We start from the raw sequence: 576,716 nt of genomic DNA, 5'->3' as shown, positions 1-576,716 counted from the left end.
GGCCCAGTCCCTACCATTGCAGCCACCTGGGGGTGAATCAGCAGATGGAATCTCTCCCTCTCTCTCTGTAACTCTTTCAAATACATAAATTAATTAAAAAACTCTGCCAAGTCTGCTCTAAGATATAGTTAAGCCTCTTCAAAATACATCTGTAGTTAAAATTATCAACGGAACATGACATGGTTCACCAGCCTGACCCTGTCAGAAACTCCACAGTTGAGTCGATGCTTCCACACTGAAGCACCATGTAACAGGTGAGACATGTACCCTCCAAACAGGACAACCTCACCAAGTGTTCAGATGGGGTCATCTGTCCCAAAGAAGCAAAACTGCCCCCAATTGAGGCCTGCTTCTCAAACACAGGGCCATAGGTAGCATGGTCAACACCCCACACTGTACAGGTCAGGGGTGAGGGGTGAGGGTTGAGGGGAAGAGATGAGAACCTGGAGGTTTAAAAGACTTACAGGAGGGGCTGATGCTGTGGCACAGCGGGTAAAGCCACTGCCTGCAGTGCCGGCATTCCTTATGGTCGCCAGTTCGAGACCCGGCTGCTCCACTTCCAATCGGCTCTCTGCTATGGCCTAGGAAAGCAGTGGAAGATGGCCCAAGTGCTTGGGCCCCTGCACCTGAATGGGAGACCCGGAAGAAGCTCCTGGCTCCTGGCTTTGGATCGGCACAGCTCCAGCCTTTTTGGCCAATTGGGGAGTGAACCAGTGGGTGGAAGACTCTCTCTCTCTCTCTGCCTCTCCTTCTCTTTATGTGTAAGTCTGGCTTTCAAATAAATAAATAAGTCTTTAAAAATAAAAGACTTACAGGAAATTCAAGTCTCTGAAATACGTAGGGAGCAGGTACAGGAGACTGCAGAGTTTTAAAAAAATATCAAGTGAAAAACATTTAGCTTGTTTTGAGAACAAGATCGTGTGGAACACACAGGAAAATATAGAAGAAGCTTCCTGGCTAGACGCCTTCATAATAGAGTGATCCTTCAAGTTGTGGTCTAAATGGAGACACTTAGGGAGGGACAGGGGCACTCTAACCACCAAGCAGCATTTCCAGGGCCCCCATGGCTCTGTGGGGATAGGGCCACCCTCATTCTCTGACCCTTCCGGGGCTGCCACGATGTGACAGCTCTGTCCTCTGGGATGACACCACTATGCAGTCCTGATGCTGACAATGACAAATGCTATGCTACAGGTGACACATGCATTCTCTGATTTAAGGCTCCTAATGGCAATGTTCCATTACAGCCCTCGCTGTTTAGAGGAAGGCCTGGATCAAGATCACACAGTTACCAGAGGCTACAGCAGGGATCTACGTGCGTCAGGCTGACCTGAGAGGCCACCCATCTCACTGTGATTGTCATTTGTGTCAGTTCCAGGAGATGTTCTGCTGATTTGCATGATGCCACGTGCTTCAGAATCTACTGATGGGTAGATTTGCCATCCCTGCCTCTTGGTTTAGGGCAAGAATGGGGAACCTTTTTCATGACAAGGGCCGTTTGGATATTTATAGCATTGTTCATGGACCACACAAAATTATCAGCTTAAGAAGGAGCCTGCTGTAGATTTATTGAATTTCAAGACCTGCCTGCAGCTGCCGTGGCAGGGCTGGACCAAATGATGTCACAAGCTTTCCACAGCCCACGGGCTGGACATCCCCCACCCCTGGCTGAGGTCAGTTCTGCAATGATGTCCTTCTCGTAAGCGAAATACACTTTAACACAAAGCTAAGCCAAGCCAAGCGGATTACGAAGTGGGTTTGGAGTCACTTGTGGGTGAGAGAGAGCCACTGTTTGAAGAGAAATCAGTGCGAGAGAACTTTGGCTCAGCCACAGTGTGCCCCACGACCTGAGTCTTATGATGAACTCATTTCAGTCCCAGAGGCCCTTCCGAAGGGGGCAGACACCTGCTGAGGCAGGGGAAATCCTACTGGAAATGAGTCCATTTGTCCTGGAAAAACAACACGCCTGTAAGTTGTTTTTAAGTCCTCGAAGTTTGCTTTGTAATCCTAGAGTTACTCTGCCTCATGGTATATGAGGACACTAGAGGACTGTGGGAAAATAGAATTAAAAGATAATTTTAGTGCAAAAAAGTTTTGGAATCCATGCATAACTTTTTCATAACATACATTTTTTCCACAAACTCTTTGAAGGCCTTGCAGTGGAAGGAGAATTCTATAGTGATTAACCATTACTTAATTTTCCACCCTTTGCCTCTGGGTGCCTGCTGCTGAAGCCGTCACCTCTGTGTGACCGCTCTGGTGTTTAAACAGCTAATCTCCTGCTAACAACGTGCAAATCTCTGCATGACTTCATAGCAACCTTCATGGCTTTGTTTGGTATTTCCTTTTGTGTCCCTTTATAGGAGCTGACTTGACCCTTGCTAATAATTAAAAGCACTTTCTAAAGCACTCACCAAAGTCACCGTGTGTCTTGTGACATTAGTTTGTCCCCAGTGTAGAAAACCAATCAAGGAAAGTATCTTTAGGCACTGATTCGGGTTGATCCTCGTGTCCGTGGGGGCGTGCTGTACACATTCACATGTTCTCTCTCCTATTTACTGAGCTACAACTATGTGCCTGGCCCTGTTGTAGGCGGCGCAAAGACCTGTACCTTCATGGAACCATCCTGGTGAGGTGGAATGGGTCAGATAGACAATAAGTAAGTAGGTTATTTGATGTGTCCCATGGAGGATACTGCTATGAGGCAAATAAGGCAAGAAGGATGCCCGAGAGTAGGTGCTGTGTTTCAAACTACAGTGCTTAGGGCAAAGAGGCAAATCAGAGACCTCAGTGAGGTTGGGGGAGGGGGGAGTCATGAGGATGCAGGGAGCACCCCAGGCAGAGGAAGCCCAGGGAGGGGCGGGGCCAGCAGGAGGCTGGGGTGTGGGGGGCCAGGGGTGCCTGCAGTCATTCCCCTCATTTCGAGGAGATGACGATCCAAGACCCCCAGTAGATCCCGAAACTGAATAGTATCAAACACTATAGAGGCTGCTCTTCTACACATAGGGGTAAGGTTTAATTGAGAAGTGAGGCACAGTGAGAGATCACAACCACTAATAAGACAATAGAATTATTACAGCCCCAGGCGTGCTGGTCGCCAGCGGTACCACTCTCGTACTTTGAGGGCTTTTTGATCACAAGCCCTGTGACGACTAGAGCAGCTATGAGTGGGCAGGTGGGGCGCACAATGTGGGTGTGCTGGATTCACATTCAGGACAGGTGGAGTAAGATGGCGCGAGATTTCATCACGAGGCAGTGTAAGACTCTGGATTGCTTATTTCTGGAATTCTTCATTTAGTGCCTTCAGACCACAGTTGACTGCAGATAAGTGGGGTTGCTTGATTTCACAGAACCATGTCCTTACGCAATGACTTGGCATTTTCTTGGTATAGGATGGGAAACCTTTAAAAGAGGTTTAGCATAAAGGCAGCATGGTCAGACTTGGGGTTTCCACGGAGGCTCAGGTGGCTGTGGGGTGGGGCCCTGGCTGTAGAAGACCCAGGGAGAAGCAGGAGCCAGGTAGGAAGTGGATGGCACTAATCCAGAGGTCATCGTGGCTTGGACAGTCTGGTGGCAAAGGACAGAAGGAATGGATTGGAGTCTGGGTATGTTGAAAAGTGGCTAGAACAGGATTTACTGGCAGATTGACGTGGAGCGTGGGACTTACGGTGTTCAGTATGTGTCTGTGTACATGTACTGGTGCTAAGATGTCCACTTGAATCTGTATTCATTTTTTTAAAAAAATCTTTAATTACAAAAATTAAATGAATTTGTGAAATTATATAAAGCTTAAAACTTCACATTAAGAATATCATATAAAAGGGAGTGATTCCACATCCTATAGACAGGATGTGATTCTGAGAGCCAACGTCAAGGTAAGTGCCCAAGTCCAAGTTCTATGAAACAATGACTCTGAAACACATAGTGTAAAGCAGCCTTGGGTGGTTTATGGGATCAGGTGACAGGAAAGAACAGACCTTGTTAGTACTGTTTTTCTATAAGGACACCCCCTGGGCCATGTGTCAATCAGCTACCAACAGCCTTGTCTGTGCCCAGTCTGCAAGCACTAGTTGATCTCCTCTTGCCTCAGTTCAAAAGATTGTCCTAGAAATGCTAGCCCTCCTAGAAAACCAAGCCATTTCCATCAACTTTGCTTGAGTTAAACTTTCTGGGATATTATTCCTCACAAGACACATGCCCTTGGCCGGCGCTGCGGCTCACTAGGCTAATCCTCCGCCTTGCGGTGCCGGCACACCGGGTTCTAGTCCTGGTCAGGGCGCCAGATTCTGTCCCAGTTGCCCCTCTTCCAGGCCAGCTCTCTGCTCTGGCCCAAGAGTGCAGTGGAGGATGGCCCAAGTGCTTGGGCCCTGCACCCCATGGGAGACCAGGAGAAGCACCTGGCTCCTGCCATCGGGTCAGTGCGGTGCGCCAGCCACAGCACGCCGGCTGCGGTGGCAACTGGAGGGTGAACCAACGGCAAAGGAAGACCTTTCTCTCTGTCTCTCTCTCTCTCACTGTCCACTCTGCCTGTCAAAAAAAAAAAAAAAAAAAAAAAAAGACATATGCCCTTAATTTGGCCGTTTGGGAGAGCAGAGCATCAGAGATGGCTGGCTTGTTACTGAGAGCAAAGCGATACAAAGCTCAGCTCACATTGTTCCAAGCAATGCAAAAAGGAAAACAGAAACCAAAATGAAAAACCCCAGTGCTTCAACCCTTCACCGGTCTACAATCCCTCATGTACACTCTAAAATCCCAAAAGTAAGCTCTGAGTGCTGCCAGCTGTCTGGAAGCTCTGGTAGAAGCAAGACCAGGCTGACCCGAGCTTACTGGGTGGTGACCCTCAGCTGGAAGGAAGACCTGGAGCCTGGCGTGGTCATCGGTGACACTGCAAACAGTCCTGTGTCTGACAGCATGGGGAGGGTGGGTGACCAAATACACAGTGCAGGGGCTCTACCAGCCTTCTTTTTTCTTTTCTTTTTTTATTGTTTCAACCAATTTTTATTTACAGAATATAAAGCTCTTCAAACAGATACATTCCTTCATTTAATCAATGGTAAAAAGCCTTACTAAACAGAAAGAGAGCCTGGACATCATCATTTATGTTTAAACAAAGATACAGATCGTTCAAAGCGTATGAACACAGAACACAAAATGTAGTTTTTACTTAAGCGGCTACATGAGTGAGGCTGTCTTTACGTTTCTTCACCGACAACCCCATCTTAACCACTGAACAATTTGTACGTAAATTAACAGTAGTGAAAGTGTAAAAATTCAAATTTAAACATTAAATTTTGGAACAGCAACAGCAACCAAGAGAAAAGAAAGTATTTTCCTTACCAAACAGATTAAAAAATTCTCAGAGACTGGGATACCTTCTGAGGCATATCAAAACACCTGCGACAAAGGTTGCACTCATTTGAGAGGTATCAATACATGTTCAGTGCTGAGACTATTTGTAGCACTTATGGTATACACAAAGCAGCGTTAGACAACGAGGGTTCACATTGGAGAAACACAGATTTAAGCATTATGTACAACTTGCAAATATAATATTACAGCTAACACAGTGACAATTACTCATTTCATATTTTTTTCTAAAACTCAATAAGCAAGTTATCATTTAAGCACATGGAATAATGCCATGTCTTCTTAGTTCTTTTTTTTTTTAACTTTTATTTAATGAATATAAGTTTCCAAAGTACGAATAATGGATTACTATGGCTTCCCCCCCATACCGTCCCTCCCACCCACAACCCTCCCCTTTCCCACTCCCTCTCCCCTTCCATTCACATCAAGATTCATTTTCGATTATCTTAATATACAGAAGATCAGCTTAGTATACATTAAGTAAGGATTTCAACAGTTTGCTCCCACACAGAAACATAAAGTGAAAAATAATAGATGATTTTTTTTTAATGATGATGAAATCAGATCAGACCTATTGTCATGTTTAATCCCAGTGAGAGTCAAGTTGGGAGTTGATAGTTTCTTTTCTTTTTTTTTTTTTTTTAGTTCTAATAATAAATTTTAAAATCCAAACACTTTGTATCATGGAGACTTTACCTAGCTGTACAAGAGCTCCCAAATACAGCACAGTCATAAAGTTTCTTCTGTGTAGACTCCATCAATTTATGGTTATTTTAGTACAGACGAATGCAGGATACTACTCCAGATTACTGGGCAACAAAATGTCCGTGTGTTGCCACCTGTACTTAGGTACGCACTCAGCACAACTACAACCATGGCAAGTAAATACCTTCACCTGTCCGCTACTGCTTCCAGGGTTCCTCTCCAGGTCACAGGAGCTAGGTTAATGGATACTATCGAGTCTCAACTTATCTCTGAAAGTTCCTTTATTAAAAATTTTAAAATTTAACTAATAGAATATGTAAAGTCTCAATAAGCCAGTTTTTTTCTTACTGTTCACTAGCTAGTTCAAATACAGTATATAATATGGTGAATTTTTATGGACAACTTATTAAAATGATTAAAAGTATCTAAAAGGCCACTTGTGGGTAAAATAATAACCAAAAAATGACACTAAGAGGCTGGCGCTGCGGCTCACTAGGCTAATCCTCCGCCTTGCGGCGCCGGCACACCAGGTTCTAGTCCCTGTCGGGGCGCCGGATTCTGTCCCGGTCGCCCCTCTTCCAGGCCAGCTCTCTGCTATGGCCCAGGAGTGCAGTGGAGGATGGCCCAAGTGCTTGGGCCCTACACCCCATGGGAGACCAGGAGAAGCACCTGGCTCCTGCCTTTGGACCAGCACCATGCGCTGGCCACAGTGTGCTGGCCGCGGCGGCCATTGGAGGGTGAACCAACGGCAAAGGAAGACCCTTTCTCTCTCTCTCTCTCTCTCTCACTCTCTCACTGTCCACTCTGCCTGTCCAAAAAAAAAAAATGACACTAAGTAACTACTAAAGCTATGGGATTCATAATGAGCACAGATACAATGACACTTTAACCCTGCTGCTTTACAGCATCAATAATAAGAGTCAATGCGTGAGGCACTGAAGAGCAGGATTTCAGGAGAAACGCTAGTAAACACTTGAATTTTGATGCCTCAAACACAAAAGTGTCCACAGTCCTTATAAGCAACCTTTAAGTAGTGCAAATCTTTATTTCATTTATAATTTTATCTGAAATAAAAACCTGATTCATTATAGAACGTGTCATCAATTTCAGTTTTCAAGTATTCAAGTAATGCAAACCCAAGCACTTTCCTTTATGGCAACAACACATGTACACACTGAGCTTCAAAGACAGGGAAAAATTCATCTAAAATAACTGAAGCACTCTTCTGCCCAAAGACATAAGAACTAAGACTAACACTGTAATCATGCAAATGGGATGTAATAAAAGAAAAAAAAAAGTTGGTCCAATATAATAAATGCCTTCTTTTTTAAAAATGCCTTAATATGTGGATAGATTCCCAGTAACAGGATATTCTGAAATCTAAGGAACGATAGACTTTCCCTGCCATTTTTCCATAAATGTTCCTATTATTTACCTTGGATGTCCTTTGTACATTTACTGGAAGAGTTTCTGCCTTCACCTTCTTTCATGGTGATGACCATGTTTCTGTGTCTCTGTGTGTAACACATCCTTAAACATCTTTTGTAAGGCTGGACTAGTGGTGACAACTTCTTTCAATTTCTGTTTGTCATGGAAGGTCTTTATTTCACATTCATTCATAAATGAGAGCTTTGCAGGGTACAGTATTGTGGGCTGACAGTTTTTTCTCTTTAAACTGGAAAATATCTCATCATTCTCTCCTAGCCTGTGGGGTCTCTGATGAGAAGTCAGCTGTGAGTCTAATTGGAGATCCTCTGAGAGTAATCTGGCGTTTATCTCACGCACATTTTAGGATCTTTATGTTTTACTGTGGAGAGTTAGAACCAATATGTCATGATGAAGAGCTTCTCTGGTCATGTCTATTAGGAATTTTATATGCTGCCTGTACTTGGAAGTCCCTTTTTTCTCCAAATTAGGGAAGTGTTCTGTTATTATTTCACTAAAAAGTTTTTCTAATCCATTCTCTCCACACCTTCAGGAACTCCTAAGATCCGTACGTTGGGTCGTTTGATAGTATCCCATAAATCTCCAACACTGGTTTTTAGTTTTCTAATTTCTTCTTCTTTTATTTGGTCCGACTGTAAAATTTCCAGAGATTTGTCTTCTAACTCGGATATTCTTTCTTCTTTTTCACCAAGTCTGCTAAGGCTTTCCACTGCATTTTTTATTTTTTATTCTTCCCACAGTTTTGTCCCTCGTGGCTTGGGCTGCTGCAGCCTGGTCTCACCTCACTCTCCAATGCTGGAGCTGGTCCTGAGTCGTGCGCGTCCACACCCTCCACGTAGATCCACACTGTCCCTCTAACTGGCACAGAGTTTACTCTGCCCTTTTCTCCCTAACTCTTCCCTGAGGTTGGACTCTCTTCTCATTATTTTAAACTATCTTCCCCTGGACTACAGCAGTAAGCTCCCTTCCTATTCTGCCATCTTGGCGTCTGCTCTACCAGCTTTCTAAGCACCCTGAAACACATCTGGGCTCACAAGGCTTGCACAAGCTGCTGGAAGCCAGTTCTGTGGTTGTTGCTTGCGGCTGCGTGTGCTGGCTTCATCTTTGTTTCAGAAATAGGTGAGAGAGCTGTTCCTTCCAGGAGCCCGCAGCTCCTGCTGAGCTGTGTGTGATGTGTCTGACCAGCTCACCCGAGTGGGGGCTGTGCGTTGTGTAGATGCTGGTTTTTTTCATTATTTATTTTTTGACAGGCAGAGTGGACAGTGAGAGAGAGAGACAGAGAGAAAGGTCTTCCTTTTTCCGTTGGTTCACCTCCTAAATGGCCGCCATGACAGGAGCGCTGCGCCGATTTGAAGCCAGGAGCCAGGTGCTTCCTCCTGGTCTCCCATGCGGGTGCAGGGCCCCACTGCCTTCCCGGGCCACAGCAGAGAACTGGACTGGAAGAGGAGCAACCGGGGCAGAATCCGGCGCCCTAATCGGGACTAGAACCCGGGGTGCCGGCACCGCAGGCTGAGGATTAGCCTAGTGAGCCTCGGCGCTGGCCTGTAGATGCTGCTTTGTGTGACAGAGCTTCTGGCCTGTCTTTCCCAGGAAGGGCAAACCTGGGGGACAGGTGGGCTGCTGTCGACCTGCTGTCTTACTTTGCTTCATGCTGCTATCACAGAATACCCCAGACAGGGTGATTTATAAAGAACAGAAATTTATTCCCCCAGTTCTGGAGGTCTGAAAGTACAAGATCAAGGTTCCGAATTCAGAGGCCAGTGCTGTGGAGTAGCGGTTGGGGCTGCCATGTGGGCGCCAGTTGGGGTTCCGGCTGCTCCACTTCCAATCCAGCTCCCTGGTAATGCACCAGGAAAGAAACAGAAGACGGCCCACGTGTTTGGACCCCTGCACCCACGCTGGAGATTGGGAAGAAGTTCCTGGCTCCTTGCTTGGGATTGGCCCAGCTCAGCCATTGCAGCCATTTGGGGAGTGAACCAATGGATGGAAGATCTTTCTCTGCCTCTGCCTCTCTGTAACTCTGCCATTCAAATAAACAAATGGATAAATATTTTATTTTAAAGGTGTTGGATCTAATGGGAGCCTTCTTGCTGCCTCATAACACGGGGAAGGCATCGCGTGGGTGAGACAGAGCAGGTGCACCAGCTTGGATCTTTCTTCCTCTTCTCATAAAGCCATTGATGGAGTCTTTGCCCCTACCACTTCATCTAAGCCTAATTACCCACAGAGGGTCTGTCTCTAAATACCCTCAGTGTACGAATTTGGGGAGCAAGTTTGCAACACTTGAACTTCAGGGCACACCTTCACACCACAGCTCCTGTCGTCCACCAGTGACAGGCAGTGGGATTGCACAGGAGACGCCTGGCAATGGTCAGATGTGCGAATCTGAGCCGTACCCTCTGCTCTCTCCACGGAAGCAGAACCCCGTGCAGACGCCATCGGTGAATGCGCATCAGGGCAGTGTGACGCCTCAAACTGAGACACCCACTGCAACACTCCTGGTCCTTGTGGTCTTGGTTAACCCAGTTCCTCACTGTAACCCACAGGGCCTACACTGGTCCACAGCAAGCTTCTGTACATTTTCACCATCACCTCATTTTTTTTTAAGGAAGGAGGTATCTGGTTTGCAAACCTGGTGATTCCCCATCCAGTGAATTTTTTAAACAAAAATTTACTTATTTTATTTGAAAGTCAGAGTTACACAGAGAGAGAAGCAGAGGCAGAGAGAGAGAGAGAGAGAGGTCTTCCATCCGCTGGTTCACTCCTCAATTAGCTGCAATGGCCAGAGCTATGCCGATCCGATGCCAGGAGCCAGGAGCTTCTTTCGGGTCTCCCACGCGGGTGCAGGGGCCCAAGGACTTGGGCCATCTTCCACTGCTCTCCCAGGCCACAGCAGGGAGCTGGATTGGAAGTGGAGCAGCCAGGTCTAGAACCGGCGCCTATACGGGCTGCTGGCACTGCAGGCAGCGGCTTTACCCACTATGCCACAGCGCTAGCCCCCATCCAGTGAATTTCATAGCTCCCCTTTCAGACCTTGGATGTTCTCCTCCCTGCCCTGAGCTCCCCCAAGCCCTTTACCCACAGCCCTGAGGCCAAGGCCCCGGCCATGGGTTTAGAGAATCTTCAGAGAACGCACAAGATCCATAGACTCCTGGTCTTCTGAGACCAGGAAGCTGAGGGCCAGCACCTTCCCCACCTCAGGGCAGGACGCCCTGTACTTGTCGCGCCTGGAGAGGCAGGCGCCCTGTGCCAAGCAGAGGCCTCTGGGCAGAGCAGCTGGACTGGTTCCTTTGGCGCCTGTATTCGGGACCTCTGGGGACTCTCAGGAGGACCCCGGAGACACCGGAAGGCAGCGGGGGGCCTCCCCTGTTTTTTTTTCCTCTGGGATTTCCGCTCTTGCTCTGGGACACCCAGGCACAACCTGGGCATCTTCTGTTGGGTACTGGGGGAGCGCGGGGTTTCGCTTCTCGGGTAAGGTGGGACTTGGGTGTTTGGGTGCGTTTGGAGGCGATTTACATGGCTGTGGAACTGGAAGTGAAGCCAAGATCTTTCCCCTAAAATCCACAAGCGCCACACAAGCAAGGCGGCCATTGGTCATTGGTCAGGTTCCCGGTGGCCAATAAACATGGGAAGGGGGAAGGGGGAAAAGCAAACCCCGCCCGAGCCCCAGGGGGATGGAGTTGGCACCAAGAACTTCTCACCAACCCCAGGACAGCACAGCCGGCCCGGCACTTCCAGGGGTGCGGGAGCGACGCTCCCTCTCCAGCTGTGCGCTCCACCTCCGCGGGCCCTGCGCGTCTAGATTGGGATCCCCCGCGGGCAGTCGGGGAGAAGCAAGCACGGAGGAAGAATCCAGAGTTAACCTGGGACAGGTGCGCGTAGGGGCGCAGCGGATTCGGCTCCGCGCAGCCGGTGCTAAACCCTAGCGCCTGAGCCCCGAGCGGGGAGCCCTCCCGAAGGGGCCCCCTGGACCTTGGCACCGCGCCCTTCGCTCAGCACCACCCGCACCCTCGGCAGCGGCAAAGAGGGGTCTCCGGTCAAGGGCAGGGATCTGCGGCCATGGCCGAGACCGCGGAGCCAGAGGGAGGCGCTCCGAGTCCCCAGGGGCCGCCCGAGGGCTCAGCGCTCCTGGAGGAGAGACCGGGAGAACCGGACCCCGCGGGCCCGGAGGCGAGCGAGGGAGCTGCAAAGGCGCCCAGTGGCGAGGGGGCGGGCGCAGCCGCCACGGCCGGGGCTACGGAGGAAGCAGGCGGCGGGCGGGACGGAGAGGGCGCCGGCGAGCAGGCGCCGGATGCTGGCACAGAATCTGGGGGCAAGACGCCGGACGCGAAGGGGGCGCAGAGCGAGTCGGAGGGCGCCCCGGAGGGCACCAAGGCCCCCCAGCTAGGGGAAGAGGGGAGCGGCGGGAAGCAGGTGGAGGAGTCGGGCCCTGACTGCGAGCTGCGGGGCGAGGCTGCCGGGGAGGCTGAAGGGCAGGCCGCGGCCCCTGCGGCCCCAGGGGCGCAGGAGGAGGCGGTGCCGGGGGACAGCGTAGACGCGGAGGGCAGCATAGACGCGGGGGGCAGCGTGGACGCGGCGGGCAGCGTGGACGCGGGGGGCAGCATAGACGCGGGGGGCAGCATGGACGCGGGGGGCAGCGTGGACGCGGGGGGCAGCATAGACACGGGGGGCAGCGTGGACGCGGCGGGCAGCGTGGACGCGGGGGGCAGCATAGACACCGGGCGCAACGTGGACGCAGGGGGCAGCATAGACGCGGGGGGCAGCGTGGACGCGGGGGGCAGCATGGACGCGGAGGGACCGGCGGGAGGGGCGCACGGGGCCGGAGGTGAACCCCAGGATCTTGGGGCTGGCAGCCCCCAGCCCAGGTCCGAGGCGGTTGAGGTCGCGGCGGCGGAGAGCGAGGGGCACAGCCCAGGGGAGTCTGTGGAGGACGCAGCCGCGGAGGAGGCGGCGGGGACCCGGGAGCCGGAGGGGTCCGAGGACGCGGCGGGCGAGGACGGGGACCAGGGCCGGCCCCAGGAGGAGACGGAGCAGCAGGCGGAGAGGCAGGAGCCGGGCCCCGAGACGCAGAGCGAGGAAGAGGAGAGGCCCCCGGATCGCAGCCCCGACGGGGAGGCGGCCGCGTCCACGCGGGCTGCGCAGCCGGAGGCGGAGCTCAGCAACCACCTGGCGGCGGAGGAGGGCGGCCAGCGCGGCGAGGGGCCGGCGAACGGCCGCGGGGAGGACGGCGAGGCGTCGGAGGAGGGGGACCCGGGCCAGGAGCACGACATCACCCTCTTCGTCAAGGTAACCGGGCTCGTCTCGGATCGGAGAACCGCCGCGCGCAGCCGGCCTTTGGGGAAGGCGCCTGGGCTTGGCGGCTTGGGGTGGGGGCTGTGGGACCCGCGTTCCACTACCCTTTGTCCCGAACGGGAGGTTGTTATTAAAGAATTAATGTAGGGAATACGTTTGAAAAGCGACACTCCTGTGGGTGCTCAAAGGCCTCCTGGCAAAGGACGCGGTGGTGCCCGAGGTGGGGACAGACACGGGTCGGTGCCCCGTGGGGAGTGTCCCCAGGACGCGAATCCCAGAGGCCCCGGGGGCTGGCCAGCGTGTTCCGTTCCAGAAACACACTTCCTTCTGGTAGGACGGATCCTGCAAGTTTGGGAGGGAAGCGAAAGCTTCGCTATTCCGTGAGCGTTCTAACCTTTGTTCTGGAACATCCGCGATGCCAGAAGCTCCAGCATCATCTGCCTCCAGTTCCTATTCTCAACCCCACTTCAAACCGAAGAGAGCCGGGGTCTGTAGAGACACGACTCAGGAAGTGTCAGTTTAAAGAAGCATTTTTTTTTTTTTGCAAGACATCAAAAATGCACCAAGTCCAACTCATACCAGGAGCTTTGTTTAAAAGAAAAAAAAAAGCCCTTTTGTGAAGACCTTTGGCCAGCTCCAGGAAAGCTGGGGACAATAGGGTCAAGAATGTGCACTGCAGGTCGACCAGTAATCCCTTAGAAATACTCTCAGGCTTACTGGAGCCAGTTCTGGCCCGACCCCCTTGCTGGGAATATAAACAAAATCTAATAAGGGAAAACAAACCCCAGTTGGTGCTAGGGCGGAGCTGGTAAAGCCGCCTCCCGCTGTGCCGGCATCCCACAAGGAGGCCTCTTGGAGTCCTGGCTGTTCCACTTCCGATCCAGCTCCCTGCTCTGGCCTGGGAAAGCAGTAGAGGGTGGCCCAAGTGTTTGGGCCCCTGCACCCTGGTGGGAGACTGGGCAGAAGCTCCTGGCCCCTGACTCTGGGGGGGCATTTTGGGAGTGAACCAGCAGATGGAATATCTCTTCTCTCTCTGTCTCTGCCTCTCTCTGTCTTCCAAATAAATAAATTAATCTTTAATTAAAAAAAAAAGAAATTCTCCCAAAATGTTTAACATCAGAATTTTCAGAACTTTTTGGGTGGCAAGGGACTTGGGGAAGAGCAGGCAGGTGCTGTTCCCTGTTCCCAGCTTTTTTTTTTTTTTTTTTTAAATAAAACCCAAGGACTCTGTAAAATGAGGACGGGAACATATCCTGCAGGGACAAGCCCTAGAACGGCACGGGAAGGCTCTGCACCTGTTGCTGGATGGCCCCAGGTCTGCTCCTCTTTGCCGCCTCTAAGAAATTTCCTGTGGCTCTGGTGGCATGACTACGTGTTTCCAGCAGATGGCTCTTATTACAGTTTTGAAATACAGTCAAGGCTTCCTCAGTAGTTTCCTGCTTCCATTTTCAACTCTCTCCACTCTAGTCACTTTTTTAAAAAGATGTTATTTATTTATTTATTTATTTTTGACAGGCAGAGTTAGACAGTGAGAGAGAAAGAGACAGAGAGAAAGGTCTTCGTTCTGTTGGTTCACCCCTCAAATGGCTGCTACAGCTGGTGCGCTGCGCTGATCCGAAGCCAGGAGCCAGGTGCTTCTTGGTCTCCCATGCGGGTGCAGGGGCCCAAGCACTTGGGCCATCCTCCACTGCACTCCCGGGCCACAGTAGAGAGCTGGACTGGAAGAGGAGCAACCGGGACAGAATCCGGTGCCCCAACTGGGACTAGAACCCGGGGTGTCGGCGCCGCAGGTGGAGGATTAGCCTAGTGAGCTGCAGCGCTGGCCGATGTTATATATTTATTTGACAGGTAGAGTTACAGACAGAAAGGGAGGGTCAGAGACAAAGGTCTCCCAACTGCTGGTTCACTCCCCAAATGGATGCAACAGTCAGAGCTGGGCTGATCTGAAGTCAGGAGCCGGGAGCTTCTTCCTGGTCTCCTACGCAGGTCCAGCGGCCCAAGCACTTGGCCATCCTCCACTGCTTTCCCAGGCCATAGCAGGGGGCTGGATCAGAAGTGTAGCAGCCAAGACAAGAACCTGCATCTCTATGGGATGCCGGCACCACAGGTGGAGATTTGGCCTCCCACACCATAGCACCAGCCCCATCCAGTCCCTTCTTAAGGACCAGTGAGCAGGATAAAGATCTGACCATTTTCTTCGTGTTCCATTCTTCAGTTGTTTACTGCAGAATTTCCACACTCTCTAGCCAGACCACAAGATCCTTTGTGATGTTTTTCTGCCTCCTTTCTCTGCAGCTTTCCCGTGGTGTTGCTGGGAGGCCCCTGGCTTGGTCACTCAGGGTCCTGCTAGCCCAGAGGTTTCCAACTACTTCCTGTTTCTTGTGAGAACCACACTCTTTCCTGCCTTGAAATTTTTCGCCAATGGAGTTTTTCCCCAGCACCCCGATCCCTGCTGCCTGCCTGGTTGTCTGTTAAATGTCCAAGACTCAGCCTGGTTTCCTCGGGGGGGACTTTTCCAACCCCAGTCTGAGCTGCGAGTCCCCATGTTGAAGCTGCACTCCCATGTAGCCCTGGCCGATGCATGCTGTGTCTCTTCCCTCCTCTGTGAGATGTTGCCTTATCTCCGGTCAGACCGCAGGTGTGGGATGGAACAGGGGATTTGAGTGGCCGGTGGGCTGCCTGTACCAGGCGGTTTCTTTGGTATAGTGCAGTGAGTCTGGAATCAAATCCCACCACTGCCACTTTCTTGCTGTGTGACCTTGGGCAAGTGCCTTAACCTTGCCGTGACTTTGTTGTCTGATCCATAAAACAGGGACAGAAGTGGCATCCAGGACAGCGCCTGGCTTCCCCGCAGCGTAGGGGAAACATGAGCTCTGGCTTTGGCATCTTCTTGGTGCCGTGCGGTCTCATTGCTTTTGCACAGAGACAGCCTCTTCCGCATTGCATTCTTGGCCTCTATTTTTTTTTTTTTTTTTTTTGGACAGGCAGAGTGGACAGTGAGAGAGAGAGACAGAGAGAAAGGTCTTCCTTTGCCATTGGTTCACCCTCCAATGGCTGCCATGGTCGGCGTGCTGCGGCCAGTGCACCGCGCTGATCCGATGGCAAGAGCCAGGTGCTTCTCCTGGTCTCCCATGGGGTGCAGGGCCCAAGCACCTGGGCCATCCTCCACTGCACTCCCTGGTCACAGCAGAGAGCTGGCCTGGAAGAGGGGCAACCGGGACAGAATCCGGCGCCCCGACCGGGACTAGAACCCGGTGTGCCGGCACCGCAAGGCGGAGGATTAGCCTAGTGAGCCGCGGTGCCAGCCGGCCTCTATTTTTTTTTAAGGGACAGTCATTCTGGTCACCCTAATTACCTCTGTTATTTGGAGATAAGAATGCGATGAGAGGTGAAATAGCTGATGTCTTCAGATCGTGCCGGGGAGCAGTTTAAGGGCAGGTCCTGGGCAGCTCATCCACCTCTGATGATGGACCTGGTGCTCAGTTGTCCTCTCTCTCTCTCTCTTAAAGAAACAGCTAGCTCTCCAGTGAGACTGGGTCCTAGTGTAGATCACGTAGAATGTGCCTAGTAGGAATGGAAGGCTTCTGGATGCCATCTATCCTGCTGATGGTTCTCTTTGAAAACGGGAGATCAGGAGACCTCAAAGCAAGAAACAAGCAAAAATCCTTTAGACTGTTGTATCTTCTGAGTCTGTACTACTGGCCTTAAAATGCTTGAGTTCATTGAAATAGGATTTCTGTACCGGATTCAGCCTTTCCCACGTTGCTGAGAGAGAGAGAGAGAGAGAGAGAGAGAGATGTCTTCCATCCACTGGTTCACTCCCCAGTTGGCTGCAACTGCCGGAACTGAGTCTATCCAAAGCCAGGAACCAGGAGCTTCCTCCAGGTCTCCCACGTGGATGCAGGGGCCCAAGGCCTTGGGCCATCTTCTACTGCTTTCCCAGGCCATAGCAGAGAGCTGGATAGGAAGTGGAGCAGCCGGGACTTGAACTGGCGCCCAGATGGGATGCCTGCACTGCAGATGGCGGCTTTTACCCGCTACACCACAGCGTCAGCCCCAACACAGAGCTGTTCTTTATGGAGAATACTCCTCCCCCGAGGAGGCCTTCATAAGCATCTTCCATCAATTAGCCCTTGTTCTATTTGTGAACTTGTGGCTTTTACATTTTTTCCTATTTTTAAAAAATACATATGTTGGTTACAGTATACCGGAAAGTAATGATATGTTGCTATATGTAATACCAACTGTCTCAAATCTGCTTCTAGTTTTAAGCACTCGATAGATTACATTCTGCATCATTATGAGAACAGTCTTGTTATTAGCCTGTCATTTCATTTTATTTGATAAGTATGCAAGAATGAATTCTTGTTAGAGGGCCAGGAATATACAAACAGACCAAAGAACACCTCCCTGAATTATTGTGCCATAAAGCAGTCACTCAACACACTAGTCTTCAGTTTTTCTTTCTCCAAGAAGTGCTAATTACTTGTCATAAATTTTAGGAGAACCTTGCAGGATAGTGAGGAAGTTTTTTTGTTTTTTCTTTATTCCTAAAAAGGCAAGGCAATGCCGTGAAAACTCAACATGACAGCGTGACAGCTGCATCACACCAGGGGAACGTAAGGACTTCAGCAGCGTGTGTGTGGGGGATTTAGCTACCAAGGAGTTGGGCTTAGCTTTGGCCCCTTTGAGTGAGGTTCGAGGGGTGGGCCGTCTGAGATACGGATTTCTTGGTAAGTTTCACATGATGTTAAATACTCTCACTGTGACCAATGACTAATCCTGGGCTGGGGTTTCCATTTGCCATCCCATTGGGGTTTCACAAAGAGATAAAACTGAGATCTTATAGAAAAAGTAAGGTTCAGGAAAGTCGTGGCCTTTGGATAAGCACTGTATCTCAGAAATCCAGAAATGATCAATCAATCAAGCAAGCAAGCCAGCCAGCCGGTATTCTTTTTTCTTTTTTTTTTTTCTTTCTTTTTTTTTTTACAGGCAGAGTTAGACAGAGAGAAAGGTCTTCCTTCTGTTGGTTCACCCCCTAAATGGCCACTGTGGTTGGTGTGCTGCACCAATCTGAAGCCAGGAGCCAGGTGCTTCCTCCTGGTCTCCCATGTGGGTGGTGCAGGGCCCAAGCACTTGGGCCATCCTCCACTGCCTTCCTGGGCCACAGCAGAGAGCTGGACAGGAAGAGGAGCAGCTGGGACAGAATCCGGCACCCCAACTGGGACTAGAACCCGGAGTGCCGGCGCCACAGGTGGAGGATTAGCCAAGTGAGCTGCAGTGCCAGCCCAGCAGATATTCCTACGCAACAGGGAGACGAGATCAGCCACTGGTGGCGCTGGGTAGACCATTAGGCCGTGGCTCTCTCCACCTTGTGCTGTGGGGAGAGTACATTGGGATATCTTCTCAGGGAGATGTAGTTTCTTAACCTTGTCTTTGTCCTGTGTTCTGAAGGAAAATGAGCAAAGGTGAACTTCTGTGACTTTACATCTCCCCTAAAGCCAACCTTAACAAAGATTTATTTTCTGTTTTGCCGCAAGAAACCTGCTAGTGCATTTCATATATGAAATCAGCACAGGGTCACTCAGGGTGAACATGGGTAGAACATGGTTTCTTGCTTCTCTCTCTCTCTCTCTCTCTCTCTGTTTTGACAGGTAGAATTACAGACAGTGAGAGACAGGGAGAAAGGTCTTCCTACCTTTGGTTCACTCTCCAAATGGCTGCAATGGCTGGAGCTGCCCCAATCTGAAGCCAGGGGCCAGGTGCTTCCTCCTGATCTCCCATGCGGGTGCAGGGCCCAAGCACTTGGGCCATCCTCCACTGCCCTCCCAGGCCACAGCAGAGAGCTGGACAGGAAGAGGAGCAACCGGGACTAGATGCTGGCACCTCAGGCGGAGGATTAACCTAGTGTGCCATGGCGCCGGTTCCTTGCTCGTCTCTTACACACCCAGGTGTATGCACCTGTACCCTGGGGCTGGTGCTCACCCCTCGCCCCCGGAGTGAGGCCACATCCTACTCCCCCGCTCTCTCAGCAGCTAGCCCTGCAGTGGGCTCACAGTAGACTTCACTTAGTGCTTTTGCACCTTGCTGGGTAGGTGGTCAGGTGGACAGCTGATGGCGCCAGGGTGACAATGCTAGTGAGAGGCAGAATTTAGACCCAAGCCCAGTTCCCCACTGTCCCATTCTGGTGTCCTTGTGTGAGGGGACAGAGCCACCCTCCTTCTGTCATCTTGGCAACAGGGCCACAGATGCTGGGGGCTTTGGGAGTTTGTGGCGCAGCCCCGTTGTGTGCACAGAATGCATGCTGTAGCCCCCGTCCCTGTCTGGGTGGACCACTGTGTGCGCTGGCCTCACGAGGTCCTTAGTGAACTCGGGTCCTGGGTTTCTCACAGGCAGCCTTCCTCCCTGGGGTCTGCTCAGATCCCCTGTCTCCTTGACTATCTGAAGACCTGCAGGGTGCCTTCGGAATACTCTACCCCAGGCAGACCCTGTAAGTCTGAGAATTTGCCCTTTGATGGTGGATAGCAGATAAGACATAGGATCTGGAGGGATCTGGTCCCTGCATCAGGTCCATGCAGGGCACCATGCCCTAGTTAGCGCATTAATTCAGTGTTTGTGGATTTGCCACCCACTGGGGTGCTGGGCATGAGGCTAGAGACAGAGGAAACATTGGCAGGTGTCTTAGTCTACTTCCTGTTGCTATAACTAAGTACCTGAGACTATGTACTTTTATTTTTAAAGATTTATTTTATTTGAAAGGCTGAGTTACAGAGCTAGAGGGAGAAACAGAGAGAAGATCTTTCATCCACTGGTTCACTTCCCAAATAGCTGCAACGGCTAGAGCTGGACCAGGCTGGAGCCAAGAGCTTCTTCTGGATCTCCCACATGGGTGCAGGGGCCCAAGTACTTGGGCCATCTTCCGCTGCCTTCCCAGGCGGCATTAGCAGGGAGCTGGATGGGAAATGGAGCAGCTGGAACTCAAGCCAGTGCCCATATGGTGTGCTGGTACCACGAGTGGCGGCTTTCCCTGCTATGCTACAGTGCTGGTTCCAGGCTATGTACTTTTTAAAGAATAGAATTTTGTTTAGCTCCTGGTTCTGGAGGCTGGGACATCCACAATGTGGTGCTGGCATCTGCTCGACCTCAGGTGAGGGCCTGCTGGCTACATCGTAACACTGCAGAGGCATCCCACGGTGAGACCAGACGGAATAGGCACATCAGCTGGACTCTCCCTCCTTCTTCTCACAAAGCCCCGGATGCCAGCCTAGGGTCCATGCTCATGAACTCATCTAACCCTGATGACCTCACAAAGGCCCTGCCTCCAAGTACCGTTGACATGATTTTGGGCGGCAAGTTCTCAATACATTAACTTTCAGGGCCAAGTGCAAACCACAACAGGCAAGAGCGAGAAGATCCTTGCTGTCCCAGGGCTTGCCATCTGGCATGGAGAACAGGTGTTGAGCAACGTGCCGTGTCGGGCGTGGTGTGTTCTCTGTGGCAGTGCAGAGACCATGAAGCCGTTTGCTCATCAGTGTCGGAGGTCTCAGCCCCTAAGAGACCCTCGATGCTGGAAGGAACAGAAGGAGTTGGAGGTTGAGTAGGAGCAGCAAAAGGAGCTGCCACCACGCAGACAGCTACCAAGAGACACCCTGTGCTTGCCACTGGCCTGTGTTCATAATTTAGTTCATTCAAAGTACTTATTGCATTTAGTGTTTGTTCTCCAGCTACTGTTAGACTATGATATACAAATGTAAGGTTGGGAAGAATCTCATTAGGAGTGTGTTCAGCTGCAAGTAATAGATTATTCAGGGGTTGGTGTTGTGGTGCAGCTGGTTAAACTGCTGCCCACAATACCAGCATCCCATATTGAGGCATTGATTCAAGTCCCGGCAACTCCACTTCCAATCTGGCTCCCAGCTAATGTGCCTGGGAAAGCAGCAGAGGATGGCCCAAGTCCTTGCGCCTCTGCCACCCACATGGGAGATCTGGATGAAGTTCCTGGCTCCCAGCTTCAGCCCAACACAGCCCTAGCCATTGTGGCCATCTGGGGAGTGAACCAGCAGATAGAAGATGTCTCTCTCTCTCTCTTTCCCTCTTGTAGGGCTGTGTTTATGTCTCCCTGACATGGCATTTGGCTTTTCCAGAGCAGGGACCCAAAAGAGACCAAGAGGAAAGCCTTCGTGCCTTTTGTGACTTCGTCTCAGAAGTCACACGCTGCTGCCACTTAAGCCTCATTTTATTCGACAGAATGAGTCTCGTAGAGTTAGGCTCACCTGTTAGAGGGGAAGTCATAGCATTTGTGGACACATTCTACAAACGCGGCCTCCTCCCATGCAGCCTCCCAGGTGGCATGCTGGGAACGCATTGGTCTCTATCTTGCCTTTTCTCTCTAACGGTGCCTCGTAGGGATCTTTCCTTGTTGGTTCCCATGGTTCTTCCTCATTCTTTGTCAATCGTTCACTGTGTTCTAGTGCTGGGTGCGCTCTCTGGAATCAGGCCCCCGAGGTGGATGTGTAGGCAGTGTGTGTCCTCTTTTTGATGTGTTGAGCGACGGTGTGCTGACTATCCCTCCACAAATGTGCACTTACATTTGGAAGCTCGGTTCTTAGACATTTCTAGGGGAACGGGTACTTATATTTAACTTTTTGGTAACCTTTATCAAATTTCCTCTTCCAAGCAAGAAGTGTACCAAGCATTCCCTTCCAAGTAGCAAGCACTGGCCCCTTGGCACTGCACTGCCTACCAGCGCTTGTCTCCCCAGCCTCCCACTCGGCGTATCGTCCGACCATCTCACTCTGAGAGCTGGCACATGATGCCATTGTGTTTAATTCACATTTCTTTTATTATGTGTGGGGTTGAGTTCGCTTTCTGATATTTAAAGATGATCAGTATCTGTTTCTCTGAGAGCTGGTTGGGTAGGATCTTTGCCGGTTGTTCATACGGGTTTTGGAGTCAGAACTTTGTCTCATGTGACTTGGTGGGAGTGTGGTGACTGTTTGTCCTGGAGTACTTCATCCTCTTGGTTTCAGTCATTTCTTGCCGTGGCCACATGGAAAAGCAAAGCATGGTCTATGGGACACTCTTAGAGCCCTTGGCTTCATTCACTGACATCTTTAAGTGTTTTACTTTATATTCTATAACTTCTTAAATCCCGAAGGATTAAGTATTGCCACCCTTGCCTTCCTCCCTTTCTTTTTTTATTGTAAAGATTTATTATTTATTTGAAGGGCAGAGAGGCTGAGAATTACAGAGAGAAGGGGGAGGGGAGAGATAGAGATAGAGATAGAGAATAAATAGATAGATAAATAAAATATCTTCCACCTGCTGATTCACTCAGTTGGTTGCAACAACCAGGGCTGGGTTGGTCAAAGCCAGAAGCCTGCAGCTCCATGTGGCTCTCCCTTGTGGGTACAGAGGCCCAAGCGTGTGGGCCATCTTTTGCTGCTTCCCCAGACACATTAGCAGGGAGCTGGATTGGAACTGGAGCAGCTGATTCTCAAACTGGTGCTCACACCCGATGCTGGCCTTGCAGGCTGTGGCTTTGCCTTTGTACCACGACACCTGCCCCCTCCCTTTCCTTTTAATTAGCCGGTACATGGGATCAAGCACGTGCCCTTTCAGAATCAGAATCTGTGTTCCGTGGTAGGAACTCCTTTTCGGCACAAAGTTTAAACCGTATAGATAACTGGATCATTTCACATCCATGGTGCCCCATATGAAGATGTAAGGCAGGTCACTCTGGTCTGTGTATGGCATCTACTGAAGTGAATTCAGTTCCCCAGATCAAAACCCTTGTGACGCTATCATCCGTGGTGCTGTCAGACCAGGATGTTGTCTCCAAGGTTGTGTCTCCTAGCCTGTGGTTCTCTAAGGTTGTGTCTCCTAGCCTGTGGTTCTCTGAGGTTGTGTCTCCTAGCCTGTGGTTCTCTTCATGCTTCTAGCTATTGAAAGAAGTGACCTAAATTTGATGACAGGTCCTGTTTGCCGAGCTCCAGTGAATGGTGGAGGATCCTGGGGCCCACCTGGCTTATGTTTAATGAGTGGGAGAGACAACTCAGGTACCCACACGTCAGAGGTTATTTTGGGCATCTGAGGAGGTGGCTCTACTGAGAAGCACTGGTTGTTTTGGTCTAGAGCTACTCAGTCTGCAGGGGTGCAGTCTGGTCTCATGCTCGTATGTGTGTGTAAGGAGTATCAGATTAGGGGTGGGCGTTTGGTGCAGTGGCTAAGACATTGCTTGGAATGCCCACATCCCATGTCAGAGTGCCTGGGCTTGAGTCCTGGCTCTTCTTGTATTCCATCTTCTGGCCAGTGTGTACCATGGGAGGCAGCAGGGATGGCTCAAGTAGTTGAATCCTTGCCACCCACGTGGGAGATCTGGATTGAGTTCCCGGCTCCTGGTTGTTTGGGGAGTGAACCGGTGGATGGGAGTTCCCCCCACTCCCATCTCCTCTCTCCCTGCCTCTCAAATAAAATAAAATCAGACTTAAAAAAAAAGATAAACCATCAGGTTAAAGGAGTTCTGTGATTATGCAGAATACTTGGGCTCTGGACTCTGTCCCCGGCTCTCTGTTTCTCTTCCCCTCTGTGTTGGTTGTTCATGTAAGAGTTGAGTCCATCAATGGAGGAGAAGTCAAGCTGCCTCTCAGTTGCCACCTGGTGTGTAGGGCCCACGTGTGTATGTAAGTATTTAAGTGTATGTATTGAGTCCTTGCCAAGTAGCAGAGGTTGTGCTTGGGGCTGGGGTACAATGATGGGGACAAATGCAGTCCCTGCTCTCTGGATTCTTCAGTCTAAGAGTGATCCAGGAAGAAACAGTTCCAGTCCGGCGTGAGCAGGGAGGGCAGAGCTGGCACAGGTGGCAAGAGCAGACTGGGACTTAGGTCAAGGGGACACTTGGACCCCAGATCCTGACGCTGTGGCTGTGCTGCTCCGCTGGTTCCCCTCTGCAAGACAATGGGTTTATCCACCCACCTGCACTGCGGATGCGTATGTGAGTGACCGCCCCGGCTCTCTCCAGGCAGAGAGCTGTGGGTGCTGGGGTCTTCCTGAGATATTTTGCAGAGTGTAGACTTTATATCCCCGTAGCTCCTCACCCAAGCCAGCACAGTCTGACCGGTTGGCTTCCATGTACAGAGACTGCTGCTTTCTGGGCGCAGTAACGGAACAGTTGTTACGGTGCCGTGGCATGGGACCATTGCGTCCCCGCAGGCGCTGGTAAGGAATACAGCTGGGGACCAGCACCGGGGAGGAAGACCGGTTACTGCCATTCTGGTACCTGAGCCACCATCCGGGCGGCTCCAGATGTCCCTACTGCACTGTCTTCTTTGGCATCTCGAAGCAGATGTGTTTGCCTTGCCGAAGAGCAGCATCACGGTGCCCACTCAGAGATACCAGTCCCCCAGGTCCCTCTTCGTGCTGGGGGTCGCCTTCAGAATCCTGCTGGGCTCTGCCTCCCGGCCAGAGGCTGAGAGAGGACGCGCCCTGGAGCCGCTCTGCCCAAGGCTTCAGCTGTGGTTCCCTAACTCTTTGTAGGGGCTGCAGCTCATTGGGCGGGCAGGCCTGGTGCCCCCACCCCACCCCACCCCCCGGCCCTTGTCCAGCCACAGCGGGGCGTGGGGACCAGGACTCAGAGCTGGGAAGTGGGTGTTCTCATGGGTGATCTCTTCCTGGCAGGGTACACGACGATGTGGTAACGGGGTTTCCAGGACGATGGCCACATGGCATGGTCTGTACACCGGGCGCCTCGCAGCTGTGTGTGGTCTGAAGGCGGCGTGGAATGAAGGTGTCATTTGTTTGGGACTCTGGGTAACAGGCCATCTCCCTCCAAGAGGAAAAGTAGCACATTTTTGGTGCTGTTGGTGTCAGGGCCTGGCAGGCGAGTTTGGAGAAGTGTGAAACGATGCTGCCTTTAGTTTGCCTCTGTCCCCATCAGCAATCAGACCAGGGGATGGTTTGGGTTGTGTCCAGTGGCTTCTTTGTGTCATTCAAGTCTCCAAACTGAGAGAGCAATGCTTAGGAAAGCTCTGAGGGACTCGCACGTCAGCTACTAGGGGACAGTGACCCGTGTCTGATGACCCTTGGAGTCCTACAGAGCAGCAAAAGGCAAGATGGCTGCAGACACCGAGGTTTGGAACCGGAAGTCCTGCAGATACGTTGTTCTTCTAGTTGCTGGATGTAAAACAAACAAGCAAACTCCCTTGCTTTTAGACCTTGCTGAAGCTTTGTTGGAGCCAGTTCAGCTAGCTCAGGACTGCACCCATGATTAATGATACGATTCCCCAAGGAGTCCATGGCGTGGTGGAGTGAAGACGGTGGCCCGTTCTTTGGTGCTCGTCCCATTGAGAAGAGGAGTCCGCCTCTCTTCCCTGGGAGTCGTGACTCCTTGGTGGCCTGCATGGTGGTAGGAGTGCTGCCCGGTGACTGTCATCACAGAGGACAGCGTAGCTTCAACCTTGCAGGCCATCCTGAGGTCGCTGTGCTGGAGGGGCTCCCTGCTGGTGGCCACTTGACAGCGCCAGGGGCCCCAGCCTTCCTGCCATCTCTGAACGACACTGACACCTGGGTGAAGATGTGTGGACCTGCTAGACTGACCCAACCGCTAACTGAACACCCGGGGTAACTTCATCAGGGCCATGCAGGACAGAGGATCGCTCGGGAGGGCTTTGCTCGAATTCCTCAATCACAGCTTCGTGGATGTACCAGAACGGAGCCTGTGAAATCTGGGGTAGTTTGTCCTGGGACGGCTGGTCCCGTGGCTTAGGGCTCCTCTGAGTGGGTGAAGACAGGGCAAGGCGGGCGGTAGAGGTTGAGGCAGTTCCAAGAGGGGTCTGGGTGTCGGCGTAGCCAGTGCTTCCATTTGCTGCCGGCATTGTTGCCCTTTTGAGTGTCTGTGGAGCTTGGGGTACCGTGTCATTCGAGAACATAAACCACCAGGGTCTCTGGGAACAGGCTGCGTCAGTAAGCAGGCTTGCCAGAACAAGCTGCTGCTTTGTTGAGATAATTCCTCGTGAGAATTTGACAAGGAAATAAGCTTTTCATCTCCGTGTAAAAGCTTCCGTTGGTATCAGGCCATATTATTAAAAAAGGATTAAAAATAGCCCCGGAGTTTTAAAAGCTTAATTTCTATATGAGAAAAAATGGCAGGTCCATAGTTTTTGCTCATTTACTCCTCTGTGCCTTTGTTCCACCTGCTGGGCTGTGAGCGCTGCCCTCTCTAAACCTTTTGCCAGCGTTTAAAAGCTGCGTGGTTCAGTCATTAAGCTGTGCGGGTCAACCACTTAATCCATTTAATAATAAATTAATTGTTACGGCAGCTGAAAAGAAAAAACACGATACACACTGGGGACTATGTGCCGGGTTAATAGGCTTTTTGAAAGTTTAGATGTATGTTTCAGAATTTTAAGAGAGAAGATCTATTTCCTAGGCTCTCAGGCTAATGCTGAATGAAATCTGAAGTTCCAAGGACATGAATAGTGAGACGCGTGCTTCAAGGTACAGCAGCGGACAGGAGCGGGCTGCTGACACAGGACACCCGCCCGGGTGCATTCAGCGTGCCTGATGCTAAACGCCTCTGGGGCCGGGTGGCCCACGGCATGAGTTGGATGTGTCGTGGTCACGGTAGCCACTCTGCATTCTGTCACTGCTCAAGGAAACAGTACTCACTTCTTCTTTTCTCAAACAGGCATCGCCGCCCCTAGATCGCCCCTTTGTAGACACATGTGTGATGCGTGATGTCGGTTTCACGGGAACAGCTGATACAACAAGAATAAACAATGCCAACAAGGGTAGGGAGGCACACAGCCTCGCCTCCCGTTCCTCCTAAGCGTGGAAAGAAAAGACTTGTCCATTAGTCAGAATCTTCCGCAAGGAGCCCTGTTTCTGCGGCTGGGTCTTGTTGGTTGTGGCTGTCCTTGCAGTGTACTTTGTTGCCCACTAGAGGGCAGGCAAGAGAAGACAAGGGCAGGAGGACACTGGGCGGGAGGTGGTTTCTGGTGTAGTCTCGCCCCTGCTCGGCAGGCAAAGTTAAGAAACCCAGAAGCTTTGCAGATGGTCTCCTGCGTGGCCAGCTCATTCTGCCCTCACCGCTTTTGGCCGCAGGACCACCTGCTCTGGGCCCTGCCCTATACAGCTCAATCCTGCACCCAACCAAGAGGTGCTGTTTGGGGGAGAGGTGGGTAAGGTCTGAAAGCGCCTAGTTTGCTGACTCAAGCTGCAGAGGAAGGAGGGAGAAGGGGACGCAGAGCTGAGAAAAACTTGGCCTGCAGGTGCCGGGGGAAAGGCGATGGGGCCTCGGTGGCTGTCTCATGGCTGCAGGGCGATGGGATCGCTTCCCCCGGTCTCTCAGGGGGACCCACAGACGCTGGGCATCCCAGAACCTGAGCTAGGGCATCCCAGCCTGATAGCCCAGTGTCGAAGTCTCCCCAGGGGGCGATTCCTGCCTGTGTTCCACGACCCCCGCGATGGCGTACTTGGCGCCTATGGAAATCATGAAATTGGATGGTACTTAGTGGGGATGGGCGCTCTCTGTTGAGTCCACACTGGCTTGGCTCGGGTTACCTCTGTGACCCTCGTACGTGGTTTCTAGACCCTTTACAGCACTTGGTGTTCTCTGGGACACTCCTCTCCCAATTTTGTGATGGGTTGGGCCTCTATATAGAGACCCCGCCTTTAGCCCCAACCTCTGTTGTGTTGTGGTGTCCATGGGAAAACCAGTCAATACGTAAATCCAGCTCACATGGTCTTTCCCAGAAATGTAGGCCACAGCGTGAGAACGCCCCCCACCCCCTTAAAAAGGTGCCAGTGGGTGATGTTTCCGTGCCAGAGTTTGTCTTACAATCTACAGTGAAGGTTTCCAGGACTGCAAGTGATGCAGAGCTTATGCTGGCCACTTGGCTTCTCAGGGTTTGCCAAGTGCTAGTGACGAAGCTCTTGCTGCTGGCACCAATGGCACCTGCAGAAAAATGGAAATCACTGGAGAGCCGCTGACATTACTCAGCTTGTTCATAACGGGCGGTTTGTGAAGTGAGTGTGTGGCTCTGTGGTTCTCGCACTCTCTCCGCGGGAGGCGGGATTTCACAGTGTCCTCAACACCACGGGGACCCAAAACCAGAAGAAGGCAAAGTGTGGAAAGTTTTAGAATCTGAACCTTGTCTAGACGCGGCCTCTCCTCGTGTCTCCTCACCATCCCCTTGACCTTGAACATCGGCTTCTGTGTCAAAAGCCAGTGTGTCTGTCCACGGGGCCCTGGAGGGCTGACCACCAACATGTTTTGAGGTTCCTGTTGATTCATGACTTTGTTTGTTGGTTCAGGGAGTCTTATTAAGCATCCCAAATCTTATAAAAGCTTTTATTATTTTTGCCCAGTTTTCATGTTTTGGAACAAGGCTCTGAGTTTTCTAGTTTGGGGCATCCGGTGTTTGGTGCCTGTTTTTTTCTGGGAGAATTTTCGTTTGTGGGATACAGTCACCAATGAGGCACCGATGAAGCCCAACCTAAGCCCCCTCTTCTTTGCGAGGGTCTCCATCACCAGGGTCCTGTACATGGTGCACTTAGTGTGGATTTGCATAGAGACAGGATCCGGGGAACCGGAGCAGGACTGGGGTGTGATGCCCCGGGCTGGGCTCAACAGCCTACGGCATGTAGCACGCTGTGAGTCAGAAATGCCCGGGACCCAGCACGCTGTGAGTCAGAAATGCCTGGGACCCAGCAGCCCTGCCCCTGCCCTTTCTGTGCCCCGAATGCCCCTCTCTTCTCTGTGTGCTTGTGGTTGTTTTAACAGCAAGTTAACAAAAGGCATGAAAACAAGTCATTCGCTTTTATTTCCGTAAGACCATTCTTTTTAACAACGCAAGTCACGTTTCCAACAATGCCTTCAGTGTGGGGTGCAGGTGGGAGGGAGGTGCGTAGCCCTCCAGAGGTTCAGAGGGAGAACAGAGGGCTCCCTTCTTATTCTTCGCTGGCCTGAGGAACAGCCATCCTGCACCCCCATCGTCGGAGCCTGGGCCCTGCTTGGTTCCTGTGCGCCGGCTGTGGTGCAGGTGCAGGGTGAGGGCGGGGCTGAGAGAGGGGTGTGGCTCTGTGGGCTGCCCACCACCTCTTTGATGTCCCACGTTCCTGGTGGTCATGCTGCTGCTGCTCTTGGGAGGTTGTCTGTCCTCGACGCAGCCCAGCCCATGTGTTTGCAGGAGCCCAGGGCAGCTGGTGCAAGGAGAGACGTGGGTGCAGAATGATGTCTTGGCTGTGAGGGTGGGAGAAGGGGGCCTCGGGAAACCAGAGCCCAGTTCCCAGGGCTTTAGGTTTCAAAGCCCATCCCTCTCATCACATTTCCTTGTAGGACTGCCTTCTGCCGATTCTCGTCCCTGTGCTCCTCCATGAAGGTCCTCTAGCAAATGTCTCGTTTGGTGTGTTAATGGATTTGAAGTTCTTCCTTTTGCTGAGGACTGTCTGGGGGCGAGGTTGATCTTGGTGGCCCTCTGTATTGCCTGGCACAGTTCCAGGGTAGTGCCCGCCCCAGGAGAGACCGGGCTATGGACTCAGTCTGTGTGCATGGTGGCAGTCGGGGGCTCTCTCTGGGGACTTCAGGATTCTCTCGAACCCTTTCTTTGGTTTGGCAAAGACTTTCACGTGACTCCATGCCTTTGTTGGTTCTGACATTCTTTAGGATGTTTTATGATTTTCCCGTCACCGTAGACAGACTATGAGGTTGTACATACACCTGGCTTTGTGTCACAGCGTCCAAATGTATTCTTGCATCTCCTTTGGTGAGCTGAGTTTCTACCTCCTTAGACCTGGAGAACACTGGTCTGTCATCTTACTAGTCTATTTCCAATCGAGGTGCTTCCAGTGGGAGCATCCAGACCCTTGCGTGTCCTCAAGTAATGGACAGACCTCCTGGGGCGGAGGGGGGTGGCTGCGGGTCCCTCCCCTGGCCCAGCTCACAGGTGCGCAGGACGGGCATCTGGAGGCTGGTGCCACCGTCCCTAGTCACAGCCAGATTCTCTTCATCTTCCTGTTTTGTCACTTTCTGGCAGCCCTGCGTAAGCCATTTCCAAGCTATTCTGTATAGAAAGGGACACATACCCTCCTCTTTGATTCTCGTTTTCCAAGCCTTACTTTGCTTTGCCCTGAACACAAAACTTTACTAAGGCATTTCCTTAAGTACCTGGACTCGCCCAGATTGGATTTAGAACAAGACGTGAACCTTTGTAGGCGATGCCAACCTCCCCTTCATGGTGCCTGCATCACGTTGTGTGGGGCCGATGACGTGCTGTGTCACCCTCAGCCTGCACTGCTGTGGCTGCTGGGTGATTTGCCACAGGTTAGGGGCATTGGTTTCCCTGTCACTTAGTATAATTGCCACCCCCCATTATAAAAAGATTTATTTATTTGAAATGCAGAGTTATATATAGAGAGGGAACGAGAAAGAGAGAGAGGGAGTGAGGGAGGGAGTGAGAGAGGAGAGAGAGAGAGGGGGAGGGAGAGAGAGAGGGGGGGAGAGAGAGAGAGAGAGAGAGAGAGAGAGAGAGAGAGAGGGAGAGAGGTCTTCCATCTGCCAGTTCACTTCCCAAACACCTGCAATGGTCAGGGCTTAGGCCAGGCTGAAGCCAGGAGCCAGGAGCTTCTTCCAGGTCTCCCACTGGGATGCAGGGACCCAAGCACTTGGGCCATCTTCTGCTGCCTTCCCAGGCACATTAGCAGGGAGCTGGATGGGAAGTGGAGCAGCCGGGACTGGACCAGCACCCACGTGGGGTGCCGGCACTGCAGGCTGCAGGCAGCGGCCTAACCCACTATGCCACAACATTGGCCCCTGACTGTGCCTTGTGAAGACAGCAGCCTTTGAATGCTTTGCTTCTCACCTGGTTTGTGTAGTTACGGGAGCTGATCTCAGCTGGGTGAGGTTAGGGAATCCTGAAACAAAACAGGTCTCCCTCCTTCTCCGTTCCCAGCAGTGAGGGTGGGGAGGGAGGTATAATATTTGCCAAAAAAAGCATGTGGCCCAAGAAAGACTTCCTTCTCGTAAAGCCAGGGTGGCAGCCTTGGCCAACCAGTTTGCTGTTTCTCTTCTGGGAGCGCAGTTGATCCCCCCTTGGCCTTGAGCCAGGGCCCTTCCTACTGTGGGGGTCAAGCACTATCCGTGGGCAGTGGGGGATGGTAGAACTTCCGGACAATTCTGTAATGTCTGAAGTATCTTAAACATTCTATTATCGTTTTATCATTCTTGTAAACTTTACATTTTTTTTCTAGATTGTGATGCTGATTTTCCTGCTTTTGACGTTTAATGCCACCGTTTCCCCATTTTATCCCTAATATGATTCTATGCACTGTTGGTTGATTCTTTTTTTTTAAAGATTTTATTTATTTATTTGAGCGGCAGAGTTACAGACAGTGAGAGGGAGAGATAGAGAGAGAGGTCTTCCTTCCGTTGATTCACTCCCCAAATGGCTGGGGCTGCACCCCGATCTGAAGCCAGGAACCAGGTGCTTCTTCCAGGTCTCCCACGTGAGTGCAGGGGCCCAAGCACTTGGGCCATCTTCTACTGCTTTCCCAGGCCATAGCAGAGAGCTGGATTGGAAGAGGGGCAGCCCGGACTAGAACCAGCACCCATGTGGGATGCTGGTGCCACAGGCAAAGGATTAACCTGCTGTGCCTTGGAGCCAGCCCCATGGTTGATTCTTTTGTCTCTTTTCACCAGTGCAGAAGGACAGGCAGGTCTTTATGAACGGGTTTATGAACGGGTTTATGAGTGGGTTTATGAATGTGACTTTACCTTCCCATCTCGGTGACTAGGAGAGAAAACAGGGAAAGTGAGCAGGTTGCTGTGGCTTGGGTTTCTTGGACAAGAAGACGTAAGCCAAGCTTACTCAATTTGCACTGAAATAAAAAGCATGATCGCCCTTGGCCGTTGACCAAGCACGTGGCCCCCATGGTGGGCTGTGAAGGGGCCTCTGTGCTCTGGAAACAGTGGTGCTGGTGCTAGGAGCTGCTTTTGCTGTTCTCACTGAAGTTACTCCGTTAACAAGACAATGACAGAGAAAGGACGACCTTGGGGGCTCCAAGTGGCTCCTGTGCTGTTTAAAATGAAGCCGGCATGTTTGATGGAGCTTTTCGCCCAGGAGTGGCATCACGAGCTTCACTTTAGGAAACCGTACCTGCTTACTACCCTGGGTAACTATTTTCCCGTGGTCCTGGTGGCTCAGTCTTACACCTTGCGTATCTGCCCTGGCAACAGTGGCCAGCTGTTGTAGTTAACACGGCTTCTCAAAACCGTCTCAAAGCCTTTGGAAAGGCCTGGACCTGCTGTCTTTCCACGGTGCCAGTAATGACACCGGGACAAGAGGGCTCACTTGCGGTGCAACTTGACCGGACACGATGGGAGGTGTAGAACACTCTCAGGGTGGAGCCCTTCATTTTGCCGATGGGAAAATGTGCAGGAAATGCCATTCGAAGGAAGGTGAGGGGCTCCGAGGCCCTCCGATAGGCGGACACCACTTGCCCTCCCTTCCTTCTGGGTGGTCCACGGCCTGGGACTCGGCTCTTTCCTGGAAGGCCGGTGAGGGCATCTTTAGACTGGTGGGTACTTCCAGATCTTGTGAATTGCGCCACACAGCCTGTGGAACTGAAACTGTGGCGTTACCCACACAGCCTCTGATTGGCACCACCTCTTACTGTTTTGAAAGGAAGGCAGAGTAGAATCCACATCGGCCCTCGCCTCCAGCTCGTAATTCCCCTAAGAACCCTGAAGATATTTCTGATTTCCTTCTAGAGCATTCTGAACAAATGGAGAAAGCTGAATGTGAACACTTTGAGAGATGGTTAGAATTTCTTTTTGGGGAGTCTGGTTTGCCCAGCATATGGGATGACCCTTCTCTCCCATCCATAGAGCTGCTTTCCCAGTCTTTCTGGGAAATTCTTCAACGAGAGTTGAAAGGAGCTAACAGCTAACTTGTAACAGTTTCCAAAACCAGAACCCAATTACAGATGGAAATAGTTAAGAGTGGAAAGTGGCTAAGCCTGCAAGTGCAACTCAAGACCACTAGGGGGCACCAAATGGCCTCCTGTTTCCATGTTCTGATGCTTGCCGGCAGGTTCCCACAAAGGTGGTAAGGCAGGCACCAAGATTAAAAAGAGCCAAGTGGTGCAGGTGGGGCCGACATCCTCTCGAGCGGGTGCTCTGGGGCCATGCCCTGCTGGATGTTTGGCCAGATGAACCGTTAGCTCGGTCTTGCCAGAGTCACTAGTGCACGCGGAGGAGTTGTGGCCTCGGCTCCATTGTTACTGCTAGAAGTTGCTAGAAATAGGCTAGGCACTGCCTGCTTCAGGGTTTGTGTCTTTGCACGGCCAGTTTGCAGTTGAGCCACTGAACTGTCTTGAGGAAAATTCTAGGATTCCTATATGGGAAAGCAACCATGCTGGTCGTCTATTGCTGCCGTCAGGTCACCACAGTCTTGGTGGCTTCGAGCCACTCCGGTGTGTCGTCTTGCAGTTCTGTTGGTCGTCAGTTTGACTTGGAGCTCAGTGAACTCATGAAGGCATCAGCAGTGCCATGGGGGCCCTAGGGGGAGAATCCATGTCCTCGCTGTTACCACCTTCTAAGAACCACCTGCTGCGTCCTTTGGCTTGTGGTCCCCTTCCTTCATCTTCAAACCTTTCGGCTCTCTAGCTGGTCCTTCCTACTCTAGCCTTTCCCGACCACGGCTGGGAAGGGTGGCACTTTTCAGGGTGCGTGGGTTAGATTGCCCGCCCCCCCCGCCCCCCACCGTCATCCAGGATAGTCCCCATTCAAGGGTGACAGCCTGGACGTCATTGCTCAGGTCCTTCTTGCCAAGTAAGGGGGTGCGTTCACAGGTGGTCCAGGGAGGGCATGGACGTCTTCGAGGGGCTGCTGTTCTGCCGACTCAGCAGTAGATGGTCTCAGAGCTTGTCTCCCCGCACTCTGTCACCAGCACCCCAGGCCATGGCCAAGGCGAGCTGTGGTCAAGGGCGGATGTATTTGGGAAGTTGGCCAGTGGCTGTTTTCCTGGGGGCCTCTATGACTGCCCTACTGGTCCCAACCAATGCTTTGCCCTTGACCCCGGGAGGTGGCCTTCCTCGGTGCCTAGGTCTCTCTGTGTGCTTTCCTTGAAGGTTATTCATGGCTTAGGCAGGCCTTGGTTTTACCTTCCTTAAAAAAATTCCAGACCCAAAACTCTTTCGGCCATAGGACACAACACACGCCACATGAGGCCAGTACAGCCTAGATGACAGCAGGGCCACAGGGTCTTCCCTGGGGACCCTTGGTGCTGCCTGCCCTGCTGGTAGAAGTGGGACATGGGTCCGGGCTCAGGGCTTTGCAGGGCTCCCCACTTTCTTCAGGGCATGGCGTGAGAGTGCAGGTGGTCTGTGGTTAAGGGGCAGGAGGGCTGTCCCGTGGCACCTGTGGGGGTGGGGGCAGGGGTGCAACGGCAGCCTCACTTCGCCTTGGCCTCTAGGAATGTTTCCTGGAGAGGGAAACGCAAGGATGCGCTCCACAGCCACCTGGCCCCTGAGTCGCCCCCCGCTGACATGGCAGGGCGTGCCCAGCTCTGCTGTTTGTCCCGTGGGCTGTCCCTGCTTCTGAGCCATGTCCCATTAGCACGTGGCTTTCTGCCAGCCACCTGCAGTGTGCAGGCCAGTCTAAGCCATCCAGCTGACACAGGCAAGCAGGGATCTGCTGCGATGGGACGCGGAGGTGGGCTCAAGGCCACGGCCTGGGTTCAGATCCTGCTGTGTGACCCTGACCAAGTTCCTCTGTGTCTCTGTGTACCGATTTCTCTTGTAAATGGGGACCATAGTTATACCTAATCGGATAGCGTTGTTGTAAATTGATGTTAGTTGGAGTGACCGGCTTGTAGGTAGCTGCTGCCGTTATCTTTATCATCATTGACACAGTTTTTTCACAACGTGGCTGTTTTGTTGGCAATCAATCCCATTTGTCAAAGCAGCACTGGAGTATGTGACTGTCCTGAGGCCTCTAGTGCCTTATTTTGAGAGGTTGCGTCTAATTTTAAGCTTCTTTTTGGAAGGCGAGCTGGGAGCTCCATGCCCAGAGCTCCTGCAGTAGATATCGATTTTCCCACCCTCACTTGCTAGGAGGAGGCGTCTGGCCAAGGGTTTTTTTCTTCTTCTTTTTGATACAAGAAGTCATCTGGAGGATCAAAGGGACATGGGGCCCTTATTGAGAGCAGTTTGGGGATTTCAAGCAGAGGGGGGCTTGGTTTCTGGCCCCCATGTGTGGCGTGGCTGTCGCACTCTGAGATGAACAGACGCTTCTGGGACAGTGCAGCCCCCTGAACTCACCACCCACCTTTGCGGCTGCTCTGGCGGAGCCGAGCCTCAAACCCTCCCCCGGGTGGCCTGACCGTGGCCAGGCTGCTGGCGGCCGTCCCTGTGTGTTAGCTGCCTCTGTGTTTGGGCTTGGACTTGGGGAGTTGGCCAGGCCTGTCTTAAATCCCACCTTCTCTCTCCTCCCAGGGGAGCTGGCTTGTCCTTGACCTGGGTCTCACCTCCATAGCAGGTGAGGTCTGGCCAGGTGAGGGCGAGGCCTGGGCCCCTGCTGCTAGGTAATCCAGGGGATTGTAATGAAAATGAGGCTCACTGTGAGATAACCCACAGCCTGAGCTTGCCTGGGGGACTTGGGTGGAGGCAGGCCAGGGCGTGCTGGTCACCTGCTGATTGTCACATGGGTTAGAAGAAGGCATCCCTTACAGGCAGGTGGGCAGCTATCTGGGGACAGAGAAGGCAGAAGGACTGCGGGACTGGGACTCGCTGTCCTCCGCAGGGACAAGCAGTGGTGTCCCTCTCGTGCAGGGAACCCCATCTGAGGACGAATTCCCTGTGCTCCGTGGCTCCACGATGTGGCTTTCACGGAGTGCCTTCCTGGGCCTGGCCTGATTCTGCAGACACCATCCCGGGGATAGGAAGACAATTAAAACGTGGCAGGCACTGCGAGGAGGACCTTGGTTCTTGTCCGGCCCTGATGGAACACCGGCACGGGGAACAGGAGAAATCCTGGTGCCCCACCAGGCAGAGTTCAGCCAGGAGGAAGGGGGGGGGGGTGATCAGACTCAGAGGGACACGGAGCTGGAAGAACGCACCCCTAGTGGCAGCAGGCGGGCAGGAGGGACTTGGGGAAGGTGGCCTCCAATCACAAGGGCAGGACCCTTGAGGAGAGGAAATGGCTTGAATGGCAGATGCGGGGCCGTGGGCAGGGGAGGGGTGGAGAGGGGGAGGGGTGGGGAAGCAGGAGGGTGCACAGAACAGAGCTTGTTCCTCTGTGTCAGGCCCTGTTCCATGTTTTATGTGCAGCAACTCATGTAATTTGCACCCCCCCACACTCAGGGGGAGGCACTATTAGTAGATGGGGTGGGGTAGGGAGGCGCCCGCACGGCCCCTTGGACACACTGGCTTCCAGGAGTGTGGTTCCACCTGCACTCGGGTCACCTTCCAGCCAGCGGCGGAAGCTGGATGCCACCTTCCCAGGGCAGACCTCGTCCAGCTGTGGGGATGACGAGAGGGGGCCAGCAACCCCTGGGGCAGAGAGCCCCGGCAGGACCTGCTCCGGGAATTTGGGGGTGAGGCTCTGAGGCAGAGCGAGAGTGGTTTCCAGGGAAGAAGCACTGTACTGGGTGAGGGACCCAGAGCACCTGCAGAGAAGCAGGGTGGGGGAGCCTCTGACTGCCTCCAATTTGCAAGCACAGGAGGCAGCTATGTTCAGATAGTCCTCTTTGTGTCTTGGGGCGATTCACTTAGTTTCTCTGAGCCTCGATTTCTTTGTCCGTGAAATGGGACCGTGAGAGGCTCGAATCCTAAAATGCCCATAGGTTGCTTAGACCCAGACTTGGAATCAAAGTAGGCAGTCAAGGGTGGAAGCTGTTCCTGGTTTGTGAAAGCAGCTTTAGCAACCACTGCCCCACAGACGGGGTGGGCCGCTGGGTTCTCCCTCGTGCTGTGGCCAGCACCCTCTGCACGTGGACCTACAATCCCATCATGCTCTGGGTGCACAGGGACTGGTTCTCAGACTCTTTTTTTTTTTTTTTTTTTTTTTTTTACAGGCAGAGTAGACAGTGAGAGAGAGAGACAGAGAGAGAAAGTCTTCCTTTTGCTGTTGGTTCACCCTCCAATGGCCGCCACGGCTGGCGCGCTGCCGCCAGCGCGCCGCCCTGATCCGAAGGCAGGAGTCAGGTGCTTCTCCTGGTCTCCCATGGGGTGCAGGGCCCAAGTACTTGGGCCATCCTCCACTGCACTCCTGGGCCATAGCAGAGAGCTGGCCTAGAAGAGGGGCAACCGGGACAGAATCTGGCGCCCCCGACCGGGAATAGAACCCGATGTGCTGGCGCCGCAAGGCGGAGGATTAGCCTAGTGAGCCGCGGCGCCGGCCATGGTTCTCAGACTCTTGTCTCAAGGGTGTTTCCGACTGTTGATGCCCTCTTCTCTTTATTTTCATTTTGCCTTTTGAAGATGTATTTATTTATTTGAAAGGCAGAGTTGCACGGGGTTGGGGGAGGGGAGGGATTGAGTGAGATCTTCCCTCTGCTGGTTCACTTCCCAAATGGCTGCTGATCTGAAGCCAGGAACCAGGAGCTTCTTCCGGGTCTCCCAAGGACCTTGGGCATCCTCTGCTGCTTTCCCAGGCCATAGCAGAGAGCTGGATCAGAAAGGGAGCAGCCGGGACTCCAACCAGTGCCCTTATGGGATGCCGGCACTGCAGGCGGTGGCTTTACCCGCTACGCCACAGCGCCGGCCCCTTCTCTTTATTTCCTGCTGGTCACTCTGTAGTCCACGTCAGGCCCGCTTTTCCTGCTTGGCTTAGAACACAGATCCGGAGCTCTCTGAACCGGAGTCTCCCAGACTGCAATTCCTGAGATCTGGAATGAGGTCCTTGGCCCTCGGAGTCAGAGTCGATGGTTGTTTGAGTCAGCAGTGATGGACAGGTGGCGTTTCTGGGAGGGAAGTGGTTCCCAGGGGCTCATCAGCCCTGCGCTGTGTGCGTGTGCTTGCTCCACGTTCCCCGCAGGCGCGCAGCTCTCGCCACGGTGACTCTGGGCCTTTGCATCAGGTTTGTGTAGCTCCCAGACACAGATGCCAGGCCAAGGCCTTGTTTGCTTCCTGGCTGAAGATCTGTTTGCTTTGCAGTTAGGCAAGGGACTTCAATGCTTCCTTTACAGCTGGAGTGGCTATGCGATATGTTACTTTTTTGAGAGAGAGAGAAAAAATCTGTGGTTCTTTCTTTAAGGGCTGTACCATTCGGCATGAAAAGCACACCAGTTGAGGCTTGTTAAAAAGTGCCCTGGGTTCCCTAATTGCTCTGCTCTGCTCAGCTTTGGGAGCGTAATGATAATGATGTTGATGATGATAATGACAATAATCGCTGCCTTTACTGGGTGCCCAGGATCGCCAAGGATGTGTCACTCAGAGATCCTGCGAGGACTGTCTTTATCCCTACGTCTTCAGGGGCGGACATGGAGACTGAGAGAGGTCGGGAGACTTGTCCACAGCCATACAACTGGCCAACCGTGGGGCCGGTGTCCGCGTGGCTCTCCCTGGCTCCCAGCGCCTGGTGCCCTGGGTGTGTAACCCTCGGGAAACCTGCTATTGATTGAAAATGGGAACTTCAACTTACCAGACACACGGAGAGTACTGTCACTTTTTCAAATGAACAGAATCCTTCAGAACAGGAGGACTCAAAATCAAGATATCTTCGATACATTTAAATGTTGCATTTTAAGTCACAACCCTTAGACCAGGCATCTCGGGACAGAGGTGGCCTAGAAGGGCTGTGCTGCTAGTGACGTGGGCCTCGTGCCAGCTCCTTCTCTCTCAGCTTCTGGTCTCTTCCCTCCCGTTAGACGGGACACTCACGGGGCAGTCTTCCTGTACTGGGACTTTGTGAGCTGCCGAAAGGGGTGAAGCTCACAGTGTCTGCCTAGGAACGGAAGTGCAGGGAGGGGCCGTGTGGCATTTTCTGGTGTGGACCAGGCCTGGGTACGTCGGAACAATTGGATGTTGCTTCCATGCCAAGAACTGTCAGGGCCCATGGGACTTGCTTTAACACCTTCTCTCTGCTTAGGTTTGCCCCTCTACCTGCCACCCCACTCCAGGTGAGGGGTGGGGAACCTCTGGCCCATAGGGTGTCTAAGGCCCATGAGATCATCTGGCCTGGCCCTGCCAAGGCAACCACAGGCAGGTCTCGAAATTCAGTCCATTGACGGCGGGCTAATTTTTGAGTTGATAATTTTGTATGGCCCATGAATAACGGGATCAATAGCCGAATGGCCCTTGGCAGGAAAAAGGTTCCTCACCCCTGCCCTAGATGAACAAAATGGGTTCCTGACTCCAGACATCCCCCACCGCCCCGAATCATGGTATCCCACTTGCTTCCACTCGGAAACAAGAAAAGACCCAATAGGACTGTACCCGACCCGACCTGCACAGCCTTCCTCCAGGGAGGGGAGAGTCTCCCTGGTCTCAGCCTGCTCCACGTGGCAGGCCTTGGTGCAGAGATGCAGTGGGCACAGGCTGGAGGCTTGGCCAGGCGAGCGCTGCCCTGTTGTAAGCACCAGTGGTCCCCCATGTCTTGTGCTGTCGGCTGGGCTGAGTTTCTGGCTGGCACGTTCTACGAGGGTGTTGAGAAAACTCCAGAGTCAGTGGCAGCTACGTGCTGAGGGGAAGGAACCCCAGTCTCCATGAACAGGTCCAGGGAAGACCCATGGAAGTGTGCGTTTGACTGCCAGGTTCCGAAGTGTGGGAGGCCATGGCGCTTCCAGCAGTGGACGTGGGAGGATTTCGGGAAATTTGCAAGTGGACATGGAGGAAGAGGGTCATCTTCTGTCTGACTTGCTTTCGCTCTGCCTGGCCTGGGTTTGGCCTCTCCTTGGGTCAGCTGCTACTGTGGGAATTGCCACTTGGCGGTGCTGGAAGGTGGGACTCCTGCAAGGTGATGTGGTCACGAGAGGAGCGCAAGTGCCTTTACTGGGGATGGGAGTGGCTGTGTTAGAAAATCCAGCTCTCGCTTGCCCTCTCTGGCCGTGGTGTACTTTTCGCCATGGTCTGCCGCAGCAAGAAGGTCTTGCCAGAGCTGACTCCTGGAGTTGGGTTTGCAGCCTCTGGGACCCTTGGGGGGGGGAAAAAAACCTCCTTGCTTTCTGAATTACCCAGTTCGTGGTGCTCTGTGCATGGCAGCACAAAGCGAGTTCAGCTGCCCTCAGAGGAGAGTCCAGGCAGGTTCCTGTGGCCACGGTCTTCCTCGCTGGGGACACCCCACCCTCTGGCTGCCCACAGACACCGCACTGCCTGCAGGCTCTGCTTCCTCTGAAGCCATTGGCCCCAGACCCAAGTGAAGGGAGGGGTGAACGGCGAGCAGCCCCTGCATCCTGATTGGCATCTCCCACATCCATGCGATGGAGCTGCATGAGCTGTTTGCCCTGAACCACCCCCCCCCCCCCCAACCCCGGTCAGGCCCCAGGCTCCTCTGGTTTCCTGCAGAGAGCAAGATACTTCCATGCACACAGGATATGCATCCTGCTTCCTGGGCTGAGAGCCTGTCCCCAGAAAGAGAACGCCTAGCACATCACCAGGGCTGCCTGTGCCTCCCACGGTGTTTTGCGTTGTGTTTGGATGAAGAGGAAAGTACTCACTGTAGAGACTCTGTTGACTATTTAGGTCCACACAGAATTTTCTGGAAAGAAGGTGGCCTCAAGGTGGTGGGTGTGTGGGGTGCCACGGAGCTGCCGAGCATGGCTTCAGGGGTCATTGCCTCTCAGGGCTGCACAGGGAGGCCGGGGTCGCCTGGTCCCTTGGAAGCAGCTGAGGAGCAGGGAGCCCTTCCAGTGGAAAGGGGGTGAGGTGTGTGGGGTGCCCCTTACATGGCGCTCCAGACCATGGGAGGGGCCGTCTGTTTGAACAGAGAGGGCTTGCAGGGAATTAGCAAAAAGTCTTCCCTGCCAGTTCAGGATGGAGCAGCTTAGAAGGAGCGGGAAGCCCTGGCTCTGATCTAAAGAGGGCCTGTGGCAAAAGGAGCTGCCCACCTCCTGGGGCTGCAGGGACCCGCCAGCTCGCACCTCACCTTCCCTGCGAGGGGAGGGGGCGCAGCCGGGGTTGCACACAGCTGCCGGCATTCTCAGGTGCAAAGAGACTTGTTTTCCTTTTGAGAATTGCCATCGCTGTCACCGGTGACAGACGGACAGCATGCTCAGGTGTCCGAGCTCCTAGGTCTTGGCTGGGAACAAAAACCCCTGTGACCTCTGCAGCTGCTTACTTGAATTTCATCGGCAGCATCTGCATCCAGAAATCGCCCCCGACGGCCGAGAAGTGTTAGCCCGGGGCGCAATTAACCAGAGGGAATTATCAGCGTTGGAAAATCAGACCCCTGGTTAGAGAAGGCATCCCAGCGGCTGCAGTGGCGGCCGTTGCTTGCTCCCGGTATCTTGTCTGGTTCAGGAACACGGCCGGGACGACGCTAGCCCATTATTGCTCAATCCTGGGCTGTGGAGACGGCGCACCACGGCCTCTGTTTCTGCTGGCACATCCTAGCAGCAAAGCGCATTAAAGTAATAAAACGAGGCAGCAAGGCGTCCTTGTCCCTCCCACCGTGTTCCCGTAACCCCCTCATTTACAACAGACTGAGGCAGGAAAAAAAAGTTTTTTTCTAGAGTAATTTAAGATGAGGCAACCGAGCATTCGTAAATCCTGTTTTATTGGCAGTCACAGCGGCTAATTCTCCTAAAATGCCTAACAGCTTTCAGCGCCCCAGCCGCCGCCGTGCGGGTTGGAACGGCGTGGTTGCAAGGCCCGCGGCGGGGAAACATCCCACTGTGGCTTTGCCACTGGCCTCTCAGCTGCGGGCACTGGGCCCCGCCGACCATTGTCCCAGCTGCAGATCTAAGAAGGAGTCTGTTCAGAAGTTTCTGTTTTTATAGTTGGGTGCCAAAGACAGTTTTTTTTTTTTTTTTTTTAAGATTTTTATTTATTTGCGAGGCAGAGTTACAGAGAGAGGGAGACAGAAAGGGAGGGAGGGAGAGAGAGAGAGAGAAAGAGAGAGAGAGATCTTCCATCTGCTGGTTTACTCCCTAAATAGCTGCAACAGCCAGAGCTGGGCCAATCTGAAGCCAGGAGCTAGGAGCCTCTTCCTGGTCTCTCATGCAGGTGCAGGGGCCTAAGCACTCGGGCCATCTTCCTCTGCTTTCCCAGGCCAGAGCAGAGAGCTGGATCGGAAAGGGAGGAGCCGGGACTAGAACTGGTGCCCATTTGGGATGCTGGTGCTGCAGGCGGAGGCTTAGCCTGTATGCCACAGCACCAACCCCCTTATTTTTCCGTTTTTTTTTTTTTTTTTTGGGGGGGGGGGGGCTCGCTCTCCCTGGATCAGTAGCTGTCAGGTCTCAGGAAGTGGGGAGAGCAATGACTTGAGGTTGACGGCATGAAGGGGGCTGCAGGAGGCAGAGAGACCACAGCTGCGGGGCGGGGCCCCTTCCAGACAGAGCGGTGTTTGTCAGGCACCGCCATGGATCAGGACACACGGGGCTCAGCAGGGACTTTGCGCGTTCAGGATGGGTTCAGATAGGATTCCCAGGCTTAGGGAGTCGAGGGAGGAAGAGAACAACGGTCCTACTCCATGGAAACTTACTTTAGACTTTACTGTGCTTAGCAGAAGGTACTAGAAAAACAGGCGACTTGCAGACTGCAGAGTGAGTCAGGACTGGCCCAGATACGCGGCTTTGTGTGCCGGCATTTCTCCGCTGCCCTGACTCGGCCCAAGCCTGCGGTAGATAAAACAGCGCCGTGATTGAAGATGGATCCCCAGTAGCAAGGCACTGAGCGCCGCGCTCGCCCTTGCTCCAGAGCGGACAGTGAGGAGGAGGCAGGAGCAGCCTTCATCGTGGCCATAGGGCGGCGGGACCCTGAGCTGGGGAATGGCCCTAGGTGGGCGAGGGGACCCTCACCCTGGGCCCATCTGCAGGGGACTGGTTGCTTGCAGGTCTCCTAACTGCCTGCGGGTTCCCAGGCCCTCCCCGGGAGGCAAGTGGGTGCTTAAGGGAGAGTTGGAGGGGCCAGAGGGTGTGACGGCCAGGCTCAGAGCTTAAAGGACTCTGAATGCCAAGACTTGGGTCCTTTGATGCCCTTTCTGTGTATAAGGGGACTTCAAAGTGTTCATGAAAAAACGGAATGAAAAATGAATTCATTTTGGTGCAAATTTTTGAAATCTATGTGTACTTTTTTTTTTCATAGTACACATTCCCATGACATTTTTGATGACCTCTTGTTAAGTACAGCCATTGTCTCCACATTGGTGCCGCTGTTTTGCTAACCAGAAAGCCGGGTCTTCTTATCAGTGGGTCTCCCACATAGGGGTTCAGCAGGGCTGTTTCTCACGTTGAGGATAACAAGCCTTATCTCTCTCTCTCTCTCTCTCTCTCTCTTTTAAGATTTATTTATTTGAAAGGCAGAGTTACAGAGAGGCAGAGGCAGAGAGAGGAGTCTTCCATCCACTGGTTCACTCCCTAAATGGCTGCAATGGCTGGAGCTGGGCCTATCTGAAGCCAGGAGCCAGGAGCTTCTTCTGGGTCTCCCACATGGGTGCAGGGACTTGGGCCATCTTCTGCTGCTTTCCCAGGCCATAGCAGGGAGCTGGATTGGAAGTGGAGCAGCAGAGACTTGAACCAGCACCCATATGGGATGTGGCACTGCCATTCGTGGCTTTACCAGCTATGCCACAGTGTTGCCCACCCCCAACACAAGCATCCATCAACTTGGGGGAGCACGTTAGATGTTGACCACTATAACTAAGATGCTTGAGAGAAAATACTTATGCAGGAAGAAGGTTTATTTTGGCCCATGGATCTCAAGCTCATAACCCAGGATCAGGCAGCCCTGCGGTCTGGCATCTGACGAGGTGATGGATGGCAGAATGAGTGTGGAGGCCGAGAGACAGGAAGCACACTCACTCTCCATGGTCACGTGTCTCTCTGTAAAGCCACCAGGACTCAATCAAGGGGCTCCACCAACTCAGTGCCGTCTGTCCCTTCCCAAAGTCCCAACCTTTAGACGTCATCGTTACCCTTATCCATTAACCATCAGCAGACGACTTTGAGGACCACGTCCCCAACACATGGGCTTGTGGGGACACCCAAACTAGTATCCACACTACAGCAGGAAGCTTGTCCACATTCGGGTTCTTGGGCTCCATGCAAGACCTAGTAAATCAGACTGTGTCTTTTTTAGGTTAATAGTCTCGCTTGCTTTGCTTTTGTATTGAGGTTGAACTCATATGCCCTAGAGTACTAAAACCTTAAGGCGTTGTCTGTTGAATATATTGGCATAGGCACTACTGGATCTCAGAAATGTTTGGACGCAGGAGGCTCCCTCCTATCCCTCCCAGATCTGCTTGTCCTTCCATGGGCAAGTGTAGTTCTGATTCCATCACTGTAGCGAAGCTCACCTGCCCTGAATTGTACAAGACTCTGCATCTGGCTTCCTTCTCTTAATATCGTGTGTGTGAGAGACAGCTGCATAGTTGCTTAGACAACAGCTCATTCTCTCATATTGTCGTGCCGTGTTCCCTTGTGTCGATATCTACAAGTCACCTCTGTTCCGCTCTCCATGGCCTCTGCATTGTTCCCAGGCTTTTGCTGTTATAGTAAAGGTGCTAGAAACCTTTGCACAGACGTCATTGGGAGTCCATTCACATACATTTCTGTTGTGTGTGAGGGTGACGTGTGGTCTGTTGTGGTCGGGAACTGCCAGTTTTCCCGCGTCATTGGATGGGTTCATCCTCGGGGACAGTGAGTAGGGACATGAGTTGCCCTGCATTCTTGCCCACACTTGGTGTCATCCAGACTTTTCCTTTTAGCCATTTTGGTGGGTGCATTGTGGCGTCTCCTTGTGGTTTTGATTTGCATTGCCCTTCTGGCTAATGATGCCAGGAATCTTTCCTGAGCTTTTTGGTCTGTTTCATGAAGAGGCTGACCAAGTCTTGCCTGTCATTTATCCTCATAATTTGTAGGAACGTCTGCCTGTGATCTGTTAGCCACTAATATTTTTTTAAGATTTATTTTATTTATTTATTTGAAACACAGAGTTACAGAGAAAGATAGAGACAGAGAGAGAGGTCTTCCATCTTCTGGTTCACTCCCCAGATGGCCGCATCCGCCGGAGCTGAGCTGATCCAAAGCCAGGAGCCAGGAGCGTCTTTCGGGTCTCCCACACAGGTGCAGGGACCCAAAGACTTGGGTCATCTTTCACTGCTTTCCAAGGCCATAACAGAGAACTGGATTGCAAGAGGAGCAGCCAGGACTAGAACCGGCGCCCATATGGGATGCTGGCGCTTCAGGCCAGGGCTTTAAACCACTATGCCACAGCACTGGCTCCCTAACCACTAACTTGTACATCTGGATAGATGACCTGAGCAGGTGACGGTGAAGCCGGCGATTCACCCCGGGGTATGCATGTTCACGCTGCCTGCCGGCAGTTTAGGGCAGGATTGATGGCTCCCACAGCCTTGCTGGAGATTTGTGGACTGGGGGAATGATGGGCAGAGGCAGAAGGTTTCAGAACTTCCTTTGGCGGCTTCCTCTCCCTCGCTCTGTTTAGTGGGAGCTCTGAAACCCAACACATGCATGTGCCCCTCCGTTGCCCCGCCTCCTGCTTTTCCTCTCTGCTGGGAGCCTGTGGGAAAGAGGGCAGATGCTCCGCTGGCTTCCATGTCTGTGGGTGTGTGTGGATGTGACCTGCTCTGGGGCATTGGCAAGGACTTGTCTCACCTCCTGCCACTTCGATGCCCGCTGGGTAAAATCAGCTCCTGGGTAAAGTGCTCCGCATCCCATCCCTCTGCCACCTCTGTGAATCAGAAAGGGGGAGATGCAAGTTTGGGAATGTCCAGGTCTTAGCGTTCAAACGTCGTCCCGTAGACGGGCGTGGCAGAGGCTGGCGGAGGCGGGGTCCCGGTGGGAGGGTGGGCTGCTCTGCTTTCCAGCGAGATCCTCCCAAGTGGAGGGGCAGCTGCCCTGCTGGAGGGGATCAAGAGATGGCGGGAGGGGCAGAGCGCGTCTTTTATTTTTGCCTTTGATCATGAGGGGAGATCCCGCCTGCTCTTCTCTGAACCACTCAGAGGGGAGCGGTGAGTTGTGCAGAAGGAGGAGAGAAAATGCCCTGTCTGTGCGTGATGTGTATGAGTGTGTGTGTGTGTGTGTGTGAGTGCATATGTGTGATTGTGTGTATGGGTGTATCTGTGTATGTGAGTGTATATGTGTATGACTGTGTGTGTGTATGTGTGTATCTGTGTGTGTATGGGTGTATCTGTATATGAGAGTGTATATGTGTATGACTGTGTATAGGAGTGTGTGTGTGTATGGGCATATCTGTGTATGGGTGTATCTGTGTATGTGAGTGTATATGTGTATGGGTGTATGTGTGTGTGAGTGCATATGTGTGATTGTGTGTATGGGTGTATCTGTGTATGTGAGTGCATATGTGTGTGAGTGTACGTGTATAGGAGTGTGTGTGTGCATGTGTGATTGTGTGTATGGGTGTATCTGTGTATGTGAGTATATATGTGTGTGACTGTGTGTGTGTGAGTTATATGTGTGATTGTGTGTATGTGTATGAGTGTGTGTGTATCTGTGTATGAGTGTATGTGTATAGGAGTGTATGTGTGTGAGTGAGAGTGCATACATGTATGTATCAGAGTGTGCATGGGCGTGAGAGTACATGTGTGTGAGTGCATGTATGAATGTGTGAGTACATGTGTGGGATTGTGTAGGTATGTGTGATTGTGTATATGTGTCTGTGAGTGTATATGTATGATTGTGTGTATGGATGTATCTGTGTATGTGAGTGTATATGTGTGTGAGTGTGTGTGTGCGTGAGTGTATGTGTACGATTGTGTGTATGGGTGTATTTGTGTGTGAGTGTATCTGTGTGTGAGTGTACGTGTATAGGAGTGTGTGTGTAAGTGCATACACGTATGTGTGAGAGTGTGCATGGGTGTGAGAGTACCTGTGTGTGAGTGCATGTATGAATGAGTACATGTGTGGGATTGTGTAGATATGTGTGATTGTGTATATGTGTGTGTGAGTGTATATGTGTGATTGTGTGTATGTGTATGAGTGTGTGTGTATCTGTGTGTGAGTGTATGTGTATAGGAGTGTGTATGTGTGTATCTGTGTATGTGAGTGTATCTGTGTGAGTGTATGTGTATATGTGTGTGTGCGCATGAGTGTATATGTACGATTGTGTGTATGGGTGTATCTGTGTGTGAGTGTACGTGTATAGGAGTGTGTGTATATGGGCATATCTGTGTATGGGTGTATCTGTGTATGTGAGTGTATATGTGTATGACTCTGTGTGTGTGTGAGTGCATATGTGTGATTGTGTGTATGTGTATGAGTGTGTGTGTGTATCTGTGTGTGAGTGTATCTGTGTGTGAGTGTATGTGTATAGGAGTGTGTGTGTGTGTGGGCATATCTGTGTATGGGTGTATCTGTGTATGTGAGTGTATATGTGTATGAGTGTGTGTGTGTGAGTGTATATGTGTGACTGTGTGTATGGGTGTATCTGTGTGTGTGAGTGTATATGTGTGTGAGTGCACGTGTATAGGAGTGTGTGTGTATGTGTGTATCTGTGTGTATGGGTGTATCTGTGTATGTGAGTGTATCTGTGTGTGAGTGTGTGTGTATATGTGTGTGTGCATGACTGTATATGTACAATTGTGTGTATGGGTGTATCTGTGTGTGAGTGTACGTGTATAGGAGTGTGTGTATATGGGCATATCTGTGTATGGGTGTATCTGTGTATGTGAGTGTATATGTGTATGACTCTGTGTGTGTGTGAGTGCATATGTGTGATTGTGTGTATGTGTATGAGTGTGTGTGTGTATCTGTGTGTGAGTGTATCTGTGTGTGAGTGCACGTGTATAGGAGTGTGTGTGTATGTGTGTATATGTGTGTATGGGTGTATCTGTGTATGTGAGTGTATCTGTGTGAGTGTGTGTATATGTGTGTGTGCATGAGTGTATATGTACGATTGTGTGTATGGGTGTATCTGTGTGTGAGTGTACGTGTATAGGAGTGTGTGTGTGTGCGTCTATGGGCGTATCTGTGAGTGTATCTGTGTGTGAGTGCACGTGTATAGGAGTGTGTATGTGTGTATCTGTGTATGTGAGTGTATCTGTGTGTGAGTATGTGTATATGTGTGTGTGCGCATGAGTGTATATGTACGATTGTGTGTATGGGTGTATCTGTGTGTGAGTGTACGTGTATAGGAGTGTGTGTATATGGGCATATCTGTGTATGGGTGTATCTGTGTATGTGAGTGTATATGTGTATGACTCTGTGTGTGTGTGAGTGCATATGTGTGATTGTGTGTATGTGTATGAGTGTGTGTGTGTATCTGTGTGTGAGTGTATCTGTGTGTGAGTGTATGTGTATAGGAGTGTGTGTGTATGTGTGTGTATGGGTGTATCTGTGTGAGTGTGTGTGTATGTGTGTGTGCATGAGTGTATATGTACGATTGTGTGTATGGGTGTATCTGTGTGTGAGTGTACGTGTACAGGAGTGTATGTGTGTGCGTCTATGGGCGTATCTGTGAGTGTATCTGTGTGTGAGTGCACGTGTATAGGAGTGTGTGTGTGTGTGCGCGTGCATGCATGAGTGTTTCTGCTCCCCCCACACCCTTCTCAAATTTGGCAGAGACTGATTCAATGGTCTCAGAAGAATACTTAGAGTAGTGTAACAATTCATAAAAGTTTATAATGAGGGTGTGTGTGTGTTGTGGGCTCTGGCATTTGGAATTATGAATCTCACTCAGATAAGGATCTCTTTTTCCACTCGTAGGCTGGCTACGATGGCGAGAGTATTGGAAATTGCCCGTTTTCTCAGCGTCTCTTTATGATCCTCTGGCTAAAGGGTGTTATATTTAATGTGACAACAGTGGACCTGAAAAGGTAAGACGAGGCTTCTGCATTATTGAAATAACTGTTTTAATGCTCCCCCCAACACACACACACATATGCACACACATACACACAGGCCAGGACCTGTGGTTAGTATTGTGGGTATGTCTGGCCTCAGTTGGGAGCCTGAATTGAAGCTGTCGTGTGGGCCAAGGGAAGTACTTAGATGAGGATTGCCTGGGCTGCAATCCCGGAGGAGTAGGAGTTGAGAATGCCATAGCAACCCACTCTCCCAGCTTCGGGGCAGGGGTGCACCTGTCAGAAGCCCATCTGGGCACCAGTCCTGACCGGTCACACTGGGGATAGTCCACTTTGCCACCTCTGTACCCAGACAAGGGGCCACAGAGAGGGAAATTAGTCCATCCTGTGTTAATGCGTTCCTTTGCTTTCAGCACCAGTAAGACCTCTTGTAAACCACCATCTACTTGGAAATTCTGAGTGGGGGAGGACACTGCTAAGCCTTGGTCCTGAATGCAAGCACTCACGGCCACGTGCAAACACTGCTGTTTCCCCTCTCCCAGGAAACCCGCAGACCTGCAGAACCTGGCTCCCGGAACAAACCCTCCCTTTATGACTTTTGATGGTGACGTCAAGACAGATGTGAACAAGATCGAGGAGTTCTTAGAGGAGAAATTAGCTCCCCCGAGGTGGGCCTCACGAACCAGGGCTGTCAACTCGCTTGTCATTTTTGTTCCCTTGACCAAATCATTCTAAAGCTCTTGGCTGCGGGTGCTTAGTTTTTTATGGGCTAAGGTGCCTCCTCCCTTAGGCTTACCTGGGGCATGCCACAGGAAACACAGGGCCATGTGGGAAACTTTGAGTCAGGATGGGCTGCCCTTTGCTGCTATGAACCTGCAGTTTGGCAATGAGGGTAGGAGGAGCTGGGACAGTGGTGTGGGGTTAGCCGATTCTGGAAGGCACGGGGTGCTTGTTACAATGAAGCATCATGGAGTGTTATGGAGAAGACATCATGGAGAAGGACGGAACCTTCCAGTCCAATGCTTTCATTTGAGCAGGGAGGAACCTAAGACCAGTGAGGCCAAGAGGACCTCCATGTCCCAGGACTGGTCACTGTTAGGCCAGAAATTCTTGGCCCAAAGCCCTTCACCAAGAAAGTGTTGCTTCCCAAACTTGAAGATGAAAAAAGGGTATTAAAAACATCCAAAGGGAAGCCTCAATTGTCACCTCGTCCCCTCTGTATATCCTAACTCAAAAACACCGCTTATCAATGACACCTCGATTTTTAACATCCCAAGGTACCCTAAGTTGGCGACCCAACACCCTGAATCAAACTCTGCAGGAAATGATGTGTTTGCGAAGTTCTCAGCATTTATAAAAAACACCAAGAAGGACGCCAACGAGAGTGAGTACCTCCCAGCTTCCTGTTTTCTGCCACCGCACGGTCCACCACGTGGCCTCTGGTGTGGCTGCTCCTTAGATCCAGGGGACTCTGACTCATCTCACGGAGGGGGTGCCTCCGCCTTTGATTCCGTGCATGGGTTTCAAAAGTTTGGGTGCTTCTAGAGGTTAATAACCCAGAAAATGATATTTTTAGGGAAAAATATTCACCACGTATGTGTTCCCAGCTGCGCCATGTTCAGCGATGCTTCTGCCAGTGCCTACCTCATCATAGGCTCTCCATAAATATTTTTGAGTCCATTGATGAGTTCTAGAAGTAGCAGTGTTGGGTGGACAGCACGGTAATTTTCCAGGGAGGAGTGAATCCTTTATTCGGGTTTTCTCAGTCCACATCCTTCCTCCCCACACCCTTGCCGGCTGGCCGAGGCTCAGGAGGGAGAGACTCAGGCTCCTGTCCTTGAGCTGGAGAAAGACACGTCTCACCTGCACGGCTGATCTGAGTCACTTCTTGCCTTTCTGTGTTAGTTTATGAAAAGAGCCTGTTGAAGGCCCTGAAGAAGCTGGATACTTACCTAAATAGCCCTCTGCCGGATGAGGTAGACGCCTACAGCACGGAGGACGTTGCCGTTTCTGGAAGGAAGTTCCTGGACGGCGATGACCTCACACTGGCCGACTGCAACCTCTTACCCAAGCTCCACATTATAAAGGTTTGTCTTTCCTCCTCACGCAAGGGCTGAATACATGAAGGAAGCTTTGTTTAATTCTGACCTGTGTGAGGGGCAGATGTGGAAACAATCTAAAATTACGGCTCTTGAACTAAAAATTCAAGCTTGTTTCTTTTCGTGGCAGTTGGCCTGGTCTGTTGCTGTTGCTATAACAACATACATGAGGCTGGGAACTATGAAAATAAGAGAGGTTTCTTTAGCTCATGGTTTTACAGATGAAAAGTCCAAAATCAGGCAGTCCCATCTGTTTTGCCCTTGGTGATGGCATTGTGATGGCTGGAGGATGTGCGGAACGGATCACATGGCAAGACAGGAAGCCAGAGAGATCCATGGGAATGTGTGTGGGAGACCACATGGCAAAAGGAGAGCTAGAGAGACTCCTGGGAGTATGCGAGGAAGAGATCATATGGTGAGACAGGAAGCCAGAGAGCATCATGGGAATGTGTGGAAGAGATCATATGGTGAGACAGGAAGCCAGAGAGATTTGGGCACCAGGCTTGGCTCCAGGTTTATCCAACAGGTTCTTGCAGGAGCTAACTGGGGTCCCATGAGAACTACACCAGCCCCTCCTGCAGGTGGCACACAAATGACTCAAACACCTCACACCCGGCCCCATTTCGTAAAGGTTCCGGCTTCTTGCAACACTGCTGGGGCCAAGCTTCTAGCACTTGAAGCTTCTGGGGCACCGTCAGGCCATCTGCAAGCCAAAGCAGCAGCCAAGTCCCAAGAATGTAGGGCTTGTGATGGGAAGGTGGGCCCTTACTGCTTCCCTTTTCCAGCCTGAGTCCTGGCCTAGAGAAAAGTGATGTGCAAACAACTTGAGGACGTTCCTAGATTCTACCTGGTATCGAACGCTTGAGGCTTGGAGATGGTGCGTGGTATCTGTGAGCTTGGCCAGTCACTGGTGATGGTAGGGATCAGCAGAATCCTTTCTAGAGGGGACAGAGGAGTTCCCTGTCACCCTGTCTTAACACTGACCCTTGATCACCAGGGATCAGCTGACAGCCCCTGGACTGGGGCCTTCCCAGAGCATTGAACATGGTGTGAGTCACAGGCCATGTGCCATTAGGGTTAAAGACTTTCTAGGCCTGTGCTGCTCCGTTGTTAGTAGGCAAGGATTGTTTGGAGAGCTCCCTAGAGATGTGAGTTCCCCAACCCATACCCTGGCCTATTAAATCAAAACTCCTGGGGAGACCCTGGGGATTCCAAGGCAGCTGACTCCACACTTGGCCTCCGCTCAGCAGGGCTCTCAGCCTCTCTGTCACTTATAGATGTTGTTATTGACATTGTCCCTGTTGCTCTGACCTAAGTAGCCCCAGCTACCTCAGGAAGAAGCCCATGGCTCGCTCTGGAGCGTGTTGGTTGTTAAGCTCCCATGAGCTCCAGTGCAAGGTCTTTGGTCCAGATGGGAGAGACCCAGGGAAGCAGGAGTCAAGGTCCATGTGTTCTGATGATGCGTTTGATGGTCATCAAGAATTACACAGTGGGCTCAGACCCCCTGAGGTGCCAGTGCTTCCTCTGCCTACTCCATGGCATTCCCTTATCTTTGCTTCTGGTATTGCTGTTTCTTCCCCCTACTCCAATCCTCACCATATTTGGCTTCTTCCCTTTATCTCTCTCTTTTTTATTATCATTTATTTGAAAGGCAGAGTTACAGACAGGGAGAGAGAGAGAGAGAGAGGGAGAGAGAGGGGGAGAGAGAGGGAGAGAGAGAGAGAGAGAGAGAGAGAGAGAGAGAGAGAGAGATGTCTCCCATTTGCTGGTTCACTCCCCAGTTGGCTGCAACAACCGGAGCTGAGCCAATCTGAAGCCAGGAGCCAGGAGCTTCTTCCGGGTCTCCCACATGGGTGCAGGGTTCCAAGCACTTGGTTCATCCTCCACTGCTTTCCCAGGCCACAGCAGAGAGCTGGATCAGAAGAGGAGCAGCCGGGACTCAAACAGTATTTGGCAATTTGTGTTCTGTGTGGGGGCAAAATGATGAAGTCTTTACTTAATATATACTAAATTGATCTTCTGTATATAAAGATAATTGAAAATGAATCTTGATGTGAATGGAATGGGAGTGGGAGTGGGAGATGGGAGGGTTGTGTCGCTCCCCCTCTTCGTGGAGGAACGACACAGGACCCTGCGCTGTTCTTTCGTCTGTTCGGCCCTCCCCGGGTTTGCTGCTGGTTCTTCCCGGGTTGGCTACTATCCCTTCCACCTCCGTGGAAGGGCAGTTCCCCCTGGCCACATTCCCCACTTCCGCAGGGGAGCGGCACACCGCCGGCCGGCTCGTCTCGGGGGCTGCACAGGTGTTCCTTCAGATGTTCCCCTTAGATGTTCCTGGTGCATGCCGTCTCTCTCCTCCTTTGTAGTCCTCCTCCGCCAATCCCAACTCGGCTGCCCACACGCCGAGTATGCTGCTCTCCAATCAGGAGCAAGTCCTACAGTTTATTGGTTGAACTGGAGGCAGCTGTGCGGAAGCTGTTTACTTCTCTCCCAGCGCCATATTGTGGGAGAGCAGATGCATAGAATAAGTCTTAATTCCAGTAACTCAGTCCAGTCCGAGCTGCTCCCCACAGGTTGCAGGTGGGAGGGAAGTTATTGGGGGGGGGAAGCCATTGTAATCCATAAACTGTACTTTGGAAATTTATATCTACTAAATAAAAGTTAAAAAAAAAAAAAAAGAAGAGGAGCAGCCGGGACTAGAACCGGCGCCCATATTGGATACTGGCACTGTAGGTGGCAGCTTTACCTGCTATGCCACAGCGCCGGCCCCCAGTTCTTCCCTTTCTCTTTCACCTCGGGCTTGAGGGTACAACCTGAAACGCAAGCCTTCCAGAAGTGGCTGATCCCCCCCGCCCCCAGAGAGTCTCGTTGTGCTTTAGCAGTGTGTCCCATTCAAAGCTTGAGGAAAGCACCTTGGTCCTGGAACCCTACCAGGTTTGAGAGCCATTTTCCACGAGGAAATCTAAGCAGTTGTGTTTTGGTTTAGTCCCTCTCAGTGACTGCTCTTCGGTCTTTGCAATGAGTCGTGTACCATCACAGAAGGACACAGGGGCTGAGGAGAAGCAGAAGAAAAATCCCAGCCATACAACGTCGGTTTTCACTTGCTTAGTTCCTATTTAAGAAACGATTTTCTATCTCAGTGGAAGGGGTAAGCTTCAGAGCAGGGTAAAGCAGCCCATGGCCCCAATGGAAGACCTAGCAGCAGAGTTTTCAAAGCCATTTAGCACTCAGAATGCCAGACAGCTTCACGGTCTGCAGGGCTGGAGTGCTTCTGAAAGATGAGACTCACTCTAAGGGAATTATCACAAAAGATGGGCAATGAAGGGCTTATCATGTATTCCCTTTCCTGAAACCCAGCAGAAAACAGTTGAAAAAAAAAGTAAGAGTAGTGGCTTGATCTTTCAAAAACCTATAGAGGGATAAATGAGAAACCGCCAACATGAAGAGTAGGACTCGCCACCCTGTGTGAGTGTCACAGAGGCTCACAGATGCGTGTATCTCGATATCGTTAGGGAAGTTCCGAGGCCTCACAAAGTCAACGATACAACCCTGGAGTGCCCATCCCACTCATCTTCATTTGAGAGCAAGGCGTGCCGTGGGCACGAGTGAAGCAGGGAAGAGGCCACTTGTGAGCCAAGCTCCCCAGGAGCATAGAAGGGAATGAGGAGCCACCCAGGGGTGCTGTCTGCCTAGTCTGTGATCAGCTACTCATCCAAAGGAACCACTGGGAGGAGACGAGGAGTGGGAGGAGAAGGGACTTGGCGTTCTGCTGTGGCTGCTGAACAGAGAAGAGAAACAAGAGACCATCAGTGGCCAAGCTGCACTTTTAGCCATGGTGACCCCTAACCCTAACCCTACCCTAACCCTAACCCTAACCCTAACCCTAACCCTGACCCTGACCCTAACCCCTAACCGTAACCCTACCCTAACCCTAACCCTACCCTAACCCTAACCCTAACCCAGACCCTAACCCCCAAACCCTAACCCTACTGTAACTCTAACCCTGACCCTAACCCCTAACCCTAACCCTAACCCTAACCCCGAACCTGAACCCTAACCCTACCCTAACCCTAACCCCTAACCCTACCCTAACCCTAACACTAACCCCAACCCTAACCCTAACCCCAACCCTAACCCTAACCCAGACCCTAACCCCGAACCCTAACCCTACTGTAACACTACCCTAACCCTAACCCTGACCCTGACCCTAACCCCTAACCCTAACCCTACCCTAACCCTAACCCTAACCCTAACCCTAACCCTAACCCTAACCCTAACCCACCCAGGGGCAGAAAATAGAGCAGTGTCTGTCGCAGGTGCGTGAGCATCCATAGCCAGCCAGTCTGCCTCTGTCCTTACCTAAATCTCGTTGCTCTCTGCAGTACTTGTGAACAAATGGTGGCCCCACCAGAACTGCCTCATTCAAACATGGGAACCAGAAGGAATCCAAGTGGGGCCTCTGTAGATAGAGACGAGTGACAAAGAGCGAGGAAAAAGATAAAAGGGAAAAAAAAAAACAACAAAAGGAAAAAGGCAGATGAGAAAGACGCACGTGAGGAGGATCAGCTGTAGGAAATTAAGGATATTCCAGACTTCTCTGTAGTCTTAAGAAATGGAAGAAAACATGGACGCTTTGAGGAAAACATTCAAAGACACAACCTATGATGTCAAAACTGTCACAAAGGATGGCAGGGAACAAGAAAATAGGTAAACAGAATAAAATAATTGCACAAATCAAAGTTCTGTTAGAAGCAGAAAAATGCATTGCGGACATTGGTCAGAGATTTGGAGACTTGGCCTGAGAGAATCATGCCATACCAGCTGGAGAAGAACCAGAGAGAGAAAGGTGACCCTGAGACCCAAGGTATACATAACCGGGACGAGCAACTGGCTGGGACAGGGAAAAGGAGCCAAAGGAAGACTCAAGGGGAAAAGGATTTTGAATGAAGGGATCACGTGGGACAGTGCTGCCTCCCCCACCTCACTCCCGCCCCCTAGTGGGACAGTGCTGCCTCCCCCACCTCACTCCCGCCCCCTAACGATGGCGCCGTGCTGAGATGTGCTGCTGAGCTTTTGAGTGGAAAGGCCCCTTAGGACATCCTGGCTGCTGTACTGCTCACCACCCATGAACAGTAGCAATAAGAACCAAATGGCTTCTTAGGGGGCCATTCAGAGCAGCCTCACATGTCTTCATAGCCACAGTGAAAATCACAAAGTAGTGGTCTGACAGCTACAGAGAATTTAGGGGAAGAAAGTGGAATGTGAAGATTTGGGATCTGATTTTATACCTTTATCTGATTTGCCTTAACCTATTCTTCTTTCTGGGTTCAATAAAATAAACAATCCAAAGACTTAAAAAATTGCTACATGATATAGTAATAAAATGATCACCAATTTAGGAATCCAGGAACAGAGAAGGTGTGTGGTAAAAAGGACAGGTGTGTTTCAACTCAAGAATTGTCTGGAGACCCGACACCAACAGGGACTATTTAGTGAGGACAGAGCTAGAATATGGTAACCCTGGCTGTGTCACAGCCTTTGGAAGGGGCAAGAGGGAGAAGAAATGGAAAGATGTGGAGATGCACACATGTCCTTGTTGTCACCACCAGGACAGGAGCATGGAAGTTGATAAGTCAAGAGCTGGAGAATTCCTATGATTTGAAATTATAGAAGGCAGAGTTAAGACAGAGCCTCACCCTTCTAAGTTACCAGAAATGGAAACACACACAGACACACACACATACACACACATCCATACAGAAAGACCGAAAACAAAATACCTAGTACATTCAGCATACACAAATGAACTTCTGAGAGTTTGTGGAAAATGGAATTAAAGGATAAGTTTATTTTGGAAAAAGAGTTTGAACCCCAGGCATGCGAGGGAGTCTCCAAGAAGTTCTTGTAAAATACATCCTCTGAAAAGAACTAGGCAGGGGTAGTTTGATCGTGTCTCCCACCCCTACTCCAGATCCACATGTTGTCTTTCAGAATGGGACTCTTTGCAGAGGGAATCGGCGAAGAGCAAGCCGTGTTGGTACAGGGTGCACCTGCTCCAGCAAGACCAGTGTCCCAGCCACAGGAGGGTTCTGGGAGCAGCAACATGCATCCAGCGAGAGGGCCTGAGGCTTGGGCTCAGTCTTCTGCAAGGAGAGAGAGAGAGAGAGAGAGAGAGAGAGAGAGAGTCCAGAGCACGTGTTTCCCAACGGCCTTCTTAGGGAGCCTGTCTCTACCGACATTCTGATTTTGGACTTGCAGCTTCTAGGACTATGAGAGAACACACCTCCGTTGACTTAAGGCACTCAGTGTGTGGCTCTATTACGACCACCCTTGCCCACGGGTCCCCTCCCTTGTGCCAGGCTGGGGGACATCTCACTCCACTGTTTCTCAGCATGTCCCTTCCCACGGCCCTTTCGTGGGGTCCGCTCTCTCTCCAAGGGCGGGGTCCTGTGTCTGTTGCTTGTGAGGCTGTCCCCTGCACAGGGCAAGCTCACAGCCCAGTGACCCTGCAGGGGGATGGAACTCTGCAGGGCAGAGGCACATGGGAACTTGGCATCAGCGCAGGAGGTCAGGCTCAGCAAGTGGAAGGGAGAGGGCCCTTGACAGGTTCATCGTGCGTCTGTGCACCGAATAGCGTGGTAGCAACCACAGGAACAGAAAGTCACAGGAAACACAGCGGAGTACAGAGGAAATTCATGCCGGGGGGGGGGTCCCAGGCACCATCCGTGGTAACTCGGTGGGTAGGATGTGGAGTCCAGAGTCTTTATCACCTTGGCCAGTTCCAAGATGCTCCTGTGCAGTCACTGTGCCACTGGGGGTGGCCCGGATGACTGTAGGATGCCGGCTGGGGTTGACAGAGAGGACAAGGCGCGTGCCTCAAAGAACCGACGGTCTGATTCCATTGCCTGTGTTAGTGGGGTTCCCCTTTACTGATCATTTCCTCTTCTTTTCCAGATCGTGGCCAAGAAATACAGGGATTTTGAATTTCCTCCTGAAATGACTGGCATCTGGAGGTACTTGAACAATGCTTACGCCCGGGATGAGTTCATCAACACGTGTCCAGCTGACCAGGAGATTGAGCACGCATATTCAGATGTTGCCAAAAGGATGAAGTGAAGCTGATTCCGGCTGAGTGAGCTGGACATGGAAAACAATGTGTTCTGTGTATCCCACCCCCCACAAAAGTCTTAGCAAAACAAGGCTCGTGATGTGCTCTGTGGAATGCCGCATGAACCAACGGCCTTGTAATTTGTCGGCTCACCAAGTATCTTAACGTACCAGTATTTGTTGTTCTACACACCAAGTGCCTAGTTTGTGCTAAGTTATATCTTTGACGTTCACTGGTTTTATACTTAGGACATGTTTTTTGCAGTCTAAGTTTCAAAGCAAATTATGTTTGGGCTTGATGCCGTCAATATTTTTTTTAAATGGGTCTATCTGATAGTTTTGATAATCGCATATAGCCTTCTTTTCTAAATTATGAGTGTAATTTTTTTTCAAAAGGAAATACTGTTTATATAATTAAAAAGCACACCATCACATGTTTTAAAACAGCATCAGAAGATAAAAAAGAAGTTAACAGTCACCCAATATTTTACTCCACTTTACGATTGATAACTTCTTGGCGACCATCTTCCAAGTCTTCAGCCCCAAACACACACAGACATGCACAATCACACCGCACGGAACTGCATTCACGTGGTACAACATGCGCCATGAGGAGCCGGCCAGAGAACGCTGGGTCGCGCCTTGATGATCCTCCCCAGGGGACCCAACACAGAAAGGCCCGGCACCGCGAAGCTGGAGAAGATGCTGCCATCAGCTTCCAAGAGGCAGAGAGCTATGGAGTGGATGGGCACACAGACCAGCCGGAACCTGGGCCACACGTGGCCCCCGTGCTGCCCTGTGACAGCTCCAGGACACCAGGACACTGCTGCCACCAACTCTAGGCGTGCGGGAGAGTGCTCGTCTGTGTCTTTGGTCCCAGCATCGTTTCCAGTCCCTTCTGCTTCTGCTACTACCCCCTCTGAAGACTGTGCCTATAGGAGAACTCTTCCATCAGCTGCAACTCAGAGACGCTTCCTGCCCTGTGTGTGGAAAGTGAACCAAGCACACCCTTCCTGCCTTTCGCTGGCCGCCCTCGGGGCCCAGGGAGGGGCTGGTCTGGGCTGTGGCCGCTCTGCCTTGTGTGATCCCAGTTAGTGTTAGGGCAAACCTGGGGAGAGGAAATCCACGGGCAGTTCTGGCAAACAGTCCCCGCAGGGAGGAAGTAAAAGGTCTTGACTCAGAAGAGTGTCGCTTTCTCTATGGCTTCCCCTCCCCACCATCCCCCAGCCCCACCTGGGGACTGTGCTGCTGGGCCCCACCCCCAGCATGGAGGACAGCATGGAGGGCCCTGGGGCCACCGTCAGACCCTCGTGGCCTCTTAGACGTCATCCCTTTGATGTCACCCATGTCCGGCAGAAGACCCCGTGGCACCGGCTACGGTGGTGGCAGATGGAAAAGGTTCATTTTTCTAGTCCTTGCCTGCTGTGTACAGGCGAGTCACGTGAAAGGTGGTGGAGTGCATCCAGAGAAACTGTCCTGGGATTTGGTGAAAAAAGTAAAGAACACGAGACTGTAATGGGAGACTACTTCCTTTCCCTGTTCCTGGCGTCACACTCTTACCCCCGCCGGCTGCTTTGTTGATCAACCATACATTTTTGGAGTTCCGGTCTAGCCTGGTCACATCATTCCGGTCTAGCCTGTTATTTTTAAATCTAGTTTTATGTTGTTACTTTATGTTTGGTCAATTAGTCAACTAGCAGAGAGGTTCCTAGTGCTGATAACGTGGTAATTTTTAGATGTTAAAATGATCTGCATAAAATCTAAGTGGCTTGAAAATTAAACAGATTATAAAACATTTAAGTGGGACCAACTGCCTTTTTCGTTTGTTTATTTTACTTTACGTTCCCCAATTAAGGAAATGAACAGCCGTGGCTTCCTCTCTGATGACACTCCTGTGAATCAGAGATAGTATTTGAAGGTAACTGAGTTGCGCACCACAAGGAAGTTTCCACGGGGCCTTGGAGAGGCCTGGAAAGAGGGAGGCGCCCTGGGGATAAGGTGACCTCTCCTCGTCCCTGCGACCGTGCAGGTGCTGTGATTTGAGCACTGGGGTCCTGGGTCCTCTTTCCCATCCTCTGCCCCACCCATTGCAAGCCTGCCTCTAGCCAGGCCCCGCCCCAGCCTGACCACGCCCCTGACACGCCCCCAGCTCGCTTCGGCCCCGCCCCTGCACTTGGTACCTCCCCCACCCCAGCTCCACCTCTGGCCTTGTCCTATCCCAGCTGGACTTCTGACCCCGCCCCCGCACTTCCTTTGTAGCCCTGGACAAGCCTCTGTATGTGGGAAAGGAACAAAAAGTACTTGTTCTTCAAAACCTGCCGTACAAAATGCAGAGGGGCAAATGGGGAGTGAGTGAGCAAGGCTGCGGAGAAGAGACGGTTCCTCTCTGTCAAAAAGAAGAGACAGTGGAAAGCGAAAGCCAGACCAGGTGTATGCGTAAGAATGAAGCCTGGAGGCGCTGGCTCCCAGGTGAACGCGGGACAGAGAGTGCCCTTGCCCTTACAGACTGGCGCCTTATATAGTACACAGGGGCGGGGAGGGGTTGGGGGTCTGAGCTAAAGCTGGGCTCGTTCCCAAGGTCCTGCGAGATCCCGGTGTGAGCCAGGAGGCTGGGCTGTACTCTGGGGCCAGAGCTCAGGCCATCGGATGGCTGGACTCCTCAGAGGGTGGTGTGCCCAGCAGTCCGCGCAGGGTGGGGCTGTACGTACCTGAGAGGTCAGATGGATCTAAGACTTTTTGTCTTTGCTCCGTCACTCCCTGGGTTCTGGCTGCCTGAGGCCTGGCAGTTAGAAAAAGGAAAACAAGAAATGAAAGAGCCTCACTCTTGCACGCAGGATCTCCAAACGCAAGCTGGCCGAGGACAGGTGAGCGCCGCAACGTCTTCCTTTCTGGATCCTGCCCAGCAGGTGCGGGTGCAAGGATGGGACCTGGTGCAGGAAGGGGCCTTTGCGGACCAGAGCCTCCACAGGTGGCTTCTGGGCTACAGGCTTATCTCCAGGAGTTGGATACTCGCCGAAGTCCCGAGATAGACACCACACACACACACACACACACACACGCACACACATGCACATTCACATCGACATGCATATACATAATACTGCCGCCACGTGCACGTTTATGCAGATGCATTCACGCTTATGCATACACATACATAACACAACACTGCCCTAAATACACAGCAAAGGTGTACATTGGCACAGACACAGTCACACATACGCACACTCACCTAAGCATGCCACACACACAGCACTGCCACACGTGTGCACATTGACACAGATATATTCACACATAAACATGCACATAGACACACAATGTGCCATATACATATGTCACACACATTCACACACATTCACACACACATAAACATACATCATAAACACACACGGGATTCAAATACACCTACAGGTGCAAATTTACGTAGCTACAGTTCACACGTAAACACAACACTGCCACACACATGCACATTTACAAGCTACACATTCACATGCTAGTGTCACAGACACAATCTCATATACACACTTACACAGCTACCATTCACACACAAACATAGCACTGCCACACAGATGTGCACACTTACAAGCTACACATTTGCACACACATCAGCATACATTATATACGTACCCACAACACCGCCACAAATATACCTACAGATGTACATTTACACAGATACACATTCACACACTCACACACATATACACACAACAGGGCCACAAACACACATCACCAATTTACACACATTCACACACATGCCCACCAGGCACCCCCCCCCCCCACACACACACCACTGCAGGTTGGGCTCTGGGCTTCCTTTCCTTACTATCAGTAGTGACCTGTAATTCACTCTTAGCAAAAATTCCACCTACCCTTTGGTCCTTACTTTCAGTGGTTCATAATTAGGCTTTGGAAAATTTCAGAAAACATAGCTTTAAAAAAATTAACAAGTGGAAGTACATCAAGCTAAGAAGCTTCTGCAATGCAAAGGAAACATGAAACAGTGAAGAGGCAACCGACAGAATGGGAGAAAGTATTTGCAAACTATGCATTTGATAAAGGGTTAATATCCAGACAGAAAACTCAACAACAACAAGACAAAAAATCCAGTTAAGAAATGGGCAAAAAACATGAAACAGTGAAGAGGCAACCAACAGAATGGGAGAAAATATTTGCAAACTATACATTTGATAAAGGGTTAATATCCAGACAGAAAACTCAACAACAACAAAACAAAAAATCCAGTTAAGAAATGGGCAAAATACATGAACAGTCATTTTTCAAAGGATGAATTACAGATGGCCAACAGACACATGAAAAAATGCTCAGGATCACTAGCTGTCAGGGAAACACAAATCAAAACCACAATGAGGTTTCACCTCACCCCAGTTAGAATGGCTCACATACAGAAATCAACAAACAATACATGCTGGCAAGGATGTGAGGAAAAAGGTACCCTAATCCACTGTTGGTGGGAATGTAACAACTCTTATGGTAGACAGTATGAAGTTTTATCAGAATTATGAACATAGACCTACCAAATGACCCAGACATCCTACTCCAGGGAATTTACCCAAACAAAACAAAATCAGCATGTGAAACAGTTATCTGTACCCCCACGTTTATTGCAGCTCAATTCACAATAGCTAAGATGTGGATCTAAGCCAGAATGTCCATTAACTGATGACTGGATGAAGAAAATGTGGTATATATATATATATATATATACACACACACATACATACATACATACAATGGACTACTAGTCAGCCATAAAAAGAATGGAATCTCTTTTTTACAAGAAAATGGATGCAAATGGAGACCATTATGCTTAGTGAAATAGGCCAGTCCCCAAAAGGTAAATATGTTTTATCTGTTATGTGGTAGATAACATAAAATATAAAATGTATAAGAATGAAACTGGCCGGTGCCTTGGCTCACTAGGCTAATCCTCCGCCTTGCGGCACCAGCACACCAGGTTCTAGTCCTGGTCGGGGCGCCGGATTCTGTCCCGGTTGCCCCTCTTCCAGGCCAGCTCTCTGCTGTGGCCAGGGAGTGCAGTGGAGGATGGCCCAAGTGCTTGGGCCCTGCACCCCATGGGAGACCAGGAAAAGCACCTGGCTCCTGGCTTCGGATCAGCGTGGTGCACCAGCAGCAGCGCACCGGCCGCGGCGGCCATTGGAGGGTGAACCAACAGTAAAAGGAAGACCTTTCTCTCTGTCTCTCTCTCACTGTCCACTCTGCCTGTCAAAAATTAAAAAAAAAAAAAGAATGAAACTGACATCTTATGATTTGATTATTGTTTTTAGCCCTTGTCTGTGCTCTGTGGAAAGGGATCTTTCTACTCTTTAGTTGTTAAACATTATAGTTAGAGGTGCATTAAGCCTGTGACTATAAAGTAAATTGAAATTACATTATTATAAAAATGAAGGGGAAAAACAAGGAAGGAAGGAGGGGGGATTGAGAGAGGGAGGGATGAAGGGAGAGACGTATGGTTATATTCTTAGAATTGTATCTATGAGGGGCCAGCGCTACGGCATAGTGGGTAAAGGCGCCGCCTGCAGCTCTGGCATCCCATAGGGGTGCCAGTTCTAGCCCCGGCTGCTCCTGTTCCGATCCAGCTCTCTGCTGTGGCCTGGGAAAGCAGTAGAAGATGGCCCAAGTTCTTGGGCCCCTGTACCCACATGGGAGACCCGGAAGAAGCTCCTGGCTCCTAGCTTCGGGTCAGTGCAGCTCTGGCCATTGTGGCCAACTGGGGAGTGAACCAGCGGATGGAGGACCTCTCTTTCTCTGCCTCTGCTTCTCTCTCTGTGTAACTCTGACTTTCAAATAAAATAAATCTTAAAAAACACAATTGTACCTATGAAATACATGAAATCTGTTCTCTTTATATTTATAAAAATTATTCCAAAAAAATACTCCCCAAAACAGGGGCTGGCATTGTGGTGTAGTCGGTAAAACTGCTGCCTGTGACACCAGCATCCCATATGTGTGCCACTTCAAGTGCTGGCTACTCCACTTCAGATCTGGCTAATGTGCCTGGAAAAGTAGCAGAAGATGACCCACATGCTTGGGCCTTTGTACCTACGTGGGTGATCTGGATGAAGTTCCTGGCTCTTGGCTTCAACCTGGCCCAGCTCTGGCTGTTCTGGCCATTTGGGGAGTGAACCAGTGGATGGAAGATTCTCTCTCTCTCTCTCTCTCTCTCCCTCTCCCTCTCCCTCTCCCTCTCCCTCTCCCTCTCCCTCTCCCTCTCCCTCTCCCTCTCCTTTTCTCTCTGTAACTCTGCCTTTCAAATAAATAAATACATCTTTAAAAAATAAAAGAAAACCCTAAGCCTCCTTTTACTTTACAGGTAAGAGAATCAAGGGGTGCATCCTTCTAATGAGAACCACAAAGCTCCAGATACATAAAATGGGTAATGGAGAGAACGTCTGTTCACGCCACCAAGTGTCTTCCACTTCCATCTGGTGGTTTAGTTCTGATCCCTTCTATATGAGCTGTTTCCCTTAGACGGCTGAGTTTTAGTGGAATATATCACCCATCTCAGGATGTGACCACTTTGCAAGGCCAGGTGGATGTGTGCACCCTCTGGTCACAAAAGGACCAATGGCACAGTTCACTGGAGTCCCTCCTGCTGCCCCTGTGTGTTGGGCGACCTGGTAGGGGTGGCACCTGCCTTTGTAGCTATGGGTTTGACCAAGTCATTGTTCCCATTGCAGAGGACTCTAGCTGAGTCTGTGTCAACCCTGCCTTGAAGGAGGCCCCCAAAACCTAATAGGGTGCCTGAAGTCATGATGCAGGGGGAATTGTGGCTGTGGGCATGGGGCAGCACGGGTCTCATCTGGAACACAGGGACTCTCTCTCTCGTGGTCGCAGGGGAGGCGGTATACACAGAAGCTGTCTGAGAAAGCAGCAGTGTCCCCGGCAGCAGGCAAATGAATTTTTCTGATGTTTGCTCTTCGCTGGGGTAACTCAAAATAATAAATCCTGCAAATAAGTTGTTAAAATGGACAGGGCACGGATTTATAAGTTCACAGCACCTTGATCCGTTCTCGCGGAGGTGGGTGGCACTTCTGTTCCGCAGTCCTGGCTCCTTACAACCAAGCACCCCTTTCCCCTCCCTGGCCCTGCAGGGTGGTGGGCTCCAGAGCTCAGCTGCCCTGTCTGGTCAGTCTCACGGGCTGACTAGGGGCTGACGCGGGCATCTGTCAGGCCGATGGTGGACTGACAGCTCCATCAGAGACCCCTCTCCCGTGGCTTGGAGACTCTGTTCTCAGTTGTGCGGTGTTTTCTTGAGGCCCTGAGACTCAGGAGAGCAGACACATGAGCGTGAGTGGCTTCATTAAACCCAGAGCCCAAGGCCCACCCAGGCCAGTCCTTGCTTCTCACCAGCAGGTGGCGCTTGCTCTCATTCCTGACCCAGGTGGGCGCCCTCCACCTCTGGCTGTACTTGGACTGGAGACCCATGCTAGCTGGGTTGGCCCCTCTGATTTCAATCAGTCTCCGGCCGCCTTCCAATTCCAGCGGGGCTCTGGCTGTGAGCCAGGTGGCCCATGAGTCAAAGGGTGGACTTTCAGGGCGGGCAGTGCTGGTCTTGGCCTCAGCTTCCAGGAAGGCCACACCCAAGCGTTCAGGTCGAATTGGGGGGCGGGGGGGACTCGGCCCTATCGTGTGGCGTTCTGCCTTGATACGGAAGTATTTTCTCCCATCCAACTCTAACACAACTGCTCTGGATCGCCCCTTACCCATTTTGTCTGTGCAAACCAAAAGGGTGGGTGGGTCGGGGGGGAAGGGGATAGACAGGCCCTACTCCCTTGTAGACCTCAGGAACTTGAAGATTTTTGCTCTGCAGGTTCAGAGAAACTTCTCTGGTAGTGAACCATAGAAATGACCCCTGAAATGTTAGCCTTGGGCTGCTCCGAGACCCTCTCCGCCCGCAGTCCAATGAGCCTGATGCTCCCCACGGAGCCAAAGGCACCGATGACTTGGGGACGGAAAGGATTTTCTAGAAGGAACAGGTTCTGGATCCTGAGATGCCTGCTTCCTCTTCTCGGCAGTTGTGGCCCCTGGGCCATCCCACCTCCCTGGGTAGGCTTGACCTAGAAGAAAGCCTGCTGGCACGCACGCAGAGAGAAGAGGCACTCTCCCGCCTGCACCCAGGCCTGTGTCTCTCAAAGCTCTTCCTTAGCTCCTTGCCTGCCCTGAAGCGCAGAGGGGCTGCCCACCGTGGGGTCAGAAGGCAGAGGAGTGAGATTTCTGCTGCCTAAGAGAATTTGAGGCCACCGCCGGAGACCTGCCGGTCTGGTCTGAGTCCCTATGACCAACTTACCTGCTCTTGAATCAACGGCCAAACCATCACTAAATCTATGCATTTGCATCCCATTACACAACTCTATCAAAAGTAGCTGGGCAGGGGCCAGCATTGTGGCCCAGCAGGTTAAGCCACTATTTGGGACCCCAGCATCCTGTATCAGAGTGCTGGGTGGAGTCTGGGCTATTCCACTTCCAATCCAGCTTTCTGCTAATGTGCCTGGGAAGGTGGTAGAAAACAGCCTGAGTTCTCGGGTGCCTGACCCCCATGTGGGAGGACCAGGATGGAGTTCTTGGCTACTGACTTTGGCCTGGCTCAGATCTGGCTACTGTAGCAATTTGGTGGAAGTTTCTATGTGTGTGTATGTGTGTGTGTATGTATGTGTGCGCCTCCCTCTTTCTGTGTCACTCTGCTTTTCAAATAAGTAAGTACATAAATCTTCACACACACACACACACACAAGAAAGAAATAGAACAGCAGAGCAGCCGGGCAGTCTGGGCACCTGCTTCCGTGACCAATCGGATCACGGTCCTCGGGCTGCCACACAAGCCGTGGCTCAGCCGCTTTGCTGACCAGGAGGGAAAAGCAATGCGTGCGTCGTGACCTGCCTGTGATTGTGTTATTACCAGGCGTGCTCAGCATCACCCATCACCTCCTTTCTGGATGTTTCCTGGGCCCTGGGGCGCGGGATTCTATAATGAATTCCTTAGTAAAGGCAGGAGCCTGGCCGCCCTCCTGAAACCAGAAAACAACTTCCGCTCAACCGCTCCGAGAGTGGACCAGGGAGGACCTTATCCTTGGTTGAATGTTGTTGTTTATTGAAAAGCAAACAAAACAAAACACCAAAACTGAACAAGAGACCAGGAGACTGAGCTTGGTGTTTCTAGAAATACGACACGAAAGGGGAGGGGGGAAGAGGGGAAGTAGCGACTGTAGGGCAAGGCTGCTGTCTCAATCATGGTGGCCAACAGGCACTGGGGGGAAGCTCTTGTTTGCCCGGGGCTGAGTTTGTGGCTGACAGATCCGCCTTTGCATTCGGGGTGGTACCATTCATCCAGGGCCTTTCTTGCCATTATTTTGGTGCCACAGGATCTAACATGTATGTGGTAGTCCTCTTATCATCTGTGGGTTGAACTAAAATAATGAAGCCGCGAGAGTGACTTGGACGGTTCTTTGCCCCCTTGGTTGTTAGACCTAGAGAGGCCTGTTCAGGTTGCACATCTTCCCTTCCCCGGAATCTTGGGTTCTCCCACCTGTGGAGCCAAGGGGAAGAAGTTAGGGCAGGCTGGTGCTCAGAATCCAAGGGTGCCCCGAGCAGTGGGCTTGGCTTGGCTTGCCTCCATTAGAATCTTTCACTGGTTTGTTTTGTTTTGTTTTGCAGTCCACGGATGACGCACGGATCCCCAAAGAGAGTATTGTTCGAAAGAAAATCTTTGAGTCATTTGGCGGTGGTGCAGGTGCCTGGGCCGGGCCCTCTGGCTCACGTCTGGCATGTTTTGCCAGCGCAGGCGAGGGAGAGAAGAATTTGTTATATCCAGGATGATACTGGAAGGCACGAAGATGACAAAGACGCAAACTAGAGTGCTTCCTGCTTGAAAGTATGCACAGTTAGCATGAGAAAACGGAACCGTGGCCAGAGAGAGCCCCAAGAACAGGCGATGGCGAGTGGGTGGGGCCTACCCTGGAGCATATTTTTGAAGTTGTGTAGGGGATGCTGCCTTAAGGGAAGTGACAAGTGTCACCTGCATTTATATCGCGAGTCACAGTTTACCAAGTTGCACTGGCACTGTTTCCCTGAGGTCATGGTGGGCGTCAATGACTAACAAGGACGTTGTGACGGCTTTGAGGTTGGCCAAGTCTTTCCTCTGTGGTCATGGCCGGGCCTTATCTGTTTCTCTCGTAGGAATTGAGGTTGTGGGCTACCACCCTACCAGGACTTTATTCTGCCACTCTGGGGGGCCTTGCCCCAGGGATGGGGAGTAGGACATTCCAGTGGGTCAGAGAATTGGCCGCCTTTCAAAGGCTTGGAGATGGTTATATGTGGAGAGCAGGGCGATGCCTCAGGTCTTGCGTCTGCAGGCAGAGGGGCTCGGTTCAGTGAGTAGACTCTCAACTGTTGAGCAGATTGGAATTGGCCGGGTTGCTTTAAGAACTGCTACCCAAGCTCAAGTCACACATGAGACCCACTGAGTCATAATTATTTCTGAGTTTGGAGTTGGATGTTGGTGTCTTTTGCACTTACTTTGAAAGGAAAATCCAATTTTAATTTAGTTAGTTGATTTGAGAGGCATAGACACAGACAGATGGAGAACTCCCAATCACTGGTTCATTGACCAAATGCAATGGCTGGGCCAAAACCAGGAGCAAGGAAAGCAATTAAGGTTTCCCACGTGGGTGGCGGGGACCCAGCTGCTCGAGCTGTTATCAGTGGCTTCCCGGGATGCACATTCGCGGGGAGCTGGAATTGGGAGTGGAGCTGGGACCTGAACCCAGGCACTGTGACATGGGACACGAGCACCCCAACTGTGTGTTTTCTTTTTTTCTTTTTTTTTTTTTTTTTTTACAGGCAGAGTGGACAATGAGAGAGAGAGAGACAGAGAGAAAGGTCTTCCTTTGCTGTTGGTTCACCCTCCAATGGCCGCTGCGGCTGGCGCACCACGCTGATCTGATGGCAGGAGCCAGGTACTTATCCTGGTCTCCCATGGGGTGCAGGGCCCAAGGACTTGGGTCATCCTCCACTGCACTCCCTGGCCACAGCAGAGAGCTGGCCTGGAAGAGGGGCAACCGGGACAGAATCCGGCGCCCGGACCAGGACTAGAACCCTCGTATGGCTTCCTCAGCATTAGTGCTTTTGAACTCTCCCACGCAATCGCCAAGCACAAGCAAGGTTAACAGCCATTGGGCAGAAGCTCTGGAAGTCATCTCCAGCTCTAACTCAGGTCCTGGGTTAGGGCAGCATCTGGGCAGGGCAGGGGGTGGGGCTGGGTGAGGACGGTGGAGCTGAGCAGGGCTGCATGCTCCCCGCATCTCCACTTCCGGGAAGCTGGTTGAGACCAGCACTGGTGTCCACATGGAACCTTGTGTGCCGGGTGCACAAGGACCCCTCACAGAGCCTCGGGATGCAGCCTGCTTTGGAAATAGTGTCCTCGCAGACGTCATTAGGTTAAATGAAGACACGGTCATGCTGGAGGAAGGTGGATCCAAAGTCTACTATGATTGGTGTTGTCTTCAGAAGAGGAGAGACGTGGTGGGTCACTGTGGAGTGGTGGGTTAGGCGCCATCCTATATCTGAGGGCTGGTTTGAGTCCCCACTACACTGCTTCTGATTCAGCTTCCTGCTAATGTGCCTGGGAAGGCAGCAGATGACGGCTGCAGTCCTTGGGCCCCTGCCAACCATGTAGGAGACTTGGATGGACTTCTAGGTTTCTGGCTTTGACCTGGCCCAGATCTAGCTATCGTGGCCATTTGGGGAGTGAACTAGCAAATAGAAGATCTCTCTCTCTGTCTCCTCTATGTTACTCTAACTTTTAAATAAATATAATAATCTTAAAAACTAAAAGGAAAGGTGGTGTAGAGACAGCCACACACAGAGAAGAAGTCCACGTGAAGACAGGCAGAGGATGCAGTGTGCGGGTGCAGGCCCAGGCTGGCTGGCAGCCACCATTAACAGGGAGAGCCTAGGCAAACTTCTTCCTTGGGCCTGCAGGGGGAGCATGGTCCTGCCGATGACTTGATATTTGAGCCTTCTGGGTTCCGGGACAGTGAGCATTGAACAAACCTCTGTTGTCTGAAGCCGCCCAGTTGGTGGTGTTTTACTACCGTAGCCCCAGGACACTGAGGCACCCAGGGATGTCTGGGTCGCAGAACAGTTGAGTCACTTCACTGTTACTCAGCAGGAAGACGTGAGAGCTGATAGCGCAGGTGAAGTGAGAGGGAGACCGTGTGTCATGCGTCCAGACTGAGCAAGGGTGCTTCAGATGGGGGCCAGGGTGGGGTCTGATGCGCTTTCTGGGAGAGCTGACTGCTTGCCCACCAGCCAGTGTTTCGTGCTAGAGGAAAGCTGATTAGACGGGCGGAAGCAGACAGACTTGAGTGTTGGTCTTGGCTCTGTCACTGCTGCTGGGTGGCTGCGGGAAACATAGCCAGCCTCTCTGGGCCTTGGTTTCCTCATGGTCAAGTGCAGGGATGGCACAGCACAGCCTGCCACGTAGTTTCCTACGTAGCAGCTATTATGCCGAATACTGGACTGCAGAGATGGGTGAGCGTCCGTGACAACGCTTGGCGCTAACAGTCCTGGCACAGAACTGCGTCACGCCCCCTGCAGCTCTCGCCCCAGATCTGATCCTGGGTTCAGACCTCTTTGGCCACCTGCTTTAGGGCATTTTGGCAGCCAGTTTGCTTTGGATGGAGCCGGTCTCCAATTTTGTAGATCCGTGTAGTCTGTAGCTAGGTTAGTTGGCCCCGTGGAGATCATACGAAGGTCTCATAGGAAGGGAGGCTGGATCACTGCACTGGATCTAATGGGCTTCCTTCACTCAGAACACGTTGCACACGAATGGTGACCCAAAGACTCAGAGCAGCCCTGCGCAGTACCCCCGCCAACCTCCTCCATCCGAGCTGTCTTCCGTTTTGCTTCTGCATGAAACAAGTCCGAATTTTGAGCACTCACAGTGAGAGGGAAAAGCAGGCCTGGTAAACAGGAACCTGGAGTAACAATGGAGAAAAGGTGGACTCTTCAAAAAGCCCGTGGAAAAGGCATTTATGAAAATACTCTGCATGGGGTCGGCACCGTGGCACAGTGGGTAGAGCCGCCTCCTGCTGTGCCGGCATCCCATATGGGTGCCAGTTCAAATCCTGGCTGCTCCACTTCCGATCCAGCTCTCTGTTAATGCACCTGGGAAGGCAGCGGAACATGGCCCAACTGCTTGGTCCCCTGAACCCACTTGGGAGACCCACATGCAGCTCCTGGCTCCTGGCTTCAGTCTGGCCCAACCCTGGCTATTGTGACCTTTTGGGAAGTGAACCAGTGGTTGAAAGACTTCTCTCTCTCTCTCTCTCTCTCTGCCTCTCCCTTTCTGTGGCTCTGCCTTTCAAGTAAATAAATAAATCTTTTTTTAAAAAAAATATGCTGCATGGATTTCTAAATGTTTTTGCTCCAAAATAAGCTTTAGCTTTGCATTTCATTTTTCCATAGTGAAGTGTCCTCATGTTAGTTTTTCTACGCTATATGACAGCTTGACATGACCTATGCTTGCCATCTGCCATGTTCTGTGGGCTGGGAGTCCGGGCGTTGCAGAGCTGGGTTCTTTGCTGAGGGTCTCACAGGCCGAAATCCAGCTGTTGATTGAGGATGTGATTCCAATGTTAGGTGCAGGGATTTCTCCCACGCTCACTGGTTGATGGCAGAATTCACTTCTTTGCAATTCTAAGACCGAGGCCTTCACCCCTGAGAGCCACCCTCCGTTCTCTGTCACATCACAGTCTCCACAACAGGCCAGCTTGCTTCTGCAAGGCCAACGGGGCGATGTCTCAGCTACTTCACGTCTTCCTCCATCTCTGACTTCTGGACCTTGGAATGCACTCATCTGCTTAGACCAGGTCCACCTAAGAGCTCCTTGTTGATCAATGTTCATCCACTCAGTCCTTAACATGCAGTCAACTGATGAAGGACTTTGACTGCGTATGCAAAACTCTTCACGGTTGTCGCACAACGTCATCTAGAAAGACTGATGCCCTGTCTACTCCCAGGTCATACTGCTCCTCAGCTGTACAGGGCCCGGGAACATTAAGGCTGTGTTAGACTTCTCTGGCCATAGATGACACAGAGATCTTTGATGACCATTCCAGGGGAATTCCATCTCATCACCACACAGGCCACAGCTTACGGTCAACCGAGATGGCGTTGCCCAACTCCTCAGTGGCCCCAAGTGACACCATGGCACCAGGTGCCTGGGCTCATCTTCCTGGCAAGCTTCCCCAGGACACTCTTACTCTTAATCCCTGGGCTCAAACAGCCATGGAGTGGGAAGGTCTGGTGTTTCCGTGAAGTCCACTTGACTCGATTCCCAGTTCCTCTGACAAAGCCGGAGTTTGTTGACCTTCAAGTCCTGGCACGAAATGTCCCTATTTGCTCAGGCTTGTGCCAAAGGGTGTGGAGAGAGGGTGGAACTGAAGAAGGATTCCTGTGCGGCTGGTCAATGAAGGGCTTTGTTAGGGTTGCCTCCGTGGGGCACAGGTGGCCAAGTGTCTCAGGTACAAGGTACACAGATTTATCCTCTTTGGCCTTCCCAGCACTTGGCCCTGAAGCCAGCTGTACAAATGCAGAATAATAACCATCACAATGATGATGATAATATTTAAGGCCGTGGTTTCTCCTCTGGTGGAAAAGGTTATCTTTAGAAAGAAACAAATAGTCAGAGAGAATTCACATGGAGTGTAGAAAAACACGGAAGACACCAGTTCTTCCCTGTTGTGTCGGAGTGCGCCCTGTGTTGTTTGTCAGCACTGTTCGACAGCTTTGTGTCTCCGTGCAGCTTTTGTTGTCTGTCTTTGGCTGGGGGTCCATCTGGATTGCTCCTTCCACACCGAGCACGGTCTTTCAGGTGACAGGAGTTGTGGGGTAATGGATTAGATTTCCCTCACTTGTATTACGGCACTCTCAGGAGTCATGGGCCCGTGGATATGAAGCCACGGGAAGCCAAGGTCTCTGTGGAAATAGGAAAGCCGAGTTGGGGAGTGGGAGCAAACATGTAACTGTGGGCTTGTGTGGATGTAAGAACCAGTGGGGGGCACTCTCGTGCAGTGGGAGGTTCCCGGAGCAGGTGTCAGAGGGGCAGAAACCCAGACCCGGAGCCTCAGCCTGCTCAGTGGTGATGGAGCAGGATGGCCTAGGTCATCCCCAGGGTTCTTTGAGCAGAAAGATGCTCTGATTCCACACAGCACACGGTGCTCCACAGCCTGGAGAGCCACGTCACGACTCTGAAGCTTTCTAAAGAGGCCCTTTCCAAATCAGTCATGGAAATCTCTCGCTGGGAAGAGCAGAACGGCAACCAAGCTTGGATTGACGGATGGCTCTGTGAGAGAAGTGAAATCACGTCATTGTCAGTAGTTTAAAAAAATCAGAATTCAAAAAGTATTATCTCCTGTTCTGATTCTCGGATTTCTGTGTTCTGGGAACAAAAGGACAGTTTTGTTTTGTATCCAGACAGATAAGCAGCGTCAAGTCTTGCTGATTTGCATCTCAGGAGTTATCTCCCTTAGCAGTTTCCTTGGTGAGAAATGAGAGTGTAGTTTCAACCACAGTGTCCCTTCCCTGATGCAATGATTTCTCTGTTTACTGCTGAGAACAGTCTCCAAGGGCTCTGTTTGCTCGTGGGATCTTCAGAGAGGAGCACGCACGCTCCCACACTGTCCTGAAGGCTGAGCCGGGGACGTGTGCTCTGTGAAGGCAGCAGGGACCTGACTTGGCTCTGCCAAGCCTTCTACTCAGCAGTGGGAGAGGCTGCAATGGCGGAGATGTGGGCTCTGCTTCCAGGAGATCTTGATAACGGAGGCACCTCATCTCTCAGAGACATCGTTGGGTGGCCCTGTCTGGTGGTGGGAGAACGGGTTAGATTACCCATCAGAGTGTGACGTTCGTGATACTTTTCTGTGAAAGAGGTTCTGCTGGGTGTTTCTCAGAAGTCTGAAAACCCACTTCCATTTTCAAAGAGGAGAAGCTTATGAAACTCAGGGCACTCACGGGTAAAACTGGAAATGCTGCAGGAATGAGAGGGCCACCATTTTCCCAAGGCCAGAGCTGGGTCCTGGGAGACGGGGCTTCTCTCTTGTGGGGAAGCCTTTGTGCTGTTTGCCTGATGGCTTGGGCTGGGTGGCACACAGCATTGACCAACTACCCCAGAAAATTCTGTCCTGAGCCTTTGGAATCACAAGAAGCTTACCCAGGTCTCCTCCTGGAAGCCAGCCAATCCTGGCTCCGCTCTAGGACTAAGAAAGGAAGTTTGGAACTGGCACTCTAGGCTGGGTTAGTGATCAATGCTTGGAGCTACATTTTGTGAATCCATGAGATATCAGGAGGATGGTGGCTCCCAGCTTTCCAGAACTCTTCCTGTCTGCCCGTCCTGAGGCCGCTGGGTACCAGTGGCACAAATACATGTGTGTGTGCCAAAATCAGACAGACATGAATTTAAGATCCACTTTTCCTACGGGGGAACCGAGAGGACGTTGAAGTGGAGAAAATCAGGGAACTGAAAAGGGTTTAGAAAAGGTAGTAGAAACAGGATTACTCAACAACTAGATTGCTAATCAAGAGATCTTAGCAGAGAGCAGTGTATCATTTGCTGGGCAGGATATAGACATACAAAAGAGAAGCCAGTATAGATTTAAGAAACACAGCAATCAACAGGGCACATGCAGAATGGCCGTCTCAACCCAGCAGAGATGAGCCCAGCGCTGTGGTGGATGCCCCGGCACTGTCTTTGAGTTGAGCCAGGAGGCAATGCAGAACATTCTGGATTAATTTGGACAATTAATTATCACAAGTGGTAGGCCTGCCATGCTCACTGTTTTCATTGATCATTCAAGATAATAAAAAGGGTTGTTGTCCAGGGATCAGCATCTCCCTTTTTCCAGACACTATCAAAGGGGGTTCAGTTTCCATGGGCAAGATGTCTAAGTGTCGTCTGTGAGGGTATTGAGGTCAGCCAACAGTGGTAGACATTTCTTTTTAATTATTTGAAATTTTTTTCTATTAATTCGAGAAGCAGAGAGAAAAGAAGGAAGGGAGAGAGAAAGAGAGAGAGAGAGGGAGAGAGAGAGAGAGAGAGAGAGAGAGAAAGGAGCCTGGGCCGGACCAAAGTCAGAGGCTAGAAGGTCAACCCAGGTTAGCAGGGACCCAACTACCCACTGTATCCCAGGGCACACATCAGCAGGAAGCTGGCCTTGGAAGCAGAGCTGTGCCTCATACCCAGACACTTTGACATGCGTTCCCAAGCGGTGTCCTGACCTCACTAGGTCAAATGCCTTCCCCTTAGTTGTTTCTTTAAGGCCAATTTTACACTTAGATTTTTCATTCTCCATAATTTTTTTTTGATCTGTGCCTCCTCTTTTTTATTTGGGGCCGAAATGAGCTGAGTGAAGGGCTATTGGCCAAGGGAGAGTCTTTTAATGTTGATGAAGTTCAATTTGCTCACCTGAGAAAAAACATTTTTTTAAACCCAGCTCTTGCAACTATTAGAAGAATGCCCAAGAAAGTATATGCAAATATAAAAAATGAAGTAAAAGCAAACATTATTAGCCTTTCTTGCTGGCTATTGGGCTGGGTTTTTACACACAGTACATTTTTTCCATGAGAAGCAATTGACACCAAGTGTAGAGCCATCAACTGGAGAAGGATTTGGACAATATCTTGCAATGTAAAGAAAATGGAGTTTGGAACACAGAGCACCTGGTGGGCAGGGAGCCGGTGAGGGGTCAAGTCCCTTTGCTGGTTGGGAGGTTTTGAATAGGCCGCTTTTTCTGCTCAAGGCCAACAAGAATTGTACCCATGTTTGTGAGACTGCAAGAGGAGATGAAAGAGAGATGATTTCATCTGAAAAAAGTGAAAGGAGAGCTATATGACTGAACTATTTTTAGGGTTAATTGCTGAGTTCTGTCCCAGATGCTCCTTGTCCCTTATCCTTAAGAAAACTCCTTGACCTGGAGCTTGGGAGGAGGCCCCGGACACCCCCCTGCCCCCGGTAGCTCCAGATCATTGCTGAGTCATCGCTGACCCCCCCACCCCGCACACGCACATCCTTTCTGATTTACTTCCTCTAGTCTAGAATGCACAGGGCAGGTGTTGTTCGGCATACGCCACATTTCTGTCTTCTGCACTTTGAGTGGCCTTCCAATTGTATCATCTAGATTTTGAGCCACTATCAAAACATGACCACAGGGGCTGGCATTGTGGCTCAGCGGGTCAGGCTGCTGGCATCCCATAAGGCACCAGTTCAAGCCCTGGCTGCAGGGAACACGACTATTGGTCACCATCTCTGTAGGTTCCTATTCCACACCTGTATTTATCCTTTGGGGATATGAAGCGATCTTGGTAATTCTCCCTACTTGAAGATGTCAAGGACTGACACCTGGTCACGTGCTCAGTCATGAGTGGAGATCTCATTACAGAGATTGGTTGGTGATGCTGAAGAACAAAGTAGATAGTGCCAAGTTGGGAGAGAATTTCATGTCATCCTAGAGGCAGAGGGCGGGCCAGGGGCTGTGAGGTCTGGTCATTGCCTCTCTTGGGACATTGGCCATTGAGCCAACACTGTGTTCTGTGGACCCTGCTTTCTAAGACAGCACCCTTCAGAGCTTGGAGCTTGGGAAAGCAACCCGAGTCCCTTCAAACCCTACTTTCTGGTAGAGTTTGGCCCAGCTTTCTACAAGGCCAGCTCTTGCCTCCACCCATTTCCTGGAACCCTGTGCTGCCTGGCCTGTTTCCTCCTCATTTCCCTCCCCCTCTGCTGGGACCCAGCCTCGCTTGGTGCTGAACTCTATGAATCCCAGATCTGGAGACTGGTCCTCGTTCTGACTGGTGCCTTCGCTTCCCACAAGTCATGAGGATTACAGCGTCATGCTGCCAAGGCAAGGATATTTTACACCTTTTGTACTCAGATAGCTTCGGAGCTAAAAGGAAAATTAGCAGTCAAGGACAATGTCAGCTGGAGAAGCCCACAGAGCTTCTAGTGCTGCCCCAGGTCCGGCGGCCTCTTTTGGTAGAGCTGACACTAAAATAAGGCAGGGGGTCTTCCAGTGATCCTGAGAAGGCTGCATCAGCAGGGCCAGGAACTTGTTAGAAATGCAAATGAGCAGGCCCCGCCCTCAACCTGCTGGGCCAGAAGTTCTGTAAAGTGCATCTCAGCCAGCCCTCCCTGAAACCCAGAGGCTAGCTAAGGTTTGTCAGTTGCCAAATCAGATCTTTTCAGAGGTGATTCTGCATTGTTTTGGTTAATTCCTAGAAGCATGGAATGCTGCACAGTGATTTTTTTCACACTGAGAGTTCATTCATTCAGGCATTGATTCTCCATCCCAAGGACCCATTGGCCTCAGATCCCTTCCCTCAAGGGGATATAGAGAGTCATGGCTAACAAAGTCTTTATATTAAGATGCAAGGCATACATTGACTCTTTGAACGACACAGATCCAAAGGCAACGTGAGTTTGAGAAGGCTTTGGACTGCAGAGCTGAGGTTGGGATGTCAAAGGGAAGAGAGAATGAGCAGTCAGGTGGTGGGAATGGACGTGGTGAGTTCCAGACGTGGTAAGGAGACTGGTCAGGTCCGAGGGATGAGTGTGTGCAAAACACATGTCGTGCAACCGTACTTCTCCATTCAGTTGAGGGCCCCAAATGTGCCGGCCACAGCAATGGAAGGAGACGGATCTCTTTGATCTCTGCTTGGGGATAAATCTCAAAGCTCCTGTCTGGCAGGAGGGGACAGAAGAAAGACCTTCAGACCTCACCACAGTACAAGCCTCAAGCCATTTGCATGACCCAGGTGATGGGGACAGCCTGACCTGTCACTCGAGCAGCCTTTTTGGGCCAAACTGTTCTTTGGAGGGAAGAGCTTGGAGCTGATCCTGAACTTGGAAGAGAGTCCAGCAAACAGCAGGTGGCAACACAAGGTGGAGTCATGAGCTCATACCTCCCCGGGGCCCGTCTTCGTTCCGAGCATGGAGCAAACTGTGGGGTTGGACTGACATTTTCGTACGGCCAACAAGCAGTTCTCAGTGACCCGCTTCCGTCATCTGTGTCATCCTACAGAGCTGGGCAAGTGCTTATCTGCATGAAAATTAAACCGATGTTCATAATGAGGTGTACCAGGTCCCCTGGACGACATCGAGTTGAATCTTCAGTTTCAGGGTACTTTATGGTACTTGGTAAACCTAGTTAGTAGATTTTTTTATTCATCAGAAATATCCTTTTTAATCCTGCTGGATAATAGTTTGTTACGGTTATAATCACATTTTTCTGAAACTAATGCTGCCAGCATGGACGTGCCGTCTTAGACACTGCACTGCTGTTTCCAATCCATCAGTTGTGTCTTACTCACAGTTTCCCACTGAAACAGGCAATGTTGCTGTCTCCCTGCGGATGAGGAGAGCGGATCACAGGCAGGATGCATAATGGCTTCAAAGCCCTTTGTGAAACCTGGGTTACACACTCACACACCATAACCCTGGCGTGGGTGGACTCACATCCTGGGTGGAGGCAAGGATGTCTGGCTGGCAGCTGAGTTGGGAAGTCAATTTTAAATACTCAGAATACTGGTCAACTAATTGACAGCATACAGAGAACACTTTCCTTAAGCCCAGCAGGTCAAGCTGCTGCGTGCGACGCTGGTTCTCGTATCAGAGTGCTGGCTGCTCAGCTTCCAATCCAGCTCCCTTTTAATGCACCTAGGAAGGCAGTAGCCGGAGCACTTGTGCTGGAGACCAGGATGGGGGTCTTGGCTCCTGGCTTCAGCCTGGCCCAGCCCCAGCTTTTGCAGCTATTCTAAGAGTGAACCAGTGGATGGAAGATCTCTCTCTCTCTCTCTCTCTCTCTCTCTCTCTCTTTTTCAAGCAGATAGATAGATATAAAAAGAACAAAAAGGGGGTTGTCGCCGTGGCTCCCTTGGTTAATCCTCTGCCTGCAGCACCGTCATCTCATATGGGCACCGGGTTCTAGTCCCAGTTGCTCCTCTTCCAGTCCAGCTCTCTGCTGGGGCCCAGGGAAGGCAGTGGAGGATGGCCCGGGTGCTTGGGCCCCTGCATTCGCATGGGAGACTGGGAGGAGGCACCTGGCTCCTGGCTTCAGATCGGCGCAGCACCGTCCGTGGCAGCCATTTGAGGAGTGAAGCAACGGAAGGAAGACCTTTCTCTCTGTCTCTCTCTCACACTGTCTGTAATTTTACTTGTCAAATAAATAAAGAAAAAAAAATTTAACAAAAAGAACTCCTTGCCACAAGATGGTTGTGAATAATAAATGAGATAATGCATTGAAAAGTTTTGTGCTATAAACTAACCCCCCCCCCCCCCCACTGACCATATCGAGAAGTTTCACTGGCCAGTTATAGATCTAGGTCCAGCCTCAAAAGCCCCAGCTCCAAGTCCCATTTTCTACTTTGAATCTGAGCCTCCGCCGTGCGGCCGCCTAGTTGGTCGTGATCATCCGTGTGGCCAAGTGACCTGGTAACTAGTCAATGAACTACCGGCCCCACCAGCGTGTTTGCAGAGCCAGGCACGCTGACACGCACTTGGAGCCACTCAGCGCCCTGACAGATGCAGCCAGTGCCCCTAAAAATAAAGCCGTCTTGTGTCCCGTCTGTGTGTTTTGTTGCCTAGGCACTGTTCCACTCCGTGGACGTCACATTTTCCCCTGCGCCTCCCACCAGCCCCTGCCACTGCTGGTTCAGGGCTCTGGGTGGCATACAGGGCTTCTCACCCCTACTATCCCAGCCTCTGGACCCCACAGGCCAGAACCCTGGGGCTCCCCATCCCGCCCCCACCCCCAGGCCCTTCCCATCCTGGCTTTCAGCTTATGACAAGCCAGGTGAAGCAAGGGCTGCTGGGAGCTGTGTCTTTCCAGGGCTCATGAATCAGCTTCATGCCTGGAGAGAAACAAATATTTGCACTACCGCTTTCTAGAACATTAAGGACTCTGCACATCCAAGTCCGTGGCCCCCGTCTGCAGCCGAAGCTTCTGCCTGGGTTTGCTTTCAGGACAGGGCGGAGAAGTCTTTGACAATGATCCCCCAGTGGAGAAGGCCTGTGAAATTTGAAATGCAGTGGTCATGTCAGACAGGTCTTTTCCTTTTTTTTTGTGCTACAATGCACGTCACATAGGATTCCCTATTAGCGATGATTAGTTCATTCACAATGTGGTATCACCATCCCCATTATCTTGTTCTGGAACATTCCCCTCACCCCGAAGGGAGACCCTGCACTCCCAAGCAACCAGTCTTTATTTCTCTCCCTTCCCCACCACCACAGCAATCACTAATTTTTTATTTCTGTCTTTTCATATTTGCCTATTCTGGATAGTTTCACATCAGACAGACAAGTTTGTTCACTGAAAATTTCAACGTGCTTTGAAATATAAAAGTCCTAAAGGTTTTCCTTCCTTTTATTCCAATCCCTATCAGCCCCCCCCCCACTATCCCACGGATAGCGTCTTTGTTTGTATGGATTTGTATGGATTCTTCTAGGCTATCTGTATCCCAACACAAGCAAACATGACACATATTCTTAGGAAACACCATATTCTATTCCTTGTTTTCTTAGTCCCCTAACAAAATGTCCTAGAACTTTGTCCATTCAGGACTCAGGGAACTTCCTCATTCCTTTTTATAGCCGCATCGTAGTTGGTTGTCTGGATGTCCTGGGCTTTATTTAACTTACCCGATCTAGACGGACATCTGGGCTTGTTTCCAACTACTGGCCGTGACCAGTGGAGTTGCAGTGCCTCACCTTGCACAGGTGCCTCCATGCAAATGTCTCTGCAGAAGGAGGCAGGGTCAGGGCACGTGTGGATTTGTGATTTTGCTAACTATTGCCCCGTTGCTTTCTGTAGAGTGTGCACCACTGTATGCTGTCACCAGTGATGGGAATCTCACAAGCTCTGTGGCTACACGTCCTATCCAATATGTGTGTGTGTGTTTTCAATTTCAGTATAATTTAACTTGAATGTTTGTGCTTCTGTTTAAGAAGCAGAATTTCAAGAACAACTGTCTGGCTTTGTCTCTGAACAGGAAGGAAGTGCACCTCCATAGTACCTGTTTGTCTTTTCCAGTGACGGCCACCACATGGGCGTTTGGCCCCAGGCTCTATCTCCCTTCCCTACCTGGAGGAGACCCTCTGTAGAAAGTGCGTGCTCCCCTGGGCAGCGGTGTGAAAAGAGCTTCGGTATTTTCAGAACAAAGCCTGTCCCTTCACACCTTCTGCAGCTTCCCAGGCTGCCCAGGATAAGCTGGGAGGTGCAACATGTTGATCCCACCACTGTAGATTCTGCACCCCATCAGCTGCCCTCTGAGTGCCAAGCCCAGGCTCCAGAGGCTCCCTAAAGAGCGTGATGAGAACCCTCGCTGTGGGGATGAAAGCTCCGAGGGACATGGGCCGGGCTTGGACTGCAGGGCCCCTTTCTCGACTCTTCCCCAGCACATCAGAGCTGAGGAGTGGCGGTAACTGGGCACCCCAAGATTCAGTCCTTGGTGGCCCTGTGACCATGAGTGCTAAGTCTCACAGCATGTGTGCCCTTTGATTATTCCTTTAAAAACTCATAGAGCCGGCGCCGCGGCTCACTAGGCTAATCCTCCACCTAGCAGCGCTGGCACACTGGGTTCTAGTCCAGGTCGGGGCACCGGATTCTGTCCCGCTTGCTCCCCTTCCAGGCCAGCTCTCTGCTGTGGCCAGGGAGTGCAGTGGAGGATGGCCCAAGTGCTTGGGCCCTGCACCCCATGGGAGACCAGGAGAAGCACCTGGTTCCTGCCATTGGATCAGCGTGGTGCGCCGGCTGCAGCACGCTGCCTGCGGTGGCCATCGGAGGGTGAACCAACGGCAAGAGAAGACCTTTCTCTCTGTCTCTCTCTCTCACTGTCCACTCTGCCTGTCAAAAAAAAAAAAAAAAAAACTCATAGAGGCAACTAGAAAAGTGCCTTCCAAGTTGCTTCAGTCTCTGAAGAATTCTCTTTCTTGTTCGCTGGGGGTCAACCACACCAGTGGAAACTTGGATGTCATGGCTTCCAGGTGGACCTCTCTCTGCATGGGTGGATGAGGCAGGAGGCTTTCACTTCCTTCTGCAACTCCCACTTCTGACATTTTAATTCATTTATTTAATTTTAATTTATTTTCATTTTATTTGAAAGGCAGAGAGGCAGAGGAATGTCTTCCATCTGCAGGTTTACTCCCCAGATGCCTGCAACAGCCAGGGCTGAGCCAGTCTGAAGCCAGGAGTCTGGAACTCACATCGAGATTCTCACGTGGGTGGCAGGGACCCAAGTGCTTGAGCCCTCACCTGCTGCCCCCCAGGGTGTGCATTAGCAGGAAGCGGAACCGGAAGCAGAGAGCTCAGGACTTGAACCCAGCTACTCTGACATAAGATGTGGGGGTCCCAAATATCAATGTAACCACTGCACCACATATCCACACCAGCTCCCTGAATTTAAAGCATTATTTCTCTGCCCCCCAACCCCCCACCCCAACCACCACCACCAAGCACAAACTGGCAGGAGCTGGGAGAGCACGCTGACCGGGCTCAGCTGACATATTCAAGGTCCCATTGTCGTGGACAGGCAGCTGGGTGGCCTTGCATTTCCATTTGTCACGTCAAGTGCAGGAAAATGAGCTCTTCCTTGAGGTGGGCTGTGGACCAAGAGACAGGGTCATCTTCTGAAAGCTACCCTCCTTCTTCCGTTTGCAAGCTCCACAGGCATTCACAGGGCAGCTCTGCTGGCCACGTCTCTCTCGCGATACCTGGATGGTCCTCACTTAAGTTGGTCCTTTAGTAACCGTGGAGGTTGGTTCCAGGACTCCAACTATCCCCCGCAAGTATACCCAAATCTGTGGATGCTCAAGTCCCTATAGGAAATGATGAATTCACACAGAACCTATGTGAAACCTCCTTTATATATTAAATCACCCCTAGATGGCTTACTACCTAGTAGAATAAGAAAAGCAGTGAGAATAGTTGCAATACTGTAGTGTTAGGGAGTAACAAGAAAAAAGACTGCACCTGTTCACATACACAGGTTTATTTTCAAACATCTGCAGGCCATGGTTGGTTGCCCCTGCGGGTGCAAAACGCAAAGACACAAAGGACTACCTGTGTTGAATTAGGAATGGGCAATATGTTGCACACAGATGTCTGTGAGGTGTGGGTGTCTGGCTTCCTGCACCTGCTGGTGAATGAGTCACCCACGTTTTCTGACCCAGAGAACATTCCTTCTGCCTCTCTCCCTCCTAATCTGATACTCTGGCCAAGCCTGCCACCCTCCCCAAGCTAACCTCAGCCTCAGGGCTCTCAGTACAAGGCTCTGGTGACCAGGGAGAGTACAGAAGGTTCTTAGCCCATTTTCTGTTGCTATCACACAATACCCGAGGCTGGCCACTTTATAAAGAAAAGGGGCTTTCTCAGCTCACAGGTTTTGAGGCTGAAAATTGAAGGCCAGGCAGCCTCACGGGTTTGTTCTCTGGTGAGGGCCTCAGGGCAGCCAGAGACACAGTGGAGGGAGTGCCTGTGGGAACATGCGGTGAGGTAGGAAGCCAGAGAGATTTGGGAGTTGGCATGTTCTTTTTATATTTAAAAAGTGGAATCTAGGAAGGCTGACCTAGGGAAGCCTCAGCAAGTAGAGGTCAGATGTTCTTCTTCTCTGTATTTTCAGGGCCTGACTAGTTGTTTGTGCATGGATGGGGGATGGATGCATGGATGCATGGAGAAACTAAAATGGATAGATGGATGATTGGTTGGATGGATGCTCTAGCAGGAGCTAGAGCTGCTCTAGCAGGAGCTCACAGAGGGTCCCATGAGAGTGACATTCTTCTTATTCTGGGAGCAACACTCCCAGCAACCTATCTACCTCCCACTCAGCCCCACCTCTTGAAGTCTGCACCACTCCAACACCCCCACGCTAGGAAACAAGCTTCCAGAACACAAAGCGTTGAGGGCAAACCACATCTAAACTGTAGCAGGTGTGATGAGCAGGGCCTTGGGATCCAATAAGAGATGGTCAAGTCCCTGGTCAGATATTAACAGCCTGTGAGTAACTTAACTTCTCTGAAATTCAGTTTTTATCATCTGTAAAATGAGCGATAGTACCCATCTCACAGCAATAGGTGAAGACCGGAGATGTTTAGAAAGTGCCTGGCAGTGTTGAAGCACTTGTGCAGCTGTGAAACAAGCCACTCGTGATTGATGTGCAGCCTCTACTGGCCCTTTGGAATCACTGATGGGTATTCATGGAGGTCACACTTGCCTCTTTACTCCCAGTGACTGAGGGTAACAGGGGCACTAAGACAGGAAGCCAGGGCCATTCCAGAGAAATGAGGGATTCCTCCAATAGATTGACTGGGTTTAACTTCTTGTGCCCTATGAATCATCCCTGGGATCCTGGGAAACTCAGAGTTATGAGATCACAAATACATGGAATGATGGAGCCTGGGGGTTTTTAGAGACTGTTAGACATGGAACGATGGAACATTGGGATTTTTAGACTGTTACACATGGAATGATGGGACATTGGGATTTTTAGACTATTACACATGGAATGATGGAGCCTGGGGGTTTTCAGAGACTGTTACATGGACTCACCTTGTTTGATAGGCAGGAACGAGGCATAGATTACATCAGAAGTAAATCCCACTCTTGATTTTCTCCCTTCATTTCTTTATCCATCCAATTATCCACCCATCCACTAATCGACCACCTAGCCATCCATCTACTCATCTACCTACCAATCCATTTATCCATCCTTGTTATTCTTATCCATCCAGTCATCCATCCATCCAACCAACCATCCATCTATCCATTTTAGTTTCTCCATGCATCCATGCATCCATCCCCCATCCATGCACAAACAACTAGTCAGGCCCTGAAAATACAGAGAAGAAGAACATCTGACTTCTACTTGCTGAGGCTTCCCTAGGTCAGCCTTCCTAGATTCCACTTTTTAAAGGGTTCTATCGAACCGTGTCCCTAAAACAGCCCAACTATGTCATTGCCATAAGCCTCTTGCTATGAAAGACTCTCAGATTCCATCAGCAGCACTTTGGCTGGGGGCATGTGGGTCACTAAGAGCAAAGGCAGCAGTGGGTACCTGTCCATTGCTTTCTGGAGGAAGGCTGCTCCTATGTTCAGGGCCTGGAGGTCAGATGATCCCAGATGTGGCAGGGTCTTCCAGAAGAGAGCATTCTCTCAGGTTCTCCTTCTCTCCACTCGCCTCCTCTCTCCCTGCAACCACCTTCTGCATCATGCTGGTAACTCCTCTTCCCCATTCTGCTTCCTTTAAGTACAGAAGTCCTGGGGCCATCCAGAGATGGGTTCTTTTATGGTGCTGTGTTTTCCTGTTGCCTTCACATTGGAGAGAATTTCTGTCTTTGAGAAACTCCTTACCTTCTGTTATCATTGCCTGGACAGAAAGAACTCTGATATGTGGTGTAGGGGTTCAGGAATGGAGAGAAGATGGTATGCTCAGAATCATTACCAAGTTTTATCTTCCAGGGGCCCAGAATGCGCATTTAAATAAAAAAATTTTAAATAGGCCACTGGTGCCTATTTGAAAGTAGGCAAGAGCCAGATTAAAGAATGAAGAATCCAGAATAAACCTTTCTCCATTCAACCATCCACCCATCAGTCTGCCTATCCCTCATTTCATCCATCCATCTACCCATCAGTCCATGTATCCATCATTTCATCCATCCATCCACCCATCCACCCATCTATACATAACTCCATCATCTACCCATCCATCACTCCATCCAACCATCCATCCATCCATCACTCCACCCATCCATCACTCCACCTATCCATCACTCCATCCATCCATCCATCCATCACTCCACCCATCCATCACTCCATCCATCCAACCATCCATCCATCCATCCACCCATCACTCCATCCATCCATCCATCCACCCATCACTCCATCCATCCATCCATCCACCCACCCATCCACCCATCTATACATAACTCCATCATCTACCCATCCATCACTCCATCCAACCACCACTCCACCCATCCATCACTCCATCCATCCAACCATCCATCCATCCATCCACCCATCACTCCATCCATCCATCCACCCATCCATCACTCCACCCATCCATCACTCCATCCACCCATCCACCCATCCATCCATCCAACCATCACTCCATCCATCCATCCATCCATCACTCCACCCATCCATCCATCCATCCATCCACCCATCCACCCATCTATCCATAACTCCATCATCTACCATCCATCACTCCATCCAACCATCCATCCACCCATCCATCCATCCACCCATCCACCCATCCATCCATCCATCCACCCATCCATCCATCCACCCATCCACCCATCCATCCATCCATACATCACTCCATCCATCCATCCATCCATCCATCCAACCATCACTCCATCCATCCATCCATCCATCCATCCATCCATCCATCCATCACTCCACCCATCCATCACTCCATCCATCCAACCATCCATCCATCCATCACTCCATCCATCCAACCATCCATCCATCCATCCATCCACCCACCCATCCATCCATACATACATCACTCCAATCCATTGTGGTGCTCCCCAAGCCAGGCTGGTGGTGACTGGAGCATCCCTGTCAAGGACTCCTCCCTGCACCTCCTCCAGTTGGCAGGTAGTCAGACCTGAGGCCCCTCACCATGTCTGTGGGACTTCTTGACATCTGGAGGCTCAGGTTCTGAGTGACAGATCGCCAGGCTACCAGCAACAACATGTCAATGCATTTACCTCCATATTAGAGACGAATACAATAGCTATGCTGCCTGTGCTGGCGTCCTGTAGATCACAGAAGGACAGGGCAGAAAAAATGCCTACTAATGTGCACTTGATGTGCATTACTGGCCAAGGAAGCATTCGCCCAGCCGTGTGTGTCCTCACACTTCCACAAACTCTGCCACCTGCACACCGTCACACACCCTCCACTGCCCTGACACGGTGACCAGCTGTGGTGGTCTCTGAGGGGAGCATTGCTGTCAGAGCAGTCACTCTTCCTCCTCTGAAAGGCTGTCTTTGGGGTGGGCGTTTATCCCAGTTGTTAAGCCTCCTGTCCCACAGGTGTACTTGGGTTTGATACCCGGCTCTGGCTCCTGACGCCAGCTTCCTGCTAATGCAGGTCTTGGGAGGCAGTGGTGATGGCCATGTAGTGGGACCCCTGCCGCCCTCGTGGGAGACCTCGATTGAGTTCCTGGTTCCTGGCTTTGGCCTGGGCACACACCCTGGTCATTGTGGGCATTTGGGGAATTAACTAATGGATGGTAGCTCTCTGTCTCTCTCCTTCTCTGTCACTTAAAATAGAAATAAGGTTCTCTCTCCCCAAATACACACACATGTGAAGAGATATGGAAGCCTGAAAAGTTTGCGTAGGGCCCAGGTTAAGAAGCTGCAGCCTAGAGGGCTGGCATGGTGGCATGTCAGGTTGAGCCACTGCTCATATGGGTGCCGGTTCAAGTCCTTCCAACCCAGCTCCCTGCTAAAGTGCCTAGGAAAGCAGCAGAAGATAGCTCAAATGCTTGTGCCCCTGCACCCACATTGGAGAACCTGAGGAAGCTCTTGGCTTGGCACAGCCCTGGCCATTGCTACTATTTGGGGAGTGAACTAGTGGATGGAAGATCTCTCTCTCTCTCTCTCTCTCTAACTCTGACTTTCAAAAAAAAATTTTTTTTAAAGCAGCTCTGGTCTAGTGGGCAGGAAAGGAACAGAACATGGAAGCTTTATGGGGTCTTTCTGTTGAGTTTTCCTGCAAAGTAGAGCTGGTTGCCCTGGAGCCTGTCTGCCCTATGATGCTGGAGACCTTGGGCCTTCCAAGATTTGGAGCCACCCCCGATGTCTAGTGTACAGAGGTGCCTGTCTGTGGTTGGAAGGCAGAGAAGAGGCCTGGGCCTCCTGAAGTTGTGCAGTAGTAATTGGAGACAGCAGGGCTGTGTGCCTTGAGCAAGGTCATCTTAGCCTCAGTCTCTTCCTTCCTCGCTCACGCATGCCTGCAGCTTCCTGGGTGCCCAGCTGCAATGCATCTGCCCCAGGAACTGTGAGCCAGGAGGGCTGTATCTGTGTTGTGGGCGATGCGCAGGCAACGAGGATCCCAGGCTGGAACTCTGAACTGGGCGGTGCTGCTCCTGATAGCATCACTCCCTCTCCATGACCGTCAGGATAGGACGCAATGGTCCGGGGCTGGGTGGGAGGTGTGTCTGACCCCAGGTACGCAGCTTTGCCCCTAACTCAATGAAATGCCTTCCCCTGTGTGGGTGCGTCCTGGAGTTAGGGGAGAACTGCTGATAAGCAGGGTCTGACGTGCAACAGGACGTAGCCAGTGCCAGAAAGGGGCTCCCGGCACAATGACCTGCACCGGCAGGTGCAGCATCTCGGCACTCAGGGGGAAGGAGTGGGCAGGGGGGTGACACAGCATGGGCAGCTGCTTGTCCTGGTCCCTGTGCCTTCTTACAGCTCCCGAGGAAGCCTGGAGAGCTGAGTGGCCCTCAGAGCCCAGCAATGGGCCACCTGCTCCTGCTCTGTCCCCCCAGGGAGAGTTACTGAGCTTTAGTTGCCTGGTGCCCCACAGCCTGCCCAGGGCTGGAGGAGGGAGGGAAGAAAGATGGCCCCAACCTGCCCCGAGTGTCCTGGAACCAAAGGGCCCACTTGGCCTGTGTGTTTTCTCAGGCGCGCTCCGGTCTCCGGCTTCCATCGCCCCCAAGGGGCCGTGACTGTGGGTCAGGGAGCAGCACCTGAGCGGCTGGCCAGCCCTTGACCCTGGTGCACCAGCTGGCAGGTGGGCACCTCCCAGGCTCGTTCTGCAGACTTAGTGTCAGCTGCAGGTGCCCCTCCGGGTTCCCCTTCTCTGACAGTAGATAAACGCTAGATTATTGACAGAGGATATTGATGGCGATTGCTAGAGTGGAGGTAGATGAGAGATAGTTGCTTGATTGATAGATGATATAAATAGATGACAGACAGTAGATAGGTAGGTAGATAGACAGACAGACAGGCAGACTTTATATAGAAGAGGCTAGAAATTCTGACAAGAGACCAGCGTTATAAATTATCATTGTATATATTTTTCTAATCGATCTTTTCAAATTTCTACCCAATAAACGAGCCTGGCCTCAAGATGTTCATCTTCCAGAGAAGACAAAGTTCAGAGAAATCAAATTCTTTGTGCAGCAGGGCCCAGAGACAGCCAAGAGCCTGAGTCCTCCACCTGTCCACGCTGTGAGTTGAGTTGTCCCCAAGTGCTCCCTATGTAGGGAGTGGGTATGGGCAGTGAACACAAAGCATGGTGACAAGTGCGGCTCAAGATGTCACCTCAAGTCTTTGAGGCACCAAATATTGGTGACGTGGCCACACCCTGGTTGGAGCAAGTATTGGCTACAACCACACACCGTTAGTGCCCCAGTGGAACATGGGAACCTGGAGCCGTCTATGCGGCCAGATCCCTTCTCACCCCACCTTGGTTCCTGCATCTGGAGAGGGTGCCCCAAGTGGGTGAGGGGCTGCATCAGTGCGATCCCTGGTGGGGGGGGGGGCTGCTTTCCAAGCCCCGCCCCTCCCCAGGATAGTTCCTCCTGTCCCAGTGTCAAATCTTGTTGTCTTCAACAGGGGTGTCTTATTTCTCATGGCATGGCCATGACCCCTGGGCACAGCCCCAGTATTCCTTCTTCAAGCCTAAATCCTCCTGCTCCTCAGTGCCTCCCCTTGGGAGCCTTGCCTGACCCAACCGCACGAATATTCCCAAGTCCCAGCCCCAGGTGTGGTACCCCCTGCAGGGCTGGTCCAAATGAACACCTGCTCCAGAGGTGTCCTGCCTCTGGCGTGGATGATCCAAACCCATGGCATTTGGGACACACAGCTTGGTCCCGGGTGCACTGCCCCCAACCCTACTCCCACCCCCAGCAGCCTGACAGAGATCCTGATTGTTCTCAGCAAGACCAAGCCCTACCGTCCACGGACAGCCAGGGTCGCGTCTGTGCAGCTGTCCCCGCCTGTGCAGCTGTCCCCGCAAGCCGCACTCTCCAAACCACATTCCCCATCACTCTCGCATTCACACTTTGCACCAGGCTCAGAAGCATTGCACGCAGAAGAACCAGATAAACGGGTCCAAACCTGCCCGGCCATTTACAGTGGGCGCTTAGGTGAGTCACCTGGCATTTTTGTGCCTTTGTTACCTCAACGGTTACAAAGCGCTTAGCAGTCTCTGGACCATCGAGGGGTTTTGTCGTGAATAAGCTTCCATAGGACAGCTGGAGCAGCACCCACGTGCGGGTGTGTCAACATCCCCAGGGTGGTGGGGACCCACCCAGGGCCCCTTACGACTGTGTCTTCGCCGTGGTAGCTGCTGCTACAAACTCAGGGCCCTAGGTTTGTCTTGGCTGACTTGGTTCCATTTTCAATTGAAAATGGAGTTTGGACAGTCTTCAGCCCGACTCGCTCTGCACCCTGGACCCCAGCCAGTGAGTTCTGAGTAACTCAGACAGGGTGGGGTCACCAGGATTTGGTTATTGGATTTTTTTCTCCCCCTGCGGTTTTGGCCAGCCTGCGGCATGACGGGCAGCGACACTGTCTAAGGCCGGACTCTCCGGGACGGATTCGGGTCACTCTGGGCATCAGCTGGATAGGGCTGGCACGGCCAGCAGCTGGGGTCGGGAGCTGCCTTCTTTGGCCTGGACACCCCCTCCCCATCATCTGCAGCCCCTGGGCAGTGCCAGGCTCCAGTGGCTGTGGCTCCATTATCTAAAGGGCATACACCACTGTGTCTGTGTGTCAGGGCTGGGCGTCCCTGGCCACAGACCCCTCCTCCAGCCGGCAGCTCACCCGCCTGAGCTCTGGGGGCGTGGAGAGAGGAGCCCACCTAGCCATGTCCTGGCTCCAGCTGTTTCCCACCGTTTGTCCTCTCCCTCCGGCTCAGGTCTGGTTAGCTGGGCTCGTGCACCTGGTTCCTGCCTGTTCCCCAGTGCCCTCAAGGGTGCTCACTCAGACCCGGCTCCCAGTGTGGAGAAGTCTTCCTAACCAAGTCGCTGGGGTGCCCTGCACACCCTATTCCCAGTGCATTCCATGCAACTCCAAGTCTGGCAAAGTAGAAATTTCTGGAAACCTAGCATCCAATTGAAGAGAGAATGAATGGCGTGGAACGTACACTTTGCACATGCCTGTGTGTGTATGTGTTGGGGTCTTTTATTCATTCACTTAGAAGTTTGTGTCCAGGGTAAGAAGGCCCCAGCCAGGCCAGCCCAGAGCCCTAAATTGAGAGAACATGGAGACCAGGCTGCCTTCCACGTGGTCAGAGAGCAGACACCTCCCTGCCGAAGCCGTCTTAGGGATCCTCGTCAGTGTAGGGACACGGCTGTCCCTGGAGGGTCACGACCCTGAGTGTGATCAGTGACATAGGCAGCACACCCCCTTCCCAGGGCTTCCTGAGGCTTTGTGCCATGCCGGGCCGTTAGCATCGGGTGCAAACAGAGTCCTTAACTCTGCACGGAGTTGCCAGACGATTTATCCTATTGGCACCAAGCCTGGAATTATAATCAGATCTTGACTTCTTCAAAGCCTCCTTGCCTTGGTTTTGGCAAATCACAAATAAATATCGAGGGCAATTACCTTCCTTTATTCTCTGATGTATGAAGGGGGGGGGGCTCACCCATTAATTCCGGAGCCTTCTCATTTCATTCGGAAGGCATTCGCCCATGGAACTTGTTAACTCAGTATCGACACGGTCCGTCTAGGTTTTGACTGAAAAGAGAGTTCTTATGCTCTGGGTTAATATTTTCCTCTCTTTAAGAAGCCGTGGGCCGTGCCAGATACTCCTGACAAAAACGTCTGTTTTCTTCCCATTACTGGACACATCATTTGTGTGGGTCAGTATACATGCTATGCTCAGAAGATCCTCCAGGGGGCAGCAAACAACCACCTCTGAGTGGTTGTCTTAGGTTGGGAGGGGGCGTGGCTCGCTCGCTGCCTCCTTGGGGGCGCCTCCAGGAGCAAGGTCAGAGACAGCCCCTCCGTCTTGAAGCTGCAAAAGTGACTAGACCTGTTAATGACTTAATGAGCCGCTGGCTTTGAACATGAAAAGTGCTGCATAAGTGGGGTGTCCTGTTTCCATTTTGGGGAGCTCTTCACCGGGGTTCTTCCGGGTGATCTTCTTCAAGTTCACGCAGGTTGGCTCAGACAGGCCATACCACACCGATGGTCCGAGGAGGAGTCTCTGCGAGGGATCTGCCAGCAAGCGTGTGCTTGGCCCCACGCAGCTCCCAACGCCGGAGCAGGGGCTCAGTCACACGGCTCGGATGCCGGCCCCGGGTGCTGGGGAATGAGCAGAGCATGCTTCGGCAACTGAGGCCGGAGCCCTTGTAGCTTCCGGGGCCTGGCTGGGCCAGAGGGTGCTGGTCACCAATCTGAGGGTCCCTCCAACATGTGGCCAGCCCTCCCTGGGCTGGGCCAGCCCACCCACGGCTTGCCATTGTCCTTGAGAATGGGGACGAGGAGCTGGGGGAGTCGCCTACACAGAGGGAGTGCTCAGGTGCTACGGAGCACAGGTGGGACGTGGAATGGTCTTCCAGCTTCTGTCCTGCGTGATCTCCCTGGAGCTCCGTGGAGAGAGACGGAGGATGAGGGGGGGGGGTCTTCCTTCATGGCCCGGCCCAGGGTCTTAGTCCTCGTGGTCGCACAATTAAAGGCTGACCAGGGGAAGTCACGGCATTTGACAGGCCATTCTTGCAGAGAGTCCTCCTGTGCATCTTGACCGAGAGACCAAGGAATCATGGCAGGATCTAAGAGGAGTCCCGGGGAAGGCCTCCGGGGAACAGGAGCAGCCCCTGGGCCCCGTCCACTGGAGCCGCGTGGTCCTCCACTACTCCGGGGGCGTGTGTGCTCCGTTAGCCGCTGCTCTACTGTGGCTCTGATGAGTCTGCTTCATTACGTTGTCTAAGATGCGGTACAACTCCCTTAGCTGTATCAGTTTGACCTCAAGAGCAAGACCCTGACTTACCACCCTTAAAAGTCCAAGGAACAGCACTGGCGTTGTGGTGCTGCAGGTTGAGCCACCCCCTGCCTGGTGAGCACCAGTCCTAGCCCCGGCTGCTCCACTTCCAATCCAGCTCCCCGCTAACGCCCCTGGCAAAGCACCGGAAGATGGCCCAAGTGTTTAGGTCCCTGCCACCCACACAGGAGACCTGGGTGGAATTCCAGGCTGCTAGCTTCTGCCTCGCCCAGCCCTGGCTATTGTGGTCATTTGCGGAGTAACCAGCAGATGGAAGATCTCTCTCTCCCTCTCTCTCAACTCTGCCTTTCTAATAAAATAAATCTTTTGTTTTAAAGATAAGCTTATATTTGAAAAAATTTAAAAATCCAGGAAACACTGAACAGAGTGCTTGGCCGAGAGTATGTCTCCCATCTTGTTAAATATGTGTTTCCTTCATTTTTAATGGATGCCTAATGCTTTCTGTCTCACATGCGTGGCTGAAGTTGTTCTACTCATGCCCTGTTGTTCAACATATGGGTGCTTCTGAGGATTGTGCTGTTAGAACCAATGATCTAAGGGCCAATGTGTGGCTCACTGGGTTAAGCCACTGCCGCAACACCGACATCTCTTATGAACACTGGTTCAAGTCCTGGCTGCTCCACTTCCAATCAAGCTCCCTGCCTACACTCCTAGGAAAGCAGTGGAAGATGGCCCAGGTGTGTGGGGCTTCTGTGGGAGACGTGGCCAAATGGGGAGTGAACCAGCAGATGGGCAATCTCTCTCCTCTCTCTCTTTCTCTCTCTCTCTCTCCCCCCCAACCTTTTGAATAAATAAAGACAATCTTTTTTTTTAAAGGACCAATGAAATGATAAACAGCCTTGAGAAAGAACTTTTGTACTTCTGCAGAATTATTGCCTTAGCCTAAATTTCTACAAATGAAGATGCTGGTTTTTTTTAAATAAATACTTTATTGACTGATTAACTTGAGAGGAAGAGAGAGAGAGAAAGAGAGAGAGAGAGAGAGATCGCCGTGTCCTGGTTCATTCTCGAATGTCCACAAAGATTTGGGCTGGGCTAGGGCCGAAGCCAGAATCTGGGGGCCAAGAACCCGACCCAGGTCCCCAGCATGGGTGGTGGAGCCATCACTGCTATCTTCCAGGGTGTGCATTAGGAGGGAGCCGGAATCATGCCCGGGAGCAGAACCCTGGCACCGCCTTGTAGGACGTGGGTTTCCTAATGGGCGTTTTAACCCCAAGGCCGGACACCCGCCCCAAAGGTGTTGTGTTCGGCAGGTGCCGCGGCTCACTAGGCTAATCCTCTGCCTTGCAGCGCCGGCACACCGGGTTCTAGTCCCGGTTGGGGTGCCGGATTACGTCCCAGTTGCCCCTCTTCCAGGCCAGCTCTCTGCTGTGGCCAGGGAGTGCAGTGGAGGATGGCCCAGGTCCTTGGGCCCTGCATCCGCATGGGAGACCAGGAGGAAGTTCCTGGCTACTGGCTTCGGATCGGTGCAGCATGCCGGCCATAGCGGCCGTTTAGGGGGTGAACCAATGGAAGGAAGACCTTTCTCTCTGTCTCTCCCACTGTCTAACTCTGCCTGTCAAAAACAAAAACAAGCAAACAAAAAACAAAGGTGTGTGTTCCCTGGGCTCCAGCACTCTGCTGCTGTGTTGTACCAGGCGTCTCCCCTGCCTGTAAGAAATAAGATCACCACGCTCAGTGTTGTTTACTCATAAAACGTTTTCCTGTTTTACAGCAGAAAAATAACATCTCATTGCTATTTTTAAGAAAATTAACGTAAATAAGATGTACTCATCTTAAGGGTACATACGAAGTTTAAGCGTAGAAACGCCCATATAACCATCACCCAGATGAAAATGTCGGCCACGCCCATCCGTCAGTGTCTTCTATCAGCAAATTCTCCCTTCTCGAAAGTCTCCACTATTCTCCACCTTTGCACCTTAGAGAAGTTCTGTGTGTTCTTGACCCTCAGATGAACCGAAACATACAGTATCTGCTCTTTTTTAAAAAGATGTATTTATTTGAGAGGCAGAGTTACAGAGAGAGAGAGAGAGAGGTCTTAGTATCTACTCTCTCATGACTGCCATCTGTCACTCACGTGTTGTCTGGAAGTCCTCCATGTTGGCGTGTGGATAAACCACAAGTTCCAAATCCATCCTTCCTCGGAGGGGTATTTTGGTTAGTTTCATTTGGGGCCCTCATGGATGTTCTTATTCTGTCTTTGTCGGATGTGAGCACTTGTGTCCATGCCTGTGTGCCCAGGAGTGGCGGTGCTGGTCACACAGTATAATTGGATATTTCAAAGTATTTCTCCTAAGTAGTGGTATCAATTTAACACTCCCACCAGCAGTGTGCCGGAGTTCCAGTTGTTCGGTATCCAGCCAACACATAGTATTTATTCATAATTGTTTTAAAAAGATGTACTTCATTTATTTGAAAGGCAGAGTGACAGAGAGAGAGAGAGAGAGGGAGAGAGATATCTTCCATCTGCTGGTTGATTCTCCAAATGGTCACAACCACCAGGGCTGGGCCAGGCTGAAGCCAGGATCCAGGGATTCTATCTGCTCTCCCACAAGGGTGCAGGGGCCCACGTGCTTAGGCCGTTTTCTGCCAGGCGCACTAGCAGGGCGTTGGATTGGAAGCAGAGCAGCCGGGACTCGAACGCGGGCTCTGATATGGGATGCCAGTGTCACCGACTGCTGCTTAACCTGCTACACCACGATGTCGGCGCCCAATATTTTCACTTCTTTAAATTTCAGAGATTTTGATTCTTTCGGTCAGTATTTTAATTCTTACTGGCGAGGCTGAAGCTTTCTCCACGTGTTCACTGTTTCAGTCTCTGCTTTTGTGAGTTGCTTGTTCACAGCCTTCTTCCTTTCTTTTGCCTTGGGGATGTTTTTATTTCTTGACTGATTGTAAGAGTTCATTGAATTTCCTTGTAACACTTGGTTATACATGCCCCTGATACTTGTATGCTTTTGTGTCGATTAAATAATGCTGAATGCTTACGAGTAAGTACTGAACCCTTACCAGGGACGTTTTTTGCCAAGGCTTTTACATATAATCTCATCAGTCCATATACTTTATAGCACAAAGTAGAACTAACTCAGAGAGAGGTTAAAGAACTTCACTGCTAATAAGTGTGGAGGTGAGTTTGCTCCCAGGCAGCTGGACACCAGGGCTCAAAGACAGCCACGAAACACTATCATCTCCTAGATTTACCACTTGGCCATTTATTTTCAAGGTTGCTGGCGTGTATGGCGGAGTCTTCCTTCACAGTCATTTGGAATGACACTCATTATGGGACATGGCTGATTTCCATGTTTAAAGGTGCTTTGTGGGCCAGCGCCTTGGCTCACTAGGCTAATCCTCCGCCTAGCGGCGCCGGCACACTGGGTTCTAGTCCCGGTCGGGGCGCCGGATTCTGTCCCAGTTGCCCCTCTTCCAGGCCAGCTCTCTGCTGTGGCCAGGAAGTGCAGTGGAGGATGGCCCAAGTGCTTGGGCCCTGCACCCCATGGGAGACCAGGAGAAGCACCTGGCTCCTGCCATCGGCTCAGCGTGGTGTGCTGGCCACAGCGCGCTGGCCGTGGTGGCCATTGGAGGGTGAACCAACGGCAAAGAAAGACCTTTGTCTCTGTCTCTCTCTCTCACTGTCCACTCTGCCTGCAAAAAATAAATAAATAAATAAATAAATATGCTTTGTGTGCCCCGCGTGACTTTCACTGGTCATGGATGTGCTGTGGCCAAGATTCCTGATGCCACTGGACAGTGCGCAGAGGACAGAGATCCGCTGGGCCATCATCCGCCGGTCCTCAGCTGGTTCCTGGGCTTGCACCCCAAAGCCTAGGGTTGCGTCTCCAGCCTTACTCCCCTGCACCTCCTTCTCGGCACCTGCAGCTCCAGACGCCAGCTTCCCGCCCAGGCAGGCTAAGGAGTCAGTGGTGACGGCTCAAGTGATTGGCTCTTGTCGCCCACGGGAGACCTGGCTTGCGTCTCTGGTTCCCACTTTCAGCCTTCCCCAGCTGTTTCTGGCATTTGGGAAGTGACTTTGTCTCCCAGCCACAGCTTGGGTCTGGGGGCTTTGCTAGCTCAGCTCTGTAAGAAGTGTGAAGCTAAGGTGGCATCAGAGACGAGGGTGTGATTAATCTTCCCAGCATCCTCTTCTAGTGCCCTGGACGTGTGGATTTCTACTTTTGGGATGTGATCCCTGAAATATTAGTAGGTACCACTTTCCTGTTCATGCTCATACATCACCTTTAACATTCATTTTACCCTCAAGACATCTTTGGGAGAGAGGTGTCATTGCTATGCCCATTTCACAGATGAGGGCACTAAAGCCCGGAGGTATCAAATGTTCTGCCCAAGGCCCCACACCTAGCGATGGAGCCGTAGGCAGGGGGCTGGTGAGTGACTCTGCTCCAAGCAGCTCTCCAGCCTGCCTTTCGGCACTGAGGAAGACAAATCCTGCCCAGGCAGCAAAGGTAACATGACAATGGCTGAGCTGAAAAGCTACTGGGGGCAGGCGTTTGGCCTAGCAGCTAAGATGCTCTCTCGAAGCACCTGGTTCAATCCTTGGCCTTGGCTCCTGACTTCGGCTTCCTGCCCAGACAGACTCGGAGGTGGTGGTGATGGCTCAAGTGATTGGGAGACCTGGACTGAGCTCCCAGCTCCTGGTTTCACCCCTGGCACAGCTCTGTCCATTTTTGGGCATTTGGGGAGTGAGCCAGCAGGTAGGAGTGTCTTCTGTCAATCTGTCTCCCAAAAGAATCAAACAAAAAAGCAGTTAAAAGCTGCCAGAGTTCGCTATGGCTTTCCCTCTTGGCTTCCTTTCTTCCCACCGGTGTCTCACCCGTCCCTTGCAATAGCCAGCGTTCCTGCTGGATGCATCTTCTAGCGCTGCCCCCAACAAATGACCACAAACAGCAGGAGTTTATGGTCTTTTAGTGCGGGAGGCCAGGTGAGGAGTCAGGGCTGGTCCTTTCCCCTTCCCGCCTCTTCCTAGCACTTGGTGGCCGCTGGCGACCTTGGCTTGGGGCTTTGTCCTTGCAACCTCTGCTTCTGTCTTCACACTGCCTTCTCTCTGTGTCTACCTCGACTCTCCCTCGCCATTCTCTCCTCACAACTGTGCCAGTCATTGCACTGAGGGTCCGCCCGAGACCCAGGCTGATAGATCATCATAATCAACTTGGGAAAACCTCATGTCTGTATAAGGTCACGTGCGTGTGTCCTGGGTCTGAGGAGTTGAACATGACTCTTATGGGAGGCCCTGATGCCCCCACTCCAATCATCGTCACTGGCCTGACTTCCTGGGGTAGGACGCCTTAGCACCCATGTCCAGGCTGTCCCATGTGACGCTCCCTCTTTGTGTTTCATAGTCTTACCCCTCCCCCTTCATTTTCCTCTTCCCTGTGACATTTCTCCACCACCTCTGGTGTGGATTTTTGTGTGTGCCTCAGGGTTGGTAGGTGACCTTCTTGGCAAACTGCCACCAGGTCCTCCTGCTAGGTGGATCCTAGGAGGACAAAGCAGCAAATGTGGGGAAATGTATATTCATGATGTATATGTATATTCATGTATATTCATGATGACATCATGTAGCACACACACACACACACGCATACACACAGACACGCAACACAGCAAACACACATGTAAACAAGACTGGCCATGGAATGCCTGCTTATCTCTGACCTGCTCTACTCTGTCTCGTTTGGTTCCACTGTGCTCTGGGTTGCATGGGACTTAGCTCGCTGGACTGATGCAGATGATTGAACGCCAAAGTGTCATATCAGCAGTCAATGGAGTATTGGTAATGGTTGCTGGGTTATGGTGGAGATCCGATCTGAGGATGGGGCCAGCAAGTGGGACTGGTGGGAGCTCTTTAGGTCACTGGGGGCTGCCCACAGAAGGTGGCTTTTGTGAGAACCTTGGTGATTGGAACTGAGTTTGGCCCAGCTCCTCTCTACTTCCTGGCTTACCACATGCTGGTTTCTCTGCACCTGCTCCGCCGTGGCCAGCCCCCACCACACACCAGACTAGTGGGGGCCGCCCCATCCATCACTGGGAACCTTCAACTCTCAGCCAGAATAACACTTCATCTTCCCAAGAGGCTCTTGCCAAGTATTTCAGTTAAAATAACAAAACGGTGTTTAATACACACTTCACCAAAATGAATGCTAGGAGTGGTGTTTGGTGTAGTGGATCCGATGCCCAGTTTCAGTCCCAGCCTTTCTCCAGCTTCCTGCTAATGTGTGACCTGGGAAGCCATGCTGATGGCTCAAGTGTGTGGGTCCCTGCTGCCCATGGGGGAGACCCAGATGGAGTTCCTGGCTTCTGACTTTGGCCTGGCCCAGCCCTGGCTCTTGTAGGTATCTGAGGAGTGAACCAGTAGAAAGTTCTTTCTCTTTCTCTCTCTCTCCTTCTCTTTCTGTCAGTCTGCCTTTCAACATAAAAGAAAGAAAGGAAGAAAATTTTAAAAAGTGAATGCTGTACATCTCACCATTTTAATCTGGTGGTTCCTTAGTGGGCTGTGGCCACGCTTGTACTTAGACAGAAAACCCACATCCTTAGCTTGGATCGCTGCCTCCTGCCACTCACCCTGACCATTGCCCCAGCTTCCTTGGTAACCCAGCTCCCAGTGGTACCTGATGTCCTATATCCTTTCTCTGCAGGGCCCTGTCTGTTCCTGTCCCTACCTCTCCCTCCCCACCTGTCCACAAGCTGTTCAACCCCCGCCTCTTTCCAGAAACATCTCTGCCCATAATCCCCTTCCTTGGTGTCGGCTCCAGCCACCCAGCATCTAGAGTAGGAATGCGGGTTCTGATCCCACAGGGCCCAATTCATCTACAACCCACACCCTGGGGTTTGTTTCCTGGTTTGAGCCACCAGAGACTTTGTGGCACAGGGAAGGGTGTTCTCTTAGGCGCACAGAGCACCCTCAAGCCAGCAGCAGTGGGGACCGGGAGTGTTTCCCTAGCTAGTTGGAACCACAAACCAACTTTCCTGCTGAGATCAACAATGCCATTCAGGCAAGGTGTACCTGAAAAGGTACTTTGAGTGCTGGGCTTAAAATACACAGTGGCATCACTTAGTACGAGCTGGCCAAGCAACCTGCCTTCTACTCAGAATATTGTTATGGGAAAAATGTGTGACCTTATGCACAAATTCTAGCCCCTGCCGCACAGACCGCTTCCGGGTGCTGCCCGCCCCTGGGATGGACACCTGCCTGTAACCCCACCTTTCTGCATGGGCGTGTCTTATCCCCTCGAGCCCACTGGACCCTCCTCTTGCTGTGGGCCTTGCTGAGATGCCTCGTGCAAGGTAATCTTTCCAAACTCAGCCTGGGCTGCACCCCGGGCTCTGGCAGCTCAGCTGTGTCAGCTCCGTCTTTATCCTGGCTCATTCCAGTGTGAGCGGGTCCCTGTGTGTTGTTTGCAGAACCTTACAAGCTACTTACCTGGAAAGAGAGAAAAAAGAAAGCTACGAGAAAAGGAGATGCATACCTAATAGGTGGCAGTGAGTACATAGAATTGACAGCTGCGGGAGCACTGGGCTGATGGCCGGGCATGGCTGTGCAGGAGCTGGGCAGAGGGGCTCCTGGGAGAGCCATGGGAGCTTCTTGCTTCTCTGGATGGCTGCAAAAGCAAAGAAATCTCACTCAAAGAATCATAATTCCCGCCTTCCCAATCTGAGAACAGCTGCAATTCAAAGCCTTTGGTTCAGGGGAGGGTTAGAATCAACGCTTCTGACCGTGGCTGCATGTTGGCACTGCCCCAAAGCGTCTAGAAACTCCGCCGACAACCAAGCTGCAGCCTTGGAATTGTTGGGCTGTTACCAGCTGCTGGCATTTTGCGAAGCTTTCCAGGGTATTCATGTGTATGGCCAAGGTCAAGAGGAGATGCTGTAGCCACAGATGGGGAGCAGACCCTAGGACCCTTCTGGGACACCAGGCGGGCTTGCCTCTTTGGCTGTGTAGACAGAGTCACAGATAGGGCAAATCTACGGTACAGGGTGACCCACGGCCTGCATGGCAAAGGAATACAGGTTTGTCTTCTGCGGTGCAGTGAGCATTAATTAAGACGGTTACAATGTTGGTGATAAAATCAAGACGCCTTGGGAAGTGTTTCCAACAAATGCCTCACCCACATCAGCACCTGTAGACCTGTGCCTGCCAATCTTCACCCCTCCACATGAGGGCACCATGTGCGTGGGGCCTTGGAGGGGGAGGTTCTTATGACCTTAAGCAGCACCCACGGAGGGTGGGGAGATCTGAGAGAAGTTCAAGGCTGGAGTCCTGACTGCCTTGTGACCCCCATCTCCTCTGCCACTTCTGTGTGCCCGTTCCCAGGGCTTCAGGCAGGCATGATGGTGATTTGCTGGAGAAGGCTGTCCAGGGAAATGTGAGTGTGGCTGGGGGTCACTGTGGTCCGCCCCCGCCCCGCTCCCTGCCCAGGGGGTGACAAAGGCAAGTGACGGAGTTTCGGGGCTGCTCCTCTTGTGTCTAGCGTCCTTGTCCAAACAAGTCCAGTTGAAGCAGTTTACTTTGCTTGTATATAAATAAGCAGGAAAGTTCACAGCCCTGAGCCAAGTGGTAAGTCTTTGCAGACGAAAATATGGGAGGAGAGGGAATTTCTAAAGAACTATAATTTCTCCAGAATTGCTGAGGGTACTTTTCAGAAATCTCACCACAAAAGAGTGAGGGGTAAGCGAGTGACGGATGTGCTGATCCGCTCGATTTCGTCCTTCTGCGTTTGTATTTGTACACCAGAACATCGCCCGGCACCCCATCAGCACACTTAGAACCTGCCAATTGGAATCTCAATAAAAGACCTGCAATTTCTCTCGGACAGTCAGGGATCCTGCTATCACATCATGGATCCGAATTTTATTGATTTGAAACATGCAGAAATTTTAACTTGGCCAACCAATTCTTCCTGAAAAGAAATGCTCAAAATTATTCTTTGCTATGCACAAGACACTGAGTACAGAATTTGGAAGCATAGGGCCACAGGGCCAAACGCCAGATGGGCAAATGATTAGCTCGGAGAGGCTGGAGAAGCCAGAGGCTCGCAGGCCTCCGCGGTGAGCGGGAGTGAGACTCTGGCTCGCTGTGCGGCTTCATCACGTGCGTAGTCTTCCTGCTGAGTTCAGTCCCCTCCTGCCCCACCCTTTCTTAAACCCCACCTTTCTGTAGCTTTCCCTTCCTGGCTTAGCAATTTTTTATGGACAGTTTATTGAGAGAGCGCGTGAAGTTTACAACTGGTAGGAACCACACTTAAAGCTAGCAGGGCCGAGGGATGGTGCTTATTAGCGTGTAGCTCACCATCAGCATCAGGACATGTGCACATGCATGAGATGTGTGTGTGTGGGTGGTGCATGTGTATGGAGAGAACATGGAAGTATACTATATACGTGAATATAGAGTCATGTGCCACATTGTGACATTTTAGTCACTGGGAGGGCTAATACCAATGACCCTGTCAGATTCCACGTCCTGGTAACATTGTAGTCACTTTAGGGTCTGTAAGTAATCACAGGTTTCTCAGAGTATATCCTTGTGACTGTGTCTTGTATGTTGAAGAAATACATGATGTATACACAGAAATATGTGATATGTATGACACATGCATGCATATGTTACATGACATATATAATGGAAATACATGATGTACCCATATGTAATACATGACATAATGACATGATATATGTAACACTGCCATGTATAATATATGACCTATACACTAAAATGCATGATATGTACACACATATAACACATGATATATGGACATAATACATGTGACTTGTGCATATGCAATGCATGATTTATACATACATAATACATGCTATATGGTATGTACATATATAATACGTGATACATACTTGAAAATACATTATATATGCAGGAAAGCTTGATACACACATAATTGTATATCTATATACATACATGTGAACACACCCACATACAATATGTACACATTTATATGCATATGAGGGTACTGCAAAAGTTCATGGAAAATGGAATTAAAAGATAAGCTTATTTTGGTACAACCATTTTTAATTCTTTGCATGGGTTTTTCATAATTCACAATTTCCATGAACTTTTGGAACCTTTGTGTGTGTGTCTCTGTGTATGTGTGTGTATGTGTGTGTGTCTCTGTGTGTGTGTCTGTGTGTTTGTGTGTGTCTCTGTGTGTGTGTATGTGTGTTTGTGTGTGTCTCTCTGTGTGTATGTGTGTGTATATGTGTGTATGTGTGTGTGTTTGTGTCTGTGTATGTGTGTGTGTCTGTGTGTTTGTGTCTCTCTGTGTGTGTATGTGTGTTTGTGTGTGTGTGTTTGTGTCTGTGTATGTGTGTGTGTCTGTGTGTTTGTGTGTGTCTCTGTGTGTGTATGTGTGTTTGTGTGTGTGTGTCTCTGTGTATGTGTGTATATGTGTGTTTGTGTGTGTGTGTCTCTGTGTTTGTGTGTGTCTCTGTGTATGTGTGTCTATATGTGTGTTTGAGTGTGTGTGTCTCTGTGTATGTGTGTGTATATGTGTGTTTGTGTGTGTGTCTCTGTGTATGTGTGTATATGTGTTTGTGTGTGTGTGTCCCACCTTCTGTACCTCCTGACTCAGCAGGATCTGGTGGGGTTCAGGATCTGTACCCGGAGAGCTTCCTGTGTGATTCTGACTGTCCCCAGTTTGGGAGATGAGCCCTCCCCTCACTGTTCACCCACGAAGAGACAGAATCCCAGAAAACCTGTCACTTGGCTAAGGTCACTCAGCCGCTTAGAGGAGAAGCTGAAAACGGAGCCCGGCTTGCCGGCGCTGGCTCAGTGTGGATTATAAAAAATCACGCTATCCATGCATTTACTACCTACTCATAATTGAGCTCTAAAATTACTGTTTTGTGGATATTTAGCTCCAGTCAGACTAGTTGGCTCTGCTGTTTTCCCAAGCCACTCCTCGAGCTATCAGAGCAAACACTGCATGTGGAGGGTCCAGCACCTCTCCAAGGCGGCTACTACAGCCCCTGCACCTGCCGGGGCCCGCCCCCTGCTCCCTCAAGGCAGGTGCACCCTCACAGGGCGCGTCTTTCTCCTGGGTGAACGCCTTCCTGAGGATGCTCTGTGTTTCAACCATGCTCCAACAGTCAAGGTCAAATGGCAACGGGAGGTTTTAAGCAGAGAAGTAGCAATCAAACACTGACTTTACCAAGGTCTGTCTGGTGCCAAGTGGAGACAGACCGTCAGGAAACAAGACGGACTGACAGGTGGGAGGTCAGAGGGGCAGCTATTTCGACACCCTGGCTGTTTCCTGTTTCAATAGCTTCTGTCAAGGGCAAGGGTCTGCCAACTGTAGCCTGAGGGCCTAGCCTGGCTTCCATGGCGGGGTGGGGGTGGGGTGTCATCATATGATTTGATCACGGAAGTCACTAACCTGAACCCCAGTAAGTGAAATGTTGACTCAGTCTACAAAAGAATTCCACTCCTCTGTTCTCCTTAGCTGATCTGTATTAAAAGTAAGTTTTCAGGAGTTGTGGCTTAACAGGTTACGCCTCTACCTGTGACACCGACATCCCATATGATACCTGTTGGTGTCCCAGCTGCTCCACTTCTGATCCAGCTGCCTGTTAATGTGCCTGGGAAAGCAGGGGAGCATGGCCCAAATGCTTGGTCCCCTGCACCCATGTGGGAGACCTAGAAGAAGCTTCTGGTTCCTGGCTTCAGTCTGGCCCAGCCCTGGTCATTGTGGTCATTTCAGGGAGTGAACTAGTAGGTGGAAGATCTCTCTGTCTCTGTACCTATCTCTCTCTGTTACTCTGTCATTCAAATAAATAAATCTTTTTTTAAAAAAAGTATTCAATTTTAATATGTTATTTTTTTAAAAATATTTATTTGAAAAGCAGAGAGACACACGTACACACACATACAGGAAAGAGAGAGTGAGAGGGAGAGAAAGAGAGAGAGAGGGAGAGAAAGAGAGAAAGGGATATTTCCATCCATTGGTTCACTCCTGCCAGGCCAAAACCAGGAGCCTGGAATTCCATCCAGGTCTCCCACATGGATGTCAGGGGCCGTCTTCTGCTGCTTGCCCCATCCCATCAGCAGGGAGCTGGATTGGAACTGGAGGTAGCCGGGATTCTAAACAGAACTCCCACATGGGATGCCACTGTCACAAGTGGTAACTTAACCTACTGTGCATCCATGAAATCTGTGGAAATACGTTTTACTCTTGTTACAGAAATAACTGCTTAATATCCTTGATTTGGCCTCCAATGCCTAAAATCCTCACTCTCAGGTCCATTACAGAAAGCGTCTCCTGACTGCTGGCCTTGGCGTTGGCATTGGCGTGCAGAATGGTGGCTTCAGATACGTGTTGGAAGTTAGAACCAGCGGCAAGTGCATGTGGGACACTGACCGAGGGGCAGGGTGTTGCCGGGACACAGGCTACCTGATGCCTAAGATCCTGGCTAAGACTGCGAGGGTCCAGCGGCCCAGCACTCCCACAGCCACAGAGCAACCCTCCCCTTAGGCCTCTGTGGGATGGGTCTGCTGGGTTCCTGCCATGCCTTGGCGGGGTCCGTGATCTCGTGTGCCAGCAGCCTGCTGACCAGATGACGCAGTGCCTGTGCAGATCCTGGACGCTCCGTGGTATAGCCCGTAAACAACGCTGTATTTATCCATCAGTTATTATCCTTGTCAGGTTTCCAGCCACCTCTCCACCTTCCATACAACCAACAGGCTGGCTCACGGCTGGCACAGAGTGTGAACGGCTCGAAAATTTAATCAGGTTTGGGTAACAGGTAAGGACTGGTTCCCAGGCTAGGGGAAAAACACAGCAAATATTTTGGAATAAGCCATGTGTGCTGTATCTTGCTGGAGCTTGCAGGCTCTTTGGAGGCTCCCAGACGGCTCTTAATTAATTGCTGGAGCCAAGTGGGGCAATCTTGTGAACGCTGTTGCTTTTGCTAATCTGATCCAGCCGTGCACAGGGGAGGGGGAGGAGCTGGCCCTGGATTTGGGGAATGAATGGCACAGGCTGGGGTGTGGGAAGGGCAGTGGCCCGGCCCAGGTGGCTGGGACAAAGCTTAGAAGGGCCAATCCGTTGGCCAAGCAAATGGATGGACCCACTTTCTCAGCAGTGAAAGGTGTTTCCTTAACTCCCTGGTCTGGGAAGGAGGAAGCTGGAATCAAATCCTCGCTCTGCCGTAAGCAGCCCAGAGACCAGGGCTGGATAGTCCCTTGGTCCATCACCATCTCACCTGAAGGTGGGCTTGTTGTGGGACTCAGGTGAAACGAGGTATGCTCGTTGCATGTGAGGGTCCGTGACCAGGGAATGAGGCGTGCAGGCAGCTAGAGGCAGTGCCCAAAGGTCTAGATGGGCACACGTTTCCCTAGGAGCAGAGCAAGCCCCAGGCATGGGGGGAGGGGTGCAGGGGATGCATGTGCTAGGGACCTTCTTCTTAACTCTTCCACCTGAGTGCATGCAGCTGCCGGGGATTGGCTGAGCTGGGACGTGGAAGGAAAAGTCCTCGCCTACGAAGCCATAGGCGCCTAGTGGCTGCAACGAGACCTTCCACTTGACCCCGAGCCCTCTGTAGAGCTCTGTTTTGCCATTGTTGCCCAACTTGGCCCGCGCTCTGGTTGCACCAGCCCTGGAGGTTGCCCGTCAGAACGCGCCTTCTTGGACCATCAGCGCTGCTGGACCTTGGCGAGGGCGCGTGGCCAGCTCCTTTGCTACTGCTTCCAGGTTCTGTAGGCTCCAGCAGCCTTGCGGCCAAGGAAATCCCTTATCGCTCGGCTCCCACCTTTGCTCCTCTGTCCTCTTTGCTGAGACACATTCTCCCCCAACGATTCTCCTTCCCAAAGGCTTGCACGAGCCCCTAGGACGGGCCCAGCCCTCTCCAGGCCCCAGGAGACCTCTGACATGTCCCCTGCCACACGTGCTGTTTGCTGTTGTCCTACTCTTTGCTACCATGTCCACCCATCCTCAAGGCCTTGAGAACAGGTACAGGGTCTTAAAGTGGCATTGTGTCTATTTGGGAAGCACAGCCAGATCCCAATACTCATTGAATGAGCTGATTTCTTTATTTCTTATAGATTTTATTTATTTACTCGAGAGGTGGAATTACAGACAGTAACAGGGTGAGATAGAAAGGTCTTCCATCTCCAGGTTTACTCCCCAAATGGCCGCAAGGGGCAGAATTGAGCCCATCTGGAGCCTGGAGCTAGGAGCTTCTTCCTGGTCTCCCATGCGGGTGCAGGGGTCCAAGGACCTGGGTCATCTTCTACTGCTTTCCCAGGCCACAGCAGAGAGCTGAATTGGAAGTGGAGCAGCCGGGACTCGAACTGGTGCCCATATGGGATTGCCAGCACCCCAGGTGAAGGTTTAACCTACTTTGCTACAGCACCGGCCCCAAGCTGATGTCTTCATTTTGCAACTTAAGAACTGACGCCACAAGGGGCACAGAGATCTGCCTCGAGTTGAATTCATTAAGTGGATCTTGGCTGCCTTTCCAACCCCAGTGGGCTACTGAGTCCAGCGTTGCTTCCTTTAAACCACAAGGCTTCTGCACTGGGTCAGGACAGTCCAGACCGCAGTGCGTTCTTGTTAAGGGTCAAGAATGTCGTGTCAGGGGCCAGCGCTGTGGCACAGCAGGTTAAACTGCCACCTGCGACCCCAGTTCAAGTCCTGGCTGCTCTACTTCCAATTTAGCTCCCTGCTAATGTGCCTGGAAAAGCAGTGGAGGGTGGCCCACGTGCTTGGGTCCCTGCCACCTACATGGGAGACATGGAAGAAGCTCCTGACTCCTGGCTTCAGGCCCTACCCTGGCTGTTGCAGCCATTTGGAGAGTGAACCAGTGGATGAGAGACCTCTCTCTGTTCTCCCTCTCTCTGTAACTCTGCCTTTCAAATAAATAAATAAATCTTTTTTTTTTTTTAAAAAGAATGTCACATTAATGATTCAGGGTGATCAGAACTGGTCAGTCAGCAAACACCCCTCACCTACCTGGATGCAGAAGTGCAGATGGAGAGGTAGACATTTTGGGCAGTTCTCACAATCAGGTGAGCAGAAATGCAAATGCCTTTCCCCTCTTATTTGTCAATAGATCCCACAATCTTAAAAGATCCCACATAACTTAAAAGTCAGAGTATGAACAGCTTACTATGTAAGGCATCTTGCTCCCACCGTGTTAGCTTCTTGTGAGTCTTTTAAAATATGACCAATTGTGAATATATATTCTTATTATTTTTCATAAAAGGTATCATATCAAACACATTATTTGCACCTTATTTTTTTAAAGATTTATTTATTTATTGAAAGTCAGAATTACACAGAGAGAGGAGAGGCAGAGAGAGAGAGAGAGAGGTCTTCCATCTGCTGGTTTACTCCTCCGTTGGCTGGAGCTGGGCCGATCCAAAGCCAGGAGCCAGGAGCTTCTTCCGGGTCTCCCATGTGGGTGCAGGGGCCTAAGGATCTGGGCCATCTTCCACTGCTTTCCCAGGCCACAGCAGAGAGCTGGATCAGAAGTAGAGCAGCCGGGACTCGAACCAACGCCCATATGGGATGCCAGCACTGCAGGCGGCACCTTTACCCACTATGCCACAGTGCCGGCCCCTGCACCTTATTTTCTTCCCACATTATTGTGTCGAGAGAGCTTTCTGTTACTTTCATAGTTGAACAATGGTCCAGTACTGCTGGTGCCTCCTGGTGATGGGCACTTGGCTATTTCTAGTATTTATTATAAGCAAAACGCGGGCGAATGGCCATGTGCGTGTGTAACTGCATAGGACAGCAGGAAGACTGTGCAGAAATGGAATCACTGGGCTAGAAGTAAAAGCGTGTGTAAGTATTACAGTCTCCTGATTGCCGTGCAAGGGCTTGTGACTTCTGAGACTCGCACCAGCCCTGGTGAGAGAGCCTGTTGGCCACAGCCTCACCCACAGCGGTTCAATGCAGTCCTGTTAGAGACCTGGCCACCTCATGGAAGAGAAACAGTTGATTAAAGGTAAACTCACTCATTTGCCCTGGGTTTTCTTGGGTGCTTTAGGATGGAGCTCATGAGTTCAGGAGCCCCTGCCTTTCCTTTTCTCCCGGGGTGGCACCTGCCTAAAACCAGGGCATCTTGGGTAGGACATACTCAGGCCATCAACGTGTGGCTCTTCTCCTCTTCCTCCTTCTCATTGATCGCTTGCATCTCAGGAGCCCAGGGCTGGATTCATCTTCGGCTCATGCACGTCTCACCATAGCCCCCGTTTTATTCCGTTAGTTTTATCCAATAATGGTTAAAGCAGCTACTTTATGAAATGCCTGTCGTCAGAGCTGAATGAAGCCAGCCACGAGCCACCGTGGTGAGGAGAGATTTGTCAGCACCGACTAGCGCAACAGGGAGGAGTCCAGTGGGAGCTGACCCCAAGGGCAGAAGGGGCTGTGCCTTGCACGGGGAGGGTGAGGGAGCAGGGAGGGCCGGGTGAGAGCACAGGAGAGTCAGAGCTGTGACAAGTGACACAGGTGGATCAGTGTCACACAATCCAGCCAGCTGGCTCTGCTCACTGGGACTAACGGAAGCTGGCTTCAGCATGACACTTTCTGGGTTTTCTCGGCCTTGCCCCTCGAGGGCGTCATCCTAGGATGTGGCCTTGAACTGGTAGAATCTGTGAGTGTTTGGTCAAGTCTCGGCAGGTCAAAGTTGAGGCCTAGTGTGGGAGAAAGCTCCTAGGAGCCTGGCTGGAGTTCGGTCTTTGCCGGGTGGTCCCACCAGGGTCCCCAGTTCTCAGCCCCTGCCTCTGTTGCCTCACTATCCTACCTGTGTGGTCCCGGGGACACCCCTCCCAGGGGGCGAGGACAAGTTCCCATGTCTCCAGGACTCTCAGTTCTTCAAAAAGGTCATAGAAAATGCATTAAAAGCAGGTTTATTTGGGTGCCCAAAAAATGGAAATCCATGCCCAGTGTGTTCATGCTACATGCTTTCCCCAGACCTTTGGAGGGCGCCTTGTCTCCCAGGGGGTCCCTTCTCAGCGCCACGCCACTGCTGACTTCTCTGTGCAGCCACCTTTGGGGGCGGGCAGTGGAGGAGCAGCTTCGTGAGGCTCCAGGCACAGCTTGGAGGGGGCGGGCCCTGGAGTGCCGGCCCCGGTGCTGAGGGGAAAGGGAGCAGACAGACCCAGACCCTAGCGTTTTGGGATCTTGAGGCCGCCCAGCGGGGCTGGGGGTCTGTGGGCCCCTCGGACGTAGGCAGAACGTCCTTTACAAGCAGGCTGCGGGCTGTGGCTGGAAAGCTGTCTCCAGACCCACGGCCTCGCCCCCACGAGTAGTTTCTTGTGCTGCCTGTGTGACCCCGAGGCTTTAAATCGCACTAAAGGGTGGGTGCAACCTTTCACCCAGAGCTGGCAGAGGAGGGGACTGTCTCCAGGAGACCCCCGCTGTCTCCATAAGCCGCAAGCCAATCAACGTACTGTATGTGAACCCTCCCGTCCAATGGGCACACCCAGTAGGATGACCCAATGAAACAAAGCAGCAATGCCTTAGAAACCTGGGACATTGGGGTCGGCACCGTGGCTCACTTGGTTAATCCTCCGCCTGCAGTGCCAGCATCCCATATGGGCGCCGGTTTGAGTCCCGGATGCTCCTCTTCCAGTCCAGCTCTCTGCTGTGGCCTGAGAAAGCAGTGGAGGATGGCCCAAGTGCTTGGGCCCCTGCACCTGCGTGGGAGACCCTGAAGAAACTCCTGGCTCCTGGCTCCAGATGGGCTCAATTCCCCGCGTTGTGGCCATTTAGGGAGTGAACCAGCTGAAGGAAGACCTTTCTCTCTATCTTTCCCTCTCACTGTCTGTAACTCTACCTCTCAAATAAATAAATAAAATCTTAAAAAAAAAAAAAAAAAAAAACAAAACAAAAAAAAAAAAAACAGGGCCCTTCCTCAGCGCCAGTGTCCAGCTCGGGCACTCCGCCTGCTCTCTTCTCTGTCGCTTGCCACCCAAAAGTTTCTTTTCTGTCAAATAAAAGTTTCGGCCTCTTTGTAAGTTGTTTCTTGGCTTTTTATTTCTACACTAAGCTAAGGAAAAGAACCCACAGACTCGCTCCTGCCGCCTCTCTCCCCTCTGTGACTGGTAACAGATCTCGGGGATGTGACCACTGCCATCGTAACTACTTTCAAGCTACTCACCTTGGTGTTCCCAGAATTCCCGCAAAGCCAACATCTGGCTGTGGGAGTGAGCCAGCTCGCAGCCCACCTCTGGGCTAGCACCCAGGGCCGCCCGTGGTCGCACACAGCTCCGTCCCCCTCGAGTTCTGGTCCCTGCTTTTTGAGCAGATCTTCTCCCAGGAGAGGCTCGTCCGGCTCTCGTGCGTGCTGTTTCCCACCCAACGTGCCTGCTCTGGGTGTGGAATTCCCTGGATTCCCTTCAAAAGTCCAGAAACTCCCCCTCTTGCACACTAAAAACCTTTGTCCCCGTCTCAGTCCATTTTGCATTGCTATAATGAAATATTTTCTAAAGAAGAGAAGTATGTGGGTCGGTGTCGTGGAGCAGGGGGTTAAGCCTCCACCTGAGATGGCTGCATCCCTTTACAGAGCACAGGTTCGAGTCCCGGCTGCTCTGCTTCTGATCGAGCTCCCTGCTGATGCGCCTTGAAGAGCAGTGGAAGATGTCCCGAGTGCTTGGGTCCTGACATTCACACGAGGCACCTGGATGGAGTTCCTGGCTCCTGGCCTCAGCAAGCCTCCACCCTGGCAGTTATGGCCTTATCGGGGAATGAGCCAGCGGATGGAAAGTCTCTCTGTTTCTCTCTCTCTCTCCCTCCCTCCCTCCCTCCCTCCCTCCTCCCTCTGTTTCTCCTCTGTCACCCAGTCCAAATAGAGGCACCAACAGCTACCAGGGGTCTTCCTTGCCACATCACAACTGGAGGAAGAAGTGGCCAAGTACTTTAAGATGGCCTCAATGTATATCAACCCACCCTCATAAGAACTAATCCAGCCCTGCCAAAAAAATACCTTAATTCCTTCTAAGGGTGGCGCCCCACCCCCATGACCTAGCCATCTTCCACTAAGCCCCGCCTCTTAAATGTTCCAGCCCTTTTGAACACCATTACATGGGGGCCCAAGCCTGCAGCCGGTGAACCTCTGGGGAAATGGGAGCCCCACTTCTCTCTCCCTGGTAGATGCGTGCATGGGGAGCCTCGGCTGGAACGCTTCTCAGCGCAGTACCCGAGCACCAGTTCTGCTCACGCGCCTTGCTGGGCGTTTCCCTGTTCACATGAGTGGTAACAACCTGTGACAGGGGCACGACTAGCCCCGTTTCAAGGTCAGGAAGGAGCTGTTCAGCACCATAAAGCATCCTATCCAAGGTTAATTCATGGCGAGGTAAGAGTTAATTCCTCCCAGACTTCACCCTGCTACAAAGTCTCAGGTCCTTGCCCCAGTCCCCACTGGATAATCTGCTTTCAAAGAAGCGAAGGGGGAAGATGGAGGATAGTCGTGTCCATGAATTTTGCTGAAATGGTTTGCACGAGTTTGGTTAAACTGGCGTCTGACATGAAGACATGGCCGATGGCTCGGTAATCCTAGGCTGTGTTGTTATTTGTGATGACTCGGCATTATAATAGTAGCTCTAGCGTCATGGCTGGATCATTGAGTTCTCATCATTTCAGTAAGAGCAATGGAACAATAATGCTATCAACCAACACACCCTCTACTCCCTCTGGTGACTGAACAGAGAGCCAGGTAACGTACATGTGTATTTATATGTATAAATACCTTACATATTAAGCATTTAGATTATCTCTGTATGTATCACCATATAAATTCATAATAGACATCTAATTTGTGTTTACATTTGTATCTACTCTGTAGCTTCATATAATTTTCCTCATAGACCCATAGTTAATTATAAATGTATTGCCTAGTTTCTAAAAATCTGGAAGTTTTCTAACTACATTTTGGTTCTTGACTTCTAACTTAATCCCACTGGGGTTAGAGAACCTACCCAATAAGTCTTCGATCCTTTTAGCACTTGCTTTGTAAAGATTGGAAATGTGTAGTAAACTCTCCATGCCGCTTGAAGGGATTGCATGCGCTATAGTTGTTGGGTACAGTGCTCCATGGGAGACGATCAGGCCAGCTGTATTATTGTGACCCTCAAATATTCCACATCCTTAACTGCGATCATGGATCCGTTGTCTGTTTTTCCTTATTCTGTTAAATTTGTTTCCTTGTATAAAGGGAACAAATTTCATGTATCCAGTTTTAAGAACATAATGATACTTCCTATCCTACTCTCCCTCACAAGCTTAACTCTCCTCTAAATAGAGAATTCAACAAGTAGTAAATAGAAAAACCACTGTCCCTCAAGTGTATAGACAGGACTATAAGCAATAATCAAATCTCAAGATGTCAATTTTGTTCATATACATTATAATATTTTTGTATTCTGTACATTAGTTACCACAAATCAGGGAAAATTTATGATTTTTTTTTGGCAGGGACTAGTTCATTTCCCTAAGCATAATGGTCTTCAGTTGCATCCATTTTGTTGCAAAATATGGGATTTTGTTCTTTTTTATGGCTGTGTAGTATTCCACAGTGTGTGTGTGTGTGTGTGTGTGTTTGCATATCTACAATTTCTTTATCTAGTCATTGAAAAATAATAAATTCTGGTGATTATGGGCAGGAAGGTACCCTAATACACTGTGAGAATGTAAACTAGTACAACCATTATGGAAGACAGTACGGAGTTTCCTCAGAAATCCGGAAATAGATCTACCACATGACTCAGCCATTCCACTCCTGAGAATCTACCCATGGGAAGTGAAATTGGCGTATGAGAGAGTTATCTGTTCCCCAGTTTATAGCAGCTGAACTCACAATAGCTGAGATATGGGATCAACCCACGTGCCCATCCACTGATAACTGGATAAGGAAATTCGTTTTCTGGATTTTGAGCCTGTGTTATTCATGGCACATAAATTTAGGATGATTATATTTTCTCAGTGGATTAACCCGTTAACAACAAAATGTGCGTATCATTATGAACTGTTTATCTACTGACACCCCGTCTTCAAGTCTACTTTAATATTAATATTAGCACTTTCTTTTTGTTAGTGCTAGCATGCAGTAGAACATCTGTTTGAGATCTTTTTGTAGGCTCATATTTAAGATCTACTTTTTGTTAACAGTACATTTGTAACAATCCACTCTCTTAATCTCTGTCATTTAATGAGAGAGATGAGTCCTTCCAAGGACTTCCTACTAGGCCAGCCTGCTAATCTCCATAGGCTTTTTCCACCCTCTTGAAGAAATTAACATAAGACTTGGGATTTGAACTCGAACCGTCTGCATGGGCTGGACACTGCGCCCTATTCCAGCCTGTGTGTATCACTTTGCTGGCTGTTCATGGCTCCCTGCATGGTGCATCCTGTGTGGCCATGTTTTCCTTCTAACAGATCTTTTCTCATTGTTCTGTTTTGCAGTACTTTTGGTGACAGTATCTGTGTTTGTATTGGTCAGAAATAGATGCAACACACTTTATTTTAAAGTTGAAAGGTGCAGGAGTTATGTTTCTTTCTTTTTGAAGATTTATTTATTTATTTGAAAGACAGAGACAGAACAGAAACCCTCCATCTGCCAGCCCACTCCACAAATGGCTGCCAAGACCAGGGCTGGGCCAAGCTGAAACCAGGAGCCAGGAGCCTCCTCCAGGTCTCCCACGTAGGTGCAGAGGCCCAAAGACCTGGGCCGTCCTCTGCTGCCCTCCCAGGCGTACCAGCAGGCAGCTGGATCAGAAGCCAAGCAGCCAGGACTCAAACCAGCACCCACATGGGCTGCGGTGGCTCAACTCACCATGCCACAGCCCTAGCTCCAGCGCAATTTATTTTGAGATATTTTCTCACTGAGTTAAAAGCTCTAAGTTTGCAGGTATTTTCTTTCAGGACTCTGAGGAGGCCAGGCTGTCATCTTCTAGGTTCCACTTTTGCTATATAGACGTCATTCGCCAACTTTGTGATCGCTCTGTTGCGATTGCTCTATTTTCCTCTTTCTCGAGAAGATTTTTAAAATTTTTTTTAATTTATTTGACAGGTAGAGTTATAGACAGTGAGAGAGAGAGAGAGGCAGAGAGAAAGGTCTTCCTTCCATTGGTTCACTCCCCAGATGGCCGCTATGGCCGGCGCTGCGCCGATCCGAAGCCAGGAGCCAGGTGCTTCCTCCTGGTCTCCCATGCGGGTGCAGGAGGTGCAGGGCCCAAGCACTTGGGCCATCCTCCACTGCCCTCCCGGGCCGGAGCATAGAGCTGGACTGGAAGAGGAGCAACTGGGACTAGAACCTGGCGCCCATATGGGATGCCTGCGCCGCAGGTGGAGGATTAACCAAGTGAGCCACGGCGCTGGGCCCAAGATTTTTACTTGTTGTTGGTTCCTGACACACTTTAGCTAGGATGTGCTTAGGTGTAGCTTTCTGGGTACCTACCCTCCTTGATACCTGTAGCACTTCTGCCACCTGTACTTGCTCCCTTCAGTAGCTGTGGAAATTTCTTGGCTGTTGTCTCTGAGTACTGTTCCTAGCGTATGGGTATAGTAAACCTCCCACTGCAGTTCTGTTCATTTCCATATTTGCCATTTTGAAAGCTGTGTTTTAGTCCATTTTTTCCTACTCTTTTTACAGTTTTCCTCTTTTCAGTTGTCTCTCATTTGCTATTAGATTCATTTGTTGATTTTAGTTCAAGTATTTTTCAGTTGAGGAATGTCCATTGTTTTTATAGGTTCAAGGTCTCTGTTGTGAGACTCCATATATTTTCTTGAGTCTATAAATCACAAATATTTTGAAGAACCTGTCTAAAAAACCCCTGTGAGTCTATTTCTTTAAGATTTCTCTCTCTCTCTCTCTCTCTCTTTTTTTTTTTTTTGTTATTTGGTCATGTCTTTCGCTGTGCCAAGTATAATGTGTGTGTGTGTGTATAAAACAGGATTACATAATGGTCAGCATTTTTTAACATTTATTTATTATTTTATTTGAAAGTCAGAGTTACACACACACACACAGACACACACACACACATAGAACGAGCTTCCATCTGCTGGTTCACTTCCCAGATGGCCACAACAGCTGGAGCTGCGCCGATCCGAAACCAGGAGCCAGGAGCTTCTTCCAGGTCTCCCACGTGGGTTCAGGGGCCCAAGCACTTGGGCCATCTTCCACTGCTTTCCCAGGCCAAAACAGAAGTTGGATCGGAAGTGGAGCAGCCGGGACTAGAACTGGCGCCCATATGGGATGCCGACCATGCAGATGGCAGCTTTACCTGCTACACCACAGCGCTGGCCCCAGTGGTCAGCATTTTAAAGACGCATTCTCCTGCTGTGTGTAAGCTTTCCCAGGTCTAATTCAATGACTTCAAAATGAGACTATTTCATTCCATTTACTCATTCCTTTTCCCCCTCAGGTAATTTTCAACTGAGCACCAAGTATGGTGCACAAAACAGTGCTGAGACAGTCAGAGACTCTGGACATTTGGAAGGTGGCTGGGTTTAGAATAACTTACCTGAATCTGTGCAGACTGAGGCGGGCAGTGCCTGGCCTCATGCTTCCGGAAGCTGTGTGCCCGCGTGTAGCTGTGTGAGCTGGGCTCTTTAGCAGCTCCTCTTCCCGAAAGAGTCCTGAGCTGCCAGTTTTATTCCTGCACCCTGTTACACCAACAAAATTTTCTTAGCTTCTCAGCACGTTTGAGAAACAGAAAATGCCTTGAGGAGAAAACGTAGGGTCATCTGTCAGTCTTACCTTAGCTCCCGCCCCTTTTCTACTTTGTCAACCAAACATTGGCTGCCTCAAGTTCTTGCTACTTTGTTTGATGCCTTCAAACACACACACACACACACACACACACACACACACACACGGACTTTGAAGCCTTTTAAAATGGTTTTCCCTGGAAGCCTTGGTCTGGAACACAGCCTTCTGCCATTACTGGAGGCAGAAATTTTTCCGAGCCCTCTTTCCCTGCATGCAAATGCACCGCTCTGCCTGGCTTCGGTGCTGGCAGCCTGAGAGAGCTGAGCAGACCCGTGGACGCCTGAATCACGGTTATGCCTTCAGGAGGTGCACCAGTTTCAGACGAAAGCTTTTGCTGTTTGAGTTCTTTATCCTCTGCTCCTGTCCCTCCTGATATTTATCCCATAGACAGCTCCATCTGCACAAGGAAATCTGAAGCCGTCTAGAAGTTAGGATTTGAGGGCCAACGTTGTGGTGTAGTGAGTGAAGCTGTGGCCTTCCACTCCGGCATCCCATATGGGTGCCAGTTCCTGTCCTGGCAGCTCCACTTCTGATCCAGCTCTCTGCTATGGCCTGGGAAAGCAGCAGAAGATGGCCCAAGTGCTTGGGCCCCTGCACCCACATGGGAGACCTGGAAGAAGCTCCTGGATCCTGGCTTTGGCCTGACCCATTGTTCTCATCTGGGGAGTGAGCCGGCATGTGGAAGCTCTCTCTCTGTCTCCCTTTCTCTCTCTCTCTCTCTCTCTGTCTCCCTCCCTCCCTCTCTCTCTTTCTCTCTCTCTGCCTCTCTCTGTAACTCTTTCAAATAAATAAAGCTTCTTCTTTAAAAACATAATTAAGTTAGGATTTGAACTTGATTTTGAAATTAAAAGTGTTACCACCCAAACACACGGTATATGTGTAGGCACCATGACTATTAAGCTATTAAGCTGTTAACCTGTTCCCAGGCTGGACCTAATGCTGGAGCCATTCATTACACTTCAAGTTGTAGGGGCACCCAGAGCAAGAGTGTGCTGTGAGCTCCTGTCGCTTTCCTGACTTTGGGATGTCCCCTTTAGTCAAGCGATCAATCAATTGTAATTCAGAGTTCAGGCACCGCCACAGTGGCCCACGTGACAGCCCAGGCCTGCACCCTGTCACGCTGAGCTCCACCACACGGAGGTTGCACGCATCTTCATTGTTGGAAATGGAGGTGGGTTCTGAATTCAAGGCACTTCTTTACACCAACAGCAGGACTCTGGGTTGACACAGATGGGGAGACCCAAATGGGTGTTCTGGAAGAACTGCCGTTCAATGGCAAAGTACAGTATGTTTCAAAGTGACAAGCTCAAGAGCTGAAAATAACTTTGATCTTTAAGAGGCCCATAAACAGGGTAGTGCCCTTGCAAACCTGTACTTATGTATTCAAATATTGGGAGGTAATCCAAACACAGGCTTAGGACCGCGGGAGCTTGCAGTTGAGACAAGAAGAGGCCAGGGGGGCGGGCAATTACATCAAACTTTTTACAGCATGAAGCGGCTTTCTTCCTTGCTTGTTAGCCAATGAACTAGAATCTTGGAAAGGGCTTGTTTTTTAAGTGGAGTTTGAACCAATCATTATGCAGATGTGAAGTATATGTGAAGAAAGAAAGAGGTGATTGAAGCCAAAAGAAAGAGTGTTTTGTTACTGATTTAAATTTGTGGTGGGTGCCATTCTCTTTTACTTTGATGAAGGGTCTCCAACTATCTCCTACCATTTCTGCCACCCACACACCCTTATTGACCGTCTTTGGTATTGAAATCGTTAACCACATCTGGAGAGTTCATCTGTGGACAAGATACCTTATCCTGTGATTCACGCAGCACCCAGAAGGTGCTCATAAAGAACTGTGGGGCCTTGTGAGAGCTTAGAGGGTGCTGGTTGTTAAGAGACATTCAAGGGGAGTCAAATATCTGCAGCAAATACCCATGGAGTTTTACCTTCCTTTGACCCAAGGGACCCAATCCTAGAGAAGAGCTGTGTTCTGCTCTGCACATAAGAACCATGGGCTCTGGAGTGAGGGATCTGAGCTGGCTGCCAACAATGGCCATTTACTCTTTGGCCTGGCTCCCTTGGCGACCCCAGGTGTGTACTGGCCACATGATGAGTTGGTTCATGGAACTCCAAAGGGGACTGTGAACCAGAGCAAACTCAGCTGACCCCAGATTGATTTTTGAACCAATTAGCAATCCACTTAAGCCAAGTTCTAGGAATAACAATAAAATAAATATGCACATATTCGGAGACCCTGCACTATGGCATAGTGTATAATGCCACCACCTGTGGTGCTGGCATCCCATATGGGTGCTGGTTTGAGTCCTGGCTGCTTCACTTCCAATCCAGCTCTCTGCTGTGGCCTGGGAAGCAGTAGAAGATGGCCAAGTTCTTGGTCCTTGCACCCGCATGGGAGACCTGGAAGAAGCTCCTGGCTCCTGGCTCCTGTCTTTGAATCAGCACAGCTTTGGCCATTGCAGCCAACTGGGGAGTGAACCAGTAGTTGGAAGACCTCTCTCTGCTTTTCCTTCTCTCTCTGTGTAACTCTGCATTTCAAATAAATATATAAATCTTTAAAAAATAACACAATAAAATAAATATGCATGTGTTCACTATCCCAGAGATTAAACAGAACAACTATCCTACAATCCCTGTTTTGTCCCTTCCTTTGCCACCAAGTATACTAAATCTGTTCATCATTTCTCCAATATTTTTAAACATCTGTGTATGCATTCTTAATAAATACATTACAATATTCAGTTTTGCTTGTGTTTTTGTGGCTATGGTCTGGACGTGTTCCCAAGTTTCAAGTTGGAAACAGCTGTGTTGAGAGGTAGCACCTTCGGGAGGTGGTTGGGTTGTGAGGGCTCTGCCCTCACGAGTGGGTGCATCCATTCATGGATAATGGGTTCATGAGTTACCACGACAGTGGCTTTGCTACACTCATGGAAGCAGGCTGTCTCTGCCGCACTGGCTCTGTCTTGAGTGGGCTGCCCACAGCCATGCAAGGATGCAGCAAGGAGACCCTCCCTAGACAACAAGCAGATGCTGGCATCTGCTTTATACTCTTTATCACCTGGTCTTGAGGGTTTTGTTAAAACTATAGAAAATAGGCTCTGACACTGTTGGTGTCACACTCCCATGTTCTGGCTTCTTCTGCAGAATTCATCTTGCTACATACATGCAATGGTAGTCCGTTCCCATTCAGCTCTGTATAAGATTCCGTCCTAAGAACTGAATGACTCTCACATACTCATTCTTCTTTGTGGACATTGGATTGTTCCTAGTGTTTGCTATTATCACAAGCAACTGGCATGTGTTAATCTGTATCTCCCAGGTGTGGGAGTTAGCTTTGGAGATTTCAATGGGGCAGGTGGATGGAGGGCAGATTCTGGAAATGCATGAAGTGTAGGGAGGAGATCATATCATGCAAAACCAGCTTGTCTCGTGGTGGCCACTTCTCTTAAAATTCCCCTTAGTGAAGGTTTTGCGTCTTTTTTTTTTTTTTAAGATTTATTTATTTGAAAGAGTTACACACAGAAAGAAGGAGAGGCAGAGAGAGAGAAAGAGAGTCTTCCATCCACTGGTTCACCCTCCATCTGGCCACAATGGCTGGAGCTTTGCCGATCCGAAGCCAGGAGCCAGGAGCTTCTTCCTGGTCTCCCACGCAGGTGCAGGAGCCCAAGGACTTGGCCATCTTCCACCACTTTTCCAGGCCATAGCAGAGAGCTGGATTGGAAGTGGAGCAGCCAGGACTTGAACCCATGCCCATATGGGATCCTGGAACTGGAGGTAGTGGCTTTATTTGCTATGCCACAGTGCCGGCCCTTGGAGGCTCTTAATGTGAATCCAAATACAAAGCCATGTAATTGAATAAAACTAAATGGAAAAAAAAAAAGGTATTGATTAAAATTCGAGAAAAGGATCCATACGGGAAAAAGTCCTTCACTTATTCACAAGGGAAAGAAAAGAGTGCCAGCTATGGTCTGAAGGTTTGTGTACCCTTCAAATTCATACCCTGAAATCTTAACCCCCAAGGTGAGTACCAGGAGGTGAGGCCTTTGGGAGATACAGGATCATGAGGGTGGAGCCCTCAGGGGTAGGATTAGCACCCATACAGCAGGGGCCTGCGGAAGCTCTTTCAACCCTTGCACCATGGAGGACACAGACAGAAGCTGGCAGTCTGCAACCAGAAGAGGGCGCTCCCCAGAACTCGACCTTACCGGCACTTTGATCTTGGACTTCAAGCCTCCGGAATGAAGAGAAATAAATTTCCGCTGTTTATAAGCCACCAGTCTATGGTTAAGCAGCCCACTGGACTAAGATGACACACACATGATTGAAAAAGTCATTATCTATGAAGGTCTGCCATTTTGGTGACTGATTATCAAAGTAGTGAAACAACTGCCCGGTGGGAGCCCTGCACGTGTGCCTGGGCTTGGGTCCTGGATCGGCTGTCCTTTCCAGCTTCCTGATGCACAGACCCTGCGAGGTCCCAGTGATGGCTCAAGTGCTTGGGTCCCTGCTACCCACCTGGCTGACCCAGATTGAGTGCCGGGCTCTTGACTTCAGCCTGGCCATGCCCTGGCTCTTGCAGACATTAGAAAGTGAACCATCAGATGGGAGTTATCTCTGTCTCTCTCTCTATTTCTGTTTCTTTCAAATAAATAAAATAATTAACCATTAGGAAATCAGAAATCAAAGGCCTGTGTTGTGGCGGCTCTAGTAAAGCCACTGCCCCTGATGCTGGTGTCCCGTGTGGGCACTGGTTCATGTCCTGGCTTCTTCACTTATGATCCAGCTCCCTGTTAATGTGCCCAGGATATCAGTAGGAAGCTGGCCCAAGTTTTTTGGCCCCTGTGCCCATGGGGGAGACCCAGATGAAGCTCCTGGCTCCTGGCTTTGGACCTGGCCCAATCCCAGCGGTTGCGGCCATCTAGGGAGTAAATCAGTGGATAGAAGGTCTCTCTCTGTCTCTCCCTCTGTCCCCGTAACTCTGCCTTTCAAATAAATAAAATAAATATTTAAAACATTTCAGAAGTTAGCCTAGATATATTTAATTGTGTAAAAGGCAAGATGTGGAGTGGGTGTTCGGCACAGTGGTTTAGATACCACTTGAAATGCCTACATCTGATGTTGGCATACTCAAGTTCAAGTCCCTACTCTGCCTATGGTCCAACTTCCCACTAATGCACACTCCGGGAGGCAGCAGGTGATAGTCCAAGTCCTTGGGCCCCTGCCACCCACATGGCAGACCCACAGGGAGTTCTTGGCTCCTGGCTTCAGTCTGATGCAGCCCCAGCTATTGTGGGCATTTGGAGAGAGAACCGGTGGATGCAAGGACTCTCTACCTCTCTGCCTCTCACTGGATCTCTTTCTTTCTTGGTCACTCTGTTTTTCAAATAAAAATAAGTAAAATTTTAATAAGTATTGCCAAGATGATACATGACGATGAAACGTGGGAAAGAAACCCTTTAAGCCTGGATGGAATTTGAAGGGAAGCTGACCATTAGGGAAATGGGTCCCAGGCAGCATGGTGTCCGATGGGCTGACCTGGGTGCTTTGGGTGGTTACAAACCTTAGGGAAGGGCCGGCGCCGTGGCTCACTAGGCTGATCTTCCGCCTTGCAGCGCCGGCACACTGGGTTCTAGTCCCGGTCAGGGCGCCGGATTCTGTCCCGGTTGCCCCTCTTCCAGGCCAGCTCTCTGCTGTGGCCAGGGAGTGCAGTGGAGGATGGCCCAAGTGCTTGGGCCCTGCACCCCACGGGAGACCAGGAAAAGCACCTGGCTGCTGGCTTCGGATCAACGCGGTGTGCCAGCCGCAGCGCGCCAGCCGTGGCGGCCATTGGAGGGTGAACCAACGGCAAAGGAAGACCTTTCTCTCTCTCTCACTGTCCACTCTGCCTGTCAAAAAAACAAACAAACAAACAAACAAAACACCTTAGGGAAGAAGAGGGGACGAGCGAGCAGTGGAGGCAGATGTTGGAGCTTCCCTCCCACTTCCTCTCACTTAAGAACTGGAAGGCATCAGAATCTGGGAACAGAGAAAGCGTGACTGCTTCAGGTCAGTGCATCAGCCAGAGAAGATCACGGGGCTGCTCACGAGTGTGCGGCAGGGGTAGGTTGTGGACGGTGATGAGTGGTCTATGTGAAAGACTGATGCGTGTTTATTCTTTCATGGAGCCGTATCCAGACACAGGCAGCCTGAGCTGGGCTGGGGAGCTGCTTGGAGACCCTGGAGCAGGCTCCTCCAGGGCCACCTGTCCTGCTCAGGGATAGTGCTCCTGCTCCAACCTCGTCTTCTCGTTCTGGACAGCAGGGCCCGCGGCAGAGAGGAAGAAGAGGCGCGTGTTCACGCCAACTCCCTTTAAAGGAGGCTTCCTGGAAGCTGCTGCACCCCACCTCCCTTTAGATCATATGGGCCTGAACTGTGTCCCATGGACACCAAGCTGCAAGGCAATTGAGAGGTGGTGGTGGTGGGGTCTTTCTTCCAGGGAGACCCCAGGGAAAGCTCTTCCTAAGGGAAACAAATGGACCTTGGGGTCAGCAAGTAGCATCTTTTCCTCTCTGGAAGTTCACTAATGGAAGGAAGGCACAGGTATCCAAATTGATTGTTGATGTTCAGGCTTTCACAAGCGGGGCCTCCGGTTTGGCAACCAAAATCAAGGCACACACAGAGCCTTAGTGAAAAGTCGCTCCATTCTGGGTGCTAAATGGTGTAGAGAGGTGGCCCCAGGCCATGGATGTGGGTCTGCCTGTCCAGGCCAGTGAGGTCAAAGCAAGAGGAAATCCCCCACCATCAATTCAGAAAATAAAGGCAGCATGGAGGGGAGTTCCCCAGCTTTGCCAAGGGGCAGCTGGGGATCACTGAGTGTCTTTGAAGGAACGCTGCTTGCCACTGAATCCCCATTGCTCTGAGCCTCTTACGGGGCCTTTCTAACAAGTGCGGGCCGATTCGTTTTGGTTCCCCAGGTTTACACTGGTTGGGTCTTCATATCTGGGTCTGGAAGAACTCTTGCAGAGCATCTGTGTTCCCTTTCCCTTGCTCCACCATCAGGATAGGGTACTGCTAGGGTTGGAGATTAATCTCAAGGCTGAGGGGGCGGGGCTCTGTCTGTGTTGGTCCCTTCCGTGGCCCCCATGGTTGGCACAGTGCCTGCAACACAGGCGCCTCCTGGCAAAGAGAAAGTAGACGGTCACCCAGTTGGACCTGGTGCATGGGACTCTCATAGCCGTTTTCTGCTTCGTTCTCTGCCCCTCCTACCTCCTGCAGGTGACTGGCCCACGGGGGCAGAGGAGCTGTGCTCGGTTGGCACAGGCCTCTCTGTCTGCACTCTGAACCTGGTGTCTTCCACGCTGATGAGACAGGCTACAGCCTCTCAGACGTTTGCAAGGCCTTCCCAGCAGAACTAAGACTTAGGAGGCGTGTGAGTTACTGCAAGAACATGGCCTGGGTCTTGGAGTCCCCAGGAATGGACAGACAGAAAGTACTCTGTGGGGAGCAACTGGGAGCAACTCGGACTAGACTGTTACTGGAATTAAGACTTATTCTATGCATCTGCTCTCCCACAATATGGCACTGGGAGAGGAGGAAACAGCTTCTACACAGCTGCCTCCAGTTCAACCAATAAACTGTAGGACCTGCTCCTGATTGGAGGAGAGCAGTGTACTCGGCGTGTGGGTAGCAGAGTTGGGATTGGCGGAAGAGGACTATAAAGGAGGAGAGAGACAACATGCACCAGGAACATCTAAGGGGAACATCTGAGCAGCCCCCGAGAGAGCCGGCCGGCGGTGTGCCGCTTCCCCGCAGAAGTGGGGAAAGTGGCTAGGGGGAACCGCCCTTCCACGGAGGTGGAAGGGATGGTAGCCAACCCGGGAAGAACCAGCAGCAAACCTGGGAAGGGCCGAGCAGACGAAAGAACAGCGCAGGGTCCTGTGTCGTTCCTCCATGAAGACGGGGAGCGACATAATGGTGCCGTGACTCGGATATGAAGCCTAGGCAGGGTTTAGTGTCGTACCTCCATGAAGAGGGGGAGCGACATAATGGTGCCGTGACTAGGATATGAAGCCTAGGCAGGGTTTAGTGTCGTTCCTCCACGAAGAGGGGGAGCAACATAATGGTGCCGTGACTCGGATAGCAAACCTAGGAGGGAAGAAACGGGAAGAAGTAGGAAAATACCGGAGAGAGAGACTAGCAAAGAGCCTAGGGAAAAGCCAGACAGAAAAGGTGCCGGAAGAAGCTATCGAAAGCCTAGGCATAGACTCGGATACGGACTACGGGGGGAAGCTGGGAGAAATCTCTAAGATTGAAAGCGAAAGTGAAAGCTAGAACAAACAGACTTGGACACGGACTGTGAGGAGAAGCCAGGAGAAATGAGAGGGGAATATTGTTGGAAGAAAACTTAGGGAAACATACCGTGTAGAGAAAAATGTTAGGGAAAATGAAGCTGCGGGGGCAGGCTGAGGCGGAGACGTAAGCCAGCTTGGGATTCTTCAAGTCAGCCCGGGGAGCAAAAGGCGAAAAGCTAAAACTAGAGGCGGACGCGTAAGCCAGGTTGGAATCAGTCAGATTAGCCCGGGGAGCAAAAGAGGGGAAGCCAAACCGAAAGGCGCAGACGTGAGCTAGGTTGAATTTGCCAGGTTAGCCCGGGGAACTTAGACTGAATACCGGTGGCAGAAATGTGAGCTAGGCTGTGTGACTCGCGGAAGCCGCCGCGCGCAGAGAGAGCGCACGGGGCGTGATTAGGAAACGCGGGGCTAGCATGGGGCCGTGGTGCGGGCGCGAAGGGGCGCGGAGACCGTGGAGTGCGCGCTAAGCCGGTAAGCCGCGCAGAGCCGGGAAGCCGCCGCAGGGCGGGTGCCAGGAAGCGGCGCAGAGCCGGGAAGCCACCGCGGGGTGAGGCGCCGAGAAGCAGCCTTGGGGCGGGCGCCGGGAAGCCGCGGGGATAAGAGAAACTGAAGTTTAGAAGTAAAATGAGAGAAATAGGAATGCTGGCAGATAGAAGTAAAATAGGAGAAATAGGAATGCCCGGAGATAGAGAAATAGAGAAAAATAAGGCCTCCCCACAACATGGCAATGAGAGAGCTTGGATTCGGTCTGCCTGATTAGTAAGACGATAAGCATCTGTGGGCGGCTGCAGGTCACCGAAGACAGGCACATTATCAACATCAATTAGTCTCCCCACAATACGGCAATGAGAAGGCTTGGATTCGGTTTGCCTGATTGATAGGGCTTGTAAGCACCTGCAGGCAGTTCTAGCAGAGCATGCGCTGCAGGGCACCGAACACAGGCACGTATCAGCGCCTAAAAACCTCCTCACAACATGGCGAAGAGAGGACCCGGATTCGGTTTGCCTGGTTAGTAGGCTTGTAAGCACCTGTGGGCAACTCCAGCAAGCAGAGCAGAGTGTGTGCCGCGGGGCACCGAAGACAGGCGCGTATCAACGCCAAAAATAAAAAGAAAGGGGGATCTGTGGGGAGCAACTGGGAGCAACTCGGACTAGACTGTTACTGGAATTAAGACTTATTCTATGCATCTGCTCTCCCACAATATGGCGCTGGGAGAGGAGGAAACAGCTTCTACACAGCTGCCTCCAGTTCAACCAATAAACTGTAGGACCTGCTCCTGATTGGAGGAGAGCAGTGTACTCGGCGTGTGGGTAGCAGAGTTGGGATTGGCGGAAGACGACTATAAAGGAGGAGAGAGACAACATGTACCAGGAACATCTAAGGGGAACATCTATCTGAAGGAACACCTGAGCAGCCCCCGAGAGAGCCGGCCGGCGGTGTGCCGCTCCCCCGCGGAAGTGGGGAAAGTGGCAGGGGGAGCCGCCCTTCCACGGAGGTGGAAGGGATGGTAGCCAACCCGGGAAGAACCAGCAGCAAACCCGGGGAGGGCCGAGCAGATGAAAGAACAACGCAGGGTCCTGTGTCGTTCCTCCACGAAGACGGGGAGCGACAGTACTCGACAGATACTTGTGGAATTAATTAATGACGAATAACATCTGATATTTTTAGAGTGCTCAAAATGTAACAGGCAGGGCTCAAAAAGCCTCAGGTGCTCCAGGGCTGGTCAACCTCCCAAGGAACCATTATCCCAATTTTACAGATTGGGAAAGTGAGGCTCTGGCAGAGCTCATTCTTTGATGCCTTAGGACTGCCGCTGGTAATAAGAGTGTTCCTAGGCCGGCGCCGCGGCTCACTAGGCTAATCCTCCACCTTGCGGCGCTGGCACACCGGGTTCTATTCCCGGTCAGGGCACTGGATTCTGTCCCGGTTGCCCCTCTTCCAGGCCAGCTCTCTGCTGTGGCCCGGGAGTGCAGTGGAGGATGGCCCAAGTCCTTGGGCCCTGCACCCCATGGGAGACCAGGAGAAGCACCTGGCTCCTGCCATCGGATCAGCGCGGTGCGCCGGCCTCAGCGGCCATTGGAGGGTGAACCAACGGCAAAGGAAGACCTTTCTCTCTGTCTCTCTCACTGTCCACTCTGCCGTCAAAAAAAGTGTTCCTGCCTGATGATGGCAACTCTCAGGGAGCTGGGTGCACAGTGGCTGCTGACCGTGTGCCGAGTGGTTCTGGAACTGTGCCTTATTCTCTTTCCGGTGAATTTTGGCTTTTTTTTTTTCCCCTTTTAGCAAATCTACTCTCATAATCGCATGTTTTATTTTGCTTCCATGGTATTGCGTTTGCATTCCTTAAAGGTACACGGACCAACGGGGAGAGGTACGCTCGGTGACAAAACCAAGGCAAAAAGGATTTTTTAAAAAGAAAGTCAGAGTTAATGAGGAGAGAGAGAGGGAGAAGGGAGAGGGAGAGGGAGGTGGAGGGGGGCAGGATTGAGAGAGAGAGCTCTTTCGTCCCCTGGGTAACTCCCCAGATGGCCGCAACAGCCAGGGCTGGGTCAGGTTGAAGCCAGGAGCTTCTTCTGAGTCTCCCACGTGGGTTTGGACGGCCATCTTTCGCTGCTTTTCCCAGGCCACTATCAGGGAGCTGGATCGGAAGTGGAGCAGCCAGGGCATGAACTTGTGCCCATATGGGATGCCAGCGTGGCAGGCCGCGGCTTAACCCACTAAGCCACAATACTGGCTGCAAGGCAAACAGGATTAAACCATGATGAATCACCAGCGAATGCTCTACCTTGAACACTTGAAAGGGGAGTGCTGAGAACACACCACTTCCTACGGGACATAGGTGATAAACAAGAAGCTTGGCCACTCCCGTGAGCTCTGTGGGGCGTGCTGTGCCCACTGCACACAGGTGACAATGCAGAGATTGTGTCAGAGGCAGGAAAGGACGTGGGACTCACACCTGTCCATTAGGTCTCAGGCAAAATCTGACCCTCACCGTGTGATCGCCGTGGCTTCCCTAGCAAAGACTGGTGGCTTGGGCAACAGGAATTTATCGTCTTTGCCCTGGAGGTTGAAGTCCAAGCTCAAGGTGATGGCAGGGCTGGCTCCTCCTAAGGCTGTGGGAGGGAAGCTGCCCATGAGGTTCTGGGCATTCCTTAGCTTGTGGATGTGTCACCTGTGTCTCTGCCTCCTCACATGGCCTGCACACTTTTCCCTCCACCTCTCTCCTTTATGAGGATGCCAGTCAGACAGGATTAGGGGTCCACCTTTCTCCATTATGTCCCTATCTAATCATATCTGCAATGACCCCATTTCCAAATTAGGTCATATTCTGAGGGACTGGGGGTGAGGGCTTCGACGGTTGGAGTCAGAGGCAGGGGTGCAGTTCAACCTGTAACAGGAACTGTGTCTGTCTGCCCTTGGACAGCATGATGATCGTATTCAGGAATCATTCTAAGTCTGGGGAGAAAACTTCTAATGCAATTCTGGATTATGGTTGAGGAAGGTCAGCCTATGGCTGGGATACAACGTGGGACAATGACTCAGAGCAAAGTGACTGGGGTCTCAGAGGTACTTGAACCCAGAATTTTATCCCCATTCCGTTCTAGCTCAATGCCTTCAATGGCTCAGATGACCTTGGCCACATCAGCCTGGCATCTGACCGAGCAACGTGTGCATTTGTGTGCTTGTATGTGTGGGATGTGTACATACGTGTAATCACACAATGTTGGGGACAGAGATAGCTTTGAGAAGTATCTCTTCATTACCCTCCTCATTAAATTATCTGCCACTCAATTGGGTCCATGATTTTGAATTTTCATCTCACATTTTTTCATGCATGTCTTCCCAAGCGCATATGCAAAGAGCTTCAATCTCAGTGTCACCCTTGTCCTGATACCATCATGCCCAGGAAACAATGTGTCTCGTTGGTTTATGCCTCCCTTCTATTCAAATTGCACAGCTCCCTTCTCAGCCTAGGAGCTCCTAACTTCCTTTTGTAAGCCGATGGTGCCTCTTCATGAGAATCTTCTCCAGATTTTCAGGTTGAGTTTCATTAGTGCCTTTCTGTGTTTTTCACACCTATGTTACAACCACGCCCACTAGACGCTGGTGGTTAGTTTGTTTACTCGTCAACCAGACTGACTACATTACTTGTGGGCTTTATGCAAAATGAAAATGCAGGGTCCATGACTTAAAAATATGATTAAGAATTTCAATTTTGCAACAGTAGAACAATAAACAATGAGGACTAAGAGCTTGACCTTGATCTTGGCCCTGGGTGTCTGCCTGGTTCACGGTCCATGAGTATCCTCAGTTCCCCAGTGCCCATCCTTCAGTATGGTTGGATGAATAAATGAATGTAAGAATCAACTTTCAAAGAGAGAGAGAGAGAGAGAGAGAGAGAGAGAGAGAGAGAGAGAGAGAATCTTCCATCCACTGCCTGATTCCCCAGATGGCTGCAATGGCCAGGGCTGGTCTAGGCTGAAATCAGGAGCCTGGAACTTCATCTAGTTCTCCTACATGGGTGGCAGAGGCCCAAAGACTTGGGCCATCCTCTGCTGCCTTCCTAGGTGCATTAACAGGGAATAGGATTGGAAGCTGAGTGGCTGGGACTTGAACCCATGCCCATGAGATACCAGTGTCACAGGCAGAGGCTTCACCCACTGTGCCACAGTGCTGGCCTCAACATTTCAGTTTTGAATTGCCTACAGAATCCCAGTGGTGAGAGGAGAAAAAAAAAAAGTAGCTGCATGCAGTTATTTGTAAAAACAAGTAATCATGCTTTGTATGCATGTAAGATTTTTTATCTTCAAAACACTTTCAAAACATTAATTAATCCTTACAACAGCACCAATGAGATTGAAACTGGAGGGAGAATTTGAGGCATGCAAAATTTAATTACCAATATTAAAATCTGGCACATGACTGGCCCTCCTCCTACTGGGGCAGCAAACACACTCCATGCCGTCTCCTTTTCCTCTGAAAATAATGAACACGGGAACTTAGTTCTCTCAGGCCAAGGGTGGGGGAGAGGGTTGCCTTTGCTCACCTCGGAGTTCCCGCAAGATTCCAGCATCTAGAACCCTGAGACTCAAAGGGCCCAGGAATATAAGTTGGGCTCCTTTGGAACAAAGATGTACAGAATTCTTTGAGATCCTAACAAAGCTCAGTGAACTATCCCAAACCAACCAACAGACAAAAAAGGGAGCAATTTGTTGAGTCACGGTTGGATCCTTGGCTCAGAAGTTTATCTTTGTCTCCTGGGGTTGGGGCGGGGGGCAGAAAAGCTTGGCTTTGTACAAGGAGAGTTGGCCATGGTTGGATGTTAGTTTATTGGTACGGGAGAGTCCTAAAGTCTATGTGTTAAGGGATTGTCCCTAAAATCTTAAATTATTGGGAACTAAAAGGGTGGAAACTCAATCCAATTATGGTATTTGGAGGTGGAGCCCTTGTGAGCTGAGTAAATTGGATCAGGTCGTTAGGGTGGAGCACCCATGAAACAGAGACCTGTGCTCTCCCTCTTGCCATCTGAGGCTCTCAGGTCTTCCATGGGGTCTCTGCATCATGAGATGCTGGGCCAGCAGGGCCATCTGATCTTGACCTGAGAACCTCCAAAACTGCGAGCCGAAGTAAACCTCCTTCCATTGAAAGGAACTTGCCTTAGGAGCTCTGTTACAGTCATGAAAAGGGGCGGGGCTACACGGAGCTGCTTCTGGAAGCCTGAGCATTCTGAGTTTTGGCTGGAGCAGTGGGGACCAGGTGCTAGTGCACTGTCGTAGGGGCAGGAGCTGCCTGTCCCCTCTGAAACAGAGGGAACGAATCCTTTACCTCAGAGGCCAGCTGGGGTCGGTATCCTCCAAGGGAGGAGGCCTGATGGTGAGGGCTTAGTGTTCAAAGCCGTGGGCTCCTGCTTCCCGGAAGCAGGTAGAGGGTAACTCCTCATTTCACAAATGTGGGCTGGGCGTCACCACTTCCTTCCAAAGAGGACTGTTTGGAAAGCAGGGGGAATACGAGGGTAACTTTACAGGGGGAGAGACCTGACAAACAGGACGTCAGCAGGTGAGCAAGGTCAACATCAAAGTGCAAATGTTTACCGTGATTTTCATCTCCAGGCCTAGATTCCCATATTGGAATATTTTGAGCTATTCAGAAGACACAAAATCTCTCTGACATTAAAAACCCCTGGATGGTGGTGACCCAGACTCTGTTTTCTTCTTCCTAATACAGGGCCAAGGTCAGGTATAACCTGATCCTACCTCACATTTCCCAATCCTGCTCCTCAGCCACTACCTCCCAGCACAGGTCCTGCCTTGTTTTTTTAATTTTTAAAATTAATTAATTTATTTCAAAGAGTTAAAGAGAGAGAAGGAGAGACAGAGAGAGGTCTTCCATCCCCTGGTTCACTCCCCAGATGGCTGCAACAGCCAGGGCTGTGTCAGGCCGAAGCCAGGAGCCAGGAGCTTCTTCTGGGTACAGGGGCTCAAGGACTTGAAAGATTATCTGCTGCTTTCCCAGGCACATTAGCAGAGAGCTGGATCATAAGTGGAGAAGCGAGGATTCGTACGGGTACCCATATGGGATGCAGGTGATGGCTTCTAAGCCACAGTGCCAGCCCGGTCGTTTCTTGTTGACCCCACTTGCTTTGGTTCCTGATATTTTTTGTGGTCACCCTGCAGACCAATTGAGGTCGGCCCTGAGGCCCCATGAGATGGCAGTTAGAGAACCGGATGAAGCTTTGTGCAGTGGTTCTGGGTGGGAGTTTTGAAACTGAAATGATAATCATACTTTGCAGAGGGAGGTTGGTGATGGAAGAAGTAATAAAAAAGAAAATCTTCAACCACCACCTAAGTGTGACTCCTGTAACTTACAAAAGTGAAGGCAGAGGAGGGTGACTGGCCTCAGGTTGAACACACACCCTTCCCACTTTGTGACTGCAAATCCCTTACAATTCTCTTATTTTTTTAAGCAAGCATTATAAGAAGTTCCCATGCTCCATGAAGAAGGCACCCTGGACTCCCGGCCTTGGCAAGGCCATTGTGCCTTAGCAGCCAGGGCATGCTGGAGGCACTGAGTGGGGGAGGCACTGGCCTCCCACACACCTTCAGTCTGCAGGGATTAGGGGAAGGGGTTTTCATAACAGGGTGCAGCAGGCGTCCATGGGTCTCCCTCCACCTCAGAGAAAGAGAAAACCAATGGGAGAGAACGTCCATACTTGTCAAACTGTTTATTTGCCGTTCACACTTGTTATAATATTGGATTTACAGAAGGTACTGTGGTACAAAGAATTCGAGGCTCGCATTCTCCTGGGCACAGCATGGCCGCCTGCAAGGCTGGGCATGATGGCCGCTCCCAGTCCAGTGGGTTGGTTCAGTGGAGCACCTGTTCTCCTGTGCTGTCTAAAACACCCTGCAGAGGACTCTGGGGTCTTCTCAGACCTGGCTTAGAGCCCAGGCCTGACAGTCTCCCTTCCGGAAGTGTTCAACATGTCGGTACCAGGGAGAAAGCAGCCCACACATGAATTTCCAGGATGTTTTGTGATCAGAGCCCATAATGGCTGCAAAAACAGATGCTAGGTGGGGCCTCGTTTAACTCTGAGAGACTGCATTGCCCTTTATGGTTTTTTTTTTTTTTTGGCTTTTTATTTGCAATAGATGTGTTATACCACCATATCAATTCGGAAGTTTATTTTTTCCATTGATTGTTATACATCCAGAATAACACAAATAACCAACAGTTCTTTTTGTTTCTTGCACATTCGTTTCCCCTAGAACAAAAAGTGAACTTTTAAAAAAAATTGGAACCATGCTGTTAGCTGTTTACAAAAGTAAGAAGTAGCTCATTTTAAAGTCTAAAATAAACAAAGTAGAAAGAAGCGTTTCTCCTACAGTATTTAGCAAACAAGAAAAAGTCCTTAGAAACACAAAAAATTGAAAAAAGTTATTATAGGCATTAATAATATTTTATAATGAAGCTTAAAATCTATTTACATACATAAATACAATTAAAATTGTTGATGCAACTCTTCTGGAAGAAAAAAAGAAATGCCAAATGATCAGCCTCATCAATACTGACCTGGCTAAAGGCAGGGAAAAAGATTCCCAACAAATAAACAAACAAAAAAACCCCGAATGTATACTCTAGGGTAAACACAGATATTTTGTTCAGACATAAAAAAAAGTTTTCTGTGATTATTGTCAAACCAATGTTTCATGTATAAAAGACCCCAAACACATCTCTCCCCAAAAAAATAAAACCACCAAAACCAAAAATCACCAGGGCGGAATGTCCCAAGACAACAGGTATTTCGCGACAGAACTCTGCAGTCCTAAATTGTAGGGCATTCGAGCAAAACCATTCATTTCCTTTCTAATCAGGGCATTTCTGTGTGTCTGTGCAGATACGGAGGCAGCAGCAAGGTAGCTCCCTGGCTCGCTGGGCCCTGCAGAGGCTCTGCGGCCGCATCTGGATAGCAAGCAGAGCCCTAAGGCTGGCAGCGCTCTGCTCTGCTGGGAGAGACCCACAGGCCGGAGGAAGGCTGACTTACCGCGTTCCTTCTGGAGGGGAGAAGCATTGACCGCCCTGCGTTCTGGACACTGGGCATTGGGGTAGAGGTGTGTGCCATCGCCTCCCAGAAAGTGGGAAGACGGGAGGGGCAGGAGGAGGGAGGTGGCGAGAGGAAAAGGGAGATGCTGAGTGGTAGAGAGAGAGAGAGAAATATATTTTTGGATAGCGAGGAAAAGAGAAAAGAACTGAAATTGTATGTCAACGTGTTGAAATCGTAAACAAGGGCGTGAAGAAGCAGAAATGGCTTCGGCCCTGTTTCATTTAGATAGATCCAGTTATTCTATGGTTTGCTTAAGGGTCTTGCTGATACCTTAATTTACCTGGAGGCAATGAATGCAAAATATATATATATATATATACACATTGTGTAAGACCTGTCTCCCAAACAACTAAGGCGTGATTTATTTATTTGTTTTCTGAAGCAATTAAATACCATGGATGCTGTAAGGGTCTGTGATGCTCTGATGACACCAGTGAGTCTACAACAGTGACAGGCCCTCTCCACACTGCGCTTCCAGAGTGAAGATCCAGTGTGAGGGAATCTCTGACTTCCCTGGGTGGGGGGGAGCATGAGGCTGGTTTTGGGTTAGAATATCTTCAGGTACCAGAATGGAACTGAAAAAGAGAGAAGGTTTCCTTCATTTTCCCTCAGCACTTTGTCGGGTCACACGTGGAAACACCAGCTGAAAAGAACATCGTGGGCTTGATGTGGGAGAAGTGGGCGGATGGGGCCTTCCTAGAAAGGCAATTTGAAAATTCTCTGACATCTGATGGTAATTGAGCTGCAAGAATGTAGTATGGAACAATGTATGAGACCAACGTGGCGGGAGTCACGGGGAAAACAAATAGATTCTGAATTTCTCCAGATAAGAACGACCTGACAACACAAGCTGCTTTACTCTTTAACTCTTACCAAAGTGCTACTGCATCTGTGTAAAACAAATAATCAATATATATATATAAGAAAACTCAAAAACAAGTTGTTTTAAATAAGTCCAGCTGTTTTGCTGCCTGCAGCCAAAGATCTAATTTGAATGCTTAAATTTATAAAATAAAAATCAAACACTGTTCTGAAGTCCTGCTTTCAAATACTCTTCAGAGTTGACCTGAAATCATCTCACTAATTTAAGAGGTACATTAAATAACCACCAGATCATCTCAAGCACACCTTCGTCAGCGTCAGCAGTTAGAATTTACGAGTTGTACAACAACTGCATTCTGACCAAACCCTCTAGTAAACAGTGCCATACAATTTACAGTGACATCGATAACATTTGGATTGCAGCCACGGGCGTGCTACGGCTAACAGCGCACAGCCCATGCGGCAAAGCCTCAGCCTGGGGGAAGCGACAGAGAGAGGCTGGCGCGTGAGCAGCACAGGGTGAGGGCCTGTGCCGTCTGCCTCATGACTCAGCGCTGATGTGGGCGCAGGAGGACTGGCTCCTGCAGGCCTCTGGGTCCACCCTCGGAGGCTTCAGCCTTCAAAGGCAGCTGGTCTGGACCCTTCCTCTGCCACCACAGGTGGCCGGCCACAAATTTTGTTCTATGTCAATCAACAGGTACTGGTCCAAAGAGGACTGTTTTCTTGCTACCCCAGAACTGAGCAGTTAAGAAATCCCTATATACACTACTTTGGCTCCTATGTAAATAGCGCTCCTCCTGGGATGTGTTCTGTTACAAAGCATGTCAGAAATCACAGGAGGCCACGGAGTGAGCAAACCCCTGGACAGAAATCAAATCCTCCCCAGGAGTATAATCACTGGCACCTGCCTGAACCCTCTGGGGCCAGATTTGACCTTCCCCGTTTGAAGGGAAGGAGCCAAACATCAGACCCTTTGTAGAGCTTACCAGAAAATTCCATACTTCTGATCCTTGGAGTGACCCTCAGTGTCTAAAAATCCTATTAAAAACATTGCTGCATTAGCTACCAACTTGTTTGATTAACATAAAAGGGAGTTTAATGTAAACAATATTTCTAGATAACCAAGTGATCACATTAGCCATCCTTTTTTTTTTTTCCCCCAGCCTTCTTCAATATGACATGTTTAACTCTGGTTTCTATCACAAACAAAACAAAAAAAAATGTAGTACTTGATATTTTTCTTAATATAAGTACATTTAAATAATTAAAAAAGTATCAACACGTAAGTAAATGTCTGAACATCAAGATACATAAATATCTCGGGATTCCTTGTGGGAATACAGTAGTTAAAAAAAATGACCCAAAGCTGTAGCTGTCTCTCAAAAACGATACAGCTACCCAAAAGTCCGAAAGTTAAATAAAACTTACAGAAAAGGGAATCATATGGTTCTTTCAATTGTCAAAGCAAGAAAGAAGCAAGCTCAAATTTGTATCTCGTGTACATGAACATAAAAACCACCCCAATGCAAATACGCATCTTGCCATTTATAAGGTGCGGAAAAGAAACACAATAAGGATTCGATGCCAACCAGGACGAGTTGCACCCCTCTTCCCCCGCCCCCGGCCCCCAGATTCCACACTCTTTGGAAGAAACGACTTGGCTAAAAAGTGAAGTCAAGGGTATAAAATCTCTCTTTTATTCACAGCATTGCTAAATCAGAAGCATTCACAGTTTCCCTCCGGGATCCTCCTGCGGCTGGGCCCGGGCTCCGGCGCCAGGCCGCTCAGTAGGGCCGCCACACGGCCTCCTCCAGGCGCGCGGCGGGCGCCATGTTGGTGGGCGAGTTGCTGTGGCTGCCCTCGGCCTCCACCACGTCGCTCTGGTTCGGGAGGCTGGGGTTGAGCAGCGCCGAGCCCGTGGAGGCGTTGGTGCAGGGCGGCAGGATGCGCGGCGGCGAGCGCTCGCCGCCCACCATGGAGAACTGGTAGGAGCCGGCCGAGGCGCCGTAGTACAGGTGGTAGGAGGGCGAGCTGGCCTGGAACGGGCCGCCCTGCGCCTGCGACGAGCCGGGGTAGGGCGGCGGCAGGTACGTGTGGTAGCGCGTGGCCGAGCTCATGGCCGACATCCCGATGCCGATGCCCGACGTGACGGGCGTCGGGGAGTAGGTGAAGGCGCCGGGGTAGTGCATGCGAGGGTCTGAGATGGAGGGCAGCGCGGGGAACTGGCGCGGGTCGCTGAACGTCAGGTCGGGGGCCGCTGCAGGGCGGGCGAGAAAACAGCGCGTGAGTCGGGCTGGGGAAGCCATGGCGGGTAACCACCCAGCGTGCCAGGGCCCGGGAAGGTGGGGACTACCCAGCATGCCGTGGCCCAGGAAGAGAGGGCTACCCAGAATGCCGTGGTCCAGGAAGAGGGGCTACCCAGAATGCCACGGTCCAGGAAGGTGGGGACTACCCAGCATGCCAGGGCCAAGGAAAGTGGGAACTACCCAGCGTGCCAGGGCCCAGGAAGAGGGGGACTACCCAGACGGTCCAGGAAGAGGGGCTACCCAGTGTGCCAGGGCCCAGGAAGAGGGGGCTACCCAGAATGCCACGGTCCAGGAAGAGGGGGCTACCCAGTGTGCCAGGGCCAAGGAAAGTGGGAACTACCCAGCATGCCACAGCCTGGGAAGGTGGGGACTACCCAGTGTGCCAGGGCCCAGGAAGGTGGAGACTACCCAGAATGCCACGGTCCAGGAAGAGGGGCTACCCAGCATGCCAAGGCCCTGGAAGGTGAGGACTACCCTGTGTGCCAAGGCCCTTAAGGTAGGCACTACCCAACGTGCCACGGTCTGGGAAGGTGGGGACTACCCAGAATGCCATGGTCCAGGAAGAGGGGCCTACCCAGCATGCCAGGGCCCGGGAAGGTGGGGGACTACCCAGAATGTCACGGCCCAAGAAGTTGGGGACTACCCAGCATGCCACGGGCCAGGAAGGTGGGGACAACCCAGATTGCGACAGTCCAGGAAGGTGGGCACTACCCAGCATGCCACGGCCCAGGAAGGTGGGCACTACCCAGCATGCCATGGTCCAGGAGGATGGGGACTACTCAGGGGTCTACCCAGGGGACTACGGGCCAGGTAGACGGGGAGGGTGGTGGGGTGAAGTACAGTCATGGGTGACAGTCTATTAAGAGAACATCAGGTAATTTAATAAGGCATGTGACATATGACACGATACAGCAGAGCATTACATAAACGCTAGGAATGTAGTATATAACAGAATGGATACGTGTGCAGTGTACATGTACTATAATATGATATGTCTGGAATACTGATCTAATCCATGTCAGCAAACCAGATCCCACCAGCCAAAAATGGCTGCTGCCAATTGCTCTATGTCCCAGGGGCTAAGAATGCGTTTTACTTGTTTGAAAGGTTGAAAGAAAATCCAAAAACGACTCCTAGGCGATCCTAATTTCAGTGCCCACGTGCAAAGGGGGATGCAGCCTCACTCATTCGTCTGTATTACCAATGGCTGCGTTTGTGTTACCGCTGCAGAGCTGAGGTCACGTCAGAGCCCACAGGGCTCACAGACTAAAATGCTTATTTTCTATTCTTTTACAGAAAAAACTTGCCAGCCCTCTGTTTTATTAATGTGTTAAAATATTTATAATTAAATTAATGCATTAATACAGCCAACACTAATATAAATTTCATCTGTGGTATTAATATGGAACTATATAATGGATGCATAACATTAAGATAATATATGCAATATAACAGCATTAATATATAACAATATAATACAGTATATGTAATATTTAGATTGAATTGTGCAAAATTACCAATTTTGGGGGCCTTGAACAATTGAAAAACCGTTAACTTCCTATTATGCAACCTAACACTTCCATAGTAATGACTGTAAGTAAATGGCAGTGAATGTCACGGCCGTTCCTCTGTCCCCACATCTACCTGCAGACAATCCGGCCTCAGTCTCACCTCGTAGTCTCTGATATGTGTTTCACTGTCTTGTTAACACAATCGGATGTCAGACCTTGACTTAGGTACTTTTTTGTACATATTAAATGTTTACCAGGAATGGCAAAGCTTTGTCTCTAGAATTCACTTTGCTCGGATTGTGCGTTTACAGTCTTACACACTGGCTTTGGCTGTCCTGTGGCTCACCCTCTGCATTTTTCTCCTCTCCAGGTTGCCCTTTGGAACTACTGGGGAGTCTGGGTGTCAGGGAGGGTTCCCTGTGTCCTGTAGATGAGCCTTTCTGAACAGTGGCATCGCTGACACGTTGGGGGATGGCAGGGGGTTGTCACGTGCATTTTAGGATGCTTGGAAGCATCTCTTTCACCCAGTGGGTGCCAGCAGTGTCCCCTTCCTGTACTGTGACCACCAAACATGTGTCCAGATGTTGCCAAATGATGTGGGGCGGGGGAGGTGGGTGCTGGTTCCACCACACTCCCAGCCCTGGCTTGAGAACCAACACAGTGGATGCAGGATGGTATCCTTGGCTGGTTTCTGTTCCTCAGGATTATTCATTAAATGGCCAGGCCAGCACAACAGTGTTTACATCAACAGACTCGAAGATAGCAAGAAAACGGAGCAGAAGAATCAAAAGTTCTGAAATTTTAAGTTCTCAAATCAACCTACAAAACAGCCCTAAGCGCAGATGGCGTGTGGCCTGCGTCCTCCTGAGTTCAGGCCGATAAACTTGCCGCAGCCAGAGGCTGCCCTGAAAAGAGAGCTACCAGGGTGGATTATTCTGTTTTTGGAAGGCATCGGCTGGTGATCAACTTCCTCATGTTTCAAGCCTCTTACTCCAGCAGGGAGAGCTAGTGTTTCTCCCTCTCTCGTTCTCCTCCACACCCTCTCGCCACCCCAGCCCCCATGCCTTCCCACCCTGTCATGGGGCTTTTACTGCTGTAACACATTTTTAAAAAAATGAACTCCTCTGTCCATTTGGGGTGAATGTGATGAGGGGACAGACTCCTCATCAGAGAGGTAATTAAAGTTTATAGAAACAGCCGAAATCTGCAGCAAATCCCTCCTCTAATGAGGAAACCAGGAGTCGGACTCTCAAACAAACACTCCTGTTAATCTTTTCAAAGCGAGTCAGACATGTGGGCAGGGAAAAAAACTGTAAACTGACAGCGGTTCCGGGGCTGCCCTTCCTTGGCCACTCTCTAGCTCATTCTCAAACCAGGCCACACCTCATTCCACAGGGCTCATCCCTGCAGCTCGCCGGGGCCCTCTGTGAGCAAGCCCTGTGTCACTTGCTTGTGCCTACACAGACAGCCGTGACATGTTTGAGAGTTAACAGGAAGTTTTACTCCATTTTTCCAGTTAGATTTATACAGTCTAGAGGAAAGGCGAGGTAGGAGGAAAAGCATTAGGCAAATGCAATCAATTTGTTGCCATCTGATGCAATGCTCTGGACACAAATAAATGACCCTGCCCATGACTCCTCTTGCTTCATGTGCCCTGAGACCAAAAGGTGAATCCGCTGGCAGAATGAATGAGAGTGTCACCCGGCTTCACGGCTGTGTCTGGACACGCTCTGCCAGTCCGTTCCAATGCTACATGGTAATGTGGTGATGGCACAGTTACTGGAATCCTGAGTGAGTGCATGATTCGTCATGGGCAGCAGTCCTGGAATGATGTTACCTCCTCAGCTGTTGGGGGGGTGGCGTAGTTCTTTCACTGTGGGCAGACTATCTGAACCATTGCATTGCTGCATATGAGTCTTCTGTCTGTGCAGTAGCAGTGTCCTATGAGAGACCATCATTTGGTCCAGTTACCGCTCCCCCACACGTGTGGATCCTGAAGCTAGGTAGGCCCTCTAACACGCTCGGATTCAAACGGTCTACTCCAATAGTTGTTTCCATTTTTATAACTGGCCTGACATCCCTTCTTAAGACCGTCAGTCACACAGAGTCATCTATGTGGCCACAGCCCATCGGTCCTTGTGGCGGGCCCAGGGCTGCCTCGTTTTGTGGCAGTGTGCATGGAGGTGGGGACCCTGCTACTCACAGAGAGCTTTTTCCGAGTAGGAAATCTGGGATTTAGGCAGTCTAGGCACTTGGGTTGGAAATGTTGCCCCACCGATGGGGCTAAATATTTGCCGTGACAGCTCAAGTCTTTGCTCTGCAGCTTGATGTGGATGAAAGCAGCCCCGCTCGGGGGCCCCTCCCACTGCCCCCAAAGGATTAAACAACCTGAGCAGATAATGGCTGCCTTAAAAGGATCTCTGCATGACTCAGATTAATGCATGCTGTCTGTCGCCCCGGCTGGCAGCTACACATTAATTTTTTTTAAAAAAGAAAAAAGAAAAGTAAACCTCCAGATGACAAGTCTTTTCAGACAAGGTGTGGAGTCTGTCTGCAAAGGCTAGAGAGAGAGACAGACGGAGGCCAAGTCCTCGGTGGAGAAGGAGCCCAGGTGGGGCCGGGGCTGGGGCTGGGGCTGTGGAGAGGGGCAGGGCACAGAGCCGTCGGGTGGGATTAAAAGGTGAAGCGGCACAGAGCAGTGTCAGGTTCTCAAAGCCATCCGCCGGCAGCCACTTCTCTCTCATGTGCCCCAGCCCCTTCCGCCCCCAGGTTTCTGACAGCGCTTTTCAGGCCTGTGCGCCAGGCTCGATTTCTCCGAGGGAGCTCTGCCAAGTTGAAGAGCAGTCTCCCATGCAGTGCGGAGGCGCAGCTGGAATTCTCTGGTCCTCCCTCCGAGACGGCAGGGGGTCCCTGGCAGGTGCTGGAGGGGGCTGCGGTGTCTCCCTGCCTCACAGTCACGCGCCCTGATACTCCCTTCCTCTCCCCTTGGCCCCTGAGCTGCAGGTTGTTCAGAGGTAACAGAAGGCATTCTGGGGCACGCGTCACTCCTTTGAAAACAGCCACCCTAACTTCTGAACACTAGTACCCAGACGGGCTGTCAAGTGCCAACCTGGACCAAGTCGAAAGACGCGTGAAATACATTTCAAGGGACGGACCCACCCCGGGGCCGACTGCGAGGAAAACAGGAATTGTCCCAGAGGACCAGAGCCCGTGTGCAGAGCTGTGGCACTGAGCAGTGGTCAAAGCGGACAGACGCTTTTGGAATCCAAACCTATGTATCAGGTTCTGGAGACAACAGGCTGAACGGAAGCCCTCATTCCTGTGCTGCTCGCTCAGCTCCACCTAGACGGTGGCACGCATGGCCGGACAGACGTGGAAACTGAGCGCCGAAGCTGGCTGTCCCGTTTCATGAGAGCGCCGAGGCGGCGGTGGTTCTCAGCAACAGGGGCAGTTTTGGCCCCCACTCCCTCCCGGAGCACGTTTGGCGATGTCTGGAGGCATTATTGTTGGCTTGTCACAACATACGGGTTCTCCGGACACGTGGAGGGCAGGTTTGCTGCAGAGTATTCTACAAGGCACAGGACACTCCCTCCCCAGCCCCAACACAACAGGGGATTATTTGGCCGTAAAGGCCTGGAGTGCTCTGAGAAGTTAACTGTGCAGCTCTGGGCAGCAGCTGAGGCCTCTGGTGCAATCGCAGTAAACACGATGGGCTGGAAAACAACCTTGCACAACATCTAAGATGGCGGGCGTGACGCCCTTGCCCCCTCGCCTGCCCCAGTCTGCTCTAACCTGATCTCCAGGGCTGAACACCCAAAGCCGCCACCCCCCGCCCCCCACCTCAGCAGTGTGTTTGCGGGCGTCACCATGCGCCGGGTCTCTGCGGGCTTTCACAGTTTAGTCCAGCTCCAATTTCAAAGCCCCAAACAGCAAGTTTTTTCTTTTGCCCTCAACAAAGGAATTTTCCTGTGTAACTCTGATTTCCCTGCCCACAAGCGAAGGTGAGTGCCAAGCCCAAAGGGCTTGCAGGTTAAATGACTAATATTTAATGAGCTCGTATTTACAACAATTATGCTAACCATGACACCTGAGCTGCTCACGCTGCTCCTCCAACCTGGCCACGGGCAGCTCCCTGTTGGAAATGTGTGATTTGGGGTACGCTGCTTCCATCCCGGGCGTACCCGGCGGACTGCGGACGGGCCCTGTGGAAATTCACCTCCACGTGGACCAGTCCCATCCGGCCAGAACTCAGTAGGAACAAGGACTTCTAGACGCTGACTACTCTGGCCTTTTATGTCGTTAATCCTCCAGCTGCCACCCTGCCCTGCCAGATGTAGGCAGCCCCTCCCCCGCATCAGTAACCCCTGCCCCTGAGGGTCAGGAAGAAACCGAGCATAGTACTGTGTGCACGGGACTCAGTACACAGGGAGGCAGCCCTGTCTAACCCCACGAAGAACATTCTGCCGAGCCCGCTCACGCATTTCCTCGTCTCCTGACCCCCCCCCCCCCCCCCGGCTCTACCGTGACGGCGCGTTCACAAGTGGCTTACTTGAGAGGCGACTGGAAAGTTCTGCGGAGAGGGTCGTCATGCCGCTGGCGCGTCCAGGGGAGATGGGTGTTGCTGGGTGCACGGAAGGAGAGGCGATGGATCCCAGGTACTGGTAGGACTGATCGTAGGACCACGGTGGGGACGGCTGGATCTGCCTTGTGTCTGCAGAGAATCAGGGAGGTCAGCTACACACGGGTGAAGTGGGATTTGAAAAATTAAAAAGCCTGGGGCCGGCGTTCTGGCGGAATGGGTGAAGCTGTTGCCTGCTAATCAGGTAACCCATATGGGTGACAGTTTGAGTCCTGGCTGCTTCACTCTTTTTTTTTTAAGATTTATTTACTTATTTGAAAGAGTTTCACAGAGAGAGAAGGAGAGGCAGAGAGAGAGGTTGTCCATCTGCTGGTTTACTCCTCAATTGGCTGCAACAGCCAGAGCTGAGCTGATCCGAAGCCGGGAGCTTCCTGTGGGTCTTCCCAAGTGGGTGCAGGGACCCAAGAACTTGGGCCATCTTCTACTGCTTTCCCAGGCCATAGCAGAGAGCTGGATTGGAAATGAAGCAGCCAGAACTCGAATTGGAGACCATATAGGATGTCGGCACTGCAGGCAGCAGCTCTAACCACTACACCACAGCGCCGGCCCCCGGTTGCTTTACTTTGATCAAGCTCCCTGTTAATGTGCCTGGGAAAGCACTCAGAATATGGCCCAAGTGCTTGGCCCCTGTACCCATGTGGGAGACCCAGATGAAGCACCTGGTTCCTGGCTTCAGCCTGGCCCAGCCTGGGCCATCGCAGCCATTAGAAGAGTGAACCAGTGGATGGATGATTTCTCTATTTCTCCCTCCCTCTCTCTGTAACTCTTGCAAATTAATAAAAATAAAATCTAAAAAAAAAAGCCTTTTAACAAGAAAATAGTAACCTGTGTTTAAATGTGTTTGCCTGTTTGTGGCCTATTTACCAGTGTTCTGTGAGTCCAAGGCCAGGAAGGTGTCTGATGGGTGATTTCTCCCCCAAAAAAACACTCGGAGTTCACGTTTGGTTCTGGGAGGTTTCGTCTGGTAACTGTTCCTCCCAAAGACTGCGTTGGACCATGCTAACAGTGATGCGAGGAGAGGGTCGTGCTTTCCAGGAGGAGGAGCTAATGTTCAAACCACTGGGCTGTAACACCCCACAGCGTCACCCGTCAGCTGCTCGGACTGTTTCAGCTGGACTGGTGATTTTCATCATCAGGAACACTTTATAAACTCCCGTGATCACCTGTCTATCTGTATTCTGTAAACAAACAGAATATAGAGTTTTGGAATACTTTCTGTGGCTTTGGCAAAAAACATGGGCTTTTCCATGTTTTCTGTTGATGTGAATTCTCTCCCAAGGATGACTGCAAAGAAGGTCTGGCCGTGAACCTGGCCAGGAGGTGTGATGACAGACGGCCCACACCGCCAGCTGCACAGAGCTGACCCTGTCCGCCCATGTGTCCTGCTCCTTTCCAGACTTCAGGTTTGCAGCTTTTAAAGAGCCGAGTTTTGAGCAAGTATCTTACAGATTGCCATTTTAGGAGGCCTGGGACAAAGGAGAGACAGAAGTCTGACTTCAAAGGATTCAGACAAAACGGATTTTGTCAATTTGACTCTGGCATTCAGAGGAGTCTTCGTTTTCAAAAGCATCACACTGCAGATGAAAAGGAACGGATGGAAAAGCCCCTCTATTTTTAGGCAAAATTGTAAGGAAATTTAAATTGGATGCAGTCCCAGGACAAGACAGTTTTACGTTTCTTTAGCGTTAAACATTAATTTTCTCTTTGTGTCCCACCCTGTGGGCAAACATAACAGCAAATTACTGTACACACAGGGTCTCCATAGCCAGAGTGTCATGGTCCCGAGGAGCAATCTACGGAGAACCGCCGTCTTTAGGTAAACACCAGGTTTAAGGGTTGCATAAGCTGTGACATAAAGAAATGAGTTATTTCTGCTCATTATAGAATATTCAGATCTGCTACCTCCAGGGGCTTTGCATTCTTGGCAGTTAGAGTTTACCTTTCCTGTTTACCTCTCTGAAGTAGCCTCGGCGGACGACAGACATTTGGAGACTCACGTCTTCCTCCCTGTTCCTGTCCTCTCGGACTCCATCCCTCCCCTCTGATTCCTTTCTGCTTTTGAAAATAACTTAATTTTTAATTTAAAAAAATCTTGCAGTTCCTAGGCAAATATTTTCACATGGGATCTTTGAAATCTAATATTAAAGAAAGTTATTCATTTCATTCCAAACTTTAGAGGATTTGAAGAGATGGCAAGGTCTAAGAGAGCTGGTTCAATTTAAACTCAGCAGAAGGGGCCGGCACTGTGGGCTCCAGTTTGAGTCCTGGCTGCTCCACTTCCGATCCAGCTCTCTGCTATGGCCTGGGAAAGCAGTGAAGGATGGCCCAAGTCCTTGTGGGAGACCTGGAGGAAGCTCCCGGCTCCTGGCTTTGGATTGGCACAGCTCCAGCTGTTGCAGTCATCTAGGGAGTGAACCAGCAGATGGAAGACACCTCTCTCCCTCTCTGCCTCTCTGTAACTCTTGACTTTCAAATAAATAAATAAATCTTTTTTTAAAAAAACTGAGCAGGGCCGGCGCCGCGGCTCACTAGGCTAATCCTCCACCTTGCAGTGCCAGCACACTGGGTTCTAGTCCCGGTCGGGGCACCGGATTCTGTCCCGGTTGCCCCTCTTCCAGGCCAGCTCTCTGCTGTGGCCAGGGAGTGCAGTGGAGGATGGCCCAAGTGCTTGGGCCCTGCACCCCATGGGAGACCAGGAGAAGTACCTGGTTCCCGCCATCGGATCAGCGTGGTGCGCTGGCCACAGCGCGCCTGCTGCGGCGGCCATTGGAGGGTGAACCAATGGCAAAAGGAAGACCTTTCTCTCTGTCTCTCTCTCTCACTGTCCACTCTGCCTGTCAAAAAAAAAAAAAAAAAAAAAAAAACTGAGCAGAAAATAAATGTGCAGCTACAGTAGAAGACCCTGAATAATCATATAACTAACAGTGTCTGCAATAACTGAAGGTAAACCCAAAGAGCGGATTGTTTGATATCCCCATGTTACTTCAAGTACTTGCTTTAAGTGGAAAAAAAAATCAAATACTCAGATATTTTCTATAAGATGTGCACATGTTGCAGATACACACATTTACTAAGTGAATATAGAGTACTCAAATATTGTAATCACTTAAAAAGCAAACAAAAGAGGGTTTATAATTGTCATAAAGCCCTCCAGGGTGTGAATTGTGGTACAGTAATCCCCGCCTTGTTGTGTAGACAGCCTAGCACCCCTAACCCCATGTCTAAAACCACACTAAGCATAAAGTATTATGCTGTGATTCATGCTCTGTCATGTTTTACTGTAGGGAAAAAGTTGTGCTAGGCTTTTCTAAACTCATAATTAAACCATGCAAACGTTGCATAATATTTCACAGCCTTTTAAAAATATGCTTTGGTAAAATGATCTTTATGATTAAAGTCCAAGTTCTATGCTTTCTTTTTTTAAACACAGGGTTGTAGAGTCAAATTCATCCTACTTCACAGTGGAACTTGGCTTTCCAGGTGTTGGGGTAGGGGGTAGCACTGGCAAACCTGATGCCCACTGTCTCTGCAATCAGTTTGCATGCCTGTGTCCACAGTGAATTGTGCTGGGGTTCACTGCCATTGGTGGGCCAGAAGGTGGTAGTGGCGAGCCTCTCATGTAGAAGAAAACATGAATTATTAAAAACATGTTTTAAATAAAAAAAGAAACAGAAAAGTCCTGGTAACGTGGTCCATCCTGGGTTTAATAATCAGTTACTGTGTTTCTTCTGACGTGGCCAACATGAATACGTGAGGGCAAGGACAGAAATGGCAGTGTTGAGGGCCACCCTGAGCACTGGGCTGACAGGCAGAAGTGGGTGCTAGGCCTGTGTGGTGAGTGAATGGGTGACCCTGCCTGTACTCCTCACCTACACTTTCTTATGCTCATCTCTGAAAGGAGATGACCTCTCAGTCCCTTCCAGTGATGTCGGAGCAATATTCTAATTCACACCGTTCCTACCCAATGCAGCTTTGCTGACTTGGATGTGACCTGCATCGTGCTTGCTTAAGTGGAGTCGGGAAATCAGATGTGAGGTAGGGAGGCATAAGCTGGGAGTTACCCAGTAGAGGACACAGGCTGAGGAAAAGAACCACTGTCCATCTTTCCCCAGGGCATAGGAATACTTGTTCTGGAAGGAGTTGACTCTGGGAAGTCGATCCATTTTCAAAAAGAACAGCACTTAATTGAACATTTACTCTGAGCCAAGTGTGTGCTAATTGAGCTGGTAACAGAATGATGACTAAGGGCGTTTTGCTCCTTGCACCATTGGAACTTAGAGTAGTGAAGATCCCAGACTGCAGGATGCTGGGAAAGGCTTCTTCCTGCTGCATTAATCATCACACGGAGAGGTTCTTCATCCACTCATCTGTTTGTTCTTAGGCTCATGAAGTTCCTTACTTCCTCATTCATTCGTATTTCCAACTAACATTTTGGCTCTAGTAGGGCCACTGTGTTAGAGAGTCACTAGTCAATAGATTGTGGTCCCTAACTTCTGGCAGATGCAGACACTGGGGGACCTAAGGGATGTACCCAGCAAACTCTTAGACTAACTGCCTCACGGGGACTTGCAGACAGCATTCTCGAGACAGTATTATTTATGACACACTCATGGCCTGCCACGGAGTGAAGCAGATTAGGGGAAGTAGTGAACTTCAGTCACAGACTTCACCGTAACCCAACAATAGGATCATAGACATGTTTTCTCTGATCCATGGTTTTCAGACTTCGAAGGGCAAATAGTGGGGAACAGTGAGATCAACTCAAACAAGTGTAATATCTGGCCATAGTAAATGTGCAATAAGTCTGGGTAATTTTTATGATTATATTATTAAAAAGGAAAATAAATCTATGTCAAGAAATTTATCTGGGGTTTCTTGGTAGGACCCATACAGCTCCAGGATAATGCATAGATGTTCAGTGATAAAGGGCTTGACAGTCATACCCTGGAGAGGCTCAGGTTAAATGGTAAAGGAGTAGGAAACTGGAAATTGGGATGGATCAGGCAAGCAGTCAGTATCACAACCAACTCCTGTTTCCATTTTAAAAAAAACTAATGATTGTAGTGGGTATTCGGTACAGTGATCAAGATACTGCTTGGGATGCCTGCATCCCGTATCAGAGTGCTTGGGTTTGAGTTTTGGCTTCACTCCTAATTTCAGCTTCTTGCCAATGCAGAGCCTGGGAAGCAGCAGGTGATGGCTCAAGTATTTGGGTCCCTGCCACCTACATGGGAGATCCCGATTGAGTTTCCGGCTCTTGGCTCCAGCCTGGCCCAGCCTCAACTGTCAGGACATTTGGGGAGTGAACCAGTGCAACCATTTTATTGAGGCCATTTTGTGATGGATTATTATTTTCAACTTTTGATCATCAAATAATGGGTAAAACAGAGCCCACCTTCTACATTCCCAAGCCTCACTCCCTTCCATTAGAAAAGGGAGGACTCAGGGATGAGGCAGGCTTGAAGCTGGCAGTTAGCTCAGAGGCGTCCGTGGCCTTCATCACTCTGTAAGGAAGTGGAGCACTTTTGTATCAGAATGCCCTCGAGTCACCAGTGACTCTGTTACCTAACTCATGGCAAAATGTCCTGCTGCTTCTAGTCTCAGCTCCAAAATGTAAACAGCCTGGGAGTCAACACTCATCTCTACAACAAGAAAAATGCTGAACAGAAAATCTATGAGTTTTCTTGGATCCACCAGAGGATTGAAGACAGGGCAAACTGCCACCCCAGCAGCCTAAGAGGTAGCAAATACAGAGAGCCACAGGGAGGTCTGCCTGCCAGGGGCAGGGGCTGCTGGGAACACTGATGATGACGCTGTCCTCTGGAGGCCAAGCAGAGGCTCATGTGGGAATGAGACGCTGCCGGGGCGGTCGTCTTGTGTGGGAAGGTGCCTTTGTGCAGTTTTCATCCAGGACGTACACCAGGTTCTCACGGAATCCAGTACAGTTACCAGTGGGTTACAGCTGAAGGCCCTTCAAGGCTTAGATTGTTCAAGGACGAGTTCATGGGGCAACCCAGATGACAGGGGAGACAAAAACAGGGACACTGGAAGAATCTGAAACCTCTGGCAACTGCAGATACAACAAACATTAAACATAGCCAGCTCTGAACATAGGAACTCACACGCAAGGCCCATTTGCTTCAGTTCCTGTTACCTGATATGTATGTCCAACCACCAACAAAAAAATGACAAGAAAAGCAAAGACCAAAACACAGTCCGAAGAGACACAGCAAGTATCAGCTGGCTCAGAGAGGGCACAAATTTTAGAATTTTGCTAGACAGCAGTTTCACTACAATTAATATTGTAAGGGCTCTAGTGGCAAAAGAAGACCGTCTGCAAGAACAGGTGGGTAACGTCAGCAGGGAGATGAAAACCCTAACAACCACTCAAGGGGGAATTCTAGAAGTGAAGCGCACTAACGGGAGGGAGGAGCACCAATCATGGGTGCTCGGCAGAAGTCACAGCTGAGGAAACGAACAATGTAAAGGCACAGATTGTCAGAGTGGATTCAAACCAAGACTCGATGATATGACCTCCACAAAGGACTCACTTTAAAGACTCGGGCCAAAAGTAAAGAGATGGAGAAAGATACACAGCACCAACACCAACAGGAAGACAAAGGTTACTTCAGGGGCAACAAAAGGGAATTACATGATGATAATGAGATGGGTTCTCCAAGAAGACGATGTGTGCCCTGAACAACAGAGTGTCAAAAAATACTGCGCAAAAGCCAGTAATACCAAAAGGAAGAACAAATACATGATTTCAGTTGGAGAACTCCACACCCCCTTTCAGTAATTGATAGATCAAACAGGCAGAGAATTAGGACATAGCCGTGCCGGGTAGCACTACCAATCAATTTGACCTAACATTTATGGAATACTCCATCCAACAACTATGTGCAGAACATTCACCAAGATAGACTGCAGTCTGAGCCGTGAGATCTTATATATATATATATATATATTTTTTTTTGGACAGGCAGAGCCAGACAGAGAGAGACAGAGAGAAAGGTCTTCCTTTTTCCATTGGTTCACCCCCAAAGTGGCCACTACGGCCAGTGCATTGTGGCCAGTGCGCTGCACGGATCCAAAGCCATGAGCCAGGCGCTTCTTCCTGGTCTCCCACGGGCCATCCTCCACTGCACTCCTGGGCCACAGCAGAGAGCTGGACTGGAAGAGGAGCAACCGGGACAGAATCCGGCGCACCAACTGGGACTAGAACCCAGGGTGCAGGCGCTGCAGGTGTAGGATTAGCCTAGTGAGCCGCGGCGCCAGCCAAGCCACGTTGATTTAAACTACAAAACCAATAGTAGAAAGATGGCTGGGAAACCCCAAATTTGTGCAGATTTAGCAACACCCTTCCGTGTAACACATGGGTCAAATAAGGAGTCCCAAGAAGAATGAAAAGGTATTTTGAGTGAAAATGAAAATAAACTGATCCCAATTTGTAGGAATGCAGGAAAAGCAGTGCTTAGAGGGAAATTTATAGCATTGAATGCATATGTAAGAAGATTGAGAATTGAAAATTAAAGTTTCCACCTCAGGAAACTAGAGAAAAAAGTGATATACACAGAAAAAATAATAAAAACTAGAGTAGAAATCAATAAAATTGAAAACAGGAAAGCAATGAAACCAAAAGCCTGTTTTTTTCTCAAAGTTCAGAATATCCTGCTCTGTCCCCATGCTCCCTTCAGGCCACAGAGGCACCTCCTGGTCTCTGCCCACACGTGACCACTCAGCTCTACAGTGTTTTCAGCACCCAGCCTCAAGGCTGGGGTTCCAGCAGCACCAGGAGCTGGGTTGTCCCCACCCCCACTTCTGGACCACACGCAGGCTGATGGGGCTCCCATGCTCAGCCTCCGTGCTCAGCCGCTGGTGTGAAAAACCCTTTTTCCTGGGGTATGCGGCTGATAGTTAAAAGACCAGGTCCTTCAGTTACAAAGAATTTGCTAGTAGACAGTTGCAAATGCGGAGGGCCTGATGGTCTGTGTTTTTAAAAACCCAGTCCTGCCTGGTGAACGTATAAATCCTGGGGGCGCGGTGACTTTTCCCCCGGAGGATTTTCCCCTCCTTTCGGCTTGGAAGAAGGAGGGCCGTGTTCCCGGGGTGCCCTCCAAGTTCACCCCAGTCATGGGTGGCTGGTGAAATGCCCTCTTAGATGCCTCAGAACACACAACAGGATGTGACTCAGGGCTCAGAGATGTGAGTCAGTGTCCAGGCTGATGTGTCAGGGCGAGCCCCAGGGGTGGTTTGCGTCTCCCTGTCTGGGACCCCTGGAGAGAAAGAGCTGGGCCCCCCTGCAAGCAGACAGATGCGCCCGCCCCTCCAGGCTCCCCCCCAACCCCGGTGCTTCGCGGCTCCTGAGAGTTGTGTGACATCACAACTCCCGTGGCCCCCTGGGGGCTGAGTCAGCCCCTGCTGGGAGTGGGGCATTTCCGCGAAAGGTCCACGGTCTTTGAGACCCCAGTGTTTCCTGTGGCCTCTGCAGCCGAGGGTTAGAACTGCCACACAGCAGGGACTGGCACAGCAGCCGGCCCCAGGCGGCGGCCACTGCCTCTGCCCACTGCAGCTCTGTCAGTGAAACCCCATGATGCTGTGAGTCAGTTCCCACCAGCTCTGAATCCTGCAAGGAAGGGAGATTGTGAAAGAGTTCCGGGATTTGCCAAGGGCTCGTCTCCGGCTGGCTGCAGGCATCTTGGTTACTCATGTGCGGCTCAGACGCACTCCTCGGACCACGTGGGCACCGAGACCCACCTCTGTGTGTGTTAGAGGCCTTGGGGGAGGGGTTAGGAGGACGGGGGGGGGGGGCTGGGAGTCGGCGGCGGGGTGCCCACCGGGAGTGGGGCTGTGCAGCCTCGGCTCTAGCCTCCCTGCTCCCTGGAGCAGACTCTGCCCAGCTGCGGGGAGAGGCGGGGACGCCATGTGGCTTTGTGGTCAGGGCCGGCCAATCTGGAACACTGGCTCCTAACATCAGGACCCCTCACCCCTCGTGGCTCACCCCAAGGTCCTGTTCCTCCCCTCCACACCCGGGGGTGAGCAGACTCACCTGCCTCACAGGTGTGAGCGCTAATTACTGTTTGTGGGGCAGCTTTGAGATGCGCAGATGAAAGGCTCTCCATAAATGCAGAGTGCTGCTCCTCATTAGAGCAGCCAGACAGTTCCCAGGGGAACCGCGCGGCCCTGGCCGCGGCAGTCTGAGGCGCGTCTGGAGACGGCTCTGTATTTAGGCAGAGCCCTCTGCGAGCACAGGTTCAGGGATCAGTCACTGGCTTCCAGAAAAGGCGGCCGGTTTTTATACCACGTCTCCTGCTCTGGGGGCCCTGGCTCCAGGAGGTGGAGGGAAAGTGGCTTCCAGTGCCCACTGGGCGGGGGCAGCGGCGTTCCCGGGGCTCAGGGGCCCCCCTCTGGTCTCTGGCACCCTCCCTGCAGGCTCCTTCCTTCCCTGCATACGCCGCATGTCTGCCCCCTGGGGTCCACTTCCCAGGCCAGAAGGAGCTCGATAGAGGGGCTTGATGAATGCCTGTGACACAGACCGTGGTGTGGCTCTGCGCGTTCTTCCTAAATTCCTTCCCTTCCTCCACGTCCTCCTCCTCCAACACAAATGGTGAAGGCGTAGAGGGTAAAGATGGCCTTCCGGTCCCGTCCACTCCTGCTCCTGCACCCCTGCCCATGTGCTTCACGCCTCAGAGAACAGATGAGCCAGAAACACTGTGTGTGTGGGGGGGGGTCGGGAGTCCCAGGCAGCCTGCAGCTTCGGCCTGAGACCCTTGCTGTCTAACAAGGCCCTCACTCACGTCTAGCCAAGGACCGACCCCTCCAGTGGGAGCCACCAGTAGGAGAAGCACGGCTTCCCCAGGACTTCCTGTGGCTAAAGAAACAGGACTTCCGGAGGAGCAGTGCCCGGAGGGCAGCTCGTGCTATCTGCTGCACGGTGCAGGCTCGAGGGTCTTTGCACGCATGGCCCGGGGGCGGGGGGAGATGCTAGAGCCCAGCTGACCCTGAAAGAGCACGTGTGCCGGCCAGTCTGCCGTGTGCTGGTGAGGGGCCTCTGGGGGAGGCACCAGACACCGTCACAGCTCTCCCTTGGGCAGATCGTATTAAGGATCGCAGCTGAGTTTTTCCCGGGGTCCTTGTAATGCCTCGCGGTGGCAACAGGCGAGAATAAGTGGAGCGATGTTATCTTTGGGACCGCAGAGCTGGAAGATAATGAGCCCCTTCCCCCCGAGCTGCCAGGAGTGCAGAGCGTGGCGCTCTGGGGCCCTGCTCAGAGGCACAGCTGGTCCGCCACGGGGCTCTGTTAGGCCATCATGCAGCCTGGGATTCCTTTGGGGGCCACCCTGTCCATCCCTGCAGCACCAAGCCCTCCCTGCACTTGATCGAACACCTGGCCTCGGACCTCTGATGGGAGAGACAGAGGGACAGGGAGCAGAGTGACCCTGAGGCCACCATCCCCGCCAACCTGCCCACAGCCTCCTCTGTGTGTCACCCGGCTGCAACCCTCACTTTACTTGAGTGTTTTGTGGTTCTGCAAAATGTTAGAACTGTGTGGAAAATCCTGCCATGGCTTGAAGCCCACAGAGCAGCCTCGACTGTCTTCCGCTTCACATGAACCAGGCCCCAACGCAGCCATGCTGGTTCTGAGGCCAGAGGTTCGTTCTGGGTTTAAGTAGCAAGCTCTGAAGAACAGAATTCTGGGAAACTTGGAAGAGAAACTGGGGAATGGAGAGAGAGAGAAGAGAGTGCAAGACAACACACTCCAGAGAGTGCACAAAGAAAAAGCACGCTGGCTGCTTAGCTGTCTGTCGCTTTGTGTGGGCCCCCAATATTTCCAGGGTTTGAGACTTGCCCACCTGAGCTGTCCCTAAAGAAGCCACAGCAAGGAGGCAGCCAGGACTTGGTTCTGGAGCTTGAGAGCAGGATGGAGACCTTGGCACGTCCCTCACTCACTGTACCCCTCGGAGACTCAGTTCCCCACATGGGAAGAAGCATGATTGCATCTACCCGTTAGGTTACCGGCAGGAGGAAACGTGACCTTGAGCCAGCAGTCTTCCCTGCCCTGCCCTTTCCGGAGAGGACAACAGTATCAGGAGTGCAGCGCTCGCCTGCCCCCCTGCAGAGGTTCCCTGTCCCCCGGCACAGTGCTTCACACGGCCCTTGGGGCCTCCGGGCATCAGGTCTCAGCCAGCCAGCCAGCCAGCCCTCCGAGGTACAGAGCCTGCCTCCGAGGTCCATGCGTGCCAGGGAGATCTAGTGCCTGCTGCCCAGGCTCTCCTGGGCGTTTCTCCTGCAGTCTGAGCCTGGATCTCATCACAATGGCTCTTTCCCCATCCCCACCTTCTTCGCCTTGCCTGCCCAGGCCCTAAATTAATTCCCTGCACCCAGAGCTGCGAAGCCAGAGCCTTGGAGTGGGAATGCACACACTCCAGTCCGGCCCCTGCACACCAGTCTCTCCCCCTTGCCCCTCAGAGGACTCTGATAACGCCAGGGCCTGCCTGGAGGGAGATGTTCGAGCGCCGGGTGACACCTGTCCATCCCTGGCCCTTCCCTGCCTCTACCTCCAACCATCCACAAAAACCAGAGGAAAGTATGTGAGCACGCAAAACAACACATTTCTCTTTTCTAAAGGGCGACGCCGTTCCAGCCCCTCTGCTGTGCTGGAGTTAATGACCGACCCAGGAAGTATGTTCTCATCACACAAGGAAGGGCCCGGTGCCCAGGTGGAGACACACACCCTTCACGTGTTTTCTGTCTGTTCTGTCGGTGGCCAGAGAAAGCCCAGCGTCAACCTCGCTGCTTTAAACAGGAGGCCCGGCAGACACACCAACGCTGACTGGCTTCCCACAGCTGTGTCTTTGGAGGAGTAGTGTTTATTTTACTGGTTAAACTCCAGGAGTCCACACACACACACACACACACACACAAGAAATAGCTCCCTTAATGTATCTTTTTATTTTTCCAAAGTTACTGTATTACTCAGATATTTGCCACCAAAGTAAACTGCTTCCTCATTTGGGTGCGTGTTTCTATGCAGGTTTTGACTTCTTTGGAAGAAGTTGGATTTCTGGGGTTTGCAAGCCAGGAGACTCGCTATCGATGTCTTTGATGGTGTTGGACAACTCCCTGTTTCTCCCAAGCTCTCCAGCTGTGGTCTCCTCCCCCAGTGCAGGTGAGACCTGGTTAACAGAATCTGTTCCCTGGTGCTTGCTGTCATTTTTCGCTCACTCCCCCCTCCCCCTTCCCCCAACAAGAGCTGACCTTGATGTGAACTAATTGGGATTGCACTAGATTAATAACACAGGTTGCTGAGGTGGAGTCTGAAGCATAAAGGAGACCTTTGAAGATAAGAGCCCTGTGTGCTTTCACAAGCTCATCCCTGGTGCTCTGAACAAAGCGCCTAAACTAATAAAGTCAGATTCATCTAGGGGCAATCTACCCTCGCACAGGAATATCACCCCGAACTCTGATTCAGAAAGGCACATGAAAATCTGCCAGAATTCTTTTAAACACCAACACAGATCTCGATTAAAAAAAAAAAATGACACACACACATACAAAAAAGTCTCGGTAACGAGCAGACCTCTGATGATCTAAAGATCCACAGCTTCATTTATTGACTTAGAGAAAGTAAATGGCATTTCAAATACAACCTTCATACTTTAATAGATGAGGTCACCCTGAGAAAGATGATACTGAGCCCGGGGTGGGAAACCTCCCTCCAGAGAACGGCTTTGATCTACAAGGTCAAGGAAGGTGTTCTCATAGAAGCACTAGGTTTGTAGTGACTTGGACTGAAATGGAAGGGTTTCTATAAATGTAAATGTTAGAGGACGAGACAGCAGACAATTATGGGGATGGCCCATGAAGAACAGAGACACAGGGACCTAAAGAAGTCAGAGGTCAAAATTGGGTGCTGAAGACAGACACCCATGAACTCGCCCATCTGCCGGCCCCTGGGATCCTATGTGTACTGACTACATCCTTGTGGAGCTCCCAGATTGATCTAAACCAGTGGCTTTCAAATGGGGAGGGGTGAGATTCCTCCTCCAGGGGGCCTATGGCAGTGCCTGGAAGCCTGTCTGGTTGTCCCAGCTGGGAAGAGGGGAGTGCTACTGGCACCCGATGGGTGGGGGTCAGGGCTGCTGTCTGTACACAGCATGCTCCCCACGCAGGGGATGATCCGGGCCTGCACGTCCAGGGAAACGCAGCCCAGGCAAGGCAACAACACTACAGCGCGTTCAGTCACCACGTCCAAGCAGGAGGACAAGCAAGAGGACGTTGCTTGCAGAGCTGCTCGTCAGACTTGGAGAAGTCACTCAGCATTGTGCCTTGGGCTGGGTTCACGTGGCCCTGGGGTGGGGGGTGTGAGGTGCACCCTTCAGGTGCCCTGTGGGAATCCTGGGCAGCTGTGGTCACCATGCACCCCGGGAGAACTCGGGCCTCACGTCACGCCTGGGGGTGACTGCTCTCTCCCAGGTGCACAGTCTGGCACCCAGGCCCGGAAGGTGACCTGTAGAGCCCTGGGTGAGCCGCAGGTAACTGACCAACAAGATCACGCCAGACCTGACCATCAGCTTTGCCACCTGGGCAGGGTCAGGCCAGCGTTTGCCTCTGCTTAGCGCTCCAGGCATGAGTCACCTGTAACCAGATAACAATGCAAATCACCGACAACATTTCTAAGGTTTCACTCCAGCGTCTCACGGAACCACAGAGCAGAGGGCACCCTCTACGGCTCTCCTCGCCAGCCTCCTCTCAGAGGCGGGGGACATCTGGAGGGGCCGAGGACTCCCTCTATGCCTGGGGTGGGGGGCAGGTTAGTGACAGGACAGGACAGTCCTTCCAGCTCTCTGTCCACCACAGTTGTACCAGGTGACGGTAAGAAATTAGCCCAATAGAGCGAGCACACACACTGACAACACAAAACGACCGATCTAAACCTGAAAGAAAGGGAGCCATCGGTGACTCACACCTAGCCTGGAAGGGGGGTGCTGCTGCGTGGGGCCACCTGTGAAGCCCTTCTCCCACTTAGGGCTGCTGCCCACCCTGAAACGCAGTCCAGACCATCCCAAATCCAACGAATGCTGACTTCCACTGCTGTGGACACACGAAGACCCCCATGTCCGAGTTGGGAGGCGAGGTCACGCCCTTTTCCCCCTCTGCGTTCTGGGGGTGGGTGAGAGGAGGCTGGCCACGAGGGTCACACCGCCAACACTGCTCCCACCTTTCTCCTAATGGCCTTCAACTGCTGAGCGGCCACAGCGTGCAGACGCTAAACCCTCTTATGGGAAGTGCCACACTCTTTTCTGATCACATCACTTAAAATAATGAGTTAGCTGCGCTTGTATTAGTCTGTCTTTCAAGTGGATTAAATTCATGGGCTCGTCCCCCCCCCCCCCCCCCCCCAGTCTCGCAAGCTCTGGCCTGGCTGTCTGAACCTCTAGATCAGACTGATGAGCACATGCCAGACAGCAATGAAACGCAATTACCCAGGCAAACTTTTGAAGGATTTGAGCCCTGGGGCACAGGCTGTTTACGAAAGACTAAAAGCACCGTTTGTACTGAGCAGGACCAGTTGCCTCGGCTTTCTGAGTTCTGGATGCCGCCTGCCACTGGACTGCAGGCGGGATTTCTGGGGGCCGATAACATCAGCTTCTGTCCGCACCTCAGCACCTCAGGGTCTTTGCTCTGTTTTTCAACAAGAAAATGCAAGTACCAACAAAAGCCCATTATAACATCTCCCTTTGTATTCACTGACTATCTCGCTCATTGGTGAACTTTTTTCTTTCTTTTTTTTTTTTTTTGTATTGTGTACTGCCCCTGAAAAAATGTACGAGAAACCATTCTGTAGCTGATTGGCCCTGCCATTTCTTTGGAAACAAATAGTGTTTCCAAAAAGCAGGAACTTCCTGTCTTCATTGGAAAAAAACCAAAAAACAAAAACCAAAAAACAACACTACCACTACCGAGCCACGCTTTCCCGTGACTTGAACAATAGAAGCTTATGAGCATCCAAGCGGAGAGAAGGAGAAAAGGGAAAGCAAAAACAAAAACAAAAACAAAAACAAAAAACCAGAAGAGGGACAAGGACACTGAGAGGCGGCCTTCCCTTCCCTCGGCGGGTCCACATTTGGTTTTGGTTTTCAGACAAAGAACGGCGGGGCAGCACCAGCGGGTTGGGGAGGGTCTTCATGCACTTGGGGGAAACCACAGCGTGTGAGGGGCTCACTGGCTCCCACGCTTGTCGTGAAGCGCAGTGGAGCCATCCGGATGCTGGCTGCGGCAGCTCCAGTGATGGGGAGGGGTCCTGGAGCCCCAAGGCCAGGCAGTGGGGTCAGTGCAGGGAAAGAGGCTGTGGTCAAAGAGAACGAGTGAGTTCTTGCAACACTGTGCACCACCACCAAGAGGCACAGGCCAGCTGAGCGTCCATCCGCCAATGAACGCATACAGAAACCGTGGTGCATATACACAATGGGATACGGCTCGGTCATAAAAAAGGATGACAGCTTGTTGTTTGACTGGAGGTCACCATGCTAAGCTAAATGAGCCATGTAGTGCAGGAAGGCAAGCACTGCCTGATCTCACTCATGTGTGGGATCCAGAAAAGTTGATTTCAGGTGGGCATGTGGTGCCGCAGGTTTACCACCGCCCAGGATGCCTGCATCCCATAGGAGGTCCCACCTCTACTTCTGATCAGGTTTCCTGCCATCACGCCTAATGGGCAGCAGATAATGGCCCACGTTCCTGGGTTCCTGCCACCCCCCCACAGAAGACTCAGATGGAGTTCCTGGACCCTGGTTTTGACCTGGCCCAGCGCTGGCTGTCGCAGGCATTTGGGGAGTGAACCAGTGGGTAGAAGGTCTCGCCTCCCATCCTCTGTCTCCCCTCACCGCATTACTCTATGTTTCAAATCAATAAAAACGCAAAAAAAAATGTTTATCTCATAGCAGTTGAGAGCAGAATGGTGGTTAGCAGAGCTAGGGAGAGGACTGATGGATGAGTACTAAGTTAAATTTAGGAAGAAGAATTGATGGTATTCGATTACACGGCAGAGTGACTACAGGCAATGATCATGCACTATGTACTTTTCTTAGAAAAAAAGAGTGGGGCTGGTGCTGTGCTGAAGCAGGTAAAGTCCCTGCCTACAGTGTCGGCATCCCATATGGGCACTGGTTTGAGTCCCGGCTGCTCCACTTCCAATCCAGCTCTCTGCTGTGGCCTGGGAAAGCAGTAGAAGATGGCCCAAGTCCTTGGGCCCCTGAACCCATGTGGGAGACATAGAAGAAGCTCTGGCTTCCAGCTCCTGGCTTCAGTTCGGCTCAGCTCTGGCAGTTGCAGCCATCTGGGAAGTGAACCGGTGGATTGAAGACCTCTTTGTCTCTCTTTCTGTCTCTGCCTCTGCCTCCTTGTAACTCTTTCAAATAAATAAACAATTTTTTTTTTAAAAAAGAAGAAAGGATTCTGAATCTTTTCACCATAAAGAGATGATAAATGTTTGAGGACACAGCCATGTTTCCCTTGACTGGGCATTGTATACATGTATGGAAACATCATAAGGTAGTCCAGACATGTGTGCAATTTTTAAAGTGGGTTAAAAATAATAATTAAAAAGGTGTAAAGTTGGAAGGATGGGTTTGGAAAATGCTGGCACCAAGAATCTAGGAATACTTTCTGGGAAGGAGACATCCCAGGGCCACAGTGCACGTCAGGGAATCGGGTAACTGGAGGAGCCCAGGAGTGGCAGAGAGGCAGGGGCTGGGATTCTGAGGCAGCGCTGGATCACTCTTTGCACTTTGGGGCCAGGACTCTTATGAACTGTATAAGGCCTGTCCAGGTACAGGAGGAGAGCTGCAGGGCAGACTGAGCAGTCTGCGGAGGCAGAAGGTAGGAGGGAAGTGGTAGGACCAGAGGGTTGGCCTACGGCAGGGAACAGCCGAGGACTGGGAGGCCCAGGAGTTCGGCAGCACTGGGACTTCCCCTCTCCTTCCCGACACAGTAGACAGGGGACAGCACACAGGAAGGCATGGGCGGTGTGCAGCCCAGCTCTGTCCTGCGGCTCCCAGCTGGATGCTGGGAAAGGATGTAGGAGGTGGGTACGAAGCCAAGGGCCCAACCTGACCACTGGTGCTTGGGGGGAGGGGCGATCTGCGGCAGGTAATTTTGAACTTGGACTTAACATCTGTGCAACGAGAGAGTCCTGACCTGCTCTCCTGAGAGCAGAGAAAATCCCTACTCAGTGACACACACGCCCCTTTCCCTAGAGATCTGGGCTCGGCTTGGGAGGTTTTGGAGGAGGAGGGGGAGAGTTCCCACCTGCCCCGAGTCTCCTTCCAACCTGGGGATGGCAGAGCCCTGCTGTGCTCCGGGGAGGGCAGGACGCAGGGCCAGGGCCCCCCCGCCGCGCCGCCTGCCTGCCGGGTCAGCATCTCGTGAGTGAGCTCAGTGCTGACTGTCTTGAGCACGCAGGGAAGCATAGCTGTGAGAGCTGGGGGCGCAGCGCTCGAACACACCACGTTTCGGGTAGAAACACTGGGACAAGCGTGGGCAGGTACTAGAGGGACGGGGCCAGCAGATGGGCCCAGAAGTTGGTGGGGGGAGGCAGCCTGGTCCTTGGGCAGGTGAGTGCCCTGAAGACTGGCAGGATTTGGGGTGTGGGGTGGGGATGACAGGAAGGGACTTTCTGGGGTTGGCAACAGGTGTAGACCAAAGCTTGTGGGCAGGACTGGCTGCTGGTGCTCAGGGAGGCCAGAGAGGAGAGGAGGCAGGACATGGGCAGCTCACAGCCACCTTGGTGCCCCAGGCACCTTCCTGTCTGTTGGCCTGGCTGTCGGTCATTTCAGAGCCTGGACAGGCTGAGGAGCAATGGAGAGCTCTCGGCCCAGGAGAAGGCTGGGAGGTGTCTCCAGAGTGGGCAAAGGGCCGATGGAGCCCAGAGCATGCAGCCCCTGCATGGCCTGGGGCTCAGTGTATCAGCATGGAGGCCACAGGGCCTTCGCATGTGCTGTCACACAGAGGGGACTCACGGGCAGCGTGGATTCTCTAGATTTCCCATCACCCATGCTTGTTGGCCCCGTGTCACTCTGCCACGGCTGACACGCCACACCCACACACTGGACACACCACAGCAATGGGGTGAAACATGACTTCCGTGACAAAAAGCGGTCTGGCCCAACTCTGTCTCTGATAAGTCCCTGGTTTCAAATGCAGTAAACAGCTGTGAATTTCCCTGTTGTGTCTTCCAGGCTGAAGTTATGAGTCAGCAGTGGGGCTTAGAGCTTAAATAAGTTGTTTGTAGGTGTTTCCTGTTCAAGGACAGGAGACCGAGTGCTGGCACCTAAGTGTCTCCCGGCTCAGGTGAGGGCCTCCCATATTCAAAGGGAGCTGGGAGATGTGTTGAACAGCGACACAGGGGAGACACCAACTGCTCACCTGGGGTCCCCCACGGTGGGGTGGTTGTATCATGCTGGGAAACACTTTTCTTGACCCTTCACCTCTGGATCTCTGACCACTGTGGTTCTAGGAGGAGCCACGCCACAGTGGCTTTCGCTCAATGAGGATCCTGCACAGCCCTTATCCTTAAGGGGTCTACCTGGACCCAGGAGACTTCCCGCCTGGTCACTGCCCTGGGTCAGGGTCTCTGCAGAGCTGGATTCTCAGAGCACCTGCAGACTGGCTTGCCAGGGGCCAGTTCTGTCCCCTCTCGTGACCACAAGGCCAGAAGGCTGAGCTGGCAGCCAGTAGCTTACCCTTCGACCATGAGTGATATAGAACCAGGAGGAAAGCTGTCATGCAAATGTCAGCGATGGAGAGGAAAAGGAAGAGAGAGAACTTTTCGCTGAGTGACACCATCAGTGCCGAGACAGCTTGCGGGTCTGCACTGGGCTGGGGCAGGGTTGTACCCCTACCTGTCCACCCAACTTGTTCTTCCCTGCTGGGCTGCCCAAGGCCAGGGATGACTGGGATTTAGTCCACAACGGGCTGAGATGTGGTGCAGTAGGAAATTCTGCTTCATGACAGGGCTACTGTTGATGTTGTTTGTTTTTTAATTTCCAAAAATAAGGAAAAGTGAATATGAGGGTGGAGGAGGTGGGAGAGAAGGAGGAGGAGAGGGCACGGGAGGCGGCAGACCCTGGCATTTCCCAAGTCGTGCCTTGGCTCCTCCCAGACCCCCCCCCCCCCCCGGCTCTGAATGTGAAAAATAAGCAGCCGGAGCCTCCTGGGCTGGAGGTGTGTCTAACAAGGCCCTCATTGTCTCAGACAGGTGTGAGATTGGACTTGGGCCGGGGCCAACATCTCCAGCACCGGAGCCAGCTCTGTGAGCAGAAAACACGCACCAACCCTCCAGTAATACCACTGCAGCCAGCCAGAGACTCAACAATTTAAGGCTTAACACACACAACGTAAATCAGAGGAGGATGGACCGGCCGACCGGCAGCTTTCTGGGCAGATGCCTGCAGACTGTCTGTGGTTCAGATCCTGCCTGTTTGGGTTATTTGAGACTTTTTTTTTTTTTTTTTGGGTAATATACAGATGAGAAACTGGGTGGGGCAGTGCGCGGAGGCACACTGGTGTTTGCCCTATCTTGTTCCAACAGCCCCCCTTTTGCCCAAGTGCTGTTTTGAAGGGACTGCTCAGGACGGTTCACGTTGCTACATCCAGAACCCAGGAACGCGGTCAAACCCGGGAGCAGGGGAACGGGCGAAGCCGAGCACCTGGACGAGCGCAGCGTCTGTGTGATCCTACGCCAGTCACCCGACCTCTCTGGGCCTCCAGGCACTCATCTGAGGCCGGTGTGGCTACGAGTCACTCGCCTGCAATGGCCAGAAGTTCAAAGTCACGGTGAGGAGCGCCCAGAGCAGGGGACACCATCAGCCTTGAGAGACAACACAGCCAGACGCCGTGTTTCTGAGCTGGCCCCTGCTCTTGTCCATTCTGTAGAGGCGTGTGGCTCTTATTAGACTGCCGAGGGAAGCCCAGGACTGGAGCCCCCTGGGAGCGTGGGCACGACTCGTGAAGAGCCACGCACACCAGGGGAGGTAAACACAGTGGTGACAAGTCCGCAAGGCCCTCAGCCCTCAGTCCTCCCGATGAACTCTCACCTAAGTCACATTCAGGGGACAGCATGGTGGCGGCACCAAGTCTTAGCGAAGGGAGGGAGCCCACGCCGCCCCACCAGGGCAAGGGGCCCCATCCCTGGCGCCTTGGAGAGGAGGGCATCTGGTGTCTGTACATTCCTGGGACATTCCAGGGCAGCTTTCATCAGCCCTGCCATTCGCGACCTTGGCCCTGAATTTGCAGACAAGGACGTGGCCACTACAGGGATGCCTTTATCTGGTCCCAGCTCACCCATTCGCATTGCTGTGCGCTCTTCAGGGAGTAAATGGCATGAAGCTGGCAGCACTGTCCTGAACTGGGCTCAGGGGACTGTCACTCATCACCAGCCTTGGCCTGCCAGGGCCGCCTGGCGTTCCCACAGCTGTGGCTCCCAGCTCTGCCCTGTCACACTCACACACCTGTTTGCTGTCCTCCTCCTGGCCCGACAGCCCAAGCCACAGCCACAGGCAGGCTTAAAGGGCCAGGCTCGTGGGCGGAATCTGCACAGGGAGGTGAGACTTGGTCCAAAGAAGTCATTTTTGTGGATGGTTCATTAAAAATGCTGAAGAAGCTGACCACTGCCATTCTCTGAATGTGACTGATGGACACAAGTAATGGGACGGGGCAGGGTTCACCCCGATGGCTACCCTTGTGCGCCTTGTGGTCAGGAAGTGACCTGTCAACCTCACTGTGTTTACCACAGCTGTCTGCCCCCACCCCCTCCCCACCCCCCCACCCCCAGCGAGCAGGGCTGGGAAGGACAGAGGGCAACTTGGAGAGGAATTTTCTATTCTTGCTTGTTATACAAATCCCCACTTGCTGAGCATACAAGTCAGCACTAAGAAGAATGGAGATGCCCGGGGGGAGCCGTGGCTGCTCACAGAGGACGAGGAGAGGAGGCAGGCCGCATGGGTAACTGTTGCCACGAACCATCTGCACCGACAGCAAGGGCTTTGTGCTACCTCCACCTCCAAGGCAGAACAGGCCAACGGCAAGAGCACTGGGCCAGCAGCGCCGAGTCTGGCATTTCTCGGCTGCCTCCAGCTGGGCAAGTCCCTGAGACTCCCTGGGCTCTGGGTCTCAGGGGTAGAAGCTTCGAGCACAGACATTTACAGTCCCTTTCAACTTCTAAGACCTACCGTTCCCCACTGGGTCTTGTGGGACAGCGGTTACGGGTTTTCTTGTTTGAGTTTTCTCCAAAGGAAAATACCTCCACTCAAACCACCACCTCCTTAGCCACCCCAGGCTAGACTCACTCCCGAGGTCATTACCACAGAGTGGCCGTGCGGCCCTTGGTGGTCCACCAGCACCACCAGTGACAGCAGCAATAGCAAGAGGCTAGCACTGGCCATGTACTGAGTAGTTAACGTGTACTGGGCTTTGAACTAAATGTTTCACAAAAGATGTATCTCAATCCTTGCGATGACTTTATGAAGCTATGACAGCAAACACAGGCGTCAGGAGCTTCGAGTGTGTTAACTCAATTCTCAGAACTACCCAGTGAGTTAGCTACTGCCGTAGCAATTACAGATGGGCAACGGTGGTGCAGAGGACTTAAGGAAGTGCATCCTAGCAAGTGTTCAGCCTGGGATTTCAATCGCAAGCCCAGACCCGCCACCCTCCACGCAGATCTCAGCACTGACATAGTGGATGCACATTCAGCTCCCTCGTTGAATGCATCCTGGGAGCTCCCATATTTATTCTGAGTCCTTTCTGATAAGACAGGAGGAACATCCTGCCATGACATCCCCAGGCTGTGTCCCCCTCCAACCAAGGAGTAGGTCGGAAAATGGGAGAAATTCCGTGCAGACCCACACCTGCTGGTCCCTCCCCCCGAGGCGTGAAAGAATCAAATGAGGAACTCGGGAAGAGATTCTGGAATCGGAATAACAAGATTTCCCTTCCCTTCCACCTGAATTGGCCATCCGTAATTTCGCACAAATTCAATTTTAAAGTCATGCTTTGTAATTTGTGGAAAATCATATTAAATTAAACAGATCTCCGTCTGGGCAATGACTTCTCTCGTTTAGCAACATATGGTGGCTCAGGGCCTCTCCAAGCTCAGTCACACAGCACAGCTCCTCACCCTCCTCCCAGGACAGCCTTGGCAGCAGACGCAGCAGGGTTGGGGGCTCCAGGGCACCCCCCGCCCCCGGGTTTCCCTGAGCATGCCAGGGTGACAGTGTCATGTTAGCGTTCAAGACCACGAGGTGAATCACATCCATTCAGATGAGAGACTTGGCGGTAAATTAAAGGTGCGAGGCTACATGAAAACAGCCGGCACCCCGGGTGTGCACCCTGGTGTGCACCAGTGGGTGGCTGGCAGTGGGGCTCCCACAGCCAGTGTATGAGATCATAGGCTGCCAGTGCTTTATTATTGCCTTTGGTGGCCGAGCACACTAGGCAGTGTCCCCGTCACACTCTTGAAGGCACAGCTGCTCTCACAACCCAGATGCAGGCACAATCACACAATCCCAGGCGTCCGCTGTACTTCTACACCTGAGAGGGTGGGGGCACGAGGGGTCCCGTGCACCTAGTGCTTGTGCAGAGACCAGCCTTGCTGGGGAGCCACAGAAGTACATCTTACAACCCAGGCAGTTCCACAACGGGCAACTGACAAGAAAAGTCCAGATGAGGATGAACAGACCTTGAGACGAGAGGTCTAAACAAACCACTTAACGGGGAAAAAGGCCAAGCCGAGCCTTTGAGCTTGTGCTGACTTTCACAGATATTTTAATAACTTTATCATTATACAATTTGCCATCTGATATGTGCAGAGAGATGCACTAATGGAGAGAGAGAGGCCACAGCAGTGCAATGATCCCGCGGGACTTAATAAAACAGCCAGGCTCGCTTCCCTGTGCGACCTGTGACTCCAAGGAGTGCAATCACCAGTTACGTTATTTCTTCCTTCCTTTTTATCCCCCAGAACGGTTTTAAAGGATAATTTATTTTTGTTTTATTTGAAAGGCAGAATGACAGAGAGAAAGAGAGAGAGAGAGAGAGAGAGAGAGAGAGAGAGAGAGATCACCCATTGGCTGGTTCACTCCCCAAGTAGCTGCAACAACCGGGAGTGGGCCAGGTCAAAGCCAGGAGCCAGGAGCTCCATCAAGGTCCCCCATATGGGGGACAGGGACCCAAGCATTTGGGCCTTCATCTGCTGCCTCCCAGGAGCGTTAGCCAGAAGCTGGAGTAGAAGCACTGAGTAGCAGGAGTAGAGCCAGGCACTCTGATACAGGATGTCGGCGCCCCAAGCAGTGGCTTAACCTGCTATGCCACAACGCCCACCCTGGGAAATTCTTCTAAAACTCCCAAAGCAAGGAGTTATGTGTGCAGCCCTTCTAATGATGCAAGGAGGAGCTGGCACAGCATAAGCTCTCTGGGTCTTGGATCTGGCTTTAGGATGACTCAGGTTGAACACACAAAGCTGCAGAGTAAAGAGGATTTCCTCTGTAGTGGGAACCAGCAATCTGCGGAGCTGGGAGACTTAACTGTCCCGGTGGGGGAGCCACAGGCACCCAAGGCAGCGCTGACTCACGGCCCCTCCCTGGGGATACTCTGCTTTTATGACACCAGCACAGTCACTCCCAAACCCCAGAGCTGCCCACCTCTAATGCATCCTCCTCCACACTCCCAGAAAGGCTGGGCCAGACACTCGAGTGGCCTCAGTCTTGTCACACAGGACCGATGGCACTGACTCGTAGAACCACAGAGTGTGACCCAGTTCTGGTGTGAAGACATCAGTAACCACTTTGGTTCCTGGCGTGCTCTAAAGCTCGGGTTTCATGTCAGCCCACAGCTGTTAGGGGACATGAGATACACGGGTCAGAGTCAGAGCCCCCTCCTCTTCACCCACACCTAGGAGGGAAAGCAGGCAGATCCATATTTAAGCAGGGGCATCCCCCTTCCGAACGGGGCAGTTAACTGCTATGATATGATCAATGCGGTTCAAAATTGGAAGGTATTTTTTCCCAGTTTTGCACCTCTTTTTGGAAAGTTATAACCCTCATAAATGGCCTTAGGGTGGTGGTATGAAAGAAGGATGGGGAGGGGTGGGTGTTGTGGCACAGTGAGTTAAGTTGCCACTGGCATCCCTGGCGTCCCATATCGGAGCACACGTTCGAGTCCCAGCTGCTCTGCTCTGCTCTGCTTCTGGTCCAGCTCCCTGCTAATGCACCTGGGAAATCAGCAGAAGGTGCCTGGGCCCCTGCCACCCAGGTGGGAGAGCTGGATGGAGTTCCAGGCTCCTGGCTTTGGCCTGGTCCAACCCCAGCTGTTGTGGCCATTTGGGGAGAAGATGGAAGACCTGTGTGTGTGTGTGTGTGTGTGTGTGTCACTCTGCCATTCAAACAAATAAAATGAATCCTTAAACAAAAAAGAATGAACCAGTGAACGGTGGTGCCCAGCACTGGGACACTTCAGCCTGCCTCTGGAGGAATGCCTCTCTTCTGGCTGACTTCCCCTGCCTAATGCTCACTGAGGGCTTCGGTGCCATGGTTGCTTTCTCTTGAGAAGGTTTATATGTCATAAAACAGCAAATGCTCTGTCCTGTGCCGTTTAGGAGAGCCCAAACTGGATAAAATCCAAGCTGAAGAGTTTCCCTAGCTCACTAATCAGACACCAGTTGGATAGGAAGTGGTATGTTCCTTTTTTGCAGTCAATCCTGGGGAATGCAAGGGCAAACCAAACATAAACATGATTGACCCATGTTTGCTTTTTAAGGTGAGTTCTGTACTATTTTAAAAAAATTATTGTTATTTTGTTTTATTGACTGTGGTTGGGAACTGAATCTCTAATGTAAGAACATAATAGATTCTGCCAGAGACAGATTATGGAAGAAAAGTCTATTGGGGAAAAAAAAAAAACAAAACAAAAAACAAAAAACAAACAAACAAAAAAAACACAAAAAAACAAACCCAGGGTTTAGCAGGGAGGATTTTCTTTACAGGCATTTTGGAATCCATATCTTTGGTCTCTACAACAATTGGGCTGTGCTTTGAAGGCAGTTCTGTGGGAATAAAGTCCACCAAGGCTTGGAAAGAGAAATGCAAAAATGTGGACCCAACAGCCACAGAGGTGGCTACTGACAACTGAGGCAGGCGAAACCCTCTGTCTATGTCTGTTTTCCCCAATAGGCTGGGGTGTTCAGAGTGTCAGAGGGAAATAGGCCAGAAGAAATAGTTAGTCTTCCTCAGCATAAATTCAATCGCAGGTGTTGGGCTTCAAAGAGCCATCTGATCTGGGCCGGCATTGTGGCACAGCGGGTTAAGCCATCGCTGGCATCCCATGTGGGTGACGGGTTGAGTCCTGCCTTCTCCATTTTCAATCCAGCTCACTGCTAATGTGCCTGGGAAAGCAGCAGAAGATGGCCCAAGTACACCCACATGGGAGATCTGGATGAAGCTCCTGGCTCCTGGCTTTGGCCTGGCCCAGCCCTAGCCGTTATGAACATTTGGGGAGTGAACCAGCAGATGGAAGATTCTCATTCTCTCTCTCTGAAACTTTGCCTTTGAAATAAAATAAATCTTAAAAAGTTTAAAAAATAATAAAGAGTCCTCAAATAACCAAATTAGAGTGGGTCTAAATTTCTGTTCCTTCATTTGAGGAAAAATCATGCAAACGAGAACAAACCCAGTGAAGTGTGGCAAGAAAACACAGGAGTAGCCTTTCTCCATCAGCACGTGGTGCAAATGTCTGGTAAACTTGGATATGACTTTGAGACTACAGGCAAGGTTTCCTTTTTAAACATCCACAAGTGAGAGGCTATCTCCCAGCGATCTATCAGTTTGGGAGAAGGAGATACGCAAAGGGCATCACCATCCTTTGGATGTGCGCGTCTGCCCAAGAGTGCCTTGCAACAAAGCCTCCCTTGACAAAGGCTGCTTGCTTCAAACAACAGCGATGTGCCCAGCTCTGTGCGTGGGGCCACGTCCTGGAGTCCATCCCAACTGGCTGCTGGCGCTTCCTGTCATCTGCTGGCTGCCCTGCTCAATACCACCTCTGCTATCATGAGGTTTTGGGGGTTAGGGACAGAGGCACCCAGGTTTCTGTCCCCTTTTTCTGGACACAGGGAAGAGTCTCCTTTCCCAGCCACAGAGGTCAAGGACTTTGGTTCCATCTAAAGAGGCACCCTAGAAAATATTAAGAAATACCTGATCTTATCCAGAAAAATCTAAGTACCATGACGCTGAGTGCCAGCACCCAGTGGCTGAGCTGACAGTAGCCAGACACATGACTGGGGCATTCAGGCTCAAGGCACTGACTTCACATTTACCTGACCACCATATCTGCTCTGGGGAAGTTATCTCTGACCTCACCTGATGCCCCTGGCCCCCGATCTGATGGCCCCTACCCTTTGTAACTTGATTTAGTTGGCTCCAGAAGAGAGAAGTCTGCGTCCTAACCCCTGGAACGGTGAATGTGGCCTTATTTAGAAAAAGGGTCTTGGCAGATAGTAATTAAGAGAAGGATCTTGACATCAGCATGGATGATCTGGTTGGGGCCCAAAGCCAATGACCTTGTGGGTTTATAAGAGACAGAGTAGAGGGGATAATACAGACAAGTAGAGTTTATAAAGGGGGAAGAAGAGACTGCAGAGCTAGAGCCAAAAGCCAAGGAATGCTGGAGCCACCAAAGGTCGGAAGAGGCCAGGAAGCATCCCCCTCTAGAGCTTTCTAAGGCAGTAGAGAGGTGCTTCAAATGTTCACGGGGAACGAAATTAAGAGATATGTTTGTCTTGGTGCAAAAAGTTCTTGAAATCCATGCACAGGAGGGGTCTTGGAAAAGTTCAAGGAAAATGTCTGTGGCGGAAAAACTGCTTGGATTTCAAAATTTTTTTGCACCAAAGTGAACTCGGCTTTTCATTCCATTTGTTTTTCCATTAACCTCCTTAAGGTCCCACACTGCTCTGCCAACCCCTCGATTTCTGCCTTCCTTGCCTCTCTACCTTTAGCAGCTCCGGGCATTCCTTGGCTTGCAGCCGCACCACTGCGATCTCTTGGCCTCCAGAAGCATGAGCGCATACGTGTCTGTTGTTTTTAAGCCACTCAACTTGTAGTAGGTTGTTACAGCGAGCATGGGAAACCGACACACTTAGCATTGTTGATGTGGATCCTAACAGCCAGAAGTGATTGGGCTGGCTCTAATAGCCACTGCTCTATGTTCCACAATATCCTAGCATCTGCAAGTAAAATTACTACTCTTCTTTTGCGGACTGGAAGACCAGGGCTTTAACAGGTTCAATAGCCCATCAGAGGTGGAGGCTCAGACCCGTGTTCTGCCTGCCGAGCCCTTGTTCTTGGGCACTGTGCTCTGCTCTCCTTCCTACTCCTTCAATTCCCAGCTTACCTCTTCTGCTCCTTGGCCATCAATATCAAAAAGGACTTCTGCTACAGCTTCTCTTCTGAACAAAAACCTTCTTATGCATGTACATCTTGGTCTATCAATTCACAAGCAAGAGGGGAATTTTTTGGAACGTATACAGTCTATGAAAGGGAGACTTTATCACTGAAATCAAGCCCTGGGGTGAACCCTTTTTCTCTCTTGGTTAGAAAGGATGCACCTGGAAACCATGGTCTGCTCGCTTTGATTGGCATCCGTGAAAACATTTGGTCTGAAAAAGAAGCCTCGCCACAGTGTGCGTTATGGTTACAAGGGTGCCGACAGCCCACCACCTTGGCGGCTCCTATAAAGGGCCGTTGATTAAGTACTTAGCTGTCAGGTGCTTGTAAATACATCACGGGCATTTAAATGGTGTTGTTTAAGAGAGTACAGGTTAACGCCCTTATTTGAAATGTCTGGGACCAGAAATGTTTTGGATGTTGGACTCTTCCCGATTTTGGAAAATTTGCATGTAATGGCATGTCATGGGGATGCAGCCCAAGTCTAGACACAAAATTCTTCTGTGTTTCTAATACACCGTGTACACATGGCCTTAATACAGTATTTTAAAAATAATCTTGTGCATGAAACGAAGTTGGGTGGTGTGGAACTTTCCACTTTGTGTCACATCAGTGCTTAAGAGTTTTGCTTTCTGGAGCATTTCCGATTTCTCATGGTCAACCTGGACTGCTTTGGTGATTAGCCCATCCATAACATGAAATCCTGTTCCCACCCTAAGCACGGTAAAGACTACTCGGAGAGTGACTAAAAAACAAGGACAGCAGCCTGGCAGCCACATCTGACTCAAGAGACAAAACACACAGGTAGCCTAGGGTAGAAAGGCCTTAGGGCTTGTTGACTTAAAGGAAACACACACACACACACACACACACACAGCTTTTGCTTGCTTCTCTACCTTTCTCCTGTTCTGAATGTCTACTGTGCAATTCTTTACTCTGAGATCGCTAACCTTTCCTCAAATGCACAGTTGCGGTTGATGCTGCACCAGCCAAGAACACACAGTAGCTGACTTCGTTCCTGCTTTGTGAGTGCTCCTGATTCCGTTGATTTGCACGCTGTCTGTCTACGAGAAGGAGAGGGACCCCAGCACCAAGCACGCGGCTCTTCGCCCACCCATAATCAGCCCTTGGTTTCATTTTCTCTCCTTCTCCTTCCTTCCGCCTTTCATTTTTAGTGTATTCATGGGACTGAGGCTTGTTTCCCATCAGCGATTCCAATGCTGAGAGCCTCTTAAACCCTACCACACCCAGATAAGAATGATTGTGAAATACAATCACTCTCCGAGACTGCATCAAGTCTTGTAAGTTGACTTCCAGCCCTCTGGATATTTTACTTTGTGCAACCATTAATTGGCTGTTTATAGATTGACATATTGAGCATGTCTGATGTTTGGAGTCTTTACATCCAAGGTAAAAAAAAAAAAAAAAGAGTTCCAAATTGTCGCTCCCCCTCTTCGTGGAGGAACGACACTGAACCCTGCCTAGGCTTCATATCCGAGTCACGGCACCATTATGTCGCTCCCCGTCTTCGTGGAGGAGCAACACAGGACCCTGCGCTGTTCTTTCGTCTGCTCGGCCCTCCCCGGGTTTGCTGCTGGTTCTTCCCGGGTTGGCTACTATCCCTTCCACCTCCGTGGAAGGGCAGTTCCCCCTGGCCACATTCCCCACTTCCGCAGGGGAGCGGCACACCGCCGGCCGGCTCTCTCGGGGGCTGCACGGGTGTTCCTTCAGCTAGATGTTCCCCTTAGATGTTCCCCATAGATGTTCCTGGTGCATGCCGTCTCTCTCCTCCTTTATAGTCCTCCTCCGCCAATCCCAACTCAGCTGCCCACACGCCGAGTACGCTGCTCTCCAATCAGGAGCAAGTCCTACAGTTTATTGGTTGAACTGGAGGCAGCTGGGTAGAAGCTGTTTTCTCCTCTCCCAGCGCCATATTGTAGGAGAGCAGATGCATAGAATAAGTCTTAATTCCAGTAACTTAGTCTAGTCCGAGCTGCTCCCCACAGAGGAGAGCAGATGCATAGAATAAGTCTTAATTCCAGTAACTTAGTCTAGTCCGAGCTGCTCCCCACAGATCCCCCTTTCTTTTTATTTTTTTGGCGTTGATACGCGCCTGTCTTCGGTGTCCCGCAGCACACACTCTGCTCTACTTGCTAGAGTTGCCACAGGTTCTTACAAGTCCTATCAATGAGGCAAACCGAATCCGGGTCCTCTCTTCGCCATGTTGTGAGGAGGTTTTTAGGCGCTGTTGCGTGCCTGTGTTCGGTGCCCTGCAGCACATGCTCTGCTCTGCCTGCAGGGGCTTACAAGCCCTAACAATCAGGCAAACCGAATCCAAGCCTTCTCATTGCCGAATTGTGGGGGAGACTTATTAGTGTTGGTTCGTGCCTATCTTCGGTGACCTGCAGCTCATACTCTGGTCGAGCTGCTTGCTGGTGCTTACCGCCTTAATCAGGCAGACCGAATCCAAGCTCTCACAGTGCAGTGTTGTAGGGAGGCCTTTCTATTTCTCTATTTCTCTATCTCCGGGCATTCCTATTTCTCCCATTTTACTTCTATCTTCCAGCATTCCTATTTCTCTTTTACTTCTAAACTTCTGTTTCTCTTATCCCTGCAGCTTCCCGGTGCCCGCCCCGAGGCTACTTCTCGGCGGCTTCCCGGCTGAGCTGCTTCAGCCCGCGCCTCTTTCATCTGCGCAGCTTCCTGGCTTTGCGCGGCTTGGCTTCGCGCGCTCCGCGGTCTCCACGCCCTTCGCGTCTGCACCACGGCCTCGCGCCAGCCCCGTTCCCTATCTATTCACGCCCCGTGCTCTCTCTGCACGCGGCGGCTTCCGCGAGTAACACAGCGTAGCTTACGTGTCCGCCACTAGCATTCAATCTAAGTTCCCCGGGCTAGCCTGGCGAATTCAACCCAGCATACGTCTCCGCCCAATGATTTGGCTTCCCGTCCTTTGCTCCCCGGGCTAATCAGACGGATCCCAATCTGGCTTACGTTTCAGCTTCTGGTTTCAACTTTTCGCCCCCTATTCCCGGGCTAACTTGAGAACCCCAAAGTGGCTTTCGTGTCCGCCTTGGCCTGCCCCCCACGGCTTCAATTTCCCTAACATTTTTCTCTACCCGGTATGTTTCCCCAAGCTTTCCTCCAACAATATTCCTCCTTCATTTCTCCTGGCCTCTCCCCACAGTCCGCATCTGAGTCTGTTTGTTCTAGCTTTCACTTTCGCTTTCGACCTTAGAGATTTCTCCCAGCTTCCCCCCCGTAGTCCGTAGTCCGTATCTGAGTCTATGCCTAGGCTTTCAATAGCTTCTTCCGGCACCCTTTTCGTCCGGCTTTTCCCTAGGCTGTTTGCTAGTCTCTCTCTCCGGTATTTTCCCTAGGCTGTTTGCTAGTCTCTCTCTCCGATATTTTCCCAATTCTTCCCGTTTCTTCCCTCTTAAGTTTGCTATCCGACCTAGGTTTCCTAATCCAAGTCATTTCTTCCCTCCTAAGTTTCCTATCCGTCCTGGGTTTCCTATCCGAGCTAGGTTTCCTATCCGTCCTAGGTTTCCTATCCGAGTCACAGCACCACTATGTCGCTCCCCCTCTTCGTGGAGGAACGACACTGAACCCTGCCTAGGCTTCATATCCGAGTCACGGCACCATTATGTCGCTCCCCGTCTTCGTGGAGGAGCAACACAGGACCCTGCGCTGTTCTTTCGTCTGCTCGGCCCTCCCCGGGTTTGCTGCTGGTTCTTCCCGGGTTGGCTACTATCCCTTCCACCTCCGTGGAAGGGCAGTTCCCCCTGGCCACATTCCCCACTTCCGCAGGGGAGCGGCACACCGCCGGCCGGCTCTTCTCGGGGGCTGCACGGGTGTTCCTTCAGCTAGATGTTCCCCTTAGATGTTCCCCATAGATGTTCCTGGTGCATGCCGTCTCTCTCCTCCTTTATAGTCCTCCTCCGCCAATCCCAACTCGGCTGCCCACACGCCGAGTACGCTGCTCTCCAATCAGGAGCAAGTCCTACAGTTTATTGGTTGAACTGGAGGCAGCTGGGTAGAAGCTGTTTTCTCCTCTCCCAGCGCCATATTGTAGGAGAGCAGATGCATAGAATAAGTCTTAATTCCAGTAACTTAGTCTAGTCCGAGCTGCTCCCCACAGAGGAGAGCAGATGCATAGAATAAGTCTTAATTCCAGTAACTTAGTCTAGTCCGAGCTGCTCCCCACACAAATAAACCCCACTTTGGTTTTAAAATTCTAGAACAGGAAATGGTGTTGTGGTGCAGTAGTTTAAGCCACTGCCTACAACTTCTGCATCCCGCGTAAGTGCTGGTTTCATTCTTGGCTTTTCTACTTTTGACCCAGTTCTTTGCTGATGCACCTGGGAAAGCATCAGAAGGTTGCCCAAGTGCTTGGGCCCCTGCCACTCATGTGGGAGATCCTAATGGAGTAGTTATAGGCTCCTGGCTTTAGCCTGGCCCAGCCTAGGTCATTGTGGCCGTTTGTGGGGGTGAACCAGTAGATGGAAGATTTCCCTCTCTCTCTCTCTCTGTTTCTTTTTGTCTCCCCCTACACCCCGTAATTCTGCTTTTCAAATAAATAAAATAAATCTTTAAAAATAAATAAATAAAATGCTGGAACTGCTAGAACAGGGGCCGGGGGGAGAGCAAAGAAAAGCAACACCATGAATTGGATATTTTAGCCCCGAGGCTGGAAAGGGGATTTTTCTCCTGCAAGGGAGAGGAAGGTTTTCTTCCTTTGCTCACTCAGAGAAAGAGAGAAGGTCACGGACACAAGCAACACCACACAGCTGAGAAGCCAAGGTTACTCAGTTTCACGGGAAGCAACACCAGAACACGGTCCTTCCAAAGTGACGTCACCATTCGGGGAAAATAACTGTCAGAACAAAAGCTATTCGGAATCCTAAAAGTCAGTAGGTGACTTGAGAGATCAGGGCCTCCTCTTAGCCATCCACACAAGGTTCCCATAGCCCTAAAAGCTGACCAGATGTTGCCTGGGTTTCGATACTACCAGGGCTATGGTTCCAGTGGATGCCACAGGAGAGACTTAGGGGTAGGAAGACTCCAATAAAGTACAGGAAGAGTGGCCGGGAAGTCCTCACCTTCCACGCATCCCTCTTAGAGGTAGATTCATTACTCCGTGTTAAATTTTCCTTCCCCTCCACATTTAGAAACAAACGTCCATGGGCCAAAGGGAGGCATTTTATTAAGGTGCCCATCACGGAGCCCAGCCCCAGAGTTAAAACGTTTAGTAACACCTAATCAGGGCAGAACACATGCAACAGGGGCTCCTAAATGGGCAATGACTAGCCCAGGACTTCTCCCCAGCTCTCCCTTGGTGACTGGGACTCTTCTCCACACAGCCTCATAGCTCAGCCATCCTCAGCCCAAAAGTACAAGTCCAGGAGAACCTGCTACCTCCTGTCTCCTGTACACAGGCTTTGCAGCAACAAAGATCTGGGTTTGAGTCCAAGTTCATCACTTACGAACTTGCCTAACTTTTAACTTCTGGGGCTTGATTTCTCTGTCTATAAACCATGTCACTGTATGTGACAAGATATATAACCACCAGTCCAATGAACGAGTTCAACCTTGTGCCTTGATGTTTGTGGCAACCCACGCAAGAACAAAACTGGCTGCTTAATTTATCTGGGTTTGATTATACTCTGCACCAACACAGATCCCTCCATCTCCCCAGAAATCACCTTACATGGGGCTCATCATACTTGGTAAAGCCGGAGTCAAATTCTTAAAACTAATCACCTGTGTGGCCTGATGGCTAAGTGGGAGGTATGATCCAACGGCCATCAGTATCACATATACTGAGACTCTGTACCACCCCATCTTTTAAGAGGGATACAAAAGAATGCAAAGAATAGACTGTTGGAAGTCGGTGATGCCATTTTGACTTGCATACATGTGTAACCATGACAAAATGGCTTTCTACTCAGTTTTAAGACCTGGTCGAATAGTAGGCTGAAATTAACCTGAGCTCCTTTATAATGAAAACCTCAACAAATAAACAGTGGTTTGGTGGCATGGCAACCAGCTCTCCTTTCTCTCTGCACCTTGTTCCAGACGTCGAACTTGAATGATTCTAAAGCACATCTGATTCTAGACACACAGCGGAGCGGGTCTCTGGCCATGATTTCCTGCCGCCGGAGTAGGAGGAGCAGGTACCACTCCCCTGAAGCCTGAGCTAGTCTCGTCCCCAGCCTCTCCACAAACCTAGGCCATCTCTGCCAGGCTCCAGTTACTCATGCTTTTGTAAAGCTGAAAAAAAAAAAAAAATTCCCAGGTCTGCAGGGCCCGATGCAGAACCGCTCTGACCACTTTTGAGATATTTTTCTTAATACTGCAACTGCGATTTCAAAGAGAGTCATAAACACACGCTGTGGTCCTTAATGTATCCTCTTACATATAATACAGAAGCTCTGGGGCTCAGCCTGGAAAATAACCATCTTCCTACATGTCAAGAACAAAATGAAGGGCTTGGCTGAAAGAGACTTTCCTATTATCCCTGTTAACTTTCTAATTTCAAGCAAAAGAGCCCCAGGGCCGACTCAGAACATGACCAGTGTAAAGCAGCATTTTCTTACATGAGGAAGAAAGGAAAGAAAACAAAAGGAAAGAAAGAAAGAGGAAAAGTCGTTCTACAGGAAACTATCTCGGGCGCTTGTTTTTTTAAAAGTTGTTCCTGCCATGTTGCAAGCGAGGCGTGGGATCGCAAATTCCTATTTTGGCAAGAAAGCATATCAGCAGTGTAGTTAACACTCGCTTAGGGGTGGAGAGCCAGCCCCGTGGGCCCTCGAAAAGTAGCTTATGACGGCTTAGAAGGCTGCACAGCTAAAAAATTTGTCAAAGGAACGAAATGGGTGATGGCTGGTGTTAAATCTGATACTCCTCAAAGCACACAGCACAAAGTCCTTCCAATGCCATGCCTGCCCAGAGCTGCTGACGGTGAGGGCAAGAAGGCATCAGGCCACCTCCCTTGATATCTGGGGGTGGTGGGGTGGGAGAGGCATACTGACAAAGAGGGCAATCGGATTAGATTCACTCCAACGAGGGTCGATTCAAGGGGGGACCCTTCCACCCTGCCCCTCCTGTGGTGGAGTTTTCTACCGTCTTTAAAAATGCTTAATGTTTCTGTTCTACTCACAGTACAAAAGGTTAGAGCCCATTACCAACCACGGAGTACAAGTGATCAGCCAAGCAGTCAGAGAATGAGAAAGCAGACGTCTCCCCTTTGGTTTTATACCTGGAGTCCCATGGATGACATAAGAGAATGTAAATGACCCTAAGCACGAGATGAAGGAATCCTTTTGAGATTTTTATCACAGAAAAATGCAGAAAGAGGCTTGCATCCCAAGTCCATCATATTTGGTAAATCAGGAGTCAGATTCTTAAAATGACCCATGTGGGTGGCCTCGAGCCATCTCTAGGCGGGAGGCAGGGCTAGCAGCCATCAGTATCCCTGTGTCCTTAGCACCTGCCCCACTTCTTGCCATCTCACCACAAGTCATCTCTTCCATTGAACCTACCATTTGACCTAACTTACCACGCACACATGCATTTTGGAATTCTTAGAAACCAAGGTGCCTGTTGTAATGATTATTCACGATCATGAAACACCAAGAAACCAAGGACTGCATGGGACCTCTCCCTGTGCAGCCCTGGGACCGCAGAAGAGAGGCATCCCTGGAGCATCTGTTTGTACAAGGGGCTGCCCCGTGGGGCCCCCCGACAGCTGTGCGCACAGCACAAGTATCCTATGGGAAGACTGCTCTGGGGATTTTCCACTCAAATCAGAGCACCTCCCCCCATGGGCTAGGTCTCAGGCTGGCAAGAGCCCCACACAAGAGCCATCAGCCCTGACACCCTGCGGTGTCCCCCCACAGTCCCACTCACTTCCAGAGAAGGCCTGGGGAGGCTCCTTTCCACGGTCCCCGAGGGGCAAGGAGACACCGCCTCCGTGGCTGGCCCCCTGCCCTTTTCTCCAGATGTGTTGTTTATTTCTTGTTGCTGAACCAGCCTGCTCCTCTGAGAAAGGGCTCTTCCCGTGACCATACCCTGTACAGCTGTGTGCTGCAGGGCACCCAGAAAACGACTGCATTTTGGATATCTGAAATGGTAGCACAGAGCAAACAGTCGCTGACGTCAGGAGCTCTACAATGTAAATGCACTTTGTGTATTATCTCATTTGGCACAGCGGGTTTAATGCAATTTTTGCATTTTACAGAGTTTTCACAATTGCCAGCTAGCCCAGTGGGGGTGAGGGGCCTGCATTCTTTATTGATTTTCAGATAATATCCTGGGTGTTATGGCATCCTCACGTTCCTACTATTAATATTCTTAAACAAATACATATTAGATACAAACCTCACAGATAATCTGAAGACAAAACCTTGAAACATCTTCTTGATGTGTGTGTGTGTGTGTGTGTGTGTGTGTCTGTGCTTAAGCTTCATGGATAGAAGAAAAGAGCAAAGTCCAGGTGAACTTTTAACAAAATTCAAGATGCATACATACAGCGGGTCCTCTACACCCATGGATTCTATATCCCTAGATTCAACCAACCACAGACAGGCAATATTTGGGGGAAAATAACTGCAGCTAAATTGAATATCTATAAACTTGTTTTCTTGCCATTACTGCCTAAACCATAGAGTATAACAACTGTTTACATGCATTTACACTGTGGTACATATGATAAGTCAACTAGAGAAGACTTACAACACACAGGAGGATGCGCATGGTTTATAAAAAAAAAAGAGAGAGAGAAGAAGCATCATGCCACTTTACACAGGGACTTAAGCATCCTCAGCGCAGATTTGGGTGTGTACAGGGGAATTCCCAGAGCTCAACCCCCACAGATATCTGGGGCCATGACATTACCCATCCAGCCCTGGACTGCACAGCCATGGCACCCCTGTGTCCAGACAGCTTCTCCACCCAGCGATCTTGGTATCATGCAGAGCCGGCTCAGCAGGCACATGGAACCCGCAACTCTGCATTTCTAACAAGCTCTCTGGGGGATGCTGCTGCTTCGGGGACATTGCCTTTGAGTATCCGGGAAAAACCATGGCTGGTGTGATGGGCTTTGGGCATGGGGCCAGGCCGTGGCGGTGGTCCCCGGACAGGACGAGGCGGGGAGTGGGCTCCATCCCCAGGTACTTACCCTGCATCTGACCCTGAGGCTGAGGATTAAAGGCAGTGGAGTGGTTCAAGGAGGCCCGAGGGTTGGGCGTGGGGGCTGGGTGGTGTGGGCTGACCCTCATGGCCGTGCGCCGCAGCTGCTCCAGTTCGCTGAGGCGCTCGGAAAAGGACAAGCTGCCGGGCTTGGTCTGATCATCTAGTTTCTGACGATGTCCTATTGTGGGGGCGGGTGGGGAGGGGTGGGGGGGGGAGAGGAGGCAGGGGAGGAGGGAGGGAAGAGATCAGACAATGTATTGCAGATTTTCTAAAATAGGGGGTTTGCTTCTCTTTCCCCTCCCTCTCCCCTCACCCCCAGTGTAGACTTGCAAGAGATCTGCCCACCGGGCTGGCTGCTGATGGGAATTTAGGACCTATTGTCCCCACAGCGGACTGGGGCCCCATTCCTCAGAGCAACCAGTGGGTGGGAACATGGCACCCACACCGACCCCCTGAAGATGCCTCCAGAGGGTCTGGGGCTTGGTGGCAGTGGTGATGGTGGGAGGGAAAGAAGGTACATTAGTTGTTGGCACTTGGCCACGTGCTATGGGCTGTGCTAGGGCAACCAGGAGAGTGGCATCTAGTGGCATCAGGATGGCTGCTCCTTACTGCAAACCTAACCACCCACAGTTCTGAGAGGCAGTGAGGTGGGCCCTGGAGCTTAGCACCACACCCCTTCCTACAGGAAGCTGAGCAGGACTGCAACCCCCAGCCTCCCAGGAGGCCAGGTTTCCTGTTCCATGCATGGCCTCGCTCCCACCCCATGCAGGCTGCTCAGGGGTGCACCCTCTTCCCTGAAACCCAGTCCCCAGGTACACCCCGGAGACGGAGGAGGCAGGAAGGTGTAGCCTGGATCTGGTCCAACATTCCCAGGAGGCCAGGCACCATGGAAGCCTGAGGGGATGCCAGCAATTCAGTGAGCTTCCCTGTTGGGTTCTGGAACCCAAGGTGGGAATTGGGTCTCTCAGTGTCCCTGTGTAGGGCAGTTGTCCTCTCCCTGGTCCTCATCAGCATCCCTGTCACCAGGCAGCAGCAGAGGCCACTCTTATGAGACAGATTCAGTTTTCTCCCTTAATCTCCCATTAAAATATCTTTAAACCTCCCACGGGGGGCTGTGGGCACAGCGGGACTGTGTGTGTCACTGCTCTTTGCAAGATGGCCTCCCGCTCCTTCCTCACCCTCAAGGGCTGTCCAAGAGTCCTTGACCGATTTCATGAACCCTAAATGGTCAAATGGCCTCAACACAAGCCAGGAGAAGTGGCTGTCCTGTGGCCTCTACCAACTGCCCTTTCACATGCCCCGGTACAATCCCAGATTAGAAAGAGGACCCTTGATGCTCTCCCTCGGCTCAGGGCTCAGGGTCCCCTCGGCGTGGGGCCCGGAGCAGGACAGCGTCACCCGGCTCCCCATGCCACCATTATAAAATTAAATGGTTTGACTTGTATTACAGTTCCAAATCTCCACGGCCTGTCCTTTCTTCCTGCTACAGGGCCCCTTGGCACAGCTCACACCGTCTCAAATTCCAGACCAGAAAAAGGGCCCACTATATTGCAGTGATTTTATCATTAACAAGACCTGTTTGGCTCCAAAATGAGGAAAAACATTTAAGCATAATATTTGTGCAGTTCAAACGCAACGCTCCCACTTTTCACGCATCACCAAGGCAAATCTGGTCTCTGATTCAGCGCTCCAGCTCACAACACTTGACTCGAATGCAAACACTCTGAGTCACACAAGCTCAGCCCACGGAGGACAGGCCTCTTACCGGCAGCTTTGTGGATAAAAGGGTCCAGTCCCTAAGCAGCTCCCATCTTCCCATCCCCTCAGAAGTGGAAAAAATATTTTTTCTAGAACATTCTATTTTGGTCAATCACAGTGTAACTCAGTGTCCCTGGATGGAGCCTTCCTGGACTCTTCCCTCCTCTTATCTTTGTGACAAACTTCTCAGCTTCCTGATAATCAAACTGAAAAATCTGCACTTTTCTGATATAAAAACAATTCCGACTCCAAAACAGTGCAAAACACAACGGTTCAGTCTTTGAAGTGCCTACCACAGCCTAGGTGCTTGTCACTAGGACTGAAGAAAGAAAATGGCAGAAAACACAGTTCCGGAGAGTTCGGCCACCTCGGAAAGAATGCCTGTAGGCGCGAGGCTTCCAGCAGTGCTGTCTTCACTCCAAAAGCTCAGATCCCGCAGACAGCACAGCATTTTTGAAGAGCGCTGGGTTAAGCGCAGCTTCTGAACCAGGGAAAGAGTGATCAAGATCATTCTTAGCATGTGGTGCTGGCCATAGTGGAACCTTGGGCCAGCTTTTGACTACAGACTGCCAGTTGTGTCTGCCTTGGCCACCAGATTTGGGGACACATACCCCGGCGATACCAAACTGGCATAAGTCATGTCAGGTATGCCACTCCTGTGGCCAGACACACTCTGAATTTTTTTGTTTTGTTTTGTTAGTTCCCCTATCCCCATTACACTGTGCTTAAAAAATAATTTTAACATGTGAGCAGATTCTGTACCAGCTAACACCTGCCAAAGCGCAGTCATTTACAGAGATTAACTGATGACTGCCTGCTTTAGCAGGAATGTTCAGGCATAACTCTCAGAGAAAACAAGTCTTCACTCTAAGCTATTTCCTAAGCCCTGAGACTCTCAGGGCTGAGTGTAATGCCGGAGGATTGGGGAAGAGTTCATTCCACACCCCTACCACGTGCGGGCCTGGGAGTACATAGCAGTGTTATTATATTGTCCTTGGTGGGAACTTGACCCCATCCTCACCAGAGTGATGGGAGGCGGATCGTAACACCAGGGCACAGGGGGAAATGAAACTCATCATTATCTTCAAGGTGTGGTTCAGATGCATTTGTAAGCTAGATCCAAGAAACACCTAATTCTTTTCTAAAACCTTCAGACTTCATGCCAAAGAGCAATATTTTGCATGAAATATAGGAGCTTCCGATATAAACTTCCAAGCTGCAGAAAATGAACGCTTTATGTCTGCAGTTTCCTGTATCTGTGTGCAATTAAAATGTCGATTTGCCCCCTGAATTTTAAATAGAGGAATATGGAAATTGCTCACTATCAAATTCACTTTGCTTCTTTCTTACTGAGTACTAGATTTCAGAGGGCCACAGGAAATCCAACCCCCGACTCCACTTTCTGGTAGAATGACCATGTAGCCCTGAACATAGGCCTGTTGGAAGTCTGGCATTTTGAGTCTGTTAGAAATCAGTTGTGAATGTTTTTGGTTTTAGTGGTGCTAAAAATAGACACCACCTTAAGATTTCAGACTGGGACATTTGACTGAATCCTGAGCAGATCTGAAAAGTAACCTAAATTCTTCCATTACCATTTTTCACATTTTCGAGAAAAAGTACTTGACTGGAATTTTATTACATATGCAATGGCATAAAAAATAAGGAAAAAAGTTACAATATTTTGTGATGGATAATGAGGACAGCTTTCAGATTTCTCATATAAAAATTATACCAAGCAGAGGCTGGCATTGGGGCAGTGGGTTGAGCCACTGCTTCTTATGCTGGCATCCCACATCAGAGTGCTGGTTCAAGTCCTGGCTTTGCTGCTTTGGATCCAGCTTCCTGCTAAGGTACCTGGGAATGCAGTAGAAGATAGCCCAAGTAATTGAGCCCCTGCCACATATGTGGGAGACCTGGATGGAGTTTCTGGCTCCTTGGCTTTGGCTTGGCTCAGATCTGGCTATTGCAACTATTTTTGGAGTGAATCAGCAGATGGAAGATCTTTCTCTCTCTCTTCTTCTCTCTCTGTTGTCCTACCTTTCAAATAATTAGAAAGAAACATTTTAAAAAAAACTATACTGAGCAGGCATGCATAGCGCATTGATAAATGAGCTTCCTTTTTCAATGTACCGCTGTGATCTGTAGCTGTAAGTAACTTAAATGTATGATTTTCTGTAAAGGAAAATAGATAAGGCTATGTTGCCGCCTTTTCTTAGGAGACTTTGGCTACAGAGAATAAGGAATTCTCAGGCAGTCACCAACGTGTCTGTCCACATTGCTGATATGGGTTGACAAGTTGTCCTGATGTATTATCAGCAAAAACATTAGGAAGACACGAACTCAAAGCCCTGGCGTGATGAGTTGAGAAAAACGTGCACAAAATGATAACACCAAAAAGATACACATCTCTGTCTGTATGTGCTTAAAACTGTGGTTCTTCTAAAAGAATGCCTGGGTCTCACGTGCTCACTTTGAAAAGGATAACTGTATTTCCAAAGGTATTGCCGCCCAATCTCACTACAGGGATCTTGCCATGAGAATACATAAATATATAAAAGATTTTCTATGATTTTCTAAGATTATGGCCATGGAGAAGAAGTCGATGTGTGTAGAGGACACCTCTCGCTCCTGATACAGCAGACTAACTTGCTGATTCTGGGGTCAGTGTGGCTTTGAAGTGATCATACTGAACATGAACTTGATCATAACTTGAAGTTACTTGCAGGGGGAAGACATACACCTTGCTAACTGCAAATCTAACCATCTGTCAGCTGATTTAACGCTGAGAAATAATGCCCAATATTATGTGTCACTTAGATATCCTGCATACAATATACTATAAAAATATATGTGTGCAATATATTATAAAACATAGTATATATACATGTTTAGATGTTATCCAATATTCTACAAATATCACTGAGATGTCATTTATACTGCATAATACAAAACACATATATATGCAGTATATTATATATTATAACACATATTACATGTGTATGTTTGCATATTACCCAATATTATATAAATATTGGTAGCCTCACTTCCCAATTTCATCTCATATATAAAGCTAAGAGAACAGCATGAGGCTAGAGTACTTCAGAACTGAAGAAAGATCAGAGAAATCAGCTGAAGAAAAATCAGCCTCGGTTTTTTTTTTTTTTTTTTTTTTGACAGGAAGAGTGGACAGTGAGAGAGAGAGACAGAGAGAAAGGTCTTCCTTTGCCGTTGGTTCACCCTCCAATGGCCGTCACGGCCGGCGTGCTGCGGCTGGTGCACTGCGCTGATCCGAAGGCAGGAGCCAGGTGCTTCTCCTGGTCTCCCATGGGGTGCAGGGCCCAAGCGCTTGGGCCATCCTCCACTGCACTCCCTGGCCACAGCAGAGAGCTGGCCTGGAAGAGGGGCAACCGGGACAGAATCCGGCGCCCCGACCGGGACTAGAACCCGGTGTGCTGGCGCCGCAAGGTCGAGGATTAGCGTAGTGAGCCGCAGCGCCGGCCACAGCCTCAGTTTTAAACTCAGGGTGTAGGAAGTAGGTTCAGAAGGGTTGTGTCATTTATCCAATGTCACACAGCCATTTGAAAACACATCTGCCCCTTCAACACCTCCCAGTGCACACACACCACTCTCAGGTCACCTGGAAATACAAGCTGCTGGGAACCCAGCGTGAACAGAGGAAAGGCACACGTTCTACACGTGTTTCTACCACAGGGGCACTGGAGCACTTTGACTTCTGAATGCTCTGCCTTCACAGTCCCACTCGTGTTCTGGGGTCCTCCTTGGGGTCTCCCAGAGCAAGAGCCACACCGTAAGCCACAGCTGGGAGCTTGAGCATGCCCTGGAGTTAGCCAGCCCAGCAGGGTAGAGGCCCAGGCACTTGGGTTTCTGGGCAGGTGCCAGGTGCCTCTGCTCCTGCTGGTGCAGGGGCACGCTGGGAGTGTGTGCAGGAGGGAGAGGCCCCTCCAAGGGGCGCACGAGCTTCCGCTGTGCCCCACTACTTCCCTTCTCCTAGTTGCTTCTGATTTGCTGTGTGCAGGGAAAGAGGTTGGCCCTCAGGAACTGCAAGGGGTGGGTTCTAAGACGCCCACGTATACCAAAGTCCGCAGATACTCAAGTTCCTACTATAAAATGATGTCATTTTCACATACAGGGCTTCTTCAAAAAGTTCATGGAAAATGAAATTAGAAGATTAGTTTAACAGGGGCCAAAATATTGAAATCCATGAAGTGTTTTTTTTCACAGTACACATTTTCCATGAACTTTTTTGAAGATCCCTCATATGCTTGGATTTCAAAACGTTTTCCTCCAAAATAAACTTATTTTAAGTCCACTTGCCTGCCAGCTTTTTGAAGTACCCTCATAATACCCACACACATCCTGCTTATACTTTAAATCATCTCTAGATTTCTTAGAACATCTAATACCCTGTCAGGGCTATGGAAACAGTTGCATTGTTTAGAGAATAAGAACAAGAACAAGAAGTCTGCATATTCACCACCACTACAATTTCCTCCCCTCCAAATATTCTGGATATACAGTTGGTTGAACCCATCAATTTGGAAGCCACAAAGGGCCAACTATATACCAAACTGTGTTTAGACTAAATGTCCATGCCAACTGTATACCTAAATCCTGTTTAGATGGGGTGTCTACAGCACTGAGTGGTGGCCTGTTTGGCAGTAACTATTTGGTGGTCTTTTTCTTTATTTTTTAAACTTGTTTATCCTACAGAGCAGGTGGAAGTGCCAAACTCTGTCCTTATGGTAGTGATGGTCAGAACCAATGAGCTGGTTCTATTGGAGTGACTGTCACCATTATCAGACTGATCAATAAGGCGAACCTGATTCTCCAGTAGGAGGTAACTCCCGCTCTTCATGTGAGGGAAGAGGACCTTGGGGAATGGCAGGAAAGCCACGTGAGACCTGTCACTCCCCACTAGAGACAGAGCCAGTAAGACCTCAGTGCCCATAGGATGAGGGCATTTATGCAGTCGCCCTAAGTCGCTGTAGCGAAACAACATGGCACCAGAGGAACGTGACTGCCCGTCTGGGAATTAAGAATCTTCTGTTGTAAATCTGCTTTTCTATCAAACTTTGCTGTGGACAAGAGCAAGTCTCTTTATCACTCAGCCTCCTTATCTGGAAGCCGGGAATTAAAGGACTAAGATGGATTACTCCAAGGGGCTCTGAAAGCATCCATCGCAATTATATCTGCTGCGATTATCTGCTCAGCCAGTTCTGGTTGGACGACTCTAAGCAAGGCTTTATTTAAACAACTGCATGTGACATTACGACTTTCCAAGATTTCCTTCTGTCTTTTTTTCAGGCAGATACCTGGCCCTTGAGAGCCAGTCCTGAATCCAAACATCCAGCAGGTCTGTCTTCTAATCTGATTGCACCTGGCCGGCCCCACCTTTCTGTGTGCTGGTGGTTGGCACCTTGGCACAAAGCATCCTAAGAATTCATGCTCTGCCTCCTGCTGTTTTCACCAGCACACTTTTGAACAGTTGGGTATTAACACCCCTAGACGGCAGACCCCACCTCTCTTCTTGCAAGACTGCACCAAGTCTTTCTTGCTTTTCTCTCTTTCCATTTCCAAGGCTGAGCCCAGAGCAGGTGGGATGCTAAGGTCACCCTGGAGGTGGATAAGCCACATCAAGCCCACAGAGACAACCCTGTAAGGGTGCCAGCCCTTCTTGGGTCACGCAAGCGTTTTCTACTTACTCAGAGCATCCTAGAGATGCCAACAGGGACGGCCATGCCTTTGTCTGAGAAGAGCTGTATTCTCATGCAGGTGGCAACAGGCAAGTGCATGTCCACTGAGTCCCCCCATGCACAGTGGACTGTACTAGCCCCGTCCATATAAGGGGGACCTGATTCTCAAGTACAACTCGCACGTCTGGGAGGTTAGGCGGGCATTCTGCTTAGCCTGCTTTCCAAGGTGAACAGCTTTGAAACCACAAGGCAGACGTGGGAACTTTCTCTGCTGCTCCAGCTACACGGCCACCTCACCTCTCCCTGGCTCCTGTAGCACTGCCTCAGGGCTGTGCATTTATTGTTTCCTCTGCCCAGAACATTCTTCCCCGAGTCCTGTGGACCTGTCTCTCCCATCCTGAAGCATTTGATCAGATGTCTTCTCCCTGAAGAATTCCTGAACACCTGAAGCCGCAAACTCTCCTGCGTCCGGCTAAGCCCTAGCCCTTTGGCTGTGGTTTTCTCTGGATCACTCCCTCATACCCTGGCCCACTATACTGGAAGGCTCCACAACACAGCCGCTGTCTCTGACCCTCGTGCCCTGTAAGAACCCCAGCACGTATGAGACTCACTAAATGCCGACGAACAACCAACTGACTGCTCAGATCCCTCACAACGCTGCCACCCAGCCTACCTCCGTGAGATGTCAGCGACGTAGCACTCATTCGGGAATGCTGGGATTAATGTTTTCAACTAGAAAAACTGTCTGGTGGTGAAAGATGTCATAAATGAGCACACGGAGCATCACAGAGAGTTGTCTCATTAGATGTTCGATCAGTCAGCAAAACTCAGCTCCTCTTTCCTTTCCCCACACTAAAAACTACGAAAGAATCTATAAAGATCCTTGTGCTGAGCTAAGCACAGCACCCCAATGCAAGCCGAGAGCAGCAGTGGCTTCTCTTTCCTTGTAAGGAGAACCTTCACACACACACACACACACACACACACACAAACTATACATATACACATCACATACACCACATAGGTACCACATACACACACGTGCTGTATACATATATTCACAGCACACATATGCCACATGCCACATACACACATGGCACACATGCACCACACACGCCATATACATATACACTTAGCACACATGGACCATACACACACACACCAAATACATATATTCATAGCGCATATTCACCACACACACATCATATACATATACATAGAGCACACACACCATACACACACCAAATACATATGCACATAGCACACACACTGTATACATACACACATTACACATGCCTACACATTATACTATATATATGTATATGTACACATCATAGACATACTATACACATTATATAGCTAAACACACCACAAACACCATACATCATACATACTCTATACACACATATACTCTATACTTAGACACATCACACACACACCATACATATCATATACATTCAAACACCACACAGCACATATACACACATTGCTCACATACCAGGTACACACATCATATACATATGCACACTGCACACGCAGTATACATATGTAGTCACATCATATACATACACACAGCCACATATCACACATATGCATGCCACACATGTATACCAAATGCATATACAATATACCACACAGTACACAAAACACGCATGCACATATACACAAAGAGGAAAACATAGTACATACATTCACTGTACACACACAAATCACACACATGCACACAGAGACACACATACATATACTCCCACACACAGAAACACACACACACACACAGGAAGCATCACAGGGTCCCCCTCAGGACACAGGCAGTGACTGGATTTGTTCACTGGCAGAGCTCCTGCCCCAGAGTGGAGGCAGGTGGCAGGTGGGGGTGGGGCAGAGAGGTGAACATCAACTCCTGAACTGCACCTGCGGCCTCTGAACAGCTTTGACATACATGTCTGGAGCAAGCCAAGCCCCATGGTGGACAGGCCAGGCTAGAGGGTGGGGGGGGGGCAGAAACCTCCCCAGAGGCCGGGTACCTCCACCTGTGCCAGCAGGCAGCGGGTGTACACAGCAGAGACACTGAGCGAGTTTGGACAGGACCCGGGTAAACTGAGGGCCCTTGCGAGGCTGGGCAACGCCCAGGCCAGTGCTGACTGAATGCGGGTGTGAGTGAACGAAGGCCCCCTCTCCCCGGCTATACTCATCCTGCAGCGCTGGCCCAGCAGGGTGCCCCGCACCCGCACTCCCCTGCACTTCTGAAAGGGCCGAGGAGACTCCCTCCCATTTCTAAACTCGGTGCCTGCTGGGTCCCAGGGCCTCCCAGCCTCCGAGGGCAGCCTCCGAGGCTCAGCCCCGCCTGCTGTCATCAGGGCCAACTGAAGACAGGGTTGTCACAAAACCCTGGGACTGACGCTGGAGCCGAGCAGGCAGCTCAGCCGCGAGCTCAGCATTTTCTGGTAAGAAAGCCTGCAGGAACCAGGCACGGGTTTTTCACTGACTCGGAGCCCCACCTTTCCCTGCGGAGAACAAGCCATCAGGGTGTTCTGGGGATGACAACCTCACCCAGGCACCAGGCTGACTTCTACCCCCTGTCATGAGCAGGAGCCGGGAGCAGCCTCTAGCCAGCAAGTGGCTACTTGCCTGGACTCCCAGAGTCCCTGCATGGTGACGGAAAGGCTGCTGCCACCTTCTGCCGGGTGACACCGGGAGGGAACGTCCTCTGTGTTCCAAGTCACCAGTGCCCCCCATCCAGCCTGATGACCACATCTGAGGCTCAGGTCTTGGGCAGAACTAGCCCCGGGGTGGACAGGCCAGGCCACTTCAGCTACAGAAGGAAGGAAGAGAAGGCGTTGCTGCCTCCCTAGCCAAAGCCACCACCTTCTCCCATCCACGTCCTCCCCAGCCCTCCCCTTGGGCCGCGTGGGCTCAGCCTCCCTGCTCCTCCCTCGCTCTGTTACACGGGCCACAGCACAGCTGCCTTTTCAACAAACAGCGCGCTCTCTTTCAACTCGGCCCTGTTCTGTGGGAGTACCGCGGGGTGTCAGAGCAAAGTGGAGCAGGCCCAGAGAACTCCGCCTTCTCCCGGCCCCACTCCCTTCTCCCACCCCAACCTCTTTAAAAAAAAAAAAAGAAAAGAAATTTTTTAAGCCACTTCTGCTTCCTTCATTTTCTTTGCAGCTGCAGCCGAGAGATATAGTAACGCTACTGTACGGGACTTTGAAAGCAGGGCTTTGGAGAGGTTTCCAAATGCCATACAAGCCGGTTATTCTCTGCCTTGTTTTCTTTGGCTGCAAGTTGGTAGCCCCGAGTGAGTCAAACAGTATTAACTTTCAATAGGGAAGCGGTGTGGTCAACCGAAGCTGTTTGCGGCTAGATTGTGAAGATAGGTAGGGCAGGTACTGAAGAACAGCCCATAATACTTGGAGGAGGCAGCCCCCGCTCAGGAAAACGCTGACAATTAACACGACTCACACAGGCTTTTTTTCGTTGGCTGAGGAATTAACACCAAGGTCTCTGACCGGACAGCTTTGGGAAGTGGGCCACACTGGGGTTTGGACAATCGAGCACTTTGTGGGTGTAAGGATGGCTTTTTTTTTTTTTTAAATGTTGCCTAAGTCATGGGAAATCTGGTTAGGGCTATTTCCCCTACGGAGGCACGCCACTTGGGTGGGGGGAGGGGCCTTTATCCACACTTCCATGCCTCTCCCCCATGTTCCCAGGCACCACGCGGCCTCCCCACTTTGACAGCTGACCGCAGGGCCCTGGCCGCCCGTCTGAAGTGAGAAGATGTGGCTCTGAGAGCGCGCTGTCCCACAGGCACTCCTTTCGGGAGCTGAGAAGGACCTCACAAATCCCTGCCCCTTCTGCAGATGAGGAAACACAGGTGGTCTGAAGCCGCTGTGCCTCCCGCAGCCAGGCGGAGCCAGAGGCCGCGCGTGGGCGCCCAGGCCGGCCTCTGCCTTGCCCAGGGCTCAGAATTCCTTTCGGAGTTCAACAGAGCAGTTTGGGAGCACAGCCCAGCCCTCAAGACTCAAATTCTAGCGCTCTCCAGTTCTTTCTCCCTGCACTTGGTTACCTCTGTATAACGAGACTGGCAGAATCTCTCAAGGATTAGGAGGGTTTCCCCCTGAACTCCCTCCCGACGCGAGCTGCCCCGGGGCCTTGGCGGAGCCCAGCCCCAAGCAGTTGTGGATTTGGACTGGTCCTGAGAAACCAGCACGAAAGCTCCAGGGTGTAGCATTTCGCCGCCCTGAAATCTAATCCAGAAATCTCAGGCTAGCAGCGTATATAAAAAGCCACTGGCGTGGGGGTGGGATGGATAAGGACACGGCTGCTTGCACCCTGATCTGTGTGGGTCGGGTCTGACAGTCTCCTGAACCTTCTGGCTATGTAAGCGTTTCATTACAAATAACTGAAAAGAGCCAGAAAGTTGTAGAAGAAAAAACAGCTTCGTTCTGGAAAATTCTGCTCAAATCAAACTCGACCCTCAGCCGCTTGACGAAGTGTGTTCCCTACACTCTTAAATGGTCTACAGGTGTAGGCAAGACAATGATCAGATACTCTGGTAGCAAAGCTACAATTTCTGTAAGCGTGGAATAATCGTAATGGTGGCTGATTTACATTGTCTCTCTTTTTTTCTCTACAATTTTCTTTTCGCCATCCTGAAAGACACGAGGAGATGAAAGCTACCTTCAAGAAACCGTAATTCCTTTAAGATCCCTATGATTCCCATATAATAACCATGAAACAATAATAGATATTCCTATTATTATCAACTGCCTAAATAGCTATTATACGTCCATTATCTAGTGGATAGACCGCTGGAGAGAAACACTTTGAAATACATCATTTCAATTCATCGCAAGCAGCCCCATGCAGTATTCCCATCTGCTAGAGGACTCGGCGGAAGCTTCTAGACGCTAGGTGCTCAATGCCTGGCTGAGACACAGCAGCTACCTTTTGGGAAAATCTATAGCTGTTTGGGGAACAAAAAGGCAGGGAGGGCAACATGGCTTCCTTGCTTGTGCTTCAGTGGGGGTATCAGGCCGCGGAGGCTGGTTCAGGGTTAACTGGCCACGGAGGCCGGTTCAGCGATTGGGTGTTTGGAGTTACCGACAGGTAGAGTGGAAGGAAAATGAGAAAAAAGCCCTCATTGTACTGCATCTCAAGGGCCCCATTTGCCAGGACTTTTTCCTTTTTAAAATAACTTGGCAATGACAAATACGGGGCCCCCGGTTGGGCGGATTCCACGTAAAGGCTCTGGGATGAGGAAAAGTGACCTGTGTTCGTGACATGTGTTTTGATGAAAGCAGCAAACGCTGACGCAGCCCCGCTGTGCCCTGCCCTGCGCCGCCCTTACGGGCAGTGCAGTCGGCCCTGACGATGCACACATGCTGCATCTGTAGAAAAAAAAACTGTGGCTGCACTGAACCTATAGGGATGTTCTGTCACCCCCTTTACAAACACTGTGTTACTCTACCATTTATTTATTGGTGAGGGAGAGAAAGAGAGAGAGGAGAGAAACAGAGAACTCCCAAATGCTGGTTCACCTCCCAAATGTTCTCAACAGCTGGGGTGGAACCAGGCCAAAACCAGGAGCTAGGGACTCCATCCAGGTCTCCTACGTCAGGACCAAGGACTCAGGACCAGAGCCATCACCTGCCGCCTGCCAGGGTGTGCTGCAGCAAGAAGCCGCAGTCAGGAGTGGAGCTGGGACTTGAACCCAGGCCCTCGGACACGCAATGTGGATATCCCAAGTAGCACTTTAGGCACCAAGCCAAATGCCCACCGCATGGTATTTTTCGTAAGGGAGTTAACATCCTGAGAGTCTGCTGTCCTGTGTGGGAGGTGTCTGGGATCCAATGCCCTGTGGGTGGCGAGGGACTCCTGTACTTCATCCCGTCTGTTCATGAATTCCCGACAGAACAGAGCTCACACTTTCCTGGCCTTACACCCCAGGACACTGAGCTTGACGAGATTTGTGTGGTTGGGAAAGGAGAGGCAACGGCCGTTGGCCACCACTGCAGCCTTTGGGCCTATCTCATCTAACCCTCGCCTCTCTGGCAAGGTGGGTATCATGAAACCCATTCTACAGATGGGGAAACATGCAGCAAGTCAGTCGCAGCGACGAGGCCAGGTGTTCAGGCTCCCCACCCCTCTCCCACCCCTCTTCAATCCTCAGTCACTGCTGTACACCAGGGCTCTGGTCCGAGAGCGATGTCAGACAGGAGCGAAGGAAGGAACCCAGTGTGTTTCCCCTTAGCTCTTTGAAATGAATGAACTGGAAATATCATAAAACCACTCAGAGGTAAGTATAAAAACAGCGATACCAGGAACAAATAGAGAAAGGGCCATAAATTTATATAGTACTTAAGAACGCACTTCTTCCAAGTGTTTACTTTTCATCTCCAATGACCAGAAGATGACTTCCAGGCCGTGGTGAACAAAAACAAAAACAAAAATCTAACAAACAAATAAAATATCAGATGTTGAACGTTTCAGGACAGGAAAGTAGACTGAAAGATTTTGAGAACAGTCTGGCTTTTAGTCAATATTTGCTTTAATGGAACCTGAGTATACGTAAATCGTGCACGTACCAAAGTAATGTGTTGCCATTAACTTTCTTATGGGGGTCCAGGGACTTGGCAGATTAATTCCATTGTGTTACTTTTAAAAAGGCAAACAGAAAAGAAGTTTGCTTTGGGTACTTAAAGCAGGTTTTTTTCTCCTTGTCTTGGCTTTCCCCTATGGATATAGACCCAGAATATTTGGCAACTGACTGCATGAGTTTTGTTAGCGATCCTGTACAAGTTCCAAGTGGAAGTCGATGGAAGTCATGCTATGACAAAGCCATTTCCCATGCAGCTCAGTGCCAGGGTCTTTGGATACGTCTGATCAGGCAGTTGTGGCACAGTCATGGATTCCACCTAGTTTATTTCTTCCATATTTCAACATGTAATGCTCTTTCAGCAAAAAAGAAACCTTTAAAAATATTTTTAAAGGAAATCACATGGAAAGAGCAGGAGAACACAGAAAGTGCAAACTAACTCTAGTTAACGTAGACACGGGTCCAGTGTGAGGGCGTCGTTTTTACTGATTCATGCAAAAATTCTGGAATTTTTTTTTTGATTGTAGTGGCAGAGTTCTATGAGACTCAGTGTATCAAATTCTAACTAATGCCTTTCTGAGCTACAAGGCTTCCTGGGAAAACCCTGAGCTTCTGAGAACATTTTTTTAAAATGGAAAGTGGCTAAGGTATGAAAAACTAACTCTAAATCCACTCAGAAGTGGAGAAGCAGACAGAGTGTAATGGGCTGTGATGCTCTGACCTGCCAGCTGTCACCCATCAGCCAGCTGTGGCTACGCCTGGTCATATAGGAGACAAGTACGCAGCCACGGCCCAGCCAGCCCAGGCAAGGCAGCTCTGTTGGGCCTCATAACACACAGGCAATGAACGTGGAAGGTCTCCAGCTGCCACGTGGGTTTTGGAAACTCAAAGGGTGGCTGGCCACGTTTCCACGCCTGCAGAGCTTGGCTGTGGCTCAGCAACCTCAGGAGTTCATGTGTTCTTGTAATGCAGCCTATTCCGTGGCTCCCGCATCCATGAGTCAACCGGCATGGGTTGAAAATAATTGTTTTTTTAAAAATGCATCTGGATAAAATATGTACAGACTTTTTCTTGTAGCTATTCTCTAGCCTATGCAGTATAACAACAGTTTATAACGCATGGCATTGCATCAAAGCATGGAGAGACACTTGCAGTCCATACGAGGATATGCACAGGTTCTATGAAAATGCTACAGCATTGCATAGAGGGACTTGAGCATCCATGATATCTGTATCCATGGAATCAATCCCTCGCTCCCAGACACTGGGGGACAACTACTCTGAAATCCATTATTTCCCCCTGAATATGCTGCTTCATTCGGTTATCACATTAGATGCCTACTCCGTGTGTACAGATGGAATCCACAGATGGTCAGGGAAGGACAGATGAGACTGCTGACCCTACATGACTGCCACATTCCTGGGCCCTTGTCTAGGACAGTGGCAGAGGTTCTTCTGGGACGCTCACACACGCTGAACAGGAACCGCAGGCAGGCGCTCAGGCACTGACTCTCCACGTTTCTCAGAGGAGATCCCCCCACACGCTGCCCCTGCCTGGTTTATCACAAAGTGTGACATTTGGGGGCAAGGCCATTGTACCCATTAGGGACTTGGGCACTGTGCCCAGAACGCTTCAAGAGCCTAGAAATGTTGCCAGGAAAGAAATTTTACTGGTTCTAAATACAAAACAAAAGCTGGGAAAAAAATCAAAATTTATAAATGTTTAATTAAATGTCAAAAATAAGCAACCTTATAGCAACTTCATGAATTTTTAAATTTAGGATTCTCAGATCTCCTTTGCATAGTTTTTTTTTCTTTTCCACTTCTAAAAGAAGTATTCCAAGACATAATGCGGACAATAGATGACCTCTTCCCAGCACTTACTCTGAGCCAGGTACAGTTCGAACGCTTCACAAAGACCGTCGCATTTGGCCTCACGGTCCCGTGATGCCAGCAGGCAACAGTCTGTGTTTTACAGAGGCTCCCCACCCCGTATCGGCACCCACAAAGGTGGCAAGTGCTGAAACAGGGACCTCAAGCCCTGGCTGTACTCACATGCTGATGGCAGAGAAATCGGGGCTGCAATAAATTAAACAAGCTAGGCACAGCCAGAGAATTTAAACATGCTAACTATAGAGCTCTTTCAAAAAACTCACAGTAAAAAAGTAATCCCTAATATACAAGCTGGGTGCATGTGGATTTGTCTAATGTAACGCAGGGTGGCCCAGGGAAGGCATTCGGGGCCTTGGGGGAACCCACGGCTGAATTCTGCTGACAATATTTTGTTACCCCTTTTGAGTGGGAATTAATTTAGAGATTATCTCGTTCCATTGCCTGGTTCTGCAGAAGAGGAAAATGAGGACTAAGGTACTTAAGATAATAGCCTGAGTTCACACCCACAGGTCTGGTGGCGCCAGTGTGAGAACCCAGGTCCCTGAGTTCAGGATCCAGAAATCTCTGTACACGTTTGAAGCTTAAGAGGCGGAAGCCTAAACGCAGACAGGATTTTTTCCCTTTAGCACATCATATAATAAATTCTAACGAGGACTGTAACATGTAATTGAGATCTCAACTGCACTGTTGCGGCATTCAAAACAGTGATAGGATTTTGCTATGGTCCAGATGGAAGGGGAAATCGAAAGCGATGGTTGAAGTTCCACTCCGCGTCTCTCCTCTCCTTTCTGCCCCAGCACGAGACCGAGAAGTTGCCTAGATAATTTCTTTTGTGTTCTCACTGGCACCTGGCAGCAACTCCTTTCTATTCTACAACAATACAAATGTCACTTAAAAAAAAAAAAGTGTCCAAGACTTCACAGGCCCCAACTCACTCTGAGATACATCAGACGACCTCTTGCTTCGGAAGCATAATCCCTTCAGGGTCACTGCCCCTTTAGCCAGCGATCTGTCCTGACCTCAGCCTGAAGTCCAGTGTCAGGGGAATCCTCACGCACCTCGGTCCCCTTCTTGGTCTACTCTGACACTGCTACACATGATAAACAGGACGAGATTCTAATATCCACTGGGAGCGTTTAGGCTTAACTGGTTTTTTTTTTTTTTTTTTTTTGACAGGCAGAGTGGACAGTGAGAGAGAGAGACAGAGAGAAAGGTCTTCCTTTGCCGTTGGTTCACCCTCCAATGGCCGCCGCAGCCGGCACGCTGCGGCCGGCGCACCACGCTGATCCGATGGCAGGAGCCAGGTGCTTCTCCTGGTCTCCCATGGGGTGCAGGGCCCAAGCACTTGGGCCATCCTCCACTGTACTCCCTGGCCACAGCAGAGAGCTGGCCTGGAAGAGGGGCAACCAGGACAGAATCCGGCGTCCCGACCGGGACTAGAACCCGGTGTGCCGGCGCCGTAAGGTGGAGGATTAGCCTAGTGAGCTGCGGCGCCGGCCTAGGCTTAAATGTTAGTAACGCTTTAAAATGGGCTTTGACCAAGTCTTCAGATAGCTGGGGAGCTCATCACAGCAAGAGTTAAAGTACCTGGGAATATTTCCCTAGAGTTTCTATCATAGCCTAACATGGACCGTCTTTCTCCTACTTTGCGTTTGGGAGGGAGGGAAAGAAGGAGGGAGGGAGGGCGGAAGGGAGGGAGGGATGATTTCCTTGTTCCTGGTGAACTGAGATTTCACCTAGAAGGAACTAAAGTTCAAAATCCGAGATTTGAGGGATCCCAGGGTGATGGGATTGAGTAGATCCCCACTCAGGATCTGGAAAGTATGCCCGAAGCAGCTCCCAGTGAACAACGTGACTGGACTGTTGATTACAGTCCTGGGGCCTCCGATCCGGCAACCCTTCCAGAGTTACAGTAGTCAGCGGAGAGCCAAGAGTGACAGAATTCTCCCAGTACACCACGCAAGTGGGCCCCTAGGACACCCTTTGCTGCAGGGCCATCTGGACTCAGATGGCTGCCCTGGTGGTCACTTTTGTCACCTTACTCATCTTTCCTACAGGCCAACCCCAGAGGGAGGGAGAGGTTCATGCTGTGCACCGCCCATGGTTGAGGTCCCCACCGAAGCCAGGCTCCCAAGCAGACCCTGGTGACAGGTGCAGAACCAACTGCACGTGTGATCCGCATGGCCATGGCTGTGTGCTAGGATTCTCCAGGCGGGTATTTCTTTGCAGCCCGGCCCAGGGGAACATGCTGATTTGCTTCCGTCAGTGACAAACATGATGGCCACCAAAACTACACCGCACTGCTCTTTGAAGAAAATTGTACGTGAAGCAGCCCTTTATTGATAAACTCTCCTAATAAAAAATAGAAGAATTAAAATACAATGAAGCTCAAATAGCAGTCAGCGCAGTTCTTAAGCACAGACACTGGTGCCTGTGGATTCCAGTGTCTGGACTGCTTCGTTTAAATTCTGGCTTCCTAGTTGTATGGCCTAGGGCCAGTTGCTCAATTTCTTTTTGCTTCAATTTCCTTACCTGTTCTTTCAAAGATTATATAAATTAATATGCATGAAGCACTTTTGACAGCATGGGCAACTGATTAATAGCACCCAATGCTAGCTATTATTATTATCAGGCGCTTGGACCATTAGGAGAAAATGATACTTTTGAAAACAACTAATATTAATCAAAAGATCAATCTATAGACATGATGTTCATCCCACACCTTTTTGATGATCTTAATTTCAAGTATTTTTAAGCTCATTATCACCCTAAGTTTACAGGTGCCTCACAGGCATTTCTTGGCATAGATAAAGATACTGCTTCGTATGCAGTCACCCCTCCATATCTTTGGGTTCTGCACCCACAAATTCAAACAACCATGGATGGAAAACACCCAGGAAAAACCACACCTGTTCTGAACATGCACAGGCTTTTTTCTTCGTCATTATTCCTTAAACAACACAGTCCAACAGCTATTTATATAGCAGTGACCTTGTACTAGGTATTACAAGGGATCTAGAGATGATTTAATGTCTACATCTGGGTATGCATAGGCCATAAGCAAAAAGTACCCAGTTTGTAGGAGAGATGTGAGCAATCATGGATTTTGGTATCCAAGGGAAAAAAATCTTAAAACCAATGCCTCACACACACCAAGGGATAACTGTGTATGTAGTAGACTTGCTATTTATATTCAAAGTCATGGAAGAAAATTACATTCATGTGACATAATCTCAAGAAAGTACTTAAAAAGCAACTAATAAAGAGGCCCTTCAGTGGGCCTATTTTAACTTTACCTCGTATTAGTCAGCAAGAAGGCGAGTGGCCCAGAAAGCACCCAGGTATTCAAGGAATGACTCCGTCTGTCTGTCTGTTATCATGAACCTCAGGAGCTCAAGGAGGTCACAGTTGCCTGGAGGATCCTTTTAACTCAAGGGCAGAAATCACCCCGGAAGTGGTCAATTTTCAACTTGGTTTCTCAGTGTCCCCCACATAACAGGGCCCTGACTGGACAGGAGATGGCTGTCCAGTGCACATGGGTGGGTGACAAGACCAGACTGTCTACTGTCCTCAATCTCCTGTCAGCAAAGTACTGTCCCCTGGGGCACTGAACCAATTCTATACATTCAAACTATTTATTGCATTCTCTGCGGAGGGTGTGCTTGGGTCTCTTAGTGTTACCAGGTAGTCTCCCAAATTACTGATAGCTGGGGTTTTTCATTAGAGCTTCAGGAATACCAAACATAGAACAACTCTGAAATGTCATTTTCCTAAAGAATCCTTTCGCTGTTATCTTTTATGTTTTAACTACCTTTTACTATGTTAACAAGCTAGTAGGCATCCTACCTACCAACTGAAAAGAGATCCCTCATTGCTGCCTGCCTGAACTGATTCCAGGCAGAGAACAGTGCTCTTTCTCCACAATAAATTTAATTTTACAGCAATTAATAATTTCTATACTGGCTTGAGATATCAAAAAAAAATCCCGTGGTATGTGAAAAAGGCAATTTTTGACAGGACAGAGACTGTAAAAGAGCAAATATCCATCTGAAATAAAAACTACTTTTAATTCTCTTGGCAATACACTTTTTGCTCCAGCTGCACCACTGGGAAGAGGGGAGGTGGGCAGAGAAGTGTCAAGTTATCCCATCAGAATGATCAACAGACTGGCTGGGGCAGTTTTGTCTTCATAGTCACTTACTTAGCTATCTGAAGGACAAGTCAAATGAGTGAAGTTTTATCTCTGGCCTTTTGCATACATATTTCAAGTTGAAGGCTACCATTTATCCTTTTTAGACAATCCTCTAGGAGCCATGTAAGCCAACACCCCACTTCAAATGTGAGTATACTGAGGTCCTAATCAGAGAGTATAATTGAGGATCTACAGGACAATATGATATGGATGTAGACATTAACAGACAAATGCATGGATGGACAGATGGATACATAAGAGTCCAGTATGAGATATAGGAACTCATTATCTCATTTCTGGCTTCACCAACAGCTATTTCTTTAAAACCCAGGCAAATTTTTCCATTTCTCTCAGACTGTTCTCCCTTATCTTAGAGGCAGCTGTCCTAAAGCTTTCTCAGGTCCCTACTAGCTTTCATAGTCTTTGATGTCATGAAACTATTTGACTTGGTGATGCCAAGGCCATTTTGCCAGAATCACCCAGAATCCAAAGAACCCTAATCATGGAAGAGACTCGGAAGCTTATAGGTTTTTGACCCTGTCTGGGTGTCTTGGTTTTCTTGCAGGGTACTATAGCACGACATGGGCCAGCAGCTATGAGCAAAGACAAGCCAGAAGCAAGACTCAAGACGTTCAAAGGAGAAGAAGAGAGAAGCACAGGACGGATGTTTAGCTTAGTGGCTAAGGTTGAGATGCTACATTCCCACATCAGAGTGCCTGGGTTCTAGTCCCAGTAATGCTCCCACTCCAGCTTCCTGCTAATGTGGATCCTGGGAGGCAGCAGGTGTTGGTTCAAGTAATTGGATCCTATGCCACCCACATGGGAGACTTGGATGGAGTTCATGGCTCCCAGCTTCAGCCTGACACAGTCCAGGCCAATGCATGCAGGCATCTGGGAGTTCTCTCTGTCAGTCTGTCCATCTCTTTCTCTGTCTCCCAGATAATCAAACAAAATAAAATAAAAACACAAAGTGAGCAGTGCTGGCCCACCCTTGCCTGGAAGGAGGAACAGAAAAGTCAGCATTGCCCGTCACCCAGGAGTCTGCATGCATTTGACTTGTTTCTAGAAGTCTCTTGTGAAACACAAGACTCACAGCTGGGGCTTTAACGCCTCTTTATATCACACTTACACTTATTTCCACCCAGTTAATTCTTCCCTAGACTCCAGATGCCTCTTGGCAGGGAGGACTTTGTGAAAATAGGTGCCTCTTTGGAGCAACTCTCTTCTGTCTGTTCAAGGGGCCCTTCCCCGAAACGGCTGTTTTCTTAAGTCATAAAACAGCAGGGGCAGAGTAAACTGTATATAACAGGCAGGCCATTGCCATCACATCCACGGTCCATGCATTTCCCCTGCTGACTGCCAGTTCTTAAACGTCAGAATAGCCACCACTTGTTTTCTGAGGCCCGGCCAGCCCCGTTAGCTCTCTGACTGTCACAGGAGATGCTGGCCGGGAGGCAAAAACCAGCCGTTTCCATGCCTGAGAGAGAGCGGACAGAGCACGGCCATCGAGGGGCCAGAGGCTTTATGCTTTTGCATTTTGCACCACCCGAGAGACGGCTGTGCTCTTTTCAAAGGCAGGGATTCTACCGCCTCGTGGTGAGCCTTTCTCGCAGTTTAACAACCCTCAGCGTCAACTTTCTTGCACCTCGCCACTGCCTCCCTGCAACCCTGAGCCATGCTGTCCTTGAAGCCTGCTTCCTCCGTGGTCCTCGGAGGACAGCAAAGGCCCCCTGGTGCTCGGGTTATGCTTTATGCCGGGCCACTGTCACTCTTTAGTCTTCGACCCTTCCTGCTGTGGCGCCCCAGACACTTCCTGGGTTCTGTGGTCCCTGCGTGGTCCTGTGCTCACGGCCTGCTGCTCACACAGCAAGAACCAGCAGATGTTCCCAGGCGCAGAGTGTCCCAACTTTGAGCATAGAAAGAAACACTCAGTGGGCTTAGAAAGAAAAAGCTGGGGGCCGGCACTGTGGCACAGCAGGTAGTCTGCTGCCTGCGCTGCCGGCATCCCCTATCGGCACCGGTTCAAGTTCTGGCTGCTCCTTTTTCTATCTAGCTGCCCTCCAATGTACCTCGGAAAGTAGTGGATGATGGCCCAAATATCTGGCTCTGGCCCCGCATGTGGGAGACCCAGATGAAGCTCCAGGCTCCTGGCTTTGGCCTAGCCCAGCCCTGGATGTTGAGGTCATTTGGGGAGTGAATCAGCAGATGGAAGATCGACCTGTCTCTCTCTCTCTCTCTCTGTGTGTGTGTGTGTGTGTAACTGTGCCTTTCAAATAAATAGATGCATCTTTAAAAAAAGAAAGGAAGGAAGGAAGGAAGCAAGCTAGCTAGCTAAGTGGGTCTCCTGGGGAAGCACGAAGCCAAAGTGGAGGGAGTTGCTAAGTACAGCAAATGTTGACAAGGGGACCCTAGGAGGGGAAGTCAGAAAGTTCTGAAAAATTCCGAAATTTCAGTGCCCCAAATTTTGAAACCCATGCCTAGTTTTTATTTTTGTAGAATGTGTTTTCCATGAACTTTCTGAAGCTCCTCCCGCCATGGAAAACAGCGTCCAGTGGGGCTCTGCCTCTGCTGGCCTTTTATCCACCCAGGGGCATCAGGAAAGCAGAAACAGCAAGGAGAATGGTTCAGGAGGCGACCGAGATGGTACAAGGTTGTGGCCAGGGCGGCAGGAAGGGATGACAAGGTGGCCATGGAGGGCCGTACCCCCGGGGCCACCTTACACTTCCCCGTATGAGAAAGTCGTCTGGGGACGCTGGAGCAGCAGCCAGAGACAGGGTTGGGTGGTATGGTCTACTGGGATCCTTACCATCCCCTGAGCTCCTCTGCACCAGGGTCCGGCACTGTGGCACTGCCTCTCCCCAAAAGCTCTCCTTTATACCCTCATCTTGCAGCGGGCGGATGCTGAGGTTCAGAGCGGCGCCGCGGCTTGCGGAAGAAGTCTTAGGAACTCTACTCGTTAGCCCCCAGAGCCCAGATCCTCAACTGCTCCATCGGAAGCCCTTGCCTCGCCCATCTCAGCTTCCGGGGAGCAGCAGGAGAAACACTGCATGCGTCCAGCAGCGAGAACAGCAGTTTTCCACGGAGGCCTGCAGGTGCCAGGCCAGCACTCGCGTCAGCCCCACAGACCTGGGGCTGCAGCCCAGCCTCAGGTCCTGGGGCAGCGTGTGTGTCTGGAAAAGCATGTGGCTCTTGTGTTTATGCAAAGATAGCCATTAAGTCACCGGGAAGACATCTCTCCTGCAGACTAAACAACCCCTCTCCTTTTTTAAAAGCTTTCCTCACAGCAACTTTTTTTTTTTTTTTGGTACCATCTTTCTATATTTACTGCCCCCCCCCCCCCCCCCGCCCCGGCACTCTTGTACCCTCCCGTTCTCTATTTTAAACAATCCCATAATAAGATTTTCATCTGTGCCACAGGAAGAAAAAGGGTTATTTCCATAGCTTTGTACCTCTAGCCTAACCAAATTAATACAAGGCTAGCATGGATGGTCCACACTGACCCTCAGGCCTTTTTTTAAAAATTTTTTTGGCTGCCCCTGTGCCCGGCCACTCCTCCATTCACTGTCTGTGTCTGCTCCTGTTGCTTTGAGGAAGTGAGGGTAGACCCGGGGACTGTGAACACGCCAGCCCAGAGGGGGCACCCACTTACTTCGAGGTTCCCGGGGTCCGTCCACTGTGATTTTGATGGCCCTGTGGTAGGTGGCGACTTGCGGCGGGTTTGTGAAGACGGTGATGGTCAGCGTGAAGCTCTTCCCTGTGGGGACACAAAAGCAAACAAGGAATGGGGTGGCAGCCTGAATAATTCTGCCAGGGAACCGGCGCTTCGCGGTGGCTTGCTGGCCCTCAAACTGGAAAGGTGTCAGCGACGCCCTGGGGCCTGGGTCTGCTTCCTGCCTGGAATGCACACCTATGCTGTTTGTCCAGACAGGACACTTCGCAAGTTATATGGCTTTAGTTTAATCATCAATCAACAGCACGGGATCAGGAGAGATGCTAACGTATTTTCTTTCAAGTCAAGACTCCAGGGATGCATAGAGTCAGGTGGGCTGCTACCCCCCACCTCCTCCCTCAGCCCCACCGCCCACCCTCCTCCCTCAAGCTGGGGTTGGAGTGCAAGAAAGCACAGCCATCCGCTTGGCATCTACCTCGGGAGATTAGCAAAGGCAAGTTTCTCAGTCTGAAGACAGGCTAAATTGGAATTATTCTCTCGGCATTGTAAAATAATACCAATAATTGCTGACTGATTTTAAGTTTCAACAGCCAGAAATTACTAGAGACGCTCACAGGACTGGTCAGAACACGATGTATCGTCGATACAGGAATTTAAGGATATAGAACTGACAGACGGAGGTTCAATAATATACTGCACGTTAATAATTTAATATAAGAGTACTTACTGAGTCTCAGTTCCACATCCTTAAATCTAGATTTCATGCAAACCTTTCTTATATATACTCACGAAAGGGGAGTGTGGCTTTATTGTACATTTTTAATAATTCAAAAAAATTATTCTTGGCCAAGTGGTTAAGAAAATGGACTCTTGGGTTTAGGTTTCAGCAAGCAAGCCTTGGTGTCCTTGCCTGGAAGATGGGTACACGTGACGGTTCCTACCTCATATTTTAGGGAACACTAAATGAGCTAATATGAGTGGAAACAGAACGGTATCTGGGCATGGTACTCAAAAGTGCGTATGTTCATTATTTCTCTCCTCTGGTGCTCAGGATCCCAACATCTGACTAAGAATGATGTTCAATCCTGCATCAATGTAGTAGTTCTTCAATTCACACAGTGTCACTTTTTTTTTTTTTAATTTGACAGATAGAGTTAGACAGTAAGAGAAAGAGACAGAGAGAAAGGTCTTCCTTCCATTGGTTCACTCCCCAAATGCCGATCTAAAGCCAGGAGCCAGGTGCTTCTTCCTGGTCTCCCACGTGGGTGCAGAGGCCCAAGCACTTTGGGCCATCTTTCACTGCACTCCTGGGCCACAGCAGAGAGCTGGACTACAAGAGGAGTAACCGGGACTAGAAGTGGCGCCCATATGGGATGCCAGCACTGCAGGCGGAGGATTAACCAAGTGAGCCACGACGGCGGCCCCTACACAGTGTCACTTCTTACTCACACAGCATGAGATGAAAATAAAAGCTAGGAAAACACATGCACATCCACGCCTTCCAAAACCCATACGTCGCTCTAAAACTCCGATTACCATTCTTCCTCAACTTAGAACAGAGTACTTCCCACTGTCACTCCTGCTTTAAAGGAGAGAAGGCTAAGGCAGAATGCTCAAGGCAAACATCTTCGGCCACAGCAGCCAGCGACTGCCCTGCAGGGAAGCCCCAGGAGTTCACACTTTGTCCCTAAGTCTGAGACAGAAAGATCAGACAGCGGTCAGAGGAGGGAGCCTGCTTCTCACAGGCTGCTCTGATGCATCTAATGCACCCAGCAAGGATGCATTGTAGGGGGAGGGGGTTGCATGCTGGGGGCGGGGTCCTGGGGGCCCCCAGCAGGCCCTGTGCCACCATGCATCTTCCCCACGGTCTGCCTGTCTCCCCTGAAACCTTTAGGATTTGCCCTCTGCAGAGGTTCCCAGCTGGCTTCCCACCTGGGACTCTGGCTGAAGTAGCAGTGGAAGAGGCCCAGCAGGTGCAGAAAGAGACGAGTAAGGCACTTAGTAGAGAGGCACTGAGCTACTCACTGTCAGGCTAAGAGCAGCCCAAGGAGCAGAGGCAGCCGCGGCCTGGGGGCAGCCGCATCCACGTGGTCCTCTGCTGGCGGACCAACCACCCCACAAGCTCGCAGGCAGCCTGCTGTCTCCACCTGGAGTCCGGGGGGTTGTCCCCATAACGCCAAGGCTGAGAAAGCCCTCGCCCTGGACGGCACCTCTGCCCCAGCCTGAGTCTTCCTGCCTTCAAGGTGCAGCCAGTGCCGTGCTGACCATGGCGATTTGCTTTCTGGCTGCTCTGGGGTGGAAGATGTGAGTTCCTATAGGAGTGGCTACACCTCTCCTTCCAGGTCTGTATCCTGGTCCTGAAAGACGAGGGGCTTTTAGGATGCCTAAAGGGTCACTTTCAGCTCTGACTGTGCACCTCCCTCTGAGAAGGCATCGGTGGGGGGTGGCTCCGCACCCCCTGCGGGTCTGTGGGCATCCCCTGAGCCTCTCCTCTGGTACCCACGGCTTCAGCACTTGATAGCTCACGAAAAACATTTCTGAAGCTGCTGCTATAAATCACCATGTACTAGGCGGCCCGCACAACAGACATGCGTTCTCTCCCAGTCCTGGAGGCCCGAAGATCAGCATCAGCGGGGCCTGGCTCCCTCTGCACGCTCTTGGGGAGGGGCCTTCCTGGCCTCCTGCAGCTTCCAGTGGTCACCAGCAACCCATGATGCTCCTCTCCAGTCCCTGCATCCGTCTGCCAGCTCCCCCTCTCCATCCAGGACACCAGTCCTTGGGCTTCGGGCCGTTCGAATCCGGTCTGACCTTGCCTTCACTTGACCCTATCTGCAGAGAGCCTATTTCTCAGTGGGGTCATATTCTGTGATGCTAGGCTTAGATGAATTTGGGGGCAACACTAGACAACCCAGTCCAGATCCCACATGCCGTCTCAGCTCCGGTCACAGCACTGTGAGTGGCAGTTGCCCCTCGGGCATCTGTGCCGCTGGGGCTCTCGGGCTGCTCCTGCGGTTCCCCTCCACAACCAGCCCAGGCACAGCTCTCTGAACGACAACAAAGCACGGCCGTGCTCACAGGACTGGCATTTATAGGTCTGTGTAGAGCGTCCCACGGTTCAAACCCTTTCCCCTATCCGATGGCACTGGGTCCTCACCACAATCTTACAAGATGGATTTTATTGTCTTTGATTAATAGGTGACAAAGCAAAAGCTCAGAGAAGTAGTTCTCCCAAAGTCACACAGCTCGCATATACAGCGGAACTCACATCTCCGTGCCCACTGTTGCTGACACTTTTGTCACCAAGGTCATAACCACCTGCAAACGAGTGGCATCAACACCGGGCGTCCGACAGGGGCACTACGCGTACCACTGCCCCCCAGAGGGGAACTGTCCCTGTGACTTCACGTCCACAAACCATACTCAGGAGCTCACTGCAACACTGAGGGCTACAAGGCAGTTCCTTGCTGAGCTGACTTTGAACTTGGGATGTCCTCTTGTTAACCACAGACTGGCCTCCGTAACCAGAAGTCAGATTCAGCCAACCTGAGTATCTGGGAACTCATGGCTCAAAATTATCTGCCTGCTCCTTTCTGCCTATCATTTTCTGTGCGACCACAACAAGTGCCCAGCCAGCAGGAGCTCCTGTTTGGGTCATTTTCACCCCAGGAACACGGCTCACCAAGGAGGAGCTGTTCTGCTGTCTCCCTCACAATGGGCTCTTGTTTACGGCTTGGTGCACAAGGACATCTGCTTCCTATCTTATCGACGGAGTGGTGGCTTTTTCTCACAGGTGTGTGGACAGTTTTTCACTATGTGAGAGCTTTGCTTTTCTCCTCCTGTCTTCTTCCTGCCAGACCCGGCAGTGGCCTTGGCAAAGGGCTGTAGTTAGCCACTGGGCACGTCTGCCTGATTCCCTCCCGCAGGAGCCGTGGGCTCTGCCCTCTGCCCCGCCCTGCCCATGGCTGCCAAGACACAGCCCTTGCTGGCCAGCACCTGCAGAAAGAAGTGGGCGCTGCAGCCCGGAGCACCCGAGTTATTAGCCAAATTACAATGACCGATGGGCCCTGGTATCTGAAGCACGTGGGTGTGGAGAGTGAAAGACTCTCAAGTGTTTGTCTCTGCAAGCTGTAGCCAGAAGGGTAGGGAGTCAGGGCAGAGCAGGGGAGGACAGAGCTGCTGGATAACAAAGGGGCCGGGCGGCCACAGAGAGAAATAACGTGGGGCCTGCAGCCAGGATGGAGTCTCTGCGCTGCCGGAGGCATGCACTGGCCGGGGTTCCTGGAGGCCAACAGAGGGCTTGGTCAGTGCACAGGTGACCCAGGAGCTGACCCCATACTCCCAGCTCCAGAGGGGGCTGGCAAAAGCATCCCAGCGGACCTGCTGGGAGAGTCGCAGCGGAAGTGACCAAGGCTTAAAGGGGGACATGCTGACCACAAAGCAGCGTTGCTGCTGACCAGGGAGTGGCTTCCAGGAGGGCTGCTGTTTGGAAACACAGGCACTAGGACTGCATGAGAACGTGGGAAGAAGCAGGGCACAGAGGGTGGTCTTGACTTAGGCATGGGGGCAACAAGAGATTAGAATTTGATCATAAAATCCCGTGTGGATGGAAATGCCTGGGGTGACAGCTAACAGGGTGGAGCGCAAGTTGATGTACACACGTTCTACCGCTTGCTGGCTGTGTGACCTTGGCTAAGTTACTTAACCATTCTGGGCCCTTGGCTTTGTTATTTGTAAAATGATAGCAGTAACTGTCCTTCCATCTCATAGTGCTGTGAGGCAGGCCAAATGAAACAGGGCTCTGAGCAAGCTCTTAAATATTGGCTCAAGTAGCTGGGTTCCTGCCACCCACGTAAGAGACCTGGATGGAGTTTAGTTTCTAGATTTGGCCTCGCTCAGCCCTGGATGTTGGGGGCATTTGGGTAATGACACTGGTTTTGGGAGATTTGTCTGTCTGTCTGTCTCTCTATCTCTCTCCCTTTCAACTATATACAATTAATTATTTGTAGAAATTAAAAAAAAAGATCATTAAAGACATGATAAACATGATTCCACAAAGATCAGCATTCTAGGAGATCCTGTGAAGAGGAACTGAGGCTAAAGTAGCCACTGAGGTCTGCGGGTGGGAGATGTGTATGCCCTCGGCAGGTGATGGAGCTGCCACAAGGCCCAAGTTCAGCTTGAGCTTCAAGTTCAAGTTGCCTCCTGGCCCGCCAGCTGGCGACCTTTGTGGGGCACAACTGTGCCTGACTGATCCGCTGTATAAACAAGCCAGGCCACTGCAACATGTGTCGTCGCCCTCGACGCCAGTTTGTCCATCCAAAAGCCAGTGCGAAAGACTAGCTGCTTTATTTAGTTGGGAAGAAGGTCACAGGGTGAGTCCCCCTGGGCACTTGCTCTGGTGACACAGTCCCTAAGGCGAGGTGGCTATGAGGCCCGGGCCCACGGCTCTAGTGTGGCCAGCTCCTGATGTCCACAGCCCCAGGCTGGTGAACTCTTGACAGCACGCACCCCACTTCCTCGCCACATCTGGGAAGCTGTGAGCATGCACACTGCTCCCCTAAGGCCTGAGGGTGAGGAGTAAAGCGCAAAGAAACAAGAGGAGCATCAAGACCGCTTCTCCCCCAGGTGTGGGATCCCATATTGAAAGTTCAGGCTCGGGGCGCAGCAGGTGTTTGGCGCAGCTGTCAAGATGCCGCTCGGGACCCCTGCATCCTACATCAGAGCGCATGGTTCAAGTCTTAGCCCTGCTCCCCTCTCCAGCTTTCTGCTGATGCCTATCTCCCAGGTCCCGGCTCCCAGCACTGGCCTGGCCCAGCCCCAGCCTTGGTGGGCTTGTGGGGGAGTAAACCAGCCGATGGGATCTCTTGGCCTTTCTCTTTTAAATAAAACAAATAAATAAAAGAAATATACTGAAAAAAAAATAACAAGTTTGGGTTCAGTGACATCACAGCAGCACCCTCCTTTGTTGATCCGCATCTGGGGGTGACTGTCTCGCTCTTATTGTCACTGAGCCTGGCTAGCATGGGCCTGCGGCAGCAGCCCGCCTGCGCCTGCATTGGCTCCTCAGGGGCCTCTGTGTCTGTCCCTCTCCTTGAAGTCAGTGTGGGGAGTGAGTCATCTTCTCCTTTCTGGGCCAGTTTCAGGGGATGTGAAACTTGCCCTCTGTCACGCACAGGCAGGCTGCACGCAAAGGGCCCGTCTGCCCCTGGGGGTAGGCTCCTTAGGAAAGGCACCCACAGTGCCATCCATCGGCGCGTGGACCTGGGCCGGAAAGCCGCTGTGCAAAAAACTTCAAACACACAGGAGAGGGTGAAAAGAAAAAAAAAGAAAAAAAGAAAAAATGCAGCCTTTGTCGACTAGGAGAACCGGGAACGGCTCAAATTCTGCTCTTTGCAAATTCAGGAAATCCCCCAAGATTTCTGAAAGGTTGCAGGGAGATTTCTCCTTGACTACAGTGTACGGCGGGTCTAATTTTGATCACCGAGAATGAAGTCTTAAAATGAACACACCTTCGGATCCCAGGGGTGATCTGCATGGTGTGTATTTCTCACAAGATCTTTTTGATTTTTCACTTTTCCACTGGAACAACCTCACAGTCAAAATCCACGCTGTTGCTCCTCTTCTATTTCCTTACCCAAACACTCACCGCTATTTTTGACCGAGGCGCTGTATAAGTAATTTATTTTGGGATTGCTCAACAAAGTAAAGATGTTTCAGATGGTACAGAATCGCCTACATTTCATCAAATGAAGCTGTTGGTGCCCAAACACTTGTGGGCAAAGTTCTTCGTACTAGCTTTGTACTAGCTAGCGCCAGTTGCACCGCATCTACACTGGCAAAACGCAGGCTGAACGCCCAAGCTGCAGGCACAAGGACAGCCCTCCGGAGGCAGACTGCGAGTCAGGCGCTAACAGTGCAGACCGTAAATTCACCATAGAATAGCGTCTGCTTGGAATGCTGTGTGATCTGAAACATAGCTGTTTTACTTGGGAAAATCAAAGGCATGCAAAGCAGTGTGTCTTGAGGTGTTCTATGAAAATGAGTTGTTTGAGGACAGGAGACAGCATTTTATTTATCTTTGTATCTTCTGATCCAAGGTAAATTTTTTTAAAAAAACTTTGATAAATGCATCAATGAATTCTCTAGCAAGCATTCCAGTGCCCAGCCGGCTCTCCGTGATGTCTTGGAAAGGGAGCCCTGCTTTTTCCGAGGGGTGTGTGTGTGTGTGTGTGTGTGTAGCTTGGGCTGCCCAGCTGCAGGCAGTGGGAGGACAGGTCGGAGAAGGAATGGAGGGAGACCCCTTTTCTGCACAAGGACACAGCTGGCTTCTGCATCCACAGGTTTTACATCCATGGAGTCAACCAAGTGCAGACCAGAAATATTCAGAAGAAAATTGCATCTGTACTGACCAAATGCAAACTTCTCTCTAGCCAGTATCACCTAAATGGTGCAGTATAACAAGTCTTTCCATAGCATTCGCACCGTATTAGGTACGTACTCTAGGGATGATCTGAAGAATAACGCACTGTATTGGTTATATGTGAATACTAAGCCATTTTATCTCAGAGACTTGGGAAATCCTTGGACTCTGGTCTATGTGGCAGGGGTGGATGCCCGCAGACACCCAGGGACGACCACTCCATCTAATGCCCAGAGCTCCATGGTGCTCTCACGTGATTCTGCCTGTCTTGTCCCTAGATTTCCTATTTCCCATCTGCGCTTTTATTTCATCTGCTATCAGCTCTCCAGTATCTCAATGGAGGAGCCAAGTTTTAGCCCAAACATGCCCAAGATGGAACTCAGTCCTCTTTAGCCAAGGCCACACCTGCTGCTCTTTCTTCCATCCAGGAGAACTCTCTGGCTGGCAAACCCCAAAACCCCAGTCCGCACCCATTCAGCTGGCTGCAGACTCAGGCTTGGGCCACCCAGGGCAAGAGGCCACAGTGACCTCCCAGGGCTGGCCCACTCCTGGCCCTGGCTAGGCCTGCAGCCCAGTGCCACACACACACAGCTCAGCACCGCTGGAGGCACATGCTCAGGGGTCCCAGAGGTGGGCATTCTGAAGGGAAGGCAGCCTTGGGGTCCTGGGCTCCTGCGCCCCAGGTCCTGCAGGCAGGAGGAGGGGTGGTGGGTGTGGAGGCTGAGGGTGAGGCATGACGGAGGTGGGCAGTGACACTTACTGCATGGGAGTCTGCTAACCGGATGTGTACCTGCCGGTGGCTGTCTGGAAGGAGCGGCAAGAGCTTTCTGTCTCTGGAAGTCCCCTGGGGACCCTCCAAATATTCTCCTCATCCTCCAAACTGCATTCCAAGTGTGCTTCCATGTGACAGGAAGTGCCTGCTTATGTCTGTTGACGGTTGCCCCACTTGTGAGCAAGGTCCCAGCGTGGATTCCAAGGTCCTGACCCACAGCCCCCACCCCCCATCCCTCCCAAGGAAGCCCAGGGGCCCACCGGAGTGCCTCTTGCTGCTCCACAGCCCGGCTGCTCCTCGCCGCTCTGCCTTCTGTGCTTGGGCACACTTCTTGATGCCTCCACCTGGGTAGCCTCCCTCATCACCTGCAGGTCTCAACAGGGGTGACAACTTGTCCAGGGGACCCTCTGAGCCTTTACCAGGATGTGCCTGGCTGCTGTTTCCTTGGTCCTCTGGCCATTCAGCATAGCTATGGCCTGCCTGATTGCCCGCCCCCTTCACTACCTCCCATAGGCTGACTTCTCTGCAGCGGAGCCCTGTATCGTGAATGCTAGCCCAGTGCCTGGCACACAGCAGGTGCACAAGGCATAACTGATGAATGAATGAATGAATGAGTGATCTTGGCGGGGTGGGATACAGAAACAGAATGACCATTACATGCTCAGTGCCTAATAACTGCTAACATTATTATATTATTCTGCATGCTTACATCTATGAGTATTTGTGAAATTCCTGCTGTGTTTCTGGTAGTCTCATTTCACTAGGTCCTTGGCAGGAGAAAGGGATATAAATCCCACGCCACTGAGGAGTGGCCGGTGAGAAAGGCATCATTCCTAACTCTGACTCAGTGAAACGCACACTCTGTCAACCTACTCTCTTCTCCCTTGGGGAGTCTCACTGTAGGAAGACGAACAATGGCAAAGTGAGTTATAGCTCTTGTCCTGAAGACTTGTGTATACTTCATGTCACTTTTATCATCTTAATACCTTAGTGGTGCGCACATGGAAGGTGTTATTGTGCCCAAGTACGGATGGAGAGACTGAGGCCAGCACATCTGAGTCATGTAAGAGCGTCAGTTCTTCAAACTACACCAGGCTACCAGGCGAGGATCTGCAGAATCATCTCCAACGTGTGTGTGTGTGTGTGTGTGTGCGCTTCTCTGGACCCCAGGGATTCGGACAGAATGCAGGACGATAGAATTGCAAGATACTTTTCCAAGTCACAGCCAGGTTCATCAATTCTTGGTTTGGACATGGCCAAAAGAGGAGGGGAAAAACGTGCGTGGATATTTGCTTGCCATTGATGAAAATGCCACGCTGCGACCTTAAGAATGGTTTCCCATGGACAGCCTTACGGATGGTCCCAGGCAAGCTGTGGCGGCGTTCCCATCACCCGCCCCTAAACTTGGGTGGAGGCGCCAATGACCGCTTAGGAAGAATACGACGCTGCCGGGCGCGTCTGGGTAGCCCAGAGCCAGGACAAAGGGATTATTCTGCTTCACTGTCAAAGCACAGTGTTTATTGTGAAAATACGATTGGGAATCACAAGGGGCATGTATGAATCATAAATATTTGCATGCCATTAATGTTTGGACAAAAGAGCTGGAAAGGCTAAGTCGGGAGAACTTCTTTTCCCATGAAAAGCAGTGCTTCAAATCACAGTGCATATTTAATTTCGTTTCTTCCATTGCTAATCTGAAATCAGAGCCTGCTTCGCCTAACCCTTTCGAGGCCTCAGAACTTCGCAGTGCTGAGGGAGAAGGACGAGGGTGGATGCTGCCCCCTGGAAAACGCATCCCTGCGGACACAGAAAAAGCCGGCGGCTAGCGCTGTGGTTGCTGCTGTCTGCTGCATACTCACAGGGGAAGCTCCCTGCACCCATCTGACCCCCATCTTTGCCTTATCTCGGGTAATCAATCCACTGCACACCTTCCCCACACAGGCCCAGACAGGTCAAGCAACTTGCTCAGGGACACACAGCTCCAAGTCTAGGTTCCCAACCAAGCCGGAGTCCCGCCCCCTTCCAGCAGACATCAGCCCCTATCTCCAGATGTGGCCGGTTGTCACAACCAGGGCTGTCATCGCGTAGAGGCCAGCACGATGCTGAACACCACACAGGAGCATCCCCAGGTCACACTGTGCGCAGGCCCTCAGGTTCAGCACAACCCTGCTCAGACATCCTCCTCCCAGCAGAGGCCGCGGCCAAGTCCGTGAAGTAACCCCCAGGCTTGTCCTCTGCCTGGGGTGGACACCATCCTGGCACGGTCACTCATGCACAGATATTTAACCAGGTACTGATCACAGTCACTGAGAATACCCCACAGTGATTTTCTAGGTAAGGGCTGGGTCTTTTCTGTGCTTGGGTCTGCGTTACCGAGCGGTGGGCCCTCGCACGCCACAGCTGTTCTCAAGCTCTGCCCCAGTGACCTTCACTCCCAAGCACATCCTGGCAGCGCAGGGCCCCCGGCTCCACCCTGCCTGTGGACTCCCGCTTGGGCAGTTAACTCCTACTACTCCCAAGTCAGGGACACACGGCGGACGGGCAGCCTGGCTGGTCTCCTTTGGGAGCTTCAAAGGACGCAGGTATATCCAGGGGGCCAGAAAATGAGGGGTCATTAAAGTCAACAAAGAGAAAAGCAAGAAAAGCAGCCATGGTCTCAAGCCGGCAGCGTAGAAGCTCGTTCCGACTTTCATTTTCCAAGTGTTTTTCTCTGAATTTCAGAGGAAAACAGGTAGCAGCAAAACTAGCACATTGGGGCAAGTGAAAGAAAGTTCTAGAAGAAGTCATTTATCTGTTTCCGGCATCAGGAAACCCAGTCTGCAGGCAGCAAACCCAGGACTGTTCTTGGAGAAGGCCCAGCACGTTGTCTGGAAGGTCCTGTGAGTGATACAGACCAGGACCTTGCTTTTAATGCTTTTTAAGTCAAGTGGGTACCGTCCACTATGTAAATGCACGCTCCTGGGCTGGCAGGTCGGTGTTCCCTCCGCTGAAGGGTCTGGGGCAGAGCAGGGAGAGGCCAGGAGAGCACTGGCTCATCTCTGCAGTCCCTGTGACCTGCCCGCAGGAGCAGCTGCAGCGGGAGAACCTTCCACCTCGCCACTGGCAGCCTCCGCTCCCGCAGCCACATGGCGGGAGCCCGGGATGCTGGGTGGGGTCCACAGAGGTGCGGCCCAGGCATGGCTCTGGCATCAGGAACACTGGCATGCTAGCATGTTTCAAAGCCTACAATGTGTAGGAATACTTTCCTAATTTTAGCTTTATTCTGTGCCTAGTTTCAAAAATATTGTGGGGAGGCAGATAGCGTTAGGGAAGAGGGATAAGAGAAATACTTATGGGCTGGGAACGTGGTGGAAGGTGAGCATTTCTTTGTCTCATGTGATTGGCATTTTGGATTGGGTCTTGCTGGTATCCTGGTGTTTAACAGATCGCTGGCCTGTATGCACTGGATACAAGGAGCACTGCCTTAGACCCCGGGCTGACAACAAAAATGTCTGCAGATACTGCCACATGTTCCCTGAGGTCAAAATCTCCACCTGCTGAGAGTCACTGAACAAGACTATCAGCAAAATTGGCAAGCGGATAATAAAAGGCCTGCCCAGGGCTTCAGAAAGACCAGAGCAAGAGGACATTCTTAAAGAGGTGGCCCTACAGTGACAGGAGTGTGGTTTTAGATGGATGGATGGCTAGATACGACTGACGCTGACTATACGTCATCCAATAAACTCAAATACAATGAGAGAAAAATTTCTGTTAAGGACCACAAACAATGCCTTGAGCAACTAGAGAACTTCCATCTCCAAAGCAGGTGCACCCCGCCTTGTCCCGCCCGCTGAGATCCGAAAGCATACAGACAGCAACAGTCTCAGCTGCCCGTAGGCCTGCAGTGGCCTCTGCTTGGTAAGATGACCTAATCAGAGCCACACGCCACCCCTGAGGGTGCTGGCCAGCCCGCCCACTAACCGGACCGGAGCTACCTTGGGTCAGGTGAGTGAAAGGGGAGACGGTATAGTTCTGCAGTTCATGCTGCCCATTTATTCATTTATTATTCATTATTATTATTAGTCAATAATAACTTGAGAAGCAGAGAAATAGAGGGAGACAAGACAGAGCACTCCCATCCACTAGTTCATTCCCCAAATTGTCCCACTGGCCAGGACTGGCTGAAGATGGGAATCCCAGCAAGGACTCCCAGGTGGGTGCTAGGAATTCTTTTACTGGAGCCGACACTGCTGTCTCCCATGTCTGCACGAGCAGGGAACTACCGTCAGGTGCAGAGCCAGAATCTGAACCCAGGCACTCCGATGCGGGAGGCAGGCATCCTCACCAGTGCCCTAACCGCTCGGCCAGCCCCCATGTATTGTTGCCGATGGTCTTCAAGCACCCAGTAAAAGCGGGGATTCATCTATGTTGAGCACAAACAGGACATTTATTTACATCTGCCTGGAGAGGGGAGCCATTTAAGCGGCCCCTGAATGAAAGCTTCCGCCCGAGATCAGAGCAGACACATTCTGAACCAAGCGGCAGAAAAGTGGCTGGGGCCGACGCTGCGGCTCACTAGGCTAATCCTCTGCCTTGCGGTGCCAGCACATCGGGTTCTAGTCCCGGTCGGGGCGCCGGATTCTGTCCTGGTTGCCCCTCTTCCAGGCCAGCTCTCTGCTGTGGCCCGGGAGTGCAGTGGAGGATGGCCCAAGTGCTTGGGCCCTGCACCCCATGGGAGACCAGGATAAGTACCTGGCTTCTGCCATTGGATCAGCGTGGTGCACCGGCCGCAGTGCGCCAGCCACAGTGGCCATTGGAGGGTGAACCAACAGCAAAGGAAGACCTTTCTCTCTGTCTCTCTCTCACTGTCTACTCTGCCTGTCAAAAAAAAAAAAAAAAAAAAAGAAAGAAAGAAAAGAAAAGAAAAGAAAAGAAAAGAAAAGAAAAGAAAAGTGGCTGGGATTCCACTACCATTTATGGGCCCTTGAATACTCGACACCCCCACAGAGAAATTTCAGTGACATCAAGTGCAGCTCCTGGATGGGCCGTGCTGCCCGATGCAGGCTAAGAAGGGCCAGGCAACGAGCTGGAATCCTGAATCGGTGCGGGGCAAGACGAACATCACCGTTAACTCTGTTCTCAATGCACAGCAGGTTCCTGTGTGCGGGAGGCACTGATGGCAGAAGCCGGCAGGGCCAGCATCCGTGGATGCCTGTTTATAAACACAAACCCCGAGGAGCAGCGGCTAGTCCGCCACGCCCTGCCAGGGAGCTGATAAAACTGGCACATCTGAAAGCATTCCTAGGCAGCTCATTAAATCCATACCGCTCACTTATTAATTTCTGTTAATTGCCTTATGCGGGCTTCAGCTGAACGATGCTATTAGTCCTCAAAGACGCTTTGGTGCAAGAAGTCCCCAAATGGAAACAGGGATGCGCGCACACACACACACACACACCCCACCAATGAAGAGGTCAACAAACTTTCAGAGTCTCTCCATCTAAACAGCAGTCAGCCCTCCCCAGCCAGGGGTGCTGCATCCACAGATTCAACCGACCACGGACTGAAAATATTTAGAGAAAACGGAGGCCGCACTAAACAGGAACAGACTTCTTTCTTGGCTTTCTCACCTGAACCGCACAGAGCAGCAACCGTGTACCTAGCACTGACACCGTGTTAGGTAATAATATCAGCAACCTGGAGATGATTTAAAGTATTCAGGCAGAAGCCCACAGCTTCTAGGCAAATACTAGACCATTTTCTATAAGGGACTTGAGCAACCCGGAGCTTGGCACCTGCCGAGGGTCCTGGCATCAACCCTCCCATACCCAGGGTGACCATGCGTGATTATTCATAAACATCTCCTCGCTGATCTGGACTGGTTTTATAATCATCGGCGAAAGAAGACAGTCGCCAGCCAGCAGGCTGTTTCCCCATTTCATCGAGTAATTTTTCTTTAGAAATTTAAAAAACAAAAACAGAAACACAGAATATGTTCTCCTATAACCAGTCTCCTCCATAGCCTCCCTTGCCTCTCGCCAACCAGCACAAAAAGAAAATACGAGGCTGATTTATTGGAACCACAGTAGCACTGCAGCCGTTGGCTGGGTCACTGTTTATGTCTATGATGCCTGCTGCCGAAACAGGAAGCTCTGAAAATCACTCAACCATTATTTCTCTCGGAGGCACTCGCTGATTGATAGTCTTCCGTCCCGACCAGAGAGAGCGGACGCCACCAAAAGCAGTCCGCTGGCGAGCCTGGGGCTGAGGGTGGGCGGAGAGAGGAAGGCTTCTTTCTGCCCATCGGTTGTAAAATAACCGTTCACACCAATGACATGAGTGACAAAGCGCTGTCTGACACCATCCGCCGTGCCCGGCACTCCATAAAGTCAGCAAGAAAACCACCAAGGGACAAGCGACGCAACTATGTGTTGCAGGCACACGTCAGCTCCTCTGTTTGATTCTCGCCACGGCCGGCCGGGTCACCCCAGGCTCTCGGCTGAGCAGGGAGCAACTCGCTTGAAGAAACTGTGGCTGCTCCCGGAAGATAGACCGAGAAATCTGACCTCTGCAGGTGATTTCCACATCAGACCACAGACTCAAGCTCTCCACTTGCCAGCGAGAGGACGGCTCTGCCAGGCCCAGCTGAGGCTGACTGTACTCGAGCCTGGGCCTTTTCCCATCCGTATACTGTCTCTTAAACAGCTGAGAAAAAGAGGGGGAAATGGGAGAGTCTGTTTGAAGATAACTCATGTCTTTCCCTTGCATCCTCTGGAGATAGGATTGCCAGTGTCCACCATGAACGTCCTCTAGGAGACAGCTCTGGGGTCGGCAGTGTTTGTCTCCTCCCAGACTCTGGGAATCCGTGATGGAACACAGAATGACTTGCATCCGATGGTAATATTCTGAGTCATTCAGACCAGTTCTCGGGAAACCCCGCTACAGAAAGACACATCGCTTGTCGTTTAGAATCTCGGCCTGGTCTCCCTTTTGCTAAATGCACCTTCTCTCCAGCTTAACCCCAGTCCCGCCACACAGCTGGAAAGCAGCCTCTTCCTACTGTTTCCCAAATAATGTGAAACAACTCAAAAATGAAAATGCCTTAAGTAAGCAACATTACACAAATATGCAATAACCCAGATTGGGACAGGGTAAATATTATGTCTGGGAAGACATCCACGGCAAGAACGTAATGAAGGAACCGCGTTTTATAAAAGTGTGGGGGAAAGAGTACTATTTTGAAAGTGGGCAAGACTGAAGTTGCCAGGGAGGTCAACATAAACACAAACTCCACCAAGAAATTCAACCCGGCCCCGGGAGGCCACAGAGCACCTGGTCTCCTGGGCTGGCCTCTGCAGTCAGGGGCTGACATGGGGACGGAAGAAGCGTCTGTTCTCTCCGAGACAGAATGGAGCCCCTCCCTGATGGCCATCCACAGGCCTGGACTAGCGGTGTGAATGGGATCTACTCTTCTAATCACGTAAACCCGCTCCTGGCTGTAACCAAAACCGGTGTTACCCAAACTACACAGGGTTGGTGGAAAATGTCTACGTTATTTGTTCACTTACTCATTCGTTGTCTGGTTATCCATTCTGGCTAGCATAGTGATCAATGCAAAATTCTAAATTCACAGATCTATGGATCCCCAGAAAGTCCAGGGCAGCTTTGGAAAATGAAATTGCCCATGAAAGGTGGCGTATAAGTACACATGTGAATTTTGTTTTCCCCTTGGGAAAAGGCTTTCAAAGGATTTTCAAAATTATCTCTGATGTTCCCAGCAGATTAAAAATCACATTCTTTAAAAAATCAGATGCAAATCTGCAGTGGATTCTCTTCCCTCCTTTTCAGGGTGGCTGATGATCTATCTGGTAGGTCCTTTCTTTGGCTCTAACCTGGAATAACTAAAGGCATCTTCACTGATGGACTGATTAGATGCTGCAGTGGAGACGGAGCATTCAAAAGTTCCCTGCTAACGTTCCTTAACTGTCTCTCAGTGGCAGTCAGGGCATAACTCTCTTATAGCCCAGAAAACAGCCGTCTCTACAGATGGCATCTCCATCAACTGCAGCTGTAAACCGCTGAGCTCATTAACCTCACCCGGAGAATTCACTGTGACCCAGGACTCGGATTTTCTGGAGGTGACTGATTGTCCCAGGCCGCATGGTAAGAATGTGATTGTTCAGTTGTTGGCCGGCGCCGCGGCTCACTAGGCTAATCCTCCGTCTGCGGCACCAGCACCCTGGGTTCTAGTCCCGGTTGGGGCGCCGGATTCTGTCCCGGTTGCTCCTCTTCCAGTCCAGCTCTCTGCTGTGACCCAGGAGTGCAGTGGAGGATGGCCCAAGTGCTTGGGCCCTGCACCCCATGGGAGACCAGGAGAAGCACCTGGCTCCTGGCTTCGGATTGGCTCAGTGACGGCCGTAGCGGCCATTTGGGGTGGTGAACCAACGGAAGGAAGACCTTTCTCTCTGTCTCTCTCTCACTGTCTAACTCTGCTTGTCCAAAAAAAAAAAAAAAAAAAATTGTGATTGTTCAGAACCACCCCCTGCATGCTCCTGAGCTCTCTGGAGTCCAGTGGGTCTCCCTAACTCACCTCCTGGGAGTTGCTATCTCTTCCTCCCCTGTGAGGAGCAGTCAGTTTCCACAGAGATCCCAAATCAGAGGGAGAGGCATTCCAAGGGTGAGAAATACCTGGAGTGAAGTTTAAACTGCCAGGGAGTAATAGGAAGGCGTGGAAGAGGAGGAAGAGGGTGCAGGCTGCTGAGGCCTGCGGTGTTTTTAGGGGCCAGTGGCGCAGTCGGCAAGGCCGTGACAGCTGGACAGGCAGGTTTTCCCAGTTGCAGGCTGAACCCGAGGTTGGGAGCCGTGATTCTGGACGTCGGCCAGCACCCAGACAGATCAGTTTTGCCAAACCGAGAAAAACTCACCTATTTTCAACCTCCGGCAATTTCTATGAGTTTATGATCCCCATGGACTGGTAGCAAGTTTAAAAAAATAATAATAGGGCAGCTTCTTTTACATCTTTCACTCTGCAGCAAGTACCAGGGCCCTTGGAGAGTCCATCAGACCAGTGGCTTTTGACAGAATTCAAACTTGGCATTGAAATGTGTGGATGAGCCAGCAGCCAGGACCTTCTGGGCCACTATGCAGTGTGTCAATGCCAAGGGCATATTCTCAGGCACATTTTCAAAAACAGAAAATGAAACAGTAGATAGCCTTGAGATCACTTAATAAAACGTGATGAAACTTTTAAAGGATAAAATTCAGTGAAGAAGATTAAGGCTAATTGTCAAAATTAGTGAGAATCATTTGCTGTCTTCCTAATGGGAAGCAAATTGCAAAAACAAAAACAAAAAAAAAAAAAGGAGAGAGAAAAAGAAAATAAATCTGGCAGGCTCTGATGTTGACACTTAAAAGAGCAAAATCAAATTGTATTTTATGATGATGGAGAGAAACAAGAGGCAATCGAGGTCTCTTGCCACTTCTTCTTGTAGCATTGACCAGAAAAACCCAAACTCCAACCAACAAGAAGGTATATATCTATTATTCAATATTATGTCCCCAGGAACCATAATTGGGTCACAAGTTCAAATAGGGTCCCTGTGTTTTGGTGTGCTTATTCTCACCCATGGGGGTGGGGGACAGCCTGTTCACAACCAACACTGTCCATTTCTGACATTTCAGTTAATTTTCCCATGCCAGGGTTTGAGAAGACACCCCCGCCTTGCTTACAACTATTTTACTTTTTGGGGTTTATGCAAACTCAAGGGCATACTGGCATGAATCAGACAGCCAAACGCAAACAATCCACACCTTGGGGAAACAGTCCACTGTTACCCAAGCAAACACAAGCACCTATTAGTCACCCACTCAAAACAGAAATGGCCAATGAGGGACGAGAGTGCAGCCCTCAGCGCCAGAGCAGGAAGCACGCTGCTTTCAGACTCATTCTTTTTATCCCTGACTTATTGCACATTGCCAGAAAGCCACCATTCAACTTCTTTTGGGGAAAATCTCACTGGCATGGGCCATGATATAGCGTTTAAAACATGTGTAACCCAACCTGACACACAGACCCGCAGAGGCCCACATTATCATGATCATAACACTTCCTGTGGAACAGCAACCAAATGGCACTCAGCTACCCACTCCTGACAGAAGAAATCCACAGGCCCAAGGGACGACAGTGAGCAAGGTGGGTGCGCAGGTGCCAGGCGCGGGGTCTTTGTCCTCACCTGCTCTGGCAGCCGCTCGTCTGGAGCCTTCACAGTGGTTTCTGAACACACATCTCCGAAACATAATGCAAAATCCACTCACGAAAGATGGGGATTTTTAATATAAAAAATGAGTCCATTGAGTGACTTATACTTTTATATCTTACAGCATCACTCATGCCTTCAGTAAGTGGATATAGTTTTCTTGGCATTACCCTATTATTAACACAGTACCAGGAAGATATATCTTCAATCATGTTATAAGTCTTTTATTTTCTCCCGCTAAGATTCTATTATAAAATGCTCCAGACAGCTAAGGTAGCAAAAATAACAGCCCAAAGCATCAATATACACATACTCTCTTCCTCTCTTCTACTAATCCCTGAGAACACAGATATTCTTATATTTTAAATGCCTTTTAAACAAAGTAATGATTATGCTTAGGTTTAAATGTTCTTTGGTTGGTCCTTTTTTTTCAAATGTAAGAGCTATTACTATTATTTGGGTATTTATCAAAAATCTCTCCATTAAACTTGAAATATCTTTAATTCAGAAGCTTATTCAATAGTATATTATAGAAATAAGATTTTCAAAACAAATGATCCTACCTTCTTTAATTACACTTTCAGATTTGTTGCTCTGTATTCTTACAATACACGGAAAACACAATACTTGAAAAAAATTGGAAACTGGGCATTATTACAACAAGGCAAGATTCCTCTTTCTTCTCTGAATTGTAATAATGGATTAAAGGCAAGAAAAATAATACTACACATAGAGCTGAACTAATACAACAGTTCCTATGGATAATGCAGTCCAATAGCATTCATACCTAAAATGTCACCCAGGCCCAACCCCTTCACTGAAATAATTATAAAGCTTTCAAAAGAAATGCAACAGGAAGATCATATTGCCACCAATGGCACTAATACTGTTTCTTCATATTTTGCGGTAAAAAGATAAGTTTGCTTGAAACCATGTATCAACATCAGACAGCACAGAGCTCTCAAAATAATCAGAAGTGATCATTGGAAACTCTGGCACTTGTCACAGCACATGGACCATAAGTGAAAGGCTTCCACTAAATAGATTTTTGATTATTATTAAATAGAGGACCACAGTAGGATAATCCTAGCTTCTATTTGGGTAAGTTTTGTATCTTTTAATATTAGTTAAAAAAAGTCTAAAGGATTTTCCTGAAAGTCATGCTCTGTGTGCTGCAAATCAGCTGTATAGAAATTCAGTTATCGAAAGCAATCATGCAAAGTTAGATTCTGCTAAAAATACTAAATTTTAAGGAAATATGCTTCAAAAAACTTGCTGCTGCAATAGTAACAACCAGAAAGACTTCTTTTCTAGGAATCTCATCACAGAAACGGCTGGAAAGTTTTGCAGTTGAGGCTTGTAGCCATATAAACACTTTGTGTGTTAAGTTCAGGTTGATAAACACGTACCTCTCCCACTGCGACCGACAAACCTGAGGTCATTGAATCTTGCGACTTGGTTCTTCATGGCGGCAGTAGCGTTTCTCAGCTCAGCCGAGTAGTTCTCATCATTGCCAGCCATCACGGTGACCAGAGTGCCGTCTGGGACGTCCCCCAGAGCCACCACCTAAACCCCAGGCAAGGGACAAATGCAGACATCAGGAATGCGATGCACTTGCTTCTGTCATTTGTGCAGGAACTGTTCTAAAATGAAATGTCCATTAAATGACACTTTTTAGTTTGCAGAAGAGGAATTAAGCCACATGAAGCCATAAATTTAGCCAAACAACAGGACAGTTGTTCATGGAGAGATTTACTTTTAACTCCGTATGCACAGCTGAATATAACTTTTCAAATAATGAAACTTTTACCAAATCTTCCTAATAAAGCCACCTAAGGTCATTACAGCACAGTTGGAACAAAACAGAGGATAGCCAGGACCTGGAAAAGCTACGCCGTTTCCTGAAAACTATCATCTCTTCTTAATTCTTCACATTCAAACCACAGAATGTTTTGTGTTTGTTAAGTTTATAACCTAACCCATCTTTCCCTCACTCAGACCTCTATGGACAGGCTGGCCAGAGCCAAGACTTTAAAGTGTTGCAACTTATTTCTGCTAAAATTAACTTTGATCTTCGGTGGTGATTCTTGAATGACTTAAAGTGTCCCCTCACAGTTCATCCGTGACTTCTCCTATTCACTTAACTTCTGCTTGCAGTGAATTCTCGCATGCAAGGGGAGAAAAGAATCAGAGATGCACCTTTTGTGTATTGCTAATTACAGAACCTACAGATCTCTGTGTGTTCCCCTCACTTCCGGGGTGGGACAAGGCTGCATGTTTATATCACTGAGTCCCAAAGATGTGTTAACCGAGTCCTGATTCATGACTCAGAATTTATCTAAATCCAGCTGATCATGACAAGGAATCCCTTTAATGTAATGGAATAGATATGCCTTTTTTTTCTGATTGAAAACTGGTAGGTGAATATTTTTGATACTCAAGTAAAAAAAAAAAAAAACACAGTAACTGCATGGTGAAATGCCATGAAGATGGTGTGTGCAATAGTATCCACGTCTTGGCCATCATTTGGTTCCTCCAGAAACTATTTTCTTGTTCTAGACATTTATTATTGGCAATATTTCCACTGCTTGTTTATCAAAGTGGCTATAGAGTTTCAACTCAAAATGCCCCAAGTTGAATTTGCTCTTTATTGTTTCTGATGTTCCTTACAGTATTTCCTCAGTTAGCAGTGACAACTGTGTTATTCATTCCAACGATATAATCATATTTTGGCTGTTGATGTATTTTTGAATTAGTAAGGCATTTCTTAATCTACTCTTATTATTCTTATCCTTATTTTTGTCTCCTAATTTTTACCTACTAATAGCCACATAATATTTTTCTGGTACAGATATAGCCAGTCTTCCTTTCCTATATGTAAATAAAGCTGCCATTAGATTCACGTGTTTGGCATCAAAGGCATGTTTCTCGGAATTCCCATCTTCTGTCTGCTCAGCCAGGACTCCTTCCCCGTCTCCCGATGAGCATTGTTTTCGTTGATGATAACTGCTTCAGCCCTTGAGTTCCAAGGTGCATGGCAATGAAAATGAACTAACTTGTCTGGGAGGCAATCCTACTGTGCTACCCCAGGATCGTCTACACTCATGGTAGTAGGCGGGCATTTTCTTCATCTATTTTATCTAAATTGCATTGTCAAACAAGGTCTGGGCCTTTTATCTCTTTGTAATCCTTTCATTCCAATTGTTGGACATGTTTTCTATAAAGATTTTAAAACACTGCTATTTATTCCCCAAGCACCCCTAATTAGGTATTTAGATCCCATTATAAAGGTGTTTGTTGCCATTTAATTGAGTGCAACAAGATGACAATTCCCCTTTGTTTCAAATAAAGCTCCCCGATCAGTTATTCCATTAATGGTACCTCTTCTTTCCAGTCCTACAAAGTGTGCTTGCTGTATTCTGCTTTTCTTAGTCTTTGAAAAATTTTCCCACTTTTTCCCACTATTTTCACTTCCCTCTGACAATGAGCTCACAATGTTGAAATGTCCTCCCGCAACACAGCGTTCTACTTCCTCATCCCCATCTTCCTTCACTGACCTCGGCTTCTCTATTTTAAGGCATCACACAGGGACTGGATCAGCTACATGGTTTGCAAGCTGAATAACTCATTGTTGGGACTGAATCAGCAGAGGTTAAAATCAGTAAATCTTGTTTTATAACTACCAGCTTCAGTGCTAAACCACCCTCTTGCCTCTCCTGTCTCTCCCACGGTCCCCAGGTCTGTGCCTCTTCCTTCTCCATGGCCATCCTCATTAGTCACTTGGCAAATTCCCGAGACCTCCACCAAGCACAAACACAGTGTAAACCACCACGGTAGCTAAATAAGAAAAGGTGGCTGATACTGGAATTTAACTACAGTAGAAATAATAATAAGAAGAAGAATTTAGAGTTTAACTCCCACTGCTCCCTTAAAAAAAAAACTACAACAGGGGTCAAAGATAGGTGGGTGCTCAAATTTCATTTACTTGGTCTTTTATTTCTTTCTGAGAAGTAAGAGGGTCATAGTAAATCCAAGGACCTTAAGTTAATAATGTATAACATCCAATTATTAACAAGCATCCTTAGGCTAGATTAAAAAAAATTTTTAGTACTTGAAACCTATTACGTCTACTAATTTGGTACAGATTTTGTCACTGATAGGAAATATGAAGAGAATGAAAACATATCTGGCTTCAAACAGAAAAAAGCAGCAACTGGAATGAAAAGCTATAAACAATAGGTAAGGGAACACAAACATTTACATTTTAACACAGACCAAACAGACAAGAAGGGACTTGCTGGCCAAAGATATCTCATATTTTGCTTTACTTCTCTGTTTTTCAAGTATCAGGAAGCTAAGCAGAATCGCAGCTCGCCTATATACTACACAGCTCTCCCAACACTGCCCGTGCCCGGCCTGTTCACAGTTTACACTGGCATTTTAAACCAATTCTAATTAGGTTGAAATTACAGTTACAATTCATTTACTTCAAATCCCTTAATCTTAGTGTTTCAGAGAAGGCTGTGGAGTGGAACACAGCATTCCGCTGAGATGACATTTAATGCATAGCTAAGGACCTTGATCCTGCATGCAGAAATGTGACTTATTTCATCTTCTATGAATTGAATATGACCGCGAGCATCCGAGGCCTCTGAACTCCACTGTGGAAGGCATGTTTATGTGGACTCTGGTGCACCATGGCCTAAACAAGCTAATATTAGTGTTGCAAAATCTATCTTAAGTCATCCAAACAGCTTTTTAGGCTACTTCTGTAAGCACTGGGTAACATGGAGCAAACTTAAGACTTTCTCAGTACCAAAAATATGTATCTCTCTAACACTAAAAGAATGGTAGCCCACGGGGAGGAGGGGAGCAGGTTGGGGTCCAGGAAAAGCAATTAGGATGATTTTAATCTATTTTAAAGAAAATTCAGAATTTTAAAATCTCCCTTCAGTTCTGAAAATCCAGACAAAGGATTTACATGTAGAATTTCAAGAGACTTTTACAGAGGCATTAAATACCCTCAGACTTTATCACTATTTCACATTTTCTCCTCTTTATGATAGGGAATGTAATAATTCTCTACCGATTAACTTTCTAAAGAGATTGTCTGGGGCTTATTTAAAATCCAAGTTTTTAAAGCAGTAATTTTTGCAGAGATCGCCTGGGAGGTGGGAGGGGTGGCGATGCGGAGTGGAGCCAGGGACCCAGGGAGACTCTGTCGGGGATGCAGGCAGGTTTTGAAGTCTCCCTTGCTTTGATCCCAGCCTTCTCCTTTGCGTTCTCCCTAAACATTCTGTCTAGGCTTTCGGTTAGGCAGTGAACAGGTCTCCCTGAGCAGGAGGCCTGTCTGCAGGGCCCGGGGTGGTGACAGATATTAATCAAGTGGTCTGATCTCTCAGCTGTCTCCCCCCCACCCCCGAATGTTCTCAAGAGACCCACTTACACTTTTTCGAGAGACCCTCTTCTAGCAGCCTCCAGACTATCCGTAGGTGAAACAAATCCAAAATCTTTTTAAAAAGTGAACCACCAACAGTCACTTTTCAAAGGAAATGTCTGTGGATATTATGATTTCTGATGGCTCATAAAAGCAGTTTGTATGTCACTGTTTTGGAAGAAAGTAAATACTTTCATGCACTGACTCAACCGGACACCTGATGGTTCTTTACTAACCATTTGGCATTTTGGTAACTTTGGGTATGGGCTCCCTGGCAGAGAGTCAGAGAGACCCTGTTTTCTCCCAAAAAAAGCAGTCGGGAGTCCCCAGCAGGCTGGTGTGCAAGGGGCATCGGCTTGGGAGGCTCTTGGGTCGACTGCCGGCTTGTCTTCTCCCTGCCCTCCTCTGAAAGGGACCCAGGCCCGACCCCAGCAGGTCCTGCTTCTCCAGCTGAGTCTGTTTATGCAAAGGGATTAGAATGATTCGAAATCGCAATGGGCTCCCAAACTCAGATCTAAATAAACCAGAGGAAGGGAAGAGGGAAGCGTCAAGTGGCCGCTCCCTTTGACTTCCAGTCCACCCCCACCAAAGCAAAGCCCCAAACCCCAAACCCAAACCACTGCAAAGCGCTCTCAGAGAACCCTCGGGGGAAGGGGCCAACGCAGCAGCCGCGGCCGCTTGCAAACTGTGTTCCGTTTGTTTTAGAAATCGCACACAGCTTGGAAAGGGTGGAAAACTGAAAAAGAACTCCAGTAAACATTATTCATTGTAATTAGACCAAGATCCAGCCGAATCCTTGGAATTAGAAAAAGCTTATATTAAATTAATATCCCCTTAAAGGGGACAATTATTCAAGTACATTTTAAAAAGAGAGAAAAAAAGGCTACCCTGTGTGTGCAGCTTCAATCACCTGCTTCATTAGCCTTTTAAATGAACAGGAAATGACCGCACGGATCGTACTGAGAAAACCGCACCTCTACAGAGCGGCTTACACCCCACCGAAGGCGCCAGGACCAAGGCCCCACCGCAGAAATGAAAATCCGACAGCTTGCGGCCAGGGTTGCGGCGTGGTTGTTTAAAAACGCCCGGGGTTGTTTACATATTCCCGTCGAAGGCCAAGCTTTTTAAAAGCGGCCCAGAGCTAGGGCAAGACCGAGGCCGGAGGGGCGCCTACGCCAGCTGCCCAGCCGGAGGGACCGGGCCCCGGCCGCCCCCTCCTCCGTCAGGGAGGCTGGTCCGGGGGGCGTCCCGGCTCTCGGCCCCCGGGCTCCGCCGAGGCGAGCCTACGACCCAGAGCAGCAGGAGGGCTGCAGGGCAGAAGTTGGGGTCGCTGCGTGCGGCTTCTGGCTACCGCGGGCTGGAAACGCGCACAACTTGTGCAAACTTCATTACGCTCGCCGTGGACTTTGGACGCGCTCGTCCCTACCGGCGGTGGTGGGAGGTGGGGGGCTTATTTGCACAGACCGAAGGCACTGAAATCTCTCTCTCTCCCTCTCTCTTTATCTCTCTCTCTCTCTCCCTCTCCTGCAGCCTTCAGCTCAGAGAGGCAAAATGGTTCGTTGGTGCCTCAACCCCCGAGCTAGAGGCGCAGCACCCGCTGGGTTTCAACTTTTTCCGACTTTGACTCTCAGGGAAGGCTCCTGCCTAGGGCGTTCCTCCTCGGACGTCTCCGGGGCCATCCGCATCCTCTTGGCCCGCCTGGACGCCGCCCGAGGGTCGCCACGGCAACGCAGCATCCCCGCATCCCCGGCGCAGGGAGCTGGACCAGGGGCCGCGCGGGGTTAGCGGCGGCCCCGCCCGCCCAAGCCGCTGGCCTCCCCCCCGCCCCAGGCCGGCCTCCGCCCGTGCCCCCGCCGCCCCCTCGGGGGCTCAGTACCTTGAAAGCGATGGGCAGGGTCTTGTTGCAGCGCCAGTGCGTGGGCAGCACGGAGCAGAGGAAGTTGGGGCTGTCGGTGCGCACCAGCTCGCCGGGGTGGTCAGCCAGCACTTCCACCATGCTGCGGTCGCCGCTCCTCAGCTTGCCGGCCAGGGCGGCGCCGGCGTCCGGAGCGCCCAGCGGCAGCGCCTCGCTCATCTTGCCCGGGCTCAGCGCGGTGGACGGCGGCGTGAAGCGGCGGCTCGTGCTGGCATCTACGGGGATACGCATCACAACAAGCCGACTGAGTTAGGGCCCTGCAAACGGCTCCCACCGGACGGCGCAGGGGGCGCGGGTCTCCAGCTAGCAGCTCCCCGGACACCAGCATACAAGTCCAGGGGCCCCGGTGGCTGCGGGGGGCCCTGGGGGAGGTCGGGGAGCCCGGGTTACCAACAGTCTGGGGCGAGCGGACTGTCTGGCTTCTCCGGGCGGCCTTGGACCCCGCAGGGCACCCAGCGACAGACCGCTTAGGGCACTGAAAAGTAGGCGACCAGAATCCAGAAAGCAAACGCCAAAGAGAGACTATCTTCAGAGTTTAAGTTCAGTCTTTGGCAGCCAGCAAAAAAAGTTCCCAGAGGCAAAATTACCATACACACTTCCTAAAAAAAAAAAAAAAGTATGCAGAGAGCAAAATGACCAGCAAACACGGTTTGGAAGTTCCAGTAGTTAAGCGCCTGTCAGTTTGTTTCTGTTTGTTTTTGTTTTGCAGGTGAGTTTTGTTTACCGTCCCAACAGACTGCGAAATAGACGCGTATATTCCATACACAACGCCACTTTTGACCATGAAAAGCTGGCTTCTGTCTTCAAAAGCGAGGGCTGCGACTTCCAAAAATCGTGCCGCTAACGTATGTGCACACGCACATATAAATATATACATATGCTCTACTTCATAAAATATTTACAATAGAATCTGTAGAGAGTTTAAACACAACAGAAATCCATTAATGTTCGCTGAAGATTTTTTTTTTTCCTAAGTAGCCTTGGAAATCCGCTTCAGTAGTTGGAGCAGGGCTGGGCAGAAGTGCTTGTCATATTCTCTTGCAAAACCCTCAGTGCAGAAAATTCAGCTTTTCAAAGAGGTCTAGCTAACCTGAAAAGACTAAAAAAGAGAAGTCCAGGTCGATGGCACTCTGAGCACAGCGCTCTCAGCGAACTGGGGTCGGGGGTGTTGGTTAAGTTCGCGGCGGATCCTGCGGTTTCGTGGGAGTCGGTCGCGCAGTCGAGACACACACACACGCAGACATGCACTCTTCGGGAGCCAGCCGCTGTCTACACCGCCTCGATGAGTCAGCCCGGGCTCGGGCGGCTCCGAGAGAGAGAGAGGATCTTCCTCCGGCCTTGAGCACCGCCTAACCGCAGCAGGTGGAGCGGGCCCTGGGAGGAGGCTCCGCGGGCGGCTCGGGTTACACACGCACGCACCCTCTCCCACGCACACGCATCTTCGCGGGCCCGCCTCGGACCACCGCGCACTTTCTCCCGCAGAAGTCAAAGGAAACAGCCGGGGTGTGGGGTGTGGGGGGGTGTAAAAAGTTCACCGCCAGCCAAGACGCCAGTTCATTCAAAAGTCAGAAAGGAGGAAAAAAAAAAAAAAAAAAAAAAAGGAAGCTCCAACGCAGGGCCCAGGGAAGCAGAGCGGCTGCTGCTGGCTTTTCTTCGGGAGCCCCGGGCCGAGGTGCCTGGCGGCGCAGGGCCGGGCAGCGTGGTGCCCTGGCTGGGTCCGGCTGCGGGGCGCCCGTCCCGCCCGCGCCCGCTGGCTCTATGAATGAGAGTGCCTGGAAATGGACGTGCTTTTACTGTAAGCCCGGCCCGAGGAATTCCATTCCCTCAGCTCGTTTGCATAGGGGCGGCCGGCGGCCAATCACGGGCCTTTCCGGTATCAGCCAGGGCGCGGCTCGCGGCCGCCCGCTCCTGGAATTGGCCCGCGCGCCCCCGCCGCCGCCGCGCGCTACTGTACGCCTCCCGGGCGGGGAGGAGGCGGTGGCCGCAGCGGCGCGGCCGGAGCGCCCGCACCCACGCAAGGCCCACGCGTCCACACGCACACATACCCGCTCCTGAGAGCCTGCAGGGCGTGCAGCGGCGCCTCAGGCAGGGCTCCGGGCAGGGCCGAGCCCGCGCGCCCCGGGGAAGACGCAGCGGCCACCCGGCGACCTGGGCCAGCGCGGCGGGCCACCGGCACGCCTCTGCTTCCCGGGGAGGAGGACCGACCCGGCGGGCAGCGGCGGCCAAGTGGCGCGGACTTGGTTTAGCTAAGACCAGCCGGAGCTCCGCAACATTTTTTTTTTCTAATTTTTCCGCTCTCAGGGCTTGTTTTCGTGAAGTGCGCCACGGCTAGGTTACGTGCGCGCCTCGCCCTGGCGGAGTGCGCGGAGCGGCCATCGAAGGCGTTTCCTCCTCTGCAGAGACCCCCGGCCCCCGACCCTCACACCCCCACAAGCAACCAGCGACTTCAAAGTTGCAAGCGCCCGCTTGGCTCGCTCCCTGCCCCCGCAGGCGGGGGAGAAAGCCGAGCCTCGTAGCCACCCTCCGCCTTCCCCGCACACGGCCCCCGCGCGAGCGCCCTCGGGTGCCGAGCCCACGCCGCCTTCGCGGCGGGCGGGAGCTGCCCCCGCGCCCGTCCCCGCGGCGCCCGGGTCTCTCCCCGCCGGGGCCCCGCACTCCGTCTCCTCCGTGGGCTGCCTCAGCTTCCCCACGGAGCCCTACAACTTCCACTCTCCCGCCCGCCTCGTCTCTCCGGGCGGACGGGGTGTTGCGGCACGCCGCCGCCGCCGGGGCCTGGGGGAGACGGCGGCCGTGGCGTGGCGTGGCGTGGCGGGCCGGCCGCGGAGGCCTCTGCCGGGCGCCGCGACGCTGCCCTCGCAGGGTCGGTGCTGCGGGCCGCGGGCTCGGGGCGGACGCCAGGGGGCAGCAGCCGCCCTCGCTCGACGCCCCGGGCGCCCGGCGACCGCGCAGTGCACCCGGAACGCCCCGACGGCGCGGGGCTCCGCGGGGCCCGCCTGGCGGCCTTCGGGTCACTGCTGTGGCAGCTTGAGTTTGGGGGAGCGAAGACAGGAAATGGCAGCCGGAGCCAAGTGCAGCGGCCGCGGCCCGGAGCTGGCGGCTGGACCTCGGGGAGCCCTCGGGCTGGGGTCTCGCCCTGAAGTCCTTTTTCTGGACGCCGCGGCCTGGGACCGTCGGTGCCCCGGGTCCTCGGGGGCAGAGAGAGGCGCCCTCTCCGGGCCCACTCGTCCGCGGCTCCTCCCAGCCCTCCACGCTTCCCCCCCGAGTGGGCCCGGCCCGTTCCTTTTGCGCCCCGGGGCGCCGCAAGCACCCAGCGGCTGCATTTTCTTTGTTTTACGCAGTCGGGAAGAAAACTACCCTTTGTTTCTCCTTAAAAATGATTTTGGAAGAGACCCCTTTTCAGATGTTGACTCCCAAAGCTCGCTTTCTGCCTCCCCCGTGGCTCGGACCGCGTCCCGGGGCCATGGCGTCGGGTCCGGACACGGGGCGCCGCCGGCTCCTGCAGCAAGTTCGAGGCCAGGGACGCCTTGTCGCTTCGGCTCCTATGCATTTCCCTCAGAGCCCACCGAGGGCTCCTGGGGTCACCCTAAAGGCACCCCGGGGACCGCCGGCCACGAGGATGGCGCGGGAGTGGGGTGGTAGAGGCTCCGGAGAAAGCGGCCGACGGGTGACCCGACCCTCGCAAAGCTCCAGGCTGGCTCCCAAGGGGTTCGGGCCATTTGCCTAAAACCCTGACCGTGTAAGGGACTGCGGGTAGGACCCTCTGCTGTCCCCTCGCAGGCGGCGGTCACTTTTCCTGTCCACGTAAGGGAAGTTAGGCGCAGGAGGAGTCCATGTGCCAAGTTCACCTTCGAAAGGCAGCACGTGGGCGCTGCCCGGCTAAGAGTTTCAACCCAGAAATCCCGAGTTCGAAGCCCTCCACCGGGGATCACAGCGACCACAGCTGTTCAGGTCGCGGCGAGGGCCGCTTGGGATGCGCCGCAACTGTGCGGGTGAGCTGCGTGCGCCGCGCGGTGCGAGCGTGAACCCCGAAAACTGACGCACCGCCGCTCCCTCGGTGCTGAGAAGCTCACCGCAAGCGCAGGCGGGGAGCCCTCCTGCACCCCGTTTTTGTTTTTTAAATTGTTTTCCCATGCGCATAAAATCGTCCGGGAGCTGCAGGTGGGAGAGGAGGAGTCCCGCTCCCCCCAAGGAGCGCTCTTTTCTGTGACAACGTTGAATTCCCCTTAAAAAGGAGGAAGGCGCCTTACCACGGTCACGCCCCGGGTTTCCCAGGAACCGCGCTGAAATTTACCTAATGCAAAATACGAGACAACGAAGCCATAGGTCAGGCGCGCGCCCTGGGACAGATCTTTCCAGATTTGTTGCAGGGGGACAGTTTGCAAACAGGCTGTTAACAAGAATGAAATGCAAGTTCCCACCGTGAATTTTAAAAGCAGTATTCGGTTAGTTGGAAGAAAAGTAACAATTTCACTGGAAAGCAGTAACAGTTCATGGAGGTTTTACATCTACAGCTTCAGGTAAATGAGTATAGAGGAGTCTCAGAAAATACCTAAAAAATCTTAACGTTTTTGTTCTTTCAAAACGCTCTCAAACTGACGCCTACCTAGAGATGGGACCAGAATCACAACAGCTCTCTTAAATCAAAATTACCCTTTGTCAGTAGTGTGCGATTTCCAAAATTACATCACTGAGAGCGTAGTATTTCTCAAAGAATCATTTCTATTTTAAATGACCATCTAAGTTGAAAAAGAAAAAAGAAAGAAAGAAAGAAGGAATGTAGTTTGCAATTGATTCTGGGCCAAGTTGCTGCAGTTTGTAAGATGCCAGGGAGGAAAACCAGTGAGAATGCACGGATATCAGACTCTGCACACGATCTGGCTGAGAATCTTGGAATTTAACTAAAGGGTTTATGTATGCTCTGTGGTGGCTCTGAGATGATTTCACTTTGCTAATTACTCTGGACACGAAATTCCTTAGTTCTTCCAGGATATGCCCCCCCACCCCCCACCCCCCCGTGAATGTTTCCATGGGACTGCTGGGGTTATTGTGTGGTTTCCCTGTAACGTCATCAGATGTGCACCTCACAAGTAGCAAACTGAGAAAATTCCAAAATTAACAGGTTGTTAATTTAGGGATGCTTAGTAAACATTTTGCCCTCATAAAAATTTTGCATTACAACTGCTGTAACAAAGGCAATAAACTGGGTTATAACAAGAAGCCAAGCTCTGATTTTTATTTATTTATTTTTTAGAGTAGTACAGTCATTTAATGAGACCAGAATGCACCTGCGGCAAACGCTGTGGAACTGAAGGTGTCATTTCAGGTTTCACTGGAATATTTTATATGATGTGACATGTACAATTGGGAGCAATGCTTTTAAGAACATTTGAATCAGCAAAAAAAAAATAGCCTTAACTATTTGGTAAATTATATGATACATATATATAAAATCATATTTGTGTACATATGAACGAGCACATTTTGCAAAAAAAAATTAATTTGGAATCCAACATATTGTGAAAGGATTCATACCATGTACACATTTGGAAATAATGGAAAGTAGGGAAATACAATAATTATGAATACACTATACTGACAGCAAACACCAAAATTGCTGATAGTTAATTCTCATTTGCATTGTAATATATTGAAGTTTAACAACAAAATTCCTCCTGATTTTTTTGTTGGCTCATTGTTTCATGTACATTTTGGTACTGTACATTTTTAGATCATATTGTACAAATATCTAGCATATTTGGCACAAAATAAAACAGTAAATGAGGAAATAAAAAGTTGACTGGTATGTGCCTGATTTTGTGTGACTTCAACCCATGTTTTCCACTGCTTGCTGTCACTGAATCTTTATCTCTTGTAAGCTGTATGGAGGATGTAACTGTGATGTATCTAATGAAGATTAAAAATACACTGGAATGTTTAGTAATGAATCAGAATTCAAGGTAAACTTAAAACCAAGCCTAACACTGCAAAAGCATATGAAAATCCCTAATACAGCCGGGGCAACATGCAAATAAGTGTGCAACAGTCCTTTAAGGAGATGACGCTGAGCCGTTTGGAATACAGCTTCTAAAACAAACTGGCGGTTCAGCGTGATCCTGATTTTAGGGATGTTCTCTTTTGCTTGCTTTCCTTCCTGTTCTTTTGCTAGGGGGCAAGTTATTTACGCTGAAACTGCTCATTCTTCAAATAACAGATGATATCACTCGGTGTTTTAAGTAACTGTCACATGCTTCTTCCCCAGTTTGCAGCACTTACTGCTACAGGTACAAGCACAGGTAAGCCTGCTAAGCAAAGTCCTGTAAAGCTCTTCTCTCTCCCTTGACTGTCTGCACAGAGTGTTGTGAATTGAAATCACTGCCAGTCTCATGTCCTAAAAACCAAGTAACAAAGTAACAAGGAGGAAACACTACTTGTAAGAACCCGGGATCTGAGCATTTCAAATCCCGCACACCTCCAACTTTCAATTCTGTTTCACACTATGCATATGATACGGCTTTGACAAACTTCAGAAATTAGCAAGGAGGCGATCCAGATTTTCAGACACTGTGTAAGGAGGCAGGAGGACAAGATTCGCAGCTCCTCAGTCTTATATTTTTGTCAAAGCAAAAGGAACAAAATTATTAGGGGCTTCTGAAGATCTGGTCTATAATAAATATTAAAAGAGTTAAATATGTATTGTCTTGAAGGCGCATCCCGATAAAATGCACACACACACACACATACATACACACAATTTTGTGGTTTACAAGTACATAAAACTTTGTTTTTTAAAAGAGCAGAGCAGGAACGGAATCATTTGTACTAATGATGAATGATAAGGTAAGAAATCACAAATGTACCCTAACATTAGGTAAACTCAGTTTTAATAGACTGAGTGGGCTGGGAGTGGGAAGAAGCCACATCCGTAGAATTGACCAGAGAACCAGGTTTATGCTAAAGAGACCCAGGGCAACCAAGCACCCTGGGGATTTTTTATGAGACCCTGAGAAGCCTTTCCCTGTCTGAGGTTGCTGAGAAACCGGTGTGGGAGTGGGAAAGTGAGGTTAACCTCCACACCTGCCTGTATTTTAGCCCCTCTGAGGGCCAAAGCGTTAACCTAAAAACAGAGGCCAAGGTGAGTGCATCTGGAAAGACAGCCATGTTGTCTGTTGAAAGCTTTCCTAGCTTCTCGTGTCTCCCATAGTCTTAAGCACACAGCAACCATGGGCAGCCTGGAGGCTGGGGTGGAGTGGGGGTAGGGAGGTGGGGTCCTGCCTGGGAAAACTGACAGGGATTTGCCCAGGGTGCTGTTAAAAGTGCTGGAACCTGAACCGTGTGAGAGCAGAGCTTGTGTGTTGTGTGACAGTGAAAGTTCAGCCTGGCTAGCTTGTCCTCCCGTGTTCTACCACCCACCTCCCTCTGAATGCTGTTACGGCAGGCAGTGGCTGGAGTGTGTTGCTAGACCTGGTCTGTAAGTTTAATCCTGGCAACACCACCAATACCACACCCTCTTTACTGATGAGGTATCTCAGTCCTGGAGAGTTTTGGAAACCTGCCTAAGGTCACCTCACTCTTGGCTTCTACCCACACTCACACACACACACACACACACATACACACGTGTCCACATACATGCTGAGCTATGTTTCTTTTTTTACCATAATGATATAATTTTATGGCTGCCCTCTGGAGAGTTCTGAACAACTGATTCTGGTCTCTTCTTTCACTTTCCTCCTCGGTGTCGTGGTCTCTATCAGAAAAATATCTGAGATTCTTCACTATGCAACTCTCATGTATTTAGCAGTCACATCCTGAGGTCATTTCTGGCCAATCTTGGAGTTTGAGGGACAGGCATAGGTCCAATCGGATGAGAAGCTTTTAAGTTCATAGCAAACACAAATGGCATTCTAGCCCTTTCCTTCCTCTGCTCATTCAACATGGTATGTTGAAGGCTCTCCCAGGTGTGAAGTCTCTGACACTTCTGCCTTCAGTGTCCTCCCAGTGCCCCTTTGTGCCAGGCAGGATTGTTGGTGATAAAGATCAAGTAGATGAGAGCAAAATCATATCATGGCTGCTGTAGACACAGGAGCAGGGTCCAGGGAGCTGGTGGGCAGGGCCTTGGGACGACGAGGGGCCAGCTCTACCTGGTGGGCTCAGGAAAGACTCGGGTCCTGGTGGAGGCGATGCTTGATTCGACTTTTGGGGGTTTGGAAGACAGTGGTTTGGAGGAAGCGTTTGGGGAGGGGAGAGTGAGGTGGGTAGTGGGTGCTCCAGACAGGAGGAGTATCATGAGTTTGGGAAACACGTGAGCATGCCAGTTCAGGAGAGCTGGAGCACAGACGAGGCGGTGGGGGTGGGAGGCAGAGGTGGCAGCTCACATGCAGCGTGGACATGGGTAGGTGGGAGGTGGCCTATGAAACCGAGACAAATTTGAGCTTCAACGTAAGGGTAAGCCTTGGAAACGTAAACCAGGCCTTGCAAACTGGGAAATACTATAATTCATGCTTGGTTTAGGAGAGTCAATCTGTCAGAAGTGGATCCGTGAGCTGGAAAGGGTAGATGATGAGAGGCAGAGTTGCCGCTGCTCGGAGTTAAGGTGGAAGCGAAAGTGGGGAAGGGGGGGGAGGAGCTTGTTGGAAGAGGGAGGACACTGGGGGGCGGCTGGGGGGAGGGGCGGGGCGGGGAGAGCCTGTTAACAGAAGTGTGGGTGAGATGGATAGACAGGAGAACATTTGTCTTGTGTTTTACTGCAGGTCAAGCCACCAGCTCCTGCCTCAGATCCGCTGTTCCTCACGTTTTTCCCCGTTGCACCATCATTCTCCCGGTTTTCAAAGTTGGACCCCGTGGATTTATCTCTTTCTTCCTTTGATTTTTATTTCTTTATTTAAGGAGCAGAGATGGCAACAGACAGGTCTTTCTTCTACAGATCCATTGCACAAATGCCTGCAACAGCTTGGGCTAGGCCCGGCCCAAACTAGGAACCAAAACTCACTGCATGTCTCCTACATGGGTGGCAGAGGCCCAAGCATTTGATTCATCACCTGTGGCTACCCAAGGTCAGAAGCAGGGCCAGGACTTGAAACTCAGCAGTCATCCCTATCAAGGGGATGCTGGGATCCCACCAGGTGTCTTAAGTGCTGTGCCAAATGCTCACCTCTGGATTTAACCTTGATATCATCCAATCTGTTGCCAAGTCCTCTTTCTGGTTTCTTTACGTCTTATAATGTACCTTCCTTTTGCTATTTTTCTGGCTCAGGTTCTCATGAGCTCTCATGGTATTTACTGGCAAGAACTCCTAGAACTGTGCTCCCACTAATTTCACACAGCACTTCTAGATTCCTCTTCCATACCACAGTTCTGCTGATGGTGTTGTCTTCTACATCTGGAATTCAGTGCACACTCATTAGCACAGTCCCACTGGATGAGGGGCCATTCTTCCTGTCCTCAAACTGGAGGGGAGTCAGATCTCTCTGCCTAAGGTAAACTTCCCTCTCAAGGACCAGCCACATGCTTCCTCGTGGCCTCCACGCTCCCTGCATAACGCCTGAACTATCCTTACTTTCTTTTGTGAATAGATGCGGTGGGGGTGTCACAAGGAGGCAGGTGGTAGAACCACCTATTTTCTGGCTTCGAGTTTCTGTGTGGAATGACTATCCTTACTAGAAAATTCTTGGTCTCTTCCTATGCCCTCACTCATCTTCTACCATAGAAGAATGAATTTCCTAGCTAGTAACTTTGAACAGCAGAATCCTTAAATGGACCCCCAAGATTTTCCACCCTGCTGATCCCTGATACTGTAAACTTTCTGAGATATCCTGTCCTGATTATGTTCCATGGGAGAAGGGGATTTTTTTGTATGTAATAAATTTGCTAATCAGTTGGCATCAGCTCAACCAAAGGAAGACTTTCATGAGGGGCCTAAGCTAATCCTAAGAGACCATGACAAGTGGAACACTTTCTCAGGCTGGGACAGAATGAAGGCAGAGAATTGGTAGGCTTGCCATTGTTGACTGGAAGATAGAGCAGGCCGCTTGCAGGGACAGCCGTCAGTGCCTAGATATGCAGAGTGAACCCTGGCTGACAGCCAGCAAGGAGACAGGAGCACCCATCCTTTAGCCGTGGGAAATACATTCTACCAGCCACCTGCAAGAGCTTGGAAGTGAGTTTTCCCCTAAAGTCAGGGGTACATAATGTAAGAGCTCAACTTGACTGACCTCATTGCTTTTCTGGCTCTGTGGGATCCTGAGCAGAGCCCAGCTGAGGCCAGTTGGATTTCTGACTCACAGAACAGTGAGCTAATAATAAATGGATGGTGTTCAAGTGCTAAATTTGGTAACTTGCTGGTTTGACAACAATGGAAAATGAGTACATGGAGCATGTTGCTCCCCTCCTCCTCCTCACTGTTTTGGGGAGACACTGCCTGTGTGTTGGCCAGTGAGGGTCCCTACTTCCGGAGCTCAGTGCCAAGAAGCCATATACCAAGGCAAGTTCTCCAAAACACCCTCAATAAAGAAGCTGACATTTTGACCTGCACCTGCTTATCTACATCATGATTGGTTGCAGACCGGGCGGGGGTAGGGGGTGGGGAGCAGGGATGTCTTCTATTGGGCCCCTCGAAGCTTGTTATAGAATTGTCTGATTCACTCTCATTCCCACACAAACATAAACTCCTGGATTTTGAACACCTTGCCAGTGAGGCTGCATCTTACGCATTTTTGTGTGCCCTGGGCCACACTGCATAAACTGAATGTGTGTCTGAGGCCTGGGGGAACTCATTAGCACTCCGGTAGATTCCGGTTCAGCAGGTCTGGGGAGGGGCCTGGGACACTGCATTTCCAACAAACTTCCAGTGATACCAGTGCTGCTGCTGGTCCAAGGCCCACACTCGGGGCTGGCAAGGTTCCACGGTTCTGCTCTGTTTCCAGCAATAATCCTGCCTGGCTTACCTACTCTGTAGTATCTGAAAGTGTTGCATAAACAGCATTGCAAAATGCAGATTGGTAGCACAACCTATCTCTGTACTTTTTAAGCTGTTGTTATGTACTTAATATTTGTGACCCCTAAAATTCATATGTTGAAGCTCTAACATCCAAGGTGATGGTATTAGGGGCAGAGCCTTTGGGAAGCAGTTAAGTAAAGATGAGATCATGGGGGTGGGCTTCTCATCATGGGATCAGTGCCCTGTGAGAAGAGAACAGAGATGCCCCTGCCCCACCCAGTGTCCCACCCTTGGACACAGGTCATCTGCAAGCCAGTTCAACTATTCTGGCAAGTTGATCTCAGACTTCCCGCCTCTGGAACTGTGGGAAATAATTATGTTTGCTGTCTATGGTATTTTGGTATAGCCCGAGCTGACGGAAACAATTAGGATAATAGAAGTTATCTTTTATCAGTGTCTCTTCTATCAGGCTCTACACTAAATGCATTGCACACATGATCTCATTTCATTTAACACCTTAAAATGAGTGGTCCATAATTATGCCCTTCACCTTACAAACATGGATGCTAAGATTCCGTAATTAGCTCATTTTGAACCCACGCAGCTTGCCTCTGGAATGTCCAGTTGTAATCAGCAAACTAAACTACCTTGGAAGATGGTTGATTTCACTGTAATGGTGTCAATCAAATTTCTTTACCAGATCCTAACAAGTTGCCTTTAAACCATGTAGTCATTCTTTCTTATTCTAGAGCAGCACCATCAACAGACATATAACATGATTAAAATTTTATATGTGACATGTAACTAAAATGGGTAATGAAAATATTTCTAGCAGCCACCTTCAAAAAGTAAGTAGAAATTAATTTATATTTATCATTATGTAATATACATAAGCATCCATTGTATAATAGATATAATTTATTATTAATTAGGTACATGAAGTTAATTTTAATAATATGTTGTATCTAAATAATCTACTAAAATCATTTGTGAGTACATTAGTAAAATCAGAGATACAGTTAACATTCCTTTTTTTTGGTCCTAATTTTTTGACATCCTGTGTGTTTTTATACATTTACAACATATTCAGTTTGGTTTAGCCATGTTGCAAGTGCTCAGTAGACACTGTGGCTAGTGGCTCCCGTACTGCGAAGTGCAGTTCTTTAGTGATCGCTCAAAACACAATTCCTGCTGAGTAGCAGCGTTGTGCTCCTCTGCTAGGACTTGAGTGGGGCCTGTTTTTAACCTGCTATTAGTGGAGACCATTAAGTGGTGCATCTTTCTTGACTGGTACTTTCCTTTGATGCTGTCCTAAAGCAAAGTTCAGGATTTTTATGACAGTGTCACCAGAATGACTCAAAAGTGGAAGAACAAGAACACAGCAACAGCCACTGCATTGCAGAGACGGCTGACCACTGTCAGCACCAGCCAGGCACTCAGAGCCACAGCCACGGGTGAGCCACAGGGTCATCTCATGCCTTGCTCATTCCACTTCATGTTCACCAGCTGTGGATGGCTCAGCCCGTAAAGTAGTCCAGCCGCGGATGGCTCAGCCTATAAAACAGTACTTTCGTTTCCTTGAGCTCTGAAACAGTGTTACAAAAAGTGTCTGTTGTCTTTTTTCCGGCAAAGCCAGTTTTCTGTAGAATCTATCTAATGTATTCTCAGATACAAGCAATACGACCAGAATTGCTGTTTTTAATAGGTCTTTGTGTCAAAATGGAATTGCCAAGAGATGAATGACATTCTCTGTCAAATAGGAATTCCTATATACAAGCTTATTTTGAAATTAAGTTTCCCCAAAGCACTCAATATGTCATCTTATGTGCAATGTACCAATTAAAATACAGTATTCGTTCAGTTCAGCAAAATTGCCTGTGGTCTAAGCTATGGAGTAGATCCCCTTCTCTCTTCTTCCAGTTCTCAGAAGAAAGAACAAGAGAGGAACAGTGGGAAACAGATCTGAAAGAGAGCCCACCGGCCCCACCTCCTGCAGTGGATCTCCAGGGATGCTGGGAACGCTGGCAGGGCCATGCCTTTCCTTGGGGAAAACCTCCTTCGCTCGCATGTTCTAGTGCTATGGGCTGAATGCAGAGGACAAGGGACTGATATGTGCACCCTGGGAGGGGTGTGGCCCCTTCTCCATGAGCGACGGGAGAAGCACCTTGTGCGTGAATCCAGCCTCCTCTTTGAGGGGTACCCTTCAGCTCTGCACTCTGGGAAGGTACCCACGTGTCAGGGAGTGTCTCAAATCTACTGCGTTTGAGGAGAAGGAGGTGAGTGTAGAGTCTTCGCCATGGCTTTACGTTCCCTAATTAAGGAATATTATACCAGCAAGGTTTTATGGTGGGTGACAGATAAAGAGTCTATAAAACAGCTAACACTTTTAGAGTCTGCCTTATTTGGGGCCTTTTAATTAGTATCCTGAAAACTATTTCCACCAGCATGAATTAGAAAAACAATTTCTTTCTAAGTTGAGTCAAAAATAAACGAATGAATCAACAGGGTCCTATTCCTCATTCCCCACATGTCCTCCATGGAGAACTGTCTTCCCCAAAGTGAGCAGTTTATTTTGATTCCTTGTATTCATAATTCATCTTTACCCTTTCATTGGGGGAATTGTAAAATAAGAAGGTATGATTTTTTTCCCCTGCAACACTTATGTTTAAAAATAACTCAATCATTTTAACTGGCGTGTGAGCTGCTAGACATAAAAAGGAGGACTTAGGATTCATGCAGAATTAACTGGAGACAAAACAGTTTAATGACACCATTTTACATAATGGCGGATTGTGCAATGGCAACTTGTCTAATTTCTCCCAAGTATTACTGGCTCTTTTAAGTAGATCCAAGGAAATACTATTCAAAACACAAATGAAGAACTTTGAGATTCTGTATCTTCTACGAAAGAACAGGGCTGTGTTACTGTTCTGTGATGAACATTGGGGACAGAGAGAAATACACTCAGTTAATGTTATCTATAATCATTTACTATCACAGTTGCTTAAAATAGTAAAATTCAAGCTTTGCATCGATCCTTTTCTTCCCATGCCAGCCTAATTAGTGACACTTCACTATGCATTATATTACAAATTAATGGCTCAATAATAATAGAGACGCACAACATGATCCAACACCTTTACAATAAACAGCTATAAACTTATTCACCACGGCCACTGTTAGGGCCTCAAACTCATGTGCTTTAAAATTGAGATTAAAAACTTTTCTACTCATCAGAAATGACGAAGCACACAAATGATACTTGAAGAACTTTATGACACAGTTTTGATGAGGAGGTAGGTTTTTAAAGACAGCAAAGGCAGAGGCTGGTGTTGTGGTGTAACAGGTTAAGCCGCTGCCTGCAACACTGGCATCCCATATGGGTGCCGGTACCACTTCCTATCCAGTTCCCTGCGATTGCAGCTGGGAAAGCAGAAGATGGCCCAAGTCCTTGGGCCCCTGCACCCACGTGGGAGACCCGGAAGAAGCTCCTGGCTCCTGGCTTCAGCCTGGCCTAGTGCTAGGCTGTTGAGGCCATTTGGAGAGTGAAACAGCAGATTGATTTCTACGTATTTCTCTCTTTTTCTCCCCGTAATTCTGCCTTTCAAATAAATAAAACAAATCTTTAAAAAAAAAATAGGTAACACAAACAAAACCCAGATGGTTGTCCAAATGTGACCGAGACCTCAAGTGCATTCAAGTTCTCTTCCAGTTGGTCCACTGCCCAGCGAAGGCACTGACGCTTTGTGGCCATTTTTTTTTTTTTTTTTTTTTGCTTCACTACCTTATTTCAAACGCCTTTGAAGATACCCATCGTGAGGAAACTTTCCAATGCATTATTAAATTAACACAGCACTCTTAAATATTTGCATAGATGTGTGGATTTTACGTTTTCTTTAAAGCAATCAATTGTAAAAAGTTCTGTGATTGTCAAGTTCTTGAGTCAGGGGCATCTCACTTTGTAGGGGAAAACTTCTAGATCAAACCTTTTTCTCTAATGCAGATTTTGTATGATTTCTAAAATGGGAACTATTGCTTTTGTTCAAGAACTCTGTTTCACAGTTGACAGCGAGTGATGAACTGAAGTTCTAGGGAACTACGGCGTGGGGGCTCCCGGTTGGGCTGGGCAGACACTGCACCGGCACCCAGGAGCTGAGTTGAATCAGGCATCAGCAGTGGGCAGAAATGGAGCGTGGGGAACTCTGGGAGCCCTCACAGACACCTTCTCTCGATGCACACGCTGCTCTGTGGACCTTTACTTAACTCTGGCAAATTGAAGAATGACAGGAAGTGAAGTGCGAGATGTAGTTCTTCTCCCTCACTAGCCAAGCCCACGAGAGAATTCCTCCCTCTTCTTTTTGCCTCGGGCATAGATAGGCTGGCAATTTTCATTTAGCGACTGAAATGATTTTTCCCTCACTACCCTTCCCAATTACACTGGAAGTGAATTAAGACTTCAGGTTAACCCCTTTGTTACTAGGAATGAGAAGGAAATAGAATTACATGTAAGCTTTATTTTTTTTTAAAGATTTATTTTATTTATTTGAAAGACAGCATTACAGAGAGAGGCAGAGACAGAGAAAGAGGTCTTCTATCTGCTGGTTCACTCCCCAGATGGTCACAATGGCCAGAGCTGTGCCAATCCGAAGCCAGGAGCCAGGAGCTTCCTCCGGGTCTCCCACGTGGGTGCAGGGGCCCAAGGACTTGGACCATCTTCCACTGCTATCCCAGGCCATAGCAGAGAGCTGGATCGGAAGAGGAGAGCTAGGACTAGAATTGGTGCCCATATGGGATGCCGGTGCTTCAGGCCAGGGCATTAACCTGCTGTGCCATGGTGCCGGCCCCTCATGTAAGCTTTATTTTTCACTTTTGTGTATGATTTATTTTTCTGACCAGGCTACACATAGTTTGATTAAACATATTCTCTCCCCGGGTTGGTGTTGTGGAGTAATGGGTAAAACCACCACCTGTGATGCCAGCATCCCATGTGCACACTGGTTTGAATCCTGGCTATTCTACTTCTGATCCAGCTCCCTGCTATTGGCCTGGGAAAGCAGCGGAAGATGGTCCAAGTCCTTGGGCTCCTGCACCCACATGGGAGACCTGGAAGAAGCTCCTGGCTCCTGGCTTTGGCCTGGTCCAGCTGCAGCTGATGTGGCCATATGGGGGAATGAACCTCTCTCTTTCTCCCTCTATCTCTATAACTCTTTCAAATAAATAAATAAATCTTTTTAAAAAATCATACTCTCTTCCAGAGACATTCCTTTAGTGAAGACATGATAGCAGCTAAGGCAAGGAAAACCTCATCACTCGGAATGTTTTCTGCTACTTGTCTTCTCTATATTTAAAAGTGTTCTAGGCTTTTTGTGAGTAAAATTAGGAAACCCAGATAATTAGGAAACTACACTGAAATAAAAAAAACTATATCTATTTTAGATAATAAATACAGCAAAAGTGGAATATTTTCTTGGCTTTTAGTAAGCTTAAAATATCCAAATCTTAAAAAAAAAAAAAGGTGTGCATAGATTTCTAGAAACTGCTGAATCACCTGAAAGTTGTTAAGTAGCTTTTCCCCCTAGAACCTAAAAATAAAAACTTCTATAGCAAAAACATCCTCTCTTTATTGATCTTTATGCTTTCGGAATGCTGCAGTCCAAGTATACATACACCTAAAATAACACGTCAACAGTGAGCTAGAGAAGCAGGACCTTCTCTCTGTTGGAGGTTATATTTATTTTGTTATAATCCACAGGGAAGATGATATTTTGGATCCTCAAAAATAATTATGGTTCTTGTCTATTTTGTAACTAGAAAACTAATATGTAAGTGTATGTGCTATTGGCTTAGTAGGTTGAGGAGATAATGTATCAGCCCGATAGCACTGCGTTTGGGTTATGCTGGGTGTGGCAGGTTTGGGGTTCATGAAGAGGCCGAGTAGGTGGTCTGACCTCTGTAGGACCATCCAGGTTCCTGTGGACTAGAGTGCTCAGATGTAAAAACCTTACTGATGCTAATAGGGGTGTGATGGCTGAGCAGACTTTAGTGGACAAATAGAGGTGGTCTCTTAACATTACTGAACTACTCTGAGCTCCACGCACTGTGGCAAGGCTTCTCTTGAATTCTCTTCTTTGTTACTGTCTTGCAAATGCTATTATCCCCTTAGGGTAAAAAGGTTAAACAACACAGCCTGCCCAAGGCCCAGTAGGGATAGAACAGTGAAAGTAAGAATTGGACCCAGTACAGGGATTAGAAAATTGGTGAATTTTGTCCATTTTTAGAGAAATGCTGGTTTTTCATATTTCTCATTCACAAAGATTCACAATGATTTTGCAAGGGACTCTGGGAAGAGTAGCTCCTCCCAGGTCAAGGGGATTTGCAGAGCGGACCACTCTGCAAGTGTGGACAGGAAGGGCGCTGCTTTATAAACAGGACCCAGAGAGCTGGATAATGATTTCAATGACTTTTCCAAAATGGTCCTTAAGGAGCGGAGCCCATCTCAACTTGGGTTTGAGCCCATGGCCTTATGGTTTAAATATAAAATGCATTAAAGCTCTTTATTTAGAGAGCTTCTGCCACTTTCAGAGAGCAGCCCCAACGCTCCCTTGAACTCTAGTGGGAGTATAATGCAAATAGGTGTCTTGATAGTGTCGCCAGGATTCATTATTTATTAGAACTCAATGGTGTATCCAAAGCCAGCCAGGAGGGGCACGTGACTCTCAGTGCAAAGATGGACTGGAAGGAAAGCACTGCCCTCCATGCAGCCCCCGGGGGGCTCCTGACCTACTCACCTCAAAGGCTCCACCGGCCATGGGCACAGAGAAGGAGACTTCAACTTCCAATATAGAGAAAGGCAAGAGGATGCTGGCATTCAAAGGGTTTCTATGGTGACTTCTAAACTACAGGTGGTGACCCATTCAAAGGCTGTCAGTTAATGGTAATAATAATAACGGTACTAACCAGAATAAAGACAAGAAGAAGAAAAGGATAACCAGACAATACAACGTTTCACAAGATGCAGGAATGAAGTCCCTTTGGGATGGATGTGCGTGTGCATCACCTGAGTCCCACACACCGTGTGCTTCTTACTGTAGCTTGCTGTTCGGAGTTTGGAAGCCCCAGGTCTAACCTGTTCCTTTTTCTTAGTACTTGTCTTGTTCCATGAGTTCCGTGAGTTGGTGAGTGACCGCCTGGGCCTCCTAACTGCTCTGCACCTCAGTGTGCTCCTTTGCCATGTCTAATTCCGTGCCACTTTCACAAGTCACCAAGAAGACAGAGTCCAACATAATCATCAGAGCACTTTGGAAAGTTCAACTTGGTCGCCAAAGGGAGAGGAGGAGGAGGAAAGTCACCAGCGTGAAGCTTGCGGATGGGTCGTGCTTCTGTGGAATAGCATCCCACCATCGTTAGGGGATGGGCGTCCTAACAGTTTGCACAATCCATTCACTTTGCAGAAGGGAAAGGGGGCTTTGAAGATAACCAGGGGCTGGGCCAGAGCTCTGGCACAGGAGTTAAGCGGACAGCTTACATTGGAGTGCTGGTTCAGGTGCCCCTATTGAAGTGCTGGTTTTAGTCCTAGCTGTTTCACTTCCAATGCAGCTCCCTGCTAATGTGCCTGGGAAGGCAGCAGAGGGTAGCCCGGGAGCTTGAGCCCCTGCCACCCATGTGGAAGACCAGAATGGAGTTTCTGGCTCCTGGCTTGGGCCTGCCCCAGACCTGGCTCTTGTAGCCATTTGAGGAACGAACCCGCTCTTGCTCTGTCTCTCTCTGTAACTGCCTTTCAAATAGATAAATAAATCCTTAAAAAAAAAAAAAAAGAAAAAGACCAATGAGTGACTTTTCCACACCCCTAAAACAGTGTCCAGGAGCCCTGATTCCTACATGGTGCCCCACCCCTTGGTGCCCTCAATATCAGTTTTACTACTTCTTAGGAAAAGGGAGGGGTCTTGTGAAATTTTATTTAGAGAAAATTTACAACTCCTGGGAAGTCCAGTTGATTTGTTCCCTTTCAAAACAGTTTCCTGGATTGCGATCACATAAATTAAACTCCAGCCTCAGAAAAGTCCTAGGCCCTCATAATACGTGTTCAAGAAGGGACAGAGAACTTCCTGCAGTTCTCAAAAAATAATGCAGTAAGATGCAAAAAGTAAAGATTATTCATCTCCCGCCCAGAATGACAAGGAAGATGGTATTTTCCAACTGTCCTGGAAAGGGAGAAGGGAAAATACTTTTTCTTCCCCATGGGCTCTTGGACAACTGACTCTTCCTCTCCTGCTCCATGGGACCCGACTGAGCATGTGTGGGCCTGAGTCACCCCACACGACTGCCGGACATCTGGCAAGTGAGCAAACAGCCATCATGACTTTCCTTCCCCCACCTTCCCTTGCTGGCTGGGGTGCCCAACACCCCCGCCTCCCCACCCTGCCCTAGGCCCTGTTTTTTCTCCTTTGGGTAATTCCCTTTTTTTTTTTCTTTCTTTCTTTTCCCCTCTCTGAAATGATCTAAACTGAAAGTAAAGAGAACTGAAAAATGTCACCCAAAATGTCCTGTTTGTCTCTCCAGGGGAAGAAGTGGTGTGAAGGCCAGCCTTGGATGGCACTGCGAGGTGGTTGCTCAATGCTGTGTTGTAACCCTATTGTAACTGTCGTCCAGGGCCGGGATGGCAACTATTGCAGCAGTTCCTCTGCAAGGTGTTTCCTGGGCTTTGCAGACAGCGGCTGGGGGAGGTGCTGTCCCTATCCTTGTAAAGGCCAGATAAAGCCCTCTGCTCCCCGGCCACTATCTTGTAGAGCTGACCCTGTAGATAACACACTTTCACACCCCCTGCCCGGGGAGTCCTGCTTTCCCAATTTGTAGGTCTTTATTGCTAAAGTCTTTTGTGTTTGTTTTATCAGGCACATTTTATCATCCTTCTCCAAAGGCTGTTTGTCAATGTCAGCCTTTGAACTTCTTTTGCATACGATCTCAATGAGACCAATGATTCAGGATATGCAAAAGGGCTTATCTCACAATTCTAAAGAAAGAGGAACAGAGCCATCCATCTTCCTGCTATAATATATCTTCTTGGGGCTAGTGTATATGTCTCTCTGTGTTGTGTGCACACATGTTTGTGAGTGTGAGTGGGTGTGAGGGGGTAAGATTAGGATCTTTTTATTTATCACTAGAGCACCACGTCTTATACAAATATGTTTAAGTCTTTGGCTTTTGCATAAATTCGGCCTGAATCATGGGGCAGTGCAAACATCCCAGAGTTAACTTGTCTTGGATTGTCTTGACAACCTCATGGCGGTGGGGCTGACCTTGGGTCCCATCCTCACCTGGCTGACTGCACTCTTCTTTGCACTCCTCGTGGTCGGCCAGGTGCCTAGGGAAGACCCTTGGGTGGCTCTCATTTGATGCAGTGATCTCTGGACTGATATCTATCCCCATCAGAAGAATCCACGTTTCTCAACATGGAACATGGAGGGGCTCCATTTGGAGAACATCAGTAGGTTTATAACATTGCCCCTTCTTTTTCATTCATCCATCCTTCCTTCTTTCCTCATCTCTCTCTTTCTCTCTCCTTCTCTCCTCTCTCTCTCTCTCTCCCTCACACACACACACACACACATGACTGATGGCAGACCCTCCCCTGCAACTGTGAGAAATCCCATGAGAAGGGAAGAGAGCTGGGGGTGGATGAAGAAGCTGGAGCTCCTCCCTGCTCCGGGCACAGACAGGCAATGTCTTCATGCAGGTGCCAGGCTCACAATGCCCATCACGCTGCTATGGACACCAGGTCACCTTCCCTAAAAACCATAAACACTGTCTGTTCTGCCTGTGTAGCTGCACTTCTCTGCAAGGGGGAGAGTAGAGGTTGGTGACTCCCTCGGCTGAGTCAGGGCACTCAGAGGGCAGATTCCCTGCGTCTCCTGGGCAGCAGGAGAGAGGAGCTTATTTCATTGTTGCATAGTGTACAGGAGCAGCTGGATGCATCCTAGCAAGAGCAACTGGAATTTCGGGATTCTGGTCCTTTTCAAGCAAATTACTTCCATCACGCCATCCCCTCCTCCTCCTCCTCCTCCTTCTTCCCTGTTGCTTTTTTCTTCTCTTCTCTCTCTCTCTCTCTTTTTTTTTATTATTACCAGCCAGTGTGGCCACTAAGACAAGCCAATGGATTCTGTCTGCAACAAATCAAGGTTTGCATAAACTGGCTCTGAAATCAGCTTCCCTGAGGCAACTCGAACGCTGCCTGGAGGGGATGCTCTCCCCCAAGGGCTCTCAGACGGCTCACCCTTCCCCTCCTGTGCCAGGGAACCCAAGTGGGCATGTGTGAGCCTGAGTTACCGCCCCGCTGCGCTACATCTGGCAAGTGAGCAAACAGCCATCATGTCTCCTTTCCCCACCTTCCCTCACCGGCTGAGGTGCCCAACACTCCCCCTCCCCTGGGCCCTGTTTTTCTCCTTTAGGTAATTCCATGATCTTCAGCAATGGAGATATTTTTCAGAACTATTTTTTTTCTTTATGGTAGTGAATTCATTTAGGTTTCCAGGAGCTATGAACAAATGAACCGTCTTTCTGACGTTGAGAACTGCATCACACAGGGCCAGTGCTGTGGCATAGCAGGTTAGGCCTCTACCTGCATTGCTAGCATCCCATGTGGGTGCCAGTTTGAATTCAGCTGCTCCGCTTATGATCCAGTTTCCTGCTGGTGTGCCTGGGAAAGCAGTGGAGGACAGTCCAAATGCTTGGGCCCCTGCATCCATGTGGGAGACCTGGAGGAAGCTCCTGGCTCCTGGCTTTGGTTCAGCTCAGCTCTAACAATCATGGCCATCTCTCTCTGTCTCTCCCTCTCTCTGTCTTTAACTTTGCTTCTTCAATAACTAAAATAAATCTTCAAAAACAAATCATAAGAGCTCTCTCATAAGAGAAAGCTCAATGCAGAGGCAAAAGCTGCTCTTGCTCTCTCTCTCTCTCTCTCTCCTTCTAAAGAAATCTTTTATTTAATGAGTACAAATTTCATAAGTACAACTTTAGGAATATTGTGATTCTTCCCACCATACCCGCCCTTCCAGCCCCACTCCTAATCCACTTTTTCCTCCCTCTCCCATTCCCAGTCCCATTCTCCATTAAGATTCATTTTCAATTAACTTTATACATAGAAGACCAACTCTATACTAAGTAAATATTCCAACGTTTGCATGAACACACACACACACACAGACACACACACACACAAGATATAAAAAACTGTTTGAGAACAAATTTTATAGTTAATTCTCATAGTACAACTCATTGAGGACATAGGTCCTGCATGGGAAATAATTGCACAGTGACTCTTATTGTTAATTTAAGAATTAACACTCTTATGTATGACATCCCAGGGCTCTTGACATGAGGTGCCTGGGCTTTGGAAGCCTTTGGAGTCCACAGTCTCCGTCAGTATTTAGACAAGACCACAAGCAAAGTGGAAGTTCTGTCTTCCCTTCAGAATAAAGCACATCCTTCTTTGATGGCCCCTTCTTTCTAATGGGGTCTCACTCATAGAAGTCCTTCATATAGGACATTTTTTGCCACAGTGTCTTGGCTTTCCATGCCTAAAATGCTCTCATGGGCTTTTTAGCCAGACCAGAATGCCTTAAGGCTGATTCTGAGGTCAGGGTGCTATTTAGAGTGATTGCCATTCTATGAGTCTGCTGTGTGAACTGCTTCCCATTCAGGAACATTCTCTCCTTTTTAATTCTATCTACCAGTCTCGTCTCTTCTTGCCACCATCAGCTCCAGACACAGAGGAGCAAGGAAGGCTCAGCTTCCCCCAGTGAAACCTGCAGTTGCCATTCATGTGTTGGACACAGCTCACTGTGCATGCTGGGTCCAGTCCGGATGCTGCCTGCTGAGTGGTGATTTCCCAGTTCTCACTGGGCCAGCATGTGCAGTGTGGCTAGTTCCAAAACCACATGTGGACCAGATTCCTCATGTAACTGCTGGTATTCTGTTTAAACACCATATCCTATTATGGCACAGTGGGTTAAGCCATTGTCTGCAATGCTGGTTTCTCATATGAGCACCAATTTGAGTCCTGGCTGCTCAACTTCCAATCCAGCTCCCTGTTAGTGCACCCGAGAAAGCAGCAGAAGATGATCCAATTGCTTGGGCCCTGTACCCACATGGGAGACCCAGATGGTGTTCTAGGCTCCCGGCTTTGGTCTGTTTGAGCCCTGACTTTTGCAGCCATTTGGGGAGTGCATCTATGGATGGAAAATCTCTCTATTTCTGTTATCTCCTTCACTCTGCGTAACACTGCCTTTCAACATAAAAATACATCTCTTATATAGGGAATAAAGGTGATATTAATGTCTGCAGCAACCAGCGCCAAGCACACATAAGGCCTAGTAGCCAATACCCTGTGCTTGCAGCCCTGGGAGGCTGCTGTTCTGTACACTTGGGCTGGGACAGCTGCCAACTTTCCATGCCTGTTGGTCGTGTGGGAGTCCCTCCTTGGACAGAGGAGTAACCTGTGGGCTGCTCAGCGCTGGAGTGGGTGGTGGGGAGGTAGGACATTTCAGCCCTTTAGCTGGCCTCACCCCTGGCACCGCTGCTGCCTTCCTGGCCCTTCTCCCAGCTTCTGCCCTTGCCCTACCACTACCAAGTAGCCAGAAACCAATGAAGATTGGATCACAACTCTTCTCCATCCAAACTCTCTGATGATTCCACTAAGGAATGCCAGACCCTTGGTGAACTTTGGTCCACCCAGCACCTTGACCTGGGAGCACCCAGCTCCCTCAGCTAGATCTGCCATGGCCACCATTACATCCCTTAGCTGTACCAAGTGCTGGCTGCCCCAGTACCTTGCCACATGCTTTCCTTCTTCCTGGATCCCTGCACCTCTTCCTCACTTTTTCCCACAGCTGATCAAACGTCACTGACTAGAGCAGTGGCTAAGTAACCACACTCCTCTGCCTGTACCACTACTAACATCCTACCACACACGCTGATGCATTTTCACTATTGTGTTTCTATTTATTCTCTGTGTTTGCTTACTTGTTGCCTGCCTGCATCTTTAAAGCGACAGGTGGAGTAGATAGAGGGAGGGAGAAGTGTGGGGAGCAATCCGGACTAGACTAAGTTACTCGAATTAAGACTTGTTCTATGCATCTGCTCTCCCACAGTGTGGCGTTGGGAGAGAAGTAAACAGCTTCCGCACAGCTGCCTCCAGTTCAACTGATAGACTGTAGGACTTGCTCCTGATTGGAGGAGAGCAGCGTGCTCGGCGTGTGGGCAGCCGAGTTGGGATTGGCGGAGAAGGACTATGAAGGAGGAGAGAGACGGCATGCACCAGGAACATCTATGGGGAACATCTAGCTGAAGGAACACCCGTGCAGCCCCCCAGAGAGCCGGCCGGCGGTGTGCCGCTCCCCTGCGGAAGTGGGGAATGCGGCCAGGGGGAACTGCCCTTCCACGGAGGTGGAAGGGATAGTAGCCAGCCCGGGAAGAACCAGCAGCAAACCCGGGGAGGGCCGAGCAGACGAAAGAACAGCGCAGGGTCTTGTGTCATTCCTCCACGAAGAGGGGGAGCGACATAATGGTGCCGTGACTCGGATATGAAGCCTAGGCAGGGTTTAGTGTCGTTCCCCCATGAAGACGGGGAGCGACATAATGGTGCCGTGACTCGGATAGGAAACCTAGCTCGGATAGGAAACCTGACTCGGATAGGAAACCTAGCTCGGATTAGGAAACCTAGGACGGATAGCAAACTTAGGAGGGAAGAAACGGGAAGAAATGGGAAAATACCGGAGAGAGAAACTAGCAAACAGCCTAGGGAAAAGCCGGACGAAAAAGGAGCCGGAAGAAGCTATTGAAAGCCTAGGCATAGACTCGAAACAGCCTAGGGAAAAACCGGACGAAAAAGGAGCCGGAAGAAGATATTGAAAGCCTAGGCATAGACTCGGATACGGACTACGGGGGGAAGCTGGGAGAAATCTCTAAGGTCGAAAGCGAAAGTGAAAGCTAGAACAAACAGACTCGGACGCGGACTGTGGGGAGAGGCCAGGAGAAATGAGGGAGGAATATCGTTGGAGGAAAGCTTGGGGAAACATACCGGGTAGAGAAAAATGTTAGGGAAATTGAAGCCGCGGGGGGCAGGCTAAGGCGGAGACGAAAGCCACTTTGGGGTTCTCAAGTTAGCCCGGGAATAGGGGGCGAAAAGTTGAAACCAGAAGCTGAGACGTAAGCCAGATTGGGATCCGTCTGATTAGCCCGGGGAGCAAAGGACGGGAAGCCAAATCGTGGGGCGGAGACGTACGCTGGGTTGAATTCGCCAGGCTAGCCCGGGGAACTTAGATTGAATCCTAGTGGCGGAGACGCAAGCTACGCTGTGTTACTCGCGGAAGCCGCCGCGTGCAGAGAGAGCACGGGGCGTGAATAGATAGGGAACGCTGGCGTAGGCCGTGGTTCAGACGCGAAAGGGTTAAGCGTGGAGACCGCGGAGCGCGCGAACCCGAGCCGCGCAAAGCCGGGAAGCTGCGCAGATGAGAGAGGCGCGCGGGCTGAAGCGGCGCAGAGCCGGGAACCCGCCGGCGGGGCGAGGTGCCGGAAAGCCGCAGGGATAAGAGAAACAGAAGTTTGGAAGTGAAGTAAAAGAGAAATGGGAATGCTGGAAGATAGAAGTGAAATGGGAGAGGTAGGAATGCCCGGAGATAGAGAAATAGAGAAAAATAAGGCCTCCCCTCAACATGCCAATTAGAAGGCTTGGATTCGGTCTGCCCGATTAGTGAGGCGATGAGCACCTGGGCGGCTAGCCGCAGGTCATCGAAGACAAGCACGAATTAACATCAGTAAAGCTTCCCCACAATGCAACAATTAGGAGGCTTGGATTCGGTCTGCCTGATTTAAGGCGGTAAGCGCCAGCAAAGCTCGACCAGAGTATGAGCTGCAGGTCACCGAAGATAGGCACGAACCAACACTAATAAGTCTCCCCCACAATACGGCAATGAGAAGGCTTGGATTCGGTTTGCCTGATAGGTTTTGTAAACACCTGCAGGCAGTTCTAGCAGAGTAGAGCATGCGCTGCAGGGCACCGAACACAGGCACGCATCAGCGCCTAAAAACCTCCTCACAATGGCGAAGAGAGGACCCGGATTCGGTTTTCCTGATTGATAGGACTTGTAAGAGCCTGTGGCAACGCTAGCAAGTAGAGCAGAGTGTGTGCCGTGGGACACCGAAGACAGGCGCGTATCAACGCCAAAAAATAAAAAGAAAGGGGGATCTGTGGGGAGCAATCCGGACTAGACTAAGTTACTCGAATTAAGACTTGTTCTATGCATCTGCTCTCCCACAGTGTGGCGTTGGGAGAGAAGTAAACAGCTTCCGCACAGCTGCCTCCAGTTCAACTGATAGACTGTAGGACTTGCTCCTGATTGGAGGAGAGCAGCGTGCTCGGCGTGTGGGCAGCCGAGTTGGGATTGGCGGAGAAGGACTATGAAGGAGGAGAGAGACGGCATGCACCAGGAACATCTATGGGGAACATCTAGCTGAAGGAACACCCGTGCAGCCCCCCAGAGAGCCGGCCGGCGGTGTGCCGCTCCCCTGCGGAAGTGGGGAATGCGGCCAGGGGGAACTGCCCTTCCACGGAGGTGGAAGGGATAGTAGCCAGCCCGGGAAGAACCAGCAGCAAACCCGGGGAGGGCCGAGCAGACGAAAGAACAGCGCAGGGTCTTGTGTCATTCCTCCACGAAGAGGGGGAGCGACATAATGGTGCCGTGACTCGGATATGAAGCCTAGGCAGGGTTTAGTGTCGTTCCCCCATGAAGACGGGGAGCGACAGAGAAGCTCACTGCAGAAAGCGCCCAGCTTCGGGAAAAGTGCTCAGGGAGCTGGTGTTTTGTTGCCATGAATGAAGCCACTGCTCGTATCCCTGGCATTCCATAGGGGAGCTCTGGTTCGAGACTTAGCTGCTCTGCTTCTGATCCAGGTCCCTGCTAATGCACCTGGGAAAACAGTAGAAGATGACTCAAGTGCTTGGGCCCCTGCAGTCCATGTGGGAGACCTAGATAGAGTTCTGGGTTCCTGGCTTCAATTCTAGTTGATGTGGTTAATTGGGGAGTGATCAGTGGATGGACGACCTCTCTCTCTTCTCTCTCTCTCTTTCCCTCCCTTTTCTCCCCTCCCTCTGTTTTTGTCACTCGGCCTTTCAACTAAAGTAACTCTTCAAATAAAAAAGATGAGAAAAGTGCTCAGAACTGAGTAGATATCTAATACATTCCTTCTATGAATGAATGAAGCAGCAGGTGAGGAAGCCAATGATGACGAACTGTAGTAGCTCCCACTTCCCCAGCCTGCTGGTGCCTTGGACCACCCACATCTCAGCGGGAGGGGATAATTGCTCCCAGGGGTTGAGTGGTGAAAAATAAATTTCCATCACCACTTGCTCCTATGTCAGCGGGCGGCATGCAGTAAGCCTGGAAGCCCGGACAACCCCTTCTTTTCTCCCTGAGTTGTGACACTCTTGGTGCCCCATGGCCTTTGGAGGCTGGTGCAGTCATTAACCTAAGGAACCATCTCAGCCACATTGGAGTTTTGGACACAGCTATGAGCACAACTGGCTAGCAGTACACATCCATGCTGGGGCCTTGGTCATGCAAATATGTGTTTTTTTTTCTCTTTCTGAGGGTAAACATTTCTGACCACATCAAAACCAAAGGAACATAGCAAGAAAGAGTTAGCCCCCACGATCCCCCAGGCTGCTCCCTTCCTTTAACAACTGCAGACTGCCATCCCCATCGGCCCCCTTGTCTTTGAGGTGGTGGTGGAATGGGATAAGATGGGATTTCCCTGCACTGGGGGCACTCATGGCCAATGCATCTCTGCCACATGAGACCCGAGTTAGTGGTGTTTCCGGATATGTGGGATGCACATGGATGAGTGCTGATTGGAACTTAGCTCAGCATTTCGAGTTGCTGCAAACCAGGGTGCAGGGAGCAGCCCCTGGTCTTCCCACCCAGGGGGTTGGGGATGGGGAGGGCCTCACCTGGTCTGGTCTAGTTCAGGACCAGAATGAGGAATGGCGGGAGAGGGAGGGTGCAGTGATCCTGCTGAGACTTTTCTCTGGGATGAGATGGATCAGGGCTCAGGGCGGCTCAGCCACACACAGATGGAGGCAAGAGGTGGGTGCCAATCTTTTGCAGAAGCAGCCATGCACATCGGAAAGAACAGGATGGGGGCATCATTGTGGTTGGGGACAACGTTCACAGTGTCAATGGACTCACGCTTCTGCCGGGCACCACGCTACACCCTGGCCAGCTTCCCCTCGCTCCTTCAACACTACATTGCTTTCAACTAGGTCTCAGAGCGGAATGTACACTCTACAGAGCCCTAAGACACAAGGTTTGGGTCAGGGGCAGGCACGGGACCCTTTACATTGCATTCTTTAATAATTCACCCTGCGGCATTGTAGGGCTACTCTTAACTGCTTCTTAAAAGTAATTAATTGATTTTCTGACATATCAGTTAACAATGTATTACACTGACACAAAGTTGTGTTTTGGCTCTTGATTGGAGGGCTGTATGGATTAAATTCAGCCCAGAGTTAAGCTTCAGAGACTCTAAAAATACGCCTCTATAAAAGGAAAGGCTTTTTACATGGAGTGTTGTCTCAAATCTAAACCATATGTTCTTTCCTGGGCTGTCAGTGGGGTAAAATATAGGTTTGAGTGTGTGTGTAGCTGCTCAGACTTCGAACATTCAAGAAGCATGAAAAAACCTACTGTTACTCAATCCGCCGCACACTCTGGATAAAAGTCGCCTGCATTGTGCCCGGGGATCTCTCTCCTAGTCGGTGGCAAACAGAAGGCGCTTCATCAACACGTGGCTTTGCAAGGGACTCTTGGAAGAAGCCAGGGCAGAGCACGCTCGCCTCCTGGCAGGCAGGCTGTGTGGGTAGCTCGCTTGCACGATGTGTTCACTGATGCTCCGTGTTGAAGACTTACACAGGGAGGATTCCCCCCGTCAACCATGCTGACGGCATTAAGGGGGCATTAAGACACAGCTTGGTTAAGTGGTTTGCCCTGCATCACACGGCAAGGTTGTGAGGCGTGGGAAGTGAGGACTTTCTGATATCTCTGCCTCTGGAGGGATGCACGGGACTAGCTCCTGGGTTGAAGATGCTGTTGCACCTGCCTGGAAACCAGCAACTACGGTAGCTGCACATTAAACTCCTGCAGGGACAGTTCAGGGAGTGGCCTTTCTTCCCTATTTTGGATGCGTCTGGCCATGTGCTAACCTCCCCAGGGAAATGACATCCTGGCCTCTCCCTGACTCCCTCGGTCAGTGGGTGGGGGTGGGAGAAGGAAGTGACAGCTCAGGGAACTCAGCCCCACTTGCAGGAGACACACGCTCTGGTCTGTGACTCCATGGGGTGTGTTTGGTAGGCACAGCTGTGCCTGAGCCAGGAGTGTGAGCTCAGGCTTCTGCACATGGGATTCCTGCTCTGCAATCTGGCTTTCAGCAGCCCCAGAGCTATTGCACAGAACCACATATGTCCTGCTTCTTCTTGTCGTCTCCTAACTGGTTCATAACTCAGATGTCAGTCCATCTTCAGTGGCCATCAAGAGATCTGAGCATAAAACCCAGATGGGTGCTATTGGCAGGAGAACCTTACTTGAACTGGAAACACAATGGGCCGAAGCCTTGCTTCTCAGATACGTTCCTTACCCCCTAGCCAGTCATTTCAGCTGTTTCAATCCATCAGGAATGCTGATTCCACTTTTAGGGCAAGTGTATGGTGACTAAATGAGATACTACTGTATGAGCCAGGTTCAGATTATGTTGGTCCTGGGAGTTGGCCAATGAATGGGACTTGAACTGTTTTCTGTGACAAAGGACCACAGGAATGATATAGTAAGTAGTTCTTAAAATCTTAAGGACATCCAAAATTGTGCGATTTTTACTCTTTAGTATTTTGAGACCATCCTACATTTCCGATAGATACTTAGAGGGGGAGGGAAAATTGATAACTACCTGGAGAGAAGGGAGTATACCATGAAAGAGAAAAGCAGGTGTAAGAAACATCTCACAGGTCAATTCAGGCTCATCACTGCTCTGGGCTTGCTAAGACTGGCACTTGACATTCCTATGTTATTTTCATTTCCACCCCCCACTCCCACCCCCCCAACCCCCCCACTCCCACCCCCCACTGGCCTCGCTCAAACCCAAGGGGACATAATGACTCATGCTCCTAGAGTCTCTTTGATTGCAGAGAATGGTTGTTGCGGTGAGCCTCAAAGGGGAAAAGCATTTTAGAATCCTGTGAAGAGGCTTTATATGCAAATGTAATGTGTTCTTATTGATACTCTCTGACTGTTTCGATGATGTCTGTTACCCTGTTTGTTGTTTCTTGGCCCAGTGGAAGGTGTTGTCAGACTGGAGAAGTGAGTGCAATCAATAAGGTTTGGGGTGACGCATTTCAGAATTATCTTCAAATTTTAATACTGGCAAATTCCTTTTTTCTAGGTTGATGTTATTTTGGTGAGACAGAGAATAACAATTAACATAAAAATAGGAAATAAAGTGTCCTCGGGCATCTAAGTGTTGAATACCAACAACCTCTTCCTATTCCTAATTTTTGGACGGGAAAAGCTTTTACCCAGAGATGTAAGTTGACTTTTTTCCTCTTTAAAAGTATGGGAATGAGAGATCCAAGGCAGATTTAATAATGCATATACTGCACGTTATTTAGGTTAAGAATAGAAGAGTTTCTGTGTGGGGAGGGGAGTGAGAAAGAGACATGAATTATTTACCATAGCTGCAGAGATGGGCGTCACTGATTGATCTTCTGACACAACAAGTGAGACGACACTCAAGTGGCCTGTGGGTGCTACATGTCAGGCACACGATCTCACGGTAAGGGTGGGACTGCGTTTCAGTCCCTAGAAGTTCGTCTTTCAGGGGTCGGGGACAGGGAGATAATTTCTGTTGCCATTAAACGCTCTGCAAAGTTCTTGAATTCCATATTCAACGAATGCCATGCAAGTATCTCCTAGGAGCAAACGCCTATCCCGCACATTTTAGGGGACAACATTTGAGGAAGGCATGGCACCCACCCCTTACTAATGGAGGAGGCAGATGGGTCACCCAGGCCTGATGTTCAGACGTAGCATGCGACGCACGTGATCATGGAGGAATAAACCGAGTGTCGTGGGAGCACAGGTGGAGGAGTAAGACGCTGCATCTGGAGGGAGGGGAAGCTTCAAGCAGGACGGGAGTAGACTGAGCCTGGAAGGAGTGTAGGGTTTGGACAAACGATATGGGAAAGGAATCTGAGACAGCTCATGTGCCATGAGCAAAGGCAGGGAAGAGGGCAGTGCAGGGGACAGCACTTGAGGGATGTGGCTGCACCATATGCTGGAGTGGCTGAGCAAGGCCCAGTGGTTGCCCAGACTGGATAGGAAGCCAGCCCCAGCTTCTACTGAGCTGCCAGGGCCCAAGTCAATTCTTTCTGTGTGCTGACTCAGTGTTCACAAAAGCCCTTTGGGAAAGGCACCATGAGTCTTCTGATTTTATAACTAAAGTGGCACAGTTATAGAGGGTCAGCAATACCCAAGGCCAACCAGCCAGTAAGTGGCAGAGCGAAGATCTACTCAGGACCGTCAGTCACAAGCTCATGCTGTGAACTTGTGTTGTCCCATGTACCAGAGTCCTATTTCTTTTTTTTTCATATTTATTTATTTTTTATCTGAGAGGCAGAATTACAGAGAGAGAGAGGAGAGAGAGAGAGAGAGAGAGAGAGAGAGAGAGAGATCTTCCATTCACTAGTTCATTCCCCAAGTGGCCACAAGGGCTGGAGGTGGGCCAATTGGAAGCCAGGAACCAGGAGTTCCCTTCAGTTCTCCCATGTGGGTGTGGGGGCCCAAGCACTCTACATCTTCTACTGCTTTCCCTGGCCATTAGCAGGGAGCTGGATTGGAAGTGGAGCAGCCAGGACTTGAATCGGCACCCAAATGGGATGCCAGTGTCACAAGATGAGGCTTAACCCACTCTGCCAAGGTGCTGGCCCCCAGAGTCCTATTTCAAAATCAGTTTATAACAAATGGATTTGGAGACTTCTTTCTCAAGGGTGGGCATTGAAGAAGAATTTCAAGTGGCATAAAATCCCGAGGAGTCCTGCCTTGAGGAAGACCCCGAGCAGTAAGTGGGAAGCAGCAGTGGGTAGAGGTTGGCAGCTCTTTGACAAACGAGGAGATGTAGCACGCCACATGGTGGGGGACTGTGGTATGATGGAAAGAGAAGGGGATGGAGAAGGCAAGGTAGAAAATAGCACTGGTCATTTGGAGCTGGGTTTTGAGGGAGGGCTGGGGTGTAGAAGAGGATATCCAAGTGTTTATTGTGGTGACTGGGAACAAAACATTACAAAGCTTCCAGTTGAACTAAAAGAACTAGAAGTCTAGGGGTACGTGTGTGTTACAGTGGGTTAAGCCATCACTTGGGATACCTGCATCCCATATTGGAGTGATGGTTCGAGTTCTGGCTCCTCTGCTTTTGATACAGTTTCCTGTTGATGCACCTGGGAGACAGCAGATAGTGGCTTGAGTGCTTGGGCCCCCACACCTATAAGGCAGATCAAGGTAGAGTTCTGGGCTCCTGGCTTTAGCCTGGCTCAGCTCTGGCTGTTGTGGGTATTTGAGGAGTGAACCAGTAGGTGGAAGATCTCTCTCTTCCTTTGTCACTCCACCTTTCAAATACATACTTAGATACATATACACACATAAATCTTGAAAAAGAATTCAAAATCTATGTTATCATTATACATCTTAAGTATTTTTCTAAAAAAGATTTATTTTTTGAAAGAATTAGAGAGAAATCTTAAAAAATATTTACACATTTATTTGAAAGGTAGAGTTACAGTTACTTGAAAGGCAGAGGCTCAGAGAGAGAGGTCTTCCATCTGCTTGTTCACTCTCTAGATGGCTGCAACAGCTGGAGCTTAGCCAATTCAAAGTCAGGAGCCAGAAGCTTCCTCCATGTCTCCCGCATGGGTGCAGGGGCCCAAGGACTTGGGACATTCTCTACTGCTTTCCTAGGCCATAGCAGAGAGCTGGATTGGAAGTAGAGCAGCCGGGACTTGAACTGGCGCCCGTATGTGATGCCAGCACCACAGGCTGCAGCTTTACCCACTACACCACAGGGCCGGCCCTGAGAATCTTTCATCCTAAGGTTCGATCCGTAAACTGCTGCAACAGGCAGGGCTGGGCCAGGCTGAAGCTAGGAGCCTGGAACCCCACCTGAGTCTCCCATGTGGGTGGCAGGGGTCCAAGTACTTGGGTCACCTTCTGCTGCTTTCCCAGGCAGATTAGCAAGGAACTGGATTAGAAGTGGAAAAGTTGGAACTTGAACCCATGCCCACATGGGATGCTAGCATCTTGGGCAGCAGCTTAACAGGCTGCACCACAATGCAGACCTCTACATCTTAATTCTTAATGCATGAATATTTAATTATTATTAAGTAGCCACTGAAAGGTTGGACAGAGTGGCAACACTAGATCAAGTCAGGGATACTTCTGCTGGGTGAGCAATTTAATGAAATGATGGTATTGACTGATACTTCTCTCATTCTTGATACAAGTATCTCAGAAGATACATGGATGGAAAGGTGGGCAGACACATGGAGAAAATGAGAGATTGAGAGCGAGCCTGAAATATTTAACTTTCACACAAGTGCTGAAAAGAGTGCAGAGTTTTGAGAGTACAAAGGGCAAGCCACTTAGCATCACTGGAACTGGGAATCAGTTTGTAAGATGGCTCAACTGGATCTGACACATAAACAGTAAGAGATGATTATTAAATCCTTGGCTTTTATCCAAGTTTCTCCGCTATGCTAGGGTCAAGTTGATCTGAGTGATCATCGTATAGTTATCCAAGTTCTTCTCCTGAGAGCGCTCATGAGATGCGACACGAGTGACAGCACTTCTCACCCTGAAAACCTTTGGGGGAGACTTCTCAACACAAGGTCATGGCCATTGTCAACAAGGCTTATGAGCTGAAAACAACCCAGCTGATCCCCGGGATTGCCAGTTTACCGTGAGCACTTAGTGGAGAGGCCACCACAGGAGAAGCGGGCACACAGAAGGACCCACGCTTATCAGATAATTTTGAACATGTGCTTATCTTACAGATTATTTTCCCATGGGTGCCCTTGCCTTCATTCTTTGTAGGGAAGCAACATCATGGCTTTTCCATCAGGAGGGTGACACTGCAAATCCTTCATACACGTAATGAATTACATGAAATAAAGCACAGGAAATAGATGTGTGAAATTATAATACCAGGGATCTTTTGAATATTCATGGAAACGATGCATTTCTTTGAATTCCACTTTCCATGAACTTTTCAAAGCCTGGTGTAATTTGCCAGACACTACCGTTCCATACCAGTTCACTGTTAAATTAATGTAACAGTTCCTTTCACTTTCACATCAGTGCTGTGTGGTAGATGTTATTATTGTTATGCTTGGTTTTTAGATGAGGAACTGAGGCACGCAGCTGTCATTGGCTAACTTGCTTAAGGTCTCAGAAGTAGCAGAGCTGGGGTTTGATCCTAGACAGTGGGACTCCCACATACATGCTCATTCCTGGTCTCCTAAACTACTTCCCGAAGAGTCAAAACTCAATATTCAGCATGGATTTGCAAGCATAGCCTTTGAAAAAGCAATGACACTGGGGAGAAGAGCTGCCTGAGAGAAGAGACCTCTGATTTAGGAACCGTTCAGAGTCAAGACGACTAAACCCTCTTAGGACTGCCCTTGACTTCAGAGCCCTTGAGCCCTGTTCTCTAGGAATAGGTTAGGGAACTACCCAGTTTTTTTGACTTCCTGGCCCATGGACCTACACTCTATTTTACGGATGGGGCAGGAGCCTCCACTGTACGTGGATCTCATCCGGCACTGTTGGCCCATCCTTTGCAGCAGCGAATCTGGTGGGTCACAGCCTCGAGGCTTGTTCTCTACCACACATCTGGCTCGTACCCAGCAGCGCCTGACTCTTCCGGGGAAAAATGATTGACCAAATTAGCACGGAGATAAAAATACTTCCTTCTTCGATCGAGCTGAAACAAAATTAGATCCAGGAAGTGGCAGGTATTTTGGTAACTGATGCTTGATAAATCGAGCGTTATTAGATTCAGGTCTTTGCCTGCATGAAGCAAGATTTTAGAACTTGACAAGACTATTTCAGAAGCAGCTTTTTAGATGCGAATCACACGGCGAAGGGCATGTGCACATTCTGTCTGTGTTACAATTTTGCAGCACACCGGAGCAGTGGAGTTAGGTATCACTCATTCAACACGCCGCTACCGAGGCACTGGGACTAGACCATTGAACAAGACAGCAGACCTCGTCCTCCAGGTTCAGGGGGAGAAACTGGAATGGATTCAGGTTCCACATCTTCTGTGTGGCCATAGTAAAGTCAGCCCCATCAGAGAAAATCATGCTCACCCCCTTTAGAAGTTTGGCTTCCGACTATTTTCCCTATTTGAGGGGCTGCGTGGCGGTTCTCTTCCAAGGATATATTTCAGCATCACGGACCAAGCTTCCCGCAGTTTCTGGACAAGACGAAGCTCACGCAGCCACACACGAGCTCCTTGAGCTACCTGCAGGGATCGGGGTGGCGGGCAGCTTGCAACCAGAAACACACCCAGAAATCTATGAGTTTCAGACCAAACTGACTGGTTAGTAGACACCCTAGATGAGCACTCCTGCATTGTTGCTCTTATTTAAGCCGTACTCCTTACACTCCTGGGCACATCTGAGCAGGTCTCAATGCTTCAGCATGCTGGGGCAGGACCCAGATTCTCACAAGCCCTAGAGTTCAAAATCCGGGTTCCGACCCAGCCCAGTTGTCCTCGTGATACTGGGGGGCTGGAGCAGTCACACACACGCCGCCCGAGCGACTCCACTCACTCGAAAAGGACTTTTGGTTAAATACCAGAGGCTGTATTGACATTCTTCCCACCTCCACTTTTGCACTTCCGTGGTGGTAAAAGAGACACAACCTAAAATTGACCATTTTAAGCCCTTTTACTGTGGGATCCATCCTGGGGTTGCTCAGCCACCTCCTGAGCTTTTTCTCTTCCACACCTGATACCTGTGACCACACACCCTTCTCCCTCCCTCGCCCTTGGTTATCACCACCCTACTTCCTGTCTAAGAATTCCATGACTCCTGGAGAACCCATCCAGGTGGCATCACATAGTATTTGTCTTTCTGTGTCTGGCTGATGTCACTCAGCACAGCGTCCTCAAGGTTCATCAGTGTTGGGTTGTCACGCTCTCCCTCCTTGTTAGGGCTGAATGGTGTTTGCATCGTAGGTATGGAGCACGTTTTGTTTATTTCTTCGTCTGTCAACCACCTTGTGGTTCTTGTGACTAAGGCTGCCATGAATGTGGTTGTCCAAACATAAACATTATTATCTGCTCTAATGACATTAATAGATTTTTGAAAATGTACCAGACTATGATCAACCCCTCTTAAAAATCTGTGGCAGAATAAGATGGTCTCAATTAATTTTTCTTGAACACTCTTGGCCCTTTTGATTAATTCATTCATTTGTTCAGTAGCCATTAAATGAACACCAACTGCATACTGAGCATCATATTAGACCCCGAGGAGCCCAGTGTTTGCTGGAGTGGTTCTGGCTTTCACGGACAGCTCTTCCAGGACAGACAGACTGTAAGTGGAGGGTTCTGCATGCTGTTAGCTCTTGCTAACTTTCTGCAAGGTGCGAGTTGTGTAGAAAGAAGAGAACAGGTGTGCTTTGCCCTGCCTGGGTTGTCAGGGAAGGTTTTGTAGCAGCGGTGCCATGAGAAACGGACTGAAGCACAAGCAACAGTCCATACTGAGGCTAGGTACTTCTTTTGTGTAGTTCTCTTGGTAGTTCTGTGAAGGAGGAACTCTGTTGTCCCTGTGTTCTATATATAGGATTAAGGCTTGGAGGTATTAGTTAATTTGGCCAAGGAAAGAGCTTTAGAGCTCTTAGCCACTCTGCTACATGGATGTCCCGATGACAGGGCAAGGCAGAGGAGGGGGAACGGCATTCCAGAAAGAGGAGCAGTGTGCACAATCCCAAGGACGGCTGAGGCTGCGGAGGGAGTCAGGAGAACCACAAGGCGTTCTTTCTAGGTAGTTCCTGCAGCCACCCGCTTGGGCGCCCAGCGGTGGGGCCTGGAGAGAGTCCTTGGTTTCCTCATCTCTCCCTCGTTGTCCTTTCAGGTAGGATGGCATCAGAATCACCCGGAGAGACCAGACACTGGAAAACCACAGGATAGTTTCGGTCCAGTTTGGTTCCCTGCTGTTGGATGCTGGCAGAAGCGGGTGGAATACATCAAAATCATTTCTCCTGATTAAGGATGTAACTAGCGATGTTTGAGTGCCTGGTCTAAGTCACTCTTCCAAATCTTCCCAACAACCCTTAGATGCAGCTGCTATGATTATCCTACAATGAGCCCTAGGGAAGATAAGCAGTTTGTTGATAGTAACAAGTCTGGTACTCAATGGGCCATGGGTATGTGCAGGCCCAAAGAACTACAGATGGCCATTTCCAAGGTCTTCATTACCAAGGTCTTATTAACGTGTCAGGCCATGAAGTTCAGCTTTGCCCTCCTCAGTGTGATGTAGCGAGGCTCTCGATGATTCCTCAGTGGAGACAGCTTACCCTTGACCGTTGGGACAGGTGGCTACATAGCTCAGTGTGCCCAGCAGGAAAAGTCAAGCCTCCAGCACTCAGGAGCTACTGTTTTGTTTCATCTTGTGTAACAGATGAAATCTCTATATTTAAATTGTGCTCTTGAAACAGTGGGCTGTCACTGTCTGTTAGCTTTGTGGTTTCCATTTCTTTCCAGTTCACAACTGGTCTTGTGAAGAATCTAGGTACAGAAGAACCAGGCCCTGCGCACCCTTGCTGACAGTTACAGATATTTTTATGCTGTGATGTCATGAAAACCTGTGGCGCATTTCTCAAGAGTCAGAACGGGACTCAAAAAAACTCTAAATATAGCCATTACTATCACACACACACAAAGCCAATTGTTAACTTTGTAAAACATAGATGTCCCATGGAAAATCAAAGCACACAGGTGTACAAGTGGACTTGTGACTGCTCCTCCGAGATTCCTCATTTCAGTGAATAGCAATTTGGTCACCCATCACTCGAGCAAGACATCACGAGTTTTTCCAACCCAACATTGCAGCCCTGTCGATTTCACCTCCTCCTCATCCCTGGGCTCAAGTCCTTTCCCCTTTCCCCACCACCAGTGTTTCTGGGGTTTACTTAGTATACTCTCCATATCTCCTTCCATTGTCCTCCCTGCTGCTGTGCTGTGTCTCTCATGTGCAAACCTGAACTTACTGACCTGTTGGAAAGACTTCTGTAATCCCCACTAGCTAGAGGCCCTGCATTTGGGGCCTGCTATCCATGCCTCCTGACTTCGATTTTTGTGAATCTAATGTTCTCCTTGTGTTGACTATTTTGTGTTTTCTCAACGTGAAAACCACTGCACAAGTCAGAGCTTTTACTAACTCAATAACCCTGCATGGCATGTCCTGGATAGCTTCACTTCTCTTTGCCATAGAGCAACAATCAGCCCACCTTCAGATGGTCTACCTTTGCTGGGTACCTGCTAGGCTCTGCCCCTCTTCTTCCTTTCCCAGCTGTTCAGCTCAGCTAAATTCCAGTGAACCTTTGGTGACTCCTTGGTAAATGACAGCTCTGTTATGAGTTGAGAACATGAAGATGAACGGGACACAGTCCTTGTCCTAAGGCTTCCCAAGTCCATTGTCAGTATCTACAAAGTGCAGAGGTGGCACAGCGTGGATGGTGACTAATTCTCCTGGCAGGCAGTCCAGGTTCTTGGAGTTAGTGATGTCAGGGTTGGGCTTGCTGAAGAATGAATAGAAAATTGATGGCTGATTGTGGTGGTGGGAAGAAAACTGAATGAGCTGTGTGAGCAAAAAGTGTGGTGATGCAAAGAAGGTGGTATTTGGGGGACTCCTATGTGGTTTAGCTTTGCCCACTGAGTCTCCTAAGACATGAGTCCGAAGAGGAAGGTGGTGACAAGATGTTTGTTGCGAATATGTTTATGGTTCATTATGCTGAAGACTTCACATTTTATCCATTTCCCTGGAATTTCTACCTCTTCCCTGTCTTAGTTTGCTTGGGCTGCTGTAACAAACTACAACAGACTGGGTGGCTAGAAGAGTCAACCTTTTTGTCTCATAGTTCTCCAAGTGGGGGAGTCCAGGAACAAGGTGCTAGGAGATTCAGTTTTGGGGAGGTCTGCCTCCTGGCTTGCACATCACCCCCTCCTCGCTGTGACCTCCCACGGGGCAGTGGAGTACGGGAGGGACAAGCCTTTGTGTCTCTCTTTACAGAAGCACTGATCTCCTCCTTGAGGGCTCTGTCCAAGACCTAATCACCTCTCAAGGGCCCCACCTCCTTGAGTCCTTATGTTGGAAGCTAAGGCTTTAATACATGAATTTTGGGGCAGCACAAACATTCAGTTCATAACACTAACATCCATCCAAGTGCAATGAAATCTATAAACTCTCCAAACTATGTCATCCTTCTAGAATAATTCCTCTGTGGTTTTCATAGTACTGATAGTGTGTGTCATGCATCTCAAGACATAATTATACAGATCTTTTATTAGTCTTTAATTGGATCACCTGAACTTATTTTTGCTCCCCCCCCGCAATGTTATGGGTTAAATCAAGTATCCCCAGGAAAGATTTGTTGAAGTCCTAATGTTCTGTGACTATGACTTTATTTGAAAGTAAAGTTTTCCAGTTACAATCCAGTTAAAATGAGGCCATTAGTGTGGACCCTGATCCAAGATGATTGGTGTGCTTATAAGAAGATGAAAACGTCCCTGGAAGACAAAGAAACACAGGGACCATATCACGTGATGTCAGTCAGAGGCAGAATGCAGTGACACAGTTACAGCCACGGAGTGCTGAGGATTGCTGGCATCAGCTGGGACTTAGGAAGAGGACGAGTTCCACCTGCAGGTTTCTGAGTGAGTACAGACCTGCTGACACCTTCCACTGGGGCTTCTAGCCTCTAGGACTATGACAATAAATTTCCATTGGTTTGAGCCACACAGTTTGTGATGCTTTGTTCCAACAGCCCCAGGAAACAGATACATCTAACTGTTGAAAACGGTGCGCCCTAAGGGGCCAGAGTTGAAGCATCTTAGCCTTACTGCAGCACAGCTCAGAAATATTTACCAAGTGATTGTTGCATTGGTTCCTGACGTGGGGGGCAGAGTGGGTGACAGCCAGTAGGCGGAAGTAGTCATCTTTGTTCCACAAATACCGGTGCCATGTGCACTTCCATGAATATCTTATTTGGCCATAGAAAAGCTGTGCTTCTTTATCATTTAACTCATCCTGTCCATTGTCATTAAAAACAAAAAATAATGGCAGAACACACAGACGCACACAGTTCACAGAAGTTATCTCAAGGGAGTGCCTGGGTAATTCTGATCAACTTTTTGCTTGGGTTGTATTTTCTAATTTTAAACAAATGAGCATGTATTCCTTTAATAATAAGAGGCATACTCCTGAAAAAGAGACAAATGTCTCCAGCGCCTAATGTGGAAAGACAGCACGCATTTATTACTGATTGATTAAATCTGTCAGCATTTTGATCCGTAGCAAACACAAATCGGGTTTTTCTGAAGCTGCTTGGGGCCTCTCTGAGAGCAGGCTTTTCAACGGATGTTTTGAGAGTATCAGGTTGAGGTATGCGAAATAGTCTCTCCAAGAGGGATTTAACATAATGCAGTAAGAACACAAGATTCAATAGAGGATTTTGCTCCTAAGCTTAGCAAGAATCAGGTCATTGTTGATGACCATTCTTTGCGTGGAGCATTTAGCTTTCACTCTTGGCTAGATGGATAAAACGGATGTTCCCTGAAGACTTCAGCACCTTGTGCAGAAAACTGCCAACCACTCAACAGAAAAATAAGGTGATAGAACGAGACGCGGATACCTCCTGGAAAGGGTGGCGGGCAACACCGGGGCGAGCTCTCCCATTGCACGTCTTTCCCCCAGAGGTCCCGAGTCACTCCGCTATGGCTAAGGTGCTGTTGAGAGGGCTGGAAGGAGTCTTAGGTGCTGGAGAATCAGCTGACCGTGAGTTTCTCACCAAGAGTGGGAAAAAAAGTTGTGAATTCAAGCATTTCAATAAACTTGACTCCTATTTCGTAAGAGCTGGGGAAAAATTCATAAAGCGAGGGAGCCAATTAAAGAACTAGAGTTCATAGCTTGGTCAGGCAGGACAAGCCATCAGTCTTGAGAAGCACCACTAATGAATTTAATGATGACGGGCTGGGCTTTGGCCTCTTTTTCCCTGGGCATGCTCCCTGCCATATACGGAATACAGGACACCAAGCCACACACGTGGGATAGGGCAACTTGACCTCCGTTTGTTAATCACAGACTCTTATCTTTTTTTTTTTTTTTTTTGACAGGCAGAGTGGACAGTGAGAGAGAGAGACAGAGAGAGAAAGGTCTTCCTTTGCCGTTGGTTCACCCTCCAATGGCCGCCGCTGCAGCCGGCGCACCGCGCTGATCCGATGGCAGGAGCCAGGATCCAGGTGCTTTTCCTGGTCTCCCATGGGGTGCAGGGCCCAAGCACCTGGGCCATCCTCCACTGCACTCCCTGGCCATAGCAGAGAGCTGGCCTGGAAGAGGGGCAACCGGGACAGAATCCGGCGCCCCGACCAGGACTAGAACCCGGTGTGCCGGCGCCGCAAGGTGGAGGATTAGCCTATTGAGCCACGGCGCCGGCTTGTTAATCACAGACTCTTATCTTTGACACAACTAGTTTGGCAGACTTTATGCTCTGTCTTGGATGGAGGGTGCTGGGTGGTGTGCAAAGGCCCTGTGCTACAGGTACAGTGGGGGATTGTAGAGGTGGGAGACAGCTCCTTTCACCTGAGGCTTTTCCTTTGACTGTGAATGACCTGCTTGTCTATACAGACTCTGAATTCAGTATTCTCTTGCCTTAAGTTTGCCATTTCCCTTTAACGTTGATGGGCGCTTGCAAGAAGTGTAGCCTTATCAGTGGATATCGTAGAATGCATTAAGAGTGCTGTTAGAAAAGATTAAACGTAGTGTGTGTCTCATAATAGGCATCTGAAACACGGTGTCTGAAATGAGCTTGCTTTGGGAACACAAAGCAAACTGTATATTGCATTGATGATGGTCAGGAGTTCAACGCCAGTCAAGGTGAACATATGGAATCTGTCTTCTAGAGGACCAGTCCCCAACAGTTACTGCACATGGTGATTACCTGCAGAGTTTAAAAAATCCTAATGTCCAGGCTACTCCTCATACCAAATTAAATCAGCCATTGATATCACTAGGCGCCGTTTGCCCAATGCAAATGATTTTAGTAAGCAGTCAACTTTGAGAACACTCACTACCCCAGAGCAACACTGTCCAGAAACAGCCAATAGTCCCATATGTTATTTTTTTTTCCCCACAGGCAGAGTGGACAGTGAGAGAGAGAGACAGAGAGAAAGGTCTTCCTTTTTCCATTGGTTCACCCTCCAATGGCCGCCGCAGCTGGCGCGCTGTGGCCGGCGCACCGCGCTGATCCGAAGGCAGGAGCCAGGTGCTTCTCCTGGTCTCCCATGGGGTGCAGGGCCCAAGCACTTGGGCCATCCTCCACTGCACTCCCGGGCCATAGCAAAGAGCTGGCCTGGAAGAAGGGCAACCGGGACAGAATCCAGCGCCCCGACCGGGACTAGAACCCGGTGTGCCGGCGCCGCTAGGTGGAGGATTAGCCTATTGAGCCACGGCGCCGGCCCCATATGTTAATTTAAATTTAATATAATTAAAATTAGCTTCTCAGTTGTGATACCCAAACTTCGTGCTCAGTAGCCACATGTGATTTATGGCTACCATATTGGACAGCATAGAGCTATGGAGCATTCCCAACACTGTAGAAATTTCTATTACATCACTTAGAGTTCTAGATTTATATCTAGTTCTTTAATCTAAATGAATACCAAATGGCAATGGAGACTTTTAAGTAAAACATTCTCGCCATAGATTTGCTACCTTGACGCCTGTCTCTGAAAGGGTCAAATTACTACTGGAAGCTGATGAAAGTCAGGTGAGATTTGCTGGGGAAAGCTCTAGCCTTCTGGGAAGGAAGGATCTGAGCACAGACTGAAACAGTCCCATGCTTCCCTGAGCCTGAGCTGTGCTTGGTGCCAAAGCTGGTTCCGTGATGACTGCTCTGCAACACTGCTCAGGCTAGTAAGGGCAACAGACCCCACAGGGTGTGTGGGGATGTACTGGGGCCCAGAAAAGCACCTGGAGACACACACATTTGTTTCTCTAGATCTCTTTGAGGTTTCACACTGTGAACAAATGTTTCTAGAACTCCTCTCTACTCTGTGAAGAAGCGTCTAGGTATGTCCCCTGTCTCAACTCTGTTGATCAACTTAAAGTAGCTTGTCAGCAAAAGAACAGGTGAGAAAAGCAGAATTTCCTCTCAGACCTGGTCATGCAAATAGTTAAATGCAGCCCTTCTCTGGAAAAATCAGACGTACAAGTGAGGTCTCTCAACAGGCTGATTTCATCGCAGTGTGTTTGGGGGTTGATTATACAACACGCCCCTGGAAACACCGTAGAACTGAAACATCTCAGGGCAAGGGACAAAGCTGGACCTACTGATTTCCTTGGAAATAGTACAGCATTGGTAATGTGACCCCACTGGACTTCATAGAAACAGGTTTGTTTCCAGAAACGTGTTTGGGGGGTGTTGGGTGAGGCACAACAGAAAAGGGCAGGATGCTGTTCTTTATCTAAAGGAGATTCTCAACGTGGTGAGCTCTCAGGGGACCTTAACATGGAATTCCACAGTTCCCCATGTGCCCAGAGCAATGAGTGAGCAGCATGAGCACCGACGGAGAGACTGGTGCTGGTACTGATAAGATATCATAGAGGAAACAACTTCTGAAATATTGCACACAGCGCTCATCTGAGAAAACACAAGTGACCTAAACACACAAGTTTTGGTTCTTCAAGAGATAACAATGAGAACCACTTTACAGCTCCTGCTGTAGTATTCTTCACTCAAATCACTTCTTCCGTTATCCTTTTCTCTGTTGTTCACCACACACACACACACATACGCACACACACACACATTCTTTTCAATGAGTTCTTCAAAGCTCTGAAAAACGCCATCTTGGCATCCTGGAAAATTCTGGAACTTTTCTAATATTTACATATTTATACACCCCCATCTAAATATTAGTCACTAGAGTAGATACAAAAGAAGCATATGACATATTTTTCTTCTTCAAGGGTACATAACCTGTCCTTCAAGGACACATGACATATCCTTCAAGGACAAATGCTAAATTATATGTGTATAATCCCACTCCGCCCAATTCCTTTCAGAGATGAAATTTTGAGACTTGAGAAAAAAACAAGGAAAAACCTACAGGTGACGTGATTAGAGGCAGTTGCTCAATTCTAAGGTTGTGCTTATTCTTTCCTGGACTGGCAGTTCCTTGGTTGATTTCCTTGATTGACTGAAGAAGACATTTCCTCCCAGCCTTCCCCCTTGCCCCAAACTTTCAAGGCTGAGTCTTCTGGAAAATCCATATTCAATATCCTGAGAACTCACTGAGCATTCTCTGGTAGTGAACAAAGCTGGGGAGACTTGGCAAGAGAGATCCCGTTGCTGTCATCCACTTGCGTTTGGGCTGGAATCAGATGGGTTTCGTTGTCTACTGTAGGGATTATCTAATTCACCTCTGAATTATTGTCTGTTATTCTTGGAGCCCAGCACCCTGATGAATGTAGAGAAGGAATTTTGAAGTGGCTTTTGGTAGTTGTCCTAGCACATCTATGCCTAAAGGTGACTCACTCTTATAAAATTCCTTCAGCAATATTATTATTTTTCTACGTGTCTGAAAGGCAATGTCTGTGCTTGCTAGGAATTATTTATACTTGAAAGGTTAATCAATGTGTCCTTTCAGCAATTGAACTCATTAGGTCCTGGTTCATTCTTTCTGACAAGATGACAAGAGGAGGAGTGACTCAATAAGGTTCCTGTGGGGTCCCCATTCAGATTGGGACTGGCTGAAGGAAGGCTTCTGAGACCACAATTGAACATGACAGGAGGGAGTGCTGTGATTGATTACTGATGTCTGCAATAGGAAAGGGGTAGGGTGTGCTTGTGGCACAGCAGGTTAAACCACTCTCTGTGATGCCTGCATCCCATATCGGAGCACAGGTTCAAGTCCTGGCCACTCCACTTCTGAGCCAGCTCCCTGTTAATGTGCCTGGGAAAGCAGTGGAAGATGACCCAAGTGTTTGAGCCCCTGCACCTACATGGGAGACCCAGATGGAATTCTTGACTTCCAGCTATGGCCTGGCTGGCCAGGTCTGTTGTGGCCATTTAGGGTGTGAACTATTAGATAGAAGGTCTCGTTCTCTCTCTCTCTCTCTCTCTCTCTCTCTCTGCCTCTTCTCTCATAAATATATATTTTTTAAAATAGGAAAGAATAGGCAAGAGGGAAGTGGCTGCATGCTTGAACGATTGTCCTAACCTCATCTTGTGGAGGGACAGTGAGAGATAGGTCAGCAATGGTTCACATCGAAAGAAATATTGAGAAGCTTATACTTAATTCCTCAGGTAGAGGAAACTCATGGAAGAGTTCAGCAGGATGGCAGTATGGTTAGACTGGAACTTTTAGGATTGACTTGGCCATATGTGTAGGATGAACTGTGAGAGTAACCAATGAATGGGGGCCCAAACAAGCAAAAGGAAGAACAGAGCAGGTGTAGACATGTTAGAACTGCCTACCAACCCATGATAACTGCAAGATTCTCATTGTGGACAATCAAGAGGGTGTTTTAATTCATAAAGATGATGATATCATTTTAGAGAGTTTTCTTCCTCTTCTTATCTGCTCCTGAGTAGAGTGTATGTTACACCACAGGTAGCATGACATTTTATTATTATATGATATTTTATATATATATATATATGAATGAATGAGTGACAGGATGAGCTGGTTTGAGGATGAAAGGACAAGTTTTATGTCAGACATTCTGAGTTTGGGTGTTGGAAGAGCCTCTAAACTAGACTAGAAGTAGTTCTCTGGTCCTCTCCAAATGGACTGTTGAGCCACGAATGGACTGTCGGGTCTCTCCACTATAAGGGATAGGGCACCGTTTTTCTGGCGAGGGCCATTTGGACTTGGTAACATTATTTGCGGGTCATACAAAATGCCCAACTTAAGAATTAGCCTGCTATCGATTTATTGAATTTTGAGTCCTGCCTGTGTTTGCCTTGACCAAATGATTTCACAGGCCTGTGGGGCAACTGTTCCCCACCCCTGCCACTGCTTCCTCACATACATAGTTGTTTTCAGATGCTCCTTTAGAAAACCCTGCCAGTGGTTTTTACGTATCTAAAATGATCCTTGAAGACTGTTACATGACAGTACTTGGGATAGAATGTGTTGTTCAACCTTCAGGGATCCCTAGCAATGGAGAAAGTATTATTCCCAGTCCACTGAGGCAGACACTGAGTTAGGGAGCGATTCAATGCTACCTGAGGTCACACAGATGACTACTAATGAGATATCCAACCCTATCTCCCTCCTTCCAAATTTTACCCCTATTTCATTTACCCCTCACTGCCTCTCACTTTTAAGTGATCTTTTCTTATCTAGAAAATGCTCATCTAATGCTGTTGGTTTTGTGCTAACTGAACATGTCTTGCGTACCCTTCATTGAAACATTTTTTTTAAATTTAAGATTATTATTTATTTATTGGGGGAGAGTGAGAGAGACAGAGAAAGAACAAACTCCCATCAGCTGCTTCACCAGCCAACGGTTGGGTCTGAAATACTGGAGAACTGGGGTCAAGAGCCAGAAATGGGTGTTGAACCCAGGCACTATGGGATGTAGGCCAAATGCCCATCCCATTCCCTGCATTTTCTATACTTAACCTGCTGCTCTGACCAACTAGCCATCCTCCTCTGCCCTCATCGCATCTGTCTTCATTTATGTTCTTATGTCTACTCCTGTTTCTCTCGTGAGTACAGACAGAAATAGGATCACATGTATTTGGGGGGTAGTGCTGAGAGAGTGTGCAAGAAAACCTGGGACGTATATCGGTGCAGAGTGGTGTGTGCTTAACCACTGGAAGCTGTTGGCTTCGAGCAGGGATTGTAGAGGCCTATTTGTAGGGTGTAACTATTCATTCATTTTGGAAAATTAGTGGTTGGGAAGAGATTAATCGTGGGATTGTTTAGAACTAAACACTTTCCCCCCAATCTCCACTGCCTCCATAGCCATCATTTCACGGGTACTGTGGGATGTAAGCTTGTTAAATGCTACATAAAGCCCTGTAGATAGGAAAGTCTTTCCAAATATCGACATAACTGGGTCATATTACATCCTGAGCTGGGCTATGATACTTCGATGCTGTTTACATTTATTTTTCATTAAATCCAAGTTTCTAATGCTTTGGGTCACTAACAGTGAATTGAATAGCCCGTTTATGAGTGGTGGGATGTTATTAATCCTTCACCACATTTTGATGTGTGTGTGTGTGATTTTTATGACTTCTGGCAAGTTGAAGTCATTTAGATTTATGACTAGAAAAGGGAATAAATGCTGTTGCTTTACCATGTTCAATGTATACTGAGGTGAAATTCAAAAAAATTAAAAAAAAATACATGTTCCTTTTGAATAAAACATCCCTAGACCTTGCGTAAGTCCTTAGTCTGGCCAAGCATGCAACCCACTGCCCTGACTACTGCTGTGCCGCATTAGGTCATGCACCAGCCCAGGCCTTCTCGGCTCTGTGCCATAGAACTTGTCTTGCTGCCAGGTCTGGATGGCCCTGGTGATAGGGCAAAGGCTACTGTCCTTAAGCCCCAGCTGCTGCGACTGCTGTCACAGACCAAAGAATCCCCATGTGTGATGCTGACAAGAGGAGTCAGACACCGCCAGGCACTACCTGGACAGAAAGTAGAGACGCTCAACTTCTCCAGTGATTGCCTCAAGTAGCGGGGTGACCACTTGCAAGTGCAGAGGGATTAATACCCTAAGAGTTGGATTTTTGATCAATGAGAGACAATAGATGGGAAGGTAGGTGGTTTACCTTTGTTATAAGATGCAACAGATTCATATAGCCTTCTTGGGTAGGTCCCGAGAACCAAGGACTTCGCTTTCCTGTAAGATGTGACCACCTTCTTCATGTACCCTCTTAAATTTACTCTCTCCATTTGTTCTCTTTCTTTCATGTTTACTTCCTTGGGAATGTACATGCTGTCACACCATTAGAGTTAAGTTATAGCTTATAAGATTTAGGTTTAAGTTCTATTTTCTGTGGATCTTAGGCTAAGATACTTTTTGTCCTTTCTATCAGACTTTGAGTTCCTGGAGGGTGGAGGTCACATTGCCTCCATATTTCTACTGATAACCCCTAGCCCATATTTCTCAGATGAAAATGTCTGGCCAACCAAGTAAAAGGAACTAAACTAAGAAAACCAGAGTATCTTTGCTCAGGTTAGCTTTGACCTTTATCACATGCCCCATTGTACTACCCAAACATTGGTCCAGTCTGCTGTACCTGAGCAGGTATTTTCAAGCTTGGCCTTGGAAACACTAAAAAGCTAAGAGGACTTGAAGATGCAAGCTCCCAGGCAGTTCATAGGCTGGTGCATTAGGGGGAAGGAAAGTCACATCAGAGAGGCAGAAATGGAGACCGGGAGGCCATCTTTGTGTTCACTGGTTCTGCTGTTTTGGCAGTGACTGAGGAGGGCGTGATGTACTCATGGGCTCAACTCTGGGATGGGCTTGACTATTCTGGAAGGAGGCTGTGTGGGTGTGAATCCTGCAAGGAGGATGAGTCTGGGATGAAGAATGGGCAGATGACCTGGGGGTCCATAGAGGCCTTGGGTTGAACACTTAGAGTTTTTACCAGGAAAGAGGACACACATCCCCTCATTTTTCTCCCATTTCCAGTTTGTAAAGACTTTCCTGTATTCATTTTCTTTTCTTCTTTCTTACTGCCTTTCTTTCTCCTATTTTTAATTCTGTATCCATTCTCCATTTGGTGGTTCAAAGTATGATCTCTTTACACCTAATACATTCTTAACCCAATGACACTTTTTAAAAGAGTGAAATTAATAAGTGGGATTAGAAAGGAAACCAAAATATACTCCTATAATGAGAATAAAGTGTCACATGTGCTAACTGACTGTAGCTGACATGCTTCAGAGCGTCCAAGGAGCATGAAGAGAAGAAAGGGATCCCCCAGCTCTGGGCTCTACCTGGGATGGATCAGACTGAAGCGTGAGTTTAAATCCAGCCTGAGAGTCAAACCTCACGTGAGTCATTAGTTGAGTTTCTTGATTTCTCAATTCATCATTTGCTATATAAACTCATTATGAAAGTGTATTTAGTTATTTTCTCGGGAGGGAGGAAGGGAAGGAGAGACAGAGAGAGTGCTCCCATCTGCTAGTTCATTCTCCAAATATCCACAACAGCTGGGGCTGGGCTATGCCAAAGCCAGAAGCTGGGCATTCAATCTGAGTCTTCCACATGAATGTGGAGATCCAATGACATGAGCCATCACCTGCAGCCTCCCAGGGTGTGCATTAACAGGAAGTTGGAGTTGGGGGCAGAGCCGGGGCTCAAACCCAGGCACTTTAATAGGGATGCAGGCATCTAAGGGCCTACCCCAGAAGTTGAAAGAAGATAATAAGACTAAAATGCTTTTAAGTATCTTCAACATCACTCTGGGAGTGAGGATATTGATGGTAATAATACGATTGACATGAATGATAATAATAATTGAAAAGTCCCTTAGTGAACAAGACTGAGACTTTTTATGTAAACTGTGAAAGCAGAGTTTCTCAGTCTCAGAACTGTTGACATTTTGGGCCAGGAGAGTTTTACTGTGTGCTGTGAGTGTTGAGCAGCCTCCCTAACCTGCCTAACCTCCATCAACCAGATGTCAGTAGTTTGGGTGGGGTGGGGCTGGTGGGGGGAGGTTAGGGAGGAGGATTAGACAATGGGCACTCCAACATAGTTCTAGAGAAGGAGTAAATTCCAGGGTTCTACAGTTTGATGGGGTGATCATGGTTCATAATAGTCTATTTTACTCATATATTTTATAAATTACTAAAAGGAGATCAAAGTCTCCACACATAAAGTAATGATAAGGAGATGGAGACATTGATGTGGTCAGCACACATTGTATACCTGTATTGAACTATCATACAGTACTCCATGAATATATTCAATCAGGTGTTACACAAAAAATTGTTTAAACTTTTAAGAAGAAAGAACTGCTAACCGCCCTGATTTGATCATTAGATACTGTACAGTTGCACTGAATTGAATACTCAATAAATATATACAATTAGAATAATGATAGCAATCCTTCCAGGCATTGCCCGGTGTCATCTCCTGGGCAACACAGCTCTTAGGTGAGAAGCACAAGGAAAGAGCAGTGCAGGAGAGACACAGCTTCCCTTCCTCATGGTCATGTCTTCAATAAGACTTCAAATGCAGACAGAAGAGATGCCCCACAGACAGCAAGCGGGTGAGGCCCTTGCCGATGCATACACATCGCACATACAGAATCCTGCTTCCTTTCTGTCCACCCTAAGAGACTCATATGGGATGGGGAGGGGGGAAGCCCAGGAGCACCCCCCCCCTCAAATCTCCCTTCTGGATCTCAGTACATTCGTGAGTGACAACTGTGAATTGATTTACGACCCGAACGCTATTTGTCCACATACATCAAATAAAATTTGAGACTTAAAGACACAAGCTGCGTGTTCACTCCCACCCCCCACATTCATTTGTGACAACCGTTTAGAACTCAGCTTTCTGAAAAAAAAATTTTTTAACAATAGCACTCTGTCATTTCCAGAAAATGTTTTAAATTAGTATAAAACTTGGCTAAATTTAGCTTTTATAGAAGAAAGAATAAAACATAATTAACTGTTTAAAGAAGAAAACAGAAACCACATGAAGGAATGAGACTTGCTGGCGAGAAATCTAACAGTAGTGCTTGGTAGCTAACCCGTCTCCTGTGTAACAGATGTTCTTGAATTTAAACGAAACAGCATGGGCGTCCACAGAGAAGTCTTTTATGATAAAGAAGTCGCTAACTGCGTGAGAGTGAGTCTGGGGCAGGTGTGGCGTTGAGTCTGTAATTGCTCCGAGATGGGACTGCAGGACACTGGAGTGGGCAGAGGGGAGAAAAAAATCTCCACGTGGCAAGAAATATTGACAGGCTGAGTGCCGAGCCGAGCCCGGCCCGCAGGCCCCGGGAGTGCAGTCTGCCTGCTAATAATTGCCAGCCGGGGTGGAAGCAGGGAAAAGCAGCCCTCTGTTTTAAGTCTCTCGGAGCTTTTGCCTCCGGCTTTCGCCGAACATACCAGGGTAGTTCAAAAAGTTCATGGAAAACAGAGTTCAAAAATAAGTTTATTTTGTTGCAAAAAAGCCCGTTGAAATCCATGCATAGTTTTCTCATAATATGCACTTCCACAGATTTTTTGAAGACCCCTCAAATACGTAGATTTCAAAGATTCGTTGCAACAGAATAAACTTGTCTTTTGTTTCCACTTCCAGGAATGTTTTGAAGTCCCTCCCCCTCCCCCTGTAATATCTTCTATATTTTTTGTGCAAATAACGGCCAGTTGAGAAGAACTCCTTTTTCTTCCTACTATTTGTGGCGAGTTAGTGGGGAAAAGGGTTAATTTGATTTAAAAACTGAGAATGATTCTCTGTTTTGCCTACAAAAAAGTATTAAAAAAAGAGTCCAACACAGAACAGAAAGAGACAAAGATTCTATTGTGCCCCTGACCTAGGCGTGCGTCGCAGACGCAGGGCCTAGCCTGAAGCACGCAAGATTATGTGCGCATGGGTCCAATCTTTGTCACCTAATAAAGACTCATTGAATCAAAGGCCAGGGAATCATTTATTCTGCCGGACTGACTAACACAACATTCTCTCTTTAATACTGTCTTCTCTTAGTACTCAAACAATTAGAGTTATTATTATTGTTGTTGTTCCTGTAATATTTTAAAAACACAGATGGACTTGGTTACCTGGTGCCATTGTAACACGGTGGCCATGAGCCAGAGAAAGGACAATGGTCTATTGTTGAGCCAGAGCTCTGTGGGTGACTCAGGAGCTCTGCGGATAAACTCTGAAATCAACTCAGGAGCTGGGCAGATAAGGCTCTGAGATCTCCCAGCCACTTCGTCAGCCAGCTTCCTTTCACTGCTTAGTGCCCACATTTCGTCTCCTTTGCAAGATTCAGATTCATAATAAATTAAGCAAACAGCAAGCACCTTGAGATATAGCTCATTCACAGCCACTTTTCCTATGAGGTCACTCTAAATATTCCAGGGATGGTTTGCTTAGAGATGGAAAAATCTAGAAAAACTGGATCAGAAACCTTTAGGGGGCTCAGTGTGGGGTTCTGGATCCATCATTCCTGTCATACTCTATCCCGGGAGGTGATGTGATTTCCTAATGAGAAAACAGAAAGGAAAAATATGCCTGGTGCCTGGGTGCAGGGAGGGAAAATGCTCCACGGAGCCAGCAAGCCTACTTTTGACCTGTCTTTTCGAGTTTTTGAAAAGAAAATATCGTGTGAGTGTGAGTTTCCGTTTTCTCACATCACTTTCTCTTTGATTTGTGGATTTAATAGAAATGCAAACGGTCCGCATGTTGCAAAGAAATGAGAAGTCAGTTTCGCAGCTCTATCTCGTACGTGTTTCTTACAAACGTGCTCTGCCTAAATACACGGGCTGCTGTGGGCATTTATTGTGGAGGCAGAGATGGTCCTGTGTTTCAGATGCGCGTGATGCTACACCATTCAGTGTCGTCAACGGGTTCTAAAGGTTAGGATTTGATTAATAGTTGCAATTAATAAATCATGAATTACATAGCATTCACGGTAAAAAGCCTCAACTTACCATAAGGAGACAGAGATATGAAATGCCTATGTGTATACATAGTTCTCATAAATGATTTTTCTCATTCAGTCTCATGACAATTATGTTGTTTTCAAGATCTCTAGAGTTGCTATATGTTTCTTCTTTCCCTCCATCTAAATGAAAAGTAAATGGATCCTCTCCTAAGACTTCATATTTAACTCAGCTATGCTGGCTACTAATTTCGGGCTAAATTGGTGCTCGTTAGAATGCAGGCCTGGAAGGCTGTTATTCTCTCTTCCATTTAGATAATTCTTAGTCTGACGGCTTTCTTGGGTCCAACAAGAAACTTTCCATCCCTAGATGCTCTCAGTTTTCTCTCTGCTCTGCACTTGACTCCACTCGTCTGCTGTGACGCTCTTCTGTATATGGGAATCTTTCTCGACATGCCAAATGCCACATCTGTGGAAATGCTGAACACACATTGTTGGAAAACAAGCATGGAAACTTGGCATTTCATTAAAATCTCTATGGTCAATGCCATTCTCTTTCTTCTCAACACTCTTTTTGTGTTCGATACCGTCGTCTGCCTGCACGTAGAGTAGCAGGAAGGAATAATGCCCTGATGATATCTGTTGGTCACAGACTCCTGAGAACGCCTGATGGTTAAAGGGCAGGATTTTGGTTTTGTTGCTCATTGGCAAAGTGTTGGGACTAAAGGGACTCATGTCCTCCCTTGACCAAAATCATTCTGAGAAAAACTCCTTTTTACCACTATTTTCTACGTTAGGTTCACGTAAAGGCGAGTTTCATATTTTAAATGCTATCCTCACAAGTGTATTATAGATAAAATCTATAAACAATTCTGATGACTAATCCATGAGCTGCACACTGTGCCAGTATTTGATACTTCATAAAAATAACCAAGTAGTTTTTATAACTAATAGGTACTTCCATATTAAGGAATCTGAATGGGTCAAGTGGTGGGTTTTCCATTAAAAACTTATCCCTGAGTGCAAAAAAAAATCAGGATATACAACTTAATACTTTGCTGTGCTTGACAGATTTTCTTATTCTAAGAGCTACTCCTGTCGACAACAATTGAAGATGAAAAAAGTTTTTTTTTCCCGGCAGCAATGGTTTCCTACACTGGCCTGCCAATTGTTGATGCAATGTGCATCAGCCTTGCTCATCAGTGGCTGTCTCTCCTGCTATCATACACTTCAAACTCTTTCACTGGAGAAGAATATAGTGATCTCACATGCATGTTCCTAGCAGAAAGCACAAAAGAGCAAATCTGACCCAGAAACGAGAGTACCTCTGCCATGGCAGCAGAGTAGAAACAGGGGCCCCTTAGTTTTGAGCTCTTGAACCCCAGGGTTCAGACTCCCGGGAAGGACTGAAACATAAGTGCCAAGAACCCTCCCACTGTAACAAGGGGCTGATAGAGCACCTACAGCTTTCTACACAGGGAGTGGGAACATGGCCACAAAAGCTGCAGCCTAACAGCTGCGTGTGAGTGGGGATGTCGACTAGCTTCTGTATGCGTGGTTTGGAAAACTCTGGAACGTCTCAAATTCTGTAGTCTTTGCCTTCTTTTGTTTTCAGGCTTTAAGAAAAGTTATCTTGGGCCGGTGCCGCGGCTCACTAGGCTAATCCTCCGCCTAGCGGCGCCGGCACACCGGGTTCTAGTCCCGGTCGGGGCGCCGGATTCTGTCCCGGTTGCCCCTCTTCCAGGCCAGCCCTCTGCTGTGGCCAGGGAGTGCAGTGGAGGATGGCCCAGGTGCTTGGGCCCTGCACCCCATGGGAGACCAGGAAAAGCACCTGGCTCCTGGCTCCTGCCATTGGATCAGTGCGGTGCGCCGGCCGCGGCGGCCATTGGAGGGTGAACCAACGGCAAAGGAAGACCTTTCTCTCTCTGTCTCTCTCTCTCACTATCCACTCTGCCTGTGTAAAAAAAAAAAAAAAAAAAAAAAAAAAAGAAAAGTTATCTTTTAATAACTTTTCTCCCTTCCAGACAAGATCTTTCAGGTTAGCCTAACAGTTGTGTAACACACAGCCAAGGGAGCCTCTCCCTTTCATATTTTCTTTCATTTTTAATTTGAAGGGAAATCAATAGTCACCACCACTTTAATGGTGTGCAGTGGGGGAGACGGCAACATTTCAACCTCGTAACTTTTCTGGATTGTTTCCAGGGTCAAAAAAAAAAAAAAGAAAAGAAAAGAAAGAAAGAAAGAAAAATAGTGCTAGTTTTTTTCTGGAACACAGTCAACTCAATTCCTACTGTCTTTGTTGTGCATGTCCAAGGGGTGGCATCAGTTGAGAAATCATGCCGGAAAGTGGCTGCTACTGAGAATCTTGGGGAATGAAGGCTGCCAATGGGATAGAGAAACACTGACTTACAAGGCAAATCACTAGTGGCAGCCCTCATGGAAGTCCTGACACAGAATTCTTGGACCAGAAGTAGAGAGTCGTATGTGGTCCACCAAGTGGTAAGTATTCATTAGTTCTTTTGTGTTTTGGTTAAATGCATTTTGTGTTAGTCATCAAGATCCAGAATTTCTCAAGCAAAGGTCTAAGGGCTCAGAAAGTACTAAATGGCACACAGCAGGAAAAAATATCCTCAAGTTGGATAACATCAGTTTTTTGGTAGTGCAATGCCCATGTTTCTGTATGTATGAGTATAGTGGAATAGATGCGTATAGCATACATACTCCAGCTCAGAGTTTGCATCCAATGTGTTTCTCAGTCCTAGAGCAGAGTTGAGGGAAGAAATGAGGTTGGCTAAATGTAGTTTTGTCCTAAGAACAAGAGGGTCAGGAGCACCTCAGAAGCCTCCTTGTCAATCAGACCTTGTTAGTTCCACTCTGAATGACTCCACTCCCCCCAGAGAAGGTGGACGGTGCTTTCTCTGGAACTTTCATGAAGAATGTTGGGATTTCCTGGTACTTTAAAGAGAGATAATAAGTAGATGTCTCTTTCACTGGGCTCAGAAACCCTTGATTTGTGTTTCTGACTTTTCCCAAGGTATATTTACCCTCTTCAGTTTGAATTCAATTCAGACCTCAGTTGCCTTCTTGCTGGGAGCAGTGACTCAGTGCTGTTAGAACATGAGCACACAGGACTGGCACTATCTGGTCCCATCCCCACCACCGCTGCACTGACGAGCCAGGGGTGGGCCTTCTTCCTGTGCTGCATTCTAAAGGTCTAGGCGGATGTCACGCTGCCCCTTTCTCTAGCCTCAGTCGTCTGATTAATTTGTGAACAACCTGAGTATTCTTCTGATAAGTTTTAATCCAGAGTGGCTGTTTTCAAGAGTTGGTCCTCCTCCGGTCAGCCACGGTCAGCCTTTGGGGAAGCCCAGACAAGAATGGCAAAGGCTGTGGGATGTTCTGCTTCTGGGGGAAGCTTGAGCTACGCATCAGACACATGGGGAGAAAGAAAGTTCACTGAGTCTGGAGTTAAGATCTACCTTTTCCTGCTGATTCTGCTCCTATGCAGGAGTAAGACCTGGGGCAGGTCCTTCTTTAGCACTTAGTTTCCACAATAAATAAAAAAAATACAATGGTAAAAAAACATAAAAAAAAAAAAAGATGACTCTCTGGATGACCTCAACTGGAACTGTGGACTGTGGATCACTAATCCTTTGTCTTTCAGTGCAATGCATTTTTCCTGCTCTCACATTTCTTGGGAAAATGGGAATGATTTAAATGGAACACAGTTGGCACTCTGAGGGAGAAAGCAGGGGTGATTGGGGAGGGGCCGGGTAAGGGGAAGAGGGAGCCAGTGGCTTCCTGTTGATGATATTCTTACCCTAAAACACAAGCATGAAGTCTCCCTTGTCTCTTTTCCCTGGGTTTCAGCCTCTCCATTCCTGCAGTAGCTCCTGCAGCTTTTCCCAAATAAAATCCACCCATGGTTGTATAAGAACCATGAGGAGCTATCTGCTCTCCCAAATGGGTGAGGGTTGCTCCAGGTGAACAGATCCCGAGCAAGTAATCTGACTTCACTACACAGAGAGTGAGAATATGAGACACAAAGACTTTCTGAAACACGAGGCCAAGGCAACATCTTTGCTTTGTGATTCTTAACATAATCTACCAATCAGTCTTTCCAAATTCTTGTCTTCTCCTGTATGACATGTTAAGACTCTCGCTAAAGAAACCTCTTAAATGTTGGCCCATATACTCTGCAGAAAATGTTTTTTGCTCTCTTCACTCACATTCTTTTTGAAGGTCATTTTACTAAAGCCAGATAACTCAAAGATTAATGTAGAGAATCTAATTTCTTAATGGTATGGAAGGATAATAATAGTTTTATTGTTTGATGTTTAGCTATAGATGATGCTTTCTTTTTCTTTCTTTCCTTTTTGAAGTTCAGAGGATTATTTAATGAGAGACACATGCAGCAAGTTAACGTTTGCAAGCTTACTTCATCTCAGTAATGCAGAAAACTTCTGCAACTGTTGACTTTTTTGGAGGGCACTCTGAACCATGCAAAATACGATCTGATTCTTCAAGGACATCTTGAAAACAATGACAAAAAAAGTACCTTCAAGCTTTAGGGGCTCCCGACCCCCAAGCTCCCCAGTCCAACCCAGGGTTGCATCAGAGATTCCAATGCCAGAGACGCTATGGTAAGGGGGATGTTTAAAAAACCAGCCCCTGAGGCTCCCACCTCGGTTGGGGTGGGTGTCTGTGCTAAGAGGGACGGGACGTGGGAATAGGTACCAGTGTTGCCTCGATTGTTAGGCTAGGTGATCTTCTGCAATTATTTACATTACAGTTTTCCCAGATTTATAAGACTATATCCTTAGAATTCCTGTAAATCATGCAAGCAAAAACTACACATTCATTTCATTGTACAATGATGATGGTGTCTGACAGACTACACACATGGGGCCGGTGCTGTGGCACAGTAGGTTAAAGCCCCAGCCTGCAGCCCTGGCATCCTGTATGGGCGCCAATTTGAGTCCTGGCTGCTCTGCTTCCAACCTGGCTCCCTGCTAATGCACCTGGGAAAAGCAGCAGGGGATAGCCCAAGGACTGTGGCCCCTACACCCACATGGGAGACCCAGAAGGAGCTCCCAACTCATGGTTTAGACCTGGCCGTGGTAGCAGACATTTGGGGAGTGAACCAGCAGATGAAATACCTCTCTGTCTATCCCTTTCTCTCTCTCTGCAACTCTGCCTTTCAAATAAAAAAAATAAATCTTAAAAGAAAAGACTACACATGTGATTGTGCAAATATTTTTACACTATTGGCCAACAGTGCTGGTTTTATCATCATGATCACTTGCCAGATGCCTCACAGAGCACACAGCTTCCTTCCCTCTGATCTGAGTTCAGGTACAAGTGTCCATTATTGCCCTAAGAGCTTATGTTGATGGTGCCTAATTGATACTTCCATTAGTTTGATGAATACAAATGGTGTTAAATGGCAGCATTGGACACAAATTGAAGAGGAGAGATCTTTTGCATCCACAGGGGAGGGTGAGCAGAGATTTTTCAAGGCAGAGTGGGGAGGACAATTAGCAGGGCTAACGGACTCTTCCCAGTGGTGACAGCAAGTACCCGGTGTTGCATGTGCTCAGAGCACAAGTAAGGCTAGGTTTATCTGGAGAACAAATCACACTGGCTTCAGAGCCAGGAAGCTCTGTTCAGCAACTGCCCAAATCTGTGTTACTGAAGTAAGACAGGGAGAGAGCAAGTGCACTGGACTCCTAGGGGTGGGTTGAGGGTAAACATTTTCCCTCCTCCTCCCTTGATGTGACGCCCCATCAAGGATGAAGCCTGGAGCTCCACGGACTGTCAGGACTGCCTACCTGTCAGGGGTTCAGAATAGCAAGGGAGCCTGGTCACAGCTTTTCCCACTCACCCCTCTGCCTGTGTTGGCAAGTGGTTCATCAACACATAATTGGGATATATGGAAAGCATAAGTGGGAGAGAGCCCTGGGGGACAATCAATCATGTCATCAAGATCCCTTTCTGAAGCAAACAACCACAAGTGTTTGAGTGAAAACAAACTAATTTCACTCTGACTGTTCTACTGTTCTCGGTTTTATGAGTGTGTTTTTCACACTGTGTGGAAAAATACAAAGAACTGCCCAGGAACTAAAAACAGAAAAGAATCTGTTTTGAGGAACATTTCTCCTCTTGACTTCTCTGCTGCATTTACCAGATGTACCCAATCCAGGCTCCAACCAGAACCACCCCAGGGACCTACGGCCATTCCAGCCCTCAGTTACTGAAGCAAGGACTCTTCAGGTATCAAATGCATCTGTACTATCTTCCTGGCAAAGTAGTTCATGTGCACTTCCAGTTTTCCAGTTGTTAACACCAAAGAAAGGGATTGACTAGTCAAAACCCATTGTACCTGATGCAAAAGACAGCGGTTAGGATAGAGTGTCATCGTGGTCAGGGTGAGGGAACACGGAGCCAGGCCCTGGTGCTGGCTCAATTATTAGACCAGATGGTCTTCCAGAGGCGACTCATGTGGACATTTTCCCATCCTGCAAAGAGGCCCAGAGGTTTAGAAGATTGCGTCTTTGGGCAGTTTCCCTCTACATTGACAACTGGGTCCCATGCTGCTGAGCAGAGAAAACTTGTAACCCTCCCAAATCCATCAGATACAAATGAGATGAAGTCACACAGGGGGTCTTCCAACAGGTCATGGAAAAGGTATATTTTGAGAAAAATATATGTGGATTTCAACAAGCTTTTGGAAAAACATAAATATATCTTCTAATTCCATTTCTCCATGAACTTTTTGAAGCTCCCTTGTATGTTCACTTGACAGGGATGGTAGCAGTAGCTGTAATGGGGAGATTTGCCTAAGAGAGCATTTGATCAGATAATATCTTTTGTCTTTTCCCCAAAATCTTTCCTGTTTTAATAGCATAGGAAGAAAGGAGATTTCATGTGTATCCTACAATTTTCCTATTCTTTTGAGTTTCTCATCCTTATGGAACAAAAAAAGAAAGAATAGAAGTGAGAATATAGTTGAATAGATTCAGGTTATATAACATGTTGTGTTTCACACAACAAATTTATCACTTCAGTCCATTTTCAACCATTTTTCATGACTTTTAAAAGTTTTATTTATTTATTTTAAAGACATAGTGACAGAGAGAGAGAGAGAGATATTTTCCATTCAAAGGTTCATTCCCCAAAATTGCCCACAAAAGCTGGGGCTGGGGCAGGCCAAAGCCAGGAGGCAGAAACTCCATCTGGGTCTTGGCAGGAACCTGAGTTCTTGGGCCATTATCTGCTGCCTCCCAGGTACTTCAGCAGGAGGCTGGATTGGAAGTGCAGCCGGGATTTGATTCTAGGCATCTGACACGGGGTGTGGGCACCCCGAGCAGTGGCTCAACTCACAGAACCAAAATGCCCAGCCCTTTCATGGCCTTTTTGAAATACCTTCCTATTGTGTTGCTTTGAGTGTGTGGCCTCCAATGAATGCTTCATCTAATGAATGTCATTTGGTAAACTCAGCTCTCACAGTTCAAATGAAATCTATGGCGAGAGAAGAGAGCCACAGTCTGCTCTTGGGTCAGAAGGCATAAGCGTTGTGACTGATACAACTGAGAACTGGGTCTGTATTTATGCGGCTAAAGGATATAGAAACCAGCAGAATCATGTTGTGGCTGCAAATGCAGGAAATTATTTTATTTTCAGTAATTGTCATGGTGAACAAACATTTTGAGAATAAATTTGTAACTCTAATATAGTCTAGCTAATGTTCACTGATCAATTAGTAACTGACTCTGTAAGTGACCCGATAGATCGTTGCAGTGTTAATACTGCCACTCTCCTGTGAACTGTTTAACAGACGGCTTCTGATTTACTTGATGTTGTCACAACATCAAAGCATGGCTTATGGAGCCTGGCAAATTAGGTACAGATGCTCCGCACTTCCGATGGATTATGTACTGATAAGCCCATCATAAACTGGAAATATCCGAGCTTAGTAACACAGCACACACTGCCCAGTGTTGGTTGTTCGCCCTCGTGACGGGGGCACTGCCTGGGAGCTGAAGCTGCTGCCACAGCTCCACATTTCAAGAGTGATTGGCCTGCATGTTGCTAGTCCAGGAAAAGCATCAAATCCCAAAGTCCTCTGAATACACATCACTTTACTGTTGTAAAGTAAATGAAAATCAGAAGACAAATCATGGAAAGCTAGGAACCGTCTGCATTGTACCTGAGTGAGTTTAATCTTTTGTTTCCAAAGTACTTTCTTTATTGTCCTTAAGATACCTAAGATTAATATGAGCAAAGTTAAATAAATCACTTCACTGAAGGCAGGCATGTCAACATAGATATTATCAAGACATGGGATTAGTAAATAATATTGTTGAGTATCTGCAATGTGCCAGGCAGAGAGTGGTGAGGATTTATTGATCATTTGTCGACTCTAACTATAATATGCACATATCTAGAGTTTCAGATGGACTACAATGTCATAATTACATCAAATACAGCAGAAGGTACCCTAGAATTTTTATTTTTCAAAACTAAGATCAACATCAATGGGCACCTTGGTTGATTTTTGTATCTTAGCTGTAGTGAACATTGCTGCAATACACATGGAGTGCAGGGGCCGGCGCTGTGGCTTAGCGGGTTAAGCCGCCACCTGTAGTGCCGGCATCCCATGTAGGCGGTGGTTTGAGACCTGGCTGCCTCACTTCTGATCCAGCTCTCTGCTGTGGCCTGGGAAAGCAGTGGATGATGGCCCAAGTCCTTGGGCCCCTGCACCCACATCGGAGACCAGGAAGAACCTCCTGGCTCCTGACTCCGTATTGGCTCAGCTCCGGCCATTGCGGCCAATTGGGAAGTGAACCAGTGGATGGAAGACCTCTCTCTCTCTCTGGCTCTCCTTCTCTCTCTGTGGGACAGACTTTGAAATAAATAAATCGTTAAAAAATATAAAACAAACATGGAGTGCAGCTATCTATCTCTTTGATATTGGATGTACACCCAGGCGTGAGATAGCTGGATTGAAGAGTAGGTCTAGTTCTAGCTTTTTGAGGAACCTCTATGCTGTTCTCCGTAATGACTTTACTAACCTGCATTCCTACCCATGATGTATAAGTTTTCCCTTCTCTCCACATCCTTGCCAACACATGTTGTCCTTTCTCTTTCTGAGAATAGCCATTCTACCTAAAGTGAGATACGTCATAAAGAAAATGTGGTATTTACAACCAGTGGAATATGATGCAACCATAAAAAGAAGGAAATCTTGACAAGATGGATGGAACTACAGGTCAATGAGTCGAGTGAATCAGCCAGACGCAGACAAATACCAAGTCCTCTTCTCATGCAAGGAAATAAAGAAGTCGACCTCAACTTGGAATAATGATGACCAGAGGCTGGGAAGGGTATGGGAAGAGAGGATGGAGAGAGATTTGCTATCAGGTACCAAAATGCAGTTAGAAGTTAGAGGGTCTTGTGTCCTGCAGACACAGTGCAGTGACTACAGTACAGTACAGTACATTGTGTCCTATATGAAGAACTGGAGAGGAGGAGTGTGGTAGCCTTCACAAGGAGATGGAAATGCTAATTATCAGATTGGTCAGTTTACACTGTAAGAGTGTGTGAAATGGAGTGTGGTAGCCCATCAATATGTGCAAGTACTATATGCCAATCAAAGAGAAATAAGTAATTACTCAATGGAACAACCTGGCCACCTCGCAGACAGATGTATGCAGACCCATTTCCCCATGCTCAGCAACATGTTGACTTGTCCAATGGCCATGGAACCCACCATCTCCTGACCGCGTCCCCTGCCTCTTATAAGGGCACATCTTTCCTGGCTCCACTTCCCCACCCCGCACCCTACACAAGAACCCCCATTTTCCACCTCCAATGCTCAGTGTCTTCTCACTCCCTGGCCATCAGACGTGCTTCTCACTCCCACTGCTCTTCTGATATTGCTTTCTCAAATGTCATCAGTGGCAACCACTGCTGATTCAATTCTTCCTTCCAGATTTCTCTGCAACACTCTTGGCCACACCCTCCTTGAAACGGTCTCTATCCTGGGTATCTCTCTGACACTGCAGCGGTCTGCGACTTTCCTGCACCTCTCTGCCCTTACATTTTCTTATCCCAACAAGAAAGCATTCTTGGAGTTGTCCTTTTCTCTCTCTGTGAATCCTTCCTTGTAGAACTTGAATATTTCCTGGGCTTCAACTACTGTGTTTGTGAATGTGGCCACCACACTCTTCCTTTGGACCTGGCTTTTTCCTAGGTCTCCATTTATTGGCTGCGCACCTCACCCCTTGATGACTTTTGGAACCTAACATATCCCAAAGTAAACACACTGACACCTTCTCTCCAATAATAATCTCTCTGGATGCTGGGTTTTGGACGTGACTTCTAGCAATGCACAGAATCACACATGCAGGTTCCTGCTGTCAGCTGGTTGTCCGGTTCTGTCAGTTCACTCTTCCCCATGTCCAGTGACCACCCCGTCACTGCCCTCCTTTTAGTCCACCATTAATCTCTATGAGCTGGTCTCTCAAACTCCAGTCTTGCCAGTTTCCAGGTCACGTTTTATAAGTTCCAATTTGTATCATTCTCCGGCCGATGATACCTCTGTGACATTTCTGCCTCCAAAAACACCTTATTATATTCTGATCCCCCTAGTTCATATTTGTAGCTATTTTTCCAACTCTCCTAGAATATGCAATATGATTCTTCAAGCCCCATGGACTAGGTGGCTGGTGGATGCAAATCCCACGTCACTTCTCTCCACCCCTTCATTGTGTCTTTCTAGTGCTGGGAATATGCTCCTTTATACAGTTCACCCCTTGTCACCCTTGAAGGCCCAGCTCTGTTTTCTTCCTCTGTGGGAGACTTCTCCCTTCCTTGATGCTTGGGAAGTTGCAAGAAGGCTTTGCCCTTTTCCCTAGCTTGGCCTGACGAATACTCTAAGGATAGAAAACATTGGGGGTGAGGTAGTCTCACATGGATACAGCAACGTGCAGCTGACCACTCAGTTGAGGGAGTGGTTCTGAGAGCAGAGCCTGCCATGAGAGGCTATAGCTCTGTGGGTCCTGGGTATAGGCGCTGCTGGGTCAGGGTTATCTGGTGACGTGCAGACATGGTGTGACAGTCATAGCAAGTTTGGGCTGTGACATCCCTGCCGCCTCCAGACGTTTTCAATCCTCACAAAGGGTCTGGTGAGCCGTAGGAGGCTCCACAAGTGGGTATCACACGTCATCTGACTGCAGAGGAGAGGCCGGCTCTCCCACATTCTAGTTCACCCATATGCATCCCACCTGGTCTCTCTTGGTCTGCGATCAGGTACATCTGCCTTTGACCAGCTCTGCTGCAATCCAGTGCTTTGTCAATCTTTGTATTGCATCTTTGTCAGACAAATTGGTGGGAATTACCTACTTCTACAATTCTAATGATTTTGTGACAATTTAAAATTTGCTTTATATGAGTAAAGTTGAATATCTTTTCCCTCAATTATTTTGATAGCCCTTGCCCATTTTTTGGTTGGACTATGGTCTTTTTATTTGTTGAACTCTTTATATTTAGTAGAGCCATTAAGTCTTTGCCTATAAAGTAAAAGATGTTATCTCAAGAAATGAATAAAATATTGAGTGAAAAAACACACAAAGAAAGATCAGCTCAAAGGCTAACCCTCCATGGTCTTTCTGTAGTCCATGGCCATCACTGCTGTCTTCCTCTTCTGACCACATGTGGTATTGTATGTGTGCCTCAGGTGGCTCCATGCCTGTTCTTGGTTTTACTCTTGTCATTTCCCCAAAGGGATTACCCAATTTCGGGGACTGGATACTTGCATTTGCTTTATTATGATTGCACCCACTGTAGCCCTCTGCTCACAGCCAGGATTTAATAAACATTAGCCAAATAAACAATGAAGGGTGAAGTTGAAGGTTTTTTTGACCACATTGTGCCCGGATCTGTTGGCATAATGATGTGCGTGCGCCATATAAACAGATGTCTTTTTATCAATCTGTTGATCACATTTATGGTTTTCTATAGAACTTCTAGATAGGGCAGTTTTTAGAATGACACATGCTGTCCCCCCAACACACACACACGCACTCACATGAATGAACAATCTATCTGTATATACAAGTGGACACGCCAGCATTTATTTCCTGAAAGTGGAAATCCTCCTCACTCTCTGTCAGTCTGTGTCGGTTTCTTTGTTGTCCATGTTTTCCCTGGCATGTTCACGGTGTCCCACGTGAACCCAATGGTTCTTTTCCCTGGATGATGACTTCCACGGAGGCCCTGTCTATTGGGGTGACGCACAGAGCCCTCTTTCTCCACACACATCCCTGTCTCCCTACGCTTCTCAGAGAGGTCACCCCCTACCAGCTGAGGACTCCCCAACTGTGCCCCTCCCCAAGCAGAAGCCCAATTTCCGGCCTTGCCCGGAAGTGTTTCCTCTGAAGTATTGCAGAGAACACCAGCTTTCGCTAGGGGCTGCTGAGTCCTGGTCACACTTTATGGAAGCCGTGGCCAATCTCAGAGGCCTGCTCTCCATGGCCCTTTCTTCTCTTTGCCTCACTTGAAAGCCCAGGACCTCACACCCGTCAGCTCTGCCTGCGGGAGTTTTCCAGGCTGTTGGGGTCTTCTCTGCCTCTCTTCATCAGCCCCATCATCTCCTCTCCCACCCAGATGCTAATTAATACACATCCTATCTGTGTTTCACGTTTGCAATGAAAGTTGGCATTTCAGCTCTGGATCTAAAAAAATCATTTCTTCACATACACGAAAAGGCAGACTCTTAGCAAAACAGTCACCACAGCACCACCACCACCACCACCACCACACCTTTCCAACAACAGCTTCCGATGCTGCTGCTGCTGCTGCGACTTGACCTGGGGGGCTAGGCCAGAGGCCCCTAGGGGGACGATTGCCTGTCTGTTCCCCACCTTGAGTGAGAGGGCCTCTCCTGTCACCCCCTGCACTCACCCTTTTGGGGTTCCACTGCAGAGGGAGTTTGCTCAGGCTCTCCTCTGGGGAGGCAGAGGCTCTGGAAGGAGGAGATCTCTGCAGGGCCCAGTGGTGCAAGACCCGGGCTTGAAGTGCAGGGCCCGGAGCTGTGAGAAAATGGGAGTGGGTTGTGGTGGTGCTGTGGTGGCGGTGGCCAGCACTTCTCTCACTTGGGGATGACTGATTCCAAGAATGGGCTGGCTGGGAAGCCACCACGATGCAGAGCAGGCACCTCGGAGCAGGTGCACAACTTCTTGCCTGGAGCAGCTTGTTGGCTCCACTATCCAGGCTTGTGTGGTGACGTGGGAGAAAGGAAGGAACAGAGATGGCTTCGTTAAGTTTGACTGAAAAGTGGAGGATGAACTAAATGACACTCCAGTGTGCTTTTTGTTAAACAACCAAAGCCAGTCTACTGATTAGTTTAGCAGTGTCAGCCCATTGCTGGGATTCCCTTGGGCAGTGTCACGAGTGGTAGGATTTAAGGCCAGAAACCTCTATTTTATTTAATAGACGCTCTCCAGTTGCTGAACAGTAAAGAACATTTCTGTAAAGAAAACTGTGCTTTGTTTTTTATTTTTAACAGACAGGAAAATGGTACATTTTTATGGGATACCACGTGATGCTTGGTACATGAATACGATGTTACCTAAATCAGGGTAAACATATCTAGTTCCACTAATGTATATCCTTTCTTTATGGTGAAGATATTAAAAATTTTTTCTTCTAGTTTAAAAAAAATCAGTACATTATTTTTATCCATAGTAAGTTACAGCTAGACAGGAGTAAGAAGTTCTAGTGCGATTGTTTTTAAACTTAGCTCAAATCCTGGGGCCAGTGGTGGTCGATGTGCCTTTTTCTGAGAATGTCACCCTTAATGGAATGAGAAGGGAACTCAGCTTGAGTCACGTTTGTCAATGAAGAGTGAATTTATGAGACAGCTAAAATAGATATCATAACCATACCCACAAGGAAAAGCCAGGAACGTCGGTCCTGAGATTTTATCCTGGCAGAATGGGAAGGGTGCGTCCTGGTTGTCTCTCATCTCTGTTAGCAAGGCAATGACAAGTGTTTATCACTCACATCCCTTGGGCAAGCAGAGAATTAGGCCCTGAGAGTACAGAGATAAATGATTGATGAGGCCTGTCTTCTGGGAGTGCATAGGTCATCCAGGTAAACCAAGTCAGGTGTCGGTTTGAACTGAGTGACACAAAGCGGATGACAGTGGTGTTGGCATTGTGGGCTTAATTTTGTCCATCACTGTTAACTGACATCCTGGGATCACACAATGCTGTAACACTAAGGGGCATCACCATTCTTTAGCAGATTGAGATAAAATTAAATGATGGCTATAGTTTTTCATATACTGTCAACATCTAAACAGATATTAGTATGATTTGGTCCAAGCCTGCCTGGGTGTAGGAGGGAGACCAACCCAAAGTAAAATGATCGCTCATGGTCTTACAGCTACATGGCTACGAAGTCGGCGCAACTTTATCTTTTGCTGATTAGCACACATAGATAGTATTTTAATTTTCCAATTGTAAGTGACAGAAGTTATGAGAGAGAAATGCATTGAGGAAACACTGAAAAGCAATTCTGTTCTCTGTAGCTAAGGTGTAATTAAAATAGCCTACAAGCCAAACAAAAATAAAGCTATCATAAGGAAACACTTAAGTAATAATTAATTACATGTCTAATTACCTGAAGCCTAAGTGGCATTTGATAGGGTATCTGTGGAAGGCAGAGTACGTGTGAACGCCCCCTAGGACTGCCCCGCCCCAATTCCCACAAGCGGCTGTCTTGCTGCTAATTTCCAGCATGATTTAGGGGAAGCTCCAGCATCCTGTGGAATCCCAGAGAATATAATTAAAGTTCTGTTTATAAATCCTTTATTGACGTCCCGTGAATGATTACAGTGCTGTGTGCCCGTGTGCTGCTTCCCCCTCTAATAGCTCGTTAGGAAGTTCCTTAGAAAAGACATTAGTGGCAATTTGTCAACAGCCTCTGGAAACCTAGAGACAAGGTATTTACTTTCGACAGTGCAACGGTGCAGGCAGCTGCGAGGTCTCTCCCGCAGGTGAGGCTGCTTCCCAGCTCAGCCACCAAGAGGTGGGTCGCAGGGCCAGCGAGAACAACTGCAACCCCCCGGAGCAGCCCGGTGACTTCAGCTTGAGAAGCTACATGGGGTTTCCTTGGTGTCCTTCTAAGAACAGCAATTCTTTCAAATAGGTGAATCTCTTCGTCCAAAGCAGGGTGTGGAATGAGCCTGTCATCACACTGGGTGCCCAGGGGGGCTATTTGGGGTCACTTGTCCTTCTTGGCCATGCAGAAGGTGAGAGGAGAGGGAGTCAGTGTGTAGCATCTGAAGGTGTGAAGTCATTGTACGTTTCCCCCGGCTTTATGGCTTCCGCAGCTCTCTCGCTGAATGAGCTCATGGCATCCCCTCCTCATCGCCATTCTGCAAGGTGAAACTACACTGCTCTCCTGGCCCCGAAGCAGAAGTGGGGGACTGGGAGGTTCAATATGCCCAGCGTGCTCCTTTCCGCTGCCTGGTGCTGTGTATCGGACACAGCGGGCGCTGGTGCTAGGCAGGGCTTTCCCCTCCTGCTATATGTCCTGCTATATGCAACAGCGTGACTTGTTTCTTGTTGAGGGCTTCCTCTCACCGCACGGTCGGTCAGTTGATCATCTGCTGTTTCCCTGATGCACGAGCAGGGAGCCGGGTCAGAAGTGGAGCAGCCAGGACTCGAACCTGCACTTCCGTATGGGACGAGGGCATCCCAAGGGAAGGCTTGACTCGCTGTGCCATGGCGCCCCTCCCATCTCCGGCTTTCTGAAAAGAGGCTCAAGGAGGCTGAGTGACGGAGCCAAGTTACGTGGGTTGTGACCCAGGGAGCTGGGGTTGTGTCTCAGGTCTCGAGAACGAGGGACCTTCCTGTGCTTCCTCAGCTGCCCTTCCAGCTGAAGAGCAAGGCCGTTGCTATCTACGTTTTGGGAGTCTTGGTTCTGCCAAAGGCCATTTGGACATTTGTAACATCACTTGCCGGCCATACAAAATCATCAGCTTAAAAACGAGCCTGCCATGGACTGGTTGAATCGCCAGTCCAGCATGGTTGCCTTGGCAGGGCCAGGCCGAATGGCTTCGTGGGTCTTCTCCAGGCCCCAGACTGGACGTTCCCCATGCCTATAGAGGTTGTGAGGATCACGTGCGACGCTAGGGACAAAGTACTTAACACCATATCTGGCTCAGGGTAAGTGCTCAAGAATTATTTTCGTCATTTGGGTCTCGTGTAGACTCTGATTTACTCAACAGCGCTGGGAAAGCACACGGAGGGTAAAAAGCGAGGTGGCCCGGACCCGTCACTCTGCCCTCACGGGGAGCCAGGAGGGCCGACACTCTGAATGTAACCCGATGTGACTGGCATGGAAATTGCTGTGCCGTGTTGCGTATTCAGCAACAAAATCACAACTCGAAAACCGATGAGGGAGCAGGTCGCTCTCCCAGCAGCAAAGTCCCCAAAGACCCCCAGGCTCTGCGGAGGTGAATTGCACCGCGCTGATGGAAAAGCGTTAATGAGCATATACAAATGTGGCTGCGTGGTGACCAGCATGCCTGAAGCTCTGTTGAAAAATTATTGACAGCTATATTGCTTAGTCCTGTAGTGGTTAGGAAATGAAATGCCTTTCTCTAATCAAGTAATTGCATTAAGGAGCTACTGGGAACATGCGGGTGCTTTTCCGGAATAGGCAAGAAGTCAACTCTGCTCCAACCAGGTTAACTGTCAAGAGGAGTTTGCCTCAAATTTCTTTTAGTTCAACTAGCATAGTTTTCCCCCTTATCTGTATGCGAGCAAAAGTCTCAACAAAAAGTCCGCTAGCAGTCGGAACAAAGCAGCACGTTTCTAAGAAATCCTGCCTTCTGAAAAACACGTGTTTTTGTTTCTCCTTTTTTGGGGGGCCAGCTGGAGATGTGGGTTTGGATGCCGTGTTGAGCCCCGGGAGGAGCAAGAGCAGAGGCGGTGTGGGCAGGGGCCCTGAACCCCGACCCGGCAGATGGCGGGGGCCCAGCCTCCACGGCGGGGAGACTCCTTGGGTGTCCCGCTATTCTCCAAGCAGAGAGACATTTTCTAGTTAGCATGAGTTGCAAGGGCCAAGAGTTTTCCTGAAAACAGCAAGTGAAGAGAGTTGAGCTGGAGGGGAAACGGTGCACACACAGAGCAAGAATGTAAGGATAGAAATGTGTTGGTTTCTGTTGCCATGGCTATGGCAGAAACTCAACGCTGTGGATCTTCCACGTCTGCACACTCGTGAAGACAGAGCCGCTAAATAAAACACCACTGGTGGTTCGTTTTGTCTGCACTGTTCTGTCTACACTGCAAGTTCTTCACCCTTTTTTTTTTTTAAATCATCATCTAGTTGTCCAATGTGTGAGTATTTTGGTTGTTTGTTTTAAATGGATTTTGTTTTTCTGAAACAGAGAGAGCAAGAGATGGATAAAGGGGGCGGGGGGGGGAGGAGACAGAGAGAGAGAGAGATGCTCCCATTCACTGGTTCACGCCCCATTCACTGGTTCACTCCCCAGATGCCCACAATGGCTAAGCCTGGAAGCCGGGAACTTGATGCCGTGTCCTGTGTGGGTGGCAGGGACTCCACCACTGGAGCCTTCACCCGCTGCTAGCTGGAGTCGGGAGGGAAGCGGTCTCACACACAAGCACTGTCGTAGGGAACGTGGCATCCTGTACTGCACATAGCTCACCCGCTAGGCCAAACACACCCGCCCGCGTGTTCTTTTTACGCCGTGCCTGGGCACCAGGCTGCGAGTGTTTGTGCTCTAACCGGGAGGGGTGTGCACCTCACCTCCGGGCTGTGGTCCAAGGCCCCCAGCTGCTGAGCGACGTGGATTTGAGGTGCTAGAACTCTTGGCCCTGTTTCTTCTCATTCCCCCTCTATCTCTTCCCACGCCCACATCCTCGGCATACTCAGGGCTCAATGTTCCAGCAGCTAGCTCAATCCTTCAAGCTCACACCGTTGCCATTTGTGGGGTCAACAACTTCTTCTCCTTGGCCTTGGATGGGCCCATCAGGCTTGCTGTGGCAAGACCACGGCTCCCGGACACAGCGTGTCCCCTGCTGCAGCCCCTGGGAATGACCTTGAATTGAAGGAGAAGGAGCCTGTGCCCTGCCAGGGAAAGGTGAGTGGGAAAGGGGTCCCTGAGCTTGGTGACATTGCACCTGCTCTCCCTGCTGCCCAGGCTGTCTCCCGGGTGCTACGCGACACCCAGCTGCCACACAGGCACAGCAACAGTGAGCTGCCCGACGCTGCGTGACGAGTGCTTGCTAGTAGCTGCCAACTGCTTTGAAAACAGAGAGCATTATGGGGTACTGAGTACGATAATTATCAATGATAAAGCTTCACACAACTCCCTGGATGACCGGGCAGGAAATAGGAATGCTTGTGACCGGAACGGGAAGCAGGCTGGCTCGGGAGCTGTGGACAGCCAGCACCCGGTACCCTCACATGGGCCAGGCCCGGGACTCCCTCACCTGTGGAAAGTGGGGGCTTCCTTGAGCTGAGGCATTCTGGGGTGGAGAGGGTGAGCATGGGGTTCTGGGCCGAGGGCAGAATAGGGCCTGAGGACGTGGTGCCCTCAGCACCCTAAGGGAGAACCAGTTTCAGACGTGAGGCACAGACACGTTTCTTGTGCAAGGAAACCCTCCGTGAGAAGTGGGCTTTTTGAGGCTGGATCTTGGTTTATGAAGGTTAAGGCAAAGGGCGGAGGCTGTGTGGCCCCAGTGCAGATCTACGCACTGTGGAACTTTCTACTCCCCAGGCAGAGACGTGCACGGCCGCACGTGGTGAGAGTGGTGAAGTGTTGGTGAACATGGGAGCAAGTGAGTCAGTCGCCCCACAGTCCCCACTGTCCCTCCTCACGGTCATCACCGTTCTGACAACCTCGGAGGGCGTGGCTGCGCGGATACATTTGAATATGGGTTCTTGTACTTTGCCAGTCAAAATATGTGCCTGCCCTGCTGGCCGCCCAGTGAGCCCCGGCAAACAGAGGGCAGGCACCTGCAGTGATGCCGACACACCTTGGTGTCTCCAAAAGCACCCAAGGGGTTCTCACGAGCAGTCAAGCCTGAGAACCCTGGCTATGGAGCCCTTCAGTCTGCGGGTCAGACTGTGGTCCCCTTGAGGGCAGGGCCGTGAATCAACAGAGTTCGTGATCCAGGTCACTTGGGCCACCAGGGTCAGGTGAAAGGAACAGCCGATCACTGCTAGGGTATGGAGCAGCCCACTCCTTGGCTTCCAAAGTCCACTCCTGGCTTTCCTGGGCCCCAGGGCACTGCTCTGCCTTTATGCTCAGCTGGGCCACATGGAAAATGACACCGTCCCCCACAGCCCTCTGTTACAGAGAGGGTTTCCGGGACAGCGATGGCAGTGCCCTAGGATCAGGGGAATTGCTGCTTGAGGATGGAAAACCCTGGCTCGGAGCGCAGTGTCTTGCTGCAGCTTGTACAGCTCAGCCAGCCGCTGGCTTGGCATCGGAGCGTCCCTGGGCTGTGGCACTCACAGGGTCTCTGAGGCCCTTAGTGCTGTTCCGAATCTCTCCTTCCATTCCCTACGATACCAGGATCCTCCCTCAACCGTGGGAGGAGCACAGGCCTGAAGCGAGGGAAGCTGGCAGCCCACATAGCTTCTTCACCTGGATGATGCGCTTTGAGAGCCCTGGACCACCCTCGGGAAGCCCCAGCGCAGGGCAGATCTGAAGGCCAGACAAGATTGGGCTTTGACAGCCAATCAGAGGGGCGTGATTTAGCACAGCTGTTCCTGTCTTATGCTCGAACACATGAGTGATGTAGACTAGATTCCTTGGGAAGGGAGGCTGGGCAGCACCTGGGCTTCCCTGGACTGGCAGCCGTGAGGGACACTGGGCTTGTACCCCAGAGTAGCTCTTGGTGGCCTGGATATCCTAGGTGCAGGGTTTCCTCCATTTCAAACACATAGAGCTTATTTACATAGAAGGAAGTCCGGCTGCCACCGGCCAGCCATTTATCTATCCATCCGTCCGTCCATCTGTCCATGCAGGATCTTCTCCTGTCCTTTCACATCTGACCACAGGGTAATAACCACCACCGTGATAAGGGCCCATGGAGGGGACAGAGAAGAATCAACCAACGCAACTGTGTGACCTGGAGCTGTGATTCCAGGGACTGCAGCAGACACACCGCCCAAGCTGCTTCCTCGGGAAGCTACACGTGGCGCACAAGGTCGTGTGCTTCCAGGCGCTTACAGGGACTTGAGTACTAAGTGAGGGTGGCAGCTACCCGCATGCGTGTTCCTCAGAGCCAGGGTTGAAGAAACAAAAGGTGATGTAGGAGGTGGCGGGAAATCAGCCCCTGGGGTCTCAGAGGGGAGCCAGGAGTAGGGAAGAGTAGCCAAATGGAAGGGAAGTGGGAAGAGAAGTTCTGGTTTCTGGGCCTCTCTCTGCCACACACCGACGCTGGGATTAGGTGACTTATTTCCCTCTTGGAGCCTCAGCGTTGAATGCAGAGTGTCTAAGCTCTCTCACGGCTTGTGCTGGGGGCAGGATGGCAGGATGGAGCAGCACCCGTGTACCCACAGGCAGCTGCCCACACACGGGCACTCTCACACATATGCACACAGGTGCAGGCTGGCACACATCCACACTCACATATGCATACAGAACACTCCCATATGTACACAGCACCCAAACACATATGCTCATGCGAGGACACATGCACCGTCCTTCACATGCATTCTCACAGATACACACACAATGCTACATACGTGCAGTCACACGCTAACACATGTGTGCATGTCTAGTCCCCCACATATGCACCCTGTCATACATGCTCAGTCGCACACACCCCCACGGGGCCCTTCTCTCCTACACAGGAATACACACAGGCACACGGATCTCGGTGCCCAATATTCCACACTTCATTTCCAAATTTTCAGAAAGCAGTAACAGACCAGTCAGGAAATGAAAATAAAAGTCATCTGGAGAGCTTTTATCCGATCCTGATGATCTTGCAGCCCTGGTTTCGCTCCTTTTTCCACTGAGTAAGTCCAGAGCCTTCCGTCTTCCTAGAGGCACCTCTTCGAGGGAACAAAGCCTCAGGAGGCGGGAGCCCCAGGGGAGAAACTTATAACAAAAGAAACTGCAAGAAAAAGGGGGAAAAGTCCTTTTACCCTCTTCCACGGGGAAAAGAATAAAAGATGCTTGCAATGTTCCTTCCCCACATTTGTATAAAGAACTGCGTGTTCTTGTTTACTTTCTGTGGAGGTCCCGCTTCCTCCTAGCATTCCTGGTGGTCACACTCACCCGTGACGGGTGCTTGAGATGCAAATCTGAGCTACAGCGTGAGAGCCGCGTGTGCAGGCAGCAGGGCGGGGAATTCCAGGATGGAGGCCGGGGCTCTCTGCACGGAGGGCACTTCCGGGCATCTCCCTCCTTGTTCCTGGAGCTCCCTGACCTGCCCCCCCCACCCCTGAGTTGCAGACGGCTCAGCTGGGGGTGTGGTTGGCAGCACCTGTGTGACCCCTGGTTCAGGGCGGGTAAAGACACACAGAAAGGGAGTGCTGGGGTCCGGGACTCCCACCCCCCAAGCCCGAGCACCAGGACAGGGATGGAGTGCCACGGGCCCGCCATGTCCCAGGGTGGCCTGATGGACTGCCCCTCCCCCCCCCCAGGGCAGCTTTGCTGTCTTCAGAGAGAGGCCATAAGCTTCAGCTGGAAGGTGCTTTCAGTTTCCTGTCTTCTGCAGAGCCCCGTTTCACAGATTGGCAAACTGAGGCTCAGAGGGCTTCCTCTGTCCAAGGTCTCATGGCAAGCAAGTAGAAGGGCTTCAACGTGAATTTACAACATTTAAGCTCAAATCCAGTGCTTGTAGCCTTGTATCATGAATAATAAAGCCTCATAATAATCATAGAAACAAAAAAGCTAACATTTTAAGGCTCTGACCAAGAGGCTGGCACCATTTTATTTAATCCTTTTAATCACAAGAGGTGCATACTTTTATAAGGAGATTCTTTAAAAAGTAGGCATGCAGGGCCAACGCTGTGGTGCAGCAGGTTAACGCCCTCGCCTGAAGCACTGGCATCCCAGATGGGTGCCAGTTCAAGACCCGGCTGCTCCACTTCTGATCCAGCTCTCTGCCATGGCCTGGGAAAGCAGTGGAAGATGGCCCAAGTCCTTGGGCCCCTGCACCCACGTGGGAGACCTGGAGGAAGCTCCTGGCTCCTGGCTTTGGATAGACTCAGTTCTGGCAGTTGCAGCCAACTGGGGAGTGAACCAGCGGATGGAAGACCTCTCTCTCTCTCTCTCTCTCTCTCTCTATCTGCCTCTCCTCTCTCTGTGTAACTCCGACTTTCAAATAAATAAATCTTTTTTAAAGAAAAAAAAAACAGCTTTCATCTGCTTTTAAAAAAATAAATAAAGAAGTAGGCATGCATTTCAATTTTTTTGTGCCCCAATAAACTGAAATTCCATTTCCACCGACTTTTTGAAGTTCCCAATCAGCCAGTAAGGAAATCAAGCCCTAAAGTGTTAGCAGATTTGCAGGAAGCCACGTGCCCCATGGAGGCAGAGGGTGCATGGACTGGTGTAACTCTCCAAGGCCTGGCTCTCTGCCCCTCCTGACGGAGCGCCATGTGCAGCACCACACAGATCTTTCCCAGTCGTGGAGACCCATGGGGGCTCCGGTGCCCCAGTCAATGCCAACTCCCTTTCTCCCCAGGGATCAGATGAGCGCTCCCTTTGGGGCTTGCTGCAGATGGAAATGAACGTCAACAGCTCTTCTACTCATCTTTGCTTTTCTCACTGAAATTGCCACTAGGATTGCATGCTCCACAAGAATTGGGATAATGCAGTTTCTGAATTCACTTGCACCCAAGGGAGGCTGCAAATCAGACAGCTGCAGTTCCTGTGAGGTGTCTTAAGCATGCTAAATGTGGTGGAGTGAGGAGGGGATACGAGCCCCAGAGAAAGGCACATAAAAAAACAATCATTCGGGGACCAGTGTTGTGTGCCGCGAGCTAAGCTGCCACTTGGGAAGCCTGTGTTCCGTGTCGGAGCACTGGTTTGAGTCCTGTCTACTCTGCCTTCAATCCAGGGTCCTACTGGCAGCTCTAGGAAGGCAGTGGAAGATGGTCCAAATTCTTGAATTCCTATCCCCTTCCCCTCCATGGGAGACCTGGGTGGAGTTCTAGGCTCCTGGCTTCAGACTGGCCCACCTCTCTCTGTTGAGGCCATTTGAGGAGTGGACCAGTGGATTGAAGATCTGTCTCTCTCCATCACTCTTTAAAATCAATCAATATTTTAAAAGTATTCAATTTCTTCAGTTATTAGAAAGAAATCTTAAGGATGCCATCAGATCAACTTTGCACACAACCGTGTCTTGTTTTCTCCATGGAGCTTTTGATTGGACTGATGGACCCCTCCCACCATGCCACTAAGCCTGTGAAAGTCACCATCAGCCCCAGGGAACACACCAGCATTGGCTGGGAAGCCTGGATTCCACTCAGAAGCCCTACAACACCGAGGCCTGGGGTGTCGCAAACCAGCCCTTTGTAGGCGTCACGAGGTACTCACGTCACTTCTGGTGTTGGCTTGAAAAGGCCTGATTCAGCATTTTAATGACCAAAGGGGTTTCTACCAGCCTAATAATGAGAAGTGACAGGGTCCCCAGAAATGAAACGACGAGGCAAGAGAGACAGCAACAGTCAGGGTGACTGGCACTAGTCCTGGGGTCCTCTGAGTCCCCTCCCCCCATGCACAGTCCAAAAGTTTTGATTGAAGGACCACAAGGAGAAGAGTGACGAAGCCAAGCTGTGCTCCCAGGTCAACAGCCTCTGGTTTCCAAGGCAGCTTCTCTCTAAGAGGGCTGCAACTCATGGTGTCATATAGTCACCAATTTCGGAGAAACGTCTTCCTCTCTATGTAGATCAAGGGCAGTTTTGAAGCCTTCTGAACACAGGTGGGAAGGCTGAGCCACCTGGAAGGGCAGTGGGCACCTCCCCACCCCCTACTGACCCTTGCCCCGGCACTTTGAAGTCTGGCAACAATGATGACTGACATTTCTGGACTGCTGGGTTCCCCCACTCCCCGCCCCAAGCCCTACACCGGGAATGCGGCTCTCCATAGCTTCTCCAGGGCAGAATGTCCCCAGGGGGCTGGTTGTACAACTGCTTAGATCTCAGCCTGTGTATCTGAATAAGTGGGCTGGTCCCAGGGCCTTTGGGGGGTTCTGCAGCAGGCTTGTTGTTTTGGCTCAGTGATGTCTCCGAGCAAGGCATGCATCTACAGGGTCGCTTAGACCTGCAAGGCATTGTGGGATAATCAGAGAGAATGCTGGGAGACTTGAGACAGCCTTTGAAGCTTGTAAATGTGGGACAGGACCCTCTTAAAGTAGTGACTCGGGGAGGTCGCCAGGGAAGGAGGGGGCTTTGCTACCCCTCTGTGAGCCTTAGCCTTCTGGTCTCACAGAGCTCAGCTCTTCCTTAAACCCCCCAGCTTCTTGTCTTCCTCGGCAAGGCTGAGACTGTCTAAGCCCTACTGCAGTGTGGTGTGTTGACTGCAGATGAGGGGAGTGACAACAAGAAACTCCCAGGAGTTTCTGGAACATTCTAATACTTCCAGAACATTCCAACACTGCATCGGGGTGTGCACGAAGCATCTACCGCAGTAGGCTGGTAGCCTGACCTGTGGAACACTTTAGTGATTCACCTGAGGGTGAGTCAGTGCCCTCTGTGATTTGCAAAAGTGCTGCTCACCGAACGTCTTGTCATTGCTGAACTCCATACTCTTCCTAGCCAGCACTTGGGGGCTTTGGGAAGCCATGTTTGGGTTTACGTCCAGCTAAAACAATCCAGTAACCACACAGGCAATTCTGCAAGAGGCCTGGGTGGTGAAATCAAGAACAGAAAGTTCTCTCTCTCTCTTTAGCAATGCTGAGCAGAGAGCCCTAAGACAGGCTTTTCCTATTCCAGGCTCCTCTGTGTGAGGAGGAAGCTCCGTTTTCATTTATCTCTTACGTCCTTTGAAGTACAAGCCGCTGTCTGCCTAATGGCCCAACCCAGAGAGACTAGAGTGAATTCCTTTTACATTAAACAAATCCCAGTCTAAGAAGGCAGCAATATTTCTACACAAGTCAACCCGTGATGTCGGTGTTTGCCAGCTCATGATGGCTGTCAGCTCTGTCGCTAATGGAGCACACGCCCAGTGAGTGGCAGGACGAGACCCCTGATGGGTTTCCCAGTCGCAAGCCCCTCTCTCCTGCTAATCCCTTCTGCTCCCAGGGAGGTGTGTCCCCTGAAGGGGCCAAGAAAAAAAAAGTAGAGAAAGAAACCTGAGGAAGAGGGGCCAAGACAGGAAGAAAGGATGAAATACAGAGAAATGGCAAAAAGGAAATGAAAAGAACTTCACTGTTCAGTTTCTTCTCTTGCCTGACCCAATTATCAGATTTTGCATTTAAGTTTAAGACAGCAGATCAAACAGCAAGAGGCACTTTGTACTTCTGCCAGGAGACCATATGATGTCTCTCAGCCACTCTCCTGCAGGCCAGGCAGAGGGAGCCATGCCTCAGAGCTGGGCGTGCACATGGCGCAATGTGGAAAGATGCCGCGGAATCCATAAGTGACTGTGCTCCTGGATGGTGGCCAGGGTTTATGGCACTTTATCAGTTCACAGAGAAAAGACAAGGCATAAGCTCATTATAACGTTCCACAAATAAGTCAAAAGTGGAAGCTGAGCTGAAAGAAAGACGAAAGCCCGTGTCATGCTTACTTTGCAAATGGATCGTCCTGGGGGCTGTTTTAAGGGCATGCACGACTTTTTACAAGGTACAGATCTGATCTGAGCTGGGTATTTGACATGGCTTGCGTTGGCCATGTGCTTTCTCCATCAATGTGAAGGGCTGGATGGCAGACGTTAATTCTTCCTTCTCGAGATCCTGGCTTGCCTCCCGAGTGAGGTACTGTAAGAATGTACTTACGATGCATTGAGATCGTTGCTGGGAGCTATGGTATTGCAGGGGTCTTCATGCCTTCAGACAAGGCTTTGAGTACTAAGGTGAAATAGATGCTTTGGAGAGGTCACTTTTCACTTCCTGGGTTATGAAAGCATCGGGAACCCCTGACTTCCACTACGAAGCTGGGGGTTTGCATGGAGATGGGGTGGGAAGATTTCTACTGTCTACAGTCACAAGTTCTCTTTTGTTAAGACTTATTTCTTTAAAAGGAGGAGAGAGAGAGAGAGAGAGCTAGCTTCCACCTGCTGGTTCGTTCCCCAAATGGATACAACAGCCGGCTTTGCGCCAGGCTGAAGCCATGAGCTAGGAACTCCCTCCTGGTCTCCCAAATGGGGGGCAGGGGCCCAAGTGCTTGCGCCATCCTCTGCTTCTTTCCCAGGCACGTGGGCAGGGAGCTGGGTCAGAAGCAGAACAGCTAGGTCCGGAACCAGCACTCCGATAAGGAATGCCAGCACTGCTGCTGAGCCACAATGCTGACCCCCACTCAAGGTTCTGGAAGCACCATGGATGGCCCTTAGCCCATCGAGGGCAGTAGAATTAGCATGGCGCAGCAGCACTGACTTTTCACAATTAAATCAGATCATAGTCTTTCCAGATGTTCTACAAAGTCTTGCTCTTTTCCTGGGAGAAGATAGATGTGGTGGAGCATGGACGTCGCTGCTGTACTCTGCCAGTGCGTGGCTGGGTGTTTTAAAATTGACCTCGAAGGCCAGTCCTCCTCAGTGCCTGCTCTCCCACTTCCCTTTGCCCTGGAGGAGAACCTCACTTCCTCCTTTGTACCTTTCGTGAGCTCCTAAGTGGGTCAGAGTTCCTGTTAGGGTTTGCTGCAGCTCCTAATGTGTGCACCTTATTCTTTGTATCTGTGAACGCCTTTAATCCTTACACTAGCTCCTGAGGTAAGCACCATTATTGCACCCATTGTACAGACATAATGGGCCCATAGCACACTGATGCAAAACCTGGGCATGTGTGGCAAGATGTTAAGAGTTGGTCAATCCGGGCGAAAGGTATAGAGCAGTTCCATGTATTCCTCTTGCAATTTTCCTGTGCATTAGACAACTCTGGATTTCAGTACCAGCTCAGTCACTCACTAACTGCTTATAGACTAAAGCTTTTGCATATATTACCACATTCAAGCTTCATCATTGTATAAGGTTCTGTAGCTATTACATATTTATCTCAATGGTGCACCTGAGAAAATGGAAGTTCTAAGAGAGATTAAAAATACACTTAAAAGAAATCCGTGCTTATATATACTACATTGAGTTCACCTGCAGTTTGAACTGATCCAAAATTGTATTTCTTTACACCAAAAACAATTTTAGGAGAAACATAGTAGCTGCTAATCAAGACTCTGACCTTAAAAGGTGTAACATGTAACTTAAAATTCCTTAGCTTCCCTTAATTAATTTCTAAATAATTGATGGAGAAGGAGAATTCATGGAAAGACTAAACATTTGGAACTTGGTTAATTTTAACGCTTCCTCGTAATTATTACAATGTAAAGAATGGTCTTTTTTTTTTTTTTTACCTTAAGGAAATACCTTAATATATGATCACTTTTTTTTTTATCTTCCAGCCACACCTAAAATTTTTGTTATCATTGCTTCCATTCATCTGCCATCCATCCATCCATCCATCCTCCATCCTCAATCCCCTCTTCCTCCTTCCCTCCCTCCCTCCCCTCATTCCTTCCTTCCGTTCATCAGTCCACTTGTCCATCCATTCTCCCATCATCTGTTGGGTATGCATATGCCCCATGAATAAAGGCTGTCACAGGAGAGGCACATAGTTTGTCTTAACTGAATTGCAGGGGAGATGTATGCATAAACAGACCAGAAAGTAGGGTGCAGGTCAGTGAATGGGTGAGGGATGAGGAGGTAAACTCCAGCAGCCCAGTGGAGAGAGAAGTGCTTCTTCCACAGCGCCCTTGAATTGCGACAATCAAACCTCAAGCACCACATATGTTACAGAAGAGGCAGGACAGCATATTGTGTGGTTCACCAGCTCCTTGAAGGACCTCTGTGGCCAGATGCGCGAGGCAGCACAGTGCACTGATGTCTCCACTGGAAGAACATTCCCTGGGATGATTTTAATGACTCTTCGCAGAGTTGTAACCGATCACTTAGAGACCATAATTTTCTAAAAAGAGTTCAGAAGGCTTCTTCTAAGCACATTAACAAGCCAATATTTAAGTTTATGTGACATATTTATGTCCACTACCTAGATCTTTCTGAGGTTGATTCCATTTACATGACACCTGGATAAACTCATTTTCACAAGAAAAACTGGAAATTTCACTACCTGCTGCTCTGACTTCCAGATGAAACATAAACTATTGAACTTGCGAGCCCAACACTGACCCCTGGGGGCCTGGAATTAACACTTTCCACTTAGGGAAATAACCATCCTGTGTCTGCTCCCCTATCAATATTCTACAGCACAATATATTTTAATTCCCTGATAGTTAAATAAATAGAATTTTTTACTAGACTCTATGCCAAAGGACCAATGACAGTGAAAATCGATTGTTTCTGTTGGTCTTTTCTGTCTACGTTTTTTATTCCTTATCTAAAGAAATTTATATTATGCATTGCCAGAAAAGCAAATGAAAATAACCAAAAGCAAACCCACGTTCCTAAGAGGATGGACAAATGCAATTTTTGTTTTATGCTTGATGCAATGGGTCATCTATTACCATCACTAAAGGCATTTGCTAGTTGATTGAATTCTATTGTGAATCCTACCATGAAATGAGACACTGGCTTTGATGGATCTCTTGTGTAAACCAGATATTTATGAGTTAGGTTTACTCATTGTAAACTACATACTATGATGGATAGTTGATGTCTGACTTCCTGCTTAAGGGAAGTGTGGTTTAGGATTTTCCTTTGATCAACACTGCAGAATGAGAGGAATCTCCCTTCCAGGTGGGGAGGACCAGCCTCTGTTACAGGCATGGTTCGCCACTTCTCTTCTCACGTGAGAATCTGCGGTTATCCAGCCTCATGGACAGGGCCTGTAGGTCAAAGACGCTGACACTCCCTTTCCCCACTTTTCCCATAATACCTGTCCCTGGGCGATATCATTCATCTATTGCTTTTACATTAGAGACTCCCAAACTCGTGTTTCCAGCACAGGAAACTCTTTCTCTGGAATTCTAGACCTGAATTTCTGGAGAGATGAGAACCACACTGGGTACTTTGTAGGCTTCTCAGAACCAATATATCGCAGACCTAACCCACCACATGGAAGAATTCCTTAGTCCATTGGATGACATTGCATTGTAAGGGATTTTCCCCTTAGATCTGCCTGCTGGAGACTGCATGTACGTACAGACGGAGGAGGCAGATGTGGGCATCTTTCTTTCACACTAGAAGATCCCCCTGCCTTGTCATCTGGGCTTTCAATGATAAAGTGCTTGGTGTATGGCTTGTCTTCCTTGCTATTGGATTTCCATGCTGAGGGCAGTTTTGTCTGTGCAGGGGGATGAATACAGGAAGATCAAATCCCTCCAGTTTACTGTCTTCTGGACCCGGATTGGACAAGTTGATAATCTCTCCAGGACCTGGATCCAGTGTGGTCACATGTGGGAAGGTTCTGTGTGTGAATTTTACACCATCATACAGATATGAATTATTTTAGAAAGGTATTTACTTTGATATAGCTTATTTTCAACTTTGCATCTATTGCTGTAACCAGTGTTTTAGCTCAGCCATTCCTCCATGTGTTTGCTATTGTATGTAATGCTCCTATAGGCCCTCTTACAAATCCCAAGTAGTTTTTTAGGAGAGCCTCATTTGCCTCCCTGCGTGTCACGGAGAACTCAGCTCCAAGGGTCTTCATGTTACTGTATTCCCAAACGTCATCCTAACCAGGAAAGACGGCTTATTTGAGCATTTTATTCTTTCTATGATGGCCAGCATAGCACACGAGTTACACCAAATCCACTTCAGATCTTCAGGGAGAAATCCACCCCTGGTCCCATGATCTTGTCTAAGTAGCACTCCTCCTTCACGCACACCCTTTCTCTCCACATAATTCCTGATGAACTGGAGGCTTGGTCTGGATTATCTTAAGAATCCCTGCAAACCTCCTCTAGCCTCCGCGCATAGACGGAACAGCACCCAGGCACCTCCCACCTTTGTTGTTGACTCACTGCTGTGTCTGTAGAAGCCAAGTGCAAAGAGATGAACTAATTGTGCAAGCGATCGTCACAAGGGTCATGGAAATCATGGACAAATTACACATGCACTTCAATGTTGTTTTGCCTCAAAATAAACTTATCTTTTAAATTCCACATCCATGAACTCTTGGAAGCCCCATATCTCTTGCTGACATCCCTCTTGGTTTTCAGGCACCTTAACCACCACATGAACAGGACTCCCCTGTCCCTGGGCCTGCTGAGAGCAGAGCCAGGAGCAGTGCCGACACTGGCTGTGCTGGGGCGCCGGGGAGGGCAGAGCCCACGTTAGCTACACTTGCCCAGGCTCTGCCAAGGGACTCTTCTGAAAGTAGGGCAAGCTTTGCATGAAACCTCATTTTCAAACCGAAACCATGAATAAAAAAAGGTGGTTCAGTGTGGTTTTTACTCAAAACCAGGTGAAGCGTTGTGGTTCAGCCGAGTTTTGACTTGAAGCCAGAGAGAGTTCACTGTGCTGGGCTGGATCTTGTTTTACTTTTCATGTTCCATTTGGTTCTGTTTCCCCAAGCTGAAATCCGGGTTTCAGAGGGGGTGCAAAATGAATAAAGTGAGGTTGGCATGAAATCTGCTGCAGAGAAACACAGCCTCTGCTTTGTGAAGGCCACGCCACTCTCCCGGGCTAGCCTGCTTCTGCTTTCTCACAAAACTTCTGGAAAGGACCTTCCTGCACTCAATAAATGGTTCCTGGAACTCTTTTTTAAAGGAACAGAATTATTAACACCACGCAAAAATAGCAAAGGCTGTTTGCCTCTTGTATATTTTAACAGATCCATTAATGAATATGCTGGTGGGAGTCAGCCACTGAAACTTTGGGGGGGGGGATACTTGAAGCAACAGATGATAAGGTTGCATTCTCCGAATTTCTGTGCTTTAAGCATGCTTTGAGCTAGATACTTTAATTTGTGAATTCTCACAATACTTTTCAGTACTCTACGGTTGGGGAAAGGAGGTTCAGACCAACTGCATGAGTTGCTCGTATACTAACAAGAAGGAAAGCTAACGTAATATAGGTTGAGCGTCCTTCATCCAAAATGTTTGGGGCCAGAAGTGTTTCAGATTTGGGATTGTTCTTTTTTTAGATTTTAAAGTACTTGTGCATTTATAATGAGATATCTTAGAGCCGGGACCCCAAGCTTAAACTTATGTTTCATGCATGTATAACTTATTCACATAGATGGAAGGTAATTTTACATAATTATTTTAGTGCATCTGTGATTTGATCTTTCACATGAAATCACATGTGGAATTTTCCACTTGTGTCATCAAGTAGGTACTCTTCAAATTTTAGATGTTGGAACATTTTAGATGTCAGATTTTTGGATTAGGGATGTTCAAACTGTATTAGTTAGTTCCAGCCTATAAGTGGTAGGGGAATATATTTCTCCCAGGTCTAATTTTTGGCTCTTTTCATTTGACCATGATTCCTAGAAGTCAGCCCAAAGTTCTACCCACCAAGAGCATTCAACTTGGCAAAGAAGTCAAAATATATAGCTAGCACCATAGCTCATAGCATTTCATGGAAGGTACTAAATGTCCAAATGGCAGGCTGCGTGAGTTTGTGGAAGAGGAGATACTCCTCTGGTTTGGGAAGGAAGGGTTGGAGACTGTAGGCTTTCCAAAAAAATTTTTTTGTGAAAACATTGACATTTAGGGCACCAAAGAGTAGCTGAGTGTGGAATTGGGCAGAGGGAAGGGACAATTCGTCTGGGAGGGCGAACAGTCCAGGTGAAAGCAGAGAGGGGGAGGATTATTTGTCAGCGCGCAGATTTTGCAAAGGAGAGCTGAGGAAAGTGATTTGGAAAGTCAGGTTGGGATTAAGTTGTACATGTCTTGGTTTTTATGGCCAATGAGTTTATATTTTATCTGCTGAGGGAAGTCATTGAATATTTTTGAGTCTGAATTGAGAAAGTCAGGAAAAAAATACAGTCAAAAGCCAGGGATTTAATTCTGAAACTTCCTCCTCAAGTCCTATTGGAAACTCAGAGGATTAACACACACACACACACACACACATACACACAAACACACACAATTGGACTTTTAAAAAAATCATTGAGGAAACACTAATTTTCACACCATTCAAGTACAACAGCAAGATATACTTGAAATTACAGATTAATACCAAGCTTTGGCTTGAAGTTTGAAGTTGGTATTTATTAGCAAATATCTCACATGAATATCTTGCCAATGGCTTACTTATACAAACTGAAAAAAAATTTTGAAATATATGAGCTCTTTCTTTCATAATCACAACCCTCCCAGGGGAAACACAAGTTAAGTTCTTTTTAATGAGAAATAAGTCAAGCAGTGAGAGTAAGATTGTCAGATTGAGCTATGCAGTGCCACAGGCAGTACGAAGTCTATGGATTTCTCTTACCTTTTAGAACTAAGTTCCTCCCCTTGGATGCAAAATCGTCCCCACTGGGAATCCTTGACATGGCTTGCTTTGAATGCCATGTTGAGGAATTCATGCAAGGTCTAATGTCTGATGAAGTGTGTGTTGCAGAAGAGATTAGATGCACGCTCCAAGCGAAGAGGCTGACAATTAACAGAGATCACATCTTAAGGGACAGATGGAAAGACCAAACAGAAGCTAGAGAACTACTGAGGAGAGACATCTTGTTTAGGCATCATGGTTAGTTACACGCTGACTGATTATACTTCCTGCTGGCTATCAGTTCTTCTGTAGACAACTTCTCTTTCACCATGCTTTCATCAAGGTGACGGCAATAGAAATGTCAAGAAAATGCCATACATAGACCCCACACGATATAAAATCAACATGGATCCTCAATACAAACTACTTCTAAAGCCTTAGGTTTACACTGGCTTTTATTTCCTTTTATATGCAGGGAATGAGCCCTCCTTTAAGTGATAGCTATAAAAATATTCATTTTAAGCAACCTGATGAATATTGGAGAAATCTCAATTACTAAAATAAAACAATCAAACATTGATAATAAATTAGAGTGGTTGAGTATACGAAAATAGTGGGTTCTTTTATCTTTTATTCTTTACTGGCTGGGGCTATTGTGTAGAACTCTTCTATTTTTTGACTAAAAATTAGCCATTTCATCTTTAAAAAGAAAACAAAGCATTGTAAAAGTAGGAGAGGTCTATTTGGTGTTGAATTCTCTGTTGTTCCCAAAGATCAATTGTTCATCACTTATAAGAATGGACATTTTGTGTCAAGGTAGTGATAATTGGTGAGAATATTATTATTTTTCAATGATTCCCCCATTTACAGAACATTAATTTCTTTCAAAAGCTGTTGAAAACATCCCTGGAATAATATCTTGGTTCATTGAACTTGGGCTATGGATTTAAGTACTAAGTAGATCAACAACCTTAAAAAATTTGAGTTCGGTCCAATCGTTCTTAGATACCATCATATTAGTCAAAATTTCAATTTGATTGTTCATCGTGTTTAAACTATGAGCATCTACTTTGGCAGAGAGAAAGGTTGAAATTCAACCCCAAAACATACCTTATGTTGTCATGACAACTCCTATACATGGAGATAGGGCAGTCAGGTATTTGATCTGGTTGGATTATGCCTCACTTTACACATAGTTGCTTCTACAAAGACTTTTGGAGGCTGAAACACACTGGAGTGATTTGACCATAACCTGTATGTAGGAAAGGTCTGAAATCTACCTTTGACTCGAGGTTGCCCTTATGCGACCTGTAGTATATAACAGATGTGACCGTTTGCCCATTTACTTCAGTTTTCCTTTTGGATCCATGAGGGAAGGTGGAATGTGCTCAGTGCCTTCACTGAATCAAGTGATTTCTATGCAATGAGCAATCTTCCAGAAAATTCTACTACAAAGGCTTACTTTCCTTTGGTGAGTATCACAATGTTCCTTCCAGGTTCGCTTCTTCTAGAACTCAAAAATAGGTAGTTCTGGTAGGATAAATGAATGGGAATGCCGTTTTATAAATGAAAAGGAAATATGCTTTCTTCCCTTTTTATTGTCTTTAAGTACATGACAACATGTACTGACTGTGATTATTTTTATTTTCCTAGGAGGAAAAATAGTGTCAAACTTATAGATTCTATTTTTACTAGAATAATAAGATGTCACTGGGCAAACATTACTTTATTGGAAGAGTTTTGGGTGTTTTTTTTTTTCCTTCTTTTTTACTTGTCAACAGATTCACATAGTTCATAGCTGTATTTCCTGGTTACAAAGCATGAACCTTTCCAACATTTCCTATTCATTTCTTAAGCCAGATCGGGGCAAGGAACAGCTGTAGAAGGTAATTAAGGGACACTCTGATGTTTTTGCCAGTTCTGCTGATCCGCTGTGGACTGTTTTATTATTTAAACCTCTGCTGCTTGAAGGATCATTTTTCTGCTTCCAATGCTTGTTTTCCTAAGCCACCTGCATGCAGGAAGGAGTCTTTATGTGCTCTTGGGGTCTCTCTTGCCAGAGTTCTCAGACCAAAATAACACCTTTGTCTATTGAGGGGCAGGCTGGCTCCTTATGTCTTTTAGGAGACAGATCACCATCCCTTGACTTGGGGAGAATACAGACCCACTGAGGTTTCCATTTCTCCTCCAGACTCTGAGCTCGGAAGGCTCCAGCCCCTCGTGTGGAGATGGCAGGGCTCACGGATGCTGCCTGCATCCCCGTGCCCTCCTTTTAGAAAAACACCTGTGACCCACAGCCAGGGAATGAGAGAAAGATTCTTTCTGGGTTTGTGTCTGCTCTTCTGCTCCAGATTATATATGTGTGAAACCTCTTAAATCTTCCCTATAAGTTACAATCTTTATGGATAATACCTTTTCTGTTTGCTTAGGTTGGTAACTCAGAGGTCAATGCCAAGCATTCTCTATAACCATAACCATTCAATATGTAGTAAGAAAGATCTTTTCAAGAGTGTTTTACCATGTGGTCTACAGAAGAATCATGTAGATGCATACATGGTTTGGAAGGACTTATGGTCTCATTCACTCAGACCTTGGCAAACATGTACTAACCCGAAAACAACCAGACTATTTGGTCAGTGTGAGGAGGTAGTGGTCAGTTTATGGTTGCCTTTGGTTTTGAACAGTCGTTAATCTGTGTTATACCTGTTGCTCAATATTTTTATTATTTTCCCTGAAGACATACATATCATCTGGTAAGTCTATTTCACATCTGTTTTTAAGTATGTTTGGTGATACTTGAATGGTGTTTACAGTAATATAAAAATATCGACTTTGAAAAGTTGGGCTGAATTTGCACTAACAAGCCTTTTCTTTTCTTGGTCCAAAAGCAACAAAATACAGAGCAAAGGGGAGGACCGAGAATCAGAAGTGCTGATTCTTCAAAGCAGAGTGCAGTGGGTTGAACTCACCAACTCTAGAATTAGCTGTCTGGCTCTAAGCACAGATCTGCCCATGCTAGTGCCTGGCCTGGGGTAGGAGAAGGGTGTGAGGTAGGAGTGTAGCACCTACCCTGGGTGCTGCTGGAGGATTCAAACACTTAGGTGCATGCCTGGCTAGAGGGTAAGGATTGGCTACATTCCTTTGACCTTGGCTTTGTCACTAAGGAGCAGATACTTGAACCCCTTTAGGTCTCAGTCTTTTCATGTAAACAGTGGACTGAAGCCTTTTAGCCTTGTTGTTTCCCTTCTAAAAAAGGTATCTTGCAAACGCCTAAGGAAAGTCACACAAAGGAATGCACCATATATTTATCCACCAATGGAAGTCAGTGGACATAGGCCAGGCCAGTATGGTTGGCTGCCCTTACATAGTAGAAAATGGAGGATTCTGTCTGTGGAAATATGAGGAACTAGTTCTGTCGATTCAAGTTGAATGTTTTCTTAATTCAATTTTTTATTTATTTGAGAGCAAGAGAGAAGGGAGAGAGAAGGGAAAGAGAGAGAGAGCGAGAGAGACAGGGAGAGAGCCCATCCTCTCATTTACAATAGCTAGGACTGGGCTAGAGCTAAAGCTGAGAGTTGGGCACTTGATCCAGGTCTCCTACATGGTGGCAGGAACCCAAGTACTTGACCTATTACCACTGCCTCCCAAGGTGTGCATTAGCAGGGAGCTGGAGTCGGGAGCTAGAGTTGGCTATCAAACCCAAGCACTCCAATGTGGGATGCAGTAGGCTACATGCCTACTCCCAAGGTGGTCTTTCAACAGCACCCAAATGAAATAACAGTTTCCAAATGGACGGCACCATTTGGTCCCACATTCTTTCCAATGTCCCTATTCATTTGTTTTTGTCTCATGGGCAGAATCAGGATCAACATCACTGAAAAAAGAGTCTTGGATTAAAAATCAGTTGTGTGGATTTTTATTTCTGCTGAGTTTTCTCTTACACAGCTACCTCTACTCTCCCAAGGGAAACCGTTTTCCCCATTACTGATGGAAAGTTAAGTCTCCTCATAAGAAGGATTTCCCTTCCAGAAACCCAAAACGAGATGTATTAGACAATGTGATTTTGTGCCAGTGAGCAGCCTTTTCCAAAGATTTGAGCGGAATAATTTGTTTTTCATGGTTTATAGGTAGTAGATAAAACTTACATGGAAAAATGGACAAGAAGAAATGGAAAATAAGACGCAGAACCTGAAATCGTAAGCTTAAAAAGCAATTTGTTTTATTTCAGCTGTGCCCAGAAATAACTTGAGGTTAACAAGTGAGTGTTTCTACTGGAAGATTCAGCTACAATTAGGTCACCAGCTTAGAGAAGACGTAGGTGGAAATTTAAACACCAAGACTATCATTATAAAGGTACTTTATCAGCAAAACTGTCAGTTATGGCTTGTTGACTTAAAATGTTTAAGAAGCTAAAATATCAAAGGAGAGGACGAGAATTTGTAGAGATCTCCCAAAATCAACAGTAGCCAAGGGTCTAAATATTAGAAAGTTGCTTTCATAATGCCCTTGGGGAGTTGGCTTTGAGCACTTTGAATTCCACACCAACGTGATGTGGGAAGCTTAGCTGCTTCCTCCTGAAGTCCCTGCTCTGTCCAGGGGAACCTGGGCCACAGACTTAATTCTGGTAGTGACAAAATGCCAAATTTGTTATTGTTTAGGGTGATTGAGGCATGGCCATGCTGTTCTGATTTCCCACTGGAAGTTGGATGTGAAAATCTCTGATGGGGCAACCATGTAAGACTCTGGTTAAGATGTCTGTGTCCCATGCTGGGGGGTGCCCATTTGCTATCAGGCTCCGGTTCTTAACTCCAGCTCCCTGCCACTGGAGACCCCAGAAAACAGTGGTGACAGCCCCAGTAATCGAGTCCCTGCCACCCACATGGGATACCAGGATTGAGTTCCCATCCCTTGGCTTCTGCCTGGCCCAACGCTGGCCACTGTGGGCATTTGGGGGATGAACAGAGGAGATGGGAGCTCACTCTATCTCTGTCTCTTTACTCCTCAAATGAAAAAATAAGCTGTAACAATATTATTCAAGGTTTCCTTTAAATAATCAGCAATAGACAAGCACAAACATGGGATTCTTGGACCTATTCTAGAAGCCTGGAATCAACACACAGATTCTGCATCAGGTGCTGTTATTTATCCGGCAACGAATAAAAATTTTTTTCCAGGAAGTTTGCTTGAGAGTCTAAAAAACACTAAGTTATTAACTTGGTACTTGCCATCCTATTATCTATGAGTTTAGTAATGACTAGATTTTAGAACTATTTGGACCCATATGAGACATTGACTTCAGAAAAAATATTATTTCCTGCTATCTTAGTAACCAATTTTTCACACTAGATTTTACTTCATAAATAACTGGATCCATTTGTTTTGAACATTTAGATGTTCCGCCTTATGGCTTGATAATTTTTATTTTTTGGCTTCGAGTTTCAGAATGGTCATGTCTACTTCCTCAGTAACAAAATGATTCTGGGACCTGTGGTTTCGGTGTCTGTAGCCAAGTTGCCATCTGTGGAGTCGGGAGCTTCACCCACTCTAATATCAAATCTTTCTTCTTTATAAGGGGCTGATACTTGCACAACAGCCTGCAAGAGTGGAGAGTAGCTTGCTCCAGTCCAGTTAGCTGGGCACATCCGTTAGGACAGATCAGTGCTGAAGGTGGCCATGCGCACGGAAGAGCTTCCTCTTATCTGTCAATCATCACATGCCCTGGTCCACTCCCTTTTATTCCTTTATCACATGTATATTTGCGCTTGTCTCCTCAAGCTATTGTTAGTAGAAATCGCAATCTTTTATGTTATTAAGAGTTGAAGTAGTCTTCTCTGCCAAATACTAGGCGTGCAGAACTCTTCTAGGGGCAGACTTTTAAGTGCAATTACCCATGGAACTACCATTTACATCACATATAAAGCAAAAATGGCAATTGTTTACTATTGATGGAGGAGTAGCTCTTATTGGGATTCTAGGGTCAGGCCAAGACTTAGTTATAAAGTTCAGAAGGTGTGTGTGTGTGTGTGTGTGTGTGTGTGAAAGAGAGAGAGAGAGAGGGAGAGAGATTGGTCACCATCCTTTAGAAACTCAGATTATCTAGTTGTCCAGTCTCTCTTTATAGCTAAAAAATTTCAGCCTAATCAAAAATTATATTACTATCTCCATTTTTAAAATAGCAATGAGCTCAGGAAAATTAATCCATCTCCCAAGATCCCACAACCAGTAGGTGATAGAACCCGACTTGGAAGCCACATTGGCCTGTTGTCAAAATCTGCCAGGATCTGTTTCCAAAGTGGATCTTGGGAACATCCCAGGCACCTAGTTCTTTGTTCCCTGTAATCCTTTCCCCTCACTCACAGGTATCTGGTATGTTTCTAAGGGAGAAAGCATTAAATGTCAATGTTGACCAACAAGTGCATGGAGTAAAATTTTTGGAGGATTAGGCCTTCTTGGACCCATCACACCCTAGGCCATCTGTCTTATTTTCCAACTGGCTTCTAGGAAGGTAAACATTAGAAGCTCTAGTGACTATGTGAATCATAGGAAGAAGTGCTATGCTTAACTAAACTATTGAGTGATTTATTCTTTCCAGAAACAATGGCTCTCCAAAACTCTTAATGGACTTTTAGAAATAGTACTTTTTAGAAAACTACTACTCCTATTAAATAGGAAATCTATGCCTCCTATTATCACTAATACATATTATTCATTTTTGATAATTTCTTACCAACATATTAGATTGTTGAATTATCAAAACACCTAATATGCTTATTATGTGAAGTGGTAATAATACACAATCTTTGTACTATCTTGTGTCATTCACGTAATCTCTATTGTGTCCTGGGCTTCAACAGACTTAATTCTTACATAGTTGGGACTGAGGCTTAGAGACATTACTGGGGTGGAGAAGATAGAATGTAACCAGTGATTGGGTGTGGGGTGAGGGTAGGAGTATCAAAGTCAATCCTGAAGTTTTATTGCTCCTACTGGAAAGTCTGAAATGAAGAGGAATTCATTTGCCTTACAGTTCCTCAGGGAACATCCCAATAGATGTGTTCAGGAGTCCATTGGAAGCAAAGACAGAAGTCAGAGACAGAACAAGCCTGGAGGGTCCAAGGTGCCAGCCATGTTCTCGTGAGGGTCAAAGTAAGAGTGGTGAAGTTCCCACCCGGGATAAAGTAGGCCAGAAAGAGGGTCTGGGATGCACTTGGAGGATGAGCAAAGAGCAGCCAGAGAAGAAACCGTGGCCGGAGCAGTAGCAATAAGATCCACACACATCAGTGTGAAGCCGGGCCCAGGGAGGGGTGGGAGAATTCTTTTTCAAAGGATAAGATGACCTGGACTATCGGCCCTAAAGCTTGAAATCCATTAGCAAATTGGTCTGTCATTATGCCCCAGATTTTGCTATTTGAGGGAAAGGGAAAAGGAGAGAGTTACTAAGGGTCACAGCAACACACAGACACAGCCACTGAAGTGGAGACCATCACGAGGACTGCAACTCTATGTGCTCCAGAGGAAGAACGGTTTGAGACTCACTGTGTTGGAGGAAGTGGTAGCAAGAGGAAGAGGGGTTGGCAGATGGTAGCTTGCACGCATAGCAGTCAGAAAGGAGTAATGTCAGACAAGAGCAATGTCTCCCAGGTGGAGAGAGAACACGCAAAGACAGAAACTCAGTGCAGGAAAAGAGGGCAATGAAGAGTTGATGCGGCTGCTCTGGGGGAGGCAGGAGGGTTTGGGTGCACCTGCTGTGCCTCTGGAAAGCAGCAGGGCTAATGCATTATCCCTGGACAGAAGACACGTGAAGCTGCAGATAGAAGCTGGCATGGGAAAAAGGAAGCCCAGTGCTTTCTACAGCGCTCACTGCTCTCAGGGACACAGGCGACAGCCTGCTTGCTGTGGGCTAATGCTGGCAGCCTGGGGCCAGGTTTGGAACAGCCCCTGATGACAGAGCATTGTAGGGTGCTGTGTGTAGGTAAACTAGGTATTCAGTGCATGGGTTAGAATGCAAAAATTAAAAAAAAAAAGAAAAAACAAAAAACCTTGTGCCCAAGTGGTTTTGTGATTCCAACACTTGGAAAATCTGGAGTGAGAGTAGAGAAGGTGAGTGGTGGGGTTTATGCAAGGGCAGGGGGACATATAGCAGTCAGACTATGGGAATAAACAAATAAGGTGAAGAACCTCAACTGTGCTGAAAGGTGGAAGGGATTTAATGTGACTATTAGATGGGGTGGCCCTGCATGGGGCATGGTCCAACCACAGTTTCTTGCAGTAGGACTGATGGGTCAGGGCTTAGCAAGCTGCTGGTAAGACCTCCGTGGAAAGACCGAGCCCAGGGTTCAGTCCCATCATGGCAGAACAGTGACCCTCAAAGAGTGCTGCCTGGCTTGAGAGGCAGAGGTGGCCAGAGGCGTCTGGGCTCACGATCTAGGTGTACAGCCCAGGCAGCTGGGGTGAGAATGGCAGACAAGGAAAGAAGAGAAACTATGCATGGAGGAATATTATGGGATGTGAGATCTTAGAGATGACATCATTTTTGCTCTGAAAGCTCTTAGCCCACAGCAATTATTAAAATGTCCAGGGCCAACCACGCTCCAACCAATGCCCTGCCCCCTACTCTGAAAGTGTGGGTTCTCCTTGGGCTCCTCAACTGTTTTCACACATGGGCAGGGACTGTTGCATACCTGATCTATTTACTCATATTCTATAATCTATTATCATGTGCTATATTATGACAGTCACTTTAAGGCAATCAACAGTTCCTTCTCCAATGAAGGGATAGCAGGTACAACCAATGGTTTTAGAGCAAAGTGTTCAGTGCCCTGGCCCGATACTTTCTGCTGACCACTTAGCCCCGAAAATGCAGCCCTTTGTCCCACTCTCCAGCCTATCTCACCTTCACTTTCAAGGTCATTCCCATCCAACCACACCCAGCCCTGCGTCAAAGGCTGCCACTCTTGTTTTCTCTGCATGAAAAATGGAAGTCAACATCTTTCATCACACATGGAGATTTCCGTCTGGGGAGGAGGGGCCAGAATCAAGGATGGCAATGGCCAATCCCACGAGATGGCGGCACCGCAAAGGAGTCACGGTCCCCATGGTGTGGCCCGAACACTCAGGTCAGTCTGGGACCGCAGAGGCAGCTTTTCTTGGGAACTAGGTCTTGGCAGACGCAATTGTTAAGCTGAGGCCATATTGGATTAAGGTGGGGACTAAACTCAATAATCAGCATCCTTATAAGAAGACCAGACTCGCAGAGGTACACAGGGACATGCCATGGGAAGACAGAGGCAGAGACAGGGGCGACAGAGCTACGATCCAAGGACTGTCAGGGATTTCTGGGAACCAGCAGAAGCTGAAAGAGGCCGGGAAGAATCCCTCCTGGGAAACAGCAGAGGGAGTCCAGCCTTCCTGACACCTTGATTTCCGGCATCTGGCCTTGACCACTATCAGAGGATGCACTGCTGTTCTTCTAAAGACGCAGTGGGTGGTGGTTTGTTGGGGCAGCTCCAGGGAGCTAGTGCAGGTCCCAGTCCTGGCCACTTCAGCTTGTCACTGTGCAGCCGGGAAGCTCCTCCCCAGAGACCCCGCTGCGGCTGCAGCCAGTGCCTGGGTAACTGACATGATTCTCACAGGCTCAGGGAGGCTTCATGCCCAGGTAAATGTGTTTCTATGGACGGCGCTGTCATTCCACCGCTCTGACTTACATCTCGCTTCTTTTGAACTTCAATCAATGGCTGAAGCTGACCGTTGTTTTGACTACGCTGCTGTTTCTAACTCCCCCAGCCCCCACTGTGTGGGTTCCAGGTCAGACAGTCGGGCTTTGTTCTGTGAATCATTGCCCAAAGATTCAATTAAACCTGGCCTCGGCCGCCTTGTGGCTGGGGTTGCAGTGACGGAGCGAGAACAGGAGCTTGGAGCCCGTGGCTGAAGAAAGCCAGACGTGCGAGGGAGAACTGAGTGCTGATGCGAGGGACCCGGCCGGGGGTACAGAAACTGGGGGGCTCCAGAACGCGGGGACCGATGAAGTCACCAGGAGCTGTGCTTTCGTGGCTGGCAGACAGCTGTTGATTCCTGACACGCTAATTTAGGACTCGAAAGAGAAAGTGAGGGAGCTTTGTTAAATCCCAGAGAAGCAGCTCAGTGTCAAGGGGACACGAGACACGTGTTGGCCCCCGTGGTCCTTTTCACGCCAGGAGGAGACAGGATCACAAATGCCGGTCTGGTTGAGGTCTTTAGAGTGGGCGGGCTTCCTTTGAAGTCTGACATGACTAAGAAAATTCTCGCAAAGCCAAAAAGGGTTGGGGGCAGGGAGGAGCACCTCGGTCCCCTCTGGGGGAATATTTCTCCCTCAGGAAACAAGAATAGGGCAAAATCCCAAGGCACGCAGAAAAGGAACTCACCCCCGCCCCCATCCCTCTACTCCCCAACCACCCCCCACCATGTTGTCTTAAGGGCCTAGAAAAGGCCACACATGTGGTCAGGCCCGGGCCACAGGAAGAACCCTGTGTGATGGCACCAGGTCTAGGCTGAGAAACAGCGAGTGCCGGGGGCCCTGAGGTCACAGAGAGCCCAGGACCTCGGTTTGGTGTCTACAGAATGAGACGGTTTCTGTGGGTCCTTTCTTTCCTTGCAGGACTTTGAGGCACACAGAGGCCAAGGCGTGGGATTCACCCTGTAGGTTTCTACACTTTCTATAAATACAGACGAGTGAGGCTGTTTCCCATGGAAGCTGGGCTTAGGGTGCCCTGGACATCCTTGTCTACCTGTGTGGCAGATGAGGGGCACACAGTGGGTAAGGAGCGGCCGAGAAGCCCAGACAGCCCCTGGGTGGGCACTGTTCCTTCTTCCCTTACATCCTCCATGGATTTTGTTGTGACATACTCACAGGGGAGATGGATGCTGAGAGACAGAGAGCGAGAGAGAGAGCGAGAGAGCGAGAGAGCGTTCGCGCCAGGCATTGCTTCACTTCCTGGGACATCAGGGAGGATGTCCCAATTGGCACCAGTGTTTCCAGGGCTGATCCTTTTAGACACGAGCCCAGATAGAGCAGGGCAGTGCTGTCCCGGGGGAGGGACTCTGGTGCTCAGCCTGCAGCCCAGCCAGTTCTCTGCTCGGTGCCACAGCATCAGCGTGTGGTGGTTCCTCCCCTTCCGTCCACTGCAAGGATCATCCCTTCCGTCCCCATCTCCAGGTGCTGCTGCAATGCGGCCTCTCCCTGGGAATGGGAGTGAGTTACTTCGGCTGCTTGCTTTGATGGGCCCTTCCCTGCTCACCCCTAATCCTAAAGCTGAATAGGGTGCGGGTCCAGTTGTGGAGGCCATTGTTCAGATGGCTTCCGCATACCTGCCACATCCTGTCTCAGATGCACCAGGGGACACTGACCTCATAGCTGATGGGGGCAGGGCAGCGTCAGGCCCCAGCAGCAGAGTAGGGTCTGTCTTTCCAGGCCTGGATGCTCCCAGATCCTCAAGGCAGACCAAGATGATACCAATCGGTGTGGCTTCAGGTAAAGGGGGGAGATTAGAACATCTGCATTTGGTGCGCTCAAATCTCCTTATAATGACCTTTGCCACTCTCCACCATATTGGGACAGCCTTTTAGCTTATACTAAAGTGTGAATGACTGACAATTTTACTCCTCCTTGAGAATTTCCTTGTCGGAGGTCACCTAAGGCTGTGTTGAAGGCAAGACTGTGTTCTAGAAGGTCAGTGGGGGAGGAGGGTGCTTTCTGCAAATAGAGATTTTCCTAGGTTTCTGAAAAGGGTGCCCATGGCAGCTGCCTGGCCTGGTGTGCCCTCATGGGGGCAGTTCCTCTGCCCCCAGCCCACGAGGACAGCCGTGAGGATGGGACTTCCATTCTGACCTCCTCGCCCAGCTCAGCTTGCAGTATTGCAAATACACCCAGAGCAGCTTCTAGAAAAACTCTGAAAGGCTTGAGGACACAGGCGTGTCCCTGCGGGTCTAATCGAAACATCTCAGTGCCGTCAAATTGGAAAAGTCTACCAGGGGATCTCCTGCTTGCTGGGAGGGGTGGGGCCGAGGTGCACCCGGGGTCAGACTCTCATGGGCTGCATCCTCCTCTGCACCCCTCACCTGCCCATGGATGGATCCCTGGCTGTGCATCAAAGATCACTCTAGGTAACCTCTCTGTGCTGTGGCGTCAGTGGGGGGTGCTCCTCGGAGGGTGAAGTGCACGGAATGCCCAGACGGGGTGAGACCACAGTGCACGTGAGCTTCTTCTCCGTTGCTAGGATCCCTCCTTGCTCTGCTCTGCGATTCGTTTCCCAGGCCTCTGAGCTGCTATCCCCTGCATCTTTACCGAGCTGCTCCCCTCCTGAAGGGCTGCCCTGGTTAAGCCCTTGCCCTCAGTTCCTTCCCGAAGGCTCTGAACATCAAGAAGGGTCAAAGACGTTGATGACGCTGGAGCAAGGGTCAGGAGGTCTGGGGAAAGAGGAAGAAGATGGGGCCGGTGCTGTGGTGCAGCGGATTAATGCCCTGGCCTGAAGCACCAGCATCCTATATGGGTGCCAGTTCTAGTCCCAGCTGCTCCTCTTCCCATCCAGCTCTCTGCTATGGCCTGGGAAAGCAGTGGAAGATGGCCCAAGTCCTTGGGCCCCTTCACCTGCATGGGAGACTGGGGGGAAGCTCGTGGCTCCTGGCTTCAGATCAGCGCAGTTCTAGCTGTTGCTGGGGAGTGAACCAGTGGTTGGAAGACCTCTCTCTGTCTCTACCTCTCTCTGTAACTCTGTCTTTCAAATAAATAAATAAATCTTAAAAAAAAAAAAAAAAGAGGAAGATTTGGAAGCCAGAAACTATGATGGGTTTGCTGGGAGGCAGGCGCAGGTCTACAAACCATGCACACAAGTTGGTTTCTTCTAGAATTTTCAGCAAATGAACGCAGGAATCCCAGAGCTGCATTGGTAACGGTCTGTGTATCAGAAAGAATCCATGGTAGACCTTCTGTTCCAGTGGGGAGAAATGAGCAAACATGACGTGCCGTGTCATAAAAGGTCGATCAGAGGAAGCGTTTTGAGTTGAAAGCCCTCAAGATGTTGAGCCGCCGCTTCCTGCTGCCTTTGTATCATGAGCCGCAGAGACATAAACACGCACAGCTCTGGGTCCCTTCCAGGACGCCGGGAATGACTCGTTGGCTGCACGATCCCATAAAAGCAGAGGTTGCTCAGCAAGAAACAGCAACGCTGTGATGGGTTTGCAGAGAGGACCCCTTGGGTCGCCCCTGTGTGTGCGCCGAGGACTGGGCCATTCGTGAGAAAGCAGGGCCTTTCTGGCCAACGGGGAGCTTAGGGAACCGCCGATCGCAGCAACCCGAAGTGCGCTCGGAGGCCTCCCTGGATGGCCTGGGCCGGCAAAGCCCAGGGCCCGGTCTCTGTGAATGCACCTGGCGAGCCGTTCCTGCTTCTCCCGGCTGCTCTGCACTGGACTTCAGCCATCCTGACCGACCAGGAGTTTCCTGAACACGCCTGGCCCTCTCCTGCCTCTAAGCCCTTGACCCTGACTTTGTCTCGGTCTGGAACTCCCTTCGCCCCCTGGCGCCCTGGCTACATCCTGCCTGTCTCCTCATCTGGCTACGTGCCCTGCCCTGGGCATCCTGGCTGGCCTCAGTCTGTTCCCTTGTCTGTCGGTAGGGTCCTTGATGACCTTGCAATGCACATTACCACAGGGAAACTTCTAGAAGCACTTGGATTCACCAGATTCTACAGAGCTCTCTCTCACGATGCACCATGCACTCCTCCAGTCAGGGGTCGCTGTGATCACCATTATTCTCATTTTGCAGGTAAGAAAGAGAGACACAAACAGGTGCCACGACTTGAGGGGCATCCCTGTGGTCTGACGTGAGTTGAGTGGTCTCCCCTCCGCCCCACTCCTGTCCGCCCAGAGCCTCAGAATGGGATCTTATTTGGTGGATGGAGCGTCTTTGCAGGTGGAATTAGTGGAGATGAGGTTAAGCTGGATAAGGATGGGTTCTAAATCCCAGGGCTGTTGTCCTTACCCCAAGAGGAAACAGATACGGAGAGGGAAGACTGCTGAGTGGGGCAGAAAGCTGAGACCAGAGTGCTGGAAGCCAAAATGACAGCACCAAGGCCCACCGGCCACCCGCACGCAGGAGGAGGAGTGCGAGGGTCCTCCCTTGGAGCTGCAGAGTTTGGACTTCTGGCCTCTGGAATGTGAGAATGAGTTCCTGTCACTTTAAGACCCCAGGCTGGTGGTTACTTGTGGTGGCAGCCTCAGGAGGTGACCTGTTACCTCTTTAGAGAGAGAAAAGTGCTGGTGGGGTAGGGCTGGGGGTGGGGGCCTCCAGGGGCCTGTGACATAGCTGCTCTTTCCCTGGGCACAGGAGAGGGCCCAGGCCTGCCTTCCTGGAAGTCCTCCCAGTACTGAGTGTGTTGGGGATCCCAGCAGCTTGCGCACATGCTGTGTAGGTCTGGGGCGTGCATTCTTTTCACAAGATGACATTTTGGGGGGACACAGTCCCATTCCTGGCTACCGCAGGAAGCCATCTGATACCTCGATTTCACTCTTTTTTTTTTTTTTAAGATTTATTTATTTACTTGAAAGGCAGAGATATAGAGAGAGAAGGGCACTGGGGAAGAGATCTCTTCCATCCACTGGTTTTCTTCCCAAATGTCTGCAACAGCCCAGGCTGGGCCAGGCCAAAGCCAGGAGCCAGGAGCTTCTTCCAGGTCTCCCACGTGGGTGCAGGAGCCCAAGCACTTGGGCCATCTTCCACTGCTTTCCCAGGCACATTAGCAAGGGACTGAATTGGAAATGGAGCAGCCAGGAGCCTAGATTTCCCTTTCAACAAGCGAGGCTCATCCGTGAGCAGGATCAGGCACCGGCGATGGACCAGGCAGTGAGCTCAGCGGAGCCCACCTGATTAGCATTCTAGGGGAGATGGCCACAGGTGCATCAGCCAATGAACAAGTAGGGTTTCAGAGAGAGAGAGAGATCAGGGATACACAGAAAACTCCCCTTCCCAGCAGATTCCGAGGGTCACAGAATCAAACATAGTAAGTTCTAACACCTCACACCTGAAGGTAATTCCCACTGGCCGTGTTCATGGCCTCAGCCTCACCTTTGGGGCAGTCCGGGCAGTGCCCTGCAAGCTCAGCTCAGGCTGGCCTGGCTGAGGTTTGTGCAGCAGCCCAGCCTGTGGCCAGAGTGGCCTTTCCAAGTCTGGTCCCTGCATCTTGGGGCCAGACATAAAAAGAGATGACTGTGCAGGCAGCCTGCCCAGATCTCAGCAGGAAGGGGAGCAGAGACTCCCCGGGGCCGCTTCCCGGGGCTGAGCTGGCAGGGAGGCCGGCAGTTCCCCGAAAGGACCGCGCACCTTCCCGGCCTGGAACAGTGCTGGGTGCTCAGCCTGCCAGCGGCCTGGCGGAGGTCATCACTCCTGGCTGTGCCTCCCCCGAGCTGCTTTGGGAACGACTCCAGCAGCCAAGTCCCGGAGCTTTAGAAACTCCCAGGAAGAACAGAAGGCAAGCGTTGCAGATCTGATGCCTGCACCTCGGTGATACCACTCATGAACACGGAGGTGCCTTAGTGATAAGACAAGATAATGCAAAACACGGGATCACAGAGAGGCCTCCAGAAAGTTCAGGGGAAATGTGTATTATGAGAAAATGGGCATGGATTTCAAAAACTTTTTGCACTACAAGGAACTTACTGGGGCAGCCATTTGGTGCAGCAGTTAAGTTGCTTCCTGGGATCACCACATCCCATATCTCAGGGCTTGGTCCAAGTATCAGTTTCTCTGCTCCACATCCAGCTTTGTTATACTGTGTACCCCCTTCTGGGAGGCAGCAAATGATGGCTCAAGGACCTGGGTCTCTGCCTCCCATGTAGGAGACCTATATCGAATTCTAGGCTCCTGGTCTGCCCCAGTTCTAGCTGTTGCAGGAATTTGGGGTAGGAACCAACAGATGGAAGATCTCTCTCTCTCTCTCTCTCTCTCTCTCTGTTTCTGATTTTCAAATTAAAAAAATGAAAATACAAGTTAGAAACCGTCTTTACCCTCTGTTTTGCACAAACTTTTTGACGTTCCTTGTATTAGGCAGAGAGAAATGGGAACAGCTATTTTAAATGAAGAACCACGTGGGAGAGATGAGCAATTTTAAAGGCAAACAAAGCTGCAAGAGCAAAGCTCCTCCATTCTTCCGTGACTTCCACTGGCTTTGCCTTCCCAGGCTAAATACCACCAATGGGAGCCAGAGTAGGATCAGAGACGATGATCAGTCTGCTTGCATGTTCCTGGACACACACACACACACACACACACACACGTGATTGAGGAAGGTGGGGGGAAAGACCTGGAATAAATGCAATGGTCTAATTTCTTCTACCCTACGCACTGAGATTCCCCACTCACTAATTTTCCAGAAAGCTCATTGTTTTCTCATATCCTTTGAAGTCAAGAAAGTGGCCGTGTTGGGAACCATGGTCCCACTGAGATGTCTGGCACTGTGTTGAACTATCTCACAGGCTCCATGGACGACAGCAGAAAGGCTACCACCCGAGGCTGGTGTTGTGGTGCTGCCGGTTGAGCCACCACCTGCAACATGGGCATCCCATATGAGCACTGGTTCGAATCCTGGCTGCTCTGCTTCTGATCCAGTGTCCTGCGAATGCCCTTGGGAAAACAGAAGGATGTGGTCCAAGTGCTTGGACCCCAGATGGAATTCCTGGCCCAGGCTGTTGTAGCCATTTGGGGTGGGAGCCAGCAGGTGGAAGACCTCTCTCTCTCTCTCTCTTTCTCTATTTCTCCCTCTCTCTGTAACTCTGACCTTAAAATAAAGATATTTTAAGAAAAGAAAGGGCATACCCTTTAGTGATGGAGGACAGAATGTGTGTGTCTCTGAATGCAGGACTCATTTGGACAATTGTTTTATCACTGAATGGAACCAGAGCATCCAGGAACAACAACGTCTTCTTGACCATTGCCTTTCAAATTTTTCTTAAAATGTGAAAGATAATCTTTGAAGACATTGTCCGTGGTTGGAAGAAGGATAAGGTATTTACTCAAGATTTCAAACTATCCAAATGGAATGATCCAGCATCTTTTTCCATCAGGGAGGACACAATGAAGGACGTTTTGTTTAAAGGCCATGCACAGATATACAGAATTTTAGGCTGACAGTCAGATTGGTCACCAGATGGAAGTTGACCTAAGAAAATAAGAATTGACTGGATAATGGCTGGGCAAGTGTTCTCCTACACCCCAGAGACGTCAGCTGAATTCTGGGGTGGTTAATTGGGTTTTCTGACTGGAATTGAGGCTGGGAGCTGCAGACAAGCCCAGAGACAAGGTGACAGCAAGTCCAGGGCAGCATGAGTCAGCTCCACGCAGGCTCCACAGCATCAGGGCTTGCAAGGAACTGGACCAGTAGCCGAAGTGAGCCATGGGCACAAAGGATGTGCTGTGTGGTGCTGGGGGAGGAGAGGGCAGGGCGGGTCCCCCCTTGCCAGGCCAGCCTGTTCAGGGACCTCGAGTGCACACACACACCGCGCTCCACCCTTCCCAGCAGGGCTTCCACCCCTTCCAACTCTGACCACAGTGGGTGGAACTTAATGACTTGGGAACTAATTTCTCATTGGTTCTGGTAAATTAAAGATGATACAATGAGTAATACATAAAAATCATCTTTTTCCTAATTAAAAAAAAGGGCAAGCATTACTGCTGTGTTGGAAACCTGACTTCGCTGGAATGAGGGCTGTCACTTTGGGGAGCTAATTTGCGGTGCCATCTACAGATGCTGTAGTTTTCTCACTGTGCTCTGTTGACATGGGGTTCCCAGCAAAGGCTGTGTGGGATCAAATGGTCTCTCGGTTCCTGTCTCAGTTCCTTCTCTGCCTCTTGGATTGTACATACGGAGCTCTACAAGGGGACTTCAAAAAATTCATGGAGAATTAGAATTAAAAGAACTTCACTTGGGTATGGAAAATTTTGAAATCAATGCAAATGAGTAGTCTTTAAAGAGCTAACAGAAGGCCGGCTCCGCGGCTCACTAGGCTAATCCTCCACCTAGCGGCGCCGGCACACCGGGTTCTAGTCCCGGTCGGGGTGCCGGATTCTGTCCTGGTTGCCCCTCTTCCAGGCCAGCTCTCTGCTGTGGCCCGGGAGTGCAGTGGAGGATGGCCCAAGTGCTTGGGCCCTGCACCCGTATGGGAGACCTGGAAAAGCACTTGGCTCCCGGCTTCGGATCGGCACAGTGCGCTGGCCGCGGCGGCCATTGGAGGGTGAACCAACGGTAAAGGAAGACCTTTCTCTCTGTCTCTCTCTCTCTCACTGTCCACTCTGCCTGTCAAAAATAAAATAAATTAATTAAAAAAAAATCTTCTGTTAAAAAAAAAAGAGCTAACAGAAAATGTGTATGGGGATAAAAAATTCCATGGATGGATTTTGAAGTCTCTTCCTGTGTGTTTGTCTATGCGCACATGAAGGTGTGTCTTTGTGGACTTTGCCTTCTTGTATACGTCACTCCTTTCAGAATATCCCCACCCCACATTCAGCACAGGCTTGCTTTTCAGAATTTTGAATTTTGAGAATTACTCGAAACTCCATGTTTCTTTCTAGACCATGAATATCCAACCTGACCAGCCTACAGCCTGCCCATAAGTGTGCAGACCGTGGGCTTGGGAGCACGGCGGTGGGTTGCGTGGACCCTTCCAGGTGTCAGGGCTGACCTCGGCAGGCAGGCGTTCTGGTTTGATCCTTGAGGCCAGCTGTACGGCTCGGGTGTGACAGGGAACAGGGACAAAAGCCCAAGACCTGGTGCAGGCAGGCCAAGGAGGGGCTGGGGCTGGGGGAGACCTCCAGAAAAGGGAGGGAGGCTCTGCTGTGTCCTGGGTCTGACCTGCAGTGCCTATTAAGTCAGCCTACGAGGGGCTTGGGGTTGCAGGGAAGGGGAAGGAGAGGATGGCAGGATCTTTGGCCTGAAAACAGAGTTCGTAGAGCAATGTTGCCACTTCTTATATAATAGCTGGCTTGGAAAAAACCACCCTTCCCTCCTCTTTCCATTGTCCTCTACTTTGCTTCAGAGCTGATCCCTTCTTATTAAAAGTGCCAGGAGGAGAAAATTAGTTTCCCAAAGACTCCGGTTGCTGTAAATTATCCAGAAACAGGCATTTCTGCACTGCAACTCTCCCCCCGAGCTTATCATTTTTCTTTTGCCCTTTGAGGCCAAGAGGTTAAAAATAAAAACGCACACAACACCCCCCCCCACAAAAACACATGAGTTTAGATCTTGAGCAATAGGACATAGATACTATCACAGCATTTTGCAAAAGTCAGAACCATTGCCACATTTTCCATAGTGTTAACTTTCGAGATGAAAAACTAATTTGGAACTTATGATTTCTTAAAAGAAAAATGCCCTTAGCCGAACTGAAGAGATTTACTTGGGAGAAGAAACTTCACTTGTCGTTCCCACAATGAGAAACACATTGTCATGGCTTTCAGCCACTTTCTGTCATGACGTGATGGACTTAAACTGCACTTATTTCGAATTAGTTAAAAATATGAATGAGCTCTTCAACAGTTGCAATGGACTCATGATGGAAGCATTCAATAACTACCCCCCCCCCAAAAAAAAGAGAGAATATTGGGTGGTGGTTGATGTAATGACCATCTCTGAGTCTTAATCCCGAACCTGACAGCCCGTATATTTCAAATCGAGTGTCTCACTTCAACATTAAAAAGAAAGAAAGAAAAAAAAGAACTCTTTTTGCTGCATGAGATAGGGCAGCGTGACGGCTTTGAGTGCGTCCCTTCCTGCAGCGTATCGGCCTCAAGTCCACAGAGGTAGCCGACATCAAAGGAAGCAGCAGAGATGGTGTGTGGGACCCCAGATAGCAGGAGGAAGCGGGGACCCTTCCTCTGCCAGGGGGAGTTGCTAAAATAAGACGGTGAGGCAGTCCCGGCCCTGGAAGGCATCTTGCTGATCATCTGCTCCAGCGGATGATGGACCCTCGCTCACTCGGGAACATCAAAGGGAAGGGATCCCACTGCAGACAGGAATGTCTTCCAGGCTGAACAGTTCTTTCTGTTCGGAGAGCCTCGCCTGCGTCTGTCTTAACCTCCTCGTGCTGATATTCCAATGAGGCTCTTCATGCTACAGAGATGAGAGCAGGTGGGGGCTTTTCCTGCAGACTTCCTAAGGCAGTTTTCATGCTCCCAGACCATCGATTCAGCCTCCCTTTTCATCAGGGATGCTGTGTTTGGGGCTGCTCTGGGCATTTGAGGTGCATGAGGGAAGAGGGGTCTGCAAGATAGGGTAGATGGGTCAAGGTCAGCCTCAGGCTTGGGCTGGGCCAGTGTCTCCTGGGATACCCAGGAGTTTCTCTAGCTCCCCTGTCCCCCTCCCCACACTGTGCACTGGTGACACTATCTAAACGTCCACTACTCAGGATTTACACTCTCTGGGTATGCATTGCATCTCCTTCTGTGTTTCTTTTTAGAGCTTTTGAGTCTATCAGGAAGGGAGTGAGCACTTTCATAGTAATATCTTGGTTGCCCTGATTTCCTCTTCTGAAAATATTTAGGGAAGCATGAGGGGTTGGGAGAGGGGATGGAGAAGAGAGAAAGAGGCTTAGGAAAAGGGGACCTGAGTGGGGGCCCCAGAAATAAACCCCACTTTCCTGAGGACGTCCCTGTGGCTTCCTCAGATGGACCACACCATGTCCAGACCCCACTGTGTGACTCTCAGAGATAACAGCGCAGTTCCTGGCGCTGGCTGCCCCCTCCCTCCCTCCTTCTTCTCATCTTTCCCCATCCTCGGAGTATCTTTGGCTTTGGGCAACGTGTGCCTCAGCTCTGCAGAGCGAGGAAAAGCCAGATAGTTCTGTCCTCCCAACTCACTCCCTTTTCTCTGGAGACAAACGAAACCACAAAACGCCTTGACCCCCCAAATATCCATCTGTAGGTTCAATCACAAAGTTGGGTCCCAAAGCAAAACCATCCTCTTAGAAGGAGCCAGGCTTGACTGTCGCATCCCACAAATGGGAGGCTTCAGAGTAGACCTGAGTTGGGCACGTGGGCGCAAGCAGATCTGTTCCTAAGTTGGACGGATGGAGTGTGGTGGTTGTCAGCCCTGGGAGCCCTGAGTTTTGGACTGTGGGTGAGTGGGGCACAAGCAGCCGGGCAGCGTTGCCCTTCATGTCCTGCCAGCTGGACCCAGAGACAGGGCTTGGAGGCCAGAGTAATCACTCTGCTCTTGGCAGGGGTTCTCAGAAGCGCTGGTGGCTCAGGCTCCAGGCCTGCCCCAGAATAGCACATTGTTAGCATCTGTTAACAGGCTGCCTTTCCTGCAAAGATCACACGATGCATTCCATTTAGTGTCTGTTTTGAAAGTGTGACTATCTGTGTTTTATGGGCAACAAAACCAAGATACAGTGAGGTCGTAGAGCCCCACGACTGAGTGGGCTGACCTGGGTCACCTGTGCTTCCTGAGGCGCACGTTGTTGATCAACAGCTTCCCCCCCTGATCTTTCCAAACTCCTTCCAGAATGGTCTTTCTGGCATGCAGACCCAGGGGTGTGGTAGGAGTTAAAAGGAACACGTGTGTTCCGAACTCCGTGGAAGAGAGAGCAGTATTAAAAACACACGCACCATGTAGTGTTCAACATGTGAGGACGTAGATGAAAGGGGACAGCTGTTTCGGTAATGGGTTTTGTGACCACACGTGGTCAGGTTTTCATCCCTTAGGAAGCATATGCAATTGAAAATGAATCGAAGAGCTGGCTCCCACACTTCTCCCCCGCTAGGCACAGGGCCATGCAGCTCCCTGCTCTTCCTCCCCTAAAAATGTGCCCATCGCAGAGATTAACCTTGTAAGTAGTTCGGTGCTGATATCAGTGAAGAGAAAGAGGAACCCGCTGGACTAAGTGAAGCGACATTTTCCAATGACTGCAGCTGATCTACCCAGCATGCTCTTTGCCTTGGTTAGGCCAAAAATGGGCTGAGGGGTTTCCATCCACCATGTTAGAGACACACTTAGGAGCCCTTGACTTTCACACAATGAATCTGTAGTGTAACCCAGACAAAGGCAAGTGACTCACAATATGGGGTCAGTTCGAGTCAGAACTCTCAATTAGGGCACTGAAACTTTTCAAAGCACAGGGCTGCAGGATCTCTACGAGATCCTTGCCTCAAGGTAGAGCCATGACCTTTCCCCAGAAGGGAACTTGAGCCTATTGACGCTTTCCAAATGTCAGTGATGATTACACAGTTGTTATGAGGAATTAGCATTTACCAAGCAACCAACACTCACTGCACACCTACTGTATGTGAGGTTTGGTAAGTGCACAGAGCTAGCTATGGTATGCATGTGGCTATAGTTGAGTGGCTCGTGCTGTTTGCACTTGAATAAATAGCAATAACTACTTTCAATCTTTGGAAATTCTTTGCTGTCTGTCAGCTATCTTATTGTGGCATTTTGGGTGTGGGTTCCTAACTTGAGTTCTGTTCTGGGAGAGATGGTGGCAGGGATCACTCTTGGTGACAGCCTTATACACACAGCACCCCTGAGCTCCTTCGACCAGTGCTCACGTTCATGGATAGGAAGACTTAGCATTGTTAAGGTGACAACTGCTATGCAAAGCAGTTGGATCAATCGATTCAACGAATCCCTATCAAGATCCCGAAGGCATTTTTAGCAGCGATCAGACTTGTCTTAAGATGCGCATGGATGGTTGCACTTGCTGCCCCTCCTTCCTGCCTGCTATGTTCTTGTGACAGGGATCTTATGACTTCCAGGGTCACCTCCCTCACGTGAGTAGGTCACCTTCTCAGTGTGTCTTTCCCCCACCTCCCTACACCTCCAGCCATTCCTTATTTGTCTTATTTTTCTTCATTGTTCTGAATATCACTCGTCCACAGCGTACCCTTTACTTCTTTAGCTTTTGACTTCCCCTCTTAAAGACAAACTTCACAAGATCAGAGATATTCACCTTTGTTCTCTGCTGTATTCCCAGAACCTAGAACGTGTCGGGTTCTGTAGGCACACATTCAAGATCAATATTTATTGAATGCAAGCATGAGTGTAAAACATGCTTGAGAAAGAAATACATCCACAGTTGGATTTGTAATACAACAAGCCCAGTGACTACTAATGAGATTTTTGCCTCATGTTTCCCTTAACAGAATCTAACATGGAAAAACACGTTGATGAAAGAAGAATGCGGTATCATTACACTCCTGAGGAAGTGATGAGTTCATATATTTCCCCCTATTTGAAATGCAAGTTCACTTTGGACTCCTTTCAAGTCATCAACTTTCCTTGCAGTGTACCGCTCTTGGAATCAGTGCATTGGAAATCACTTCCCAGTCTGAAAAAGTCATCAGAGTATCTTAATCCATCTTAATCTTCAATAGCCAGAACCCCGTGTGAGTGGAGATGCAGTTACGATTGTGTGGGGGATGCCAGAACTGGGCTTTGGCTGGGCGAGAGCAAATCCCGATAGCAAGGAGGGAACAGACAGCCGGTAGGAAAATACAGGGTACTCTGCAAGTGAGTAACCCGCCGGGCAGTAACGGGAGACTCCCACCAGTGGACACTAAGCACACCGAGACATCACTCCAGACCAAGCAAATGTAGGACTGGCCAGGCTTAGCTTATAATTTTCGCTTTGATGATGATGAGTGAACAAGAGGGAGAAATGCTGTCTGTGGAAAGAGGTGAGTCACCACGTCTTCTTCTAAATAGATCGCGGGGGCCATTCTGCTGAATTACAGCCCGAGCTCCTGAGCTGTTCCCCCAGGATGGCCATGGAGCGCGGCTTCTTTGTGAGGGTGCACACACCAGGACAACACCCCCGCCCCAGGGCTCCCTTCCTGCACCTGCGTGCTCATGGGGGCGTGGCTGCCCTTAGGAAGAACAGTCTGTGACCTGCTGGGATCCTATACAAGGGCTTCCATCCCGAGGCTGAAAAGTCTGAGGCCTAAGGTGGGCCCTGTGATCCAGTGGAACCGCGTCTTTAATAAAAATACCCGCGAAGTAAACGCAATGAAAATGAAACACACGGGTTTACGAGTGTTGCTTTCAAATAGGTTCTTTGAGTACAGCACAGGTGCATACCCTCCACCTTGGCATGTCTCTCTTGATCCAACACACTCTCAAAATAACCCACCCTTAGCATCCTATAATCCCATCCATATGTGAAGCTACTCCCCAAAGCTTAGACTTTCAAAATCAAATTTAAAGTTAAATTAAAATATACATTCCTTTTGGTGCAAAAAAATTGAAATGTTGCACATAGTTGTTGTTTTTTTTTGAGTACACATTTTCCATCATCTCTTTGATATGCCCTGATTAAGTTTCTTTGAAGTAGAAAATGTTTCTTTACTACTGTTTTCTGGAGAAAGCCATCATGACTGTGTTGAGGATGCGGTGCAAAGAAGGGGAACTTGGAAACACATTGCTGGGGTCCCTCATGCTGGCCCTGCCGGCCAAGGCCAACCTGGACAAAGTTGGGCTGAGGGATTTAGTTGATTCCAGCCACACCTGTGGTCACAAGGACGGCAGAGCTTGCCCTTACCAAAATCATTCTAGAAAACAAGAGGCCCAAGAGTTAGACATGGGACAGCCCTTTTATATAGATTAGCAGCCCCCAACTGCTCTGCAGTAGTACCTCCTGTGTTAGGGCATGTCTCAAAGGACCCTTGGTGACAACAATTCTCCTTTTGTGCTCCCTAACACAGCATGGCAAGTTCAGGGCATAGCTAAGGGCATGCCCTGAGAAAGCCACAGCTGAACTTCCAGCAGAGCCCAGTTTGATTGTGGCTCCCTTGCCCTGCCCACTGTTGCAGCGCCGTGTATTTTTTCCAAATGCACCAGGGATCGTTAGAAGTGGGGCCTTGCCTGATTCCTCACCACTTCCAATTCATCCTCTCTTTTCTGCACGTGCAGATCTCATGGCATTTGGGATCACATCTCTGGGGAGACAAGAACATTCAACTTAGGCCCAGGCTCAGGCCCTTGCTTGTTGGTGACTGTTTTGAGCTTGCACTCAGCCTGGGCCATGCGCAGGACTCCAAGAGCACAACTTAACCACGATGCCTGGTTTCAAATTCACACCGCTTCCCCATAATGCAGGGTTCTTTTGATTGGGCTCTTCCTATGCTGGGACTGGAAAATTCTTGTTTTCAGTTTCAATTTCTGTGCCTTAGTGTTTGAAGATGATCTCACCCCTGCCTAAACCTCCAAACTGGTTGTCACCACCAAGCTGCTGAAAGCGACATCCTAGGGAGGTTTTGCTGGTTTTTACAGATGTTTCTAGAAAGCATGACCTTTATTAGAGTTGGGATTCTTCGTTATACCAACGTGTTGAGTCCACTTAATAGAGTGATAGGGAAACAGGAGAGACATAGGGATAGATACAGATAAGTAGATGGAAAGATGGATAGATGAGTAGAAGGATGGATGGATAGAGAGATGATATTGCATTTCACTCTGAAGAGCCCTCTCCTGCCTTATCCACAGCTTGTCTATAATTCTATAAACACCATATGAATTCTGAGTGACTCATTTTATGTACCAGGAAATCGGCACATCTAGTCTCTAAAGAGCCATGTTTTAGATTTCAGATTCAAGTCAAATTGGAGTCAGATCAAGCCCAGGCCTCTTTCACCCCATCAGTAATTAATTAATCTGAGACTCCACATTCTGTATTGCCTATTTTTAAGCCCAGGGCTCTCTGCTTTCCAAACTTGCTGTACTACTTGGAAGGCCACCTCCATGGTCCCATTCTCATCTCTGGAACCTGGTCACCCCAACTAGCTGCCCTTGGCTCCCTTTCCAAATCTCAGGCTCCTTGAGGACGGACTCTCTGGGATATACCCCCACACTTGCTGGCCAGGCATTTTTCCTCCTGCCATAGAGGCTGCACATGGAGAAAAAACAGCGAGCGTTTGGCTGCAGCTGGGAGCCCTGACCCATCTCATACCTTTTTAAGCACCCTTTGAATTTCGTGCCAACCCCAGGCCGTGTGAGGTAGCAGGATTCCATGATTTTATGGCCATACTTACAGGTTTGCCACATGGCCTTAACACGTTTAAAGTCACTCTCTTGCAACTGGAATGTGTGGCGGCCAGCACACCCGCCCCCAGCTGGGATGCCTGGGGTCACACTTAGCTGATGACCTCATCCCAGCGGGGAGGTCTCTGGAGGGTCCCTGACAATGAGCGAGTTCTTCTCACTGCTGTTGGCAGGCTCATCCCAGTTTTAGGAGGTAGACAGAAAGTCTCACCTTGCACTGCTATTGTGCCTCCCAAGTGCACGGCTGCTGTGTGCTTTGTGTGGCTGTTGTGTGTTTCACGTGGCTGTTGTGTGTTTCACGTGGCTGTTGTGTGTTTCATGTGGCTGCTGTGTGCTTTGTGTGGCTGTCATGTGCTTTGCGTGACTGCTGTTTGCTTTGCGTGGCTGTTGTGTGTTTTGTGTGGTTGTGTGTTTTGTGTGGCTGTTGTGTGCTTTGTGTAGCTGTCGTGTGCTTTGTGTGGCTGCTGTGTGCTTTGCGTGGCTGTCGTGTGCTTTGCATGACTGTTGTGTGTTTGTGTGGCTGTTGTGTGCTTTGCGTGGCTGCTGTGTGTTTTGCGTGGCTGCTGTGTGCTTTGCATGACTGTTGTGTGTTTGTGTGGCTGTTGTGTGTTTTGCATGACTGCTGTGTGCTTTGCGTGGCTGTTGTGTGTTTTGTGTGGTTGTTGTGTGTTTTGCATGACTGCTGTGTGCTTTGTGTAGCTGTTGTGTGTTTTGCGTAGCTGTCGTGTGCTTTGTGTGGCTGCTGTGTGCTTTGCGTGGCTGTCGTGTGCTTTGCATGACTGTTGTGTGTTTGTGTGGCTGCTGTGTGTTTTGCATGACTGTTGTGTGTTTGTGTGGCTGTTGTGTGTTTGTGTGGCTGCTGTGTGCTTTGCGTGGCTGTTGTGTGTTTTGCATGACTGTTGTGTGTTTGTGTGGCTGTTGTGTGTTTTGCATGACTGTTGTGTGTTTGTGTGGCTGCTGTGTGTTTTGCATAACTGCTGTGTGTTTGCGTGGCTGCTGTGTGTTTGCGTGGCTGTTGTGTGTTTTGCATGACTGCTGCGTGCTTTGCGTGGCTGTTGTGTGCTTTGCGTGGCTGCTGTGTGTTTGCGTGGCTGCTGTGTTCTTTGTGTGGCTGTTGTGTGTTTTGTATGGCTGTTGTGTGTTTTGCGTGGCTGCTGTGTGTTTTGTGTGGCTGTCGTGTGTTTTGCGTGGCTATTGGGTCAGTGTCTCTTACAGAGAGGACCAGAGGGAGGAGATGAAGACGCCCATACACTGAGGATTGGAGATTTAAAAATCAAAGGTCCTCAATGCTTTTCCAGAAATGTCGGACTGCTTTGCTTCCAGAAAAGACACCAGCAGGCAAGCTGAGCTAGATGTCCTTTTCAGGAAGCTAAAAGTCCCTTCCAGAGCGGACTCCACCTGTGACACACAAAACCACTGACTCTATCAGCCTTTTCCGGTACCCTTCCTCCCGCTGACATGGAGGAAAGTCAGCCCCTTGGCTCAGCAGGTAAAGGCGGGATCCAGGCTCAGCTGGTGGTGGGTTTGAGATCTTGTTTTGCTGGGCAATCTTAGGAAACTTAGTAAGGTCCCGAACTCACAAAGGCAACACTAAGACCAGTGTTACATGTAAAGCATTAGGCCCAGCACCATTCACGTTAAGTCACATTGATATTTCATGTTTCACAGCGGTGCACAAAGAGCATGGAGAACTGGTGTCAGGAAACCCTTTGACCTCAGGGCTTGGTCTGGTGTACTGGGTGCAGGGTGGAGGTGGGGGTTGAGGGCTAGGTCTGGTGTACTGGGTGCAGGGTAGGGGTGGGGGTTGAGGGCTAGGTCTGGTGTACTGGGTGCAGGGTGGGGGTGGGGTTGAGGGCTAGGTCTGGTGTACTGGGTGCAGGGTGGGGGTGGGGGTTGAGGGCTAGGTCTGGTGTACTGGGTGCAGGGGTGGGGGTTGAGGGCTTGGCTTGGTGTACTGGGTGCAGGGGTGGGGGTTGAGGGCTTGATCTGGTGTACTGGGTGCAGGGGTGGGGGTTGAGGGCTTGGCTTGGTGTACTGGGTGCAGGGGTGGGGGTTGTGGGCTTGGTCTGGTGTACTGGGTGCAGGGGTGGGGGTGGGGGTTGAGGGCTTGATCTGGTGCACTGGGTGCAGGGGTGGGGGTGGGGGTTGAGGGCTAGGTCTGGTATACTGGGTGCAGGGGTGGGGGTGGGGGTTGAGGACTTGGTCTGGTGTACTGGGTGCAGGGGTGGGGGTGGGGGTTGAGGGCTAGGTCTGGTGTACTGGGTGCAGGGGTGGGGGTTGAGGGCTAGGTCTGGTGTACTGGGTGCAGGGGTGGGGGTTGTGGGCTTGGTCTGGTGTACTGGGTGCAGGGGTGGGGGTAGGGGTTGAGGACTTGGTCTGGTGTACTGGGTGCAGGGGTGGGGGTGGGGGTTGAGGGCTAGGTCTGGTGTACTGGGTGCAGGGGTGGGGGTGGGGGTTGAGGGCTAGGTCTGGTGTACTGGGTGCAGGGGTGAGGGGTGAGGGGTTGAGGGCAGGGTCTGAATCAAGGCTTGTAGGTAGCCTTTCCTTACTAGACAGAAGGGGCTGGAAAGACAGATACAAGGAGCAATAGGTCTTCAGAGAGCAACCTCTGTGTAGGACACCTGTCTTCCCGACTCGCCCGGGATGGTCAGGTCTACTGTTTATTGTTTCCACTCTTGGGACTACCCCGGTGCGGGAGGACAGCTGATGTGAAGCACTTCAGAAAGTTCGTAGAAAATAGAATTAAATACAATGTGCATTTTCCATGAGCTTTTTATACGGTCGCCATACCTAGGAGTTACCATAGGCAGCTTCTCAAGCCACCCTGTCCAGTACTATCGTTGCCAGCAACACGTGGCTAATTAGCAGGTGCATCCATACGCAACTGATCTGAACCAACACATCGTGCACGCTTCCTTCACGCGAAATACACACCAGCTCACCTAGCGAGCGCTGGAAAGAGCACAAACTACCACACTGACAACTTTTATGTGGCATACGCATTCAAGTGATAATGCTTGGCTCAGTTGGGCGAAATAAAAGTATCAGTAAAATTAATCTCACATTTTTAAAACTTACTGGATAGTGGCTCCCAGAATACTGACTATGTGGGCTTGTGTATGCCCTGGTGGTTGGGCCCCACGGGCTGCAGACACATCCCTGCATGTGGGACTGATGCTGTGGCTCCCCGCCCACTTCCTCCCAGATGGGGCAGGGGGCACATCTCCCCCTCACCCTGTGTCTTAACTCCCCAGGGCTGACTGCCTGAGCCTGGCCCCTCTCCAGCCTCTTACCTTCCTTTGCCTGCCAGCAATGTGTCATCACAGGCATGATGGGAAGGGACCCAGTGCAACACTCTGACACCCCCGCCTCCTGCCCCTCCCCAGCCTGGCTCTTCCTTCCTGTTTCTCACACCAGACCCCTCACACCCCCTCTCCCTGGCCTCCACTCCTCCCCTGCAGGAGCAAATCAGCTGCCCGCCCCTGGCCTGCTTCCTCTCTCATCTCTCCATTTCTGATGCTGCTACCCTGGGGCAGACCCTTGTGGTCTTTAACACTTAATATCTGAACATTCTAGATGGATCCCCTTAGCTCTCTTCACACCACACCAAACATTAGTGAGGTCCCGCTGCCCTACAGAACTGTTGTAGATCCCAGCTTTAAAAGTCATTCTTGACATCCATGGGCCAGGCTCTTCCTCCTGGCCTTCAAAGTCCTTTAGAACACAGCCCTGCTTAAGGATCCAGCTTTGTTTTCTGTTGATGCCACTGCCTCTCCACTTGCCCCATCCCCTCCCTCTAGGTCTTGCTATTTTCCATGAACATTGTTGTGCTCCTTTGCCTACCAGTCTGTGATCTGTAGTGCTTCTTAGCACCAGTGTCTCTTCCCTTCTGCATCAGCTTTGGGGAGTTCGAAGAACACAGTTCAGATGCACATTCCCCCGAAGTTTCCCATCAGAATCAACTCACCTTTGTGCCTTTGGTAGAATTTTCATCACGGCGCCAAGGCTACACATCCAAGATAACTCTATGTCAGCATCATACATGTGAGCGTTTCCCTTCCCACCAAGAGGAAGAATTTTTGGTATTTGGTAATTTTTTTCTTCATCTTTGACCCTTCTGCCTTCATAGCAATGGACACCAATTTCTAACAATCATTCGTATGGTGCTGAATATGTGAGGGTAAGCTGAGTCAAAGACAAGTGCCAACCTATCACTTCTTGGCAGGACCAGTGCCCAGACTTGTTGTCTCAGCTCTGGGGGAATTCCTTGAGACCTGAAGAGGACTGAGTAGTGTTTAAATGAAAAAGTTATGTTGTGCACACCTGTATAGACAGATTTTCTAATTACAGTACACCAAAATACCTGTTGGATGAGCACAGTGAGCATTATTAATGTCAAGACCAAATTTCAGTAGGGTGAGCCTAAGACACGCCCCAGGCACTGTTGATTCTGCCTATTTCACCCTCTTTTCTTCATCACGGATGTGGTACCTAGAAGCGAACTGGGCTGTCCTGACCACACGGATTATGGAACGATCATCAGAGGCGGGGAGTAAGGAAGGCCTCTGGAGAAAGATAGAGTTACATGCATGTCAGAGCATCAGATGTGACCTTGCATGAAAAGAGCTACTGATCCAAAGGGGAAAAAAAAAAAAGGAAAAAAAAAAAAAGAAAAACACACACACAACAAAAAGCAGAGGCCGCTTCGTGTAATGGAGAGGCTGAGGCGTGGCCTGCAGGATTGCTGGTCGTGTGTGTGTTGCATTACAGGCAATTATCGGGGGTCTCCCTGTTGGCCTGGAAGACTTTAGAACTCTGTCAAAGGGAAACCTGATCTACTAGGAGGGAAATCCTGCTGCATCTTGTAATTCTGTGCCAACCCCACGGGGCTCTCGCTCCCCCATGATGCGTTTTATTCATAAAATCTCACAAAGGGTTGTTGGTAAAAGTCCGTGTGCGGATAAACGTTTCCATGAGGTCACATGGTTTATAGGGACCCAGACTGGGCTTGTGAAAATGTGACATGGTCTAGAAGACTGAAATAAGCCCCACTCAGTACTTTCTAGGCTGTCTTGCCATCTGCCCACAAGGCAGGAACCAATGTTTTGGCACGAATCAATTGTGTGTCGTTCACCAACATGCTCTCAAGATCCCCTAAGACCGTGAACTTCGGTGTGGTTCTATGAAGAAAAGTTGCACTGGTTAATTCCATTTTAGTGTTAGTTACACTTGATTGCCTGCCTGGGATGTGACCTATCTACATATGGGCACTTTAGACAGCAGAGTGTGCATCCTGGAGAAACAGAGACTAAGTCTGTTCAAACACTCCCTGTTAGACAAACCGGATAAAGGGATGATGTTGACAATGAGGGCTTTCGTTGGAACTCTTCAGGGAGAGAACTGAAATGTGTCCCAGCGAACATTGTTTGTTGATATTAAGATGGATTATATTTCATCTCCTGCTTCAAGGCACAGGAAACCCATAATGCATGTTCTGATTTCGAAGTAGGTTTCTTTCTCCCCTACATTTACATCAATAGCAAAGCATTATTATTCCATAAACTTGAGAATTATTTTCTAAAATGATACCCAATACCACGGATTTGGGGTAATGACAACCACTGTGGGATAGTTCATGTTTATTAAGCTCCTTTTCATCCGTTCTTCTACCCTAGTGTTTAAATAAACAGAGGTCCTAAGTATCAACAAGTTATGTGTACATTCTGCCTTCTTACTGAACATATCACATCAAGACTTGTCTTCTGGGGCCGGCGCTGTGGCACAGTGGGTTAAAGCCCTGGCCTGCAGCGCCAGCATCCCATATGGGCACTGGTTCTAGTCCTGGCTTCTTCACTTCTGATCCAGCTCTCTGCTATGGTCTGGGAAAGCAGTAGAAGATGGCCCAAGTGCTTGGTCCCCTACACCCAATGTGGGAGACCCAGAAGAGGCACCTGGCTCCTGGTTTCGGATCGGCACAGCTCTGGCCTTTGTAGCCTTCTGGGGAGTGAACCAGTGGATGGAAGACCTCTCTCTGTCTCTACCTCTCTCTATAACTCTTTCAAATAAATAAAGATAAAAAAAATTAAAAAAAGACTTGTCTTCTGTTGATGAGACTGTCTCTGCTTAATTATGCTTTAGATGTTTTTCTATTCCTGGCTTCTGGAACAGTACTTAGTAGAGTTATGGTCAATATGAATTTGTTAAAATCTTTGAGTAGACAAGGAAGGGCAGAAACACTAAAATTTCTCCCAACTTTCTCCAGCCTTCAACCTCTGGCACACACGACATAAACCCTTCTCAAGCCCCAGCCTCAAGGCACTGACAGAGCCAGTCCTGCCTCATAAGCATTGTCACCTGGGCCAAAGTCAAATGTTCACGTTGGACTAGACGTTGCTCCTTGCTGTCCATGAATATGCTAACATATCCAGATAGGGCGAATCCTCAGTGGATTGGAAGAGAAAAGAACTTAAACCACTTGGAATTGGTCACAGGAAGCAGAGGAAAGTAAGCTGATAAAAGTACATTAACCAAAAATGCCCGGCGAGCTTTCAGGGCTCCTGACAGCCACTGCTTGGGGAACAGCAGCCTGATGGTCAGAAAATGGATTATTTCGCGTGCAAATGTCATCATGTGCACAGTGGATGAAGGCAGAAGAGCATTTACTGCCACGAAGCAGGGAAGAATTCTTGCTAATTACCATTTTGTTCTAAAGTATAGTAGCATGTTGGGCACCCTCTCTACCCCAACTAGCTCCTTTCCTTGGCTTTTATGTGGCCAGTGTTGTTGTAATTTCTCTGTTCAAATAAGGTCTGCAGAAAGCCACAAAAAGAGATCTGGACCTTAAAGCTTAACGGATTGTGGAAAGCAGCTGGCTTGTAACATGAGTCATCCCAGCCAAGGCTTTCTCCTTTGTATTTTTTCTCTGACTTAAAGAATGGGTTATTGGATGTCTTCTGGCAGGTGCTATGGGATTAAAGAGGTAGCTGGTCAGAAACAAACTTTGAATTAGGGTACTTTTTGAATAGTTTACTAAAGTAAATATGATCGTTAGCTTAATCTCCCATATCTAACGTGAGGTTCAAATTTAATAGTGAGATTTAAGAAAATTTGGTTGGCATGTGCACCTATTATTAGTCTTACATGTGTGTGTGTGTGTGTGTGCCTTGCTTTGAGCATCATATTTTAGTTTTAATGATGAAATTTCCAGCACATGCCTATTTATCAGGCCCAGCCATTAGGTAGCTCAATAATCATAATATTTTTCCTTTTCTACAATTATGAGAAAAAAATCAAGTGGAATATTAATAAATGTATGGTGGGAAGTTTTTTCATTTTAAATCACCTTTCAGAGGATCTTGGAAGGTCTGTGTTGATCAGAACAGTCTTCCCCACCTGTAATTCCAGGCCATGACAAGCTAATAGATTTTTCTATGATGACTCTCTGGTATTCCTGAAGATGCTCAGGTTTCTGAATCACTAAAGAACAAGTGACCTGAACAGCACCAGTTTTAGTGGGGCCAATGATCTCTTGGTACCCAAATAAGATTGATGGGGCCAGCATTGTGGAGCTGTGGATAAAACTACCTCTTATGCAAACATCCCATTTTGGAGCACTAGTTTGAGTCCTGGCTGCTCCACTTCCGGTCCAGCTCCCTGCTAATGCTCCTGGGAGAGCAGCGGAAGACGCCCTTGCACTTGAGCCCTTGCACCCATGTGGGAGACCAGATAGAGTTCCTGGTTCCTGGCAACCTGGCCCAGCCCCAGCCATTGCAGCCATTTGGGGAGTGAACCAGCAGATGGAAGACCTCTCTTCTTCTCTCCTTCTCTCTTTCTAATGCTCTTTCAAGTAACTCTGCCTTTCAAATAAATAAATAAATCTTTAAGAAATAAAGTAAGAATTGGTGTTCCATGTTTCATGTCTATATGTACATAGATATAGGATAAGATTGACTTGTATATTTCATTCTCTCATAAATTACCAAAGGAAAGAGCTGTGAAGAGGATTTTGGAAGAAAATGGCACACACTACTTAGTGTTGAGAGAGTTGCAAGAAGGGGCAAAACAGAGTGATCTTGTGATTCTGGAGGTGATGACATTCAGGATTTCACATCTGAAGATAAACTTTCACTCCTCTTCACAGAAGGTAACTTTGCCCTTGATAACAGTTTAACCTTGAAGAGATTCACTTACACATCTACCCATGGAGATGAGTAATAATGTCACTAAATGGGCATGACTGTGTTCCAACAAGACATTATTTGTAAAACTAGATGGTGGGTTGGTAGTGTGCTGACCACTGACTTAAACAATACTTCTCCCCATAACTGAACCACGCAAGTGTCCACAGCATAGCATGTAGGCACAAACACTAGCCCAGTTGTTAACAGATGACTTTATACAATTTGCCTGACTTAGAATGTGCTGACTTTCACCTAACCACTGGTGCTTGCAAGTCAACGAAATTATATTGGAGGCCAACAGATAGCGTTGAATGTTCATGTCTATCACCATAAAAGACTCTGAGAAGCTGAAATGTCATGGAGGCTATCTCAAAAAAGAGCTTGTTAAAGACCCACACCCCCAAACTGGAGCTGGGTTATGGTTTAAAAAGGATGTGAAGCTGGTGTCCAGTGATGGTGAGAGTGGCAGAAAGTGGCCACCTTCCTTCACTGTGGGTGGGGCTATAAATTGGTACGACCTTTCATGGGTGGGGTGGACAGTACACCAGACAAAACTGTGCAGAGTGCTGCTGGCCTTTGGAACAGCATTTTTGTTTCTAGGAATTTACCACAAGGCAACGATCAGAATACACTCACGGATTAGCTTCAGAGATGTTCCTTGCAAAATCAATAATCAGGGTGAAAATCAGAAACAACCTAAGTTCAGTAATTTGAGGCTGGTGAAGTAAATTACTGCTATAAAAATTCATGCAAAAATCAAGATAAATTTGCATGGGCAAAATTCCCTCACAGACGGATAAAGCAAGAACCCAGGAGTTTCAGGAGACTTTGCCAGAGCCCCAGAGCTAGCACTTGCAGAACCAAGATGAGACACATAAACCACTGGGACACGTGCTTTCTTTGGCATAAAGATTTCATCAAACGAAGAAAGGCACACGTTTTTAAAGGACTGCTTTGAACTAGAAAGTACCCTCGTATTGTCACAGCTCCTCCCAACCTACCCTTTCATTTGGTTCATAAGCAATCTCTTGGTTGGACATGGGGAAAGTGATAGAACATTCTGGAATGTGCCTTCCTTGGTTAGGCTGGGGAGTCTGCCCTGGGGCAGGTATTAAGATACTCAGAAGGCTCTGAGAGGGAGTGTGCAGCCAGTGAGAGCATGGAGGAGGAGGGGGAAGAGGAGGAGGGGGAAGAGGGGGAGGGGGAGGAGGAGGAGGAGGGGGAGGAGGAGGAGGAGGAGGAGAGATCAGTGCCTTCTTCACAATTCACCCTTGTTAAGAAGGGGGAGTGGCTGCTCCTTCCCCGTCTAACAGGGGTTCCCTTATCTCAGGGACCAGATCATCAATTACTTCTGCTATTGGTATGGGTTGGGGACAAAACAAACTACGGTGGGCCATTCCCTAAGCCTGGTTCCCATGGACAACCTTATTTTAATAGGAAACTTTACTCACACTCTAAGCAAGTGACTCACTGGTGATCTCTGGAAGAGCAGTATTGACAGGAGGTTGTGCACGACCTGCGGTCCGGTCGCTTTGTAGTCATTCCCCATGCATGAGGGGAGGAACAAAACTAAAGCATGCTGACCACCCCCATGGCCTGTGCTGGACAAGATCACAAACCAGAAGCCGTTTCCAGTGTGCCCAGCATCCCATTTGTCTCTCCTATTGACAGGTTTCTCGAAGCTTCCTGAAGCTGTGATTAGGTGACCAGGTGACTTCGAGCAGGTCCAAAGCCTGAACAACCACACAGGGTTTTGCTGTTGTAGTCAAATAAAGCTCACAACAAAGTCAGCCTAATACACACTTAATAGTTTCTGTAATTGCTTTTGGGCTGCCCGGTGTGGTGTAAAACAGCTTGGGCATTGGAGTCACAATAAAGAGCGAGGCTTAACTCTCTGCTCTATTATTAACTAGACCCTGGCCTTGAGTGACCTCTTCACCTCTCGGAATCTGAGTTTGTTGTGTGTAAAACAGGAACAACACTTGCCCCTTAGGGTTCTTGTGAAGTTAATGGGAGACGATGCACATAATAATGTACTCTTCTTGTCCAGAGCTTGGAACACACAGAAGGTGCTCAGTAGACGCACATGCCCCCTTGCTTCCTTTGTTCTGTAGGATCAGAAGGCACATCTGGCAGGCACTTGGCGTTGGCCTGGTCAAACCTTACCAGGAGTTTTCCAACATTTGTTAGGAGCACCACCGCCTGATGCTCACCCTTGGCTACCACTGCCTTCACCACCATCACACATGTGTCTCACTGTTGGTTGGGAAGGCAAGCTCTCCTACCGAGGGGACACGAACAGTATAGACAGGTCAGTCCTAATCCTGCCAGACTCATACTCCAGTGTGTTCATCTCAGAATCCTGGTTCTGGGGCCCAAAATCTCAGAACAAAGGAACCAAGTCAGGAACCCCTAGGAACTACCTAGCTCTTTTATTTTTAAAGATTTATTTATTTATTTGAAAGTCAGAGTTATATAGAAGAGAGGCAGAGAGAGAGAGTAAGAGATGTCTTCCATCCGCTGGTTCACTCCCCAGTTGGCCACAATGGCTGGAGCTGTGCCGATCCAAAGCCAGGAGCTAGGAACTTCTTCCAGGTCTCCCACGTGGGTGCAGGGGCCCAAGGACTTGGGCCATCTTCTACTGCTTTCCCAGGCCATAGCAGAGAGCTGGATTGGAAGAGGAGCAGCCAGGTTTCGAACTGGTGACCATATGGAATGCCAGTACTTCTGGCCATGGGCGTTAATCCGCTGCGCCACTGCACCGGCCCCTGGACCACCTAGCTCTTTTCCTGGGCTCCTACCCAGGGCTTTCTCCTGCCCTCCCCACTGGAGGATATAAGTTAGGGGCCCAAGGAGCTGAGGCATTAGGACATGTGGATGTTATAATCGGTGCACCTGCTATGCATGTGTGAGGCAGGGCCACCACAGCCTGGGGTTGGGGAGGCTGGTGGTGGAGCTAAGAAAGGGTGGAGTGAGGGCTAGGAGAGCAGGTGCTGCGAGTGGGTGAGGGAGTCGCATGGAAAAGAAGGAATGCGAAGGAATGCTTGGAGCTGATGAGCTCAGCATGGAGCGGGGCTCAGCTGAGCCCTGGTGTCCATGGCCTGGTGGGAGCCGTCCCAGTGACTGCCTTCCCCCACACCCACACCTCCTCTACTCACTTAGGGTGAGAAACGCCTTTGAGAGGGAGTAAATCTTTCTCCCCAGAATTTAAGATCGAGACCTTGCTCTGCAAGATCCCGAGGTGTTCGGACACAGCAACACAGATGGGCTGCAGATTTAAACAACTTTCAGGACCTGTCTGGTTTGTCAGGAGTGAAGAAAGTACAGCTCATGGAATTGAAAAGTGAGAATGCCCGAGGTCTTGTTTTCATGCTCCTCTGGTGACTCTGGGCTTGTTACTTCGCTTCTCTGCGCCAAGGGCTGCTGATCTTGGGGACGGCATTGTGGCATCATGGGTAATGCTGCTGCCTGCAATGCTAGCATCCCATGTGGGTGCTGGTTCATGTCCCAGCTGCTCCACGACTGACCCAGCTCCCTGCTAATGGCCTGGGAAAAGCGGCAGAAGATGGCCCAAGTGTTTGGGTCCCTGAACCTGCATGGGAGACCTGGATGAAGCTCCTGGCTCCTGGCTGTGATCTGGACCAGCTCTGGCTGTTGCAGCCAACTGAGGAGTGAACCAACAGATGGAAGATCTCTCTCTCTCTGTAGCTTAGACTTGTAACTCTGTAACTCCAATGACTGGCAAAATAAATAAATATCTTTTTTATAAAAGACTGCTGATCTCCCCATGGAGCAGGGACTCTGAAACACCTTCCCAACTAGTTTCACCTCCTCACAAAGGCTGCCCTGTCCCTAAGACCTTCAGCAGATGAAGGTGCACCCCCTGCCTCGACCTTTTCCAGTCATTTACGGGGCTGTTCCCGCCCCTTAGAGGCCCACGGAGAGGTGGAGGGATCGGGTGGCCCAGGAAGCTCAGATGTGACACAGTTGGGGTCAATCTGTGAGTACTGTGGGTGACCCTGTAGATTACTATCGGCTTGCGTGCGCCTTGTCCCCCAAGGCCATTGTTAGCCTGACCTCTAGCCCCTCAGATGTGCTCATATTTGGATGCAGGATCGTTACAGAAGCCAGCCAGGTAAAATCAAGTCATACATACTTGTAGTCCCTAAGCCGGTACAACTGGTGTCCCCGCAAGGAGCCCAGGACAGAGGGAAGATGATGTGATGATACAGAGAGAAGGTGGCCCCCATAAGCCAATGAGAGAAGCCTGGCACAAGTCCTGGCTCACAGCTCACAAGGACCTGCTCGGCCAACACCTTGAACTCACACTTCCAGCCTCCAGCGCTGTGAGACAGTCGGGGTCTGTTGTCTGAGTGCCTGTGGCACTTTGCTATAGCACTCTAGCAGGTGGATGTGAACCCTACATGCAGTACCTAGCTTTGGCAGACCTGCCAAGGAAGTTGACTATTAGGATGGTCTGATATTGTCTGAATTACCACTACAGAGGGAGTGCAGGGGTGGGAATTAGCTAAGGGTCTCTGGACATCTCTACAGCTCCACGGTTCACACAGCCTGGTGAGTGGCAGAGGCCTCTGTTAGAAAGAGGCCTCCCTTCCTGTGGGCAGTCACACCTCACACTGAGAGCCTTCATCTCCCACGTGGCAGGCTGTACCTTAGCCTTCTTGTCTGCACCTGAGTGCTTTGTGCAGTTCCCAATCTGCCAACTGTCTGTAGTGAACCTGCATTAGGCCAGGAAACCCTCGAGGATGGGTTTATCTTAATCTGTTAGAGGCCCTAGGACTGAGTCCAGAGCTGCACCTCCAAGGACCCTCAGCCAATGTCTGTGTTCTGGATAAAAGTATCTCAGTATTCTTAGGCATTTAAAGGGGAGAAGGGAGTAATGTTACCACAACACATCCAGGTATAAGTCTCTACTGCCTGCAAGATGAAGTTCAACCATCTGGCTTAGGATAGCCTGGCTGACTCAGACTGGCCCACCATCATTGCCTTCCAGCTCTACGCTCAACTTGTCATTGACCCACTCACCCGACCCAACCATATACTCAGCTCTTCCCACTGTGCACATGCTGTTCCCCTTCCCTGGGTCACTCTTCCTTGATCTCTTCTCAATGTGTGAATCCTAACTTGAGTTGAGGCTCCGGACACCTTCTGGCCTGCCATCCTCTCAATGGCCATGGCATTACTGAGCACGCTGCTTGGTCCTGTGTAGCTGTAGAATGCTACTCCAACTATTCCATATCTATGTGTCTTCTATTTCCAAAGACACCATAGCTACCGGAGGACAAAGTGACAGAGCTCTCTTTGTGTCCCCAAGAGGTGCAGCATTCATGCAGTCAACACAGAGAACAAGCTAGCGACAAATCCAATAGAAAATGCTAACGTTTTGGAAATGACAGCGACTCAGTGTGTGTTTTCCTTTCCAAGTCCCTTGGAAAAATATTGAGGGTCGCTGAATTCAGAAAGAACATTCCAGAATTGCAGGATTAAATGTGGCAAAGCTCCTTGAGACGTTGAGCCTTTACAGCTCAGACAAGCTCACAGAGGATCACAGGTGCGCCTCTACATCCCAGGAAGAGGAGTAAGACCCTAGCCAAACAGTGTGTGAGGGAGAGGGGACTGACAACCGCCAGGGCAGCTTCCACCTGGTTAATCATAAACCTGACCATCATCAGAACAAAGCGCCCATTAGTCCTGCCCTTTGCCCAGGGCTTCTTGCTGGAAATGCCAGTGCAGATTTGCAACATCAACTTTCTCCTGCAGGCGGAACATTCATAGGAATGGTCAGCTCTCATCAGGAAGCTGCCATGTCACAACAAGTCTGGGAGCGCGCAGATTGTGGGTGGTCTGTGCATCTGCAGGCGCACCGGGCTTGGGCTGGGGGCCTGCGTTTCTCCAGCTTCGGAGTATTCAAATATGGAGATAACACAGAAAGCCACGGTCCCCTACCCCCCCAAAATGATCAATACTGGAAGAGGACTAGACTCAAAGTCCTTAAAAGTGACAGAGTTTTTTTCTAAATAGAAATAGCACAGATTCGCCTCTTCTCTCTGGAGAGTTCTCATCATTTCCTCCCAGTCTTTGCTCTCCAGAGACCCTGGAAATATCTACAAAAGCATGGTTTCTGGAGCATTTTCCAGCACTGAATCACACGTTTCATGCAGAGCTGAGACCTGGCTGCAAGGCTCCACGGGGAGAAAGCACAGGGTTTCCTGTTTGGACCTCCTGGAGAAAGTGACATCTACAGAGACTTGATGAGGCCTGATTCCTGAGGTCCACCCAAATATGCTTTGCTTGAAGGCAAAGGAAGCCCACAGGCCAGGGGGTCATTGACAGAGGGAGGACGGAAGAGGAGGTGCAGGTGATAAAACCGGAAGCAGTTTGGGTTATGCAAATGAGCTTTCCCGCCATCAGAGCAGAGGCAGGCCCTGGCACCAGTGTGTTCTCAGTGCCTCAGGGCTCCGGAGGGTGGAGAAGAGGGAGCTGCAGATGCCGCCTGCCCCACGCCCATGGTGGATCTCAGTCTGAGACGGAAGCCAGAGCTGACGCGCTGTGGTCCAGGCCGAGATGCAAGTGAAAATGTTGATAGCAAAAGAAAACAAGTGACTTAGTAAGTGTAGCTTGCACATCTCTTAGCCAATGCCCTTAAAATAGCGCTGAGTGTAGCCAAAATACATTGACTCACAACTTCGCTTCTCTGGAAATGAATGGAAACTTCTGACCAAGGTCCTGGTGAGTGGCCTTGGAGACGAGGCGCAAGGAATGGGGGGCTGCCTGTTAGCCTCAGCTCACCTCCACCCTGGGGGACCAGTGAGGAGCATGCATGGACTTGGTCTTCCTCAAGAGAAAAATCCATGCCGGCAATAGCCACGAGGCAGGACTCCCGTTCTTCAGGCTTTGGGCCACGCATTCCCTCTGCCTGGCAAAGTGAAATAGAACCCTGGAGTCAGACAGTTTGGGTCAGACCCTTGGAACCTGAACATCAATCTTGGCCTTAGTTTTCTCATCTATAAAATGGGGTCAACAGTAGTAGCTACCCTGTGAGGACTGCTCCAAGGGTTCTATGAGTCATCTACAAAGTACACAGAATAGCAGCACACAGCTAGCCACAGTGGAAGTGAATGTGCAGTAAGTAACTGAATAAATGAGGCAGTCTTACTTTTCCATGTGCTGACTTTTTTTTATCATCTATCAGGGAAATTTTATTTGTTGGCTATTTGTGAAATAAACAAGAATCATAGAAACACCAAACACAGCCATTGAATTAGATGGGTGTGCATGCGTGTGCACACACACTACAGAATTGCTCTGAGCCTCACGATGCCACCCTTTCCACGTCCAGTGCTGGGGCCGGCGAGAAACGAAGCTCTTCCATCCGGGGGAGCGGTGTCGGCACTTGGCTTGCGAGATGAGGAGGTGGAAACAGCTTAGTTCTGAAGCCAGGAGGAGCCCAATGGGGGTTTCGTCTAGTTTCTGCCTGAGTGTGGACCATGCAAAGTATCTGCAGGGATCCACCTAGCCTCCCCAGGGAGGCCTGCACCAGCATCCCTCTGCTGAGCCCTGACAGCAGGTGTGTTGGGATGGGGACAGGACCCTGGACGACAGGTCTTGCCTGGAGGCTCCTCCCACAGGGGACAGGGACAAAGGAGAATGCACCCACCCCTGCCAGGCTAGTCCAGGCGCTCTCTCACTCTCATCCAATAGCTGAGCCTCTCCTTCCCCAGGGTGGAGGAAGACAGAGGCAGAAAGAAATTCAGAGCCATTGCTTGATGCTTGCCAGCTGGCGTGAGCTCCCATGTGTGAGGTTGCCGAGGCCGCCAGGAGCAGGTGAAATGGCCCAGGCACACCTATCAGTGAGAAACAGGTGCTTTCACGCCAGGGAACAGTCATGCTGAGCATCAGAAGCAGTTTCTGGAGCGTCATTGTCCACTGCAGACTGAGCACAGGTTAGCAGGTGGCTGAGGGGTGGCGAGCACAGTGACTGTTCCTGGAGGAGCTGCTGGTGCCTCTGTGGTTACCAGCAACAGCCAGGAGAGGGGTGCGGCTTAGCTTTGAGCACACTAAAGAGAGCTGAAGCATTTGTACCAGGTTGTGCAGTCAGGGGACAGGGTAGGGGGTGAGGAGGAGCTGTGGATGCCTCCCCACCGCCCCAGGAGAGCTGGAAGTGCACCGGCTGTCATGGGATGGGAAGGAGACGCAGCCTGCCCTGTTCCCCTAACCAGAAACCTGTGGGTTCAGGGGAAAGTTGAATCCCCAGCTTTCCGGGGATGGAAAAGCTTGGAGTCAGAACAATTGGCGATTTCAGCAGTCATTGCCTATCATTGCACTTCCGGTCCCAGCAGCGTTTCCGCTGTTTAGAGATAAGAGACCGAAATATTTCCAAGATCACAGATAAGGCACACGGCCATAAAATAATTAGGCAGAGATGAGTTTTGAGTATTTATTACCCGTGCCTAACTCTAAGCTTATACAATTTCATTTTGAATGACGTCTACATTTTGATCACTAGCTTGCCATATCCTGAAAGTGAACAAACAGATGTGAGTGTGAGCTCACAGAGCCCTTGTGCTGTGCCTGTGGGAAGAGGAGCACCCAGAGAGGGCTGCCCTTCTCCTACGGTAATGCCCTGTTCTGAACCATTGGGCGAAGGCTGCTTCAGCATTGGGAATGGAAGGGGTAGGGAGCCAATGGCCATCTCCCTCCCTTACACAGACCAAGGGCATTCAGGTGCTTCAAGTTCACGTGGGGCCAGCAGGGCGGAGCAGGGCTCCCTGTACTTTGTGCCCCAGCTGGGCAGCCCTGCCCTGTGGAAGCCAGTGGTGTGCTGTCTCTCAGGGCAGCTCCCCTGCTACAGATGTGTAAGGATACAACTGAGACTGGAGCTGGAGTGTGGGGACAGAGAGGGGGTTCAGGAACCTAGGTCAGATTGCTTGGTTCACAGAGTGCATTTCCTTGAGAGGCTGGGTGCCAGTGAGACCCGGGTAGCTTCCAGGAGTTTGAGGGTCTTACAGATTCTTCCCTTATCAAATACATAGAGAAATAGATGTATGGATTACGTTAAACACATGTCATCATAAATACTTATATGAAATGATTTTGTTTGCATATTTTATATTTATATACTTTATATATTATATGCACTTATTAATATGTATATAGTGTATGCATATATATTGATACATATACAGCACATTAATATATATTAAAATACAACTCAATAAGCAACTAATTACAAAGATACTTCAAAAATTTGTGGAGGGGCGGGTGTTTGGCTTAGCTCTCAGACACGACTTGGAATGCCCATGTCCCATATCAGGGTGCCTTGCTTGGAGTCCCAGCTACACCCCAATTCCAGCTTCTTGTTATTTGCACCCTGAGTATCAGCAGATGGCAGCTGAAGTACTTGGGTCCTTGCCACCTGCATGGGAGACTCAGATGGAGTTTCAATTTCGTGACTTCAGCCTGGCCCAGCCCCAGCTGTTGTTGGCATTTGGGGAGAGAGTGAACCAGTGGATGGGAAACCTCTTTCGGCCAGTCTGTTTGTCTCTCTGCCTTTGAAATTTAAAAAAAAAAAGGTTTGTGAAAGTAGAATTAAAAATACTTTTGAACTTCATGGAGGGATCTTCCAAAAAACCCAGGAATATGCCTACCTGGACAAACCTGTGCAAAGTTTTCAAAATTGTTACACCAAAATAAACAACTTTTATTCAATTTTTTAAAAAATTCATTAGTTTTTAATTCATTTTTTAAAAGATTTTTATTTATTTATTTGAGAGGTAGAGTTACAGACAGTGAGAGGGAGAGACAGAGACGTCTTCTTTCCGTTGGTTCACTCCCCAGATGGCTGCAATGGCCGATCTGAAGCCAGGAGCTAGGAGTTTCTTCCCTGTCTCCCATGTGGGTGCAGGGGCCCAAGTGCTTGGGCCATCTTCTCCCGCTTTCCCAGGCCATAGCAGAGAGCGGGACTAGAAGAGGGGCAGCCGGGACTAGAACAGGCGGAGGACTAACCCCCTCGTTTTTAACAGATAAGATGTGCTTTGTAGATAGAGTTTGAAGAACATAATGATATTCTCTTCCTCCCTCCCTCACACCCTCCTTTCTTCCCCCACCTTTTTTAGTTTTTGAGATAACATATTTTGAATTTACATTATAGTAAAAAAGGTTTAATACTTCACCAAATAAGAAGTTTAATAAGTAAAAAGCAAAAAGACTCTAGTGAGAATATAGACAATGACGATAAAAAGTAATTGAATGGGGAAATGACCATTTCACCCACGGACAGTAAATTTTAAAGTAATCACAGATCATTACAACTATAGCAGATGAACTTTTTGAAGTCTCCTTGCATTTAGCCTGGCACGTGGCAGAACAACAGACAGACCACGAATCCCAGCCTCCCTTGCAGCTAGGTCGCCAGCGTTTAGGTTCTGGTCACTGGATTGAGAGAAAGGGTGTTGGGGCAAATTTCAGATCCTGCTCTTGACGGGAAGAAGGAGATCTAGGCTCCCTCTCTGCTGGCTGAAATGCGGATGTGATGTTGAGGGCTACAGCAGCCGTTCTGACACAGGAGACAAGAGCTAGACGTAGCAGAGGGTGGACCATCAGGGTGAAGAGGCCTCGTCTCCATTATTGCAAAGGTGCTGTGTCAAGGCACCAAGATTTCTACCAAGGAGATACATACACTTCTATCCTGCTTAAGCCTTGTTAGTTTCGATCTCTGGGCTATGATAGCCTAATGACACCCCCACATAACAAACTGTGCCGTCTGTCTATTTAAAACCAGACCTCGTCTGTCCTGGAAGATGAGCTCTGAGCATTCTCCAAAAGACTTCACAGAGTTTCAGTCCAGTCTCTGCATCTTCAGCTTAGCTTCTCCAACAGTGAGTATCGGTTTTATAGTCCATTTCCTGCCCTAAAGGACTGCATTACTGTAGCACCAGTCTGGGTTTTCCTTTTGAACCAGCTTGACTGTGAGTTGAAGTTGACTTTGAAAACACGTCTCTGAGATGGCGTAGGCTGATAAAAGTGCCTCTTCCAGCACAGCCACCTTGCTGCTTTACGTCTTCTCTGAAATTCTCAGGGACCAGACAGAGCACACTGGGCATATTCTCTGCAACATCTGAGACATAGCAAGGGATCTGATTTTGAGAAGGAGCCAGAAGCCGTTCGAGACCAAGACTAGCAATGAATAAGGTGGCTAATGAAGCCTGGTAATTGTCGTTTCAGTCCGAAACGAGGTGTGAGCTGAACCTAAGGAGGATGCTTTACTGTTTAACCAACAGACTGACCTGAAAGTCATTTCAGAGAGCAGATTCAAAGTTGTTTCAAATAACAACAGCGCTTTATTTTTCCCAAGGGAATGCTTTGAAGCACACTACAATTATACAAGTGTCAATTCTGAAATACATAGTAAAAAATCAAGTTTATGACTTTCTATTCATAATTTAGATGCCCTAAAAATATTCAAGAGGTTGACGAAGAGAGGGTGTGTGTGTGTGTGTGTGAGTGTGTGAGTGTGAGTGTGTGCTTGTGCGAGAGAGAGAGAGAGAGAAGGGGGAGAGAGGGGGAAAGAGGGGGAGAGAGGGAGAAGGAGAGAGAGAGAGAGAGAGAGAGAGAGAGAGAGAGAGAGAGTTTCTATCTGCTGATTCACTTTCCAGATGGTGGCAAACAGCAGGACTGGGCCAGGCTGAAACCAGGAGCCAGGAGCTCAGCTGAGGTCTCCCATGTGAGCGGCAGTGACCCAAGTGCTTGGGCCATATCCTGCTGCCTCCTACGGTGTGCAATAGCAGGAAGCTGGAACCAGGAACCGGCACTGGGACCCCAAGCCAGGTACTTGAAATGAGATGTGGCATCTTCTCCAGTAGGCCAAATGCCTGCCCATGCCTAGACATCATTTTATTTGTTCATTTATGACAGTTTCTAAATGAGAAATGAGCGCATTCAGGACATGCTGGTGAGGACCTTGGAGTTACTAAGGGAATCACCATGCACAGTGTGAGCAGTGGTCAGTGAAGAGCATTCTTTCTTGAGTGTGCTCCAAGACCTCATGGGCTGGCTCCAGAGAACCTGGACCCCTCACATCCTCCCCAAGCAGCCCCATGCCCTACAGCAGTCTCCAGCTATAGCCAGCCATGCCCAGTAACCCCACTTCCTTCTTCATACCAGGCCTGTGCTCTGCTGGCCTCTCCTCTCCTCCCTCCCTAAGAACTAACCACCCTTTGGCCTCAGTTTCCCTTCCTTCATGCCATTGCAAAGTTGGGTTATTCTCCATTAGGCTCCATGCCTACCTACCCACCATACACGGGGTCTTTATATGAGGGCACTTTAAAATGTTCCTAGAAAAATGGAATTGAAAGCTTACTTTGGTGCAAAAAAAAAAAAAAAAAAGAAATTCATGCCTAGTTTTTTCATAGTATGCATTTCTACGAACTTTTTGAAGACGCATGTATGCATATATTTTCAAAATGTTCACCCCCAAATGAATGCTTCTTTCAGTTTCGTGTGCCACAGACTTTCTGAATTTCTCTTGTATTTTGGGTCCAAGAAAGGAGGCTGGAGCGGGAAGAACGTGGATCATCAGGAAGAAGAACAAAGGCAAACCTGAACCCCCCCCCCCCCACCACCACCAAATGGAATCTCCACCGGGCAGCTCAGTGCAGAGGGCACAGCCACGATGTGGGGGGGGGGGGGTCCCTCGTGCACAGCTGCCCACAACAAGCTTCCTGCAGGAGCCCCACGCCTCCCCAGCAGAAGCCCCCTCCTGTGAGACCTCCATGGCTCCCTGGGCGGCCCACAGGACTGCTCTGTGCGCTCTGCGATTCGCCGCGTGGGCAGAAGGGTTTTCAGCCTGGTTCTCAATGACACCCTCTGCCTTGGACGGTCAAGTTGTTTGGTTTCCAGCGAATCCTGCGGTTGTACCTGTGGTTACCCTCTGCCTTCTCATCTGCCTTAGCTTATCTGATAACACAGCAGGGGAGGAGGGAGCCTTCAACATCCCCCCAAAGGGGAAGTTTCCGGCCAGGGACACTTCAAGATGGAAATCAATATGGATATTGGGTTTTGCAGGGTCCTGTTTACCCCAGATTTTGGTAACCCAGGCCTCGCGTGGGTTTCTGGGCCCTCTGTTTTTGTTTGCTTGGCTTTTAAAAATCAGATCGAAGCGTTCCACACTGCAGAAGCAGCAGGTGCTTGGGGTGGTGTCATTTTCATGACCGCTCCTCCATGACGGTCCCTTAACGGGGAGCGCTGAAGGGGTCTTCTTCCGGGGTGGGGGACAAAAAAGCGGGTACTGAGCATCTCAGAGAGCAGAAACGGCGGGGACTCGGGGCAGCGACAGGAAAGAGGCGGCTGCGCGGCGGGGCACCCAGCGCTGCAGTGGCGACGGAACCGCTGCAGAAGCCGCCAGCCCGGCCTTATCAGCCGCGCGCAGGCCTGTGGTTTGCTCGCTGTCGCAACCCTGCTTTAACTGCCGGTTTATTTTTCGACAAACAGGATGCTTCCATCTGAGGCTGTCAGCATCCCAGCTCTTTGAGAGAAAAGAGGTAGTGCAAGGGGGCCCCACCCCGGGGGGCCAGGCCTGGGGGCTCTGTTTCGAGAGGCTTCCCAGAGAAGCGCAAAAGCAGCAGGTGCAGCCGCTGGGCGAGTGCCAGGAAGGGCGTGCAGGGCAGGAGGGCATGGGCGGGGGTGAGATGCACCCCACACTCCGGGCTGACACGGGCCCCACTGGCCCCCTCCTGCTTTGCAAGCGTCCTGGGTGGGGAGAGGCCCCAAGAATCGAGGAAAACCTGCAGATTGAGGACAGGGCCGCTCCCTCTACTATCAGGCGCATCAGCCGAGGGCCCTCGTGGAAACAGACTCTGATTCAGTAGGTCTGGGCTGGGGCCTGAGAGCCTGCATCTCTGCTGTGACCGCGCCTGAACAAGACCTGGCGGAAGAGCCGGAGCAAGTGAGTCCTAATGGATGTGCACGTTTGTAAGCAAAGCCCCAGGATCCCTTAGTCCCAAAGCTCTGGTTTGGTAACAGCCACCTTGCTAAGGGATAAGGGCATTCCTTCATGTTCCTGAGGGAAGGAAAGTTAGACACAGTGTCCCAACTCAGGCATTCCGGTGAGGCTGCGCTAGGTTTGCAGCCAAGCTGTGGTGGGGGAAGGGTGGGAAGTCACACACACACACACACACACACAATCCAATCCAACCAGGCTCTTTCCTCTCCATGGCTGCATTTACGTGGCCCAGTGGGAACTCACACGTGCCCACAGTTTTCCAGAAGCTGGAGAGTTTGCTAGAACAGCATGAAAATTGGAACCCGGATCTAAGTGTTTTAAACCCAACTCGATTTCAGACCAGCTCTAGGGTCTTGGGGGTGCGCACTTAACAGGTGCCTCGTTTGAGTCATGTTTAATTAGTAGTATTGTGTGGGGGACTAGAGAGGAAACCCATCTGTGTGAATAGTATCACAAGAGAAGATCCAGCTGCCTCCAACGGTCCCGCCAGGGGCAGTGCTAGCTGCCAAGTGCCTGATGGGTTCTGCAGAGTTTTACTTGGGCGGGGGTGAGCATTTGTCCCAGTGGTTAAGACCCTGCTTGGGAAGCCCCCATCCCATGTTGGAGAGCGAGTCCTGGGTCAGCTCCCAGTTCCAGCTTCCTGCTGATACAGATCTCGGAGGCAGCCGTGAGGGCTTCAGTGTAGGTCCCTGCCACTCACATGGGAGACCTGGATTGGATTCCTGGCTCCAGACTTAAGCCTGGCTCAGCCATAGCCTATTGGGACATTTGGAGGCCGAACCAGTGGATAGAAGCTCTCTCTTTCTCCGTTTCTCTCTGCTTCTCAAAATATATAAAAATAAATTTAAAAAATTAAATTTTAGTGAAGTAGCTGATTTGGAAAAAAAAAAAAAAAAGGAAGTTTCAGCTGCTTAAAAAAAGAAATTGTCCTCAGGCCTGAGGCCTAATAAAAATTCTATTTTGATTTCATCAAAAACTAATCAAAGACTTCCTGTTATAGTTTCTCAAAGGACACTAATTCTACAGGGCCATTAAAATGCAGTTTCCCGGGCCACTGCCCGACTCATGGTTTCCCAGAGTGGGTGCCAAGAGCTGCATTTTAACAAACACTCCCGAGAACTGGTACACATCGCCAGGGTAGGACTCCCCGGGCTCTGGGTTCAAGTCCAGGCCTCTTAGTACAACATGCCAAGATCTGGCTGGAGTCCTTAACTGCCTTGGGTATCCCTCTCTCAGGCCACCCACTGAGGGGCTGCCTCATTCACCGCATCTCCTGTGTCTTCCCCAGCCCTGCTATGAAATAACTTGCCTCTTCCTCTCCACACCCTCCTGGGACTATACTTCTCATTCAGCGCTCGGTCACTCTCCTGGCTTGTGGCCAGTCACGGAGCGGGAGTGCGACTCAATTCTCATGCTTGGCCTTTACCTCCTTGAAGGCCATTTTATGACAGAGATAATATTTATAGTCCAGGCTTTTGAGAGGCACACGTGGGCCAGATAGTAAATTCACCATTAGCTTTTTTTAAATTTTTATTTATTTTCTTTATTTTTTATTTTTATTTTTTTGCAGGCAGAGTGGACAGTGAGAGAGGTAGAGACAGAGAGAAAGGTCTTCCTTTACCGTTGGTTCAGCCTCCAATGGCCGCTGCAGCCGGCACACTGCAGCCGGCGTGGTGCTGATCTGAAGCCAGGAGTCAGGTGCCTCTCCTGGTCTCCCATGTGGGTGCAGGTCCCAAGGACCTGGGCCATCCTCCACTGCACTCCCGGGCCATAGCAGAGAGCTGGACAGGAAGAGGAGCGACCAGGACAGAATCCGGCGACCCTACCGGGACTAGAACCCAGGGTGCCGGCGCCGCAGGCTGGGGATTAGCCTATTGAGCCGCAGCGCTGGCCCACCATTAGCTTTTGACTTCCGTACTGGACTGAGTGTGAGGAAGCAGGCACAGTCTCTGTGGTGCTCAGATCCCTGCAAGTGTCCTGGATCTAGGAGCTAGGAAGCGAAATGGGCAATGATGAGAGGGCAGTATGAATCTGGTTATATGGGAGACTCCAGTGAAGTGGGGAAAAGGGAGGCTGGCACCCCTCCCACCCACTAGTCTGGTGTAGAAGTGGGGGGGGGGGGCTCTGTATTAACATAGTTTGTATTCTACTGGAAATCTAGATTGCCAAAGAGGGGAAGCAAATGCTGTTTGTTCTTCATTCTCACTCTGCAGTGATAGACTGGTGACCTCTCTCCCCGACTCCCCCTCCTCTTCTGCTCCTCCTGACCGCCCACCTTCCTTTTTGCCCAACTGGGGCTCAGTTCAAATGTCCAAACCCGTTCTCAAGTTAGAGGGCATTGCAGTGCTTGGTCTGTAGCTAGGCGGACGAACAGAAGGCAGCATACGAGGGAGCTGGCTTGAAGCGGCTGAGCGGAAACCAAGGATGCTGCCTCAGTTTGGGTTCTGACACGGGTAGTGGCATTGGCCATCCCATCTTGGTTTTCTTTCTTGGCTTTTCTAGGTTTCCATGTTCTTGTTTTGGTTATTAGAACTCAGAGCCTCCATGTTTTCATTGATAGCCAGCATAAGGATATTGGTTTATTGGGTGGATTATAGGGTGTTGAGCAGGTAAGTGGTATTATGCCTAATAACCCCTTGCCTCCTGGCTCCTAGATCAGCTGTGCTTCCTGAAGAAATGCCTCCTGGGATTCCTGAATGCTCCTTCCTTCACCCAGACCCAGCCACACGTCCATTGCTCTTCCTGCTCCACTTGGCTGCTCTCCACTCCTTGCTTTCTCTACAAAGGGACTCCTTCAGCTTGTGTGGGAAATTCACCTTCTTGGGCTTCAGACATATCCCCATTACTGGTCATCTGGTCACTGTCCTCACTAGCTTGCTGGTTCCCCCTTACTCCACCTCCAGCATGCCTGCTTTCCCCTTATCTCCTCTCTCCAGCCCTTGATCTGGGGTCTAGCTTGGGCTCTTTCATGCTGTCTTCTATCAGTCCTTTTCCTTTTCCTCTGATATTCAAAGTCCTCATGGCAGTCCTCAGATCTTGTGTTGAAGGTAATAGCTCCCTTCCACAAAATACAGTAATTGATCCCCCTTTACAATGCAAGCTGCATACAATAGATTCTGGACCATAGAGGTCCTTGGCACTCTCTAGGTGAATATAGCTACCATAACTTCCAAGACCTTTCAGAGTCTCTGCCTACCCTTTGTCAGGTACTGTGCTCCATATCCTGAAAACATGTACAATCACTGTCTCTCATTGGGGCACGGGGAGAGCAAAGAACTTTCTGGAAAGTAAAATATCAAGAGTGGAGGAAAGGGCAGGAGTACATCTTTATAGTCATAGTCTTGGGGAAAGTACAATGCTGGTTAGCTCAGTCTTGTCAGTATTCACATTTTAGGTCTGCTGACTCTTGGTTGGAAGGCTGTCCTATGCATTATGCTTAGTAGCATCTTTGCCCTCCACCTATGAGACGCTAGGACAACTTCCCTCCATCTCTAGTTCTGAGTTGTGACAACTGAAAATGTCTCTTGACATTGCCAAATCAATCACATTGCCTCCTTCCCCTGGGTAAAACACACAGGTATAAGATATTCTAATGTGACAAACATGAAGTGGAAGAGAAAACTACTTGAGCAAGATTAAGTATAACAGAAATAAATGAAAAAGGATGTTGAATAAGTAAGGCCATGGAGAAGGGAAGCAGGAGACCAAATAGGAAAGGTATGAAAATCGCAAGGATAATAAGGCATCAGTCAACTCAAAATGGATTAAAGAGATAGAAGTAAAACATGAAACTGTAGAAGTACTAGAAGAAAACAGAAAGGGCTGGTGTTCTGGAGCAGCAGTTGAAGCCATTGCTTGTGGAGCCAGCATCCAATAACAGAATGCTAGCTGTTGTGGACGTCTGGGGAGGGAACCAATAGATGAAGACCTTTCTCTCTCTCTCTCTCTCTTCCCCTTCCTTCTTCTCTCTCTCTCTCTCTCTCCCTCCCTCTCTCTCTATTTCTCTCTGTCTCTTCCTGTCTATTTCTCCAATTTTCAAGTAAATGAATAAATTTTTTTAAGGAAATATAGGGGGAAAACCCCTTGATATTGGTGTGGGCAACATTTCCTTGATTATGATCTTAAAAGCACATAAAACAAAAGCCAATGTAGGCAAATGGGGTTGTAGCAAACTAAAAAGCTTACCAAAAGAGTCAATGACGTGAAGAGATGATTTATGGGAGGAGAGAAGATATTTGTACATCATAGATAGGATAAGACGCTAATACCCCAAATACTCATATGTAACTAACTCAACTCAATAGCAAGTAAACAAATAACCTGATTAAAATATGGGCATAGGAGCTGACAAAAATTTCCCAAAAGAAGACATACAAATGTCCAATAAAGATTTGGAAAAATGTTCAACATCACTCATCACCAAAGAAATGCAAATGAGATACCACCTTACTCCTGTCAGGATGGATGTTATAAAAAAGTCAAGAGATTATAAGTATTAGTGAGGATGTAGAGAATGCACATATACTATTGGCAGGAGTATAAATTAGTATGGCCATTATGAAAAACAATATGGAAGTTTATCAAAAAATTAAAAATAGAGCTACAATAGGGTGCACTACTCCCATTTTTGGTTATGCAGCCAAAGAAATCAAATCAGTACGTCAAGGACATATCTGCACTCCCATATTCATCACAGCATCATTTACATTAACCCAGATATGGAATCAGCCTGAGCGATCATCAGTGGGTGAAAGAATAAAGCAAATGTGGTCTATATACACAATGAAATATTATTCAGGCTTAAAAAAGGAGATTCTATCGTTTTCAAAAACATGGATTAACCTGGAGGACATTTATGCTAAATAAAATAAGCCAGCTATAGAAAAACACCGTATAATCTCACTTAAGTATAGAATCCAAAAAATTGCACCTTTCTAACCAAGTTGTATTCAGTATATATATATGTGTGTGTGTGTGTGTGTGTGCGTGTACAATTTTTACATGTCAATAACAAATTTGAAAGAAGCCATTTACTTGGGCAGAGGGACCACAGAAGAACATACCTTAAATGAACCAAGAATGTAACCCAACACTGACTCTTTCTAGATGTGAACGTGGCTGTGGGAAAAGGAAGGTGCTTTAGAGGACCAAGCTGAGGTCTGGCTGAAGGAGATTTATGTCCCAATAGGAAACGATCAATGGTGACTAGGGGCACTAGATCCTAAAGTTGTTTAGCAGATTCTAGTGGCCTAGAATGGAGAGGGAATACACAAATGTAACATCACCTGCCCAATATCTCACTGAAGGAAAATTTCCCCTAAATGGAGAGATAAGGGAAAAGCAGGTTGGGCCCAATGCCTAGACATCTGTGGGATGGTCCATGCACACAACTAGCTGTCTGCGATGCCACTGAGTTAGGTGAGACCAAGAACCAAATGATGAATCTGTTGTTTACCAAACCTCTTCTGTTTTTCCGCTAGTTCTCCCTTTATAAGAGCAAAACTAAATGATTATTTTTCCCATAAAAAGTCTCTTTGAGCATATAATAGAGGAACAGAAGGCATCCTTTTGGTTTTTTTTGATTGATGTCTTGTAAACACCCCAATAGAAAATGGATCAGACCATAGTTCTGGGATCATGGATTCTCTTGGTCATACACATTCTCCATATAAGTATTCAATTTAAAGCACAAACAAATCAACTCAGGAACGGAAAGAAGTCCCTTGGTCACGGTGTTTCCCATATTCTTCTCCTTGTGTATCTGCCCTATGACCCCCAGTGGACAGCCACAGGACCTTCAGCCTGATATCTCCTGGACAGAAGCAGAACCAGCTCCATGCTGCCTGCTCCTCGCTGCTCTAATATCTTCACAGACTGATCACAGGGGTTAAAGGGGGAACCAAGCCTGGATTGAGGTCCCAGACACTTCCTACTGTGGTTGTGTGTGTGCATCACTGTGATCTCTCCTGCTTACACCCACTGGAGTTTCTGAACCTCAGTAGTAAGTACTGAGTTGGTGGAGTTCCACCACCCATCCATCCACCCATCCATCCACCTACTCAACCATCTGTCCATGTCCATCTATCCATCTTTTCATCCATCTATCCATCCGTCCATTCATCTATCATCTGTTCACTCAACCATCTGTCCATGTCCATCCATCCATTCATCTATCCATCCAGCCAGCCAACATTTGTTGAGTGCCCACATCCTGCCAGATGCTGTGAATAATGAAATAAATGAAACGTGAGCCTACATTTCAAATTGCTCAGCATCCCTGGGAACATAAATTTATAAGTAGAAAATCCTGAATCATGCTTTAGTAAGTTCTTCAGTAGAGATAAACTGAATAAACCTTATAAACCATGGCCAGAAGTAGAATGTGGTCCTTTGCATGAATCCCCAGTGGGTGTCCCAGAAGACTCAGGAGTGACAGAGTTGTCTTTCGGAAAGATCCAGTGCTTCAGAGAGCAAACACAGACCGGGGTGTCCATCCCACATCTGTGTGGGGGACACAGGAGACCTAGTTTGTACTCCAGCTTCTATAGCATACACAATAATTTCTCTTCACTAAAAATTAACCCTGACAGGTAGCTGTAATACATCTGCTACCAGAAATTATAGGAGGAATTCAAGTTGTTCAAAGGAGTGTGGATTAAAAATAATATGTAGAAAACCAAAATCGAATATGCTTTAAGGCCCTGATACTTTTGACTAAATCTTCTTGTATTAGTCACCTTTTCATTACAACTGAAAGAATCAAGATGAGCTTCTTAGGCAGGCAGAAGGATTACTACAGCTTATCCTGTGGGGGTTCACAGTCCAAGACCCCCAACCCCACCAGCTGTGCCTGTAGCCACCCCTATCCAACATGTCCCTGGAGAGACCAGATAGGGCTGGGTAAGCCAAGGAGAATCTGGACTCTGACCGGCTCTGCCTCTTGCAAGCTGTGTGGCCTGGGCTGCCCTCGTAACCATCTCTACTTTATTTGCTGGGGTTTTTTTTTTTATTACTTTTCTCCAGTGAGGATGAAAGCCATACCTATCCCCTGAGGTTCTGATGAAAAGGGATGATGGAAGCCGCATGCCTAACCCATGGTGTGTGGATCTGAGTTGTCTGCAACATTTGTAAACCACAGCACAGCTGAAGTATCTTGTAACACCAGCACAGCACCCAGCATCGCTCAGGGCCACAGTGTCAGACACGGGATGCTAATGAGGGGGTCTCTCTCCCTCTCTCTCCTTCCTGTGAGATGTGGACTCGTGGCGGGGCAGACATCAGGGCCCAGGCGGTGGGGGGCAGCCTGGCTCACTACTCCTAGAGGCTGCTTAAACATCATTGAAGAGCAACGAGGTTGCTTGAAACAACTCCGACTGCCTGTGTGCAGATATTTGGGATAGATTATAAACGCATGTGGTAAGGGGCCGGTGCCATGGCGCAGTAGGTTAATCCTCTGCTTGCAGTACTGGCATCCCATATGGGCGCCAGTTCTAGTCCCGGCTGCTCCTCTTGCAGTCCAGCTCTGCTGTGGCCTGGGAAAGCAGTGGAAGACGGCCCAAGTCCTTGGGGCCCTGCACCCACATGGGAGACCAGGAAGAGGCGCCTGGCTCCTGGCTTCGGATCGGCGCAGCTCCAGCCATTGCAGCCATTTGGGGAGTGAACCAGTGGAAGGAAGACCTTTCTCTCTACCTCTCAAATAAATTAAATCTTTAAAAAAATGCATGTGGTGGAGGCGAGTCCTAGCACAGCAGGCAGTGAGCAACCTGGGCCCCAGGCAAGGCCACTGTGGGCTGTTAGCAAGGTCTGGGGACTGAGGCTTCTGCACAAGGACCAAAGGTCTGACTGAAGGTGGCAGTGGAGGCCACTGACCCCAAGACAGCAGGGGGAAGGTGAGAGGCTGGCCCTGGTGTGCGCCCAGAAAGCACTCAATAAGCATAAAGCAGCATGCATAGGGCATTTCCCACGTCACAGGACGCACCAAACACAATCTGCAGGTTCCAACAGAGACTTTTACTCCCCTGTCAATTGTATACTCGGTGTCAGAGAAGCAGCTCCTCGGACGTCTCTGAAGGAGCTGTATGACTTTATTTTTATTATTTTTATGGCAGAGAATAATTAGCTTGAGCGCCTTTTAATTTGTTCCCATTAAAATGTTTGCATAGCTACAATTAGATGCTGGCCAGTCTCCCTGCCATTGCACTGAGCGGGAGATTTCTCCCGAGCAGGCTGGGAGCGGGCTGTGGGAGGAGAAGACCACGAAGCCTGCGGAGAGAAGGAGGCACCTGCAGGGACTCTGCCGTAACTGGTTGTACGATAATCAGACGGGAAACGCCTTCTATACAAACACAGGCAGGAGACAAGCAGAAAAGAAAACCTCAGACCCAGTAACTTGGGAAGAGAATTTGTGATGATGTCAGAGAACAGGTGGCATGGACTTTTGAAAGGCTAGAAGTTTCTACGGAAGGTAGAGATCTCAACGCCCCCAGGATGTGTGTGTGTCTAAGGTCACCAAGCATCTGATACCAAGGTCCTGTTCACTGAGGGGCTGGGGCCACTTCTCTGGGTCATGGCCGAGTCAACTGCCTCTGAGTAGAACCTTATTTTAATTACTTAGTTTTATTTGAAAAGGAGAGAGTGAGAGAGAAAATAAGTGAATGAGTGAATCTCGCTCATGGGTGGCAGGGATGTAAGGCTTGAGCCATGGTTGGCTGCCTCCCAGGGTGTGCGTTAGGAGGAAGCTGGACTGGAAGCAAAGGAGCCAGGATATAGAGCAGGCACTCTGATAAGGGAGGTTGGTATCCCAGGTGGCATCTTACCGCTGCAACACACGTCTGCCCCGCACACTCATCGTGGAGCCCCTCTGGGATAGGGAAGCGTCTCTTATAGGCTGTCCAGGACATGCCTGAGTCTCTCTCTTGTAGGCAGCTCTGCTGGGGAGGAGCCTGGAGGGCACAGCAGGCCTGGGCACCTAAAACCACCGAATACATCCAGAACCACAAAAACAGGCCAGGATGGTGGGCAGTGGCCCAGCTTGGAGCCACCCACAGTGTCCCTCGCTGTCCAGGGCCTTGGAAGCCTTCAGCTTGGCACAGCTCCACTCTCTCATGTGTCAGACACTTATTTTTGAAAACTTTTATTTAATAAATACAAATTTCAAAAGTACAACTTTTGGATTATAGCAGTTTTTCCCCTTATAACCACCCTCCCACCCGTAAACCTTCCCATCTCCTACTCCCTCTCCCACCCCATTCTTCATTAAAATTCATTTTTAATTATCTTTATATACAGAAGATCAACTTAGTATACACTAAGTAAAGATTTCAACAGTTGCACCCACACAGACACACAAAGTACTGTTTGAAGACTAGTTTTACAGTTAATTCACATAGTACAACACATTAAGGACAGAGATCCTACATAGGGAGTAAGTGCACAGTGACTCCTGTTGTTGATTTAACAATTGACACTCTTATTTATGATGCCAGTAATCACCCGAGGCTCTTGTCATGAGCTGCCAAGGCTATGGAAGCCTCTTGAGTTCACAAACTCTGACCTTATTTAGACAAGGCCATAGTCAAAGTGGAAGATCTCTCCTCCCTTCAGAGAAAGATACCTCCTTTTTAGATGGCCCGTTCTTTCCGCTGGGATCTCACTCACAGAGATCTTTCATTTAGGTCATTTTTTTTTTATTTTATTTTTTGCCACAGAGTCTTGGTTTCCCATGCCTGAGAAACTCTCATGGGCTTTTTAGCCAGATCTGAATGACTTAAGGGCTGATTCCGAGGCCAGAGTTCTGTTAAGGGCATTTGCCATTCTATGAATCTGCTGTGTATCCTGCCTCCCATGTTGGGTCGTTCTCTCCTTTTTAATTCTATCAATTATTATTAGCAGACACTGGTCTTATTTATGTGATCCCTTTGACACTTCATCCTATCTTTATGATCAATTATGAACTTAAACTGACCACTTTGACTAGCAGGATAGCATTGGTACCTGCTAACTTAATGGGATTTGGATTGCCATGGCACATTTGTAGCTCTACCATTAGCGGTAAGTCCGAGTGAGCGTGTGCCGAACTGTGCAACAGATACTCTTAACATCCCCTGTCGCTCTCTGGGTAGAGTGTGGGCTCTGCTGAGTGGACGCCTCCACTGTGACCCGGCCTGCTCGTATCCTAGCAGCCAGAAGGTCACCTGACTTCTGCATGCCGCCATGCTGCCCTCAGCAAAGCAGGAGTCGCCGTCAGAGCACCCACTGTCTGGGCTGTGCCATAGAGTTAAGGCAGGAAGGCAAGGAAGTGCTCGGCACGGTGCAAGTGCTTCTCACACAGTACACGCTCAACAAACAACAGCTGGTAGAAACTGGCTTCAGTATGGTTCAGCGCAAGGAGCACCGCGATCATTCCTGCTCCACCACGTGCGTCTGCACACACGCCTGCTTCCGGGCCAGCTCTTCCTGCCCCCGCCTGCCTTCCTTCAACTGTGACTTGCTCTACATCCCCCCCACTTTATGTGTGCTATCTCGAGTTCTTGGACCAGCGGCGCAGTAGGGAGAGAAAACCACACCTCTGGGAGGTCGAGAAAATGGCTCAAGTTCGCACTAGCAGGGCAGACACCAACCACCTGACTCCCAAGTGTGTGGGCTTCCTGTTCCCCACCCTGGGGCTCAGGCCTGCCCCCGCCCCTGCTTCCACTCCCCCCACCCCCTCACCCCCGGCAGTGCCCAGCACACAGCAGAGGATCTTGTGGGTGGGCAGGAGAGCATGGAGCACACAGTAAAACCCGGATCAAAGCCGCGGTGGAGACACAGAGCTCTGCTGAGAGAGGCTGAGCCCCCACGAGCAGGCACAGGACGCTGGGCGGCACCTGGAGGATTTTCTCATTCATATCGGGGAGCCCTCGGAAGGGCGGGAAGAGTATCACAACTTGAAGTTTTTATCTCCTTTATGGTCTCTGATGCACATTCTCTAATTCTAGTCTCAAGGTCAAGTAGAGCAGGCATGGGCTTATGAAAACACCAGGGTGCCTGGAAGACGGGGCGCGCCATTCACTGCTGTGTGGCACGGCAGAGAGCATGGAGGTGGTGCAGGCTCAGCGTCTCCGCCGCCGCTGCTGCTCCCAGAGAAGGCGTCCTCGAATTCTGTCCCGATGCAGTTCCTAAGGCACATGGAGTGTGAATGCTGGCTGTGTGTGTGTGTGCGTGTGCGTGTGCCCTGCGTGCCGAAGAGTGGGGGTGTCCCTCCCAACAGAGGCTACTTCCAAGTGTGTGAGCTGAGAAACAGGAGTGCCGTGAAGACATCCAGCCCTGATGGGAGCTGGACCCTGGGTCCAAGCTTTTTTTTTTTTTTTATTACCAAGTCCTCCCACTTTGCGGGGGCTCCTCCCGAGCCAGAGTGGGGCGTCCTGGGTCCAGGCCACGGCTTCTGCATGAACGTGCGCATTGGCCTTGCTGGTCACTCCAACTTCATTAGACTCATTGAAGCTGAGCTGGTTAACCATGCCGTTGCCTAAGGAGAGGCAGGGCTGGCACATGGAGAGAGCACGGTGGGTGTGGGGTTCATGGGCAGCAGACAATGGTCCAAGGACACTGGGTGGGCTTCTAACAGTAGCTTGGCTCCTAACAGCCCAAGAAAGGTCGTTGGGGCCCAAGGCTCCCACACGCTCCTCTGCTTAAGGCTTCCGTGTGGGGAAAGAGACTCAGCCTGCAAAGGCCCATGTGGGTTGACCAAGGCAAAAGGTGATTGAGAAAGATGGCGTGAGAGACAGCTTGATTGTGTAGATTCGTGAGTGCAATCGGCCACATCAGCCCAGTGCCCGCTCGGCTCTGGGGGCAGGAGCCCAGCCTCCCTGATACTGTGCTGACCCAGATCTTTCCACGGGCCCTTGGACATGTGACCCTTCCTCGCATTCTAAGGCAGAAAGATGTCTAAGATCACTCTAGTCCAATATTCTAGTCTCTTAAGAAGTTTAAAAGTATATATAGTGGTATATATACAAGGGTACTTCAAATAGGCCATGGAAAAGTGGAATTAAAATCAAGTGTACTGGGGCCGGAGTTTTGATGTAGCACCACTGCCTGTGATGCCAGCATCCCACGTGGGTGCCGGTTTGAGTCCCGGCTGCTCTACTTCTGATCCAGCTCTCTGCTAATGCACCTGGGAAAGCAGTGGAAAATGACCCAAGTGCTTGAGCCCCTGTACCCACATGGGAGACCCAGAGGAAGCTCCTGGCTCCTGACTTTGGATGGCTCCATCCATTGTGGCCATTTAGGGGAATGAACCAGCGATGGAAGATCTCTCTGTCTTTCTCTAAGTCCACCTTTCAAATAGATAAATCATCTATTTGGATGGCTCGAGCTGGCCCATCTGAAGTCAAGAGCCAGGAGCTTCTTCCAGGTCTCCCACGAGAGTGTAGGGACCCACGGACTTGGGCCATCTTCCACTGCTTTCCCAGTCCATAGCAGAGAGCTGGATCGGAAGTGGAGCAGCCGGGTCTTGAACTGGCGCCTTCTAAGGGATGCCGGCACTGCAGATGGTGGTTTTACCTGCTATACCACAATGCCAGGCCCCCCCTAAATGAATGAATCTTATAAAAAGGTATATTTTGGTGCAAAAAAATCTTCATATTCATGCACAATGTTCTCATAATATACATTTCATTGAACTTTTTGAAGAACCCCCATGTACTGATTTAAACATTTTTTGCACTACAGTGTTTCTCTTCTAATTGCATTTTCCGAGAACTTTCTGAACTATGCTTGTACATGTAGTTATATAGTCTGAGATGCCAACTGCACCACATACAACAATATACATACGTATGTCCACACAACATACACACACATGTGACACCTACAATGTATCCTATTGGACGATGCCTTGCGGTTTATTTGGTTTTTAAACAGATTCACCCACCTCTGTGACTCTGCTTGGAATCACAGTATGAAGTGCCGTAGGAGGCATAGCACGTGTGTGTGTGTGTGTGTGTGAAGTAATGATGTGGGGTGACCGGCAGTTGAACCGAATCTCCATTGTTGGCATTCATACGTCTTTATTTGAGGCCACACCTTCTCAGTCCTAGGATTTGTTTTAGGCTGCTAGCTGTGCCCCTTTAGGACTTTGAGGCGGAACAGCCAGGTTTATCTGGGTCTACCCCGCATTCAACACCAACCAAACAGCAGGCGGAGCTCCTGTCCACGCCAGTTCACGCTGGTTCACGCCGGTTCACGCCGGCATCATTCTATTTTCGTGCATCCCCATCATCTATGAAAAAGCTGAGACGAGAGAACAACCCCTGGAGGGTACCCTTCCCCTTCCTGGAGGTTCCTACGGCCCCTTGTGTGTGTGTCTTTACACGTTATGTGGTTTCAGACTGTATAAATTATACACTTTCCAAGTGTGGTAATGTCAAGTTCAGCGGTGTGTGTCTGTGAGGTGGATGGAGTGGCCCAGATGTGGTTGTAGATGGTGTGGAACAAGGGCCTTGTGCCCAGGGTTCCAAGTGCACACAGAAGCTGTGTGAGAAGGTGTAGCCGGCTGTGGCAGGGGTGAACACAGCTCTGGGATAAATGGCGCCCCAGCCAATGGATTTTATTAGCCTATGTTTGTTTTGCACACCTTGAGTCTAGAATACAGAGCAAATGTTGAAAACTTAATTATAAAATGTTGCATAGGAAAGGAAATTGCTTCTCTGACAGCATTTGTAGTCTCCCTGCGAAAGCTGAGCCCACTGGAATGACACCGTGGAACAGCATGAATGAGACCGTGGAACAGCATGCCGTGGGCTCAGCGTTGACTTCTGCTTGGTCTTTTGAACATGCCCCTGTCTGGCCAGCTGACCACTGCAATGTTTTCTAGATCTTTCATATCTGCAAGTGATCAAATAATCTGAAATCCCACACTATTTTAGAAGGACATAAATGCCGATCACGATGGAGGCATGAAGGTACTTCAGCAATTTCATGGGGAAAAAATGGCATGAAAAGGTAAGTGTCTGCTGGTGCAAACATTTTTGAAATGCGCGCATAGTGCATGTTTGGAATACGCATTTCCATGAACTTTTTAGAGACCTCTCATTCGCCCCCCGAAGGGAAGACAGGGTGTTCTCCCAGCTCCATTTCACTTCTCATCTCATTCTCTCCCAGCAAAGGTCGCTGGGAGGCATCACTGTCTCCTCAGGGGGTGTCCGCAGGGCCAGCAGCCCGAGCCGGGCGGCCGGCAGAGACAGTAGATTGCAGAACGCGAGGGCTGCCTGCTTCTCCCGGCACACAGCCCTCTGTGCCTTCACACATTGGGTGCCTGCTTTCGAATCAATTTAACATGGGCCTTGCAGTTACACAAAGAAGCATCAGTCTTGCCTTCACCAGCACCGGTAAGCAGGCCCAAGTGGCAAACTGAGGTTTCTATTTTGGGTGACCTTTTCCATGTGGGGCCCCTAACATGTCTCGGGGAACTGTTTAAAAAGAAATCCATCCAAAAATAGACACACGGGCCCATGGAATGAGAGGGCAGGGTGGTACACAGGATCAACAATTCTCGAAATGAATACCAGTCTTGCAGCAACACAAAATGAAAGGTTTACATTATTTCTTATTTCAGGGGAGGAAAAAAAAACTGAATAAAGACTTTCTTTTCTTTCTTTTCGGACTTTCTCAAGGAGGGAGATTTGCATCCACACTCAGGAAGCAGACAAGTCCAGTAATCACAAAGTGAAACTGCTCGGTAGCTTGCAGAAATACAAGGTAGGAGTAAGTTTTTACCGCCTGATTATCTATCGGCCTTTTGTGTTTCTATAAAAGATAAAAATATCTTAAAGTCAATTTCGCGAGTCGTTTAGAAGACAGTTCCATTTAAGGAATTCGATAAGAAAGAATTCTCTTTCAATTTTTCTAAATTAAAAAGCAGTTTAGGATGTTGGATGATGACATTTGGAGAATTCAAGAGGTGAGGAAAAGAAACCAAACAGAAGCCACCCGTCCCTACCTCCCCGCGGGACCACCAAGGCCACGGCCAGGTAGGTAGGGGGTCCCGGTGAGTTGGGTTCGTAGGGATGGCGCTGCTGGCTCTCTGTCTTTTGCTGTAACGTGGAGAGAGAGTCAGGTGTGATGCGTGGGCTGGGAACCTGAAAACAGCTGTGGCCTTGTGTCCTACCAAGCTGGCTCCTCTGCCACCACCCACCCCGTGTCCTGTTGTGTGGCTTCCAGGGAATGGAGGCTACATCCCCCCCCCGCCCCCCAGCCTCCACTTGCAACTTCCAATAAAGACTCAGTGGGAGCTCAGTCGCTCCCCCTGTGTTTCCCCCCCACGACATGCACTGGAAGTGATGATGCGAGGAATCCCAGGAGGGCACAGCCTGCCTAGCTATGGCCTTTGTCGCCAGGCTTGGGGTCCACTCCCAGACTTCATCTGGGCTTCTCTGCATTGTGCAAGCTCCTTCCGGTCAGCATTGTGCCACGGCTCTGGCCTACCAGACACGCATGTTTGCCCAGCAGGGCTTCCTTTTCTGAACTGAAAAGCGAGGCCCTTTAAGAGAAGAGGTGGAGGCCTCCCAAGTCCCCGTCTCCCTCCTGCCTGGACAGATCCAAGGTGGGGGCCATTAGGTGGGATCAAAATGCAGAGGCATTGGGTGTGTCTGTCCCACTGCACCGCCCCGGGCAGCTCACCCCTGGCCACCTGCCCCCACAGACCAGTGCCCATCTGTAGAAGCCACTGGAGCCAGCTGTTCCTTGACCTGTAGCCAAGCCCCATCCTCGCAGATTCGGCCCAGCAAGGGTGCTGCTTTCTGTCCTGTAATGCAAGGCAGCCTTCCTTGTGGATGTCCTGTTCATTTCTCTGTTTTTGCTCCTTCTCTGGGACCATTCAGTGCTATCCAGAGAAAGGAGGGGAGAGGGAAGACACACACACACACACACGTATTCAGGGACGCAAGGCAGTGTGTCCCTCCAACCAAGCGTGCAGCCGGTGCAAATCCTAGGAGAGTCCCAGCTTCCTTTCCTAGCATGTCGGAGAGAGGTGACAGGAGGCTTTGAACTCCGATTTGTGCTAAGGAGCCACTTTGTGGCTAATGATGTCCATGGTTTGTAAAGATCTTACCGGGCCATTCAGGTGATGCCACTGTAAGGATCTTTGCTTTTTTAGAAGCAGGGAGGGTCAAGGCAAAGGTGTGCTCTGCCACGCCTCGTGGTGGCACTGATGGAGGAACCACTTGGATGGTCAAGGAAGAAGCATTTGCCGCCCATGTGATTTGGTGAATTGAATGCCTGTTTAGGCACCAGAGTGATTTTTGCAGATTTCTCTGCTGAATGAGAATAATGAAAATGAAGATTGAGAAGAAGTGCGGACAGTCTGCATGTATAAACTAGCACGATACCTACTAGGGGTGTTCAAAACAGTCATGGAATAATGTGCATTACGAAAAAAACAACTGGGCATGGGTAAAACCTTTTAAAAAAACCTTTTAAAGAGAACTAAACACAGTTCTCTTTTGAGTCTTATTTCTATGGCCTTTTGAAGCACCCTCGTATTTCCTACCAGCTAGGACAGTCCTTCCAGAAGTCGCTCACTGCATGGGCCTAAGCCGACCCGCGCCGTGGTTTCCAGTGCCTCTCTCTGCTGCGTTCAAAGATTGCGAACAGGAACTAGTGATTCGAGGCAGGCTCGCCTTGGACGGCACTAGCACTGTTTGCAGAACTGCAGTGGGAACACAGACATTTACTGACTCATCTGGGTCACGAAGAAGTTACCTGAGAAACTGAACATTTGCTGGAGTTTCCGGTGTGGGCCTCCCCTCCCGCCAGAGCTGTCTCAAAGTCCCTGGTGACAAATGTCGCCAAGCAGCAAGGAGATTGACTGACAGCAGCCTGCCTGCTGCCCCACAAGCCCAGGGGCTCCTTCTACAAGAAACTCCCAGAACTCTCGGGGAGGGGAAACATCTCTGCTGTCCCTGTGTTCCGGTCAAAGACTCAGTGCCCCCAAGAGTCCCCCTATCCAAGAGCTGTGCTTGGGACGCTCAGTGACACAGAGTTCTCGGTCTTGTTCTGCCTTCTTCATGGGCTCTTGGAGGAGAGGCAGGATGGCCTGTGGCTGAGACGCCACCAGGTGGGCCGACGCACTTGCTGCCTCCCAGCCCCCATGGAGGGTCTTACGGCCCTGCCTCTGCCAGGCCCATCCTTCCCTCTGCCCTTTGTCCCTCCATCCCCACCCATGCCCTTCTGCAGTTCCTGTGTCCTTTTTCAGAGAGCCTCCCCTGATATCTCCCAAGCCCTGGCGACCTCTCCTGTCTTGGAGCAGAAGTTGACTAGCGAGCACCTTAGCAACATAAGTGAAAGTCCATGGCCACGGTTAATATCAACTGTTGGCTTTTGGGGGCGGGTTGGGCACTTGGCACAGGTTACTGAACTGAATCAACCCAGCTCCCTTCACCGTAGCTTCTGCCACTCTCTACGATTTGCAGATGAGACACCTGAGACTCAAATATGTGACCACAGCCAGAAAAAAGCGAAGACCAGCCCTGTGTTATCTGAGCATGTCACCTCCTTCCCACCCCCATCCAGCTCTCCTGTCTCGGACTCTGTTAAGAGTGGCTGCTCTGATCCAATGCCAGGCCCTCTGCTCCAGGCTGACCCTGGCTGAGCCCTGGTTTCTGTGCAAGTCTCTGTGTGTATGTGTGTGTGTGTGTGTGTGTGTGTGCAAGTCACGAGCTCCACACCAGCTTGGCGTCCTGAGGAGAGGATCACGTGTGTTTCTGAAAGTCTCTTTCTGATCTATTTCAAGAAGACACAGGAATCTCCCAGCTACTCATTTGCTCAAAAGCTGCGAGGGGCAACGTGCCCTTTCAACCTAGGGCCACCTGCTGCCCCTCTGATGGTGCAGGAGGGAGCAGAGCAGGGGTAGGAGCTGCTTCTGGGTGCTGCTTTCCACTCTCTTCAGACTTCAAGGTTTCAAAATTGTCATTTTGTCATCCTCAAGCATTTCTGAATATGCAAAGAGATTGCATGGCAAAGGGCATGATTATGAATTAGATAGCTCTTCACACCTTTTTTAAAATATAGTTTCAAGATGTGTGGAGAGCTTCAGCTGTGAAATTCCACTGCACGTAGGGCCTGTGAGGGTCCCAGTCTGCACCACCCAGAAAAGCAGGCCTCGTGCAGCCATTTCCTGCTGGTCCCTGGGGGTGTCAGATTCACTGAGACACTGTTAGGGCCACACTGGGGCCCCCCAGTTCATGTGTGAAAGTCTTAGTCCCCAGACCCTCAACTTGTGACTTCAAGGGGCCCCTCCACAAAACTCATGGGAGAATGGGATTAAAAGATATGTTTGTTTTGATGCAAAAAAATATTGATGTTCAGGCATAGCTTTTTTTCATATCATGCATTTCCCTTGAAATTCATGAACACCCCAGAGTGTTTAGAGAGATTGTGAAGATAAAATGAGGTTACTAGGATGGTCTCCAATCCAACCTATGTCCTGATAGAAGAGAGGAAGAAGGTGCAGACACTCCACCAAGAGACAAAGTTCATGTCCAAGCCAAGGTCAGAGGCCCCAGACGACACCTTGACCCCAAGCTTCTGGCCTCCACTACGGTGAACAAATTCCTCCTGCTCAAGACACCGAGTCGGTGATATTTTGCTATGGCTGCCTTAGAAAAAAGAATGTGGGTTTTGCACCGAGGTCGGTGCCACAGATGGTTTAATCCACGGCCTTCTGTGAGCTGAAATCTGCAGTGGAACCTGAAGCAGTGTCTCGACAGCCTTCAGAAACCAGGGGAAACCGGGGTTTCCACAAAAGCACACCGGGCCAGTTGCCATTCCTTTAGAAAGCCTTCCCCGGGCGGAGCAAGTGCACCGTGAAGACACCCAGAGCAGGGGGTGGCGTGGCTGAGATTTCTACCTGTGGTTCTAGGAACTCCGAGCATATCAGCATTCAGGCTTTGCATAGACCACTAAAGCCACTTCTAAGAACCAGGCTACCTGAGACATTTTGCAAAAATCCGTATACGCCGAGGCTTCTAACCCCTGTACCCACCACAGCTCTCTCTGTTGGTACCTTGCACCTTCTGAAGGGACCAAGCTCGGGTTCTGAAAGGATTGGATGCTGCAAACCGTGTGTGCAAGTCCCGGGGCAACTTGATCGCATCGCATCTTCTCTCCTAAGCAAACTGAGTGACAAGCTGGTGCGGCGTGACAGAAAACGCAGCCATGCTCTGCGGTAAGCCACGCTCACCTTCAGCCTGTGTCACTCTCAGAACCCGGCGATGGTGGTCCTCCCAGCCCCCCACTTCTCTTTTCACCCCCAATTTCCCCAGAGTTCTCTGGCTAGAGAAACTCAGAGGGCTCCTATCGTGAGAACGGCACAGACTGACAAATGTCACCCCAGGAAGAAAACACGATGCTGCCTCCAGGCCCTGCTTAGAGCTGCAGTGGGGGAAGGGACCCATGCTAAAAGTCACAGGTGGTGAGGTCTGGTCTAGCAGGCAGCATGCAGGGTGGGGGCAACGGGGAAACCGAGAAAATTAAGAGGAGAAAAAATGTATCAATGGTCCTGCTCCCATCAGGTGCTAAACAAAAACAAAAACAAAAACCCCAAATGGCACCCAAAGAAACATGCTGTCACTTCTCCGGCATGGCTGAGCGATGGGGACAGCTCATCCTGACAATTTAAAGCCTCTTGTTGATGGATTACTTGTCTGAAATTAATCAGGAAATTGCCAAGCCTCCACTTGGCCTTCTGAGGTTAATTCTCCAAGTTACATGATCGAGTTAGAGTCTGGCAGGTGCTGTGTTCCTCCTACTGAGAGGAAGGAGCAAAAGGACCTGTTCAGATGGCCCCTCTGAGTGCTGGGGTGAGGGCCGCGCCCCGCTCCAGGGCGCCCCCCGGGGAGCTGGCTGAGTCCTGTTCGGGGTTGGCTGAGGGCGCAGGGCGCAGGCGCTGGGCTCCCGGCTCCCGTGGGCGCCTGTTTCCTGGTGTGCGCACAGGTCGCCCTGCGCCCTCGTTCTCTAAGGACGGCTTCCAGGGCCAGCCCTACACGCTGACATCCCAGCAAAATGTCCTGCCTCTGCCTTCCTGGGGTTGATCACAGAGGAAACAGTCAGCGCTTGGAGAGGGCGCTGGAAGTGCAGGAAGGCAGGAAGCTCGTTTTTCTCTTATTCTGCGAATATTGCTTCCCCAGGGGAAACGCTGCGAGGGAGCCCCGCGCAGCCTCTCAGCCAGGGCCCTGGCCCCACGGCGCCCACGACGCTGCCAGATGCGATGCGTGACTCACACACATCCCCGTGAGTCGACTGCACTCCCCGCTGCCAGTGGAGAGCGCTCAGAAACCCTTCCGGCTGAAGCTGGGGATCAGCTCACGGCTGGCTGTCTTGTGTGTCCGCCTAGACCTACCCCTTTCCCTCAGACACACACAGACACACATACACATACAGATACATACAAACAAGACACACAGACACACACACACAGACACGACACACAGATACAGATACACAGACACACACATGCACAGATACACACACAGAGGCACCAACACACATAAACAAGACACGCACAGATACACACACAGACACACATAAACAAGACACACACAGACACAGGCACACATGCAGATACACACAGACACAAACAAGACACATAGATACAGATACACACACAGATACACAGACACACAGACACACACACAGGAACACACATACATAGATACACACACAGAGGCACCAACACGCATAAACAAGACACACACAGACACAGACACAGGCACACATGTAGATACACAAACACAGACACACAGATACACACACACAGACACACACATACACAGATACACACAGATACACACAAGCAAGACACACAGACACATATACAGATACACACAGACACACAGATATACACACACTCAAACACACACAGACACAAACACACACACAAATGAGACACACAGATACACAGACACAGACGCACAAACACAGACACACAAAAAACAGACACACAAGCACACAAATAAGACACAGACATACACACAGACACACAAGCACACACACGCAGATGCACAGACACACAAACACAGACATACACGCACAAGCGCACACACACACACACATCTTTGTCAAGTTTTTAAATTTCAGGGATCCAGAAACAAATGGAATGTGGCACTCCCAGCGGCGTCTGCTGTGACCGAGCGGCTGGCAAGCCCGCCACGTTCCCCTGCTCACTTGACTGCATGAATAGAGAACGAGGCGCAGACACTATTTGGGGGCATGCAAGAGCCTGAAAATTAATTAGTCTTCCATCCAAGCCCACTCCGCTCCAGCTCTGCCAAACCATCAAGCCACATTCTGCAGGTACCGGCCAAAGCCCAGCCCCGGTGCTCCGACGCCTTCATGGTCTTTCATGTTACTGTTTTTCCTCGGCTAAGCACTGCCCTCTCTTACCACGAAAGATACACAAAATGCCTCCGGGCGGCACACTGTCTCACACTCACTGCTCAGCCCTAGCTTTGCAGGTTTCAAGAGTCTGGTTGCAAAAGTGCGTAGGGGTTTTGCACACCAGTGCTCCCGTTGGTGAGCGTGCAGTCCACGGACCCAAGCTGCCAGAACGTTCGTTGGACTTGGGAAACTCCTTCCTTGCTCTCTTCGAGAGAAAGAGAAAGACCCTGGGATGTCACAACCTGCTTTCTCGCTTCAAAGATGCAGGCTGCCTCTTTGCCTGGGGGCGCCCAGGAAAACAGCACAGCCTGGACCTGACAACTCTAACCTAAGCGAGTGTGCCAGGCTCCAATACTCTCTGCGTGTTGGAGATAGCCGAGTCGCCACTTTGAGCCTGAGACCTCCAGGCTGGCTGACGCACAGGGCAGATCCGAGAGCCTCTTGCCCCACGCTGGCTCCAGCCCTTCCCGGCTGGCTTGCTCAGCGTGTGTGCCTGCTAAGCCCCCAGGGCAGGCTGCCGTCCGGGCCACACAGCGTGCAAAGTTCAGGCTAACTCAGACACGGTTATTCCATTGCCGGCAAGGGACGGCACGCATAAAACCCGGGGGAGCTTTGTGCAAGCATTCTGATCTCCAGGACTTTAAACCAGAGCAGCCCGAGCTACCGCGCTGCCTTCGTCCTCTGACCCAGCACTTCACCAGCTTAACCAAGTATGCGTAAAAACAGTTCGGCGGCGCTGCCCTCGGAGGAGTTGGTAATCCAATAGCATTGCAATCACCGGCCTCGGGGACAAGTCCTCCCCCACTCCGACACAGACGGGCACCCAGGCGCCCCTCTGCCCCCTTGCTGTGGGCGCAGAGCTGAACACAAGCAGATACCAGAAGACCAGCACGGTACTCACCTCTCATGAAGCACTCTGGGTACGAAGGAAATGACTCAAATATGCTGTCTGAAGCCATAGCTTCCTCCCGAAATCGCACCCTCTGCCGAAGGCGGGAGTTCAATGGTGTCTTTTACCTTAGGAGTGAAAACCAAGAAAGGTCACCGCCTTCACCTCCTCACGCCCATCATGGCTCCCTCCATCTCTTCCCCTCCCCACCTCCGCCTGGGTACTCCTGGGACTCCCCGAGTTCTACGAAAAAAAAAAAAAAACACAAAGGTACCTTGGTGCAAACAAATATTCAAATTGTTAAAGAGCAAACCCAGCAGCGCGCCCGCCGGGGCTGTGGGCTGACGCTGTGCGCCACTCTGATAGCCTGTGGTTTGCACTCAGGGTGAGTCGCCCGGCCGGCTGACCACTACACTGGGCTGAGCCTCCTGCCACTGCCAGCCTACCCAACTTGTGGTTCTGTGGTTGTCTGTGAGACCCAAAGAAGTTTTCACACAGCCCAAATTACAAATTTAACTGTTCCCCTTTCCACGGCCTGGCTTCATTGGTTCTTGCCAGTCATGTGACGCCAAGTGAGGTCAATTTTTTTTTTTTTTTTTGTACTTTCTGAGCTGTTCTCTTCCTTCTCCCACCTGCCCTGCCCCCCAGGCAGTGCAAACACAAAGCCCAGTAGAGACTTCAAGAGAGAGGGGATGCAGAAGAACAGTGGCTCGGTCTCTCCTCTTATCGCAAGGGTCTCTGCTGGCTTAGGGATGGCTCAGCTCCTGCTCTTGGTATTTGTGGGTTTGGGAAGCTACTGAGTATTTTGATAAGGATTTCATTGCTGCCTATTCAATAGTAACTCAACGCTGGCGTCGGTCGTCGGGATGCTACATACACAGGATGTGGACCCTGTCATTTCGAATGCTCAAAATCAGCTGGCGGCAGGGGGTGTGGGGGGGTGGGGGTGGGGGAAGAAGTCAGTCCTTATTCAAGAGTGTAACAGTGTGAGTGAAATGACAAGGGGGAAAAAAAGATTAGGCGAGAGACCCCTAAAAGGGGCTAGCGATTTATCAGTGTTTTAAAGCCTGTCCAAAGGAGAGCACTTTCCTTTTTGAGATAAAAGTGTCCGTGTAATGAAATCAAACGTATGTGGCTTTCTTCCTCCTCCATGGACATTTTTGCACACCTCTGTTTCAGTACGGGGGTGGAGGCCCTGTGTCTCTGAGAACAGGGATTGGCACTTGTACACACACTCTGGTTAGGAGGCTAAGGAAAAAGCGAGTTTCACCTGCGAAGACCTGCTTCCTGGGCCTGCCTTGGCTTAGCTCAGCTCAACCGGCCCAAAACACCTGTCAGTGCAGGTAGCTGGTGAGACTTCCAGAATTCACCATGGCCAGAGGAAGCCGAGGAGGGGCTTCTCGGGAGCGGCCCCTTGTCGGGGGGGCTGGCTGATGGGCCCCATGAGCTCACGCTCTGCCTGTGCAATGCCCACATGGGTCAGTCCTAAAGAAGCAGGCTACTTTTGTGTGCGGGGGCGTGCAGACCACCCCAGCCTTGGGGAGCTTTATCCTGCTTGTCGGTTTCCCCTGCTGATCAACAAAAGCATCCTTTTTGTCATCGCTCAAGAGAAACTGTACTGCAGGGTCCGAGACCCCAGCCCTGGGTTTCCAGCTGGTGCACCACTGCCCTGGGAGGCCACGGCAGAGCCTGAACCCCAGGACAGTCCCTTGGAACGGGTGCCTCCGCGGAATTCTGCACCCCAACCGTGCCCTCAGACTCCCAGGCCTTTCAAAAGCCACGGACACGATTTTTTTTTTTTTTAACTTACTCCTCTTTTGACGGAAGCAGGAACCGAAACCCCAGAGACTGCTTTCTCCCAGACTTGTGAGAGGCAGCTTTGCCAAATGTCGGCAGCTCTGCAAGAGTGCTAGCGACATCTGCGTTCTTCGATGCGGGATCTGTGTTCTCTATGTATCAGAGCGCCACACTGGGCTCACGTGGCCCCTCGGTGCACACTGCCCGTGATCCAGCGTCACAGGACGTCCTGGTGAAGTCAAGGCCCAGCTGAGCCCACCTCAGGCCCCGTTCTCTCCCCTGCACTCAGCCTTCCTGGGAAGGGGTCTGAGAGCTGACGGCTGGAACCTGCAGCTGCCCTTCCAGCGTCGACTCACACTTAACGATGAGCTGGCAAGGCAAGCAGAGCAGCCGATGAGTCCTTCGGAGATTTCACTTGAGAAACTCCCTAGATGCTTTTAGTCACAGGTGTCCAGCTGCTTCGGCGAGGCGCTCGGATGTGTCAGCTAATTGCTGGGATTCTTGGCTTTTCTCTGCGGGCCTAGCTGGAGCCCAGGGTGCACTGCTCCCAGCGGGGTCTTCGTGGGACACGTGAGATCCGAGAGACGGCTGGCAGCCTGGGGCTCTGCTGTTCTGGTCAGGGCTAGGGTTTCCCTGGAGCACCAGGGGGCAGCCTGTGGAGGCCTGCACACGGGCACTGCGCTGCCTTTCCCAGGGTTAACGGGCAGGACAGCCACAGCCTAACTCCCCAGCAGTTGGTGGTGGGGGGTGGGGAAGAGAGGCTCTGGGCCTCTTCCAGGTGATGACAATAACTCAAACCTCAGCCAGCTGCCGGCAAACTTGGCGTCTACCTCTCTCTTAGGAGCCCAAGACAAACAAACAAACAAACACCCCAAAACCCACGTCTGTCATCAGTGAACTGCCTAGAGAAATGCTTAATCCCATTTTAACCAGAACTGGTTAGGATTCTTTAAGTCAGGGCCTTGATCCACACCCTCTCTCCTCATTCCTGCAAGTGACTCAGCCCCCGGGCCGCTGGCTTGGGAATAGCACCCAAGCAGTTGCAGGCACTGTGGTGTTGCCAAGGAATTGTGTGGCAGCTTCCACCCTCGCTCAGATTGGCTCCAGCTTCCAAGTGCCGCGGTGGGGGTGGGGGTGGGCGTGGGGTATGCTCAGGTGTCTTTTTTTAATGGCCCTATAAAAATCCCAGCAAAGGCGGAGAGACCCATAGCTGCGTAACCCTTTAATTACGAGGAGACCTGTGTGCCGTCCAATTCAGTGAAAATTCTCCCTTCCAGACCTTTTCATTCCCTGAGTACCATACGCGGTCCCGCACACAGCTATGATAAAGATCCTTCAGCCAGGAAAACAGGGGAAAGATGGGCACCCCCCCCGCCAAGATCTGGTGTAGCCAGAACTCCCGGGAGGACAAGGCTGCTGACTTATCTCTGCGTGGCATGAGTTTCCAGTATTTTCCAAAACCGTGTGCTCCCACCGCGATGCTCTCCAAACACTTGCAAGCTATGCCAACAATTAGCTCGGCGATGATTTTTAAATTGGACAGCAAAGCTTCAGGGGACGCACATCTCCTGCTCTTGGCAAATCTGATAGTTTTAGGTAACTGGCGAGGCCCGAGGGGGACCCGCGGGGAGCAGCTCCTCTTTCCTGAGCACATCTCTCTTCACCCGTCTCTTGGTTCTCTAGCTAAAGGGGCACATTTAAGTCCTCACGATGCTGGATTTTATAGACAAGGCAGAGTTTTAGTATTTATGTCTTAACTTTCTTTTTTTTTTTTTTTTTTTTTTGACAGGCAGAGTGGACAGTGAGAGAGAGAGACAGAGAGAGAAAGGTCTTCCTTTGCCGTTGGTTCACCCTCCAATGGCCGCCGCTGCAGCCGGCGCACCGCGCTGATCCTGGCAGGAGCCAGGAGCCAGGTGCTTTTTCCTGGTCTCCCATGGGGTGCAGGGCCCAAGCACCTGGGCCATCCTCCACTGCACTCCCTGGCCATAGCAGAGAGCTGGCCTGGAAGAGGGGCAACCGGGACAGAATCCGGCGCCCCAACCGGGACTAGAACCCGGTGTGCCGGCGCCGCAAGGTGGAGGATTAGCCTATTGAGCCACGGCGCCGGCTATGTCTTAACTTTCTGTAGCTGGAGCTGTATTGCTCTGTAGGGAAGTAGGATTTTTGGAGGGAGGGAAGGTATTGAAAGCTACCCATCAAATGAGCGCTGTTCCACGATAGAAAAGATTCTTGAACTACAGTGGTTTCAAAGGAAAGACTTAAAACTGCCCCACGGCCGTGCGCGTGGACAGGGGACCAACAGCACGGACATCGCCAGAGAACTTGTCAGGAAGCACAGTCTTGGGCTCCGGCCCAGGTCTGCTGAATCAGAACCTGCGTTGGTGCCTACAGGTCCCTAAGTGACTCCGGTACACGAGACAGTCAGAAGATTGCCCTGGGGGTAGCCTTGCACGTGCAGGAGGGGAGTGAAGAAAGAGCAACCCCGGGGTTGTTTACATTCTTTGAGATCTCCCCTTCCTTCAAGTCTTCTGAAACCTCCTGCTCTTCATGCCATAGTTTTGTCAGTCTAGGATGTTTCTAGAGAGCAGAAACCCGCAAGAGGCATGGCTCAAGTCCTGCCAGGTAGCGCTTTCTTGGACTGTCGCTCAGACCTCTCATCGCCAGCGCCGTGTTTGGGTCAAGGTTACAGTTTGAGGTTTGACACACCACACAGTGCTCCAGCTGCCTAGCCCGTGGCCACGTGGGTATAAACAAGGAGACATTTCCCCTCCAGGGTGTCAGACTCTCCGTTTGCAGTTTGGAAACCCACTCATCCTGCGAGTTCTTCCAGATGCTCACCACGTGTGCACGGGGCGGGCCGTGCTGCAGGTGGCCTGGTCAGCCTTGCCCTGAGCTGTCCTCCCCCGCAAGGAACACCTGCCACTGCTCCCCAGCCCCTGCCTTGCAGATGCCGTGTTCTGAGTTTTGTTCCAAGAGCAGGGCCTTCCCTCCCGTGGGGCCCGCTTGTAGCAGCCAAGCCTGCCAGGGTCCAGGGCTGTGGCCACTTCTCTCCAGTGTGTCTGGATCCTCTCAGGCCTGCCTTGGCCCAGCAGGCTTGTTTGGAATAGTTTCTCCTTCCAGAGCTCTGGGCCCTTCTGTTCCTGGTGCCATTCGAAACCAGGAGGGTGAAGCTGGGAAACTTAAACAAACCAGAAATGTTCAGCATTCGAGGTTTGGTCGAATGATGGAAAACATTCTAAGTTGGTATTGAACTTTCCAGTCAGTTCCTCCAACCTTGAGGCTAATTTTAGCATGAGATCCAGGCAGGGAAAGCGAAGAGAAAGGAAGAAACTAAAACTGTTCTGAGTTGAAGAAACCAGCATTCATGAGGGTGAGATTATCTATGACTCTGTGCTTTGTTTTGTGTGACAAATGCCAGTTCACGTTCCGGCTCTGATCAAAGCACCTGGCTTCCAGAACGTTGGATTCTTCATCGTAGTCACAACCTCTTGTCCTGGCGGTGAGCAAATTTGCAAGCTTCCACATGGAATTTTTGTTAAAGATTTATTTATTTATTTATTTGAAAGGCAGAGTTACAAAGAGGAAGAGGCAGAGAGGGAGAGAGAGTCCTTCCATCCGCTGGTTCACTCCCCAAATGGCCGCAATGGGTAGAGCTGGGCTGATCCAAAGCCAGGAGCTTCTTCTGGGTCTCCCACATGGGTGCAGGGGCCCAAGCACTTGGGCAATCTTCTACTGCTTTCCCAGGCCATAGCAGAGAGCTGGATCAGAAGTGGAGCAGCTGGGACTCCAACCAGTGCCCATATGGGATGCCGTCGCTGCAGGGCGTGGCTTTACCGGCTACACCACAGTGCTGTCCCCAGCAGGGACTGTTGACCCTACCTCTTTGACTGGGGTCCTTTGAGATCTGTCACTAATGGGACCATGCACAGTGGTTTTGAATGGAATGGGAAAGAGACTTGTGGTTGACATTTCAATATGGAAAGAGCCAATGTGTGAATTTTAGCCTTTGTACTTGCCAGGTTTCATAAAGACGCGGCATCTGGACTCTGAATTAGAGGTTCACACAAGAACCAGTTGGAAAAAAATCCCCTGCAGCCGATGCTGGGGGAATTCTTGGTGTTCATCACTTAATTTTTGAATTAAATGTTCTTTTGGAATGATATCATTCATTCCTACAAAGGCAGGCTGAAAATTCTTTCAGGACCTCAAAATGTCAAAATAAAATAAAATAAAATGGCAAATGCTACCAAGAAACAAAATCCCCCACTTAAAAACTGTGTGGTGTGTGTCTTAATTTCCTCCTCTATAAATTCCCTTCCCTTGCTGTTGCCAGGTCAGAAAGAGGCTGGATTTCTGGGAGGAGGTAGGAATGGAGACTTGTCCATGTTCTGCTTCTGACTTCATCTCTCTCTCACGTGTTTAGTTTATTCAAAGTGGAGAGAAGAAACTGAGCTCTGAGCTTCAGACGTCTGGGGCTGGCTGTGAACATCCCGTCACAGAACGCCATCACTGAGACTTGGGATCAATCGATCGATTGATCTATCATTGATCTATATATCTATTATGTAGCTAGCCATCTCTCATCCACCTAATTATATGAATTTCATGAAAATGCCTATTATGAAAAAACTGCATGAATTTTAAAACTTTGGAATAATGTACGCATACATGAATATTCACACACATGTATACACACACACATACAGGTATGTATGTATAATTTTGTTATGCTAAGAACTTTTAACATGAGAGCTACCCTCTTAACAAATTTTAAGTGTACAGCACAGTACTGTATTGGCACACTGTCTTACAGCAGATTTCTAGAAGTCATTCAGCTTCAGGACCGAGACTTTATGCCTACTGATCAGTAATTTCTCTGGTGTCCCTCTGTTCCACCTCCTGGTGAGTGTCATTTTGCTCCCCGATTCTGGGACCTTGGCTGTCTAGCTGGCTCCGTGGCTGATATCCTGCAGGAGGCTGTGACTGGCTTGTTTGCCTCCACATAAAGTCCTCAAGTTTCATTCACTTAGTTACGTGTTGCAGGACGCTCTGCGTTGTGAGGCTGAGTGATATTCCGCTGTGTGCATAGACTGCGTTGTCTGTGCTCCGCCATCCATCCATGGACAGATAGGTCATTTCCCTGCCTTGGCCATTGTGAATTGTGTGTTGTAATCAACATAGGGAATTGCAAATCTCTCTCTGAGATCCTGATTCCAATCATTTAGGAGATCCATATCTATATATCTATATCCCAAAGAGGGGTTGTTGCGTCACCTGATAATTTTATTTTCAATTTTTTTGAGGAAACTTTATATTGTTTTCCATAATGGCTGTATCAACAAGGATTTGAATAGACATAGTATATAGTTCTCTCTCCTATAGGTATTTATACTCTTTGTAAATTATTATACTCTATATATACTTGATACATATTTATCGATCATCTATCTATCATAGACCCTGTCTCCTACAGAGGACTTCCATGGAGATCATCTTTCCCAGCAGAGTAAGGGAATCCAGAGGACTGGCAAGCATTTGCAGGATTAAAAAAAGGGAGCTCATCTGGTTTCCATCAGTGCTCTCTGCCTTCAGGGCACATCAGAGTTCTAATGGCCTTCAGTGATGATGAGGATATTGCGCTGTCTGTGTTTCCCTGTGCGTTTTCAGATTTTCCCATTACTCCTGTAATAATTCTCAAACTTGATGTTCCAAATGGAGACTTAAGGACATCATTTTTTTTGCCCAAGGTGTGACCTGGGCCTTTGGATCTTCCTCAAACTCAGAGCTGTTGTTCAGTAGATACCAAGGGGTTTTGCAAATCAAACTAATGAATCTTGAAATCTGGGACTCTTAAAAAACCCCTCAGCTATGAAGATTTTATTTATTTTATTTTATTTATTGTTTACAGAATGTCATTACCAATGAAAACAAGTTTAGGGAACACACGTGTTCAAATTCAGCACCTGATCTCTCACCTGATCCTGTGGTGCCTTAGTCTTTGTTAGATACTGAGCCCCATTGTTCTTTTTCATTGTTCTTGCTTTCTTGGCCCAGCTCTTTGTAAATCACCCCATTCCTATGACCGGTGGGAGAGCTTCTGCTTTGACCCCTCTGGCTGTGGTAGGTGCATTTATGGAGGAGGGAATTCAGCAAGTTGCTGGCAGGGAGGGCATTTCACATAGCAGTGGACTTTCACATCCCTTGCTGGACAGCAGTGCCCGATTTGATTCCACTTCAGACTCTACTTTCTGCCTACGTGCATTCTGGAACGGCAGTAGCTCAAGGGTGGGGCAGCTTTTTTCTGCCCATGGCCATTTGGCTATTTATAACATCATCTGTGGGCCATACAAAAACTGTCAACTTAAAAGTTAGCTAGGGGCCGGAGCGATGGCACAGTGGGTAAAGCTGTGGCCTGTGATGCCAACATCCCGTATGGGTGTCTGTTCATGTCTTGGCTGTTCCACTTCTAATCCAGCTCCCTGCTAATGGCCTGGGAAAGCAGCAGATGATGACCAAAGTACTTGGACCCATTCACCCACATTGAAGACCCCGAAAAAGCTCCTAGCTTTGGCCTGGCCCAGCACTGGCCATTGCGACCATCTGGGTGGTAAACCAGCAGATGAAAGATCTGTCTCTCTCTCTCTCCCCTCTCCCCTATAACTCTGACTTTCAAAATAAATAAATCAATCTATAAAAAGAAATTAGCCTACTATAGATTCATTGAATTTGCCTACAGTTGCTTTGGCAGGGCCAGGCCAAATGATTTTGTGGGCCTTATATAGCTTTGCATGCTGGATGTTCTCCACCCCTGTAGTAGATGATGGCTCAAGTGTGTGGGTCTCTGCCACCCATATGGGAGGCCCAGATTGAATTCTCAGTTCCTGATTTCAGCCTACCCTAACCCTGGCTGTTGCAGGCTTTTGGGGGAGTGAACCAGTGGGTAGGAGATCTCTTTCCATCTCTGTTGCTGTATCTCTTTCAGATGGAATGAAAATAAATAACATTTTTAAAATATTTATTTTTTTGAAAAGTAGAGTTACAGAGAGGCATAGGCAATGAGAGAGAGGTCTTCTATCCACAGGTTCACTCCCCAGATGACCATAATGGCTGGAGCTGCGCTGATCTGAAGCCAGGAGCCAGGAGCTTCTTCTGGGTCTCCCATGTGGGTGCAGAGGCCCAAGGACATGGGCCATCTTCTACTGCTTTCCCAGGCCATAGCAGAGACCTGGATTGGAAGTGGAGTGGCTGGGACTTGAACTCATGCCCATATGGGATGCGGGCACTGCAGGTGGCAGTTTTACCCACTATGCCACAGTGCCGGCCCCAATAAATTAAAATAAAAAAAAGGAAAATGTAATTAAAAGATAAATTTGTTTTTGGCACAAAGATTTGAAATGCACACATATGATGAGTCTTCAAAAAGCTGATGGAGGGGTGGGTATGATGGTGCAATAGGTTAACCCCCACTTGGAATGCCTGCAGCTCATATCCAGTGGCTGGTTTTAGACCTGGCTGCCCCACTTCCAGTTCAGCTCCCTGTTAATGCATTCTGGGAGGTGATAGCTCAAGGGTTTGGGCCCCTGCCACCCACATGGGAGATCAGATGGAGTTCTAGGTTCCTGGCTTCAGTCTAGCCTAGTCCCAGCTGTTGCAAGCATTTAGTGAATGAACCAGCAGATGAAAGATCTCTCTCTCTCTCTCTGTCATTCTGATATTCAAGTAGATGAAAATTAATGAATTAGCATTTTGAAAATCATGGAAAGAGCAAATTATGAAAAAACTGTATGATAGAAAAACTTTTACACTAAAACAGACTTATCTTTTCAGTGTGTTTTCCATGGACCCGTTGAAGCATCTTCATATGTATGCGCATACTTAATTTTATCTTCATCCCAAAACTCGTCTCCAAGCGGTCTCTGTCCTTTTCCCATCTATGTGAATTTAGGTTTGGGTTTCTCACACTCTGCTCAGACTTGGGATGACTATCCTTCCCTACACCCAGGTACAGCCAACAAGGATACTCCACAGCACAGCAACCCGGCTTCCCTCTCATTCTTTTATTATCAGGACCTCAATGGACGCGTATTAGTCTCGGGTAGAATTAGTCATTACCCCTTCATTCCAACATTATTTGTCTTTTTGGATCTTTTTCTCAGGGCTTAATCACTTAATCACTTAATCTCCCCTGCACCCTCCTGGGAGACCAGAAGAAGCTCCTGGCTCCTGGCTTCGGATTGGCTCAGCTTTGGCCATTGCAGCCATTTGGGGAGACCTTTCTTTCTGCCTCTTCCTGTCTCTGTCTATAACTCTACCTCTCAAATAAATAAATAAAATCTTTAAAAAATAAAAAAGAAATATGCCTAGGCTAGTTATACTGGAAGGTAAGAGGCAAGGAAGAGGGCCAGTCATCCCAGCTGAGGCCACGTCAGATCAGCTGACAGCCAACCGACCATCAGACACTCAAGTGAGCTCCAGTCCAATCCAGAAGAACTGGTCAGCCAAACTTAGCCATGACCAGCAGAACCAACTCCCTTCCCATAGCGGCACGGGCAATACTTAATGGTTATTGTTTGAAGCCTTGGAGTTTGGGGGTGTCTATGTCACGCATTATCTGGGCTATAAGTTCTGCAGGGAAAGAGGCAGACATGAATAAGGCACCAGCGTGGAGCTGCAGCTGAGGCCTTGGGGCAGAGCTAGTTACGCTGCAGAGTAAGAGAGCGTGGGAAGCTGAGCAAGGGGGAGGGGCATAGAGAGGGAGTGTGGGAGGAGCAAGGACCAGAGAGAGGCTGGCAAGAGATGTGCAATCAAGACAAGGGGAGCCTAGGACAAGACCAGGGAGGGTGGGGAGGGAGCAAAGTTAGATGCTGAGCAGAGAGAGACACAGAGGATAAACAAAGCCTACAGAGAGTTCGAGAGACTGGAAAAGAAGGAGCCAATGAGGATCTCTTCCTTGGTGACACCTCCTCAGACTAAACAGAAGACTCACATCCAAGCTGGCTGGAATGCAGGCAGGCAGTTCCTCCCTCACTTGAATAGGAAGCTAATAAATATGAAGTTAATTATTACACATGCATGTCCAGATACAGCCACATTGGTTATATGATTTTCTGTTTCAATTCAATTCCAAAATATTTATAAGCACCTACTTCACAGAATAGAGGGAAATTATATGCAAAGAAAGCTTTAGAGTTCTCTCTATTGCTGCTTTCCACGAAACAGCTAGATTTTGAGTTTACGCGTGAGACGGGCTGATGAGGTGGCCCTCTGGAGATATGGGTGTCGCCTTCCACAGAGGCCATTGGTGTTGGGTCTTGGCAGGATGTGAAAGTGTTGCCTGTGCCACCAAGGTATGATAGGTATTGGATAGCCGAGTGGGGTGTGGGACACAAGGTGTTGGAGAGCCACTTGGACACTTGCTCCTCAGTGAGCATGTGAAAAAGGCAAGAGCAGACTTTGAACAGGAGCCCACTTCAGAGGCAGCCGCTGAGCATGGCTGCTCCAGTCCTCTCCTCCCACGGAAGCAGCTGAGGCTTGTGGGGCAGCAAATCACGTAAGAGCGACTTGAGTGAGGCCGTGCAGAGAGTGTGTCCTATCACCAGGAAAGTAGACGTGGCCTCTCACAGTGTGCAATGCAAGGACCTGTGTTCGGAATTCCCTGCAAACCCTGTTAAGAATCTCTAGCTATGAAAAGCCCAAGTAGGATATTGGCTTGGTATTTTTTAAAAAAGGATTCTGCCCAAGAAGGTGGACTGCTGAGGCCAGGAGGTTTCAACCCAAAGAGGCCACAGTGTGGGGTCAGAGGAGTTGGGGGTGGTCAGGTTGGAGAGGGGCCCAGCCCCTGGGTCAGGGGTTGAAGGAGACGGAGCCTAATGGGGGAGCCAGTGGGGAATCCATGAGAGAGTGCAGAGGAATGTGTGCAAAGCCCAGGGAGAGCCAAGCTGTCTCACAGCAGCAGCAGACATTAGCCTTTGCCCTTCCCTTCTTCCTCTCCAGCAGAGTGGGGTGAGGACAGGGCTAAATGGACAGCACGAGGCTGTAGAGACAGGAGCTTCACCACACCCCACTCACACAGCCAACAGGGCAGCCCAATAGGCTCCAACTGCAGTGATGGGAGTCAGATCTAGTGTGCAGATTTGAGTGTTCGACTTAGAGTGGCCGTAGGTCTACTCCTATCTAAGCGTGGGACAAGGGAAGGGTGAGAGAACACAAAAACCCAATGGCTTTTCCAAAGGTGGATCCATCGACATTGATGGATGGGTGGATAAACACAACGTACTGTACGCATAGGACGAGACATCCTCATGCTGTTAGAAGGAACAGAACTCAGAGATGGGCTACACCAGGGAAGGTCTTGCGAACATAGTGCTTACTAAAATAAATCAAACACAGAAGGAGAGCTACTGCGTGATTCCACTCACATGAGTTACCCAGAGTAGGCAAATTCTCCGAGACAGAGAGTAGAATGGAGGATTACCAAAACTGAGAGGAGGGAGTAATGACAAGCCCCTGGGTGACGGGGAGTGTTTCAGAGAGAAGATGAAAAATCCTGGAAATTAATATTGCTGTTGGTTGCACAATAATGCGACTGACATTAAAGCTATTGAATTGTATATTATGAATGGTTAAATGACAAATATTCCATTAGGTATACTTATAATTTAAAATCAAATGACTTTTATTGTTAGGCCCCTCAAATTCTTCGGGTCCAATAGAACTGTTTAAAACATTGGTAGGATTTCGCATATAATGTTCCACACTGCTCCTGGATGAATAGCAGTGGGATTTACCTGTTTGTCATTGTTTTTCCCTTTTCCCTTAGCCACTGCATTGGACAGTTTGAAATGGACGCAGCCAAGATCCAGCTTTTTCATTTGGGCGATTGAGTTAGTGTAGTCTTCCCAGTGTCCTGAGAGTCTCATTAAGGACTGCTTGATGCAGTGTGCAACACAGCTAGTGTGGCACATGCCACCTGGCAGGCATTTCCTGTATTTTTCAAAAATATTTATTTATTTGAAAGGCAGAGTGAGAATGAGAGCAAGATAGATAGATAGATAAATAGAGATTGAGAAAGAGATGGTCCATTCACTAGTCCATGCCCCCAATGACTATAACAGCCAGGGATGTGCCAGGCTACAACCAAGAACTATGGACTCCATCCCAGCCTCCCACATGGATAGCAGGAACCCAGGTATTTCAGTCATCTTCTAGTAGGAGTATGGATCAAAAGCAGGCAGCCAGAACTCAAATTGGCACTCTGGAATGCTTAACCTTCTGTACCACAGTGCTGGCCCCCTAATTTTTTTTTTTTTTTTTTTTTTTTGCAATTGGAAGTAACCAGAACACTTCCCAGAAGAATGATTTGGGCTGCACCATACACTGTGATCCAAATATTTTGCTCATATTTAGAAGAATATAATTTCTAGAATTGCAATATTTGGTTGAGAAAAAAATCAATAATAAGCTGTTTTCTTCTAGAACACAGATGACCTTGTACTAGGTTTGGCTTTAAAAGCTACACAGACTCACACACTCAGATAATACATCCCTCATCCCCTTGCAAGGCCAGGATATTGATTTCATTCTATTTGCTGCCTTCACTTGGCATGGATGTGTGAGCAAGCCCCAACACAACACATTATCTCGCGGCATTCCCCATTCCTGTAGTTAGCTGACCACACGAAGGGCAGATCTAGAGGAGATAACTGATGTCATGATAAATGAAATGATTAATCTTTTTTTCTGCAGCATCTTAATATGCGGAGATTATCTTGCCTGATGGCTGAGCTATACATCTGCTGCCACTTGTGTTTGATCCCACACAAAACCTATCTTTTCCTTGAATCTACTCAAGTGTTCAACAACAGCCTTCTAGGCTTCCATCACCCGCGTCAATCAGACAAAACCATGGACTCATGCTGATCCAGTAGTTTTTCCCTGGCTTGTCTGCCAGGGAATCCCTTTTCAGAGCTGCCAAGGGAAATTCAAAATGAGAGTTGGTGGAGTTATGAGTCTGTGTTGACAACTCTCCCTAGGCTGTGCTGTACTGTGGGCTATCTAGGATCTGCTTGCAAAGGTAGGTGGAAGGCAGCCCAACAAGCAGCTCTTTTAGGTTCCGAACCCTTCACCTACAAAAATACACACTTTTCAACACCAAGATTTCCATCTTTCTTCAAGGCACTTATCCAATCTAAGGAGTTTTAGCTTATTACACTTTTTTGGGTTGACTGAAAACAGGTGAAACAACCGCTCGACTTCGACTGCTCAACTAATGGAGTATCATCTTTTTGGCCTAGCAGTTATCCTGAAATTCAAGTTTATCTCTATTCAAGGACAAACTTCTGGGAAGTAACGAGGGCAGGATGGCCATATTTAGTCAAACCAAACCAAACCAAACCATGCAACTGCCCCAAATGCATTGTTAACTTTTCATCTTAGAAAAGCATTGAATACGTTTTTCTTAGCATGTCACCCATATTGCAGGGGATATCTGTATAGCAGATATTATTCATGGTTTATCTGCAATGCAAATTTAGCTAGACACAATTTAAATTGGTTCATTTTACCTGGCAACCCCCACTGATGACCAAGACAGGAGATATGCATAAGTACGCATATCACCCATGAAGTAGAAGCTCATGGCAAGCCGGGTGGATTTTCTTTCCGTTTTTCCTCACAGGCCTTTCACGGCCCTGGACAAGTGTTAACCACCAGGCACACCTTGCTAGTGGTTTATCCAACAGTGAGAAACAAAGGCAAAAGGGATCATTTGCCTGGTTTTGTCCATGCTGGACTCACCTGCTTTGCGGTGCCGGAGCACTTGCTGTGGTATTGTTCTTCCTTGTCCCCTTTCCAAAGGAGAGCCCAGGCGTGCTAATTGCTGGGTGGCAGCTACACTCAGCACCAGGGGATGACAGCTGGGCACTAGGCACGTCCTGCAAAAGAGGTTTGAGTTTCCATTGTGGTCAGCGTCTTAATCCCGCACCCTTCCATCTGCGCTGACTGTCGTTTTAGGTCTCAAGCAATTGGCTCGAGCTGAAAACATAAACACCTCCGTGCACTTGCCCTTATCATTTTCTTTTTATGTTGGCTTAGGAAACACACCTGAGAGCCCACGTGCACACAATGAACCCGGCAATTACCCACTGCCATGGGCAGGCGGCAGCCGCTCCAACAACAATCCCCCCGCCCACCCCCCCGCCGGCCAGGCGGCTGCCAACTCCAACTTTTCTCATGGCACTGGGGCCCTGGCTCTGTGTCTGTGACTCCCTCCCACTGCTGTCCTGGGACAGTTGATTTCAGCGCTGCCCAAGATGGGGCTTGGACTTCAGGAGGTTCTCTCCTGAAGGCTTTGGGTAGGCAGCTGGTGCAGGTTAGGTGTGGTGCTGGGGAAACTGAGGAAGGGAGAGCCCCAGGACTTTACTCTGTCTGAAACTTATGAAGCACTTAATTGCTAAGTTGTTAATAACAGAATTGCATCTCTTTCTTTTTTCCCTGAGTCTGATTTACTGGCAGAAAAGTCCCAAAGGCAGTTTAGAAGGTAGAGGGTGAGGATGAGGAAAACCCTGGAAAACAGCATCACCATTTTATCTGTTGGGGGTGAATTTTTCGCTTATTCAAAAATGTTTCTTGATATGTGCATTTACTGAGCACCATTTTAGTGACCAAAACAGAAAAAACGAAACTGTCTCATTTAAGTTCGGGGCAAGACAGTCTGGAATAGAAATTATGAACACAGACTTTGCAGCCAGCTTACCTGAGTCTGAAATCCCAGCTGCTACCTATTAGTGACATACCCGTATGAGAGTCACCTACCGTATCTGTGCCTCAATTTTATCACCTATCAAATGGGAATCATACTAGTATGTTCTTCACTGGGTTGTTTGGAAATGGGAATGATATTTCTGACCTCGTTGGGTCATTGTGAGGATTAAGTTGATTGATGCTTGTAAAACACTTAGAAAAATTCTTGGTACCTACCATGTACCAAGTACATATTAGCTCTGATTTGGTGGTGACGTATGTTGCTGTTTAGCACTAGTGACTGTGCCATCCTCATGGCCCTTCCCATAAACAGTGGGGAAAAAATGTTATCCGTCAAGCTTCCTAGGGGAAGACTGAGCAGACACTACTTAACAGTGAGTAAATGGCTTTGTTTTTATTTGTCCATAATATTTAGGTCTCCAAACATCAAGGATGTTCTTCCTTTAAATAACCCTTTAGAAAGTATCAGAACGCCAGTGATATGAGTTTCTCTAAGCACCTGCAGAAAGTGTGTCATCTAATTAAAAATCAGAATTGTCTTATTGGGTGGTTGGACTAAACACGTGCCTGTATTTAAGCTTATCTCTCAGGGAAGGTTTTCTCTGTTTCCTTAATGATGTAGTTGGCTAGTCAGACCTCAGTAGTTTCTCTCAGAGAAACTAAGTTCTGTCTCTTAGAGAAACTGGTTAGATGTGGCTCCAGATTTCAACACCCCATCACTTTGTTGGGGACAAAGATACTTTTTTTCCTGCAGTTTTTTTTGTAAAAATATCTAGGTTATAAATGTTGCAAATATATGTCTGACTTATATTAATATCCAGCCCACGCTTTCTGCTTCAATCTTTTACTTTTTCCCCTTGTTATCCACTTGACCTTGGCATTTTTTTCATTTTTACTTATTTGAAAGGCAGAGAGGGGGAGGAGGAAAGAGAGATTCAGAGAAGAGATCTTTTCCTCTGGTTTACTCCCCTAAGTGCCTGTGATGGCCAGGCCTGGGCCAGGCTGAAGCTGGGAGCTGGGACCTCAAGACAGGTCTCCCATGTGGGTGGTGGCAGAGACCTAAGCACCTGGCCATCATCAGCTCTCTCCAAGGAAGCACATTGGTAGGAAGCTGGACTCAGGAGTGGAGCTGGGACTTGAACCCATGCATTTTGATACGCGATATAGGCGTCCCCAGTGGCACCTTAGTCATTCTGGCCTTCCCTCTGGGGATTTTATATGTACTAGGATCTTGGGGTGTATGTGTAGAACTTCCTCAAACTTGAGCACATTGTCACTGTTTCTAGAATGCAAGGTACAGCATGTATCTTACTCATTGCCAATGAGTCCTCTTTTAATACGCTCTGAAATCTCTGAATAGATCTAAACTCTAGAATAAATGGACTCCACATTTCTTAGAACTTTGCATCTTAACCAGATTAAGGAACTGGACTAACAAAAAATATGAAATCATGACAACACCAAGAAATATTTCTTCTTCCCCTAGTGGCCATAGTTTCATTTGGAGAGATGTTTCTTTAGATAAACAGAAAAGGAAAAGAATGATCTGATACACTTTAGTTGTCAAATTAAGGATTGTTGATAACTTAAAAGTATTTCCTATTAAAAATGAACTCATGATAGGAAAGTACTTAATGTTGACTTCATCAATAACAGAAGCATTGGGAGTCTAGTATGTGGTGATCATTGGCTGTCCCTCCTACTGGGTGCTTGCTGTAATTTGAACATGGTTAGAGGGTCCAATTCAAGACCCTTGGGATTGAAGGTGGTCTTGGGATGAGGTCAAATGTGGATAACAAGGGGCTGTGTGGTCTGGATTTGCAGTTTTTCCGAAGCTGTGAGCCAAACCAGCCTCTTTCTCTTCATCCGGAGCCCGGCTCCCGCACTTTGCTACACTGGTATCAAGCCGATGAGGGCAGCGCTCTACATGGATTTCCTCACTTACCTTTCCCAACTCCATTCATCCTCATTTTTCAGATGAGAAAACTGAGGCATTCATAGGCTAAACAATTTTTCAAGGCCACACGGACAGAAAGTCGAGGAGCCACGATTCCAAGCCCAAGCAGGCTGACTCCAGGTTCTGTACTGCATGATGTGGCCTAGACTATTCCATCACTTTGCCTTTATTCTTTGTTTTTATTCTTAATCCAAAAATTGACTAAGATAGGAAAGAGGAGAACTGTCCCAACAGGAATTCAAATTTCACATGCTTTGTAGATCAATGCTAGGATCATTTGCTTGAGATTAATACAAATATTTTCTTTAAAGTTCAGAGAGTTCATAGGAGGTGGCTTCCAAATTTTATTGTCTTTTGTCTCCACAGCATACATTATTTATAAGGTGTTCAACTATACTACAAAGGGGTCATGTGTTCCCTTTGGAGATTTACAAAGCCTTTTTTGAGGGATAATTTAAATGGGCCCTGCCTAGGCCTGTGTTGGTTGGTACCTGTCTACAAAGGGAAGGATGCATTTAGGTCATTTTAGGTCTCATTCAATGAGGGGCTGTGGTCCAGCAGTTCACCAGACTATCAGGAATGCCATTCCAAATGTCCATTCACTCTTCCCTCTTTCAAATACCATAGGCACTCTTTAACCATTCAAGCAATTAATAGTTTACCACCCGAGGAGAGAGCTGAAGTCTTACCTTCCCCGACTGGGTGATAGATCATAGCATTCGGAGTGCATAGTGGGTATCTCATTCATCGCCATGGTGCCCATCACATTTTTGTTGAGTGATGTGTGAGTTATCTATTGCCATAATCATGCTGCAAATCCCCCAAATCCTGAATGTATTTCACAATGACCATCTAGCCTTCTGGTTTCAGCTGGCTTGCCCACGTGCCTGTGCTCAACTGCAGGTTGGTGAGCAGCTTTGCTGCTCTTTGCTATCTGGGCGCTCACGTGTTGGGCCCAGCTGGTCTGGACCAGTCCCCTCTGGGACACATGGACTCTCCTCCAGTTGGTTCATCACTCCTTCAGATGCTAACCCAGCTAGCAATTTCACACGGAGGTGACAGAGCAGGCAGAAATTCGCGTGGCCTCTCCAGTTCTAAGCCTGAAAGTGGCGCGTGACCTCTCCAGTTCTAAGCCTGAAAGTGGCACATGGCCATGGCACTGCATTCTATCAGCCAGAGCCAGTCACAAGGCCAGCTCCGACTCGAGGGGTGGGAATTAGACGCTATCTCTTGATCAGAGGCCATCCGAAGCCACGCTGCAAAGGGTATATACACAAACAGAGCTGAATAACGGGAACTATTTTTGGAATTCATCTGCCACAACTAGAATACATAAATAAAGATGACCAAAAACCACCAGATGGCCTTGGCTGGTCCCTAGTTTCCTAACTGTGGGCACCCAGTTATGACAGTGGTGTTACAAAGTAGAAAGAGGGATGGGGCGGAGCAGCTGCTTCAGGGTCCCTACCCTTTCCACAGCTGCTTGACCACAGACTTGTCATACCGTGTCCTGGCATCAGCTTCTCCTCTCCCCAGCGTTGCCATGGAAATCCAACGGGACAACATACACTGGCTTGCTTTGCCAATTACGCATTTCAGCGCACGTGTAAACCGTCCGTGTTGTTATTTCATTTGAGGTTGGGGAGGCTGCTTGCATTCCCACTAATGTGACAGGTTCTGAGCAGTATCCACAGAGGATGTGTTAATCTCTATAAACAACACACTCCTCCTTCTACTGCAGCAGAGAGCCTGGCGCTGTCCTGAGAGCTGGAGAATGCCATCCATCATGGCGCAGGAGATCTTAATCAGCCTGGGAGAGCAGACCCTTGCTTTCTGCTCTGGGAGGCTCCCATTCCCAAGTACGTAGCACACCATAAATCTGACTTGTGCAGCAGTTCCTTCATGAAGGAGGCACAAACACTTAAAATCAATGAAATCGCAAGTTCTCCTCTTCCAGTTTGTGATGTCAGCAAGCAATGGGGTTCCCCCTCTTCCTGCTGCCTGTGTTGAGCTGGCAGCCCTTGTGGAAGTGAAAACCAGTGTCTGATGCTATTGCTAAACATGTACTTGGGAGTCTTCGAGTGGATGGGTCTCCCCACTGTTGTGGTGGAGCCTGCAATGAGAGTGGAGACATGTTTGGCATAACCGACTTGGGAATTGTCTCTGGCGTACCCCAGTGGTCTGGCCCTGCTTAGGAGACAGTTGTAAAAGCTCATAGTCCACAGATTGTGAGAAATGACATTTAGGAGAAAAGAGACTCAAACTGACTGAAAATGTGTGAGTGCCAACCCACGCGTTGACCATATATCTGGAACTCTTCGTCACCAACTGACGCATCTGAAACAGGTCTGTGGGCCTTCCTTGTGCCTCAAAACCTATGGGATCCAGAGTTAGGACCTAGGCAGGATAAGAGAGATTAAGAGAGATGGTAGAGAGGTCTTTTTTTTTTTTTTTTTTTTTTGGCTTTAGATTTCATTCTCCAAACAATTTATCACTGCATGTGTAAGTCCCAAACTCAGAGTTCTCTCCAGCGGCACTACACATGGGATGCATGGGATGTACACGAGTGGGATGTGCAAGCCAACAACGCAGATTCCCCTCTCTTGGCACTGATATCACACGCGTGCAGGACGGAGCACCACCTGCCATTCATTTAAGAGCCAACCCCAGGCGAGAGCGCTGCTGATTCTGCACATGTGAGCCTGGAAGCCTTTGAAAAGGCGCTGCTGTGCTAGCCTGAAGCCAGATGGGAAGAAAGGTTGGCTTTCGTGTTCTTGATTTGCGAGCCACTCCTTTCCTGGTTCCGCAGCCCGCCTCTGCTGGGGGATGGCGGCTACAGATTAGGAGGTGGCCTTGGAGGGGCAGGTCTATCCTCTTGAGTTCCTTGAGGACCATGAACTGTTGGAGCAAAGCGGCGGAGGGTGGGTCACCCTCTGGGTGACCACGAGGAGCACTAACCGGCCAACAGCAGCAGCGCTGCGGCGGTAGGAGAGACAGCACTGTCCTTTTTTCATTAAGTGTATTTATAAACACACTGAACATGAAACATTTTTCCTTTCTTCACAGTGATGGATGATTATATGTCTATGAAATGTTTTCATTTATTTGGCGCCAGGGTAATCAAAATCAGTTGAAACTGTCCCACTGAAGGGAAAGAAAACAAGTAGGCGTGGGACAGGCTGGGCTCCTTCCCCGCGCTCTCCATGGGAAGGAGCTGGCAGAAGGACCCTGTTTGCAGACGCACGAGGAACGTGCTCTTGCACTGGTAATTGCTCCCAGCCCTGCTCATGGCTGCCATCCACGGAGGCTGCAGCCCTGCAGGACTTTCAAAGCGATCGCCTCGACTCTCGGAGCAGTGTGGGAGTGGCCGGGCCAGCCTGTGCGTGACTCTGTTTAGGCTGAGAAGCAGCGGGTCCCAGGAAACCTTTGTGAATGAGTCGCTCAGGCTTTCATGTCTGCCCTGGCCCGTGTTCTGGGTCAGGCGTTGTGATCTCCAACATCCTGTTTAAACTGGTGTTTTCCACTACATACAGACAAAACTATTTCTATTATAAGCTCCTAATGACTGTGTAAAGACAAGCAACGGGGGCTAGCAAGGTAGGGAAGAAGCCCTGGTCTGCTTGTGGGAGAGATACAGCAAGCAGACGCCCAACTCCTTTTTTGGATGCGGTTCTTTGGATGGTTCCAGGGCTCAGATCTTTGTTTGACAAATGCAACAATCATCCAGAGAGGCCACTGGCAGGATGGGTCTCGGCAGTGAAGCCACAGGACAGTTTTGCTGACTGCTGGTCACGTCTGCCTCATGGTTTTCAACACAGACCCTCTTACAGGCACCAGGGTTAAGACCCTCAGTGGGTAAAACACAATTTCCCTGATTACCCATCATCACCTTTCAAGGAATTAGTTTGGATTCTGGAGCACAGAAGGGAATTTCACTCCTTAAAGATGCAAGAGCTTTTAGAAGTGAATCGAGAGAATTTCTTTTTAGTTGCTTTCCTAGGAAAATAGATGGACGCTTCCAGTGAGATTCAGAAATGAGTGAGCTTCATTCTATGGCTTCTCATGCACACTGTGTAGGGGGCTTGGGGAGGATCTTGGGGACTCTGGTCACTGAGGTTCTTGGCGAAGACTGACAGGCCATGTGGCTCCTCTGAAGGATCCACCTAATCCTTCATGTTCCCAAGTTCCGTAAAGCAGTAGATAGGTGGTAGCTATAGCGATAGCGATAGCGATAGCAATAGCGAGAGAGAGAGAGAGAGAGAGAGAGAGCTAGTAGCTTATGGTCAAGCTCTGAGTTGGACAGGCTGAGGTCAAACTCATACAAAGCATCAGGAGGATGCATGGAAGCCACCGGCAGTCTCTCTCTGCGACCCTGTATGATAAGGGAGGGTGTGCTCACGGACATGGTTAGGAGTTTTGAAATAGGGGTTCTAACTGGCACTATCTGGATGGGATCAATATCATCATGAGCATCCTTTGAAGTGGAATGGAGAGGCAGAAGCATCCGCAACATGACATGAGAATGACTCAACCATCCATTGTTGGCTTTGAAGACGGAGGAAGGGGCCACAAGCCAGGGGATGTGGGAAGCCTCTGGAATGTGAAGTAGAGCAATAGAGCCTCACCTGGCGTCTGCAGATGGAGAGAGCCCTGCTGACACCTTGGTGTTAGCCTCGTGAGACCCGGCTCTTTCTAATCCACACACTGCTGGGGAATCAATTTGTTCTGTTTTCAGCCACAAGGATTAGGGTCATCGTCACTGCAGCTACAGGAACCTACCACACTGGAAGCTCTAGCAGAAAAAGTCCCTGATTTGTTTTTTGAAATCTGTGAAAACTGGCTGAATTGAACTTTACATAGACATTCTTCTTAGGGAGTATAAAGAATTACGGAACCGGGTCACTTGGGCTTTTTAAACGATCCATAAACATGAGCTTATGTTTCAGTCGTTTTGAACAAAATGATTTGGCGACATAGCAAAGAAAATAAAAAATAGATTCTACCAAGAAATCAAACACCATTTCAGTTTGTGAGAGTGACCTTTCATAACATACCCATACCTGGTTTTAAGAAACTTGTGGTTGCATTTGTGGTATGCACATCACTCATCTACACAAACACACTGTATGTCTTCTACAGTCTTTTCCTATAGGAAATTAGCGACCTGTCCTAGGGTTCTCGAGGTTCTTACATGGGAGTTGCTGCACTCTTCATGTCAAGAAGAATTGCCAGATCTATTACTCCACCTGCAAGGGGGTAGCTGTGCAGGGCATAGAACAGCTTGTCAAGTATGAAATCTGAGTGGAAATCGTAACACTAAGAACTCCTTTGTTGGATACAGACACTGTTATCCTTTATGGAAGGAGAAAGGAGACAAGTCCACCACTGAATAACCAATAGATCATTTGTTACTGGTTGTGAGTTTTCATTTAAAAAAAGAAACTATTTACTTTGTTTTTTTGAGAGGCAGAGAGAGAGAGAGAGAGAGAGAGAGACTGTCAGAGCTCTCCCATCTGCTGGTTCACCCCCCACAAATGCCTGCAACAGCTGGGGCTGGGCCAGCCAAAGCCAGGAGTTGAGAACACAAATTAGGCCTCTCTCATGGCCTGCAGAAACCCCACGGCTTGAGTCATCACTGTTTCCCTGCCATGGTCTGGAGTAGGGGTTGGGCCACGGCTCGAATCCCAGCACTCTGGTGTGAGCTGTGAGAATCCTAAGCAGTGTCTAGGCCTAAGCTGTGCCAAATGCCCACCCCATGATTTCCCATTTTCACTGAATTTGTAAGAGCCCAGTTTCTAAAAGTAACCAAAGATGTGAACATGAAATCACAGAGCATGTTGTTTAAGACATTGAGAACTGCTCTGGGAATTTGGAGGCAGTGTGAAAGAGACAAACACAGGTAAGGCAGAAAATTGTCCATGTTCCATTTTGTCTTTCCATAATGAAAAAATAAATTTAATTAAAAATTTAAAAAATTTAAAATATTTAAAAATTAAATATTTAAAATGTATTTTAAAAATATGCTGGTAGTGCTTATAAAAGAACACGTGAGAAGGGGACTCTCTGACCTAAAAAGCAGTTGTTTGTGCAATTCTTGGAATGGCAATCCTCATTTGAAAGGTTCAGCTTTTCAGCTAGTGTGAAATGTGGGGCTTCACGAAGAGAGGAACTGATTAATTCTGAAACAGGCAGTAACCAACTTCCTCCCAAGGAGAGAAGATGACATCACCTCCAAGTCTGAGGCAGTATGCTAAACACCGTTTCAAAGCAGCCAATCACACAGCCGAGATGAAGTGACCACAGCCAATCAGGATCCCCCACCCTGCATCATGCTGACCCATTACCTCAGCCTCAGAGAGACTCGCGGTGAGCAAAACTGGAGGCAGTTAGCCAAGTCTTACACAAATCCCTACGATGCCTTTATCTCTGGAAAAACAGAACATGTTAAGGACTTCTGAGACAGGAATGGGTCTTTATGGACAGTTTCACTTCGGTGTCTTTCTTGCTAATATTTTTCCTTCACTAAGAGAGCCGACTGATTCATTTAGAAGGAGATTTTTCTAGTTTTGTAGGGATCGCTTCCACTTTAATTAGATGCTTATCTAAAGTGGGAACAAATTCTTACGTATTTCATAGGAACTGCAAGAAGCAAGCTCCTCGGTCAGATTTCCATTTAATCTGTAGCATTAACTGATTGTGTTTGCCAATAGATTCTATATTTCAAAAGGGCAACCAACCGTTACTCCCCCGTGGTTAGTTCCCGGTAAGTCGTAAGTCGTGACTCCCTCATTTCTGCTTGCAGCTTCCTCTCGGCTCAGCCAGACTTCCTCATGCTTCCTTCCCTCCCCTATCAGCTGTCATTCTCACTGCAGAATATTCAGTTTCTTTAAATAGGTACAACACCTCTCGCACTGTACACACACAGTCAGCAGTGCTCAGGGCAGGCTGCATGATCTGTTAGGGTCTTGGTCTATTTTGTGCTATCCTCTGATAGCACGCGCTGGGTGATTAATAAACAGTGGAAGCTTAGGTGACTCTTGGTTAGGGAGGCTGGGAAGTCGGAGACCCTGGCACTGTCCTCTATGCTGTGTCATTCCATGCTGGAAGGCAGAAGGGCAAGGGAGGGAGACAGTAAGAGAGCAAGAGACAGGTGAACTCGCGTTCATAACCAACCCATTCCTGCAATAACAACTCCAGCTCACAACAACATCAATCCTTGTGCCTTATGATCCACCACCTCTTATTGGGCTACACCTCCCAGTAGTGGCTCATTGGGAATTAAGATCCCAACATATGGACTCAGAGAGGCACAGTCAAACCATAGCAGAAGGCCTATGTAGAATGAAAACATGGCTTCTGTGTTCAAACTTTGTCATGAATTTGAAGATGGAGATCAAAGGGCACACACCAAGCAAAAAGTCCCTCTGAGCCAAGAGGCCTGGGTTTACTGGGTTGCAGGCCCACGAAGCCAGCCCGGATGACGTCATCAGTCACGTTCACATACATGCACACGCTCACAGTTACACAGCAAACAATGCTCTTAGAGCAATGGATTTAATCGGTGTTAAAGCTTTTAGCCCAATACTAGTCATTTATACCTCAGTCGTAATATATGGAAAATGAAAACACTGTTCTGTCCATTAGTATTTCCATGGGTTACAAGACCCTTGCATACACTTTTTCCTTTGATCTTAACAAGCTCACGTTGTCCCCAATCTGGCAATAAGAAAACAGGATAAGTGACTTCTCCAAGGCTCACCAAATACCTTTACTTCTGACTGTAAGTGTACTATGTAGACAATTCCAAAAATAACAAGAAGTCAGGTTCTGGGGTGCAGTGGATTAAGATGGCTTCTGGAATGCCTACATCTCTCATCAGAGCACCAATTCATGTCCCACCTACTCTGCTTCTGATCCAGCTCCCTGCCAACAAGACTGGGAAGCAACAGACATGGCCCAAGTGCTTGCGCCCTGGATACCCATGTGAGAGGCTAGGATGGAGTTCCTAGGTCATGGCTTTAGCCTGGCCCAGCCCCAGCTGTTGTGGGCATTTGGAGGATGAACCAGTGGTGAAAGATCTCTCTCCTTCTTTCTCTCTCTCTGCTTTTCAAATAAGCAAATAATTAAAAAAAAAAAAACAGAGAAAAAGAGACTATTTACTACCAATAAATTATCATCAATTAGAGATTACCACTATAAAAGCTTTGGTACACACCCTTCTAATTTTGTTTCTTTACAGATTTTTATGCAAGAATCTGTGTAAGTTCTTGGATATTTTTGGATTTAAATTGAGATTGTATCATGTATACTGCTTAATGATCTTTTTTTCACATAATAGCATGACACAGGGCTTGACCATATCATCATACATTCTTACAGAGCCTATATTCAACAGCGACCCATCAGACCCATCAGAGTTGCTCAAGAACCATTCTAGGAATGAGTGACACATGTCCAATAGAGAAAAGATGACACAATCAGTGCTGATTCCTTTTCCTATCATAACTCTCTTTGCTCCACGTTAAGAGAAAGAAACTGAGACTGTAAGAGTTTAAACCATTTGCTACAAGTCACACAATTACTAGCACAAAGCTGGTATTGGAATCCAGATCTGCGTGAAGACAAAGCTAGTACTTGAATCACTGTGCCGTGACCACGATATATATTTTATTACTTTACTCAGAAGAAAGGGTTGCACCTCCTTTAGAACCTTGGCTATTTTCAAAGGTCTGGAAGTTTCTCTGTTACTGGGATAAGCAATCCAGGCGAGTTCATGGGAATATAAGAGGGGTCAGAGGTTCAGACAATTTGATGATAAGTAATGATCAAGAGTGAACTCTGGGCCATGAAATGCCACTCCAGAGATGACTTCCTGATGAGTGGTAATTCTTCTGGTCACAGATAATCAAACTCACACATTAGGAGGATCTAGCATGAATGAATGTAGTCATGGCAGATAGACTGGTTTCCATCTTTAAGAAAACAGCGTTTGGGTGATTTCTGTTGGACTGCATTTTCACCTGCTGTGTGAGAATTCGGGGCAATTTTAGAAAAAAAAATCACATTTCCTAAAGTTTTCAGGACAGATGCTTTGTAAGTGATGTCCCTGGTTACCTTCCCTTCCATGGCCTCCCGATTTCCATCAGTTACCTTCTTACTGACAGCCTGTGTTCTAGGGGCCTGCTCCCAAAGGGAAACAGAAAATGGTCACAGTATTTGCATTCGAACAGAGGAATGCCATGACCACAGAATAGCATCCCCCCCCCCCCCATCGAAGGAACTCCCAAATGGGAAGGGAATCCGTAGGTGTTTTAATTTCTTATAGGTGCTGCAAGAAATTACCAGAAGCTAAGTGGCTGAAGACAGCAGAAATTTATTCTCCTCATTGCTGCTGATTTCAGAAATCTGAATCCAAGGTGTTGGCAAGGCCACGTCCTCTCCGAAGGCTGTAGGGAGTGAATCCTTCCTTGCCTCTTCTGGGTTCTGCAGGTTTCAGGTATCCCTTGCCTGTGGCTATGTCACTCAGTTTTCAAGTGACTTTCTCCCTGTCCAGGACCTTTTCCTTCAGGGGTGGGGAACATCTAGCCCGTGGGCTGTATAAGACCCTTGAAATCACCTGGTCTTGCCCTGCCTAGACAACCATAGATGGGACTCAAACCTCAATAAAGCTATAGCAGGCTGATTTTTATGTTGATAATTGTTTACGGCCTGTGAATGCTGTCATAAACACCCAAATGACCCTCAGCAGGGAAAAAAGTTACTTAACCTTGAAAGAACACTTGTCTTCCCCTTGAAGGCCTGCCTGTCTAGCCTGAGATGGTCTTAGCTTGAGATCCCTGACTTAGAATCCACAAAGATCCCTTTACCAAATAAGGTTATGCTTACAGGTTCCAGGACCTAAGACACAGATGTACCTTTGTGGGGTCCCCCATCAGCCCATATGAGGGGTGAAGCTGAGCTGTTGTCCCTGACAAAGGGCTGCGGAGCCTTCTTGGGCTTAGACTTTGAATGGCAATTCTTCCCTGGATAAAGTCCTTGGCAGGAAAGAAGAGCTTAGAGCCAAAGGGCTGTCCAGGTTACAAAGGCAGACAGGTGTATGGCTGTCCTTGTGTTTTCTGTTTGGAACATGATGTCTGTGAGCTCCTGAGAGTTACTGAGACAGATGAGGGAGAGGGAGTCATGCTTGATGGGGTGTGGCAGATGCCACCACCCAGTCATGTGTCAAAGAAGATACAGGGCCAGGGACCAGGCTTGTGATGCAGTGGGTTAAGCCTCTGATTTCTTTTTCTTTTCTTTTTTTGACAGGCAGAGTTAGAGAGAGAGAGAGAGAGAGAGAGAGAGAGAGAGAGAAAGAGAGAAAGGTCTTCCTTCCATTTGTTCACCCCCTAAATGGCTGCCACGTCCAGTGCGCTGCGCCGATCGGAAGCCAGGAGCCAGGTGCTTCCTCCTGGTCTCCCATGCAGGTGCAGGGGCCCAAGCACTTGGGCCATCCTCCACTGCCTTCCCAGGCCACAGCAGAGAGCTGGACTGGAAGAGGAACAACCGGGACAGAACTGGAGCCCCAACGGGGATTAGAACTCTGGGGTGCTGGTGCCACAGGCGGAGGATTAGCCTAGTGAGCTACAGTGCTGGCCAAGCCTCTGCTTTCAACATTGGCATCCCACATGGGAAAGCCAGTTCAAGACCCAGATGCTCTGCTTATGATCCAGTCTCCTATTATTGCACCTGGGACAGCAGTGGGAGATGGGCCAGGTGCTATGGCTATTAGGTATGTGGGTAACCCTGATATGGTTTTTACCTCCTGGCTTTGGCCTGTTCTAGCCTGGGCCTCGTAGCCATTTTGGAATTGAATCAATGGATGGAAGATCTCCCTCTCTCTCCCCCTCCCTCTCTTTCTCACTCTCCCTCTCTTTCTCTCTCTCTCTCTCTCTCTCTCTCTCACACACACACACACATACACACACAAACACACACACACACACACATACGAGACAGAGAATCCGTGGTGGGCCTGGCAGCTCTGAGATCTGAGATTCAGGTGAGAGTGGACACGGCCATCTAGAATCCATAGGACAGCAGGCAGGAGGTGCAGGTTGGGTTTCTAGGGTGCAGCCTTGAGAACTCCTTCCTCTTCGGGGGACATCAATGTTGTCTTGTCAGGCCTCTAGCTGATTGGCAGTGCCCACCACATCAGAGGATGACTTACTTTCTTCCAAGTCTGCTGACTGCACATCTACACAATACCTTCCCAGCAGCGTCTGCATTGGTGCTAAGCACAACGGTCCATCTACTGGACACGGGAAGTTCGTGGTCACATTGGCGCGCCTAGAAATTCAGACTTGATTCTGAGCACCGAGGCCATGCCAGGCGCTGTGCTGTGCGCTGGACGTGTGGGAGCAGATGGGAGAGCAGTGACCTCTGTGGTCAGCAGCTGACCCTCAGTCTAGAGCAGACCTCAGCAGAGAGGACAGAATCCCAGAGCACAAGAGGCTGTCCCGGGAACAGCCAGAGAGGCCCCAGTTGCCCCAGACCTGGATGAAGGTAGATTTGAACCAAGGGAAGCAGGGGAGGCAGAGGAAAGGAGAGTGTCCCAGGCAAAGGGAAGCTTAGAGGAAAGGAAAGCCAAGGAGTCTCTGCCACTGAAATAACTCCCTTAGGGCTGGAAAACAGCATGAGGCCCACAGGCATGGATGGATGTGGCCAGAGGAGTGAGCCTGGGGACTGACCGTCCTGCACCTCCTCTGAGACCCTGTACATGTCAGACCTGGAGAGCCACTGAAGGCTGTGGAGCCTTTTCAGAGGAGAGCTCAGGTGAACTGGAGGTGAGAGTCAGGGCCCAGGCGGTAGAAGCATCTTTGGGCTATAGGAGAAAGACCACAGTTAGGGTAATGCCCGGGGGTTGCTGGGAGGTGAACAAGATTCAATTCCTAAACTCACATGGACAGTGAGCCCCAAAGTCACAAGTTAATGGCTCTAAGAGGGTGAAAGCAATCTGATGACCTTGATCAGAGGTAGGGCCTAGAGGCAGGCCTCTAGGTCCCTGAGGGTGTGCCATCAGAGGCAGCTCCTGCAAGAAGGTTGATCTTAAAAACTGAGGCAGGCCCAGTCACTTTTTCTGCTTCCTGGTTCTCCACGTGTTCACTCCTCCAAGTGTCCTCTGCCCCCGCCACCCTCCAGCCTCGCTGACATTGGACTGTGAACCTCCAAAACTGCGGGCCACAGCAAACCTCTCTCATTCCTAAGTAGCTTCTCCCAGGCACGTGTTACAGTGATGACAAGCTGACTGCCACAAAGGTGGACAACACAGAGGAGTAAAAACAGCCTAGATCAACCAAGACGCTTTCACATCACTGTTGGGGTTTGGTTGGATGGAGAGACACAAGCACACGTTCAAACGTGTCAGCCCATGTGGGAATGGATTTGGTGTCTTCACATGTGGTATAGCCTCTCTCACAGTCTGTCTACCAGCCTCTCCTGTCCTCTGTTCATCTTTAAATCTGATTAGATTTAGTGCTCATCCTTTCCTGAGTGCCTGGAGTCTAATTCAGAGCAGAGTGGTGCTGTTTTATTATAAAGCAAAAAAACCAAAACATTTCTTGCGAATTAACTAACCATCAAAAGGGAAGAAAGGCAGACAAGCATGTCAACACAAAATGCATCCTTTGCATCTGGGGGGGCTGTTCACAGCCTCAGAAGAACCCCTGCCCCACCCCACCCCCACGGGACCCCCAGAGGAGGAAATACTTCCATGGTACTTCTCTGTAGCAGTCCCTGGCTTTTCATTGAGAACATGAAAATTGGAGTGAATTGTAATTGAGTGTTTTTCAACTTTTCCATATGAAAGTGAACATGAGATCAAATTGTCAATTTTCCCAAACTCTATGTCATTTTGTATTAGGTTACCTTGCTCATGCCAGGACATGGAGCTCATATGAACCCAAAGTGGAAGGAATCTCCGAACGTTGCCAAGTCTATAATGTGAAGAGAAAGAACTCCAAGTGAGGTGTATTTGAATGTGAATGAAAAATCCAGCTCTGCCTTGGCAGAGGCATGAAATGAACTCAACTCGCTCTTGGCATCTGGGTTGCTCATGTCCTGAGCTACACTCCCCCAGCGATCCAGGTTCTATCAAACCAGAAACATGTTTTACCAGATGCTCCCCACTCCCTCCTGACGCATGTGCTGTGTGCAGAATGGGAGCCATATGTTTCTTATCCATTTACACTGAAATCACCGAGATGTTACTCAATGATGCCTCTATGATTTACAGTTCTTTCAGCATTTTTTTTTTTGAGTCTGAAGGAGGAAAATCATATTTTGTCAAGCATAGACTTGAAACCACAAATTTGTACAATGAAGAAAAATATGTGTCTGCTGTTTTCTTTCTTTTTGCTTCCAAGCTTCAAAGAGGGTATTGGCAACTTGCAAACACATGATTTACCAGAAGTATCCGCATCAACTGTGTGAGCCCACGTCTCCATCTCTCTCTCTACTGCCATAGTCTCCCATCACGGGAGAATTGTGTGTGTGTGTGTGTATTTGTGCGCATGTGCACAGGAAACAGAGGACAGAGGAGAAGGAAAAGGGGAGACAATGATTTGAATTAATGGGAAGAAAAGGGAAGGAAGAGAGATGGGTGTTTGGCACAGCAGTGAAGATGCCTCTTGGGATGCCCACGTCCCATCTTCGAGTGCCCCGGGTGAAGTCCCAGCTCCGCTCCTGATTCCAGCTTTCTGTTCACGTGTGCCCTGGGAGGCAGCAGGTGAAGGAAGGGTCCCTGTCACCCATTTGGGAGGCTTGGATTGAATTCCTGACTCCGAATTTTGATGTGGCCCAGCCTCAGCTGTTGAGGGCATTTTTGGAGTGAGTTAGTGGATGACAGCTTGCTTGCTCGCTCTCTCTCTCTCCCTTTCTTTCTTTCTTTCTTTCTTTCTTTCTTTCTTTCTTTCTTTCTTTCTTTCTTCTTTCTTTTTTTTTTTTTTTTTTGACAGGCAGAGTGGACAGTGAGAGAGAGAGAGAGACAGAGAGAAAGGTCTTCCTTTGCCATTGGTTCACCCTCCAATGGCCGCCGTGGCCGGCGCGCTATGGCCGGCGCACCACGCTGATCTGAAGCCAGGAGCCAGGTACTTATCCTGGTCTCCCATGCGGGTGCAGGGCCCAAGTACTTGGGCCATCCTCCACTGCACTCCCTGACCACAGCAGAGAGCTGGCCTGGAAGAGGGGCACCGGGACAGAACCGGTGACCCGACCTGGACTAGAACCCGGTATGCCTGCGCTGCAAGGCGGAGGATTAGCCGAGTGAGCCGTGGCGCCGGCCCTTTTCTTTTTTCTTATTTGTACCAAAGGGAACCTAGTCAAGAGAACTTTGCCAATGTTGTTGATTATGATACTTACACTTCATATCTAGCTGTCTGACTTTCTATTTGTACATCCATCCCTCTCAAGTTTCAACTTTCAAATATATCCCATTTATATTTAATATACCCACCTATATATTAACACTTTTTATATTTAAAATTTTTTTTATTTATTTGAAAGAGACAGAGAGAGAGAGAGCAAACTATCTTCCATCTGCTGATTCACTCGCCAGATGGCTGCAGCAGCTAGAGCTAGGCCAGACTGAAGCCAGAAGCCAGAATCTTTCTCCAGGTCTCCCACGCGGTGGGTGTACAATCACTTGTGTCGTCTTCCTTTGCTTTTCTCCAGGTGCCTTGGCATGTTGCTGGATTGGAAGTGGAGCAGCCGGCACATGAGCCAGTGAAAATAGGGATGCCCATGTGGGCTTTACCCACTGTGCCACAACGCTGGCCCCAACACTACTTTGTAGGTTCATGGTTCCTTGAAAGTATTAATGGATTCAATTATTCTAGCTTTTTTCTGCAAACTAGTTTTGCTTTGTTCTCCAGATTCATTTTCTTTAACTTTGATATAAATCTTCAGAGAATGCATGAGTGACTTCGGAATAGTGACATCTCCCACCTACATGGCTTTCTCTATGCTCCTATCTCTCACTAGTTTTGGGGGGATTATAACGATAATAGCTTCCATTTCTTAGTATTAATATGTACTATTAAAGCCCAGATCTTTTTTAATTCTCGAAACAACATCAGGAGGGAAGTGTTATTTTTCTCATTTTACTGTTCAGGCATCAGAAACTTAGAGAAAATCAGATATCTGCTTGGGGTCACTAGATGCTGCGAATCAGGCTTGAATCTGGATTTGTCTTGTGAGATTCTAACAGCCTGCCTTCCAGTCTTCTTGGAGACGCAGACTCATACAAAGGAATCCGTGTATTCATTCACCCACCCATCTCAGACATTCCTCAGATGTCTTCGGCATTGAAGAGTTTAGCTAAACTATATTAAGAAAAGGACCAAGAAAACTACGTAGGACATTCTTCATATTTATAAAGAGCTATTCTGGGCAAGAATCTGAGTCTGATTTAATTTTATCAGCAAAAAGGGACCACAGATAGTTCTTAACTCCCTTACTACGTCATTCAGGAAAGGCTGGGTGACGACGCAGCAACAAGCAATCCTATGATTGTGATGGTTTGATGCGAGGTTAGTTTCTTGCTTCTGCTCTTCTGCGGTCTCTTCCCTGAGGCTCTGGGAAGGGTTCTGTTGCATGTTGTCATCATTTTTGCGCTGGGATGCTGCACTTCCTAGGCCGTTAATAGTCACCATGGTAGGAAGAAAAGAGGGCTGTGGGGGTCTCAGTGGGTCAAAGAGATGCTGCGTGCAGAAGGGTGACACCATCACTCACGTGCACACAATGGCTCGGCCAGAGCTGGTCACCTCCCACCCCAGGGAGCCAGGACTGGCCATCCTCTAGAGCGTGGAAGTGCCAGAGTCGGGGGAAGAACATTAAGAAACTGGAACTAACAAATCCCACATATCTAGCAATTTACCAAGTCATAGTCCAGTATGTGGAAGGAATTTAAAAACAGAAAACACTTCATGGCTGAAAAATTATCAGTCATGCAGTTCTACCGGAATTTTGGTGATTGTAAGACTTTTCTTCAAGTCCCTTCTTCCAGGTTGTCCTGAGGGGGGAAGGAACAATATTGAATGGGAAGGTTCTTCAGGGTCCTTTTTGCTTTGGTTTTTCGACCTGTAGGACAGGGCTGTAGCTAATAGCTCTGAAGGACTGACTTGAGGCAGGCCAGTTTTGCTGTCTTTAAGAGAAAATCTGAATGGAGTATGTTGTGTGCATAATCTGCGTGAGGAGCCCCAAGGTGGGTGGACTTGAGGGGCGAGTGTCTTGAATAGAAAGGCTATTTAAGGATGGGTGTTTGGCCTAGAGGTGAAGATGCTACCCGGGACACGGGCGTCCTCTGTCACAGTGCCTGGGTTCATGTCCCAGCTCCACTCCTGACTCAGCCTCCTGCTAATGTGCACCCTGGAAAGCAACAGGTAATGGCTCCATTACTCTGAGTCCCTGTCACCCTTGTGGGAGACCCAGAGGGACTTTCTGACTCCCAGATTTGGTATTTCCCAGCCCGATTTGGGGGCATTTGGGGAGTGAGCTCTCTCTCTCTCTGTATGTGTGTGTGTGTCTGCCTTTCTAATAAAAAATAAATAAAAATGTTCAAAACAAGTCCACTCATTGAAAAGGGACTGCATTCTATGCTAATTGTCCCCTGAGGCTCTTTCCTATTCAGATCCTGAGCAGAGAGTGGAGGCAGCCAGGCCAGCATAACTCCATGGCAAAGAGGAAGAGAACAGGAGCAGAGCCTCTGCTGACCTGGGTTCAGCCCCACGAAGGCAGTCAGGCTTGGGGGCTCAAATGCTGGAGGAAAGAGAAGCTTAGAGAAATGCAATTCTCCTAAAGGATTTTGCTGATTCTTTTTTAAGATGCATGGATTCATTTGTTTGAAAGGTAGAGTGTCAGAGAAGGAAGGAGATGCACACACACACACACACACAAAAGGAGAGAGGGAGAGGGGGAGAGGGAGGGGGAGAGGGAGAAGGAGAAGGAGAGGGAGAGGGAGAACCATCCATTGGTTTACTTCCCAAATGCCTATAATAGCCAGGGCTGGACCAGGCCAAACCCAGAAACTGGGAACTCCATCCAGGTCTCCCACAGGAAGGGCAGAGGCCCAAGGACTTGGCCCATCTTCCACTGCCTTCCCAGGTGCTTTAGCGGGAAGCTGGATCAGAAGCAGAGTAGCCTGAGTAGTTGGGACTCAGACCAGCACTCCAATACAGGATGCCATCATCACACACACAGCTTATCCCACTCCCATACAGGACACTAACATCACACACACAGCTTATCCAGCCCCAATACAGGACGCCAACATCATACACACAGCTCAACCCACTCCAATACAGGACACCAGCGTCACACATACAGCTTAACCCACGAGCCACAGTACTGGTCCCTTTTTGTTCATTCTTGGATGCTCAGTCTCAGAGGTAGAGAAAGTTAGTAGAAATCAGTTGCTTAGAATTGTTACAGAATTCCTGGATGTCTCAGGATATTAGAGTGAAAAAATTGCAGAGCCTGCCAAGAGAGAGGAGCCTAAGTGACAACCCAGGGGGAACCCTGAAATGCTATAGGAGGGCAGGACAAAGAATGTGTGGAAAATGGATTAAAATGTAAATTTATTTTGATGGAAAACATTTTGAAGTACATGCACACGGTTTCCCAAAATTTTGTGAATAATGACTATTAATGAAAAACATGAATTTCAAAATATTTTTGCATTAAAATGAAATGATCTAAATTGTTTTTCTGTAAACTGTTTCAGCACCCTTGTATTTCTGTAGTAAGTGCAAGCCAAATTAAACAGAGCCTGGTAAAGACTAAAATCCAATCTCAAGCCATCTGAATCCTTGATTGATTAAGGGGGCTACTTCTATGTTGAACATCTCCAAGGAGTCAAAGAAAATCCTTTTAGAAGCCACACAAGATCACCTAGAACTTTGTATTTTTATTAACAAGGTTTAGCATCCAATAAAAATTACCTGGAACTTTAGTAATTAGAAACAAGAGAGAGAGAAATAAAAATGAAAACTGTAAGCAAAAATGCAAACAGATATTGGAACTTTCAGATACATCCTGAAAAAAGATTAATACATCAAACGAAATAGAGGAGAAGATGACAAACTTCTGCCGGAGAACTGCAAGGTGTCAATTCAACAGCAGTAGAATTAAGTAGAAATTTCAGAAACTAAAGGACACCCTATCTGAAATTAATTGTGTGACCTATGTGATCACTAGCAGATCGCACGGCTGAAGAGCAGGTTCGTGATCTGGAACATGAAGAACACATCAGTAGAACATGTTTGCATGTGAGGGAGGCCTTTGGCAGGGGCCAAGACTTCACCTAGGATACCTGTATCCCACACGGGAGGGCCTGGGTCAGCATCAGCTCCGCTTCCTAGTAGAGAGAGCAGGAACCAGACGCAATAACAAGCACAACTCTCTGATTCATTTATATAAAGTTTAACAAAAAACAACCTTATCTGCCGTGAGGATGGGAAGAACAGTTGCCATCTTTGGGGTGTCGAGGGTTTTGAGGTGCTGACAGTGTGTCATTTCCCTATTTGCATGGTGGTTACGGGAGTCTGCTCATTTTGTGAAAATGAATTAGGCTTAAAGCTAGAATCTGAGTGTGTGCTATTCTTCAACAAAGATGTTGGTTTAGGGGTGGGTGCTTGGCTCAGCCATTAAGACTCTGCCTGGGATGTCTGCATCCCATGTTGCAGAACCTGGGTTCAAGTCTTTGCTCTGCTCCTGATTCCAGCTCCCTGCTAATGCACACTTGGGAGGTGGCAGGTGATGACTCGACTACTTGGGTCCCTGCCATCCATGTGGGAGACTAGATTGAGTTCCCAGGATTCTGGCTTCTCCCTGGCCCAGCTCTGGCTGTTGTGGGTATTTGGGGAGTGAATCAGTAGATAAAAGATGTCTCTTTGCCTCTCTCTCTGGGTATCTATGCCTTTCAAATAAAAAAAATGTTTATTAAGAACATTAACAATTCCACAAGGGGCTGGTGCTGTGGTACAACCGGTTAAGCCATTGCCTGGAGTACTGGCATCCCATATGGGTGCCGGTTCAAGTCCTGGCTGCTCCACATCCCATCCAGCTACTTGCTGATAATGTCCCTGGGAAAGCAGCAGAGGATGCCCCAGGTACTAGGGCCCCCGCACCCATGTGGAAGACCTGTTGCTGCCATTTCAGGAGTGAACCAGCAGATGCAAGATCTTTCTGTCTGTCCCTCCTTCTCTCTCTTTCTCTCTAATTCTGCCTTTCAAATAAAAATAATAAAAACTTAAAAAATTCCATGTGACAAATATATCTAGCAATTGAAAGTATCATTCTTGTCAAATAATTCTTAGAATGATGGCTACTGAGTGCGGATTCAATTTTGATCTTATTTTAATGGAGTCCTTTTATAAGGTAAAAAAATTTAGATGCTTATTTAAATGTCATCTTTGAGTCAATTAATAACATTCAAATAAATCCATAAAACTCTTATTTCACATTTTTATTTTGATTTAGCTCTCTTTTGCATTTGGGTATAGAAACTAGAAGATAAATTTGTGTGCTTTAAAGGAAAACCTTTGCACAATGAAATGATTTTATGAAACCTGTTTTCATTGTGTGTTTCTTTAGTTTGCTACATAATAAAGTAGCAATAACAGGATTGTTTACAGTCACAGTAGTGCTCAAAGCACATTGTCTTATTTTCATTTCACTCTCTTTATTTACAAAAATTGAGGCTATTCAAAGCGTATTCACCCCTCGCAATAACTGTACACTAGGATTGGGAAGAGTGACTCTCCTACCTTCTAAAGATGAGAAGTCTGGGATCCAGGGAGTGCAAACTGTTTGTCCATGATCATGAGTGAGACATAGAGACCAAGGGCCAGGACTCAAACGTTCGGACACTGATTGATGCTGGCATTTTCCCCCTAAGTTAATATTTACCTCCTGTCTGTCTCAATTTGGGTTAAAAAAAAAAAAAGCTTAGAAGCATCCATTTCTGACCAGCCATGGCAGACCTGGAACAGTAGAGAAAAGGCCAAAGTTGGGTTGAAATGCCTGGAACTCTGCATTGAGGCAACTGGCTCTCCCATTTCCATAATGGAAGCATAAGGCAAGAAGTAGAAGAAGGATGGTCACCTTATTATAGCTGTTACTTGTTTTTTTTTCAATAATTTTTTCACTTCAGAATTGTTTTAATTCTACAAAACAAAAATTGTGAAGTATGAAATGAATATGGAAAAATGGTAAGAATTGTTAAATCCTCAAAATAAATTTTTAAAAGATGCTTCTTAGAGCACAAAGAAAAAAGGTATGTCATATTGTACCACACAACCATATGTAATTATTGTTAATAAAATATTTCAATGAAAAACACTGTGAAGTAGTACAAAGAGTTCCCATGCGCCCCACGCCCAGTGTCCCCTATGGCTAACAGCTTATATTAGTATGATGTCTGTCACAGTCCATAAACCGCACCTAGCTTCTCCTATTATTAACATCTCCTATTAGTATAGTTGTCAAAATGAACCACACCCAGCTTCCTTTATTTTTACAATCAAAACTTCTTCTATCCGTTCCACTCCTCCTAGCCTCCAGTCATCCACATTTGGTGTTCAGATTATTTTTCAGCTTCCACCATGTGAGAGAGAACATGTGATATTTGACTTGTGCGTCTGACTTACTTCACTGAACATGCTGTTTCCAGTTCCAACCATCTTCCTGCTGCAAATGAGAGTTTCGTGTCCTTGATGGCTGAATGGTATTCCACTGTGTGCATTCACCAGCTTCATACGATGACGGACACCTTGGCTGATTCCGCATCTTGGCTAATGTGGACACGGTGATTTCATGTCTTCTGGATACATGCCCAATGGTGGGATTGCTGGATCATAGAGAGGCTCTCTAGTTTTTAAAGAAATCTCTAGGGGCCATTGCTGTGGCATAGTGGGTTATTCCCTGGCCTGAAGCGCCGGCATCCCATATAGGCGCCGGTTGGAGTCCCAGCTGCTCCACTTCTGATCCAGCTCTCTGATATGGCCTGGGAAAGCAGTGGAGGATGGCCCAAGTCCTTGGGCTCCTGCACCCATGTGGGAGACCTGGAAGAAGCTCCTGGCTCCTGGCTTCAGATCGGCACAGCTCTAGCCATTGTGGCCATCTGGGGAGTGAACCATTGAATGGAAGACCTCTCTCTCTCTCTCTCTCTCTCTCTCTCTCTCTGCCTCTCCTCTCTCTGTGTAACTCTGACTTTCAAATAAATAAATCTTACAAATAAAAAAGAAAAGAAATCTCCATGCTGTTTTGCATAGTGGCTGTACTAATTTACATCCCCACCAACAGTGTATAAGAGTTCTCCTTTCTCCACAGCCTCACCAGCGTCTGTTACTGTCTCTGCTTGATTTTTCAAAAGCAGAAAATGAGAACTATGTAGAACAAGAGACTGAAAACGTAGTCTCGAGACCAGACAGTCATCTGCTAAGAGGCTCCATTGGTTCCATTGTTTCATGGAGTCTACACTGGACACTCTCCTGACATCTCTGTGTCTCCTTCGCAGTCCCGTTTTTCGGGAGGTTCCTGGCACAGTTGCCTTGTGGAAATGCTGTGTGTCCTGAGCAGCAGAGGGGAAGGACTGTGCAGAGAGAATCTCAACTCTGCTTCAAAACCCAAGTGAGCCTGCAAAGAATTTTTCAGACTCTCAACTGCCTGACTTCATGGATGTCGGCAAAATATCTGAATTCACTGGCTGCACATATCTGAACTCCTCATTCTGCCTCTCTCTCGGAGCTCCCAGCACCCCTTAAATGGGACAGGAAAACATGGGATTTTAAACTACATAGCTTTCTTGCATACAGTGACTTGATGACCATAAGATGAACTCGTTGGGACCCTTTTTTATTTTAAAAGATTTATTTGTTTGTTTATTTGAAAGGCAGAAGGACAGAGAGAAAGAAGCAGAGACAGAGATGGAAAGAATCATCCATGCACTGGGTCACCCCTCAAGTAGCTGCAAAGGCCGGGGCTGGGCCAGGCGGACGCCAGGAGCCTAGAGCTTCTTTTGGGTTTCCTCATGGGGGTACAGAGGCCCAGGGACCTGGGCCATCCTCTACCACTTTCCCAGGCACATTAGCAGGGAGCTGGATCAGAAGCAGAGCAGCTGGGACTCCAACTGGTGTCCCTAGGGGGTGCCAGTGCTGCAGGCCCCGCTTACTCAGCTTCACAGCAGTGCCAGTGGTTGGGGGACTTTGGCCCACACTGGGGTCCTTTTTGCCAGAGGGCTGCGCCCTTCATCCACTACCGACTGCGAGGAATACACCCTGGCAGCGCATCAAGCACTGTGGCAGTTTTATTACCTTCCCCAAAGTTTGGGGTGAATGGTTTCCCCTTTGAAGCAGCAGACAGTTTGTGTTATCAAGGACCCATGTTCTGTCTGTTCTTCCTTCTCTGAGATCTTTGACCAGTGGACTTTTTGACTTCATACTTGTTCGCTCATGATCACATGATGGCTGATGTAGTCCCAGATGACACATCCTCATTCCGGCTACACGAACAGGAAGGAAGAAACGAATACAACAGATATTCTTCTCAGGAATGTCTTCTTCTCAGGCTGTCTTGGGGCCTGGTGTTGTGGTGCAGTGGGTTAAGCCACCTCCTGCAGTGTTGCGATCCCAGCTCAGAGCACTGGTTTTGTCCTAGCTGTTCCAGTTCCAATCCAGCCCCTGTTGATGCAGCTGGGAAATCAGCAGAAGATGGAAAAAGTTCTTGGGCCTCCGCCACCCATGTGAGAGACCTAGACAGAATTCCAGGATCCTGGTTTTGGCCTGGCCCAGCCCTGGCTATTGTGGCCATATTGGGAGTGAAACAGTAGATGGAACTCTCTCTCTCTCTCTTTATTACTCTGCCTTTCAAATGAGTGATAAATAAAAAACCAAAAGCTTTCTTTTAAAAAACAATTGAGAGAGAGAGAGAGAGAGAGAGAGAAAAGAAAATAAGAGAAGAGAAGAGAAGAGAAGGGAGGGGAGGGGAGGGGAGGGGAGGGGAGAGAGAAAACACACACACCAATAGAGCTCCTATCCAGTGGTTCGCTCCTCAAAAGCTGGGGTCCCAATCTATGTCTCCCATGTGGGTGGCAGGGACCCAACCATCTGGACTGTCACAGCTGCCTCTCAGGCAGTGTGTTAGCAGAAAGCTGGAACTGGGAGTGGAGCCACAATTCAGACCCACACACTCTGACATGGGATACTGGCATCCCAAGGAGTATGTTAACTGCCAAGCCCTTTTGAACAGAAGGTTGGAAGGAAGCAGCCATAGGGTGAACTGGAGCCATGCAACAGTCTGAATGTGGGCTTTACTCTGCTCCTAGAGGGTGGGATCAGCTCTAAATGTTCCCTATTGCCCTCAACTATCAGCCATCACAAGTACAAAACCAACTGGAAGCATCCTTGCATCATGCAGGAACGAATGGCACAGGGTGGGTCCCCGAGTGAAGGTGGGAGCGCTTGTGGGCCTTTTTCTCATGGCAAACTCACCAGAACCTTGATCCTCACATTGGCCTCCCTGAAGGGGGGAATTTGAGTTCCGTTGTCACACTGCTCGTATATTATATCATCCCACCTTCTCTATTTATAATTCCAAACTTCTGGGCCTCCAGGAAGCTTGTCTATATCGTGTTCCTTTTTCTTAAGCAGGCTTCTCCTCATTAGTTCCTTCTCTCCCTCCTCAACAGCTGCTGGCCACGTTTATTGCTTACTTTTTAAGGACACGTTTATTGGAGTGTAATTTACATATGATAGAACCGACCACTTTTAGGCACATGGTCAGATGAATATTGAGAAACAGCTGTGAAGTCACCATGACAAACCAGAACATTTTCATCAGCCTCAAATTTCCCTCCCGGTCCCTCTTGCTTCATTGCAGTCAATCCTCTCCTGCTACCTCTAACCCTTGAGGATCACTAACCTGATTTCTGCTTCCACAGCTTTGCCTTTCCCTAAGGTCATACAGATTCACTAATTTAGTAGTAGTCTTTTGATTCCGTATCCTCTCACCTATCATAGTGCTAGCGAAATGTACCCATGCACCTGTGTTCTGTCACCGGCTGCTTTTCTTTATCATTGAGTAGTATTCCATCGTACGGATGCACCACAGATTTGTCTATCCATTCATCAGCTGATGGACATATGTATTGTTCCCCATTTTTGCTATTGCAGATAACGGTGCTATAAACATTCAATAATGGGTCATAGTCTTTTTTTTTTTCAGTTTTTATTTTTTATTTTTTGACAGGCAGAGTGGACAGTGAGAGAGAGAGAGAAAGGTCTTCCTTTTGCCGTTGGTTCACCCTCCAATGGCCGCCATGGCCGGCGTGCTGCGCTGATCCGATGGCAGGAGCCAGGAGCCAGGTACTTCTCCTGGTCTCCCATGGGGTGCAGGGCCCAAGCACTTGGGCCATTCTCCACTGCACTCCCTGGCCACAGCAGAGAGCTGGCCTGGAAGAAGGGCAACCGGGACAGAATCCAGTGCCCCGACTGGGACTAGAACCCGGTGTGCCGGCACCGCAAGGCGGAGGATTAGCCTAGTGAGCTGTGGCGCCGACCGGCTCATAGTCTTTTTTAGTCTTAGGGTCTTGTTTGTGGGAGAGCAGGAAGACAACTAGGAATGGAATTGCAGTGTTTGATGGTACATTTTTTCGATGGTCCAATGTTTGTCTTTTTAAGAAGATTCCAAAGGAACTTTGGTACTCCATTTTTAATTCCCAAGAAAATATTGAGCGAATGAGCCATCCTCCTGATGGCTTCTGTCCACTGGACTTCCCAATTCTAACACCTTTCACCGACGCCCTCATCCTCTTCATTTTCCTACAGTTAGGACATTTTCCCATTACAGTCCCCCCACCACACACACACATCTTTCTTTGAATCTGACTTCCTGCACTTCTTGATTCCACTCTTGTTTTTTCCATATCTTTGTCATCTATTATAACCATCCTAGTGGCTATGGAGTAGCACTACATGGCAGTTGTATTTTGTACTTCCCTGATGAATTTAAGCATCCACTTCTGTTCTTGGATCCCTTCCTTGGTGAGATGTCTATTTGCATCTTTCTCATTTTTAAATTGGGTTTGTAGTCTTCTGATTTGAGCTGTAAGGACTCCTTACATATTTTCAAAACAAATTTTCGATCAAAGAAGTTATTTGCAAATGTCATCACCCCATCTGAGCATGTCCTGTTTTTCTAAGGGTATCTTTCAAAGCACCAGTGTTTTCCCTTTTGCTCAGAGGAGAAAGTTCTGGCTGACTATTTCCCCTTATCTCTTCACTTTAGTGGTAATTCCAGTAGAGGCTCCATCTCCCCTGTGGTTCTAGCTCCTGGGCTCTGGCAACTTGATTGCCACCCTTTTTCCCTCCAGCCCTGGGGTGGGAGTAACTTTTACGGCTCATGTCTGGGTGACCTGGTAATCTACTTGGGTGCTCACTTCTTCCAACAATTCTGCAGCTGTGACTGGTACAACTTTGCTGTCAGATGTGACACTTACAACAGCGTCCCCCTGCTGCTCCCTCCATGGTGTCTAATTCTTTGATCAGTCTCTAAATGCTCTGAACAAGCCGACTGCAGACAAACCAATGAGTCACTCGTTTGCACACCTTCTTCATGCATACCCCACTGTATCTCGCTGTTTACCCACTCCGCTCTTTCAACTCTGAGTTAGCTCGCTGAGGGCACGGGCCATCTGTCACTCATGGCTTTGACTCCAGACAGTAGCTTCATCCATGTGTGAGCTGAGCAACTCAACAGAATGGAATGTCTAAGAATGACCATGTAAGAGATGTTAAGGTATATCCCAATGGAGAAAAGGCCACTGTGGACTCAGCCTTAGCCTGCGAAGGCTCCTCCAGCAGGAGGAGTTTAGAAAGATCCTTTCATCAACAGAGCTCAGGAGAGCTGCTGTTGGCAGTTCATGTGCTCAGAGCACCGTGAACAAGACATCAGACTTCACCCACCATCTTTTCCCATCCTCCTCCCACTAATACCTACACTCATCTCACCCCACCCCCGACACACACACACCTTTTCTCTCCTCTGCTTAGAAATTGTTATTGACTTGGAAAGGTCTAAATATTTGTGTCCCCTCAAAATGCATAGGTCGAAATTTTTACCTCCAGGGTGGTGGCATTGGAGGGTGATTGGACAGAGCTCTTGTGACCGGTGCTGTGATCAAAGACACCTCATTCTTGCCCTTTTGGTCATTATGTGAGGATCCAGTGAGCAGTGACTATGAAGCAGGAACAAGGCCTCCACCGGACACTGGCTCATCTGGGGCTTCTAGCATCCAGAATTGTGGAAAACAAATAGTTGTGGCTTCTAAGTAACCCATTTTATGGTATTCTGTTGGAATAGCCTGGACTAAGACTTTACTCCTGAAAATTTAGTTTACGGGACTCAGTTAGCTCATAGGGCCTAACAAGCCACATGTGTATTGCCTTCCCCACTAAGTAGATGGTTGGTTTCAGTAGGAATGGAAGCACATCATGCAGCTTTTCATCTCCCGGGCCATCAGAAAGGACTCTTAGCACTTGTTTGTTGAGTAAATGCCGTTTCTTTCAGTTTGATTTATTTTGTGATGGGGGGGGGGGTTGGTGTTTCAGACCTGAACTTGGTTCTGTGCTGATAATTATCTAACTTCTGCATTAGTGTGAGGTGAGCCGGGTCTCAGTAGGCCCTTTCAACACACATTTGTATAAGGGAGATAACTTCCCAGTCGTTTGCAGTTTGCTGTATTTTCCATGAGCCTTCCTCACCCTTTGACACATGCACGCCAAAATCATTGCTCTCCGAGTCTGATTTTCATGAAATGATTTTGGTTCCAGAGCATTACAGACATATAAAGTGCTTACATTTTAATTCTAGATTCTAGAACACCCTCCCCAAAGTTATAAATAAAAACTTGGATGCTGTTATCAGACCAATTTTTCCACAGTGTTCCTTAGACGTATCCTTTGAGTCTGTAGTACCCACTTCAATATTTCCCAAGGCCTCTTCTTCATGTTCAGTGAAAACTTCAGACTCACAGGTTATCACAGGACACATTTGACATCCATCTACCCAGGAGCTTCCTTCATCCAGGCGAGCTGCGTCCAGCATTCTTCTCAGTGGGAAGTCAACCTACAGTCACCTGCACAGTGGGGAAGTGCATCCACAGTGGGCTCCTGCGGGGTCCCCCCGGCTTAGAAGTCTGGCACTTGCACCACTACCTCCAGACACAGGGCTTCTGCAGCCCTCAGGGCCATATCTAATTACAAGAGTCATCGCCCGGTGCCGCGGCTCACTAGGCTAATCCTCCACCTAGCGGCGCCGGCACACCGGGTTCTAGTCCCGGTCGGGGCGCCGGATTCTGTCCCTGTTGCCCCTCTTCCAGGCCAGCTCTCTGCTGTGGCCCGGGAGTGCAGTGGAGGATGGCCCAAGTGTTTGGGCCCTGCACCCCATGGGAGACCAGGAAAAGCACCTGGCTCCTGCCATCGGATCAGCGCAGTGCGCCGGCCGCAGCGAGTCGGCCGCGGCGGCCATTGGAGGGTGAACCAACGGCAAAGGAAGACCTTTCTCTCTGTCTGTCTCTCTCTCACTGTCCACTCTGCCTGTCAAAAAAAAAAAAAAAAAAGAGTCACCATATGCTTACAATGTTTTAGGGAAGCCTCCAGATGGGACACTGTTACCAGCTGTGAGTTTCCCATCAGGATCGTGTTTATCATGAGGAATGCTGCCTTGGAGCACTGTTGACATTCAGCCTCATCAGGTGCCAGGACACCCTGTGGGGAGCAATTCGGACTAGACTAAGTTACTCGAATTAAGACTTATTCTATGCATCTGCTCTCCTCTGTGGGGAGCAGCTCGGACTAGACTAAGTTACTGGAATTAAGACTTATTCTATGCATCTGCTCTCCTACAATATGGCGCTGGGAGAGGAGAAAACAGCTTCTACCCAGCTGCCTCCAGTTCAACCAATAAACTGTAGGACTTGCTCCTGATTGGAGAGCAGCGTACTCGGCGTGTGGGCAGCCGAGTTAGGATTGGCGGAGGAGGACTATAAAGGAGGAGAGAGACGGCATGCACGGGGAACATCTATGGGGAACATCTAAGGGAACCCGTGCAGCCCCCAGAGAGCCGGCCGGCGGAGTGCCGCTCCCCTGCGGAAGTGGGGAATGCGGCCAGGGGGAACCGCCCTTCCACGGAGGTGGAAGGGACAATAGCCAACCCGGGAAGAACCAGCAGCAAACCCGGGGAGGGCCGAGCAGACGAAAGAACAGCGCAGGGTCCTGTGTCGTTCCTCCACGAAGAGGGGGAGCGACATAATGGTGCCGTGACTCGGATATGAAGCCTAGACAGGGTTTAGTGTTGCTCCTCCACGAAGAGGGGGAGCGACATAATGGTGCCGTGACTCGGATATGAAGCCTAGGCAGGGTTCAGTGTCGTTCCTCCACGAAGAGGGGGAGCGACATAATGGTGCCGTGACTCGGATAGGAAACCTGACTCGGATAGGAAACTTAGGACGGATAGCAAACTTAGGAGGGAAGAAACGGGAAGAAGCAGGAAAATATCGGAGAGAGAGACTAGCAAACAGCCTAGGGAAAAGCCGGACGAAAGAGGTGCCGGAGGAAGCTATTGAAAGCCTAGGCATAGACTCGGATACGGACTACGGGGGGAAGCTGGGAGAAATCTCTAAGGTCAAAAGCGAAAGTGAAAGCTAGGACAAACAGACTCGGACGCGGACTGTGGGGAGAGGCCAGGAGAAATGAGGGAGGAATATTGTTGGAGGAAAGCTTGGGGAAACATACCGGGTAGAGAAAAATGTTAGGGAAATTGAAGCCGCGGGGGGCAGGCCAAGGCGGAAACGAAAGCCACTTTGGGATTCTCAAGTTAGCCCGGGAATAGGGGGCGAAAAGTTGAAACCAGAAGCTGAGACGCAAGCCAGATTGGGATCCGTCTGATTAGCCCGGGGAGCAAAGGACGGGAAGCCAAATCGTGGGGCGGAGACGTACGCTGGGTTGAATTCGCCAGGCTAGCCCGGGGAACTTAGATTGAATCCTAGTGGCGGAGACGCAAGCTACGCTGTGTTACTCGCGGAAGCCGCCGCGTGCAGAGAGAGCACGGGGCGTGAATAGATAGGGAACGCTGGCGTAGGCCGTGGTTCAGACGCGAAAGGGTTAAGCGTGGAGACCGCGGACCGCGCAAAGCCGGGAAGCCGCGCAGAGAGGCGCGCAGGCTGAAGCGGCGCAGAGCCGGGAACCCGCCGGCGGGGCGAGGTGCCGGAAAGCCGCAGGGATAAGAGAAACAGAAGTTTGGAAGTGAAGTAAAAGAGAAATGGGAATGCTGGAAGATAGAAGTGAAATGGGAGAGGTAGGAATGCCCGGAGATAGAGAAATAGAGAAAAATAAGGCCTCCCCTCAACATGCCAATTAGAAGGCTTGGATTCGGTCTGCCTAATCAAGTGAGGCGATGAGCACCTGCGGGCAGCTAGCAGCTTATGCGCCGCAGGTCACCGAAGACAGGCACGAATTAACATCAGTAAGGCCTCCCCACAATACTGCAATTAGAAAGCTTGGATTCGGTCTGCCTAATTAAGGCGGTAAGCACCAGCAAGCAGCTCGACCAGAGTATGAGCTGCAGGTCACCGAAGATAGGCACGAACCAACACTAATAAGTCTCCCCCACAATACGGCAATGAGAAAGCTTGGATTCGGTCTGCCTGATTGAGGCGGTAAGCGCCAGCAGGTGGCTCGACCAGAGTATGAGCCACAGGTCACCGAACACAGGCACGTATCAGCGCCTAAAAACCTCCTCACAACATGGCGAAGAGAGGACCCGGATTCGGTTTGCCTGATAGGACTTGTAAGAGCCTGTGGCAACTCTAGCAAGTAGAGCAGAGTGTGTGCCGCGGGACACCGAAGACAGGCGCGTATCAACGCCAAAAAATAAAAAGAAAGGGGGATCTGTGGGGAGCAATTCGGACTAGACTAAGTTACTCGAATTAAGACTTATTCTATGCATCTGCTCTCCTCTGTGGGGAGCAGCTCGGACTAGACTAAGTTACTGGAATTAAGACTTATTCTATGCATCTGCTCTCCTACAATATGGCGCTGGGAGAGGAGAAAACAGCTTCTACCCAGCTGCCTCCAGTTCAACCAATAAACTGTAGGACTTGCTCCTGATTGGAGAGCAGCGTACTCGGCGTGTGGGCAGCCGAGTTAGGATTGGCGGAGGAGGACTATAAAGGAGGAGAGAGACGGCATGCACGGGGAACATCTATGGGGAACATCTAAGGGAACCCGTGCAGCCCCCAGAGAGCCGGCCGGCGGAGTGCCGCTCCCCTGCGGAAGTGGGGAATGCGGCCAGGGGGAACCGCCCTTCCACGGAGGTGGAAGGGACAATAGCCAACCCGGGAAGAACCAGCAGCAAACCCGGGGAGGGCCGAGCAGACGAAAGAACAGCGCAGGGTCCTGTGTCGTTCCTCCACGAAGAGGGGGAGCGACATAATGGTGCCGTGACTCGGATATGAAGCCTAGACAGGGTTTAGTGTTGCTCCTCCACGAAGAGGGGGAGCGACATAATGGTGCCGTGACTCGGATATGAAGCCTAGGCAGGGTTCAGTGTCGTTCCTCCACGAAGAGGGGGAGCGACAACACCCTAAGCCAATAAAAGGCCCAATTCGGACAGGAAGTGAGATTTGGTTGACGAAACCTTTGCCCCACCCGTACAATGTAGAAGCCAAACTTTCTCACATGGCATCCTCAGCCACAGCACAAGGGGCTCATCCAGGCTAATTAGCGCTGTCCCCGTTGTCAGCCTCAGCTCCATCTGAGGCCTGGAAACCCACTGCACAGGTGGCTCATCCTGGAGGCCTCTGCACTGGGCCACATGGAGAGGTGCCCATCCATTCTGATGGATGCCCTACCCCATTCAACCTCGCTACCTTGCGTACCACTGCTCTCTGGCTCATGTCTGAAATGATCTTCCGATGGGAAGACAAGAACCTCTATTCCAGCCATCGCTGCTAATGGTACTCACTACCCTTGGAAAGAATGAGATAGTTGTCACGGCTCCCAGTTAGTGCTCACGAGAGGGCTGTCATGCCACAGCGAGGCCTGGTTCCTGGAGCACTGTTTGGCTTCCTGTCTCACCATGTCCTCTCTCTCTCTCTTCTGCCCACATTCCTGTCACAATACCATCCTCTGTCAGACCCCCGGTGGAAGCTGAACTGTGGGCTTCCCACTCCAGGAATAAACCTCTTTTTTTTTGAAAACAAATTGCCAGATTCAAGTATTTCATTATAGTAATGGAAAAATAGTAACGGAAAGAGACTACTACATTCAGAAATGGATTGGGACTTTCCCTTGATCACATAGCTGTCAGGAGGTGGGGCTGGCACTGTGGAAAACAGTGTGGAGATTTTTTAAAAACTAGAAACAGACTTCCTATATGATCCAGCAATCCCACTACTGAGGATATACCCAAAGCTGTGACCTCACTGCATCAGAGATACCTGCTCCACCATGTTTACAGCTGCACTGATCACAATAGCCAAGATATGGAACCAAGCAAGGTTCTATCATCAGATGACTGGATAAAGAAAATGTGGAGTATAAATACCATGGAATAGTATTCAGCTATAAAGATGGAATTCTATAATTTGCAGCAAAATAGCTAGAACTAGAGAACATGGCCGGCGCCACGGCTCACTAGGCTAATCCTCCGCCATGCGGCGCCGGCACACCGGGTTCTAGTCCCGGTCGGGGCGCCAGATTCTGTCCCAGTTGCCCCTCTTCCACTCCAGCTCTCTGCTGTGGCCAGGGAGTGCAGTGGAGGATGGCCCAGGTGCTTGGGCCCTGCACCCCATGGGAGACCAGGAGAAGTACCTGGCTCCTGCCATCGGATCAGCGCAGTGCGCCGGCCATGGCGGCCATTGGAGGGTGAACCAATGGCAAAAGGAAGACCTTTCTCTCTGGCTCTCTCTCTCACTGTCCACTCTGCCTGTCAAAAAAACAAAACAAAACAAAACAAAACAAAACAAAAACAAACAAACAAAAAAAAAACTAGAGAACATGAAGTTGAGTGAAATGAGCCAGACACAGAAAGACAAATACTGCATGTTCCCTTATATGCAGGGGTTATGTTAAATAAAACAAAGAGAAAGAAATGCCTGTGTGTATCAGTTTTGCTGCACTACAGTGTTTTCTAAAATTTTAAGTCTTTGTAAACAAATTGATAGGAATGACATTACTACAGTTTTAATAATCTTGTACAATTTCACAATTTCTGTGGTTGAAACGGGACATCTTTGCATTCGATTGTTGCTGACAGCCCTCACCTTTCTCCTGATGGACTACGATCATTTCACTTTATATCTGTTGAACTCTTTACTTAGTGGATCCATTTAAGCCTTTGATTATAATGTAAATTGAAAATATGCTATATAACAATAAAAAACATATTTTTAAAGATTGATTTATTTATTTGAGAGGCAGTTACAGAGAGAGGGAAAGACAGAGAGAAAGATCTATCCGCTGGTTCACTCCCCAAATCACCGTAATGGCCAGAGCTGAGCCGATCCAAAGCCAGAAGCCAGGAGCTTCTTCTGGGTCTCCCGCTTGAGTGCAGGGGCCCAAGGGCTTGGGCTGTCTTCTACTGCTTTCCCAGGCCATTGACAGAGAGCTGGATTAGCAGAAGTGCAGCTGGGACATGAACCAGCACCCATATGGGATGCTGGCACCTCAAGCAGAGGCTTAGCCTACTATGCCACAGCACTGGCCCCTAATAAAATATTTTTTTTTAAAAAAAGAGGAGGAGCCGGGACTCCAGCCCAGGCAGCTGGCCACAGAGTCTCATAGCCCTGCCAACAGAGGAGCAGGGCAAGGTGGGGGCCGTTGAGGTTTTCATTCTTTTTCTCTGAAAGTTCAGTAAGCTTAGACGGCTGTCTTTCCTCCCTCTTTCCCCAGTGTCTGTGGAGAACAATTTCAAGGTCATCTTTAAATTTCACCATCTATGGTCTCACTGGAACCATGAATAAGTTGGGTAAAATAATCTATTTCCTGTCTCATTGTATCTGGGATTGGGTAGTGACCATTTTTGTGACATTTGTAAAATACCCTCAAAGATCACTTTGGCGATTTGTTTTATGATGACAAGAGTTTGATATTTTTAAGCTGCAGATTGATAAGTGTTTCGCACACAAAGAAGGCAAGAAAGGATTGAAGCTTACAGTGCCAGGGACATTTGCTTCCTAGTGTTAATATTTGTGTCATTGGGTGGAGGACTTTAGTTAAATATCCACCCACAATATAAAAATCTGTGTTCTATTTTCATGAAATAAAATGATAGCATCCATTGTTGAGCAACAATCTCCAATCACAGACAGAAATGAATGCTATGTTATCTTTAACTCTGACATTTTGCAGTCAGACAAGTTATATTCAACTCCCATTTATGTTCATCAGGTGCATTAAAAACATTTTAAAGGGTCTCTTGGAGGACTTTCATCCAGTTCAGTGAGCAGTATGAGTTCTGACCCTAAAGCCTTAATAATGAGACTCAAGATGGTAGAATCTGTCTTGTGCCAGAAATAACAGAAAAAATAGTCACTGTCCAATTCCCAGATACGATGAACCTCTTCCAGAAGATTCTATGTCTTGTCCGTAGCAGATGTGGTTGAATCTTGTTTGAATGGCAGTTTCGGGTTAGTGTGCTTTGGAATCAGGAAGTCAAACAGTTTGTATTCATCCATCTGTTCATGCATTCAAGTGTTTGTAGAGCCCCTTCCATTGCACCTTATTCTGTGAGATAATGGTGACAGTGAGGTTCACTACTTCAGTCTTGGGTGCACTGCTTTTTTCTTAATGGTCTACAACCCAACTGTAAGGCCAAGGAAATCTATTTTCTAGCTCCTTGGGAGAGAGATAGCCTGGGTGTGGAGGAAGTAGAAAGATGACGAGTAAAGAGAAGGTAGCACTGAACATTGTCCTGTCTTGCTGTCTACACACCTGACAACACCTGACTCCAGTCTCACAATATCAACTCCAGGGTCATAAACACTTCATGTCTCAGAGGCCTGCCTATCATGGAGAGTTTTCAGGCCCAGGGCTTAATTCAGCAAGGTTAGCTATTCCAGGAGGGAGGCAGTAAATGGAAAGTCACAAAATTTTCAGTTGGCTCTGTACTTTGGGGTAAGAATTGGACCCCGGAGAGTTTTAAAACTAAATTAAGGGGGCCGACACTGTGGTGCAGTAGGTTAAAGCCCCATCCTACAGTGCCAGCATCCCATATCAGTGCTGGTTCAACCCCCATCTGCTCTACTTCTGATCCAGCTCCCTGCTAATGCACCTGGGAAAGCAGCAGAGGATGGTCCGAGTGCTTGGACCCCTGCACCCACATGGGAGACCCATAGGAGCTCCTGGCTCCTGACTTCATATTGGCTCAGCTCCAGTTGTTGCGGCTATTTGGGGAGTGAGCCAGTGGATGGAAGACCTCTCTCTCTCTCTCTCTCTCTCTCTGCCTTTGCCTCTCTGTAACTCCATCAAATAAATCTTAAAAAAAAAATAAATTAATTTGTCCGTCCATATCCCCTCCCTTCCTTCTTTCTTCTATCTATCTATCTATCTATCTATCTATCTATCTATCTATCTATAATTCATCTATTACTTATCTCTATCTCCATCTGTCACCTATAGCTATCTATCTAATCACCTATATCTATCTATATTTATCACATCTATGCCATCTATCTATCAATCATCTATTTATCCATTCATCATCTGTCACCTCTTACCTGTTACTTAACTCATTTTGGGTAAATGATCCCCAACATGGATAGAGCTGAGGCAGAGTGAACCTTGTGTTCTAACTCAGAATCCTCAGGGTGACTTTCTGTCTTTGGGGGCTGCTGTTGACACCGGTGCTGCTGCTGATGACGTCCCTAGGAGGCAGGGAGTGACACAAGGGTTTGTGTGCATTTTGTCTTCACGACAACCCATCTTGTTATCCATAGCTAGTAACAACAATACACATAGCAGTCTCATCAGCTCAAATTGGTCTTTGAAAACAATTCGCCTTTTTGGTTTAGTTGCAATTTAAACTACAAAATATGGAGGTTTTCAGAGAAATTAGGTTACCACTGGAGTATTTTTCCATCACTGCTCTGGAAATAAACCTCTCCTATTTATCAGAATAGAAAAATTTGACCCAATAACATAAATGTTGCCAACGTGTTTGAGTAAAATAAAGTGAAAGGGGTACTTCTTACTGGTTTTCTTGTGTTATAAAGGAAGTGTGGTATCACAAATAATAGCTCACTTTATAGCTTCTGTTCCAGAGCTATCAAAGAGCTTAATTCCAGGCCTTAAAGCAGTCATCCCTACAGGAGTCCCCTGAGGGAAATCTTTATTTAGGTTTTTTCTTTATGAGGCTTTTTTTTTTTTTTTTTTTTTGCTCAAAAGCAATGATGACATGGACTGGTTCCCCCCCTCCAAAAAAAAAAAGCAGAATGTCCTAAAAGCCCATCATGCACATCATGACATCATGGAGAGCATCGTAAGGATGAAGACACGTTTCCCGAGTGCTGACGTTCACAGGAAGTGCGGTTATCGACTGGTGTGCATGGCAATGGGCCTTGGGCAGAGTTGTCCCTGGGACCTCAGATTTGGGGTGGAGCTAAGTGGCCTCTCAGCCCTTGGGACTCCTCAAACAAGAGAAAGATGCTGGTGGTATCAGCGGAGTGTAGCGAGGCCACCTGTTATCCCCGCCACTCATCAAACGCTTCCAGTGAAGTCCAGCGCTCAGCCTGTCCTCACAGGTTCCGTTAAGCCACAGACCCCTCCTTGCCTTCCACTCCCACAGTTTTCTTATCACCACACCCGCTTCTGATTTCCCAGGCTCCCCCTGGACTCTGGCTTCCTCCTGGCCCCCATCCCTCTGCTTAGCCCTTGTGTCTTGGTATATGGGGTGTGTCGGTGTGCACTGGTACCCCTCGACCTCCCGTCTTCATGTCCTCCAGAACTGGAAAACGCTGCCATCCACCTACACTGGCCGTCTTCATCCTTAAGCCCAGTGGCAAGATCCTTCCAGCAGCCAGCCTATTCCAAACTCATGACTGGTTCTTTCCTCCATGCTTGTCCCTCACTGCTGCCCTATCTCACCCATGGCTGCCTGGCCTCTGAGGACGGCCAGAATCCCCTCAATGTCCTGCCTCAAGTGCCCAGGTGAACATATCTGCATCCAGATCCACCTTTGATCCCCGCAGCTCACGTCTGCCCTCTGGGACCAGTCCCACCCAGCGCACCCTCCCTGCATCCTCTCTCACTTCCTCCAGACCTTGCTCACTGAGCCATGACCACTCTGCTGTATCCTCACTTCCCTCTCGCGGCCAGGTCCTTCCCTTAGTATAAAGCATGCGAACGAACACAGCAACAGTTCTTTCAACATATTACCATTCAACACACTTTTCCTGAAATCCTTAACTCCACTGATTCCCGCCTCCTCCTACTATGGACACACACTCTGGGGCCATACCATGGGCCTTGTGTAACCTGGACTCCTGCCTTCGCTGCAAGCTCACAGCCGGGCACCCCTTGCTTTGCCTTCTGTATCATATTGTTCTTGTTCTCATACTTCTATATCGCTTCCGCACATGTTCTTGTAATTCTTGGATGTTCTAGTTGTTTTCAATCCCTTGTTATTGTCACTTCTCTCACGAAGTCCAGATCTCACGACTCACTGCTTTAACCCTTCTCTTGTCTACACCTTCTATTCCTGTGTATTCCCACCCTCCCACCACCCTCGCTGGCAAATCTCACCCCAACACTCACACAACCTTGCTACACTTGCTACATGCTCTGTAGGTTGGTGCCCTACACAACCATATGCTTTAGCTTGAGTTGGGAGCTCAACTCTATCCAAGTCTCCTTCCGCAGATCCCATGATATTCAATATTCCATTCCCCTACAGGGTTGTTTATCTACAGTCTTCAAACGCCACTTGAGACTATCTCTCCTCTGCCTTTTAGAAGATGATCTCTCTTCATAATTTCTAAGAGTGCCACATAACACTGTCTGCACCAAACACTGACTATAGGTGCATGTATTTTTAGAACCTGAATGTTTCCCAGAGAAGTGGATAGCCATGTCACTCAGGTAGTGCTCCACTTGGCCTCCAGTTCCTAGCCCCTACCTGCTTCCTCCAGGGTCTCACCTTATTAATGACCTCCTCTTTATCTTTAATCCCAAGTAACTTTTGTTCTACTATCTCTTTTCTCTAAGTATTTAACTGTGTGCAAAACTCCTCATGTGTAAATCAAAGTTAAAAACAGGAACAAGGCACAAAACTCATCCTTGATCTTGTATCTTCCTCTAATGCCCACCTGCACTTTTGCTTGCATCACAGGGAAACGTTTGGAAACAGCAGTATCCTCAATCCATCTCATGGGCCTTGATTGTGCTCCACCACCACCATCCTCAAGTCCTTAGGATGTCTCTGTTAGCACGCACACCTGTTTCATATCATTCACTCTCTTGGTGGAAATCCTCTCCTCCCTGATTTCTATGATGGTTCACTCCACATTCCTCCCTCCTTCTACGACTATTTTATTTTCCCTCTCTCCTCAGCAGGCTCTTCTTCTTCCGCATTTCCTACACTTGATCTTAGCCAAAAGGCTGAGAAGCATTGCCTTAAAGCATGGTTCTCAACCCAAGGCCCCTTTGGGTGCCCTTCAAAACCTTGCTCTATGTTCCTTTCCTGAGTGAAGTCATGAAACTCTTGCATGTTGAACTATTTCTTTCAGAGATACAGAATACATTGGAAACTTACAACCTGATGCAGAATGTGTGCCCTTTGCATGTCTAATCTGTGTCCTTCCCATGTCCTGAGGGGAGTGGCAACCGCATGTGTGGTCGTGCCTTGCACAGAACACAGTCAGCACATACCGAAGCTGGCTGATGGAGCAGACGTGAGGCGTGATCCTTTGTGTCTGGTGTCTGTGTCTGTTATCTGTTCGTCGCCCTCTTCCATGGCCTAGCCTCTCCTTGTTCTTTCTCCTGCCTCTCGTTTCGGGCCTTAGCATATTTTGCAAACCCCTTCAAAGACCAAGCTTCCTGATGCTATTTCTTACTCTCATTTATACTCATCTTCCTTCCTTCATTTTATTTTGCACAGTTGTTTCACATCTGTCACTACCAGAGAACTTCCTGTTTGGCCACCTCTTGAGAGACTTCCCCATTTTCTTCCCGGCCAGGAGTATGCTATTAATAAGGACTGGCTAGTCCTCTCGTGGGGACCTGCTGCTTCAGCCTCAAGGCTAAACTTTCCACCAATCCTTTTTCTCAGCTCTTCGAACCCTGACTTACCAAAGCTGACTGCCTGCCTGACAACAGCCGGCTTGCCCATCCATGGTTGGCTGTCGTAGACTCTGGAGTAACGGCAGGGTGCCTGCCACTTCCTTGTTGGTGGGGCTGGATCCAGAGAAGAAGTTCTGCATCACTTCCTCTTTTGGCTGAAGTCAATTTCTTGCAGCTGTCCCTCCAGGCTGCCCCTGTCCACCTCCCTCCCAGCCTCTTTCACAGTCTCTGTGCTGTTTGATCCATGCCTGGAAGACATCATGGCTTCTTCCTTCTGGCTGGGGGTGATCTCTGACATATTCCCCTCACCCTTTTCCTTCAACGTTCGACAAACTCTCTCTTGCACAATTCCAGCATCAAGGTTACAGATTTCACTTCAGGTGGACATGGCTTTGGCTGGCTTAGCTATTAATCTTGTTCTCTCAAAGGACACATTTCCTAGACCTTGGTGTCCCTGTCCAGTCAAGAACCTGCTTCCTTAGAACCTGGTGAGGGCAAGTTGTGGGTGGTGTTTGCCTTTCTTGTGTTAAGATTCAGCATGCATTTTATTTGTTGGCTATATTTTAGGTCTACAAGTTTGGTACATAGACACAAACACTACTTCTAGGCCTCCTTGAAATTATTCTTGACCATGAATTATTTGGAACCAGTAGTATTATTTTTCTCTGCTTTCTATATCAGATTTCTTAGTACTTATTCAATTTTACTTTTTTAATAGAAAAAAGGCTTGATTGTTTTTATTCTATATTTTTCAATTTTAACTTTCAAAGCTTTTTATTTTCTATTGCTTATTCTATGTTTTACAGAGCAAAGTCTATTATTATTATTGTTACAACATTATTATTCTTATTATGTGAAAAGTTTGGGAGGATATCTCCATTGAGCTACAAGGTTTCCAAGAACCCGTATTTCAGTACAATAATCTATGATTATTGTAGAAAATCAAGTTGTATTCTGAGAACAACAGCAGTAGTAGTATCTCTAGGCAGTAGCAGTGGTATATCAGGTATCATTCATTCATTTACAAGGCACCTGCTATGGGGCAAGCACCCTGCTATATACCAGGGAGAAAGCAGAGGGTCATATTCAACTGTCACTGGCTCTGTGGAGCCCGCTGACTAGCAAGGGATACAAATATCCATACAGACAAAAATTAAAAACAAACCTATCATACAAGCATTGCAGAACATGCCGGCTGCCACCACCAATCCTCTCTAGGCCCCTGGTGCAGGATCTGTTGAGTCAGTTCCAGTTAAGGCTACACAGCCAGAGACACAGAGACCACACTCCCCACTTGAGAAAAATGGAGGTTTCTATGTAACAAGCGCTTCTATAACATGCCCTGAGCACTAACTCTGTTCTGGCTCCTTCTGTCCTCTACAGAATCCTTGGAGGTAGCGTGATAGAGAGCCTTTCACCACTGCAACCACTACCTGGGAAAAACTACATGGGAAGGGAGAAGTTTCGCTGTGGCTCAATTTTGGAGATCCCGGTCCAAAACCAGGCAGCTCCCTTGCTCAGCCATGCGGTGAGGGTGGACGACTGGCAACAATGAGCATGTAGAGGGGAAGGTGCCCCTGGTGAGAGAGCAGCTGACCCCACCTTGGCTTCGATAACCAATCCCTCTCCTGAGAATTTCCTTCTGAGGACATGTCCCCAGTCACCTAAGGACCTCCCAGAATTAGTCTCCTTAGTCCTAATGCTGTTAACTTACAACTTTGGAAATTGAAGCCTGCATGAGTCAAGGAACCAGATTATGTTCAAACTACAGCAGATAGGTACTGGTAGGACGCCTCTATTAGAGATGAGACAATCAAGGAGCAGAGAAGCCAGGGTGTCAACCCAGTTGGTCCGGCTTAGTCATGATCTTAACCAAGGCCCTGGGCTCCCCATGAGTCTAGGTTCCCATGTTGTACCTGTGAGTACACATAGGGTCTATTCGTGTAGACACAAGCCTAAAAGTGTATTGTGAGCGTGAACAGAGGCCAGTTACCTCCCTGCGATCAGCACCAGCCCTTCAACTGGGCACTGCAATTCCATTCTGGCCTCATTCTATCACAGTGCTGGCTCAGCGGACAGCTTCGCTTCTTGGCCAAGGGCACCATTTGGTCAAAAATATGGATGATTCTTGGAAACCTACTCTCTGCCACAGAGAGGGCAATCATGCAGAGCACACATGGTCCCAGGACTCAGAGGACATTTGGTAACTTCTCCTATGTCTCCAGTTGCTGCTGCAAACAGAGCCCTGAGACAGGAACTTCGCACAGCAGTTAAGAAGTTCCTTGGGATGCCTGCATCCCATCCTGGGGTGCTCCTGATTCCAGCTTCCTGCAGATGTGTGCCTTGGGAAGCACTGGATGATAGCTCCAGTGGTTGGGTCCTTGTCACCCACGTGGGAGACCTGGATGGATTTTCTGGCTCTGGGCTTCAGCCTGGCCCAGCCCCAGATTTCTGGGCATTTAGGGAATGAACCAGGGCATGACAGATCTCTCTCTTTCTCTACTCTGTCTCTCTCTAAGTCTCAATGCCCTTCAAATAAATAAAATAAGTAAATAAAAATTAGAAGAAAAAAAAAACAGGAAATAAGGCCTTGATGCTGTTTTAGGCACCTGACAAAATTTAAAATTTAAGGTTCAAAAAGTTCATGGAAAATGCATATTTAAAAAAAAAAACTATGTGTTAATTTCAAAAAAAAAAAATTTTTTTGTAGTAAAATACCTCTCAAAATGCACACTAAAGGGGTGGGCTCTTGGCACAGCAGGTAAGATGCCCTGTGGGACTCCTGCATTCCCTGTTGGAGCGCCAGGGTTCCAGCTCCAGGTCTGCTTCCAATTCCAGCTTCCAGCTTCCAGCTAACGCAAAACCCTGAGAGGCGGCACTGAGGGCTGAAGGATCAGAGTTCTGCCACCTGGGTGGGAGATCCAGGCTGAATTTCAGTTTCCTGGCTTTGTCCTGGCCCAGCCCCAGCTGGTGCAGGTATTTGAGGAGTAAACCAGTGGATGGAAAAAAAAAATCTCTTTTTGTCTGTCTTGTCTCTGTCTCTCTGCCTTTCAAGTGTACAAAAATAAGTGTATCAAAACAAGTAAATACAAATTTTACAAAATGGATTTTCCCTTAAACATTAAAAGGTACACTATGAAAAAGTTATGCATGAATTTCAAAATTGTTTACGTCATGCTAAACTTACATTTTAATTTTGCTTTTCCAGAACCTTTTTGAAGTCTCCTGTAGTGTAGCTGTGAGAGTTTGAGAAAGCGACTTTCCTCTGGGCTGTGGACTCACACACACAGTTTCACCTGAACAAGTGCAGGCGAGAAAATGCCTTTGCTTCCATCTGATCTTCACGTGGTGGTCAGCGCTGCGAGCCGGACCTCGCTGCCGACGTGAGTGGTGTCTAACTGCTGGCAGATAAGTGGGAGCACATGGCATCTAGGAGATAAGAGCCTGGCAGCCCGAGTCCCTGCGCACCGCGGGGGTCTCCTGCCCGCTCTTCTGAGAAAAGCGCTGTTATCATCAGCATTGTTCACACTTATTAACAACGTTCCTTGAATGGGGCTTTCAACATGTTTGTTCCTTTAACTCCGAATTATCTGCCAGGGAAGGAACTCTTTCTGAAGTCCGCCAACAGTTGTTAGTGTGGGTTGTGCCTCTCTGAGCGGCTTCCGGCTGCTGTCAGCACAGCAGGAAAGGACAAGAATAAAGGGTGATTTAGAGGCCAGTGCAGAGATAGCCACTGCCCAAAGCCAGCCCAGCCCTGCCCAGGAGGCCAGGCAAGCCCCATCAGCCCAAACTTGGGAGGAATCTGTGGCAAGTCTTTCAGAAGTGTGAGGAGCTAATGGGATGCCACCAGGGAGCACATGGGCCTTGCTACTTCATTTTCTGCCCGCCTGTTCAAAGGGCCAACCTTCACATGGCCTCTCAGCCACACGGAGAGAGCACCCAAGGTCTGCGGAATGCACTAATCCTTTCTATTGGGTTCTTAATTTGAGTCATAATGAAAATTCCTGCACTTAGCTGCAGCTCTGCAGAGGCAGGTCCCGTTGACTCCCTGGGAAGTCAACACGCCCAGCGCCCTCAGGGTGCGGGGAAAGAGTGTTCCAGTGAATGGAGTAGGCTAAAAGCCACCACTCCTGGTCTTCCACTGATGAACATTTGAGTTCAACCTTTCCATGATTCCTACAGGTGTCCTGGAAACTGTAAATCTGCAAAAGTTTTGGCAAGGCTGTGCCCCTCTGACAGCTCGAGGAGAGGGTGCCCCCTTTCCTGTCTCCTGGCTTCTGGTGGTTGCTGGCAACCTTGGCATTCCTTGGCTTTTAGCTACTTTACTGCCATCCCTGCCATGTGTTTTATCTGTGTCTCTGTGTGTCCAGAGCCATGCATCTTATTTCTCTTACAAAGAGGCCAGTCATGGGATTAGGGTTGGCTCTACTCCAGCAAGATTGCACTTTACTTCATTACATCTGCAACTACCATGTTCCCAAATAAGAGTACTTTTCCAGGTATGAGGGGATCCCTGACAAGGGCACCCAGCACCTGTCATGGAAGCTGGAAAACACCCAGTACCCGTCATGGAAACCGGAAGGCTTCCGGATGACACAGTTGCATTTGTTTGGAGCATGAACACTGAGAATACTTGAGAAATGATGGTGGATGCTCCATTCTCCTCTTGTCTGTATTTGGCCATAGAGTGCCTTCACCATTACCAAGGTTCCACCTTCAGCTACTTGAGTCACTGGGGTGCAGACACACATCCTGCATTCTTCTATTAGTCATCGACTGAGTTGGAAGGAATTAATAGTGGCACTGGAAGCTGAACCCATCCTTTGACTCTGGCCACCTCATTGGATGCTGCACCCTTGCAATCCAGCACACCCATCTGTAGACAGTGAAGGCTGGCAAAGGAGAGCCTCATCTATTTCATTCACATCATGATGGCATCGATGAATTTCAAGGAAATGCCCCCAAGTCTCTTTTTTAAAAAAACGTAGTTTTTACAGTAGCATGGAGCAAAACATTGATCTCTTTTCTTCCTGTTTTTTGATTCTGAGTCTCACCTCACAATGTTCAATCACATTAAATTTTATAAAAGATCTTTTTGAGTTTCATTTAAAAATTAATTTATTCTCAAGGCAGAGTAAACAAGAAAGAGGGAGAGAGAGAGGGAGAAGAAGAGAGAGAAAACCCATTGGTTGTTTGTTGGCTTTCCAAATACAATGACTGTGGTTTAATTGGGCCTAAGCTAGGAGCCAGGAACACAATCCAGATGTGACACAAGGTGGTAGGGGTCCGATACTTGAGCCGTCATTGTGTGCCACCTCACCCGGTTTGCATTATCTGGAGGCAGGAACCAGAGCTGGGAATTGAACTCAGGTACTGATGTGGGATGCAGGTGCCTTACCCACTAAGCCAAAGATCTTCCTCCCTCCTACTAAACTTTCAACCAAGTTTTCCTTGAGGCAGGGCCTATAGGAAACACGACCAAGAACTCTCTGGTAATTTTAGTGGCTGTTACTATCAGGATTATCTAGTAAACTCAGAATCCCTAGCAGTTATCATTCCTCACTTAGGAAATAAATGAAAACAGAGTCAATTATCTCTGGCTTTCAGATGAATTAGCTGAGGGACAAAGGAGTCTGAAGATTTGATTGGACTAATAGCCAAGGATCAAATCTGGGGGTAGAAATTCATTGACTGGCTCTCTTTCTTTTAAAAAAAATAATTAATTTATTTGAAAGGCCAAGTTACAGAGAGGCAGAGGCAGAGAAAGAGAGAGATCTTCCATCTGCCAATTCATTCTTCAAATGGCCTCCATGGCTGGAGCTGGGCCAATCTGAAGCCAGGAGCCAGGAGCTTCTCCCAGGTCTCCCACGTGGGTGCAGGGGCCCAAGGACTGGGGCCATCTTCTACTGCTTTCCCAGGCCATAGCAGAGAGCTGGATTGGAAGTGGAGCAGCTGGGACTCTAACCAGGCCTACATGGGATGCCGGCACTTTAGGCTGTGGCTGTACCCACTCTGCTACAGTGTCGGCCCCGACTGCTCCACTTTCTATTTGGAAGAGGCAGCCTTGAGTTTTTCTGTGGTCAGGAAAATATATTAAGGAGATAAAGTTACATGATCTTGACGCTCATATATTAAAATAAGTTATGTGTAAGGCCTGAGTGCTAAATCTGACATGTGGAACATGACCTGTGACATGTACCTTCCCTCCTGCCCCTCTTGACCTGGGAGTGCACCTTTGTATTCATATTTAAATGAACACTTTAATACCCTTGAATTAAAACAAAGTAATATCACAGGTTTTTTTTTTTAAAGGTTTATTTTATTTATTTGGAAGACAGAGTACAGAGAGGGAGAGACCGATATCTTCCATCCACTAGTTACTCCCCAAATGGTTGCAACAGCTAAGGTTGGGCCTGGTGACAGCCAGGAGCCAGGAGCTTCATATGGGTCTCACAGGTAGATGCAGGGGCCCAAGCACTTGGGCTATCTTCTACTGCCTTCCCAAATGTATTAGCAGGGACCTGGGTTGGAATTGAAACAGCTGGGTCTTGAACCAGTACCCTGTGTAATGCTGGCCTCGCAGGAGGCAGCTTTGCCCGCTATGCCACAATGTGGACCCCAGAGAGGGATGTGTTCGATTTGAGTCGGACATGATTCTCTTCTGGATGAACCGCTGAGGAATTTCCCTTCATCTTCTCTGAGGGTGGATGATCTTAGCGAAGTGAAGCTGTGAACTGGGCCCCCTCTGGGCTCACGCAGTGAGAAATCCCAGAATCCAAGTGTGAAGACATAAAGTGAATTGAAATGTGTGTCACCTGGGAGGACCGATTCTGGGATCTGGTGTTGCTCTCCCGGAGGGTCTCTGGGGTCCTGCCATCCCCTGTAACCTGTATCTCCGGTGATAGGAGGTCAGGAAGTCCTAGGAGCCCGTCAGCTACAGAGTTTCCCGTGGGCCGAACTGTGCCCCTCCTAACTTCGGATGTTGAAGTCCTGACCCCAGAGGAGAGGGGGTCTTTACAGGGATAATCAAGTTAGACCGAGGTCACTGGGGTAGGTGGTAATCCAACATGAGTTGTTTCCATGAAAAAGGAGAAACAGGTGAGGATGTTTAGCCTAGGGTTAACATGCTCACATCCCACACTAGGGTGACCGGGTTCCCGCGATGTCTAGCTTCAACTCCTGACCAGCTTTTCACTAAAGTGGACCCAGAGAGGCAGCAGTGACTTCCCAAGCACTTGGGTTCCTGTCATCCACATGGGAGACCTGGGTTATGTTCCCGGCTCCTGGCTCTGGCCCACCCAGTGCAGGCCTGGGCATTGTGGGTAGTAGGGGGTGAACCATGGAAGGGAGTTCTTTCTACTTTGTGTGTGTGTGTGTGTCTGTGTGTGTGTTTACATGTCTGCCTCTCAGATACATAACTGAATAGCTAAATATTCTTTAAAAAGGAAAAATAGGACACAGAGATCCACATAGAGGGAAGACAGTGTGAAGCTAGGAAGAAGGTAGCCAACTGGGAGTCCAGGAGAGAGCCCTCGGGAGAAACCAGTCTACTGACATCTTGATCTCAGACTTCTAGGCTCAACAATGGTGTCCAAGCCACTCTTTTGTTGTATTTTGTTACATTGGTCTTGGCAAACATTGATATAGACTGAGTTCTATGATTCTATTTGTTTCATCGCATCTGATTCATCACAAGTTTTGGAACACACCACGTAGTACTTTTGTAGTTTATGTACCCATGAACCCATGATCTTCCTGAATGCTGACAGTATGGGAGGCAGAAAACACTTCCCTCATTTCAAGAAGTCAGAACTCCCTCCCCTGTGCACATATACGTGTATATGTGTGGTCCTCATTTGGGGAGTGAACCAGCAGATGGAAGCTCTCTCTCTGTCTCTGCCATTCAAATAAAAAGTAATCATGAATAAAATTTAAAAGAATTTAAAAGCCATAAGCTGGGGACTCTGTATACATATAATGTGTGTGTGTGCACACACAGACTTGGACACACGTGGGATTTTGAATGACATAAACTAAATAGTAATTATGATTGTGCTTGGGTCATGAAATCATGAAATATGCTCATATCATTTTTGCTTTGTTTATATGAAATTTCTAAAATGATTATGACAGAAGTTACTAATAAAATCATTTTCATAAAGATTTAATAAATTGAGGTCTATACTATCACCATGGTCATTATTTTTATTTTATTGTAATTTGCAATCCACTTCTCCCAAATTATTTGATTAATAGAGCTATCGCCAATATTTGCTAAGAACACTAAGCGCTTTCTTATTTAAGCCTGTCTGTCACACTTTCTTTCTTTGATGCTGTTTGCCTTAAGGCAAGCTCGGATGACATGGAAAGCCATTGGCACTAGGTTCCTGGAAGCTTGCACCTCTCTCTCCCCCACATTCCACCACGTGCAGGCAGAGCTAACGGTCAGTTGCCTCACTGGACTGCAATGTCGCTGATGGGGCATTCACTGGCAGAGCTGGTGCCACTGCAGTTGGCGTCTGCATTAGTCAAGGTTCTGCAGAGAAATTGAGCCAATCGGACGTGTGTGTGTGTGTGTGTGTGAGAGAGAGAGAGAGAGTGAGCAAGAAGGAACTGACTCATGGGAGTGTGAAAATGGGGATTCGAAGTGGGCAAGCTTGAGGCTGTGTAGCTTCAGCCTGAACCCGAGAATGACAGAAGCCAATGGTGTGTGTGCCAGGCTGAAGGCCAGAAGGAATGCAAGCCCGGAAGGGCCAAGTTTTCATTTTGAGATCAGAGACAGGAAAAGAAAACCTACGTCTCAGCTCAGTCAGACAAGAGAATTGGCCTTTGACTCAGTCTTTCTGTTCTATTCAAGCCTTCCATTGCCTGGACAAGGCCTCTCCATACAAGGGAGAGCAAACTGCTTTTCTCCGTCTACTGATTCCAGTGTTGAACACCCAGAAACCTCTCAGAAACACACCTGGAATAATGCTAGACCAAATATCTGGACATTCTGTGTTCAGTCAAATCGACACATGAAATTAAACACCATATTTTTCAAAGTACAAATGGGCCTCAATGGGTACAATCTGTTGACCTTAACCCATTCTGCTGAGACTGGAAAACCCCATGGGCCAACTTTCTTGTCTGTGGTCACCTCATAATGTCAGGCCACAGGAAACTTGAGAGCATGGAAGACCAGGACTTGCTTACTGTGTGTTTTTGCTCTGAATTAAGTTATATACAGCAGATGGACTCTATTAGAAAAAAATTAGTCAAATTAAAAATTTATGGTTTAAATTCTCTGGCTCACATGAAGTACTTTCTCACTCTTTGGTCACCTGCCAGTTTCATGGAGTGTGCACAAAGCAAGCGGCTACCACCATCAGACTGGCCACCTATTATTGCTACCACCGTCATTGATACAAATGATCTGCTCACATTCCCAGAAGCTGAGGGGTGGGGTTATTTACCCACTGTTCACCTGGGTGCTCCATCTTGGACATTTGGGAACCAAGAAACAAATGCCAAGGTTCCGAGGTGATTGATTCCATTTTAGCTCAAGACCTAGGTTTGCAGGCTACTGGCTCTGTCAAGGCAGTCTTGGCACCAGAGATGATAACTGCACACAGGGGCTGGGAAAATGAACTCGGCTACAGAATAAATAGAGTGATACCAGCGGACAAGTCCACCACGCCCACAGCTGCAGCTTCGGGAATGAGCAGTCCTGCTCATGGACAGTGAGATCCAAGGTGAAAGGTGGGGATGGAAGAGAAGCCGGATGGCCTGCTGATTGGCAGGGAGCCTAGCTTCTGTCCCAGTGGTCCTCGACTGTGGATTATTTGGAAACATTTTCAGATGTCTCAACAGGAGCAATTGACACCTAGTTGAGTTGAGGCCAAGGATACTGCTACTGCCATCCTACAATGTCCAAAATGATACCCTAAAGTAAAGAGCTCTCTGGCCCCAAATATCAACAATTTGGCATTGAGAAGCTTTAATATTATGGTTAGAAGCCTAGGACAGCAAAAACTGGAGGAGGAAGATGTGGAACAGGAGGTGTGAGAGGACAGGGCATCTGGGACCTGAGACATCTCAGCTACCTGGGAGCCACCACTGAGGGCTGCAGCTGTGGTCCAGTTTGCAGGGAGGAGCACAGATTGGCAGGGTCCCAGTGCTGACAATGGGTGGTAATTAACGATGGGCGTGGTCTGCAGCTTCCTGACCAGGGCCCACCGGCATGGAGGAGAACCCGATGATTGTGGGTCAGGGGTGGCATCATTGAGTGATTTATTAAAGGGCCATAAAAAGGGGCATGGGCAATGGTGCCTGGAAGGACCAAGGAGTGCTGAGAGTCCAGAGGGGCACATGTGAAGACGCCCCCAAGACACGGGGGAGGGGCTTCTTTGCTGCAGTCTTCCGCCCCATGCAAAGGTTGTCTTGGAGAATGTGCACACCAGCTGCCCCCTTGCCTGGGTCAGCATGCTGTCTCTGTCCTTGGCAGGCTGTGCAACTTCAGGCAAGCTATTGAACTTGCCTCTACCTGTCTCGTCATCTGTGAAATGGGACAGTTAAACATTATTTATTATCTCATAGAGATAATAAAGATTGACTTCATATCTGTACAGATGAGAGCTGACAACTGTGTTTCTTAGCTTCCCAACATAGATTCTGGTTTATTTGCTATCACTGGAGATTGTCGCAAGAAAGAGAGAGAAAAACGTGTGTCCTTTTCTTACCGCTGCAGGTCCCCAGGACTTTGAGAGCTGGGGTCCATCACACCTTCTCTATAGGTGGTATTATGAGAAAAGGGACTGTGGACAGACCTGTCTCCTGGACAAAGCTGCTTGGGACAACATGGAGGACACACACACACACACAGCACTGCCCAGCTCAGATACTTTAGGTCAGCTTTCCTAGGTTCTATCTGCTTCCCCACAGCACCCACAGGGGACTGGTCACCCAAGAACATTTTGTTCCCCAAACATTCTATGAAGTGCACCTAGAGCACAGCAGAGGGCGTGTGAACTGTGACCCTGGTGTTTGTGTCACAGAGTGCAAGAGCCCCACATCCAGTGTCTTAGCAAACTATGGGCATGTACACACAACTCACAGGGGCCATCTCCGTACTGAAAGCTGGGGAGGCCAGGAGCGGGCAGTGAGGATGCCCATATCCCATATCAGGTACATAGACTCCATTCTTGGCTCCGGCTCTTGCTTACGCACATCCTGGGAGCCTGGGAGGTAGCAATGATCACACACACACACACACACACACACACACGTGGGAGCCTGGATTGAGTTTCTGGCTGCTGGCTTTGGCCCAGCCCAGTGGACCAGTGACCCCACGATGGGAGCCCTTTCTCCCTCTTTCTCTCTCTCTCTCTCTCTCTGCCCCTCACGTAAGTGAATCAATAAAAGTGTGGGAAGGCCGCTAAATCTCATTTCAAGGGCATGAAGAGTACGGAGCAAGTACAACTCGCTGAGATTTATCACAAGGGGCTGTCACAGGCTTAGTACACACGGCAAAGGTCTCTGTTAAGTATTCGTGTTTGTATGGAGGAGTTTACGCAGTCCACCGTCTCCCATTTGCAAGCTAAAACAACCTTTTTCTTCCTTACTGAGGTTTTTTGGTTTTTTTCCCCCTGCACAAGCTTTTTGCTGTGGTTCTGCTTTTATAAAGAAGCAAGGCGAGTGTGGTTGAGCATGATGGGCTCTGGATGGCCGACTGTGTGATAACATCACCACTGGTTCTAGCATGACGGACGTGGTAACCTAGAAAGAGGCTACGGCGTCGGAGAGCAGACGTAGAACCACGCACGTAATTTAGGAGAGCTGCAAGGAAGTGCCCATTGCCAGGGAAGGCTCAGATGGCTCAGGACACACATGGATAGTGGGTGCTTTGCTGATAAGTGACAGCTCCAGCCGTGAAAAAAAAAAAAAAACAAAAACGATGTCCTGCAGCTCAACCCGTCCACCCCTCCCCCAGGCGGCTTTTACTCCTGTGGCCTTGGGAGAGAAATCATTACTTGGAAGGCTTTTATGCGGTGTATAATATGGATGGGTAGTCACGGCACCGTGTTTCCTTTGCGATTTGTACAGCAGCACTCTGCCTGTAGGAGCTGGTGACGGCCTTCGACGCCCACATGGCCTTGCTTTACAGGGCCCTTGTGAGACCCTGGGTTTATGTCCTTGTTTGAGCTTCCAAAACCAATTAGTGTCAGAGACAAGCCTTGATCATGCGACTCCTGGTTCTCACTTCTGAGTTCCTTCCTCCGCACGGGTGGGTCCCTTCCTGCACAAACATCTGCGCCTAAAGAGTGACATGACGTTTTTCAGTACCTATTACAGTCTGAGAACTGGAATCCATCGCGACACTAGGAGCCTGTGCTTTGTGCCGGCTAGCCATCATTTCCTACGTTGCTTTAACTCAAACCTCGTGTAAGGTTTCCAAATGCCTGTCTCCGTCTTCCTTGACCTTCAACACCAGCAGTCCCCACGGAGGATTTCATTTTCCAATTTGCTCTCAGGGAAAGGACAAAAAAATTGCTTCTGAGCTTTCTCTTCTCCCAGTCATTGCTTACAGCTGGGGATGCAGGTGGAGCCCACACCACTCACCCACTGTGCGAGCATCTCTCCGAACTCCAGCTTTGCAGCCAAGTTGGCTGTAGGATTCATTGCAAGAAACACACTCCATCATGGTTTTTGCAAACCCCCAAAGTGTGAGAGAGGAGTCCATTAGTTCTACCTTTTGATCTTCACTGCATGTGCGGCTACAGCAAAAATATTGTGCTCTGTGAGCTAATAGATAAGAAAGATGAGAGGGCCGGCGCCTCGGCTCACTAGGCTAATCCTCTGCCTGCGGCACTGGCACACCGGGTTCTAGTCCCGGTCGGGGCGCTGGGTTCTGTCCTGGTTGCCCCTCTTCCAGGCCAGCTCTCTGCTGTGGCCCGGGAGTGCAGTGGAGGATGGCCCAAGTGCTTGGGCCCTGCACCCGCGTGGGAGACCAGGAGAAGCACCTGGCTCCTGGCTTTGGATCAGCGCAGTGCACAGGCCGCAGCGCACCGGCTGTGGCGGCCATTAGAGGGTGAACCAACGGCAAAGGAAGACCTTTCTCTCTGTCTCTCACGCTCACTGTCCACTCTGTCTGCCTGTCAAAAAAATAAAAAATGGGAAAGTAGTGGAAAATCTGGAAAGACATAAATATGCGCAAACAGTGCCGTGAATACAACAGGACTGTGATGGTGGTGTGTTCACTTACTTCTGGATAGCGTGATATTGGCAGCAGGTGCTAGTTCATGGGAAAGGCAGAATTTCAGGACCAGGGGAAGAGTTCTTCCCTTACTTTTGTTGGCTGTGGCTTAAATGAACCTGTTTCCATGCCCATCCTGTGTCATCTACAGACTTCCCATTGGCTGGCTGTTGCCATCCAGTACTTGTCAGCCGTGAGCAGCATCCCTGTGAGCTGTCCTCAGACACATCTGGGCTGGCAAGCCACAGTGCTTCAGGTCACATAGGAAAGAGTGACTTTCAAGATTCCTACTTCGCGAAGATGCTCCTCTGGGCTGAACTACTCAAGTGCAGACGGCAGTAGCAGAAGCATCAGTGAGCCAGAGCTGTGGTGGGTCTCGGCTTGCAAGCCCTCTGCAGCTACATACAACTTATGCACGTGATCTTCTCTTTTCTTTGCTTCTTTTCACACGTGACCACAGGCAGCCAAACAGCTATTATTTTATCCCAATTCCTTCCTACTCACCTGGATGTGGGCAGATCCCCGAGAGCACCTGTGTTATGTATATTTTCTCCCTTAATTTCTTTTCTTAACTCATTTCAATCTTAGCTCTTTGCTCTAAGGAAACAATTTCACATACAAATGTGTGTATCAGGAAACAAATGGAATTTTAGCTGCAGCTGCATAGTCAACTTGAGAAGTCGAAACATATTTGAGTCAAAGCTAATTGAGCTAGTTGAGTTTGAGCTAATTCAGGGGTGGAGCACCTTTTTTCTGCCAGTGACCATTGGATATTTATAACATCACTCGAGAGACACATGAAATGATCAACTTAAAAATTAACCCGCTATAGATGTATTGAATTTGAGCCCCACCTGCGGTTGCCTTGGCAGGGCCAGACCAAATGATCTCAGGGGCCTCATACGTCCCACAAGCTGGATGTTCCCCACCTAAACCAACCCTGGGGGGTCTTATATTACTTCTCTCTTCCCTTCAGTCATATGGGCACTCTTCTGTGGCTCTACCTCCTAAAACTGAGGAAGGAATGTGAGACTCAATGCCAAGGCATTCAATGGCTTCATTGCCACTTGTTATTTGTGAGTGGAAATGATGTGAATTTACCCTGCCATCTAGAACTTTAAACAAAAACAAATAACTGTCATAAAAAGCTTAGTTTTTTTGTTGGGTTTTCCTCTTGGGAGTGAAACATGGCTTTTTCTGAGTGGGATGAATTTTGCACTTCATTAAACGGCCTGATCTTTTCATCATGTTAGCCTTTAATGCAATAACATAATCTTCGACCATGTAGATTAATGATTACAATAAACTCATGGGCATAAATCTTGAGAGTGCTATGAAAATGAGCAGCTGCAGATGTTTCAATTTGATTTCTGAAACTTTGGAAAGTTTTATCTTCAGTGTACACTCAACATCATTTTTTGTCTAATGAAGCCAAATGGAATCTTCATAGAGAGTTAAACTTCCAGTCAAGGAGTAGAACAGGAATATGGGAGGTAATTTGCTCCCTGGTGAATGTTAACCCAAATCCTTCTGGAATTTTTTAGAGATTTATCTACCTATTTATTTGAAAGGCAGAGTGCTTATATTATCCATTCACAAATAACAAAGGTGTTTAGCTGTTGGTGGTGCTGGCCAAGATCAGAAACCAGAGTCCAAGAAGAAGTTAGGGAGATTAGTGGGTCAGGGTACCAAAGGATGTCAGCCTTCCTCTCGTAAGAGGTAGAAAAGCCATCTATAGTTCACCTGCATCTGATTTAGAGAGAAGACTTCACAACTACTCTTACAAATACAGTGACTTAAATGAAGCCAATGCGACCAACACTCATCACAGAGAAAGTACGTAAGCAGTGACATGTTATCCAGAAACTGAAGTTGATAGAGTGCAAAAATAAATGACAAAATAAACCCACAATCACCTAGTTAGCTTCTCAACAGAAAAACAATCCTTTTAGAAGGTTTTGGCTCCTGCAGTTTCCATCTGCTTGGCTTGGGGCTGGCGAGGGGAATGGTCCTGATTATTTCTACCATGTCTATGTTCACCCAAGGGGGTGCTGGTACTCATTACATGTTTCGAAATGTCTGAGGCAGGTTTGCAATATTTAAGATAGCTTTACTAAAAGCTGCAAGAAAGGATAAGGAAAGGGAACAGAGAGCATCACACATGAAACAAATAGAATGAGAAGACTGGGCTGCTGACAGCCCCTTCCTTTTGCGAGAGACCCAGCAAAACTTGAGTTCTCCAGGTATTCTTTCCCAATCTGTCTTGTATTTCACCTACTGTGTCTTTATCTTTGCACTGCCACATGGGGGAGGGATTCATTCTATAAGGTTTTCCTAGAATCCAAGACACAGAGATGACACCATCTTTCTCACAGCCTTGGGAACTACCTCTGTCTGCCTCCATACTCTCTCCTAGCCATTAAAGCCAGCAGTGGCCTACTGCCAAACCTGGGAAAACAGGCTTATCTTTCACTGACTTCATTCAGGGACTCAAAATCTATATAATCAATTCATACTAGATGTGATGGCTACCCTGTTTCCTTAGCTTCACAAAATATCTTAATCCTCTTTTTAAATTTCCTTTGTATTTTCCCACCATGTTGTCTTCAACTGGAGCTCCTATTTGTTACATTTTCCACATGTCTTATTTTTTTCTTTGTCATGATTTTTATTTCTTTGTGATTTATTCTAATTGTAAGTTATTTCTTCCCTTTTGGTTTTCTAGGGTACTAATTTCTTTTTCTTTTTCTTTTTCAGTTTGTCTATGTTCTTAATACCAAAATTTTATTTCTTAGTCCTCCACTAATTGCACATCCCCAAAGAATCAAAGTACATTTCAGTTGGGCTCTTATTCTGCTTCAATTAGAATCAGCAGGAGCAGGTGCAGGTCTTGCGCTTCCTCTCTTGTATGACTTAGTCCCTGTCAATGTGTCTGGTTGTCTTAACCCACTGTAGTTGTGTATTTATGCCTTACCACTCAGCATAGGGGTTGGAGGTCTCTGAAACAGGGTAAGCCAGAGGTTGGATAAGGGCAGGCCAGACTCTGGTTTGGGGTATGGGTAAGAGGGAGCTGGCCATTGAGGGCACCTTATAGAACACACACTGGCAGGCTTTTCAACCACGGGGACACTGGAGAACTTCTGGCCCAACAGAACTTCACTCTTTGTCCTCCACAGCCTCCACTGGACAGCCACCCCTGTGTTCCCTCCAACAGGGAGAAAGGTATAAGCTTTCTCCAAGGAGAACTGTGGGGTGACACGGACTGGGCTTCTACAGGAAGTCAGGAAATCAGTAGGGGTTGCCTCAGGCCTAGGAAATGCCATGCATCCCTTGGCTCTTATTAAGAATATTAGTATCAGCTCTAGGTATGTGCCAAAGAGTGATCTTCAAGGGTGAAGAAGATCCTGGGGCACAGTGCCACAAACACAGCTTCCTGATTCTACAGCACCCTGACTGCTGGGTTTACTCACTGCAAGTCTAAGGGACAAAGCTATTGGAGGCCCACATTCAGGTATCATGGAAGTTGTTTCCTCTCAAGGTGGTGCGTCTCCTAAGAACAAGGGCCAAGCAGCCTTCCCTGAGAGGAGACGAGTCCATGTTTCAGCAAAGTGTGAGCTGAGGGAAACCAATCTGACCAGGCTGTGGCCAACGGATTTTGGTCCAGGATCAGAACAATATGGCAGCCACTCAAGGGGTGGTTTCCAACACTGTCCATCTCGCCAACCTTCCATTCTCTCCTTCATCTTTCCATTCTTCATCCATCCATCCATCCCATCATACCCATGAACTACTCCAGAGTTAATTCCTGAAGCCAGGAGATTGAGTGTGTGATTGTGTATAGATGTGTTAGGGAACTTAACTCTGGGATTAGATGTTATGCAGTGTACATGGTTGTACTTTTGGGAAAAGACACAAATTCCACAATCCCTTATACTGCTGTGATCTTCCCCTTTAAAACCTGAACAAAAAGGTTGAGCAACATAATTATAGTTTATTGTTAAGCCAAAACATTGACATATAATAGAAAATAATATTATTCAGGTAACAATAGGGCTTTACATAAATTTGGTTCTTTAGGATTTTTCAAAGTTCATTCATATTCAGACAGCACAAGACTAATATCATTATTATTTTCATAAACTTATTTAGAGAATATTTTCCAGATTTTAGAAATCATTCCAGTTCCAAGGAAGGTGAGTATTAGAATTCTGGGGTTAATATAGGATATGGGTATAGTACAGAAACACAGATGTATTTTTTTAAAGACTTTTATTTATTTATTTGAGAAGTAGAGTTACTGACAATGAGAGGGAGAGATAGAGAGAAAGGTCTTCCATCCACTGGTTCACTCCCCAAATAGTCACAACGGCCGGAGCTATGCTGATTTGAAGCCAGAAACCAAGCTTCTTCCTGGTCTCCCACGTGGGCGCAGGGGCCCAAGAACTTGGGCCATCTTCTACTGCTTTCCCAGGCCACAGGAGAGAGCTGGATCACAAGTGGAGCACCCGGGACTTGAACCAGCTGCCATATGGGATGCCGGTGCTGCAGGCGGAGGATTAACCTACTGCACCACAGTGCCAACCCCCAGATACATTATTTTTACATAAGCTGCTCATCATCTATTAGTGTTCATCCTCTCTGAGTCTTTTCCATGCCCCTCCATCCCATTCTGTTTTCTTTTAATGCTGTCTTATGATGTGCTGTGAAGCAGAATACAAATCCACAACAATGCATTCTCCCTGTTTAATAGGGCAACCCTTCTGCTATTGTTACCACATCGATAGGGTTGTCCAACAACAATGTGGCCTGGTGGTTACCATGATTGTCCAACAACAATGTGGCCTGGTGGTTACACAACTAGTGGAGAAATAATAGGCAATGGAACTTAAAACAATTAGGGAGAAGGGTTTTGAGGATTTCCACGCAAACAGTGGAAGCCCATGTATCTCCTTCATGGTGAAATGAGACCTAAATTCAAATCCCAAACCAGCCTGTTGCTAATTGTATCATCCTGAACAAAACCCTGTGCTTCTCTGACCTTTGTTATCCTTTTGCAAAATGAGGCATAAGGAAGACAGATGCAGTTGGGTTCACTTGCAGAGGGAAGATCTTGAGCTCTTACGATGGGAGTCAGGTGAGCAACCATCTGGGTTTGCCCAGACCTAGTGGGCTTCCCAGGATGCAGGGCAAGATGGTCACTCTAGAGAGGATGTAGAACACGGGAGAGGAGTCAGACCTCGCCCTCACACACAGACAGAATCCCTCCAACCCACTTCGGTCTCACTCCTGTCTCTCCAGAAAACACCCTGAAGTCATCTCTGATCTATTTGTTCCTTGCATCAGTTTTGACCTCTTCTCATTGCTGTTTTAACCTTGACCTCGGAACTTGTCTATTCTGCATCACTGATGCTTGACATTTGTTTTAAATGGCACACGAGGCTGGGAGCTGCCCAGGCTCAGAGGTCACCTTCAAGGTCCTCCCAGGACTTAGTCTAACTCCCTCCTGGGGCTCAACTTCCACTGTCAGTCCTGACTTGGGTGGCAAAGCTGAACACCTGAAGAAGATGCAGCTCTCATTGTGAGCCCACTGGGGAGGCTGAGCCCATACTGATGTGGTCTGAGAGGCAGAAGGGGAGGACCACACCCCCTGGAACCACAGAGCCGAACACTGTGGGGGTCTCCTCAAATGTGACTCTCCTTCCAGTCTTTTCTCATCTCCCTGTCTCCTTCATCACCATCTCAAGGGCTTCTACTTGTTTTCAAGACATTCCCTTTTCTCCTTTTTTTTTCCAATTGTCCTTTATATCATGACCTCTGAATACATCCCAAAGGCTCAGGAGTCTAGTAGGTTAAACTGTGCTTGTGTGTGTGTGTGTGTGTGTGTGTGCATGCTCATATGTGTGTGATGCAAGAAGCAGTGTGAGGAAAGGACTCTGAACATGTCCCCCCCTGCATAATAATACATGTCTTATAAATAATATGTGCTTAATAAATACATATGTGGGGATGGCCTTAGAGCATAGCAGATTAAGCTGGCATCCCTTGTTGGAGTACCTATGTGAGTCCCAGCTGCTCAGATTCAAATCCAGCTCCCTTCTAATATACATGGAAAGGGAAACAATGATGGCTCAAGTGCTTGGGCCCTTTCCACCCTCATGTATCCCCATGAGAGATTCGAGTGGAGCTCCTGGCTCCTGACTTCAGCTTGGCCCAGCTCCAGCTTTTGTGGCTATTTGGGGAGTGAACCAGTGGATGAAAGATATTTCTCTATCTCTCTCCCTCTCCCTCCTTCCCTCCTTCCCTCCTTAATGGCCTTTCAAATAAACAAATCTTTAAAAATAATAGACATGTGGCCGGCGCCGCGGCTCACTAGGCTTATCCTCCACCTGTGGCACCGGTACCCCAGGTTTTAGACACGGTTGGGGGCGCCGGTTCTGTCCCGGTTGCTCCTCTTCCAGTCCAGCTCTCTGCTGTGGCCCAGGAAGGCAGTGGAGGATGGCCCAAGTACTTGGGCCCTGCACCCGCCTGGGAGACCAGGAGGAAGCACCTGGCTCCTGGCTTCAGATCAACGCAACGTGCCGGCTGTGGCGGCCATTTGTGGGGTGAACCAACAGAAGGAAGACTTTTCTCTCTCTCTTTCTCATTGTCTAACTCTGCCTGTCAAAATAAATAAATAAATAGACATGTACTACATAATTTCTCTGCTATGTTGAAATGTGATACTGGGAATGAATTAGCTGTGGGTCAAATGCACTTTATAGTAATAGACTCCACATAAGGAAATTGACCCTCTTCCCCGACAGGGACTTAAAGGACTAGAGAGAACTTCTTATGTAGTAGAAAGAAGAGACTCTCAACAGAGGTATTGAAGGAGGGGTTTGTATGTTGAAATGTGCGTGAGTAAATATTCATACATGAGCATGGTGAGTGGGCAAAATCTTTGTCAGTGTGGGCCATTGTGGTCCATATAAAGGAAACGGATGGGGCACTGGGTGTCCATATTGCCGCAGTAGTCCTGGGGGCTTGGACAAGTTCTTTAAGCAGCCTCAATGTCATGGTTTTCTCATCAATCCCTTGTAGAATTCTTGGGGAGACAAAATACCTTAACACACATAAAACTCATAGCACAGAACTTGGCACATAGTAAACACTCAATAAACATCAGCTATTATTATTACTAGGGTTGACCCTGACTACAGCAGAGAGAAGTCCAAGGCCCCAGTAAGTAGTCATGAGAGGGGACTGTAAGGAGTTGAAGGGGAGCTGGCTTGAGTTTTTGGAGCTGTCTTGATATATGTGAAATTTACACTGAAATCCAATGTGCAGAGGCCCCTTGATAAAACAAGAAGAAAAAGAGTGGAAGCATATGGTGCTCTGAGTCTTGAAGAAGAATGACTTTGATTACAGCAACAGGCTGTTGGAGAAATATGCCTTTCAGCCCTGTCTGTCATGAACCTTTTCCAAATGTTGACATTATGCATGCTATTAATATACTATAAAGGATCCATGTAAAATTGGAACAGCACAGACACATTGTGCAAAGCCGGGGTCCTGCTAATGCCCTTTATGGATTAGAAGCAAAGATTCACAATGAGTTCTGCACATGAGAGTTTGCATGGCAGGAGCCCACAACAATTAGTCATCGTGTAAGGATACGGTTGCATCTGGGTCTTTCTACAGTGAAAGATGCATTTTCACATTGAAAGTCTTATTAAGGCATTAATTTACTCCGTTATCCAGAACTTTTTTTTTTTTTAACCTTTGGTTTCCCTGATAGGTTTGTGAGTGAGGGTGTGAATTCCCAGTTAAAGGCCCCATTCCTCACCTCCAAGCTTGGCTGAATTACTTGGACAGAGCACAGACTTGGAGGTGAGGGGAAATGGGGCTATCAAGCAGAAAGAAGAAATGAAATCAGAAAGGGGCCCCTAATGCATTATGGAAGACAACACGGAATCTGGCCGGAGGTGATGTTAATGCCCTGCTCTCATCAATGAGAACCAGGCGCTGGGATGACTTGCTCTGTTCCTTGGGATCAGGGGAGCCACATGGCTGCCGTGGAAGGCTGGTGGGCTGGGGGGAGGGGCGTGGTGTGCAGGGCCAGGGGCTGGTTCCTTTCTTTTTTTTGGCATAGCTTATGGAAAAGTCAGAGAAAATGAATTTCAAATGATGGGTCAACACTCAAGATCGGAAACACATTTATCCCATCCTGTAGGTCTCATGCATCCATGGAAATGATTTTGATAAGTTGAACGCCACTGCCAGCTGCAGGTATGTTGTCCATAGAGTTCTGCTTCAAGATTTTATTTTTATTTCAGCCACTTACCATGCAATGAGTGCTATCAATCCTATAAAGTCGTGGGGGAAAAAAAAGCTCAAGTTAGCCATAACTCATTGCTCCAATGTCTTGTTTTTGGGTTTTTTTTTTTTTTCCATTTCTTTTCTGGCTTGCCTTTTAAATTCGCCTACGGCTTATTGTGCATGAGAATGTGGGGTGAACCCAGGACCCACTTCCCTGCAGCCACTGGGGACTTTTCCCCTCACTCTAGTTTTTGTCTACACTGTAAAAATATTTTAAATGCACAACACATGCTTGCCAGCTACATGGAAATGAGGAAATAGAGTCTACTATTTGGGGGAAAAACTTCAGAAATTAGATGCACGGACGCTGTCACAGGTAGAAGAGAAACAGTCACTTTACCCTTCCAGCTTGTATTTAGTTTAGTATTTCTTTAACTGACACATGAAGATTGCATAGATTTATGGGGTGCCGTGTGATATGTTGATACATGCATGCATTGTGTAATGTTCAAATCAGGGTATTGACTGAACATTGAACATATTTTACCTCTTCCAACACTCATCCTTTCTATGGGATGAAGACATTCAAAATATTTTCTTCTAACTTCCTTGAAATGCAGAGTGCGTTATCTTTAGAGTCACCATGTTGTACATAGAGCATCAGAACTCCATCCTCCTGTCCATCCGTCACTCAGCATCCATCCACCAGCCTTGCTCCATCCCCATCTGCCCTCCATTGTTCCCAGCCTCTTGTGATCATTCTATTCTCAACTTCTAAGACATCCACTTTTTTTTTTTTTTTTGACAGGCAAGTTAGACAGTGAGAGAGAGAGAGAGACAGAGAAAAAGGTCTTCCTTTTTCGTTGGTTCACCCACCAAATGGCCACTACGGCTGGCGCGCTGCGCCGATCCGAAGCTGGGAGCCAGGTGTTTCCTCCTGGTCTCCCACGCAGGTGCAGGGCCCAAGCACTTGGGCCATCCTCCACTGCCTTCCTGGGCCACAGCAGAGAGCTGGAGTGGAAGAGGAGCAACCGGGACAGAATCCGGCGCCCCCAATAGGGACTAGGATCCGGAGTGCCAGCGCCACAGGTGGAGGATTAGCCAAGTGAGCCACGGTGCCGGCCAAGATATCTGTGTGTTTTTTTTTTTTTTTCATGCTGACCCCACCAGAATACTTTAAATGGGACTAGTGTGAATGAGAACCCATCTTTTCAGTTTTATTTAATTGCATTTAAGTAGCCATGTATGATGGCTGGCTGCAGTAGTAAGGTGGTGATGGCACATGGATATCCCCAAGGCTTTCCTCCCCAAATCCCAGTTCTGACATTTTTTTTTTAAGTCCACATACGTGTGAGTTCAGGCAGCATTGCCTTCTTGTGCTTGGCTTATCTCAGGTAACACCAAGTCCTGTAGCTCCATCCGTGTCGCTGCAAATGACAGGAGTCCATCCTCTCTATGGCTGAATAGTATTCCACCGTGCACCTGCGTAGGCAAACAGCCGCTTTCTCCAGACTCACTGAACTTCCCGCTGGGGAGCAAGCAGCTCTGCTACAGCCAGGAGGTGCAGTGAGCACTTCACGACACCCCTTTAGCTAGTCACTCTGGCGGTGGAAGGAAGCCCTCCAGAGGGTTACATCATGCAAACAGGATCAGCAGCAGAAGAATCCTTCCCACTGCACGCGGACCCTCAGAAGACAGGGAGTATGGCCGGTCCCAGTCTCTGAGCCTCATCCCTGAGCCCCCATCCTGCTGCACCAAGTCCATGTCTGCTGATCAAAGCGAGATCTGGTCCTTCTCACTCTGCTGGTCCAGGCCTACCTTGTTCCTGGACAGAGCAGACCACAAGGTGGACACCGGAAGGGTCCGCTGTATGAGGACTTCCCTCTGAGAGGGCTCAGAGTAGTGTTGCTCCAGGAGTGTGTGTGTGTGGGTGCAGTCGTTTCTTCTCGTTCCAAGGGTCTCCTTGGAGGACGGTGGCTCCCAGGGTCGGCGTTAGGGAACCGGAGCAGAAGTCTGCGTCTCACCCAGAGTGGAAGACAGAACTTGAACTTGCCTAAGGAATGCATTGGCCTTTGCCCTTTCTAGGAAGTGATCTCCGTGCCTTTGGAATGTCCTGCCTGATGGGAGTGGCTTTGTTTGCCTGGGGGCCTGGGGCCAGCCACATAGGAACAATTTGATTTGGGGTGAGGCTGTAAGCCACATCAACAGGCCTTACTGTACAGGCTCTATCACCTGAGTGCTGGAGGCTGAGGTCAGCTCCATGGGCATCCAGCCATGCCTATGTGGTGACAAAAATCCAAGGGCGACCCTGGGCACTGCGACGCTGGGGGCTCCCTGCCTGGTGGTGTGTCTGCACGTGGACACTGGCAGGGTAGCACTGTCCTGCCTGTGCAGAGAGAGGACAAAGGAAGCTCTGTGGTCGGGGCCCTCTTGGGTTCTCCTCTCATGCTGCCCACTGGGCTGTGAGTCTGTTTCATCTCCTGTGAGAAACCCCAGGCAAGGGTAGGACAGCTTCTGGTGATCTCTAGCGAGTTAGTGACACCGTGGGTGGTGTTGAGAACTTCCCGAACTTGTCATTGGTGTCAGAATGAGACACCGTCTACTTTGCAGATGAGTGGAGGGGCGAGGGTTCACCTGGCGTCTTTCCCTCAAGCAGAGTCTATGCTGTCCCAAGAGGGATATTGTAGACTTCGCACAACCACCTTTGTCTTTCTTGTTTCTCTGCTTTTTAACAGAGGCATTTTTTTTCTTCCTCTCAGACACACATTATCCACTTCCATTATGTTTATTTGAATTGCTTATATTCAAATTAGCACTTACAGGGCCGACGTGGTGGTGCAGCAGTTTAAGCTGATGCCTGCGATGCCAGCATCCCATTTGGGCACTGGTTCAAGTCCTGGCTGCTCCACTTCTGATCCAGCTCCCTGCTAATGTCCCTGGGTAAGCCGAATATGGGCCCCTGCCACCGACATGGGAGACCCCGAGGAAGCTCCTGGTTTCTGGCTTCAGCCTGCCCCAGCCCTGGCTCTTGTAGTAATTTGGGGGATGTACCAGTGGGTGTAAGATCTCTCTCTCTCTCTCCCTATCTCTGTAACTCTGCCAAATAAATAAATGCATCTTGAAAAAAAATTAGCCCTTACTTCTCATGGATAGCTAATGAAGTTTTCAAAAAGATCCTATTAAGATTAAATACCAGGACCTCAATAAATGCTAACTTCCATCTCTGTGAGCTGGTTGGAGCTGCCATAACGAAGTTCTGCTGACTGGGAGGCTTAGCGTTCCTGCCACAGGTCTGGAGGTTAGAAGGTGAAGTTCAAAATCCAGCTGTTGGCGGGACCCTGCTGCCCCTGAAATCTGCCTTGGTCTTGCTCCCAGCGTCCAGTGGTTGCCAACAGCCTTGGTCATGCCTTGGGTTGATCATGCATTGCCCCAATTCTCCGTCTACATGGCATTCTTACTGTAAGGGCAACTATCACATTGGGTTAGGGACCCACCCTACTCTGGTGTGACCTTATCCTAATCAGTTATATTGACAAGGACCTTATTTCCAAAGAAGAATGCAGCACTCTGCAATACTAGATGTTAAATATTTGGGCCTCAACACACACACACACACACACACACACACATATATTATATGGGGTGGGAGTAGAGGGAGAGTACAATTGTACTCATAAAAAAAATGCCATTATCCCTTCCTGAAAGATAGAGCTAAGTACTTGAGCCTCAGTTTCTTCATCTGAAAACTGGGAAGCTTGATATCACTATTTGGAAAGGGATGGGAAGAGAGAGAATTGCATGGACATGCAGAGGAAAAGCCATAACCTATGTCTCTGGGAAGACCCGTCCCAAGGAGAATGTTTCTAATGCATTGACACGCCTGAAAACTTGAGATGTGTGAAGACTCCCTCGTCTGTTTTCTCGTCCCGCCACCAGGTGCTTGGGGAGCCAGGAGGGGCACAAACCAAGGGGGGCATTGTTTCCTAGAGGAGCCTCATTCATCAACCCGGTTAGCACAGCGAGCCCTGAGACAGTCATCTCCTCCACCTTGCCTCTCCTGGTGTCTTGACTTGGGGCTTATCTGAGAGCCTTTTGTTCAGGCTCATAATTATCCAGTGACTCAGGAGCCCACAAGCATTCCCCGTGGAGCCAGACAAGACCAGCAAGCTCCGTGGACCACCTGTTCCAAGTCATTTCCTGTGTGGGCGGCAACTTCACAGGGCTGAAAATATGAGTTACGGTAAAAATGTCTTCAACCCTGGCACTCTGAATTGTTGAGAGTAGATGGAATCTCACTTGATTGTGTTCTGGCCAGACGCATTTCATTAGGCCTAGTTCTTTGCATATATATTAAAAACTCTTATCCTTTGATAAACAAATATTCTCAAGGGGGAAACAACACACCCTCGCCAGGTGACATGGCCCTGCTAGGGCAAACACCCTGATGTTTCACCCATTAGGTCAGCTCTGTGAACTCGGGCAGGAATGAGGCTCCTGCGGCTGTTGGGAGCAGGTGGGGGTGCGAGAGAACACATAGCACACACTACGTCATACATGACGCTCATGTGGAACTTGGGAACCATCTCAGTGAAGCAACTATTCTGTTTGCTGTGTGTCTAAGTTGGCCAATGGAATGGAAAAGAAAACCACAGGGAACAAACCAGGCCAAACGGTAATTTCTGTCTTGTGGAGGGAGCATGGAGGCAAGCAGCCAGTGTCCCCGCTGTCCAGTGAACAATCCCACCCTGGGTGGCACTTCCCGCCCTCACAGCAAGCTTTGTCTTCAGCCTTCTGGTCCCCCTCACCTGTTATTTGATGCTGTTGGAGACTGTTAAACTTGTGGGTTATGACTAAAGTTTAAAAGGAACGTCTTCCCTTTTGCTTTCTGATTGTAAAAGCCACAGATGTTCACAATAGAAATCTCCAAAATGTAGAAAAGTATGAAGAAAATTAAAGTTACCCATGGGCGCACAACCCCAGAACAATGTTTTGTTGGGCATTTGGATGATTTTAATATGTATTTAACAGTAAGCTGTCAATGTTGTGCTATATTAATATTTGATAAAAATAATACTGTCATGATCAGGGCAGGATTAGTTTCATTTAAGCATATGTTTGTTTGATCTTAGCAATTTTCCAAGTCTGTATTATTTTGTCCTTCCTCTAAGAGGGTAGTGTTCAGCTATGGATGCAACTTTATTCAGTCTTTAAAAATAAAATGCATCATTTTAATACACTGTTATGGTTTTGAGAAGTTTGGGTATCCCCCAAAAACCCACGTATTGGAGACTTTGTCCCCACAGTCTCATGCTAATGGTAATGGAGTAATCCATTCAAGATTAAGATTAATCCATTCAGGGTAGAGACTTGATATTTTCATGGCATCTGGGAGGTGGGCAGGGTGGGGGGTCTTGAGGTAGTTCCAGGAGGGTTGTGGTATAAGCAGAACATGCATGCTCTTGTCTCTCTGCTCCCAGGCTCACCATGTGACCCGCCCTCCACATGAGCTCTGTCTTCCATCCCCCTCATCAGACAGCAGAACCGTGGGGCCACCTGATCTTGGCCTGGGAACCTCCTGAATAAGCCAACAGAAGCCTTTCCTCTCAGCCATTTTGATTAGCAGTGAAAATCTGACTCATAAAAGCACTAATTCTAAGTCAACATTGTCCAGTTAAATGGGTACATTTTCATAGGAAATCAGCTGCTAAGACAGCAAGGCGAGGTGAACTGCACCTGGTTGGCTGTTCTTGCACTCTGAGGTCAGACTGGAAGGCCCTGACTTCTAGCTTGACACATAGTTTCCTTCAGTATTTGTAAGCCTCAAGCATTGCTTAGACTTGTGTTGGTTATCTGAAATTCAAAGTGAACTTGAGGTCTTGCCTTTTATCTGGGAACCCTATGGAAGGAACCTGCGGTTTTATAACAGCAATTGTCCTTACTGGTTGGCTGTATCAGGTGAGCTGTTAAGACCCCTCAGCAAATGCCAGACTACTTTGTCTTGAGGAGCCTGCTTATTTGTGAGCAAGAGAAATGGTCTTGAAGGAAATAGGCCTAAATTAAAAGTACAGGAGGGCAGTGTGATGGTACGAAAGAACGGGGATTTAAGAACCTAACGACTTGCTTAAAATCTTAGCTGTGTGTGTGCTACTCACTCAATCGCTTAGAGTCTTGATTTATGCAAATAGAGCTGATAACACCTGCTTCCTAGCGCTTTAGGATGATGAATCAGGATGAATGAGATAATGCCTCTCATCCAATAGCAGGCCCTCAACTGAAATGACTGCAGGGATAGGGAGGGAGAATCCCTTATTTACCCTTGTGATTAGCCAAGTCCAAGACCAGCACACACTCTGAGTACTCCACCCCTCACCTCTACTTCCCAGACGCCCCGGTGGGACCACATTTGGAGTAGAGATGGAGCTGGTGAAGGGATAAGGCACCACGGGAACTCGGGCACAAAGGACTCCATTTGCTTTCAGAAAGGACTCTGGGAGTCTCCTGCATGGACGTGTATGTTCATTTATTCAAAAAGTAGCTGGAGCAGACACCGTACTAGACTTGAGGATACGCGACATAGGTCACACCTGCCCTCAGAGTAGGACAGACATACAGCAAATGCTCTCGCAGCTAAGAATTTTTCTGCCAGTGTTGTGCAGGGGAGAATAAAACAATGGGATCTGATTTAGGGCCCTCCCAGCTGGGTGAATGCATTGTTTACGCAACACCAACAAAAATGCAGGGGAAAGGGAGTCTGGGGTAATAAAACTGATACAAAGGGGATACCTTCTTTTCACTGTTGTTTCTGTAAAAAGGTCTTTTCAGCATCGGCAGGGCTTTACAGTATAACTGAACAATACCATCCTTTGTTTACTACGGTGCCTTTCATCTAAGTTACTCATAAGCCCTGCAGGCCTCACCTCCTCCATTTCAGAGCATGCCTAAAAGGAAGGTAAGGGGAGACTCTTGCCCCCAATTCATGGACATAGACACTGAGTGTGAGAAGGCAGCAGCCCTAGGGGTGGTGTCCGATCAGGGGCCAAGGGGTTTCCCTCTTATCTCTGGCTTTGCCGTCAACAGTGAGACTTTAGGCATCTCCCTTTGTTTTGGATTTGATGATCTCCAGTGTCCCATACACTTCAGAGATCCGCGATGTGTTGAGGAATCTGGGCTAATTCTTGGGACATAATTCAAACCTTCATCGATAACTTCAGCCTCAAGATGACATTTCTGCAAGAGAACCACCCAGAATGTCCAGAATAACTGGGAGACATTTACAACATAAATGATAAGGGTTACATGAAGAACTTTTAGAAATCAGTAAAGGGTGGGTGCTCTGCCTAGCGGTTAAGCCGCTGCTTAGCCTACCCACACCTCCTATCTGGTGCCTAGGTTCAAGTCTGGGCTCCACTCCTGATTCCAGTTTCCAGCTAATGCGTCCCATGGCAGGCAGCAAGTGATAGCTCAAGTGCTTGGGCCATGACACCCACATGGGACCTGGATTGAGTTCTTGGCTGCTGGCTTCAGCTTGGCACAGCCCAAGTAATTATGGGCAGTGGGGGGTTAAACAGTAGATAGAAGCTCTCTCTTTCAAATAAATGAATATTTATATATAAAAGAAATCACTAATCCAGTCAAAGAATGACCAAAATTAATGAATACAAAACTGACACAAAAGGAGATTCAAATGACCAAGAAAACTGAGTTCATTCATAATTAAATAAATGTAAATTAAAATATAAGTGGATTATTGATATCTATTCATCAAATGATGAGTCATTTTTAAAGGCTCATTTATTTTTTTAAAAGGTAAATTACCAATCAAAAGATTGATAATAACTGTTTTGGGTGAGGAGAGGACTGCTAGTGAGAAAGTAAATTGGCCTAATCATTCTGGAGATCAACTTGCCAAAATTTATCAAAACCCTTAACTTGTGTGTATAATCCTAACATGGTAATTCTACTTGGAGCAAATTGTCCAAAGAGACCAGTGACTGGTCTTTTCTTTTAACTTTATATAGAGAGGATTAACTCCATTGCAGGTAAAGAGTTTAGCACTTTGTATGAGAGAGAAAAAGAAAAAAAAAAAAACAAAACAAAAAACAAAAAACTAGAAACAAACCTGTTTCTCAACAGTCCAGACAAGGTCAATAATTTTTATAGCATATATTCCTAATTTTACTACATAGAAAATAATAAAATCATTTCTATGAAAAATAATCTCATGGCTCAACTTGGGTCTATTCTCTATACCAGAGAAATTTCCATTGTGTATAAAAATGGTTTCTGTAGAATGTCCACCCAACATATTTACCGTGGAGGATGAGTGGAGACAGAGATTCTTGTAAGAACACAAAGTATAATGGACAATATCTCCTGCTACTGCCACAACGCCTTATACCAAAAACAATAATTGAATTAAAGAGATTTTACTTCCTGTGTCATGGAACTAGTAAGAATCCCCACCTATTGGCTCAGTGGCCATTAAATTTTTTTTTTTTTTTTTTTTGACAGGCAGAGTGGACAGTGAGAGAGAGAGACAGAGAGAAAGGTCTTCCTTTTGCCGTTGGTTCACCCTCCAATGGCCGCCGCTGCAGCCGGTGCACCGCGCTGATCCGATGGCAGGAGCCAGGATCCAGGTGCTTTTTCCTGGTCTCCCATGGGGTGCAGGGCCCAAGCACCTGGGCCATCCTCCACTGCACTCCCTGGCCATAGCAGAGAGCTGGCCTGAAAGAGGGGCAACCGGGACAGAATCCGGCGCCCCGACCGGGACTAGAACCCGGTGTGCCGGCGCCGCAAGGTGGAGGATTAGCCTATTGAGCCACGGCGCCGGCCAGTGGCCATTAAATTTTAATCTAGAATGATTTAATTTATTTGTCCACCTTTGTAGCCTAGGAAGATATTTTCAAAGAGGTTACATTTAGTTTGAAAACACCCATCTTGCACACTCTGATATTTTTTACATCACTCTGATAAACCTAAATAGCGACACTTTCCAAGAATGTTTTGATGTGATATTCACTCAGCCAGAGAACAGTGCGACTTACAAAGGAAGCAGTCAGTCTAGAGGACTCTCCAAAGGAAGCTTACCAAAAGGCCTGGATTTGCGTCAGGCCCCAGATTGGCTGTGTTTGATTAGGTGGTGATGGGTACGGAGTAGTCACCACATGTCCTGTGGTAGGAACCAGGGCTCAGTGGGTGGACAGGAATACAACGTGCTCCTCTCAAAAATGTGAGGAATGTCACTTTTTGGAATGTGTATACAGCTGGGTAATTCTGGTACCTTTGATCATTTTAAGTTCTTGGATTCCTCAAAAATGCGTGTCCCCCTCAACTTCTCAGTTGTCCCACAGCAGCTACAGAAACCAGAGTGGTCTGCAGAAACGACAACAATCGTAAGGTTTGTGCCCTGCAAAGCCCTGGCCACCTGCTTCCCACAGAAGCCCAGGCCGTGCCCCTCACCACACTCCTTAACCTGGGGTTCCTTTTCCATGCTGCTACTTTGGAATTCCCTTTCTAATTTCTTATGTCTTTATGTTCTGTTCTCTAATTTACTAAAAGGCAAAGATGGGTGCAACTGTGGAAAGCACACCTGGAGTCCAAACCATCTTTTGTTGTTAAGTCTGATGAGAGCAGGTGGTTGCATTCCCATGCCATGCCTGCTGGCAGTTTCACATGGGCCTTTCTCTCTCCTCCCTCCCTCCCTCCCTCCTTCCTCTTTTCCTCCCTCCTTCCCTCCCTCCCTCCTTTATTTATTTATTTATTTGAAATTCAGGGTTACAGAAGGAAAGGGAGAGATACACAGGAAGAGAATTTCCAGGCACTGGTCCACTCCCCAGATGGCCACAATGGCCAGCACTGGTCCAGGACAAAGTCAAGAGCCAGGAGCTTCATCTGGGTCTCCCACATGGGTGGCAGGGCCCCAAACACTTGCACCATCCTCTGCTGCTTTTCCCAGGCCCTAAGCAAGAAGCTGGATCAGGAGTGGAGCAGCAGAGAGACAACCCAGCACCCATATGGGATGCAGGCATTGCAGGTGGTGGCTTTACCCACTGCAACACATGCTGGCCACTGACATGGTTATTTCTATTGCAGTTCCACAAACCATCCTGTGGGAAAGATGGAAGATTTTGCTTTCCTATTAGGCAGTGTGTTTCCCTGATCTGACTCTATGTCCCCAAATTTGTTTCAATGAAGAAAATAACATTGCAAAATTTCCTTCCACACGTTTGTGACCCCTCTTTCCGGTAGAATGTTGCAGAATCACAGCTCTGGCTGGACTGTTGTTAATACCACTGTGGGACAGCTAACATGCAGCTTCAGACTCTTCAGTCTCCAATACACTTCAAACCAAGAAAGACAAAACACAAATTGCAATCCTGAATATAGACAATTACAGGCACTGTGTGTGGTTTCTCCAAATGATTTGTAAAATTACATACTATTCCAGCTTTGGTCCCTTAAACGCTGTCATGAAAGACTGTGTAGGCATTGAAAACTTCTAACTACTTTTACTGTGTTATGAACATAGTTTGTTAAAATACAGTTATGTCAAAGAATTATAAATGTGAACCAACCCTCTACTTCCTACCCAACCAAATATTTCTAATCAGTATAAAAATCAATTAAATCCTGGATTCAGCAATGGTCTTGGGCCTGCCACTGACTGGTTGACAATGGAGAAAAAATTTCAGGATCAGCTTTCCAATAACTTATTTGTTCTCTGCTTCTTTTAAAAATTATTTTCTTCTCTGCCTTCCTTCCTGTCTTCCTTTCAACAATTGATAAAGTGCATGAAAATTGTCGGCCTGGCGTGGGAGAATTGGCAGGATCTAAAATTCACTCACTTTTCAGATGGAAAGGCTCTGTGCAGATTCCTTATGGAAACAACTGCAAGGCTTTGCAGATGTCACAGAGCACCCAAGGGGGTAGGGTGAAGGCTCTGAGTCACTGAGACTCCTGCCCCAGTCATGTCCCTTTCTTGTTCTGGGGCCTTGGGCAAATGATTATAAGATCTTCATGGGATGATACTTTTATTTATCCCCAATAGTTGTTGATGAGAATAACTGGGACTTGCACACGTGAAGGCTAGGGAAGGACCTGGCACAGACTAAGTCCTCGCTTCCAACTGTTATTAACATCATTGTCATCGCCATCATCATTCCCAGTCTAGTTATTAGAAGGGTGAGAGCATTTTGACCTGCACACATGTAATAGGCGTATCATCCTCCAAAATGACATCTGTAACAAATTAGCTCAAAGCATTATTTTAAAGGCTTTTTGTACTCAAAGCAAATCCATAAGTATCCTATTGACTGGAAGCCACACATTTTTCACTGTCTACAGAAAAGCTGTCTGGACTCCCAACTGCCAAGTTCTACCCCTGAAAGATCATTGTCCACTGAGCAGAACACACCGTTACGATGAAGGATCTTCAGTAAGCTCATGGGAGATGTGTATTACTAAAAACTATGCATGGATTTCAAAATTTTTCCACCAAAATAAACTTATTTTTTATTTCCATTTTTTCCATGAACTTTTTGACATGCCCCAGTCTCTTTCTTCCTTTCTTCTCCAACACTGGAATGATGATGGTGGGACCTCTACACACAGTCAACCTAGACGTAACTCCAAGACGAACCAAAATTCACCCTACGATCGCAGGAAAATGTCTCACTGAGCAAATTTCCAATTCCATATTTCAGTTTTTCACAAAATATTCAACTTTTATAATTCCTGAAATTATTTTCACCAAAGCCATTTCATATCAACAAATAATATTTTCATGATCAACCTTAGACAGAGACAGACTATATCCAGAGCTGTGTTACACTCTGTCAACCAAATTCTCTGGTCTTTACTCCCTTGAGTTGTGATGAAGTAGGGTGGGGTGGAGAGAGAAGGTCTTTTGTCTGGAATTTTTAATTAGTGAGGGCTTTTACCAAAGAAGCAATTCCTTTCACAGGCTGTGTCTCACCTTGAGATCTAGGCACCAGGGACGCTGTTGATCAATGATGCAATCCTACAGTTATTTAAGCATAGTGATTCTTTTATTCTCACAAAGGGTTAGCTGAAAATTAAAAGAAGCCTGCAGTCATTTATTTTAATCTCTCAAGATTGTTTATTGTTCCTGCAAGTCAGGACAACTCATCTTTGGAAAGCACATTCCCAACAGAAAAGTTGATAAAATGATCACATTGTTAGGCGGGTGGAGTTTTCAAGAGAGGCTCACTGTGGCTGGGCTCTAGAGGCCACATTTTATATATTTTATCTTTCAATGTGGCTGAAGGCCATTTGCTATAAATGATAACTATTGATTTGCCTTTAGAGACTTTCGATCATTGAGAAGTCGATGAACTTGTACAAATTATAAACTCCAACACTGGGTTCTTGACAGTGTTCAGTTTCCATGCCACTTTCATCTCAGACATTGTCATTAGGTCTTTGGCCTTTCTACATGCAGAAAGTGAAGAATAACAGAACATGTAATTTGGTTTCTTTGAATATTAAAAGCACCTCCTCCCAATATAATTTATCCCCTTCCATGTGTGATGGAAACTGCAAAATGACTTTTCCTTTGGGTTATAAAAATATCCCTAGAGAAAGTCAACTTTTAGTTTTAAGTTCTTTGATCTGCTTTGAATGGGAAGGATATAGGAGCCCTGAACTGGGTGGGTGGCCTCTAATACAGCGTGAGAAAAAGCTGTGGATTTTTCCCCTTATTTTTTAACAGTCTTGAGTTTTTTATTTGGAGGAAAATTTAATACCTAAATGGTACCTTTATAGTTAGCTCACCCACGAGTTATTTGAGAGCTATTTGATGTCCAACACACCCCGTGTTTTTGGTTGCTGGTGTGTTTTTTGTTTGTATATTTTTACAAGACTTGTTTAATCTCTTTTATTTGGAAAAAAAAAAAGATGCTGCCATTTTCAAAGGCACATTGTCCTCGATATCCGGCATTTCCAGCCTGTTTTCCACAACATAGAATTTCCACACCTTAGGCTGTCTCAGTTCTCTAAACTGCAAATGGGGACGACGAGAAAAGGCTTCCAGTTCCTCTCCTAGCAGCTGCCTGTCCTCACTGTCACTTGGGGGGAACAAAATCATTTGTTACTCACTAGCAGAAGGATGACCATATCTTCAAAATCTCACTCAGTTTAGATAAATGTTTTCCAGCATCCCAATCTATTCTAAGCCATTATAAAATTTACCACATTTAAAACTCAAGGAAATACTTTATAAGGTAAACATCCAGAGTGAAGTAAAATTTTTAAAAAATCCAGTTATGATGAAAATTTTCAAAGGAAAAGAAATAAATGAATCTTGAGAACCCTTAATGGACCCTGATTCACCTGTCTCAGGTGTGAACCAGTTGTGTGAAACAAAATCCCAAATGTAAGGTTGACGTTCTTGTTTGTAGCAGAGGTGGCACACTAGTCCATAACCTCAGCCTTGTAATCCCACACATCTCTGAAGGTGAATATTTGAGCAGTATTGGAGAGGCTATGCCTGAGCTACTAATGTTTTTAAGAAGCTGGCTGTGGTTTCTGAAACTAAAATCCCTTGGCCACGTTTTCTTTGTCAAGAACAGAGTTTCAAAGTCTTTCAAACAACGTAACTCCAGTGGGATGCTCAGTTGGGGAATCAGTTATGTAAGTCACTGTGCTATGATGTGTTTTCCATTCAGGTCTCTAAGTTCTACCCATTCCAAGTGCTCCAGCAGTTGGACAGTCTGAACAGCACCCGGATAGATTCCACAGGGCCTCCTGGCCTTTCAAGGTCTTCCTAGGAAAGTCTGCAGCAGGTAAAGACTGTTGGAGCAAATTGTTCTCTCAGTCAGAGGACCCTGGAAGGAAATCCCTTGAGAAAATGTGGCTACAGAGATTTGTTAAGTCTCTTTGTACCCAGGGATGTTTCTCGAAGCTTCTTCAAGAGCATTTATGGGCTTCCACAGACACTGGATTGTTAATGTCTGCTCTTGCATTGGATAGAAACAGGCTTGCTCCCCCAGAAGCACGCCCCGTCACTGCAGACAGCTGCGGAGTCCTTACCAGGCTCATTCAGAACTTGCTGCCTTTCATGCAAACCCCCAGTGATGGGAAAAGATAAAGAAGAAAATCAGGAAGTGACACTTGCAGGCACAGTGAATGCATTCATTTCTGATTTTTGAAGTAATCAACTACTGAGCTAAGAGTTAAAAAATTCTATTCATATTTAGACATTCTTTCAACAGTATGTATGTGTGTGATTTCCAAGTTACCCTCCCAACGTTCTCACTATTGCAGATTAACGCAGTAGTTGCTGAAGGCTAAGCTGAGCATCGGATTCTCATAGAACCAATGTCTGATTAAACACTGTGGATTATGTTTATCTTCCATGACCTCCAGCTGACCTGTTCCAAAATGGTCAGAAAGAGTGGTCTTGGGAGAAACAAAGTGCATTGTCAGTAACTCTGAACTAGAGTGTCAAGAAATGAATCAGTAGTTCTACTTGTGATTTTTGATAGTTTCTCATCTTCCCTCTCTCTTATTTTCTCATTGTGTAAAAAGGAGGAAATGGGAAGTTAGCATCTTTCAAGGAGAAAAGATGGAAACGGTATAAAAACGTCATTGCTGATGGACCTCAAGGGAATTGTTCTTAATGAAAAAAGTAAATCTTAAACAGTTATATGCTGTTCTGTTCCACTCATGTAACATTCTTGAAAGGACAGCATAACAGAGAACAGACTGATGCCAGAGAATTAAGATGGTTGGGCGTGGAGATAAGAAGATGGTACAAGAGAGCTCATTTGTGGTGCAGAACAGGTTAGCATCTTAGTTCTGCTTGCGGTGATGCAGATCCATGGGCTACAGTTGCCTGGAATTACAGGCACACAGACACATACATGCAAGTGAATGCATGCAAAAAATTAAGGAAAGTTAACTAGATACAGTCATCCAATTAATAGCAGTGTAACAATGTTAATTTCTTCATCTTGTTGTACTGTGTTTACATAAGAGATTATCACCGGAGGAAGCTGGTTGAAGGGTATGCTGGACTCTAGGTCTTATTGTTTTTGTAGCTTCCTGAGAATCTATGGTAATTTAAAATGGAATTCTTTTAGCAATGTCAGTATGCACCTGTCCTAAGGGGCCTTCTTGATTAATTGTATATTCCCTGTGTATACAGTTACAATGAAAATAAAAGGAAGAATAAATGTTTTTAAAAAAGAAAGTGATGAAAGAATGACAAATGTTACATGGAGTGGGATGAATCACAACAAATCATCAAACAGAGTTTCCCTCTTATAACTCAACTTTGCATAAAAGTGAATACAATGGTTCTTTGTTTAACACCTCTCTGAACGCACTAACCAGTTTCTTGGGAACAGTCATCTGAAATCTGAGCATTTCTAAGTCAAGATGCCTTGGAACATTTTTTCCCTGGGTTGCCTCATAAAAACTAAGGAATCTGAAGTAAAATGAGTTTGGGAATGCTGAAAATAAAGATAATTTTTTCCTGGATTTCTTTTTTAAAATAATAATTGTAAAAGGCACATAGTTTTGAAAAATAGCCTTCTACCTCCTGAGATAGTGGAATATCTGGTCCTGGTAATTTCAACCAGCTCTCTGGTGCAGACAACTTGAAAGTTGGACCAAACACACACATGCAAACGGGTACTCCTGGCATCATCATCTTCATCATCATCATTATCATCATCTAATGGAAGGTGCTGGAGAACTCTCAGTGCAGCAGAAAATTTCAAAGTCAGCGCCTAAAAGACAGACACACGGAGATATGGTCTCTACATCAGGGTCGTTTTTACCCTAAAGGCGAGTGTCTGGATTTGAAGAAAGGACAGAGAGCTTGAAAAAATTCTGGAGCTTTTGCCAGTCTCACCAGCTGAAAGGGAGGAAAACAAGAGCCTGATGCTTTGGACTGAGGCAACCAAGGGTACATCCTAGGATGAAGGATGAATGAGGACAAAGTCCTACAGAAGTGAAGTCTGTCTTAGGATCATCTCGGTTTTTGAAAAACTGAACCTGGAAGGCTGGGGCTGTGGAGCAGCTGCTGCAGGAAGAATTGAATTCACCTCTCCAGGAAGTTACGATCTGACATGATTGTCTGTAACTTTTCCCACATACTTGAGGGAGTCAATCAAAAGTATCAAGGCATAAGAGGGAATAAAAAAAAGAAACAAACAATAGAGACAGACACACCTGGACTCCGGATAATAGCTGTCAGTCATGGAATTAAAATAACAATGCTTAAATTGAAATCATGATGCTTAAATGGTAAAGGAGATAACAAGAAAAGATGAAGAATTTTGATGGATAATTGGGGGTTATAAGCATAATCAAAGGGAATCTCTTGGAACAGAGATCTCTAGAAACAGTGGAAGATCTGACTGAAAAAAAAATAAGAGGGTCAGTAAATTGAAAGAGAATCAAAGAAAATACCCAGAAGGAGGGCTAGAGAGAGAGAAAAAGATGAAAAGATGAAAAAAAAGTTAAAAAGCTAAGAGATATAAATTCTATTCTAGATTTCATGAGTTTCCTTCCAGAAGAACAAAAGAAAGAGATGTCATCCATACCGTTCATGAAGAGGCACTGACTGGCAATTTTCTAAGCCAGTAGAAAATATCAAGCCATAGGTTCAAGAAGCAAGATAAATCCAGAGAACATTACATTAGAGAAAACGGCTGAAAGCCAAAGACAAGGAGAAAATCCTAAAAGGAACTAGAGGGAAAGGAAACATTCATTGCAAGAAAGGGACATTAGATTCACAGTTGTTGCCTGGGGAATAATAATAATACATAACTCAATATTTTATTTATTTTTTCTTTTTTTATTTAGTAAATATAAATTTTCAAAGTACAGTTAATGGATTACAATGGCTTCCCCCCCCATAATTTCCCTCCCACTCACACCCCTCCCATCTCCTGTTCCCTCTCCCATTCCATTCACATCAAGATTCATTTTCAATTATCTTTATATACAGATCAATTCAGTATATATTAAGTAAAGATTTCACCAGTTTGCACCCACAAAGAAAAACAAAGTGTAAAATACTGTTTCAGTACTAGTTATAGCATTACTTCACATCATAACTCAATATTTTAGAAGGCAGGGGTGGGAACAGGGCCCAGCGAGTGCGTTCCCTCTTGGGATGTCCACATCTCCTGTTGGAAGGCCAGGGTTTCTTTTGTTGTTGTTGTTGTTTTGTTTGTTTGTTTGTTTTTTTGACAGGCAGAGTGGACAGTGAGAGAGAGAGAGAGACAGAGAAAAAGGTTTTCCTTTTGCCATTGGTTCACCCTCCAATGGCCGCCACTGCGCCGGCGCACCGCGCCTATCCGAAGGCAGGAGCCAGGTGCTTCTCCTGGTCTCCCATGGGGTGCAGGGCCCAAGCACTTGGGCCATCCTCCACTGCACTCCCTGGCCACAGCAGAGAGCTGGACTGGAAGAGGAGCAACTGGGACAGAATCCGACGCCCCGAGCGGGACTATAACCCGGTGTGCCGGCGCCGCAGGCGGAGGATTAGCCTAGTGAGCCGCGGCACCGGCCTAGGCCAGGGTTTTAATACTGGCTCTCCTCTGCATTTCAGCTTTCTGCTAATATGTGTGCTGGGATGCAGCAGGTGATGGCTCATTCAGACTGAGTTACAGGCTCTTAGCTTTGGCCTAGCAGAGCCCTGCCTATTGTGGGCATTTGGGGAGTGAATAAGCAGATGGGAGATCTCTTCTTTCTCTCTTTCCCTATTTATTTATCTATCTACCTTTAAAATAAATTAAATAAATAAAAAAATTTTAAAATGGAAGCCAGAAGATAATATAAGAAATACTGATAGCTCATTTCCGACCTAGAATTCTCTTTGCTAAAAAATGTCTTTTAAGCATGAAGACAAATAAGACATTCTCAGGCAAACAAAAAGAGAATTTATCATTTATCGTTTATCACTTTAGGAAATACTAAAAGCATCATTTAGGAAAAAGGGAAATGATTCCAGATGGAGCACTGGTGACCAAGGAAGGAGCAAAAAAGCAAGAAAACATATGTCTGTACATCAAAAATAAGAGTGTTAATTGTTAAATCAACCACAGGAGTCACTGTGCACTTACTCCCCATGTTGGACCTTAATGAGATGTACCATGAGAATTAACAGTAAAATTTGTCTTCAAACTGTACTTTATGTGACTGTGTGAGTGTAAACAGTAGAAATCTCTACTTAGTATAGAGTTGGTCTTCTGTATATAAAGTCAATTAAGAATGAATCTTAATGAAAAAAGGAATGGGAAAGGAAGTAGGAGGTGGGATGGGAGTGGGAGTGGGAGAGAGGGAATGCGGGGAAGAACCACTATATTCCTAAAAGCTGTACCTAGGGAATTTGTATTCATTGACTAAAAACCTTCTAAAAAACAAAACAAAACATATATCTATAAATTGGAATATATGTTAACCACCCAAATCTATAAGAGTAACATTTAATTAGAATATGGAATATGTATGCATTTAGGATAAATGACAGCAATAGCAAATAAGTTGAAAGAGAGAAAGAAATTTCCATATTATCTTAAATGAAGCAAAATGTATCAATTTTTATATTTGATTCAAGTAAATCAAGAAGGACAGGTGCAACTCCAGTAAACTATAAAAATAGAGAAAAAGTATTAAACCTCACACTGATAGTGGGATAACAAGAGAAAAAACTTTCAATGTGCCAGAAAACCAAAATAGGCAAAGCTGGAGGAAAAGGAGTTTAGGAACAAGGTGAACAAGTAGACAACAAATGATGGAATCGCAAGCTCTGCCTTACAACAGCACAGTGATAGTAGTGGCACTCTCAGTGACTAAGAACAGAATGACCGTTAACTACTGAAGTCACGCTCTACGTCACCCACATAACGAGAAGCCACTCGTGTGCTCCTCAGGGCATCCGTGGGTAGCGAGTACCATTCGCGTCCCCATTTCAGAGAACAGGACACCGGGACACAGAGAGCTTCCATAAGGAGCCCAGGCTCTCCCAGAGGGAGTGAGCAGAGCCGGGCTTGGCCAGCACGTGTGTAGCTTCAAGCACTACAGGATCCTGCTCCCAACTGCAGCACTGAGAAACATCTAGAACATTTTGTCTGCCATGAAAAATACATGGTTCGGGATTTCAAGAGTTTGCCCCAGATTAGATAATTAAGCCCCTGGTACATTAAAAGTTAAAATTAAAACCATGTTGAGAGCAGTTTGGTTGATTTATATTAAAAACCCTGAGCAATGTCATCCTTTGATGCAGTATTTGCACGTTAGCAAACCATGCCTAGGACAACAGAAATATGGAGAAGAATGGGTGGACAGAGAGGCCACCCAGAACAGTGAAAAGGCTGGAAGATGTGTGTCATGAATGGTAGCACACTTGCCTGGAGGCCAGTATATGGCCTGTAGAAGGGCACTGATGAGCAAAGTTATTGTATGTGTTCATGCAGGCTGAATATTCCTTACAAGTGCTTGGGACCAGAAGTGCCTTGGATTTTCAATTTTTTTTTTCAGATTTCGGGATTTTGGATATACTTAATGAAGAATTTGGGGCAGGGGACTCAAGTCTAAACACAAAATTCAGTTATGTTTCATATGGATTTTATGCACATAATTTGAAGGTAATTGTATACAATAGTTTGAACAGGAGTTTAAATGACATTTTTGCATAAAACAAAGTTTCGTAGTGTGGAATTTTCCACTCGTGACATCACGTGAAAGTTTTGGATGTTGGAGCATTTTGGACTCCAGGTTTCTGGAGAACACAGTATGGAAGCAAATGCATGAATGTGCGATCATGGCATCTGTTTGTGTCATGGGAGCAGATATGCAACGGTTTCTTTTTGTATTTCCCAGCATGAAAATAAACGCGTAAATTCACTGATACCATAAAAGCAATAGTTTGGAATGATGAAACCTGCCTGTGTCTGATGAGAGGGACACGGTGCTCTCTCAGAGGGCATTTAGGAAAGGATTCACTAGCCAAAGGTGGCTTATGGGAGAAGCTTGTCCCCACCACCCACCCAAAGCAACCCAGCAGTGAAGCCCAAGGGTGATGAAGGTGCTGCAAGCAAGGCCACAAGGCTTTGGGCTGACACTGCACAGCGGCAACCAGACCAGCTGCTCCAAGGCAAGGCAGCACCCGGGCCTGACTGATGGCACGAGAAGAAAAGAAAAGGCACGCTGCAGGAAAACAAATCAGGGTGCACCCGGCGGAGCCTGAGCACTCCTCTCTCCTCCCAGCATGACGTCCTGCAAACCTCCTGTAGGATCTTCCATGGATCCATGCAGGGTGCAGCTTTGGCAGCTGAGTTCTGAGTGCCTCTTACATGGAACTGCTATAGGGGCACCAGGAAGCTCAAATTAGTGTGAAGAGACACTTTTTTTGGTCCCAAATACCAGTCAGTCATGGAAAAGGGAGGGGACATGTCCTCTTTCTTCCTTTACCAAAGTCCATTTTCATCTCCCTGTCCAGCGCACATGATGCTGTGTTTGGGGTAGATGTTTGGCTACCCTGGGTTTACTGTTGTCCCTCTGGGTAGCGTCTCACAGCCAAGTGTATGCAGAAGTGGAGGAGGACCGTCCTTCTTCACCCTGGGGTTCTTTCATTGGCTCCCTGAGGAGTCCATCATTAGGGTTCTTTTTTTTTTTTTTTTTTTTTTTTTGACCGGCAGAGTGGACAGTGAGAGAGAGAGACAGAGAGAAAGGTCTTTCTTTACCGTTGGTTCACCCTCCAATGGCCGCCGCGGCCGGCGCACCGCGCTGATCAGAAGCCGGGCGCCAAATGCTTTTCCTGGTCTCCCATGGGGTGCAGGGCCAAGCACCTGGGCCATCCTCCACTGCACTCCCGGGCCACAGCAGAGAGCTGGACTGGAAGAGGAGCAACCGGGACAGAATCCGGTGCCCCGACCGGGACTAGAACCCAGTGTGCCGGCACCGCTAGGCAGAGGATTAGCCTATTGAGCCATGGCGCCGGCCCATCATTAGGGTTATTGTGAACTGGATAGGGCAAAAGGCATCTTTATGTTTACAAACCTACAACTCACACATATAACTTTTTTTTTCCATCATGAATATAGAAAACAAGCTGTGCCTGACCTACTCCCCAACAGAAATCACTGATGTTTCAAATCACATTAAAGTGGTTGCAAATGTATCTCAGTACAGGGGCCACTCATCACTAGCTTGAAAATGCACTCACTTGTCTGGGCAATTGGCCCCTCTTTTTAAAAGATTTATTTATTTATTTGAAAGTCACAGTTACACAGAGAGAGGGAGAGACAGAGAGATCTTCCATCTGGTGGTTCACTCTCTAGATGGCCACAACAGTCCAAGGTTGGGTCAGGCCAACGCCAGGAGCCAGGAGATTCTTCCTCGTCTTCCACATGGGTGGCAGCAGTCTAAACACTTGGGCCATCTTTTGCTGCTTTTCCTGAGCCATTAGCCAGAGTTGGATTGGAAATGGAGCAGGCAGGACTTAAACCTGTTCCCAAATGGGATGCCAGCATCGCAGGTGGCTGCTTAACCTGTTACGCCATGATGCTGGCCCAACAGGTCCTCTTTTTTAATGAGTTGATAAGGAATAATAATTGTTACTTTATTTATTTTATGTTTTATAAAGATTTATTTATTTATTTGAAAGGGAGAGAAAGAGAGAGAGAGGATATGAATCTTCCATCCAGTAGTTCACTCACCAAATGGTTAAATGGCTGCAACAACCAGGACTGGGCCATTGCAATGCCAGGCGCCAGGAACTCCATCATGGTCTCCCCCTACATGGGTTACAGAAGCTCAACTCCTTGGGCCTCTCAGGTACATTAACAGGGAGCAAAGTGGCTGGGACCCAAACTTGTGCTCCAATATGGGATTCAGAGGTTCCAAGAGGTGACTTAACCTGCTAAACCACAACGCTGGCCCTTGTAATTTTTTTTCAGAAAAATATTTTGATAGCTGTATTAGCTGGGGTTTTGCGAAGGAACAGACAGTCTGCAGGCTGGAGACTTCGGGAGCAGTCAGTGTAGTCCGAGGCTGAATGTTCCATATTGAAGAAAATCTGATGTTTCAGTGTGATTCTGAAACCAGGAAAAAAATGACGTTCCTGCTCAAAGTCAGGTGACTCTCCTCTTCTTTGGAAGAAGACAACACTTTTGCTCCATTCCAGCCTGCAACTGACTGCATGAGACCCACCTGCATCAGGGAAGGCAATCTGCTCTAGTCTATTGAACAATTTCAAGGGCAAACTCATCCAGAAACACCTTCATAAAAACACCCAGAATCATGTCTGAGCACCCTGTGGTCCTGTCAAGGTGACACATAAAATCGATCACCACAAGTCTACCTCCTGTCAACTAGGCATCCACGCTCATCTCCTTAGACCATACATGGCATCCGAATGTACACAAGAGCAATGTTATCATTCTTTTTTAAAAATTTTTTGACAGGCAGAGTTAGACAGTGAGAGAGAGAGAGACAGAGAGAAAGGTCTTCCTTCCATTGATTCACCCCCCAAATGGCTGCTACGGCTGGTACGCTGCGCTGATCCGAAGCCAGAAGTCAGGTGTTTCCTCCTGGTCTCCCATGTGGCTGCAGAGTCCAAGCACTTGGGCCATCCTCCACTGCCTTCCCAAGCCACAGCAGAGAGCTAGACTGGAAGAGGAGCAACCGGGACAAAACCGGCGCCCCAACTGGGACTAGAACCCGGAGTGCTGGTGCTGCAGGCGGAAGATTAGCCTAGTGAGCCGTGGCACCGGCCACAATGTTATCATTCTGTCTATAATGATACAAATATCCTGCTTACAATGAAAGCTATACTAACTTTCCTTAAAAAGAGGAAGTGAAGTTTTTATGTTATACGGTAAGGGAATAAAAGAGGGGAGACAACAAAGATGCTTGCCATATATGTACACACACACTCATACAAACATAGACACTTGTAACAAAATAAGGAAGAAATGTTCCTGACATGGGTGTTTGGCCTAGCAGTTAAGAAGCCCACATCCTTCTTCAGCATGCCTGGGTTTAAGTCTCAGCTCTGCTCTCAATTCCAGCTTCCTGTTAATGCAGATTTTGGAAGGCAGTAAGTAATGGCTCAAGTCATTGGGTCTCTAACACCATGTGGGAGGCCTGATTGAGTTCTGGGCTCCCAGCACTGGCCTGACTCATCACTGGCTTCTGTAGGAATTTGGAGACCAAATTAGCAAAAGGGTGATCTCCCTCTCTCTCTCTCTCCCTCCCTCTCTCTCCCTCTCTCTCCCTCTCTCTTCCTCCCTCCTTGCCTTCCTCTCTTCCTCCTTCCCTCCCTCCTTCATAAATGATTTTTTAAACAGAAATACTGAGGACAACTACAGTTCTCATTTCTATAACTGGTCATGTGCTCATAGTTGGTATTTATGAGTACCTTCCTCTGTATTCCCATTGCCTGTAGCAAGCACCAAGCACTTTAGCTATTCATTACCTGATGGGACAACCTAAAGCTTAATTCCTGAGGGGTCTTGGACATTACTAGTCTTTCCTGGATTGGGTTGTTGTAGTTTTCCATTGACCGTGATCACAAGAAATCATGATAGTGAGAGATACCCTAAGGGAGCTCTCCCTTTCCAATTTCCCCTTGGCAGTTGGTATCGATCACCCTCGTCAGCAACATTGCTCACTTCTCTGCCTGTTGATTCAGAGGCAGGAGGGAGACAAAGCCGTGGTAGTCTTAACTTCCAATTCCATTAAATCATTCTGTGTCTTCTGGTAGAAACACCCCTCCCTTTGGAACTAAGACCTCCAGGACAGGAAGGTCATGGGAACAGGAAGCAAGGATTTTGCTAGTGGATCACAAGGGATAATAACTAGTGATGCCACTCCTATTTCCATCCTTTGATTCCACAAATTTTGGGTATGGGAGAAACTGTGATGCATATTAGATAATGTTCATCCTTCTATGGAGCCTTCTCCTATCTTGTAGGGTATTGCCACATTGCAGGCATGGCATTGGAGTCTCCAAAGGGCATTCCAAGGTTGTATCAAACAAGCTGCTTCTGGATGATGGCAAACATGGTAAGATCCATGCATTCCATGAACATGACCAGGCAGCACTTCCTTTGCAATGGAGTGAGTTCCTTGATCAGAAGCAATGCACTGTGGACCACCATGATGGTGAACAAGGCACTTGATACGTCCACGAATGCAGACTTTGGCCCCGAGACTGAATTCAGCATCCACAGTGTCTATTCTGGCAAGCACAAGACACTGCTCCTTCCACGATGGAAGGGATCCAACAGAACCAATATGCCACTAGGTTGGTCATTTGGCTGGTTTACATTGGCAATAGCTCTTGTTATTTAATGAGCTAATAAAAAGACATAGCTATTACTCACATTTTAAAAGCTAAAATAAAAAAATTGATAATTTTATTTCAATGTAATTGTGTTCAAAAGAGTAAGGTGTTGGTGAAATACTGGATGTGTCATGTCTGATTACCATGGTAGATTAATTTGGAATGGCATGATACCTTCTGCATTTTCTCTCTGGTTAGGTAATCTTTAATATCTTCTAGGGTGCTGGTACCAATATTTTATTTTTATTTCCCCTTCACTCAGCTATTTCTCAAATACTTGCGAATGGGGTTATAAGAATTCTATGAAAATGTATACCTTCCTATTTCCACAACTTTAATTGTCCTATTTTTTAAAAAAGATTTATTTATTTTATTTGAAAGGCAGAGTTACAGAGAGGCAGAAGGAGAGAGGGGGAGAGAGAGAGAGAGAGAGAGAGAGGTCTTCCATCTGCTGGTTCATTCCCCAAATGGCCGCAGTGGCTGGAGCAGAACCAATCTGAAGCCAGGAGCCTGGAGCTTCTTCCAGGTCTCCCAGATGAATTCAGGGGCCCAAGGATTTGTGCCATCTTCCATAGCAGAGAGCTGGATCAGAAGTGGAGCAACCGGGACTTGAACCAGCACCCATATGGGATGCCAGCACTGCAGGTGGTGGCTTTACCTGCCATGCCACAGCACCAACCCCTAACTGTCCTATTGAATCCAGAATATTGAGTATCACCGCAGATGCAGCATGCCAGTGATGAGCCTTGCTACAGTCTCAGAGTTTTAGTGATGAAAGAACGAGGGAGGGCTGCCATCACAGCTGGCCTCAGAAGATGTCTATTCATGTTTATTCATGTTCATGGATTCAATTATTGTTTTTAGAACACATATTAAATATCAGGAATAATACCAGGTCAGTTAAGGCTTTACTTAACTGGATGAATCATGGTGACAATAGTAAAGGAACTTAATCAAACAGGAGAGTCAGGCATGGTTAAATGAAGTATGGGGCTGTGTCTAACACAGTGAAGATAGGTTTGTGGATGGAGGTATATTTGAACTTGGTCAGAACGGACACGACTTTGCAAGATAGGGAAAGGACTAAGGGAAAGGACCTGTTACAAAAGGAGGGGCTAATGAAGGGGGAGTCACTCCAAACAGAGAGAGTGAAAAAAAGGTAGCGGAATATGTGTTTTAGGGACCACATATAGGATCTTTGGAATTGGAACAAATATTATCCAGGTGAGAGAGAGAATAGGAGAAGGTATTGGTGAATAGGTAAAATGTTATGGAGATTTGACTTAAGATTTTTACACAGGTAATAGAAAGTCACAAATGACTTGTAAGCAGGAAAACAGCCTGGTCAGATACAGAAAGATGACTCAGAGGATGATACATCAAAGGAAGACCAGAATCCACAAGATGCCGTACTACCTGTCTGAATTTAGAGAAAAAGAGAAAGGAAAAAATCAACAGTGCTTTTCAAGTCTCTAGCTTGGGTGAGAGGTCTGGAAGAGGCATGCTTAATGGGGGAAAGGTCAAGTTCAAGGCAGAAAGTAAAGGTCTAGAGCTCAAGACATTGAGTCTGGGAAAATAAATGTATGAGTCAGCCTCATGGACGTGCTAGTCAGAGCTATGGGAATGAATGAACTTTCCTAGGAGAGTGTCTAGACTTGACATGTGAAGAGCTTTGAGGACAAAACCCAGGGGGAGCACTAACGTGTATGCATGGAGCCAGGAAATATGAGTCAGTGAAGGAAAACCAAAGAGGAGGCTCAAGAAACAGCCTGTGAGGCCAGCTGGGGCAGAGCAGTGGGTGGGGGAATTCTGAAACGGCTATGGAGGCTGGGGTCAGAGGTGAGTATCCTGGAGGTGAAGCCTCGTGATGTCCATGAGGACGGCATCTGGTGGGGAAGGGGGCTGTTGTGGGTGATCCCCATTAGGATGGCATCTGGTGGGGGGCTGTTGTGGGAAATGAGATGAGATGGCGCTGAAAAGATCTCATGTTTCAAAGCCAGGGAGAGAATAGGATCTATGAGAAGGTATTTAAAGGGGACTCTGCCCTACTGGGAGGGGTCCACAGGTGAGCAGATTTCTCACCGATTCTCAGACCAATGGTCAGATGACATCTGCATGGTCCCCAGAGCTGCCACCCTGTCACATGTAAGTGTGCTTTCTAGTAGTGTGGCAGCTGTGCTCCTCATGGCTGTGGTATGTTTAAGGTCAGAGAGGGCTCACGTACAACTCTCATTTGTGGACCAATCCGTGCCCTTGGCTTCTTCACCACTGGGCTCTCAGCCACCCAAGAAACCATCTTCTTCCAAAGCCATCTCCATGAGGAGCTACTTTTAACCAGGACCGCTCCTAACTGTACAACTCTGGAGTTGACGCTGGGCAGCCCAGAAGGGCCGATCAGCACCACGGTGAGAAATCCAGATCCCCAGGGAGTGGTGCAACTCTCCCTGATCCTGTTCCCTTCTTTATTCCGAACTCCTGCTGGTCCCTGCTGTCTACACTGACCACCACGCACATTCTATTAAGGCATCCACTTGCTTAAAGCACTCCCATGGTTTTCCATCATGCTTAGAATAAAGCTGGAATGTCATGGCCATGTTGTACAGTGTAGCAAGGGTTCTCGTCTGGAGTTGATTTTACAGCTGCCTCCTCCCAGAACATTTAGCAATGTAAGATACTTTTGATAGTCATCATTGTGGAAGAGGGGTTGCTAATGTCTTGTGGGTAGATGCCAGGGTCACTGCTAAAAATCCTAGAAAATACAGGACCCCTCAGCCACCACAATGGCAAAGAAATATTTAGTCCCCAATGTCACCAGTACCCTGGTTGAGGGACCCTGCCTACACGGTCTTCTTGCTCTGGTCCTGCCCACCCCACCCATCCTCTTTAGACATCCCTCCAGGGAGGCTCTTCTCTTGGCCAATCTTGATTTCCTCAGGCACACTGTTGCTTCCTGTCCACGTCTCGATCACTTCACCAGGCTCCTCTCACCATGTGGGCTCCAGATGAAACATCACGCCCGTGGCTTTATCTCACCTTGCTACCTAACACCGCTGCTCCTCTCCCACCCCCTCCCTTTTCTTGATAGCACTTCGGATCCTCTAAAATTATGTTACTCAATGGCATCTTTTTGTCTTTAGTATCTGTCTTCCTTGCTAGAAGGAGAGGACCAGGAGGGAATTGGCTTTTTCCTGTCTGCTGCTGTGTACCCCATCCCCAGTGCAAGTCCCAGTACATGGCTTGTACTTTATGAACAGCTGCTGGATAAGTCAAAGGAGAGGATGCCTGCTCTGGGGACTTGGCTACCTCGAATGCTGTTTCTGGGGTACACCAACAGGGGAACCCTCACTCTCCCAATTCTCACCCAACTGCCCCTCGATTCAATCATCAAGCTCTCTGGCTTCACCTGTACCCAACACTCACCAAGCACACCTAGAGACCCACCATGGGAGGCCATCAAATCTGATGGCTTAGAACCTGTGGAGGCAAATGCCAGGCATTTGGAGAAATAATATTCATCTCATTCTCCTTCACTCTGGATTTTAGGCTTTGACAATAATGACTTGGGTAGTGGGACCAACAGCCCCAAACACTAGATGCAAGTATAGTTTTCTATCTTATATGGACTTGACTACGTAGGCACTTGACTACACACACATGGTCACAGAAATGCCATCCTATGTGGCTTATGTGGTTCTTTCTCATGGCCAACCAGAATGTTGGTCAATTTATTTCTATTAGAACAAAAAAAAAACTGCAACTAAAATTAAAGCAAGTCTTTGCAGATTAAATTGGAGAAAGGGTGATGAGCCAGAAATTCTTCAAAATGTTCTGGGATAATTTAGTGTTCTCAAACTGAGAAAGTTTCTGGTTCGATTAATTCATTTATGTGGAAACATAACATTGTATGGTTACTTCTGTAAAATAATTTTAGAATTCACTCATCTTCAAGACTTCTGATCTCCTGTCAGGCTGTTTTCTTTCTGCTTTTGTATTTCTTTTTTTTTTTTTTTCCTGTTTCCATCCCTACCCCCACCCCCCAAGACAGTTCTCCTTAGGGAAAAAATAAAAACAGCTTTTCCTGGAAGAGTTCATACTGAGTCTCATTTACCTTTTGCATAACAAAAGTCCAGACTATAATTCTGAATGGCTGTTTTGTGTAGTTGAACCAGGTGTCCTGAACATTAGAAGTCAGAGAAATGCCAATTTGCTGTTTCAAAACACTTTGTTTCAATTGCTGCCAAAGCTTGGGGCAAAATGCTATAATTTATTTCCAGTTGTAGCTTTTCAGTTGGCTCAGCCTATTTCTTTAAAATTTATTAACATGCTCAAGTGACAGTATCACTTATTAACCATATTGATTGGGAAGAATTTTATTAACTACAAGACATATTCATTATTTGGAATTAGTACTAGTTACTTGTTGGCAATAAAACATCAGAGGCTGGAGAGAGAAAACACTGATTCATAAATAAATAGCAAACATGTTAGTTAAAATGCATCGGTGACATATGTTTGTGGATTAAATAATTAGAAAGTACATCCCCGCTGTTTGAAGTAAACTGCTGACAACGCCTAATAAAAACAAATTTTCAACTGAGAGCGTAAGAGAGGCATTCGACCATGGTGGGAGTCACGTTGCATCTGGTTGATCTGCTCCTTGATTCTTATAGAAAGACTGCGTTGGCAAAGAAGAGTGTGAAGGAAAAGGCTGTGTGGACTGCTAGCTTCCCGAGACACAAATGGCCCTTAGATACATGCATAAGACTCATTCATTCAACTCATGTTTTCTGAGGACTTACTATGGGCTCGGTATTATTCAAGATGCTGGGTCTGCCAAGTAAATTTAAGTATTTATGTTACCTTAATGTGAAGCACCTGGTGCCCTGAGCTGGGATTTTCCCATAATTTTTAATCAACATCTGGATAAGCTCATACATCATAGATTTGGGTATTTTTTTCTCTCCAAAGAAATAGGACTTGTAGTCAAGTATAAGCAGTCATATTCCAACATTTGATAAGCTGAGATGGGCAAGTCATTTCATTTTCATGAGCTTCTTGGTCCTTCTTTTTAAAATACACTGGCCTCATTGGGTTGATGTCATAAGAGAGTGTGTGACCATCACTGATGGGAATGTCCAATGACATAGATAAAATGAAAATAATTTGGAGGTTCCTCAAAAACTTATGATTAATACGTGACTTAGCAATTTCCACTACTATGTATATACCAGAAATAATTGAAAAAAGGTCATCATATGCATGTAAACACATGTTGATAGCAGCCTGATTCAGTAACTAAATGTGGGAGTGATCCTGCTGCCCTTCGACAGATGAACAGATGCACATAATATAGAAATACATACCGTGTTGCATCACTCAGTTTGAAAAAGAATGAAGTTCTGATACAAGCAACAACATGCATATACCTCCAATACATTACACTAACTGAAAAAAGCAGAGGCAAGAGGTCACCTATTTTATTATTTGACTTATATGGATACCAAGATAAACAAACACATAGCGATGTATGCCATGGGGGATGCCAGAGACGAAGGGAAGACAGAGGGGGATGTATTTGCCAGCGTCCCATTACTCCAATGAAATACCTAAGACAAACTGCTTATGAAGATAGGAACTTTAGTTCCGCTCATGGTTTTGGAGGTTCTCAGTCCAGTAAGGGGAGCCACACTTGTTCCAGCTCTCGTGATGGTGTTCTTGTGGGCAGAGCATCACACAAACAGCAAGAAGGAGCACACACGGCTGTGTTTCTCATTATAAAGCTGCCAGCATTCCAACAGGAGGGCTCCACCCAACAACTTGCTTCAGTTTAACCCCTTCTCAAAGGCTCCACCTGTAAACCCCATAACTGGAACAAGTTTCCGCCTTCTTAGTGCCATTCACGTGAAACTTTATGGACCAAGTCTTTAGCACGTGGATCTTTGGAGGGCTCTGAAAGCAATGCCAGTTGTAGCCTGGAGTAATTTTAATGGGCATAGGGTAAAGAACAAGTTTTGGAAGTAGATAGAGCGATGGTTGCACAACATTGTTTATATACTGAATGCTACTGAAATGTTCATTTTGATATTTATTTATTGTATGTATTTGAGAAGCAGGGGGAGGGAAGGAAAGGAAGGGAAGGGGAGGCAGGGAGGGAAGGGAGGGGAGGGGAGGGGAGGGAAGGCTAGGGAAGGGGAGGGGAGGGGAGAGGAGAGGAGAGGAGGGGAGAGAAGGGGAGGGGAGGGGAGGGGAGGGGAGGGGAGGGAAGGGGAGAGGAAATGAGAGGAGAGGAGAGGAGAGGAGAGGAGAGGAGAGGAGAGGAGAGGAGTGAGAGAGCTAGTAAGCCCTCATCTGCTGTCTCATTGCCCAAATACTGGCAATGGCTGGCCTGGGCCATCCATCAGGTCTCCCCTGTGGGTGGCAGAGCCCGGTTACTTGAGTCATCACTGCTGCCTCCTAGAGCGTGTGTTAGTAGGAACCTGAAGTCATCAGCCAGAGTTGGGAGTTGAACCCAGGCACTCCCATGCGTGTGAGATGTGGCTCTCTTTACCAGCAAGCATCTTAAAAACTGGGCTAATAGAACTACTTAACTGCTGCCTCTGAAATACTCACTTTTAAAATGGTAAATTTTATGTTTGTGAATTCCATCTCAAATGAAAAATCACGAGATAGTATATATGAAACTAGCCTATTTTTAAGACTTATTTAGAGCCTCACAGATGACTGAAAGCTGTATGGGTAAAAGACTATGTAGACAGATCAGAGTATTGTGAAACGTCTAGAGACATTTTATACTGATTTGTTTATTTTTTACTTGTAATTGACAACTAAAAATTGTGTATGTTTATGGTACACAGCATGATGATTTGCTATATGCATATGCTACAGAGTGACTAAATGAAACTAATATTACTTACATTTTGTGGTGAGAACACTTCAAATCTATTGTCTAGACAATTTTCAAGGATCCAGTATATTGTTATTATATTGTCATGAAGTGTATAATACGACTCCAGGACTGACTCCTCCTACCTAACTGAAATTTCATATCCTGTCACCAACATCCCTGTTGCCCTATTCGTAGTCTCTGGTAACCACCATTCTACTCCCTATTTCTTTGACTTTGACTTTTTAGCTTTCAAATATAAGTGACATCACATGGCATTTGTGTTTCCATGCCTGACTTACTTCACTTCCAATCATGTCCTTAGAATCATCCACGCTGTGGCAATACGCAGGATTTTACGTCTTTATTTAGCTGACTAGTATTCCATTATGTGCATGTACCATAGTTTCTCTACCCATTCATCCATTGATGGGCACTTAGATTGACTCTATGTCTTATTTCAAATAATGTTACATTATATGGGAGAGTGCAGATATATTTTTGAGATGCTGAGTCATACCACAAACATATCACATTGAGGTAATGACTTTTGTTAATTTACAAAGATCTATTCATTTCTTCGAAAGGCAGAGTTACAGAATGGGGAAGACAGTGAGAGTAACAGCAAGTGACAGAGAGAACAGAAGATCTTTCATTCACTGGTTCACTCTGCAAATGGCTGGAAAGGCTTAAGGCAGGAGTCTGGACCTCTGTCCTGGGCTCTAACTCAGGTGGCAGGAGCCAAAGCAGTTGGGCCATTTCCTGCTGTTTTCCCAGGCACAATGGCAGGGAGCTGGATTGGAAGTGGAGCAGCTGGGACTCAACCTAGCACCCATATGGGATGCTGGCATTACAGGTGGCAGCTTAACCTGCTGCACCACAACACTTGCCCCTAGGACTCTCTTAAAAAGAAAACCTTCCCTCTGAAGAGTTTCCTCTCTCAAACTTTCCTTCATGGCTCACTGGCTAGAATCAGGTCACATGCCCACTCCCAAACCAATCATGGCAAGAGGGGAAGAGGAGGAGGATTAGACTAATCAGGTTCCCTTAGAGCTGAAGGGGTGGGGTTAGCTGCACCTGAGACTGTGTGTGTGTGTGTCTGTGTGTGTTTGCATGCCTGCATAGATATCGTATTGGAAGAGATCCAAGATTCTGTTAGGATAAAGAAGAGACACAAGTTGGCCACTTAGGCAACCTTTGGCACCCCAGCAGATGAGCTTGCATCGTGGCCAATATGGATGAACCCACACCTGTGGTTGAGTGTGTGTACTTTACAGATGGCACATCTTGTACACCTTTTTCTCAAAGAGATTCAGAAATACTCCACCAATTGAAAGTCATAAAGCTGCTATAAAATGTTGTCCAGGATGCATATAAAATCAGAGAGTGGATTGCAGAGGAGACTGGAGAATGGGTGACTTGGAGAGGCAGCAGGGGGTGAGCAAGGCAGGCCCCTGGAGACGAAGACCCCAATGCGAGTCTTGACTTAGAACTCCCGCTCTGCAGGTGACCCTGCAGAGTCAGGGCTTACTGTGCATACAGTGATGTGTCCCTCAGCTTCATTTGCCTCACCAGAGATATGGCAGGAATTATACTCCAGAATGGGAAAGAGTTTTCATCATTGTGGTAACTGTAGGGAGCATTGGTGAAGTTCCCTTGATGGTCGTCTCAACCAGACATGACCTACAGAGGTACTCTTGCTTTCTAATAAATATTATTGTATAACAAATGCTAATATATTGAAGGGTTTGAAACTACTTTCACTAGGAATGAAAGAATGGAGAAGCAAGTTGATCAATGAATCATTACAATGACCAAATGCCTCCACAATCAGTTTGGAAGCATGGGTTCTGACTGTCCAGTGAGCTCCTCAGACTCACCCCAGGAAAATAACAACCCTGGCTTCAATCCTAGGCCCCATTAGCAATCTCCAATCCTTGCACTGTAGAGCTGGTTCAAGACCACTCTTAAGGGTCTTCATTGTTTGGTTCCTTAATTCCCACTGCAAAATCAAGGACATTTGTTAAAATTGGGAATTTCAAGGTGATGAAAGAGCATTAAACCTAGTATGGGGCCCTTATAAACACTGTCAAGATCACACATGTATGTGCTTCTCACCTGAGTGACAAACCTCATTCCTTTAGTGCGAAACACACAAGGCCCCTGTACCAGGGCTCCAGGAAGAGTGAACATCTCACAATTTGCATAATGTTTCCCCACTTGGGGACCTTGCATGTTAAATCATCATGGCTAGGACTGTCCATATTTTCTATATGATCATGATCCATATCCCATCTAGCTCCTTCTAACCTTTAATCTGCCCCCAAGTCCCACCTCCCCACTTCCCTTAGGTAGAATCTGGCTCCTTAGGATTCCCAATTAGCATTTGTCTCATGGCACTCAAACCACCTGTTTAAGAATATTTATGTATTTATTTATTTGAAAGGCAGAGTATGAGAAGAAGAGATACAGAAGTAGAAGGAGAAAGAGAGAGAGAGAGAGAGCCCCCATCTGCTGGTTCATTCCCTAAATGGCTTCAAAGGCTGAGGCTAGGTCAGCCCAAAGCCAGGAGCCTGGAACTCCATTTGGGTGTCCCACATAGGTGTTAGAGGCCCAAGGACTTTCTTCTGCTTTCCCAAGCACATTAACAGGGAGCTGGATTGGAAGCAGAGGAGCCAGGACTTGAACTGGCTCTCAGAAATGGGATGCCAGTATCACTGGTGGCAGCTTAGTCCATGGCTCCACAGCTCTGGCCTCTTTGGCTACATTTTGAAAAATTCTGGTCTCTTCCTACAATATGGTGAGAGCCTTGAGTCCAGAGACTGTTTTACATCCTTCTGTGCCCTTAGATCCCAGGGTCTGGAATACAGGTAGTTGCTAGGCGAACACAAGGGTAGCTGCTTGTCTGGATTGCAGCCACCCTGAGACCTGAACACATTCATACTCACCCCGGCTGGGACCTCTGGGTCTGCTGATCAAGTGTTCAGGCTTTAGCTTTGATCCCTCACCCTGCCCTGGCTGACGTATGGTTAATCTTTCTGGGACTCCAAGCACCTAATTTGTCTCCCTTTCCCTTGGTTTTTAGCTGTAGGGGGCTGGGGCTGGATCACAGATCTCAACTCCAGACATGCATATACTCATTGTAAGGTGACTTAGCTTGAGTTTCTCTAAAAGCGACAACAAAACAAGGGGTTTGGGCCATGAGGTGGGCATCTGGACTAGCAGTTAAGATGTTGGCTAGGACACCTGCCTCCCACTTTGACGTGCTGGGCTTGCTCCCCACCACTGGCTTCTCATTCCAGCTCCCTACTAACGTAGACCCTGGGAAGCAGCAGTGCTCACTCAAGTAGCTGAGCCCTTGCCACCTACTTGAGAGACCTGGATTAAGTTTCTGGTCCCTGCCTTCCGCTTCCTCTCAATCACTGCAGCCATTTGGGGAGTGAATCAGTGGATGGAAGGTCACTGTCAACTTATGTCTCTCCCTGCCTCTCTGACTCTCAAAAAATTAAAAAGCACTAGTTTATTTGGGATTGCAGGAAGCACAGTGATGGAATAGGGATGTCAGAAAGTAGGGAATGGAAAGCTAGGTGTTTCCAGCAGTTTCCATCATTGGCAAATAGGACTCGTGCCAGCTGGAGGCCCTCTGAAAGTTTTAATAAACGTAGTTCTATGCACTTCTACAAGGGGTGAATAGGTTGGGATATTTCTTTATGATTGTTGCCACTCATTGATTGCCGGTCACTCTGGGAACCTTCTAGTACTTCCAGTCAGTTCTACACAGGAGTGCACGTCTGTGGTCAGAGGATGCCCTTAACCAGGGGATGCAGAGGCTACACAGAGCCCTCAAGATGGGCTGCAGGCACCCATGCCCTACACAATGTTCCTAAGTAGATGAATACCTAACCAGGAGTCATACGCCTTGTCTAACTAGGTTTTTTTTTTAAATAGAAATTCCCCCAAACAACAGCCCATTGTAATTTTTCACTTCACTTGCTCACTTTAAAGAGAAAAGAGAGCCCAGCTCTTACAGCCAGTAGACAGTCTCTCACCAAAGTCACATACACATATGACCACGAGAGAAAAGCTACTGTGGCTTACAAAAACCAATGGGTAATTCTGGCCAAGTGGAATATTAATTGGAAGCTCTTTTAGGTCAAGACTGAGTATCATGGGAAGCATGTGGTAAACTGGGAGAAAATCCACAGGAGAGTCTTTGTAAGGCTGAAATAATTAAAGCCTTCAAAAATAGAACGCAGGGACAAAGCTAAAAGGAATTTGGCAATTTCGCCTGCAGAAATGCAGTCTGAGGTGTGGCTTTGCTCTTCCCCCCGCATTTGAAAGGTGGCCAAAGACACTCCTATTCATGCTTGGGAGAGAGTGATGGGAAGAAGACTTATACTGAAGGGAGGAATTGGGTGGAATCATTTGAAGAATGTTCCAGAGTTAGCCTACATGGCACAGACATGCCAGGAAGTTCACTGGCAGTAGACAATTGACACAGATTTTTTTTTTAAACATACATGGCCCTGTTTGATCCTTCCAATACTCCACTGGGGGACAGGGTAAGCTCCATTGTACAAACTGCAAAGTATAGGAATATGCACTATTCACCTAGAAAATGCTCCATTATCACTAGGTCAGCAATTCTCCAAATCAGCAGAGCTGACATTCGGGGTCAGATAATTCTCTCCAGGGAGGCACCGTCATGTTCCTTGTAGGATGTTTCTCAGCATCTAGACATTTACCCCTCAACTGCTGTTACATTCCCTGAGTGTTACACCTCAAAATGTCTCCAGTCATTGTCAACTGCTCCCTGGGAGGCCATATCATCCCTAAATGGGCAAGATTTCACCAACTTCAGTTTAAGCCCTTACACTTCATTTGTTTAATCTTCTGAAGAGATGAGAAGTATTGCTCACTTTTGAAATATTTGAGGAAGATGAAAACACACAGCTACTGACACCCAAGGGGTAAATGAGGCCTCCATCCCCCCTCAGTGGAGTGGTGGCTGTCATGTGATGTGTCCAAAGGCAGAAGTCACAGGAACCTTGAGTATAACCAGCATTGTCAGAGGCAAAAAGTCCATAGACTAGAGGAAGGCTGAAACTAAGATATTAAGGATGAGTATGGTTTACCAACTAGATGCCGTCACTTATAATGTCCTATTACACCATTTATTCTGGTTCAAGGTCATCAGAATATGGACCATGAGCCAAATCAAGCTCACTATTTGTTTTTATAAAGTTTAATGGGAGCACGGTCACAGTCATGTGCTGTGTATCATCTATGGCTACTTTCGTGCTACAACAGCAGAGCTGAATCCTTGCTCCAGATTCCATATGGCCTACAACACTGGAGGACAACCCGTCCCCAGCAGTAAACAGTGCTGACCCCTGTTTATATTCTGGAGCTGGGAAGGACAGGGATCCTTCTTGCACATTTGTTCTACAGCATTGGTGTCACTTTTCATGGCTTTAGGTAAGGTCATTCCCCATGTACCAAGCACTAGGTTTATATGTGCCACCCAATTTCTTCTGTACAATGATGGAAAAATATATATTGTTGTCCCTCCCCACGTCAGCAAAACAACCAACAGATGAAATAGTGGACTTGTCAAAATCACAGAGTGAGTAGGTAGGTGAACGCAGTGTTCAAAGTCCCATTTTCTTGACTTCAATGTCATTAAAACTCCATGAACACCAATTCCTTTGCCCAACAAAAGCAAGCCAAGTTACCCAATTTTCTTCAACTTATGGGCTTTCCTTTGGATTCTGGGTGAATACTTCGAGGCACAAGATGGTGGGTAGATGTCAGTTATTCCAGCAGCATAACTAAGTACTAGGTGGGTGCTCTGCTCTGTGTTCTATGAATAGTGGGTTTAGGGCTACTTGTAATGAACACACAAGACTCCTTGGACACCGTTTGTAACCTACATCAGTAGAAGCTTCCTTCTCCATCACACAGCAACTCTAGTGAAACAAATAGAGCTCAAGCTTAGCATTAAAACAAACACGAGAGCAGAGACGTGAAGATATTCACTCCACGAAAGGCTTACAGGTCCTGGAGACCTCATTAATGGCTTCCCCTAAGTAAACTCAGGATGGGGCTGCCTGGGTGGCGGAGGAAGGCACCATCCCCCAAACATCTGGATGTAGGGGAGCTGGAGGAAATTGGACAGGTAGTTCTCAAATGGAATAGATAATAGGATCACAGGGCCCCCGTCTTCATGTCTCTTCTTTCTTGAGTATCCAGGAAAGTAGTGTACACACCTATCACTAGACATGTGTGTAGAAAACTGCCAGGCATTGTGTCATTCATGTGGAGCTTACAAATACTGAGCATGATACACAAAGCATTTCAGATTTGCCATCTTGTTTGAGTCTTACAGCCACTCTTTTTGGTAGGTGCTGGTATCAGGCCCATTTCACAGATGAGGAAGGTGAGGGTTGGGAAGCTTAAGAAACTTGCCAAGAATCATGTAAATACGATCGGGAAGCAGATCTTCCAGACTCTCAGTCACTCCACAGTCCCTCTGTGAGAGGTGGGGGATCCCAGTTTGGGGCATTTCCTGCCCCAGGAGCATTTGAGCTTCTTTTGAGGCAACCTCGATCTGCTTGTGTCTGGCTTTCAAGTCTTTGCCCTTTCCATGGTTGTTCAGATGGGCTATGGGTGTAGCGAATGCCCACATCTGGACACATGCAACCAGTCAATGTAGTAGAAAGAAAGGAATGGTTAGGCCCCCCAGGAGTGTAGCACATGCAAGGTATGTGAGCAGCAGAGGGGGGACGTGTGGAACCTGAGGCAGCGGTTGAGCCCATGGGGAGTCTGTGCTTCCTCCGCCACAGCGGAGGGCTGCTGCGTGTAGCAGGAAGGGTGCCCCTCCCCGGGCTCATGCTCTCTGGCCGGGGTTCCCCAGAGTCAAGTCCCCAAGCAGCTGGCTGGAGAGTCTGTTCTCAGTGGGAGCGTGCACCAGGGCAGCATGGGAAGTGGGGTCTCCAGTGTCGCTCTCAGGGGAGCAGTGACAATTCTGCACACACTTACTGGAAACCCCATACTCATGGCCTTTGGGCTGGGTTAAATCGTGTCCCTGCGAAAGCTAGTCAGATCCAAATCCCCAGTACCTGTGACCTTGTTTGTCAATAGGGTTGTTATGGACTGATTGTGTCTTATGTTGACATCTTAACTCCCTATGTGACTGTATCTGGAGATAGGGATCTTCAGGAGGCGGTAATTAAAGTTGAATGAGGTCTTTAGGGTAGGGCTCTAATCTGATAAGCCTGTGGCCTTATCAGAGAGGAGGTGTATGCTCTGCTCCCTTGCTCGCTCACTCTCTCTTTTTCTCCCTCCCTCTCTCTCCCTCTCTTTTCTTCTCTCCCTGTCCCTCTCTCCCCCTCTCTCTTCCTATCTCCGTTATAGAAGAACACAGCAAGAAGGCAGCCATGTGCAAGCCAAGGAGGAAGCTCTCTCTAGGAGCTGAATTGCCAGGCCTTGGTCTTGAACTTCTAGTCTCCAGAGCTGTGAGACCTAAATTTCTGTTGTTTAAGACACCCAGGCTATGCTATTTGGTTATAGCAACCAGAAAAGACTAAGACCAAGTTATTAAAATGAGGTCTTTTGGCTGGACCCCAAACCAAAAGAAGAGCTGCAGAGACAGACACACCCAAAGGGAAGACTAAGTAAGAGACAGCGAGGGTGGCCATATGAAGAAAATTGTGGTGCAGCCACAGGCCCAAAATGCCTGGGCTGTTAGGAGCTGGGAGAGACAAGGGAAGCTCTACCGCTGGAGGGTTCAGAGAGGCCAGCACTACTAACATGTTCATTCTGAGCTTCTAGTCTCCAGAGCTGTGACTGAATGGATTTTGGCGGCTTTAAGCCACCGAGTATGTGGACATTTGTTACAACAGCCCTAAGAAGTCAACATATCTATGCAATCATGAAAAGTCCACAAGGATGTTGATGTTTGAAAAGATATCACCACTATGGTACTCTTGATGATACTCCATGGATTTTTCTAGTAGTTTGGTTCTTGGAGAATTATTGGTAAGTAAGACTATGAAATGTGTTTGGCTGTATCATTTAAGAACTCTTGCTATGAGAATTTTTTTAAAAAATTATTTATTCGTTTGAAAGCAAAGTTACAGAGAGGGAGAGACAGAGAGAGAAGGGAACGAACACACACACACACACACACACACCCCACAGAGAGAGAGAGAGAGAGAGAGAGAGAGAGAGAGGCCGGCATCATGGTGTAGCTGGTAAAGCTGCCGCCTGCAGTGCCAGCATCCCTTATAGGCACTGGTTCGAGGCTCAGCTGCTCCACTTCTGATACAGCTCTCTGCTATGGCCTAGGAAAGCAGTAGAGGATGGCCCAAGTGCTTGGGCCCCTGCACCCTGTAAGCCCTTCGTGGGAGACCTGGAAGAAGCTCCTGGCTCCTGGCTTCTGATCACAAAGCTCTGGCCATTGTGGCCATCTGGGGAGTGAACCAGTGGATGGAAGACCTCTCTCTCTCTCTCTCTCTGCCTCTCTGTAACTCTGTATTTCAAATAAATAAATCTTATTTAAAAAAGCGAGGTGAGGTGTCTTCCATTCACTCCTCAAATGGATGCCATAGCCAGGCCTGGGCCAGGCCAAACCCAGGCGTCAGGAGGTTCATCTGAGTCTTCCATGTGGGTGGCAGGGCTCAAGCACTTCTGCTGCTTTCTCAGGTGCATCTGCAGGGAGACAGATCAGAAGTGGAGCAGCCAGGACTCAAACCTGCACCCATATGAGTTACCAGTGTTGCAGGCAGTGGCTTAACCCACTGTACAACAACACTGCTACCATTTTAGGAAATTCTTGGGCCTCACCCTTCTCTCCCCGTTGAGTCACATCAGGAGTTATCTGGGACTCTGCTGCTCAGACCCATGACCTCCGTGAACCACTTGTGGAATAAGCTCTGCTGGCTAGAATTAGCCATGAGAACTTTCTAGAATGCCACACGTAAAAATTAATATTAATCTCTACTGCAATTGCAAGGCAATATTGCTCTTGAGTTGGCATGCAGTCATGATGACTATAAAGATACGAAATAGGGTGTTGCTCTACTGGCACTCAGAGATAACTCAGGTCTCAGAATTGTATGCCTACATTGGTAGCCTGCCACTACAAACCCTGGCCCACCCAGCATCAAATTAAACCATGAGTGACTGCATGGAATGTCACCTCCAGGGCCAGATTACAATGGAGAATCGGATGCCAAGCTCCAACTGGGGCTGCTGGGGAACACCTAACCTCAAGAGTGATTCCTCCCTCCTTGTTGAGCGGAAGGCTCCATTGCACGAGGAGGTAGGAATGAGCAGGGATTCTTTAAGGGCAGACGATGCAGGGGTTCTAGGCCTGGTAACTTAGGTTCTTAGCACACAATGGAACAACTCTCACAGAGAAGTGCACTTTCCTCTGGTGGCAGCAGTGAGATCCTCAGGAGAAGGGACCGAGGGACTGACAGGAGGAAGATGGACAGGCTACCCCAGTGGGCAGGTTGTTTGTAGATGATCATAAACGTATGTTGTGTTAGTTTCCTGTTGCTGCCACAACAAATGATGATCAGCTTGGTAATTCGGCTTGAAATAGCACGCTTTAATTATTCTAGCATTCTGGAGCCCAGAATTTGCAATAAGCCTTATGGGTCTAAAATCAAGGTGTCAGCAGACTTGTGTTCTTGGGGCTCTCGAGAAAAATCCAGTTCCTTACCTTTTTCAGCTTCTAAAGGCTGTGGGCATCCCCGACCCATGGCTCCACCTCATTCTCACCTGTTTTCACTGTCATATCTACAAAGTCCATTTTGCCACATCAGGTCATATATTCACAGGTTCTAGGGATGAGGATGTGACATTTACGGGAGAGGGCAATTTTGGTGTCTACCTCATCCAGGCAGGAACTCGCAAAGTGAGGTGTCAGCGGATGGAGCCACTGCCCCCAGGAGCTGGCAATCCAGACATCTGCTTTTAGGCTGCAGCCTCTGCTGTGTCCACCTCTTTCATACCAACACTTGCACTTTGACCCTTTAGTCTCCTAACTCATGGAGAAAAAAGCACATCAGTGGGAGCTGCACTTGACTTTAGGACGTAGGATTTTTTTTATACAAATTACCTGTTATTTGATCTGTAAAATGGGAACAGCAACCCCTTCATGGGAATGTCAACAAGGAGCTGGCTTAGCCTAGAGCCTTCCAAGCTAACAGCGCAATAAGTGTCCTCTTCTTCCCCACTTCTTCCTTTCATGAAGACTTCTCCTCTGACATCATCAGTTTCTGAGGCCTTGGCTCATTCCCAAGGCCAGGAAAGTTTTGGCCAGGTCCCATTTCTGGCCTCTGTTCTTTTGTCTTAACCATCCCCTGCTCCGGACAGTGTAATTTGCTCTTTGACTTTAATAATCTTCTCTCAACAGTGACCACTCCCACGTTCTTGTCTTCAACTCTTCCAAAGCTCCGAATTTTTGTTCCAGTTTCCTGAAAAGCATCTTCACGGTGTCCCTGTAGCAAAGTCAACTCAAACACCAGTTGCCTTCCGCCTGCCTCCCCACTGTGCGCTGGCTCCGCGAGTTCTGGCCCTGATTGGCTTCTCTTGCTTTCCTGCAGCTCTGCCTCCCAAAAGGCTTGGAGCACACCTCGCCCTTTCAGACCTTGAGATTGCCAGTCTTGGGTGTTTCCCTACTCCTTAGTAGTGTCCCAGGCATCTCCAAATTGTTACTTTAAGAAAGCTGTCCCTAATTTCCACAATTTGGTGTTTCTACATATTTCCCGTAAGGAGTCTCATCACCATGGTAAGCACCAGGAAATGTTACCATATATTTTGATCTTAGCCATGATGTATGACCTGGGATATTTATTCAGCAAGGATCTAGAGAGACTTTGGCTGAGAATTCCTGGATGAGACTTTCTGGTCTGTGTGGACAATGGACTTCCCGGGGAGACAGAATGCCGAGCACGCCTTGCTTTGTGTCATGCTTTTTACTTTGTTGGAGGGTTTCTCATTCTCTGCTGATGGAATTGAGGCAGATTAGAAAGGTGTCATGGGTGCCCTTGCCTACTTCTCAGACTTTGGCCCAAGGACATCTCAACGGCAGACACATAACTTGTAGTCAAGTTTGTAGCTTCTCAGCCAGCTTCCCTCTCCTTGCCACTGAGCAGGGAACACTCCATTACACATACACTCACTTTTTTTTTCCAACCCTACAGCTTTTCTTTGGCAGATCCCTGAAGTAAAAAAATCCAACAAAAACTTGCTGATTACAACGGAATGTACTAGCTCACGATGTAAAAGGTCACTCCACTGCATGGCACCCTATCACACACACACACACACACACACACAATCAGCTTAGTCAGAAGCCCATGCCATATGACTGACAATTGGATCTGAATTGAGCATTGTGCAGTGTTACTGCCACAGGTGCCCCCTTCATTCCACAGTCCCATGGGTCCAATGGGCAATGCCAAACAGTGCCAACAAAACTCAGTGACTGAAGGCAGAAACAGCTTCAGTTTCAGCCTGCTGTGAGTGGTCTCTGCACCCAGTACAAACTCTGTGCCCAAAAATTCAGCCAAAGCCAAATAGAATTTCAGTTGCAAAACAGAAGGTATAAAGGCCACACAGGAGAAGCACAGACTACTCGTCTTACCATCCTGAGATTTGTTCAAGCAGCTTTGGAAATCACAGAAAATGGAATCAACCTTTGGCCAGTGACGGAGAAAGCGCTCAATCTAGAGACAAGATGGATGGAGTTTATTATAACCAAGGGCAAGGGAGTTTTCAATTCATGATAATTCTGTATTTTAGGTAGTGACAGATGAGTTGTCGCCAAATTCCAACAGCAGCAAATAAGGGAACCCTAAATTGTTCCTCACTTGGAAAATTATATTCCATGAATAAATAAATAAGTAAGGAACAAATAGTTGCCTCTGAGAAGAAAGGGACTCACTGGGAAAAGATGCCAAGAGAAATATCTGGAGTGATGGCCTTGTTCTACATCCCAATAAAGATTGAATATTTTACACACACATTTGTCAAAAGTTTCAGAATGATTCACATAAGATTTACGCATTTCCCTGCAGGCCACTTTTTCCTAAAACAAAACATACACAAGCAGGGAGCTCTTGCTAATGATATACACATGGAAGTATTTACAAACGAAAGGTACTGGAGTCTTCAAGTTGCATCAAAATGCATCAGAAATAATATGGATTGACTGCTGGCTGGCTGGATAGATATATAACAAAGAAATACAGCGAATCATTGATTGTAGATTCTAGGGAGTAGGTGTGGGTATTTTATGTACAATCCTTTATATTTATCATGTTTGAAAAATTTCAATTAAGAAATTAGGAAAGCACTGGAAAGAAAAATCCTAGGGTCTCTAATAGAGTTGAGAATATTCAACATAAATGCCATCAAGCTTCAAAAATTATCAAAATGATGCTTTGCAAAAACATGGAATGCCTCAAAGGATAAGACGCAGGATCCAAAGTAAAATCAAACTCTCTCAAACTAAATCTGGTTTTCCAAAGTGGTCTTAGGGAGACCAACAGATGCTTATGTGGGAAGAAACAGAGTTGTAAGACATAAAGGAGTGCTTGATGATGCAGTGGCTGTTACTAAGTGAACTCTGGAAGGCTCTACCCTTGCAGATCCACCTGTCAACTCTCACCTCTCACATAGTGACTTCACAGAGGGAATAGATGGTCTACAGGTGTGACCCATCCATAAGTTCAACTGTTGGGAATCCCTCAACATGGAATGGAGGAATTTCTATAGCCTTACACTTGGGTGAAGAACATGGCAAATAATCTTAGACCTCTGTTCTCATCCACATCTTGAAAAATTTTAATTAATTTCTTATTTTTTAAAGGCAGAGTGACATGCACAGAGAGGGAGGGAGGGGGAGAGAGAGAGAGAAAGTCTTCCATCTGCTGGTTCACTCCCCAAATGGCCACAACAGTTGGGGCTGCGCCGATCCAAAGCCAGGAGCCAGGAACTTCCTCCAGGTCTCCTATGTGGGCACAGGGGCCCAAGATGGACTTGGGCCATCTTCTACTTCTTTCCCAGGCCAGAGCAGAGAGATGGATCAGAAGTGGAGCAGCTGAGATGCTGGCACTGCAGGTCAGGGCTTTAACCCGCTGTGCCACAGTGCTGGCCCCTACAATGTCATGTTTTGATGTCCATCACATTGGGAAGTCTCTAGCACAATCAGGTTAATTGTTAACATATCCATCACGTCATGTAGTTACCTTTGTGTGTGTGTGGTGGGACATATTCTTTCAGCAAATTTTAAGTAGGTAATACAGTATTATTAGCTATAGTTACCCTGGTATACATTAGATATACAGAAGCTACTCATAACAGAAAGTTGTAGACTTGGGCCAACATTTCTCCAAGGTCCACACCTGAGCTCTCTGTGCAGTGAGTGTCAACAGAATGAGTCTGTTTGTTCAATCTCTGACTTGAATAATAGAAGACTACATCATGAGAGTACCTTGTGCAAACCAGATGTTTAATGTACTTGGATTGGTTAAATAATAAATGCCTCAATGAGGGTGAGGTTTATCAGACTCTTTGGAAGACAGGGGACGGCTATGATTCATCAGAACAGGCATATCTGATAGGGAGCAAAATAATGTAAGGAAGACATTAAAATCGAGATAATGATTAACCCAGACGGGAGCTGGAGGAAGGTGCGAGGGAGCACATGGCTGCTGTCCAATGCCCACTGGATGTGTGCACTTTGGACAAATGCCAGCCCTCTCTGAGCCTCAGTTTCCCCTCTTGTTCAAAACAGCGACCATGATAGCAGCACTTCCCTTTAGAATCATGGTGAAAATTCCCGCACATTTTCTAAAAAAAGATGAAACGTTCCTGACAGGCGATTATGTGAAACCCAAAACAAACAGAAAGAAGAATGAAAAAAGCCTTCCTCTTCTGGTCTAGCCTGTTTGACTGGCTTTGGTGGAAGTGGAGGAAAACCTCACCACTCCCATTGGGTGGGAGGGCACCATTGTTGCGGTCCACGAAGGCAGGGAAGGGGTCACTGAGGTGAGTACAAGGATTAGAAAATGTCTAGAATGTTCTTTTTCCTTTAAACGGCTTTTCTGAGGTTCAAGGATCACACAATTCACCCATGTAAAGCCTACACTCCAATAGTTCTTAGTGTGTTACAGACTTGTGCAACCACTGACACAACGAATCTCAGAACACATTTGATCATGTGAAATGGAAGTTCTGTAACCATTAGTAGTCATTCTTCATTTCCTGAGGTCAGTCCTGATATCTGATGAGGATAAACCACAGTCCATAGAGAAGAACAGAACTTGGAGTTAATCTTGATCGCCATGGGACAGCTGGATTCCCAAAGATGCAGAGACAGGGGACAGGAGGAAATGCTTTTCCCAATCAAGCCACTATTTGCACAACACCAGCACTGATTATTATAAAGAAATAGTTTCTATTTCCATCGTTATTAATTGCTTCTCCTATGTATAATTCTGGCTAAGGATGAAATAGGAGAGAAGAAATTCAGAGTTGCATCACATTGCTGGATCAAAGAAGAGCACTTCAAGAAGAACAACTGCCAACCCCATATACTTCTGAAAAATTAAATTTATTTAACATAGCTGAAAGCAGAGAGAGATGTTTCATATGCTGGTTCACTCCCCAGTGCCTGCAACAGCCAGGACTGGGCCAGGCCAAAGCTTGGAGCCAGGAACTAATCCAGGTCTCCCGTGTGGGTGGCAGAGCTCCAAGTATTCAGGCCACCATCATCTGGCCAAAATGGAGGCAGAAGCAGGGGAGGCAGGATTTGAACTGGTCACCCTGACATGTAACTCTATACATTTGATAAAATGCATGAAGACCAGTCAACACAGCTGGAATTCCTGTGCAGGGCATATGAAATCCCAAAGAACAGTGCCTTCTACTATTGTCCTCTGTACGTCAGTCTGGAGAATTGCTCCTGATTGCAGGACAAAGACCCATTTTATTAACTGTTCCGACGCACAAATGATGATGAAATTTTTGAATGATGAAAAATTTCAGTGGCAGTAATAAGGAAGTGCTGCAGGTGGAAATAACTTCCTTAAGACATGGAATATCAGTGTTTTATGGCGATACCCAGAATAGCACACACTGGACAACAAAGTGCTTCCCGACTTCTCAGGACAGCGTGAAGAAAATTGCTGCCAGCAGGGAACTGTGTTCAGAAACACAGAGGAGGGCAACCCCTTTCGAAACCCCACATCCAGCACCTGAGCCCAGTTCTCAGCTATCCAAGGTGATGGTTGGAGTGATTCTCATCAGTTAATAAGACTGGCATTAATGAATGAAATTTTAACATTATTCCTCATTAATATTTTGCATATGAACTAAAGTTGCATTAATAAATATGAAGTAGAATATACTCATGTTTCCTTTGATAAAACAAATGGAAGAGCTCTTACCAAATGTAAAAATCCCTTTGATATATATTTTTTTTGACTGGCAGAGTGGACAGTGAGAGAGAGAGACAGAGAGAAAGGTCTTCCTTTTGCCGTTGGTTCACCCTCCAATGGCAGCCACGGCTGGCGTGCTGCGGCCAGCGCACCACACTGATCTGAAGGCAGGAGCCAGGTGCTTCTCCTGGTCTCCCATGGGGTGCAGGGCCCAAGCACTTGGGCCATCCTCCACTGCCTTCCCGGGCCACAGCAGAGAGCTGGCCTGGAAGAGGGGCAACCAGGACAGAATCTGGCGCCCCGACCGGGACTAGAACCCGGTGTGTCGGCGCCGCTAGGTGGAGGATTAGCCCATTGAGCAGCGGCGCCAGCCAAAAATCCCTTTGATTTTTATCTTGAAGATTCCTGAGGCTCAAATGGTTCACACCAATATTCTTCTAAATCAAAGAATTGTTTTTTATTTAATAGCACTGGGATATTTTTATCAATGATCAGACACTGTTTTGAAGGATGGAGAAATTGTATTGGGCTTCCAAACCTTGGGAAAAAAAGAACTGTTTTCCTTACCCCTATCCCTGTGTTCCATGTGGGAGGCTTTCCCTCAATTCTTGCTGAGAATCTGGTCCTATTTGTCAGCCTTTTAGATTTGCGGAACATTTCTATATATTTTTATTGAAGTGTTAATAGGAAACGCTTGTCATCTAAACCCAAAGGGAAATGCATACATTTTTTATGCATGAAGAAACACAAACAGAAGCACACAGGAGCACTTGAAGTTGACAAAACAAACACTTTAGAGTACAACCTAAGAGTTGGCATTTTCCGTGCCTTAACTGAATTCATGCACTCAAAACAAAAATCTCAAAGACTTTCCTTTTTATATTTTGTATTTAGAAAGGGGGGCGAGTGGTGATTCTCACTTAAGGAATCCACATAGAGGAGAAAACACTGCAGACACAGAATTTGACCTGCAAAGTCATAGCCCGAATGAGAGTTGGTGAGGTTATACTGTAATGATACGTGTTTCCTAAATCCAAGAGGCTTATAGAAACCAAGGTTCATTTTTCACTCATGCTATATGAGGGTACTTCAAAAAGTTCAAGAGAAAGGCAATTAAAAGGTAAGTTCACTTTTGTGCACAAACGTTTTGAAATCCATGCATACTTTTTTTTTCTTTTTTAAAAGATTTATTTATTTAAAAGGTATAGTCCACAGAGAGGGAGAGACAGAATGTGTGTATGTGTGTGTCTGAGAGAGAGAGAGAGAGAGAGAGAGAGAGAATCTTCCATCTGCTGGTTCACTCCTCAGGTGGCCGGAATGGCTGGCACTGTGGCATACTGGGTAAAGCCACCTCCTGAATTGCTGGCACCCCATATGGGCGCTGGTTCAAGACCCGACTGCTCCACTCCCTGTCAAACTCTCTGCTATGGCCTGGGAAAGCAGTGGAAGATGGGCCAAGTCCTTGGGCCTCTGCACCCATGTGGGAGATCTGGAAGAAGCTCCTGGCTCCTGGGTTTGGACTGGCACAACTCCAAACACTGTGGCCATCTAGGGAGTGAACCAGCAGATGGAAGACCTCTCTCTTTCTACCTCTGCCTCTCTATAACTCGCCTTTCAAATGAATAAATATTAAAATAAAAAGACATAATATTAAATTTATATTGTGATAACCAACTTAGCAGTTAGCACATTGTTTTTTTTTACAAAGGAACAAAATAGTAAATATTTTAGACTTTGTGGCCACAAAGAGCCTCTGTTGTGTTTTCTCTTTTATTGCTGCAATTCTTTAAAAATGTGAATACTGTTCTTAGGTCACAGGATCATGCAAAACGCCAAGTTGGGCCCATGGGTCATAGCCGGACAGCCCCTGGTAATTCACCAAATCTTGGTACTTTGGTTGCTGTGTGTGCAACCTCTCTGCACTGTTATGTGCTTAACAAAAATGTATCTGATCGGCAACTAGTCTGAAGCAGGCAGAATCTACTTGAACCGGAAGGTGAGTTGGGACTATGTCTTGGCCACTTCCTAAACCTGTTCTTGAGCCTCCTCAGGAGGAAGTCAGACTCGCATGAAGATGTCCCCAAGGCCTCTTTGGAGCACAGCAACCTCCTATTCGCACCCCGTGGTTCTCCTGAAATTGGCACCAGGGGAGACTTTGCAGGTGTGCCTGCCGCGGAGAAATACCAGTGAGCTGTATGGAAATTTAAAAACTGCGCAAGCCTCCTCGTTTTCAAGAGACACCCAAAGCACAAAACGCATGATTGAGTCCAGGATAATTTACAGAGCAGTAAAGGCCTCAGTGGGTGCTCTGAATCTCTGGCGCATGTTGTAGGAAGCTGAGTGGGAAGGGTGAAGGTCAATACTTTGTATAAAGCCAGCACATCTGCAGAACTTGCTGTGTGCCAGGCACAGGTCTGGGGCTTACGCACAATGACACTGAACTATCCGACCACTCCGGGAGGGAGGTGCTAGTGTTGCCCCCACCTTCTAGTGGGGGAAGCCAAGGCACAGGAGGTAGAACATCCTTTGTTGACCTAGTGAGTCAGCCATCCTTCCAGGATTTGGACTCAGGCAGGCTCACTTAAAAGTCCACAACTTTGCCGGTGCCGCTGCTCACTAGGTTAATCCTCCGCCTTGCGGCGCTGGCACTCCAGGTTCTAGTCCTGGCTGGGGCGCCGGATTCTGTCCTGCTTGCTCCTCTTCCAGTCCAGCTCTCTGCTGTGGCCCGGGAGTGCAGTGGAGGATGGCCCAGGTGCTTGGGCCCTGCACCCACATGGGAGACCAGGAGGAAGTACCTGGCTCCTGGCTTTGGATTGGCGTAGCTCCAGCCATGGCGGCCATTTGAGGGGTGAACCAACGGAAGGAAGACCTTTCTCTCTGTCTCTCTTTCTCACTAACTCTGCCGTCAAAAAAAAAAAAAAATCCACAACTTTGCACTGTCTCTCCACGAGCCAGAAGAGAGTTAGGCATCTGGAAGCCAACAAACAAACAAACAAAAGAAAAAAGCCAAAAACAAATCGAAAGCGAAACCTTGCTATGCAAACAACAGTTTTTAATTCATGAATGAAGTGTATTCCATTCACTGGCCCAGGTTATTCAAGGCGATCGGAAACATTGGGTTCTAATTCTGCTCTTCTCCAGGAGCTCCCCGGTCACTATGGCAGTGAGTGTTAGGTTTGCCAGTTCTCATGCGTTAAGAGAGGCTTTCTGATCTTCATGTCAATATGGCAAACATCTCTTAATCTCTTTGAGGCCCCATGGGTGTCACACCACCTGTGACACTGTCAGTATCATGCCCCTTGACCTCAGGAAAAACGGGGTCACAATCTCATTCATGTGTTCCACACAGAGCTGCGATAATTTCTTACTTCCACAATGCGAGGGTCGGACGGTACAGGTCTCAGCTGTCTTCCAATAACTGCCTTGTATTACTGGGCGGCTACCAGGTATTCCTCACTGAGGGCAGCCTGCACTTGCTGAGGGTGCCTTCACTCACTAAAGGAAGTCCTTTATTAGTTAAAGCTCTACAAATCTGTCGTGACTGGTGGTTTGCAGCAGCATGCGCTTTTTTTTTTTTTTCATTCATTGACTGCAGGATAAACATGTCCTTAAAATTAGATCAGCATTAGGAACAATCTAGCAGAATAATAACCGTGTATCCGTGAAGCAGCTCTTTAGAAGGAACAATGAAGAAAACGAGCCCATTTGTCTTGGAGGGCCAAGATTAAAATCTGAAGGTATCCTTTTAGATGCCGTAATCTGCTTTGAACTTTGGCTCACTAACTTATTTCCATGAACATCCTCTGTTTCCACCGCGATGGTTACCGTCTAAGACAGAACACTACAAATCACGTTGTTTAAAGTTACCAAAGAAAGAAGGGGGGATGAAAAACCCAGCGTGCAGAAGGCTGTTAATTAAAACCAGCCGGTGATGTACAGAGATTCGTCTGGGCGCTCCTGGCTGGGCCGCTGCCTTGGCAGCTGTGCATTCTTTCCTGCCTGTGCTGTTTGAACTGCAGCCAATGGTGCAATCTTAAATCTGTGAGAGCTGTTGTTTAAATCTGAGCAAGGGGGGAGCGCTGGGTTTTAAGTGAGAAAGGAGACGCGTCTTGTATTACATTGAAAAAGTGAGTGCTTATGAGATCATTTTCGCTGTGTTTCGGTAGAATGCCTCTGGTCATTTTTGGATCATCCACTGACACTTTTTCACTGCACAAATGTCAAAAATCTCACTTCCTCTCTTCTTCCCTAAGGGGTTCTTGCTGTAGGTAGGAGGGAAACAGCATGAAATACCTGGTCTTACTCAGAGAAGGCTGGGGCTGGGTTAATTTCACAGTTGAGAGCTCCATGGGGTGGAACGTATTTTAATGTTTGCTAATAGACAAAAGGACTACCCCCCCCAAAATCATGAAAAATTATGCTTCATCCTTGAGTTTAACAGACACATGGTGGTTAGCAAAGAATAACCAGGCTACTCAATCACCACTAAAACAACTTGAAAGAGAGTTATTGTTCACATTTGCTAAAAGACAAATTGACGTTACAGATGTATAAAAATAAAACGTGCCAGTACATTTATGCACATCCTAAACATTTGGGTGTAAAATATTTTATAAACACAATGCTCTTTCTAAATAGCCCTTGTGATATATATACAGAAATCTAGATGAGATGGATAGATACCAACACACACATGAGAGTGTTTCAAAATATCTGTGGGAAAACTGAATTAAAGATAAGTTTATTTGGGTGGAGAAAAATTTTGAAATGCATGCACAGTTTTTTCATAATAAGCATTTTTTTATCATGAACTAAGCATTTTTTGTCATGAATTTTTTGAATTCTCCTCATGTGTATGGATTTCAAAATTTTTGCACCAAATAAATGTGTTTTTTTTTTTTTAATATTTGAAAGACAGGGAGAGAAAGACAGGGACAGACAGACCTGGGGGAAGAGAGAGAGAGAAAGGATCTCCCATTCTCTGGATCACTTCCTAAATGCCTACAAAAGCAGGCTGGGGCCAAGCCAAAGCCAGGAGCGGGGAAGTCAACCTGGGTCTTCCACGTGGGTTGAATGGCCCCGACTTGAGCCTCCACACCACCTGCTGCTGCCTGCCAGGGTGTGTGCATTACCAAGAAACTGGAATCAGGAGTGGAGCCAGGCGTGACACCCAGACACTCCGATATGGGATGCCAGCGTCCTAGATGGCATCTTATCCACTGCATTCAATGCTTGCCCTTACACTTATTTTTTAATTCCTATTTCAGGAATGGCTTGAAGTACTCTTCTTCATACACAGACTTTTAGATGATAGATAAACAGAAGGCAGTTGTCCACTGGCCCAGGGTCTCAAATTCTAACTCCAAATTCCAATTCCAAAGCGACTTTTACAGGTTCTGTCTCAGCACAGGTCTACCTCGCAGGAGGTGGTCTGGAGGTACCGATGAGCATTTTGTCAGCCATGGAAGCTGTGGGATTCTGGCACAGGGTTTCACTGCATTCTCTCGGTGCAGCCTACACCCCTCAGGCTGCAAGCATGGCCCCTGTTTGCTTTGAAGGGCTTTCAGAATGAGACAGATTGTCTCTTCACCGGGACTCCAGGCTCCTCGGGCGAAGTCTTTCAAAGACAGGTGTGAAAGTTATCCTTGTTTATTCAGAAATGAGTCACCGTCTCCTGGCTGCTGCTGCTTATCTCAAGCTCGCAAAGGTCAAATGAAGTTCTGGTTCACATGAAGATGTCTCTGCACCTTCTCAGCCTCCCCGGGGAGTCTCTGAACACATCTGATGTGCGAGAGCCCAGCAACCCTGCTGCTGTTGGTATCCATGCCCGCTTACACATCTGCCAGACAACCATGGGGCTGCTGCCCACTGGAAGGTAAGGAAGAGCAGGGGTAGGACTCAAAGAAGCCTGCAGTCCACATGCATTCAATGGGCAGTGTTGAAAATATACCCTCCTGGTAGCAAAGAAAAAAAAAAGAGAGAGAGATCTTCCATCTGCTGGTTCTCTCCCCACGATGGCCATAACGGCCAGGGATGCACCAGACCAAAGCCAGGAGCTTCTTCCAGGCCTCCCACTTGAGTGGCAGGGGTCCAAGGGCTTGGGCCATCTTCTGCTGCTTTTCCTAGGCCATCAGCAGGGAGCTGAAGCGGAAGTGGAGCAGCCAGGGCACGAACTGGTACCCAAATGGGATGACTGCATTGTAGGTGGCAGCTTCACCCACTGGGTGAAGCTCACAATGCCAGCCTCTAAAAGTTAATATCTTGCTGTCAATTGTGTTTCTCCTAAGGTGAGATCTATCTGGCTTTGTCCTAGCTACAGGTAGTTTTTCACTTAATCAGTGTCAACTAAAATTCTTTGAGACTGCACCTTGAATGTCAGATAATAAAATGCCTATTCAGGTCTCCTCCTTGAAAACGGAGCCCAGTTTTCACTATTTGCCTCAGAAATTGTCCTTCATGGAATTACATGCTTGTGGAATTCTCATTTCTGTTTGAATGCTGTGTGTGAAGAAGCCTACAGAGCAGCAAGTCAGGGGGTTGCCTACACTCTGCTCTTTCTTCCCTCCATACTTCTCCTTGCTTGCCAGCTCACCCCCAGTGGAGTGTCTGCAAATATCAGTTGTTACATTTATGAGCCTTCCTTACAGTTTGCTGGTGAGTCCTTCCTGTAGCCTGGGACTAGAGGGGAAGTCATCTGGGGACCTCGTGGGAATAATTTTACTCCCTAATTACAAAGCAGTGCCCTGGAATACATTGCGTTCCTTTTTCTCAGATGTTGCAAGTCTACAGGTGGTCTCTGTAACAGCTCCATCCATGTCCTGTGACCCAAGGATGGCATGCTGGATAAGAGAAAGAACTTAGGTCTTTGATGACATCATCAAGCTATCCCACTGTCCCAGGCCCCATCTACCACTGAATATCGTACAGCATGGGTGTAGCATGGATCACAGCTGAAAACAGCTTGAAAATGTCCACTTGACTCTTGTGCCCACAGGTCCGTAACAATTGCTTCAATATTCACTAAACACAACTCTGAGTAGCCATGCATGTGAAGGCATGAAAGCCTAAAGAGACTGGCAAAGTCAGGGACCAGTGCTGCACTGAGCGTCCCAGGCAGGACACAGAAGCAAGGTTAGCTGGTGCATTCTGTAGTAGCAGGAAGAGTCAGTCCAAAGCCAAGCTTTAAAAGTTGAAAAAAAAAAAAAATACAAGACGAGAAAAGAGTCGTGTATAGAAAAGAAACAATAGGAACCTGGTCCCTGTGAATTCTCTCTTCTTTTTCTAACGTTCCCTAACTTTCAGAAACACAGACACATCACTAAGGAAATGTCAAAGAAAGGAATTTATTAATGAAAGTAAAATTTCCTCTTGCTCGCTCTCTTTTCCGGGAGGTTGATCTACAGCTTGTCTTTCAGGATAATGGACTTGAAAGCCTAGCTCAATTCTCCTTGCTCGAGGGCTTGTCCAAGGCAATTAGATTTCTAGGACAGTGTGGAGGCAGCAGCTGGTTGAAGTCGCAGCCTGGCCTGCAATAGCTTTGTGAATTGGGTTGCTCAATCTTCCGAGCTTCCAGTCTCCTTACTTTTGGAATGGAAAGAATAAAAGTGTTTGTCTTATGGATTATTTTGTGTGTGTGAGGGTAAATTAAGTAATGCAAAGCAAACCCACTTAGTATTATGCAGGGACGCAGTAAATGCTAAAATGTTTAGCAACTATGTCTATTTTCTCTTTCCACTGCACGGTATGATGGTTTCAGAGAAGCTGAAGTGGTTCTGAGCGTGTGCATGTGTGCCGCAGAAATCATAGCAGGAGTGGAGAAACCTGCCGGTTCTCACATTTCCTGTACTAATCATTGCTTTTCTAGCATAATCATCTTTTAAAAATATTTCACAGAGTAATTCTGAGAAAGACACCTGGATAGCGTATGAAACTGTTTAGTTCTCTCACACACGATATGTCAGATTGCTGATTTCTGCATAAAACATGAGAATTTCAAATTATGAATACCGAATAATTTTAAAATGATAGACAGATTAAATATTTCCATATTTTGACTGCTTCTGGATCATATTGTGGTTTTATATTTGAGCGATCTTAATGACCTACGTAATGTTCTACTTGTGCCCCAAAGGTCTTAACATGTGTTCAATCCTAAATAATCACTCATTAATAAGACAACCAGATTTTAATATTCAGTAGTGTGTCACTGTGAATAACAGATTTATGCTATTTATAGTATCTGAAATTTTTCCCCAGAATAAAGTTTTCTACACACCGAACCACTTGTCACAAATGCACGGCAAACCTTTATGAAATACATGTTTTTACTAAAAGTCATATTTAAATCTTTACTTGATATTCATTAGAAGGGTTAAACATCTTATACTTCATTCTTTTAAAATGAATAGGTTTCATAAATTTAATTATGCTGACTCTGTTATCATGTTGGCTTAAATACAGATATATACCAACACTGAAGCTTCTGATGTACTCACTAAACTTGCTCAAGATAGGGAGAGATACCTGTTATGGGTAACTCACATGATGATGAAGCCACTTAGAAAGATGGTAAAGGGAAAACGTGACTTGAGCTTGTTTGAGTAGTTTGTTTTTTCTTTGAACATCCTACCACCTCCTTGTAGCTTCTTGAAAGAATGATGATTATTTTTTCTAGGATGTAGGTGCCAGGAGTGGGATTAAGAACTCTCTTCACTTCCTATATAGCTTGCAAGCTATTACCTCCTACACCTTCTGAATATCGCTGTCCTGTGGAGGCTAATTTCTCCTTACATCTTCCTTTTCATCCCAATTCTCCTTAAAATTCTTTGATTTAACTCAGGGAGTATCTCCTCCTGGCTGTCTCTTATGATATCCTAGGCTAGCCTAAGCCTCTCCTTTTTATATGAATAAAATTTTATGTATGCCCCTATTATTTAATTTACTTTAAACTTTACTTTCAATGAATATATATTTTAAGAATATTTATTTATTTATCTTCATCTACTTGGAAGGCAGAGCATGGAGAGAGAGAGAGGGAGCGTCCATCCTTAAATGCTTGCAATAGTCAGGGCTGGGCCAGGTCAAAGCCAGGAGCCTGGAACTCCTACAGTAGTGACAGGGGCCCAAGAATTTGAGTCATCATCTACTGTCTCCCAGAATGAATTAGCAGGAAGCCTGATGGGGAGCAGAGCAGCCAGATAAGACTTCTAATTTGGGGATGGGAGCATCCCAAGTGCCATAATGCCCATCTCTATAAGGAATATATTTTTGTGTGGTATACAGATATATACACACAATTATGTATATATATATGTATGTGTGTATGTATTTATATCTTCATAAACATTTGTTTGCTTTACACAATGACTCATTTTTGAGTCTCTCTAACCTTACTCCTCTGTGAATATCTTAAGCCCGGTAATAGACTCATGAAATCACCTATACAGGGACTAAACAAAGAATACACTTCCCACTGACACTTATTAAAGAAAATTATTAAGGGAAAAATATAATCCCATCTCTCTCACAAACGGACCAGGATGCATAGAATCAGAATTGTGTTTTCAAAAAAAGCACAATCTTTATTTATGTGTGTGTGTGCATGTGCCTGCGTGTGTATTGTGCACACTCATTTTACCCCAGTCAGTGTTCATGGTGGCCACTAGAGTTATGGCAGCCAACAAGATGGGGAAAATCTCTGATCTAATGGTATTTATATTCCAGGATGAAAGTATTCTGACAACATAAAAATCAACACATGAGTGAACAAGAGAACTTCAAACAGCACTAAGTCATTCAATTAATTCTATAAGCATGTACTGCATTCCTGCTTAAGAAACAACACTCTCCCATGTCCTGAGCATAGAGTAAGGAACAGAACAGATGAGGATGCCTGCCACTGTAGTGCTAACATCTGAAACTGTAAAGGCAGAAGCACGAGGAAGACAGTAACTCGGCTGGGCCGACTTCCATTGGAAGGGGGAGGGATGGTTGATCTCAGGAGGTTTTCTTTGTGTTCTGGTCTAAGGGATAAAATCAGCCATGTATAGCTGGCCATTGAGTGGGTAGAATGTACCAAAATAAGGAAAGCAATGAACTTGGTGAACCCATGTGTACCAAAAACAGGTAACATGGCAGGTCTGAGAGTGCTCTCCTTAGGCCTACTTGCAAGGTTGGTCTCTGGTAGACACTTGGAACTTTAGCTTTCAGTGTTTCCACCACCATTCTCTAACTGATGAAGATGGTTCTGGTTGTTGATGTGATGTGACTTACATTGAACACTTGCTTTTCTTTTGCAAGTGTGTAATTTTGGTGTGTGTTTGGGAGACAATGCTTCTCTGGTCAGCCCAGATAAATAACCTTGAGTCTCTAATAAGCTTTGTGGTTGGAAGCAGTTGTCCTACTGCATGGTGGAGGAATTAGAATTTTGCTAGGAGAGCGGATTCTCAGAAGCTTGAGCCTGGTTTCCTCCAGAATTCACCTCCTGCTGCCTTTCACTCTCTGATAGTTCCTGGTATCCTTTTATAATGAACTGTAGCTGTGTGACTATATAATCAGTCCTGTGAGTCTTTCTAATGAATCATTGAATCGGGGGATGGTTTGGAAATTTCCAACACAAGGTGTCCACTTATTTCATGGAATTTTTGTCATATATTTGAAGAAGGAGGTAATATAAATATAAGAGTTGGATTCAATGCTAAAAGTAGAAAGAAATTTGGGTTGGGTGTAGGAAAGACAAACTTAAGAGATTAATCACCAATAAGGCTGTGTGGTGATGAAGCCCCAGACGGGTTTCATTTGTGTGCCTTAAGTATTTTTGGTACTTTTGTGATTTTCTGGTCATACTCATCCTTTACAAGTAACCCTAAGAATTTAGGCACTTAAACATATTCCTGGACATTGGCTTCAGCCTTCATGTTCATAAAGTGGTCTTTCCATATTTATAGCCATAGCAATTCACACAATACAAATTAACTGTGTACAGATTATATTATTCCATCATTTAATAAATAGTTATTGAGCACAAAAGTTTTATAATATCTTAGAATTTATGGTAGTCACTGGTGATTCAAATATTATTCAGAAAAATCCATCTCTAGCCTCTGGGAATTCACTTAAAGGAAGAAAAATTCCAAAGTAAATAGGCAAAAGGATTTTGTTCGGAACACAGTTCTGCTATTGTGTGTGTTTCAGGAGCCTTCTGTCCATCCAAAGCTACACATGCCATGGCACAGTCATGCTCCCAACAGGTGAACACAGAAAACTGTTAGATGAGTCAGCATCTGGAAAATGTTGGGGATTCCTGAAATAGTACTGAGTCATTAATCGCTGATACCCTGGCTCAGTCCATAAAGCAACTGGGAATGAATAAGCAAAGACAGTGAACTAATGGTTAGAAGATGGAAATACCCATGGGGACATTTGTTGAGTCAGCCTAGGGCCATGGAAAACTGCAGCAGTCATAGATTCAACTAGAATGAAATAAGAGGAGAGGAGCGTTTGCCAACAGCTTGATCTCCAATCAAGAAAAACTGGCAAGCACGACTCTTTTGGATTCTTTGCTTGGAGGATCGGAGAAAGGACAGAAAGAGAGGAACAAAATACTGTTCTGTCCACAGTAGGGTCCTGATGTACAGATGTGGTACACAACCAGTTCTTAATGTGTGATTTTGAATTGAATTATAAAAGGTAAATTATAATATAAAGGAAAAGTGACCCAAAAGAAACCAACCATGAGAAACTGATGGAAAGATAGGCCTTAGAAAGGGTAAACTAATTATCATGAGATGGGCTTTCTTAAAACAAAAAAACATAAAAATTGGGATACATCTATGTGAGTTAGTTCAAAATATTGAGTCCTGTCAAAGCTGACAAGAAAGTCAGAGCAACAGCAGTTTTTGCTATGTCTTGTCTGATGGAAATTCCTACTAAATTCAAAGTTTCCTAAATTTTCCCATAAAGTGAATTTTAAAAAATTGTAGCCAGATCTTTCATTTATTTCCATTACAGAATTAAAGGTTTTTTTAGGAAATATGTTTCCTCTCTATGTAAAATATATATGTAAGGGTTCAATTAACTTTTTAAAAAATATAACAGAGGAAAAAAACCACTTCCAACAAAGGACCATTTTCTAAATTATCAAGACAAACAGTACATATTAGTAAAGTCATAACACCATTGAATCATGGTTTATTTCAGTCACGGATGTCCATTTAGAAGGTTTGATCAAGCAGTTTCATGAAATGCAAATGGCCTTCGTGGTCCGCATAGTCGTTTTCGTTTTTCTCTACCGTAGTCACTGAAGAAGCGATGTCCTTGTACCTCCTGCAGCACTTGTGCCTGGAGCAACATCCGTGATGGAAAGAGACGAATGAAGCACCAACAATACTGCGAAACTCGCAGCTCCTGCCTGAGCCCCTGCCTCACCAGGCACTGTGTTGAGCATTGGCGGTCTCATCACATGCGCTCTCCCAGCACAACGCCCAGTGCCTGTTCTTGTCCTCACTGGACGGCAAAGATGGGAATACCCATAATTTCCTCCCCACTGGGGAGTCAGCACTTGCCTCCTGGGCTCCAAGCAACAGCTGTCTCTGAGGAGACCCAACACTCAATATAAAATGCCGTATCTTGGGCTCCTCCGATCAGGGTTTGCAAGATCAGTCCAGGGTGGGCCTTCCATTGTGTAGGACCATCAGATCCAAGATTTTGGAAGGGCACTGCAAGACATGACCTCCAGCCACACCGAACTCATGGCTTCCTGGACCCGCACTCCTGCTAGGAAAGTGGAAACAGCTTAGCCACCTGGCCAGTAGTTAAGTACCAACCAGAAGTGGGGGCTGATAGCTTGCCCATAGGTTTAGGTATGGATGCTGCTCTAGGATTCACATTTAGCTGGGTAGTTGCACAGGACTGGCACCCTGGGAGTCCTATTGGCCTATGAGCACATTCAGGGAATTCTATCCGAAGCCCCTTGGATTTTCTTTCTGGATTCCCTTGGTTTTTTAGCTTCTCTGTGGATGTAAGTCACCAGGCAGACAGTGCAGTGCTACCCGTAACTGGGGAGACACACTTACTGCTCACAAAATTTGCTCTGTTAAAGAAAATACGAATGTGCCATGAACAACTGTCTTCCAAAAGTCCCTTGCTCTCCACAGGTATTTTTGATGAATCCTGTCCATTCTGGTGATAGAAATTAACAATATCTCAAATCTTGTCACTTTTCTTAGAGACCACAATTCAAGAAGCTATAGACTTAAGAGTTAATAGGATTCTACCAGGACATTTCTTTTCTTATATTTTCAACCAGTCAGTCATCAACCACTGAGTACCTATGATGTCCTCAATCCTTCCTGGAGCACTGATTTACTTGTTTTATTCTTCAGTTACTTGCATTCCTTTCCTTTCTCAGTGAATACCCCTGGTTTGTCAAAGCCAGAGAGCTGCAAGGTCGTAGTCTCCTTCTCCCTTCCAGTCCTCGGCTCTGTTCTACCAGATCTGCCTTCCCAGTCTCCCATCCTTTTGCCGCTTCTCCCTCTTCTTTTAAAATATGTATTTGTTTATTTGAAAGGCAGAGTTTACAGAGTGAGAGAATGGAGGAAACAGAGAATCTTCCATCTGCTGGTTCACTCCCTAAATGGCTGCAACAGCCGGAGCTGGGCCAGGCCAAAGCCAGAAGCCAGGAGCTTCATCCAGGTCTCCCACGTGGGTGCAGCCTAGGCACTTGGGCCGTCTTCTGCTGCTTTTCCAGGAGCATTAGCAGGGAGCTGGACGGGAAGTGGAGCAGCCGGGACACAAACCGGCTCCCATGTGGAATGCCGGCATCGCAGGCAGCGGCTTTAGCCACCACACCACAATGCCGGTCCCTTGCCACTTCTCTTAATCACGCATGTGGCCCCACACAGCTCACTCAGATGACTCAAAGACCTCCTCAACAGTGCATGTGCAGCCACGTTCCAGAATCCTCTTCCTAGCTGGAGGATACGAGCACATCTGCCCTTGCTGGGAGCCCTTCAGGGTTCCTGTGACCCAAGCCTAGCTCATCCTCTTTGCCTGCCAGAGGAGACGACACATTCATTTCTCCAGCAAGGCTTCCATTTATTGAGCACCCACAGTGTGCCAGGCATTGCTCTGGGCGCTAGGGACACGGCAGCGACCAAGTCCCCGTTCTCATCAGAGCTTCCATTCTCGCAAGGGGAGAGACAGTACACAAAGGAAGCCTCGAATATGTGTGTGTGCACATATTTATATTTAGAAGGTGATTTGTAGGAATGGTGCATAGAAGGTGACTGGGAGAGAAGCAAAGCAGGATGGGATGTCCTGGGAATGTCGGGGAAGAAGAACATTTTCCATAGGCTAGGTGACATGCTGACAAGCACGTCACTTGGTCCCTTCTGGTGGGGCAGCATTATTTCATGCCACCTCCCAGCCTTGCAGCTTATGCTCCACAATTCAGAACTCTCCATTGTCCCCATTCTTCTAGCCTCCAAGTCTTCGCATGAATTGGTTTATCTTTAGTTATTTTCATTTTATTTGAATGGGGGAGAGAGAGAGATACCTTCCATCTGCTGGTTCACTTTCCAAAAGCCTGTAACAGGGCTGGGCCAGGCTGAAGCCAGGAGCCTGGAACTCCATCCGGGCCTCCCACATGGGTGGCAGAATCCCAAATACTTAAGCCACCACTGGCTGTCTCAAGGGCGCGTGCACTGCTGGCTGCTCCCATGATGCCCGCTGTCCTGCAAAAGCAGATTCCTGGCTGCCTCGGTCATCTCTGCCCCACCCTTCCTCCCAGCACTCTCCGGGAGGCTGAGAGGTCTCCCTCTGGGCCTGACCTTCACCTGGAACAAGCCTGTAAGAATGTCTGTCATCCCATCCCATAATTCTTCCCTTTCTCCTCTGAAGACACATAGACAGACATAGACGTGCATGTACGTATTACAGGCTTCTGGGCTATTCCGTTCTTGCTATGTGAATACTCCGTATGTTCCGTTATTTTCATGACAATCCCCACTCACCTGCCCAGTTCCTTTCCCCTAACGGAGCTGGATTCAAACTGAACATTCTCTTGTGCTCTCAACAGCCTTGCCCAGAGCTTTCTCCCATGCCTCTAAGCTACCCTTGACGTATTCTAGAGCTTTGGATCTTTTGTCCTTGCACCTAGCGCAGTACTTAGCACCGACAAAGTGTTCAAGAAATAATTCTTGAACAAGTGCATTTTATTAGTATTCGTTCATTCCCTCATCATGCACCATGTGCAAGATTTCTGTGTTTATCCCCTCAAGCATCTTGTCATAGGGCCAGCCTTCCAAGCATAGCAAGAACCATGTTTCCACAGCACTAACCAAGTGCCAAGTACTGCTCCAAGTGCCGATACCAGCTCCTTCAATCCTCACAACACCTAGTGAGGTAGGTACCAGTGCATCCATTACAGATGAAGCAGCTCAGGCCCCAAGCTCATGGGTGGCTAACCCAAAACTCCCAGAGCTGAGCCTAGGGGGCCTGGCTCTGAGCCTCTGCCCTCTGCCATTGTCTCACGTTTGGCACAGTGAGTGATAAGCATGGTCTGTTTTCTGCGTCTAGACAAGACGTCGCTACTAACGTGGACTTTGCGTTGCCCCAGCAGAGAAAAGTAACCCTCAGGGACCCGCCAAGCTCCCAGGGCAAAGTGGCAGCACTATTGTAGCTCCCTGGAGGCAGAGGGTCACTAAAGTCTGGAAGAAAAAGTACCCGGAAGAAAGGAGATAACAGTGAGTCGTTGGAGGAAAAAGAATGGTAAGGAGAGGTTGTGCTTTGCTTTTTTTTATTTATTTTATTTTATTTTATTTATTTTTATTTTTTTGACAGGCAGAGTGGACAGTGAGAGAGAGAGACAGAGAGAAAGGTCTTCCTTTGCCGTTGGTTCACCCTCCAATGGCCGCCGCGGCCGGTGCGCTGCAGCCAGCGCACCGCGCTGATCCGATGGCAGGAGCCAGGTACTTATCCTGGTCTCCCATGGGGTGCAGGGCCCAAGCACTCGGGCCATCCTCCACTGCACTCCCAGGCCACAGCAGAGAGCTGGCCTGGAAGAGGGGCAACCGGGACAGAATCCGGCGCCCCGACCGGGACTAGAACCCGGTGTACCGGCGCCGCAAGGCGGAGGATTAGCCTAGTGAGCCGCGGCGCCAGCCTGCTTTGTTTTTTAAACCAGGAAATCTCGGGAAAGTGCAAGGGAAAGAGGAAGAATGTCAGCGCAGGGAGAAAGAGTCTGGATCACAACGGACATTTGCCTTTCCGTCAAAGACCTTAAAACCCATAAGCCTAGCCTGGAAACCAGAAGAGATAAACTACCGTAGAAGAGCCTGGGGTCTGTCACTTTCAGTAAGTGGCTACTTGCAGGCTTGAATGAAACGTGAATCATTTAAAAGGAGAAGTCATCCGGATGTGGAAACAAGCTTTCTGTAGCGCCTACCACTCCCCGTGCCTCAGGACCACCACCCCGCTTTCCCGAGAAAGAACCGGATTGATTTTCTCGCTGCTTTGAGACAAGGACAAAGTCCCTGGTGATTTCTCTCCCTTAGAGTCCCGATAATCTTGGGAACTGCACCTCTGACAGCAGGGCTGGCCTCGCGATTACACAGCTAGCAAAGAGTTCGAGAGAACGGCGAGAGACACTCAGGGAGGCGGTTATTCTGCGCAAGGGCCATCATTTTTCCTTGCCTTCGTTATCATCATTTTTTGGTCTTTATCAGCAGTGGAAAGAAACCCTGGTATTTTCTTTTCCTGCTGGTTCATGACTTCAGCTGGGGAACGAGCAGCTGGAGCAGACAGTCTCGAAAGGCAGGGAAATATCCTGTCTTCAGATAAATGTTTATGGTAGCAGGAGAACTGAAGAAGAAAAAGACAGCAGAGAGCTGCATGACTCACAGGCCGGACTGCTTCTAAATAAAGCCTTTCTCAGAGTTTCCCATGAGGTGTTTCGAGTGAACAAGCTGCAAGGCCCGGGCCAGGGTGGGCAAGTATGTTCCTAAAATACAAAAAGGTGCATCCAGCAGGCTCACGGGGAAACCGTGCCACGGCTTGTGCTGCTTGAGAGGACGTAGGTCTATGGTGGCCTGTGGGTCACCTATACGGTGTCCTAATGCCCATGCGGGCAGTGGTGTCACTGGCCGTACTGGGCTGGGCCACTCTGGACGACGATCAGAGGACTTGCTGGCTGCCTCCTGACTCACACACTTTCCCCTAACAGAGCCTCGCAGAGCGATGATAATTAAGTTTAATTTTAGAGCCTGTGTGCCCGGCCTGGGAATGTTTTCCAACTGGAAGCAGGCTCTGTGGCCTCTGGCGCTTGAATACCCAAAGGCAGGTCATACATCTTCGACTACCCACAAGCTGGTCAGCACCTGTCTTCCAGGATGTGGTGAATTTGGAACCCATCAGGGGTGCATCTTCTGTCGGAACGGCTCTGAAGATAGAAGGCATTCCTGGCTGTGACTCCCAGGATCCCGGGTGGAAACACGGCCACCTTGCTCCATGCTCAAGGCTAGAAAGCGGAAAGGTGACCACAAGCTTTTCCACCCACGCTGCGGGTCAAATGTCTTTTGCCAGTTAAGTCTCAAGGGACTTCTTAGGAGCCACGGCTGGGACAGTCTCCAGATTGCCCTTGTGGTTCCCAACTGATGGGCTCACGTGATCAGATAACAAATTGGCAATGCAGGTCACGTGTCCCTTACCCAGACTGCTTGGGGCCAGAAGGGTTTCAGACTTTGGATTTTTTTTTTTCTGCTTTTGGAATATTTGCATCCACATAGTGAGGAGCTCAGGAATGGAACCCTGATCTAAACATGAAATCCATTATGTTTCTCATGCACTTAGCCTGAGGTGAATGTATTTAACATTTTTAGGACACCTGTGATTTTTAAAAAAGAGATTTATTTTTATTCATTTGAGAGGTTAAGTGATAGGGAGAGTGCGGGGTGATAAAGAGAGAACTTCCATCCACTGGGTCATTCCCCAAATGGCCACCACAGCCAGGGCTGAGCCAGGCCAAAGCCAGGAGGCCAGAATTTCATCTGGATTTCCCACAGGGGTAGCACAGGTCAAAGCACTTGGGCCATCTTTCTCTGCTTCCCCAAGTGCATTAGCAGGGAGCGAGCCTGGAGCTCTGATAGGGGAGGCTGGTGTGGCAGGTGGTGGCTTAACCTGAAGTGCCAAAACGACTCTTGATACCTGTGTCTTCACTGTGACCCATCACTTGAGGTCGAGTGTGGAATTTTCCACTGTGGCATCATGTCAGTGATCAAAAAACTTCAGGTTTTGGAGCATTTTAGATTTCTGATGTTCAGATTAGGAATGCTCAGGTTGTATTGGATGACTCAACCATTTCTTGATATCTGGTATTGAGTAGCATACAGAAAGGAAGCCGTTCCATCAGGAAGTATTCCCTATCTAGAACGTATTCAACACTCCATGTGTTAAGAGGGCCACACAGTTGGACAAGTTGATTTGTTCTGAATTGGCAGATTTAACACAGACAACACAGAGCTCCCAATTAAAAACTCGGGTTAAACACAAATAATTGTACATATCCATGGACTTCATGCAATATTGCACTATTCACCTTTTGCCTGAACAATATACAAAATATTGATAGTTTGAAATTTCAACCTAACTGGGGAGTCTACATTTTAAATGGTTACGCTATGAGACGCATGTGCTTTTCTGATGCACGGCTTTTATCAAAAATACATTCTGAATGTTTTCCTGCAAGAACTGGGGAATCTGGAGGGAACATGCCAAAAAGGTTTAATACAAACTAGAAAAGAGCCACTCTGGAGGGGCTTTGCTCAGCCACGGAACGCACCGTAAACCTACACCCAGGAAGGCGGCACCAGGAAAGGACAAAACAGTGAGAGGATGCCCTGACCCCTGTGTGTTCCCTCCTAGCACTTCCACTGAGGCAGTATCCCAGTTCCCTCCTGGGAATCCTGAGCTTCACCTCCCATTCTTTGCCTCCTGAAAGGGGTAAATAAAGGAAGAGATAAAAAGGAAAAAAAAAAAAAGGCTTGCGTTTTAATGTGCATTTGTTTTGGCATGAGCTGAATTCTGGAGATGAAAACAAGCTCCTGCCGCTAATTCAGTCCATCTGCAATCACGCTGCAGGTTGGGAGATCTGGCTTTTAATAAGAACGATTAACAAGCGTTTTTGATCACAGGAAGTCGAGGAGAGTCGTTGCTTCTAAGAATACAATAAACATCGCTTAGCAGTTACGCGCTCCATATTTGTATGTCAGACCGTTTGCAGCTTCTGGCAAGTGACACCAAAAAAAATTCATGGACAATGGAATTACAAGCTAAGTTTAATTTGGTGCAAACATTTTTTGAAATCCAAGCATACATGGAGTCTTCAAAAAGTTGAAGGCGAAGTGTATTTATGAAGAAAGCTATGTGTGGATTTCATAAATTTTTTGCACCAAAACAAACTTGCATTTTTCCCCAAAGTTCCTTTGTAGGTTGGTTTGCAACAGCTGAGAGCAGGAGCAGAAAGAGAGCCCCTCCCACTTTTACCGTTCCCCAGGACATGGGCAGCTGTGCCCTTCACCAAGTTCCCTTCCCTCTGGCCCAGGGAGGCAGGCTGGGGATGCAACTCTGGGCAGGCGACCCTCATGGCAACGTGGGCTTGAAATTGCCTGCAGCTGGGCAAGGGAGTGTTTCCTTCAGACAACACGGCAGCTCCCAGCATCCCTACTGTCCCAGGCTAGGAAATGCCATGGGCCTTTGATTTAGGAAGAGCTCCGTGTGCCTGTGGTTAGAGTTTGGGGAAGCAGAGCTGTGACACATGAAGCTCTGGCTGCTGAAGCTTATCTGTCTCCATGCGCACAGCAGGACCTCCAAGCCTCTGTCTGTTGGGTTGATCTAAAGATGGCAGCCAAGCAGCATGGAGGATGCGTGGTCTGGTACTGAACCCTCGTCTGGGGCCATGATGTGCATCGTCATCTGGATCCTACAGCCTCTGACCTCAGGACCAACCTTGAATAGTGAGGCTTCTTGGGTTTTCATGCGGCATAGCTCTCCTTCCATTTATGCCAGCTCCCATTTGGGAGCTCCGTGAGCCATGAGGGGGATGGTGTTAGCACTTCTGGGCAAAGCCCGAGGCAGATTCTGTCTTCTCTCCTTCTGATTACTTCCATATGTGCTGAGAATGAACAAATGCTGGCTGAAGGGTGGAGCATTCTCCGTGGAGGGCACTGAGGTGTCCTGTTTTCTCTCCCAGATGATAAGTGACTGCTCAATTGGGAGACACCATCCGCACGAGGATGCGCAGAGGAAGATGGGAATAGGGTGAGGCCCAGAAGGAATGGAAACCCAGATTTTCAGCTCCTGTCTGTGTTATTTGTAACCCCCACATCTCAGTTGCTTGCTTCCTTGTCTCTTTTGCCATGCTGGGATTCACAGACACCCTTTGTTCGGGGCGTAGGGGTTGGGGGTGGCACATGGTAGGGGCAGGGCCCTGCTGCCTGCCCAGGAAGGGGAAAGCCAGGGTCATCCTTGGCTTAAGAAGAGGCTCATGTGCAGAAAAACTCAACTACGTCTCATTGTGAAGGTGTTGGAAAGGACTGAATGATGGTTCCTCTTTGCCTTATCCAACTCAGTGAAGAGACTTCAGCACTTACAGACTTACAGGATGCGGCCAAGGTCAAGGAGAACTCTCAGTCCCAGCAGCAGTCTGAGGAGGTACACATGGCTGCTTATTGGTCCTCAACTTCCTCTCCCTCTCCCTCTCCCCTTCCCTCTCCCTCTCCCTCTCCCTCTCCCTCTCCCTCTCCCTCTCCCTCTTCCTCTCCCACTTCCCTCTCTCTGTCTCTGCCTCACTCCCTGCTCCTACCCTGCTTCCCCTAAAACAAAATCAAAAGAGAGATCAAGGTAGTCCTTGCCCTGAAAAACCTTACAAAAGACAAAAACCGTGCACAAGGGGCCCCTCTGGCTTTCTACCTATGAGGCAGGTATAGGTACCCACACTACAATGTACTCACATTTGTGGAAATAACATCTCCTCCCTCTGTGTGTGAAATAATTCCCACCATCGTGAGGCTCTGCAGCTGGAAAAAAGAGACAAGTGGATAAGGAGCCCCAAGGGAGAGGTCTGTTTCTGGAGTTGAGTCAAAGGTGCCAGCTGGGATTTCAAAGGCTGAGTGGAGAGGAATGTTGGGTGGGTGCTCTGGGCTCTCAGAGACGAGGGTGTTCTGCGTCTATGAGCACTGAGGGGACAAGCTGCACCTGTCTCTTTTGTCCCTTTAGGCTCAGCAGGCGACAGTGCACCTGGCATCTCAACATGCACCCAGCTGTGTCCCAGAGACCCGTGAGGAGATTGCCCCAAGGGTAACAATGTGCCCCCAAGATTCTGTACATCTTCTGCTCAGCTCCTGGTCCTTCCTGCACAGCCTGCTCCTTCTATGGTTTGACTATGGTTGGAATGAGTCCCCCAAGGGTTCATTTGCTGGAAGCTTGGTCCCCATGGTGGCTACGGTGAGAAGAGGTGAGGCCACTGGATGTGGTTGGATCATTTGAGTGTGCCCTTAGAAGGGATTTACGCAGTTCTCGTGGGTCGCTGAGTTGGTTCTCTGGAGAGCCAGTTGTTAGAGAGCCCCTCTCTGTTCTCTGGTCATCAGGCTTGCTGTGTGGTCTCTCCCTCTTGCCTGTGCTCCCATCAGGATTCCATCCACCATGAGTCGACATACAAGGGAGGCCCTCGCCAGAGCCAGTGCCATGCTGCTTGAACGTCCAGAACTATTTCCTCTCTAAGTTCCCCAGCCTCATGCATTTCATCACAGTGACCAAGTACACTCTTCAGCAGGCTATATTCAGCCTCCCACCAGCTTTCCCAAAGCGTTCCCATCAGGAAACAGGACTTGCTCTCTGAGATCTCCAGTCAGAAAGTCTCTCCGGCACCCCGAGGGTATCTCTGATGTAGCCTTAACTTCCTCCTCCCCTGGTCTTCACTTGGCTAATTGACCTGGTGTGTCGCCAAGTAGGAAGAATCCCCACCAGTCTCCATCTCAAGGAAAGGATGACAAGCCCCATAGGCTCTGGCAAAAACAGGCCAACCCTCACTTTAACATGACTCCTTCATCTGGGGAGCCAGAACCTTCTGGAACTCTCTAGAATTCTATATAGGCAGTTAAGCTATTGACTCAGAACTCAGTAATACAGTCTTCCACTGAAGAATGCTTATTAAAAAAATTGCTACACACTACATGGGCTTCAATGATTTGAATAGAAATGAAGAGATTTAAATAAAAACTAGCTAGTTTATTACTGAAATTTTTTTATTTTTCATTTCTTTTCTTCCATTGTAGATCATCTTGAAAAAAATTGCTGATGAGTAATTAATTTTAAATATTATAGTATTTTGAGACAAGCTGATTTTGAGGACGGTGAAGAACATTTTGAAGTAGTTTCATGATTTTCACAACACAACTGATATTTTAAGAAGAGACCAAAAAAAAAAAAAAAAAGGTTCCCATATAGCAAAGCTTTAAAAATGCTAGCCATGTTGTTTAGTGCCTCCAACATAAGCACCCACAACAGGAAGGCAAACAGATCCACAGTGGGCTCAAAATGCGGTTTCTGGAACTCTCTTAAACCTTGGCCAACTGGGGGCTCCCAAAGGACAGGATTACTTCATGTCCAAGCAAAAAATTCTCCTGACTCTGTAAACAGCCCAGAGTTCTGGGAAATATGGAAAACATAGATCAAAAGGGAAGCTGTGTTGTGTTTGGACAGCCTGCCTGTGCCCACGGACTTTCAGTCTCACGGGACCCACCTCTGCTGCCCAGCCTTGGGGGTCCTTCTCTTCCTCATGGTCACTGGGTCTCCTTGACCTTCCTTGTGAGAGCAGCCCAATGGCAAGCAGGAAATGTGACTGATGATGTCCCCACCTGTCTGGAAGGCTGATTAAACCTGAGTCCTCCCTGGGACCTCAACCTGCACTGTGCATTTTTTATGATGAAGGATTTTGTGTTGTGACATATACAAAACTTGGCCAGGAAAAACCTAGAAGTCACCAAAGGCCTCATTCCCCTACTAGTTTTGTGGTAGAAACCAAATGGATACTCTCTTTCCTCCTCCCTACCACACAGCTGGTTCTCATTTTGTGTTGTAGTACAGGTAAGTGTCAGTGCCACTCTCGCTGAGAACACATTATGGTTCAGTAACTATAAAGAGAACTGAAAATACATTTTGATGCCATCAGGTACGGAAGTAGTGTTTAGCATAGCCCAGTATTCCATTAGAATCAACTCTGAACACCTTCTCTTTTTCCATCCTAGAATTCACATTGGGAGGTGGAGGGATGATTTGTCCACAGAGGGATGTATGCAGTTAGGAAAAGGTTGTACCCTGGAATTTCAAACTTCATTTAATCAGTTATCCAGCCCACTGGGTTTAGGACTTCTGGGAGGATCACAGACATCCGCTAGAAGTGAGAAACCCCAAAGAGAAGAAAGTGCACTATATTCTGCTCATTGTTTTGGCGACTGGAAGAGTCTCTTGTTTTAGACCAAAAAAACATTAAAAAGGAACACCAGCTGCTTTTACAATGAGAAATCCATTACTTCAACTCCTTGTAGTGACTGGGGTATTTTTATTTGTCAGAGTTGCTGTTTCGCGGAAGCATGGATATTTTCAGTGTGCTGTCAAGGCAGACAAAACAGAGCTGGTTGGAGCAGAAGCACCAGATGTGGATGAAGACATGGGCCTTCCTGCTTCTCCAGTTCCAAAGTTTGGTGGTAAGTTATGGCTGCTGTCAAAAATAGCAACAACAGGATTTGGCATCTTGACACAACACTGCCTGGTGCTGGCTAAGCTCTCTGCACAGTAGCCAACACAGAGCAGGAAAGGTTGGGAGGCCCTGGGTTTCTGACTCAACTTGTGCAAGGAAGGACCAGCCCTCTGGTAGTTCCCACTGCAGCAAAGAAAACGGGAGTGTTTTTGCTCCAAGGATCCACCTGACCCTGAGGGTCACTCATGTTTGACCATAGGAGTCAACAGCATTAATTGTGCTGAGAGAAGCAAGTGAACACTACATCATCTATAAAAAGAGCAAAGGGAATTTTACAAAGGAATGAGCATGAGGGCTCCTTCCTCTTCCCATCTTCAGTTTTGTTCTCTTCCAGATTTTGGGGGGTGATATACTGGCTTAGTTAAGGTAGCAGATGTATGGCTGGTGCTAAAGTCCAGTATGCTCCCAGGATCAATTAGAACCATCTCTCCTCAGATGCCAGATTAGGCAGGCACAGGAAATAAGACAGGAGAGGTGTTTAATCAGAGGAATGTGGAGAGCCACCTCTGTTCTAAAGTGAAATATGTGGGGTTGAGAGGAGAAGCTAGAATGCCACAGAACCAGAGCTGGGAGCATGTTAGACCAGAGCCTCCTACGTGATCAGCAGTAGTAATGAAGTTTAACATTTTAAAAATATTGTTTATAACCCTAGTCACTTCTGCTTGCCTGCCTTCAGGCTTGGCCACATCTAATCCAGTTGCAGAGTCTATGCTATGAAATTTGCATGACATCAGACTGTCTCTGGGTTGATCTTGGCTCAATCTCTTATTAACTCAATGAGCTGGAACAAACTTCCTAAATGCTTTGGTCTTATGTGTTCTCATCTATGGAGGGAAGAAAACCTGTGTCTTAGGGTGTGTTGGTTCATGCAACATGCTTGCTGATGCATGCCATCTACTTGTCACAATGTCAAGCACACAGTCAACACTCAGTAGATGCTAGACATGGTTACCAAATAGCAATCCCAGCGAGCCTAGTTTCACCAAGAAAAGAATGCCCATTGGAAAAGAACAAAGCTTAACATGGAGGAAGGATTCTCCATTTTGGGATCTTGCCTCTACCTTACCAGCCTTGTCTCCCAGTACTCCTCCCTCTGAACTCAACATTCCAGAGATGCTGAAAACTGTTCAGTGCCTCAAAAGTACTGAATTCTTTCTGACACCAACCGGGCTTTGGGCCATATGCCCCTTGCCTTGAAATGCTCTTTGACTACCTCCTTCTCTCTCTTCATGCATCAGCTTAAATGGCCTCCCCTGCTTCAACATTAAGTGTGTCTCCCCTCATTATTTCTAGAGTGCATTTGTGTTCAGTACTGGTCTTCTGCATGTACCACCATGGAGTGAGAAGCCATGTTTTGTTCCTCTTGTTATCCCTAAACTCTGTTAGAGTTCATATCCCATAACAGGTGTTCCATCAATATTTATTGAAGGAATAATTGAAATTTTAGAGCCATGTAGAAAACTTAACATGATTCATAACCTCATTTTAGGTGGCTTCAGAAGTGAACAGACTTTGAATAGGATAAGAGTAGGAGCTGAGTCTACATTTCACTGAATAGGATGGAATCTGTTCAGTATTTTAGGGATGGCTTGCTGGGGCTGGTATTGTGGAACAGTGTGTTAAGTTGAAGTTTGAGGCTCCAGCATCTCATATCAGAGTCTCAGCTCTTCTGCTTCCAACCCAGTCTCCTGCTAATGCCTGGGAATACAACACAGGATAGCCAAGTGGGCCTCTATTATCTACATGGGAGACCTGAATGGAGTTCCAGGGTCTTTGCTTTAGTTTGGCCCAGACTTGGCTACTGTGGTCATTTGGGGAGTGCACTGGTGGAGGGAGGATCTCTTCTCTCTATCTCTCCTTCTCTGTCATTCTCTTTTAAATAAGTAAATAAATATTTAAAACATGTTTTTGGAAAAAGAGGTGGCTTGCTGAACAAATCGTTACTTGCCTCCTAATGTCTGGTCTCCTCTACTTCCACAGCTAATAGCAACCTTAATTTCTATCCAGGTTTATGATTGCATTAAATAAAAATTACTACAATTCTAACATACTTTGCAGTTCGATGTGATAGTTTTTGGGAAAGTTCTGACAAATGAAATTCAGGCTAAACGTTTACTCTTTTTTTTTTTTTTTTTTTGACAGGCAGAGTTAGACAGTGAGAGAGAGAGAGAGAGAGAGAGAGACAGAGAGAAAGGTCTTCCTTTTTCTGTTGGTTCACCCCCCAAATGGCCGCCATAGTCGGCTGCTGCACCGATCCGAAGCCAGGAGCCAGGTGCTTCCTCCTGGTCTCCCATGCGGGTGCAGGGCCCAAGCACTTGAGCCATCCTCCACTGCACTCCCTGGGCCACAGCAGAGAGCTGGCCTGGAAGAGGAGCAACCAGGACAGAACCAGTGCTCCAACCAGGACTAGAACTGGGGGAGCTGGCGCTGCAGGTGGAGGATTAGCCAAGTGAGCCACGGTGCCAGCCTAAATGTTTACTCTCTTTAGTCCATTTTCTGCAAAACTCAGGTTATGAGCACAAAGGCAAAGCTCTAAGACTCTGTCACCTATTGTGTGATGTGTAGAAGATTCTGGAATTCTACTTTGATTGACTTCCAGAATGTACATTGTCTTCCTTACTTCTCTCTCTCTCTCTCTCTCTCTCTCTCTCTCTCTCTCTCTCTCTTTCTCTCTTTCTCTCTTTCTCTCTTTCTCATACCTCAAATACTGTTGTGATGGCTGGAGCTTTGGCTGTCATACCAAATCCTGAGGCAGAGGGCTATAATTCAGTGCTGATGAAGTACAGAGCTGGATGAAGCCAGGATCCATGACTGTTTTAAAACATACAATCACAGGACCAGCACTGTGGCGTAGCTGGTAAAGCTGTCGCCTGCAGTGCTGGCATCCCATGTGGGCACCAGTTTGAGTCCCGGCTGCTCCACTTCCAATCCAGCTCTCTGCTATGGCCTGGGAGGATATTCTGCCTAACGTATGGTACAACATGTGGGAGAAATGCCTGTTTCAAGAGCAGAATGCCAAGTCCATAGGAGTAGTGCTTATTTATGAGCTGCCTAGCAGGTTGGTTTAGAAAAGGAGACCCAAGGTTCACTTTGGATAGATTTTGGGAAGGTGACTGCCTGGCTCTTCAGCATATACTTTTCATTGCCATTTTTGTCTGTTTGAATGAGTGCTTGTGTGCATGCTAGGGTAGACACACACACACACACACACACACACACACACAGAGTGTTTGCAGCCAGGAATGCTTTGACACTTAACTGTGATCAGCTTTGCTGCCTCCTTTCATTCCAAGAACAAGAAACTCTACAGTCCCCAACCTACTGGGCTTGCTTCTGGCATTCATGCCACACAGTTCCTGGTGTCTAAAATACTATTTTTGATATGCAGCTGTTGACTTGAAACATCTGATAGTTTCTCTTCTCCAGAATGGTTGGTGCAACAGGCCACTAAACCATCATTTGTTTCAGTTCTTTTAAGAGTCAGGAGAATAATATTAGATAATATTTCCTTTCTTGCTGTCCTTTCCTTCTGATGTTTGACATTCAAGGTCCCAGACCCTGAGAACCCCCACAGAGTCTTTATGAGACAGGCTTGGGTGTTTGTCCCCGACCTCCAGAGTCTCATCGTGTTTCCCAATTCTGAGCAAATGGGAGAATGGGAACATTCAGCAATACTCCCCCAGGTCCCTGTTAGTCATGTCTGAGTCCTTGCTCTGGTTGTACTCATTTCCTTTTGTTCTTTTTTTTCCCATGTGGATTAGGAGACTAACTGACCATGATTCACTGAAAGCCATTTGTGTATATGGGAGCCGTCAGTAAAACCCCCTCTTGGTTTGAGAAGTAAAGGAGAGGTCAGAGTGTTTAACGGATGGTGGTGATGGGCAAGTGTGTGTGAGGCCAGCAGTATCTAGTCAGAAATGAATGGACTCTGGCCGTGGAGTTTACATAGGCTCCTGGGGACCCCTTGTTTCCACACTCAGGGAAGCAATTCTTTTCTGGTTGGTATGGAACATACTTCTTATCTTACAGATGTGCTCTAGTGGGTCTGTGTGGGGAATGCCCAGCCTCGGCCGGCACAATCATCTTGCTTATCTGTCCTGTAGAGTTTCTTAACCTTGCATTTTGGGTGATTCACAATGAGAACACTTTCCAAGGTCAAGAGACAGGCTATTGATATAATTGTTTGCCAATAGCCAAGAAGCCTTTGCCCCAGAACTGGAGAATCATTTAAGATTTCTTTTTTAAATCTCACTACCAACATGTATATATGAGAGATTGTGGTAACACAAATGCCAGGTTAATTCTGGCTTAAGATTATTTAAATTAATTACAATCTGTAGTATGATATGGTTTACTAAAAAGGCCATGATAAAATTATAGGTTGTTCCAATAGGAGTATGATGGCTTATGCTACTACTCACTGACAGTCTACATATGTTCTACAGGCTGTTGTTGGGCCCACTGTACTTACAGAGGAAGAGATGTACCATGGACAGGTAACTGGCCCTAAAATCATGTCACATCGGGAAAGACTGAAGGGTATTTCCTTATGGGAGTCAAAAGTGGTGCCTCCATTGTGCACTGGGTTTTATTTAGAACATAGGTTTTCAACGGCAAATAGGAAGACCTTTCTCTCTGTTTCTCTCTCTCTCACTATCCACTCTGCCTGTCAAAAAAAAAAAAAAAAAAAGAGAGAGAGAGAGAACATAGGTTTTCTCTGTGTTTCTCTAACAAACAAGCAAAATAGGGCGAGTGAGTATTAAGATGAAGTGAGGTAGAACCACGAACAACTGTAGGATGAGTTATTGGAGGGAGAATGAGCTATAAGGTCAAGTAAGTTCAAGGTAGCTTTAGTCTACTATGATAGAAGAAAGGACAAGAATTCATGAAAAAAATCTCAACATGTACCCAAAGAGATGATTTTTTTTAAGATTCCAAAGGAGGGTGAGGGGGAAATGGTTACCTCTTCCTTGAGGGGAGAATTAATCAGGATGATGCCTGTGAAACAGTAAATTACAGATTTGAGTTTTAAAAATAGATTAGTCTTTGACTAAAGTAGATGGAGTAGGGGTGGGCGCGGGTTCTGGGCTGAGGTAACAGTATGCGCAAAGTCCAGGGAAACTCTTCAAGTTGGGTCTAGAGAAAACAAGAGTCTTGGGAGCAATTATTTCACTAGGGAGCAATGTTGGATATTTTCATGAGCTAGAATTTCAACTTCTTCATTCATTTAGGTATTCATTTATATTTGTGTGTTTATTTGGTTTTCCTCATTCAATAGGCCTTCGCCTCTAATCACTCTACAGACTTGTTAGCAAAAGCTTTTCTGAGTTTAAGAGAAGGAAAACATTCAAATGTGGGAGAAATATAAATTGTTTTTAATATCAGTGGATTTTCTCCAATTTGTCCTCTTTTACTGTTTACTAAAAGTAACTTTGATTCATGTTGGAAACTTTACTATAACTTTTTTTTTGACAGGTAGAGTTATAGACAGTGAGTGAGAGAGAGAGAGACAGAGAGAAAGGTCTTCCTTCCGCTGGTTTACCCCCCAAATGGCTGCTAAGGCTGAGCCGATCCAAAGCCAGGAGCCAGGTGCTTTCTCCTGGTCTCCCATGTAGGTGCAGGGGTCCAAGCACTTGGGCCATCTTCCACTGCCTTCTCGGGCCACAGCAGAGAGCTGGACTGCAAGAGGAGCAGCCGGGACTAGAACCGGCGCCCAAATGGGATGCCAGCACCACAGGTGGAGGATTAAACAAGTGAGCCATGGCACCGGCCCCTACTATAACTTTAAAAAAAAATGTATTTTATATCCAGAACCTTAGTTCTTGGAGGGTAACTTAGGTCTCTGCAAATGACTAAGGATCTGATGAAACAGAAGGATGAAAACTTTAGGATAGAACTAGTTCATACACACGCATATGTATATACGTACATACAGATACACACACACACACACACACACACACAAGGGTTCCACATTCCACACTCTATGGGAACATATAAAATCTTTTAAAATCCCTTCAAATCAATATTAAAATGATTTTATTGTACACTGAAGCTTTGGTTTTCCTGTACATCTATTCATGAGAGTACAACCAGAGAATGAGAATGGATAGACCTTAGGAGTAGAGAGGAGCAGAGAAAAGGGTTGGCTAAGGGAGCAGTGTGTGAGTATAAAGCTCTTATTTCCCCAAAGATCAGACACTTAGGAATGTTCTGGATTCTTGCAGGCAAGCCTTTCCTCTATCTACTACACAAACCCACTGTTTTACTTCTTTCTGTTAATAAAATAACAAAATATCTGCACCTGCATATTTTATACAACAAAGAGATCGACTTAGCTCATGGTTCTGGACATTCAAGAGCATTGTGCTGGCTTCTGCTTGACCCCGGTGAGGGCCTCTGGCTATATCATAACATGGTAGGGGACAGCATGGTAGGAATGGCCAGACAGGCAAAGATCACCAGCCAGACTTGCTTTTTCATAGTGACTCACTTTCCTGAGAACTGACAAGGGTCCCACAAGAACTACGTTAATCCCCCAAGGGTGGTGTCTTAAGTGACCTAATTACCCACCACTGATACCACGTCCACATCACCACACTAAGGACCAAGCCTCCAGCATGTGAGCCTCTCAGGAAGACACTCAAACCACACCCAAACCACAGCACCCACCAAGCAGCACCTAAGCAGCCGGGAAGGGTCAGTTTTGTGTGCACTTGCGTGTTTGAATCTGAGGGGCACACTCAGCAGTCTTATGTAGAATCAAAACCACGAGGTGCTTCAAAATCAAACACTGATGCTTTCAAATGGCATATAAATGTCTTCAAATGATCACTCCTTTCATACCCTGTTTGACAAAAATGTCTTTTGAGTTCACTACCAGGTGCCACATTATCACTTAACCAAAAATTCTCTACAAAAATAACTTCCCCCACTGGAATGGTGGTGTGTGTACAGAGAATCTATTTATGCTTCAGTTCAGTTTCAGACATTCTTTGAGAAATGAGCTGAATGAGTCAAATCTAAGCAATCTGTGCACCTCTGAGAAGACGCGGCAGATGTGAGCTCTTGAATTGGTGGCAATAAAAACGGCAACTCCTCGCTTCATTTCAGGGTTGTGCCATTTTGTTGACTTTTTTGATACCATCAGCAGCAGAAGTCATTGAAAGTGAACAACTCCATTCTGTTTTTATAAAACTTTTGGTCTATGAAGTGTTTAGCCTTCCTTTGACTTCTCAAATTATAGATGTTCGTGACAACAGGAGCCTACGGGAGGGATGTATTGAGTAGGCAGAAGTGATATCCACTGACATTGTATAGACTGCTCCCTGTACGTCTCAGGGCAACCTTGAGACACCTTCCCGCAGCAGCCAAGTGATAGGCCTAAATAGCTCCTCTGTGTGTGTGCCTTGCTGCCCAGTTAACACCAAATCCTCACTTACTGGTGCCTTTTGAACTGCAGTCCCTGCAGTGGCACTCATCATGTATTTTAATTACTTCTTCCTCTTGGAAGGCCAGCATGGATCGTATTCACCTAGGACACGGCACATACCTGAGAACCACAGGGTGGCTGAGCAAGCATTTGTTGAAGGAACCACTGGCATGGAATGACAAGGAAAGAGGCATCTTAAGAGGTTGCAGGCCGGCGCCGCAGCTCACTAGGCTAATCCTCTGCCTTGTGGCGCCGGCACACCGGGTTCTAGTCCCGGTTGGGGCGCTGGATTCTGTCCCGGTTGTCCCTCTTCCAGGCCAGCTCTCTGCTGTGGCCAGGGAGTGCAATGGAGGATGGCCCAAGTCCTTGGGCCCTGCACCCCATGGGAGACCAGGAGAAGTACCTGGCTCCTGCCTACGGATCAGCGTGGTGCGACGGCCATGGCGGCCACTGGAGGGTGAACCAACGGCAAAAGGAAGACCTTTCTCTCTGTCTCTCTCTCTCACTATCCACTCTGCCTGTCAAAAAATAAAAAAATAAAATAAAAAAAAAAGGCTGCAGAAGGATCAGCCTGGACTGGGGTGGGAGGGGGAACTAAGAGGATTTCCAAAAATGAAGCCTCAGCCCACTTGCAAGAATGAGTAGGTTTTCAGGCCAAGACGACTGTGTGAAAAACATAGGGTTGAAGGGTGGGGGATAAATGATGATGCACTTTAGCAAAAAAAATTAAAAGTTCAAAATTGAATGAGGTAGTTCCTTCATCTTAAAGTGTCTTTGTTTTTGCTATACTCTAAAGCCAAACATAGCGATTTAGAAAACTTGAAGTTTCTTTCCTCCAAAATAAAAATTTGATTTCAGTCCTTATAATACACCCAGATTCATTGATAGCTCATTCGTAGATGTTGGTCACTTAATTGAAAATATGTAACACATTTACTAGTTTTGATTTTAACCAAATAGTCATTCATCGTCTCAGCTGCTAGCTCCAGGGGCGTCCTTTTCCTTTTTCAATCTGAGTTTCCCACATTGCTCCTGTGGATCTGCTGCTGATGCAACCTTAACTTTTCTTATATTTAAGAAACATTTTACTGACACTGCTGCTAGAGAATGCCTCAGCGTCCTGAGACACCAAATCACCCATCTTTCCACCCAAGAGTTAGTTGCACACTTGTAGAGAAGGAGGTTAAGTGACAAAATCCTTTAATGAGGCCAGCGCCGCGGCTCACTAGGCTAATCCTCCGCCTTGCGGCGCCGGTACACCGGGTTCTAGTCCCTGTCGGGGCACTGAATCCTGTCCCGGTTGCCCCTCTTCCAGGCCAGCTCTCTGCTGTGGCCCAGGAGTGCAGTGGAGGATGGCCCAAGTACTTGGGCCCTGCACCCCATGGGAGACCAGGAGAAGCACCTGGCTCCTGGCTTCGGATCAGCGCAATTGCGCCGGCCACAGCGCGCCGGCCTCAGCGGCCATTGGAAGGTGAACCAACACAAAGGAAGACCTTTCTCTCTGTCTCTCTCTCTCTCTCACTGTCCACTCTGCCTGATAAAAAAAAAAAAATCCTTTAATGAGCGAGGTCAGGCTGTATGAAGAGCTATTCCTTGGTATCCAAGACATTTAGAAATAAAAATCCTTCGAACATAGATGTATCATCAAATGAAAGCTTCCAAACCTTCAAGCAAGTTGCTCCAGTTCTAAGCCAAGCTCTCCTGCTCAGTGCTAGAGGGAGGAAGGGTGGAAAGAGGCTAATGTTACACTGCTTCTCTTAGAGCAATTAACCTGTCTCCACCTCCTTCTCCATACTTAGAGCCTTTTCATGCAAACCTGCAAGGAGCTATGCATTCACAAATAAACATTGCTCAGTTCAAAGAGCCAGCCTTGTGCTGCCATTTAAAGTGGGATTGAGTGAGCTATTTGCTTTCTTGTCTCTTTAGGCAAGGCGAGAGCCTTTGCAGGTTCACTTTCTCAATGACAGCCTCATTCCAAAGATGAGCTGGTCAGGGGATGCCAATGCCTTTCTCAAAGCCACTAATGGAAGGAAATCCTTTGAGTAGGATTCGATGACTGCAGCTGCACAGAAGCAAAATACTGTCCTTTCAGAAGTGATCGCATTAAGATAGGCTCTGCAGCGAACATGAGTTCTCTACTAGAAAATAGAATCAGACGTCAGCAAACATCAGGAATGTGCAGAATAGCAGTGACTTACGTGATAATAGCCCTGCCTAGCATGGGGAACAGTTCCCCAAGGGGTGGGGGCTGGTGGGAGGGGGTTCTCAAAGCCTGGTAAGCAGAATGATTTCGAAGTTCAGATTCATGGAAACCTGTAACTCCTTCTCTCTGACATAGCAGAGCAGGGTGCAAGGTACTAAAGCAAATGACAATGCCCAAGGGAGCTGGTACCCTCTGACTCAGGGAGAAGCCATGTGGCCAGTAACAGCCTGGGCTGGACTGGAATGCCCAAACCCTAATTCCAGGGCCATGCACTTTTGTCGGGCTCACAGGCTTCCCCTCAACACATTCTGAATGATCCCTGGCATTGAGATTGTGGACACACTTTTGTTCTGCTATAATAAGAATGGCAATTGCTTACTCAAGAGGTAGCTATTGAAAAATCCATCATTTTATGACATTGTTCTGGGATTGTGGATGTTACAAAGATGTGCAAGGATGCAATTTTTGCCTTCAAGTCACTGAAGGGTTATGCACTGTTGTCAAAGAGCATAGCGAGATAGATATTGGTGATAATGTTTTCTAAAAATCAACTAGAGTTCTAGAATTCGCAAAAGTTGTCAGGCATCAACTAATGAAATAGAAGTCTTAGTCCTCTGTGATTTAAGAAGACACTGAACAGATTTCTAAGTATCAGAGGAAACCTTTTCAATGGTTTGGAAAGAGCCACAAACACAGAACTGAAAACAGCAAAATAAGGTCTTGGGTGCCAGCTTCCCCACTGTGTTCCAGGGCACCAGCTTCTTAATGATTAGAGGCTCACTTTATGAAGACTAAAGTATCTACTCCAAACAGTCAGGGGAGGATTACAACCACTGATGGCAGCCCATGGTGTAGACACTCTGTAAATGCTAGTTCTTTTCTCTTCCCCCCGGGATCTTTTCCTTTTTGTAATATCCCAACCCACCAGGTTCACTTAGAGCAAGCTTATGACACTGAAGCTCTGTGACACTTGTGGAGTCCTGTGGGAGAGTAGGTAGGCTTTTCGGCAATATGGCACTTGAAGTAAAACCCAAAACCTTCCCTCATCAAATCACGGAAAAATAATGGATCAAATATTAAATGCTTTTTGGCCAGCGCCGTGGTTCACTGGGCTAATCCTCTGCCTGTGGCGTCGGCATCCCATATGGGTACCGGGTTCTAGTCCCGGTTGCTCCTCTTCCAGTCCAGCTCTCTGCTGTGGCCCAGGAGCGCAGTGGAGGATGGTCCAAGTGCTTGTGTGCCTGCACCTGCATGGGAGACCAGGAGAAGCACCTGGCTCCCGGCTTCGGATTGGCCATAGTGGCCATTTGGAGGGTGAACCAACGGAAGGAAGACCTTTCTCTCTGTCTCTCTCTCTCTCACTGTCTAACTCTATCTGTCAAAAAATATTAAATGCTTTTTAAGTGCATCACTTTAGGAAGTATTCCAAGGTGATAAAGGTCGGTAGAAGCCCAAATCCAGATAGGGGACTGCTAAAGTTGTCAGCAGCCTCAGGCTGCCTGATGGTTCCAGCAAACACAAGCTTTGAATTTAATTTAATGGTGGTTTGAAAAAGGTGATCTGACATCAAACCAGGGTTTTCAAAGGCCTGCAACCTCAATGAATGAATAGACGAAGATATAATCTCTCACAAATGCAAAAGTCTTAGGGAACCTGTCCAATATCAATTTTGATTTCAGGAAGAGGGAGAGGAACTGCTCTTTGAGACTTGGAATTTGTTGGCACCCCTCATCCAGCTTGGAGGTCCAATGCACACTATGCACGCGATCTGCAAAGCATTAGGCTGCACAATTGACATTGTATGGCCAGATTGCTGGTGGCCCTGAGTGACTGTAGACTAAATTAGGGCCTTCTCAAGACTAATGTACTTCAACCCAAGCTTCAAAGGAAGTTCCACAATTCATGAGCTTTATTTATTTTTAAAGATTTATTTATTAATTAATTTATTTTAAAGTCAGGTACAAAGAGAGGGAGAGGGAGAGGGAGAAGTAGGAGAGGGAGAGAGAGAGGTTTCCCATCAGCTAGTTCACTCCCCAAATGGCCTCAATGGCCAGGGCTGGGCCAGGATGAAGCAAGGAGCCAGAAATTACATCAGAGTTTCCCATGTGAGTGCAGGAGCCCAAGCACTTGGGCCACCTCTTCTGCTTTCCAAGGTATATTAGTAGGGAGCTGGGTCAAAAGTGGAGACAATAGCTTTAAATAACACTCTGACCTCAGAATCAGCCCTTAAGGCATTCTGGTCTGGCTGTAAAGCCCACAAAAGCATTTAGGCATGGAAAGCCAAGACACTGAGGCAAAAAATGTCCTACATGAAGGATCTCGATGGAAAGAAGTGGACAGAAGTGGTCATCAAAGAAGGAAGTACTTTCCTCTGAAGGGAAGAGAGAACTTCCACTTTGCTTATGGCCTTGTCTAAAACTGATGGAGTTTGTGGACTCAAAAGGCCTCCATAGCCTAGGCAGCTATGTCAACAGCCTTGGGTGATCACTGAAATCATACATAAGAGTGTTAATTGTTAAATTAACAAATGTCACTGTGCACTAACTTCCCATGCAGGAATTCTGTCCTCAAAGAGTTGAATTATAACTATGTGTAAGTGCTCCCAAAAGATGTATCATTCTTGGGTGCTTCATTAAAGTTAATTAAGTTTCTAAAAAAAAGTGAAATTAATTAACTTCAAGATGCAATGACTTTGAACAGCCCTCATCTCAACTGTTGAAGAACAGTTTTTTTTTTGTTTGTTTGTTTTGTTGTTGTTGTTGTCAAACTCTTTACTTAGTATAGAGTTGGTCTTCTGTGTATAAAGTTAATTGAAACAGGATCTTAGTGGAGAATGGGACTGGGAATGGGAGAGGGAGGAGGAGGGGTGGGAGAGTGGGTGGGAGTGCTGGTGCGGTGGGAAGAATCACTATATTCCTAAAGTTGTTGTAGTTATGAAATGTATGAAGTTTGTATTCTTTAAATAAAATGTTTCTTTGAAAGGGGAAATAAATAAAAAAAAAGATGTGGAGCAGCTGGGACTCAAAATGGCACCCATGTGAGATGCCAGCACTACAGACAGTGCCTTAATCTGCTTTGCCAAGGCGTGGGCCCCATGAGTTTAAAAAGAATCACAGAATGCATGAAGTGAACAAAGTACCTTGAGAGGAGGTGGCATGTGCCAATGCCATCTCACTATTCCAAGTGATCAATTTCAGTTCACAATTGATCATAATGAAAGGACTAAGAGTCAAAGGGAGCACATAAACAAGTCTAGTATCTGCTAACACTAACTGATAGAATAAATAAAGGGGAGAGTGATCCAACATGGGAAGTGAGATACTCAGCAGACTCATAGAATGGCGGATGTCCTAAATAGCACTCTGGCCTCAGAATCAGCCCTAAAGGCACTCGGATCTGGCTGAAAAGCCCATGAGAGTATTTCAGGCATGGAAAGCCAAGACACTCTGGCAAAAAGATCTCTGTGAGTGAGATCCCAGTGGAAAGAACAGGTCTTCAAAGAGGGAGGTGCCTTTCTCTGAAGGGAGGAGAGAACCTCCACTTTGACTATGACCGTGTCTAAACAAGATAAGAGTCGGAGAACTCAAGGGGCTTCCATAGCCTTGGAAACTCATGACTGGTGCATAGGGAGATTACTGATGCCATAAACAGGAGTGTCAATTTGTAAAGTCAACAACAGGAGTCACTGTGCACTTACTCCTCATGTAGGATCTCTGTCCTTAATGTGCTGTACACTGAGGCTTAATGCTATAACGAGTACTCAAACAGTATATTTCACTTTGTGTTTCTATGGGGGTGCAAACGATTGAAATCTTTACTTAATGTACACTAAACTGATCTTCTGTAAAAAAAAAAAAATTATCATTTCCCAACTTGACTCTCACTGGGATTAAACATGACAATAGGTCTGATCTGATTTCATCATCATTTAAAAAAAAATCATCTATTATTTTTCACTTTATGTTTCTGTGTGGGAGCAAACTGTTGAAATCCTTACTTAAGGTATACTAAGCTGATCTTCTGTATATTAAGATAATCGAAAATGAATCTTGATGTGAATGGAAGGGGAGAGGGAGTGGGAAAGGGGAGGGTTGTGGGTGGGAGGGATGGTATGGGGGGGGAAGCCATTGTAACCCATGAGTCGTACTTTGGAAATTTATATTCATTAAATAAAAGATAAAGAAAAAATACCTTGAGAGGAAGTCTACAGAAACCACATACAGCAGAATGAAACCAGAAAATATAAAATATTGAATTATTGGGTAAAAATATAAAACGAATATTTAATGCTTGTTAAAGGAAATCACAAATATTGACTTGAAAACATGAGAAGGGTATGAAAACTGAGTTGGATTTGAAAAGGCAACAAATGTATCTTCCAGGAATAAATATATAATCAATAATATTTGAAGCTTGCTGCACAGATCAAAGATAGATTAGGGGGCAAGTATTGTGGTGTAGGGGGTAAAGCCACCCACTGCAATGTGGCAGCCCAAATGTGCTCCAGCATGTGTCTTGGCTGCACCACTTCTGATCCAGCTGTCTGCTAATCCTCTATAAAGCAGCAGAAGATGGCCCAAGTCCTTGGGACCCTGCCAACCATAGCAGGAGACCTGAAGGAAGCTCCTGGTTTCAGTCTGGCCTAGCACTGGACATTGTAGTCATCTGGGGAGTGAACCAGCAGATGGAAGATTCTCTTTCCCTCTCTCTATCCATAACTCTGACATTCAAATAGATAAACAAAAGACAGATTAGATGGTCTAAAGGCAGCCACAATAAAGAGGGCAGCCAAGTCCTCACCTGGGGCAGGGTGAGCTCACATGTGGTGTGGCTGTGTCTCTAGAAGGCTGAGAGAAAATAACCATGACCTAGAACTGTGTGCCCAGTGGAAATGTTTGCCAGAAAAATATGGATATTTTCAGAGAAGCAGCAAAGAGACTGTTACCTGGGGACCCTCACTAATGGCATCTACCTAGAGTATGCTCAGAGGGAAGAGCAGAGGTTCTGGGGAAATCAGACAGGGACGAAGGCTTGGGGAGCACTTGGTTCTCACAGATGTAATGGGATGTACTCAGGTTAGTTCGTCTACCAAGAAACCACCTGCAAATGTTCAGATCCTCAAGCCATAGAGAAGGAACTCTAGAAGGAAACTGGTCAATGAGGAACTTGAAGCTTCAGACACTGTTCACCTGCTAAAGGAGGAAGCAGAGTTCAGTATATTCCTGTGTGCCAGTTCAGAAACTGGATGATTATTTTATGTTCTGTTTACATTGCGTCTAAATCATACCCTCACACGTTCTTTGGTACATTTGTGATATTTCATAGTATAAAAGTTTAAATAGCCTTTCCATATTCACCTTGAAAAATACAGATAATAACACATTTCACTTGGTGATGTAGTCTCAGATTATTTTATGAGATTATTGGTCATCTGGCCTTTTGTTTCTTTCTTTGCAGTGACTTACAGGAAGCTCAAATCCAGGTTCGGTGCGCAGAAGCTCTGGCTTTCCTCACGGTGGGGCTCAGCGCTGACCCCTTCTCCTGGTGGGTCCTACGGCGCTACAGGGCTGGGGCAGATTTGAGGCTGTCGGTTTGGGTAGCAGAGGGAGTCTTGCAGTTGGGTTCAGAGCAAACTTGGAAAAGGTATCGAGGGGAAGGACAGACAAAGGGTTCTTTGTCTTTTGCTATTTTGGGCCGTACTACCAAGATCTTTCCCACTGGACTATAAGTTTCTTGAAGACAAGGACCTTACGCGATTGTTCCTCATCCTACACCAGCCAAACAGAAACAATGGTGACAGGTGACATATTTATACAAATGGTACTTCTAGAACTATGCATTAAAGGATGAATACATGACACTCCATGGACAGCTCTGTCCCTCAGTATTGTGAGTGTCGCACCTGCACACACACACACGTATGTGCACTTTAGCATTTAAAATTGCACAATTCTTTCATGTCATTGTCTGAGAATTCTAAACAGAGCATCAAATGGAATGTGTTAAATTACTTTTGCACATGTTACCAGGTCACAGGAGTATGAGTCTGTGAAAAATAAGACATTGAAATTGAATTAGCAACAGGGAACGGTGGTTGCTGCTGATGGGAGAACGGTGTTAATGCCAAGCAAGTTTCTGGGGCTCTATTTGGGAAATGGGGGTTCCCCCATGATTGTTTTACAGCCTTGTAAGATGGTAGAAAGTCCTGGAAAGGTTCCATGAGAATTTCTGAAAATGTCCTTCTCTTCCCCCAAATCATCTAACTTCCCTCACTCCCTCCTCCCCTGGGTGTGTTCTCCTGATTCTGGTGAGAACTTGGACCTACGTCCCTTTATTTCGGAAGTAACCAGAACTACTTGCTTCAGAGGACACACTTGTAGGTCACGTATGTGGGGAGAAGAGTGACTGAGAAAACAGTTCTTCATTCTCTATGGTCAGAGAAATACAGGAAGCAGCATGACAATGACCTTCAAGCACTTGTTTTGACCTCAGCAAAGACAGGATGGGCCATTTCCACTAAGGTGCATGTCAGGTACTGTCGTCTTGGTTCATCATCACCAGGAGAGTTCATTTAACTGCTGAGACACGGAAGAAGCGGAGAGTTTGGGTACACTGCTTTCGGAAGATGGCTGACTGTGGAGGCGGACAGGAATCTGAGGGCTGCTGAATTGCCTGTGAAACTGTGTCTTGATCTGTGGTTTGTCTCCTAAGTTGCTTGGAATTTCAACAGTTGATGAAACACCAGCAGTCAGCTAGGGAATTCCCAACAAGGAAGCCAATGACTGCTGGGTCCGACTTCGACTGATCCTCAGGGTTCCAGGAGCACCCTCCCACTGGCTTCGGGAAAGGTGGAAGATGGGGTAAGGTAGATCCCAAGTCATAGCCAAGATGTTCTCACAAACACCTCTCCCCTTCTCACACATCGGCCTAAACCAGATGCCCTCTTATCCCCCTTCAAGGCTTTTCTTAGCCTTCATCTGTATAAATCAGACAGGAGAATGGGAACGGGAAATCAGACAGGAGAACGGGAACGGGAAATCAGACAGAAGAACGGGAATGGGAAAAATAAAGCAGAGTAGTGATTGCCTGAGTGTCACCTTGCCTTTGGATCTCGGAAGCTTAAGGTTGGAAGGGACTGAGCGTAGCAGACTGTTGAGGTCGGCTGGACAGGACGGACAGCACCACGTGGGGGGACTTCCCCAGGGATCTGGCTCCTGCACCAACACTCTCCTCCACTCTGCTGTGCTGCACTGAAATCCAATGCCTGGGAACTGGGCGGTGTTCCAGCTTGTCCTTAATTGTACTCTTGATAGCATGGCTTCCTTCTTGGGTCCTAAGTGTTGTGAATGCCAAGAAAATCATAAAACACCATAAAATGTGGGCTACATTTTAAAGCCAAATATGAGCTATACCTTCCACATATTAGAATTTCCCAGCAGACAGCACATTTTCACAGTCATTTTTGCATTTCTCCTCACCACTACTGTATGAATGGTGCAGGGACGCAGGCTCACTTTGCAAATGAGGAAAATGAGGAAGACTCAGAATGGCAAAGTAACTTGCTCTGGGTCACACAGCTTGTAAGTACAGGAGTTGGGTCTCCACTTCAATGCGACATTTTAAAAACTTTTATTAACATAGAGAACAGATCTTGTGTATTTCATAGATGCAATTCTAAGCAGATAATCATACTTTTCTCCCTCTTTCCCTCCCTCAATCCCCCCTGCTTCCTTTCCCTCTTTATTTTTCCCTTTAATTTTGAAATAACATACTTTCAATTTACTGTATAATCACAGGCTTAATGCACCACTAACCACAATGTTCAACAAGTAAAAAGAAAGACCACTGTTCCATAGGAGTGTAGACAAGGGCTACAAACAATAATCAAGTCATAAGATGGCAGTTTCATTCTTTTAATTTTTTTTCGTATTCTGTATTAACTACCACATATCAGAGAAAATATGATATTTGCATTTTGGGGACTGGCTTATTTCACTAAGCATTTTTTTAAAGGTTCATCCATTTACTTGAAAGTTGGAGTTACACAGAGAGAGAAGGAGAGGAGCAGAAAGAGAGAGAGAGAGGTCTTCAATTCACTGGTTCACTTGCCAATTGGCCACAATGGCCGGAGCTGGGCCGATCCGAAGCCAGGAGCCAGGAGCTTCCTCTGAGTCTCCCACGTGGGTGCAGGGGACCAAGGACTTGGGCCATCTTCCACTGCTTTCCTAGGCCACAGCAGAGAGCTGGGTTGGAAATGGAATAGCTGGGACTCGAATTGGAGCCCATATGGGATGCCTGCATTGCAGGTGGCAGTCTTACCCACTACTCCACACACAGTGCCGGCCCCTTACTAAGCATATTTTAAAAACTATATTATTTTATTTATTTGAAAGGCAGAGTGACAAGCGGAAGAAGAAAAAGATGAGGAAAAAGAGATCTTCCATCTGTTGATTCATTCCTCAGACAGCTGCAATGTCTGGGGCTGGGTCAGGCTGAAGCCAGGAGCCTGGAACTCCATCTGGTCTCCCATGTGGATGGCAGAAACCAAGCATTTTGGGCCATCTTCCGTTGCTCTCCTGGGCACGTTAGCAGGGAGCTGGATCAGAGGTGGAGCAGCTGGGTCTTGAACTGGTGCCCATATGGGATTACAGCATCGAAAGGGGTGGTTTAGCCAGCTGTGCCACAATGCTGGTCCCTCAGGACATCTTTTCTAAAGTAACACTTTTGTTTTTGACACATCTCTCTGTCCCATCTGCTACTGATGGAAACGTGGCCTGGGTACCATTAGAAGGGTACAGATAATTTTCTCATTGATGATTTTCCTTGACGTGTTGTCTTCCTATCTCAATAGCTGTGACATTATTTGGATGCCTCAATACAACTGGAAGTTGAAAACATGAGAAATTCTGGAATGTAATGTAAAGAAAGCATGTCTTCTGAATATTGCTGAACTATGAAGAAACGCTATAGAAAGGAACCAGTTTTGTCACGGTCTCTTGGACAATCAATTCAAGTCTCTAATCTTTAGGACCAACCCACCAAATAGAGAAACAAATCAAGGCCTAGCGAAGTAAGCATATCATCCAAATAGAGATAGGAAAGACTATGGAAAACGTGACATGGAACTGGATCAGGAACCCTAAATCCTATTGCTGCATCTTGCCAACGTGAAGTCAGTTGGGTACTTTTAGCAACCGAATGCTTGCCTGAATTAAGAGGCTTCATTTATAAAAGGACTTCAGGTCCTGGGGCTCAGATATATGACCTTTTTGCAAAAGAAATATCTAACTTACCAGTCCGGGGAGTCACAGTCTCCCTCCCTTGGGTACCCTCTGTGAGTAGAGTTTGCCAGATTGGAGTAGCAAAGGACAAAAGTAGATGCACCTGCAAAGGTGGTGGCTATAGCAGTTCACACGCCAATGTGTTGGTTGTTAAGCAAATACTCTTGAAATGAAAGAGAATCGTTAAGGTCTGAATGGTTGTCAGCTCTTAGGAGAGAGAATGGGGAGAGGGCATTTTTGTGTCTTTTTGTGTAACTGGAATTTTTATTGTTTGTATTGAGTACGACTTTCAGAACCGAGATATTAGTAGGTGCTCAGGAAAGAACTAGCCAATATATATTGAGCACTTGCTGTATGATGAGCAGAGTGAAGAATACCTTACAGGCACAGTTTCTTAGGCCACACACGATGGCTACAGAATGGTCCCATCTTAGAAAAAGCAAAGCATGAGAACCAGAACAACTACATAACTTGTGCCAGTTTGCAGAGCTTTTAGGACGGAGTGAAGAGTTCACTCTGGATCTCCAGACAAGCGTTTGTTGCCCGAACCCCTGGCCATGACGCCATCTGCATGGAGAGAACTGGAGCTCCTTACAGGACCCAAATGGAGGACCGGCAAGAAAAGGGGCTGGAGCCATCTCAGAACAACACAAATGGCTTCCTGGGAGTGGGTTTGTCCCCAGCTGGGCTCCGGCACTGACTCTGCATGGGCCTGCAGCACAGTGAGGACGGAACTAGGAGAGATGGTCCCTGGCTTGCTTTGGACTTCCTGTAAGGGGGAAAAACATCTGTAACTGGCACCACAATGGCCTCCCCACTCCAGCTCTAGGCAGAGCCAAGAACAGCTGGGGTTGATCTCAGAAGTGCTGTTTTCCTGCATAAACTGGGTCAAAGGTGCTGACCTGAGAGCAGCAGGCCTCTGGACGCTGGCAGCACTGCTGCTGGGAACAGGGTTTCGGCCCCTCTGCCAGTGGCCATGGAGATCTTGTTACAGCCACGCTGAGCAGGGCCTAGGGTCAGGCAAAGCCCAAGAACTGTCCGGGAACTGCTCCTCCCTACGTCCCTTAGCCAAGGGGCTCAGGGCCCAGGGTGCCCTCCCCACGCCCCTCAGAGGGGACATCCAGCCTCCCGGCTTCTGGGGAATAATGAAAAACAAAACAAGGAAGCTGGAAACAACAGACACGCGTTCCGCTAGACGTGCTTATGGGGCCTGTTGCTTGCCCAGGCATACAACCTGCTATTCCGAACCTTCCTTGATATGCGAAATTCTGTCTCCTCCAATGCATCCTTAAATCCATTTCACCTGAGAAATTCCTCTTTGCCAGATAAGAGCCATGCAGGGTGGCTTCCTCCAGGAACGTTTATGCAGAGCGAGGCCTGGCTCAGAGAATCCTGTAAGAATCCTGACCCCATCAGCTGCATTGCACTCCCATGTCAGACACTGTCCTCACAGCCACACTTCTACTCAACCTGGAGCCAGGGGCCACCCCCACCCTGGAAGGCACAGTCCAGAGCTGCTAACTACCTGGACTGAAAGGCGACACAGCTCCCCTCTGTCTAAGGAAGAACAGGGCTGGCCACCACGTAGAAGCTTCCAGTAAGGCCTGTGTTTCAAGGATGAAGGAAGAGCCTTCCATGGCAAACCTCAAGAGAACAGAAAGGAGCCCGGGAGACTGGAAAGCAGGAGACTGGAGACAGGAAGCCATGAGCACCCTCACAAAGGCCCTTCCTGGCACAGTAACTAAACCAAAGGCAACCCGGCTAGGAAGACAAAGTCCACACAGGAGCATCCCCTAGGCAGGAAAATGATAGAAGCCAGCCCTTTCACCCCATTCCCTCCCTTTGGGTGGGTGCTTTTGAACAGTGCACAAGTTGAACCACTGCACTTGGTGACCCTAGAAACAGCAGTGGATAATCACTTAGCTGAGCTCCTGTTTGGTGCCAGGGGATACATCAGGGGGTTTGCATATGTGGTTTCATGGACTCTGGAAAACAGGGAGTATGTCTTCATTTTGACAGCAAGGTAAACTGAGACTTAGAGAAGACATTGTCTCAAGGCCTTGCAGTTGAACAGTTAGCTCCCCATCCCTGCACTTACTCTGGGAAGTCTGCCGCTCCCCTACACCCTCGTGGATCTCAGGAAAGCTGACATGGTGGTGGGGGCATCTGCATGCACCCTGCAAAAGAAACTGGTGGATGAGAAGAAACTCATCCAAGGGGAGAAAAGTTAAGAGACTTCAGGAAATGGGAGATTGAAGACACAGGACAGATGCCTTCTGGGACCTGGCACAAAACAAGCTGACGGTAAAAGCCAACAGGTGTCCATTTTAAGAGAAGCGGCACCTGCCAGGGTGGGGACCCGGAGCGGGAGGGGAGGATGACGCAGAGGCACCTGTCCTCTTGATGGGATGTGGCCCAAAGCTTCTCAACAGTTGGCAGAGACCGTAAGACAGGAGATGAGTAAGTCTGGCCACAGAGAACTGCCTGTGAGACAGATAACACAGCACCAAATCCTGAGGGCCACACCACGTCTACAGCAGCAAGAACGCTAAGCCATGAAGTGTGCAAAGAAACCAGTGAGTGGGAAATGGAGTCTGGACAATGAGATGGAGGCAAAGGAAGAAGAAAGAGTGGACTTTTTTTTTTTTTTTTGACAGGCAGAGTGGACAGTGAGAGAGAGAGAGACAGACAGAGAGAAAGGTCTTCCTTTGCTGTTGGTTTACCCTCCAATGCCCACTGCAGCCAGCGCGCTGCGGCTGGCGCACCACGCTGATCCGATGGCAGGAGCCAGGTGCTTCTCCTGGTCTCCCATGGGGTGCAGGGCCCAAACACTTGGGCCATCCTCCACTGCACTCCCTGGCCACAGCAGAGAGCTGGCCTGGAAGAGGGGCAACTGGGACAGAATCCGGCGCCCCGACCGGGACTAGAACCTGGTGTGCCGGTGCCGCAAGGCGGAGGATTAGCCTAGTGAACTGCGGCACCAGCCAAGAGTGGACAGTTTTAATCCATTTGTTGAAACTATCCCTAAGCATATCAATAAATCATATTTATTTGTAGAAGTCAATGTTTTTGAGGCATATTGGGAGATGGTTCTTAGCAGTGGGAAGATAATTATAAATGCTTATGTTGGGTACAGAATTTTATTTGTAAAGACCTGGTAGGAGGCCATTGAAAGTAATTAATAGCTGTAAGCAATGGTGCCAACCTAAGATACTTCTGGTTCAACTCCTTCAGAAATGTTTATGAAGCTCACACAACATGCAAGACTCTCTAGTAGGTCCTGGGACCACCAAAATGACCCAGACAGCCAGGGGATCATCAAGAACTTACATCCTCCTTAGAAACAGACAAAACTGCAATGAGGGCTGGCAGTGAGGTCCAACCTAACCTTGGCTATAAGGGCTTCATTTTCTACAGAGCATTTTCAAGCAATTTTAAAAACCAACAAAATGCTAGTAATTCTAAACAATGACAATGAGAAAATACTCATACTCCTCCCAGAAGAGTTTGGCAGACTACAGCCTATGGGCTAAATCCAGCCAGCTGTCTGTTTTTTATAAATAACCAGCCCGCTATTCACTTACATGTAATCTCTGCCAGCCTTCTTTCATGATACAACGGCAGAACTGAGTAGTTGTAACAGAGGCCTGATGGTTGCAAAGGATAAAATATTCACTGTTTGGTCCTAACAGAAAATGTTTAGTCATCTGTGGTCTACATTATAAACAACCACTGCAATTACTGTGGAGTTTTGGTAATATATATGTCAACTTCAATTAGCACATTTTAATTACTTGTTCCTTTAATGAACAGTGTGTTCTATAGGGACGTTCATTCTATAACTCCCAGTTCTACAATGTTCCCTAAGGACTTAGCATCCGTGGTTTGTTTTGTTTTGTTTCATTTCGTTTGGAGAGAGAGACCAACAGAGACAGCTCCCATCCACAGAGCAATGGAAGTTTCAGATGTGGGCAATCCTTCCATGGAGGAAATCCGTATTTGTCCTGTGGGGATGCCTCTGCTGGCCATCATTATGCCTAGGACGGGGTGAGCATGCATGTGTGTGCTTCTGCACCAGCAACAAGTATGCACAATGAGCAACCTCGCCTCCACAGCACACACAAGAACTGGGTGGTGGGTCACAAAAACTGTAAGCATGTGCATGAGACTCAAGACCATCATCAGTGTTGCCATGAGAGACACGGAGAGGAACAGCAGGGAAAAGCTGTCTAATTTCCTCATTTGCTTTCCCTCCAGAGGGGTGTCTTGATGGTATAACAAAGATAACAACCTTCTCTGCTCAGATCTTTCCTAGTGAAAGCATCCTTGTAGATCAGTCAAGGAGGGGACCTGTGTGGACAGGCAGCCTGCAGGTCTGCACAAGAAAGTCAAGGAGGTTTGGTTGCATTCAGGACTAGCAAAATTTGCAATAGACTTCCAACTTCATCTGCTGTTAGACCAGATAAAGGCTTCAGGGCAAAAGGAGTCAGGCTGGTTCTCTGTCCTGCCCTGGGGGGGCAAGGCAAGGTCTCTAAGCCTGGCTTACAGAGCATGTGATCTGGAACTCGGCTTCACAAAGATGATGGGTCCCCAGCTGGACACATGGAATGGCACAGTCCAGAGTGGGGCCTGGGAGCGTGCAGGTTGAACAGGTTTCCTGGTTGATTCTTCATGGAAATGTTTGAGAAGTGAGACGAAGGCTGTGGAAAGCCACTTCCAGCTCCAGCTGTAGTAGCACTATTCCAGGTGTGACCCAATCCTCACAGGGCTTATAAGTATGTGCCTGTAAGTATGTGCCTACAAGACGCAGAAATACAAGCTGTCCTACAAGGGGACTTCAAAATGTTTATGGAGAGTAGAATTAAAAAACAGATTTATTTTGTTGAGAAAAAAAATCTGAAATCTGTGCATGGTTTTTTCATATCTACTTCCCACAAATCTTTTGAAGAACCATTGTATATAAGAAAAGACATAAGCATTAGAAATTTAAGAATAGTTCACATTTTGGAGACACTAGTAAGACAAAATGACTAGTGAGACAAATTGAACTGATCCAAATGCAACCTCAAACCTGTAAAATATTCCTGGGCTCATGGTATAGGATTGTGACAAACCACAGGACTGCTTTGGAAAAGGCAGGCTTGTCTCTGTACTTCAAAGCTTGGTGAGTTGCTTTTACATCTTTGGATTTCAGTTTGCAAATCTACATCACATCTGTGTGGCCTTTACTTCCTCTTCAGATATCTGTCCCAGCTGGAGTCAAATTAGAAAACAGAGTACCCAAAAGAAACACTCAGCGAAGTAAAGAGACAACTGACAGATTGGGAGAAAATATTTGCAAACTATGTAACTAATAAAGGGTTAACATCCAGAATCTATAAAAAGCTCAAGAAATTCAACAACAAAACAAACAATCCAGTTAAAAAATGGGCAAAGGACTTGAACAGGCGTTTTTCAAGAGAGGAAATTCAAATGGCCAACAAACACTTGGAAAAAATGCTCAGGATCACTAGCCATCAGGAAAATGCAAATAAAAACCTCAATGAGGTTTCATCTCTCTCCAGTTAGAATGGCCCTCATACAGAAATCAACAAACAACAAATGCTGATGAGGATGTGGGGGAAAAGGTACCCTAATCCAATGTTGGTGAGAATGTAAACTGGTACAGCCACTAAGGAAGACAGTATGGAGATATCTCAGAAATCTGAATATAGACCTGCCCTAGGACCCAGCTGTCCCGTTCCTGGAAATTTACCCAGAACAAAAGAAATCAGCATTTGAAAGAGTTATCTGTACCCCATGTTCATTGAAGCACAATTCACGATAGCTAAGATAGGGAATCAACCCAGATGTCCATCAACTGTTGACTGGATAAAGAAATTATGGTATATATACACTATGGAGTAATATTCAGCTTCCAACAAATGAATGCAACTGGAAACCATTATACTTAGTGAAATAAGCTAGACTCCAAAAAGGCAGGTGCCATATCTTTTCCCTGATCTGAAGTAACTAATAGAGTAGCTAAAATGCAATGTATTGGAGTGAAATGGACACTTTGAGACTCATGATTGTTTATAGCCCTTTTCTCTTCTGTTAAGGAACAGTGGTTTTTTTTTTTCTTCATATTATTTGTTGAACTCTTTTACACAGTGTAGTGTTAACTTTATGATCATTAAGTAATCTGAAAGTAGATCTTTGTAAAAATCAAGAGTGGGAATGGGAGAGGGAAGAGGGAGAAGAGTTGGAGTATGGGCAGGAGGGAGGATAGGACGCGAAGTATCACTATATTCCTAAATCTCTACCATGAAATACATGAAACTTGTATAACTTAAATAAAATTAAAAATAAAAATAAACAATAAAAAAAGAAAACTGGGCACCCACAGCACAGATGGTTGAGTCAGACGCCAGTTTGTCCAAAGGTTCTGGAGGTCTCCAGAGCCAATTGCTGGACTCAGTTGAAGACCTTACAAAAATACAGATTCCTGGATCCCTTTCCTCAGGGAATCTCATCCGATGTACTAGAACGTCACTTAGAAATAATGTCACTTGGGATGACATGGGGTTGGAAGCAAGTACCCTCAAAAGTGTTACGATTTGAAAACTTTGGTTCCTTGTTTGGATTTTTTAAGGTCAAGTCCTTATGAGCTTTCGGTAGGAAAATTCCTTTTCCCCTCTATTCCTTTGTCTTTCTCTCTTCTTCCCTCCCTCCCTCTTTCCTTGCTTCCTTCCTTTCTTGCTTGCTTCCTTCTTTCCTTCATGTTCAGCATTGTACTGGGTTTAGGAAATACAGCCCTGTCCTAACTGACAGTGGAGTGTTTGGGAGCACACACACATGCACACACTCACACACACACGTGCACACAACCTGAAAAAGCATAGAGGTCCACAGAGCTATGTCTGCCACTTCTCCCCTGCAACGTCAACACTCAAGAGTCCTGGAAAGCTCAGATTGTTGATTGGAACAGCAGAAAGATGATGCGGACCTTGTCCAGCCACTCCTGCACTGCACCCTTATCGTGACTCTCAGAGGCCCCTCAGCCACAGGTCCGGTTGCTTGTGCACACTCGTGGCTTGTGAGTCACAGAGGAGTCACCACTGACCCTGACCCACAACAAGGACGATCATTTATTGACTCTTTGAAACGTGACCAGGTGGCCCATTAATTTTGCAGCATAATTTTAAGAGGAAATTAGATTCCAACCAGAGTCATTCATCTTTGAAAAATAGAGCCTAAGAAGAGAGCATCGATAATCAGAATGTAATTTTCTGAGTTAGGAAGTAGTCAAGACACAAGAGTCAGGGCTCTGGCACATCTAAGCTTTCCATGGGTTTTTGTTGAATGAAGGCAATGGTTGTAAGTGGAGGGGGTGGACACTGCTTCCTAAGACACAGTGTAGACCCTTCTCCAACAGTGTGGAGGGAATGACGTCTATTGAATCATTAACATCCAGCTTTTGATTTTTCTACCCAATAGTCTTCTTAACTGGACAGGTTGATTGACGATGTGGGCTTATGCAGCATTGCTGCTCAAAGCGCCTTGGCCAGGGTTGGTGAAGAACCACCGATGTACACCAACACTCCTTTTTAAACTTGCCAACCTCTCTTTAGTGCATAGCCTTTTCAAAATGAAGCTAAGAATTTTCATTAAAGGAAACTAAATCTTTCTCAATCATTTCTCCTATAAGAAAAACCTCCCCTGGTCATTTATCTCCATTTCATTTAATCTTTTTACTTCTGACTTCTACTGAAACTGAAGCATTATTTACCCAGATTTCTGTGCATTTTGGCTCAATTGTCCTCTCTCATTTTTAGCCATTCACTTGTAGGCTTAATACATCTCTGTTGACTAAAGCTTTTGAGGAAAACTTGCTGTTCAGAATACGTATAAACATCTGACTCTTATGTCACTCTTGTAAGTGAAACAAGCAAACAGAAATCCAAAGTAACGTAGGCCCAAGCTAACCAATTGTTATTGATGGTATAGGAGGCAGAAAAAGTCTCCAATAGATTTTACTACACCTGCTCCTAATCGTTCAACAGATGTAACTAGTTTTAACATCTGCCACCATGGAAAGGCTCAAGACAGGCCGAAGCTGACTTAGAATTAGTCCTTGACTTTCAGGTCACAGCAAGAAGGAATGGAGCTTTTGGCCAGAACCCAATTCTGATGAATCAAATTTTAGTGTAGTTTCACAGTCACTTCCATTGACATGAGGGATTGTGCATTTAGCCCTCATAATCAAATAAGAATCAAGAGGTCACTCACACACAAAATGACTTCTACAGATCTTTATTAAAAATATTTCCTCCACTGCTTGACTGTATTTCTTAATGCAGAAAAATATTTCTTCTAATAATGCCCCTTTTCATTTTGCAAATCAATTGCTGCTGCTTTTCATCACCCATGATCTAATGCGCATATTGTCTCTTCATAAATTCAAATCCAGAGAACATGAAAACTGCCACATGGTTTAGGTTTTGTAAGGAATTGTGTTGTCTCCAATCACAGATCATTGGTTTCTTTGGAAAATTCTATCAGGAGAGATTCTGATACAGGTACACTTCCAGTATTTTGCATACCAGGATAGAAATAACAGCACAATTAACCATTACAGTAGGCTATAGCCGGGAAAACCACCATCTCTTTGTCTATGCAACATATGTACCAAAATTTTCTCTCTCACCTTGTTATGTGCCCATTAATATTTATTGATAGGCAAGAAGAAAACAAATCCCTACTTCTGGTATCACCGTGTGTTCTGAGTTTTCTCTTTGATAAAACTCTCAGCAGTACATATGGAAATTGTCAAATATTAATGCCAGTCACACAAATAATCTTACAAACAGCAAATTTTAAAGAAAATCCTCTCTCTATTTAGCTGGAGCACAGAAATAGAATAAGGGCAGAATATTGGCAAATTACTAACCCATGAGGCTTTGGGTTTTAAGGAATTCAATTTGTTATGTTGATGAGAAATATCTTGATGACTGTGTCTTTTAACTCCTGTGTCAGTGGCAAATTAATTTTGTTACAGAAGAAATAACAACTTCAAAAAAATTCAAAGCATCAGAAATGCCAAGTAGTCGAATGGACTGATGGTTTCAACCACATCTTCTCTAAACTGGCAGCAAAGGCAGTGGCCTAAATGTGAGCCCTGCAATTGTGGTTTTGGTTTCAGCACCATCCCACAGTTGTTAGTTACCATACTGGAGCAGAGGAAAAAATTGCTCAGGGTAGGAAAAGGAATTTGCAAGCTGCCATAGCGAGTTAATTTAGACTGACTTGGACCCCAATCCTGAGAGTCACACATGTCTTCTGGAATTATTTGGCCAATCTTGTGCTGGTGAGGTTAATAAGAAAAGACTGCCCTGGATTTTAAAATAAAATAGATAAAGAGATGAGCAAAGGTATTTTAAAAATCTGATGCATGGGTAATGTTTCCAAATGGAAAACAGCTCAGTCTGAAACTCAGGTTCTGAAATCTAGTTTTTGGGTTTCAATGTCTTCCAATCTACCTATGAAAGCGAGGTACAGTGAATGATGGCTGTAATTAGGTTAAGATTTCTTAACCATAATTATGGCATCATGACATATTACCTCTTGTTGCTTCAGTTTTTTATGGCCACTGAGTGGGTTCTATACTTCTGATAATTTATCCATTAATTCAAACAACTCAGAAATTCTAATCTAAACACCAGAAAAACTTTTGTGAATGTCCACAAGAATACAGAAAAAATAGCATTCCCAGAAAAAAAACTATGAACACTTTTTAACAAATGTCCATATGTAAATGTCTAACAGAGAATGGTTTTTAAAAGGGTCTTTTGTGTGTATGTATATATGTTTGTGTGCCCATGTCCCAGAACATAGAATATAATTCAGGAATGAAAAGTGCATATCAACATGGATCTCAAACACATTGCATTTAATAAATCAACAATGTCCAGGTAGATTTATAGGTGTGAAGCTATTTATTTGTTATACACAAAGTCATATTTTGTTATGTTTTATTTTGTAGTTTATTATTTGAGAACCGGGCTGGGGGGGAGCCAGTACATGGGAGCTCTCCCAAATGCCTTCAATGGTGAGGGCTGGACCAGGCTGAATTGAGAGCTAGGAACTCCATCCAGGGCTCCCATGTGGGAGGAAGGAACTCAGTCATCATCTTATGGCTCCTGGAGCTTGCATCAGCAGGAAGGTGGAATCGGGAGCCTGATCCAGGACCTGAATCCAAGCACTCAGACACGGGATGTGGGTGTCTTAACTGACATCCTGATCACTGGGCCAAAGGCCCACCCACATTACATTTTAGAATAATATCTAGCAAAGATATAAATCATGGAATGAGAAACACCAAATCGAAACAGTGGCTCCTAGGCCGGCACTGTGGCTCACTAGGCTAATCCTCCCCCTGCGGCACTGGCACCCCAGGTTCTAGTCCCGGATGGGGCGCCGGATTCTGTCCCAGTTGCTCCTCTTCCAGTCCAGCTCTCTGCTGTGGCCCGGGAGTGCAATGGAGGATGGCCCAAGTGCTTGGGCCCTGCACCCCATGGGAGACCAGGAGAAGCACCTGGCTCCTGGCTTCGGATCGGTGCAGCGCGCCGGCTGTGGCAGCCATTTAGTGGGTGAACCAACGGAAAAGGAAGACCTTTCTCTCTGTCTCTCTCTCTCTCTCTCTCTCTGTCTAACTCTGCCTGTACAAACAAACAAACAAACAAACAAAACACAGTGGCTCCTTCTGGGGGCGGGGAGAGAATGGCATCAGTGCATCCATCAGTAGGTATAATGGGTTGGGTACTGCTGGATTTCTAATATTTTAAGTCATAAGCACAAGTGTCTTTTTTTACCTCTTAATTAATTCATCTAATAATAAATTAACAAAGCATACCTTTATTATATGATTCTTTATTCGTTTTTATACAAATGGAATATTTAATTATTCATTACAAAAATCTAGAAAAAAGATTAAGTAGGGGAAAAACCTGAAGACAGATTCTTTATACATATTCGGTGGTACAAGCAGCCTGCTGTACAGATGAGCAGTAGAGTTCAATCATTATCAAAGTGACCTCGCACAGTTTTAAAGGATAAAGGGAAGAAGTCAGTGGGGGAACATATATTTAAGATGCTATAAAGAATAATAAAGATGTAGGGGCCAGCACTGTGGCGTGGTGGGAAAAGCAGCAGCCTGCAGTACCAGAATCCCATATGGGCATCGGTTCGAGTCCTCACTGCTCCACTTCTAACCCAGCTCTGTGCAATGGCCTGGAAAAGCAGAAGATAGCCCACGTGCTTGGGCCCCTGCACCCATAAGAGAGACCCGGAAGAAGCTCCTGGCTCCTGGCTTCAGATTGGCTCAGCTCCAGCATTGTGTATTTCAAATAAACAAATAAATCTTTTTTAAAAAAAGAATAATGGTGTAGGTAGTGTGTGTGTGGGAGGGGTCCTTAAGTAGGCTGGAGAGTGTGATGTTGAGAGAGCAGATGGAGGAGGTGACCTAAATGGAGAATGGGTAGCATTTCCTCTGAGTCTGAAATAGGATCAAAAGCAGAGTCAGAGAGAGTGAAATTTTTCAATATTAGCTAAAGAAGCTCCTGTTGAAAGGTGCTGGCTTGCACGAAGAAGAAAGGTCCGTGCCTGCCAAAATCCTTTCTGACCCCCCAGCAGTCTCACGTAGCTTTTCCTTCCCTGCGCTATCACGTGCAGCCAGCTCGTGAAGATCTGTGGACTGTCCCCTCCCTCAACCTTCTCGCCACCACTAGATGAAAAGCCCCTTGAAGGAAGGTGCAGTGTCTGTTTCCTTTGCTCTTGTATCTTTACCTCTACTTACCACTCAGCGCATAGAGGAGCTGGTGCAAACACATTTGTTCAAGAAACCAAAAGCAAGAGGTGGAGACTCCAAAGGGGATTCCCAGCAGACAGCTCCCATGGGTCTGAACCAAAGTTGCATCACACAAGGGTCAGGTTTGCAAAGTGCAAGGACTCTCCAGGATCTAAAATCAAGAAGTAGCAAACAGACTTTGGGAGTGACCTGGGTTGTGATTGGTTCAGACGGCCCAAGAGTAGGTCAAAGTGGTGAGAGAGATGAAATGACCAAGGAATGCCCAGCTGGGTGGGGCTTAGGAGTTCCAGGCCGGAAAAGGGCAAAGAGAAACAGGAAGGGGGAAGGGTATAGTGGTCCCATTGGTGTCAAAGAGTATAGCAACAGCGGTAGGGTTGCGCTTGTGTGCAATCAGCTGTGAAAGAAGGTGGAGGTCAGTCGATGAAGAAGGGACATAGAGAAGAGAATTGTGCTTGAACCACTACAGTTGTCACGGAGGATGTTGAAGACGGCTAGCAGGCTCTGCAGCAGCCAGCACCCAGGCCGTGAGAAGGGGGACGGGAATGAATTCTGCACCATGGACACCAGAGGAGGCTGACCATCGCTGACAGACAGCACAGGAGCTACACTGAACAATAAGGACCTGCATGCAGTTGAGAATTCATTCGACGAACACCATGAGAAAGTGTCTAATCTCATGGCTTTACCCATGAGTGGAGTCTTCACCACTTAAGTTTGTTATCTCTCAGCTCTGAACGGGCTGACTTTTCCACATGTCTGATAAGACAGTTTAAACTTCAATTTTAGGATAGATTCAGCTATTTTGAGACAAAGGAATATAAAAGCGCTGAAAATGGACAGACATGTAGTTTCTATGACTACTATATGTCCCAGTCTGTTTTATGTTGCTATAACAGAATAGCACACTGTGACAATAAACACTTCTGAGAAATAAGCAATTGGCTCAATAGAGAATGGATGAAAACTTCTCTAGCATGTCATGTTGTAGTAGAAAATACAAATGCATTCAACTTGCAGGTTTGTTTATTAAAGAACCCAGGGTTGGTGCTGTGGTGAAGTGGGTTGAAGCCCCAGCCTGCAGGACTGGCGCCAGTTTGAGTTCCAGGTGTTCCACTTCCAATCTAGCTCCATATTAATGCTCCTGGGAAGACAGCAGAGGATGGCCCAAGCCCTTGGGTCTGTGTACCCACATGGGAGACCTGGGAGAAGCTCCTGGATCCTGGCTTCAGGTCACCTCAGCTGCAGCCATTTCAGCCATTTGGAAACAGCAGATGGAAGATCTCTCTCTGTCTCTACCACTCTCTGTAACTCTGCCTTTCAAATGCATGAAATAGATCTCAACAAAAGAATAAAAAGAAGAGGAAGAAGAGGAGGAGGAGGGGGAACTCATCACTACCAATGAGTGGCATTCTCAGCAGGCATTAACTCAGTTTGTTCAAGTGAGAAACATGGCTTCCTTATTAAACACATATAAAACAACTCCAAAATCCACGCAATGCGAAGCAAATCACGTATCGACCACTCACCCACCCGCATCCACACTCCAGACCAGCAGTGAGAGGTGACCCTTCCAGCTTCCTGAATAAAATGAAGTTCATGGACACAGCTGATAGATGGTGGAAATAATGTGCATAGCATGTACTCAACAGTCCTTGAGTGTAAACTGACCTTAAAAACACTCTCAAAGAAGATGTTTAAGAAAAAAAATATTGAAATGTGATTCACAGAGGAATAAGAAGGGTAGGGGGTTCTGGATAAGAAAGGGATCTCACTGTGTATGAGTTTAGTTTGGCCCATGTAACGTAACATCTTCCATGTAGAAATCCCAAGAGACGGTCAGATACATTCAAATGGTTTGGTACCTGGGAGAATAATTAGCCGTACTTTCTGCTCTGTATGGTTTCTTTCCTTTTGCAAACCTAAAGGATATAAATTCTCAAATTGGAGCAACCCGCACTATTTCTAGCATAATGATAAGTATCCTCCACTACTAAACAAGAAGAAATAATCAGTGAGAAATTGGATCCTTAAAAACGGCTTCATTTATCCCCAGAGCAGGCATCTTCCAGCAACGTGACAGCAATGGCTCGCCTAAAACCAGGCAATCATTTCTCCGAAAGCAGTATTTACCTAATTAAGAGCTTCTCTGTGCTCCCCGTTACTTAATTGTGTCATTAGCAGGAGTTTTGACATGAAGAACAGCGCGTGTCTAGCTACCAGCCTGGCCTCGGCGAGGGGAGCCCAGCCGAGCAACTCCCCGGGGGCTGGCAGCAGCCTGCTGCAGTACGCACAGCACAAAATAGAATAATTGGTCCCCAGAGGGGCTGTCTCTTCAGCTGCCAATAGGGATTGTTTTGTTCCCCGTGAATAAGAAGCCAAGTCTCTATGACTTCTCTACTCGATGTTAACTCGCGGCCCGGGTGCCCAGCAGCTCAGGGAAGAGACGAGGTCCCAGTGAAGGCTGCGGCTGTCTTGCTCACAGCCTGCCATTGATGACAGCGTGAAATCCATGGTCCCGATCAAGGGAGTAATGTGGGCAAGCCTCCCTGCAGGCAAACTGATAAAATGTGCGGTGTACCAGAGAAGTGTCCAGCTGAGCGGGATCGCAGGGGTTCAAGTTCAGACTTGGGGCCAGAAACGTGCTTTGCTCTCTTGTAGAACCGCGAGGCCACGGGTGGGAATTGACAGAGACCATGAAGGGGGTCAGGTGGGAGCTTGCTGCTGCTCCTTCCTTTCTCCAGTACCAAAGCAAAAAGAAACAAGGCGCACAAGTGCACAAAAATCATTTCCTGGGGGAAAATAGCAACTACTTCTAGAAAGGTCTTTTGTTTCTAAGTTTTCCTTTTTAAAAATTGAGACATAGTTCTCATACAAGAAATTCGTTCTGTCAAAGCACACAGGTAGGTAGTTTTAGTTTATTCACAAAGTTGTGTAACCATCCCTGTTGAATTCTGGAATACCTTCCTCACCCTGTCCGCATTAGTAGTCACTCCATCTTCTGCCCTGCGTGTTGAGTCTATATTTCAGAGTCTATTAATTCAAGATTATATTACTTTTTTTTTTTTTTGACAGGCAGAGTGGACAGTGAGAGAGAGAGAGAGAGAGAAAGGTCTTCCTTTGCCGTTGGTTCACCCTCCAATGGCCGCCACGGCCGGCGCACTGCGCTGATCCGATGGCAGGAGCCAGGAGCTTCTCCTGGTCTCCCATGGGGTGCAGGGCCCAAGCACTTTGGGCCATCCTCCACTGCACTCCCGGGCCACAGCAGAGAGCTGGCCTGGAAGAGGGGCAACTGGGACAGAATCTGGCGCCCCGACTGGGACTAGAACCCGGTGTGCCGGTGCCGCAAGGCGGAGGATTAGCCTAGTGAGCCGCGGCGCCGGCCAAGATTATATTACTTTTGCTGAAGACAGAAAAATCTCTGTCTCTTGGAAATTGTCTTGAACAGAAGGTGATAAACACAAATATTTAATACAATTTTGCCTCCTTCCAAAAGATTCCCATTTTAATGAATATTTGCATAAAGAATCCAACTTTACTTAGCCAACGCAATTCATTGAAAATTAGCCATTACGTATGCATAGATAATCAGGCCTTTATTAAATTTTCTATGACATATAATTTTTTTTTGGTGAGGACCACTAAAACAATTTTTGGACATATCCTTCTCAAAACCAAATTATAACTCTGGGTTCAATTTTGCCAGCGACTTTCTCATGACTCTGCCATAGCTGCCATCCTTAAAGCAAGTCAAGCACTAGTCTGCACATCTTTCATCAAATGCAGGAGAAGGTTTACAATTAAGTAAAGCCACTTCTCTGTATCATCAGTCTTCATGGTGATCCATATCATAGCCTTCGCTCTCCCAGAAAGCAGAGCCTGAGACAGGGTCTTGCTTATTATTTATTTTGGGAAAAGATCCCAGTGAGCAGGGAGGGGAGGTTGGACCAAGGGAAATGGAAGAAGGGAACACCCATTGGCAGGTGCATTGTTGAACTAAACCACAGAGCAGGAGATGGGGTAGCCGAGGCAAGATGCTATGAAGTTACAGACATGTGCAATGCTTGTTACAACAAGTGGTGGGGTAAAATGAAGGTATGAGGACATCCTTAAAGGGTATCCGAACTTTAGTGCTTAAAGGACTGCAAAGGATTGAGCCAGGGATCTCTGCATGTGGCAGATCTGTGTGTGGTTGGAGCTCCAAGAAATCCTTCCCTCAACACAGCTTTGGAAGCCCCAGTGTTGTCCTGGCTCCATGAGATAGTGGATGCCAAAGATGGGCAGAGGGATCCTCTAGGACAGAGGCCTCAAGGCAGACCTGTGTGCTACAGGGACCCTGCTGTGATTCACAGACCAAGACAGGGAACATAGATGGCCAGACCTGGGTAGGAGGTGAGGATCAAGAAGTGGGTACCCGCAGGCAGAGCAGGTGAGGTCCAGGTGGACTCATAGGAGGACCCAAGATGACCCGGGCTCTTCCCTTGTCCAGACCACATCAAGAGAAGCAGATTGTCTCAGTGAGGGGCAGATTGCACTCTCATCCTTGGGCCTTTATGTGACTTTCCCATGGTGGAGGCCTTGTAGATTTATAGACATATTTCTATTTTTCTATTTTTATTTTTTTGACAGGCAGAGTGGACAGTGAGAGAGAGAGAGAGAGAGAGAGAGAGAAAGAAAGAGAAATGTCTTCCTTTTTTTCCGTTGGTTCATCCCTCAATGGCTGCTGCGGCTGGTGCGCTGTGGCCGGCACATCATGCTGACCCGATGGCAGGAGCCAGGTGCTTCTCCTGGTCTCCCATGGGGTGCAGGGCCCAAGCACTTGGGCCATCCTCCACTGCACTCCCGGGCCACAGCAGAGAGCTGGCCTGGAAGAGGGGCAACCGGGACAGAATCCGGTGCCCCGACCGGGACTAGAACCCGGTGTGCTGGAGCCACAGGCAGAGGATTAGCCTATTGAGCCATGGCGCCAGCCAAACAGATTTCTAAATTCAGTCGTCTTCAATGGGACATTTGGTTATTTTCATAAATGCTGGCACTAGCCAATGCTTTTCATTTTATTGAGAAAAGGAGATGGGTAAACTCTCTGTGATTAAGATGAACATTGTTTTAGAGTTCTTCAGACACTGTTAGTGGAAGAGTTACTTGGGGGACCTTCCTTGAGGAGGACAATTGGGAACAGACACCACAGTCTTAAAAACGCCTCTGCTCTTTGGCCCAAGCACTCATAAGAACTGGTCCCAAAAGGAAAAGCAGATAGAGATGTCTGTATAAGGATGGTTATTAAAACATTGTTAATAACATTGAGAAAATTAAAAATTTTAATCTCATTAACTGAGGGATAGTAATAAAATATTGGTATAGTCAGAACATTAAGTACCAGAAAGGTATCAAAAATTATAACACAACTATGCGTATTTTGGCACAGAAAAATGACTGGGATGTCCTAAAAAAGCAAGTTAATAAACTCTGTGAATTCATTGATATAAAATTATATATGCAAGACAAGTGTCTAGACAGATACTTCCTAAATTTTTAAAGGTGCTGATTAACTGTCATTGAATCAAGAGATTGCTCTTTCTACACAGTCAATGCATCATTTGGGATTTTTTAAGTCACACTATTATTTTTGCAATCTGAAAAAGCACTGAAGCTATTTTCATTTTTAAGAAAATAGATGCTGGTTCCCACTTTGGGCAAAAACAGGTAGGAAGCTCTTGCCTTGCCGAATTTAGTCTGGGTGTGCTACTTGTTACAACAACATGCAGTAATTAGCTGACTCACGGCGCCTTCTCCATCCTATTGACACAAAAGGCTTCGGCTGTTTTTCTTTGGGATGAGTTGAGAAAGCATCTCCATGCCAGCGAGCAATAAATAACGCATCCAAATCCCAGAGGCGCTTCCTGTCTTTAGACACGTTGTCAGTGGGCTCACCCCGTGTGTCCACCACGGCAGACATCCAACGCCCAATGTTCCTTCTTGGGTTGTTGAGGGTCCGTGTGAGTCACTGAAGACGGGCATTTGGGCCACCGTATGATCAGCATGGAGAGTGCATTCTCTGGACTCCAAACAGCCTCTTCCTCTTAGCCTTCTCCCTGACTTTGCTGGGTTCAATCACGGTTCACTCCTAACCTGTCAGACTTCATCGGAGGAGTGATTTAATTTATTAATGGATGCAACAGTTTTACATATTTTATGCAATATCTAATAGCATCTGGTGTGAATATGCAAACTATAGATCGTATGCTGATAAAGTCTGTTTTGTCAGTCTATTAATTAGCTTCATAGATTGATTAGATTGACCTGCTGAATAATTGATAAGCTTGTCAGAACTTCACTATTGTCACACTGATGATGTCTTACTGATGGCTTAAAGGGGTGGGGAACATCCGGCCTGCGGACCATGTAAGGCTGGAGAACTCACTTGGTCTGGCCCTGACAAAGCGATTCAAAACTCAAAAAATCTACTGCAGGCCAATTTTCAGGTTGATGATTTTATATGGCCCACAAATGATGTTATACATACCCAAATGGCTCTTGGCAGACCAGAGGTTCCCCACCCTTGGAAACACACATCCCCTTTGCTTCATCTAAAGAATAAATGATCGCATTGTATTCTAATTTTCTGCTAATTGGTAATGCACACAAGTTAGTTACAGACAATCTTAATTAACCAATCATTCCTATCCCTGGCAATGTCATGTAAATAATTTGGCTCAGCTTCATGTACTGTGGCACCCTCCAACCACGCCGCATGCAGGAATCTGCCGTGAACAGGATGTGCACCGTCCCCAAGACAAGGCTGTGCACACAAGAGCAGTCAGTGGAGGCTCGCAGGTGACTGGGGTTTTAGGGAGGTGAATGCATTGCTGCAGAGTCTGCTTCTGACTTGCACTTGACCGTGGACCACTTCCCTCATGCAAACACCTTGGGCGTCGCCATGGCCAGCAAGTGAGCTGTGTGCAACCAGCATGGGCCCTGACTCTGGCACAGCCCCTCCCTGGAGATCACAGTCACTTTGCCTTCATTACTTTTGGGGCCTCAAGAACACAGAGGTTTTGATAGGTGCTTTAGCATCAGTGATGTCTATTTTAAATCTAGATATTTTCTTTCTAAAATACTATTTTTTTCTTAATATCTTGTATGCTAATTTTTTATTTCCTCTGGTTTTTTTTTTTCAGTAGTATTTAAAATTAAGGATTCTGGGATGGGCAGGTAGCCTGGTGGTTAAGACTCTCGTTAAGTTGTCTACATCCTACATCAGAGTGCCTGGGTTCAATTCCTGGCTCCAATTCCTATTCCAGCTTCCTGCTAATGCAGACCATAGGAGGCAGTGGTCGTGATTCAAGTGACTGTGTCCCTGCCACCAACATAGGAGACGTGGCTTGGGTTTCTGGCTCTGGTTTTGGTCCCTACCAGGGGCCACTGTAGGCATTTCAGGAGGGAACCAGTGGATAGGGGCTCTCTCTATCTCTGGGCCTCCAAAATAAATAAATTAATCTATAATAACAATAAAACTAAGGATTCGTAGGCCCTCTCTGCAAAGATTCTGAGCTGGTGAGTCTGGGCTGGGTGTCAGGCTCCCTCACTGGTTAGAAAGCAGCCGAGGTGGTTCTTATAGGCTTGCTGTTTCCCAAACCCTGACAGGGTCACCAGTCTCAGAGAATGGGAAAATATAGTCTTCATCTTATGTAATTTTCTGGCACAAGGTCACTTGCTCATCAACCATTCGTAATTCTAATATTTGGTGAGAGCATCAACATGTATCCGTTACTGCTTGGTCCTGAAAACAGACAGTATCATGAACTGGCAAGGAAGTGGGTAGAAAGTCAGACTTTTGGGGCGCTGCCTTATATCAAGCAGTATAGTTACATTTAATGAAGACAAAAACAAGGGATTTCTCAGGTAGAACTGAACATTTTGAAAAGCAGAAAACTTAACTTGCACCTACCCAGAGCAGTGGCTGAGAAACAAGCGGAGCACTGGAACCCCTCTTGTTTTTTCTTTCAAACGACAATTGTAATAGAAGGTGGACAGATACTGGATTTGTGCCTATGGTGAGAGAACGCAAACTCCAGATCATCTGCTGTTACAGTATAATATACACATTGCATATTCTGATATATACTAGACCTAAGTGGTGTTTGACTATTAAAATTGCAATTTAAAAGTCCTAGCTTGTAATTGTTTGGAGGACTCATCTCCTGCCTATTTGTTTTAGCATGAACAGATGTTCCGAGGGCTCTGTTCCAACCTCTTACAGGTTCTCTCTTCCAAGGTCTTACAGATTCAGTGGGTGACCTGGTGAGCAGAGGAGGTGAAACTGGGCAGGCATCACTGAGCCCTGTGCTACGTATACTTTCTGGGATCTGCCTTGTCATTCAGTGCTCCCCTCTCCGTCCCCTTCACGTGGGCCCCTGCTTCTCCAGTGGTTGGGGAACTCTAGCTCTGTGGAGTGATACTGAGAAGTCATCTCGCTATGAACATCAACCTCCACCTCCAACTCAATTTTCATTCATCAGTAGAGCATAAAGCTGCATGTTCATCCCAGAGGTCACCCCCCTGTTCTCACTGAATTCGACAGGAAAGGCAAGAGTACTTCATGACCGTGCTTCAGTCCTGCACAACCATATTCATCCTCACAAGGCTGGTTTCTGAGAACCAGGCAGGCTGTGCTGACATACTCAAGTCAGAATGATAGCTGCATATTGGCAGTGTGGCAGGTAAAAGCACAGAGGAGAACTTCATGGTCTTGGACATTTATCAGCTATTGGACCTCAGGAAACCACTTGATGTCCTTAGACCACAGTTCCCTCATCTGTAAAATGATACCTTCCTCATAGAATTGCTGCAAAGCTTACACAAATTGACATTTGTGCATGGAAAAAAATTTTACAATAGCATATGGCAAGTAATGAGCACATGTGTGCTTGCTTGTATTTTTTGTTGTTCTTAATGTTTGATGCACAAAATAGAAAGATATCTAACTCATAACAGAAATCTCCGTGACAGATAATTTTTCTATCACTTAAAAAAATCTACCTTGTAATGTTGAGACCATTTCCCATTAAACCATGATGGTGGGAGACACTTCACTCTGAGGTTGGCCCCAAACTAGTGACTGTCATAGAATAAAGTAATCACAAGTCAATAAAAATTTGGTAGACAATATATCTGAGTAGTTATATTCATTACAGAGCGCTAAGTGTTATTGCAGAAATAAAAATAATTCTCAGGGATTACTACAAAGAGCCATATGCCAACAAATTGGAAAATCTAGAAGAAATGGACAGATTCCAGGACACATACAATTTACCAAAATTGAGTCATGAAGACATAGAAAATCTAAACAGATCAATAACCAAGATGGAGGTTGAAACAGTAAAAAGGACCCTCCCAACAAAGAAAAGCCCAGGACTAGATGGCTTCACTGCTGAATTCTACCAGACTTTTAAAGAAGAACTAACTCCAATTCTTCTCAAGCTATTCAAAGCAACTGAAAGGGAGAGAGTTCTCCCAAACTCCTTCTATGAGGCTGGTATCACCTTAATTCCTAAACTAGAAAAAGGTACAGCAGAGAAGGAGAACTATAGACCAATATCCCTGATGAACACAGAGGCAAAAAATCCTCAATGAAATACTAGCTAATCAAATCCAACAATACATCAGAAAGATCATCCACCCATACTATGTGGGATTTACCTCTGGTATGCAGGGATGGTTCAACATTCACAAATCAATCAATGTGATACATTGCATTAACAAACTGGAGAATAAAAATCATATAATTTTCTCAATAGAAGCAGATAAAACATGTTATAAAATACAATATCTTTTTCATGATGAAAACCTTAAGCAAATTGGGTATAGAAGGAACATTCTTCAACACAATCAAGGCAATTTATGACAAACTCATGGCCAACATCTTATTGAATGGGGAAAAGTTGGAAGCCTTTACACTAAGATCTGGAGCCAGACAAAGTTGCCAACTTTCACAATTTCTATTCAATATAGTCCTGGAAGTTTTAGCTAGAGCCATTAAGCAAGAAAAAGAAATATAAATTGGAAAGGAGGAAATCAAATTATCCATATTGGCAGATGACATGATTCTAAATACAGGGGAATCAAGACTCTACTAAGAGGCTGTTGGAACCCATAAAATGTTTGGTAAAGTGGTAGAATGTAGCCTTTGTATACACAGACAATGCCATGGCTGAGAAAGAAATTCTAAGATTAATTCAATTCACAATAGCTACAGAAAAATATATTACTTTGGAATACATTTAACCAAGGAGGTGAAAGATTTCTACTATGAAAGTTATAAAATATTAAATAAGAAATATAAAACACAATAAATTGAGAAATCTTCCATGTCATTGATTTGAAGAATTAATATCATCAAAATTTCCATACTACCAAAAGCAATTTATAAATTCAATGCAATCCCAATTAAAATATGAATGATATTCTTCTCAGATCTAGGAAAAACAATGCTAACATTCAAGAGACCTTGAATACCTAAAGCAACCTTACACAACAAAAACAGAGCTGGAGGCATCACAATACTGATTTCTACATACACTACAGGGCAGTTATAAACAAAACAGCCTGGTACTGGAACACCAATAGATGTATAGACCAATGGAACAGGGTAGAAACTCCAGAAATCAATCCACATATCTACAACCAAGTAATCTTTGACAAAGAAGCTATGTGATTGCAAGCAGTCAGAGAAATTAGACAAAGTGGCTCTGGAGGGCAGATCATGCAGAAAGAAAGGCAGGCGATCTATAAAACTAGAAAACCCAAGACAGCAGGTCTTCCAATACAGCTTCCAGAAGGGAGTTGTCCCGCCAACACCTTGACTTTAGCTCAGTGAGGATTATGTTTGACTGTCTCCATAAATGTAAAAATAATAAATTAGAGTTGTTGCAAGACATTAAGATTCTGATACTTTATTATAGCAGTAATGCAACTCGATCACCAAAGCAAGTCTACTGAATACTGAGCAAGATGGCAGCCAGTCTTCTCTTTAAATGTAAAGAAAGGGGAGGGATGGAGGTCTTTTGATACACTGCATTAACTGCTGTTCAGATTGCTGCTTCCCATGTCAGGGCACCACTCCTGACTCCATCTTTCTGTTACTGTGCACATGGGGGAAGTAATGGTTCAAGTACTTGGGTCTTTGTCTCTCCCATGGGAGACCCATATAGAGCTCCTGGCTCCTGGCTTCAGCCTAGTCCAGCCCTGGCTGCTGTAGATATTTGGGAAGTGAATCAACAGATAAAAAATATCCATCTCCCTCTCAAATAAATAAAAATAATTAAACATTTTAAAATGTGAAAAATATCTACATTCTTATTACCTTGACCTGACCTGATTGTATCCAGAAAAGATATGTGTTGTTTTTCAAAATATCTTTGTGGTGCTAGGCCATGTGGAGTTTAAGAATACAGGGCTGAGAAGAGTAGCAAGCTTTCCAAGGAATTAACTCTCTGTAGGAGAGTAGGTGAACTCCTGTTTCTCTTCCCATCTTTCTCCTTCTTCCCTATTCTGTGAGCAAAATATATGCAATGGGAGTTCTGTAGGCTTTACTTCAATCAGTTCTTACAACAAGTCTATTATCATTACTTTCATCTTATAGATGAAATAACTGAAACAGGTAGATGAAGAGCTTGCCAAGGTCATGTGCTAATGAATGGTGGAGTCATAATACAATCCTACACAGTCTGGCTCCAGAGTTCACAGCATTGACTCTTGCAACCCACAGCTTGCATATAAATAATATCAACAGCAAGGTGATCAGTAAGACAATAAAGATGAAAGAGAGAGGGTATTACACTCAGGGTGCATGTAGATACCCACGCGGTAGTCTCTTTTGCATGGAATGGAAGAGGTTTGCTTAATATATCAGTATTTTATTTTAATATGTGTTAATAATAATTCCCAACATTCACTCTTGTGAGTATGAGTTTCTTCTTATTGAGTAACAGGCCAAAATCTAATGGTTTAAAATACTGAGCACTTGTTCAGGCTCCCAAGCCTATGGACCATCCAGATGGTTCTCCTGGAATGAGCAGGGCCAGGTCATGCACCTGTGGTCCTCACTGATTCAGGTGGGCAGCCCCGCTGGTGGGGACTGGGCCTCCTCCCCTGTTTGGGATCAGCCTGCGATAGGCTGTGCTGCCTCGGTCTCCTTCACGTGGGGTCCTCCAGCTTGCTTGTCCTGGCTTGTTCGTGCAGAAGTCACAGTGCTCTTGGAGAGGCAGCAAGCTAGCATGGGGTTACTCCTGCTCTGTTCCACTAGACAGAGAAAGACACAGGGAATTCTACGGGAATTGAGGAGGGCCAGGGATTCAAGAGAAAACAGACTCTGCCCTTTGATAGAAGGTGCTAAAAGTCGCAATGTAAAAGAGCTCGGATACAGGAAGGGCGGAGAATTGGAAACACTTTTCTTACCAGCTGATCATAGCACACATTAGGTCCCACTGCCAACCTCTGCTATAGAAGGCTTTACAAGACTTCTTCGCTAGCCAAGTAAACCATGGAGCCAACTTTGGCAATAGGGGCCTGGGATGCCAGAACCTCCAGGTAGACAAGAGGATCAGCCTGTGTGCCCAGAGCTCATGGAGAAAGAAGGGCAAGAGAGCAGGTGCTACCTGGTGCCTCCATCTAGCAGGAAGATGGCTGCAGCTATGGAGTGTAAAGAGGCTGGGGCAGGGGGAGTGACAGTCAGAATGAGGGACCTGGCAGCAGGAGCTGAGG

The 576,716-nt window shown here is 48.2% G+C and overlaps 2 protein-coding genes and 1 long non-coding RNA gene across 5 annotated transcripts; 2 read left to right on the top strand and 1 right to left on the bottom strand.

Moving 5' to 3' along the window:
• Nucleotides 1-11,177: 11,177 nt before the first annotated feature.
• Nucleotides 11,178-59,766, top strand: CLIC6 (chloride intracellular channel 6). 2 transcript variants are annotated; one of them, XM_070071613.1, is made up of 6 exons: nt 11,178-11,390; nt 48,651-48,760; nt 49,291-49,416; nt 50,026-50,132; nt 50,654-50,835; nt 57,799-59,766. In XM_070071613.1, the coding sequence occupies exons 1-6, from the start codon at nt 11,193-11,195 to the stop codon at nt 57,958-57,960; spliced, it is 885 nt and encodes a 294-aa protein (XP_069927714.1). In that variant the 5' UTR covers nt 11,178-11,192; the 3' UTR covers nt 57,961-59,766.
• Nucleotides 59,767-132,282: 72,516 nt separating this feature from the next.
• Nucleotides 132,283-385,790, bottom strand: RUNX1 (RUNX family transcription factor 1). Of its 2 annotated transcripts, XM_051833590.2 has the most exons (8): nt 385,580-385,789; nt 385,318-385,433; nt 229,197-229,450; nt 223,293-223,449; nt 203,436-203,540; nt 179,622-179,813; nt 142,866-143,027; nt 132,283-136,756 (listed from the first exon to the last, which is right to left on the bottom strand). In XM_051833590.2, exons 2-8 carry the CDS (start codon nt 385,373-385,375, stop codon nt 136,284-136,286), a joined length of 1,401 nt encoding a protein of 466 aa, XP_051689550.1. In that variant the 5' UTR covers nt 385,376-385,433; nt 385,580-385,789; the 3' UTR covers nt 132,283-136,283. The 2 variants fall into 2 exon arrangements, with proteins under 2 accessions (XP_051689550.1, XP_051689551.1); XM_051833591.2 differs by lacking the exon at nt 179,622-179,813 and having other exon boundaries at nt 385,580-385,790.
• LOC127487592 (uncharacterized) lies at nt 136,722-163,739 on the top strand. Its single transcript, XR_007914557.2, has 4 exons — nt 136,722-137,268; nt 144,710-144,771; nt 154,584-155,124; nt 162,210-163,739. It is a non-coding gene; the product is annotated as an uncharacterized lncRNA (long non-coding RNA).
• Nucleotides 385,791-576,716: the final 190,926 nt, after the last annotated feature.

This window comes from Oryctolagus cuniculus, chromosome 4, assembly GCF_964237555.1.
Source record: "Oryctolagus cuniculus chromosome 4, mOryCun1.1, whole genome shotgun sequence".
In the NCBI taxonomy this organism is placed as follows: domain Eukaryota; kingdom Metazoa; phylum Chordata; class Mammalia; order Lagomorpha; family Leporidae; genus Oryctolagus; species Oryctolagus cuniculus.
Note: the sequence above shows the minus strand (reverse complement) of the source record. Positions and strands in the feature narration are given on the sequence as shown.

Coding starts and splice junctions, on each gene's coding strand:
- CLIC6 (XM_070071613.1), top strand. CDS start 11,193: ATGGAGTTGGCACCAAGAACTTCTCACCAACCCCAGGACAGCACAGCC. Junction 49,417..50,025: donor GAGAAATTAGCTCCCCCGAG/GTGGGCCTCACG, acceptor TAACATCCCAAG/GTACCCTAAGTTGGCGACCC. Junction 50,836..57,798: donor CCAAGCTCCACATTATAAAG/GTTTGTCTTTCC, acceptor CTTCTTTTCCAG/ATCGTGGCCAAGAAATACAG.
- RUNX1 (XM_051833590.2), bottom strand. CDS start 385,375: ATGGCTTCAGACAGCATATTTGAGTCATTTCCTTCGTACCCAGAGTGC. Junction 143,028..179,621: donor GCCTCAGGGTCAGATGCAGG/GTAAGTACCTGG, acceptor GATTCTCTGCAG/ACACAAGGCAGATCCAGCCG. Junction 136,757..142,865: donor ACTTTCCAGTCGCCTCTCAA/GTAAGCCACTTG, acceptor CCCGCCCTGCAG/CGGCCCCCGACCTGACGTTC.